General features: G+C 42.2%; 4 protein-coding genes and 1 long non-coding RNA gene across 20 annotated transcripts; 2 read left to right on the top strand and 3 right to left on the bottom strand.

The window, feature by feature from the left end:
• The first annotated feature begins 1,145 nt into the window (after window positions 1-1,145).
• On the top strand, window positions 1,146-5,275 carry LOC121816914 (uncharacterized). Its single transcript, XR_006056627.1, has 2 exons — window positions 1,146-1,257; window positions 4,525-5,275. It is a non-coding gene; the product is annotated as an uncharacterized LOC121816914 (long non-coding RNA).
• A 10,709-nt stretch (window positions 5,276-15,984) lies between these two features.
• POU4F2 (POU class 4 homeobox 2) lies at window positions 15,985-17,860 on the bottom strand. The gene is made up of 2 exons (XM_060401372.1): window positions 17,497-17,860; window positions 15,985-17,128 (listed from the first exon to the last, which is right to left on the bottom strand). Exons 1-2 carry the CDS (start codon window positions 17,760-17,762, stop codon window positions 16,090-16,092), a joined length of 1,305 nt encoding a protein of 434 aa, XP_060257355.1. The 5' UTR covers window positions 17,763-17,860; the 3' UTR covers window positions 15,985-16,089.
• A 94,186-nt stretch (window positions 17,861-112,046) lies between these two features.
• SLC10A7 (solute carrier family 10 member 7) lies at window positions 112,047-419,392 on the top strand. Of its 16 annotated transcripts, none has more exons than XM_042234294.2 (12): window positions 112,047-112,341; window positions 119,826-119,908; window positions 127,391-127,527; window positions 137,976-138,051; window positions 209,831-209,869; window positions 336,036-336,071; window positions 359,736-359,819; window positions 368,885-369,086; window positions 370,055-370,106; window positions 381,010-381,083; window positions 413,059-413,204; window positions 416,846-419,392. In XM_042234294.2, the coding sequence occupies exons 1-12, from the start codon at window positions 112,242-112,244 to the stop codon at window positions 416,873-416,875; spliced, it is 1,059 nt and encodes a 352-aa protein (XP_042090228.1). In that variant the 5' UTR covers window positions 112,047-112,241; the 3' UTR covers window positions 416,876-419,392. The 16 variants fall into 16 exon arrangements, 14 of the variants coding, with proteins under 14 accessions (XP_042090228.1, XP_027812048.1, XP_027812050.2 ...); XM_027956247.3 differs by having other exon boundaries at window positions 368,885-369,050; XM_027956249.3 differs by lacking the exon at window positions 416,846-419,392 and adding an exon at window positions 416,435-416,839 and having other exon boundaries at window positions 368,885-369,050.
• A 19,152-nt stretch (window positions 419,393-438,544) lies between these two features.
• REELD1 (reeler domain containing 1) lies at window positions 438,545-464,706 on the bottom strand. Its single transcript, XM_012097407.5, has 7 exons — window positions 459,448-464,706; window positions 456,966-457,184; window positions 454,122-454,344; window positions 450,851-451,014; window positions 446,921-447,254; window positions 444,249-444,312; window positions 438,545-443,432 (listed from the first exon to the last, which is right to left on the bottom strand). The coding sequence occupies exons 1-7, from the start codon at window positions 459,527-459,529 to the stop codon at window positions 442,827-442,829; spliced, it is 1,692 nt and encodes a 563-aa protein (XP_011952797.2). The 5' UTR covers window positions 459,530-464,706; the 3' UTR covers window positions 438,545-442,826.
• A 21,759-nt stretch (window positions 464,707-486,465) lies between these two features.
• On the bottom strand, window positions 486,466-501,045 carry LSM6 (LSM6 homolog, U6 small nuclear RNA and mRNA degradation associated). Its single transcript, XM_004017216.5, has 4 exons — window positions 500,966-501,045; window positions 493,246-493,361; window positions 489,821-489,934; window positions 486,466-486,870 (listed from the first exon to the last, which is right to left on the bottom strand). The coding sequence occupies exons 2-4, from the start codon at window positions 493,337-493,339 to the stop codon at window positions 486,836-486,838; spliced, it is 243 nt and encodes an 80-aa protein (XP_004017265.1). The 5' UTR covers window positions 493,340-493,361; window positions 500,966-501,045; the 3' UTR covers window positions 486,466-486,835.
• Window positions 501,046-576,716: the final 75,671 nt, after the last annotated feature.

The following is a 576,716-nucleotide window of genomic DNA, read 5'->3' on the forward strand; positions in this document are numbered from 1 at the left end:
AGACATGACTTAGTGACTAAAGAGCAACAATTAAAAGTTAAAACAAAATTAGTGAAAACGAATTTCTCTAGAGACACACATGTAGAAAAACCAAGGGGCGGAAGGCGGGGAGGTAGATGAATTGGGAGATTAGGATTGACATATACAGTATTAACACTATACATAAAATAGATAACTAATGAGAACTTCCTGTATAGCTCAGGGAACTCTGCTCAGTGCTCTGTGGTGGCCTAAATGGGAAGAAATCCAAAAAAAACACAGGATATGTGTATACACATAGATGATTCACTTTACTGTACAGCAGAAACTAACAGCATTGTAAAGCAACTATACCCCAATAAAAATTAATTTTAAACACATGTACATATATATTTCTCACTCTTCCCTACTATTTACAAGCTGCCCTTAAAAATATGGAAGACTGGTCATCTCGGTCTGCTCATAGGCATAGCTAATGCTAGCACTCTGGCAAGTAACAGGGGAACTCCTCAGCTGACATACGTGTCACTGTGTGTCATACACACCCGATAACTCACCAGGGTCCCAACATTACCAGGGGAGATTGGAGCTGCCTCTTGGCCTAGTTTGGCTCACTCAGGGGGGTTTTGTTTGTTTAATGTGTGCATGTAATCTGAAGAGTACTGATGCTAAAAAGAAGGCATTTGATGCTCTAAAGTTAAACCATGAAAAAGAGAAGGCATGCTCATTTCTGGCTACTCCTAATGATGTCAGTCCAGAGGGCACCCTTAGGATTATCATTCTCCTTAAAATGAGTCTTCAGACCCACGTAGGCCCCAATTTCGGGACTAAGGTTCTTCAAAGCATGAAAATAGAAGGTCTGTCTGGCAACCAGATCAGGAAGGTTATCTATGGGGTTGGAGAAGGAAATGGTAACTCACTCCAGTATTCCTGCCTGGAAAATCCCATGGATGGAGGAGCCTGGTAGGCTACAGTCCATGGGGTCGCAAAGAGTCAGACACGACTGAGCGACTTCACTTTCTTAATGACTAAACGACCTGTTAATGAGATCTGAATCAGATCTGACCATTCTTCCTTCTCTAACGCCAAAGATAGTGCTTACTTAGTATTTACATTTTTAAGCTTCCGTTTAACAAACTTGAGACAAGACTGCTGTCCCTGTAAATTATGCATTCACTGACTCATTACCGTATTTGCTCTCCTACGCACCGCGCTGTTGATAGGTCAGGCCTGGGAAAGGCAAGTTGTTGCTGTTACATCTTTCAATCAAAAGGCAAGGTAGGTTGTTTTTCTCGGGTTCTTTGTGGGATAACTTGCACATTTACATCAGGAAGGGCTGGCTTCCGCCAGGTGTGGCCTCAGAAGGGAGTCCCCCAAAAAAACGTATAATGCACTTCCAGGGCCAGAGTCTCCGGAGGAAAAGGCCTTGGAGACCCGGGCGTAGCTGGGCCGCTCCCCGGGTATGGGGCCTCAGCCGTGTGGCCACCTAGGCGCCAGGGCGGGCCTGGGATTCCTCTACCAAAGTACGCAGTGAAGGCACCTCTGCGGCCTCTTCGCTCTGGTTTGGGGAAAAAAAGGCGACAGAGGCCCCGAAGGCAGCCATGGGAGGACCGAGCGGCTGCAGCGTGCAACCACAGCGCCGGAGGTACCCGGCGGGGCGCAGGCGAGGGTGCTGCGGGCAGGCGCGGGCTGCGGGACCCGTGGCTGCAGCGACCCGGTAGACCCTCCCCGCGGCCTGGGGGAGATCCCGGGAAGGCCCTGGCGCCCAAGTGGCGCCCACCTCGCGGCCGATCGGTGGATGAGCCTGTGGCTCCCGAGGCTCGAGGCTCGAGACGCCCCCCGCGCGGCTTCCCAAGCCCGCAGCCGCGCTCCGCCTCCCGAATGCAATTTGACCGGAGTGTCCCCGGCCGGCCGCCTAAGGCCACGGCGGCGAGGACCGAGAGGCCGAAAGAGAAAAGGGGAATGGAGTGGGGGAGGGGACCGGGAGCGAGGAAGCGGTGTCATTTCCACCAACTGGGCTCTTTCCTGACCCAGCCGCTCATCTGTCACCGCTGTCTCATTCCTGTTATTTACATCTGTCTTTAGCATTCTAATTACTCGCTTTATTACTTTAGCCTGAAGGAATCCTGTAAAAAACAACGGAGATGAGGATCCTACCGCACAATAAAACTGCCCAAAATCCCCACTGCACATTATACAGAGCACTTGAGAATATTTGTGCTGTTATATGACCTCAATATGTCCTTAGATTGATCTTATTATATCTTTCTCCCTTCTCTTTCTCCCAGTGTGTATGTGATGACTCTTTTAGGGTGTGGAGCACAAGAATAAACTGTTTAACAAATGATGAAAACAAGATTATTCTTGAAGCAGGAGATAAAGGGGGAGATGGGGTTTCTCTAAAAAGACTTTTCCAACCAACCCCATCTAGGTCCAGTTCCAGTTCCTAAACTCTTGGTTTTATTTTTCCCTTCAATCTAATAAAGTAGAGATATCTTCGCACACAGGCTTCTAAGGCTGAAAGAATCTTGGCAATTTAGAGGAGAGAATAAAATGCCTAATGTCTTTCATTATCTGGCATTAATCTCTGAGCTCCCAGAAGATCTCAGTAGGGGAAGAGAATTTAGAGATCAGAAGTGGGGTTCAAAAATCATGGTGGTTTGAATGCTTTTTTTAATGTGAGACTTAGAAGAGGGTGCAATATCTTGCTAAACCCCTGATAGCAAGATTCATGGATACACTCAATACTGGAATCCAAAGGAGGCTGATCAAACCTATCAGAAAATCCAGGACAAAATGCAGCTTTTTAACTGCTATTTATTCCTGCTAGTGGAATTATCCTTGCACTCAGTTGCAATTTTCTGCCTGTGCTAATGGTTTTCTTTATTGTGTTACACTAACACAATCTCCTCCAGAAAGAACATGACAAAATATATGGATTTTCAGATAAATAACTGAGGTAATTTATTGGCCTTTATGCTCTTCTGATGGCGTGGTTGATAGATAATGTAATAATATGTACATAATTAAGCAGGTTTACTGTACCTCAGTCAAAATAGGTCCAAGGGCAGTATCTCTGTCTTTAGGCCTATGGTTTTTCTCAAGATATTTACTTCCTCCACCTTGTGGAATAAAGGGCAGAACCTCAGGAGATAAACAGCTAGGCAATAAGTGAGGACTCAAGGTGCGAAGAAATAAGAAAGGAAAACTGGCAAATTTTCTCATAAAGGATCTTAGATTGGAGCCCATTCTTTCACACCACCCAAACCTCATAAGATTCAGTGAACTGATAAGAAATAAAATGAATCGTTGAAGACAAACATACGCCTTCCCAGAGAAACTTACACCCAGTTAGGGAGTGAGGCTTCAAAACCACCTTTGCAGGACCCAGAGACCTTCTGTCAAGAAAGCACAAAGGCTTCTGGGAAATTATTAATAGTGAACTTGGTCACCACATGCCCCTCTGCCCTGGCTTCTGGAGGTTGCCCATTCAAGGCATGGTGTACTTGCTCTTCCAAACTCATCTAAATTACATCAATAACAGAGCGCACTCTTTAATGAGCTCTCAACTTTAAAGACTTGAAGGATATTAACAAGCCGCTTGACAAATGGTGCTTAGAAGCACATTAAAGACGCTGCTAATGGAGCGCATAATGACGGCTAATTTTCGATCAGATATAAATTAGAGCCCCAACAGTTATTTGCCTTAAGGACTTTATGTAAATGATTCTGTTCTGTATAAACTGAAAAGCGAAGAGAGCCCTGCCATTTTGGCAATCCTCATGGATATGATTAATAGATCTGCAACAGAACTGGGCAGAGACAACTGATGGCATTTCCATCTAAAAGGCAGTGTGTTTAGGCAGTAAATATGATAGCTTCTAGACTTCATGTGCGCTTCTTCTTCAACCAAAAGAGTAAAAACGTCCTTGGCATCTCCTCCACATGGTTAAAGAGATTCACAAAAGAAGAGCATCGAGACTCACCTCCCTTAGACCTGTACCTCACACCCACCAAGATGCCCAGGACATATGCCCAGTCATAACTTTGTCCTACACTGGGACCCAATTCTCCATTTTATATGCTCCCTAAACACATATCCTGCATCATCATCAGAGACACAGTTCACTCTACTGAGATCTAAGCTCTAGTGATCACTGTTTTTAATCCTCTCACTGTGAAATTGCTAAAGTACTCATTCCCAGCTTTGCATGCAACTCAAGTCCTCCAAGAGCATGCTGGGAACAGGAAGGGATCGGGAGAAGGAAAGTGAAGGGGAGGAGTAGGGGGTGAGGGGGGGAATGATGAAGAGGTTCGAAGAAGGGGAGTGGAAAAGAATGTGAGAGCAGAAGGGGCTCAGGCAGGAAAGATGAGAGGAACTGTAATATCTAAGCAATTTAAAGTGGAGGAAATATTTTGGGGCTTTGCTTTTTCTTTGCTCGTTTGTTTCTCTTCTGAGCCTCCACATTTTAAGTGTTAAGTCTCAAGCCATCAGAATGAATAAAATGGTTTGGGGACTGATTCTACAAATTGATTTCCTTCCAGCCTATTCCTGCTCTGGTGGTTCCTATAAAGCCTGGAAGAAGAGTTACCCCAAGATGGTGTCATCTGTGTCCAGTTTCTTCTTCAGCACATCTGCTTGGTGTCAGCTGGGGTGGATGTCATGTTTAAGGCTGGGATTGCTTACAGTTACAACTGGCAGCAGTTTCATGAATAACATCCCTTCCTGGACAAGAGGAGAAAAAGTTTGTGTAAGAGGAAGATTGCAAAACCTGACAAACCAGAGAACTCTAGCTTGTCAATGATTTATTCCTACAAGTAAAAAAAAAAAAAAATACCAAAAAAGCAAAACTTCAGTCTTTCTGCTGCAGGGAAGTCAAGTATTACTGCATCTCAGGGCAGTTTTCTCTGTCTTACACACACCAGATAAATGTGGACTTGGGGGAGGGGTCATTTTTTATAAGCAACTCTTAGGCAGTGTTCAAGTTAAAACAGAAATCCTGCCTCAACAAGGGAACTATTTCTACCAGTGACACCAGCTTCTAAGATTTCCTCATCCAAGCCATTTGAGAGATGAGAGCAATGACAAGCGGGCAAGGGAGGGGAAAATGGAAGGGTGATGGGTTGCTCGTTAAAAGAGATTCCTCCTAGACTGATTAAATCATTTTATCTTGCAGTAACTGATACCTATTAGCCAGGAGTAAATGGTGGAGAGTAAGGATGCTTCTTACCCTCATTACTGAGTTATGAAGTAGTTTTAAATGGGGGCACAATAAATAAGATTCTTCTCATCTTCCATTAAGTCTGTCTACTCTTCCCTCTGACCCTCCTCTCCAGTCACACGCACCTCAGGAGCTAAAGGCACATGCAGGAAACCTCTGGACATTTCTTCTCCCCACCGGTATAGGATTCTGTAGCAATGGGAGCAAAGCAGAAAGAGCAACCTCAGCTCTCATTTTGTCTGCCAGCAACATCCGGCTCCCCTCTGTTTTCCACTGGCTATCAGATGCTCTGTGTGATGGCAGAATTGGGTGGTAAAAACTAACACTGAAAAATAAAACTTGGAGTTATGGGACCACCAAAATGAATCACAAAACTGCAGAATTCTTATCTCACTGGATTGTGAGAGGGAAAATTGCTGGGTTTTTCAGGATGGCAAGTGATGTTTGGCGTATTTCAGCTCGGAGAAACGCTTCTTCTTCCACTTTGTTCTCCTGCTCAGAGTGGATAATTCATGTCACCTTTAGGGGATTTTGTGATTTTTATTTACAATGAATGAGCTCATATTATCAAGACTAATTCCCAGCTACACGTAGTACTTCCACTTCTCCTGGAGACACATGGAGGATACCTGACTCAATGGAGCCGATATGGTTCCCTGTGATGTGCCTTTTCTGTGTTATGATAGCTCCCTTTTCTTCGGGGGCATTGACACTGTCTAACTTAGGGAGAAGGCAGACCAGATGTGGTCACTCTGCATGTCTGCCTCTCCCCAGGGAGAGGAAGGTATCATTTCCTATTAACCACCCATCTCCCTGAAATTCCCTTTTTCCCTGTTCACCTCCCAAACTCTGAGTGAATTCCCGAGAGGGGAAGTGGGGGCTGGAGGGTGTGTGGGGGGCGGGGGAGGGAGCTAAATCTTACTGAAAAAGAAAGCAGCATGAGGGGAGGGGAAATCAATGAAATTATTTAGGAATTGGAAGGATGGGCCCCTCTGACAGTACTAATTAAAAGCTCTCAGGGCTGCAAAGTGAAAAGTTGAGGAAAGAGCAACTTGCCAAGTGATTCTTCACTAACCCATTTAGGGCCATTTCTGGAAAGCCAGAGACTTAATTTAGGGACGTGAATCCCACATCCTCAAAAATGACTTTCCTCTCAGAAGGTGTCAGAAGTCCTAGTTGGGCAGCGAGGGCCTGAGTTCTCTTCTCCACTCACCCCCATCTCCACCCCAAAGACCAACAGTTCTGGAGGAAGTGGAGAAAGTGGTTGCCTTCATTCTGGTTCCCGGTAAAGATTGTTAGTTACCACCTCAAAGTTGGTGTCGAAATGACACAACCAGTGAGCCAGGCCACCCTCTTTGAAAGCCATGCCTGAAGCACTGAACTCTGATTTCTCAGGGCCCCCTGATCTAATCCCGGCTCCCCCATCCCGGCTGAGCGCAGCACCCGCCGGCCTGGTCCTCGCGATCTTCCCGGGCGACACAGACGGTTTCCGCCCCATCTCACCCGCGGAGCCGGAAACGCTGCCCCCGAGACACCATATTTTAGCTCCCCGCCAAGGCAGGATAGGCCGCGAGGACACACACCTGCGGCAAACAGAAGGTCAGAACCTGTCGGCACTCTAAAAGAGGCCCGCAGGGAGCCTGGAGCATCTTCCTAGGGGAACCGCGTGGCTTGGATAGACTAAGGAGAGATTTGGGGTGAGTTTGAAGTTTCACCCAGGCAGGCGCGCCCCAGGGAACGGTCTGAGTGTAGCTCTGTGTTGGTCTGTGAATGTCCAGCTACGCGTGTGTTGCTGGATGACCACAAGCCAGGGAAAGAGGATCTCTCCTTCTCTTCCGGTCTGTGGCTTCAGGCCAAGCCCGCGGAGGCTCGGGGTACTGCGGCCGGAAGTGTGGCTCCCCACGCTGCAAAGTAATTTGGTTCATCTAGGACTAGAGCAGAAAAGGTGATGACGATTCTGGGCGAGGGTCAGATTCTGGCCTTCCTGCGAAGTCTACCCTTACGTCCTTACAACATGTCTGGATATTTGTCCTGCTGTTGAACTTGGAGCATAAGGTGACTCCCTCCACCACCACCACGCCCAAAGGGATTACTGTCTTCCCTCACCTCCACTACCAACACTTTACACCACTATGCCAATAATTCCCCAAACCAAGGACCCACTCTAGAAATCAGGGAGCTTCCACCCCGTTTAACCAAAATGCACAGAGATGCAGACTGCCATTTAGCAAAGCCCCAGAGGCCCACTGAGAAAGTGGGACTTTCTTTCCCACTGTGTATTAACCCTCCATCTCCCAATGAGTCCACCAACCTCCCAGTCACACAGGCTTTCGGAAAATTTACTGCCCCAGCCACTCATGCAGAAGATGTGACCTTATGCCTGTCAAGCGCTTACAAACGCGTCAATTACTTGTTTGTTTTATTCTTTTTAACCAAAGCTCATTGATTAACAGGACTACTCTGGCATCTTACAAGTATTCCAAAAGCCAGTTGGCTTCTTTCAAAAATGTTGGACACAGACTTCTGATTTTCTGGTGGCCTTCCATTACTCAGGGAAACCTGGAAACTACAAGAGAACCCGCTGGCCAGAAACAAGAAACGAAACTCACCAGTAGACACAGATGAGACTCTGAATATGCTCCCAGGGCCTAGATAACGGGAGGGTTTGGGGGAAAGGTTTATGAAAAATTATGCCTAAATTTTAAAGATCCACTACTCAGACCCTGGTGTGGGGGAGGGTGTGGGGGGGGACGGTGTTGGGGGGTGGGGAACGGTGTGGGGGGGGCGGTGGGGGGGCGGTGTGGGAGGGGGGCCGGTGTGTATGAGGGGGCAGGTTTCTGATGGCTACGGCGGGGTCTGGGGACGGGGGAGGGCTCTCGCTTTCCGCCGAGTGACAGCTGGAGTAATGGCTGCAGGGCCAGAGCGGAGGTTGGGGGGCGGGTGAGGCTGGGTGGGGGCAGTAATTACTAGCCCGGCTTACCCGCCTCGCTACTTTAGAGCGAACACGTTCTTTTTGAGCGTCCCCTGCGCGCTCGGCCCTAGCGCGGCCTCGGGGCATCCTGGAGCCTGAATTGGGGGCTGGAGAGCGAGGGGGAAGTGCTAGAGGACTTTAAATCGTGGCTCCTAAAAGGCTTCTCAACTAGAAGGTCCCCAAGGCCTCACCCTTGCAGGCCTGTGGAGTAAAAGAAGACCGAGCAGAGACTGCTCCGTGCCCAGCAGCCCTCAACGACCGGGCCCGCATTAGTGCCCCGGCAGAAAGTGAGGGGTGGGGGTAGACGCTGAAGCGGGTAGCCGCCTGGAAAACGGTGATCCATTTGATCGGGTTGCACAGGACCGAAACCTTTCCACGCGGGTGGAACGAAAGGCGAGGCCAGGTCTCAGCCTACACCCCCCACCTCCCCTCCCGGCCCACTGAGCGCAAACCCTCAGAGGGCGCGCCCGCTCCCTTGGGCCCCAGAACCCTGAAGTTAAGCGTCCGCCGAGGGATCCGCGCTGGGGAGGGCGGAGAGGAGGGGTGAGGAGTCGGGGCTAGGTTCTCCACCTCCTCCCGCCGCCTCCCTCCCGCAGGCTGGAAGCCTCACGTAGTCTGGGATTTTTTCAGAATAATTGATGGGTCCAGTTCTCCAGAGCTTTCCCGGTGAGAGCGCGGCAGACCGCGCTAGAATTTAAATAGACGTGATTAGTAAAATGCAAGGGGGCGAGGAGCCTGGGCAGCTTTTTCTCGCAGGTTCCTGGCTGCGCGCCTGGTAAGGCGGCTGTTACCCGCCCCCCGCCGCCCCCAGGCTCTAGGGGCCACGCGGGGCCAGGGCAAGCGCGTCCAGCTGGGAGGGCGGCTCTGCTCCCCACTCCCTAACACTGTGGCTCTAACACTCGGCCCCTCCCAGCCAGTTTCTCAGCAGCTTGCACCCCGAACTGGAGGAGAGGGGAGTTAGGGCTGGCAGGGAACCCGAGACCGGCGGGTACAAAGTGGTGGGAAGCCAGCGGGTGGGTGCGAAGATCTCGGTTCCTCCGCACCGCCGGAGCGGGCCAGGCGAGCACGAAGCCCTAGCCTTGAGCAGAGGCAGGCCTCTCAGTGATCACGGTTCCCGCGTCCTGCTTCTCAGTCTCACTCCTCCCCACCCCTACCTCCGCCCTCACTGGTAGCCCTTGCTCCTGGCTGCTGAGACCGCAAACCCCGGTCTCAGAACTCAAGGCGCCCCTTCACTTACCCAAAGCTCTAAGAAGGTCCCCTCCACAAAGAAGTGACCTAGGCTGGGGAAAGCCTTCGCCTTCGCTCCCTCTCACATCCCTATCTCATCGATTTGTTCCTGAAAAGGGGGCTGTGCATTCTTATAACATCTACAGCCAATTAATATTGCATTAACTCTATTTAAAAAAAAAAAAAAACACAAAAGCACCAGAATACTGCACCCTATCAAAGCCATCTATTATTCACGGAAATGTAATTGGAGACCTAAGATATGTGTTATGGGCCAGTGGAGGAAAACAGAGTCGTGACAATATTTCAGAAAGGAAGGGAATCCGAGGGTATCTAATATTTAATTTCAAGTCTGTGGTTTTCTAATTCGAGATTAAAAGCAGTCACGTCTTTGAAGCCAGACAGTTGGTATAAATGTACAGTTAAAATATTCTATTCCTTGGTCCCTAGACAGAGCTCTCTGCTCGTCCCAGGCTTCATTAAATTTTTATTATCATCCCAGACTAGAGCAGGGAATGAGCGGAAAGACTGTCCATCTAATTGCAATTGATAAAAAAAAAAAAAGCTCTTAGATTTTCCCCCTCATTTTAATATATTAACAGCAGTTTTCTTCGTATGTCCAGTCTTTCTTAGCCCTGTGATGTACACACTTTGTCACATGGATACATTTCCCACTTTCCAACAGGCATGGAGCTTGGCTGTCTTCTCTGCCCTTTGAGAAAGCCTGGGGGTGGGGGTGGGGGGTTGTTGATGGGAGTGGAGGGAGAAAGGGTAGTGGAAACTGGCTTCAGAAAGTGATACTATATGCTGAGGGTTGTGGGGGGGGGAGGTGACATCAGTTCTTGAAGCATCTGGTGAAAGATCAACGTGAGACAACATTTGCACAAAGCTGGTTCTTCCAGTGGCACGATGAAAGCATATTGTTACCCAAACAAAACAAACAGATTATTAGACCAGGCTGCACTTTTTGACAGCCTTTCCACTGTGTGGGATGAAAGCAAGGCGTAATATTTTCATTTTATTTCTTTCTCACTGCTGCCCCCAAACACACACACACCCCCACCCCTCAAACCGTTTGTTCTTGAGCCTTCTTCCTGTGCTACTTATCTGTCACACCAGAGGACTAGGATGTGTGTGTGTGTGTGTGTGTGTGTGTGTGTGTGTGTGTTCAAGAAGCCTGTCTCAACAAGGGTACTTCAAAAAAAAATTGAAACTGGTATAAATAAAGCTTTTCATCTCCAGGCAGAATAAAACCCACAGTTTGCTTTCTGAGCAGCTTCCTATTATCACATCGCCACTTAATTTTATTTCTATTCTCTCCAAGTTAAATAGAAAGACTGGCTCACAAGGGAGCTGCCATGTGCCTACAGACTGGGGATGTCAAGCAGAGAGACTCACTGTGCAAAGTTAATTTCAATTCCCGAGGAGGATTTCACATTCCGGCTGGCTGTGACCCACAGTAATTAGCTGAGATAACTAATGATTACTTACTTATTCCTTGTAATTATCTGGATTTAATAATTCGCTGTGTAATTTATTAATTCGCTCATAATAGCCTTTCAGGACTGGGAATGGCTCCTTTAAAGGAGCAAAGCAGGGGGAAATTTAGTGATTTTTTTCTCATTGTCATAAATCTGTCTCCTGACAAATGTAGACTTCAGAAACATTTCTATCATCATAACTATCCAGGAACCTTTGTCTTCCTTTTTGTCCTACCAGGATACCAATCCAACTTCTTCTTCTTTTTTTTTTTTTTTTTCCTTCTGTTGCAGGCCCTCTCCTTAAGATCAAATGAAAAGTAAAGTGTAGTTTTAAGTTCTAATGTAGACCATTTACCTAGCAATATAAATTGTTGTTGCCAAACAATTGAAAGGATGAATTTCTAAACTTACTGTCATAGCTTGCTTAGAAAAATTTGAGATTCATTCTCTGAATAATATGTCTTTTAAGATCAAGCAAATTTTTTAATGCCTTTTCCACCAACTCTTAAAGAGCTGCCCCAACAGATGAAATTATGAATTGATTCATTTAAAGTTTAAAATAAAGTATTTTTACCCCCTCCCCGAAATTCCAGTTCTCTTGGCAAAAATAAAGATCTAGAATCTCTCCTTGATAATAAAAGACTTATATATTGTTTTTTATTTTTAAAATACATTTTCTAGAAGTTAGGATAGGGTTCCTTTGAACATAAAGCCCAATTACTTCATTTGCTTTTCATAGTTCCATTATATTTCCCCAAGCTGTATGTCAATGAAACTCAATCTATAAAGGATTGACCAACTTATTTAATGTCAAATATCAAAAGAAAGTTGCATTCTTTCTGGATAATAGTATTATCCAGTTGGTATAGATTGTACTTAACTATCAACCAGGCCTTAACGATCTTTGCTATTCTCCTTTCCACTTTAAGGAGTCACTTACTCCTTTCCATTTTAGACTTAAATGATTACACCAAAAAAATGCAATCATTTGCCATTAAAGAAGTTAAAAGAAAATAAACTACATAGTTCTGAAACATCAGATTGAGGAAGGCTAGGTGTGTGGCTAAGTCAATTCATAAAATATCTTTTTCCAATAAAATAGTCATTGTGTACCTTAGGAGAAAAAATTAGGAAATGAGTCATGAATACCAATAGATTTGATTAATATGACAAGGATCGTCAGGCACAATCTGCTATTTATCCATCTGACTATTTTGAAAGCCAATATCAAATGGATATTTCTCAACAATTTGTACACAGTTCCTTCTTGCCTTACCTTTAATTTTGTCTTTAAGACCAAGCCTCTTCTTTTCAAATCCCTTTGTTTCGGTATTTCTCTGTAACTATCACTAATACAAAACTTTCAGAATACATTTCTTGTAAAATTTCCACTTTTTAATAAAATAAGCATGTTTAAGCAGGCTTAAATAATAGATAAAATTTCCATTTTGTAGGCAAGAAAGGTTTTTTTACTCTTATAATAACATAAAGAAGATGAACTTAAAATGTGATAGTTGTAAAAGTCCAGGAACACAGGAGACAAAGAACACTTAATGAATGAAGTATATCTAGGCCTTCACTCAACTGTTGGAGTAAATGGATAGTTGCTTTTTCACTTCACTTACAAAACCTTAGGACAAGCATGCAACATGGAAGCTATCATATATTTCAAAATGCACTAAAAAGAACACCTCTGCTATTTCTATCCATTATATTTCTCAGTTTCTACTATTTTACCAGATTTTTCTCTTCATTTAAACATGTTATATTTGTTGAGAGAAAATACAAGCACACCTATCTGTCTTTCGCCTAACTGACTCCCCTTTCTCCTAACACACACTAGATAACAGCTACACGTAGGAGGAAGGAGGTGTTATTTATTGAAGATAATTTTTATCCTTGATCAGAAGTCTGGTTTGCTATATATTCAAACCACTTAATTCATTTTCTCCACTCAAGAAAAAGTAAGCAAGCAGAAAGCTCTCCTACTGGCTAGAACTGTACAGTCAAACGTTGGAGCAAGAATGAGTCATGTGGTTACTATCCGTGGTGCTGAAATCAGTATCCGTTACAGTGAGATTGAAGGTAGGCTGAAAGACTTTCAGGAAAACTGAATCTAATAACAGGCGGTAAAGTGGAGGAATGGGGCAATCAGCCTTCAAAACACAGAAATAAAATCAAACCATCAATATCACTATATGTGGGATTACAATTTTTTCTTTTAAATCCCACAACTTTCTATATTTCCTTAGATATCTTTGCAGTGTATCTGGTTATTTCTAAATGGACATATGAATTTTGTTCTTTGGGTTATCTTTTTTATTTCAGCAATAGAGAAAGAAGTCTTTTCACCCATTATCCTTCCAACTTTCATAACTCTTTTTGTTACTTCTGAAAGTCATAATCAATTTTCCAACCATACTTAGTTCCAACTTGAGCCACTATAACAGTTTTCATTGGCACATGGGATATTTTGTAACCTCATCCTCAAAATAAGAAATGTTCCAAGACAGTTCCATATTCGAGGGATAACATCTCAGGTTAGCAGAATTACCCATGGAGGATGGCCTGTTTTCTCCCTCTTGTTGGACCTATAACTCACATGATATTTTAATAATAGAAATAATATAAATATCTAAACCAGAACTTTCCTGGGAAAAAAGACTTTAAAAACTTAATATGTTGCCCAACTGTTGTAAGAAGTCTGAAAATTATTAAAATTGGTGAGGAGGTTTCTTGAAACTAGGATCAGAAAAAGAAAAGTTGATGTATCAAATGGGCAGAATTTCTTTGTGCCAGACCTCTAGTAGACAGCTTTCACCAACTTTGATGTCTGGATGAGTCATAGAAAGGGGGCAAAGTTTTGCTTCCCTAACCACCTAAGATTTCTTCCTCAGCCCCACTCTGCCTCTTGCAGAATGTGACTTTCCTTAAAGGCCATGGAAAAAGAGAGAGAGAGAGAGACGCTTTACTTCATAACCCAGTAACCTAGGTGCTTCCTGCTCTGACTGTGGAGCACTGCTCTTTAGGAGTGGTGACTGGACTGAGAAGTATAGTGGGTTATCCCCTAGGCCTCAGCCAGGGTGTCCCACTCCCCCAAACAGGCCTTAACATTCGCCACACCCAGCCTCCCAGTGCTGCTAAAAGCTGAACTGAGCTCCCTTCTACCTTTTACCTATGCAATATCTCTGCTCATGAAGATTCTCTTCGCAGAATTTTGCCCATCTGGAAAAAGAACTCCAAGTGAAGTATTTGGAGCCAAATGTTATGACCTTATCTGCCCAGAAAAGCAAAGCACCCTGTGAGATGAGCTTGGCTATCATAAACCCTGGTGTTTTCTACTTTCCTAGAGAAACTCCCTCCACTAAATCCAAGTCAAACTTGGCAACAATCAATGCATAATAAACCATCAAAATGTGTTTCTGCTTTAAAAAAAAATCCCTCATCAAAATAGTTCCCATGTAAATGATTTAAAACAACATCACATTTTAAAAGCCATTTAATTTTAATAGCATATTTTAATGAAAAAAGCAGCATACTTTGCCAATAAAACATTAAAGTCATCTCTTCAATGAAAGACAATCAAACAACACCAAAAATAACTTAGTACATTACCATAGTAAATAAACCATCTATTAACAAAAACAGGAAACCAGGTCATATACAGAATTCAAGACTTCAGAGAGCCTTAAATGGAACAGCAATACAGCAAAATTTGTAAGAATATATCTATATGTGCATCATTTTGAATGAAATATTTACAATAGATAAGGTACCAGTCATCATGTACCTATTTTTTTGTTGTTGTTGTTCCAAAAGAATTCTACCAAACAATGTGAATTTACAAGCAGTGCACTGTCTTTCTTATAGTTCAAATTAGTTTTTCTACAAACAAACCTCCAAAAGGAAAAACAGAAGGAGGAAGGATTCTTGTAAATGTTAAAATGTAGTCCACAAAGCAACTGAAAACTAGAAGACTGAAACACCTTGGTGAAATCTTAAAATCTGGAAGGGCAAACACCAAGTGCCAAATGCAGCTAAAGCTAGAAAATGATGCATCACACTCATGCTTCCAACTGCTTGACTTCTCTCCCATTAGAGGGGTGTGTGTGTGTGTGTGTGTGTGAGTGAGTGAGAGAGTGCGTGTGTAGCAGGGACAGTGTGGGAATCCCCATTAAATATGTAACAAAGTAAACAATACTTTGGACCGTGAATCAGGTCTATACGGTTAAGACATCCATTACTGAGTATTGACTCACAAATCAGAACACTACCAGTGAAAACAAAGAAAAAAACAATCTTCATTCAAAGTGAGAATATACAAATAGGCCAAAAGGAACACAGTATAAGAGGAAAACTGTATAAATTCAGTAAACTCATTAAACATAAAAAAATTTTAACGTCACTAGCTATACATCCCCCCGTTTGTTAAGACTAAAGTTTAATTAATTAGAATGTGCACAAATTAAGTTGCTAGAGAGATAAATTAATAATTTACAGAGGGTTGTTCAGCAATAATCTAATAATAGCTTTCAAGATCAGTGAACACAGAAGGCGCAACTCCTTTCTTAGGCATTAACACTTCAGAGAAGGAAGAAGGGGGTAAGAACCACAATAAAAATATATATATAATATACAGTGTAAATGCAGAAAATCTGCCATCTTTTTTTTTTAATTCAAAATACTTTAGAGATGTCTCTATCACATTAAGCATCAACTCTAGTTTAAAGTTTCAGTCCTGAATCAATTTCTACTTCTGAAAAATAGCTGCAAAGTGTACTTTTAAACTTGAACAAGGGTGACGTCTTTAGGAATAAAAACAAATCTTACTTGATCATTCTGGGGGCCTTTTAAAAGGCTCTCTCGTCTGCTTTCCTGCAAACAGCCAGCTCCAGACTTCCAGACTTCCTCTGAAGAGGCCGAGGTGCCTTTTCCGAGTGGGTGGGGTCGAAAGGGACAACTTTGCTACAACTTGACAAATCCCTTCTTTTGTTTTTCTTTCCTTTGAGAAATCGTTTCACATTCTCACCGGGCTTGGGCTCAGTAGCTCACGCGTTCGCTCGTGCTCCAATCCTCGCTTTCTCTGGATTCACATTTACTGGAATTGTTTTCTGGTTGCGAAAAATGGAAAGAAAAGAGGCAAGAGGGGTGGGGGTGGGGGGAGAGATGAGGAGGGGGCCTGTCCCTGGAGAGGCCTAAAGTGGGTCTCCTAAATGCCCGCGGAATATTTCATTCTTTTCTGTTTCTGCCTCTGGTTGCAGAACCAGACGCGCACCACGTTTTTCTTAAGGTCCAGCTTCTCGGCGATCGCGGCGATCTTTTCGGAGGAGGGCCGCGGCTGGATGGCGAAGTAGGCTTCCAGCGAACGCTTCTCTGGCGCCGCGATGGACGTGCGCTTGCGCTTCTTCTCCGCGCCGTTGAAGAGCTCCGGCTTGGTGAGCTTCTCCCGGTGAGACTTCTCCGCCTCCTCTAGCCACGCTTGCAGGATGGGCTTGAGCGCGATCATGTTGTTGTGCGAGAGCGTGAGAGACTCGAACCTGCAGATGGTGCTCTGGCTGAGCGAGCCCACGCCGGGGATCTTGAGGTTGGCCAGCGCGGAGCCCACATCGGCCTGGGTCACCCCCAGCTTGATGCGTCGCTGCTTGAAGCGCTCGGCGAATGCCTCCAGGTCCCGGGGGTCGGCGTCCACGTCGCTCATGCAGCCCATGTGTGAGGGCAGCCCGTGCGCGTGGGCCATGCTGAGAGCAGCTTGGTGCATGGGGTTCATGGTAGCCATGTGCGGCGCGTGAGCTGGAGTGGACACCACGGCGCCGTCGGGGCCCGCCATGGCACCCAGCGCCAGGCCGGGACTCAGGTGCTCCAGCAGCTCGCCCTCCAGCGCCTGGTGCGGCTGATGGTGGTGATGGTGGTGATGATGGTGGTGGTGGTGCGTGCCCGCCAACGCGGACGGGTGCGAGATGGGCACCGACGAAGAGGAGGCAGCCGACGTGCACGGGATGGTATTCATGGTGTGGTAGGTGGCGTCCGGCTTGAAGGGGCTGTGGTGGGGCGGATGATGGTGGTGGCTCTTGCTCTGGGAGACGATGTCCACCGCCGCCAGAGCCTCGGCGCGGGCCAGCAGACTCTCATCCAGCCCGCCGAATATATTGCTCTGCAATTGCAAGTAAAAGGCACACATTACTCTCAGCAGGGAATTGTGCGCACTCTCTCCGGAAGCTCCGGCCCAGCGCTCCGCACCGCCGCCGCGCCTACAACATTCCCAGAACGTTAAAATAATAATAGTAATAATGATAATAATAATCCTGAAACTAGCGGGTGAGGAGGAGAAGAGGGCAGCCACGGAGAGAAACCAAGAATGCACGAGGAGGAGGAAAGTGAGCCTGCAAACACAACACAACAACACGCGCACAGGCAACATTCCAGGTCATAAAAATTAATATGAAAGGAAAGACCCGCTGAATACATAAGCGAGAGAGAGGGGGGAAAATTGGTTGGAGGTGTGGGGTGATTTGCTGTGCAGACATGAAAAAAACATCAAGCAGATAAAGGGGGCTGTCAAAATGTGCCTTTAAGCGGTGATTATGCAGAAATACGCACCGGTGGGGTTGGAAGACACGCTCTCCGCATCGCCTCGGAGCCCCCGCCGCTGCCGCCGCTGCTGCCGCTGCTGCTGGAGCTGCTGCTCCGGCCTCCACCGCCCCCGCCACTCCCGCCGCCGCCGCCAGCATTGCTCGAGCTGCTCGGAGAGCTGGCGGAGGGCGCCGCGGGTGCAGAGGACCCGGGCGAGGCGCTGTGCAAGGCCGAGTACTTGGGCTCCACGTGCAGGCTGCCGCCGTGCGGCATGCTGAACGCCTGCTTGCTGTTCAAGGACATCATCATCATCTTCCCCGCCCGCTCGGGCGCCGGTCCGAGGCGCACGCACTGGCTCCGGCTGCTGGGACCCTCCCGAGAAGTGCTGGGCGAGAGCCGAAGCGGGGAAGGGCGATGCAAAGTTGTGCTCACTCGCCACCGCCCCGAGCTCTGCGCGCCTGGGCCCGGCTACGCGCTCCACCGCTGGCTACTGAGGTCAGTCTGAGCGGATGCTGGGCTCGGCTTGGCGCTGGCTGCAGAACCTGGGCGCCCGAAACTGCCCCCGCTCTTCGCGGCCGCAGAGTTATACTCCCCTCTCCCCGCGCCTGCCCCCGCACACTCCGCCCTCCCTCCCTCCCGCGCGCCTCCGCCCTCCCCTGCCTGGAAGCGCCGGTTTCTCCTGCTCGGATTCTAGCGTCGCCCCTGCTCCCTCTTGGCTTCTTCCAGGCTTTGGTCCTTTCTGCTCTCCTGACACCCCCCCTCCCCTTACCCCCGCCGCTCCCCTCCCCGCGCCCTCCGCCTCCCCTTCCTGCCCCCGCCCGCGCGCTGACGCCGCCGTCCCTTCCCCGCGCCCCACAGCACTCACTCACAGCAGTCCCCTGCTCAACTCTACCGGGCTGGCCAGGTCTGCGCTCCAGTCGCTGGGCGGTTCCTACCTAAGAGCCGACCTCCAGCCCCTCCGGCTTCCTGAGCCCAGTATGCGCCTCGCCGGGAAAAGAAACTGCTAACTAAAGTTGCGGGTCGACGCGGCCTCGGCTGAGTTTTCCCCTAGACTGTAACGAAAGCCTCTTACCTGACTGCCTTCCCGCCTCCTGCTTACTGCTAAGTTGCAGGCCTCCGCCCCCAGCTCGGTCCTACCCTCCCTGCCGCTCGGGTGACCCCGATCCTTGCTTCGCGACCACAGTGTCGAGAACGCGGACCCTGCCGCGGACCTGGATGCTCCGCGCTGCTCTGCGCTTCCGGCTGGTACGCGCAGTGGTTGGCGCTTGGCTCTGCGCCCCCTCGGCCCGGCGGGTGCCTGGTGCCAAAGAGACCTGGGGTCGACAGGGCTGCAGGGCTTTCTCTGACACTCGGTTTTTCACTGCTCTCAGCGGATTGGACGGCGGAGGAGCCGGCTCCCGTCGCCTATGCGCATGCGACGCCCCCCCACCCGGTGCCCACCAGGCCCCCGGGTACTCCCCCCAATACTACCACCGATAGTCACTCCTCTCCACCCTCTTTTCTCTTCCTCCGGATCTTCCTTCTCCTCCCCCCTGTCTCCAGTTCAGTGTGAGTTAGGTCTTGGGCGGATCCACTGGCAAACCCCGCTACTGGATTTATTATTCTTCATTAGCCACAATCAAAGAAGGAAGGGGCAACTGACGACAGGCAGGGCCAGAGATCGCAGAGCGCATGTGCTGCAAAAAGTCCTCCCCACCCGAATACACACACACACACACACACACACACACACACACGCACGCACGCACGCCCTCAGGGGCTGGCACGAGCCCCACTTATCTTCATTTCCACAGCCGCTCGGTGCAGAGAGAGCCTATTTTTAGCCAACACTTTGCTCGCACTTTTGTCCCAGAGCGGACCACTTTTATTAGAAGTGGACACACACTCTTAGTTCCAGTTGTAAAAGAAGCAGGCACTCTCCTACAACAAGACACGCGCGCACCCACACCCCTCCTTCCTTCCACTTCTCTCGGTGTTGGGGAGTGCTGTCACACAACCCCCCACCAGAGTGCGGAGGGAGCGGGGGACCGGCGAGGGTGAGAAGACCCTGAGACCCACACGCTAGAGCCCGCGGGTGGCCCGAACCGGACGGGGGTGGCTGGGAGCAGGTGCAGGCACGCGGTGCCTGGGGAAGGCGAGCAGGTGCGAGAGCAGGCGGTAGGCCTGAGAGGCTCTGGCGCGCGCTGGGACAAAACAGAGTGGCAAGGAGCGTGGCGAAGGGGGGCCCTCGAGTGGTTGGCGCCTGGAAGCCCTGTGGCAGTGGCACGTAGGGGGTCTCTCGTTCACCCATGACTTCTGCGGGGCAATACCAGGTTCAAGTCGGGAGCTCAGTCCTCGGGAGTCGCCAAAACTAGGAAAGCTGAAGCAAACGGCGCGCGGCGGGCTCTGTCCATGGTGCTTAACCCCTTTGCAACTCCGAGGCTTGCCTTCCTCCTCCGTTACATGGAGGAAAAGAATAAATAGTAGCCGAAGGGAATTCCTACTAGCAGTGTTCCCGAGAAGCAGCCCAGGGAAGGCTGGACACGGGACTGCAGAGAGGTGTTGACATGAATGAATGTGGCTTGCGCCGGTCGGTTCAAGTAAATGCTTAGGTGTTTAATTTCTACCTCAACAACAACCAGGGCAATTTCAAGGAAATTAAAAAAAAAAAAAAGTGACATTGTACAGCTCTCACTGTCTCAAGCTTCGAGAAATGAAATAAATCAAAGTTAAAGGCTTGAGTATCATTTAATTATAGTGCGAATAGTGCTTTGAAAGAAGTAGAACAACATCTCTAAACAAATTATGACTGGGCCAGGAAGGAATTATTAGATTGAAATTTCATTTAGGCTCGGGAGACACTGCGCTTCACTGTGTAATCTGCTATGCCTCATCTGATTTGTATGCTTAATTCAGCTTGACGAATTTATTAGTTTTCATAATAGTGAAAAAATTGAGCAGTACTATGGACTAATGCATTGTGTATACTATAAATTGTATGTCATCTTGGAAAGACTGAAGTCTATAGAAATCTTTTATTAATGTCGGTATAGGAGGGAGGATTTTTGTGCAAACATTGGAGAGGTTCAAGCCAAACTCCAGTGTTACTGGGTCTCACTGGTCTATTAACATATCATCATATTAATTAGACTACTTCATCAATGATATAATTTCAAACTTCAAATTATGTTCTAATTAACAAGGGTTGTCCAATTTGCTTAATCTTCAAAAGGCTTTGGATGATCTAATTAGTATAAACTGTTGAGCAACTCTAAAACCTAAAAGAAATCCATTAAAATATTTTTGGTGTATACTCTAGCAGTACTGTTTAAGAACCAAAGGACTAAAAGTAAGAGTGGAGGAGGAGAATAACTGGAAGGCAAAGGCATGCAGGTACCTAGTTCTTCCGGATTATAATACTAAGGGAATCACAGGAGAAACTTTTGGGTATTGCACCTCATAAACAATGTGTTTATGTATTTAAATAAAGGCATAAGAATATCAAGGAGAAAAAAAACCACAAGGGGAAAAATTCTTCTCTTTCATTAGGTGCCTAATTAGATGTAAAGTGAAAAGCAACCCCGAGGAGTTTCCCAAGCATTATTGTGGCATCAGTCAGCTGAACTTGGATTGCAAAATCAAATATTTGGGGGTGTTTTGAACCTCTCCCTGTCCCCTCCCCCTTCATTGAGCTTAATTACTTGCCATAGTTGTTTTAATGTATGTTGTCACCTGGGAGTATTGAGAAATGCATATCGTTAATATGAATTAATCTTGATTTTAATAGCAACTGACAACTGATCTCCAAAATGCTAAACACTTGTCACCATTTCATATGGTAAATAAGATAGTACAATAAATTCATGAAATAAAGAGGGCACTGTTGAAATGACTGGACAAACTTTGTTTGATATGAAGTTTAGTGATTAAAACTATCTTAAGCAGGACAACTCCCAAGAGAGTATTTTCCTCATGTCTAAAATCTATATATCACTGAATTAATTTAATACAGCTTTTAAAAATCTTTCTGATATCTCTCAATAGCATCTTTAATTCCAGATCAAAAAAGGGGGGAGCCCTTTATTTTAATTATCAAAGTGAAACAAATTACTATGTAGTTGTAAAGCAATTCAAGAGTTTATTTACCTGCATTCACAGCCTCTTAGAAAACACACTTTTTTTCCCCCCAAAACCAGGTGAGAGATTTCTCCTTTTCTCACTCAATAAGAAAATGAACAGCAGTGATCATGTTGTATTAGAGGGAAAATGCAATTCTTCCTTCGTCACCACGACTTGCAGTCTTGAAATCTCTCCTACCAGAAGTGTCCAGAGTACCAAGCTCTTTGCGGTGTTATCAATAAAACCCATTTGGTTTTGCCCACAGGCAGTGTTGCAAAGTGCACCGGCAAGTGTGGAGGTTGCTTTCCGAGGAAGTGAGACTCCAGTCCCCCAAGTAGCGGAAACCATCTAAACAGCAGGAAAGTCGAGAATAAACCCAAGGGACGGCAGCAAATGGCCCAACCTTGGGAATCTGCTTCATATGACCTCCACATCCACTTCTATGTCCAAGCATTTAGCTGCCCTGGTGCCTATGCACACCTTCAGACCTACCTAATAAACTGAAAGCAGAGAAGGGATTTTCTTTCTTTCTTTCTTTCTTTCTTTTTTTTGAAAGTGAAATAGAAAATGAATCAACTACATGTGTGCCACATGTGTGTGCCTACCAGAGGGGCGCCTTTCTTTTCGCCTCTTTGTTTGACAATAGCTTCTGTCCCATCGCTGCCAGATGCGATAGACGTGACCAACTTCGCTCCCGCGGGCAAAGAATCGCTTGAGGTTCCACTCAAGCTCCCTGGCAGCGGGGTCCCTGCGGTAGGCACCCCCTCCCACCCCGAAATCAGCCCGCAGCCATCCCGAGAGGAGAAATCACTGTCTCCTCTCCTGTATCTGGGACCTAATTTACTATTAAAATTTTAAGCAATGCATTCATATTTTACTGGACCTAATGTGTTTTATTAAATTTTAATCCATTAAGGGCAGTGTGATTTCTCTGTATTTCAAACAGAATTGAGTTGGATTACAAGGGAGATTTTTTTTTTTTTAAGAGAGATCTGACTCCTTTCATGCTCCATCCCGACCTCGGGTTGTTAGGGATTCAGGGAGGGAAGGGAGAGAGGATGGATTCTTCCGCGTCCCATCTTCTCAAGGTCAATCTGCTCTGGATCTGAGTAGACTCCGACCCCCTGAGCTCTCTCTGCACTCTGTAGCTTAGGGCACAAACTCCTCCATGGCTTCCGCTGTTCCGAGGAAGAAAAGAGGAGGAAATTAGCCCTGAAATTGAGCCCTCTGGGAGAGCCCAGAGAGCCCAGCTACAGCGCGGAAGGGGTGGGGAGGAGGGCTCGCCTGGAATTCTTACGCCCTGGGGCTATTTCGAGGAGTAGGGATGTGTTTTGCTCAAACACCTTTCCTCTTCCCAATAAGGCCACCAATAAACACTGTTCTTGTGTTTGTCTCTAACTTTCTCTCTCCGCTGGCTCCCCTCTGAGTCCCAAGCCCCCTTCGCTTAGAGGTCGCAAGGAGTACTTCTTTCCCCTAAAGCTCCCAGGCAGGGCCCGTGCGCGAGGGCGCACTCTGGCCTCGGTGTCTTCCTGGCTAACTCTCACTCTCCACGCCTCCGGCTGCAAACACTCAGCAAGTGTCTCCGGAAACCTCTACATCCGGCAGTTCCCAGGCTCTCCAGGATCGAAATTCGGGCTCGCCAACTCCTGCTTTTCCAACAACGCCTGGCAGGGCGAATGGAGGGGGGGCATTGGCGCTCGGTAGCGCGTACTTTGCGGGTAGGGAGAGACTGGCTCCAGGGCCAGGGCCCTGTAGTGGCCGGACAACCCAAGTGGGACTCTAGATAATTCTGGACTGAGGACAGCGGCCGAGCAGGGGACCAGAGGATGAGAAAAGGCAAGGTAGAAAAGGAAGGCAAACGCTTCCCCTTTCCCCGGTGGAGGGAAAGGCGCGGAGCTGCATTTCAAATAAAGCAGGCTAACTGAGAAGAGGGAACGCGGGACTCGCCAGCCCCAGGCCCGCTGGATGCTAGCAAAGCTCCTAGACGCCTTCACGATTCCGGCGGGCAGGTTGACTGAGGTCGAAGTGGGGTGAGCACTGGCGTCGACCAAGCTTCGGAGCAAACACAACAGGCGCCAAGAAATTAACAGCCTCCGAGGGAAAGAGTGAGTCCTCCGTTTCCAACTCCTTACTCCCCAGAGCTCCAGGGAGCGAATCACACTCAGGCACGGACACACACACAGACACTCTTACACCCACGCATGCAAACACACAAGTGCTGACACTCACGCACACTCACTCAGATCCACACCTGTTTCTCCCCTCCCCACTCTCTGTGCAGAGGAGAGGCGGGCAGATCTCCGCGTTCTGTGCCCAAGCAAGCGCCCTTATGTTTACTTTCCCCAATGAAACTGTTATTTTTCGTCGTAGTGAATTTCCCTGGTCGGTGTGTTTACCTCTTCCCAAAGTTAAGTCCAGTCACGAAATCAAACTTAAGGCATTGGAACAATCAATGAAGACTTTTTGCAGTCCATGGCGCCTTGCGCTTCCTGGAACTAAAATAAATGCAAGAAATCGAAACTTAATTACTTGAAAGAAATCCAGAAATCCCTCTGCATAATTTATCCAGTCATTTTTCGTAGCGTTCGTGTTCGGTGCAGTGTGTGTTAACTTTATACTTCTGGCTAAGATCAGGTTTCCTTCGCCGATTCCTTGGGGGTGACTCCACCCGACCTCAGCCAGGAATTTTGCCTTGCGCTAGATCCCCTTCTTCTTTATCCCCAGAGCTGATCTAGTAACTTTTTTTTTTTTAATTCCGAGGTCATCAACTGTCATGGTACAAGAATCCCTGGGGCTGAGTGTTCTGTGTAGTTAAAAGATTGGAAAAAAAAAAAAATCTCACCCATTTTCTCTTCTTTTTGCTCACTGGAGCTATAGTCTAATTTGTGTGAGTTGCCTAACACTAGATCTGAAATCAGGACCCTTAGTAAATACAAGGCAGGAACATTTCTCTGAAGGAACAGTGCCCCATCAGAAAGTGCCAATCTGCTGGTGATGGAAAAATTGATTAAAAGGTAGACTTTTTTTCCATCTCTCCAGGGAAATTCCCCCTCTTCCTCCCTCCCTCTCTCTCTCTGTCTCTCATTATCTTCCTAAGGCACACTACTTGAATATTTGTTCCTACCACACTACTCTTCAAGGTATATAGCTAGACCACAAACCCAGTACATTAGTTTCTGCCTCTGATATCTGTTCCTTTCAGACTCACCCATTTTCTCCTTTGGTTTCTAGTTAATTGAGAATCTTCGTAGTCATAAAGTGCCAAAAGATCTTCATGGGAGGGGGTTATGAATGGAGTTGATGTTCCTGTGTTCAGTTTAAAGATGCTAGCTAATATCAAGTGAATTTTGTACATATTGTGATTCTGATGTTGAGTCCTATTGGGAATTTAGAAATTTCATGATTGCTAAAGCTATGGCTAGTGGATTTGCAGAACACAGCAGTCCCTGAATCTATTAGCATGAGGAGGGTGTTTCCAGAAAGACAAGCTTTCTCACAGACATCTTATAGAAATCTGAAGTAGTGTTATGAAAGAATGAAAAATACATTGGGGAACAGCTTGGAAACTGAAGTACATTTTGATTTAACTTACATTAACAGAAATGTAATGTAAAAGTGAAAGGATCTAACAAAACCATTAATAATTAAAAAATAATTACAGATAGTCTATCCTTACTATTCATAACCACTCAACACTTTAGACAAAGAAAACGGAATACTCTTAATGGGAATGAGATGTGAGCAGACTGCTAATGAGAAGTTAACCAAGGACTGTGAATTTGTCAAAGGAGACGAGTTTCCTTGTTCCCCTCACACACACACACACACACACACACACACACACACACACACACACACACACTTTAATGCTCTCAGAGTTGGCTTGGACCTTCCTTTTCCATCAGCATATACACTGAGTGTCGGTTTATGCAGCAGAAATCTCTTGAGCAATAACAATAGAGACCTTATCGAATTGTGAAGATCAGGGGCACCAGATGGTTTGTCTATTAACCATCCTCACTGACAAATATTTATAGGTGCCTAAGAGATCCATGCTTCTGTAATAGATTTTGGTTGGACAATTCCATCCCACAAGGATTTCACAAACCAATGACCCTCTACAGACAGCATTTGTTTCTGTTCCTTGCTTGTGACCACTTTTTTCAAAAGATGTCATTCTTTAAGGATTCATTGTCATCCTTTTTCTTTGTACCTTATACATTCATTGTACTCCTCACCAGAGGAGTTGCGTTCCAGTATTTTTTTAAATGTGTGTATTAATTTTTCTGTTACCTAAATTATATTTATTTTCTTTCCAGTATGAATTTTCCAATGTTCCAAGGCTTTAGAGCAGTTTTCCACGTATAATCAAGCAGTACACTTTTAATCATGCGATAGACCTCTAAAAAGATGTTGGGAGGGAAGATACAGTGACTCCGTTCTGATTTACACTGCATATTCTTCTTTATTTTGTTTGAGAGTCACATGGGACTGCCCTAGAGTGCTTCGTTGATGTTTGGAGACACTGGGAGGAAATCAAAGGAGCCTTGCAGAAAGCAAACTTCACTGCCTCTTTGCAGAGATAAAGGAAATTCATACAAAAGGAGAGATTTGCAGACATACAACTGGAATTCAGTGAAGTCATGGCTGAGGCATCTGCTGAGAAGCTCCCAGGAAGTGGAGACCTACAGCCCATGTCAAATCTTTCCAATCTAAAGAATTTGAAGCTTCCTTCCTTCCCCATCCCCAGAAGAATTAGAAACAAAACAGCATGCCTTTTGTAGGAAACCAAAAAAACTTAAGGAGAGATGCTAATGGACTGCCCGAAAAGATTATAAATACTTCTTAGCTGTATAAATATGACCTGAGTGCATAAAACATGATAGAGTCCGTGTAGGCGTTCACTCTCAGTTTCTGTTTAATGCAGTTGAAGGACATTGTAACAGTAATGATAGCAAACACATTTAAACCCTTTTTCCTTTCTTGAAATTTTACATATTGTCCATGACTTGCCTGTAAATCCTGTATATATAGAAATGAGTGAATCGATCTGAGAATTTTAATATTTGTACCTAAATATGTGTCATTGTCTCCGTCTACCGTTCTCTCCTTTAGTATCTTCCCTGGTGGCTCAGAGGTTAAAGCGTCTGCCTCCAATGCAGGAGACCCGGGTTCGATCTCTGGGTCGGGAAGATCCCCTGGAGAAGGAAATGGCACCCCACTCCAGTGTTCTTGCCTGGAGAATCCCATGGATGGAGAAGCCTGGTGGGCTGCAGTCCATGGGGTCCCAAAGAGTTGGACACAACTGAGCGACTTCACTTACTTACTTACCGTTCTCTCCTTTAGATCCCTGTGTAGATCATCCAGATCAGAGTTCAGCTAACATGTGCTCTGGAAGATGTTATAATTTGGCGCTTTGACTAGGTTTTCCTGATATGCACTTAAGACATGAAATTGCTCTATTATTGTGATAGTCAAGCTTTATTTGAAAGCCTTAAGATCGCTCCTCTTCAAAATACAAACTATGTGCTCTGTTGTTCAGTCGCTAAGTCGTGCGACCCCATGGACTGGAGCCCTCTAGGCTTCCCTGTCCTTCACTATCTCTTGGAGTTGGCTCAGATTTATGTCCATTAAGTCAGTGATGCTGTCTAACCATCTCATCCTCTGCCTCCGCCTTCTCCTTTTGCATTCAATCTTTCCCAGCCTCAGGCTCTCTTCCAATGAGTTAGCTCTTTGCACCAGGTAGCCAAATTATTATGATACTTCGTGATGCCGTGTTCTTATTGCACCCCTTTGCTTGTAAGGCCACAGAAGGTGTTGTCAGTATTGTGCTTATCTGACATATTCCTATATTCATAGACCATTGGTTTCTCCTGGACTGCACTGCCTAGTCTGGACCACATGATCAGTCATTTCTATAGTAACCATGCTAGCCACGGTGATCTCTTTACTCCCTTGCCTTCCTTTGTCAAATTTAACCTGTCCTGTTTTCTCCCCTTTTGCCAGTAGGCTGCTGATTGGACTGGCAATAAGAGAAGAGGCTACTGTCTCTTTAAATTGTAATTTAGGGACTTGCCAGGTGGCTCTCAGCTGTGTCTGACTCTTCACGACCCCATGGAGGTCGTGGAGTGGGGTGCGTGTATGTGTGAGGAGCACTGGAGTGGGGTGCCATTGCCTTCACTTTTCACTTTCATGCATTGGAGAAGGAAATGGCAACCCACTCCAGTGTTCTTGCCTGGAGAATCCCAGGGACGGGGGAGCCTGGTGGGCTGCCATCCATGGGGTCGCACAGAGTCGGACACGACTGATGTGACTTAGCAGCAGCAGGTGGCTCTAGTGGTAACGAATTTGCCTGCCAATGTAGGAGAGGAAGGAGATCTTCCATCCCAGGGTTGGGAAGATCCCCTGGTGAAGGGCACAGCAGCCCTCTCCAGTATTCTTGCCTGGAGAATCCCATGGACAGAGGAAACTGGCAAAGTACAGTCTGTGTCATCACAAAGAGTCAGATATGATTATAATTTATTGTATACATTATATATCAACTATATATAGATATGTATATCTGCAATATCTTGAAACTTAATTTCCTTCTGATGCTCCTTCCTCTGCTACACAACCTGCGATGCTGAAAACTACATTTCTCATGTTCTCCTACAGTTCAGGTACTGGCTGTGAGGCGGAGGTGTGGCTCAGTTATTGTCTATTGGTGTGAACCCAAGAGGAGTGGAACTTCCTTACAGCCAACAGGTGTTGCTAAGAACGGTATATTCCTGAAGTCTGCAGTTTCACCAGTGTCTTTCTTATTCTGCTAGAGCTCATGACTTTTCTGGCAAAGTAGTTCTGCACTAATTCTGGGAGTTGTTCCCAGAAGTTCAGTGTAGAATCTAATGCTTCATTATTTAAAAGCTGTGTAAGCACATGCCTGTCTGAAATCTGTGTTTGTTTAAAACAGATAAAGTAGTTTCTGTGAATTGCAGCTAGACTCCCTGATCTCAGGGCTTCCCAGGTGGTACTAGTGGTAAAGAACCCGCCTGCCAATGCAGGGGATGTAAGAGACGTGGATTTGATCAGGAAGATCCCCTGCAGGAGGGCCTGGCAGCCCACTCCAGTATTCTTGCCTGGAGAATCCCATGGACAGAGGAGCCTGGCAGGCTACAGTCCATAGGGTGGCAAAGAGTCGGCCGCGAGTGCAGTGAGTGAGCACTGCTCTGTCCACTCCATCCTTAACCTTGTCTTCTCTCCTGCTCAGTACCTTTTTTACTCACCTTTAACTGACTCCCCATCTCACTCCCTAGAGAATCTGCTGCAAACATTTTCCACTTCTGCCATCATGACTTGGAGCGTGTAACCTCACCTCACAGTTTGCTAAGAAAATAGTCCACCACCGCATAGTCCCTTAAGCTTTCTACTGCCGCTGAGGTATGTTTCCTGTGTTTTTACCCAGCTTCTCCTTGGATTCTCTCATAAGTTCACCTCCTCCCTCAAGCTGACCCTTTACTTAACTCACGATTTCCCATCCTCTCACTGCCTCCGAAACCTTGGTCTGTCAATGTATTCCTTTTCCTGCATCTTTAATTTTTCGTCTCCCATCTCTCTCTCCTTACCCTACTAATATAAGCAAGGTGCTTTGGCCGTAACACTTATTTTATTAGTTGGGGCATCTGGTATTTAGCTCCCTGACCAAGGATCAAACCCAGGCCCCCTGCATCGGGAGCTTGGAATCTCAGCCACTGGGCCACCAGGGAAACCCCTGGCCATATAATTTAAATAAAACAAAAACTCTTTACATTTCTTTCCTCACATATCGCTCTTCTTTTCACCATCAAATTTTGCAAACGTTAGTTCCCCTTACTGCTTTCATCTCCTCACTATCCAGTCACTTCTCGACTTGCTACTGATGATGCTGCCACATAGAACACCAATGACCTCTAAGTTTGCACACTTGGGTATTTTTCCCAAAAGCACAGGTTTCAGTGAGGAATTTTGTACTGGTTCTACCAGTTATTAATTCCAATTCCCATTTTACCCCTCTGAAAATTGTGGATAATAATAGCATGTTCTTCCCCCAGAGTACTTAGCGGATGGCATGTAAAGGGCTTAGCATATTTCCTTGCATGGGATAAGTACTTGATAAATACTAGCTAATGATACAATACCGATAACAGTCCTTGTGGAATGTGAGTGTTGGCAGTTCTCTCTTTCCCAGATAGATTGGCTTGGATCTCATCATATGATCCATAAAGGCAGGATTAGCAGCCTCAGCAGACTCAAACTTTAAACCAGATTTTGGCTTTTCTTGGTATTCTTTTCCACCGTCATCTGTCCATCAAACAAGGCCAGACCCCAGGGACCCATCTCCCCAAGGCTGTTATATCAAAAATGTGGGCTTGTGTATCATTTATTTGTTAACTCAAAGGCACATTCAGAGAAACCAGTGGTTAATTATTATTGGTTAAATGCTTAGAAAGACCCAAAATTTTGTCAATCCTACCATTTTACCATAATTTCTAACTTATTTCCTCAAAAAGTAAAGTTTTGAAAGAATACCCAGTATCTACAGCTGAGCATATGGGTCTTTTCCTCAAGTCAAAAGTATTCTGCACATATACCTTCTGAAACATGTTTCCTTTCTTCTTTAGGCTGTTCTCCTATTTGCTGAAAGATCTTGATTACCTAAGGATCTATCAACTCTATTTCTGCCTCTCTCTTGCTAATTCCATCATTTTCATAGTCCCTGGGTGTGTGCATGCTAAGTCGCTTCAGTCATGCCCTACTCTTCGCCATCCTGTGGATCGCCAGGCTCCTCTGTCCCTGGGATTCTCCAGGCAAGAATACTGAAGAGGGTTGCTGTGCTCTCCTCCAGGAGATCTTTCCAACCCAGGGATCGAACCCACATCTCTTGTGTCTCCTCCGTTGGCAGGCGGGTTCTTTACCACTAGCGCCACCTGAGAAGCCCTTCATAGTTCCTGCTGCTGCTGCTGCTAAGTTGCTTCAGTCGTGTCCGACTCTGTGCAACCCCATAGACAGTGGCCCACCAGGCTCCGCCGTCCCTGGGATTCTCCAGGCAAGAACACTGGAGTGGGTTGCCATTTCCTTCTCTAATGCATGACAGTGAAAAGTGAAAGTGAGGTAGCTCAGTCGTGTCCGACTCTTCGCGACCCCATGGACTGCTCCAGGACCAGGCTCCTCCGTGCGACCCCATGGACTGCTCCAGGACCAGGCTCCTCCGTCCATGGGACTTTCCAGGCAAGAGTACCTACTCTCACCCAAATGCCTCCACACACTTCATTACCCTGATCTCTTCTGAAAGGCAGTTTCACATTTCAACAGTTTACTCAATTTCTTTGCCTGGATATCTGCTTTACTTTCAAACCCAATCCCTACAGACCCATACCACTTCATTGATATTTCACTAATGAAATTTACTACTTTCTGTTTGTATAATCTTTTATTCTTGTTATATCTCCCAGATGAGACTGTGAGATCCCTGAAGTCAGAGTCTATATTCAGTTCCTCCTATGCCCTTAACAAGCTTATCGTCACTTCCTGTATAGAGTAATGCCGGGAGCCACCACGGGAGATCCGACCCATGACAAAGGTCATGCGGAGAACATCTGACGGGCAAAGGCGGATCAGAATTTGAGGGACCCCCCTGGACCCGCCCAAGCATCTACCCCAAAACCAGAATCTGTCTGTCTTACTATTTTATGTCTTTAACCAACTCTTCTGACAATAACGGGGGGCTATCCCCGACCATCTTTTTCTGGAAAAAAATCACCTTAGGGCTCTAGCTAATAAGTCTCATGGACATGAAAGGAATATTCCAAATCAAACCCCTCTGATGGCTTTCTAGCTTGCTTGACAGGTTTATCCAGACTCTTGCAGCTACACATAGGATTGTTCACAGCCTCCCAACTGTGAGAGGCACAGGAAGCCTAAAACACAGAGCCTTTCAAAGAGTTAAAAGTTATTAGAATAGTGCTGGTGTAGGATTTCATTGTTGAGCCAATGCTTGCTGCTAAGTTCCCGTATCTCTTATCCACTGTGCACCTGGGAGTGCATTAGTTAACATAGTTGGAATGTAAGAAAAATAAGTGTAGCCTTGAAATTAACCACATCAGACCTTTGAGCTAATTGGTTCTTTCTTGTAACTCACTGCACCATTGCTCCGTGAGAAATGTAACTCTGTTTGAAACTGTCTGAAGATGACATAGATTAGAAATATAAAGAAAATACACTTCAAGGGAAAATAAGTTTTCTGGTTGAGCAGCCTTTATCAAAAGAGGGCCATAAAATGTTCACAGGTCTCCAAGGCCAGAAGATAATGTACACAACACTGTTTATGAAAAAAGTATGCAGAAAAAATCCTGGTTTCGATAAGGGCAAAACTGCTGGAGTGTTTGGGCTGATTCTGCATGACCTTGTATCTTTCATTTCCCTCTATGTACAAGTCAAGGTATAAAAGTTCCTTTTGAAAATAAAGTTACGGGCCTTGCTCACTGAAGAAGCTTGGTCTCCGCGTGTTTTACTTTCTTTTCTTTCTTTCTTTCTCTCCTCTGTTTTCTTATCTGCAACATTCTTTCTTTATCTCTCTCTCTAAATCATTCTCTTCACCAGCGCCATTTCTCCTGAGGGTTCCCTTGGATCCTGAGGGGGCTGGACCCCGGCAGAGTAAGTGCTTGATATCTATTCAATGATGGGCTGAATAACTGATAGTTATGATAGCAAATGATGTGAATGTTGTACATAAAAATCTCACTAATACTTGTTCTTTTCTGAATCTTTTTAGAACTTGACCCCAAATTAACAGGTAAATGAGGGACTGAAAAAAAAGATTTTTTCATTGACTAAAAAAGGCAAAGAAACACTAGATTACACAAGGTACCCTTGCAGACTACCATGAAAAGAAATATATCAAAAATATAGAAACATGCCAAATAAGCCATTTATAGACTGGCAAAGCTAAATGTTAACTAAGATTTGAGAAATGCCAAATCTACTTAAGTAACCACACAAATATTAATTAAAACAGGGAGGTACCAATTTATAGGTATCATCATCATAAAATTGAAAAGTTGGATAATGTCTAAAGTCATTAACAGTGTGGGTTAGAAACCATAACACAATACTGATAGAAGTATAATCATTGGCCATTGTGGAATGCAAACATAATTTCTAGTAAACATGATTATGCAAATACATTCTGACCTACCAATCCCATTGCTCGGTTTTAATCCAAAGAAATTTTTCTACAGATCCAAAAGGTGATATTTGAAGATGTTCCTCTCAGTGTTGTTTATGATATCAGAGGAGTAGAGGCGGCAGTAAAAGTAATGACTCTATGGCAGTCTAGAAAAGCCTTAAAAAGTCGAGTGAAAATTGAACAATGTATGTAACATAATGCTATTTTTATACTTGAACACAAAAAATCTGTGTATTTTTCAAACAAATATATATATATATATATATACAAAGATATAGTCAGCTCATTAGCATAAGTGCCATTGGCTAGCAGGAATGTAACTGGGAAAAAAATTCATGAAGACACATCAAAAGCCTTAAAGGATCATTTTCACCTATGAATCCTACTCCTAGGAATTTCTCCTTAAAAAAAAAAAAAAAGGAAAATAACATTATGCCCATGAAGATGAAAAGCAGTTTTTCTTTAAGGCAAAAATTGGAGTGTCCAGTAACAGAAAAATAGTTTTAAAACTGTAGTGCAGCCATATTGTTAAATACATACTACAATCATGTTTTCAGAGACTACTTAATGACTTGGGAAAATATATTCCTTAAAAAAAAGCAAGCATGATATAAAACAGAGATCCTTCCTGTTTAAAAGAAGTATATAGATGCACAGAAAATAGGGAAAAAATGTTTCATTTAAAAGGTTACATTGTGAGAGATTTTAATTTCCCAAATTGTTTGTGATGAATTGTGTTTTTCTTCTTACCAGAATTACATGTGTATACAGATTTAGATCATGGCATCTGGTCCCATCACTTCATGGCAAATAGATGGGGAAACAATGGAAATACTGACTGACTTTATTTTGGGGGGCTCCAAAATCACTGCAGATGGTGACTGCAGCCATGAAATTAAAAGATGCTTGCTCCTTGGAAGAAAAGTTATGACCAACCTAGACAGCATATTAAAAAGCAGAGACATTACTTTGCCAACAAAAGTCCATCTAGTCAAAGCTTTGGTTTTTCCTATCGTCATGTATGGATGTGAGAGTTGGACTATAAAGAAAGCTGAGCACCAAAGAATTGATGCTTTTGAACTGTGGTGTTGGAGAAGACTCTTGAGAGTCCCTTGGACAGCGAGGAGATCCAACCAGTCTATCCCAAAGGAAATCAGTCCTGAATATTCTTTGGGAGGACTGATGCTTAAGCTGAAGCTCCAATACTTTGGCCAGATGCTTTGAAAAGACCCAGATGCTGGGAAAGATTGAGGGCAGGAGGAGAAGGGGACGACAGAGGATGAGATGGTTGGATGGCATCACTGACTCAATGGACATGAGTTTGAGGAAACTCCGGGAGTTAGTGATGGACAGGGAAGCCTGGCGTTCTGCAGTCCATGGGGTCTCAAAGAGTCAGACAGGACTGAACTGAACTGAACAGACTTAGATATGGTTATAGATATAGCTTTCGCAGGTTGACTACTTTTTCATGTAAGATTCACTGTACCTCTTATTTAAAGTGCTATAACTAAGCAATCTATCAGCTGAACCATCAGCTGAAGTCATTCAGCTAGTATTAGCTCTACTGAATATTTATAGATTGGAAAATGGTATTTAATTTACTTGAAAGGGATGTATTTTTTGCTATCTTAAGTTTTACCTTTTCCACATCTCTGAATGTGGAAAAAATCACAGGGTTACACACAGAAGCCAGTCTTGACTATCACATGCTCAGCTGGGGACTCCACAAAATAACCCTCTAAATAAGGCCTATATTATTTCGACTGCAACCAGCTCAGCTCTCTTTGCTTAAAGTGGGACCAAGATGCTCCCTAGGTATCTAAAAGACAGGAACCATTGTGGTTTTGATTTGCATTTCTCTAATAATGAGTGATGTTGAGCATCTTTTCATGTGTTTGTTAGCCATCCGTATGTCTTCTTTGGAGAAATGTCTATTTAGTTCTTTGGCCCATTTTTGATTGGGTCGTTTATTTTTCTGGAGTTGAGCTGCAGAAGTTGCTTGTATATTTTTGAGATTAGTTGTTTGTCAGTTGCTTCATTTGCTATTATTTTCTCCCATTCAGAAGGCTGTCTTTTCACCTTGCTTATATTTTCCTTTGTTGTACAGAAGCTTTTAATTTTAATTAGATCCCATTTGTTTATTTTTGCTTTTATTTCCAGCATTCTGGGAGGTGGATCATAGAGGATCCTGCTGTGATTTATGTCTGAGAGTGTTTTGCCTATGTTCTCCTCTAGGAGTTTTATAGTTTCTGATCTTACATTTAGATCTTTAATCCAGAAAGTGATCTAGTTTCATTCTTTTACAAGTGGTTGACCAGTTTTCCAGCACCACTTGTTAAAGAGATTGTCTTTACTCCATTGTATATTCTTGCCTCCTTTGTCAAAGATAAGGTGTCCATATGTGTGGATTTATCTCTGGGCTTTCTATTTTGTTCCATTGATCTATATGTCTGTCTTTGTGCCAGTACCATACTGTCTTGATGACTGTGGCTTTGTAGTAGAGCCTGAAGTCAGGCAAGTTGATTCCTCCAGTTCCATTCTTCTTTCTCAAGATTGCTTTGGCTATTCGAGGTTTTTGTATTTCCATACAAATCTTGAAATTATTTGTTCTAGTTCTGTGAAAATGTGGCTGGTAGCTTGATAGGGATTGCATTGAATTTGTAAATTGCTTTGGGTAGTATACTCATTTTCACTATATTGATTCTTCCGATCCATGAACATGGTATATTTCTCCATCTATTAGTGTCCTCTTCACTCATTATTAGAGAAATGCAAATCAAAACCACAATGAGGTACCACTTCACACCAGTCAGAATGGCTGCGATCCAAAAATCTGCAAGCAATAAATGCTGGAGAGGGTGTGGAGAAAAGGGAACCCTCCTACACTGTTGGTGGGAATGCAAACTAGTACAGCCACTATGGAGAACAGTGTGAGACACATGTACCCCAATGTTCATCGCAGCACTGTTTATAATAGCCAGGACATGGAAACAACCTAGATGTCCATCAGCAGATGAATGGATAAGAAAGCTGTGGTACATATACACAATGGAGTATTACTCAGCCGTTAAAAGAATTCATTTGAATCAGTTCTGATGAGATGGATGAAACTGGAGCCGATTATACAGAGTGAAGTAATACAGTATACTAACACATATATATGGAATTTAGGAAGATGGCAATGACGACCCTGTATGCAAGACAGGGAAAGAGACACAGATGTGTATAACGGACTTTTGGACTCAGAGGGAGAGGGAGAGGGTGGGATGATTTGGGAGAATGACATTCTATCATGTATACTATCATGTGAATTGAATCGCCAGTCTATGTCTGACGCAGGATGCAGCATGCTTGGGGCTGGTGCATGGGGATGACCCAGAAAGATGTTATGGGGAGGGAGGTGGGAGGGGGTTCATGTTTGGGAATGCATGTAAGAATTAAAGATTTTAAAATTTAAAAAAAAAAAAAAGATGAATGGATAAAAAAAAATAAATAAATAAATAAAAATAAAATAAAAGACAGGAACCAGAAGGAGTACATTATCGGATTCCTTATTTTCATCCTTTCCAGTATTTTATCAGGGGAAAAAATGCATACTTGGTTAGTTTCAGGGAAAAAAAAGAAACTTTACTAAGAAAGAGTTAAAATAGCATCTCAGTTCTCAGAGTCAGGGTCCATTATATTCCCTCCTTGGTTCCCTAGTTGATGTACACTTAGAGAGCTTTTGTAAACTAGTTGCTATTGTGTTTAATTGAAAAACTAACACTCGATGATTGAACTCATGCTCAAGATGGTGCAGTAACTCCAGCCTTTGACTACCCCTTTAGTTGCAAACCCATGGCAATGGTAGATAAGAAAAGAAAACCTCTTAGGGCTTTGTCTACATAAATAATTTGGTTAAGGATATATTGATATTCATAAGGCCACATAAGATAGAGGGAATTATTGATAGAGCTTTAGAGTGATGGATAGAGAAGAGGTACTTACGTACATGTTTATTGCCAAGCAGTAAATGTGAATACTCTTTATTTACTCTATGCAGGCACCATCCCTTCCTGTACGTGACCAGAAACCACTCCTTCACGTTCTTTATCCTTAAATATGCTCTTTCTGGCTGATTTCATATCTCCCATGATAGGAAAATCACAGCTTTTTGGAATCTGTTTATTTTCATGAAGCAATAGATTTTCTTGCTCTACAGTGTCCTAATGTGTGTGCATGTCAGTCACTCAGTCATGTCTCACTCTTTGTGTCCCCATGGACTGCAGCACGCCAGGCCTCCCTGTCCATCACCAACTCCTGGAGTTTACTCAAACTCATGTCCATTGAGTCAGTGATGCCATCCAGCCATCTCATTCTCTGTCGTCCCCTTCTCCTCTCACCTTTGATCTTTCCCAGCATCAGGGTCTTTTCAAATGAGTCAGTTCTTCACAGCAGGTGGCCAAAATATTGGAGTTTCAGCTTCAGCATCAGTCCTCCCAAAGAATATTCAGGACTGGTTTCCTTTAGGATGGACTGGGTGGATCTCCTCACTGTCCAAGGGACTCTCAAGAGTCTTCTCCAACGCCACAGTTCAAAAGCATCAATTCTTCGGCACTCAGCTTTCTTTATAGTCCAACTCTTACATCCATACATGACTATAGGAAAAACCAAAGCTTTGGTTAGATGGACCTTTGTTGGCAAAGTAATTTCTCTACTTTTTAATATGCTGTCTAGGTTGGTCATAACTTTTCTTCCAAGGAGCAAGTATCTTTTAATTTCATGGCTGCAGTCACCATCTGCATTTATTTTGGAGCCCAAAACTATAAAGTCTGTCACTGTTTCCACTCTCTCCCCATCTATTTCCCATGAAGTGATAGGACCAGATACCATGATCTCAGTTTTCTGAATGTTGAGTTTTGAGCCAACTTTTTCACTCTCCTCTTTTACTTTCATCAAGAGGCTTTTTGGTTCCTCCTCACTTCCTGCCATACGGGTGGTGTCGTCTGCATATCTGAGGTTATCGATATTTCTCCCGGCAATCTTGATTTCAGCTTGTGCTTTATCCAGTCCAGCACTTCTCATGATGTACTCTGCATATAAGTTAAATAAGCAGGCTGACAATATACAGCCTTGACGTACTCCTTTCCCTATTTGGAACCAGTCTGTTGTTCCATGTCTGGTTCTAACTGTTGTTTCTTGACCTGCACACAGATTTCTCAAGAGGCAGGTCAGGTGGTCTGGTATTCCCATCTCTTTCAGAATTTTCCGCAGTTTGTTGTGATCCACACAGTCAAAGGCTTGGGCATAGTCAATAAGGCAGAAGTAGATGCTTTTCTGGAACTCTCTTGCTTTCTTGATGATCCAAAGGATGTTGGCCATTTGATCTCTATTTCCTCTGCCTTTTCTAAAACCAGCTTGAACATCGGGAAGTTCACAGTGCACATACTGTTGATGCCCAGCTTGGAGAATTTTGAGCATTACTTTGCTAGCATGCGAGATGAATACAACTGCGTGGTAGTTTCAGCATTCTTTGGCATTGCCTTTTTTTGGGATTGGAATGAAAAGTGACCTTTTCCAGTCCTGTGGCCACTGCTGAGTTTTCCGAATTTGCTGGCATATTGAGTGCAGTACTTTCACAGCATCATCTTCCAGGATTTGAAATAGCTCAACTGGAATTCTATCACCTCCACTAGCTTTGTTTGTAGTGATGCTTCCTAAGGCCCATTGACTTTACACTCTAGGATGTCTAGCTCTAGGTGAGTGATCATGCCATTATGGTTATCTGGGTCATGAAGATCTTTTTTGTATAGTTCTTCTGTGTACTCTTGCCACCTTTTCTTAATATCTTCTGCTTCCAGTAGGTCCATACCATTTCTGTCCTTTACTGTGCCCATCTTTGCATGAAATCTTCCTTGGTATCTCTAATTGTATTGAAGCAATCTCTAGTCTTTCCCATTCTATTGTTTTCCTCTATTTCTTTGCATTGATCACTGTGGAAGGCTTTCTTATCTCTTCTTGCTATTCTTTGGAACTCTGCGTTCACATGGGTATATCTTTCCTTTTGTCTTTTACCTTTTGTATCTCTTCCTTTCTCAGTTATTTGTAAGGCCTCCTCAGACAACCATTTTGAATTTCTTTTTCTTGGGGGTGGTCTTGATCACTGCCTCCTGTACAATGTCACAAACCTCCGTCCATAGTTCTTCAGGCACTCTGTCTATCAGATCTAATCCCTTGAATCTATTTGTCACTTCCACTGTATAATCGTAAGGGATTTGATTTAGGTCATACCTGGTCTAGTGGTTTCCCTACTTTCTGCAGTTTAAGTCTGAATTTGGCAATAGGAGTTCATGATCTGAGCCACAGTCAGCTCCCTGTCTTGTTTTTGCTGACTGTATAGAGCTTCTCCATGATTGGCTGCAAAGAATATAATCAATCTGATTTTGGTATTGACCATCTGGTGATGTCCATCTGTAGAGTCTTCTCTTGTGTTGTTGGAAGAGGGTGATCAGTGTGTTCTCTTGGCAAAAGTCTATTAGCCTTTGCCCTGCTTTGTTTGTACTCCAAGGCCAAATTTGCCTGTTACTCCAGGTATCTCTTGACTTCCTACTTTTTCATTTCAGTCCCCTATAATGAAAAGGACATCTTTTTTGGGTGTTAGTTCTAGAATGTCTTGTAGGTCTTCATGGAACCATTCAGCTTCAGCTTCTTCAGCTTTACTGGTCGGGCCATAGACTTGGATTACTGTGATATTGAATGGTTTGCCTTGGAAATGAACTAACCTTCTTATCAAGTTGATTAGTGGCTAATACATGGTTCACAGGAAAACAGTAGCATAGGATTAGAAGAATCTTGTATCCTAAGGTTAGAGAATAGGAATTGCTGGGAACTTGAAATATTCTAAACAAACTCCAGACCAGCAAGAATCATCAGTTCTTGCAGTAATCAAGGCTGCTGATTTATGCTACTTCTATGCTACTTCTTATAGTAGCTCAGAATCTATTTTCCTTTGTCAAATTTAAATTTTTTCAGTCTTCATAAAAGGACATTTCTATGATATCTGTTGTCCCAATATGATGCTGATTTGTGTTGGATTTTAAGACACTCTAGTCAACTGCCCATTTCATTTCTCCAGTCTTACAGATAGGCATGGATCAATGGTACTAAGTGAGCCTATAAATTTCTTGTAGCTGTTGGTCTAGGTTAACCTGAAAATGGCTTGGAAGCTTGTGAAGTTTTAGTCTGTGCTTTAACTAACAACATTTTCTCTGTGTTGTTTTTAAAAAATAACAACTATAAAATTAAGTTGTTTCTTGCTGAAGTTACAGGTTAATATCTTTATTAGTGTGTGATGTTTAAATGTTTATCCAAGATCGATATGCAAATAACCATTTTCAAAATCTTTTAATTTTCTTTTTATTTCTCAAAAATCTTTTTGAAGAAAAGTGGATCCATACACACACACACATTACTCAGCCTGCACACCTCTTGAAAAGAATTGCCTGGATCCTCTATCTATTCTCTTTCTTTATCCAATTGCTTCATTCTCTTTGTCTTTTGGAGGGTCCTTTGCTCCCACCATTCTCAAAAAGGCTCAGAAAAGGCTCTGACACATTTGTTCACATTAACGTGTAACTGACTTATTGCTCTGTTGTGCAAGTATCATGAATCACTTTTTTGTAGTGGTTTAGTCACTATGTCGTGTCTGACTCTTTGCGACCCCATGGATTGTAGCCACCAGGCTCCTCTGTCCATGGGTTTCTCCAAACAAGAATATTGGAGTGGGTTGCCATTGTTTCCTCCGTGATATCTTCCCAGCCCAGGGATCGAACCTGAGTCTCCCGTATTGCAGGCAAATTCTTTACCAAAGTAACCCTGACATCGTGATATGCAAATTACTGTTTAGTCTACCTACTTGTCAGAATGGACATGACAAAAAGAGGCTAGACTACTTGAAATCTCTTTTTAAAATGAGCAGAAAGTTGATCTATTGGAACTTAAACCTGTGAATAGGCAGCATGTGTTAATAAAACTGGAGACAATATTGAGATGTTATCTTCAGTAATTCAACATGCATATTAAGTATCCACATGCATATAAGAGTGATGAGAGATACACTTATCAAAGTAAATATACATTTAAATGTTACCCTGTTGGCCTTATTACTTTATTCAATTACTCTGCCATTTTTACAGATTGAACAACAGAGCTGAAAGAAAACATAACCTTAAGATGGTAAAGGGAATTCCCTGGTGATCCAGTGGTTAGGACTCTGCAGTTTCACTGTCCCATGCGGAACAGCCAAAAAATAAAATGAAATAACTAAGATGGTGAAAAAAATATCAGAGGTATAGCTGGAACTCCTTCTTAAGGAAAGCGATTTTGTGACTTGCGCAATTTGAAATGGCAGCAATTAGTTTCTCAGTGGGACTAACCACTTGCACATAGAGAAAACATATCATTTTAGATACAGAATCAGCTTTTGATTTGATCAGCAAATTCCTAATTTGAAAAAAGAAAAATAGCTTCAGAGCTTGGGTGGGCCAGAGTAGTGAACCATGAATGTAAAATGCTGAGCCTTTGATTGAGAATACAAATAATTATTAACTTAGACCACATAGTGTTTCCCCTTTGTTTCTCTCTCTTGCTCTGTGTCTGCAGGGTATTTTATGCACTTTAACTGTGGGGTGGCGGACGAGCAAGGGTGGGGCCCCGATCCTTGATTATCTCTGTTAACAGGGAATTCTGAAAACCTTATTAAATGCAGATTCCTCTTGTTAGAGGGGTAAGAAAACCATAGATGTCAGCTGTGGACAGAATATAGTAACATTTGGGAGATTCTAAGACACCTTGTTTCTTTTTTTTTTTTTTTTTTGCTTTATTGTCCACTTTTACTAATTGTTTTATTAAGCAAATTATATATATATTTATTTTTTGAAAAGGTACATTATGTGGATTATTTTTTTAAATCAAACATAATCCTGTTACACTGAGATACTGATTGTTTGTTGAAGATGTAATGTCTAATCTTCACAGTGTGTTAAAGCTTTTCTTTAGGAAATCAAGTCTCTGTTCTTTCAGTTCAGTTCAGTTCAGTCGCTCAGTCATATCCGACTCTTTGCGACCCCATGAATCGCAGCACGCCAGGCCTCCCTGTCCATCACCATCTCCCAGAGTTCACTCAGACTCATGTCCATCGAGTCCGTGATGCCATCCAGCCATCTCATCCTCAGTCGTCCCTTTCTCCTCCTGCCCCCAATCCCTCCCAGCATCAGAGTCTTTTCCAATGAGTCAACTCTTCGCATGAGGTGGCCAAAGTACTGGAGTTTCAGCTTCAGCATCATTCCCTCCAAAGAAATCCCAGGGTTGATCTCCTTTAGAATGGACTGGTTGGATCTCCTTGCAGTCCAAGGGACTCTCAAGAGTCTTCTCCAACACCACAGTTCAAAAGCATCAATTCTTCGGTGCTCAGCCTTCTTCACAGTCCAACTCTCACATCCATACATGACCACAGGAAAAACCATAGCCTTGACTAGATGGACCTTAGTCGGCAAAGTAATGTCTCTGCTTTTGAATATGCTATCTAGGTTGGTCATAACTTTTCTTCCAAGGAGTAAGCGTCTTTTAATTTCATGGCTGCAGTCACCATCTGCGGTGATTTTGGAGCCCCCAAAAATAAAGTCTGACACTGTTTCCACTGTTTCCCCATCTATTTCCCATGAAGTGATGGGACCAGATGCCATGATCTTCGTTTTCTGAATGTTGAGCTTTAAGCCAACTTTTTTGCTCTCCTCTTTCACTTTCATCAAGAGGCTTTTAGCTCCTCTTCACTTTCTGCCATAAGGGTGGTGTCATCTGCGTATCTGAGGTGATTGATATTTCTCCTGGTAATCTTGATTCCAGCTTGTGTTTCTTCCAGCCCAGTGTTTCTCATGATGTACTCTGCATGTAAGTTAAATAAGCAGGGTGACAATATACAGCCTTGTAGCTTGCTTATAATAGGAAAAAATAAAAAGAAATACCCTTAATGTCCAGCTATAAGGAATCCAGTAATGAGAAATGTTGTTATGTGTAAGTACCTATGTGTTTATATGCCCGAGGCTTATTTAAATGGTATCAGGCTATACGTATTGTAAGATCTCTTGTTTTTGATTCCTTTTTTTCTAAAATGACAAGTGCCTGTATGTTCAAAAACTAAACATGGACATATTCAGTTTTAGGTAATAGCGTTTTCATGCCAAAATTACCATTGACATTATGCAGTCTTTTTTTTATCAGACTTTTTATTATGGAATCAATTTTATTTAAGTAATTCTATTCCTTTCCAGTGATATAAAGCACTGTTATCTCAGTTTCGTTTACATATTCATTTATTTTTGGCTGTGCTGGGTCTTCATTGCTGCACGCGGGCTTTCTCTGGTTTCAGAGAGCAAGGGGCTGCTCTGTAGTTGCAGTGCCTGGGCTTCCCTTGCTGTGGAGCCTGAGCTCTGGGGCGTATGAACTTCAGTAGGTGCATCTTGTGGGCCCTGGAGCATGGACTCAGTAGTTGTGGCACACGAGCTCAGTTGCTCCCTGGCATGTGGAATCTTCCTAGACCAGGGATGGAACCCATGTCCCCTGCAATGGTAGGAGGATTCTTAATCACTGGACCTCCAGGGAAGTCCTCAGTTGCTTAGTAAAAGAGAAAGGTATATTTGGCTAAGCATTTTTTCTGAGAGTCAAAACACTGAAATTTGATGGAGTGACCTTTTGGACTTTAGAAAAATGTATTCCTTTTAAACTTGAAGAAACTCTGCCTGAATATACAGATATACAGACTAATATGGACCTTGAGAGCTTGTTTGGAGGTTCTAGCAGGGGAGGGCAGCTACTTGTGTACCCTAGACCGAAGACGGGTCTTCCTCTATTGGGGATGATCCTCTTCTTCGGCCAAGTGCGCGGCTTCGGGAGGGATGCACATGGAGCAGTGAGGGAGGAAGGGGACACCCGCCTAGCCAGCCAGATCAGCCGAATCAACCCTGGCGATCAGTGGGGTGACAATTCTTCAGAAAAAAAAATCAATATATACTCTCAGCCTATTTCCTTTCATGGAAAAATTAGTCTAAATACTAGTTAGTCCACAATATATTGTGTGTGCCAATTGGAGGGATAAACTTCCTAACAGAAATGAGGGTTAAGGAGCCATAATGCGCTTAATGTTTCTGCATCTGGGGACGCAATTGTCAGAACAAATCTCCCAGCTCAGGTCCTTAACATCTAGAGGAATTGTGTTTGCTGAGTACTTCACTGAGACAACAAATGGGTAAATTAACTGCAACCCTGTTATGAGCAGTTTGTTTTCAGGTAATCTAAACAAGGGACCAGCAATGATGCCCAGTGTTGATCTGTGGTTCACCTCCAAGCCCCCATCTTGAGGGTGCGGTTATTTATGAATTAGTGCCCAGAGGGATTTTCATGGGCCATTGTCTTAGCTATATGCATCTGACCCAACCTTCATTCCTCATTTTACTTTGACCTGCATTTATCTGGCCATTTTCAAATAGTAACACTTATTTAGTAATTGTAGAGAACCAGAGTTGGACTGTGAAGAAGGCTGAGCACCGAAGAATTGATGCTTTTGAACTGTGGTGTTGGCAAAGACTCTTGAGAGTCCCTTGGACTGCAAGGAGATCCAACCAGTCCATTCTGAAGGAGATCAACCCTGGGATTTCTTTGGAGGGAATGATGCTGAAGCTGAAGCTCCAGTACTTTGGCCACCTCATGCGAAGAGTTGACTCATTAGAAAAGACTTTGATGCTGGGAGGGATTGAAGGCAGGAGAAGAAGGGGATGACAGAGGATGAGATGGCTGGATGGCATCACGGACTCGATGGACGTGAGTCTGAGTGAACTCCGGGAGTTGGTGATGGACAGGGAGGCCTGGCATGCTGCGATTTATGGGGTTGTGGAGAGTTGGACATGACTGAGCGACTGAACTGAACTGAACTGAACTGAACTTAACTGAGTTACTTTGTGGATAACTATTTTATGTTCTTTCTTTAGATAATGGGTTTTCTGTTTCCTGGCAGAGTTCTTTTTTTTTTTTTTTTTTTTTGCCTTCTCTGTTTAAATCTTGTCCCTGATTTACGTTATTCAAAAGTGTATAACTCAAGACATGTAGGAAGACTCCTGGATTATGCTCCATCTCTATGATTTTCCCCTCTTCTTGTCTGTTTCCTAAAATTTGGAAAGGGACTTTACAATCTACCATGGATATAGGTAAAGAGAGAAAGAAATCTTTAAACCCAGAGCTGTGTGGAAATCTTTTCAAATTTTTCATTTATTCTCATTCACGTTAAAGGTCCCTGCTGCCAAGAAAGTGTTTTCTATGGTGGAGAGAATTTCATGAGTATGTGTACAGGTATGATCATTAATAACGTGATCCATGATCCATGTCTCTTACCGAAAGAATAATTTTGTCTGGAATCTTTTATATCAGAAATAGAACACATCATCAGAAAGGTCAACTTTAGATGTATGATACAGAGGTTTTGAGGTGTGGGTATATTTTAAAATACAAAGAACAGATTTTAAAAGTTTTTATTTATTTATTTTTGACCACAGTGGGTCTTTGCTGCTTTGCACTGGCTCTCTCTAGTTGTGGGGCGTGGGGTTTTCACTGCAGTGGGTTCTCTTTTTGTGGAGCACAGGAGAGTGTGGAGCACAGGTGTGCAAGTTTTAGTAGTTGTGGGTCCGATAGACCCAGCTGTCCCATGCCATGTGGGATCTTCCCAGACCAGGGATCGAACCCATGACTCCTGCATTGGCAGGTAGACTCTCAACCACTGGACCACCAGGGAAGACCTAAAGAAAGGATTTATGTTTTAAAAATTCTCATCTTGACCTGGATTGTAGGGAAAATGAAAATGGAGACTTAAAGTGTTATGTATTCTTCATACCAGTTATTCAGCCATACATGCTTTGTAAGATTTAAAAAAAGCAACAACTTTCATTCACTTGAAAAAATTTTATCAAATGCACACTATATCATTTTAGATGTGATGGAATCAGCAAAGAAGATAAGCTCCAGAGCTTACTTTCTGGGAAATGGCCAGATAGTTAACAAATAGCTTAACAACAACAACAACAAAAAAAAAAACAAACAGATACTTAAACACAAGAAAGAAAAATAAAAGACAGTAAGGAGAGAGAGAAGACCAGGGTGTGCTAGATAAAGTGGGTTTGGGAAGGCCTACCTATGGAAGGAGAGCATCCAGGAAGATGGAAGAGATGCATGAAGGCTGGAGGCAGGAAACGGCATGATTCTTGAAGGACAGCAATGAATATTTAGGACTGAATTCCTTTAGGATTCACTGGCTTGATCTCCTTGCTGTCCAAAGGACTCTCAACAGTCTTCTACAATACCACAGTTCAAAAGCATCAGTTCTCTGGTGCTCAGCCTCCTTTATGGTCCAACTCTCACATCCAGACATGACTACTAGAAAAACCATAGCTTTGACTACACGGACATCTGTTGGCAAAGTGATATCTCTCCTTTTAATATGATGTGTAGGTTCGTCATAGCTTTTCTTCCGTGGAGCAAGCATCTTTTAATTTCATGGCTGCAGTCACTGTCCGTAGTGATTTTGGAGCCCAAGAAAATAAAGCCTGTCAGTGTTTCCATTGTTTCCCCATCTATCTTCCATGAAGTGGTGGGACCAGATGCCTTGATCTCAGTTTTTTGAATTTTGAGTTTTAAGCCAGCTTTTTCACTCTCTTCTTTCACCTTCATCAACAGGCTCTTTAGTTCCTCTTCACTTTCTGCCATAAGCGTGGTGTTATCTGTGTATCTGAGGCTATTGATATTTCTCCCAGCAATCTTGATTCCAGCTTGAGTTTTATCCAGCTCAGCATTTTGCATGATGTACTCTGCATAGAAGTTAAATAAGCAAGGTAACAATATACAGCCTTGCTGTTCTTCTTTCCCAATTTAGAACCAGTCCCATGTCCGATTGTAACTGTTGTTTTCTTGACATGTATACAGGTTTCTCAGGAGGCAGGTCAGGTGCTCTGGTATTCCCATCCTTTGAAGAATTTTCCACAGATTGTTGTGATACACACAGTCAAATGCTTTACATAGTCAATAAAGCAGAAGTAGATGTTTTTCTGGAATTCCCTTGCTTTTTTCTATGATCCAATGGATGTAGTCTTCTTTCAGATTTCCAGTTTGATTTTTGGTTCCTCTGCCTTTTCTAAATCCAGCTTCAACATCTGAAAGTTCTCCGTTTGCATACTGTTGAAGCCTAGCGTGAAGGATTTTGAGCTATTACCTTGCTAGCATGTGAAATGAGATCAATTTTCATCATTCTTGGCAAAACTCTGTTAGCCTTTGCCCTGCTTCATTTTGTACTCTAAGGCCAAATTTGCCTGTTACTCCAGGTATCTCTTGACTTCCTACTTTTTTCCTACTTTTCCTCTATGATGAAAAGGATATCTTTTTGGGTGTTAGTTCTTCATGACCCATATAACCAGTTCTTCAAAAAGATCTTCATGACCCAGATGACCACGATGGTGTGATCACTGGACTAGAGCCAGACATCCTGGAATGTGAAATCAAGTGGGCCTTAGGAAGCATCACTATGGACAAAGCTAGTGGAGGTGATAGAATTCCAGTTGAGCTATTTCATATCCTAAAAGATGATACTGTGAAAGTCCTGCACTCAATATGCCAGCAAATTTGGAAAACTCAGCAGTGGCCACAGGACTGGAAAAGGTCACTTTTCATTCCAATCCCAAAAAAAGGCAATGCCAAAGAATGCTGAAACTGCCACACAATTGTACTCATCTCACTTGCTAGCAAAGTAATGCTCAAAATTCTCCAAGCCAGGCATCAACAGTATATGCACTGTGAACTTCCAGATGTTCAAGCTGGTTTTAGAAAAGGCAGAGGAACCAGAGATCAAATTGCCAACATCCGCTGGATCATTGAAAAAGCAAAAGAGTTTCAGAAAAACATCTACTTCTGCTTTATTGACTATGCCAAAGCCTTTGACTGTGTGGATCACAACAAACTGTGGAAAATTCTGAAAGAGATGGGAATACCAGACCACTTTACCTGCCTCCTGAGAAATCTGTATGCATATCAAGAAGCAACAGTTAGGACTGGACATGGAACAACAGACTTGTTCCAAATCAGGAAAGGAGTATGTCAAGGCTGTATATTGTCAGCCTGTTTATTTAACTTCTATGCAGAGTACATCATGAGAAATGCTGGGCTGGATAAAGCACAAGCTTGAATCAAGATTGCCAGGAAAAATATCAATAACCTCAAATATGCAAATGACATCACCCTTACGGCAGAAAGCAAAGAAGAACTAAAGAGCCTGTTGTTGAACGTGAAAGAAGAGAGTGAAAAAGCTGGCTTAAAACTCAACATTCAGAAAACTAAGATCATGGCATCTGGTCCCATCACCTCATGGCAAATAGATGGGGAAACAATTGAAATAGTGACTGACTTTATTTTGGGGGAATCCAAAATCACTGCAGATAGTGACTGTAGCCATGCAATTAAAAGATACTTGCTCCTTGGAAGAAAAATTATGACTAACCTAGACAGCATATTAAAAAGCAGAGACATTACTTTGCCAACAAAGATCTGTCTAGTCAAAGCCATGGTTTTTTCAGAAGTCGTGTATGGATGTGAGAGTTGGACTATAAACAAAGCTGAGTGCCAAAGAACTGATGCTTTTGAACTGTGGTGTTGGAGAAGACTCTTTTTAAGAGTCCCTTGAACAGCAAGGAGATCAAAACAGTCAATCCTAAAGGAAATCAGTCCTGAATATTCATTGGAAGGACTGATGCTGAAGTTGAAACTCCAATACTTTGGCCACCTGATGTGAAGAACTGACTCATTGGAAAAGACCCTGTTGCTGGGCAAGATTGGAGGCAGAAGGAGAAGGGGACAACAGAGGATGAGGTGGTTGGATGACATCATCGATTTGATAGACATGAGTTTGAGCAGGCTTCTGAAGTTGGTGATGGACAGGGAAGCCTGGTGTGCTGCGGTCCATGGGGTTGGCAAGAGTCGGACGTGAATGAGCAACTGAACTTAACTGAACTGAACCTGAACATTCTTTGGCATGGCCCTTCTTTGAGACTGGAATGAAAACTGACCTTTTTCAGTCCTGTGGCCACTGCTGAGTTTTCCAAATTTGCTGGCATATTGAGTGCAGCACTTAAACAGATTTTGTAGAGCCCTGTAAACCAAAGTAAAAGCAGGTTCATTCCCAGTGTAAGAAAAAATCACAGGAGGGCTGAAGTCAGAGAAGGGAATGTGATTCAGACTAAGTTTTGGCTTTAAAAGATCATTCTAGTTGCTGTGTTAAGATGAGCCTATAGAAAATCAAGCTGGGAGCAGGGAATCGAATTGAAAGCCTATATCTGTATCTAGATGAGAGATGAGTGCAGCTCGGATTAGGATATTAGCAATGAAGTGGTGAGAAATGGTCAGTTTCCGTTTCATGATACTAGTATTTGAAAGTGGTCAGACAAAAGCAGGTCAAAATAAAATGAGGAATAAATGGTGGGTCAGAAACACACATCTAAGACAATGACCCATGAAGATTGTGTCAGATACTGATTCACAAATTACCACACCCTCAAGACGGGGGCTTGGAGATTAACTACGAATCAACACTGGGCATATATTTACAAAGTAGAAAACATAGAATTGGCTAATACACTAAATATGAGACAGAGAGAAAAAGAGATTCAAGAATGACTTCTAGTATTTGGCCTGAACATTGGGATGTATGGACATCCCATTTACTGAAAGGGAGAACTTTGAGAGAGGAAGAAGTTTAAAGAGTGAAATCAATTAGAAAAAAAAAAAATCAGAAGCTGAGCTCCATATGTTGCGGTGTATCTCATATTTTTTAAAGACTTATTTTACCATGAAATAAAATCTTCACCCAGAAAAGAACATAAAACACAGATGTACAGTTTAACAAATAGTAATAAAACAAACACCTGTACACACACTACCTGGGTCCCCAATTTTTTAAAATCTTCCCTGATGGCTTAATACATAGCCAGAGTTGAAAATGACTACTTGGTGATGGTTGCAAATTTAATAAGCAATTACAGTTTCTGAGATAACTTTGGAACAATTTTTCTTTAGACCAGAGGTTAGGATTAGATGAATTTGGACAATTCTTTTGCGTCTGTGATGAGGTGAAGCAAACTTAGAATATTAGATTAGATTAATTAGCAAATTTAAATTAATTAGAATGTTCAGTTGTGAGATGTGGTAGTTAATTGGTGTTTCTGGTCAAAACTTGTTCTGATACTTACAGTTAAGGATGCTTTGAGAAAGAATACAGTGTTTCTGATTTTAGTAACACAGGCAGAATAATCCTTTGTGCCCCTTTACCACTGTTGAAAATTATATCTATATGATACGATAATATTATTTTCAGTACTATGGTTGTGCTGCTTGTGGGTAGGGCTAAAAATGTTTGAATCTCTTCTGGGCTAGATATACAACAATACCTCTCTGAACCAATAAAATTAGAACCATTAACTAGATCATACAACCCCCTTCTTAATCTTTATTTCTACAATTGATACAATAGTCTGAGTGGTGGCCATACCTTCAGAATTTTAAAGAAGAACCATTAATATCTATTACTTTTGTTAGAATTTGTCTTGGTCAACTAATAATACCATAAAGAGTATTCCAAAAAAGTAATTAGGACTTACAATTGGCTGTGTCTTAAATAAGAGACATTTGCTTCCAAATCCAACAAACGCTTCACTCATTATAGTTGGCTATCTCTTCTCTCCTCCTGCTCTGTTCTCCTTCCTTTTTCAATGCCTCATATTTCATAATGGGTCTTTATAGTATGGATATATAGTTCACATGTATGAAGTAAAAAGTCCAGAATACCTAATACCTAACACCATACGAACATGTATTTCTTCCATATAAATGGCTCTGGCAAATGGGAACAGGGTGGGGTTGCTGCTGCTGCTAAGTTGCTTCAGTCGTGCCCGACTCTGTGCAACCCCACAGACGGCAGCCCACCAGGCTCCCCCGTCCCTGGGGTTCTCCAGGCAAGAACACTGGAGTGGGTTGCCATTTCCTTCTCCAATGCGGGAAAGTGAAAAGTGAAAGTGAAGTCACTCAGTCGTGTCTGACTCTTAGCAACTCTATGGACTGAAGCCCACCAGGCTCCGCCTTCCATGGGATTTTCCAGGCAAGAGTACTGGAGTGGGGTGCCATCGCCTTCTCCAAGGGTGGGGTTAGGAGACAATATATTCTTACAAATGTAGTTAAAATCTAAGATTATTATATTTTGTTCCAAAAGGGAAACTAGTCAACTTTTCAAAATAATTGCATGCTTTCTTTAAAATTACAAAACCCATGTATTTAGTATTTCACACAATAGAATTATTAATAACTTAAAATATGTCTTTTCACCAAAAGTCTCATGACACACGTTAGTAGTGCAGTAAAAAGTGTTGACTATACAAAAGTCGTTTTTAAGGCTATCCATCACCATTTCTGGCAATGCCTAGGAAAAAGAGAAAGCCTATCAATTGAAAGGCACTGCATCACACACAGTGTCAGCAGCACCTTCAGAAAGCGTTGGAAGAGCCCATAAATCATCTAAGAGAATTCTCAGAGGATCAGGGAGGAAAGGTCTCCTGGTGTATCTAGTCCATCTGGGAGCACGGACTGCAGACCTGGAGCCCCGCTCAGTCTCTGGGGTTTACCTGCTCTGCACCCATCTGACGTTGGCCTGGCAGCTGTCTTCTTCGGTCATTTTTAACTTTGGGAGCAGCCAATGATGCATTAGGTCTTGCATGACAGAAGCTTAGGCTGATGTGGGGGTCCAGACTTCTGTGTGTGTTTATGAAATAAATCTTGTTAATTGACGTCTTCAAATCTTGTTTGTTTACTAATTCTTTATTGTTTTATCTATCAACCAATCTTTAGGAAAGTGCATTTATTAGTTTCTCCTCCAGTTTTACACATTTTTCTTTATGCATTTTGAAGTCAATTTATTATCAGAGACATTTTACTTAAGAATTGTTATATCTTTTGTTATCAAGAAATGAATGTTTTATCATTAAATAATGACATATCTTATCCTTAAAATTAATTTTAAGGTAAAGTCTATTTGGTATGATATTATATAGAAACTCCAGCTATCTTTTGTTATACTCCTGACTTTTTAAATTTGTCCCTCTTTCTTTGTTTTCTCATTTTATTATTTACTGTTTATTTTTTTAGTAATCTTTGAAATTGTAATCTTTTAGTAATCTTTGAAATTTTACCTTGGTTACTTAACTTGAGAAAGCTCCAAGCTAACCAATATATTAACTCCTCTTCTCCCAAAATAAAAGTACCTAAGACAATTTTATTTCAGTTGTCCTCTCCCCAGATTGTATTGATTTGTTTTTAACAGGATAACTTTGGCTTCTGTGTGGAGAATGGAGGCAGGAAGAGCAAATGTGAATATGATGAAACCAGTCAGGAGGCATTGGCACTAGTCCAGGCAGATGATGATGGCAGCTTAGATTGATGGATTGGGTGCAGTAAGACAATTAGCTGCGATTGCTTCCCAGCATAAGATAGAACCAGAGTACTGCTTCATGCTATGTAGCTGACTTCAGTGTGACCATAAATAATAGCTATTAATATTATTAATTGAAGGTCTCTATGGGTCATGGAATAGGACTTAAAATGCATTTCTCCTTTAATTCTCACAAGAATCCTGTAAGATAGATTTTTTTTTGTTTTACACAGAGACCCAAGATTGCAGACTAAGTGCTTGGCCACATTAGATAGGCAAGAAGTCAGACCACGGTGTGGACAGCTGAGCCAAGGGTCTATGATTCATAACAGGAATAAAATCTTCTCCTTGAGAACCAGAGATCTAATATCACCTTCCTGTTGTTTGTTTGTTTGTTTATGTTTCGGTAGTGGGTTGTTGTTGTTATTTGGTTTTGGTTTTTTTAGCTGCGCCAGGATCTTAGTTCTCTGACCAAGGATTGACCCCTGGACCTCAGCAGTGAGAGCATGGAGACCTAACCACTGGACCACCAGGCAAGTCCCTGCTTGTTTGTGTTATATTTCAAAGTAAGGTTAAATATCCTTGTCTTTCCATTCTTGAAACTACAAAGCATGGTATGGAATTGGAATGATGGTAAAAATAGAGATTTTTCTTTGGGGGCCATGTTAGGGTAGAAAGACAAGTATTTTATTTTTCTGTGAATATACTGCATTATTTTATAAACATATGCAGTATCTATTTTGCATTTCATGATTACAACTCTAAGTTAATAGCTATTGAAGACTCTCCTTTGTATTAAAAGGGTGGAAGATTCGAAAGGATGTCCCACATTAAACAGTTTTTTTTTTTTGTCAGTAAATATTAAGAATGATGAAAAATGTTACTGATGTATTGATTATGCTGCTGCTGCTGCTGCTAAGTCACTTTAGTCATGTCCGACTCTGTGCGACCCCATAGACGGCAGCCCACCAGGCTCCCCCGTCCCTGGATTCTCCAGGCAAGAACACTGGAGTGGGCTGCCATTTCCTTCTCCAATGCAGGAAAGTGAAAAGGGAAAGTGAATTCGTTCAGTCGTGTCCGACTTCGCAACCCCATAGACTGCAGCCCACTAGGCTCCTCCTTCCATGGGATTTTCCAGGCAAGAGTAGTGGAGTGGGGTGCCATTGCCTTCTCCAGTATTGATTATAGATAGTCCCAATTTATAAATAGCCAGTGGTCCCAAAATTGGTTTGAAATTTCATTTGCATATCCATGTAAAACAATAATTATAGTCAGCATATATAAAGTGTCTGCTATGTATTGGGCGGTTTACTAGAAAATATGATTTTCTAGTCTCCCAGAAAATATTATAAAGTATGTTAATTACTCCCATTTTACAGATAAGGAAACTGAAACTGAAAGAGGTCAAATAACTTGCTGATGGTCATGCAGCTTACAAACAGCAGAGTTGGGATTTTAATCCAGGTCAACTCCAAGTCTTGCCCTCTTCACATCAAAAAGCTCAAAAAGGCTATTGAAGTCATAAATGCAGCCAGGCTTAATGTATGAGATTTGTCTATATATTTGCCTTTCGTACTCTCTCCAAAGATACCCTATTGGGAATTAAATGTATTTCAGAAAAGAGGAAGGTAAATGAATTTTGGCAAAATAACTCAGAACTAGATCTCCCCATCCTGTGTGACCATAGGATTATTTCTATACAGCTCAGTTCAGTTCAGTCGCTCGGTCGTGTCCAACTCTTTGCAACCCTATGAACCACAGAATGCTAGGCCTCCCTGTCCATCACCAACTCCCAGAGTCCACCCAAACCCATGTACCTCGAGTCGATGATGCCATCCAACCATCTCATCCTCTGTCATCCCTTTCTCCTCTTGCCCTCAATCTTTCCCAGCATCAGGGTCTTTTCAAATGAGTCGGCTCTTCGCATCAGGTGGCCAAAGTATTGGAGTTTCAACTTCAGCACCAGTCCTTCCAATGAAAACCCAGGACTAATCTCCTTTGGGATGGACTGGTTGGATCTCCTTGCAGTCCAAGGGACTCTCAAGAGTCTTCTCCAACACCACAGTTCAAAAGCATCAAGTCTTTGGCGCTCAGCTTTCTTTATAGTCCAACTCTCACATCCATACATGACCACTGGAAAAACCATAGCCTTGACTAGACAGACCTTTGTTGGCAAAGTAATGTCTCTGCTTTTTAATATGCTATCCAGGTTGGTCATAACTTTCCTTCCAAGGATAAGCATCTTTTCATTTCATTGCTGCAATCACCATCTGCAGTGATTTTGGAGCACAGAAAAATAGTCAGCCACTGTTTCCCGTTTCCCCATCTATCTGCCATGAAGTGATGGGACCAGACGCCATGATCTTACTTTTCTGAATGTTGAGCTTTAAGCCAACTTTTTCACTCTCCTCTTTCACTTTCATCAAGAGACTTGTTAGTTCCTCTTCACTTTCTGCCACAAGGGTGGTGTCATCTGTATATCTGAGGTTATTGATATTTCTCCTGGCAATCTTGATTCCAGCTTGTGCTTCTTCCAGCCCAGCATTTCTCATGATGTACTCTGCATAGAAGTTAAATAAGCAGGGTGACAATATACAGCCTTAACATACTCCTTTCCTTATTTTGAACCAGTCTGTTGTTCCATGTCCAGTTCTAACTGTTGCTTCCTGACCTGCATACAGGTTTCTCAAGAGGCAGGTTAGGTGGTCTGGTATTCCCATCTCTTTCAGAATTTTCCACAGTTTATTGTGATCCACACAGTCAAAGGTTTTGGCATAGAAGACCAGGTCTGATTTATTTTTATGCTTTCTATACTGACTTAGACATAATCGGGGTTCAATAAACATATAATGAAGGGAACTGAAATCCTGATGACTAACATGATGAGATCAGAAATACATTTTCCTAATAAACTGCACTGAAAATGTTTGAGGAAGACAGGATTACAAAGGTAGACAGCATTGCCATACATTTGCAAGGCTGAATCTGCCAGTTTTACACTAAGTAGAATATTTCCAGCTACTTCTTAAAATTACCAACAATCTTATATCTTTCTGCTGAAATATAGGATGCCATTGCCTAAAGTCCAGGGAATTCCCCTGGCTGTCCAGTGGTTAGGACTACACACTCTCACTACTAAGGGCCCAGGTTCAATCCCTGGTCACAGAACGAGGGTCCCACAAGCTGAGTGATGTGGCCAAAAATAAGTAAATAAATAAAGTCCAAACTGTTAATCATACCTTACTTGGCTCGCCAAGGTTCTGGGTAGAAGGAAGAGCGTGTCTGAAGACTCCCAAGGTGAGAAGGATCTGTTCTGTGAACAGAGGAGGTCAGTGTGGCCTCTCAACATTACTAATACTCAAAGAAAAGTAAGTCAAAATTTTTGAAAAGATTGATGAACCATTTTGGATGAAATGTTTGGAAAGTGGGGAAACATACAATGTTGGCAGGGGTATAATAATTTTTCTGAAGGCAGGTTGGCAACATGTTTCAGTTTTTGAAAGGTGTGTAGTTTTGACTATGAAATGCCCTGGTTCAGATTTTAACCAAAGACAAGAACCACTCAAACACACAAAGACCCAAGTACTCAAAGCCACTCACTATAATGTCATTTTTATTAGCAAATATTTGGAAAACTATTTAAACATTCATCAGTAGGGAATCAGTGGATTAAATTACAAAACTAAATGGGCTTTAGAAATGAATCTATAGAACTATATTTATCATTGAACAAAAAGAAAACATTTTAACATCACATTTTTAAAAACTCTTATTTTGGAATATAGCTGATTAGGGATTCCCTGGTGGCTCAGATGGTACAAAATCTGCCTGCAACGCAGGAGACCTGGGTTCGATCCCCGGGTCAGGAAGATCCCCTAGAGAAGGGCATGGCGACCCACTCCAGTATTGTTGTCCGGGGAATTCCATAGACAGGGAATGGCAGGCTACAGTCCATTGGGTTGCAAAGGGTTGGACACAACTGAGCAACTCACACCTTCACCTTCCCCATAGCTGATTAACAATGCTGGGATAGTTTCAGGTCCACAGCCTAGCGACTCAGCCATACACCTACACGTATCCATTCTCCCCCGTGCTCCCCTCCCATCCAGGGGCCACATGACATTGAGCAGAGTACCCTGCACTGTACAGTAGGTCCTTGTTGGTTACTCATCTTGTATATAACAGTCAACGCTACATTTATAGGTAATCCCATGTTGTAAAGAATGTGGTGTGTTTTTCCAGTCAAGAGAACACTGAAGCTTCAGATGATCTGAAACAAGGAAGAAAGTGTTAATTCAGGGAGGAGGAAATTGGATCCAGAGGAATACAGAGGGAACATATAAATTGAAAATTTTAATGATAAATTTGTATTTGTAAGTTAAAATGAAATTCCAAACAGCAGTACCAGGAAAGATGAGAGAAGGGTTTTCAGTGTGTGGTTAGAGCTGGCCAAGGTCTTTATCCTGAGGCGTACGGAGGCAGCGGGAAGCATGAGACGACTGGAGAAGCTTACTACTGTTTTTAAAAATTTTTAGATGAAATAATGGTATTAAGTTTTAATTAGATACAACAAAGCCCGGTATGTACTGAAAAACTCGATCAGTTGCACAGTACGACACTTTGTATTATTGTTGTTTAGCTGCCAAGTCGCGCCCAGCTCTTTTGTGATCCCATGTACTGTAGCCCACCAGGGCTCCCGGTCCATGGGATTTCCCAAGCAAGAACACTGGGGAGGGTGGCCGTTTCCTTCTTCAGAAACTTATTGTTGAGTAAGCATATTAAAACTTTAAATGTAAGTACCACCATATATAGCTTCTTATAAGTCTAAGAAACATAATTTTAAGTGGACAAAGGACAGAATAATATAGAGAAAATAATACCATTCATTTAAAGTTTTAAAATTTGTAAGACCATACCCTATTCCTTAGAAGTTCAAAATTTTCTAGTAAAACTATGAAAACATGATAAAAAATAATGCATACTAGCCTCAGATAATGTAACTTCTGAAAATAAAAGGAAGAGAAAGGAGCCTGGGATCATGGAAGCATACAAAGTTCTCTATAGCACATTTTATTTCCTACAGTAAAAATATGTATGTAAAGCAAATACAGTAACATGCTAACATTGATTAAATCTGAGGTGGGTATGTGAATTTTGCCCTTGTGATTTGTGGTCTCCACACATTTGAGCAATGGGGTGGCCCTGAGTTGAATGAATGTCATCACAGCCATGGATACCTTCAAACTTCTGGGTATGTAGTGAAATGAGACAGAAATGTGATTGAGGGCCCCGCCAGGTGCTTGTCTTGCTGGGGCTAGTGTACTTCAAGTCCTAATCTTGACTCTGTACATCAAGAAACGTGATTTTCCTCAGTTTACCCTGAGATCGGAGCTCCCCAAGTGGTGCTAGTGGTAAAGAAACCTCCTGCCAATGCAGGGGATGCTAGAGACCCGGGTTCAATCCCTGGGTCAGAAAGATCCCCTGGAGGAGGGCACGGTAACCCACTCCAGTATTCTTGCCTGGAGAATTCCGTGGACAGAGTAGCCTGGTGGGCTATGCAGTCCATGGGGCCGCAGAGAGTCCAACACAACTGAAGCGACTTAGGACGCACGCACCCTAAGGTGAGGATCAGACTTAAGCTCCCGAGTCACACCAACCCAGCAGAGTAAAGGAATGCATTCACTGGAGAAACATACCACCTTTTCACTCAGCCAGCCAACTCTGCTTTCATAGATTACACCCCTGGGAAACCAGATTATAATCAAAGGCTTATTTAGTGACTGTGAAATTGTTCTTTGGCCAGGCAGCAGGACCTGTAGGGTTTCAGTTCCGTCGACCAGCAATGGAAGCCAGGGCCCTCTGAAGTAGAAGCAGAGTTCTAACCACTGGACCACCAGGGAATTCTTGAGCCAGGGATATTCTTAATAGTGTTATTGCATTGTGTTAGGTTAATTTATCCATTTCAATAGAATTAATTAAATTCTGTGATTGTCTACTGAGAACCCTCCAAAATCCTGTGAGACAGACCCAGCGATCGTGACGGGCTGTTTGTGCAGCCTCTTCCTTGACAGCCCTGGAGATTTGATGACAGATACTTCATCTCTGCCTCTCCACTCTCCGACCTTCCTGGTGCCACACCGCTGGTGGTCCTTTCCTTGGACTAGCCAGAGTGCAGGGTGTTAGTTCAAAACTTTCTTGATGCTATTGCTTTCCATGTAACATGTGTTCACATCACCCAAACAGAACCTGTGTCCCCAGTTCTTTTTTGCCACCCTTCACAGTCACTTAGATTACTAGCACAGTGGTAATTTTATTCATTCGTTGATGCTTAGTAGATGTATTCCTTTAAAATAAAGCAATTATTCTTTTTAAAAGTTGACTTTTTAATATACATAATACAGGCACATCATATGAAATGCAGCGAAAGGATGCACAGTGAAACCTCCACTTCCTTTCTTCCTTTGTCGCCTGTTTATTAATTTATTTTTCATCTTCTTCCAGTTGTCTTCCTGCTGCCAAAAGCTGAGGAATTGCTTAGAAAACACATTCCAAGTTAGGTTCTTTCTCATACATGTTTTCCCAGCAATTCATTCTTGCTCACTTGTTTGTCTCTGTTTATAGATTATCAGCTTCTTAATGGATGGAATATTCTTTACCTTGTTTTATTCCCAGCACCTAGCACAATAAATATACCTTGGTACATGGTACAATAAATATTTGTTGAATGAGTATATATTACCAGTAATCGGCATTTGCTAAGTGGGTAGGATAAATTGGAATAAGATATTGTACTAAGATCATTATTTATGGCAGAAGACAGATACACCTCACCCATATTCCCCCTGCCTTTGCTATTTGGGTATATACAGGGCCAACTTTCAAATATGTATTTTTGCCTGAGCGCTTTCTCTGGTTATTCAAGCCCAAGATGTAAGGGATTAATGATCCCTCCCACCACCACCAGTGCATGGGTGCTAAGTTGCTTTAGTCATCTCCAACCCTTTGTGACCCTATGGACGGTAGCCCAGAAGGCTCCTCTGTCTATGGGATTCTCCAGGCAGGAATACTGGAGAGGGTTGCCTTTCCTTCTCCAGGGGATCTTCCTGACCCAGGGGCTGTACCCTGTCTCTTTACGTCTCCTGCATTGGCAGGCAGGTTCTTACCACTAGCACCACCTGAGAACCCCTATTGCCCCCAGTGGCTCTCAACGAATGACTGACGGGAGGTGGGGAAAAAATCCCCAATTCCTTTGCCTTTGGGTGGGATAACTCTGAGATGTGTGTCCTACATTTACTTCCAGGATTTCAAAGCAAGATTAAACACCAGTGACCTATAATGATAACCTGTATGAAAATGTACCAGCTGATACCAGTGATGCTGAAATTACACTGTTGTCTCTAATTGGTCTAACTTGTATCATGTGATGTTTCTAAACTAATCACCACCCCTGGTCTGGTTGATCAAACTTGGGTCACATGTCCACCCTTGAAATAAATTTCACCAGAATCACAAAAGATTGAGGATGAGAAAGAGAAAGAAATCAGAAGCCATTTCCAGAAAGTATTGTGATTAGATGTGGAATGGTCAAAGCAACTATGTTCCATTACAGACAGAGGACTGAGATTCGCTGAAGAAGAAAAAAGATTTTTTTTCATTAAGATTTATAGCTAGTCTGAATTATTTATCAGGCCTTCTAAGGAAAATAATATTTCTCTATTTTAAACTTTCCCATAGAGCATAAAATGAAAGATTTCTTTTTAAAATAAGATAGATACTTTTCTTTGGTGGAAGCATGATAATATTCACCCTCAGTGAGGCCATAGGCCAAGCAGTTGGCTTTTACAAACATATTGAAGTATTATTCACCTCTGCAAATATACCTGAGTGGACAGAATTTTTCGAGACAATATTTAAAGGAGCTTTCATAAAGAGAGAAATATTTTGAGCATCTGAATGCAGAAAGTTTGAGGTGTCAGCAATCCAACGTACTTGAAGTTTCTCACATTAGAAGGCCTTAAACTGAGATTTCCTTCCTAAAGTGTCTTGTTTTTGCCATTAGTAAAGTCTTCAAATCTAAAGGATTAAGTTTCTCACTGAACATTCCGATTCTTTTATTCTTCTACCTCCCACTGTCCTAGAAATACTAAATTTCTCATGAATTCAGTAGGTTCAAGTACAGGAATAATTATGCTACCCATCTTCAGTGTACAACCTAATTAGTCAAGGAATCGCTGGCCCTGTGGAATGGATGTGGAACCCTATCTCATCTGGAGGTTGTGCATGCTCAGTCATGTCTGACTCTTTGAGACCCCATGGACTGTAGCCTGCCAGGCTCCTCTGTCCATGGAGTTCTCCAGGCAAGAATACTGGAGTGGGTAGCCATTCCCTTCTCCAGGCGATCTTCCCAACCCAGGGATTGAAGCTGTGTCTCCTGAATTGCAAGCAGATTCTTTACCACTGAGCCACTGGAGAATTCCCTAATAATAGCTCACAATAGAATATGAAATGTTGGTGATGAAATTAAAGAATTAGTTGGGGGCACTTTTCCCCTGTCTTTGGAGAGCAGCTGGTTTTTTAAAAATTTTTTTGGAGTATAGTTGATTTACAATGTTGTATTAGTTTCAGTTGTACCACAAAGTGATTCAGTTATACATATACAGATATTCATTCTTTTTCATATTCTTTTTCCACTTAGATTATTACAAAATATTGAGTCGAGTTCCCTGTGCTGTATAGTAGGTCCTCCTTGGTTATCTATCTTATATATAGTAGTGTGTGTTGACTGTATCTTAAAGACTAAGTCTCTTTTCTGGGTCTATAGGGATCAAGAGAATGATTAGAAAGAGATGGCCAGAAAAACAGATCAAAGATCAAACCATTCCTCCTAACTTGATATGACATAAGAAATAAAACTGCAAAAAATTTAAAAGTCAAGGAGAATGAGTCCTTTAATGAGGTACTTTAGAGCAAAGAGGAAAGAGAAAATTTCCGCAAAAGTCAATACAAGCGTGCGTGTATGTGTGCGGTCAGTCGCTCAGTCGTGTCCGACTCTTTGTGACTCCTGTGGGCTGTAGCCCACCCAGCTCCTCTGTCCATGGGATTCTCCAGGCAAGAATACTGGCGTGGGTTGCCATTTCCTACTCCAGGGGATCTTCCTGTCCCAGGGATCGAACCTGACTCTGCGTCTCCTGCGTCTCCTGCGTCTCCTGCGTCTCCTGCGTCTCCTGCGTCTCCTGCGTCTCCTGCGTCTCCTGCGTCTCCTGCGTCTCCTGCGTCTCCTGCGTCTCCTGCGTCTCCTGCACTGGCAGGCAGATTCTTTACCTCTAGCGCCACCTGGGAAACAGTTAGTTCAGTCACTCAGTCGTGTCCGACTCTTTGAGACCCCATGAACCGCAGCACGCTAGGCCTCCTTGCCCATCACCAACTCCCAGAGTGCACCCAAACCCGTGTCCATTGTGTCGGTGATGCCATCCAACCATCTCATCCTCTGTCGTCCCCTTTTCCTGCCTTCAATCTTTCTCAACATCAGGGTCTTTTCAAATGAGTCAGCTCTTCACATCAAGTGGCCAAAGTATTGGAGTTTCAGCTTCAACATCAGTCTTTCCAATGAACACCCAGGACTGATTTCTTTTAGGATGGACTGGTTGGCTCTCCTTGCAGTCCAAGTCTCAAGAGTCTTCTCCAACACCACAGTTTAAAAGCATCAATTCTTCTGCACTCAGCTTTCTTTATAGTCCAACTCTCATGTATACAATTTTACATTTCCCATGTACAGAAATCCTCCCCTTTCTTTCTCTCCAGTGCTGGCTTGGATATGGGTGGCCCCAGGGTGACTGCAGAACAATTCAGGCCTGCTTGACTTACAGTTATATCAATGTAAAGGAAAGTTTCTTTTCAATAGAAAGAAAAGACTTTGTGGGGATAGTAATTGCTGGAATGAATTCTCAGCTTGACATCTGTTCCAGACTCACCTGCAGCTGTTGCTTACCTACTTAGAGGCAGCTGGTGACGGGACAAAGCACAAGATGTGTGAGAGAAGGAGCGGAAAACTAACCCTTTCTATGTCACCACCCCCTGAGCCCCAGGCTGAGTTACACGGGGATCACACAATCATTCTTTCTACAGAGTGTCCTCAATTTTGGCTACACATTAGAATCACCTGGAAGCTTTAAAAATTCTGATGTCCCATCTACACCCTAGACCTCTAAGAATCTCTAAGAGTACGATCCAAGCATTAATAGTTTGTAAAGCTCCCAGGGTGGTTACGATGTATGGTTAAGTGCTAAGACCCATTGCCTAGAGCCCTAGGATTGTTGCTCCATTCCCGGCGGAAGTTAAAAAGAATGGAGAATGAAGGTAAAAAGAACAGAGGGGTCTGGGAAAGACAAGGGGCCAGGGGGTAAAGAAAGGCTGCGTTTGTAAAGCTCGGAACTTCTCTGGTGGTTCAGTGGCTAAGACTCCACGCTCCCAGTGCAGGCAGTCCTGGGTTTGATCCCTGGATGGAGAACTAGATCTCACATGTTGCAACTGAAAATCCCACATGCCGCAACTAAGAGCTGGTGCAACCAGGTAAATAAATGAATTTTAATAAATACTTTTTAAAAAGACTTGATTGTCATGGGGAAGATACGTACTTTTGGAAAAACATTGGAGTTAAGATTTGGGAAAAATAGAGGGAAAAAGTCTCACATTTAGAAAAAACCAAGATATGTTTCAAGCTTGGAAAGAAGCAGCCCATGAGAAGCATGAATCCAGCCTCTATTCTCATACTGACAGTGAGGGCTACTCAGTCAGCATCTTCCTTTGGAAAGGTCTTTATATTACCAACTCAGCATCTACCTTCTTTCTAAATTATATTCATGCTTCCATTTCTGCTCTTTAAATGATTTAGAATAAATCCAATTCTCTTCTATCCAGCAGCTCTTTGTACAGAAGGTAACTTTCTCCTATCCCTACACACATACCCCCTGCATTCTAATTAGTGCTAATATTAAAACATCAATTCAGATGTTTAAAAAGCCCTTCATATCCATTGTTATTTGGTCCTCACCATGCCCTACAAAGTAAGCATTACTTTATTTTTCCAGTTTACACATCATAAATGCAAAGTTCAGAGAACATAATGCTTGGCCAAAATCACATAAACAAATGCCAGAGTTAAGACTTGAACCCAGACTTTCTGTGTGTCTTTTTCCATCATATTTGTTATAGACTCTAGTCTTTGGTTAAGGCATCTAGGATGCCATCAGGGGTTCTTTTTTTCCCTCTGTTTTTTTTAATAGAAGTTTTATTGAGATATAATTTGTATACCATGAACCTCACCTTTTTAAAATATACAGTTCCGTGATTTTAGTATATTCACAGAGTTGTGCAACTATAGCAAAAATCTAATTTTAGAACATTTTCATCACTCCCCCAAAGAAACTTCATGTCCCTTAAAAGTTACTCTCCATTACCTCTTCCCTCCAGCTCCTAGAAAGAATGTGGTTTATCCATACAATGGAAGATTATTCAGCTATAAAAATGGATGAAGTATTGGCACATACTATAACATGAATGAACTTTGAAACATCATAGGGGGTAAAAGAAGCCAGATACAAAAGATCACACACTGTATGATCCCATTGATATGGAATGCCCAGAATAGGCAAATCCATAGAACCATTAGCATGTTTTTAATTGTGATAAAATACACGTAACATAAATTTTACCATTAAAACTCATTTTAAGTGTATAGTTCAGTGTTATTAATTTCATTCACATTACTGTTCAATCATCACCATTATCCATCTCCAGAAGTTTTTCATCATCCCCAAATAAAACACTTTACTCCTTAAACCATAACTTCCCAGTCTCCTCTCCCCCAGTCCCTGGCAACCACCCTTCTGCTTTGAGTCTATGAATTTAGCTCCTCTAAGCCTCTCATGCGGAGAAGGTGATAGCACCCCACTCCAGTACTCTTGTCTGGAAAATCCCATGGATGTCCATGGGATTGCTAAGAGTCGGACACGACTGAGCGACTTCACTTTCACTTTTCACTTACGTGCATTGGAGAAGGAAATGGCAACCCACTCCAGTGTTTTTGCCTGGAGAATCCCAGGGACAGGGGAGCCTGGTGGGCTGCCGTCTATGGGGTCACACAGAGTCGGACATGACTGAAGCGACTTAGCAGCAGCAGCAGCAGCAGCAGCAGCAAGCCTCTCATGTAAGTGGAGTCGCACAGTGTTTGTTCTTAGGTGCCTGGCTTACTTCGTTTGGCATAACATAAGATACAGCCATGTTGTAGCATGTGTCAGAATTTCCTTCCTTTTTAAAAGCTATGTAATATTCCATTGTACGTATATACCACACTTCACTCACCCATTAATCTATCAATGGACATTTGCATTGCTTTCACCTTAGGCTATGGTGAATAATGCTGCCGTGAACTTGAGTATGCTTTTGCTGCTGCTGCTAAGTCGCTTCAGTCATATCTGACTCTTCGCGACCCCATGGACTGCAGCCTACCAGGCTCCTCCATCCATGGGATTTTCCAGCAAGAGTACTGGAGTAGGGTGCTATTGCCTTCTCCAGAACTTGAGTATACAGAGAGTAAAACTCTCTCTGAGATCCTGCTTTCAGTTCTTTCGGGTGTATATCCAGAAAGGAATTCCTGGCACATATGGTAATCTGTGATTACCTGAGGATGCAATCATTGCAGATGGTGATTGCAGCCATGAAATTAAAAGACGCTTGCTCCTTGGAAGGAAAGTTATGACCAACCTAGATAACATATTAAAAAGCAGAGACATTACTTTGCCAACAAAGGTCTGTCTAGTCAAGGCTATGGTTCTTCCAGTAGTCATGTACGGATGTGAGAGTTGGACTGTGAAGAAAGCTGAGGGCCGAAGAATTGATGCTTTTGAACTGTGGTGTTGGAGAAGACTCTTGAGAGTCCCTTGGACTGCAAGAAGATCCAACCAGTCCATTCTAAATGAGATCAGTCCTGGGTGTTCAATGGAGGGACTGATGTTGAAGCTCAGACTCCAATACCTTGGCCACTTCATGTGAAGAGTTGACTCACTGGAAAAGACCCTGATGCTGGGAAAGATTGAGGGCCAGAGGAGGAGGCGACAACAGAGGATGAGGCAGTTGGATGGCATCACCGACACAATGGGCATGGGTTTGGGTGGACTCCGGGAGTTGGTGATGGACAGGGAGGCCTGGCGTGCTGGGGTTCATAGGGTCGCAAAGAGTCAGACACAACTGAGCTACTGAACTGAACTGATGGTAATCTGTTTTCAGTTTTTTCAAGGAACAGCAGCACTATTCCCATTAGTATTTGTAAGAAGTCACAGGAGCTTACAGTAAATGAATGCTTCCATTCTATCTGTCATTTGTGTGGAGGCAGGACAAACCTGCCTGACCACAGTGTAATTCCATGTCCCCAAACAATGAGTAAGAAGCAATTAATCTGTTCCTTATCACTTGCAGTGTTTTTCACAAACTATCAAGTTAATCAGATGTCTCATTTTTCAAACTTCAGTGAATAAAGTTGATATCATCCTCAATGTATTATCAGCTAACTTAAGGGAAAAATTAAAGTATTTCTTCGTTTTTAATAATCCAGAGAGTCAAAGTTTTCTCCTTGCTTGAGCAGAGCCTGCCTGTGAATGTTCAGAGGAAAAGCCTGTTTGCAGGTGGGTGGTGTCTACATGTGGCCCAAAGAGCATGTTATAAGCTGGATTTTAGTCAGAGAGGATTCAATTTGCATCCCCTAATGGTTTAGTTACCCTCATGCCTCAAGGCATAGGAATAGACTGGATTTTGTATCACTTTATTTTTCTGACTCATGAGAGAAAAGGCAGATTGAAGCTGCTTCTCATTTGGAAAGAAGGAAAGGACAGACGTCCTACCCATTTTCCCTCACCTGTTAGTGTTGTCTTTTTTTTTCCCCCCATCCCAAATGTCTTTCTCCCCAAAAAAGAAAATATTCAGTCTTAAATTCCTCAATTTATTACTAACATTTTCTTTGCAGAAGTAATGGAAAGAAAACCACCAGGTGATCCGACTAGTATCAGTGCCTATGGGGAGGACATTCAGCAACACAAATAATCTTCCTGTGTTGGGAAACCCTTCTGGCCCCCCTAAAATGGGCTCCAATTTAATAAGCTGGTACACGTCTTCCATGAAAAAGGCATCTCCTACTCAATGACACTTATATTAAGCCATCTCAGAATTATTCATCTCTCAAATTCTTTGCCAACAAAAGCAAGAATCTTAAGTGGGATTTTTTGGTTTTGTTTGTTTTGAGCCACACAGTGTGGCGGGGGATCTTAGTTCCCCAATCAGGGACGGAAGCCGTGCCCAGTGCAGTGGAAGCTCAGAGTCTTAAATCGCTGGACCACAAGGGAAGTCCCCAGTAACTTTTGAAATTAACTAGTTTGCCTTGATTATGTGGTTTGTGCAACGCTCATCTTCTTATTGAAGAGAAATCCATCGAGCCCGCCCTCTGGGCTGTGTAGAGTGACAGGTGTGCTCCCAGGAGTGAACTCCAGGGGAAACACAGGTTACATTTGTTAATCTTTGAGATGGAGAAAACAATTTTGCCCATGCTGATAGAAGGCCATCAAGAACTTCCCTCCATCTGCTACGAAGGTCCCACTGCATCAACTGACTGTGCCAAAGTCCCCAGGATCCCTGGTGCCACTACATTTGCGTCAGCCTCAAAGTCACCATCAGAATGACTGAACTCTGAGCTCTACCTGCTGCGGGCAGGAGCTCTGACTTCACTTTCAATGAACTCTCAGCCTCTGCACATTTATCTGCCCCGAAATCTCCTAGGAAAAATCTCATATTCTCCATCCCTATTCACTTCAGCAACCTTGAGAAAGCCAAGACTCCCAGATCGCAACTTTACTCTAACACTTGACTTCCTCTGTGAAGCCCATAATAACCTGACCCAATCTTTCTTTCCTCTGCAATCATGGCATCTTTTGCTGTAACCTCCAAGCCGGCTCAGTGGTAAAGAATCTGCCTGCCAATGCAGGAGACGCAAGAGATGCAGGTTCAGTCCCTGAGTTGGGAAGATCCCATAGAGTAGGAAATGGCACCCCACCCCAGAACTCTTGCCTGGATAATTCCATGGGCAGAGGAGCCTGGCAGGCGACAGTTCATGGATTGCAAAGAGCGGCTGAGCACACCAGAATTCAAATCTGTATCCACAGCGTCTCCTAGAGATGCCCCTTGCAGTCCAGTGGTTATGACTCTCTGCTCTCACTGCCAAGGGTCCAGTTCAACCCCTGGAGGACTGTAGCCATCCAGGCGCCTCTGTCCATGGGATTCTCCAAGCAAGAATACTGGAGTGGGTTGCCATGTCCTCCTCCGGGGGATCTTCCCCACCCAGGGATCAAACCCACATCTCCCACGGCTCCTGCACTGCAGGCGGATTCTTTACCACTGAGTCACGGGGGAAGGTCTGGAAACTCATACTTTTGCCCCTTCCTCCACAATGCCTCCATGTTGTCATCACCCACAGCTCTCCAGGTCACTCCCCATCAGTTCTTAAAGATTTTAGCTCTTGCCTCACTGCCACCTCTTCAGTCATCTCATTATCACTGAGATGACCCTTCCATTATCGTGAGTTTTGGGTCCTTGACTGCCTCCCTCCAAGGATCTTGTCCCTCACACTGTTCAGCCACCTACCTCCAAAGTTATCTACACTTCATCACTGCCTTTTCCATTTTTGACTCATTTTCAAGCACTTTTCACTCCAACTCCACTTCATTTTCTCTAATATCCAGATACAGGTGGTTTTTCATCCCCTCCAGAACCTCCGCATCCATTGTTTCAGCCAGCTTTTCACTCAGCCTCACTCTCCTCATACCTTCTTCTTTTTTTGGCCACACCAAATGGCTCGTGGGATATTAGTTCTTTGACCTAGGATTGAACACGAGCCCTCAGCAGTGAAAGCATGGAGGTAGTACCCAGGTAGACCACCAGGGTACTTCCCTTCTGATGTAGTTTTGACTCAGTTATTCATTAAAATTATTCCTTAGGCATATGTTCAAATCTCTTGCTTTTCTTTCTTCAAGCAGTGATTATGTGGGAAAGTGCCCGCTTGGCTAACTCCAGCCCCTCCCTCCCTTGCTGGTCTCACTGCCAGCTCATCCCAGCCCTCTCAATGTCCAGCTGGTACTGCTCCTGCCTCACCTCCCAGTCCAGTCACCCTAAGTGCCTCCAGATTGTCGCTTCTCCCTCAGTTCTCTTCCCTTCTCCTGCTCTTTCTCAGCTTGCAACTGCTGACCTTGATTCTTATCTCATTGAGGAAACGGAAACTATCAGAAAATACCTATTATTGGCTCCTGCAACCAAATCTACAAAACCTGCTGTATTGGTTCCCACCTCTTTTGTTGGGCAATCCCCAGTTCCTTCTTACATCCAAGGATCTCACTCGTCTAGAGGTCTCTTCTCCTGCACCATTGACTTTCTCCTTACTGCACTCTTCCCATTGGCCTGTAAACAAGCAATAATATTGCCCAACTTAACTTTAGGAAAGAAATCTCTTGATCCCACATCTCCATTCAGCTATAGATTCCTTCTTTTCTCCTTTCTGCAGCAAACTTCTAGGGCTAATTAGTCTTATTCTCACAGCTCCATTTCCTCCAAGAATGGGTTCTTTTTCTGAGCCCGCTTTTATCAGACTGGAGGCCATTCTCAGCACAGAGTTAGCTTGAAACTCAGGCCAGAGCTAGATTGAAAATGCTGAAGGTGAGTGATGCTGTTTATCTGCTCCAAACTTTCCCATTACTTAAAGTCAAAGACAGCTTGCTCACTGTTACCCGCAAGGTGGCCCCTTTCCCTCTTCATCACCTACCCTCTCCCTTGCCCTCTCCGCAGCAGCTACATGGGCCTCCTTGTGGGTCCTAGAAGGTGCCATTTATGCTCTCCAGTCTTTTTTCACATGCTGTATCACTTTGCTAGCTCTCTCACATCTTTCAAAAAATGAACTTCTCTTTAAGGCATTCCCCGGTCACCCTATTTAAACTTTCAGTTTCCTCAATCCTTGATATTTTGTACCTCTTTTCCTTCATTTAATTTATTTTTTCTTTTTTCACACTGAAAGTTAACATGTATGCCAAATATTTCACTTATTTGTCATGTTTATTCAGTACCTTCTTCATGAGGGTATTTTTTCAGTTGTGTTTACTATTATCCTTAGCACCTAGTACAATGTCTGGCACATAGTAGGTATTTGCTGAATTTTGACTGAATAATGCTTTGAGATGTTGATATTGATCATTCCTGCCATAGAATATCAAATGATGATAATAAAAGTGATTGCTAAGTCACTTCAGTTGTGTCCGACTCTGTGTGACCCTATAGACGGTAGCCCACCAGGCTCCCCCATCCCTGGGATTCTCCAGGCAAGAACGCTGGAGTGGGTTGACATTTCCTTCTCCAATGCATGACAGTGAAAAGTGAAAGTGAAGTCGCTCAGTTGTGTCTGACTCCTAGCGACCCCATGGACTGCAGCCCACCAGGCTCCTGCATCCATGGGATTTTCCAAGCAAGAGTACTGGAGTGGGGTGCCATTGCCTTCTCCGAAAAGTGATTGAGAATATGATATAAAGTGATGGTGAGAGAAAGACTGCTTTTATGGAATTCAATGTTAGGATGAATTCTAACCTTTGTTTTTGTGGGAGGAGATGGTAATAAATAAACAAATAAATAAAGGAGAGTGCATAGTGCATCAAATGATAGATGCTGTGAAAAAGAAAATGGTAGATGGAATTCTCTGGCATTCCAGTGGTTTAGGACTCTGTACTGTCAGTGCTGAGGGCCCAAGTTTGATCCCTGGTCAAGGAACTAAGATCCCACAAGCTGGGTAACTTGGCCAAAAACAAAAAAAAAAAAGAAAAGAAAAAAAGAAAATGGTAGATAAAGGGAAAGAGAGTATGGTGTGGGTGTATTTTATTTATTTATTATTTTATTGAGGTATAATCGCCATGGAACATCCTGTTACTTTCAGGTGTACAACACAATGATTCGCTGTTTGTATACATGGCAAAGTGATCTACACAGTAAGTCTAGTTACCGTCAGTCACCATACAAAGCTAACCACTGGTTTTTCCTGGTGCTGAGATCCTCTAAGGTTTACTCTCTTGGCAGCTCTAGTCACCATGCCGGACACTATGGATGTGTTATTTTAGAATGGGGACCATGGAAATCCTCTTAGAGGAGGTGATGTTTGAACAGAGACCTAAAGGAAGTGGGGAAGGAAGCCAAGAGGATGTTTCAGTGAACATTCCACACAGAAGAGATCACAAGTACAAACACCCTGAAGCAAATGTACACCCAGCGGGGAGGGCTGCGGTGACCACAGTGAGTCTAAGGAGCATGGGGCAGAGTGGGCCTGATATAGAGAGAGGGGTCTTGATGGAAAAGCGAGGGACACTCTGGGCCCAGCTCATTTGAGTTCTTATAGGCTGGGGTATTAAAAAGCAAAGACATCACTTTGCCAACAAAGGTCTGTATAGTCAAAGCTATGGTTTATCCAGTAGTCATGTACGGATGTGAGAGTTGGACTATAAAGAAGGCTAAGTACCACAGAACTGATGCTTTGGAGTTGTGGTACTGGAGAAGACTATTGGACAGCAAGGAGATCAAACCAGTCAATCCTAAAGGAAATCAGTCCTGAATATTCATTGGAAGGACTAATGCTAAAGCTAAAGCTGCAATACTTTGGCTACCTGATGCAAAGAGCCACCTCATTGGAAAAGACCCTGATGCTGGGAAAGATTGAGGGGAAGAGGGAAAGAGGGCAACAAAGGACGAGATGGCCGGATGGCATCACCAACTCAATGGACACGAATTGGAGCCAAGCTCTGGGAGGTGGTGAAGGACAGGGAGGCCCGGCGTGCTGCGGTCCAGGGGTCATGACGTAGTGACTGAACAGCAACAGCAAAGGCTGGGGAAAAGCGTTTGGACTATTACTTGGAGTGAGCTGGGAAGTCATTGGAGAGTTTTGAGTAGAAGAGAGTCATGATCCGACTTGCATGTTATAGAAGACTCACCCAGGCTGCTGGGTGGAGACTTAAGGGCAACAATAAGGAAGCCAATGGCCATCACCAAGCAGGAGTTGATGGTTTTAATAGAAATACTAAAGAGTGGCAAAGTTTGGGAATGAATTGAATGTAGAGACAACAGCATTTGAGATGAGACACGATGATAGAAAAGATTTAAAACAACTTCAATATTTCAGGAGACTGGAGTTGCCACATCATAAGAAGGGGCAGATTTTGAGGGGTGGGGTGATAGCTTAAATCAAAAATTTTTTTCCATGCTAAGTTTGAGATTCTCAAGCCAAGAGTTTCAGTGTGTAGTTGGTTATATAGATTTGAAGTCCAGGGAATAGATAGAGGCTGAAGACACAAATTTGAGAAGCCTCAATAGATAGTATTTAAAGTCCTGGGGTTGGATGGCTTTACATTCCAGACAGTGAGTATAATAGAGGATCTGAAGAGATCTCAAAGATGGGAAGGAATCAGCCAAAGAGCCTGGAAATTAGAAAGAGAATCTGGAAAGGATGGAGACCTTAGGCTAAGTACAGAAAGTGTTTCAAGAAGGAATGAGCAATTATCTCTGTGTGACAGGTAAGAGGGCTGAGACACATGAAGACCTTTAGTGACCTTGACAAGAGCAGCTTCACAAAATGGGAAGTCCATTGCAAAATTTTGAACAGATAAATGGCATCATTGCCTTCAGGTTTTCAAGCTAACTCTAACCACTGTGCTGAGAATAGCCTGCAGAGGTTAAGAGAAGAGAGAATAAGGATTTTCGTAATCCAGATGAGAGATGAGCAGTTTGGGCCAGAGAGATGGTAAAGCAGGTACTGAAAAGTGGTCTTATGCTAGATGTACTTTAAAGGTAGAGCTGTCAGTTTTTGCAGATGGACTGGAGTGGATTGTTAGGAAAATGAAGGAGTCAAGGATGACACCCAAGCAATTGGCTTGAGCAACTGTGGAACAGAATTGCCATAAACTGAGATGATGAAGGAGGCAAGAGGTGACAGGAACTCAGTTTTCAATGTATTTACCCTGAAATGCCTATCAAGCATGTACCAATTAAAATGTCAAGTTTGTTGTCCAGTTGCTCAGTCATGTCTAGCTCTTTGCAATCCCATGGACTGTAGCATGGCAGGCTTCCCTGTCCATCACCAACTCCTGGAGCTTGCTCAAACTTACGTCCATTGAGTCAGTGATGCCATCCAACCATGTGGTCCTCTGTCATCCCCTTCTCCTGCCTTCAATCTTGCCCAGCATCTGGGTCTTTTCCAGTGAGTTGCCTCTTCCCATCAGGTGGCCAAAGTATTGGAGCTTCAGCTTCAGCATCAGTCTTTCCAATGAATATTCAGAATTGATTTCCTTTAGGATTGACTTGCAGTCCAAGGCACTCTCAAGAGTCTTCTCCAACACCACAGTTCAAAAGCATCAATTCTTCGGCACTCAGCCTTCCTTATGGACCAACTCTCACATCCATACACGACTACTGGGAAAACCATAACTTTGACTAGATGGACTTTGGTTGGCAAAGTAATGTCTCTGCTTTTTAACATACTGTCTAAGTTTGTCAAAGCTTTTCTTCCAAGGAGTGAGTGTCTTTTAATTTCATGGCTGCAGTCACTGTCCACAGTGATTTTGGAGCCCAAGAAAATAAAATCTCTCATTGTTTCCATTGTTTCACCATCTATTTTCTATGAATTTATGGGACTGGATGAATAAGCAGGGTGAAAATATGCAGCCTTGACATACTCCTTTCCCAATCTGGAACCAGTCTGTTGTTCCATGTCTGGTACTAACTGTTGCTTCTTGACCTGCATACAGGTTTCTCAGGAAGCAGGTAAGGTGGTCTGGTATTCCCATCTCTCTAAGAATTTTCTACAGTTCTTTGTGATGTGATTCTTGATAAGAGAGTTTTGAATATTAAGTCTAGATCAGTCGGTTTTTTTAAATGATTGTAAGTGAAAGGAGAATGTTGGAAGTAGCCTGTATTAGTCTGCATTAGTCTTGATAATCTAGGGATTTTGAGCAAGATTGAATTATTCCAGAGAGTTAGAAGCTTATATCATTATTGAAAGCAAGAAGAGTGAAGATCTACTGATGATCAGCTCTAGTTTAGTGATGAAGTAGGACATGTATGGATGTGAGAGTTGGACTGTGAAGAAGGCTGAGCACCGAAGAATTGATGCGTTTGAACTGTGGTGTTGGAGAAGACTCTTGAGAGTCCCTTGGACTGCAAGCAGATCCAACCAGTCCATTCTGAAGGAGATCAGCCCTGGGATGTCTTTGGAAGGAATGATGCTAAAGCTGAAGCTCCAGTCCTTTGGCCACCTCATGTGAAGAGTTGACTCATTGGAAAAGACCCTGATGCTGGGAGAGATTGAGGGCAGGAGGAGAAGGGGACGACCGAGGATGAGATGGCTGGATGGCATCACTGACTTGATGGACGTGAGTCTGAGTGAACTCCGGGAGATGGTGATGGACAGGGAGGCCTGGCGTGCTGCGATTCATGGGGTCGCAAAGAGTCGGATATGACTGAGTGACTGAACTGAACTGAGGACACAAGATACAGGGTTTTGAGCAGTTAGTAAAAGTTGAACAAGGTAGCAAAAAGATTTCCCCAAGCCAGCTCATGATATGTCAAATGAAGAGTTAAATTTGAGACATAATGAAATTTTATGCTGTTTGTTTTCTCTTCAGGCATTTAAAGTAGGTCTATGTAAGGAATTCCTCAGTGGTCCAGGGGTTAAGAATCTGGCCTGCAGTGCAGGGGATGCGAGTTCGATCCTTGGTTGGAGAACTAAGATCCCACATGCTGGAGAGCAGCTAAGCCCAAGCTTCACAATTAAGACCCCACACAGCCAAATAAAAAAAAAAAATTTTTAATAGCACTTCTATTTAAAAGCTCTTTCAGGAGTAGAGGTGCACACTAGTTGTCAGTAGGAAATATAAGCAAAGATTCAACTCTGATTTTGTAAAAATGCAGATTTTTAAGCCCACTCCAGTGATCCTGACCCATTCTGTGGTAAGGTTCAGGAATTTTTAACAAAAACCAGGAATAATTTGGAACACTGTGATAAACATGCTCTGCGTTGCTTGCAGACTGGAATTGTCAATAGAAACAGCTGCTGATGGTGTGAGGTGCCCTTGATGGGTGCTAGAAGCCAGTGCTACCTAGAAGCCAGTAGAAGGTTCAAAGAGAAAGGGTATTCTTATGACACAGGCTGAAGGTCTCCATTATTCTAGAATGTCCTCCATTATTCTAGAATGAATCACACTTAAGAAAGAATAGGTCAGGCCCCACTGTCTACCTAACTGTTGGGGAAAAGTGGGGATTCTGGCCTTCTGTTCTAATTTTTAATAAAGAGAAAAAATAGCAATTCTCTCCAAATTTCTTGGAGTTTAGCTCACAAATGCTAGACGTTGAATCTTTTACAAATTTTAAAATAATATTAATAACTTGGCTGTCAAATGCTTACCCAGGATGATGTATCCAAGAGAAATGAGAAAATAGTTATTTTTCCCAGGGTTAGTGTTAACTTTTGACTGTATTTGGCCAAGTAGGAGGTATGGGCAGAGGTAATCGTATACTTTTAATGTGCAGATAAATCCCAAGCAAAGCAGATTATTTTTCTTAGTAAGGCTGATTTCATTATGAAGGAGTTTGTTGGCTTTTTCTTTTTTGCCTTAGAAAGTTGTTTAATCAAGGTGTAAGTGTATTAATTCAAAGAAGAGTTTCAACCATTTAAATAAAACCAGCATGTCAGTATGTACCTGAAATATTTTCCTAAAATTTTCTCCTTATTACTAGCAACCACTTAACACCCTTTAACTACTCAGCTCAATCAATTAAATTAGTCCCATGAAATAAAATGTGCAATAGAGATGTTATCTGAAATCATTTTTATTCATGGTTAGAGACTATGAAGAGGATTTTGACAAGCCCTTAAAAATCTTTTGGGTGATGTTGAAAACTTCAACGTACAAGCGATGATTCAGTTTGAGGGGTGAGAACCTCCTGGTGTGATAAGAGGCAATTCTACATAAAGAACACGGGAATGGCAAACCCCTAAGCTATACAAAGATGGCTAGACTATCCACACACTCGTTACTGGAGTTTTCTGCTGCTGAGAAACTGAGAAATATGAATATGCAAAGCTCGTAGACTCTGATCAGCATATGCCTCTTTCAGCTGGTCCTCTTTCTGAAAAGGAAGTCGTTGTGCCCCCTGGCTTTCTAAGTGCTGTGTTCTGAATCTCCAAAGCAAGCAGAAGAGAGAAGAAAAGGGAGGGGGGGTGTGTTTACTTGTTTTTATACAAAAATTGAATTTGCCTTTTACAGAGCATGTGTTTTCAGACAAATAACGGGATTTAGCCAGTGATTTCTCATAGAGCTGTCTACCAGGATTCATTGTTCCTGGTTGTCCAGAGGTGAAGTAAGAAAAATCCCAATGCCTTCACACCCTGAATTGCCCTCAGTGATCCACAAACTCTATAACTCCACCTCTTTCTGTTTTTTTTTTAATCCAAAAGATCAAAAGCAAATGCACCATCATGTTCATTTCATGTATTTCCATAATTGTCTTTGTACTCAAGATTTTTTTTAAAGTCCCAGTCCTTTGTGAGAATTAGTGCTTGTTTGTCTATCATAAAAATATTAATTTTATGTAAGAATGGTTAATCCAGAAAAGCAGAGCTCTTAAGTCTACCAGCATCCTCTCATTTTACCTTGTGGCAAATATATTGCCTTCTTCCCATCACACCCAGTCTCTGACCTCCTTTCCCTCCCTTGGCTATCAGTTCAGTTCAGTCACTCAGTCATGTCTGACTCTTTATGACCGCATGGACTACAGCACACAAGGCCTCCCTGTCCATCACCATCTCCTGGAGCTTGCTCAAGCTCATGTCTATCGAGTTGGTGATGCCATCCAACCATCTCATCCTCTGTCACCCCCTTCTCCTCCTGCCCTCAATCTTTCCCAGCATCTGGGTCTTTTCCAATGAGTCAGTTCTTCGCATCAGGTGGCCAAACTATTGGAGTTTCAGCTTCAGCATCAGTCCTTCCAATGAATATTCAGGACTGATTTCCTTTAGGATCGACTGGTTGGATCTCCTTGCAGGCCAAGGGACTCTCAAGAGTCTTCTCCAACACCGCAGTTCAAAAACATCAATTCTTTGGCACTCAGCTTTCTTTATAGTCCAACTCTCACATTCATACATTACTTCTGAAAAAAACCATAGCTTTGACTAGGCGGACCTTTGTTGACAAAATAATGTCTCTGCTTTTTAATATGCTGTCTAGGCTGATCATAGCTTTTCTTCCAAGGAGCAAGCATCTTTTAATTTCATGGCTGCAGTCACCATCTGCAGTGATTTTGGAGCCCCTCAAAATAGTCTCTCAGTTTCCATTGTTTCCCACCTATTTGCCATGAAGGGATGGGACTGGATGCCATGAATTTAGTTTCTTGAATGTTGAGTTTTAAGTCGACTTTTTCAGTTTCATCAAGAGGCTCTTTAGTTCCTCTTGGCTTTCTGCCATAAGAGTGGTGCCATCTGTGTATTTGAGGTTATTGATATTTCTCCCAGCTATCCGGAACAGCAACCAAGCTATCTCGGGCCAACAGCACCACCTATTGGTGATGACAGTAAATTGTTTAAAGAAATGACTGACAGGACTTCCCTAGTAGTCAAGTCGGTAAGATTCCACATTCAGAATGCAGGGGACCTGGGTTAGATCCCTGGTCAGGGAACTAGATCCCACACGCTGCAACTAAGAGCTCACACGCCATGGTGAAGCCCGAGGATCCCTCATGCCACAACTATAGGTGCTGCCAGCTGCAACTAAGGCCCGGCACAGCACCTCCCCAAATAAACCCTGAAAAAACAAACCAAAAACCCCAATGTACATACCTTAATTGTTTTTAAAAAAAAGAAAAGAAATGGCTTTAGCATGTGCACAAGCCATATTCTCCCATGTTCTCTACATTCGAAACTGAGTAAATCATCCTGGGAATTTTTCTTAATTGCACATCACATGCACACACACTATCTCCGCCGTCAGGAAAAGCTCCAACAATACTTGTCATTTTAAATCACATCCCCACACAGCTCTGACCCTCCCTTTATATGACCCAACCTCATATTCTACCCAAGGACACAGACTGTTCACTATGCCCTCTGGAACTCACTGTCTGTCATCAAAAACATTTTCTATATCCTCACGGTCTTCTCCATATTCTCCACCTCTTCCGCCTCTTTATTCTAAATGAAACCTACCACTGCAAGTGTGTGGGTGACTAGTCGCTTCAGTCGTGTTCAACTCTTTGCAACCGCATGGACTGTAGCCCTCCAGGGGCCTCTGTCCATGGGATTCTCCAGGCAAGAACACTGGAGTGGGTTGCCATGCCCTCCTCTAGAGGATCTTCCTGACCCGAGGGTTGAACCTGCGTCTCTTGCATCCCGTGCATTGGCAACCAGGTTCTTTACCACTAGGACCACCTGGGAAGGCCCACAGTTGGAAGTACTCACTGCCAGTTCTAGAGGATTCGCCTTTTCTTCTCCCCAAACATTCTTGCTTCCTTTGAAGCTCAGCCATTGCTCATCCACTTCTCCACGTGTCAACCATCTACAGACTTGAGGGTCATTTCTCATTCCTTGAATAGTCTCATGCATGACCCACTGTCATTCTCTGCAACAGCACTCTTCTCATAATTCTTGGTGATTTCAAAATCGGGCTTTTGATGTCCTCTTCTCTCCTGGTCTTATTCTCCACATCATCCTAGCCCCCTGCTCCACAGTCATGCCCTAGACAATATCATCTCTCCGACCGCACAGTGTTAATTTCACACACCATGCACTCCCACTCTGATCATTTTTTTTAGCCCAGGAGAAAAACTTATATTGACCTTAGCTTTTGTCCCTCACCTCACCTGGGTGACTGAGCAGGCAGCCGTGCAAGCCTCGACCTGAAGTTACGTGCTTGCCATCCTTGCCCTGGTAGTGCTAGACAACTCTTGTATTAAGGACAGTTTCATAACTTCTGAAATTAAATTTGGAAAAATATAAAAGTACATCACAGTCACTTTGAGAATTTCCTCATATTTGTCCCCAACATTTCACCCACATTAAATTAAACTTACTTTTCCTCAAGTTCTAGCATGTGAGGTGTCTAAGTTTTCATTACTTTCCGTGGATTTTGACTCTATTATAAAAGTATTTTCCTACTATTTTCCATCTGAATGTTAGTATTTGGTACAGAGCATTTTCTAGACCGTTTATAAGGCCTCAGACCCCTCTACCATAACCCTATGGTGACTCTTTTTAGGGGAAGCAAGTGGGATAAATGAACTGTGATTACTGTAAGCAAGACAGATCAAAATCTGTGTGCTTCTTTCCAGAAGATAGATCACAAGGAAATAAAACGTGCTATGTCTGAAAAGTCTCTGCTTAAAACTCCTGTTTTTAAAACTTTGCTCATTTTTTTCTGTGTTTCTGTGAGAGGAATAGGGAGCCATTCCCAAGCAGTGTCCCCAGACAGGGTAAGAGGGTTGTGTTGGAAGTTCACACTCAAACCATGAGTTACGACTAAGATGAGTCAGGACTCAACCCCTGATCCTACCTTTTTACCTCCTCCCTCCATATCATCACCCAGTTATGCAAACCAGTCATGAGTCACCCTCTGTTCTGTGAAAGACTATAGTCCTCATCAGGCCAAGATGGGCTCAGAGCTACGTACTCATCCCTCAGCATGTGAAAGGAAATAAAGGTCAGGGCTTTCGTCCAGTATTTTCTGTTTCACTGAAATCTTTAAAAATCACATACACTCCATCCTGTCTGCTTCACTCTTGTGTGATCCCAGAAGCCTGTGTTTGCATTTCGGCCTCTGGTTTTTTAACATTGTTGTCATTGGATGATGCATTCCAAGCAGCTAACTAACAAGTGAGTCTTTGACATAAATTGAAAATGTTGCTTCTTCTTGTATAGGACAAAATTCAACAAAACAATTGGCTCGGAGTGGCTACAAATGAAGGCAAGGGGAGCTGAGCACTTTGGATGTTAGCACTGTAGACAGCATCTGTCTCCCATTCCCCAGTAACCAAGACTTCTGAAACGCAAGGGTTCTTTCCTTCAAATTCATGGCTCATTCTGGAGACAAAGACATTTTGCAGAACTAACCAGATAATACTCGAAAGTGGATTATCAGGAGAACTATACAAACATGTCACTCCAAAACAGACCCTAAAAAGAATAGGATACATACTGCAGGTTCTTTTCTGCTTTTTGGCCATGCTGCAAAGCATGCAGGATGTCCACACATAGCTTTTGGGATCTTAGTTCCCCGACCAAGTATTGAACTTCAGTTCAGTTCAGTCGCTCAGTCGTGTCTGACTCTTTGCGACCCCATGAATCGCTTACGCCCCCCTAAAGTGGAAGCACAGTCTTAACCTCTGGACCACTAGGAAAATCAGCAAAATAGGATTCAGTTGCTGGGCCACAAGTAAGGAAACTGGCTGAGTTGTGAAATATGTTGACAACAAAACTTCAGTTGATACTGGCGCTGACTCCAGAGCTCAGCTGTAGGGATTTCTACTTCTGAGCAGAGTTCTAATACGCAAACAGAAAAGTCAAACCATAAAGCTAACAGGAAATTGTATCTTCTCAGAGGTCAAATTTGCTGAAACTTTTGAATAAGGTACAAAAGGGCAAGAGGACCAAAGACCCTGGTGAAATCAGGACCCTGTCCCCTGAAGCCAGTGACTGAATGGGAAAATAATTTCATATCCTCATGCCTGGATTTTAAGTGCAGAAAGCAATATAGCCTGGCAAAAATAGGGGACATAAATTTAATAAAATGAGGTTTATGAGATGGGGCACAGCACAGCTTCCCTAATTAAACTTTATCCTCACGTTAGAGCAATTTTCTTCTTTTTGAGACCAGCCTATCCTTTATTTCTTAACTTCCTGTCATCCTTTTTATTGGCAAAGCAATTATTTTTACTAAAACCTGTGGACAGAGCTCATAAAGTGACCCTGTTTTGCCCATAGTCCACATTGTTGAGAGATATAAAGAATAAGTATACATTTTTGGAGGGGAAATAGATCACCAAGTAAGGATTACTCAACATAGTAGATTGTGCCCATATTGTAATTTTTTAATTTATTTTATTGAAATATAGCTGATTTACAATGTTGTGTTAGTTTCTGGTGTGCAGGAAAGTGACTCAGTTATACACACACACATATATATATATATGTATTTATATAGATATATATTATAGTTGGTATTTGCTAATCCCAAATTCTTAATCTATCCCTCCTCCCATACCCCCCCATGACTGTAATTTTCAACTAGATTTTCCGAATAAAGATTATAAAAGTATCCTTTTTAATGTAAGAAAACAATGTTTGCTTTCGGAGACATTGTACAAAACAGATTTTAGATTAAAATTCTAATTCATAGCCACCTAAAGAAGATGTCTAGAGATCCTTAAATATATTCTCATTGATCAGAAAACTGAACATAAAGCAGTCAGTACTGCTAAAGCTGTTTCATGCCAGTTACTCAAAGTGATTTGGTACAGTTGCCTAGCTAAAATAACTGCCTGTAAGAATGCTATGCCGTGCTGAGTCGCTCAGTTGTGTCTGACTTTTTGCGATCCTAAGGACTGTAAGCCCGCCAGGCTGCTCTGTCAATGGGATTCTCCAGGCAAGAATGCTGTACTGGGTTGCTATGCCCTCCTCTAGGGCATCTTCCCAACCCAGGGTTTGAACCCAGGTTCCTGCACTGCAGGCAATTCTTTACCATCTGAGCCACCAGGGAAGCCCAAGAATACTGGAGTGGGTAGCCTATCCCTTCTCCAGGGGATCTTTGTGACCCAGGAATTGAACTGGGGTCTCCTGCATATCAGACAGATTCTTTACCAGCTGAACTACCAGGGAAGCCTGCGTGTAACTATATCTGCAGGCAAAACAAACTTCTGACACAAGTCACTATCAGCTTCTATTTTTTAAAAAATGTAGGGACCTCCATGGTAGTCTAATGGTCAGGACTTCACCTTCCAATGCAGAGGATGTGGGTTTGATCCCCGGTCAGGGAACTGGGATCCCACATGCCTCATGGCCAGGGAACCAGAACATGAAACAGAAGCAGTGTTGTAACAAATTCAATAAGGACTTTAAAAATGGTCCACATCCAAAAAAAAAAAAAAAATCTTAAAAAAATAAAAAATGAATAATTTCTTTAAAATATACATCAAGTTTCATCATTAAATATCCTTTTGGTTATTGAAAAGTCAACCAGGTATATACTGAGCACTATTCATTGGCAAAGTTCCAGTAGTAATAGAATTTCATCATGTAAGGGAAAATCTCCATGAAAAGATCACTTGCTTTATTGTATTGGGTTAACTTTTAGACAGACAGACGGATAGATAGATAGGCAGATATTTAGATTTTAGGAGCTTTAGCTCCTTCGAAAAGAGTTGTATTGTCATTTTTAGAAGATCACACCATTAGGTACATTTTTGATGTTTCTTTCAGTTAAAAGACCCTAAGCTATGAGTATAGTGGTGTAATATATCCACACAAAAAAATTATAACCACATTCTTTGAAGTCAATATTCTCCAGATATCAGTGTATTCTACCTGCTGGGAGTCTACAAAGAAATGCCCAATGATGTTGGTGATAGCCTCAGACTATTTTCCTTTGAAAAACTAAAAATAATTCTGATCTGTGAACCACCAGATGCCAAGTAGATACAACTGTTATAAGGAGAGCACAAGAACTTCAAAGCTGCTGACCCAAGACGAATTCATGAGGTAGTCTCTGTAAGATTAATTTGCTTTCATTATTTGTTTTTCAAAAAAAAAAAAAAAGCTTTCAGGGCATTTGCCATTTAGAAGACGGTGGAGACCCCTGCAAGGAGAGAGTGGAGGTAAGGCTAAGGGGTAGACTGAAGAAGCAAACCCGAAGAAAGGGACTCCATTCTTTCCCATTACAGTTTTTCTCCCAGAAATTAAAAAAAAATTAATATAAATTTAGGTAGATTATTTGCTTTGGGCTATGTTAAATAGAGCCTAAATAAAAAGAATAAAAAGATGCCAAGTGTGGATTTAATCAATGTCTTTCAGCATCACAATATAGGCTTTCTTAATTTTCAAAAGCAGAATAGGAAAATTTAAAAAGCAATCCAGTGTTCAGGGATATTTTACTTACTATTTTAATAAACCTTTGTTTATGCCTAGAGGTGCCATTAAATTACCAGCCAGACATTAATACACAGCTCACAGGGGACTGGCGTATACGCCGTGATTATTGCTGGGCGTTTGCTCTGCTGTTTATAAACAGCTACTGGACAGAAGTGGTTTTTTTGTTTTGTTTTTTTTTTTAAGTCTGAGCTTCATTTATATCCCAAGATTGTTTTTCTATCTACTTGGAGATGAATAGCTATTTATGATGTGGATCAAATAATCACAATAGCAGACTTTAAAAAATAAGGCATTTTTTTTTAACCAATAAGGACCTACTATATAGCACAGGGAACTCTACCCAATATTCTGTGATAACCTATATGAGAAAAGAATCTTAACAAGAATGATTATGCATATGTGTACCTGAATCATTTGGCTGTACATGTGAAATTTACACAACATTGTAAATCGACTATACTGCAATAAAATTAAAATATTTTTTAAAATAAGGTGACTTTAAACAGTTTTTCTGTGGTTACAGTAGAAGATAACAATTTTTTCTTACTTAAAGATGTGATGGAAAATAGAGCAATTGATGCTATATAGTCTTATGCTCTTTCCAGTTTACAGTGCAGAGCTTAGCTTAGGTCAGGCTAAGAGACTATTATATCTGGGAGGACCATCAAGGCGACACTGGTTTTCACCTGTGTAAATACATGCCAATGACTGTGTATTTCAGAAAATCAATCAGAACATTTTGGTGAAACCCGAGCCTGAATGTGCTTGGTACATTAACTCTAATTATAATAATGAGACTATAAATAATTCATCTTGTATCAGTACAATGAGTTAAATGGCATCATATTTCTTTGATGAGTAATCTTGATTTTTCTCCTTGCACTTAAGGAATACAAATGCTACCAAGATGCTGTGATTTCATAGCTGTAAATTGTCTTTGTTTTTTAAGTTTATAACGCAAATCAGAGCATAGAAAATCTGATAAATGATTTCAAACAATTTTGATACTGCTTTCAGGAGGCTGGAAGCAAATAGCACAGCAGTAGAATGAAAATCTGGAGAAGGCAATGGCACCCCACTCCAGTACTCTTGCCTGGAAAATCCCATGGATGGAGGAGCCTGGTAGGCTGCAGTCCATGGGGTCACTGAGCGTCAGATATGACTGAAGCGACTTAGCAGTAGCAGAATGAAAATCAGAAGGCAGTGCTGGCAAAATGAAGCTGTTTTCCTCCGTTAAATAGCATTCTGAATTTCCATAACTGGTGGAATGAGTGTATATCTTCCCACTGTGTCTCTCAGAACTGTTGACTGGAGCTCTATTTGGTTACCTGGCAGAGCTTGGGAAACATGGTTATTGAAGGCCTCTTTCGCTTTCTTTTTTTTTTGACTGGGTGGCATGCAGAATCCTAGTTCCCCAACCAGGGATTGAACCAGTGACCCCTGCAGTGGAAGTGAGGAGTCTTAACCTCTGGATCACCAGGGAAATCCCTCACTTTTAAAATACAAGTGATAAGATTGATGAGCCAGGTAAGACTTGAATTTTTCCAGCATCATTAAAGAAGTAATAAGTCTATAGTAGTTACTCCCAATTATGTGTGCACTTATGCATATAAATAATAAATATAAACATTAGATAAAATACAAAGGAAAATGTAAACTCTTAATATCTTTTGAGAATGCAATTCTGGATATCTCTATTAAGATTACACATACACACACACTCCCTGTCCCAGCAATACCATCAAAACTAATCTACCAGCCCATAAGGATGCATAGGAAAGGATGCTCAGAGGAGTGAAAAAATAGAACTACAAAGGGAGTGCTCATCACCAGGGAAAGAGGTAAGCAAACTGGAGTTCATTCGTACCATGAAATATTATGCATTCACAAAAGAAAACGTGTTAGGCAATATTTTTAATCAAATATACTCTAATAAAATATAGAAAAAAATTTTAAATTTAGAAAAAAGTTTTTCAAAAAGTGTTAGGTATGTATTAGTTGGGGCTTCCCTGCTAGCTAAGCTGGTAAAGAAACCGCCTGCATTGCAGGAGACCCTGGTTCGATTCCTGGGTCTCAAAGATCCCCTGGAAAAGGGATAGGCTACCCACTCCAGTATTCTTGGGCTTCCCTGGTGGTTCAGATGGTAAAGAATCTGCCTACAATACTGGAGATCTGGGTTGGATCCCTGGATTGGGAAGATCTCTTGGAGGAGGGCATGGCAACCCACTCCAGTATTCTTGCCTGAAGATTCTCCACGGACAGAGGAGCCTGGCGGGCTACAGTCCTCCACGGGGTCTCAAAGAGTTGGGCATGACTGAATGACTAAGCACAGCGTACGTATTAGTTGATTTGGAGGGACTTTTACACTGTGCGTTCAGGTGAGAAAAATAGTTTTCTAACATTTTTTTACAGTAGTGATGAGGAGAGATGGATAAGAGAGGAAGAGGAGAGATGGATAAGAGAGGAAGAGGAAAGATATACAGAATTTAACAAAATGCTTTTAAAGAGCATCCTGAAATACATATAGAATATGATACTATTTATTCAAAATTTTATATATGTGTGCATATATTAGCCTGAAGAGATATAGGAAAGGATGTTACTGAAGTTTTAATAGTGATTATCTTAGAGATTTTCTTTCTTCCTTAGATTTGTTTTTATTCTGGTTGAGTACACTATAGCTTATTTTAATGGTATAATGAGTTTTTTAAAAAAGGTTATCAGAAAGGTTATAAGAACAACTTTTTCAATCTGTAGGATAAAGACTATATAACTAGGCTTTTGAAAAGCCAAAATGTAATATTTTGTTCTCCTATATAAGGTTTAATATAAGCTCCAGATAACCAGTAAAAAAATTATTTGATTTGGCAGGTTTTAAAAAATTGCATCAGGGCTTTATATGAGGCTGATATGTTATGGTTCAAGTATAAGAAACAATGTTTTATTGTAAAGAATGGTAGCAACATGATGTCTTTCACTTGGGTGATGGGCATGAGGACATTCATTGTATTTTTATTTTTCGTCTGTGTTTGAATTCCATAATAAAAAGTTATATATATATATATATAAAACCTCTAGGATATCTGTCAAAATGGGATCTGCAGGCTTTGAGGTGCTGGGTTTTGATACAAAAATTCAGAATATATAGCAGAAGCTAATCCTCCTAGGTAGGAGGAATTAAGTCCTTGTTCCTTCCAAGGACTTGGAACACACAAGCCCAAGGTTTGCAGAAACCCCCAAAAGCCATCTAGGGATATGTATACATCATGTCACTGTGGACTTGTCCAAGTTTTTAATATTGTGAAATGAACATCTTGGTTGCCACCTATAGAGCTAGCATAATATCTACTGTAGGAGAATAAAAATGTCTTTTTTCTTTATCTGCTATAACAGAGGGAAAATGTTCTTGACTGGGGTCCCTGTCATAAAAGATTAAAAAGAAAAAAGCAAACAAATTTATTTAATGTAAGTTTTGCTGAAAACCTGGAGACTTCATACGGAAATAAGACGTGGCGAAGTAGCTAAACCTGAGTGTTTTTATGCCAGGTTTAATGAAGAGAGGACAGTGGTGGGCAAATGTGATAAGACAAAAAAGCGGTTGTGGTCGCATCTCTTGGTGTCTCTCTGTCTTTGGAAATTAAGAAGTCCCTTTCTAAGGGAGGCAGTGGTCATATGAGGGTTTTGTGAGCTACCTCAGGTGACGGTCAGAAACTCCTTCCTGCACCCATTTCTCAGATTCCTTCAGCTTGGAGTATGTAATAAGTGAAGGCACCACACTTTAGGGTACTCATCACTACCACCGGCTGATGACAGATAAATGCTTTCTATGCGTCATCTAATTTACTGCTGTAACAACAGCTGGGTCACGCTATCTTTGCATGGCTTATCTCTTATCTCATTCAGATCTCAAAGGGCAGGTCCTGAGATGCCTTCCCTGGTTACCCAGGCTAAATTAGAGTACCTCTGATACCCAGCAGCACCCTGTGGGGCTCCTGGGCACAAGAGCCTTTCTGTGTCCCCCATTTCTTGATTATAGGAAATAAGGTTCATTCAGCCTCCATGACCTTCTCCAAGTTCCAAGGGCAGGTTCAGAGTTGCTAATCAGTGAAAGGAGGAGATGCCCAAAGGGGAAGCAGCCTCAAGGGATATACATAACACTGTCTGTGAGCTGTTTTGTAGATACTGAAACTCCCACCAGGTGGTAGAAGTTAGCAGTATGCTGCCCACCAGCAAGTAGACCCCAGACAGGTTGGAACCTGAAGGCTGAAGATGCTGACTCCTATTTACCTCACCGCCAACCAATCAGAAGGATGTCCACGAGCTGATCATGCCCTCCTGGAACCATTACAATAAAACTCTTCACCACCCCTTCCAGGTCAGGACACACATAGTCTTGAGAGCAGTACCCCGCTGTGGCCATTCTTTCCTTTTTCACCTTTTTCACTCTGTCTTCCAGAGTCAATTTTGTGTTGGGGTACAGAGGCTGGATTCAGCTTCACTTCCCCCTGCGCAGCAGGAGGGGCATGGTAGTTCTAGTCCAGAGCCTCTGAACCTGTCTAGAATGTCTTAGGCATTCAATCAATATTTGATGAATAAATGAATTCATTTCTCCAGTAACATAAGGGAGTGAGCCTCAACTTTGTCTGTTTCCTTTGTTGGCTCATTTATTGACTTAACAAATATTTGTTAACATTTAACTATATTCCAGGCCAATTTAAAGCCTTTGGAATGTGCCAATGAACAAAGATTCCCTGGTGACTCAGACAGTAAAGAATCCACCAGCAATGCGGGAGACCTGGGTTCAATCCCTGGGTTGAGAAGAGCCCTTGGAGGAGGGCAACCCACTCCAGTATTCTTGCCTGGAGAATCCCCAAGGATTCTGGGGATTCTCAGGGGAGCCTGGCAGGCTGCAGTCCATGGGGTCGCAAAGAGTTGGACACAACTGAGCAACTGTGACAGAAGGAACAAAGAGGCAAAGTTCCTGCTTCCGTGGAGCTTACTTTTCAGTCACTAAAATCTTAGGTTCTTTTTTTCCCACCAGTTTCACTGATTGCCCTAAAAATAATAATAAATGTGGACACTGTCTTAATTTCCTTCTGTGGTACTTAAAAATGTAGATATGTTCCTTTTATAGAAATCAGACAAAACCCATACGTTTCTTTTCTTGTAAATATTTAATTCCATACTTGTCTTAGTTGGCTGAAGAGATAAAATTAACTTCTTATAAGCTAATGATAGAAATGTCTAGTTAATAAACCATTGTGCATACTTGTGTAACTGATTCTTTGTGACTCTATGGACTGTAGCCAGCCAGGCTCCTCTGTCCATAGGATTTTTCAGGCAAGGATACTGGAGTGGGTTACCATTTCCTCCTTCAGGGGATTTTCCCTACCCAGGGATCAAACCTGTGTCTCCTGCATTTCCTGCCTTAGCAGGCAGATTCTTACCACTTAGCCACCAGGGAAGCCCTAAACTTTGTACTTCTACATATAAAATAGATTACTAATAAGGACCTACCGTATAGCATAGGGAACTCCACTCAATACTCTGTAATGACCTATATAGGAAAAAATTCTTAAAAAGAATGTATATGTATAACTGATTTACTTTGCTGTACATCTGAAAGTAACACAGCATTATAAATCAACTATAGTCCAATAAAAATTAAAAAATAAAACTACTGTCTTTGTATATAAAGTCATGAAAAGAAGTTAAGGAAGACATCTTTTTCAGCCCATATTTTCTATTCCTTGTTAGTATCGATAGATTTAACACTTTAAAAAATGGTTTTATCAAGTGTAAAATGCTATATTCTAAACAGTCCCTTCTTAGAAAAAAGGAATGCTTGCAACTGCCTATGAAACAGGCTTAATCAGATAGTCTGTTTTTGAACCAATGCTCACCCTGGGCAGAGTCCTCAAACTATCCTGAGTTTCCTTAGCAGCAAAACAGGGATAAGGACTACCCTGGTGGTCCTGTGGCTAGGACCCTGTACTCTCAATGCAGGGGGTCCGCTTTTGATCTTAAAAGTTGAAGACCTTGTGTGCCACGACTAACTCATCACCACCAAATAAATAATTTTCTTTTCTAAAGTGGGGATAATAACGCCTGCTCTATGCCATTATGAGGAGCAAATGAATTTGTGTGGTTTCCATAACTGTAGAGTACTACTTACAATTATATCTAAAACATAATTTTTACTTGGTACAATTTTAAGAATATAAAAATAGACCCTCTTAACAACACCTATATGTATGTAAATAATTTTAGAATGAGAAAAATTAAGTTGAGCGCCTTCATGAAATAAATTCCAGAGACTTAAGAATAACCAATTTCAAGTCTACATTGGTCTTAGAGACAGTGTAAGAGCAAGAAAAACTCAAGAATTCACTTTGCTGCCAATTTGAATTTATAGTTCTTGTAGAAGGTCAAAAGGCAAGGTCAAGTTGCTGAGAAATCATAAATCTTTTGGTATTTCCCCTTGATAATTTAGCTGGGCAAATTAATATGAATACAAAAGAATAAGGTGATATTCAAGGTCAAAAAAGAAGATTTTGATGAAAAGCACAAGAATAGGACTTCCCTGGGGGTCCAGTGGCTTAGACTCCACACTCCCAATGCAGGGGGCACTGGTTCGACCCCCGGTTTGTGAACTAGATCCCACATGCTGCAACTAAGACCCAGTGCAGCCAAATAAATAAATAAGAAAGAAGTTGCCATCCTCCACCTGAGTGGGGGGCCTTAGTTTCTGCAGAAGAACTCAGAGATACAGATCAGATTGTTCTGTATATTCACTGAGGAGGAACCAGGGCCCTGCCCCATCACTGCACTGTTATTTCTTGACTGCCTTTCCTTTGTTTTTGCATCCCTTCTCTCCTCTAATTAGTAACTGGTAACGCTGCCCTCTGGGACTCACAGAAAGTCTAGGAGACTGAAAGCCTTTTTCCTACCAACAAGAAACGAGGGACATGGAGAGTCTTCTGTACCCAAAAGGACCCCACCGGGTCTGCTCAGTTTCAATGTTTCCAAAGCATTCTTGTTAATCTTCATAGAAACACAAACCTCTTTCTTTTGTATTCATATTTTATTAGTCCAGGTGATATTAAATTAAATAAAATAATTCAAAAAACAAGTACAAAAGACAAACTGGTGTCAACTAAAATCATGCACAAGGTCAGAGTTGCAGGTTAGGCTTTACTGGGGGCAAAATGAGGACTGCAGCCTGGGAGACAGCACCTTAGACAGCTGTGAGAGACTACTCCAAAGAGGCAATGAGGGAAAGTCACTCAGTCGTGTCTGATTCTTTGTCACCCCATGGATTGTAGCCTGCAAGCCTCCTCTGTCTATGCAATTCTCCAGGCCAGAATACTGGAGTGGACAGCCATTCCCTTCTCCAGGGGATCTTCCCAACCCAGGGATTGAACCCAGATTTCCCTCATTGCAGGTGGATTCTTTGCCATCTGAGCTACCAGGGAAGCCCAAGAACATGGGGGAAGGTCAATATATAGGATTTTGGTGAAGGGGGAGTCCAATGCAATCAAGCGATTATTTTACAAAAGGCTTTCTGCTAGGCGCTGATGTCAACATGAAGGGATTTGGGCATTTTTCTAGATACGAGGAGATGCAAGGATCAGGATCATGAAATCAATTTCTGAAACTATCTCACTGTCTAAAGACCTGTTCCTTTGGTTTCCCTAGAGCACAGAGTGCCTCACTCTTCATTCTGAATTCCCCTCTGGGGGTTAAAGGTCAGCAGCTGCAGCAGCACAGACAGATAGCAAATGCCCTTATTGTTGTTGTTGTTAAGTTGCTGGCAAATGCTTTTGGCAAGTGCCAATTTGTAGTTGACACTGCTTTGGGAACACATACGATTGATTCTTGGTAAGAGGATTTCTGCTATATTCTTGAGTAACTTCACATTAGCATGTAGGACAGTCCCCAAGCAGCTCTGAACTAGAGGTTAAGAATTAGAAAGGCCTGGGTTGAATCCAGACTCTGCAGTTTACTTTCACTAGCTGTGTGATCTTGAGTAGGTGATCTGTTTTTTCTGAACCATGGTTTCTTGGCAGGTAGCATGGTAATCATAACTCTGAAAAGTCAGTGCAGAGTTGAGCTCATCTAAAATTGCTCCTGGTACAATGTAGATACTCAATAAACACTCCTTTCCTTACTTCTTTATAAAAGAAAGGATAAATATCTATTACGATCACCTCTACCAGCTTTTTTGGTCAATACTTTGTATAGTTAGCAAGAGTTTTACTAAATAAACAAGTCAAATCAAACTGATTTAATCATTGGAAATAAAAGGTTCCTGAAAGTGAAAGTTGTTCAGTCGAGTCCAGCTCTTTGCCACCCCATGGACTATGCAGTCCTTGAAATTCTCCAGGCCCAGAATACTGGATTGGGTAGCCTTTCCCTCTTCAGGGGATCTTCCCAACCCAGGGATCAAACCCAGGTTTCCCGCACTGCAGGTGGATCCTTTACCAGTTGAGCCTCAAGGGAAGCCCTAAAAGAGTCTTCAGTTCAGTTCAGTCGCTCAGTTGCAGTTGCAGTCCAAGGGATTCTCAAGAGTCCTCTCCAACACCACAGTTGAAAATCATCAATTCTTCGGCACTCAGCTTTCTTCACAGTCCAACTTTCACATCCATACATGACCACAGGAAAAACCATAGCCTTGACTAGACGGACCTTTATTGCCAAGTAACGTCTCTGCTTTTCAATATGCTATCTAGGTTGGTCATAACTTTCCTTCCAAGGAGGAGTTCAGTTTCAGTTTAGTCGCTCAATCATGTCCGACTCTTTGTGACCCCATGAATCACAGCACACCAGGCCTCCCTGTTCATCACTATCTCCAGGAGTTCACTCAGACTCATGTCCATCGAGTCTGTGATGCCATCCAGCCATCTCATCCTCGGTCGTCCCCTTCTCCTCCTGCCCCCAATCCCTACCAGCATCAGAGACTTCTCCAATGAGTCAGCTCTTCGCATGAGGTGGCCAAAGTACTGGAGCTTCAGCTTTAGCATCATTCCTTCCAAAAGAAATCCCAGGGTTGATTTCCTTTAGAATGGACTGGTTGGATCTCCTTGCAGTCCAAGGGACTCTCAAGAGTCTTCTCCAACACCACAGTTCAAAAGCATCAGTTCTTCGGCACTCAGCCTTCTTCACAGTCCAACTCTCACATCCATACATGACCACAGGAAAAACCATAGCCTTGACTAGACGGACCTTAGTCGGCAAAGTAATGTCTCTGCTTTTGAATATGCTATCTAGGTTGGTCATAACTTTTCTTCCAAGGAGTAAGCGTCTTTTAATTTCATGGCTGCAATCACCATCTACAGTGATTTTGGAGCCCCCCAAAATAAAGTCTGACACTGTTTCCACTGTTTCCCCATCTATTTCCCATGAAGTGATGGGACCGGATGCCATGATCTCAGTTTTCTGAATGTTGAGCTTTAAGCCAACTTTTTCACTTTCCTCTTTCACTTTCATCAAGAGGCTTTTTAGCTCCTCTTCACTTTCTGCCATAAGGGTGGTGTCATCTGCATATCTGAGGTGATTGATATTTCTCCCGGCAATCTTGATTCCAGCTTGTGTTTCTTCCAGTCCAGCGTTTCTCATGATGTACTCTGCATGTAAGTTAAATAAGCAGGGTGACAATATACAGCCTTGACGTACTCCTTTTCCTATTTGAAACCAGTCTGTTGTTCCATGTCCAGTTCTGACTGTTGCTTCCTGACCTGCATATAGTTTCTCAAGAGGCAGGTCAGGTGGTCTGTATTCCCATCTCTTTCAGAATTTTCCACAGTTTATTGTGATCCACACAGTCGAAGGCTTTGGCATAGTCAATAAAGCAGAAATAGATGTTTTTCTGGAACTCTCTTGCTTTTTCCATGATCCAGTGGATGTTGGCAATTTGATCTCTGGTTCCTCTGCCTTTTCAAAAACCAGCTTGAACATCTGGAAGTTCACGGTTCACGTATTGCTGAAGCCTGGCTTGGAGAATTTTGAGCATTACTTTACTAGCGTGTGAGATGAGTGCAATTGTGTGGTAGTCTGAGCACTCTTTGGCATTGCCTTTCTTTGAGATTGGAATAAAAACTGACCTTTTCCAGTCCTGTGGCCACTGCTGAGTTTTCCAAATTTGCTGGCATATTGAGTGCAGCACTTTCACAGCATCATCTTCCAGGATTTGAACAGTCTTAGGATATGCTTAATGGACTATCCTAATCACTTGTAAGTGCCATAGAATAAAAATGTTAGTCTATGATCTAGAGATACATGAGTATTTCAAATAACAAGACCGGAAGGCAGGGCAGGGCACAATCTTCAAAAGAAGGACACAGCTTTGAGGACACAACATAAAGTGGTTAGAACCCACTAAGTCTAAGATGCTGGATGAGTCAGACTCCACTAGACTGCAAGCCTCAGTACACTCTTATTGTATCACATCCGCTCGTGCTAATGACACACCCACAGGCTCTATGACAGTTCCAAGGCTGACCATCAAAGGTCAAAAAGTGGGTGTTGGCCCAATTCCTGGAAGTCCCTGCCCTTTCCCCCCAATTTTTGGAATAATCCTCCCACTCAATAGCCTATGAAACTATCCTCCCGTATAAAAACTGACAAACCCATTCAGAGGGGCCTCTTGCCTGCTGAGATGGCCCACACTCTGCCTACGAAGTGTGTAGCTCCCCGAACACACATTTTCCCATTTTACTATGGCTTACTCTTGAATTCTTTTCCTGCTTTTGTGAAGCCACTAACCCACACTCTGCAGCCATCCCAGGGACTTGCCTGAGACCTGAAATGTGACCATCCTCTCTCACTCCACTCTCTTTCCTGCAACAATTTCACAGACTCATGGTCCAATTGGCTGCATGCCTCCCCACAACTCTTTTTTTCTTTTTTGTTCTTTCTTTTTTTCTATAGTGATGATAATAGCTGGTAACTGGAGAACCAGAGAAAGAAGAAATTTAAAAAGGAAGGGTCTTCAATACAATGGGAGCATTTTGTAGTCTTCTATTTCCATATTCCTTTCGTCTTCTCTTAAGAAAGTGTTATTTTCCTGGATTGATAGAATTATGCCCCCAACCCTTTGCCAGAGCCTAAATATTCATATACAATCCTAACAGGCTGCTCTTGGGTCCAGCGTGAGTTTTACTGTCCTCTCTAGAAAGCCTTTGTATGCTTTCACTTGAACACTGAATCTGGTGATAATGGGGAGGACGATATGGGTTATTTTCCTTCACAGAGGTGTCATAAGGATAAATGAAATGATATTCACACAGCACTTTAGGATGGTCTTACAAACTGCACCTTTGTAAACGTGACATATTCTAAAAGACCAGCGACTGCAATTTCTGTTTTAAATAGAAATTGCTGACAACAATTTCAACCCTGAAAAGTAAACACATCGGCTTGAAACTGAAGTGCACATTGCCAAGTAGCAGCAAGCTGATCACCTATCTGGGTCCTTACTGCAAATAAAGTTATATGTTCACATAGATCATTGTGTACAATTCATCCTGCTATGCTATTTGGAAGTATCAGAAGCTAGTGGCCTGGTCCTGCATTCTCTGTGATCCAGTAACATCTGGAGGTGCGTCTTGGTCTTAGAACCTCCAAGGGCATTGCTGTCTATCTCAAGAAAACTATGATTAGAGACATTTTGAGAATACTGAACTGTAGCAGTGTCTAAGCTATGGCGGCACATTAAGAGCAAACCAGTCAATCTTAAAGGAAACCAACCCTGAATATTCATTAGAAGGACTCATGCTGAAGCTGAAGCTCCAATATTTTGGTCACCTGATGTGAAGAGCTGATTCAATGGGAAACACACTGATGCTGGGAAAGATTGAAGGCAAAGGAGAAGGGGGCAACAGAGGATGAGATGGTTCGATAGCATCACTAACTCAATGGATATGAATTTGAGCCAGCTCTGGGAGATAGGGAAGGACTGAGAAGCCTGGCATGCTGCAGTTCATAGGGTTGCAAAGAGTTGGACACGACCAAGCAACTGAACAAAAACAACAAAACCATCCTACTGAGGTTACTCTGAACCCAGATAAAACTCTGGAAAATATTCAATCTGGAGACAGGAGCAAAACTCCCATCTTTCAGGTGGCCCTGGTCTGAGAATGAGGCCATGTCCTGGAACACGTTTGGAGATCTTTGTATGCAAACACTAAATGTCACCCAGGTAGAGTGTACTAGAGGATGCTCTAGCCCTGTCCCAAGGCACTGATGTGTTTTATCCTCTATCAAGCCAAGGGTGGCCGAGGACTACCAGAGATCCGTCAGTAAGTTAGCATCCCAGGTGCAGAGGGCAGTAACCCGGCAGCAGTGAAGCGCGCATGAGTTCACGTGAAGCTTCGCTGACACGTCAGAGGGCCAAGCTAGCAAGTGCAACAGGAAGAACTGGGAAGAGAGTCAGTCTTGAAGATCACATACCTGGGAGAGACCTCAGGCCACTGTGCAAGTGAGACCTGGCTCTCAAGTAACATAGAGTAAGTTTCACGGACTCAGCAATGGAAACACAGGAATTTAAGTAAGAGAAAGAGGAAGTGAAAATCAAAGTGTCAGTCGCTCAGTCTTTGCCCGACTCTTCTCGACCCCATGGACTGTAGCCCACCAGGCTCCTCTGTCTGTGGAATTTTCCAGGCAAGAATACTAGAGTGGGTTGCCTTGCCCTTCTCCAGGGGATCTTCCTGACCCAGGGACGGAACCCAGGCCTCCTGCACAGCAGGTGGACTCCTTAACATCTGAGCCACCAATTGCTTCTTCACAACATGTGCACTTGCTTGCTTATAGATGCATTCTCTGCCCTCCATTGTGGATGCCTTCAGGCCCCTGATCTAAGCCTGTAATGAGATATCTATTTAGAAATGCACGGAAAAGAGAATTCGTGGTGGCCCAGTGGTTGGGACTTGGTGACCTCACTGCCAGAGCCTGCATTTCACCCCTGTTGGGGGAACTAGGATCCCACAGGCTGCTGCTGCTGCTGCTAAGTTGCTTCAGTCGTGTCCGACTGTGTGCGACCCCAGAGATGGCAGCCCACCAGGCTCCCCCGTTCCCAGGATTCTCCAGGCAAGACCACTGGAGTGGGTTGCCATTTCCTTCTCCAGTGCACGAAAGTGAAAAGTCAAAGTGAAGTCGCTCAGTCAAGTCTGACTCTTAGCGACCCCATGGACTGCAGCCTATCAGGCTCCTCCATCCATGGGATTTTCCAGGCAAGAGTACTGGAGTGGGGGTGCCATTGCCTTCTCCGCCACAGGCTGCATGGCAGGGCAAAAAACAAAAATGCACAGAAGAAAAATACAATCTAAAAATAATTGGTGATTTCACTACTGCTTGCTGACACACATATTAATACACCAAGTAATGCCTCAAAAATAAATGGTTTGTTTTTAGAATTTTGAGCTTCAAATTCGGAGATTTTGACTTTTTTTTTTATCTGATCTTAAGTAACTTCAGAGACAGTGTTAACATTTTGATGCTTCTATGTCTATGTTTGCAGAATGAGGGAAACTGTGTGATATTTTCCCTGTGCAAAAGGCAGCAGAAAGGCATTGTCTGTTTTGCCTCATTTCATGTTTATCATTAAAAAGTCTGAGACTTTCCTCTTATTTGGTTTGCAAATCCATTCCACAAATATTCATGTTTAGAATCACTGCAGACTTTTCTCCTTTTTAAGAACAGGAATACAGACAAAACATGAGGGGAAAAGAATGAACATTTATTGACCATTAACTCTCCTGCTACATGCTTTATCTATATTTGACTGTCATGACAACTTTGTGAAGTATTATTAACCATAACATGTTTCACTAGGGAGTAAAAAGGTCAGTTGCTTCTCAATTGAGATAGCATGAGATTTTTATACAATTCTTAAAAATCACAACAAAATCATACCTTCCCTATGATTTTTGAGAACTCACATATGCCAGACAGTAGCCTGGCTCCTTGACTACTGTGTTCTGTCAGTGAAGAAACAGACCTATAACTGTGGTTAGGTAATTTACTCAAATGGTGGATGTGGAGTTTGAAGGCTCCAGGTTTTCACTCTCTTGCATTCTTGTGTTTTAAAGTAAGGCATTTCAAATGGGTGATTCATCTGTAATCACCACTTAGCCTTCAAAATAAATCTTCAGGTAGACGACTAAAATGATCATGAGAAAGTCATAAAGCGTGAAAATGGAATCATTTAGAGCTTGTTTACTCTTTTCTTCGTTATTGTTTTTGGAGTGTTTGGTTTTAGGACATTCAACAAGTGGGAGTAACACCACGTCAGGTGAATAGACTCCAGCTGTTTGCAACACGGTACCAAGAGAGAAGGCATATGATTTCAAGAAGAATGGGGTGAGGGGAAAATAGACTGTTTACAAAGTTCTTTTTTCGTAGCTTTCCTCCTGTTCTTCTAGAAAGCAATGCAAAAACAGATTTATAATATGTCGTTTGTGGTTCATGCAAATCTGACTCTTTGTGACCCCTTGGACTGTAGCCTGACAGGTTCCTCTGTCCATGGGATTTTCCAAACAAGAATATTGGAATGGGTTGCCATTTCCTTCTCCATTTGTGGTTCATTATTTTTTTAAAGCACCAAGGTTTATACTTTGCTTTCTTGGGCTAGACAGTCAGTGGGTTTTGGCAAGCTTCCTATAGCATATATCTCAAGTATAGGGACCCAAGCTGGGAAGAGATCAAAGTATTTGTCAGATATTCCTAGCTCTTTTAAAACATTTTTAAAAATTTATTTTTCAAAAACAAGAGCAACGAGAAACCTCATTGGTAAAAAATATTAACCATCATCTGAACTTCAGTGAGTTGTAATTTTTTTTTGCTGGTGGAGGGTATGCCTTGATGTTGATGGTGGCTGACTGCTCAGATGGTGGTTACTATAGGTTGAGGTGACTGACAATTTCTTAAAACCCAGACAATAATGAAGCTTGCTGCATCAATTGACTTTCTTTCATGAACAATTTCTCTGTAGTATGCAATGCTGTTTGATAAAATTTTATCCACAGTGGAACTTCTTTTAAAATTGGAGTCAATCCTCTCTAACCTTGATGCTATTTTATCAATAAAATTTATGCAATATTCTAAGATATTTCCAGCTTTTCATGAAGCTAACCCAGTAAAGACATGACACATAACCAGGGGAAATGAAGATTTTCTCTTTGAGAAAACCCAGTCTTCTTACAAGTCCATCAAAGCAGAGAACCAGGAAGAGCTTTTTAAAAAGATACTTCAGTTTAAAATGCAGCAGATGACAAATTTAGTCCTAGAGCCCTCTGGGGATTTGGCTGCCAAACACTGATATATTGCAGAAACATTTATTTTGTAAGTGATGTTAATGATATTCTCAGAGCTCTGTGTTTGTTGTTTAACACTGCTATCATTTATTGATGACTAATGGCCAATAACAGAGCCCATTGCCTTACTTTGGGTCCCAGTGAGTATTTATGGATTAGGTCCATTAGTCTCCTTTCAAAGGCCACTGAGACAATGCAGCTGGCACCCAGCTGAAGAAGAGACGCAAAAAATATCTGCCACTCAAGGAAAGACAAAGAAGAGAACTTGTAAGGAAGACGAGCTATTGCCGCCACAAAGAAACACTTAAATTAAGTATTATTATGACCTAATTAACATTCCTAAATTTCTAGTAGCTTGGCTTACCGTTTTATTCTCGTTTCTGTCTCTAAAAGACTCCATATTCTCCATCATAGTTCCATAAAGGACTGTGGGAATACAGTGATTGAGATCACTTTAAGGAAAATAAAAGCTCAGGCACTGAAGAATGTTGAAATGAAAGAATGATAAGAAAATTTAATTATTGGAAGCACATGATAAAAGAAGATGGCACACGTGTGCTGTGCTTAGTCGCTCAGTCGTGTCCGACTCTTTGTCACCCCATGGGCTGTAGCCTGCCAGGCTCCTCTGTCCATGGGGATTCTCTAGCCAAGAATACTGGAGTGGGTTGGCATGCCCTCCTCCAGAGGAGTCTTCCCAGCCAGGGGTCGAACCCAGGTCTCCCACATTGCAGGTGAATCCTTTACCTTCTGAGCTACCAGGGAAGCCCAAGATGGCATGTAGCTCAGCGAAAAATACATCAAAAAGTTACAGTAATTAAAACACTTAGAATCATTTTATTAGTTTGCTTACAACATCAGGAAAGAGGAAAAATGTTAGTGGAGTTTTCCCCTTCTCTAGTCCTAATCTGAAGATATATTTGGGTTATCAAAGTACTGTTACATTACATTCTTTGTGTAGCCAGCACAGGTACACTTGAGAATTGACTTTTATCTTTTAAAGGAACTCCTGAAGACTTATCTTCCAATTGTTTAGGCAACTCTAAATCTCTGAAGGCTTTATACTTTCTTTCCCCAAAGTGAATTCTGTGTCATAAAAATCTTCACCTTTGGGTTTCCCTGGTGGCTCACTGGTAAAGAATTCTCTTGTCAATGCAAGAAAGGCAGATTCAATCCTGGGTCGGAAGATCCCCTGGAGAAGGAAACGGCAACCCTCTCCACTATTCTTGCCTAGGAAACCCCATGGACAGAAGAGGCTGGCAGGCTACAGTCCACGGGATCCCAAAGAATTTCACACAACTTAGCAAGTAAACAACAAACATCTTCACCATTAAAACAGCTTTCTGGGATTGTATGTCCTAGCACAGTGTACCTGAGAGAAAGTACAGCTTGATTAAGAGCTGCAACTGTTTGTCCCAGCTCTGTCTCCATGCTGTGAATTTCAAGAGGAGTACAATTGGTTCTTGTTGGTATAATTAGAATATTATACTAGAATGATTTTTAGTTTTAAAATTTCATTCTGGTTTTGAAGATAAATCTGGCCTCTGTACCCCAACACCAAATTAAACCTTGGAGACAGAGTTTTGGGATCAAATAGAAAAAAACAGCCTTATTGATTTGCCAGACAAAGGGGGCCACAGCAAGTTAATGCCCTCAAAACTGTGTGTCCCCATCTGGAAGGGATTCAGTTCAGTTCAGTTCAGTCGCTCAGTTGTGTCCGACTCTTTGCGACCCCATGAATCTCACCACGCGAGGCCTCCCTGTCCATCACCATCTCCCGGAGTTCACACAGACTCACATCCATTGAGTCCGTGATGCCATCCAGCCATCTCATCCTCTGTCGTCCCCTTCTCCTCCTGCCCCCAATCCCTACAGCCTTAGAGTCTTTTCCAATGAGTCAACTCTTCTCATGAGGTGGCCAAAATACTGGAGTTTCAGCTTTAGCATCATTCCTTCCAAAGAAATCCCAGGGCTGATCTCCTTCAGAAAGGACTGGTTGGATCTCCTTGCAGTCCAAGGGACTCTCAAGAGTCTTCTCCAACACCACAGTTCAAAAGCATCAATTCTTTGGCACTCAGCCTTCTTCACAGTCCAACTCTCACATCCATACATGACCACAGGAAAAACCATAGCCTTGACTAGACGGACCTTAGTTGGCATAGTAATGGTTCAAAGAGGGCATCATTAGCTCCTGGACATTCTTCTTCTTTTTTTGATGAAGTTATGGCAGAAAGTGAAGAGGAACTAAAAAGCCTCTTGATGAAAGTGAAAGAGGAAAGTGAAAAAGTTGGCTTAAAGCTCAACATTCAGAAAACTGAGATCATGGCATCTGGTCCCATCACTTCATGGGAAATAGATGGGGAAACAGTGGAAACACTGTCAGACTTTATTTTTGGGGGGCTCCAAAATCACTGCACATGGTGATTGCAGCCATGAAATTAAAAGACACTTACTCCTTGGAAGGAAAGTTATGACCAGCCTAGATAGCATATTGAAAAGCAGAGACATTACTTTGCCAACAAAGGTCCGTCTAGTCAAGGCTATGGTTTTTCCAGTGGTCATGTATGGATGTGAGAGTTGAACTGTGAAGAAGGCTGAGTGCCGAAGAATTGATGTTTTGAACTGTGGTGTTGGAGAAGACTCTTGAGAGTCCCTTGGACTGCAAGGAGATCCAACCAGTCTGTTCTGAAGGAGATCAACCCTGGGATTTCTTTGGAAGGAATGATGCTAAAGCTGAAACTCCAGTACTTTGGCCACCTCATGCGAAGAGTTGACTCACTGGAAAAGACTGTGATGTTGGGAGGGATTGGGGGCAGGAGGAGAAGGGGACGACAGAGGATGAGATGGCTGGATGGCATCACTGACTCGATGGACGTGAGTTTGAGTGAACTCCGGGAGGTGGTGATGGACAGGGAGACCTGGCGTGCTGTGATTCATGGGGTCACAAAGAGTCGGACACGACTGAGCGACTGAACTGAACTGAAAGCATTTAGTCTTATTTTTCCACTATAATTGGGCTTCCCTGGTGGCTCAGCTGGTAAAGAATCTGCCTGCAGTGTGGGAGACCTGGGTTCAATCTCTGGGTTGGGAAGATCCCCTGGAGATGGGAATGGCTACCCACTCCAGTATTCTGGCCTAGAGAATTCCGTGGACTGAGTCTCTGAGGTCACAAAGAGTTGGACATGACTTTCACTTTCTACTATAATTAATTTAATTACCTATACATTATCAGTATGTATATTTACTGCTTTTCTTTTTTTAAAAAAATTAGTGGAGTATAGTTGATTTCCAAAAGTGTTAGTTTCAGGTGTACAGCAGAGTGAATCAGTTGTACATGTACGTATGTGTACTCAGCCCTCTCCCACTCTTTGTGACCCCATGGACTGTAGCTCACCAGGCTCCTTGGTCTATGGGATTCTTCAGGCAAGAATAGTGGAGTGCATTACCATTTCCTCCCTCCAAGGGATCTTCCCAACCTAGGGATCAAACCGGCACCTGCTGCATGGCAGGTGGATTCTTTACCACTGAGCCATCGAGGAAGCCATGTACATCTATCTATTCTTTTTTTAAGATTCTTCTCCCACATAGGCCATTACAGAGTACTGAGTAGAGTTCCCTGTGCCATACGGACTTCCCAGGTGCCACTAGTGGTAAAGAACCCACCTGCCAATCCAGGAGGTGTAAAAGATGCTGGTTCAGCCCCTGGCTTGGGAAGATCCCCTGGAGGAGGGCCTGGCCATTCACTGCAGTATTCTTGCCTGGAGAATCCCACGCACAGAGGAGCCTGGCTATACTTGTAAGCCTTCTTCTGATTGGTTTGTGATGAGGTAAGAGGGAGTCCACATCATCACCTTTCTGGTTTCAACTGGTCTGGGGTCTGGATGCTTATAGAAAGCACACAATTCACTTGTCCCACCTGGTGAGGGGTTTAATATCCATTGAACAGCTCAAAGGTATTGTTATGTGTATCTTTTGAGGGAGAACAAGGACCTTGCCCCAGTGCAGCACTACTGTTTCTTTCTTTCTTTTTTTTAAAATTAATTTTTATGAAGGATAATTGCTTTATAATATTGGGTTGGTTTCTGCCATATATCAACACAGATCAGTCATAGGTACACACACGTGCCTACCCTCTTAAACCTCCCTCCCAATTTGTTCCTCACTTGTCTCCTCCTTTCCCTCATTAGCAACTGTTTGAACCTACCCTGGGAACTCAGGGAAGTGGAGGTTGAATGAAGCCGATCTCCTGTAATCAATAAATGGGGGACAGGGCTTCCGTGGTGCCCCAGTGGTTGGGAATCCGCCTGCCAATGCAGGCAACACGGTTCAATCCCAGGACTGGGAAGATCCCACGTGCTGTGAGGCAGCTAAGCCTGTGTGCCACAGCTAGTGAAGCCCGAACAACGAGAGCCCATGCTCTGCAGCAAAAGAAGCCGTGGCAGTGAGAAGCCCATGCATCACAACAAGAGAGTGGCCTCCACTGGTTGCAACCAAAAAAAAAGGAAAAGCAATGGGGTAAACAGAGAGGCTTATGTGCTCGGGAGCCCTGTAGGGTACTGCTCAGTGTCAGTTTCACCTTCAGTTTTAAATATCTGATATCGCTGGAAGATGGTGACACACCCAAATAGGGTCAGTGTCAAACAAACTTTTTTAGGTAAGCACTTATGGAAGAAACATGTGAATTTTTCCAACCAGAAAAGAATGGTTGGACCAGGCAAGTCTAACTATTCACCTTATTGGAGTATGTCTGCCTACCTCAATATACCTCCTCACACTGGTTTTCCTCTATGCTATTTTAAGTTGTCTACTTCTACTTCTTTCCCTCAGCCATTGAGTGTCTGCTGAATCCTTTTTCTTTTGTTTCGTTGATGTCTTGTTAATTTCCTTTCCTTTGTATTTTTTCCACATTCCAGAAAGGAACAAAAGTTATGTCATAATTTCTTCTGACTACCCAAGGACATAAGATTCTAGATGCCAGTACTAGGTTGAATTGATACCATCTTTGGCTTCTGGTCTTTATATTGTCAGAAAAGTGTTGCAGGCAAATTTGCCAGTAAGCCCTGATAATAATTTTCCACTCATGCCCTAGCAAAAAAATCTACCTGCAGTTTGGGAGACCTGGGTTTTGTCCCTGAGTTAGGAAGACCCCCTGATGGGAATGGCAACTAAGTCCAGCCAGTATCCTTGCCTGGAGAATCCCATGGACAGAGGAGCCTGGCGGGCTACAGTTCATGGGGTCACAAAGAATCAAACACAACTGAGCGACTAACATGCCCTAGTAAAGCTGGTATGCCGTATCCAAAAGTAGACCTGGAGAGTTATCTTAGGGTGTCTGCACGTACACTTAGTTGCTAAGTCATGTCCCACTCTTTGCCACCTGATGGAGTATAGCCCTCCAGGCTCCTCTGTCCATAGAATTTTCCAGGCAAGAATGTTGGAGTGGGTGGCCATTTCCTACTCCAGGGGATCTTCCTGACCCAGGGATTGAATGCATGTTTCTTGCATCTCCTGCATAGGCAGGAAGATTCCTTACCACTGAGCCACCTGGGAAGCCCTATCTTAGGATAGGAGGGACTTAAAAGTCAAACAGGAAGATTAAAAACTTTAACTTTTTCTTATCTAAGGTTATACAGTATGAAGAGGGAGAGGGAAGCAAGTTTTTTCTTTTACAGGGACAAACCTCTGGAATAGGCCAGATAATATTTTTGGCTTTGCTGGGTAAGATCATACTACTGAACTTTGTAGTAAAAACAGCCAGGTAATACCAACAAACAGGCAGAGCTGTGGCTAAATTTCAATAGGTTTTATTTATAAGCCCAGTATTTATTTACCAAAAAAAAAAAAAAAAGGGGGGGGGTGCTTTGGGTTTCCCACTCCTGGTATAAGAGAAATACTAGGTTAGTAATTTGGAGATGTGAATTCAAGAGCTCTGCTTTGATAAACTGAACAGATTAGGAAATGTTATCAGACTTCCCTGGTGGCTCTGATGGTAAAGAATTTTCCTGCCATGCAGGAGGCCTGGGTTCGATCCCTGAATCAGAAAGATCCCCTGGAGATGGGAATGGCAACTCACTCCAGTATTCTTGCCTGGAGAATTCCAGGGACAGAGGATCCTGGCTGGCTATAGTCTGTGGTCTTGTAAAGAGTCAGATATATTTGACTGTGTAACACTTTCCCTTGGTCTATTCAATCCTTTGTTTCTAGAAAGCACAATCGCCGCAGCCCTCCCCGTAGAAGAATAAAGCGACACTTTCCTCGGAGAACGGTAGTGGCACCTGTTTTCTTCCTCAGTGTTTGAGTTTCCATATCAGTACCTAGGGTCACCTAAGAGTTCATGAGTCAGCCTCAGGAATACTACTAGGAGATGAGGTGTATTCAAAAATAATATTTATAGATGTTTGACCTGTGTGGCTTTAAGGTTTTTAGATACAGCTTCTTGCCACCAAGGTCACCCTTTTTCTTCCTCCAAATCCAACACATTGGATTTACCAAGACAGGTAGGCCAATCACAGCAGCAAACTCCAGTCTTAGTTTCCTACTTGATAATATATTGCTTTTCTGCAAATCTGCTGAGGAAGAAAGATTATATGAGGCACTGTCAGCCACGTTGGCCAGGTAGCAAGAGAGACTTCAAGGTACAACAAAGCACATGGGTTCTGAAGATACATGAAGGTCACTGGGATAAATGTTTTCCAAGGACTTGGTGTAGAGAACAGCTGTGAAAAAACCACCAGGACCACAGGTGCATTTAAGGAGCATACAGGTAGTTGCAGATGAATATTCAGAAATCCTTCATTATCTCAAATGTGGCATACAATGTTTCAGAAGGACTGAGGAACTAGATCAGAACAGATGAACAGAAGCAAGTGATGAAAAGCAGTATTTTATTTGGCACTGATAACCTCGCAAAAATCATGTAGAAAAATAAAACCAAAACAAGAAAATCTGTCACCAGTGATTCAGTTTCTACCAGATATAAGCTCAAGAAAGACTGTATGAATGGAAAACAATCAGTTAAGCAATAGCATTTTTTTTCTCTTTTGGCTGTGCCGGCTGTGGGACTTTAGTTTCCCCACCAGGGATTGAACTGGTGCCCTCCGCAGTGAGAGCATGGGGTCCTAACCACTGGACTGCCATGGAATTCCCAGGAATTCATTTTTTGATCACTCAGATCAAGAGATGACGGCTTTCTTTTCAAGTTTTCAAAACCGCATGGCATATTAATTAAGATTAAGCTTGCTTATGTCGAGCGAGAAAATACACACAACCTAAAAGCTGAAAGCTACGCTTTATCCCGGAGAAGGCAACGGCACCCTACTCCAGTACTCTTGCCCTAACCCTAACCCATGGGCAGAGGAGCCTGGTAGGCTGCAGTCCATGGGGTCGCTAAGAGTTGGACGCGACTGAGGGACTTCACTTTCACTTTCATGCACTGGAGAAGGAAATGGCAACCCACTCCAGTGTTCTTGCCTGGAGAATCCCAGGGCTGGGGGAGCCTGGTGGGCTGCCGTCTCTGGGGTCGCACAGAGTCGGACACGACTGAAGTGACGCAGCAGCAGCAGCAGCAGCAGCAGCAGCAGCAGCAGCAGCAGCAGCAGCAGCAGCAGCAGCAGCAGCAGCAACGCTTTATCCGGCAGAAATTTTGGGGACTTAAGCTCAGGAGGCAGCATCTAAAGAAACCCTGAGAGCAGGAGGAGCAGTGCTCGAGGAGGTGGGTTGCGGGGAGAAGCCAGGTTATAAATAAGTTTTGCAAAAAAGGGCAGGTGGTCTGAACCTCAAAAGTATTTTTTTGTGAGTTAAAGAAAACCAGATATCCCAAGTTAAAGAATTTAGCGCTTTTCTGTGTAGGGAAGTTGCAAAAGTCCAGACGCAGTGAAATCATTCGTTTGATATACATCTCAGCTATCTGGGGCCAGTATCCTGTTCTCCCTTTCTGAGTTCCTCAGGGCTTATCAGAGGTAGTGGCTCCAGGCTGATGGCTGCTAGATAGCAAGTATACTCCTTGTCCCTGAGTTCCCTCAGGGCTCACTGGCTCCCACTGGAGGGCTGCAATTGCTGATGACTGTGATATCTTTGTTTCCTAGTATGGCAGAAAATATTCCATTTCTCAGTTGTAAGCAATAGAAAGCTCACTATAACAGTAATGACCAAGATAGAAGTCTGTTTTTCCAGTACAGACATACGGTCTGGAAGTAGGCGGTCTAAAAAAGCTGTGGCAGCTGCAGGAAGCCCCAGTCTTGCTGCTCAGCCAGCCTTTAAGCCTTTCCATCTGCACTGCCACCATCAAGAAGAGTACAAAGAAGTGACTGTTCTCTTCCTAGAAGAATCATCCTAGAAATCAGGTGCTTCCAACTGCCTTCTATTCCTGGAACTTAGTCACATACCTATATACTAGCTGCAAAGGAGGCTGTAATCTTTTATTTGGTGGTCCTGTGCCTACGAGAATCGGGAGTTTTGCCACAAAGAATGGGTCCAACCACCCATTCCATAATAATTCCACAGATTTTATATTAAGCAATGAAGTCTATGAAAACTGCAGCGTTGGAGAGCTCCATGAACCCAGTGAAGAGCACACAGGTCTCCACGTCACAGAGCCTTAGATCTCGGAATTTCTTTTGCTTAGTATTTATGCATTTTTGGCTGGGCTGGGCCTTTGTTGCTGCACACGGGCTTTCTCTCTGTGGTGAGTGGGGGCTTCTCATTACACTGGCTTCTCTTGTTCTGGAGCACGGGCTCCAGGGCACAAGGGCTTGGTAGCTGTCGCACCTGGGCTTAGTTGCCCTGAGGCATGTGGGATCTTCTTGGACCTGGTATCAAACCCTTATTCTCTGCACTGGCAGGCAGGCTCAACCACTGCACCACCAGAGAAGTCCTTGAATTTCTTTTAGATCTTTACTCTTTTTTAATTGGACTTATAATTCCAGTTGATGTCCCATCTTAGAAGAGGTTCAGAGATAAAGCTATGTGTAATTTTCTAGGAGGAGAAAAAACTGCCCTCTGGAGAATTTTAATATGTTTGGCATTTCCCTCAGGAATATGAAGTGGACAACCACTCTATAAATGATCTATTCACCTGCCCTCCAGGAATGCAGGCAGCTATCTTTCCCCTGGAAACCAATATTTTTAAAAAGTTACATGGTAATTATATATTTTTTTCTGATAATATGGTAAAGTTATATATTTATTTTAAGCAACAAAATCCATACTATTATTCATATTACATTCCACACACACATGCTTCTGAATTTTCCCTTTTTATCTCAGTTCTTCTTTGGTAAAGGTGCCAAGTTTTGTCTTTGTTTTCAGCATAGCTAGTTTTTCCAAGTGCTTCTATGATATTGCCATTCAGAGTGTTGAGTTTCTTTCTTTTACTCTATCTATCCTTTATCATTTATTAATGACACAGATTGTGTGATGAACAGTTGTCAACATGAGCATTTTTCCATATTTACAGGTATAAGAACTGCATTGATGTGGATTTATCATCTAACAGCATGAAATGATCCCCCTCTTTCGGCTGCATTTCCTTCCATTATTTACTGTTCCTCCCAACTGCGTATCATCCACTGCTGTTGACTCTCCTCTCTGTCCTTAATTTCCTGAGATGGATTTCCACTTAAGAGACTGAGAAACTATTAGGTGGAGAGTTTCCACAAACCACCAGAGCAGAAGGTCTTCTGCAAAGAGACACATCTGCCCACTATGGATTCAAGAAAGACAGAGGCATTTTGTCCTCACCTGAGGAACCCAGCACCTATCAATATGAAGAGGGCAGAAATGCATTTGAATTGAGGGAATCTACAAGTACAATCTCATTAACACAAAGACAATAAGAGCTAAGAGCCTAAATTCCCGTGCCTTGAAAATGGAAGTGGTTATACTTCTGGTCTGACGTAAAACATGACCTCCCATATTTGAGTTGCAATTTTCATAACTGTTTTAATCTGTGAGTTGTTCTAAGGAAAGCCAAAAGCAAAGAAGAAAATAATGCTCTTATCTCCATAAAGCATTTTAGCAATGGTCAGAGAAGTGGACTACCAGATATTTATTTGGAAATTAGCTAGTTAGTTATGATGTATTTTCAAATTATGCATGTATTGGTAGTTTTCTGCTGTAATTGGCAAGGCCACTATATATCTTTATCTTTGCTATATTTAGAATACTGTACAGGAGACTAAGGCAGCATTTCCATTCATGGGAACATTTTGGAGCTAAACAATATTCACTAGCGTAAAAGTATTTTCTGATCAAACCAATTGCTCTCATATATACGTTTGTTGGAAGATTACATGATATGTTGAAGATTATGTTATTATGGATTTGTTTTCATTCAATTTGTAATTACTTCCAATGTTTAAAAGAATACAAATGACTTAACTTCTCAAAAGAAAAATATAAAATAATATTACCACACTCTATATACTTTTCACCAATTATTCATCAGTGGTAAATTACATGGATTGATTACTGAACTAAGCACTATCAACTAAATTGTTACTGTGCATTGCCAGGTACCCTTTTATTAAATTTTTATTGCATAGGATACATAAAGCCAGAGTTGAGTGGGGCCATATTTCTGGAGAGGGTGAGATTTCTGGATGGTAGCTTAAATGCTAAAGAATCTGCCTGCAATGCTGGAGACCCAGGTTCAATCCCTGGGTCAGGAAGATCCCCTGGAAAGGGGCATGGCAACCCACTCCAGTATTCTTGCCTGGAGAATCCCATGGACAGAGGAGCCTGGCGGGCTACGTCCATGGGGTCACAAAGAGTTGGACATGACTGGGCGACAAACAAACACACACTTGCCTCACAGTCCCTTATTTAAAGGCTTTTTTTCTGTTCACGCTGTCTCTCTGGGAAATCTTATCCAATCGTATGGCTTTCCAAGACTCCTATGGCTCCTACATTTTTGTCTCTCTCTAGCCTTGATTGCCTGTGAACTGCTTAGTCACCTGCCTGATCTCCACCTAAATTTCTTTCCTGTTTCTTATTTTTTGGGGTGTGCTGTACAGCTTGTGATATTTTAGTTCCCCTACCAGGGATTCAATCCCAGGCCCTGGCAGAGAAAGTGCCAAGTCCTAACCACTAGACTGCCAGGAGAGTCCTTCCACTTGAATCTCTAACAAGCCCTCTTCAAGCTATCTCAAAATAAATTTTGATTTTCTTCACTAAATCTGCTCTTCCCTATCTTTTTCATCTTCGTAAACTGATACCAACATTCACCCAAATAGTGTGTGTGTGTATTAGTCGCATGAGATGCAAGAAATGTGGGCTTGATCTCTGGGTGGGGAAGATCCCCTGGAGGAAGGCATGGCAACCCACTCCAGTATTCTTGCCTGGAGAATCCCTTGGACAGGAGCCTGGCGGGCTACTGGGCTACTCTGGTGTTGCAAAGAGTCAGACACGACTTAGGGACTTAACAACAAAAACAAAACATTTCCTATAGCTTCCCTCCACACTTAAATAAAATCTAAACTTTATTACCTGGTCTACAAATACCTCCATGATCTGGATGCTGGGGCCCCTGCCTCCTCTGGCTTCCCAGCAGAGTGAATTACAGTCCTTTGGCCTTCCTTCCTTTAACATGCTGTAGTAGGCAGAATAATGGCCCCTGAAGATGACAACATTCTAATCCCCAGAACCTGTGAACTATGTTACTGTGATTAAGTTAAGAATTAAATCAAGATAGGAACATTACCCCGGATTAGCTGGGTGTGCCCATTGGAATCAGAAGGGTCTCTGTAAGTAAAAGGAGGAGGCAGTGCCAGAATGATTGATCATGAGCAAGTCTGGGTGGACCACTGTGGACTCTGAAGATGAAAGGAACCTAAAGCCAAGGAATGCAGGCAACCCTTAGAAACAGGAAGAGGAAATACATTCTCTAGAAACCCAGAAAGGAATGCAGACCTGTGGACATATTGATTTTAGCCTGGTGAGAACCATTTTGGACTTCTGAACCCCTAAACTATGAGGTGCTAAATTTATGTTGTTTTAAGCCACTGAGTTAATTCGTCACAGCAGCAACAGGAGACTAATACACATGTCGAGATCCTTCCCACCTTAGGCCCTTTACAAAGGTTGTTCACCAGTTGCTCCTTCTGCCTGAAGTGCTCATCTCCCAAATATAGGCATTCTGAACATCCCCCTATCATTTGGGTCTGTTTAAACTGCACCCTTTCATAAAGGCCTCCCCCAAACACTCAAAGTAGCTTCCTTGTTACTCTCTCTCACTGGTTGGACCTGTTATGTTATCATCATGGCACTTCTGTTACTTTTCTATGTCATTGGAACACACAAGGAAAGCTGAAACCTTGTCTCTCACTTTTCCTTGTAACAACCCGTATCTAGAATAATGCCTAGCACAAAGTAGAAGCCCCCAAAACATTTTTTTGGAAGAAATGAATGAGTATTTTTTTCCATGCAAAGCAATGGACATACACTATACCACTGAATCTTTTTAACAGCCTGATGGGATAGGTTCCTATTACCATTTTATTAGACATAAAGTCCATGAGAACAATGTAAGGTGGACTCCTATTGGGATGTTAGTTGCTCAGTGGTGTCCAACTCTTTGCAACCCCATAGACTGTAGCCTGCCAGGCTCTTCTGTCCGTCCATGGAATTCTCTGCAAGAATACTTGAGTGGGTTGCCTTTTCCTTCTCCAGGGGATGACAAATGTCTTTACAGGAGCCATCCAGAAGAGCAGCCAGCAATGTGAAAATAGATGCAGACACTGGAGTGCTGTGGCCGTAAGCCAAGGAAGCCAAGTAATGCCAACAACCAATCGTGGCTGTAAGAGACACGGAGGGATTTTCTCCTCACAAGCTCCAAAGGAAGTGCACCTTGGCAACACCCTGATTTTGGACTTCTGGCTTCCATTCTGAGGTGTATGTTACAGTATCCATAGGCACCTGATGCAGAATTCAGTGCTTTGTGTTCTTCCCCTTTAAGTAACCACTACAACTAAAAATCATTTCCAGTTGAGTTTGATTCTGCCGTAAACAAATCAGAGAGTTCCTAGTAAATGAGAACACAGCATTTTCCTGATTTATTTATTGGGGTGCATAAGAGAAGGAGCGGATGTTCCTGCAGGGTCTATGGGTAGGAAGTCCATTCATGAAACTATCAATGTCACTGTTTATCAGAAAACACTTAAAGGGAGAAATGGGGACGGAGAGAATCTAGCACGTGGGGCAATGGAAGGCAGGGGACGGGGACCCTTCCGCCCCCCCAACTCGGTCGCTCACCACTTTTTCCTTGGCGAAGGTGACCCTCTTCCCACAGTTGCCCTGATGATGGTTGGGCAAGGTCTGGGGTCAAGCAAAAGCGTGCACTCTTCAGACAAGCCAGCTCAGACCCCCACTCTGACCCTCGTCAGCTTGGTTGAGAGGTAGGGAGAGAGCTCGAGATCGGGTCTCCGGCAGCGGGGCTGAACCTCCGAAGTCCCCACTCCCGGGCTGGTGGTGGCGAAGGGGGTTGGGGCTGAGTGCCCTTCCGGGGGCGACCGACCTGGGGATCTGGCAAGCCCTCCCGGGACGCGTCGGCCCTCTGTCTGGGGGCATCTGCTCGGTGCCCAATCCTCAACCCATTTCTCGAGGTTAAAGCTTCCCCGCTGCGGGGGCGCAGCTCTCCCGAGGCGGCTGACGAGCTCGGCTAACTCCAGGGGCGCCGAGAGCTCGGAGACAGAGCTCTCCCTTCCCCCCGCGTACACGTCAACGCCGGCGTCTAGGAAGCGTCGTAATGTCTCGAAGAGACTCGCCACCCACAACCCTGCAGCCCGCCCCTCCAGCTGCCGACGGAGAAATCCCTGACCCAAGAGCACCCTGACCCTTCCCGTAGGCTCAAGGCGAATCAAAAGAGAATCTTTCCGCAGAAGTACTCCGAGAGGGCGGGTTGCTGTGCCTACAGGGAGGGTTTGTTGGAGCCCTTAATAGAAAACAAGTTGGCTGTGGCGCCTCACGTCTCTCCCCGTCCCTGTCATTTTTAAGGTTCCTCAGGTCTCGATTGCGGCGAGTTTGTCAGCCCTACCCGACAGCCAGCTTTCCTGCCCTAATAGCCAGCGCCGGCCGGTTTCGCCCAAACGTTCGCTTTTGAGCGTTTGCGCTTGGGAGGCGCGGCTAGAGCCGTGGTTTCGTGTGTGCTTCTATTAGGGGTCATCCGGTAGTGATGGCGGCGCTCAGTGAGACTTTCCTGTCACTGGATACTACTACTCCCAGCCCTCCTCAAAGCCGCCGGAGCAACCCCCTGGTCTTTAATTTACAAGTAGCAATTTGACTTGCTCTGCTGCATGTCAGGTGGGAGCTTGGAAAGTGTGGAGAAGCCCCGGGGATTAAGCGATCGCAGCTTAAAAAGAAAAAAAGCCAAGCAAATAAACAAAACCCACCCACCCTAACAAACATGAGGCTGCTGGAGAGAATGAGGAAAGAATGGTTCATGATTGGAATAGTACTGGCGATCGCGGGAGCAAAGCTGGAGCCGTCCATAGGGGTGAATGGGGGTAAGTGCTCCACCTCTGCGTGCTCTGCCGCGGTTCCCACTTCAGAACTAATTTTCGAGTCTTGGGCAGGAGGGGGAGACAGGAATTGGGGAGTGTCTGCCTCTCTTAGGGACACTGACCAGCCCATGGTGTCTTTTGGCCTTTTAGCTGATTTTTCAATTTGCCAGCCCCAGAGAGGATTTATAATTAGGAAGGAGGCAAGGGAATTTGAACGCAGGTTGCCTTTGCCGCGGACAATCAATGAGAATCCTTAGTGTCAAGCAGTGAGGTTACCGAGAATGAAACTTATCCCTCCTGCCTTCAAAGTAGCATCACATCCCAAGGGACGCTAGGTTGCCAGGAGTTCCTTATCTGTCTCGGAGTGAACACCATTACCTTGTCCGTTTCCGACACTCCCCTCCCCCACGTTAAAAAAAGGAAAGGCGGGCCGGCGGCGGGGGGAGAAAAAGGGACCCTTTTTTCTCTTTCCTCTTCCAACTCCGATTTGGTGGCCCACATGTTGGAGGGTGGTGTTTTTCTGCAGTTGCTGCCGCTCCACAAACTCCCAAGCCGACTGACACGTTGCACTCGCTGCTTCCGTGTACGGCCGGCGCAGTTGCTACACTTAGCAGTTTCACAGATACGGGCTGTGTTAGATCCTATGTGCTGTGTATTTTGGCAAGGAAATGTAGGCGGGCTTAAAAATCACACCCAGATCTCTGAATAGTGGAATCCTTGTCCTGTGTGGATGGGCTTTGGTGGAAATGACTGGAAATAGCATTAGCCTTTCCTGTCCCACCACCCCTCCTCCCACCCTTAGACAAGCATGTCCCACTTTTCATAAATGTTAATTGAATTTCTTTAGTTCATTGTCTGCTTGACCTTGTTTGGCAGTTTTCATGCTTATTGACAGGTTTTACACACCAGCCATACAGGGACAGATAAGGACGAAGTGAGCACACAATCTTCATGCCAGTGCGAACACTCAGGAGGCTATTTGAAGTTATTTGTACCTTTTTGTTCAAACATGATGAAAGTGAATGGAATGATCTCTCAGGAGAACAGCGGTTCCTTCTACCCTCTGCCCTCAATACCTCCATTTAGAGGTAGCTTCAGAAAACATTTAAAAGAACAAAGACAGTGGAGATGAAAACTTTTTCTTTTATGTTCTTTCCTTCTCTGTTCAACTTAGTCCACAATGTGGAGGGTGTATAGCTGTGAGAGTAAAGCTGTTGGGCTGGTTATCCGGCTGAAGATACCAGTTTCTACTTTGACATAGTTTCTCTGTGAGCTTTAGGGAAATTTGTGAAGGCTAGTATTCAGGTTCTGTCCAATCAGTTCCCTTGTCCCTGCAGCTTGCTGGATTTGAAGAATGTTAGAGAGTATCTTTGTGGTGCTCTCGGATGTACATTTCACTAGCTTCACTTGCAGACTTTGTAGCTTACAGTGTTAGGTCTCTGATTTGCTGAGTGTTAAGGTGAAGTTACAGGTAATGTGTGATCCTCTACGTTGAGATATGCAGAGACTAGGTTTGGTCAGATTCCTTTTTCTCTTACATTCCTGGGCTGCTCAGTGGGAAGGAGGGTTGTGGACTGCTGAATCACTTCCCCAGGGCTCCCCCCACAGCCCCCCCCCCCACCAGTGACAGGTGTGAGATGCATTCTTGCTTGTTCTCTCACATTCTACTTAGTGAAGTTTTGGGGGTTATTGTATGTTAGAAATATTATTTCCCATTTTCACTAGTCCCTATGCCATTAATCTAGAGTTTGTTTAATTATAAAAGAGGAGACTATTAAGAGCTGAGAGGGAACTTTAAATCCTTTTAAGCCAACATGTTTCTTTTACAGCTGAAGGTATTGAGACCTGAGGTCAGGTGACTCACCCTAGGTCAAGTTAGCTAGCTCAGGGAAGAGGAAGGACTGGGAACCGGGACTTCCGTTATATCCTACCAGTTGCAACATCCATACATTCTTGGCAATAAATCCATTCTTGGCAATAAATCATTAAAAATGAATAACCATTATAAAGAAAGGCTCTCTGTAATAAAGATGTTTTCTATACCCTGATTTTTTTATAGCCCAAAAGAAGCTGAGCAGATTCAGCTAATATTAGACAACTGTGTACTCGTGTGATTTTTTTTTTTGAGAGAGATATCCAAGTGTAAAAGTTACTGTTTCTAAAAAAAAAAAAAAAATGTTAAATGTTTGGGATTTGTTATATAGGCCCTCAGGATAAGTTCTTGATAGTTCAATTGACCTTCCAACCTGTAAAACTTCTTCAATAAAAACAAACTTCCAAATAACACTTTGACTCCATTAGTTAAAACAACAAAAATCTAGGACCCGGGAGAGGAATGGTGGCTGAAAGTGTTCTGGCCTCTTGTGCTCTACAGAATGATCTAAAGCACCTCTTTTTGCTGGTCACTTGTAGTCAGAAGTTTCATTTTGGGGTCTGTACACTGGAATTCATATACATTTTTAATGCATTCGCATTGACTGAGAAATTTTCAGTTGAACAGTTTTCTGTTCTCTTCAGCAGAAAGTTTTGATTGTTTTCAACTTGTTAAGAGGTTCTCCTCATCTTTACCTGGATCAGTACCTTAATGACCTCACTCTGTTTTGAAGTGTAAGACTTCTACGCTTAAAGTATCACATCTTTGCTGTGACCTCCCTTTAAAAGCAATGTATATAACCAACGGGCGAGTTATGTATGGCTGGAAATTTACAGAGGTGGGAACACTAAAGTGAGAGAAGCTGAATGACTTTCCATGTTGGAAAAAGTGGGACAGATACTAGCATAGATCATTTAATTCTTACTTTTCTGTTCTTTTTACTCAGTTACATTTCATGCTTAAATATATTAAAAAGTTGAAAGTGAAGAGCCAGGAGAGATGTGAATGTGCAGATTTTCAGGTGTAGATATTCTGCTGCATTTCAGCCCAGGGGCACCCTGAGCTCTACCCATCTTGGAGTTTACCAGAGTTCAACACTGTGCTATTCATTCCAGGAAAGAAACGCTTACTTCTTTGGAAGTATAGAGTAAGCTTCTTATTTCTACTTGCATCTATAACTGGAATTATTGCTATTAATAAGACATACCTTCTATAAAAGAAATTGCTTCATTTTTCCTTTAAGAAAACATAACCAGAAACATGCTCCTGCATAAACTTAAGAACATTAGCATGAACACCTTAGATGAAGTTTAGGAATGAAATTTACTTGATGATAGTAGGTTTTATGAAATAATGGTTTGTTGCATTCTTAGGCATTCCAAATAAAAATATGAGTTTGAAGTCCCAAAGTTGCTCTGTTTTTTATGGTCAGTTTTTCTTTTGATGTTGCCACCCCATCCCATTTTCACTGCTAAACCTCTTTTTTTTTTTTTTTGCTTTCATTTAAGGAAAAGTTCGAATTTACATTTCTCCTTTGCTCTTTATAGCCATCTCAAGATCTGAACCTGGTTATATTCATGACTTGGAAGATATAATCATGGCCTTGGAGAGAGGCCAAATATCATTCCACAGCATAGTTTCAACTCTCACCACTGTGCAAATATTTACCAGCTTTTAATTTCAGCCTTGCCAGCTTCTAGTTCCTCATTCACACAGTGGACGATCCATTAGCAGCTGTCTCAAAGGGGCTTTAGGTTTCTCCAAATTAGAATTGATTCCCCCTTCCCCTTCAAATGGTACATTGTCAGTGGACCTGGAATAGCCTCACCGGGTTCTTTCATGGATTAGAGTTATTTAGATCTGCATCTAATAAAAAAAAAAAAAAGTACACATTGTTTTTAGGATTTAAAACATTCAAAGTGAAGGCTCATTCCACTGAATTGTGCCCATTAGTTAATAGTTATGATGTTTATCTATATATGTGTGTGTGTGTCTGGAGTGTGGGAAGAGTTAGCTTCTTAAAAGATTCAATTGTTGGCTAACTAAAGTAAGCTTTAGCTGCCCAAAAGAAACGTGCAGTCCAAGTCATTTCATGTGCTTGCTGTGGAGATGCATCTTTGGACGCATCGCCTAGCTATCGCTTGCAAACATACTGCTAACTCTGTGTGTGTATGTGTTAGTTACTCAGTCGTGTGACTCTCTGCGATTCTATGGACTGTAGCCCACCAGGCTCCTCTGTCTATGGAATTCTCCCGGCAAGAATGCTGGAGTGGCTTGCCATTCCCTTCTCCAGGGATCTTCCTGACCCAGGGATCAAACCTGGATCTCCCACATTGCAGGCAGATTCTTTACCGTCTGAGCCACCAGGGAAGCCCATACTGCTAACTCTAACCCATCATATACAGAACATCAGGGTCACCACTGTGGACAGAAGCGCAGCTGAGAAGAACAGATCTCAAAAAATACTTGGGACTGGAGGAAAAGAAAAATGAGTGTTTTAAAAAAGCAAACAAACAGGATATTAAAAATTCCTGGAAGGCATTTACTTCCAAAATGAACCCGATTCCTTGACTTTCAAATCTGCTCCTGAATCACCTTTCCTCAGCTTTGATGAAATATTATTCCAAAGTGTGAGTGGCTGAGACCGATTCACTCACAAGTAGGGTAGAAAAAAAAAATGTACTTTTTTGAACCGCTTTCACTGCACTGAAGTGTAATACCTCTTTACCTGCCTTCTCCCTTTGCTCCTTTTTTCTCAGATCACAGCAGAATGATTTGTGTGAATGCCGGGTGTCTAAAATAATATATCACAGTGCTGAAGGAGATCTTTGTTTCTTTTTTTCACTGATGCACTGCTGCTGCTGCTAAGTCACTTCAGTCGTGTCCGACTCTGTGCGACCCCATAGATGGCAGCCCACCAGGCTCCCCCGTCCCTGGGATTCTCCAGGCAAGAACACTGGAGTGGGTTACCATTTCCTTCTCCAATGCATGAAAGTGAAAAGCGAAAGTGAAGTCGCTCAGTTGTGTCCGACTCTTAGCGACCCCATGGAGTGCAGCCTACCAGGCTCCTCCGTCCATGGGATTTTCCAGGCAAGAGTACTGGAGTGGGATGCCATTGCCTTCTCCGAAAATGTAGCACCGTAGCAGCTCAAAAAAGGTTTGTGGACTGAACTTCCTTGGTGGTCCAGTGGCTAAGACTCCGAGCTCCCAGTGCAGGGAGCCTGGATTCCGTTTCTGATCAGGGAACTAAGATCCACGTGCTGCTACTAAGACCTGGGGCGGCCAAACAAACAAATAAATATTTCTGTAAAATGTTGTTGGCTGACTGAGTGGTGATTTTTCCTGAGTTTGGTCTTTTTCATTGAGCAGTGCCTATAGGAATGGCGGAGGGTGGCAGGCAGCGGAGCAACCACGATTTTGGTCCTGTTTTCGGTTCTGCAGGAGTGTATTCATTCCCCAGCGCTGCCACGACCAATTTCCTCAGACTGGGTGGCTTAAAACAAGAGAAATTTTTGTTTTGTTTTGTTTTCGTTTTTTTTTTCAGAATTCAGACATCAAAATGTGATCATGGCTGTCCTCCCGCCGAATGCTCTAGGGAGGAGCTCTTCCTTGCTTCTCCTGGCTTGTGGTGGTTACCAGATGTCCTTGTTACCTTGCCTCAGTCTTCACAAGGCCATCATCCCTCTGATTGTGACCATACCAGAGTTGCCTCCACTTACCAGAATACCAGTCACTGGATTACAGCTCACCCCAATCCAATTAGACCACTTATTAATAACCTGATTACATCTGTGAAGACCCGATTTCCAAATTAGCTTCATAGGTTCTAGTAGACATGAATTTTGGAGGGACACTGTTCAACCTACTGCAAGAGGGCTGTATAAAATGTCAAATATGAGGTGATCTCAGATTTTAAAATGTTGGTCTGTGCTAGGGTTTCCCAACCCTGGCACTACTGATGTTTTAAAAAAAATTTGCTAATACTTATTTGGATTTATTTCATTAGTTTTCCATATAAGAAATAATGAAGTACAGATACATTTGAACTCCCCTCTCTTTTTTTATTGGAGTATACTTGTTTTACAATGCTGTGTTAGTTTCTCCTGTTATTGACATTTTTGGATACGATAATTCTGATACGTTTGATTTTGGATATGATAATTCATATCATTGGATATGATAATTCTGAAAAACATTCTCCAGGATGTTTAGGAGAATTCCTGGTCTCTATGAGATGTCAGTAATGCACCCTACCCCCTGAGTTATAACAACCCTCAAAGATGTTTCAGAACATTGCCAAACGTCCGTGGGTGACAAAATTCCCGCAGCTGGAGAGCCACTGTTATGCGGTATGAAATGGCTCTTTCTCAGAGTTGCAGTTGTTGTCCTTTGGTTAGTGCATTAGGTCTTCAAGTCAGTTGTGTGTGTTGTTGTTGTGTAGTTGCTATGTCATGTCCAACTCTTCTGCAACCCCATGGACTGTAGCCTGCCAGTTTCCACTGTCCATGGGATTTCCAGGCAGGAACACTGGAGAGGGTTGCCATTTCCTTCTCCAGGGGATCTTCTTGACCTAAGGATCGAACTTGTGTCTCCTGCTTTGGCAGCTGGATTTTTTACCTCTGAGCCACCAGGGAAGCCCCCAATTGTGTATAAGCTACATAAATAAATAAATAAATATTAGGGTCGTCCCTGTTATACCCATAGTATTAACACCTCTAGGGTGGTGCCAGCTTGTCTCTAGAGAAGATTTTCCAGAGGTGAAAGATCAGTCCTGTCTGGTTCACCACAGGATTCCTAGGGCCTGGCAAAATTTAATCTTAGCAATCTTAATAATATATTGTTAAGTACTATGCTACTCGGGCTTCCCAGGTGGCTCAGACGGTAAAGAACTCGCCTGCAATGCAGGAGACCTGGGTTCGATCCCTGGGTTGGGAAGATCCCCTGGAGGAGGGCATGGCAACTCACTCCAGTATTCTTGCCTGGAGAATCCCATGGAAAGAGGAGCCTGGCAGGGCTAGAGTCCATGGGGTCGCAAAGAGTCAGACACGACTGAGCGACTAAGCACACACACTCTGCTTCTCTATATGCATTGTCTCATTCATATAGTAAGTGCTCAATAAATACTTGTGCTCTGAGAGCACTCAGGCAGAACTGAACATGCGTGAATATAAGCTTTGATCTCTGATATCCTAGGAGAAATAAGATAATATTTGCTAAAAAGAAGGGGACTTCTTCCACTGATTTTCTTTTTTTGGTGGTGCTGGTGGGGGAGAATTTTGATTGTTATATAAGCGCAGATACTGTGGCAGATAAAATCAGAATTATGTAGAAGGATGCTGTCTCTCTGCTGTGCTGTGTGAGAGTATGTTTATTTTCTTCTGGTCTGAGGATTCTGTGCTGAACTGGACAGCTGTGGTCCTTGCCCTCTGGAAAATCCTATCCAGAGTTAGGCTGCCTCACAGTGAACACTCACCTCTGTCAGCTCATTAGTGCAGTAGGGGCCACACCAAGATTTAAAGTCCCGTTTGTTCTCCTCCAATGGATTCTTCTTTTGTGTCAAGTAAATGCCTGTCAGAAATGCTTATCTAACGGTGACTTATTTCTCTCTCTTTAGGACCACTGAAACCAGAAATAACTGTCTCCTACATTGCTGTCGCAACAATATTCTTTAACAGCGGACTATCATTAAAAACAGAGGTACTGTTACCTATGGGGGCACATGAAAAGCAGGGAGAAAAATTTAATTTGCGCTTACCGCTTTGAAATTTCAGATTCCTTTTGGAAAGCCATGTGTAGTTACAGTCTGAAGGCTTCACTATCACAGAAAGTGACTTGGACCTCTGCAAAGGGCTTGCGTTTTGTACCTAGTAACTGTGAATCGTAGACACTATACTATAGTTGGGCAGTGGCGGAGACTAAAGAAAGGTGTGGTTAGAGTGGTTATGTCTTTAATACGGTGACCTGAATCATCTACTTCCGGTCTTTCTCAGCTTGTGGGGCTGGGGCACTCTGGAGTCAGTGATGTTCAGTTAAGTTTCCATAACTTGTGGATCTTCGTTAACTTCTAGGACTTGTGCTGCTCAAGTGTTGCTTCTTATAGTTTTTAACTAATTTGTGTGTTTTTTTTTAAAAGTATATTCTTTGCTGGGTTATCTATTACCTGTTAATATGGCGTGTCTATTACATAATAATATATAGACATACTGAAATGCAGGAATCTTTCACATTAAACCACCATCTATCATGAGCACACACAGGTAATTTTATTTACTGATCTAGCTATTCCTGAATATGAGATTCTTTTAGAATTAAACAAATCCAGATACTTTAACATCCAAGAGAGGAATGAGTAGAATTTATCATTCTCCTTTGAATTGAAATAAAAGAAGAAAATACCCATTTACCTTTGAAGAAATTATTGAGCTTGTAAAGTTGTCATTCTAAGATGTGCTTATTCATATGTAGATCGGGACTCTTACTACAGGATTTGGGGCATTTTTGGAAATGGGTTTAAAATTCTGTTTCCACATTTGGTCTTGCTTGTATTTATTTTAATTTTCTTTTAAGTGTGCTTTGAATAAAAACCGTATTTAGTTACCTTCATTTTTTGACCATCCTAGTATCAACTTGGAAAAAGCATGGTCTGACTAAATTTATGTATTCTGTAGTTGTCAAGTTGGTATAAATCTTATCAATGGGCATTTATGATATAGAAGGGATCCCTGTGTAGTGTCTGAGAAATTTTGTCTCAAGAATTTGAAATATTGTCACTAATTACTTGCTTTTTTGAAACTGACTTAGAATGAGATTTCCTAAATAGGTTAAATTCTAGTTTTTGTAAATTATTTTGACGTGAGAGGACTGTGGTTGGTGCTTCGGGGTGGGGAGTGGCTCAGGCTTTCTCTGTCAACACTTGAGTTCTACGCTTGGTTCTCAAACGTGGGATCCAGTGATACAGAAAGATACTTGCCGCTCCTGTGGTACTGGATGGATCTTCCCTTGAGGTCTTCCTGCTGGCCTTGGCTGATTCTCTTTGTGGAACAGGTGCCTCACCCAAGCCCTGTGCTTGAGACATTGCTCTAACTACATCCCCTGCTGGCTGCTTAATGTCTGCAGCTGTTCTCTGTTGTGAAGTTGCCAAGTCGATTCCAACTCTTTGTAACCCCGTGGACTGCGTCCCTCCAGGCTCCTCTGTCTATGGCATTTCCCAGGCAACAATACTGGAGTGGGTTGCCATTTCCTTCTCCAACAGTTTTTCTTTATGCCTTGGGAAATCTGGCAAGATTTGATTCTCTCACTCCTTTAGTTTCTTGTTTAATGCTATCCTGTCAAGCAGCCAATTCTGTGGGATGCAGGAGTTGAAGAAGGAAGAATGTCATACTTACCAGCATTTTCTAAGGACCAAATGCTTCTGTAACCACCTAGGAAACCTTCATCTAGCCAATTTGGCTCTGCTGATGAAATGCCTGGATCCTGTGTTTTATCTTGGTATCTAAGCAGCCATCAAACCACTTCTTCCATTAAGGGCCCTTTTCAAACTAATACAATATTAAGTCATTTTCAAGATCCATTTAACTTAAGATGCCCTAGATTGCATCATTATGTAGTGTAGAACCATCTCTAGGCCTTGCTAATTTCCCAGGCAAGTGAACAGTTGTAAGTTAGGAAGTAGCAATCTGATCTTCATGTTACTTGTTTTTAAGTTAATAATGAAATTAATATCAGCTGGGACTACTATTTTTTTTATCCTACTAGGTCCTGGAATCAGAGAAGGCAATGGCACCCCACTCCAGTACTCTTGCCTGGAAAATCCCATGGACGTAGGAGCCTGGTAGGCTGCAGTCCATGGGGTCGCTAAGAGTCAGACACGACTGAGTGACTTCACTTTGACTTTTCACTTTCATGCATTGGAGAAGGAAATGGCAACCCACTCCAGTGTTCTTGCCTGGAGAATCCCAGGGACGGGGGAGCCTGGTGGGCTGCCATCTATGGGGTCGCACAGAGTTGGACACGACTGAAGCGACTTAGCAGCAGCAGCAGGTCCTGGAATAGTGCATTTTTGCACATAGGAGACAGCAAGTTATTCTTGAGTCTATTTGCAAGCATTTACATTGGTCCCACTCAAGTTTGATTTATCTTGAACATTTCATGTAGCATTACTTATACATTGAGGTAATGATGTGTATTCTAAAAGTTGTTTTGTTCATTTATTAAAATTATAAAGGACTGTGTATTAGTACTCCATGCTAGAAAGATTTAATGCTAAATCTTGTTTTATGACTCTTGGTTTCTAGTTTTGAAATCCCTGTTGAAATGGTTTCTGAACTTTTATTGTAGTATTATGAAATAAGGTCACATTTGAAATATATTTTACATTTAGTTAGCTTCAGACCCGCAGTTTCAGAGGATTAGTCACTGAAGAGATTGTGATGGGACCAATCTCACTTAAACAGGTACCTAAGACGTGCTTATGACCACAGGTCCTGCAGCCCTGTAAACTTGTTCTTGGCCTGGGACAGGAGCAAAGATGAACAGGAAGCTCAGAGCCTGAGAAGGGTCTCCAGTAGGGCTAAAATATTTAGTTTTCCTTATTTTCCTAAACAGATCATTTTTTAAAAATCCTACTAGCTTAGAAGTAACTATATCAAATTCTAAACTTGAGGCTACTGCTGCTTATATCCAGCCCAGAGCTATAAGGCTGCTTCTCAAAGCAAATCCAGTAAAGGTCAAATAAGGGTTAGCAGGGAAATTGGTATGTAATGAAAATATTTCTAAATCCCAGTCTGAGCCTCTAATTTTAAGCAATTCTTGATGCTGTCAGTGAGGTCCTGGTATGTGGAGTATCTCCTTAAGTTTATTTTAATGGAATTCGACCTGTATTACATGTGAGTAAACGAAATGTCATGTGAAATCAACTTTTCAATTATTCATGATAGTGTTTATTTAAGTATGTGGCCCTAAATTCTACATGGATATGTTTGGAGTAATACTCTTTTGAATTTTATAGTGTTTACTTGCTTTTTCTTTTCCACTGCTACGTTATTTTATCTTTAAGATTGTATGAAAAAGATATAAAAAATATAGAACATTGGGTTTTTGTGACCGTCTTGGAATCTTTCTTGGAAACAATTCATGTCTGTTAACTTCATGTTGTTAAGAAGCCCTTGATGACCCAACATAGTAGCCCCTTGTGATTCATTTTTCTGGTCTTTACTGTTCCATTAGTCTGACACAATGTCAGTTGTTTCTAATTGTCATTTATCAGGTCAGCTTGTATTTTTTTAACTACATTTTTTATAACTTTTTTCATGATTCCAAAAATAGTATTTCCCCATGTAGAAACATTAGAAAGAATAAAAATAACTGCTCTTAACATTGTGTGAATTTTTGTCCTTTTCTCGTAGACATATTTTTTATATCAGTTCAGTTCAACTGCTCAGTCATGTCTGACTCTTTGCAACCCCATGGACTGCAGCACGCCAGGCTTCCCTGTCCATCACCAACTCCTGGAGTTTGCTCAAACCCATGTCCATTGAGTGGATGATGCCATCCAACTATCTCATCCTCTGTCGTCCCCTTCTCTTCCCGCCTTCAATCTTTCCCAGCATCAGGGTCTTCTGAGATGAGTCAGTTCTTCACATCAGGTGGCCAAAGTATTGGAGCTTCAGCTTAAGCATCAGTCCTTCCAATGAATATTCAAGACTGATTTCCTTTAGGATGGACTGGTTGGATCTCCTTGCAGTCCAAGGGACTCTGAAGAGTCTTCTCCAACACCACAGTTCAAAAGCATCAATTCTTTGGTGCTCAGCTTTCTTTATAGTCCAACTCTCACATCCATACATGACTACTGGAAAAACCAAAGCTTTGACTAGATGGACCTTTGTTGGCAAAGTAACGTCTCTGCTTCTTAATATGCTCTCTAGCTTTTCTTCCAAGGAGCAAGCATCTTTTAATTTAAAGGCTGCAGTCACCATCTGCAGTGATTTTGGAGCCCCAAAAATAAAGTCTGTCACTGGTTCCATTGGTTCCCCATCTATTTGCCATGAAGTGATGGGACCAGATGCCATGATCTTACTTTTCTGAATGTTGAGCTTTAAGCCAACTTTCTCACTCTCCTCTTTCACTTTCATCAAGAGGCTTTCTAGTTCCTCTTCCCTTTCTGCCATAAGGATGGTGTCATCTGCATATCTGAGGTGATTGATATTTCTCCCAGCAATCTTGATTCCAGCTTGTGCTTCTTCCAGCCTAGCATTTCTCATGATGTGCTCTACATATCAGTTAAATAAGCAGGGTGACAATATACAGCCTTGATGTACTCCTTTTCCTATTTGGAACCAGTCTGTTGTTCCATGTCCAGTTCTAACTGTTGCTTCCTGACCTTCATATAGGTTTCTCAAGAGGCAGGTCAGGTGGTCTGGTATTCCCATCTCTTTCAGAATTTTCCACAGTTTATTGTGATCCACACAGTCAAAGGCTTTGGCGTAGTCAGTAAAGCAGCAATAGCTGTTTTTCTGGAACTCTCTTGCTTTTTTGATGGTCCAGCAGATGTTGGCAATTTGATCTTTGGTTCCTCTGCCTTTTCTAAAACCAGCTTGAACATCTGGAAGTTCATGGTTCCATATATATGCATTAATATACTGTATTGGTGTTTTCCTTGCTGGCTGACTTCACTCGGTATAATAGGCTCCAGTTTCATCCAGCTCATTAGAACCGATTTGAATGCCTTCTTTTTAATGGCTGAGTAATACTCCATGTACACAGCTTTCTTATCCATTTGTCTGCTGATGGACATCTAGGTTGCTTCCATGTCCTGGCTATTGTAAACAGTGTTGCACTGGGGTGGTCAACACAAATGAATATTGGGGTGGTCTACACAGTTTTAGCATATTTTCTAATAGCTCTTAACACTCTGTTGCTACCTTAAATTATTAGTTATTCTCCCCCTTTTGGACATATACATTGATTCCCGATTTTACTGTAATAGATAATGCTGTAACTATCAGTTCTTTCTATAAATAAATGCTTGTAACCACTTTTTATATCCTTAGGTGAAATGCCTCGCCAAAACATTTTGAAATGCAGGAATATGAGTCATATTATAGTCCTTGAGATACTCTCCCAAATTACTTTTCAGAAAAGTTAAAGCATTTTATATTCCTGTGAGAAGTGTATACCAGCACCTTTGTTTACTGCATTCTGGCTAATCATTTTAATTTTTTTAAAATAACCCACTGATAGTTATTTGCTGTTTGTAGAATCCCTCTGAGTGTGTTTGAGTGAGACTTGGTTTCAAGACTACTGAGAATTTTTCCAGCTGCTGGTGCTCAAATTTTTTCTGGGGTGAAACTTCTGGTTCAGTGTAAGATGGCTCCTTTTACGTGAGCTCTGATCTGCGCACCCAATGTGGCTTCAGGTTGGCCCAGTGTTATTCTCCATTAGATCCAGGTTGCCAGAAGTTCCATAGATGCCTGTGCCTTTAGAGATGTATTGAGATTGAATCTACATATCTCCCAGTGTGTCTTCACATAGAGAGATGAAGGGTGGGAGCTGCTGAGACAGGTGGCAGGAAGTGGTGATCAGTGAATGAGTCTGCATTAACCTACTATTTATTACTCTGTAAACTGTCCCATGGGCAGAGGAGCCTGGTAGGCTGCAGTCCATGGGGTTGCTACTAGTCAGACATGACTGAGCGACTTCACTTTCACTTTTCACTTTCATGCATTGGAGAAGGACATGGCAACCCACTCCAGTGTTGTTGCCTGGAGAATCCCAGGGACGGGGGAGCCTGGTGGGCTGCCTTCTATGGGGTCGCACAGAGTCGGACATGACTGAAGTGATTTAGCAGCAAACTGTGACTAATGTCTCTGAGGCCACTTCATGACTTAACTTGAACTAGGGAAGGTGGGGGACATTGTAGTGCTAAGTTTATAACCGGTGACTCTGTGGAGTCTTGGAATGTGTTTTAATGACTGCATGTTTCATATGTTTTCTGTTACTTTCTGAATTTGTTTCATTTCCTCTGAATAATCGCATAACCCAAAGAAATTCAAATGTAAATGCTTGTTAGTTCGGACATATTGAAATCCCAGAGTTTAATGTTACATCCTTTTCCAGCTGTGAGACTCATGTGTTCCTGGTATGTCATGTCTCCATGCAAACCTTCTCCCTCTCGGGGCAATGGTGTGACTTGGTGGTAGAAACAGGCGTGCATGGGTTTGATAGTTTGCCAGAAATGGGTTTGATTCTGATTCACTCTCAACCTCAATGTTCTCATCAGATCATATCTTCCTAATAGAGTTGTTGTCAGGATTAAATGAGGTAACATACATAAAAATGGCAAGCCCAGAGCATGGCACAGAGCCCTGCTATTCAGTAAGTTTAACAGAGAAATCTAGTGAGTAAAGAAATACTGGTTTATAGTTTTTTTATTTTGTATTACATGTATTTACATGATAAAAAGGTAATATTAGACCCATTTAAAAAAATCTAGTGAGTAGATTTTGGGGAAAGAGCCATTTGGAATTATAGAATATTAATGGGAAAAACATTTTTAAAAATTATGATTTGTGTGTAGATTTAGTAACATCCTGCCAAGTTGAGGCCTTGCCAGGTCTGGTGTAATGAATAAAGGGTATCAAATTTAATTAAAATGCTAGGTCCTGCCAAAATTTTTAAACAAGATTTTATTCTTTTGAGTTAGCCAAAAAGTTTGTGTGGGTTTTTCTGTAGCATCCCATGTGTTTATAGTGTCAGCAATTCTGAAATCTATGCTAGTGTTAAGGTAGTTAGCTTAGTTGTATTCCAGAATTTTATGAATCTAAATTGTTATGGTGTATTATATTTGATAGAAATGAGAATGTTTCATAAGTTTTATATAAAAACATGATTATGACGAAGAGTTTTTTTTTTCTTAAAGTCCATCTCTTATGCGTATGCTTATAGGTAAAAACTTTAGCTGTGAAATTACTCCAAATTGGTAGATATTAACTAGACTTACTGTGGTGATCATTTTGCACTATACGCAATGAATCATCATGTGGTATGCCTAAAACTAGTACAACATTGTATGTTCACTGTATCTCAGTTAAAAACCTAATTCATGTGATGTTGTTTTGGCAGCAGTCTCTCTTCAGAAATAGTTTTCTTACCTGTGTTATTTTGTGTCCTTCATTTTCACAGGAGCTGACAAGTGCTTTGGTGCATATAAAACTGCATCTTTTTATTCAGATCTTTACACTTGCATTCTTCCCAGCAGCAGTATGGCTTTTTCTTCAGCTTTTATCAATCACACCCATCAATGAATGGCTTTTAAAAGGGTATGTTTAAATATTTTGAAGGGTCCACTTTTCATGGGGCATCTTTATGACGTTATCATTTCTGTGGCAACTGTATATGAAAGGGCTTATGTGTGATATAAGCAAATAAAAACAGTTTTAACATTATTATTATTCCTAAAAGTGATAGTGTTTCATCAAGGAAGTTCATTAGAGAATTTTATGACAGAATCTTAAAAGATAATGCTCTTACTTAATCTTATGGTTCCAGGAGAGACAGTTTTCTGTTGGGAGAAAAATGGAAGGCGCTAGAGGATGTAAGATCTATGTTTGTGTGTGTAATGTAGGCTCTAAGTTGGGTGCTTTAACTTTTGCACACTATATCTTACTAAATACTACATGTTTTTAAAAATATATAGGAAATAAAAAATATAGAGAGGGGACAAACATTTACTTTTTCACTTGCTCTGTTTTATGTTTGATAGGATAATTGAATTACCAATACATTTTTGTTAAAATCTTTTTTTCCCATTAAAAATGTTGCCATGTTTGTTAAAAGCATTAAATGACTTAAAAGTTATTTGGAGTGGTTTAAAGCTAGCCACATTTTAGCATCATGGTATAACAGCTTAAACACTGAACTCCAGGCCTAAAGGTTGCATTTTAATCTAGTCGGAAACGTAGACTAGGTTTAAGCTAGTCTGAAACCTCAACTTCCCTGTTTTGTAATTATGGTGGTGGTTTAGTCTCTAAGTCATGTCCAACTCTTGCGATCCCATGGACTGTAGCCCACCAATCTCCTCTGTCCATTGGATTTTCCAGGCAAGAGTATTAGAGTGGTTTGCCACTTCCTTCTCCAGGGAAAGAATTGAACCCAGGGATTTCAACCCAGGGATTGAATCCAGGTCTCCTGCACTGCAGGGAAATTCTTTACCAACTGAGCTACCAGGGAAGATGTTTTCTAATTATAAAATGAAGACAATCATATTTTTATTGCCTGCTTATTAATGATTTGGGGGACATCAATTGAGATCACTTATTCATTCATTCATTTGCTATTTATTTAGCTCCTATTACATGCTAGGAACTATAGATACTGGACAAACAACAGTGAACAAAATTGGCAAGTGCCAGTTAGCTTTGCGTGTCAAGGACATTCTTGGTGTGATTGTCAGTAAACAAGTAAATCCGTGATCAAGATAGAGACAAATGATGTGAAGTAAAACTGTGTGATATGGTTGAAAATGGTTGAGAGGATAGACTGGTGATTAATTTACACTGCAGAGTTCTAGGGGTAGAAGATTCTAGAAAAAGAAATTAGAATGTGTAAGGGCTAGAACAAGCCTGGAATGTTCTAGAGTCAGGAAAGTGACAGTGATGATCAAAGCCTAATGATGTAGAGGATGAGTAATATGACTTAGGGTTGGAAAGGTGGACAGGACCCTTCCCATAGAGTTTTGCAGGCCATGGAAAAACATTCAGTTTTCATTTTGTGAAGCTACTGGAGGGATTTAAATAAGAGTGTGAGGTGATTCGGATTTGTATTGCAAATGATTCTTCTAGTTCTGGTATGGAGAACAGATAGTAGAAGGGCCTGAGAGAAAGCTTGGGGACCAGCTCGGAGGTTAGTGTGGTGAGGTGGCAGTGCAGTAGAAATAAATGGATGTATGGAGATTATGTTTAAAAATTAGAGCTCTCAGAACCCATGGGTGGATAGGGTGTAGAGACAGAAGGAAAGGGAGGAGCCAAAGATGACATCTAGATTTGGGGTATGAGCTACTGGTTGATAGGTGGCATCATTTACTTAGCTGGGGGAGAAAGTTTAGGACAAGAGGGGGAATCAAGGGTGCTGTTTTAATTGAGTTTGAGAGAATGATGTAAAATTTCACCAGAAATTATAAAATGCTACATAAATATGATGACATCATTTTAGAGCAACAATGTATGATGTGTATTAAGAACCAGTATTTGGGACTTCGGTGGTGGTCCATTGGTTAAGACTCTGCACTTTCAGTGCAGGGGACATGACTTTGATCCCCAGATGGGAACTAAGATATCCCATGTGCTGCAGAGTATGACCAAAAAAAACCCCAAACAAGCCCAGTATTTACTGAGTATCTGCCCTTCATAGAACACTCAAGAAGTTGGAAAAGACTAACATTTTCCTTGTATTCAGGGAACGTTGTTTAGTTGGATATGTAGAACATATGCAGCAGCAGTAGGGCATGGGGCTTCCCAGGTGATGCTGGTGATAAAGAGCCGACCTGCCAATGCAGGGGACTTAAAAAATGTGGGTTCAGTCCCTGGGTGGGGAAGATCCCATAGAGCAGGGCATGGCAGCCCATTCCAGTATTCTTGCCCGGAGAATCCCATGGACAGAGGAGCCTGGTGGGCTTACTGTCGATGGAGTCACAAAGATTTGGATACAACGGAAGAAGCACAAGCTGGAATCAAGATAGCCGGGAGAAATATCAATAACCTCAGATATGCAGATGACACCACCCTTATGGCAGAAAGGGAAGAGGAGCTAAAAAGCCTCTTGATGACAGTGAAAGTGGAGAGTGAGAAAGTTGGCTTAAAGCAATACGTGAACCGTGAACTTCTTGATGTTCAAGCTGATTTTAGAAAAGGTAGAGGAACCAGAGATCAAATTGCCAACATCCACTGGATCATGGAAAAAGCAAGAGAGTTCCAGAAAAACATCTATTTCTGCTTTATTGACTATGCCAAAGCCTTTGACTGTGTGGATCACAATAAACTGTGGAAAATTCTGAAAGTGATGGGAATACCAGACCACCTGACCTGCCTCTTGAGAAACCTGTATGCAGGTCAGGAAGCAACAGTTAGAACTGGACATGGAACAACAGACTGGTTCCAAATAGGGAAAGGAGTATGTCAAGGCTGTGTATTGTCACCCTGCTTATTTACCTTCTATGCAGAACATCATGAGAAATGCTGGGCTGGATGAAGCACAAGCTGGAATCAAGATTGCTGGGAGAAATATCAATCACCTCAGATATGCAGATGACACTACCCTAATGGCAGAAAGTGAAGAGGAACTAAAAAGCTTCTTGAGGAGAGTAAAAGAGGAGAGTGAAAAAGTTGGCTTAAAGCTCAACATTCAGAAAATGAAGATCATGGCATCCGGTCCCATCACTCCATGGAAAATAGATGGAGAAACAGTGGAAAGAGTGTCAGACCTTATTTTTTTGGGCTCCAGAATCACTGCAGATGGTGATTGTAGCCATGAAATTAAAAGATGCTTACTCCTTGGAAGAAAAGTTATGACCAACCTAGATAGCATATTCAAAAGCAGAGGCATTACTTTGCCGACTAAGGTCCGTCTAGTCAAGGCTATGGTTTTTCCAGTAATCATGTATGGATGTGAGAGTTGGACTGTGAAGAAGGCTGGGCGCTGAAGAATTGATGCTTTTGAACTGTGGGGTTGGAGAAGACTCTTGAGAGTCCCTTGGACTGCAAGGAGATCCAACCAGTCCATTCTGAAGGAGATCAACCCTGGGATTTCTTTGGAAGGAATGATGCTAAAGCTGAAACTCCAGTACTTTGGCCACTTCATGCGAAGAGTTGACTCACTGGAAAGACTTTGATGCTGGTAGGGATTGGGGGCAGGAGGAGAAGGGGACAACCGAGGATGAGATGGCTAGATGGCATCACTGACTCGATGGATGCGAGTCTGAGTGAAATCTGGGAGTTGGTTTTGGACAGGGAGGCCTGGCGTGCTGCGATTCATGGGGTCACAAAGAGTCGGACATGACTGAGTGACTGAACTGAGCTGAACTGAAAAGCTCAACATTCAGAAAACAAAGATCATGGCATCTGGTCCCATCACTTCATGGGAAATACATGGGAAACAGTGGAAACAGTGTCAGACTTTATTTTTGGGGGCTCCAAAACCACTGCAGATGGTGATTGCAGCCATGAAATTAAAAGACGCTTACTCCTTGGAAGAAAAGTTATGACCAACCTAGAGAGCATATTAAAAAGCAGAGACATTACTTTGCCAACAAAAGTCTGTCTAGTCAAGGCTATGGTTTTTCCAGTGGTCATATATGGATGTGAGAGTTGGACTGTGAAGAAGGCTGAGCGCCGAAGAATTGATACTTTTGAACTGTGGTGTTGGAGAAGACTCTTGAGAGTCCCTTAGGTTGCAAGGAGATCCAACCTGTCCATTCTGAAGGAGATCAGCCCTGGGGTTTCTTTGGAGGGAATGATGCTGAAGCTGAAACTCCAATACTTTGGCCACCTCATGCGAAGAGTTGACTCATTGGAAAAGACTCTGATGCTGGGAGGGATTGGGGGCAGGAGGAGAAGGGGACGACAGAGGATGAGATGGCTGGATGGCATCACGGACTCAATGGACGTGAGTCTGAGTGAACTCCGGGAGTTGCTGATGGACAGGGAGGCCTGGCGTGCTGCAATTAATGGGGTTGTAAAAAGTTGGACACGACTGAGTGACTGAACTGAACTGAAGAGACTTAACATGCATGCACATAGGATATATATATATATATATATATATATATATATATATACACACATACATATATATATATACAGAGTAGTAGCCAATCAAAATGGTCTAGCTTGTGATCTGTTAGATAAGTATAACCAGTTGTAGAGGAAGAAGGCCAGACATCCTGTAATACTAAGTCAAGTGGGCCTTAGGAAGCATCACTATGAACAAAGCTAGTGGAGGTGTTGGGATTGCAGCTGACTTATTTCAAATCCTAAAAGATGATGCTGTGAAAGTGCTGCACTCAATACGCCAGCAAATTTGGAAAACTCAGCAGTGTCCACAGGACTGGAAAAGTCAGTTTTCATTCCAATCCTAAAGAAAGGCAATGCCAAAGAATGCTCAACCTACTGCACAATTGCACTCATCTCAGTTCAGTTCAGTCACTCAGTTGTGTCTGGCTTTTGGCGACCCGATGGACTGCAGCAAACCAGGCCTTCCTGTCCATTACCAACTCCTAGAGTTTACTCAAACTCATGTCCACTGAGTTGGTCATGCCATCCAACCATTTCATCCACCATTGTTGCCTTCTCCTCCTGCGTTCAGTCTTTCCCAGCATCAGGGCCTTTTCCGTTGAGTCAGTTTGTCGCATCAGGTGGCCAAAGTATTGGAGTTGCAGCTTCAACATCAGTCCTTGCAATGAATATTCAGGACTGATCTCCTTTAGAATGGACTGGTTGGATCTCCTTGCAGTCCAAGGGACTCTCAATCGTCTTCTCCAACACCACAGTTCAAAAGCATCAATTCTCCGGTGCTCAGCTTTCTTTTTAGTCCAACTCTTATATCCATACTCATCTCACATGCTAGCAAAGTAATGCTCAAAATTCTCTAAGTTAGGCTTCAACAGTATGTGAACTGGGAGCTTCCAGATGTTTAAGCTCGATTTATAAAAGGCAGAGGAACCAGAGATCAAATTGCCAACATTGTTGGATCATAGAAAAAGCAAGAAAATTCCAGAAAAACATCTATTTCTGCTTTATTGGCTACACCAAAGCCTTTGACTGTGTGGATCACAACAAACTGTGGGAAATTCTTAAAAAGGTGGGAATACCAACGCACCTTGCCTACCTCCTCAGAAATCTATATGCGGGTCAAGAAGCAACAGTTAGAACCAGGCATGGAACAACGGACTGGTTCCAAACTGGGAAAGAAGTAAATCAAGGTTGTATATTGTCACCCTGCTTATTTAACTTATTTGCAGAGTACATCATGAGAAATGCTGGGTAGGATGAAGCACACGCTGGAATCAAGATTGCTGGGAGAAGTATCAATAGCCTCAGATATGCAGATGGCACCACCCTTACGGCAGAAAGCAAAAAGGAACTAAAGAGCCTCTTGATGAAAGTGAAAGAGGAGAGTGAAAAAGCTGGCTTAAAACTCAATGTTCAGAAAACTAAGATCATGGCATGTGGTCCCATCACTTCATGGCAAATAGATGGGGGAACAATGGAATCACTGACAGACTTTATTTTTTGGGGCTCCAAAAATCACTGCAGATGGTGACTGCAGCCATGAAATTAAAAGATGCTTGCTCCTTGGAAGAAAAGCTATGACTAACCTAGACAGCATATTAAAAAGCAGAGACATTACTTTGCCAACAATGGTCTATCTAGTCAAAGCTATGGTTTTTCTAGTAATCATATATGGATGTGAGAGTTGAACTGTAAAAAAAACTGAGCACTGAAGAATTGATGCTTTTAAACTGCGGTGTTGGAGAAGACTCTTGAGAATCCCTTCGACTGCAAGGAGATCCAACCAGTCCATCCTAAAGAAGATTAGTCCTGGGTTTTCATTGGAAGGACTGATGCTAACGCTGAAAGTCCAAATCTTTGGCCACCTGTTGTGAAGAACTGACTCATCTGAAAAGACCCTGATGCTGGCAAAGACTGAAGGCAGGAGGAAAAGGGCATGACAGAGGATAAGGTAGTTGGATGGTATCACCGACTTGATGGATGTGAGCCTGAGCAAGCTCTGCGAGCTGGTGAAGGACAGGGAAGCCTGACGTGCTGCAGTCCATGGGGTTGCAGAGTTGGACATGACCGAGTGACTGAACTGAACTGACGGGAAGAAGTTCAGCCTGGATTGTGTACCTCTAAAGTACAGAATTCAAACATGAAGCATTAGTGGGTGAGAAAGATAAAAAGTTTCCTTTAGGCCAAGCTGCAAAAGGTGGGACCTACTGGTCTGAAGAGTTTGGGTTTAAATCTGTGGATGATGGAGAATTCTTAAATGTGCTAAACACGAGAACACTGCTCAAGAATGGTCATTAAGGAAGATTATCTGATAGTATTGTTCTGGGTATGTCGTAGCGCTTGTAATCTCCATATGCTAAATATAAAAAAGTATACAATTCTGCAGCTCAGGATATTGAACTGAAAGGAGCATAGACTAAGTCTGCCTCACTTAGAGAAAGCTTTTCCTCACTCATTTTTCTCTCCCGTCCCCTCCCAATTTGAGAGTACACACTTAGTATGTTAACTAGAGGGAGTTGCTGACTTCTGTATCAGGATCCTGTTTAAATCACTGAAATAAATGTATTCTGAGTACATACTCCCTTACCTTTTTGTGTTAAAAGGAAAGAGTGGAGGTAGAGAGAACACTGAGTAGGCATTTAGATATGTCTAGACTTGGGCAAAAAAGCGTCTGAAGGGGGATGATGACAACGGTCATGGAAAACAGTGGAAAATTGGTTGTGGTGACTGATTGGTTTATTAAGACTGAGTGGAGCTCCGCTTAACTCGAAAGTTTCAAGCTAGTTCATTAGGAGTAAAGTGATCCATTGACAGAGATAAGCCAATTGAGACGCAAAGTTGATTTCTTTGAAAATACATAAATTCTGTATTAGACGTGTTTAGTTTAAGGTGGTAGTCTTAGGCAGCAATCGAGGGAATGGAGGCTGGGTTTAGCAATAGAAATTTTTAAGTATTCTTACCCATTCAGGTTTGAAAATAAGATTGAGAAGAAGACGGGAGTAGCCAGCAAAAACTTGAACGGGTTTGTTTGAAACACAAGGTAAATTAGAATGATGCTGTCCTATGACAACCAGGAGAATAGAGTGCTTTGAGAAGCAAGGGGGTGAGAAGAATGGATGTAGGGAAAAGGATGTTGAATCTGGTGACTGGGAGATTTCTGGGGATTTATTAGGTTACTGCTTTTACTAGAGGGGCTTCCCAGGTGCCTCAAGTGGTAAAGAATCTGCCCACCAATTCAGGATCCATGGGAGGCCTGGGTGTGATTGCTGGGATGGGAAGATCCCCTGGAGGAGGAAATGGCAACCTACTCCAGTGCTCTTGCCTGGAGAATCCCATGAACTGAGGAGCCTGGCGGGCTGCAGTCCATGGGGTTGCAAAGAGTCGGACAAGACTGAGCATGCGCAGGCACATACACTTTTACTAGAAGGGTCAAAAGTCCGATTCCAGGGGAGTCGAGAGAGAATGAGCTTTGGGGCCAAGAAAGTGGAGCACAGCAGTGAGCCGCAGTGATAACGGTAGGACTGTATCTTGAGGAAACAGTGCTAATTTCGAGGTTAGTTATCTACATTTGTGTGTTGAATGTTTTGCCTTCTTGAAGGCAGAAATGATGCCTTCTACTTTTTCTTTAATACCCTTGTGTAGTATCCTACCTATAGAAAGCGTATATATTAAATGTATAGATTAGTATTTTTTTTTTTAAGATGTTGAGAACTCTCCTCCTTTGTACATAGAAGAGAAGGGGCCAGATGAGAGGGAAAGATTGGAAAAGCTAGAAAGATTGAAAATACCTGAGAGGGCTTATCACTAGTCTTGGTGGCAAGGAATATAGAAGGCAGAGGCTGGAGAAATAGGCTCTGCGAAAGTTGTTGTCCCTGGATTCAGGAGTAACTTAATCCTAGATAAGCGGTTTTGTGAGTTTGGTTGTATCACTTAACTCCTTTCTTAACTTCAGTTTTCAGAAAGAGAATAGTAGTATTTATCTTAAATACTCATGAGGGATAAATGAGTAAAGTGTCTATTGTCCAGAATAGTATCTATTACAAATGGTAAAAGTCTAGCAAGTGTTAGTGATATTCACGGTGCTGATCACAAGAAAGGGTGAGAGATTGGAAATTCATAATCAGACACTACTTGAACATCATTTGGGAAAATAGATCTTAAAAGAAGACCATATTTGGGGATTCCCTGGTGGTCTAGTGGATAGGATTCTATGCTTTTGCTGCTAAGGGCCCAGGTTCAATCCCTGGTATGGAAATGATCCCATAAGCCACGAGGCATGGCCAAAAAAAAAAAAAAAAAATTGCTATATTCATGTGAATTCAACTGAAATTCCATATAAGGATTTTTCTTAAGTCTTCAGTCAAAATTAATGAAAACTTTTATGTTTTCTTATTTCAGAGCTAATATAAATTCATTTGTAAATGTTAGATAATCCATTATTACAAAAGAGAATAAAAAATCACCTGTGATCCTACTTTCAAATATTAGTCAGGTACTCTGTGTCCTTGATTCCTTGTATAAACTTTCCACTTTCCACTTTAGTTGGGCCTTTTTCTCCTTGTCCCCAGAATGTATATTCTGTATGAATGCTGAATAATGTCTTTTTATCTTTAATACTTGGATTCACTACTCATAATTTCATTTTCTTGTGCTGCAATATATTTTTCTATTCTAAACTAAGAGAATAGACTTCTAATTATGATCTAAAGAGTATGTACATAATTAATAAGAACCAAATTTAGAATAGACACTAGAATTTACTACAGAGTCTGCATCTAAGAAGTATATGATTCAGTTCAGTTCAGTCACTCAGTCATGTCCGACTCTTTGTGACCCTGTGGACTGCAGCATACCAGGCTTCCCTGTCCATCACCAACTCCTGGAGCTTACTCAACTCATGTCCATTCAACGATCTCATCCTCTGTCATCCCCTTCTCCTCCTGCCTTCAATCTTTCCCAGCATCAGGGTCTCTTCCAATGAGTCAGTTCTTTGCATCAGGTGGCCACAGTATTGGCGTTTCAGCTTCAACATCAGTCCTTCCAATGAACATTCAGGACTGATTGCCTTTAGGATGGACTGGTTGGATCTCCTTGCAGTATATGATTGTGTCATGCCTATTTTTACAATGATATAGCAACATGAAAATATCTTTTATGAGATGAAAGTTTCAGAATTGATGTTTTGTGGAAAAGAATTAGCAAATGTAAGCTTGTGTTTTTGTTAAATACATTTGAACTTTGCAAGAGGTTTTTTAAAATATATATGTAACTTTATTTATTTATTTTTGGTTAAACTGGGCCTTTGTTGCTGCTGAGGTTTTTCTCTAGTTTTGGTGATGGACGCTACTGACTAGTTGAGGTACATGGATGTCTCATTGCAGTACTGGCTCTTGTTTCAAGCTCTAGGGTGTTCAGGGTTCAGTAACTGCAGCATGTGGGCTCAGTAGTTTTGGCTCCCAGGCAAGAGCTCAATAGCTGTGGCACACGAGCTCAGTTGCTCCACGGCGTGTGGGATCTCCCCAGATCAGGGATTGAACCTATGTCTCTTCCGTTGGCTTTCGGATTCTTTACCACTGAGGCACCATGGAAGCCCTGAAAGAGGTTTTAAAGTTTTACTTTTGCCAAAAGCCTTCCTATAAAACATATAAGGAAAAGATACCTGAACATAACTAAGCTTATATACGCTTACCAAATGATAAACTGTTTGGATTATTTTTGATCACCACACTCACCATAATATGACTGTTTTTTGAATTGTATAAGAGCTTAAATAATTTTTAAAATGAGATCACTCAAATCTGTGGCATGGAGTGAGAGTTTCTACTAAGCCGCGTTGGCTCATACAGAATTGTCTGAACTCGACAGGACGTGTGCCCCAATAAATGTTCTCCTAGCTCTGCTGTTTTAGAATGAATGTAGTGAAAATTTTATAATTGGAAAAAAAAAGAAACCTGCTTATAATTGCTTTTTGTTTTCTACTTCAGGTTGCAGACAGTAGGTTGCATGCCTCCGCCTGTGTCTTCTGCGGTGATATTAACCAAGGCAGTTGGTGGAAACGAGGTGAGTCATGGGGCTAGCTTTTTCAAACATACGTGGGTGCTATCCTTTTATTTTATATTTTATTTTATGACAAAGGACTCATCACAGAAAATGCATAACTATAGCAGCTTATGAAAGAAGTGGGTAGATTCATGTGTTAGAAAGAGGCTAAAATTGACAATAATGAGTGGAATTCAGGATTTCAAGGAGAAGAGCAAGGGAGGTGAATGAGACAGATAGGTCGTGATTTTTCTATTTCAGTGAGCAATGAGGAGACAGAGGACAAAGAATCCAAGCCAAGGGGCTTTTACATCCAAGACTCGTGAACTGAGGACACGCGCTATGGCCATTCCTCAGCTCTTAAAAATATTTAGGGCAAACTACGGTCATGGAAAAAGGGTCAGTAAAAGTTTAATGGCAGGTGAAGATGGTATTAAACAAGGAGAAATGACGCCAGGTGTTTAAGATGAGTTCAGAGAAATTATCCTGGGGAACCGTAGCCAAAGAGGAGTGCTTATGTATCGGGATGGCAGTAGTCCCGTGTGGGAGCTGCTTATAGGTAGTTCTTCTTGGCTGAGAGGCCCTGCGACTTTGTACCAAGGGACTCTGCTTTGTAGTCGCTTATTTCTCCTGATATCTTATCATTCAGAAAAGAATACAAATTTAAACATTTTTTAATTAATTCATGTATTTTTGGCTGTGCTGGGTCTCTGGTGCTGCGTGGACTTGCTCTAGTTGCAGCGAGCCGGGGCAGTTCTCTGGTTGTGGTGCTGGGACTTCTGGTTGCCGTGGCTTCTTTTATTGCAGAGCACGGGCTCTGAGCACCTGGGCTTCAGTAGTTGCAGCGCAGGGCTCAGTAGTTACGGCTTTCGGGCCCTACAGCTTGCGGTCAGGAGTCGTGGCACACAGACTTAGTTGCCCTGCAGCACGCGGGATCCTCCCAGCCCAGGGATTGAACCTGTGTCCCGTGCGTTGGCAGGTGGATTCTTAACCACTCGACCGTCAGGGTAGTCCAAGAAAAGAATACTTTTGAATGAGGCAGGATAAATGTAATTTTAATTGGGGGATAATTGCTTTGCAATATTGTGTTGTTTTCTGTCATATATAGGCATGAGTCAGCCATAGGTATACATATATCCCCTCCCTCTTGAATCTCTCTTACCTCCCACGCTCATTGTGATTTTTATTTAATTTGTGTTACCCAGTGACTAATAATGGTGAGCATTTTTATCTTTCCATGTGCTTATTTGTTATCTGTGTCTTCTTTTGGGAGATTCTACTAAAATTTTGCTTTTTACAAAATTGAGTGTTTTGCTTTCTTATTGATGAGCTTTGAGAATTCTATATTCTGGATACAAGACCTTCATTATATATATATATATATATATATATATGCTTTGTAAATGTTTTTTTCCCAGTCTGGTTTGTCTTTCATTTATTGAGTTGACCAAAAAGTTCATTTGGGTTTTTCCGTAATGTATTTTGAAGGCACAGGATATGCTGATGGATTTGGATGTCGGGTGTGAGAGAAAGGGTCGAGAGTGACTTCAAGGTTTTGACTGAGCAGCTGGAAGGATGGAGTTTGCTGACGTGGAGAAGAGTGCTGTGTGGCAGCAGAAATGTGGGGTTGTTTAGTCTGGGTAGCCACAGTATACTGTGATAACTAAGAACTGCAAAATCTCAGTTAAGCATAAAGGGTTATTTCATGCTAATGGTACCTGTCCCATGTGGGTCAGTGGGAAGATCTTTGCCATTACTAAGGAAACCTGGTTAGTGGAGGCTTATGTTTTGAAGGTACATCATCTGGATGGAGCACAAAGCATTTTAGGTGTGCCATAACAGAGATAGAGAGATTCAGTTCAGTTCAGTTCAGTCACTCAGTCTTGTCCGACTCTTTGTGACCCCATGAATCGCAGCACACCAGGCCTCCCTGTCCATCACCAACTCCCAGAGTTCACCCAAACTCATGTGCATCAAGTCAGTGATGCCATCCAGCCATCTCATCCTCTGTTGTCCCCTTCTCCTCCTGCCCGTAATCCCTCCCAGCTTCAGGGTCTTCTCCAATGAGCTTAGAGAATCACAAATAGACTTTGTATTTTTCAGTTGGAAGTGATATGTGGTGCTTCTGCTCACATTACATTGGCCAGAACAAGTCGTGTGGCCTTACCATATTCCTGTGCCCTCAAGGAGAGGACAACTGGATTGATGAACACTTGTAATGTCAGCCATATGGTAAACATGGAGAACTGGTTGTTGTTGTTGTTGTTGTTGTTGTTGTTTTGGTATGTTGAGATGCCTATTACATATCCAGCTGAAGATGTCAGTGAGCAATTATAGACACAAGGGTTGACAGTTGAGAGACTGGCCTAAACCTGGAGATGTAAATTAGGGCATCATCAATGAATAAATGATATTTAAAGCCAAGATTGTGTATGAGATTCTGTAGACAGGAAAGAGCAAAGGTTCAAGGATGGAGCCTGGGGACCCTCCAACATTAAGAGGTTAAGGCAATGAGGAATAACCAGCAAAGGCAACAGTGAGAGTATAATTAATGAGACTGAAGGAAAAACAAGAGAGCATGGTGTCCAGGAAGCCAGGTGAAGAAGGGGTTTGAAGGAGGAGGATGTGAAGAGTGGTGTCAGCTTCTGACACCAGTGCTTCCCAGATGGTGCTTGTGGTAAAAAACCTGTCTGCCAGTGCAGGAGACTTAAGGGACTTGGGTTCGATCCCTGGGTAGGGAAGATCCCCTGGAGGAGGGCATGGCAATCCACTGTAGTATGCTTGCCTGGAGAACCCATAGGCAGAGAAACCTGGTGTGGTACAGTCTATAGGGTCCCAAAGAACTGGACATGACTGAAGCGGCTTAACATGTATGCATGTCAGATTCCGCTGATGGGAGTTGTGTAAGTGAATTCTGAGAATTTACCGTGAAATTAAGCTATGCAGAAGTTACTGTTAATCTTTAACAGGCTGGTTTTGGTAGAAGGCAGGGGCAAAAGCTTGTTTGGAGTAGGCTTAAGGAAAACAGGAAGAGAAGAATTAGAGACAAGAAGTATAGACTGTGGTTATGATGTACTTTGTGATAAAAAGGAATAGAGAAATGGGGCTATTTTTAGAGAGAGGTGTGTGGTCAAGATTTACTCTTTCAGAAAGGACAGCATTTTCTATCATGATGGGAGCTGTACAGTGGAGAGAGAGCTGTGGGTTTAAGAGAGAGTGCTGGAGCAGTTTATTTGATCAAGTGAGAGAGAGTGATGTTGGGTTATATGAGCTTCAGTTAGGAACTTAGACCATTTATTCGTAATAACAGGAGGGAAGACAGAGTGCGTGGCTATAGACCTGTGTAAGTGAGTTGAGGGGGACACTTGGAAGTTTTATTCTGATGCCTTTTATTTTTTTGTTGCACGTGAGAATGAGGGTGGGGTAAATGCTACTCATGTTTCAGATGAGAGGAGAAAAGGTGGACTTGCCATGCAGATGAGAGTGAGTTACCTGGAGAGGATGCCAGTGTTGCCAGGTAGCACCAAGGACCGGCTGAGATCAAGCCCTGCCTTTAAAGTGAAGCCAGGCATCGTGGATGTGTGTTTTCTCTCAGTGTAGGAATGAAATTGGCAGATAACTAGATTTAACCAACATCTCATTATGCCAAGAGATTCTTTCAGTTGCCACATAATTAGTGAGGTAGGGAAGTTACGAAAGTCTTGGATTAGCGCCTGCTATGATTATCTATCTACTGCCTTGAAAGAATTTGAGGAAAGGGTTAATTTGTTTAACAGTGTCATTTATCTCTTTCTAATGTGATTCCCTTAAAAACCTTTTCTTTCTCAAATGACTTTTGGCAGAAGTTCAAAGATCACTCATTTTCTTGACATCAACATATGGCATTTGAACGTGTATCTACATGTTCATTCCCCAGTAGATAATTAAATTATTTACATTAATGTTGCATTTTAGTAATACTGAATTTATGTACATCTTCTTTGTCTTCTAACATTATTGGTCTAGTTCTTTAATGTTTATTATGCAGTTTCATGATTATCAGGAATTTTTGAAGTCCTGGAGAGTGAGACATAATTGTTCACAAATATTGAACACTGAGCTTCGGAAAAGAAGCTTGCAAAGTCCAGTTTGGTCATATCTTCTGATATGAAGTGAATAGACTCTTTTATTTTTATATGAAATTATGGGAGAAAATGATCTGCAAAAAGATATTAGATAATTTTAAGTTTTAAGCCGTTCTAAAATTAATTGAAGAAAGTAAGGAAATCCACTAGACTATTCAGGTATGATCTAAATCACATCCCTTACGATTATACAATGGAAGTGACAAACAGATTCAAGGCATTAGGTCTGATAGACAGAGTGCCTGAAGAACTATGGACAGAGGTTCGTGACATTGTACAGGAGACTATGCTCAAGAACATCCCCAAGAAAAAGAAAGGCAAAAAGGCAAAATGGTTGTCTGGCGAGGCCTTACAAATACCTGTGAAAACAAGAAAAGTGAAAGGCAAAGGAGAGAAGGAAAGATATACTCTTTGAATGCAGAGTTCCAAAGACTAGCAAGGAGAGCGAAGAAAGCCTTCCTCGGTGATCAATGCAAAGAAATAGAGGAAAACAATAGAATGGGAAAGACTAGAGATCTCTTCAAGAAAACTAGAGATACCAAGAGAACATTTCATGCAAAGATGGGCACAATAAAGGACAGAAATGGTATGGACCTAACAGAAGCAGAAGATATTAAGAAGAGGTGGCAAGAATACACAGAAGCATTATACAAAAAAGATCTTCATGACCCAGATAACCATGATGGTGTGATCACTCGCCTAGAGCCAGACATCCTTGAATGTGAAGTCAAGCGCACCTTAGGAAGCATCACTACGTACAAAGCTAATGGGGGTGATGGAATTCCAGTTGAGCTATTTCAAATCCTAAAAGATGATGCTGTGAAAGTGCTGCACTCAATATGCCAGCAAATTTGGAAAAGTCAGTTTTCATTTCAGTCCCAAAAAAAGCCAATGCCAAAGAATGCTCAAACTACCGCATAATCACACTCATCTCACACGCTAGTAAAGTAATGCTCAAAATTCTCCAAGCCAGGCTTCAACAGTACATGAACTGTGAACTTCCAGGTGTTCAAGCTGGATCTAGAAAAGGCAGAGGAACCAGAGATCAACTTGCCAACATCTGTTGGATCATAGAAAAAGCAAGAGAGTTTCAGAAAAACATCTGTTTCTGCTTTATTGCCTACGCCAAAGCCTTTGACTATGTGGATCACAACAAACTGTGGACAATTCTTCAAGAGATCGGGATAGCAGACTACCTGATCTGTCTCCTGAGAAATCTGTATGCAGGTCAAGAAACAACAGTTAGAACCGGACGTGGAACAACAGACTGGTTCCAAATTGGGAAAGGAGTACATCACAGCTTAATATTGTCACCTTGCTTATTTAACTTATATGCAGAGTACATCATGAGAAATGCTGGGCTGGATAAAGCACAAGCTGGAATCAAGATTGCTGGGAGAAATATCAATAACTTCAGATATGCAGATGACACCACCCTCATGGCAGAAAGCAAAGAGGAACTAAAGAACCTCTTCGTGAAAGTGAAAGAGGAGAGTGAAAAAGTTGGCTTAAAGCTCAACATTCAGAAAACTAAGGTCATGGCACCTGGTCCCATCACTTCATGGCAAATAGATGGGGAAACAATGGCAACAGTGACAGACTTTATTTTTCTAGGCTCCAAAATCACTGCAGATGGTAACTGCAGCCATGAAATTAAAAGACGCTTACTCCTTGGAAGAAAAGCTATGACCAACCTAGACAGCATATTAAAAAGCAGAGACATTACTTTGCCAACAAAGGTGCATCTAGTCAAAGCTCTGGTTTTTCTAGTAGTCATGTATGGATGTGAGAATTGGACTGTGAAGAAAGCTGAGCACCGAAGAATTGATGCTTTTGAACTGTGGTGTTGGAGAAGACTCTTGAGAGTTCCTTGGACTGCAAGGAGATCCAACCAGTCCATCCTAAAGGAAATCAGTCCTGAATGTTCATTGGAAAGACTGATATTGAAGCTGAAGCTCCAATACTGTGGCCACCTGATGAGACGAACTGACTCAATGGAAAAGACCCTGATGCTGGAAAAGATTGAAGGCAGGAGGAGAAGGGGACGACAGAGGATGAGATGGTTGGATGACATCACTGATTTGATGGACATGAGTTTGAGTGAGCTCCGGGAGTTGGTGATGGACAGGGAGGCCTGGTGTGCTGCATTCCTGGTATCACAAAGAGTTGGACACGACTGAGTGACTGAAGTGAACTGAACTGAACTGAAAATACTGTTATAAGGTAACTGAGGGTAGGCTATTGTTGAAATAGATGTAAGGGAGGCTTACTCTTTTGTACTGTATATTAGTAAAATCTTACCTAAGAATAGAAGGAGAAATTTTTGGTGCCTGTACATGAAAAGAGTAAAAAGTTGAGTCCAGTGTCGTGTGCCACTAGGTGAAGATTTCGATTCTATTCTCTGTGATTGTCTGCTCTGCCTTGTACACAGCAGCTCTGTATCCACACCAGTACATGTCCTGGGTACATTTCCATGTTGCCGTGTTCTTTTCAACTGACCATCCTTTGCCGTGTTTGTACATGGAAGAAAACATTTTTCCTTCTAGATCCTGTTATTTCTTGACATTGACTTTATGATCTCACATACTTATATATACATCTTTAATACTTATATTTAGCATATGCTCTCGTGGGTTAAAACGTGTCACTGTGTGGCCTATTTCTATTTAATGCTTTGGGGGATGTATGCAGATACAGTAGTGTCATTTGAAATGATTCTGTTCATTTATTTTGTAAAGTTGTTATATAATTTAGGAGGAATTTTTTTCTGTTACTTATATACCTCTCATTGTAAATGCCTTTTCCATAAGATTGGTGGTTATAGAAAAGGTTTTGTCATGAGTTGAAAGTTATTGCATCCCTTAAACTCACCTCTTGTCCTTTGGTGAGAATAGCCTTATTACTTTTTGGTAAAATTAAAGAACAATTTCTGTTTTGATAACTTACATTGTTGTTGTTTCAGCGAGCCAACTATAATCATTCCAGTGGCCGTGGGCACTCGGCGTGTGTGCAGAGCAGTGCGTGCAGGCTAGAACGCCAGCATGCCCTTGAAGTGTTAGAGGGAGACTGTTTAAGGGTGTAGCTGACTGAGAGTCTCATTTTGTGGCTTTTAAATTTTAAATTACTTTCATTTAAATATTAGAAACTTGGTTAGCTTCTTTTTTGTGATTGTAATTTATTCATTCCGGTGTTTGAAATGTGATTTTTCAAACTCCAGAGTAGTAGGGTATGCGGTTCACATGGTCTGATTGGTGGTGATGGTGATTATGTGTGTGTATGTATGTGTGTGCATGAAGTTTTAGTTCCTTTTTTGAATAATAGAGAAAGTGATGACTTGGTGAACCCTATTTTCATTGTCAGGTATAAAAAAGAAGATAGATCAAAATGTTCTCTCTTCTATTCTAACTTGTGAGACATAGGATAAACACATTTTCTTTACATGGTTTTTTTCGCTCCAAAAGCCTTACATAGGTTTTAAGCCTTATAAGATTTGCTAAGAGAATCATTGCACTCAAATTCGAGTAACTTCTACCTTTTAGTAACTACCACAGGGATTTCTTAAAGTTTCTTTAAAAAAAACAAAACTGGAAAATAATTTCCTGAGTTTGGAAAGTATTATGTGGTTTTCATATTGTTGTTACAGAAGTATTTTTATTTCATTTGACACTTATACTGTTGTTTAATGAAAAAGCAAGAGGGGTAAGTGTTTGGGAAAAGATACACTGTTTTTTTACCTTGATATTCATGTTTTTGCAAGCTGAAGAAGGGAAGGATTCAGCTAAAAGCCATTCCTCAAAATATGAAATAAATATGAGGTCTTAATTCCAGAGTAAATTTCCAAAGCTGCATAACTTTGTAAAATTGTGTGAGTTTGGGTGATGAACCAAGTAGGAGAGAAATATAATCAGGGATTTCTTCCCTCAAATATTTGAAGGAAAAAGGAAATGAAAAGCATTATAAATTGTAGACAAATCAGAGCAAGTTAGGAAGAAATTTCTAGGCATATCTGAGAGTAATATTTTATGTTAAATACTTTGTTGTCTGTGTTAAGGCTAAACCTGATCATTTGAACCATGAAAATAAGACACCATCACCACTAAAGCAGTATATTAATTATAGGCATGTTATTTATGTTGGTTTATTTTTTTGTTTGTCTTTCAAAGTGAATTCTGTAGATCACCCACATCTGCATTACCTGGGGTGATTAGGAAAAAAAAAATCCCTTATCTCCACTTTAGACCTGTTGAATTAAAATGTGTAGTCGATAGGCCTCAGGATTTTCATCCTTCTTCTTTCTTTCCTTTATTAAAATTATGAAATAGCATACCTACAGAAGGTACATAAAACATAAATACAGTCTAAGGCATAATAATAAACACCTCTGTGCCCACCATTCAGCTTTAGAAATAGGATATGATAGTCAGCAGTAGTTCAGCACCCTCTTCATCTAGGCAGTGCCTTCTACCATAGGGAGTCAAAAAGGGGACTAAGATTTGGGGCCTGCCTTCCAGAAAGCTTTCATGGAGTGTGATGTTACACTATTCAAAACCTCTATTTCATGGTATAAACCTCAAAAAAAATAGGCAAAACAGACTAGAATGGCTTTACATTGTCCCATATCATTAAAATCATTGTTTTTCTTCTTTAGTTTAAAAAAGTTCCAAGAGGTACCCCAAATGAGTTCAGCCTCCTTCAGCTGTGTGGGGCAGCCTGCAGTTCCATTTGGGATCTGGACTGTGTTTGTTCCTGTAGGCATTTAGGGTATCTGCTTGTTTAGTTAAGAGGGTGTGCTTCTTTTACTATAAATAGATTTAGCTGACATTTTTGTTGTATTTTAGTTAGCAGGCTGAAGGATTTTAGAACCCTTTGATAGTCATACAGAATTCTAAGTACATTTTAAAGAAAAGTTTTGATTTCAGGTATGGTACAAAGGTGACAAGTTGAAAGTGTGTGTGTGTGTGCGTGTGCGTGTGTGTGCGTGTGCGTGTGTGTGCGTGTGCGTGTGTATGTGTATGCACGCACGCACGTGTGCTTAATTTCAGCAATAGGGTTATTGCCCAAATCTCTTCAAAGAAAACTGAAGAGTGTCTCCTGAGCAAAGAAAATTATTGCATGTGGTGAACTCTTTAAGTCATTGACGAAGGTCATGGTAGTCTGAGTGTATTTAAAAAAGGTTTTCTATCTGCTTGGAAAGCAAATGAAGCACTCATTATGAACTTAAAAATTATAGCTCTGAGAAGATTTTTGCTAGAGGTGAAAGATCAAGATCATCACAGCCCAAACGGAGCCGGAAAGTTCAATTTCTGGCTGATCAGCAAGGCATGAAACATTTCAGGGTTATTTTGCATTATCAGTGGGGAGTTGATCTTGCTAATCCAATGCATGAAGATAAGATTCACTGAAACATTTATAAAGGCATTTAGAGTAGATCTGATCAGCAGAGAGAAGACTTGAAGTGAGAAGGAAATCTGATCTGCCAGTCACTGTCTTAGCTTCAGCTGCCACTGGGCTTTGGTGTGCCTTGCCTTTCTCTTCTGTGAAATGGACTTGATCACTGCCTTTGCTGGGCTTCCCACATAGCACTAGTGGTAAAGAACTTGCCTGCTACTGCAGGAGGCAGAGGAGACGCAGGTTCAATCCCTGGGTCGAGAAAATCCCCTGGAGGAGGACATGGCAACCCACTCCGGTATTCTTGCCTAGAGAATCCCATGAACAGAGGAGCCTGGAAGATGAGAGATTGCAGAGTGGGACACAACTGAAGCGGCTTAGTACACACACACTGCCTTTGCTTGGAGTGAGAGTTTAATGGTTTTCTGGAGCAATCTTGTACAGCCTGAAAATGGCTGTCAATGTTGAGCACTCTAGCAAGCTGGCCTGTTTGTACTTTCTATGCTCCAGCCATTTTTGAGGGCTCCAGAATCACTGCAGATGGTGACTGCAGCCACGAAACTAAAAGACCCTTACTCATTGCAAGAAAAGTTATGACCAACCTAGACAGCATATTAAAAAGCAGAGACGTTACTTTGCCAGTAAAGGTCCATCTAGTTAAGGCTATGTTTTTTCCAATAGTCAAGTATGGATATGAGATTGGAACTATAAAAAAGCTGAGTGCTGAAGAAGTGATGCTTTTGAACTGTGGTGTTGGAGAAGACTCTTGAGAGTCCCTTGGACTGCAAGGAGATCCAACCAGTCCATCCTAAAGGAAATCAGTCCTGAGTATTCATTAGAAGGACTGATGTTGAAGCTGCAACTCCAATACTTTGGCCACCTGATGCGACAAACTGACTCAATGGAAAAGGCCCTGATGCTGGGAAAGATTGAAGGTGGGAGGAGAAGGGGACGACAGAGGATGAGATGGTTGGATCGCATTACTGACTCAATGGACATGAGTTTGAGTAAGCTCCGGGAGTTGGTGATGGACAGAGAAGCCTGGCGTGCTGCAGTCCATGGCGTCACAAAGAGTCAGAAAAGACTGAGAAACTGAACTGAACTAAGCTAAACACTCCAGCCTCCTAGGCTCTCTCGGAAGTGGTAACAGTGTTCCCTCTTTGACAGATGAAAGAACAGAAGTCATAGCAGCAAGGAATTCCATGTCCATGTGCATCTTCAATTTCTACCTTTTATCTTTAGTCTCATTTTCTGGATTGGGTTAGCATTCTTACGAGCCCTTGAATGAGTTAACTGTGTTTGTTTGAAGCTGCTATACAACTGGCTTGAAACATATCCAGATTTCCCAAGATTCTTTGTGTAACTTAGAATTCCTTCATTTCTTTATGCCTCAAATTAGAATTCCTCATACCTTAATGCCTCTCGAATTGTCTTCCTTTTGTACCACTCTAACCAAATGAGTCCTCTTAATGGTTGGCTGTGGAATCTGTTCACCAAATGCAGGGGCCAGTTCTCGGTTCTCACCCTCCGTGACCTGACGGCAGCCTGTGACCCCGTGGCTACTTGCCTCCAACTTCCTTTTCCTTCCCTGACCCTCTTCTCTCCTCATTCTGCTCCTACATCTCTCATCTCTCCTTTTCCTATCTAGCTCCTCTCCCATATGAATGGGAGACTCTACCAGGGACTTGATCTTGAAACTCCCTGTTCCACATCGCTAGAGTCCTGTTTCTGACTCTTTCTATAGATGAAGTCATTTGACCTCCAGCTTTGGGTCCTGCTCTGCCTCGGATCCAAGGACCAGTCCTGATCTTGGGTAAGAAGTATTTTAAACAACACCAGCTGGACGTGCTGAGGCTCAGCATCACCACCTGTGTGGACCTTTTAGCCAAGGATACACTTGCCAGGCAATCAGAGCAGGTGTTTGATTCCCCTTTTTGCTGCTGCTCACCTAGTGGTGCTCACCAGGTAAGCCCTGGACCTCTCTGAGCCTTGGTTTTCTCATTTGAGGAGCAATAGTATTTGCATCCTTATTTCATACGTTTCCTTACAAGGATCTCATGAAATCATATGCAGAAGTACTTACAAGTTGTAAGGGAATGTATCAAGCAGGCATCAGCATTATCCTCATTGTAGAGTTTTGTCACTGATGAAATCACCTAGTTTAGAGAGTCATTATCATTGCTTCTTCAAAGTTTGCTCCAAGTTCATTCATTTACTCTATTCTTTTTTCTTCTGAACTTTTTATGTTTTATTGGGGTATAGCCACTTAACAGTGTTGTGATAGTTTCAGCTGAACAGTGAAGGGACTCAGCCATACATATACTTGTATCCATTCTGTCCCAAACCCACCTCCCATCCAGGCTGCCACATAACATTGAGCGGAGTTCCATGTGCTACACAATAGGTCTTTCTATCCACTTCAAATATAGCTGTGTGTATATGACCATCGCAAACTCCCTAACTGTTCCTTCCCTCCTGGCAGCCTTCAGTTTGTTTTCTAAGTCTGTGCGTGTTTTTTTGTTTTGTAAATAAGTTCATTGTGTCGTTTCTTTTCAGATTCCACATATAAGGGGTGTCATGTGATATTTCTCCTCTGTCTGATTTTTCACTCACTATGACACTCTCTAGGCCCACCATGTTGCTGCCAGCGGCATTCTTCCTTTCTTTTTAATGGCTGACTAATATTCTCTTGTATATTTTTACCACATCTTCTTCATCCATTCTTCTATCAGTGGACGTTTAGGTTGCTTCCGTGTCTTGGCTGTTGTAAACAGTGCTGCAATGAACATCAGGGTGAATGTATCCTTTCAGATCATGTCCTTTTTTTTTTTTTTTTCCTGGATACATGCCCACGAGTAGGATTGCAGGGTCATCTGGTAGCTCTAGTTTTCTTTTCTTAAGGAACCTCCATACTGTTCTCCATCGTGGCTGTAACAGCTTGCATTCCTGCCAACAGTGTAGGAGGGTTCCCTTCTCTGTACATCCTTTCCAGCATTTATTGTTTGTAGATCTTTTGATGATATCTATTCTGGCCGGTGTAAGGTGATACCTTATTGTAGTTTTGATTTACATTTTTCTAATCATTAGTGGCGCTGGAAATCTTTTCCTGTGTCTGTTGGCCATCTGTATGCATTCATTTACTCTATTCATTAATCACTCAAAATATATGTTGAATGCTTGTTATAGCTTCCTACATTATGGTACCTTCATATAATTTTCAGTTGAGTAAGTAATATAAAACATAAACCATAAAGTACAACATGAAGATGGGATTTAAATAAATTTACAAGATGGTGGATTTTTAAATAAATGTAACAAACTGGGTAATTCCAGTTTGTTAGTTTGTGTCTTAGGTTCTTAACACTTTTGTATAAATATTTCGTACTATAATATGGAATATTCATTTTAGATATCCAAGATTACTCCCTCTGGGAATTAAAGGGCACAGGAAGTCAAATTAGTTATGGAAAGATTGCTTTGGGAATTTAGAACCAGATAAAGGGGATTGAACAGGCTTGTTGTAGGATGTTTCCTCTAAAGTGTAAAGCCTGGAAAACCATCCCAGTTGCATTCCAGCTGACAAACAGACCACAGAAACAATCAGCTACCATGTGTCCTTGAACAGTTCTTCATAAACATTGGACATTTGTTATCTAGTTATTGTTCAATATCAGATTGTTTGCATATGTTATGAATAACAAAATGTTTTAATAATTCGATTTATTTCTATTGCTGCTGCTGCTGCTGCTAAGTCGCTTCAGTCATGTCCAACTCTGTGCAACCCCATAGACGGCAGCCCACCAGGCTCCCCCGTCCCTGGGATTCTCCAGGCAAGAACACCAGAGTGGGTTGCCATTTCCTTCTCCAATGTAATCAAACTTTCTTTTTTAGGGAGGTACCCTGGGTCCATTAATGATTTTGAGGAAACAGTAGTCTGAACAACTACACATTCATAGCTTTTTTTCTTAGTTATTCTTATTTGATTAATGTTCCTATTTGTTATATCATAGTGCAGAAAATTTGATTATTTATACCTTCATTTCCAAATTGTGGGCAGGTACCGTCTTTAGGTTCTTTGGCTTATATGTGCATTGACTATCTTCCAGTTACATATATATTTGTATATATTTATAAAGTTGTTACTATTGAAAACAGATTTAGTCTCAGTAATTTTTTCAACCATGGAGTTATGGGAATATTCATAAATTATATCTGAGAAGACTTTGTCTCTTCTCTCAGCCTCACTGCTCATTAGCTCTTTGATTTGGGGTGTTCTTTTTCAGCTTTTTCATCAGTTGTATGTAGGCAAGTTTGTTTTACATGTACATACTTTGGGAAAACATATTTATGAGGCCCTATATAAGTAAGAGGAAGTAATCTGTCATTTTAAGCTGTTTCTTCTTATTGAAATATGATCTACTTTATTGCATCAATTGTGGATCTTTATTCTTTCTCAGTTTACTCCCCCATGAGATTATCCACCTAATAACAGAATTACATTACCCATTTATCTTTCACGTGAAAGTGTTTAGCATCTATCTGTCTATGAGTCAAGTATAATCTCTATTGCAATGCTACAAACTCTGGAAATGACTCTTTTAAACTTTACTTTCCTTATGAAGATATCAAACTGTGTCTTCTAAGCATCTAATGAGAACATCTTGCTTAGTGCAGTTAAGATTTTTCAAGCAATTATTCATGACCAAGAACACTTGGACCCAAACTAATGGTCTGAATATATTGAGTGAACTGAGTTGCATTCTAATCAAGTGCCAAGGTATTAGACCTGCAGGGCCCTTTAAATAAGTGATTTTCATTAAAGTGCACACACACACAATCCACAGCTAGAAATGGAAAAGTTTCTTGTGTAATGCACTTTCTCTGCTCCCTCTCATGCCTTCTCCCCTTTACCTTCCTCTCTTCCTCCGCCTCCAGCTCTCTTTCCCTTCCTTTTCCTTTGCTTTCTTTAATTTTGGAAAAGAAATGCCATTTCACTAAATTGATCTTGTGAACTACAGTTTGAAAAACACTACCCTAAGCTGTAGTGGAAATGCGCCATCCCCATTTCCTCCTGAGCGACTTTGATCCTCTGGACAGACTTTCCAGCCTTTGGTGTGTTCTCCAGGAGATTCCTGGCTTCCTGTTACTTGCAGACAGTTCCTTTGGTGTTGGCCCTCAGACCCGTTTGAGAACTTTGTGTTCCTGAGAAAATCTCCTGCTGCTCGTGGTCAGCTCACTTGACCAGTCTGTTTCCTTAATAGGGACCTCCTCCTCATCTTCCAATATCTGCCAGAGCAAGTCCTGCCCATCAGTCAAGGCCCAGCTCAAATTACCATTTCCCTGTCAAGAAGGAGGGCTTCCCAGGTGGCTCAGTGGTTAAAAAAAAAAAAAAAAAATCCACCTGCCAATGCAGGAGACGTAGAGATGCAGGTTCAATCCCTGGGTCGGGAAGATCCCTGGAGAAGGAAATGGCAACCCACTCCAGTATTCTTATCTGGGAAATTCCATGGACAGAGGGAGACTGGCGGGCTACAGCCCACCGGGTTGTAAAGAATCGGGTACAACTTAGCGACCAAACAACTAAAACAAACAGCTCTCAAGAAGGCTGGCAGATGTCCAGGCAGAATTATTCATCTTTTCTTCTTTCCACAGTAGAGACTGTTTTTGTACCCTTAATCAGATACTTTTCAGTGTATTTGACTCTGTAATCAATTTTTTAGTTTTCTCGGCAAGAACTGCTTTTTATTGTATCCTTTTAATGCAGTAGAAGAGTATCGATAATAAAAATGGCAAAGAATGGGGGAAGCTAGAGAAGGATTCCGAATTCCCCTTAGTCACACAATGGTCCCAGCAGAGTTGTTCGGAACAGTGATGAGGTCACTTACATTGCAGTCATTTCCACAAGTATATGTTCTGTATCTCTCCTTCAAGGATCTTTTCGTATATTTACTGTGCCAGAATAAAGTGGGCTAGCGCGGAACAATGTTCCATCTACATTAGACACATGTTCTCGTGAATGCAAGCACATTTTAGATCCCACTCAGAGTGCTTATTGTGGGAAGTCTTTGAAGTTTATGTGCCGTAGTGTTTCTTATTAAATGGTCCTTTAGATCTGGACTCTGAGATGGTATTATTTCTAAGTTCCTGTCCAATTATGATTACATTAAGTTCGTATTGTTTGAGAATGATATACTTTCTCAAATAGACAAATCATGATAGTTTAATAGTCTGAGAAACTAGCTGTATAAGGCAAAGTATATTTATATATGCTAATCTTTTTTCTCCTGGCAATCTTGATTCCAGCTTGCGCTTCATCCAGCCCAGCATTTCTCATGATGTACTCTGCATATAAGTTAAATAAGCAAGGTGACAATATATAGCTTTGACATACTCCTTTTCCTATTTGGAACTAGTCTGTTGTTCCATGTCCAGTTATAACTGTTGCTTCCTGACCTGCATATAGGTTTCTCAAGAGGCAGGTCAGGTGGTCTGTATTCCCATCTCTTTCAGAATTTTCCACAGTTTATTATGATCCACACAAAGGCTTTGGCATAGTCAATAAAGCAGAAATGGACGTTTTTCTGGAACTCTCTTGCTTTTTCAATGATCCAGCGGATGTTGGCAATTTGATCTCTAGTTCCTCTGCCTTTTCAAAAACCAGCTTGAACATCTGGAAATTCACGGTTCACGTATTGCTGAAGCCTGGCTTGGAGAATTTTGAGCATTACTTTACTAGCGTGTGAGATGAGTGCAATTGTGCAGTAGTTTGAGCATTCTTTGGCATTGCCTTAAATATCAATAACCTCAGATATGCAGATGACACCACCCTTATGGCAGAAAGTGAAGAGGAACTAAAAAGCCTCTTGATGAAAGTGAAAGAGGAGAGTGAAAAAGTTGGCTTAAAGCTTAACATTCAGAAAACGAAGATCATGCCATCCTGTCCCATCACTTCATGGGAAATAGGTGGGAAACAGTAGAAACAGTGTCAGACTTTATTTTTGGGGGCTCCAAAATCACTGCAGATGGTGACTGCAGCCATGAAATTAAAAGACGCTTACTCCTTGGAAGGGAAGTTATGACCAACCTAGACAGCATATTGAAAAGCAGAGATATTACTTTGCCAACAAAGGTCCGTCTAGTCAAGGCTATGGTTTTTCCTGTGGTCATGTATGGGTGTGAGAGTTGGACTGTGAAGAAAGCTGAGCGCCAAAGAATTGATGCTTTTGAACTGTGGTGTTGGAGAAGACTCTTGAGAGTCCCTTGGACTGCAAGGAGATCCAACCAGTCCATCCTAAAAGAGATCAGCCCCAGGTGTTCTTTGGAAGGAATGATGCTAAAGCTGAAACTCCAGTACTTTGGCCACCTCATGCAAAGAGTTGACTTATTGGAAAAGACTCTGATGCTGTGAGGGACTGGGGGCAGGAGGAAAAGGGGATGACAGAGGATGAGATGGCTGGATGGCATCACGGACTCGATGGACGTGAGTTTGAATGAACTCTGGGAGTTGGTGATGGACAGGGAGGCCTGGTGTGCTGCGATTCACGGGGTCGCAGATTCAGACATGACTGAGCGACTGAACTGACTGACTGAACTGACCGACTGAATCTTTTTCAAGTGCATGATGAGTTAGCTATGAAAAATGCTTTTCAACTTTTGTGGCCCTCCTTATCAAGGACATGAATTTGAGGAAACTCTGGGAGATAGTGAAGGACAGGGGATCCTGATGTGCTGCAGTCCATGGGGTTGCAAAGAGTCAGATACAACTTAGCAACTGATAACATTATCAAGAACAGCTGGGACCAACGTGCCTTAAATCTTGTTTGAGTTCACACTAAGTCCTTGTCAAAATAAGCCGTTGTAAACACTCGTTCATTACATTTGTGCAGTGGAGTTGCTGGCATGCATTTATTTTTTTTGTTCCTCCAGCATTTGATGTTTCTGTTTCCCCAATAATATTAATTACCAACTGCTCTCCTGTGTGTTTGCATACTTGCTCTTAAAGGTGGGATGCATAGTCACATTTTCAGATGAAAAATGAGAGCTGGCATTAACATTAAAACAGTTCTACCATGCTCGAGTAGTTTTTAAAGAGCGAGACATAAGTTCTGTTGGTTTTATATCATCTTTTTGTAAATAACCCAAAATGGAATTTTGTTTGTTTTTTACATTTTTTGCTTTTGGCTGCACTGGGTCTTCATTAATGCTCTTTCTAGTTGTAGCATGGAGAAGGCAATGGCATCCCACTCAGGTACTGTTGCCTGGAAAATCCCATGGACAGAGGAGCCTGGTGGGCTGCAGTCCACGGGGTTGCTAAGAATTGGACACGACTGAGGCGACTTAGCAGCAGCAGCAGCTGGTTGTGGCATGAGGGGGCTTCTCTTGTTGCAGAGCATGGACTCTAGAGTGTAGAGGGGGCTTCTGTAGTTGCAGCACATGAGCTTTGGTGCCTCACGGCATGTGGGATCTTAGTTCCCCAACCAGGGATTGAACGCGCATGCAGTGGATTAGAAGATGGATTCTTAACCACTGGACCACCAGGAAAGTCCCCTCAAGTGGAATTTTCACTGGAGGAATTATATAGTTCTCTTTGAAATTTTTTTTATTTTCAAGTTGTGTTTGAAATACTTCCGAGGGTAATAAAATAGCCTGCTTCAGGAAACAGTTTGCCTGTGGTTGATGGAGTTTCACAACTTTAGGCCCAATTCATTATAAATTGATTGTCAATAGAGAAAGAGGAAAGGAGTTAATTGAGTTAGAAGATTGTTTGCTTAATTAAAGGAGGCTTTTACTGGTTGGAAGAAGCCTGACCTCAGGTTTTACAAAGCCTCTTAGGGATGTGAAGCACTGCTAGGATTTTCCCCATACTTTCCCAATTTCTGACCTGGAAGAGGAAAAAAGGGCACCACAGGACGACGGAATGATGCAGGACCTCAGCAAAGCACAATTCCAGGAAACACTCTTAACTTTTGTGGACAATTCCTCTGCCCTGAGTGCATTTATTTAGCTGCTGATCCACACAGCAGGAGATGACTGCAATCACAGTAAGGTCTTGCCATCCAAATAATAACATCCCAGTGTGTTTATAGGTCATGATATGTGACAATCCTTGTTTTCAGTGCTTTATATATTTACTTACTCCTTTAAGCCTTTTAACAACACTTGAGCTAGGTACTATTATTATCTCCATTTTATACATGGACTTCCCTGGTGGCTCAGACGGTAAAGCGTCTGCCTGCAATGCGGGATACTTGGGTTCGATCCCTGAGTCGGGAAGATCCCCTGGAGAGGGAAATGGCAACCCATTCCAGTACTCTTGCCTGGAAAATTCCATGGACGGAGGAGCCTTGTAGGCTACAGTCCATGGGGTCGCAAAGAGTCGGACACGACTGAGCAACTTCACTCACTCACTCAAGCTGATTCAAAAAGAGATTCAGAAACTGGCCCAGGATTATGTAGCGCAAAAGAGGAAGAGCAAGGATGTAAACCCAGGCACCCAGCTTTCAGCGCATGTGCTCCTAATACTAAATTCTCAGTTAACACTAGAGGTCGGATGCGTGGCACCCAAAGCTCTCCGTCTACACATGGCTTAGTGCCCAAACTACTCAGGTAAGAAAATTAAGGGTTGATTTAGGAGTAGACCAAGTAGAGGGTAGCTAAAAATAATTGAGTCACGTAAAACACTAAGAAGTTGTGTAGATAGTGGTGTTCCTACTTGACTGTGAGTCTCCCTTCAGGAAGCGTTCCTATCTCTCTGCCAGGTTCTGCGGTTCTTACCCCATCAGGGCACATGTAGCACAGTGTATTGTAAATGCTTGTGTTTCTCACAGCCATCATTAGATGACAGGAAATGTGTATTTCTTATTCACAGTTGTATCCTGTGTCTGGCGCACCATTTGGCATGTATTGGGGTCACAGTAAATATATTTGCATAGATTAATACTTTGAAGGATTTTGTTTAAATATAGCCCTATGCGTGTCTTGATTTAAATGCCTATTAAAGCAATAATTCATATCTAGTTTTACTTTGTCCAGTGTTAAGCAAACTTTTATAGAAGAATCATAAATTTTTGTAGAAAAACCAAGATACTTAATTGGCTGTCTCTTGTAATATTTTGACTTTTCTCAATTATTCACACCTGTTCTGCTTTGTTTAAGCATCAGCAGCCACAACCACTTCCATGGTGGCAGCCTCCAAGATGTCTGGCATAATGCCTAGAAGGAAATAAAAGATTTCTAGTGCTTGGAAGGGAATAAAAGGCTTTCGTATGGTTGATTTGGCCTGGAAGGGGAATAAAAGACTTCTATGGGGTTGATCTTGCATTTTCAAACCTGTTAGGTGATGAAAAACATACACAAACATTTTAGTAGCTGAATGGGACCTTTTAGTCTATTTTCTTCCCTTTTGAATTTTGGATGCTGTTTAGTAAATATCTCATGTGGGAAAATGATTTTGACATTAGAGACATGGGTAGATACTTAAAATATATTTATTTGCAAGACTGATGAGGTAAATTTTTTTTCCCCTTTTTTTACAGTGATTTCTGTATAGAAGTTTCAGTATACAGTTCACCATTAACAGCATAGGAGTTAGGGGTGCCAACCCTCCTTGAAGTTGAGATCCATGTATAATTTGTAGTCAGACCTGTATCCTTGGTTCCTCTGTATCCATGGACCCGACTCTGTCCACACATCCATGAGTCCAACCAATCACTGATCATTAGTACGGTAGTGGTGGCTGCTAAGTTGTGTCTGACTCTTTGCGACCCCATGGACTGTAGCCCACCAGGCTCCTCTGTCCATTGGGTTTTCTAGGCAAGAATACTGGAGTGAGTTGCCATTTCCTTCTCCAGGGGATCTTCCTGACCCAGGGATCAAACCTGCATCTCCGGCATTGTAAGTGGATTCTTTACCATTGAGCCACCAGGGAAGCCCAATCATCTGGTATGGTAGCACAATAAATACTGTAGTATTTACTATTGGGAAAAGCCTGCATATAAGTGGACACGGGGAGTTCAAATCATGGTTCAAGGGTCAACTGTATATAGAATTAAAGTATATGAGACTACTTCTTTAAATCATCTCCTATTGTGATAAATACATTTATTTTGCATATCTTATGAAATACTTTTACCTGTATTTTCTTTTTTAACCTCCCAACAATTATATGAAGTAGGTAGGACGGGTATTATGTTATCTTGATTTTTGTAGTTGGTCAAATTAGGATTTGGAGGTGAGTTGACTTGTCAGACAGCTGGGAAGCACAGACTCCTTTCCCAGGACACTTTCATCCTTTTATACAATATCTTAAGCAAAGCCAATAAAACTCCAGAAGTCAGTCACATAAGAAGGTACTCTTGAATCTTGTGTTGGCTCCTCATTAAAGGTGGATGGCTTGAAATATTTCTGAGAGATGAATGTCAGTGTACCATTGAATTAAAATAAATTATTGAGCACTTGTAATTTGTAGAACACTGAGCTAGTATTTTGTGGAATGGGGAGGCAGAATACAAAGAGGATGCAATGTTGTCTGCTTTCAGAGAGGTTGGTAATGAAATGGACAAAACTGGGTGTATGAAATCATAAGTGTGGCAAGTGAGCAAGTGGGGTAAGTCAAGAGGGAGCAGAGGAGGGCCCTAGGGCTTGAGCCGGTCCCGTGGGTCCTGGTTGGTAATTTGGTTCTTGGAAGTGATAGACTCTCAGATTCTCTCCTAGGAGTTAGGGCATCTTTTCAAAGGCCTCCCTTCTTAGTGGGGTTAAGGTAACACACGGGTTGGAGACTCCGAGAATGGACGGGCCTGATGGAAGCGCTTAGTGCATGTGTGTGTGTGCTTAGTCACTCAGTCGTGCCTGACTCTTTGCCACCCTCTGGACTGTAGCTCACCAGGCTTCTCTGTCAATGGGATTTTTCAGGCAAGGATACTGGAGTGGGTTTCCATTTTCCTCCTCCAGGGGATCTGCCCGACCCAGGGATCGAACCGGCGTCTCCTGTCTCTTGCATTGCAGGCTGGTTCTTTATCTGCTGAGCATGGCCTGATCCATGCAACATACTTGCCTGCACGTTGGAGCCAGAGTGTAGACCGACCAAGGAAGCAGCTGCATTGCAGCCGACAGTTTGACTGCAAACATGGCTTCCCTTGTATGTAGTGAGTTGGTGGCAGGATTACTGCTTTGCTGTGCCACATAGATACCAAACCTGAGTGGAATAACCAAATGCTTGGGTGGTGTGGGCGGGTCAGTGGCACCAGGAGGCCAAGCCCATGTGCTGCCCTGCTTCATGGCAGCTGTGGAGTTACAAGAAAAGCCCACCGCTGCCCTAGTCCTGGTGCTCCTTCACGTCCATCTCAGTGGCTTCCATTCCCTGCTGGATGAAAATGTGAAAAGCAAAGCTGGACTTTCCCTCTACAGCTCAAACACAAGAGACCTTTTGTCTTGAAGTTGTTTTGGTATCGCAGACCCAAACTGTACCACCAGGAAGCCAGTCCCACCTGGAAACACAGCAGCAAATCCATCCCTTTCTAGCAAATATTATTCCAGTATCTGAAACTGTAACAGACCACGTATATGCTTTTTCCTTAAATGCTGTTTATTTAAATAGAAAAAATGAATTTCGGTGCTACAAATCCTGTAAGTACATATCCACTTTTCCCCCTTAAGTCCATACCATAGATTAAGTTACATAAAATACCTCCTGGCAATAGATACATGTTATTTAGTGTTAGCTAGATAAGTGATTAAATTAATGTGCACATGCTTTGCAGGTTACATTATATAATTATGTTACTGCTATGGATGACTGGCTTTTAAAAATGTTGTTGATTGGAAAGTCTATTGGATATAGTTAATTGTTGATAAATTAATCATTGCTCTCTCGACAGTTTATTTTAAAGGCCCATAGTTCCTAGTTGAGTATTGAATTGTCTTATTGAATGCTGTGTTATTACTTTAGGGGTTAGAAGTTAAATGTGTTATTTTTCTACCTTGGCTAAGAAAACTAGTTTTATCATGATACCTGAAGAAACATTTAGTATTTGTTTATTATCTCTCTGATTGCCTCAATTGCTTTTTTTTTTTTTGCCTCACGTGGACTATGAAAAGGGAATTCCCTGGTGATCCAGTGGTTAAGAATCTGCCTTCCAGCCCAGGTGACCTGGGTTCGATCCTTGGTCAGAGAACTAAGGTCACATATGCTACCGGGCAGCTAAGCCACAGCTGCTGAGCCTGGGCTCTGCAGTAATAGAAAGCAACCCAGCACAACCAAAGTAAAAATAATAATAAAAAGCTGGCAAGGGAGGATATTTTGATGGTCTATTGATTTTTAACAGCTTATTCATGTTTCTGTATTTATATTTTTAAAATCTATGCATTATCATCTGAGCTTCTCTCCTTCTCTTTCCTGTCCTTTTCCTCTTTTCCTTTTATCACCATTTCTCCTTCTCTTTGCTGGTGGATTTTCGTTCTTCCACTACCCAGGTCCCCACCAAGCCTGGTCCTTCAGTAGGTCCCTGCCTGGTCCCCTGGTGCCCTTGTTGTTGTCACAGCCCTCATGGTCATCTTGCCATGTGTGGACTCCTGGAGGCTCCGGGCATGACTGTTTTTCAGCCCCGAGTGGGACATCCACTCAGGTTTCCAAATCCTGAACCGGGCCTTATAATGAGGAAAGTATTTACTTTCTTGGCATGCTTCCCTGGTGGCCCAGTGGGAAAGAATCCGCCTGCCAATGCAGGAGACGCAGGCTTCATCCCTGGGTTGGGAAGATCCCCTTGAGGAGGAAATGGCAACCCACTCCAGGATTCTTGCCTGGGAAATCCCATGGACAGAGGAGCCTGGGGGGCTATAGTCCATGGGGTCACATAGAGTCGGACATGACTTAGGGACCAAACCACAAACAATAGCATCGTGTATTTTCCTGGCACTACATATTCTTCCAAGGTTGTTAGGGTCAGTTAGTCTGCTCCAACAGTGCTGACCTCTGACGATCTCCTAGGGTGGGATTGCTACATGGGTAGCAGGTGTTTGCAGGGTCCATGGTGCTCTGTGAATCATTCTGTCCTCCAATCCGGTCCAGTCGAGCTTTCTACTGTGCTCAGTCGCCCAGTCATATCTGACTCTTTGTGACCCCCAGGCCGGAGCCCGCCAGGCTCCTCTGTCCATGAGATTGTCCAGGCAAGAATACTGGAGTGGGTTGCCATTTCTTCCTCCAGGGGATCTTCCCGACCCAAGGATTGAAACTGCCTCTCTTGTGTCTCCTGCATTGGCAGGCAGATTCTTTACCACTAGGAGCACCTGGGAAGCCCATTCTGCCCTCAGCACCCAGATATTAGGAAGCTGCCTTTAGAATGTGTGATCCTGTTGTGCTTGCTGCTCCAGTCATGTACCTTTGGGCCTTTTTTTTGGCAGCCACTTACTCTTTTTATTTTTGGAGGCTAATTACTGTACAGTATTGTATTGGTTTTTCCATACATTGACATGAATCCGCCACGGGTGTACATGTGTTCCCCATCCTGAACCCCCTTCCCTCCTCCCTCCCTGTACCATCCCTCTGGGTCATCCCAGTGCACCAGCCCCGAGCACCCTGTCTCATGCATCAAACCTGGACTGGCGATTCGTTTCACATTGAATAATATACATCTTTCAATGCCATTCTCCCAAACCATCCCACCTTGCCCTCTCCGACAGAGTCCAAAAGACTGTTCTATACATCTGTGTCTCTTTTGCTGTCTCGCATACATCTTTCTAAAGATGTTACCATCTTTCTAAATTCCATATATATGCGTTAGTATACTGTATTGGTGTTTTTCTTTCTGGCTTACTTCACTCTGTATAATAGGCTCCAGTTTCATCCACCTCATTAGAACTGATTCAAATGTATTCCTTTTAATGGCTGAGTAATATTCCATTGTGTATATGTACCACAGCTTTCTTATCCATTCGTCTGCTGATGGACATCTAGGTTGCTTCCATGTCCTGGCTATTATAAACAGTGCTGCGATGAATATTGGGGTACACGTGTCTCTTTCAATTCTGGTTTCTTTGGTGTGTATGCCCAGCAGTGGGATTGCTGGGTCATAAGGCAGTTCTATTTCCAGTTTTTTAAGGAATCTCCACACTGTTACTTTTTAAAGTATGTGCTGCTTCCTGAGTTTTCTCACAGTGATTCACTGCAGCTTTATATGGATGTTTCAGAAGTCGTGGAGATCAATGGCCACATGAGAGGTCTTTGGGGTTTAACTGGAACTCTCAGAGATCTCCAGTCAGAGTCAAATCATATAATCTTCTTAAACTCCCTCCTTCATGATTCTGTACAAGTAATTCTCCATTTTATCTGGGAGATAGGTCTGAAAGGGAAGTGGTTTGATTATTGTGATTTTCTCACTTTTGCTCCTTTTCTGACATTTTTTCCTCTCAATGCTGGTAAGGGATGCAGGTGGGATGATGGAAAATCACTGTCTTTCAGTTCAGTTCAGTTGCTCAGTTGTGTCCGACTCTTTGCGACCCCATGAATCACAGCACACCAGGCCTCCCTGTCCATCACCAACTCCCAGAGTCCACCCAAACCCATGCCCATTGAGTCGGTGATGCCATCCAACCATCTCGTCCTCTGTCAGCCCCTTCTCCTCCTGCCCTCAATCTTTCCCAGCATCAGGGTCTTTTCAAATGAGTCAGCTCTCTGCATCAAGTGGCCAAAGTGTTGGAGTTGCAGCTTCAGCATCAGTCCTTCCAATGAATATTCAGGACTGATTTCCTTTAGGATGGACTGGTTGGATCTCCTTGCAGTCCGAGGGTCTCTCAAGAGTCTTCTCCAACACTACAGTTCAAAAGCATCTGTTCCTCAGCGCTCAGCTTCCTTTATAGTCCGGCTCTCACATCCATACTTGACTACTAGAAAAACCATAGCTTTGACTAGACAGATCTTTGTTGGCAAAGTAATGTCTCTGTTGTCAAAGTAATGTCTCTGCTTTTTAATATGCTGTCTAGGTTGGTCATAACTTTCCTTCCAAGAAGCAACCGTCTTTAAATTTCGTGGCTGCAGTCACCATCTGCAGTGATTTTGATGCCCCCCCAAAATAAAGTCTTTATTTGCCATGAAGTGATGGGACCAGATGCCATGATCTTAGTTTTCTGAATGTTGAGTTTAAAGCCAACTTTTTCGCTCTCCTCTTTCACTTTCATCAAGAGGCTCTTTAGTTCTTCCTTGATTTCTGCCATAAGTGTGATGTCATCTGCATATCTGAGGTTATTGATATTTTCCCCAGCTATCTTGATTTCAGCTTGTGCTTCATCCAGCCCAGTGTTTCTCATGATGTACACTCCATGTAAGTTAAATAAGCAGGGTGACAATATATAGCCTTGACATACTCCTTTTCAGACCTAAAATTACCCAAGATTGGTATTTTAGCCAATCTGGTGAGTTTTTTGTGACTCTATATGTGTGTGCTTAGTTGCTCAGTTTTGTCCAATTCTTTGAGACCTCATGTTGCCTGCCAGGCTCCTCTGTCCATGATGATTCTCCAGGCAAGAATATTAGAGTGGGTTGCCATGCCCTCCTCCAGGGGATCTTCCCAACCCAGGGATTGAACCCGTGTCTTTCACATAGCAGGCGGATTCTTTACTGTCTGAGCCACCAGGGAACCCCATGTCTCTATATAAGAACATAAAAACATAAATTTCATGTTACAGTGTAATACTTGATTTCATAGAGTATTTGGATGTATGACAAATAAATAAAATGTGATTTTAGGATAAAATTTTCAAGTTCACAGATTAGGCAGTTATCCCAATTGGCTTATATTCTGTTTGTGTAACGAATGGCAAATTATTGCTTCTTTCTCAGAATGTATAGATTCAGGGGATTGAACAATAATCTGTAAAAGGAATTAAGAAGTTAAAGATGATTTGTTGCCTTGGGGGGAAAATATTGATAATATTTATTATTTCAAAAATAACATTTTGTCCTTGTCTGAATTGTTTGGCTTATATATATATATATATATATATATATATATATATATATATTTTAAAGCTGTATCACTTCTTGTGCCCTCTTGTTTTCTTCCAGAGGCACATTACAGAAGTGTACTTTAATCAAATCTTTCTAGTAGACTGGTATTATAGCTAAGAATCTTAAAAAAAAAAAAATCCCAGTTGAAAGAAGAAACACGATAGGGAGTTGGCGTAATGGGAGGCATGCAACTGTATTTGCAAATCTTAGACATTACCCCACAGTTTTGGTGTAACCTTTCAGCTAACAATTAAAACCTTTGTTTTATCAGTCACCACCCAACCCTAACAGATGGGTGAAGAACTAATCTGATTTGTATTTTTGCTCACAACTTTCTCCTGCACATTGTAATATTCCGTGATTAACATTCAGTGGGTTCTTAAAGATGATTGATGGGCCTTAAAGATAGAATGTGTACATCCAATTTAAATGATGCTGGAGGAAAACCACCGAACAGAAGTGCTCCCAAGACCCCTGTAGAAATCTGAAGACGATTTTGATACTCTCGTCCACTCGAAAAGAAATCCGCTGTAAATAGTGTAATGTTTTTTCCCTTGCCAGGACCCTCCTTGCCTGGTGTCATTTCTTGAGCTCTCCTGGGAGGAGATTAGTCTAAAACAACAAAGTAGCCAGATGTCTGGTTCTGAGAGAGTCCCAGAGGCCAGGCTACGGTAGGCACCAGAAGCCGCATGGGGCTGAAGATCAAAGATACCTGAGAATTACTTATGGGCACATAGTATGTGTCATTCCCATTATCAACAGTCTGAGAAAATTTGTTTCTCTAATTAACCCTTTTGTTGGAGCAACCTTAAATTTTAGTGAGTATATTTCTTTTTTGATACGTTTTCTTTTGTGGATTTTTTGAAAAGTGCGTGTATCAAAAAAGAGAAGTGAAAAGGAAGTCACATGCCTGATTGCAATCTCCAAAATAGATAACGCTATCCAGTGTGTAATCATTTATCATGAGATAAGTGGACATTATGGTTCTAAGTTAAAATTACAAATTAAGAGTCTGGAACTGCATGATATCTTCTGTACAAACAGTTGTTCCTCACTTTTAAAGTACTGTTATTTCAACTTTTTAAATTTTCAACTTTTTAAATTTTTAGATCATAGCTTCCTGGTCTTAAAATGAATTCAGAGTAAATCCCAGTGGTGGGAAACCTGTCCCTTATTAATAGTTGACCTCTTTCTTTTCACACTGGTATTATAATGAAATGTTAATTAAAAATGCTTGCCATCCTTTACCTGTTTGCTTTATAGGCACAATTTTGTATTGTTTGGACACACACAGATTTGGGCAATATGAGTACATTTGCTCTTTTGAGTTACTCCCCATGCCTCTCAAAGCGTATAGCTAAATTTATTCTAAGGCATGAGGAAAAACCTAATGATAACTTCTGATGTCTTTAACCCCAAGATGAGAGTATCCAAAGAGAGAACAAAAGATTTAGGTTGGCCCCGCATCCTGTGTTTTTATTTCTGTTCAATATCATTGTGTAACGACAAAATCATGTAAATGCCTAATTCCTGCTTTCCTTGAGAGATCATCATAAACCATTGCTATTTAGAGCATGATTAGCCCAGCTTCAAGTGCTACCACACATCCTTAACATCTGGTAATATAAACTTGGCATAAAAGCTATAAAAATGTCCTGAAACCTAATTGGAAATATGTGTTTGCAACATAGTGCAGAGATTTCATCTCCTGGGTGCTGTGGTCAAGCCTTCTTGCAACTCCTTGAGGAAAAGGAAGCCCCGAGGAGCAGTTTATAAGGATTAATTGATTGACCTCTTTGTTTCTAGATTTAAGTATGGAAGCAAGAATAAAATTGGCTTCTTGCACAAAGAACTAGAGAGGCAACTGTAATTCACCCCCCACCCCCGGCCCCCAGAGGAGAATTTGTTGTTTCTTCTGTGACAAAGGGCCACCTGCATTTTCTCTCCTTCCACCTGGGTTTTCCTTACGAGCTACCACTGTGAGCACCATTTCTATCACCAGAGTCTTCTTGGGCTTCCCTTGTGGCTCAGAGGGTAAATAATCCGCCTGCAATGCAGGAGACCTGGGTTCAATCCCTGGATTGGGAAGATCCCCTGGAGGAGGGCATGGCAACCCCCTCCAGTATTCTTGCCTGCAGAATCCCCATGGACAGAGGAGCCTGGCAGGCAACTGGGTCGCAGACACAACTGAGCAGTTAAGCACAGAACAGGGTCTGGTTATCTGTATTTCTTTTTTTCCCTTTTATTTATCTGCATTTATGTCATGCTGAATTTATTCCCAGCCCATAAGTTGTTTCTTCTGGGATATCGTTCTCCTCCTCTGCAACCTCCTCTTCTGGTTTAGCAGCAGTCTGCTGCGTTTGAGTGAGGGACCGGCTCAGTGTGGCAGACAGCACTCGTGCACGGGCTGTCTGTTAAGTCCTGCAATGCGTCCTGGGGGCTGCGTTCACCTGGTGTGCTCAGGGATCAGAGAATGTACTTCTAGTCCCTTCAGTTCAGCATCACTCTCTGCTTTTTGAAGCAGGAGCAGAAAAAAATTCAGCACTCTTTTGTGGGCCATCAACCCTGCATCTAGCCCCACTGTTTGGCCAGGCACACCTCCCAGCTCCACCATTGTAACCACAGCGTGGTTTACACTGCTTCTGTAAAGTAACATCCTTCCCATACTTGGTGGCTTTTTGGATATGCCAGAAGAGGCAGGAGACACTCACTGGGTTCCATCCCTGGGTTGGGAAGATCCTCTGCAGAAGGAAATGGCAACCTACTCCAGTATTCTTGCCTGGAAACTTCCATGAACAGTGGAGCCTGGTGGGCTACAGTCCATGAGGTCTCAGAGTCGGACACCACTGAGCACACATATAATCAGCAGTCTGTCAGTTACAAGCACTGTTTCATAAATATTTTTCAGCCCCGGTTAATGGCTAATGTTAAGCAAGCAGTATTCGGAGTAACGAGGCACCTCTTAGTACCACAATAGTAGTCAGTTTGAAAGATTTGATCTGAAAGGCATATTCCCAGGACTGAAGTCCAGTGGTAGAAGTAGCCATTCTACCCTTTGTAGTTCAGGGAGCTGTTCTTGTTTCCTGTTTTCCCCTCACTCCCAGGACACACATACTCATGTACACACACACACACAGAGGTAAAATAGGGATTTGCTAAGAAGACTAAAAAGTAATGCCTCTTTTTAGCTTTCAGAAGTTACCAATGCTGCTGGCTATGAACCTGTGAATGTCTTCACCTTGGGTTACTCCATTGACCACTGGGGCTCATCTCTGCCCCTGCCCAGCCCTGTTCCTTCCCCCCACATCACCCATACCTTATGAATCGTTACTATGTATGTCAGCTCTTTATGAGGTATTTCTCCCACAATACTGTATACAGAGATGTATTTAATTATGTTTTTTAAAAGTTAGATATTCTCAAATTTAAGGAGGTGAAGAGTGTGGGCTTTCTAGTTCCTGCATCGATCTCTTCACTCTATCTTCCTTATTCATAAATTTCTTTTTATATTACCTTCTCCTCTACCCTCCTCTAGCTTTATTTCCTTGGGCTCCAAAATCACTGCAGATGGTGATTGCAGCCATGAAATTAAAAGATGCTTGCTCCTTGAAAGAAAAGCTATGACAAACCTAGACAGCATATTCAAAAGCAGAGACATTACTTTGCCAACAAAGATCCATCTCGTCAAAGCTTTGGTTTTTCTAGTAGTCTTGTATGGATGTGAGTGTTGGACTATAAAGAAAGCTGAGTGCTGAAGAATTGATGCTTTTGAACTGTGGTGTGGGAGAAGACTCTTGAGAGTCCCTTGGACTGCAAGGAGATCCAACCAGTCCATCCTAAAGGAAATCAGTCCAGAATATTCATTGGAAGGAATGATGCTGAAGCTGAAACTCCAATACTTTGGCCACCTGATGCGAAGAGCTGACTCATTAGAAAAGACCCTGATGCTGGACAAAATTGAAGGCAGGAGGAGAAGAGGACAACAGAGGATGAGGTGGTTGGATGGCATCACCAGCTCAATTTGAACAAGCTCTGGGAGATGGTGAAGGACAGGGAAGCCTGGCGTGCTGCAGTCCATGGGGTCGCAAAGAGTCGAACTGAGCAACTGAACAACAACCTCTGTCATATTTTATTTCTCTTTTTCTTCATCTTTGAGTTCTTAACTCTGTTTCAACATTCTGGCTGTAGCTTTCTAGGCCAGGTTCTGATCTGAAACAAGAACTAAGTTATAAGAGCAGGTAATAAAGACCTCTTTTAAAAATTCTTTTAATAACAATGCATAATGATTTAGTACTTGAGCAGCCATGGAGGGAGTAATCCATAAACTTTTTATGATGGGCTAATGTGCGAAATAAAATTGCTTGTGGTATAATCAAGTTGCCTTTGTTAGAATGTGATGACCCAATTGCATTTTAATTTCTCTTAATTTTAAAAGTTTTGAGGTTAAGGGTAGAACCTTAAGCTTTTCTTTTTAATCTAGGATGTCTGAAAGGTCTGCTGCTTACTTACTTATCTTTTACTTGCTTGCTAAATTTCTTTAGTTTTAAAGTTATGTTTATCCTCACATGAGGTTTGGAGTAATAGCCTTAGAACATCTGCTTACTGTTCATTTTTTACTTATTCATTTTACAGTTTCTGCTGTAGACCAAAGTGAGGCAGCTCTACCTGTACATGTATCCCCTCTTTTTCGGATTTCTTTGCCATTCAGGTCACCGCAGAGCCCTGAGTATAGAGTTCCCTGTGCTATACAGTACTTGTGTGTGTGTTCAAAGAGTTGTGTCTGACTCGTTGCCACTGCATGGACTGTAGCCCACCAGGCTCCTCTGTCGTTGGAAATTTCCAGGGAAGAACACAGAAGTGGGTTGCCATTTCCTACTCCAGGGGATCTTCCCAACCCAGGGATTGAACCCAGTTCTCTTGCATCTCCTGCGTTGGCAGGTAGACTCTTTACCACCGTGCCTCTTAGGAAGTAGGTTCTATTTACTGTTTAAAATGGTGTTCTCTGACTTTAAATTGCCTGCAGCTCAGAGGTTGCAAAGTGATAGGATTAGACCTCAGCAAATGACAAGGTCCTTTCCCCAGGGGCAAGTGTAGGGTAGCACGCTGCTGGAGAAGGCAATCTTGGAAGAAAAGTTACGTTTTGAGTACAAAATGATCAGTTCTTGGATCCTTGTAATGCCTAACCCTATTACTAAAATGAAAAACATTTTTTTAGAAATTGTAGAAAATTAAGTATTGTCATTGATTGTAACTATTATGAGCAGTTGACTGAAAAGGAATGTTTCATGTGGAGTATTTTCCCTCTTTCAAGTAACATTTACATGATTCACTACGAAATGAAGCTACAGCCCATGGATAATCAGATACCTCAGAATAATGTTTGGGAAGCTGGGTTTCCTGAAGATATGAGGCTTAGTTATTTTAGCCTGGGGATTTTGCCTGGGGAAAAATGTATGTGCCTCAACAGCTGAAGGGCTATTCAGGAAGAAACAAAGTAAAATGGCATCTATTTTAACGTGTAATTTCGATATTTCATACTTAATCTTATCCTTGGCAGAAATGTCAGAATATACTGGCTACAAACCATCTCTGAAGCCACATCTACACTACCAAATTGAACTGGGTAAAGTCCTTAAAATCAAGTTGTTTTACATGGGGAGAAGAGGGTCCTTTCTCCATAATTCCCTAGTGGGAAGGGACTACTCTAGTAGAATAAAAATGAAGATGTGGTGTATTTCAAATAGAGGAATACACGGTCTAAAGGAAATGGCTGCAGGGAGCGGAGGGAGCAGATTTTAAGCTTTGGTGTATCATACTTCAAAATAAATATGGTTTCTTTTGCATTGTTTTCTATTTCTATTTGCTCTACTTAATAATTTGAAATAGCACTTTTCTTTGTTTACGTTTAGATTTTTTTTCATTTCTTAACCTCATCCAAAATTGAATTCCTGATGTTAGAAATGATACCACAATTCTGTTCTTTCTCTACCGTTCTTTAGAGGCTGAATTATTCTAGCTGTGTAATATGCTGTTTAAGTTAAAATCAAGTTCTTACTGATGGACTAGCTAAATTGCTATTTTCTATCAGTGTTTTTCTTTTGTTTATGCTGAAACAGAAACATACCCCTTGAAGGAATTAAAATGGTAAAGTCTAGGCTGCCATTTATTCTGTCACCACGTGGCTGTTGTTTATTGTTTTGTAATCAAATATCAAGTTTCTGTACTTAATGACTTGGAAGATACATTACATTTTGTCAAAATATGAGAATTTATGAAGAATAAAGAGCCTCTGGAATCCCCACAAGATCAAGGAAGGGATGTGTATAATTTTGCTGTTTAACACATGTATAAGCATTAATATTTATTATTGAGTTTAGTATTTTGTATTTACACTCCTGTCAACATATAATATATCAGAGTATATTGTTTAGAGACCATTAAACAGCTCACGATTTATTCACAGAAGAAGGAAAAAAAGTTAGGTGTTTTTTTTTTTTCCCTCTTTTATTTGAATTTTCCCTTGGTTGCTTGGTGAAGAACAAACAGATTTGTTTCTGATGAGGGAATTTACATTATATAAAATCCTGCCTGGTATGTGTGGAGGTAATCAAAGAACTGACAGGTCGCTGCATGGGCACCATAATCTGTTAACATAATGTCCAGATTTTTAATACCAAGGTAACAGAGGTAACCTTGACAATGAAAATCCATGGTATATGCAGATATGGCCCTTAATACTTAACTCTTACCTAATTATTAGAATGTGATATAAAGCACGCCAGGTTGGTTGACTTAAACAATACTATTAGTTCCCTATCATTTAAAATTCATAGAAATGTTAGATGAATGCACTTTTGTTTGACTGGAGGATTCATTTTTTATTAAAATAGCCATTAAAAAACCCCCAAATATAATATTTCTAGAAACTCATTCTTTTTTAAAAGAAATACTTGAGTGGTAGAAAATGTTTCTCTAGCCAAATTGGTAGCCTTGTGCTCTTTTAAATAGCATTACTTGAAATGTTTCTAAAAGTACTTTTTCCCATATTAAATTAAATGTCAAATTATACACCTTCCTTGCAACTTTTTTTAACGGAGAAATTTCATCAAAGAACGAGACTGTGTTTCATTCACTGAAGTGAATTATAATTTCAAGCATATGTTTATAACATTTTGAAGGTGATCTTGAGTAACATATAAATAATATCTTTTTAGTAGAATATACCCCTTGGATTGTCCTTATTTGACTGATTTTGTGGCATGTAAGGCTTCCCTGGTGGCTCAGGGGGTAAAGAGTCTGCCTGCAATGTGGGAGACCTGGGTTCAATCCCTGAGTCAGAAAGATCCCCTGGAGAAGGAAATGGCAACCCACTCCAGTTTTCTTGCGTGGAGAATCCGTGGACAGAGGAGCCTGGCAGGCTACAGAAGAGTGGGACGCGTCTGACCACCTAAGCACAAGCACACAGGTGGCTTGGAGAGAAAACCACGTACAGAGCAAGTCAACGACTCCAGGGGCCAAACAGCGTTAAAACAACATGTGGATTTCACACACATAAAAGTAAAAAGCATACAGATGGGCTGGCTTTTTTGTTTGTTTGTTTTAAAGAGTCTTTAGAAATAATTTGAGATTAAAATTTTTTTTCATCATATCTTTTGTGATTCTCTCCTTCAGCCAGTTGTAGTGATCCACACTCTTCCCACATGAGGGGCTCGGCATGCACACAGGCTTACACTTCGTGGGAACCTTATAATTGACTTGGGTTAGAATTAAGAAGAACTGCATTTCGAGAAGACAGGGAGGTAGGATTTCCCTCCCACCGCTGTCCCCTTGAGGAAATAGCGATGGCAGCCTTTCAGGTCTTCCCCACACCTCGGGTCCTCTCCATCAGTGAATGATGAAACAATCTTTAGACAGCTGGTGACCAAGCAGTTGGTCACCAAGCTTTACCAACTGGGCTCTCGTATTTGAAACTTTGGTTTTCAGTCCCATTCCTGCCAACTGCAGTGATACGGCCTTTGGACAAGCAGACTTTCAAAAGTTAAAAGGCAGTAAGTCAGTTCTCTGGAAATGTTGCAGACGCACAGATTGAAAATCATAAATAAGGAAATGCATTGAGTACATTAAATAGACATAGAAAAATGGATTTCTGTCTTTTGTAGTAAGGTAATTGGGCACCACTGCTTGGCAGGAGCTGGTGCTATTGAGCCCGCCGTAGCTGCCACAGGTTGATAGGCAGGTGATCAGGCAGCTTCCACCGGGGTCTGCACAGGAGGCCTACCTAATATGCTGTCTGCCCTAAGGGCCTATGGGAACACAGTTGGATTATTATGTTAATGCATGAGCCTGCTGCCCTCTTCCTATCCCAGCTGGGTTCCCTGTTGTTAGGAACTGCTTTGCACTGACAGTGGAGTAATATGCTTCATGATTGAAAGGGCAAAGGGGCTTGGAAGGGGAAAAAAATAAGAATAGGGCTGCACAGATATGTAAATGAGGGAAGGAAATCTGTAGGAAGACTTCACTCTTAAGTCGAGAGAGAAAGTTTATTACTTTTCTCATAACACAATGAGTGGTTTTGCTCATTTCTTAATTAATTTCTGGGCTTGCTTTCCATCCTAACGCTGGTATATATAGCACAGGGCAGTGTTTTCCAAAACAGGCACTTACGTTGATTTGTTTTCAACTAAGATGCTCTTACATGTTGGTGCCCAGGTAGAGCGCTGGCGATAGTGCATTTTCCCCACACCTTCATTATTCTTTAATTCTTGTCCCATAGTTATTCCACTATATTCTTTAGAAAAAAAATTTTCTTAGGTTGCTGAAGAATTTATCGTTGTATTAACACCACTTTTATTTCTCTTTATTTTTGATGTGGCTTTAGAAAACTGCCTGAACCTATCTTTTGGGTGTAGGTAGGAGTGGGTGTGAGGAAATGGTTGAGTGAGGTGGAAGGATATTTGAGAGGGTTATAAGTTTGATATTAGTAAGGGTTCAAATTGTAGTAGCATTTTATTTTCAGTTGAGGTTTTTAATGTTGACATTGTAATACAGTTGAAAAGAGTATGAGTTTTGGTGTCTACAGGCCTGTACAAATCCTGGCTTTATGAATGACTAGCTCTCTAGTTTTAGATAAATTACTTTACCTCTTATCTAGTTTACCTGTAAAATGGGCATAATATGAATTTAAATGAAAGGATAATGAATGTAAATCATTTAGTCTGCCCTAGAGTGAGTACTCATAAATGCACGACATAATAATACTTAATTGCCATTATAGCAGTATTAATTTTCAGTTATTAGATGATTATTTTAATATGTGTGGCTCTATTCATTGAATAGATTTCAATTACCTTTCAATTTCAATTTTTTCTTTTTCCTAGATGATCTACCTTTTTATCATCAAGCCTCACTAAGTGGAAGTAACTGTAGGTTAAACAAAAATTCAAGACAGAAAAGACAGAAAATTGTTCAAATAGACATTATTTAACTGAAAGGGTTAATCTGAATATATATGTGTATGCTGTATGCTTAGTCCCTCAGTCATGTCCGACTCTTTGTGACCCCATGAACTGCAGCCCTCCATGCTAGAATCCTAGAATATATTCTTAAATTATTAAATTTAAATTCGTTAATTAGCTTAAATTAGTTTTATAGTATGACATCCTTCAAATGCTAAAAGAATATTGAATGGAAAAGGAAATCTAGTTGGGCCAGCGTTCTAGACAGTTCTGGAGGTACTTTTAGCGTTTGCCTAAATGTAGTGCGTGTATGCTAAGTCTCTTCAGTTGTGTCCGACTCTTTGCAACCGTATGGACTGTAGCTTGCCTGGCTCCTCTGTCCATGGATTCTCCAGGCAAGAATACTGGAGTGGGTGGCCATTTCCTTCTCCAGTGCATGAAAGTGAGAAGTGAAAGTGAAGTCGCTCAGTCGTGTCCGACTCCTAGCGACCCCATGGACTGCAGCCCACCAGGCTCCTCCATCCATGGGATTTTCCAGGCAAGAGTACTGGAGTGGGGTGCCATTGCCTTCTCCAACTTTAAATGGCAGTATATTTCAAGTGTATCTCTTGTGTTTATTACTTAGCACCGTACCTGATGCATGAGATGATTGTGTAGAGATGACGTGTACACAGTGCCTGACACACAAGGAAGCATCGGGAGGTGATGGTCACGGATATTACTGCCATCTCATCCCAGCAGACCAGCCTGTGTTGGTAACTTTGCAGATTAAAAAGCAGGAACTTCAGGGAGATTCTCAAGCTCAGCAAATGCAGAAAGTCTGGGTCTAGTATAGGCTCCCTAAGGCTAGTAGGATGGTTACCATATATCTGGCAAGAAAGGGTCTACATGATTCTCTATAATTCTTTCAAATCATTTTACTATCCCATTGAAAGCTTTGTTAAAGTTTAAGATAGGTACCTTGTGTTATATTAGCAAAAAGACTATGTTCTAAAAAGGTAATTGTGTATTTACATATACAGAATAAAAAGGGGAAGGACCAGTTTTAAGCAATCCTTCTTTGTGATTATAGCAAGATTTTGTACATGTCTCCACATTCCTCAGTTATATGTTTGGGGTGTGTGTGGAAACAGTAAGACCATGAAATAAGAAAGTGAAAGAAAGTGAAAGTGAAGTTGCTCAGCCGTGTCCGACTCTTTGCGACCCCATGGACTGTAGCCCACCAGGCTCCTCTGTCCATAGGATTCTCCAGGCAAGAATACTGGAGTGGGGTGCCATTTCCTTCTCCAGGGGATCTTCCTGACCCAGGGATCGAACCCGGTCTCTGCATTGCAGGCAGACGCTTTAACCTCTGAGCCACCAGGGGAGCCCTAGAAATAAGTAGAGAAATAGTAGAAGAATTTTGCCTTTCTTTACATCCTTGTTTTCCACCAGCCCACAGTGCATGCTGTGTGCTCTATCTCTTGTCAGAACACAGTTATATATCTGCCCCACACAGAGCTATTATGCACAGAAAGAAGCCCATCCCAGGGTAAATAATAAACTGTTTTAAAGGAAGTCTACTTTGAAGAAAATCTAAGCAGCCTATTTGATTTAAACGAACATTTGTCCAATGTCTAGTTTTCTTTTAAGTAGCTTTGGATTTGATATATCCTAGGTGGCGCTAGTGGTAAAGAACCTGCCAGTGCAGGAGGCATAAGAGATGCAGATTCAGTCCCTGGGTTGGGAAGATCCCCTGGACGAGGGCATGGCAACCCACTCCAGTATTCTTGCCTGGAGAATCCCGTGGACGGAGGAGTGTGGCAGACTACAGTCCATAGGATCTCAAGGAGTCGGTCGCGACTTAGCACACACACTGTAGATTGAATACTCCATTGTAGATTGAAATATTCTTGAGGACAAGGGTCCCATCTTATAGTAAACAAAACAAAACAGAAGCCCAGTTCCTTATACACAGAAGGAATGCATCAAATGCTTATTGACTGGATAACTGGGTTGGTTTCAACGATGATACTCAGATTTTAGGTTCATGGATCCTAGAGTTCCTTCTGTTCTCTTTCCTTTCCTCAGTACTGCTCTCGAGAAAGCTTTGTCCACATACCCTTTGGGAATTTTTTGAAGCTGCCGACGGGGTTCCATTTTCAACCTCTCTGACGCCAATGGTAACTTCTAAGGACCATCTTCCTCCCGCTACCCACCATTTGAACCTTGTTACACCTTCCCCACATTGTTATTTTATCAGGGGTGTGAGAAAAGCCAGAGTTGGAGAAATGATGACTGGATTGGGATGTACTTCACAGAAGGATGCAAAGATTTTGCCAGAGGGATCGGTTTCTGTCCTCCTGGGAGCCATTAGCTTCTCTAATGACCCTGCTGTCCCTCTGGTTGTGTTCTGCATTCAGCCTTTGCCTTTCAGAAGACTCTGTGAGCACCCTAAATGGTTGTTTTATTCCCAACCCCAATCCTAGTTAGAACTGTAAGGGACCCACTCTGCTATAGAGGTTCACTTCTACCTTTTCTCCCAACCCCGTTCTGGGACTTGTTTCAGGTTTTAACCCAGAAAATGGTTTTAAAAAAAAATTGTTGAATATTTTCTGAGGTCTGACAAATCTCTAAATACTAACAAAGAATTCTATGTAATAAGTTATGGATTCAAAACACAGTGAATTATGTTGTAAAAAACAACACTGTATTTTTTAAAAGACTTGCTTGCTTCACACCAAAATATACCTCCCTCCTTTTTTTTCCCCCACCTTAAGATGTTTGTCTCTTACTTTTTCAAATTTACCAGAAATTTTGCCTCTATTTCTGGATTTCTAACTTGGCAAGTCATAGGTTAGTAGTTCTTACCAGTTAATAATATAATATTGATGGTATAGTTAATACTGATATTTATTGAGCAACCCACTCCAGTACTCTTGTCTGGAACATCCCATGGACAGAGGAGCCTGGTAGGCTGCAGTCCATGGGGTCGCAAGGAGTCGGACACGACTGAGCAACTTCCCTTTCACTTTTCACTTTCATGCATTGGAGAAGGAAATGGCCACCCACTCCAGGGTTCTTGCCTGGAGAATCCCAGGGTCGGGGGAGCCTGGTGGGCTGCCGTCTATGGGGTTGCACAGAGTCGGATACGACTGAAGTGACTTAGCAGCATTGAGCATTTATTGTGCTAATACTTTATATGAATTGTCTCATTTAATTCTCACTTACTATTTACAAATAGATATTAATATTACACCTACTTTTGAGTTGAGGAAGCAGGCTCCATGGTTATGTTGATCTTGGAGGTCCGTTTCATGCTGGTGCTGGATTCAGACCTAGTTCAGCTAAGTCTAGCGCCCTCTAGTGTGTGCCTGTATGTCATGGCTGTTTTTGTACTGAAGACATAGCCCTCTTTTCCTACCTGTCTCTCTCCAGTCTTTGGGTTCAGTTCAGTTCAGTTCAGTCGCTCAGTCGTGTCCGACTCTTTGCGACCTCAGGAATCGCAGCACGCCAGGCCTCCCTGTCCATCAGTCGGTATCTACTTTTGCGCAGGAGGTTGTGTCCCATCACACATAGTCATATCACTTAGGTCTAGGAGGATGGATCATGGATAAATAAAAGGAAAACCATGCTAGTAAGTTGTTGTTGTTGTTTTTAACCCTACTTTTCAGGGTTGACTATGTAGGCAACTTAGTAATGTGGTGTGTGTTCCTGCTAAGTCACTCAGTCGTGTCTGACTCTTTGTGACCCAATGGACCATAGACTGCCAGGCTTCTCTGTCCATTGGGTTCTCCAGACAGAATACTAGAGTGGGTTGCCATGCTCTCCTCCAGGGGATCTCCCTGACCCAGGGATCAAACCCACGTTTCTTATGTCTCCTAAATTGGCAGGTAGTTGTTGTTGTTTTTTTTTTTACCACTACTACCACTTGGGAAGCCCTTAGGTAACTTGGTATTATCTCATAATAATGACCTCAAAGGAAAAAATAAGAGCTAGCCTAACTAGTCCCTCTTTTGCTAGTAAAGCTTGGCAGCAAAGGTTGTATGGGTAGTGAATAGTTAACAGGAAGCTGCTGCTGAAGGGAGTGGAATCTGTATTGCTTTTCTTAAAGATGAACCTCACCTTGGAGGTAACAGTCTCCTAGGTGCACTGACAGACCTTGAAGAGAAAAGTTACTAAGAAGAAACTGGGCGTAAGTGAGTAAGTCAGATTTTGTCTTCATGGTAAAGCCTGTCCTGACTGCTGGAAAGTGATTGAGAAGGCAGTGAAGTAAGCTTGGCTTTCAGCAGGATTTGGGGATTTGTAGGAAGACTCCTGAGAGTCCTAAGAATGAAACTTCTGAAATCATTTATTCAGGCTCTCGGCCAGATAGGAAGTTGTCTGTTGAAATTCCAGTGGTCTGAGAGAATTCTAGTGAAAGTGGACAATTGAAAATAGGTGCTGTGTCCTAAGGCTTTCTTTGAGCCTAAGACTGCATGTCACATTGATACAGTGGGTTTAGGAGTTCCAGTGCACATGTTTCCCTCAATCACTTCACTTCTCTGAGCCTTATTTTTCACAAGCTGTAAAATGGAATAATACCTCATAGGGTTATTTGGGGAATTATGAGAAATATCACTTGTTTGGCATATAGAAGATGCCAAAAAAATGTCAGTCTCCCCCGCACCCTGCCAACTTATGAAATGCTGTTTTGGAGGAAAAGTAAAGTAATAGAAGTTGTCGTTTCATTATAAATTGCTGGGTCAGGAAACAGGTTTTATCTCCTGATCTTGTAGAATATTATGTATCAACTCTCCTTTAAGCCCCTGTGAGCTTCCAATATAGGGGAAAAAATAAAGTTTGGTTAAAAACTCTTCGAAGGTAGTTTTTAAACTGTGATGAAGCTCGGTTGAAGGTAGCCAAGTGGGGCCATTTCCAGGGGTCTTGGAGGTGAGGCAATTTGTTTTTGTACTTGTATCAGTGCCTTTACTCTTTCCAGTCTCATTTCTAGTCCCTTAGGATCCATAATAAAGTCTTCAGTACTATACATTTTTATTAAACATCTTTTTTGGACTCAAATTTGCATTTCAGATAATATAACAAAATGTATGTGTTTCAAGTATTCACTGCATAATTGTGATTAGAACATGTAATCCCTCAAAAGATGTTAATTGCAATTTAAATTCACACTGAATTTAATTAAGTGAGTTGGGGATTAGAAAGTAGATGTAAGGAGTAGTTAAGGGAATACATTTTGAAAAAGCATCCATATTTTTTTCTGAAAAATATAAACCTCTTTCAAGCTGAAGATTAGAAAGCTGAAGGAAATATGGAAGAGAGGGGAGGAAGCAGGTTAAGGAACATGCTAGAAAAAGCTTAAAACTGTGTTCACAATTTAGATCTTGTATTTAAACTAATTGTGGTTAAAGAAGGAGAGCTGGTTTGAGTAATCTTCTCATTTATATTCCTAAAGAGTCTTTCAGTGCTTGTTAACTCACTTGGTGTCTGATAAAGACTTCAGTTAAACTGAGATCTTTAAGAACTCCAGAGAAAGGGAAGGAAGTATTGAATAGATAGAGGCCTTTCAATCTAATCATTAATTGATGCTTCAATGTTCCTTACAGTATTCTGGTCAACGGGGTGTTTTATGAGTAATTAGGTGTGATAGACACTTTGTGCACAGACAGTTCATATTTAAACAGTGCTTTTCTACAATAACTTCATTGTATTAATAGATATAACAAGTAGCACTGAAAGAAAAACAAATGCATTATTTTTCCCCCTAATTTCTGTAGGATATTAAAATTTGAGATTTAAGGTCTTAAAAATAAGTGTTGAGCAGTCATCTATCTAAGTGATTGGGAGAATGAAGTATTGAAATTGTTTGATATTGAATCTAAAAAGCAGTTTTCAAAAGAAATAACATTGTGGCTCATTTTGTTTTAAGTTAATTTATTTATTTCAGGAGGAGGCTAATTACTTTACACTCTGGTGGTGGTTTCTGCCATACATCAATGTGAATCAGCCACGTGTTCACATGTGTTCCCCAGTCCTGAAACCCCCGCTCCCACCCCATCCCTCTGGGTTATCCCGGAGCACCGGCTTTGAGTGCCCTGCTTCATGAATTGAACTTGCACTGGTCATCTATTTCACATATGGTAATATACATGTTTCAATGCCGTTCTCTCACACCATCCCACCCTTGCCGTCTCCCACAGAGTCCAAAAGTCTGTTCTTTATATCTGTGTCTCTTTTGCTGCCCTGCATATAGGGTTGTCATCACTGTCTTTCTAAGATTTAAATATATGCATTAATAAACTGTATTGGTGTTTTTCTTTCTGACTGACTTCACTGTGTATGGTTTCATCCACCTCATTAGAACTGACTCAAATGTGTTCTTTTTTATAGCCGAGTAATATTCCATTGTGTATATGTACAATAACTTACTTATCCATTCGTCTGCTGATGGACATCTGGGTTGCTTCCATGTCCTAGCTATTATAAACAGTGCTGCAGTGAACATTGGGGTACACGCGTCTCTTTCATTTTTGGTTTCCTCAGTGTGTATGCCCAGCAGTGGGATTGCTGGGTCATATGGCAGTTCTATTTCCAGTGTTTTAAGGAATCTCCATACTGTTCTTGTAGTGGCTGTACCAGTTTGCATTCTCATCAACAGTGTAAGAGGGTTCCCTTTTCTCCATACCCTCTCCAGGGTTTATTGTTTGTGGACTCTTTGATGGCAGCCATTCTGACCTGTGTGAGATGGTACCTCATTGTGGTTTTGATTTGCATTTCTCTGATAATGAGTGATGCTGAGCATCTTTTCATGTGTTTGTTAGTCATCTGTATGTCTTTTTTGGAGAAATGTCTGTTTAGTTCTTTGGCCCACTTTTTTATTAGGTCGTTTATTTTTCTGGTATTGAGCTACCTGAGCTGCTTGTATATTTTTGAGATTAATTCTTTGTCAGTTGCTTCATTTGCTATTATTTTCTTCCATTCTGAAGGTTACCTTTTCATCTTGCTCATAGTTTCCCTCATTATGCAAAAGCTTTTAAGTTTAATTAGGTCCCATCTGTTTATTTTTGTTTTTACTTCCATTACTCTGTGAGATGGGTCATAGAGGATCTTGCTGTGATTTATGTCAGAGAGTGTTTTTCTTTTTCTTCTCTGATTGCTGTGGCTAGGACTTCCAAAACTATGTTGAATAGTAGTGGTGAGAGTGGGCACCCTTGTCTTGTTCCTGACTTTAGAGGAAATGCTTTCAATTTTTTGCCATTGAGGATAATGTTTGCTATGGGTTTGTCATATATGGCTTTATTATGTTGAGGTAGTTCCTTTTATGCCTGCTTTCTGGAGAGTTTTTATCATAAATGGATGTTGAATTTTGTCAAAGGCTTTCTCTGCATCTATTGAGATAATCATATGGTTTTTATCTTTCAATTTGTTAATATGGTAAATCACATTGATTGATTTGCAAATATTGAAGAATCTTTTCATCCCTAGGATAAAGCCCACTTGGTCATGATGTATGACCTTTTCAATATGTTGTTGGATTCTGTTTGCTGGAATATTGTTGAGGATTTTTACATCTATTTTCATCAGTGATATTGGCCAGTAGTTTTTGTGTGTGTGTGTGATATCTTTTTCTGGTTTTGGTATTCAGATGATGGTGGCCTCATGGAATAAGTTTGGGAGTTTACCTTCCTCTGTAATTTTCTGGAAGAGTTTGAGTAGGATAGGTGTTAGCTTTTCTTTAAATGTTTGGTAGAGTTCACCTGTGAAGCCTTCTGGTTCTGGGCTTTTGTTTGTTGAAAGATTTTTTATTACAGTTTCAATTTCCACACTTGTGATGGGTCTGTTAACATTTTCTATTTCTTCCTGGTTCCATTTTGTAAGGTTATATTTTTCTAAGAATTTGTCCATTTCTCCCAAGTTGTCCATTTTATTGGCATATAATTGCTCGTAGTAGTCTCTTATGATCCTTTGTATTTCTGTGTTGTTTGTTGTGATTTCTCCATTTTCATTTCTAATTTTATTGATTTGATTCTTCTCCCTTTTTTGTCTTGAGGAGTCTGGCTAACGGTTTGTCTATTTTATTTATCTTCTCAAAGAACCAGCTTTTAGTTTTGTTGATTTTTTGCTATAGTCGCCTTTGTTTCTTTTTCATTTATTTCTACTCTGATTTTTACGATTCTTTTTTTTCTTCTACTAATTTTGGGATTCTTCTTTTCTTCTTTTTCTCATTGCTTTAGATGTAAAGTTAGGTTGTTTATTTGATGTTTCTCTTGTTTCTTGAGGTAGGCTTTTATTGCTATGAACCTTCCTCTTAGCACTGCTTTTACTGAATCCCATAGGTTTGGGGTTGTTGTGTTTTCATTTTCATTTGTTTCTATGAATGTTTTGATTTCCTTTTTGATTTCTCCCATGATCTGTTGGTTATTCAGAAGCATGCTTTTAGCCTCCATATGTTTGTATTTTTAATAGTTTTTTTCCTGTAGTTGACATATAATCTTACTGCATTGTGATCAGAAAAGATGCTTTAAATGATTTCAGTTTTTAAAAATTTACCAAGGCTAGATTTATGGCCCAGGATGTGATCTATACTGGAGAATGTTCCGTGTGCACTTGAGAAAGAGGTGAAATCCATTGTTTTGGGGTGAAATGCCCTATAGATATCAGTTAGGTCTAACTGGTCTATTGTATCTTTTAAAGTTTCTGTTCCTTTGCTAATTTTGTTTGGTTGATCGATCTGTAGGTGTGGGTGGGGTATTAAAGTCCCCTACTCTTATTGTATTACTGGTAATTTCCCCTTTCATGCTTGTTAGCATTTGCCTTACATATCGAGGTGCTCCTATGTTGTGTGCATGTATATTTATAATTGTTACAGCTTCTTCTTGGATTGATCCTTTGATCATTATGTTGTGCCCTTCTTTGTGTCTTTTCAGAGTCTTTGTTTCAAAGTCTGTTTTATCTGAGTATTGCTACTCCCTCCTGCTTCTTTTGGTCTCCATCTGCATGAAATACCTTTTTGCAGCCCTTCACTTTCAGTCTGTGTCCCTAGGTTTGAGGAGGGTCTCTTGTAGACAGTATGTATAGGGGTCTTGTTTTTGTATCCGTTTGGCCAGTCTTGTCTTTTGGTTGGAGCATTTAACCCATTTACATTTAAGGTAATTATTGATAAGTATGATCCCATTATCATTTACTTTGTTGTTTTGGGTTCATTTTTATAAACCTTTTCTATGTTTCCTGTCTAGAGAAGATCCTTCAGCATTTGTTGAAGAGCTGGTTTGGTGGTGTGGAATTCTCTCAGCTTTTGCTTATGTGTAAAGCTTTTGATTTCTCTTTCATATCTGAATGAGAGCCTTACTGGGTAGAGTAATCTTGGTTGTAGGTTATTTTCTTTCATCACTTTTAGTATGTTGTGCCATTCCCTTCTGGCCTGAAGAGTTTCTTTTGAAAGATCAGCTGTTATCCTTATGGAGATCCCCTTGTGTGTTATTTTTTGCTTTTCCCTTGCTGCTTTTAATATTTGCTCTTTGTGTTTGATCTTTGCTAGTTTGATTAATATGTGTCTTGGGGTGTTTCACCCTGGGTTTACCCTCTCTGGGACTCTTGGTTTTTTGGAACTCTTGGCTATTTACTTCCCCATTTTAGGGAAGTTTTTGACTATTATCTCGTCAAGTATTTTCTCATGCCCTTTCTTTGCATCTTCTTCTTCTGGGACACCTATGATTTGAATGTTGGGGCATTTAACATTGTCCCAGAGGTCTCTGAGGTTGTCTTCATTTCTTTTAATTATTATTTCTTTTTTTCCTCTCTGCTTCATTTATTTCGACTATTGTATCTTCCATCTCACTTGTCCTCTTTTATACCTCAGTTAGTCTACTGATGATTCCCTCCAGAATGCTTTTAACCTCAGTTATTGCATTGTTCATTATTGATTGACTCTATTTCTTCTAGGTCCTTGTTGAACATTTCTTGCATCTTCTCAATCCTTGTCTCTAGTCTATTTATCTGTAACTCTGTTTTGTTTTTAAGATTTTTGACCGTCTTTAGTATCATTATTCTGAATTCTTTTCCAGGTAGACTCCCTATCCCCCCCTCTTTTGTTTGGTTTGGTGGGTTTTTGTCATGTTCTTTCACCTGCTGAATATTTCTCTGCCTTTCCATTTTGTTTAGATTGCTGTGTTTGGAGTGCCCTTTCTACAGGCTGGATGTTTGTGGTTCCTCTTAATTGTGGAGTCTGCTCCCTAGGGGTGAGATTAGACTAGTGTCTTGTCGAGGTTTCCTAGTTGGAGGAACTTGTGTCTGTGTTCTGATGGGTGGAGCTGGATCTCTTCTCTCTAGAGTGCAATGAAGTGTCCAGGAGTAAGTTTTGGGATAGCTATGGGTTTGGCATGGCTTTGGGCAGCCCGTCTTTTAATGTTCAGGGTTGTGTTCCTGTTTTGCTGGAGAATTAGGATGGTGTGTCTTGCATTGGAACTTGTTGACTCCTGGGTGGAGCTTGGTTTCAGTGTAGGTATGGAGATTTATGGGTGAGCTCTTTTCTGTTAATGTTCCCTGGAGTCAGCAGTTCTCTGATGTTCTCAAGTTTTGGAGTTAAGCCTCCTGTCTCTGGCTTTCAGTCTTACTCTTACAGTAGCCTTAAGACTTCTCCATCTATACAGCACAGAAGATAAAACCCCTGGGTTAATGGTGAAACAATTCTCCACAGCCTGGAACACCCAGTGAGATTCACAGAGTTATATAGGGAAGAGAAGAGGGAGGAGGGAGATAGAGGTGACCAGGAGGAGAAAAGGGGGAGTCAAAAGGAGAGAGCAGTCTAGCTGGCAGTCAGATCCCTAAGTGCTCTCCACAGCCTGGAACACCCAGAGAGAGTCACAGAGTTATGTAGAGAAGAGAAAAGGGAGGAAGGAGATAGAGATGACCTGGAGGAAAAAAGAGAAAGTCAGGAGGGGAGAGAGCAATCAAGCCAATAATCAAATCCCTAAGTGAAAAAGGATACTGAAGATTAGATTCTTAAAGGTGCAAAATTGATAACAAATATCAAAGAGCAAATTTTTAAAACCTAGAATAGAGGTTAGACTCTGAAAAATACAATATAAAAAATACAAAACAAAATCAGTCACAAAATTAAAATATATATATATATATATATATATATAGAATTTGGTTTTAAAAGAAATAGGGTTTGTTTTTAGAAAGGTAATAGTAGGCTGTAAAAATGAAAGTTAAAGGAATAATAAAGAACTAATTTAAAAAAATTAAAAAGTGGTAATAGTTAAAATATATCTAGGAATTTCTCTGGAGCTATTGTGGGCAGTGTGGCGTCAGTTCGGTGTCAGATAGTCCCTTGTTTGGCTTGTACAAGGTTTATAGGTGCCCTTCAAATGCATAGTCTCAGTGTTATTTCCACCCTGGAACAAGGTGGTGAAGGTGGCCACTTGTTTAGGCTCATTGTTCAGTCGTGTTGTGGGGAGGGAGGCCCACTGCAAACAAATACTGCTGGCGTGTGTAGGGGGTGCTCGCCGTGGATGGCCCACACTGCGTTTGCCGCAAGTCACGGCAGCATGTACTTCCCGGGCCCACACTGCTCAGGCTCCAGGGTGCTCTGCAAGGGCACTGTCCCACGTGGGCCCTGCATTTTGTGCACCTCCCAGGTCTAAACTGCTCAGGTTCTTGGGTGCTCCACAGGGTCACAGACCTAGATTGGCTGTGCATTTTGTGCCCGTCTCAGGTCCAAGCAGCTCAGGTGACCGAGTGCTTGGTGAGTGCACTGTCCCAGGTGGGCTGTGCATCTTATTCACCTACCTGGTCCCAGCCACTCGGCTTCCCAGGCGCACCCTGAGAGCACAGTCCCAGGTGTACTGTGGCCCTCCTGCCAGATGTCAGCCATCCAGGATCCCAGGAGGATGTGGTTAGCAACCGGTTGCCTGCTCGCAGTTTGGTGGAAGACGTGGTCTCTGGGGCTGAGATTGCAGCAGCCCCTTGCCTTCCGGCTTTGGCTGTCGCTTGCCTGCCTCTCTGCCTCTAGGGAGGGAGGCCCCTATAGGGCAGCCAGCTTGCTCTCCTTTGGTGTTCTCTCGATCATTTGAGAACACCAGGGGTCACTGTGCGGTGTTATAGCCTTTACCGGCAAGGTCTTTTTTTCTCTTTGGCGATCCCATGGTTTGGGTTGCTGTCTCACATAAGCTCCCTCAGATTATCCTCAGGGCACTCAGGCCCGGTGCCTACCCTCAGGACCGGTGTGCAGCCCAGGCCTCCCTGCCCAGCCCGCACTCGCTGGCGGCAGACACAAGCGTCTATGCCATTTCTCTGGCTCTGCTTGCACTTGTGGTTAGGTGCATTTTCTGTGGGGCTTTTTTTTCTTCTCCCAGTTATGTTGCCCTCTAAGATTCCAAAACTCCCCACAGACATGCCTGTGGGAGGGTTTCCTACTGGGTGGAAGCTTCTCCTTCATGCCTCCCCCACAGGATGGGTCTCCATGCCTAAACCTTTCGTCTCTGTTGCTGTCTTTTATATTTTGTCTTACCTCCTTTGGAAGAGACTGGGCTGCCTTTCTGAGTGCCTGTTGTCCTCTCCCAGCATTCAGAAGTTGTTTTGTGGGAGTCGCTCAACATTCAGATGATCTGTTGATGAATTTGTGGGGGAGAAAGCGGTCTCCCTGTCCTATTCCTGTGCCGTCTTGAGACCACCCCCTCATTTTGTTCTTAAATTTTCCCAGGGAAATGTTTTAAATCAAGAATTCAGTGTAAGATGATCTAAACACAGGTTGGGCTTCCCAGGTGGTGCTGGTGGTAAAGAATGCAGGAGACCTAAGAAACCGCAGGTTCGATCCCTGGTCAGGAAGAGCCCCTGGAGGAGGGCATGGCAGCCCACTCCAGTGTTCTTGCCTGGAGGATCCCATGGACAGAGGAGCCTGGAGGGCTACAGTCCATAGGGTCTCAAAGAGTCGGATACAACTGAAGCGATTTAGAATTCTTGCAAACAGAGCTTTAAATGTAAAGGTAAGTAAGTAAGCAAGTAAAGTCACTCCGTCGTGTCCGACTCTTTGTGGCCGCATGGACTGCAGCCCACCAGGCTCCCCAGTCCATGGGATTCTCCAGGCAAGAATACTGGAGTGGGTTGCCATTTCCTTCTCCATAAATTATTATTCCTATATTTAAGACATTTTACTATTTTCACATGTGTTTAGAAGAGGAAACGTCTCAAAGATGTTTAAATTGTCTCTTAGTAGAAATATTTCATGTGAAAATTCAAGTGGGAAGCTCTGTCTCTGTTTTGTTAGAAGTTTATTTGTGTGTGTGTGTGTGTGTGTGTGTGTGATCAGTCGCTTTGCTGTGTCTGACTCTTTGCAACCCCACGGACTGCAGCCTGCCAAACGGTTCCTCTGTCCATGGAATTTTCCAGGCAAGAATATTGGAGCAGGTTGCCATTTCCTACTCCAGGGAGTCTTCCCCACCCAGGATCAAACCCACCTCTCTGGCATCTGCTGCATTGTCAGATGGACTCTATCACTGAAAAAGAACTGTGAATCTGACTTTATATCTTTGACTTTAAACAGAATTCTTTGACTTTATCTGTGCTAATGCAAAGGCATATTTAAGAGAATAAACTTTTCAAAATGAGTAAATAATACACCCTCTCTTAAAGTAAATAAAAACTCTGTTTTACCTGTTTTGTGACTTGAAGTATTTAGACTCTTACCCATTTTGCTTGCAACCTAAAATTATTCCAGATAAATGTCTTTGTTTATTTGCAATTTAATTTCTCAGAATGGCCACTTTGATAATGACTGTCATGAGTTCTTTTTCTAATAACATGAAATACTGTTATTCTCAATGAAATGACTTTTGTCTTTTGGGTTAGATTCTCATTATTGGGGCTTCCCTGGTGGCTCAGATGGTAAAGAGTCTGCCAGCGATACAGGCGACCCGGGTTTATCCCTAGGTCGGGAAGATCACCTGGAGAAAGGAATGGCTACCGCTCCAACGTGCTTGCTTGGAGAATTCCATCGACAGAGGTCTCATTATCACATAAACATAATTTTTGACCAATGACATTTCAAAGGAAAGTCTTATACCATTCATTCACTGTTTTGTTGAACATTGTATTGTGTCATCTTGAAGTCACATACAATATTCCAAAATGGCTGAATGTATAAAATTTTATATTCTTATTCTGTTTTAAAATTTTTTTAGTAACTTCCTTTTTTCTGATCACAAAAGCAACCTGTATTCCTAGTGGATAATCTAGAAAATATAGGTAAACAAAACAAGGAAATATCATAATCCCACTGGTTTGATAATCATAGGGAAATTTTATGTATATCTTCAGGCCTTTTTATCTGTATATATGTTTAATAAGAACTTCCCCTGTGGATCAATGGTAAAGAATCTGCCTGCAATCGGAGATGCAGGTTCAACCTCCGGGCCAGGAAGATCCCTTGGAGAAGAAAATGGCACCCACCCCAGTATTTTTGCCTGGGAAATCCCATGGACAGAGGAGCCTGGCAGGCTACAGTCCATGGGACTGCAGAAGAGTTGGACATGAATTCACGACTGAAAACAACAAGGTTTAATACAATAAGATCATATAATATACACTGTTTTGTAATCCTAATTGGTCCACTTAACAATACATTGTGAATGTGTCTCCATAGGGTTCTACCACAGTCTTTGTAAAGACAGCTGACCACTATAATGTATGGATGTTGAGTGATTTGTTTCAGCCCTAGGTAACTTTTGCTATTAAAAGACAGGTTAAAATGAAGATCCTTTTAGTAACTTTTTTCTTGGATCTGTAGTATTTTCTTAGATCCATCTTTAAAAGTGGAATCCTCTGATTAAGGGGTATGTATGGATGTTTTTTAAAATTTTGCTACTTATTGCAACATTTCCAGCAAGGTTATACAGGATGCAAAGGCATCTTTTCCCTGACCTGTGATCAGTCTTCAGCGTTATTAGTTTTTTTGATTCATGGCTCACTTGATATTTTCTCCCCACCCAACTTTTGTTTACTCTTCTCAGTGCAAGTTGGTCCATGTTGTAAAGATGAGGAGTCCACGTAACATTTTATAGAACTGTGTATTTAATATTTTTATTTCATCCTCCCTAGACCCCCTCCTAATTTCTACTGCTCATATTTTAGAGTAAAATCTCGAGGGCAACATTTGAAAAGTTGCCCTGTTTCTTTTATTTCAACCAAAAGAAAGACACAGTGTAGTTGTGGAATGTGTTGCTTAACTAGGTCTCTAAACGTATTATGAACGGTGTCTGTAGAAGGATCCGGGGACAAGACCTTTAAGGTTTTTTTTTTTTAATCACATCTTTAGATCTTGGAAAATCTGAACTTATATAAGAATGTCTGGGCTGCTGTTATTGCAGGGAATCCTTCTGAGAGTATCTTCTCAGGTAATTTTTTTAGAGACAGTCACTTACAGATATAAAACGTTTGACCAGAAGAAAGCCTCAGGTTGTCAGAGTTACTTACACACCATTGTTCAGCTGGGCGTCTTTGTTCAATCATCTCTTGGCAGTCCATTAGTTGTGGTGTTACAGCTGTTGCATGGCCCACTAAGCTAATATCCCTTCAATCACTACCAGAAGGATAACCTTAATAAAAATGTGAAGTCGCTTAATGCTTCACTGCTTGCTGACTAGTGTTTTATGTTTTAGTGTGTCTACTTAATTTCCATTCTGTGTACTTTTGATATTCACATATATCTTATCTACATAATATATTACAGTCTAATAAAGATTAATGGCCTAAATAAGGAAGAGCATTCGACAGCTCTTTTAATCCTGACTCGGCCACTGCCAGAAACTGCGTGATCTTGAACAAGTCACTTCCCACATTGTGCTTTTGTCCAAACATTATATGTAAAATTTAGGGAAACTGGGAAGATATCGGCTGATATTTCTTCCTGTAGTATTTTATTATTTGTAGAAAATTACATTCTGCTGAATGTAGCACATGGAAACCTTTTTCAACTTAGTAATACTTTTATAGGAAATAAAAAGAAATTGGTCTATTCAACCCCCCATAAAATTTGAATAATTAAAATTAAAAAAAGATCCACATTATTCAATGGTAAATGATACAGAAGAAAGCTCACTTAAAGTCAACCAACTTTAAAAAGAAATTAGCATTTAGTAATAATTACTGAAAAATATATTTAGTTTTTATTTTGAAAAAATGAAGCAGTAATGGAAATAAGCTTATGTTTTAAAATTTATTGAACAGAGTTCAGGTTATAACCGCCTGCTAATTCTTAAGAGTCAAGGATTGTTTTGGAGGCCAGGGACCTATGTCATTTTCCCAGGGAAATTGTATGATGACATGATGTCACATCTTTTCCTCCTGTTTATTTTTCAACACAATCATAAAGATACAAATTTGCAAAGAGAAATTGAAGCCTCATTAACTTTCACAGTTGATCTCACTAAAAAATTTTTGATTACTCTCTTTTTCAATACCTATTTTGTCATTTACTTTTGTCTTACTTGTCACTGACTTTCTTTTGACTATACTGACTAGTGAAATCTTGCATCTTCTATAAAAATTGCAGTTATATTTGACAACCTATTTGTTTTATTTATGTTATATTGTCAGGTGTTTAAAGTACTGCACAATTGATGAGAATAAATGAATCAAATTGGAGTACATAGATGGATATTACTGTGAAGTAGTTGAGTGTTAGTGTGGGAGAGGGAGATATTTTCTTGAGAATCATTTTAGAAATGGTCGTTTCATTGGTGAACCTTCCCTTGCTATGATGTCTTTCCGTGTACAGACATAAACCTTAATTCTTCGGGAACCTGGAGAATGAACACTTGTATGATGAAGGCTTCCTGGGTCTTACTATATATGAGACTTGATAAGGGAGTTTATATTTTTCATCTCATTTAATCCTCACAAAAATTTTATGAATTATTTCCACTCAATAAAGTGAAGAAACTGAGTTAGTTTTCATAGTCAAGTGCTCTGAACATTTAAGTACAAGTTTTTATACTTAATATATTAATATCTGTCTCTTTGATAAATAAATACCCAGTGGTAGGGTGGCTGGGCCATGTAGTTAGTATATGTGTAACTTTAAAAGAAACTGCTAAACTTATCTATATTAGCTCTATCATTTTGGAGTCCAGTGATATATAAGAGTTCTACTTGGTCCACATCGTGACCAGCCTTGAGCTATCAGTTTTTAAGTTCTAGCCTTTTTGGTAGGTGTGTAGTGATATCTCATGATTTTACTTTACATACCTCCAGTGACTAATGATGTTGAGCATCTTTTCACGTGCTCATTTGTCATCCATATCTCTTCTTTAGTGAAGTTTCTGTTCAAATCATTAGCTTACTTTTGTTGGATTGTCATCTTATTATTTGTAAGAATTTTAAAAATATATTCTCCCTACAAGTCCATTATCAGATATGTGTTTTGTAAATACATTCTTCAATATGTAGCTTACTTTTGCATTTTTATTAATAGTGTCTTTGAAGGAAATAGTATTTTAACTGTGATGAAGTCTAATTTATCATTTTTTAATTTTAAAGTTGAGTCTTGTTTCATATCTGAGAAGTGTTGTCCTCCCCCAAAGTCACAGAGATTTTTTTCTGTTACCTTCTAGAAGTTTTTTTGCATAGAGATGTCAGTTACCAGTTACTAAAAATTCTTTCCCCACTGAATTACTGTAGCACCTTTGTCAAAAAATAATTTACCATATCAATATCGATCTATTTCTGGAATTTCTATTTCGTTCCATTGATCTACATCCTTGTCGTTAAGCCAGTACCACACTATCTTAATTACTACCACTTTATATTGTGTCGAAACCAACTAGTGTGAGCTTTTCAACTTTTTTTTTTTTTTTCAAGAAGATTTCCGAATAAATCTTAATCATCTTGTCATTTTCTTCTAAAAATCCTGCAAGGGTTTTGCTTGGAATTACATTAAATTTATAGATCAATCTGAGGAAAATTGACATCTTAATAACTGAGGGTTTAACACATACCTCTCTATTTAGGATTTTAAATATTTCTCAGATATTTCATGTTTTTGATGTGCTGTTAACAGTAAATGGTACTTTTTATGAATTTCATTTTTAAGTTAGTCCTTGCCGGTATATAGAAATTCATTGATTTTTATACCTTGTGTTCTTCAACATTGCTAAATTCACTTATTATTTCTTAGAGTTTTGGTGGATTTTTGATTGAGATTTTCTAGGATCATATAATCTGTGAATAAATGGGTTTATTTCTTCCTTTCCAACCTCTTCAGTTTTTATATCTTTTTCTGGCATTATTGCATGGTGAGGATTTTTTGGACCTGTGTTGGATAGAGGTGGTGGTAAAGAGCAGACATCCTTGCTGCGTTCCTGATTTTATGGGGAAAGCTTTCAGTCTTCTCTCATAAGTATGATGTTGTCTGTTTGGTTTTTCATAAAGATGCCCTTTATCAGTTGGAGGAAATGCTTATCAATTCTAATTTTCTCAGTTTTTATCATGAATGTATATGGACTTTCGTTAAGTACTTTTCCCCATCTGTTGATTTGATAATTTTTTTAAAAATTTGGTGATGAAGCGAATTGCCATGACTGATTTCAGATCTTAAGCTGACTTTGCATTCTTGGAATATTTCCACTTGCTGTGATGTATTGTCCTTTTTGTATATTATTGGATCAGTTAGCTAAAATTTTGTAAGTTTTGTGTCTGTGTGCATGAAAATATTGTTCTGCAGTTCTTTTATGATTTTTTAAAAGTAAATTTATTTATTTTTAATTGAAGGATAATCAGCCTGATGGGCTATATAGTCTATGGGGTCACAAAGTCTAAGCAACTAACACTTTTACTTTTATGATGTTTTGATTTGGTTTCATTATCAGGCTAATGTTCATTTTGTAAAATCATTTTCCCTCCTCTTGTATCTTCCGAGTGAGTTTTTACAGAATTAATATTATTTCTTCTTTAAGTATTTGGTATAATTCACCTGTGAAGCCAGTTGGTCTTGGAGATTTCTTTGTAGGAAAATTTTAAACCATAGATTCAATGTTTTTAATATATGATGGGTTATTTAGGTTATGTATTTCTTCTTTAGAGAGCTTTGGTAATTTGTGTCTTTTAAGGAACGTATCCATTTCATCTAGTTTTCAAATTTGGGGGCATAATGTTGTTCACAGTATTCTTATTCTTTAAATATCTGAAGGATTTCAAGATGTCACTTCTTTCATCCCTGTTATTGATCATTTCTATCTTCTCTTTTTCTCCTGGAGCAAAAATGGGCAATTATGACTTGCAGGCTAAATCAGGCTTGCAGCATGTTTTGTATAGTAAATGAGTTAATAATGGTTTGTACATTTTTCAATGGTTAGAAAAAAAAAGAAAATAAAATTTCATGACACATGAAATTAAATGAGCGTCAGTTTTACTATGCATAGATGAAGTTTTATTTGAACGCAGCCACACTCATTATCCTCTACACTCTCTATAGCTGCTTTTGTGCTGTAATAACAGGGTTAAGAATTTGTGACCATTTCGAATGGATGGCCATTAGGGACCTACTGTATAGCACGTGGAACTCTGCTCAGTGTTATGTGGCAGGCTGGATGGGAGGGAAGTATGGGGAAGGATGTGCTTGTGTGCTAAGTTGCTTCAGTCATGTCCTATTCTGTATGACCCTATGGACTATAGTCAGCCAGGCTCCTCTGTCCATGGGATTCTCCAGGAAAGAATACTGGAGTGGGTTACCATGCCCTTCTCCAGGAGATCTTCCTGATCCAGGGATTGAACCCACATCTCTCATGTCTCCTGCATTGGCAGGCAGGTTCTTTACCAGTAGCACCACCTGGGAAGAATGGATACATACGTACATGGATGAGTCCCTTTGCTGTTCAACTGAAACTATCAGGACATTGTTTGTTAATTGACTATTGTTTAGTCATTAAGTCTTGTCAAACTGCAACCCCATGGACTGCAACATGTCAGGCTTCCAAAATAAAAAGTTAAAAGAAAAAAGAAAATTTGTGACCATATCAGCTACAAAGCCTAAAATACTTATTGTGTTGCTGTGGTATAATAAAAAATATGTCTAATCTCTGTCCCAGGTAATCAGTGCGCATGTGTGCTAAGTTGATTCAGTTGTGTCTGACTCTTCAGGCACATATACCAATTACCTGGGACAGAGATTGGATATATTTTTTATTATACCACAGCAACACAATAAATATCTTAGCTAATTTCTGTCCCAGGTAATTGGTACAGAGCTTCAAAAACACTTGGAATTTATTGAGTGATTAGAGTGTCTTTGTTATGCTAGTTAGGTCATTCTGATGGGCCTCTAGATAAATTCAGGATGGAGGCTGGTGAGGAGAAAGATCAAATACATGATTAGAGTGTTGAACTTTTAGCCACTTGACTTTCTAGAAAGGAGGAGAGGGGGCTGGAGATTGAGTTCAATCGTATGATCTGTGATTTAATCATTTATGCCTACATAAGTGAAGTTCACTCAATCGTGCCTAACTCTTTGCAACCATATGGACTGCAGCTCACCAGGCTCCTCTGTCCATGGGATTTTCCAGGCAAGAATACTGGAGTGGGTTGCCATTTCCTTCTCCAGAGGATCTTCCCAACCCAGGGATCTAACCCAGGTCTCCCACATTGTAGGCAGACGCTTTAGCATCTGAGCCACCAGGGAAGTCTACATAATGCCTGCACAATGAAACCCAAATTAAAAACTCTGGACACTGAAGCTTAGTGATGCTTCCTGGTTAGTGAAACATTGATGTATTGAGAGAGTGATGTGCTCTGACTCCATGGGGGCCCAGACTGGAAGCTCCCAGACCTCATTCCATATGTATCCTTAATATAAAACTATATTCATAAATATAGCACCTTTGTTGAGATCCATGAGTTATTCTGTTGAATTATTGAACCAGAGAGGGCCAGGGGAACCCCTGGCTTGGGGACTATGAAAGTTCAGCTGCCACCTTAAGTGAGGGCAGTCTTGTGGAAGACTGAGCCTTAAGCTTGTGGGGTCTGCAGCAACTTCACATGGTTATGTCAGAACTGTCTTGCTGTATATTCAGCTGTGTTAGACCAGTTGGGACGAAACAGAAGAGTGACTCTTTACAGAAAAAGTATGGCAATCTTTCCATGTTCTAAAGTTTTTCTTGATTCCCCGCCTCCACCCCCTCCAGAAAACCAGCTTTTGATTTCATTGATTTCTGTAGTCTTTAGGGTTTTGATTTCATTTGTTTCTATTCACATCTCTATATCATTTTCTTCCTATGCTGATTTTGTGCAGCCAGGATTCAGCCATATATATATATGAACTTATTTTTATATATATATATGAACTTATTATATATATATGATTATTTTCCATTATAGGTTAGTACAAGATATTGAATTTAGTCGTCCTTGTTTTTCTATTTTGTATATAGTAATGTGTATCTGTTAATTTCAAACTTCCAGTTTATCCCTTTCTCCCTTTCATCTTTGGTAACCAGAAATTTATTTTCTGTCTGTGAGTCTATTTCTGTTTTGTAAATAAGTTCATTTGTATCATTTTCTTAGATTCCACATATAAGTAATGTCTTGTTATGTTTGTCTTTCTCTGACTTACTTCACTTAGTATGATAATCTCTAGGTCTATCCATGTTGCTCCAAATGGCATTATTTCATTCTTTTCTATGGCTGAGTAAATAATATACTCCATTGTGTGTGTATGTATGTGTGTGTGTGTGTGTGTGTGTGTGTATATATATATATATATATATATATATATATATATATATATATATATATATCAGCTCAGTCGGTAAAGAATCTGCCTGCAGTGCAGGAGACCCAGGTTCAATCCTTGGGTCAGGAAGATCCCCTGGAGAAGGGCATGGCAACCCACTCCAGTATTCTTGCCTTGAGAATCCCATGGACAGAGGAACCTTGCAGGCTACAGTCCATAGGGATTACAAAGAGTCGGGCACAACTGAACAACTAACACTAATACATCTTCTTTATCTATTGATTTTGTGTGTGTGTGTGTGTGTGTGTGTGTGTATCACATCTTCATTGGAAGGAGTGATGCTGAAGTTAAAACTCCAATATGTTGGCCTGATGCGAAGAGCTGACTCATTTGGAAAGAACCTGATGCTGGGAAAGATTGAAGGTGGGAGGAGAAGGGGATGACAGAGAATAAGAAGGTTGGATGGCACCACTGACTCAATGGACATGAGTTTGAGTAAACTCTGGGCATTGGTGGACAGGAAGGGCTGGCCTGCTGCAGTCCATGGGGTCGCAAAGAGTCGGACACGACTGAGCAACTGAACTGAATTGGACTGATCACATCTTCTTTATCTGCTCATTTGAGGATGGACACTTAGGTTGCTTCAGGTCTTGGCTGTCGTCAGCAGTGCTGCAGTGAACATAAGTGTGCATGCATCTTTTTGAATTATGGTTTACTCTGTATATATGCCCAGGAGTGGGATTACAGGATCATAGGGCAGATCTATTTTCAGTTTTTTAAGAAACCTCCATACTCTTTTTCATAGTGGCTGCACCAATTTACATTCCCACCAACAGTGTAGGGGCGTTGCTCTTTTTCCCCTCCATCGCCAGCATTTCTTATTTGTAGACTTTTTGATGATGTCCATTCTGACTGGTGTGAGGTGACATCTCATTGTAGCTGTGATTTGCATTTCTCCAAGTAAAAATGAAAGTGTTAGTCATTCAGTTGTGTCTGACTCTTTGAGACACCCTGAGCTGTAGTCCACCAGGCTCCTCAGTTCATGAAATTCTCCAGGCAAGAATACTGGAGTGGGTTGCCATTCCCTTCTCCAGGGGATCTTCCCAACCCAGGGATTGAACCTGGGTCTCCTTCATTGCAGGTGGATTCTTGACTGTCTGGGCCACCAGCAAAGCCACACTTCTCTAATAATTAGTGATGCTGAGCATCATTTCATGTGTCTGTTTACTATCAACACAGCAGTTTTTCAGTCCTCTCAGGGGACCTAACATAGAAAGATAATCTCAGAAGTTAATTCAGAAGAGGAAAAAACTTGTTAGTGAAAAAAATGTGGTTTAAAATACAGATTTTAAAGCTAAAATTCTAAGCGAGGTTATGAAGTCTGATCCTGAAATCATGAAGAATAGGATAGTAGGTTCTATCTGTTAGTGATGCCAGTGTAGCCCTTTTTGAGAAAAAGTGCTGTGATTAGATGATCTGAAGAAGTCCATTGCAGTTCTGTAAAATCTAAGGTAAGTTATTTCCCTGAAGGTGATAGGAAAGCTATTTTATTGCTAATGAAAAGCTGATGAGAGAGTTATTACTGCAGGATTGATCCATTGCCCTTTTCAGAAGCTCTGAGATTCTCAGACCTAATGGATGGAAAAGAGCAGAAATAACAGTTAGGTAGCTAGAGTTTAAAATTTGAAAGGAACATTCGATGGCTTGACATAGGTTGTCACTTATGTTTTGTGGATGCCCTTCTAAGCAAAGCGTTAGGGGAATTCTTGGCCAATTTCTCTGTTGGTGTGCTGAGAGCTTAGTTCATGTGTTTGGCATTAAATAGAACTTCCATTAATTGATCAGAAAAGTGCTTGTATATCACTAGGAAGTATTGAAAAAGCCCACTTTAAAGGAAATTTTAGTAGTTAATTTCTCTGCTGCCATAACTTTGATCCCATTGATCTTCTCATAGCCTGTCTGTCTTCTAGCCTGAAACTCTGAGCAGATACTCTGTGGTATTTATTTTCGTATTCTCAGGGCTTAGCATGATACACTGCTTAATAAATTTGTGTTGAATGAATGAATAATTAAAGGAACCTTTATTCCTTTTTGGCAGGACATAGGGAACCCAAAAGATTAAGCTCAATTAAACTTCAGGAATACTGAGAAAATTCACATTTAAAAAAGATGTAATGTCAAATTGTGTGTTACATTTCAAGTATTTTTTTTCAGCTTCACCTTAGATATTTACAAGTGTTTAATAAGCTATGAATAAATAAGTAATGCATATTTTCAATTTAATAGTTGATATTCTGAATTACAATTGTTCCTCTGTGTATTCAGCATTAATATAACAAGTAAGACGATGTAGGTAGTTTCTTCTCAACATTATCCTCAATTTCATTCAATTTTTGGTCAGACATTCAATTTTTAGTCCCCAGCACAGCACTTTTCATGGTTTGCCTCAAGATTAAAGGAGAACCTCTAAAATGTTATGTACCCAACATTTAACTTTTATTGTGTGCTTTTCTTCTAATAAATACATAATCAGGACAAAAACCTTGAAAATCTGGGAAAAGCGCAAATGAAAAAATATCCATAATCCTATTACCCCAGCATGACCACTATGAGTATTTTGGTGTGTGCCCTTTTTATACTATAAAGCTACAAATAGCTGTTTAAAATAATAGGTAAGAGGGGCAGTGTGGGTGCTGTAGAAGGGGTACAGTGAACAGCTGGCGATGAGTTCTCTTCTGGCTTTGCCATTAGCCAGTACGACCTTGGGAAAGATCTTTTATCTCTCTGGAGTTCTGTTCCTTCATTTATAAAGGGATTGTCATAGTATCTAAGGGCCTTTTCTCACTTAAAAATTCTGATTTCATTGAAATTGAACACCTTTGAAGACTGAGATTTCAGAAGAATGAAACTGAAAATGTGTAAGTCTGTTCATCTTAATTATATGGCAGATTTAAAAATCTTGAACTGGTATAAATATTTTTTGCTAATGCCATTAGGTTCTATTATTATGAAGCAGTTATACTTAAAGTAGCAAATTTCTCTTGAAGCAGGAACCACAGTCTGGATTCCAGATGAAGGCATTTGAGCTGATAGATATGTTTTTAGGAAAATGTTATATAACAATTCCCATAAGCTTTTGTTGTTTTTGTTCAGTCTGTAAGGCATGTCCAACTCTTTGTGACCCCATGGACTGTAGCACACCAGGCTCCTCTGTCCTGCACCATCTCCTGGAGTTTGCTCAAATTCACATGCATAAGCCTTTAGGTGATCAGAAATAAACACGGTACTGCCACTATTTTAGGTACATGGTATTTTATCAAAACAGCCTACCAAGGCAAAATATCAAAGCAGCTATTTTACTTGATTCTTTTTGCACCTCCAGAAAACTGGTTTTGTCTTCTCTCCCTCTCTTCCATGCATACTGTTTGTGCAAGAACTATTTTGTATGATGCACCAAAGCTCTAAAAGTGTTCAGAGGTGTGTCTGGTTTATCTTAGAAGGATGCGGGTTCACATTGAACAATTTCTGTGGAACAGTTAAGATGTCCTTACTTTTACCATTCCTTAGTTTGGTATGCATTTTAACAGTTATTTAAGAGTCCCCATATGCTTAGCAAGGAATCTGAATATATGTGCCTTTTTCTCTCTTTAAAGCCTTGGCACAATGCTGGTTATTCTATCAATACCATCAAATGACTGGGAGCTGGAGTTGGAACAATATGTAAAAATACAGCTCATGAAAGATTTCCTTTATTAACTGTCATCATCCGCAGAATATATGTTCAAATAAACGTTGTGTAATAACTAAATTTGAGATTAATAGGCCCCTTAAGAAACAGTGAAGTCATTCAGAATAGTCAGTGAAAAATAGGCTGTAAGACTGTAACGTGCTCATATTGTCCTGCTTACACGCTCTCTCTGGTGTCATTGCCATCTATCACTGTCGGCGGGCTCGGTTCTCATTAAAACACTCTTGCACAAAAGCAACTTAATTTTCTTAAGAGGAGAGGACACCTGATTCAATTTAGCACCCAGAAACAGTAACTTGAATATATTTTTTCCTTGCTTGAATTGAGATGAATAGTTACAAATAAGAATAGCAACTCCCCCCATTCACCTCAAGATTAAGGATGCTAAATAATTTGTTTCCAGATACCAAGAAATTGACCCGTAGAAATAGGCAAGAAATGTTGTTTCGTCTCAGAATAGCAGTTAGATGGCATTTTTTCGAAACTTGCATATAGATGGACTTCTCTTCACTCCTGTAATGTTTTTAAAACATAGAATGAAAGTGGTCCTTAAGCTAGTGAATTTTAATGGTATATTAAATAATCTTTTGTTTAATTGGCAAATGCCTTGTAGCAATTCTTTAGTCTTTATTTAGATGTATTTGTTGGGAAGAAATATTCAGCAATGATTTTAAAGCAATATTCTACTTTTTAGTCATTGCTGTTTAAAAAATCCAATGTAAATAGTGGAATCAAATGAAGAATGCCTCTTTCATGTTGAACATGGTATATCAACTTGCATTTTAATTGCTGTGCTGTATATTTACGTTTGTGTGGTATGGTTCAATAATACTTAACTGTAAAGGTGGAAATGTATAACTCAAATTTTGCTTGTTACAAAATTTATACAGGGAAAACAGTGGTAACAAAGTAGTCAGTACTAAAATGTTCAATTAACATGCTTATTAGCCAATTATAAATTTTAAAACAGACACTAGAAGCTTATTTTTTTTGGCCTTTCTATAGCATTTTGCAAAATACCTTTCAAATAAAAAGAAAATATTTTGTATTTCCTTGTTTAATTGGAGAGCAAGGAGAAGGAATTCAATCTTTCATGTCTTTGTACTTTTTCCAACTGAACCTATGCTTAGAAAGGAAAGAAATCCTAAGGCTGGTTCTCTTTCTAGTGAGTCAGAGGCAGGAGTGATACAAATTCACATAGTTAAGAAACTTTTCCAGTGTAGGATAATGCAATTTTGATCTCCAACAACTGTCACCAGTATTCATTTTTTTTTTCCTCTTGGCTTTTCATGATGTGGTATGACATACGCAATAGTAACAAGAAATTATGCTAAATAAAACTTAATAGTCTCCTCAAGTTTATGTCTTGATTTATCTAATCTGCCTGATTAGTCTTTTATTAGTTACTCCTTTGTTTATGAACGTGGTTGCTATCACTGAGGCTTCAAGTAATGGAAAATCTGGCTCAAAGTAGCTTGAACAAGCAGGGACTTATTTTTCTCATATCCCAAGATGCCTTGCAGTGGGAGTGGCTGGCATTGTTCTGTGGCTCAGTGACATTAGAGTGGTTATCTCTGCATTGCTCTTCCCTTTCTCTTCTGGATGCGAGGCAGCTTTCACCGCTCTAGGCAGGAAGAACAGAAGAAGGGCAGTGCCAGAAACTGTCCTCCCTAACCCCTCACCATCAAGCGGAAACCAGTTTTTATCTCATTGGCCAGAACTTTGTTGCATGGCAACCCTTAGCTTTTCCTTTTTCATGTGTACTTTTTGTGTCTTATTTTTAAAAATTGCTTCCTGTTCTGAAGATGTAGAGTTAGTCTCATATTCTCTTCTGTTTTGTTGTGCCTTCCAATTCCAGGTCTCTAATTTATGTAATATTTTCTTTCTTTCGCATATCGTGAAAAACTCAATTCCCCTCCTTTTCCTAAGTGTGTTAGGATGGAGCTGCTGTCACGCGTGGTTTTCTCACATTGTCTGTATTTTTTTCCTGTAAACTCCTGTTCTGTGGGGGCTGTTTAATTGGAATCTATTTTGTTCTGGATTGTGGAAGTAACTCCAGAGAAAAGTTTTGCATCTGCTTACTTCTGGGCCTCAAGAGTTCCACTGGTCTTTGGTCCGCCTTTTCTTTGAATGAAGATGCTTCATTTCTTTGTGATGCTTGAATCAATGGTAAATCAAGTAAATTTCACCCTGTGCCGCGCCCTCCCCGCCCCCCTGCCCCCCCCATGCAGGCTCTATGTTACCTTCTTGACTGTTGGAGAAGAGCTTTGTACTTGCTCCAGCCCGGTAGCAGCCCCTCCAGCCTCCTGTTCTGCTGGCCACAGGTGCCTCAGCTTTCTGCTCCTCACCGTTTGCAACCAAAGCCAGCGCATCCCAGTGCTTCATGCGTGTACATCAGTATCACCCGGGTGAGCTCAGCCTCAAAGCCTGTGCTTGACCCCTCTGGTCTTGACTATCTTCTTGTTTTGTTTTGGCGCAACTGCACATTTAAAATGTGGTGTTGTTGTTATCATCTAGTGAGTGGTGTGAGTCCGAAGATTACATACATGAAGCGCTTTCTCACATACACCTTTCCCCCACCCCTACTCTCTCCCTTGACAGCATCTCTGGCAGATCTCAAGGTTTCTTCGATCACTTTTTGTTACAAAAGCAAACATGTATTTAGTAGTTAAGTTCAACTTTCTAGTATTAAATGATTCAAGGCAGTCTAGCTTAACCAAGTTCCCTTCTTTGCCACCCTAGGCCTAATCTTTGGTTATGTCTGTTTGTTTTTCTGGGGGTGTTGGGGAGAAAGAAGGATTTATTACTTGCAGCAAGTAAGGAGAACATCAGAGACCTTTTCCCAAAGCAGTGTCTCCCCGAATTGCAAAATTGGGAAATTTTACGCTAGGGGTACATGCATGCTCATGAAAAGGCTTGAGCAGAGGAGAATTCAGCAGAAAACCGGGGTTGACAGAAGTCGAGCTTTTCTTGATTGAAGTCAGAAGGATTAACATCATCATTCCATCTTCCACCTGGGGTGTGTGTGTGTGTGTATGTGTGTCTCTCAGTTGTGTCTGACTCTGACCAAATGGAATGTAGCCCACCAGGCTCTTCTGTCCATGGGATTTTCCAGGCAAGAATACTGAAAGTGGGTTGCTATTTCCTTCTTCAGGGGATCTCCCTGATCCAGGGATCAAATCAGGTCTCCAGCATTGCAGGCAGATTCTTTACCATTTGAGCCACCTGGGAAGCCTCCACCTTCCACCTGGATGGGGGTCTTTGTTCCTAGTGATAGGGCTTTACTCAAGCTTAGGTTCTTAATGTCTCACTGCAGAAGGAATTCAGGAAGAGACAAAGTGATAGGAAAGAAGTGGATTTATGTAGAGAGAGATACATACATCGTGAGCTTCCCTGGTGGCTCAGTGGTAGAGTTTGCCAGCCAGTGCAGGAGATGCAGGAGACGCGGGTTTGATATCTGGGTCGGGAAGATCCCTTGGATCTTCCAACCCACTCCAGTATCCTTGCCTGGAAAATCCCATGGACAGTGGAGCCTGGTGGGCTACAGTCCCTGGGGTCTCAGAGTCGGACATGCCTTAGATACTAAGCAACAGCACCGCCAATAGATACCACACACAGAATGCAGTCCATGTCAGAAGGCAAGAGTAGCGCTGGGACAAACAAAGTCTGCAGGCTGTGGGCCATCTCAGAAGGCGAGAGGCCCTAATCTGTGTTTTCAAAGTACAGAAAATTGTACTTGTTTCTATAAACTTTTTTTGCTAATAAACAGATAGGGAGGAGGGTGTGGTCTGTTTCACTCTTTTTTTTTCTTTCTCACCCTCCTTACTCTTCAGAGTCCAGGGTAAAAGTAGGACTTTTTCATGAAAGGGAGATCAGAGTCTGATGGTATTGGCGCTGTTCTAATCTGGCCCTCAGGGCCTGTGTCTTAGAGGCATCCACCTTCTATTTCTTTTTCCAGGACAGGTTAGGGGAAGGAGTTCTTCAGAGCATACCCTCAGCCCTCACCCCTCCACACAGCCCTTCATCTCTCATTGCTGGAGTCTCTTTGGCTTGGAAGACGGTTCTTTAGGGTCTCTCACAATGAATCGAGTTTGATGGCAGTCCTCTGAGGCACCTGTTTGGCCCTTGCAGTTGAATCTTGCCACATCGCTGAGTTGAAGTATGCTCTGCCCAGTTGCCTACTTTCGTCCTTGCCCTCCCCTTGTGCTCTGTCCCTGGCAGCCTCCCCACCTTTGCTGTTTCTGGTTGGGAAACAAGCACCTGTCTCTGGTTTGTTATACATCTTCCCTGTGGCCCCACTGCAGTTCTAGGGAATAGACCGAGATGACTCTGCAAGCTTGCAAAGTGCACTCTGCTCATATGGCATCCTAGCAAGTGCTTTGTCCCTCAGTAAATATCCATCTCCAGCCTGGGCGGTATGATGGGTGTGTCAGCTTTCTACCCTAGAGAAAGAGGAAAAAGTTATAAGACCCACTACTTCTAGAAATTTCTTTTTTATCTTCTCCAGAACTTCTAGCCTTTTCTTATATAGCCTGCCTATGAAATGGTCCTTAACCCCAACTTAGTTTTCATGTCTTTCTATAAGCTCTGCATGTGTGTGTCTGGAATATTACTTTGTACTAGTGGGTACTTACCACAGCATGCTCTTTAACTTAGAATATTATTAGAAATTCAGAGACAATCATAAATGTCCCATTTTAGCATTTCGATAAGCATTGCTGTGTATGTTGAATGAGGAGGCAGGTTATGCAACAGCAAACACCAGAAGTTTCATAAATTAATTTGCAACAGATCATTCATACTCACTGTAAATGCTGGATCTTGTTTTTTTCTAATTTAGTAGACTGATGAGGGAAAGAAAAAGAGAGATATTGTTCCAGAATTATGAAAATTGTAGATACAGTTTTATGAGGAGAACAGTTGAGTAGGACTCAACAGTGTCATGCATTTGGAATGCAGTCATTTTATAAAGGGACCGCATGCTTATGTAACTCCAGAGCATGGAACACGGTCAGTGCACAGCAGTTTCAGAAGGTGAAGTTTTGGGCTTACTGTCAGGTAGGACTTCATAATATTTAAAGGCATTCAGCAATGGAAGTGCTTGTTTTCCTGAATTAGAAAACTCTCTGTTCCCATGCTGTTCATTTTCTTTTTCCTGTTGTTATTTTTTTTTAAAGCTACTATTTTCTTTCCTTTTGTATTTTTGGCCATGCCGTGTGACATGCATTATCTTAGCGCCCTGACTAGGGATTGAACCCACACCCCCAGCATTGGAAGCACAGAGTCTTAACCACTGGGCCACTAGGAAAGTCCTTGTTTCCTTCTCTTCTAAGGAATTTCTACTTACTTTTGCTTACACTGGGTCTTAGTTTCGGCACCCAGGCTTTCCCAGCTGCAGCGAGCGGAGGCTGCTCTTCATTGCAGTGTGACCTTCTCATTGCTTTGGCTTTTCTTGTTGTAAAGCACAGGCTCTGGATGCATGGGCTTCAGTAGCTGCCGCACTCAGATGTAGCATTTTCCGTGTGTGGCTCTGGGGTGTGTGGGCTTTGATAGTTGCAGCTTCTGGGCCCTAGAGCCCTTGGGCTTCAGTAATTGTGGAACATGGGCTTAGTTGCGCTAAAGCATGTGGAATCTTCCTGGGCCAGGAATCAAACCCATGTCCCCTGCACTGGCAGGCACAATCCTATCCACTGAGCCACCAGAGAAGTTCCTGCCCTTTTTAAATTTACCTTTTTATTTTAAATAATTCCAAGTCCATTATGAAGAAATTAATTTATTGAACTTGCTCAATTTTCCAAAATAATTTAATAAAGACATGTAGTAATATATATTAAACATTAGTAAAATACCATATAGCAAGTAAATATGATACTAAAAGCAATATATTATCTAAAAATGTGTAATATAAAGGAAGTCAATCTACTCAGTATTAAAGGAAAACACCTAAAAAAACCCCACCTCAATTCAAGCTTTTTTATTTAGCATTGGTCAAATTATCCATCAAACATGATTACATTAAGGTATATACTTGGCACATGGGGTTGCTGAGTTAATATTGAAAATCTTACTGTTCAGGGCATTTAGTTGACATAAAAATTATTCATTCATTCTTTGATTCAGTAATATTTATTGGATTTACTACAAGTCAGATGCTGTTCTAGGCAGTGATGAGACAAGCTTGTACACATTAGGCAAGCTTGTACATATTGTGATTAAACATTCTTGAGGGGGAATGAGTAATTAAGTTGATTCTAGCAAATGAGATAATAAATGAAATCCTCTGTTTAAAAATAAGTGGACCCTCTCCAGTATGGCTTCCAGAAAACTCATATCCTAAGAGAGTCTGGTCATATATCCTGAAGGGTCCTCCTTTCAGAACAAATTGTCATTGGTGGTTCATGTTTGATCTTAGGACATGAAATTTATATGTAGCCATGTTTGTTTTAATCAAAAAGTAAAAGCGCATTTTTGGTTTATTTTCAAAACCAAGTATTTACATGCTGCAGATACCCATGGAAGATGCCCTCTGTTCATCCTGTGGCTTCTCATACACCCAGCACAGACGTGCCTTCTAGAGAGTTCTCAGCCTCCAGCTTGTCAGGCAGCAGAGTTATCACTACTGTGCAAACTAGAGATCAAAATCTTATTTAAAAATAAAACATGTATCACATTTTTTTAACACAAAGAGATTTAAAATGCAAGCAATAAATGGCTCAGCATCTTCTTGCTCAGAAATAGAAATTTTAATATTAAAAAGAAGAAAAAGGGGAGGGAGACAGAACAAAATGAAAGAAATGACCCCCACCCAATTCCCCTCCAATTTAACCATAGTTAAGAAGGGGGTTTTTTGTGATCCCTTTAGAAAAAAGTGTTTTTCATTCTTATCTGTGTATGTGTGTGTGTGTGTGTGTGTGTGTACCTATACATTTACACAGTAGGAATGTGGTATGATTACAATCAGGGATTCCCTCGTGGCTCAGATGGTAAAGAGTCTGCCTGCAATGGGGGAGACCAGAATTCGATCCCTGGGTTGGGAAGATTCCTTGGAGAAGGAAATGGCAATCCACTCCAGTGTTCTTGCCTAGAAAATTCCATGGACGGAGGAGCCTGGTGGGTCGCAAAGAGCCTGGACACGACTGAGCGACTTTACCTCATGATTACAATAAGAAATACGTAATACATATTCCTGGCACAGAGCTCCTAAAATGCTTGGATTTCTGAAGTGAAGAGAGTTGGAAAGGTGTCTTTTGTTATGCTAATCAGGAGACTTCTGGAAAGGCCCTAGCTAACCTCAGACTGGGGCTCCTTGCCAGAGGATCAGAGATTAGATGGTTGGATCTCTTGGGGTGGGGAGTGGGGCTGGAGTTGAGTCATTAAACTCGCCAGTCGATTCAGCCACCAATGAATTGGTTCATTGAACTACTTGGTTCAGTCACCAAGGCCAGTGTTTAAATCAATCATGCTTTGTAATGGAGCCGCCATAGAAAACTAAAGGAGGGGTTCTGAGAGCTCCTGAGTTGGTGAGCACTGGACGCGATGAGAGAGGAGTGTGGTTTACGGCCATACCACCCTGAACACGCCCGATCTCGTCTGATCTCGGAAGCTAAGCAGGGTCGGGCCTGGTTAGTACTTGGATGGGAGAGAGGAGTGTGGTCAGAAGGCATGGCAGCTCCACTCCCCTTCCCCACACCTTGCCCTCTGGCGGTTCCTGAGTCATGGGCTTCCATAACATAAAATAATTATATAATATAATATAATATAAAGCAATACTGTAGTGAGTAGGTTGGTTTCCTGAGTTCTGTGAGCGGTTCTAGCAAATTAATTAAGCTAGATTGGACTGGTCATGGGAAGCTCTGATTTAAAACCAGTTGGTCAGAAGCACAGGCGACAACCTTGACTTTGGATTAACATCGGAAATGGGGACCGTCTTATGGTCCTGAATCCTTAACCTGGGGAATCTGATGCTATTTCCGGGTAGATTGTGTCAGAACTGAGTTGAATTGTAGGATGCTGTGGCAGCAAGCATGGGGACACTCAGGCCACCTAGAAGTGTGGATGTATGTGTGTTGGAGGAGGTGACTGGAAGCTTCTTGGAATGACACTGCCTAAGCTGAGTCGCTAAAATAAATGGGAGTTCCTGGGTCGAGGAAGGCAGAAAGGCATTCCAGGCCAAAGAGCAAAGAGGTCAGAAAGAGCATGAGTGCAGGGATTCACAAGTGATTTGCTGCTGTCAGAGGATCAATTCTGAAGCATAAATGAGATGGACGGAGACATGTTCATGGAGGGCTTTGCACTTCATGCTGAGGAACTGGAAATTCCCCTTTAAGTCAAGGGATAGGCATGTCTTTATATATCAATTAAAAACTCTCCATTTGCCTGGAACCGTAGTCAGCTGTATCACCAATGGTTATCGGAGCCCACTGCATGGTGAATGATTTCAAATCCATCATCACTGTCAGAAAAACAGCTAAGAAGATGGCCTGCAGCATCTTTGGATACCCAAGATATCTCATCACTGTCATCACCATCATTTTATAAAATGTGGGAGTATAGTCAATCCACAGAAAATATATTGCTTGGGTTTGGGTTAAAAGAACAGGATGGAGTGGTAGTATGGCAGTTTGATCTGATGAGTCATAGTTGATACTTATTTTACTTTGACTTCCGAGTCTTCTTCCTTCTGATGTTCCACGTGTTTTTTGTAATGCTGGAGAAAAACCATTAGTGATCCTAGTGTAAGATTGGCAAAAGGCCCTGAAAAGAAAAAAAAGAAGAGGAATCCAAATGGGAATACCTCATTCATTTACTAAAAATAGAAACTGGTTCTAAGCATAAGATAGAGTCCAGAAATAAACATTGTGGGAAAGGTGCATTTTTATAGAAAGGAAGGCAGAGTTCCCTATTGATCTCCCCACAACTCATTTGTTTATTCACTTTTACTTATTTTTCTCCACACATAAAACTTTTCCTGAATCATCCATAGTGGGATTCCAGGACGCTGCGTTAAATATGTTACTATAGTTTCCCTTTGTCGTCTGTGATGTTTTATTTAGCAGAATCTTTACTTTTTTTCCTCTGCTCCCTGTACAACACAGAAGACCATATGCCATTGTCCCTGCCAGGGAGCAGAGGTTCCCCTGGTCTGTAGCTGTGTCTGTGTTGATGCCACAGAGGAGCAGTGGTCCAGTGCCATCTTTTATTGATAAGGCCAGCAAAGGAGAAATCTAATGAAATTATCAAAGCTTTGAATTAATTATGAACTTGAATAGGAGAGCTAAGCTCTCTGGAGCCAAGGATCTCATTACCCATGCACTCTCATTGCATTCTCTTCTGGAGCAGAAGGCATTTTCAGCTACATCTCTTAGCTTGGCTTTGGACCTTATTCAAACTTGGCTAAACTGACATCCTCTTTTTACTACAATGTGGCTGCTGATGTCCATGATGATTAATTTAATTTAATTCTGCTCTGGATATATAGGAAATGTCAATGGGTTTTCTCTACCCCTCCTTCTGCCTTTTATTATTTTTTCTTTCTCTCCTTTTCTCCCCCATCATATTGGATATCATACGAGTTTTTATCTTTTTGGAGTCACATGAGAAGCTCTCAGAAATTCAGGTATAGCTTCATGGAATATAGTGATTGATTTAAAGCTAAGAACTTTAGTGTATCTGCTATGTATTCCCGGGATATTTAGGTAAGCACAAAGTCAAATATTTCTTCTTCAAATTTTGAACACCAAATAGAAGTTTTTCTTGCCTGTTTCTACTTTAGAATTAATGGTGTAGCAGTAACTTCCATGAGCTTAACAACTGTTCACATTTCTGATGTGTGTTGTATGGGAACTACAGATCTCACTTTATGAGTGTGGCTCATAGGACTTTCGCTTTCTGATGAAGAGTAGTTCATGTCTGTTTGCTGTACAATTCTGGTATTCCTTTTCTAATAATTTGAATTTTCTTTCTTTCTTTTCTTTCTTCCTTCCTTTCTTTCCTTTTGCTTTTTTTTTTCTTTCTTTTTTTTTGGGTGAATAAATCAACCCATGATTGTTTTAAGTCTCAAGTAGCAAAAATCAATAACAACAAGGCTTTGATTTGCTATTGGTGATGATTCTTTAGTACTGTCATATAGGTTCAAAGCATCTCATGGCAAGCCTTTTTTGCTTGCTTTTGAGACCCATTATTTATGAATTCCTAAGCTGAAGTTCATCTATCTTAGTAAACGACAGGCCATTGGCAATTATTGTAAACAGTGACTAACTTTGCTTTACAGAGTCGGTGTTTTAAGGTTTTGAATATTGAGGGGATGGGAGAATGATAGTTTTTGCTTTTCCTTTTCCTATTTACTTTCAGTGAGTTTTTTCCCCCCATTTATTTTCTCTATAGGCAGCTGCAATATTTAACTCAGCCTTTGGAAGTTTTTTGGTAAGTAAACATGATTTAATTTGTCTTTTATAACTTTTGTTGTGATGTTTATATGAAAGATTTAGTGAAAATCAGACATTATTTTTTTTAAATTTGGTTAAATATAAAATATTGAATCCTGTCATGTGTTATTCTCCACACTGTAAAAAAAATTAGTTAATAAATAAAAGAAATGTTCTCTGACAATATAATTTGGAGGCTTGGGTTTAATATTCTATTCAATGGATTCAAGGAATCAATTAAAATACTATGTGTCTCCTTATAGAGGTTATGTCAATATATTGATCATTTAATGAGGTCTTTTAGATTATTATTATTTTGTATCAGTGGGACTGAGGATTTTGAAAAGGAAACATGACCCAGCTGGTCAGAAAGGGAATGCTACTTTACTTGTGGCCATGTCATTTATTTTGTACATTTCACTGTCAAAGAAGCTACTGTCTTAGATATTTCTGAGAAATCTATGTGAAAATTTGAAATGAGGAAATAACTAATGAGTAATTTGCAAGAAAATACAGTATTTTTGACATGTGAACTATAAATTGTATATAAAAAGATTAAAATAGTTCATTTTTCATAAGCAGAACTATTGTAACTATAAGGACAGTCCTATTTTAGCATTTTTAAATCATTATCTCTGAAACAGATGATATAACAAAGACTTGGTTTGTGTTATGGAAGACTGAGAAAGAAGCTGAGTTTTCTGTCAGTTGAGGGTTTTATTTATACCCTCCCTAAAACTTTGCTCAAAATTCATGAAAAAAAATTAGAATGTTGTATTTTTAGATATATAGCTCACTAGTAGGTATGTGGTGCAGTGATTTACAAAAAATTGAGAATGGAATCAGTGAGGTAGATAAACTGGCTCATGAGTCTCGGCAAAATATCAATTACCTCTGTTTAAAATGTTCTTTATGTCACTTGTTATTTTATGTTTTTGAATGTAGTTGAAGCTTTAAAACTTGTTGTTCCATGGTGTTAATTCTGCATGGTGCTGTATAACTTGTAATGTCCCAGTGTTACAGAGTTTCTAGTGATGGACCTTCTGGGAAATACATGCTTAGATTCTACCTTATTTTTAAAGAAGTGGTAATGTTATTCTCCATGGTGTATTCTTATTATTGGGTTTTAGAAGAGAGATAATAGAGTCTGCTTAATGAAAATGATCTCTGGAGCCACTTATTTTAGACTCAGTAATGTTTTGTGGTCATTATTTCACATATCCAAGTATTATTTTCTGAATGTTGTCACAATTGATAACATACTGTCTGTAAGGTATGTCCTTGTTGGAAGCCAGTTTTTTTTAATATGGTTGGGTTCATGTATATCCACTATTAAAACATGGTTTCTTAAGCTGGATCCCTTACTCTTTAAAATGCCTAGTATAAGTGAGAAAATAACTTTGAGGCAATTGTCTGAGTAACTAAAGCAAAATACAGTCCCTCAGTTGGAGGACAAGCTCACTGAGTACAGTTTGAGCTGTGCATTGACTGGATGAACAATAAATATATCATGATATTTGTTCTACCAGGCCGAATTCTTTCATAAAATCCACTGAAGTCAAACTTGTTCTAGGGATTCTTTTGGATTTCTGTTATGCTCTTTCATTTTTAAAAAGTCATGCATTCTCACTCCTTAGTCTTTTTGCTCTTTTTCATCTCTTCACCTTTTTACTGATGAGTCAATCAGAAGTATTTATTGATCTCTTACACACAGAGGTAGCTTTCTGAAGCTGTAGAGTTGCAAAAACATATGACATCATCCCACTCTTCTATGAAGGTAACACAGAAAAAGAAATATAAAAAGCTAAGAAATCAAACAAAAGATATTACTAGATGATATATGATTGCCAGATATGAACTCTGGGTTGAAAGGTTGGACAGAAACAATTTTGCTGTTGGACCTTGAAATGTGATAAGACTTAGCTAGTAAAGAAGAAAGGAGACGAAAAGGTGTGAGCAGTGGCAGAGAGGCAGAATTGATTCCATTTTTTTCCTTTCCTTCCTTTTTCTTTCCCAAAGCTGAAAATTACCGGAAGGGTTGAGAATAAAAGTTAGGATTGTTTGAGATGTTTTGTTCCACTGTTATAAGAGAAATAATTCTATTTTCACTTTTTTGTTCTCCTCTAAAGCTATGAACAAACCTTATGAACTGTATGCAAGTCTGAACTAATCAGTTAGAACTTAAATCAGGTAGTTAGATTCAGCTTATTTACCTGAAAAACAGATAATAATGACTTGGACAAGATAAAAGTTTGTTTCTCTATTATGTAAAATTTGGAAGGAGGCTGGCCAGGTGTGGTGTGGGAGCTTCATGGTCAGAAAGAGCTTTCTCCTCCAGGACCCATAGCCTCATGGTCCAAGATAGCTGCTGGAGCTCCAGCCTGAATAGCAAGGGCTTTACCTTGGGAAAGCGCGAAAGAGCTCTCCTGAAACCTAAGTCTGCTTTCTTTAAACAGCATTCCCAGAATTCCAACACCATACTTGTAGTAATATCTTATTGTAGAACTTAGCCTTATGGTCCTACCTAGCCAGTGGAGAGGCTGGGACATTGTGGCAATTTGCTAAGGGCTATAAATTGGATTTCTTTAACTAAGAAAAAAGAATGTACAAGAGACAGCTTGTCCTTTCTGCAAAAGAGCAGTGTACACAATTGTCAAGTGTTTCAATTAAGAGATTAAGCTCCGTTGAATAATATGAGATGGCTTCAGGGAGAAGTTTGTGCTTGAGTTGGGCTTGGGAAAAGGACTTATTTCAGAGGCAGAAAATTTCCGACTATAACCTTCATGTTTTATTTTGTTACTCCTAAAGGGTGGTATTTGTTAGAGTGGTTTTTAGAATATTTTCTTACATATGAAAACCATCCATCTATCCTTAAAATTCAAGATTATGGATAGTAGCATGGATTCTTGAGTTAGACGGTCTGGATTTTCAATCCTTGCTTGACTGAATGCTATTCTAACCACAGAACCTTCTCTATGTATAAAATGAGGTAATGATAAACTGTACAGTTGAGGTAAGGATTAAATGGGATAATCTATATAGAATGCTTGAATGATGTAGTAGAAATAACTGGTCTAGGTTTTGTCCAAGTTCTACCGTGGATTGTTGGTGCACGACCATGGACATTCATAAAGTGAAGAAACAGGTTATCTGTGACCAAGTCCTATAATTCTGAGATACTGATTCAGTGACTGTTCTCTGGTTTTAAGTGACTATTTCTTTTGTATTTGCAACATAGAGTCTGAGAAGGCTGTTTCCTTCAGATTACATTAAAACTTTGAATGAAAGGCTTTTATGAGATGAATTATTGAAGAGAGAGCTCTTTGGGCATCCTTGTTGATGATCACATATATTGTGTATACATGCTTAGAGGCTCGTCACGTCTGACCCTATAGACTGTAGCCCACGAGGCTTCCCTATCCATGGGATTTTCCAGGCAAGAATACTGGAGAGGGCAGCCATTCCCTTCTCTAGGGGATTTTCCTGACCCAGGGATTCAACTGGCATCTCCTGTGTCTCCTGCATTGCAGGCAGATTCTTTATCTACTGAGCCATCAGGGAAGCCCTTCAGACATCTAGACACACCAAATAAACTACTATACGTGTTATTATAGCTAGTCTAATAATGTCCCAGGTCTAATTAAAACACTGTTTTTAAAGAACTAATTGTTACAGAAAACTTTGTTTTTAAAATGTAGCTAGGCTGGTAATAACTAATGATAGATGAATTCAATTTACATAAATTTCAGACCAAGAGAATATTTTAAAATTGTGCCACAGAGGATTGCTTTAAGTTGAGAAATTAATGTTATTATCTACTCCCCTCATTAAAATTGTTTGGTTTACAATAATTGTGGAGCATAATAAGTGTACTGAGATTTCCCTCTTGATAAGACTTTAATAAAATTTGATAGTTAACCACCCTGAATAATGAAAATGTTATGAAATTTTATATGTATATATGTAAATATATTTCTTTGTCAAGCCATGTATTTCAGGTCCAACCATTTCATATATTACTTCCTCTTCAAAAGAAGGATTAAAAAAAGTGGATTTAGATATTGGCAAGTTTTTGAAAAATTCCAGTTAAAGAATCATTTCTTTAAAAGAGTCGGCTGTATTGAAAAAAAAGATCACATGATTTGTTAAACCCTTAGCATTTTTGGTTTGGAGGCTACTTTCAGTGTTTCCATGTCTTTAAGAATTAAAAGTTAAAGTTTAAAATGAAAAAGTAGAAGTCTTTCTTTTTAGATCCCTCAGTCTATTTTATTATTTTTGGTAGCTCCTAATCTTAAAGGGAAATCCTGCTGTTGCTGCTGCTGCTGCTGCTAAGCCACTTCAGTCGTGTCCGACTCTGTGTGACCCCATTAAAGGCAGCCCACCAGGCTCTTCCATCCCTGGGATTCTCCAGGCAAGAACATTGGAGTGGGTTGCCATTTCCTTCTCCAGTGCATGCATGCTTGCTAAGTAGCTTCAGTCGTGTCCGACTCTGTGCGACACCATGGGCAGCAGCCCACCAGGCTCCTCCGTCCGCGGGATTCTCTAGGCAGGAATACTGGAGTGGGTTGCCATTTCCTTCTCCAAAGGGAAGCCCTAGTGAGTAACAAAGTCAATATGCCAAACTGAGTTTCTAACAAGTATGTTATACAACATTATAGCAATTCATGGCAACATGAATGTAAGGAGTTCTGAAATAGCAGCAAAGAGTCCAAAGCAAAATTGTCACTTTTGTAAATTGATAACACCTAGTCTAATAAAGATCTTTAAGAATCACTATGTAATTTCTAAATCTCATTTAAAACATCAGGAAATAGGTTTCTTTTACATAATTCTCCTTTGAAATAGCCGTTGCTGTAACCAGCAGAAGCTATTCTAAGACGAATAATTGTATTTCTTTTTATGGCTAGACCACGGGTTAAAAGAAACTGCTTACCTTGAGCTAAAGAACTAACCAGCACATATTCTTCTTCCCTTACCCAACTGTTCTGTCTTCCCTCTTTGCTTTGGTTCATTGGCTATGATTGCCCATCCTTGTAGGAAAATTTAAGAATTAACTGATACTGTCATTATAGTTGCCTAAAGTCTCTTGAGAAATCTATATGCAGGTCAGGAAGCAACAGTTAGAACTGGACATGGAACAACAGTCTGGTTTCAAATAGGAAAAGGAGTACGTCAAGGCTGTATACTGTCACCCTGCTTATTTAACTTCTATGCAGAGTACATCATCAGAAATGCTGGGCTGGAAGAAGCACAAGCTGGAATCAAGATTGCCAGGAGAAATATCAATAACCTCAGATATGCAGATGACACCACACTTATGGCAGACAGTGAAGAGGAACTAAAAAGCCTCTTGATGAAAGTGAAAGAGGAGAGTGAAAAAGTTGGCTTAAAGTTCAACATTCAGAAAACGAAGATCATGGCATCTGGTCCCATCACTTCATGGGAAATAGATGGGGAAACAGTGGAAACAGCATCAGACTTTATGTTTGGGGGCTCCAAAATCACTGCAGATGGTGATTGCAACCATGAAATTAAAAGATGCTTACTCTTTGGAAGAAAAGTTATGACCAACCTAGACAGTGTATTCAAAAGCAGAGACCTTACTTTGCCGACTAAGGTCCGTCTAGTCAAGGCTATGGTTTTTCCAGTGGTCATGTATGGATGTGAGAGTTGGACTGTGAAGAAGGCTGAGCGCCGAAGAATTGATACTTTTGAACTGTGGTGTTGGAGAAGACTCTTGAAGGTCCCTTGGATTGCAAGGAGATCCAACCAGTCCATTCTGAAGATCAGCCCTGGGATTTCTTTGGAAGGAATGATGCTAAAGCTGGAACTCCAGTACTTTGGCCACCTCATGCGAAGAGCTGACTCATTGGAAAAGACTCTGATGCTGGGAGGGATTGGGGGCAGGAGGAGAAGGGGACGACAGAAGATGAGATGGCTGAATGGCATCACTGACTTGATGGACATGAGTCTGAGTGAACTCTGGGAGTTGGTGATGGACAGGGAGGCCTGGCGTGCTGCGATTCATGGGGCTGCAGAGAGTCGGACACGACTGAGCGACTGAACTGAACTGAACTGAAAGAAGAAAAGTCTCAAACATAAACGCTGTGTTTTAATAACATGGAATACATGTTTATCACCTTTATTTTTCCTTTCTTGTACAAAAATGTGCTCAGCCACACACCAAATGATTAGAGAGGAAGCACATTAACTTTGTTACTCATTGAGTGTTGTGTAACACTGCTTTTTAAAAATCAGATCAAGATCCTCAAATATTAATGGAGAAGGTTAAGAATGGTACCATACAAGACTTAATTGTTAACTTGGTTTTCCTTTCACCTAAATCTAGGATGTCGATTTTTAACTTAGTTTATGTTTATGGAATACTCATTTTGTGCAATACTGAAAACTGTGGCTTATTTTTTTCCTTAATTTTTTAAATAAAATCTTTAGCAACCCAAGTTATTCAGTTGAGATCTTAGTTTCTCTGCAAAAATTCATGACTTGTTTATAATGCATGATACTGAATAATGCAAGCAACTGAATTTTTGAGCAATATTCAGTACTACCTTCAGTTCAGTTCAGTCACTCAGTCCTGTCCAACCCTTTGCAGCTCCATGGACTGCAGCGCGCCCGGCTTCCCTGTCCATCACCAACTCCCAGAGCTTGCCCAAACTCATGTCCATTGACATGATGATGCCATCCAACCATCTCATCCTCTGTCGTCCCCTTCTCCTCCTGCTTTCAATCTTTCCCAGCATCAGGGTGTTTTCCAATGAATCAGTTCTTCTCATCAGGTGGCCAAACTATTAGAGTTTCAGCCTCAGCATCAGACCTTCCCATGTGTGTTCAGGACTGATCTCCTTTAGGACGGACTGGTTTGGTCTCCTTGCAGTCCAGGGGACTCTTGAGAGTCTTCTCCAATGCCACAGTTCAAAAGCATCAATACTTCAGTGCTCAGCTTTCTTTATGGTCCAACTCTCACATCCATACATGACTACTGGATGTAAGTACTACCTTACAGGATGCTATTTCAAGTTTATCATTTTATTCCTAAGGACTTGATAAGACCCATCCTGGGCTTTAAAATAGCTTATGAACGGTATTTAGACAATAGGAAGCTGGTTTCTACCTTTATAAAACAGAATCCATTATGATGCTATATGTTTCATTTTTTGCCTCCTTGAGTAAATGGACACAATGAAGCTGGATTGCTGAGGCTAGACTGCTTTCTCTTTAAAAAGTACCATTGGTTCAATTAGCAGTAATGCACAAAATGGGGAAAATAACATATAAAATTAACCCATATGTACTCAGAGTCAATTAGACTCAAGGAACTTTTCTAGATACTGAAGCAAATAAATAAAACATAAATATGTGAAAAATAAGTAATGATAAATTAAGGCAAGAAGGAAGACACGAATTGCTTTCAAGACAATGTTTTCCAAGTTTCAGGTACCTTTATGACTTCACATGTCAGCATATTATTTGTATTATCCATTAAATAAAACTGACTTTTAAAATTTAAATGTATTTTAAAGCAAAAATCTACATCAGCTCGGCAAATAGAAACTAATCTTGATGTGAACAGAGAACAGCTGTTAGGAATTTGTACTCCACCGCCTACAGAAGACTATGAGTCCAATGGCCTGTTCTGCTTTTGATAAGAAGTAAAGTTAGCATCAGTACCAAACCAAGAACTGTCTCTTCCTGCAATCGGAATGACTGAAAAAGATCTTTTATAAAGAAAGCTTTATCACTAATTCTCTGTGCGTTAAGTCATCTCGCTCTGACTTCCACTTTGAGCAACACCTTTCTAAGACCGTGGAAGCACGGCTCTCCAGGGTCATTTCTCAATCATCTCAGCAAAGAGGTGACTTAAAACCATCTGGGGAGGTCAGATGAGGAAATGAGCAGAATCAGGGGCTCTGGCAACATGACCATGTTCGTGTTTCTCTCATTATAGTATTTTCTACCTGACACTTGTCTAGAAAAGCAGTATGCCTGTGTGCCAAGCATGTCTGTCTATAGAGGTAAACGTACGCTATATTGCTTGAGTGAGGAAAACCCCGTGAGAGGTGTGTTTGCATTCGTTTCTCAAACAAACTTTTATCTGAAGTACAGTCATTGTAAGTAAAAAATGGTCTTTGTTACTTCATAAAAATGTATAGAATCCTTACCTACTCCATTATGGCAGTATAATGCTCTACGCCGTCTGACAGGACTTGTGTAGCAAGTAAATGCATTAGTCACAGTGACCATTTTTCTTGCAAATTTGTGACATAGATTTAATTATAGGAATGACCAGCAACTTACAAATCTAATTTTGGTGGAGGCTGAGGCAACTTTTTTTTTTTTTTCTTAATAATGATGGATTTTTTTTAAAGCAATGATTTCATTACTATTTAAAGAAATCTACTGGTGTAGAACTAGCCAATTTACTGAAGTTATTTTATTACCCTTTAACAAAAGCCATGTACTTTCATTTTTATTTTTATTAATTATTAAAATGTCACCATTTCCAAACTGAAAAAGTATTTGCTGCTATATAGATTTAGGTAAATGTAAATAAATATAAATTGGGTGGGAGATGGACAGGATATTAGTAAAAGGCCCTTGAGAAACAGGATCTTAGTAATTGGTTAAAAGCAGGACTATCTCCTTGGTTTGAATTCAGCCTAACTACAGAACTGTTTAGTCCATAGCCATTAGTAAGAGATACCCACTAGCTATTAATACTAAATGATGCTAATCTGGTAGATGGTTCTCATTCCTTTGCTTTTGTTTCTCTGAGCTAAAAATTTACCATGATTAACTTGGTTATTAGTTATTAACCTAATATTGGGGGATCTGTGGATGATAGCACAGTGAGTCAAACAGTTAAGTTTCCTGTCTTCATCAGCATTACAGATTCTTTTTTTTTTTTTTAGTTTTTTATTTTTTAAATTTTAATATCTTTAATTCTTACATGCGTTCCCAAACATGAACCCCCTCCCACCTCCCCTCCCCATAACATCTCTCTGGGTCATCCCCATGCACCAGCCCCAAGCATGCTGCATCCTGCGTCAGACATAGACTGGCGATTCAATTCTTACATGATAGTATACATGTTAGAATGTCATTCTCCCAAATCATCCCACCCTCTCCCTCTCCCTCTCCCTCTGAGTCCAAAGGTCTGTTATACACATCTGTGTCTCTTTCCCTGTCTTGCATACAGGGTCGTCATTGCCATCTTCCTAAATTCCATATATATGTGTTAGTATACTGTATTGGTGTTTTTCTTTCTGGCTTACTTCACTCTCATCAGCATTACAGATTCTTAAGGTGAGAATATCAAGTCCCAAAACAGGGCAAGGGGATGAGGTAGTACTTTTCCACTCCTCATATACCTCTTTCACTCATATCTCACTGCCTTGCCACAACAAATCTGCATGGGCAAAGAAGCAGAGGACATCTGAGGATGCATAAACTGTTTAAACTTGTGGATTCTACCAACCAAAAAGAACCTTCTCTTTAACAACTGGTCTTTAGGATGACAGCAAAGTTACATATCTAAGCTCCATTGTGGACTCAGGTTTCCAAGTAAGCATTTAGCACTTTTAGAAATCAGTGTGTTGTTAGAAATGGTAGAATGTCATTTTTTTTTTTAGTTTTTTATTTTTTAAATTTTAATATCTTTAATTCTTACATGCGTTCCCAAACATGAACCCCCCTCCCACCTCCCTCCCCATAACATCTCTCTGGGTCATCCCCATGCACCAGCCCCAAGCATGCTGCATCCTGCGTCAGACATAGACTGGCGATTCAATTCTTACGTGATAGTATACATGTTAGAATGCCATTCTCCCAAATCATCCCACCCTCTCCCTCTCCCTCTGAGTCCAAAGGTCCATTATACACATCTGTGTCTTTTTTCCTGTCTTGCATACAGGGTCGTCATTTGGAATTAAGAAATTAAACTTTTTTTAAAGCTCAATTCACTGCATGTCATTGTGTGACCTTATATCAGTTTTATTAATGCAAATTAATAAGTAGGGGACTTCCTACTGTGTGCTAGGCTCTGGACTCGGTTTTAGAACTAACTAAATTGATCTAACTAAATGCACTGTCTTGGCATCAAGAAGTGTAAAATTCTTGGATTTAAATGGCATTGTAGTGTGTTTCTCAAGGCAACCTGATTTTTAATCACCCCTAAATGATAATTTTGCCCCATGGAGTTTAAAGACCGCTTATTTTAACTATAAAACTTCAAATAGAAGATTAACACTTCCAAATACTAAAAAAAAAGCTTTTTTGTTGTTGTTGTTTTTTAATTGCAGCCCCAAAGAACACTGAATCTTGTTTGGTTATCTGCCAATGTAGGTGTTTAAAAAAAATAGCATATCAGATTCTAGATTCAGTTTGTAAGTGTATCAGAAGCTGACTTAGAAAAGTACCTTATAATATATGACTTATTATGTGGGAACATTGTGTTAAAAACTAACTTCTTAAAAACTATTATAATTGTAGTATAGTTAGCCCTCAGTATCCTCACCTTCCACATCCAAAAATTCAACCAAATGAGATTAAAAAAAATATTCAGGGAAAAAAATAATGATTCCAGGAAGTTCCAAAAACGAAAACAAATTTGCTGTATTAGCAACTATTTACATAACATTTACATTGTAACCAGGATTTTATGTAATCTCTTAGATATGCATTGGGTTTCCCTCATAGCTCAGTTGGTAAATAATCTGCCTGCAGTGCAGGAGACCCGGGTTGGATTCTTGGGTCTGGAAAATCCCCTGGAGAAGGAAATGGCAACCCACTCTAGTATTCTTGCCTGGAGAATTCCACGGATAGAGGAGCCTGGCAGGCTACAGTCCATGGGGTCACAAGAGTCAGATACGCCTTAGCAACTAGAGAGAGAGAGAGGATATACATAGGGTACATGCAAATTCTACATCATTTTATAGAAGGGACTCGAGTGTCTGTGGATTTTAGTATCCATGGGGTGTCTGGAACCAACTCCCTGCGGATACTGAGGGATGACTGCATATGTTTAATATATGAACTCACCAAATCATTTTCCAAGTGATTATACCATTTTACATTTCTACTAGGAATGCTTGAGGGATCTAGTTGCTTTATTTGCTGGCCAGATCCCCCAGAGAAGGGAATGGCTACCCTCTCCAGTATTCTTGCCCAGAAAATTCCATGGACAGAGCCTCCTGGGCAACAGTCCATGCCGTCACAAAGAACTGGACATGACTGAGTGACTAACACTTTAACTTTTTACAGGTGTTTAGTGGTCTATCATTTTAGGTTTAATTTGTATTTCCCTAGTGGCAAATGATGTTGGATAATTTTTTCTGTGCTTGTTTGCTACCGGTGGGGCTTCCCAGGTGGCGCTAGTGATGAAGAACCCGTGTGCCAGTGCAGGAGACATGAGAGAGACCAGTTCGATCCCTGGGTCGGGAAGGTCCCCTGGAGGAGGGCATGGCAACCCACTCCAGTATTCTTGCCTGGAGAATCCCATGGACAGAGAAGCCTGTTGGGCTACAGTCCATAGGGTCGAACAGAGTTGGACACGACTGAAGTGACTTAGCCTGCACACATTACCAGATACGTCTGGTATCTGTGAAGATATATCACAGATATATCTGTGGTATACATCTGCGAAGATACATCTGTGTATCTTCTTGAGCATGTCTGTTCAAATCTCTTGTCCTTTTTTTTTATGGGGTTGTTTTCTTCTAATTGGATTGTGAATTTTTAAATATGTTTTTAACATTAGTCATTTATCAGATATATATTTTGCAAGTGTTTCCAGTCTATGGCTTGTCGTTTCATTTTCTTAACAGTGTCTTTCAAAGAGCAGAAGTTTTAAATTTTAATTAAATCCATTTATTTTTCTTTTATGCCTCATGGTTTTTGTGTTCTCTAAGAAATTCTTGTTTAGCTCAAAATCAAAAAATTCTTTGTCTATGTTTTCTTCTAGATGATTTATAACTTTTGCTTTTTACATTTGAGGTCTATGATTCATTTTGAGTTAATGTTCATATATGATGCTGTATGTGATTTGGGATTCATCATTTTGTATATGATTGTAGAAGTTTAAAGTTCTGTCTAAGTTTATATCTGTCAGATGTGTCCGCCTTTCTCTTTATGGATTTTTCCATAGTCTTTATACTGAAAAAGCCCTTTCCTAGTCACAGTGTCAGATAAAATTTCACATTTTTCTTATTTGTTTTTGGCTTTATAGTCAAAATGCGTATATATGTTTAAAAGTAAAGCTTGTTGTTTCACGGTTCAATAAATACAAATAACAGTTTGAAAGTGTTTTACCTGATTAAGACACCATTGGTTAAAGGGGTCAGTTTCTGATGTTACTGTCCCTACCGTTGTTTTTTCCCCATGTAGGTCCATCTTTGTACGGATACTCTCATATCTACATAGTGACATATATGCTTGTCCCTGAAAATAATTAAATCAGTATTCATGACTGTTAAAAATTATTTCTCTGTTTTAGGATATTACCCATGACATTAATATAATTACCTAAGATAAAATTATTTTTTTGAAGTATAAATTGGAGATGTACATAGCAGAGTGATTGAAAATTATAGAAACCTCCTTTTGATCTCTATCAATTTAATTTGCAAATATTCAGACCCATTAACAGCAAAATGTTTCTACTTGGAGGATTGTTGAATAAGGTGAATAGCTCTTTTAGAGTTTTAAATAATAGAAGACTTTAAAGAAATAAATATGATTTTTAAAAAACCTTGATCAATTTGATTTAACTTTTCAATTGAACAGGCTGTAGTCATCAGGGAAAAAGAATCTCTTCATGATAAGAACATGACTCCTGGAAATTAAAGGCAAAATGTCACAGATCTCCAGACTCATGAGATGAATATTGATTCACATTTTACATGTCCACTGATGGTCATACTCTGAGTTTACAGTTTATACATCTTCATTTTCAAGAATCACATACTTGTTTACTTTTCCTGGGTAGTTTTTTCTGTGATGTTTCTAGTAAGTAGGGTACTTAAATTAAAGACGCCTACTGTGTTTATAGTTTTACTCTAACAAGGCTTGGTCTAGTGGTCAGTATTTGTGGTTTAGTGCTTTTTACTACTCAGGCAATAATCTTACAAGTAATTATTTTCTAAAGTGTTTCTAGGTTTTCACTTGAAAGCTTGTGTTCTTTTTATCCGTTCACTTAGGAGGGATAATGTTTAACATTACTGTGCTTCTGGTTATTCTCAGGAGCCAAGGCGATGCAGCTTATCCTCTTTCTCGCCATCCTCTGTCACCGTAAGATGAGCTGTCTTTGCGTACTGCTTTCATATGCCATCCCCACGCCTCAGTGCCTTCAGTGGCTCTTAACTGCCCCCCACCCAGCTGGCCGTTCTGGAGTTCGCTCAGTGCAACCCCACGCTCTCTCTCTGGCATCCTCTTTCATTCCCATATTAACTGTTGATTCACTCTTCTCCTCCCTCTCCTCTAAGCATCTGGGGCTCCCACCTTTGCTTACGCTATTCTCATCCTTTCTGTATCTTATCCATCTCTCAAAAGCTACCTGACCCTTCCAGCAAGTTCTCTAACTTTTCTTTTATGGTTATTTAGCTCTTGGGATTTAGCTTTTATGGAATTTAGCTCTTGGGACTTTCCATCTATGTTGTAACTGGTTGATATAGTTACAGTTAAAATTCTGACCTTTTCCCCACCTTTGACTTTTCCTGTGGTCCTGTTCTTACTATTTTTTCTAAAATACTTCTCTTCTAATGGATACATTTGTTTATTATTTTTATTGTCTGTCTCCACTTATTGAAATAAAAGCTCCATGAAGGCAGGTATTTTTGGGGGGTGCTTTGGTTCACTTCTCTGCCCATAGCACTTGTACCTGGAACTTGGTAAACACTTAAAAAATATTTGTCAAATGAATAAATAGAAATCATTCAATGAATGTTATTTTAACCTCTCTTCTTCATGTATCTAAAATTTTAAAATATATATATTATACACTTAAATGCATGCTCATTATTACAATTACATGTTAAGTTAGTTTGACAAAAATTCCAATATCACTTTAATCGCTTATCCACCAAATTGTTCTTACTTATATTAACATGGTTTTAAATTGTTAGCTTTTAGTCTCAATAAACCATATGCTATAGCCATAGAAATCTGTGTTGTTTTACATTCACAGTATTGGTTCAGAATGCAGAAGCAAACTCATTCCCACATCTAAATTTGATATTGGATAATTTGTAAGATTTTCTATAATAACTCCCTGTGAGTAGATTAGGGGAGATTGTCTCTATTTAATAGATTACCAACCCATATGCTATTATCATTCAAATAATTTATTTTAAATATCAGAAACTCTTCCATGAAAAATTGCTGTTTGATTACTATATATATAAGAGCTGGAGATTTGTATATAAGAGAATATAATAAGTGATTGCCATCACATAGGTTTTAAAAGAATTGTACTGTTGGCATTAAGGAAAATGATTTTATCATTAAAGTTTATCCTTTAAGAACTTGTAAAATATATAATTAAATTGACAAGTGAGAATTAAATTTCTAGACAATGCTGAAAAAAATTGTGTAATATCCCAGAGAAGAAGTAAAAATACAAGGAAGCATGAAAAGTGGAGGAACCAGTTCAATGGTATATAAAAATGAGATCAAGTCTGTATCTGAGAGGCAATAGGAGTACTTAGGAAATAGAAATAGCCAAAAAAGGAAAAAGAAGGAAAGCAAGCCAAGGCGATGATGAGGAAGCTGATAGCTTGAACTTGGAATATGATATGACAGCAAGTGCAAGCTGGTGCAGGTCCTTCTTCAGAAGCATCGTGTTACAGCCATCTGCACTTGATCTTGGCAGGTTCGTGATTCGGAGTATTGCTTTGACGTTGGTTTTTTAACTTGCTATTGAGATATAGAAAACCATGAAGGTGTGCCTGGCTAGAGGAGCTTTAGAGAGTGAGTTATAGCTCTATATAATGGAGAAAAGGAGAGAATTTTAGGATACTAAAGGAAGAGATATATAGTTAATCAGACATGATTGTTTCATGAGAGAGCTGATTCCATTTTCTTATGATAATCTAAAAAATACATTTGTGCCATTTCTGTTTGTTATAGTATCCTAATAAGCCATTTAGAATACCTAATCTGCTGAGGTATGCAAATTTGGAGCAGGACAGAGATTTTCAGTGTTTTTCAATAAATAAAATCAGCAATAGGGAAGATTATTTCTTCTTTACTGTCGCCCACCCCCACCCCCCACCAACATGTAGACTTATATGTTACTTTTTCTGCTCTTCATTAACGTCTAAATACTTCTTTAAAGAGGAAAAAATGAGTAGAAATAATGAAAAGCATTAGAGATATGTATGTAAAGGCTTCCTGCTTTTTTTCCTTTAATTCATAGGTGTTTTCCTTCAAAGATGGTTGAATCCTGATTCTGTATCATTATATATCTCTATAGAATTTTGGACCCATAGTTCACGTAGTTTCAAGTCAAACAATTTTGTTGAAGTCAAAAGGTTAAATTTCCAACTCTTAAAAAAAATGGAATAGAAACTCCCACCAGTGCAGACAAGTGGTTTTAAGAAAAGACTTAAGTGTGTAACAGAAAGTATTTATATTGGGAGAATACTTCCGTCTTGTAACAGAATGCTGGATTTTGTGTGTGTATGAAGTTTCAAGGTATTTTTGAAAAGTAGCATCAAGATCTCTCTAAGGAGCAATGTCAACAATCATCAGTCTTCAAATGAATCTTCCATCATGTTTGTCTTTTCCCCCCAAGTTCTATCAACAAGATGCCACAATCGCTAAGCGTTTATTACTAACAAAAATTTTATAAACTAATGAAAATCTCAAGTAGCATTGTGCACATCTGAGTTAGTTTTCCCAGATATTGTTAATTTTTCATTTCTACATGGAAACTGTATCTAGTAAGTCACCTAACACATACTTTGATTGTGTTATAAAAATACGAACAAGCTATGAATAGAAGGAGAAGTTTCTCTCCTTAAAGAAGTTGGGTGCCATATAGTTTTTTTTGTGTGTGTGTGGTTTTATTTTTTTGTCATATAGTTTTAAAAGAAGTTTTTCTGTCTCTGCTGTAAATCACACCTGATGCTTCAACGATCTGAGATCTCTTTTCTTGGGTTAAGCTTTTTCTTGGCATAATGTCACCCCTAAGCAGAGTCATACCCAGTAGTATTGCTATTTTTTTTTCACTGTCTATTTGAATTATCCATTTTTAAGATACTGAGTTCTTCATTGCCAGAGATCTAGGTAACATATACTTTGTAAAATTAGTATGGTCCTTTTTCAGAAACTGATTCTGTGGCTCCAGCTTGCAGGAATGAACTCACATTAATCACACTCAGATATCAAGCAAATTGCCAATTTATTAATTGAGAGTGAGAAAAATAATTATGAGAAGCACTTAGACACTTGGGTTGATGCCTTCTTGCCTCATGGTTAAATTCACACAAGACGATGTTTTAATAAGTTTACTTTGTGGGAATGGAATTAGAGGAAGGAGATGTAGGTAGAGAACTCCCAGTTTGATTCTATCAGGCTTTTTTAAGTGAACGTGTCTAGCTCCACAACCAGGATTATGTTGCTCTTGGAAACAGACAGGTCCATCATTTGGATCAAGGAATCTTCTTTCCTAGATGGTTCTTAGGTAGGTATTGTTTAAGGTACTTTCTCACTGCTTCCGTTGCCGCCTGGTTTTCCCTTTTATAGATTTACCATACCTTAAAGTGAAATCTTGCGGATGTTGAAACCAGCCTAATATTTTAAAGTGATTTTGCCTGTCTATTGTATAAAGGCATTTCCTTTATTTCCAAGTTCAGAGAGGGAAGAAATACAAATATAAAATCCCATTTTGTATCATCTATATAGTTAAACTGACTGAGACGGTAGTCATAAGCTACATGCAGCTGTTTAAAATTTAATTAGTTAAAATTTAAAAAGCATTCAGTTCCTCAGTCATACATTTCAGAGATTCGTTAACCACATGTGACTGCTAGTTGGAGTTATGAACAGTGCAGGCAGGATGTTGAACATTTTTATCATTGCAGAAACTTCTACCGGACAATACTAAAGAGACGTTTCATTGACAAAATAGTTTGCAATTATCTATTTTAATATAATTTGCGGTCTGATATCTTTATGCATCTTCATTTTTATTTATTTCAGTATAGCCAAACTTACTATTCCAATCCTCTCTAGTGAATTTGAATTCGATCATATACACATGTTCAGCTGGACAGGGATTTTGTTGTTGTTAATAGTTGGTTAAGTATCCAGCACTTAAGTACTCTGTTTATTAAACAGTGCTTATGAATTTCATTGGCTATTAATGAGAGGACTATTTACTTTGAAATCTTAAAAAAAAACAAACCTCATGTAGAGCCAAAACATTTTTAAATGTTGTATTATAATTTTGACTGTTTGAAATGGTAGATTTCCTTTTTCAACAGTGTGCTATTTTGATAAATTAAGAAAGCTCATTCACAAATGCTGACAATGCCAGGAAAATAAAGAGCTGTCCTTTGGAAAATAGCATAACGCTGTAGCTAGGTGCCTGAAAGTCAGTGCATTTTCAAGGCCTGGATATGATTTGATTTTTAACTTGTGTGCCTTCCTGTGCATTTAACAGTGCCTGTTCTCATGCAAATCGTAGAATTTTTAAAAATCTGCTTTCACCCCCTGCGCACTTGAAAGAGTATGTTCAATAAGACTGTTCTTTTGTACATGGTAGTTTAACGTGGTCAGTGATTTCAAATTTTGGATTTCTCAATCAGTACTGTATATATATATATATATATATATGTTGCTGTTCAGTTGCTAAGTTGTGTCCGACTCTTTGCGACCCCATATATAGTTTCTACCTGTGGAATTTTTATGTGCTTGGTAGACTTGTGAAATAAGTTCTTGGAGAGTATGTATCTACACTCAAATAAATATTTACTCATTCATATTCTTACACACTGGAGAAGGCAATGGCACCCCACTCCAGTACTGTTGCCTGGAAAATCCCATGGATGGAGGAGCCTAGTGGGCTGCAGTCCATGGGGTCGCGACTAAGCGACCTCACTTTCACTTTTCACTTTCATGCATTGGAGAAGGAAATGGCAACCCACTCCAGTATTCCTGCCTGGAAAATCCCAGGGACGACGGAGCCTGGTGGGCTGCCATCCATGGGGTCGCACAGAGTCAACTGAAGCAACTTAGCAGCAGCAGCAGCATTCTTATATACAATTGTTCTTATCTTTAGGAAAGGTCATTTTTTATTGAGTACTTTCAAGGTAGTGGTTTCAGTGTACCTGCTGGGAGAAGTACCAAGAGGTCTCCAGGCGCAGACCCTGCTCTCAGAGGGCTTATGCTGTAGTAATCAAATATATACAAAAGTCCATGTAAAAGAATAGCTTGGACAATTGGGACTATTTCCCAGAAGGGATGGAATGAGAGGAAGTCTTTCAGAATAAACAGAATTTGAGAATATAGTGATGTTCATTCCAGACTAAGGCTAAGGAGATCTTACTATTACTAATTCTGTATGCAAAAGTCTTTCTAGTAGGCTTAGTTAACGACGAGTTACGATGTTAGCATCTTGTAGACGAAACCTGGTATAAGGCCTGGTCTAATATTTGTCATAGTTGAAGATGAATTTCTGAAAGAAAGGTGTGTTTGATGTGAGAAATCTACAAATTCATTTGTTAGATTTTTTTAGTTACACTTTTACACATGATTAGCTATAGTAATATTTTTTAAAGTAAATTTTATATACACACAATAGTCTCTATATATAAAAAATGAAAATGGTCTCTACATATAGAATATTAATCTTTGCTTCCATTGAAAATAGTTCTTTTAAAAAAGTTAAATAAGTAAAGACCTCATTTACTTTTATCAATATTATTGACGTCTTACCAGAGCCCTATTAAATTTGCCCTATGGTATGGTCTCCAAATTATGTTCTACAAAACACATGAATTAAACAAAACAAAAAAAAAACCTGACGTTTCATAGAACTTATAAAGTATCACACATGATTGGGAAACAGTTATGCCATATAGGAGAAATTTTTTGTTCCTCTTTTTTCATTTACAGAACTATACTTTATATACCTGTTCCTTCCCTAGAGATTTTCTTATATCTCTATTTGCAAGGATAAATTAGATCTTGGTCTATGGTTAGCTTGACTTAGTATTCTAAGCTCTTTCCAAAAGCCATTTAAGGACATATCCATATCCATGAATTCAGCTGAATTACATTCAGTCGGGTGATGAAGAAAAGTATAAGACACAGTTTCTTTAATTTAAGAGACTTAGTGTAATGGAGGAAATGAGACAAGCAGAAGTAAAATACTGGGAGAAAAACAAGAAAAAATCTGGTCAGGTGCTTAAATGTGTGGTACCATTAGTTCAGGAAGGGAGAGCAAGACAAGAGGGAAGCGATCAGGAAAGGGTTCCTGGAGGATGTTCAATGTAAGATCTTGAAAACTGAGAACAGCCAAAACAGAGAAGGTCAGCCTGAGAGTGGCTGTGGCCTGCAAGGGCAGGGGCCGGGCCTGGTATGCTTGCTGTTCTCTTTCTTTATGTAGATGTAATGGTAAATTCGGGCTTCTCTGGTAGCTCCACTGGTAAAGAATCTGCCTGCAATGCAGGAAATCCCAGTTCCATTCCTGAGCCAGGAAGATCCCCTGGAGAAGGGATAGGCTACCGACTCTAGTATTCTTGGGCTTCCCTGTTGGCTCAGATGGTAAAGAATTCACCTGCAATGTGGGAGACCTGAGTTCATTCTCTGGGTTGGGAAGATCCCCTGGAGAAGGGCATGGCAACCCACCCCAGTATTCTTGCCTGGAGAATCCCCAGAGCCTGTGTAGTCCATGGGGCTGCCAAGAGTCAGACATGACTGAGCAACTAAGCACTGTATTTGCCATTTCCCTGGTGGTCCAGTGGTTAAGACTTCTTGCAGTGCAGGGGGTGGGAGTTCAATCCCTGGGCGGGAAGCTAAGATTCCACATGCTGCAATATCAAAAAATCAAAACATAAAAACAGACGAAATACTGTAACAAATTCAATAAAGACTTTAAAAATGGTCCACATCAAAAAAAATCTTAAAAAATGTATAATGAGTAAATACATGAATGGGCAGTCGTAAGCAAGATAAAGTAAAAAGAGATGTTTACTGGACTAAGCCAGTTCTTGTTGGTGACTGGCGGAAATTACGTGAGACAGGTTCATGAAGAGCCTTGAATGGGAAGCAAAACTTGAACTTGATACCCGGTGAGACATGACTGAGGCATCTTCTAGGAGTGTAGCCCGCTGGAAATGGTGTCTTATGAGCAGAGGCCTGGCAGCAGTGTGCTTGTTGGTGAGCTGGTATATGAAAGACTGATATATACCAGTCTCAGTATAAACCAAGAGTGATGAATGTCCTAGCTAGAGCCTTTGAATTTTCTGACAGAGAAAGAGCCACAAACACAAAAGAAAAAGGAAAAATTTTCTTAGCCATTTATTAAATTACTCAGACAACTAATATTAATGGAGTGCCCACCAAACAAAGGCCCTGACATAGGAGCCTCATCACCAAGCTTTGAACCCAGGATTCCTACTCCCAAGCACCGTTAAGGGGATTCAGTGAGATCAAGTCTCTGAGACGCTTAGCAGGGTGTCTGGCACATTAGCAAGAATTATAAGTGGTAGCTGCTATGGTTATTGTATTATCTAGCTAATTTTAGACACCCTGACCCTCCTTGTCCCTATGGCCAAAACCCTCTACTATAATCCTTGTATTGAGACTTTTTATCTAGTCTCTAATGTTTGCCTGAACCTATGGTCCTTTAAAAACATTAACAACATTTTAAAATTAGAGACTCTGAAACTTGTGCAAGGCAGATCAGATAATATTAATGAATGGTGAGGCCCCATCTCTCCGCTTCAGCGGTTGTTAACTCACTGTTTTCCTGGTCCAGATTTGCATGAAAGAGTTTGGGATATCTTTATGGCAGAAAGACCAGGAAGCGCAAGGGACATACGCAGGGGACGCAAAGATTTTAGGATTAAAGCTGTGGTGTTGTGAAGAAAAACAGGGAATTTAAGCAAGGGAATAATTTTGAGTGAGATGATTAAGTTTGGATTGGTACCTGTTAGTTACATGGCAGTACTGGGACATCCGAGGCCAGTGTCCGGGGATAGATATGGGTGGAATCTCCTTTCCCTTTGCAAATGCACAATACATGGATCTTAAACTCATAAAGATTCTTTGGGGTTGGCCGTTCATTCCCTTCCCTCTTTTTTTTTTTTTAAGACTTCTGAGCTCATCCTTTCTGTATTCCAGTCTCCAACTCTCTTCTGCCACTCCCATATGTTTTTGGTATATTTTAAAAATCTTACTTTTCTATTAATTGTGTTTGTTGGAGTTCATTGGGTTATAGTTTGTTTTTTTCTTAAAAATGATTTGGCCCATCTGACAGTACTTTGAGTCAGTGATGATTAGGTAATGAATAAATATTCAAATGGGATGGATAATAGCTTCAATTTTGATTTTATAGTGATTTCAGTTCACTTCTTTCAAAGTGTAAAGCAGTATCATAGCCAAAGTTCCATTCATCAAAGGGAGACATAAAGAGATGCCACTGATTCCTGAAATTAAATAATATAAAATTAATAAATTTAATATATAAATTAGTGTCTTTAATTCTTTTTTTAAGAAGTACTCAGCTTTCAAAATATCTGTTCCTATTTCACTTTGAAAATAGTGTAAACAATTTAGCTCATAGACCAAAACAGAGATCCTATTATTCTTTTTGATGCATAGATGTTAAGACATTAATGCTAATTTGGGTTATGTGTATTCATCGAGAGTAAAAATCAGGCTCATTTTTGCACCTGATTTAAGCCTGCAGCAGACTTTCATATTCAAATTAGGAATTGAGAGATGCATATAGAAAGTGGAGATATATATGTCTAGGACCTACTTCAGCTTTATAACAGGCTCATAATTATTAGCAATGGGATCCAGGCTGTTAACACTGGACACTGTTAGAATGTTCTGTGATAATTTATAGGGTTGATTACTGTAGCGTCAAGTGGAACCTTAGGAAGAAGAGCAGCAAATGGTAAATCTTTGCGGTGGTCCCTGGAGTAGCATTTCAGTTTGAGACTCTGAGTTATGTGGGTCTCAACCTCTTTTCCTCCACTGGCCTTTCCTGTGGCTTGTCGGGAGCACTGTCATCTGTTCAGATCATGCCTGGTCGGAAATCACTGGTCCCCGGGGAGGAGAGAATGGGGTGAGCCCTGTTATAAGCACACTCGCTGCAGACCTTTCCCCTTGCTGTCAAGGTGACAAATGTTTGTCCTTAAGGGAACACTGGAGGTTAAATCACCAGTGTTTCTCTCACTTATCTTCTTTCCTGTACTACCCAAGCTCTTAGCCAAATTTATAGCTGAAAGAATCTCAGAAAATTAGGCTTCTTATAACCTTTATGCACCTTGTTCAGAGATATGTTTTGTGCAGGCTCAATGCACTGGGGGCTTATAATTAGTTTCTTAAAAGTTGTTATATAAGTACATTTTCATTTCAGAGCTTATTCAGAAGGAAATAGAGACACAGACATAGAGAACAAACGTATGGACACCAAGGAGGGAAAGGGGAGATAGACTGAATTGGGAGATGGGATTGATATATGTACCCTATTGACACCATGTATAAAACAGATAACTAATGAGAGCCTACTGTCTAGCACAGGAAACTCTGCTTAATGTTCTGTGGTGACCTAATTGGGAAGGTAATCCAACAAGGAGGGAATATGTGTATACATATAGCTGATGCAAACCAGTCAATCCTAAAGGAAATCAGTCCTGAATATTCACTGGAAGGACTGATGCTGAAGCTGAAACCCCAATACTGTGGCCACCTGATGCAAAGAACTGACTCATTGGAAAAGACCCTGATGCTGGGAAAGATTGAACGCAGAAGGAAAAGGGGACAACAGAGGATGAGACGGTTGAATGGCATCACTGACTCCATAGGCATGAGTTTGAGCAAGCTCTGGGAGTTGGTGATGGACAGGGAAGCCTGGCATGGTGCAGTCCATGGGGTCACAAAGAGTTGGACACCACTGAGGAACTGAACTGATAACTTTCACTTTGCTGTACGGTAGAAACTAGCACAACATTGAAAAGCAACTATGCTCCAATAAAAATCTTTAAGAAACATGAAAATTTTGAGAGATAGTGTCGGGAGCTTTGCAAATATAATTGTGATAAGGCGAGCAATGCATTCTTTTCACAATCAGCATACGTTAAAGGTGTATACATCCTTGCACAAAGAAACATGAAGCCATGCATTAACCCTGGAAATGGAAGTTTCTTTGGATTTTTCCGATTCTTTTTTGGCCCATTCCATTCCACTCTCTCTCAGTCGTGTCTGACTCTTTGCAACCCCATGGACTGTAGCCTACCAGGCTTCTCTGTCCATGGAATTCTCCAGGCAAGAATACTGGAGTGGATAGCCCATCCCTTCTCCAGGGTATCTTCAGAACCCCAGGAATTGAATCTGCAGTCTCTTGCGTTGCAGGTGAATTATTTTACTGTTTGAGCCGCTAGGGAAGAGACCCTGATGCTGGGAAAGATTGAGGGCAGGAGGAGAAGAGGGCAACAGAGAATGAAGTGGTTGGATGTTATCACCGAATCCATGAACATGAGTTTGAGTCAACTCGGGGAAGGATAGGGAATCCTGGCGTGCTACAGTCCTTGGGGTTGCAAAGAGTCAGACATGACTTAGCAACTGAATAACACAAATTCCATTCTCTGATGGCAACCCACTCCAGTATTCTTAACTGGAGAATCCCCATAGACAGAGGAACCTGGTGGGCTACAGTCCTTGGGATTGCAAAGAGTCTCAGGCAACTGAGGCAACTTAGCACAGCACATATAACAGTGAGAATAACCTTGAACAATCTAAATTGGGATGTCATTTTCCTACTTAAAATCCTTCAATATCTCTTGGGATAAATACCAAAATTCCTTATATGACTTACAAGGCTCTGTATGACCTGTACCTTGCCTCCTGCTTCATCCCATGCCACCTTCTTCACGCTCAAGGCAGCTTCCATATAAACATACTTGAGTGTCTCTAGTTCATTCGTTCAGCAAATACTTTATTGAGCACATGCTCTATACTGAGGCTACGCAAATGTATAAAACAGACAAACACTCATGGAGCTTACCTTTCTAGTGAGGGCGTATGACAACTAAAATGTATAGATTTGTGACTAAACATATATATTTCACATAATTATTATATATTAGTTTGTATTGTATATTTTAGTTATAAATCTATGTATTTTACTTAGATGTCATGTGGAGGAAATGGAGAAAAGTAAAGCAGGAAGGGAGAAAGACAAGAAACTAGAGAGATTGCAGTTTTTTAAAAGGTGATAAGTGACAGTCTCATTTAGAATGTTTAGACAGAAACCTGAAGCAGGTGAGGGAGGAAGCTATGAGAATATTTTGGGAAATAGTGTCTATATAAAGAGAATGTCCCCTGGCAACCCACTCCAGTATTCTTGCCTAGAGAATCCCATGGACAGAGGAACCTGGTGGGCTATAGTCCATAAGGTTGCAAAGTGTCAGACGTGACTGAAGTGATTTAGCGTGCACTCATGCACAAAGAGAATGCACGCAAAGGGCAAAGGGCCAGACAGGAAAAGAGCCAGAAAAGGGAGGGCAATAGAGATAAGTTCAGGTATGTAAAAGGGGCCAGATTATATGGTTAGGGCCTTTGTGGGCCATTGAAAGGTTTTTGAGTTTAAATCTAAATGAGATGGTGTGTTAGTCAATTTGAGCTGCCGTAACAAAATGCCATGGATACAAGTGTATCTACCTTGGGTAGTATTGTGCAGGTTACATGAACTATTCTTTGTAAAAGATTTAATAGAGTGTCAGACACATTGATAAGTGACAAAAACTAGCTGTTATTACTTTCATCAGAAAAGTCCATTGGTTTGTCCAAACTTACCTAGCTAGCAATGAGAAGAAACTCAGCTAGAACCTGTCCCTATTATTTCGCATGCAGTCTACTTTCCATTATATCATGAAGCTGAAGGAGTTTTCATTTTTACATGCATTCCCAAACATGAACCTCCCTCCCACCTCCCTCCCACCTCCCTCCCCATAACATCTTTCTGGGTCATCCCCATGCACCAGACTTTTCAATTTTGATAGTATACATGTTAGGAGTTTCATTTTAAACCAGAGGATAGTTCAAGTTATAGAAGGCAGTAAAAGTTTCTTTTAAAATACTCTATAATGTGAACTTTGTAATATTGCATCCTGACTCACATTCCTTCCTTTTAATGGGATTTCCCCATGTATCTGTTTTTTCATAAAGTTTAGCTTTGTTTCCTTGAAGTAGTCCTAAAGTTTGAATATCCTTTGAATTGTTAAAGGATTCTTTCTCTGGAAGTTGCTTAATTTCTTTCTATTGTTTTCTCAACTATTCACTATTTACTGGGAATGAAAATACTGATTCTAGAACTATTAAATGAAGACTTTAAGGAGATACCTTCTGCCCCTGGAGAGAAGTTCAAATGGTCCTTCAGGATCCCTTTCCATTCAGTCTGGTAGAAAATTTTTAAATTCATTTCTTTAAAAAAATTTTACATGGTATTAACTGTATGCCTAGGACTAAGACAGATATTAGGAATATAGTGGTAAATTAGTCAGGCATAGTCCTTGTAGATGAAGTGTACATTCAAGTCAGGAAAAGAACAATAGATGAAATAGTCACATTCTAATGTTAGTTATGAAGGAAAATAGCAGAATGAGGATAAAGCAGAAAATGTTCCCTTTTTGTCCAGTTCTTTCCTCAACTACTCCCCGTTTTTCCTCGTCTCCTAAGATAATTTCTTTATGAGAGAACCTCGTTCTTTAAAGTTTTTTACTTAAACCATCCAGATGAAGTTGTTTAATACAGGACAAATAATGTGGATAGCTGACAAAAGATAGTCAATTTTGACTGATGTTGATATATACAAAACTAACCTAGGTCACCTTATGCATGCTAAACTAAAGAGGATCATTTTCTGAGCGGAAATTGAAGCATAATTGCTTTGCAATATTGTGTTAGTTTCAGCTGTACAACAAAGTGAATCTGCTATTATATAGCAGATTCCCACTTGCCCATCCCACCCTGCTAGGTCATCACAGAGCACCTAGCTGTGCTAGAGAGCAGCTTCCCACTATCTAGCTATTTTACACAAGAGTAGCATTTTAATAACAGCACAATAATAAGTTTAGAAGAAATATGTTACAAATGACTTTATCAGTCATCGCATTTAATTTTTTTTTTTTTACTTTCCTTTGCTCCTAAAACAGATACTCATTGCAGAGAAATAGCGATGCTATTATTTTTGCTGTATAAAATTAATGTTTAAAGATGTGTACAATAAGGAATGATGATGAGTAACTTGTTTTAAAATTATTTTTGGAAAAGATAAAGGAAAATGCCTTTCAGAAGATCATGTGAGTTCCTCCCATCTCTTTTAGGCCAAGTAATTATATTCTATCATGCTCTTTTTTTTTTTTTGGTAGAGGGACAGAGTGAAGATAAAAGACAGCCATAGAGATAACAGCCTACTTCACAGCTGACTGAAGCAGGTGTTAGAAATGCAGATGAAGCGTGTTGACTAAAGACTATACAAATTTGAAGTGAAAATGCCGCTGGTCTGCATGCGGCGTTCTGCACATATGAAGTTTCAGGCGGTTCAATTATTCATTGTATTGTGTGAACTAGTTCAGGAGTTAAGGAAAAGGTGCCTTTTACGTTTAAACTGTTTCTTCCCCTTCTTCCTTTTATCTGCACTTGACAAGCAAAATGAACTTCATTTTGTAAGTTTTATTCCTGCAAGTGAATGACTTGCATTTCTGTATGGGGAAAAAAAAAAATCTTAGAACAGATAACTCACAGGTTTAAGGGACACTATGAAACAACAGAAACTGGCAATTGGTTTTCTTTTTCGTGTTTGTTATAATCAAAGCCACTAAAGACAAATAAATGTGAAAGTGGCTTTCGAATTGTCATTACCGTCAACCTCACCATGAAATATTTCTTAAATGCCTGCATGTGTGTCCCTTACTCCTTATTGGATAAGAAGGTTTCAGAAAAATAAAGCATTTATTCTCTAATCTTATAATGAAGGGCCTTGATTTTTCAAAGGTAGAGCTGAGATATTTTTAAGCATTTACTACGTAATTTTAAGCAGACTTACATTTTAGGGGAAATTCCACAATTCATGGAGTTATTTCTACCCTCATTTTGGTTCATTTTGGTTTTTGGTCTCAGGGGTTGGTTGACCTTGCTACACTGGTACTAGACCGACACTGGTGTCAAAACACCCGCTTTTTGTGAACTCAGAGCACTTCAGGCCACCCAAAGAGGTTTGATTATGTTTGTGTTACTGTGTTTGTGTTTTCCTCCGAGACATAAGCAGGAAAACATAAACGCCTCATTTTAAAGGTGAAGAAGCTAGGAACAAGAGATGTCCTTCTCTTTCTTCTTTCCTTCTTCCCTTCCTTCCTTCCTCTGTTGAGACTCAACATTTCAGAACTGCTGAAATTTTGACTCTGTCTGTACAAATGTATAGGTTTAAGATATCAGTTTTTTGGCTCCAAACACAAAAGGCTTCAGCATTACATGCTTTGTGACCCCTTGGTAGCAAGCTGGCTGCTGCAGCTTCAGGCACCATGCCTTTGTTCAAGGCGGGATAGAAGGGGAAAGACACTGCTGGGAAGCATTCTTCTCATTTCTGCCCTTCGTAAGAACAAACATTCCCAAGAGGTACTCAGCAGACTTGCTCTAACATTTCATTGGCCTGATCTCAATCACAGGGTTACTGCTCGCTGTAAGGGAAGGAGACAAGTAGGGTATCAAAGGGAACAGAGTTTGGCTTAGACCTATCCTTCTTGACCCCTTCCCTTCATGACACACATAAGAAATGTAACATCCTAGGGGCAAAAAGAGTGTTCCTGCTGCTCTAGGTCCTGCCCTTCTGCCCTGAGAGTTGAGTCGGAGGATGAATATCTTCTCTATCTATGGGACATTTAAGACTCATATTGGTGGGACTTCCCTGGTAGTCCAGTGGCTAAGATTCCGTGCTATCAGCGCAGGGAGTCTGGGTTCAATCCCTGGCCAGGGAACTGGATCTGACATGCTACAACTGAGAGTTCTCATGCTACAACTGAAGATCCTGCATGCTGCAATCAAGACCCAAGATCCCACATGCCGCAGAGCATTTCTTTGATCTTGGAATATGTTGTGTTTGGATTTGAATAAATGTGTATCTGTTACTCTTGGAAGTTACCACCACCACCCCGCCCCCGCCGCCTCCCATCCCTTTAATAGTGAAACTTGTATATGCTGTGAAAGAAACTTGGAGCTAGAAAGTTGACTTATTTTTTTCAGGCATACTTTCAGCCTCACTTGTGATAATATGACTTCTGCATACATTGAGTTATCCTGGCAGTTTGTAAAGAATCACCAAAGTGAACCACATTTATACATGAGAGACCAGAGCTGCATTTTAGGAAGGACCCTAGGAACCAGGCACTAAGCAGATCAGCGGCCATTGGCTGCTTATGTGTCAAGCTGCAAAGGCTGCTCTGTCAAATTATTAGGTCTCCAGTGTAGTCACTCGGGATCTCCTTGGAAGTTATCTGTAGCTGAGAGTGGAGATCAGGTAGAAGCTGCATCAGTAGTGAGTTATAGAGGCTGACAAGGCTTTATTCTGCAAAGCACTAATGAAGAGTTTATGGATAAGGTGAAACATACAGTGAAGCCCTAATGCTTCTACGCTGCAAAGGAAATAGATGGAGTGCCTAAGGTAGAAACTGATTGGTTTGTATATTAGGTATTTAGTGATAGTCCTAAAAACCAAATTTCCTCTAGAGAAAGAATTTTTTAGCCTGGAGACTTGGAGTCCTAGTATGTTCTGAAAATTTATACTCAAAATGTATTCTGTAATTGTATATGGGTTTTTCTAGAGAGAAAGGTCATAGCTTTCATCTAATTTTCAAAGATTAAAAACAGAGAATCTGTTGAATGCTTAAACAGCCCAGACTTGAAGCAGTTTTCCAGGTCTCACTAGAGTTATTTTAAGAGAACTGCAACTTCTAATTGTTCTACGACCTGATAATCTGTTTAAGCAGTAATTTCTCTTTGATGTATATGGTGCTTTACCATGCACCATGCAGTAGATGGCATAAATGGTTTTATGGTAAAGATATGTTTTTCTGTAAAATATCCATCAGTTCAGAGTTCGCAAAATTCAGTTTTTTCTGTTGAGGAAAATAAAATGTGTTGTATGAAAGGACCAAAATTAGGCAATGTTTTTGTATGCGATGTTGTAAAGAAGCCATAAAACTCTTTTACCTTCAACATTATGTAGTGTTAAGAGTAAACTAGTTATAATAGTCAAATGCTTAATTATTTATTAGTCCTTCCAGAATTTGAATACCCAAGGTATTTTGATATTTACCTACTTAGACTTTTGCGGTGAGGTGGAAGTGCTCAGTCATGTCTGACTCTCTGCGACCCCAGGCCAGAATACTGGAGTGGGTAGCCTTTCCCTTCTCCAGGGGATCTTCCCAACCCAGGGATTGAACCCAGGTCTCCCACATTGCAGGTGGATTCTTTACCAGCTGAGCCGTAAGGGAAGCCTACCTTTAATCATGGCAAAATAGCAATAGATGATAAATAGAAAAAAACCTCTCTTTTTCTCTATTATAAAATAATTCTCAGTTCTTCATTGCCTTCAAAGTTACTCCTACCCTTTTAGATGTGTGTGTTTAAGTAATTTCCCCACTGTGGATGAAGCTGACAGCATTTTCCAAATTGATTTTCAATCTGTAATATTCCAACCATACCTCAAACCTCATTAAAGCTCTTTTCATCATTTCTCTGTCTCCATTAGTTATGGCAGCATCTCAAAATTTAGTTTTCTCTGTAAATTTCATTATTGTGGTTACCAATTCATTATAAAATGATCAGAGGAGTAGGAGGAAGGGAAGAGGAATTGACATATGAGGACAAAGTGAAAGATTAGGACTCATTGGCCTGCAAAGTAGAAATCTATCAAATCCTGAATGGCACGGGTAAGGAGAAATTGGACCAAGATGCTAGATCTGGAAATGGGAAGATGGAAGGAAATTCTTGAAACTCTCTTGAAATATAAGAAGTGGAGCTACCTAACAGGGACAGGAAAGTAATTTTTAAAAGCTTGGGGTGAATTTATTTTCAAGCAAAAGAAAAGATGTAGCAGATCTTCCTGTATACTCTGAACGTATCCTAAGTAATTGTAAATGTTAGTGTGCTAAACAGGCCTCCTTTTTTTATTATTATGATGTTCTCTGGGACATCCTATAGAAACAGAATTTTGTGCTGATTAGGCAAGATGAAGTCAAGTCTGGCTTGGAAAGAAAGATGAGGTCATATGCTATCTTCGTATGAGTCTGGCAAGCAAGATTGGTAATAACCAATACCACTGCAAGTACGTCACTGAAGACGACTTCTTCGGTTAATTCTCACAGTGATATGTCAGTGGATTCATCCTCTGTAAAAAAAAAAAAAAAAAAAGTGCTTTCAGTATCAGTTTGTTCATTGTAACTACCAGGCAAAATATACTCAAGGATGTTTTTATTTTATGTATAAAGAATTCTTGCAAATAAAGAAGAAACAAATACATATACCAGGAGGAAAATGAGTAAAGATCTTTAATGGTCACTCACAGGAACCACCATGGATGAGCAATAAACCTAGGAGATGTAAAACCACACTGCCAATCAGTGAAAATGAAAATGTTTCCATCTATAAAATTAGGAAAGTTGAACAAGATCGACAAGACCTGTTATTGGTTAGATTGGAAAGACTTAGCAATACACACTCTTGGTAGGTGTGTATGTAGATACAATCTTTTTAGATGGTAATTTTACAGTGTGAAGCAAAATTGAAAACACTTAAAAATAATAACAGGAACACTTAAAAATAATAATAGCAGGGCCTTCCCTGGTGGTCCAGTGGAAGGAATCCACCTTGCAATGCGAGCGATCCAGGTTCAATATCTATTCAGGGAACTAAGATCCCACATACTGCAGAGCAATTAAGCTCATGTGTCTCAACTACTGAGCTCACACCGCAACTGGAGAGTCCATGCACAGCCACAGAGATCCCACATGATGCAATAAAGATTCCATGAGCCGCGATGAAGACCTGATGCAGCCAAGTAAATAAATCAACCTTTACGTATTTATTATTGTTGCATACAGTAGTACCAGCTATCAGAGCTGCACTGGACTTGGAGCGATTGCTAAACATTTAGTAGGTATTATGTTTGTATTATATTTGTCCTAACAGTAGCTGTTATTATCCTATATTATAAATGAGGAAGTGAAGTCGCTCGGTCGTGTCCGACTCTTTGCGACCCCATGGATTGTAGCCCACCAAGCTCCTCGGTCCGTGGGATTTTCCAGGCATGAATACTGGAGTGGGTTGCCATTTCCTTCTCCAGGGGATCTTCCTGACCCAGGGATCGAACCCAGGTCTCCCGCATTGTAGGCAGACGCTTTACCGTCTGAGCTACCAGGGGGTTAGTGTTCTTCTCTCCCCAACACTGATACAGTTATTAAGTGATTAAGTCAAGATTTGAACTTACATCTTTCTAACTTCAGATTCCACAATGACAAACCATTTTGTTGTTCAGCCTACTCTCGGTAGAATTGGTCAGTTCCAATTCTCAGAATTTCTGTCAAAAGGACAATCATCAGTGCCAAAGTTGTACATGTAAGAATGTCACAGACCTTCATATTTAGGCACTATTTCCTGGTGGCTCAGTGGTAAAGAATCCCCCTGCCAATGCAGGAGATGTGGGTTCAGTCCTTGACCCAGGAAGATCCCCTGGAAAAGGAGCTAGCAACCCACTCCAGTATTCTTGCCTGGGAAATCCCCTGGACAGAAGAGCTTGGCAGGCTACAGTCCACGGAGTGGCAAAAGAGTCAGATACAACTTAGCGACCAAACAACAACGAATCCATGCAGCTACATGAAATGTAGTTTGGGCATATTCAAGGCAGTTAGCTAGAACTGAGACCATTATATAAATTTGGGAACCTAAGAAGTGTCCCCTCAGTGAAAGAAGTACTAGAAAAAAACCCTACTTATTGGCCAAGATAAGTGATAGTGTTGTCCTAGGCTGGGAGTTTGAATGGAAGAAAAAGAATGTCTTGTGAACAACAGAAATTCCAAGCCTGTTCTATAGATGGTTTTGAGATAATGAATTTATACTATCTTTATGGGCCCAGAAATTAATGTAAATGCTTGTTTCAGATTGGAGCTCTGGAAAGAGATAATTCTTTTGAATTAGTGAGATATAATCTTTAGATAGAAGTTCACCGAGTCCCAAGTAGAATAAATATAAATAAATCAAAATTAAACTTCAGTACAATACAGACCACTGCAATTGCAACCATTACTAGTAATACTAGCAAACACTTATACAGTGTCATTTTGTGCCAGATTATCGCCTAAGAACTTTGCATACATATTAACTCACTTGTTTATGGATAGTAACTCACAATTATTTTATTGAAGAGGAAAACAAGGTACAAAGAAGTTACTAAATTTTCTTAAGGTCACTCAGCTACTCTGTGGCCAGACCGAGATCTGAACCCAGATAATCTAGCTCCCAAGTCTGTGCTCTTAACCTCTGCACATGGTGCTCAAGGAGAAAATCTTCAAAACAATCAGAGAGAAAAGACAGCTTTCTGAAGCAACAACCACAGCTAGTCTCGCAGCAGACTTCTCTAAAGCAGTGAGAGAAGACGAAATATAATGGAGTATCTTCAAGTGCTGTGGGAAAGTGATGTGCCCTGTGCCCCCCTGCCCCTGCCCGAGAATATTCACAAATAATCATTCAAGAGCGAGGCTGGGTTCTTCTTCCTGTCCTCCTATTCCTCTTCCTTTCCTTGTCTTTTTCTTTCTTCCTCATGTTTTTCTTTAAAAAATAAATTGGGTTCCCTTCCCTCCCGTTGAGGCAGCCAGGGTTGGGGTAACCTGTGGATCCAGGACTAAGGAGGTGGTCAGAACCAAGAGGGGCAGTCAGTGGTCGAGCTGAGATTTTGGGTGGGAGGTAAGACTGAGGAGGCCATCAAGGCTGGCAGGGCCAGGATATTGACTGCATGCGGCGGGTATGAGGACATGAATAAACTGAGGATAACTAGTGCTCAGAAATGTATGATATCACTTATATGTGCAATTGGGGGGAAAAAAAAAACTAATGAATATAACAACAACAAAAAATAGACTCAGGTATAGAGAACCAACTAGTGGTGACCAGTGGGGAAAGAGGAGGAGGAAGGGACAAGGTAGGGGTAAGTAGTTAGGAGATATAAGCTGTTATGTATAAAATAAGCTACAAAGATATATTGTATACCACATGGAATAGAGCCAGTATTTTGCATTAATGGAATATTTAACCTTAAAAAATTGTGAATCACTATTCTGTACACCTATAACATGTAAACTATACATCAACTATACTTCAATTTAAACAAGTGAAAAAAAAGTCATGAGACCATGTCAGAAGTTACACAGGAGCCGACCTGAAAGGACATAATTCTAGATTAATTCTAACAAATCTATAATTATTTGAGCATCAAAATAAATGATAGTAAAAGAGTATACCACCGTGAATAAAGTAGGAACCCAAGGGTCCATACTGATATAAGTAAGTGAATAAGCTAATCAATGAGAAGAATCCCAGGCTATGAACTTCTATAAATTAAAAAAATGATGGCATTAGAAAAGTGCCACTTGGCAACTATTGTAGAAGTAATACTAATAATTGATTTAGGTATGAGTCATCCATGGAGGTTAAAAGCAGCTCATGAAAGTTAATAAAGAAAGAGCATGGCAGTACCCTCAAAGTATTTTAATTAACAAGGGAATAGTAACTTCACTGATGAGAAACCTAGAAGACACCACCTTTAAACCCAGTGAGCAAAGTGAACATCCCCAATAATGGGGCAAATAGACATCATTGCTGCTGGGTGTGGTATACTGAGCAGCGTGTAGACACTGAGACAGTCCTGTGAAAATGCCTCACCTGCGTTTAATCACGAGAATGACACAGACAAACCCAAACAGAGGCAAACTGAAATAACTGGGCTGTACGCTTCAAAAAATACGAGGTTATGAAACAGCATGGGAAGATTAAGGAGTAGTTCCAGATAAGCAGACATGACAACCAAGGACAAGATATATAATTCTAGACTGGGATAGTTGGTGAGACTCGATGGGACTAGACTCGATGGTAGGTGGTAGTATTACTATCAAGGTGATTTCCCGATTTAGCATGTTTTACCGTAGTTATGTCCCTGGAGAAGGAAATGGCAGCCCACTCCAGTATTCTCGCCTGGAGAATCCCACGGACAGAGGAGCCTGGCAGGCCGTGGTCCCTAGGGTCACAGAGAGTCGGACGCGAATGCAGCGACTAACGCACACACACACACTGCAGTTACACAGGGGAGAGTCCTTGATTTTTAGGACGTACACGCTGAAGTGGGCTTCCCTTGTGGCTCAGCTGGTAAAGAGTCTGCCTGCAATGCGGGAGACCTGGATTCCATCCCTGGGTTGGGAAGATCACTCCAGTATTCTGGCCTAGAGAATTCCATGGACTGTATAGTCCATGGGGTCACAGAGAGTCGGACAGGACTGAGCCACTTTCACTCAACTCACACGCTGAAGTATCAATGGTGTATCACACCTTCAGCTTACTCTCAGTAGAATAATTGTGGGTTGTGCTTGCACACCCGTGTGTGTGTGTGTCCATTCTTCTTTTGTGTAGTTTTGTAGATGTAAGTTTTTATTTCATTCTAAACAGGCCTACAGGCTTCCTTGCTAGCTCAGCTGGTAAAGCAACTGTGTGTAATGCAGGAAATCCAGGTTTGATCCCAGGGTCAGGAAGATAGATCTCCTGGACAAGGAAATGGCAACCCACCCCAGTATTCTTGCATCAGAAATCCCCTGTACAGAGGAGCCTGGCAGTCTACAGTCCATGGGGGGTCACAAAAGAGTAGGGCTTGACTGAGTGACTAACACACATACACAAACAGGCCCACACGCTATGTAATTATTGCCCTTTAACCCGGTTTCTAAAAATGGTTCACAAAACTTCTCTTGACCTAGTTTTTTGTTCGTGGTTGTTGCAGTTTTTGGACTGCATTGGGTCTTTGTCACGGTGCAAGCTTCTCTAGTTGTGGAGCGTGAGCTCCAGAGCACACGGGCTCTGCAGTTGTGGCAGGAAGACTTCTCAAGGTGCAGTGTGCCCGCCCTCTAGTTGTGGCTTGCAGGCTTAGTTGCCCCAAAGCTTGTGAGATCTTAGCTCCCTGACCAGGGATTGAACTTGTGTCCCTTGCACTGGAAGGCAGATTTTTAACCACTGGACCACCAGAAAAGTCCATTGATCTAGTTTTAGCTACTTGACTTTTGCAATCTCAACAAAAAATGGTGATTCACAGCACCCCAAATCACAAATTCATTATACATTTTTAATTGATTATTTTCATGTAATTTCTTTTGATTTATTCACTTTGTAATTTTATTAGTTTCTAACTTTTAATTGAAATATAGTTGATGTATAAGTCCCTAGTTTCTAATTAATTTATTTTAAGCATATGTAATCCACTCCATGGTGTTTTATAATGAGAAAATAATGATATTTAGAGTCAAAAATTTGGCTTCACGTAGCAATTCTGCTTCTATCTAGCTTCTTGAATGTGGGCAAAATTCTCATCTTTTGGAGGGGTCACAGTTTCCTCATCAGTAGGCAAGTCAGGATTGTTGTCAGGAACAAATATGGAAACACGAAAAGTCTGAGCAGAGCTGCTGGCTTGTAAGAGGAGTGCAAACTAAGTATTGTCTTCCCTCATTCATTCTTTTCTCTCTCACCAAAAGCATCCACACAAGCCTCTCGGGCATAGGGAAATACAAAGCTTATTAAGAGACTATAGGAAAGGGCTTCATCCTTGCCCTTTTGTTCATATTTGGCTTCTTTCCTTGTAGCTGATTCTTGCCTTTATTTCCGTAATTAAGTCATCCATCATCATCCAGAAGGTGAATCAAGCCAGACGGTGACCACGGGTTGGGGGGAGGATGGGAACAGCACAGAGAGGGTGAGGGGATTGCCCGAGCACCTCGGGTTACTGGGGGCCAGCAGCCAGCGTACGTGAGGGCTCTCAGACGGAGTGCAGGCTTTTCCAGCACGGAGACTGTTAGCTCTGCTGTTACAGCAGCTTGCAGTCCCTAAGAAAAATACTGATTGGTCGTGACCGAATGACTGATTCTCCTCTCTGGCTCCTTACTCAGCAAGCCAATTTTAGCTGTTTCTAGTCTTGGGGACCTTCAGTGTTTACAATTTCTTTCCTTTCAGTGGGACTTTCGTTTTTGCTTTGTTTTCCTTGGGGTGTTTTTCTTATTTCTCACCCTCTTTACATGCCTATATGTAAATATATATTCCCTAAATGTCAACATACATTTTACACAATCTTTATTACATGTTAGTTCATTTCTGTTTCCTTGGTATTCTTTTACTTCTGTTTTTAATATTTGGAGAAGGAAATGGCAACCCACTCCAGTATTCTTGCCTGGAGAATCCCATGGACAGTGGGCTACAGTCCACGGGTTGCAAAGAGTCGGACACGACGGAGCAACTTCACTTCACTTCACTTTTAATATTTGTGGGGGTGGGAAATGAACTGGGTAAAGATGGTCAAACAGTACAAACATCCACTTGAAAAATCTTAAGAAAAAAAAATCTATATATCTGCAAGGTCAGACTGATAACTGTTGTAATGTGCGTGGAGAATAGCAACTCTTGATAGCCTGTCTGTTCATCTGTCTGTCATCAGACAGTAAGTCTAGAGGGACCCTAAGCTTAGCCTGTTTTTTTTTTTTTTGAACCAGTTTCCCCAAGTCAAGGGTTAGGGTTCTGCTCCTTATCAAAGAGCTCAAGTGCTGAAATTCCCAGCCCATATCTTTAAAAAAAAATTTTTATTGAGGTATAGTTTCTTTATAATATTGTATTAGTTTCAGTTATAAGCAAAGTGATTCAGATATGTGTGTGTGTGTATATATATATATATATATATATAATTTTTTAAGATTTTCTATTATATTAAAAATATTGAATATAGTTCCCTGTGCTATACAGTAAATCCTTGTTGTTGATCTATTTTATTTTATAGTAGATTGTATCTGCTAATCCCAAACTCCTAATGTATCTTTCCTACTTACCTTTCCCCTTTGTTTGTTTGAAAGCAAACCATAAGTTTATTTTCTGTGTCTGTGAGTGTTTCTGTTTTGTAAATAAGTTCATTTGTATCGTTTTGTTAGATTCCACACATAAGTGATTTCATATGGCATTTGTCTTTGATATGCTTCATTTAGTATGATGATCTCTAGGTCCATCCATGTTTCTGCAAATGACCTTATTTCATTCTTTCTTTAAACGGCTAATATCCATTATATATATGGGCCACATCTTTATCCACTCATCTGTTGGATATTTAGTTTGCTTCCATGTCTTGGTTATTGTAAATAGTGCTGCTATGAACACAGGGGTGCATGTATCTTTTTAAATTAGAATTTTCTATGGATAGATGCCTAGGAGTGGGAGTATTGGATCATGTGGTAGCTCTATTTTTAGTTTCTTAAGGAATCCCCATGCTGTTCTCCATAGCGGCAGTACCAATTTATATTCCCACCAACGGTGGAGGAAGGTTCCCTTTTCCCCACACCCTTTCCAGCATTTATCGTTTGTAGACTTTTTGTTGATGGGCATCCTGACAGTTGTGAGATGTTACCTCATTGCATTAATAGTTTTGATTTCAAGTCCATGTCCTTAGTTCTCTTCTGATTCCTGCCACAGTAGGCATCCTCATCTAGTAGATGTTTAATAAACGTTTCAAGTATTTTTTGTATCAGTCACTCAAAAAATGACTCAAGATCCTGCTTCCCATCCCAGATATTTTGTGCTCCTTTTATGTGGGTTCTCTGCTCTGCTTAACTTCTGAATGTTAGAGTGTCTCAGGGCTTCGTGGCAGGTTCTGCTCTTTGCTTTGTCTCCCTTGGAAAGTTATCCAATCCCATGGTTTTATGGAACATCAAAATGCATCTGCTTCCAAACTGATATCTTCAGCACCAACTTCTTCCTCAAATGCCAGACTCATACATCAAATTGTCTATTTGGTGTCATATCTTGGATGTCTAATAAGCATCTCAGGTTGACCATATGCAAAATTAAATTCTTGACCTCCCCCCATCCTTAAAATGCTTCTCCCCTAATCTTTCTCATTTCAGTAAATGGCTCTAACCAGTATATGTTGCTTACCTGGTGGCTCAGATGGTATATAATCTGCCTGCAGTGTGGGAGACGTGGGTTCAGTCCCTAGATTGGGAAGATGCCCTGGAGGAGGGCTTGGCAACCCACTCCAGTACTCTTGCCTAGAGAACCCCATGGCGAGAGGAGCCTGGCAGGCTGCTGCCCTTGGGGTCACACAGAGTTGGACATGACTGAAGCAACTCAGCAGCACTGCATTGCATGTTGAGTTGCTCAGTCATGTCCGACTACAATCCCGTGGGCTGTAGGGAACCCGCGTCTCCTGCATTGGCAGGTGGGTTCTTTACCACTGAGCCACCTGTGGAGCTGCTCTAACCGTTATTTGAATTTAAAAGTTTTTCTAGACTTCTCTCTTTTCACCACTTCCTTCTCTCTATATCTAAGTCATCAGCATGTCCTATTGGATCTACCTTCTAAATATATCTTGAATTCATTATCTTCTCTTTGTCTTTACTGTGAAGTGAAGTCGCTCAGTCATGTCCGACTCTTTGCGACCCCATGGACTGTAGCCTACCAGGCTCCTCTGTCCATGGGATTTTCCAGGCAATAGTACTGGAGTGGATTGCCATTTCACTACCCAAATGCAAGATGCCATCAACTCTTGCTTGTTAGGGCTGCTGCTGCTGCTAAGTCACTTCAGTCGTGTCCGACTCTGTGCAACCCCATAGACGGCAGCCCACCAGGCTCCCCTGTCCCTGGGATTCTCCAGGCAAGAACACTGGAGTGGGTTGCCATTTCCTTCTCCAGTGCATCAAAGTGAAAAGTAAAAGTGAACAGTTATGCCCTAATTGATCCCCCTGTTTCTACTCTAATCTCTTAAAGTTTTTATTTCACATATCAGCTAAAGTAATCCTTTCAGAATATAAAACTTACATTGTGTCACCATGCTCTTTCCTAGCTCTTCCCTGTTTTTAAGACGTCTCTGGTGTCTTCTGTTGCCCTTAGGATAAAAGCTAGACACCTTACTCCAACCATAAGGTCCTAATACCTAGCCCTGCTTTCTTCCTCAGCCCCATCTTATACTATACCCCATGCTCACCACACTTCAGCAACACAGCAAACCTGTTTTTCCTTAGGACTTTTGTATTATTAATATTAGTAATACTTAGTATTATTAATGTTAGCCATGCCCTCTCTCTGGAACATCCTTTCCTCCAGTCTTCACTGGATCGTATCCTTCTTGTCACTCGGATGTCACTTCACACGGCACCTCCTCCATGACCTCCCCTGAGCGCCTCCCCAGTACTTTCTATCACACCAGCCTGTGTTGTTTTCTTCAAGGCTGTTATCGTTATCAAAGTTATTTTGTTAATGTATCTGTTGTGTGACAATCCCCATTAAAGTATAAGCTCTGAGAGAGGAGAGTCCTTGCCTGCCTTTTTCATTCTAATATTGCTACTGTCTGTATAGTACCTGGCACCTAGACTGGGTCAAATAGCTGTAGAATAAATGAACCATTTTCCTGGACTCAGGGTAGAACAAAAAGTCTGGGGATTTGCAAGTTTTCCTAGTTAGTAATCTGTCTGTGATACATATTCACAGGCAAGTTTTCCCTTTTCCCACCTTGCCTATTTTTTCTCTCCCTTCTTTTCTCCTTCAGGATAGACTTGCCCTTGTTTCTGTCCACAAAAACCCTTTCTAAGGCCACAATTCATCCTTCTTGTCTTTAGCCATCACCCAGAGATTTGTTTCTGAAGGAGAGTAAGTCCAGCATGCAGTGGTCCATAAAGCTGATTCTTATTACATCAAATTAAAGGGCTTCCTGATCTCTGGTCCAAGACTTGTCTACTTTTCTTAAAAGGATGGTTCCACTGTTGTTACAATGTCATCTCATGTAGATTCTCCTTCGGAGTTTCTGATTTTCTTGATCTTCATTTGTCTTCTTTGACTTCTTTTGTGATGAAGAACCTTTTTGATACTCCTTCTCTTACTGTGCTTGAACTAGAAAGACAACCAAATAGGTAAGCTGTAGTAGATATCACACATTCATTCTATGTGCTCATTGTGTGTGCGTATAAGTGTCATTAAACTATGACCAGTGTTCATGTGGCTCGTTCTTGTATCTTGATATTTCATCACTGGAATAAACATGGAATTGTAAGGACACTGACTTACGTTAAAGAGATTTAACTCTTCTTTTTTCAGTACGGAATCTTTTTCTCTTTTTGGTTGAAGGGGTCTAGCAGAAGACTCCACGAGAGTTGCTCGCAGGTGTTTGCTTATGCCCACACATTTCCACATATCTTCAGAAATCTCAGAGTGCTCTGATTACATGCTATTGAAGAAAATGCCAACGTTCTGTCAGTAACGCTTTGAACACCTGTGCCATTACACACATGTGGACTGCCTGAAGAGCTCACTGTGCTTCACAACTCCGCCTCTTAAACTCTGGTCCCCAGAGCCTCCACCCCAAGTGAACAACTTCTTTTGTTATTGCTTTGTGCAGTTTTTTCTTTTAGTTTCCACTCTGGTTTGTATCCTTAAATCATACTCCAGAGAATCTGTAAAGGTGTTTCTCCACTCTTCTGTTTACCCCAGATTATTCAACTGTACAGGGATAACATCCTTGAGTATCCTGCTGCAATCTTTTATTCACCCGTTTTTAAAAAAGAAATTATTTATCTCTTCAGCTGTAATGGCTCTGAGTTGCCGCAGATGGGATCTTTGTTGCAGCATGCAGGTTCTTTAGTTGTGGCATGTGGGATATAGTTCCCAGGCCAGGAATCGAACCTGAGATCCCTAATTTGGGAGCCCAGAGTCTTAGCCACTGGACCACCAGGGAAGTCCTCATTTGCTCTTGAACAACCCACAGATTTACATCTTAATACCACGTCAGCATGAGAGGCCAGGACAAACTGAAGGACTTCTCTTGGGCAATCTCACTTTGAGACTTGGCTGTTGAGGAGTGATATTGGTGAAAAACCCTGCTAAGCAGCCTGTGAAGGAAAGCTCAAGCTGCCCAGTTGCTAAAAATCTCAGACTGCTGTGCAAATTCTTCCTGGTGCAGACTAGAACATAGTCATGGATTTTTCAAGCTAAAGGTTATAGTCCCACAGCAAAAGCAGAAAAGTTACCTGTGGTCGATTTGTATATATTTGGGGAATTGTGTTCTGAAAGCAGCTCTATCTTATCCTGAAATGCTTGGATTTCTTTGTTGTTGCTGGAATTGTTAAGTTGGAAGAAACTCCCAGATGTCTGAAAACTTTTGTGACATTATTTCAGTTGACAAATAGTGTACAGGTCGCCTGGTTTTTAAATGAATGTTGTTATTTGATCCACATTAAGCCATCTTTTAGTTCTTACATCTGTCTTAACTTTATTAAAGTCAAAAATAATGTTTAGAGAAGGTAAAATCATAAATATGATTCATAAATACTTAAAAAATCAACAGTAGAGCTCCTAGTTGAATAGAAATCTCAGAATTGCAGTTTATCTTTGAAAGAAAAACTTCTGGGATTGAGGGTAAACCAGTTTTAGAAAAGAAATCAAATATTATGGAATTTGAAAATCTAATTTGGCATATATTAGATTAATGCCCTGTAAAACCCTAAAGTCTGAATTCATTTTACAGAATGTTTGACTTAATTCTCTTATTTTTCTCACTTTTCCCATTGTTCTTTATGTGTAAATCTCAGGGACTTTTCCTTTTATGGGTTTAAACATTTAGTACTGAATTCTAAAGGAGTAGATCCCTTCCTGCTTTTTTACTCTTGGTGAACTTTTGAGAAGGTGGTGGACTGAAATGTGTGTGTGTGTGTTTGTGTGAAAGTACTTTTTCTATGAATATATGCATAATCCCATAATTTCACCAATGTACATATTTTTTGCTTGCAAATAAGGGATTTAAAAATTCGATACATAGAAAGCAAAGTTGATAAAGACCTTTTCATATATTTCTCTCCTAATATGTTTTTATTTTTAAAAAATATGCTGCAGCTGATTGAACATAATTTGATTTTGACTTGTGCCACACAACTATAATTCCTTCAAAAGCATGTCAATATGCAGTATATTTAAGGTGGTGTCAGCACCAATTCCTTCTTTATTTAGAGTAATGTAATCTAAAAGTATCAACCTTTTCTACTTTCATGAGCTTTTGACTTTCATACCATAATGCATGAAATATTGCATTTTCTTTAAAGCTTTGGGTAGAATATCCATCACTGGAGAGAAATTATATATTTCATTCACCCCCTCCATTGAAACAGGCTTTTCTACCACTGTCTGTGTGTCTTTCAAGATTCTCAGCCCTTTGAATTACTTTGGATTCATTAGTTATCTCTTTATTTAAAACAATATAATGGTCCCCCTTTTGCCTCCAAAGAACTGGATTAAACAGGGTGAATAAACTGGGGTATAAAATATCCAACGATACCAGAGTCTACTTACCTTATCAGTTCTCTTCAGATAGACATGATTAACCTGTTGGCTAGTAGATCTGGACTAGAGAGAAAAAAGAATAATTAATATTGAAAGGATGTAGAGAGGGAGGAAAAAGCCTGTAAATTGACCTATGATAAGAAGAATCCATGATGTGAGGCAAAGAGTATGATCTGTGTCTGGAATTCAGGGCCAACTTGGCTTACTTTTATGAGGATCTCTTATATATTTTTGTGAATATTAAGTTCTATAAAGTCCAAATTGAGCAAAGAAAAACAAATGGCATATATGGTTATCTACACGTACAGTGTGGGGGCAACCTTTGGGGACAGAACATACGTTGAAATATTGACTAACCAAAGGAGAAATGCTCCTTTAGCAGGGTAGTCCTCTAACTAGCTCCCTAGCTATCCATATACACATTGTTTTGATTTTCCACTGTTAGTCACAACATTTTAGTAGGTTGTTACCTCATATCTGATGCTAGTATATGTTGGAGCAAATACACACTAGCACCTGAATCCACTGCACACACAGCAGCCACGTTCAGTCACTTGTGAAGTGAATTGTCCTATCGTTTTTGTGCATTCATTATGACTAGTGCTTGGGGAAAGCCGGGCCGATTTTAATCATGTAAAAAACCTACCCCAAATGAGCTGCTGCTGTAAAGGAGGATACATGTACACATGAATTTATGAAGATCGAGAGAGTAGAAACTGTACAGCTTAACAAGGAAGCATGTAACTGAGGGGCATGTGACATGGTAACAAGGAGTGAGAGCTCAGAGATTTTGTGGGTGGGATAGAAATAGTCAGGGAAGTCTTCCTGAGAGAAGGCTATTTGCCTTAGACAATTCTGATAGCTGAACAAAGTTCTTGGATGTCTAAAAAAGACGTGTTTTTTAAAAAATATAGATTGTTCACTTTACACTCATAGGAATGAGAATATGAAGGAATGTGATCCCACGGAAACACGGATGCAAAAAAGGATGTAGAAGGGACATGTCTTTGCATCTTTCCCAGGTCCTCCATATTTTTAGTTGCTCATGTGGTTTATATTTATTTACTCTGTGAGCCAATGCAGGCTCTCTAAGTAGGCGTATTGTTAAAGGCATAGTGACAGTTTTTTGTCTTGGTGTCCTCATATAAATGCTGGCCTAGTATAGTTAGCCTTTATAATGTGTGATTAAAGGTATGGTGTTTGTACTCCTTGAATTTTTTATTATAGCAAACTGTCTCACGGCTTTGGCCATGTCGATAATCATTAACACTTTGTTACAGAAAGATAGAAAGGAAGACTATGGAAGAAGACCTATTTATTTTGCTTTTCAGCTGCAGTGCTGGGAGATGAAAGACTTAATGAGGAAAAATATTGAAACTAATATTTAAGTCAGGTTTTTGTTCATGTCATAACCATGGATTATGAGAATTTGGAATCTGCGACTGACCTTGACACAGACCCATAGTCATTGATTCTGGCCTTTCATATTAAGTTCAAGAAAATTTGCAGTTATTCTGAATAGATTTTCAGGCATAGCATGAGTAATACTGACTGTTTAGTCTCCTGCGTTGGCAGGCAGATTCTTTACCACTGAGCCACCTGGGAAGAGCATGTTTAGATGCTAGGATTAGTTATGTTCATTGAGGTAGATCTTCTGTAGGTCTTTGAGACAATTTTACTGTAATCATAACACAATTTTTTAATGTGATTTATTTATTTACCTGTTTTTATTGACATGTAGTTGCTGTACAATATTATGTAAGTTATAGGTATACAATATAGTGATTTACAATCTGTAAAGGTTATACTCCATTTATAGTTATTGTAAAATGTCAGCTGTATTTCCCCCAGGTTGTGCAGTAGTTCCAAAGAGCCAAAAGAAAGTCATTGTGCCGGAACTCAGAAAGTGAAGTGAAGAATGGCTTGTGATGAGGCTGAGGCAGGCTGGGGTGGCTGGATCACACAGGGTCTCATGGGCCTTGTTAAAGAGGATTTAGGGCTTTATTCTAAGGGCAATAGGAAGAATTTCCACAGGGGAATGACATAATTAGATTTGAGTTTTAGAAAGATTGCTCTGGCTCAAGTATTGAGAATGCTTTGAAATCTTTCATCAAGGATTGAGAGTTTGGCTCATCTCTAAAGAGACCTTTTGGGGGAATACTGAATATTTACGCTAGTATTCCTTTCTTGGGTATTGATCCCTGGGATAAAAGTCAGTGATGGCATTGTCAATTTCCAGGTTTTCAGTAAATCTGAGGTTCATGGTTATATGACTGTGTACATGTATGACTATATACATATGAGCATGTTATGTGTGTGTATATGTATCTTGTTCAGTCACTAAGTTGCGTCCAACTCTTTGCAACCCATGGACTGTAGCACATTAGAGTCGTCTGTCCTCCTGGAGCTTTCTAAAATTCATGTCCATTGCGTTGATGATGCTGTCTAACCATCTCAATTCTCTGCCACCCCCTTCTCCTTTTGCCTCAATCTTTCCCAGCTTCCGGGTCTTTTGCAGTGAGTCAGCTCTCTGCATCAGGTAGCCAAAGTATTGGAGCTTCAGTTTCAGCATCAGTCCTGCCAGTGAATATTCAAGGTTGATTTCCTTTAGGATGGACTGGTTGGCTCTCCTTGCAGTCCAAGGGACTCTCAGGAATCTTCTTCGGTGCGACTATGTGTGTGTGTGTGTGTGTGTGTGTGTGTGTGTGTGTGTGTGTGTACATACATACATGTATGTAGACACACACATCTGTGTATGCACACATCCATTCTGTCTCCCAAAATAAAGAGATCCCAGTGTATTTTTTCTCCATCTTTTGCCTCTAACCATTCAATTTTAATCTTTTTTCAGTTGTGACATACATGTGTAAGGGATGAGGAAGAGAAAATATAATTACCAATCCCTTTAATCTATAACATATGATGACGTGTTATGAGGATTCTCCATAAGAGACTGTGAATGTGTTATGTTGTGCATAACAATTTTATAATGTAGATGCCAAGTTTTCAGAAATTGTAGACATACAGAAGAATGCTGTGTCTTCCTCATCATGATGAGCACTGCAGTTGCGGACACATATAGGACTCGATCATTCTGAGCATTCCCTGAGCTCCATTTGCAGAGAAGTCGTTTCTCCACCATGACAAAATTCCCACAAGATTTTGAATAATTAATTTCCTGGAATGTGCAGGATTCAGCAGTTATGTTCAGCATTATTGATGGCAGCCAACTTTATCTCTTTTATTTCTGAGACACATAATGAAATAGGGAGTCCCTCAAAAAACCACTGTGGTTAGTCGAGACTAATTTTGTAAGGGGCCAGTGGGCTTTTGCCTTAATGTGTGTAAGTACGATTTTTTTCTCTCTCTCTCTCACAGCAGAATGCACAGTAGACACAGGCAGAGTGAATTGGCACTAATTTATGAACCTTTCCAACCTTCTCTGTGCAGTACACCCTGTGAGGGCAAGATGCTCTAATTACACTCACGTCGCATAATGAGAGCTTTTAATGACAGTTACTGATTAGAGTTAGGGATGTTTGGGGACCTTAAGAGAAGGTGTATTGACTTTCAGAAGGAAAGGCTTCATCTGCCTTTTGTGTAGCTCAGCCCCAACCACTGACCAGTTACTCAATGAAATTCAACTCCATGACCCCAAAGATATAAGTGGGCTCTAAACCAAGGGACACTTTTCTTTCTTAACTGAAATTAGGTCAAAGAGTTCAAGATTCTGTTTGCTTTTAGCAGTGTTTTTGTACTTTGCGCTTTTTTTTCCTTGGTGATGGTCACACTGGCTGTTTCCTTTTTAGTAACAAGAATAACCCATAGTCCAGACTGCTCTTTTTAGAGACATTGATTTGCACAGTCACAAATGGATACCTGACATTGTTTTCCTCTTTACACATTTGCAGTGTTCAAATTGGAGGGACTAGTATTTAAAAGTTCCGGTATCCTTTATATTAATATGGATATGAGAATTACAATAAAGACAAAAATCGAGATAATTACTGATTGTACTAAGGACATGAGTTTCTACGGTCTACTTGCCCTTTTTTGAGCAAGGCAGAAATTTTCTTTACAAGGCAGGATGACGTATTTTGTATATGTCATCTTTCGCAAACAATTAGAAATTTTAATTACATAACACATCAACATTTAGCTAGTAGTATGATACTGCCTTTCTAGCTTCAGTGTCTGTCTCTCTCCTTAATGAAGATACATCAGGCTTTGTCTGTTTCTTTTCTTGTTTCAAGTTGTTCTGGGCATTAGTTTCTCCCACAACCCTTCTTGCTTTTATGTTCTATATTGTATACCATTTCCATTGTTTCAAGCTGTTTGCATTTTGAATTTTCTATCTTTATGTCTGCTAAATCTGAAGCTAGAATTAAAAGCAAAACATATTTGCAATGCACACAAGTTTAAACCCAGTAAATTTAAATAACTTGCAAGTAATATAACTGATAAAGTTGAAAGGGAAAATGGCTCATGTTTTCTTGGCGCTTTCTACTCAGCACATTCCCAGCTCTAGGATTCTGATTTAAATGACTATCTTTTACATATACTAAATCCTTACCCTACAACTCCCCAAAGCTAACGTGCTTTAAGCCCTTAAAAAGTGCTGCTGCTGCTGCTGCTGCTGCTGCTGCTGCTGCTGCTGCTGCTGCTGCTGCTGCTGCTAAATCACTTCAATTGTGTCTGACTCTGTGCAACCCCATAGACGGCAGCCCACCAGGCTCCCCCATCCCTGGGATTCTCCAGGCAAGAACACTGGAGTGGATTGCCATTTCCTTCTCTAATGCATGAAAGTGAAAAGTGAAAGGGAAGTCGCTCAGTCGTGTCCGACTCTTAGTGATCCCATGGACTGCAGCCTACCAGGCTCCTCTGTCCATGGGACTCTCCAGGCAAGAGTACTGGAGTGGGGTGCCATCGCCTTCTCTGTAATAAGTGCTAGCTTTAGCAATACTGTCAGTTTTTGAAACCATGAAACATTACAATTGCCTTTCATCAGTTTTAATACAGTTTCTTGTGAATGAGTATGTTTATAACCAAAGATCGTATTTTTCAGTCATGAATTCATTTATTCCGGCTTTCCAGGTGGTGCTACTGGTAAAGAACCCTCATATTAATACAGGAAACGTAAGAGATGTGGGTTCAATCCCTGGGTCAGGAAGATCCTCTGGAGGAGGGCATGGCAACCCACTCCATTATTCTTGTCTGGAGAATCCCGTGCACAGAGGAGCATTCTATGGTCCATAGAATCGCAAAGAGTCAGATGCAGCTGAAGGTGTTTAGCACACACATGCATCCATTTATTCATTCACTGGACACACACTTTCATTGGTTGGTTGCTCTGGACAAGGTACAAAGTACAAGTCATCCTTCAAACAGAGAATCTAAGATATCTATAACAAACTGTATAAAAGGTTAAAACTAACATTTATCAAGCGTTTGTTAAGCTAAGCAACAGTGCTACGTGCTTCTACACCCGCAGTCAGAAATGCTATCAGTTGCCCCAGGAAGGAATTTTTTGCTGAGGACCCCAAGTGTTAGAGACCAAGCAAGTGACGTGCCCAGGCTCTCAGAGCCAGGAGGCCATCACAGCAGGCTTCCTAATTCCAAATCTGGAGTTGGTATCTATACATCAGCCATTGGCTTCCCCCTCTCCTGCCCCCCACTTTGTTAGAAGCTGATCCTCTGACCTTGGCCATAAAGACTGTGAGGCAGGAAAAGGACACTGACGTTCTCGCTGAAGGTGTTGGTCTGCTATTTGTCTTGGCTACTTACTGCTCTTAAAAGAGTTAATAGAGCTTATTAAGCCTATAAATATATTCAAAGCTAAAACATAGCCATAGTTTCAAAGACGTTAATTCAGGGAAATAAAATTTGACACAGATTGTTCTATGCACTAACTTTTCTTTATTCATTTGAAGAGCAAAGCCTATCAGTTTTTGGCATCCGAATTTAAGAGAACTGTAGCCCAGTTATTTGAGGTTCCACATCCCTAATCAACCAGAAAGATTGTACCTGGCCACTGACTCTCAGTCCTGTGAAAAATAGCACCATATCCTCTGTTTGGTGACAGAGGGGCCTGACACTGGACTCTTGGCCTGAGCATTGTCCAAGGTCAGGAGATCAGCTTCTAGGAGAGTTTAATAGAGAAATCACTGATGCCCAGGTGAGGCATTTTGGTGGAACTGCCAAGTATAAAAGCAGAGCTAAAATTGCCTAGCTCATCACCAGACCCCAAAGAAAAAGCCCCTTAATGTGGCATGTTTCAAGCATGCACCTCTTTATGCGTTGCTGCTGTTCATGATAAATCAGGAAGTTAAAGCCAAACCAATTATAGAGTCCCAAAGATTAATGTGTCACTTCCTGTGTATAACAGAAAGTTTCAGCTTTTCTTTAATTATCTGTATGGGTTTGTTTTTTTTTTTTTTTCCTTTTCTGTGGCTAAATAGCATTAATCATTGAATTTCTAAAATTCCAAGCAGGCACAAAGAAACACCTAATTTATTTAGTTTTGTTTTTTTCCCCTAGTTTTATTTAAAAATAATTGACAGATATCACTGTATACATTTAAGGCATGCAGGTTGATGGTCTGATTTGCCTAAGTTATGAGATGACGTAGATCCAGCTAATATCCATCCTCTCGTATAGATGCAATAAAGAGAAAAGAAAGAAAACAGTTTTCTCCTTGAAGAAATACCCCAGTTTTAAGCAAGTTATTTTGCAAACATTTTTTGAACATATATAATAGGTAAGATGACAGGGTCGTACAAAGGTCAATAAGACAAAAAAATCATTGAGCCCACGTGTCATCTATGATTGGACATATTACTCTATACACTTCTCTTTCCACTTGTAATATGGTAATAATGTCTACTTCACAAAGCTGTTGTAAGTACTAAATGATATAGTGTATGTAAAGTGCCTCCTCTTGAAAAAGAAAGTTATTATTTTATCATCAGTATTCTCCCCACTAAAGTTAAGTGACTTGTAGAAAATCAGCATGAGTTGCTGACAGGATCAGGATCCCCCTCTGATTCTCTCATACACAAACATCTGTCCAGTGGCTTTGCTGGTTGATTTTGCAGGTATTTGTTGAGTGCCTCCTATCAGCAAGGAGCTGTGCTAAGCTCTGTGAAAACACCAGTTGGCTCTTGGACACACTTTTTGGCCTCAAGTGCTCCTGAGCTATTCAAGGATGCGAGGCATATACAACGCATACATAAACAGCTGTGGTGCCAAGAAGAAAGCAGAAAGTGATACGAAAGAGACACAGGCCAGGAAATTTGGGAAGCGAAAGCTGCATGGACTCAGGACATTTGGGCTGGGCCTTCAAGGAGCGATAGATTTGGACATTCCAAGGAAAGAAAACAGGAAATGCATGGCGTGATACAGGAAGTGGTGAAAGTTCACTGTGCTTGAGTGAAGTTCTTTGAGGGAGCAGGATAGTGGACGGTATTAACAGGCACAGACTAGATGCTATAGTGTTTATGAGAAGTGTCACGGTGTCTCAGAGTCCCCAAGTAACCGAGAAGGAACTTAGGGGACGGAGGTTTGAGAGAGAGAGCTGACAAAGTGTTAATAATCGGTCATTGGTGAATAGAAGTGAAGGGTGTATGGGTGTTCATTATACTATTCTCGGGAACCGTTCTGGAGATTTGAATTTTTTTAAAAGTTGAGGGGGAAAAAGAATACATAGGAAACTCCTATAATCAGTAAACAAAGAACAAACTACCTGGTTAAACAAATGGGGACAGCATGACAGGAAATGCCACAGGAGATTATAGAAATGGCCAATAAATATGTAAAAATATGCTCAATCTCTCAGAAGAGAAATTTAATTCAAAGTAAAAGGAGGCTACTCTTCACCCACCTGCTCACCCCATTTTTAGAGTGTAGTCACATTGTATGAATCTGAAAAAAAAGAGATGTGAATACCGACCTTCTGTGATCACCTTAGGAGTCTAAGAGAAGAGTATATTAGGTATCCGGCACTAAAAGAACTCAGGAAAACATCTCTCTCTCTCTCTTTTTTTGGGGGGGGATGTTTTGTCTTCTTTATCTGCCTTGTTCATACAATACATATAATACACTTAAGTCAATTGAGTGGTCAAACAAATGTATTTCATGTACACGAGAGAATTTATTAAATGCTTTATACATTGTAACATTTAAAAGTTCAGCAAAACTCTAAACATTTATAGTTTTTAAGACTTATAATCTTTTCGTTTTGAAACTATAAAAAAAATCGTTTGAAGAATCAGTAAGTAAACACTCTGAAAAAGGAAGAAAACAGTAGCAAGATTCAATTACAGATATTCACAGATTTTGTTCTTTTGCCTTCAAGAGCCAGCAGATAATAATTTCTCATAAATAAGATTATGCCTTCAAATGTCTTTGGTCCTATTCATTTCTTCACACCATCCATGTATACATACGCACACATATCACTTAAACCTTCTTCTAATCTGTTTTAACTAGAAGATAACCGAATGAACAGACTGCTTGAAATAAAGACACATGAGAAGTACCACAACTAAGTTAACACAATAAGAAGAAATCCAGGAAACTGAACGAACAGCATCTCCTCCTGCCGCTACCATTATCCAGAGAAAGATCATGAACGCTTGAACCAGAGGATCAGCAGGAGTGTGGGAGAGAATCCACAGGCCATGCAACTGATTGCATTTGAGGGAACAAGGAGAAGGACAGAGTGCAAGAAAAGATCCAGGTGTTGTTTTTTTGTAGAAGAAAAACTGCTTCGGAAAGGAGAAAATGCTGGCTTAATTGACTTGTTTGCCACACAGATTGTTAAATACCGTCAAGGGAGTCTTTTCAGGAAGGGTGGTTGATCCCTCGAAATTATTAAAGATACACCCATAGTTTAAAGACTCCTTAAATAAATGCTCTGTTTGTAAGAATTATACTCTTAAATATATATTACTGGCACACACAAAATAAAACCATTATTGAAAGTATCCTTCCCTGGCCTCTTCTTATGGAAAGAGATTGATTTTTTTTTTTTTTTGAAGCCAAGAAGAAAATATTTGTTTCATCCCACAATTATTTCCCATTGTAGAATTAAATGGAATTAAAAGTAATGGAAGAAATCACAAATAATGATTGAAACATTAAACAAGACATAGGTAGTATACTTTCAGTTGAAATTGACAGCATATACAATTACTTACTTGACTGAGACAGAAAGAAGTTGTATTGTTTCATGAAACTGGAGTCTGGAATTGCCAAGCATTGACATGATCCAGTGAGCCCAGCTCCTTTTCTTTGTGATTAGTATATCCTCATCCACCTATGTTGGCTTCATCCTTCAATGAATTCCTCTGGTGTTGGGAAGATGAATATAGTAGGTCAAGGTTTCATATCTGCAAACCCTCTTATCTTTAACCCCCAGAAAGCAAAGGCTATGTGCTACCATTATATCAGAAAACATAACCGAGGAGAAGCAGGAGCGAGGGAAAATGAGAGTGAAGCAGCAACGGAAGAAGCATCAATTATCAAGCTGACTTTTGCTTGGTATCAAGCATCACTGATTGCTTGACTTTTTCATACCCTTGACCCACCAAGAGGTTACAGACACATTTATATCTCAGGATTGGCCTTCCAGACAGAAGGAAAGAGCATTTATCTGCCGCTTCTCTCAAGGGTCAAAGGATTACCCAACATAGGGGAAATTCCCCTAAACTTCCAGGCTGTGCACATGTGTTACTGAGCAAGTCCCACGCCATCTCACGCTTCCACATCCACAGGAAGACCGAGTTCTGTGTGGATCTGTGTATTCCTTTTGGATGGACAGGAACTCCTGCCCACTCTCAGCAGGTGCTCTGTGAGGTCCTCTGCATCTGAAGAGGTGTTCCTGACGCATCCCTGGAGAGAGGAGTGCTCCCCCTCCACCTGCTCCCCGACCATATTATCTTCCTCCAGGATAGCCATTGTTAAGTTTCTCATGTTGTCTACCAGAAAAATATTTGTGACAATACCAGAATAATATCTGTGTGTACACACATGTGCGTACATGTGGACTTTCAAAAATTCACACAAATGGTAATATATAAAAATAGGAGCCTTGCTTTTTTTCCCCTTAACTTAATCCGATCTTCCTATGTTCTGTTAAACATCTGCCTAAGAATCCATTGACCAGGTATATCATAATGGCTTTAAGTAATTCTCCCTGAATGAATATGTAAAGTTGTTTTTAGTTATTTACTGTTATGATAACTGATCATGAATTAGTATGCATTTATCTTGGTTGGTTAGTTTGTGGGTTTTGGAGCATATTATTATCAACAATTCCTAGAAGTAGAATTGCTAGGCCAAAAAGTGTTTATATATATATATATTTTCTCTTTATTATTATTTTTTTTACTTTACAATACTGTATTGGTTTTGCCATACATTGGCATGAATCCACCACACGTGTACATGAGTTCCCAACCCTGAACCCCCCTCCCACTACCCTCCCCATATCATCTCTCTAGGTCATCCCAGTGCACCAGCCCCAAGCATCCTGTATCCTGTATCGAACCTAGACTGGCAATTCGTTTTTTACATGATAGTATACATGTTTCACATGTAGGTGGCAATCCGTTTCTTACGTGATAGTATACATGTTTCACTTAAAAGGTTCTATCATTTACCTTCCTTTCAACAGTGTGAGGGAGTTCACCACATGCTCACCAATAGTGGATGTTACCAACTTGTAAGTTTGTTAAGAGAAAGTATCTTGTTTAGATGTGTATTTATCCATTCCTGTGGTCATGTATGGATGTGAGAGTTGGACTGTGAAGAAGGCTGAGCACCGAAGAATTGATGCTTTTGAACTGTGGTGTTGGAGAAGACTCTTGAGAGTCCCTTGGACTGCAAGGAGATCCAACCAGTCCATTCCGAAGGAGATCAGTCCTGGGATTTCTTTGGGAGGAATGATGCTAAAGCTGAAGCTCCAGTACTTTGGCCACCTCATGCGAAGAGTTGACTCATTGGAAAAGACTCTGATGCTGGGAGGGATTGGAGGCAGGAGGAGAACGGGGCGACAGAGGATGAGATGGCTGGATGGCATCACAGACTCGATGGACGTGAGTCTGAGTGACCTCCGGGAGTTGGTGATGGACAGGAAGGCCTGGCGTGCTGTGATTCATGGGGTCGCCAAGAGTCGGAGAACAACTGAGCAACTGAACTGAACTGACTATCCGTTCTTTATTATGGCATTGCTTATTTGTTGTTAATTATAAGTGATGTTGAGCCATTTTTAAAGTGTTCATTAACTTTTGCCTAACCTTTTCCTTTTTAACCCAATATTCTGATTTTATATTCCTATAAAATTCTATATGTAAAATTAACCTTAAATCACTATATACATCCATATATGCATATCTATCTGTATTTTATGTGCTTTAAAAAACCTGAGAGTTTATTATTAGTTTATTATTTATTTCAATCATTAGCTTTTTTACCATGAGTTTCTCTCAAGGAATCATGCTAGGCATCAAAAGATACAAAAATGTTCATATCTTTTTTTTTTTTTTTTACCAATTTAGCCATTAATCATTTGTGTTGATTTGTAAGCTATTTATATAATAATAATGTGTGGTAAACCCTTTTGTTCATTTATCTTTTAACTGTATTTTTTCATACAAATTTGTTGTGTAGTATGCAATTAGATTTCACAGTCTCTTCCTTTATAGCTTCTGGGAATTTTATTTTATTACTCAGTGTGCTTAGGCTGCTTTTAACAAAATGCTGAAGACTGGGTGGCTTAAACAACAGAAATGTGTTCTCACAATGGATAGGAAGTTAAAAATCAGGGTGTTGACTGATTCACTTCCTCGAGAAGAATCTGCTTCCTGCCTGTGTATGGCCTCCTCCTCACGGTGCCCACACAAGGTGGAGAGAGACGTATAGCAATCTCTGCTGTCTCTGCCTTTGTGGCAAGGCACCAGCACTATTAAGACCATATATGAGCTCATTTAACCTTAATTACATCCTAAAGTCCCTATCACCAAATGCTGTGCCAGTGGGAATTAGGGACGCAACGTATCACCTTGGGGTGGGGGAGAGCACAGTTCAGTCATAGCAACTGCCAAATGGAGTACTGCATTCTGTGTTCATCCACCAAGTGGCAGTTTTGAAACATGTGAGATCTTTGGGGTCTTAAGTCACTGATATTGTTTGACTTAGTATACAACTTTTTTGAGAGCAAGAATATAATTTCATTCTAGTACCCCCAACACTCATCTCAAAGGCCTCTTCTGTCCTATTCTGAGTGGGCCAACTATAAATTTGATGTTCGTCCTCAGAGATCACCTGTACAGTAGCTTCAATGTGTATCTGTGGAAAATGAGACCCAGACAGACTGAGGTGACTTCCCCCAAGTTTCAGAGTTAATCAGCACCAGAACTTAGACTGGGATTCTGATCTCTCTGACTTTCAGTCTAATGTTGACTCTTCAATAGTGAATAAATACATATGAGTACTTAGAGCATGCCTGGCACCTAATAAGTACTGCCTAAGTCCAATGGCACCCCACTCCAGCACTCTTGCCTGGGAAATCCCGTGGACGGAGGAGCCTGGTAGGCTGCACTCCATGGGGTCGCTGAGGGTCAGACACGACTGAGCAACTTCACTTTCACTTTTCACTTTCATGCATTGGAGAAGGAAATGGCAACCCACTCCAGTGTTCTTGCCTGGAGAATCCCAGGGACGGGGGAGCCTGGTGGGCTGCCGTCTTGGGGTCGCTCAGAGTCGGGCATGACTGACGCGACTTAGCGGCAGCAGCACTAAGTATTCACTATTATTGTTATTCTGCTGTTGTCTTCAGTATGATCATCATTATTCACAGAGAGCAGATGCTGAAAGCAGACTGAGACTGAATCTTAGTGAAATTAGCTGTCAGTTAGTCCTGAGCCTCATGTGTTTCAGCTTTAATAGAGAACAACAGTAGAAGCTATCTTATGGGGAGTTGAAAGAAAGTTTTGTTTTTTAATATGCAGAGCACTTGAAGCAGTACCTGGATCAAAATGATAAGTATGTATTATATAAAATAGTATTATTATAGAATCAAATAGTCTCCTAGAATCAGCTTGAACCAACTTGCCAATCTTGTCTAAATTGCTTCCCTCTACCTTCTAAAGTCCTGATGGTAAGCATATGCTACAATGGTCACTAATACAGTACAAATACTTAACTTGTGTAACGAGAGAGTGGAGCACAAACTAGATAAGGAGACAAACTGCACATTGAATTGTTTTCGAGGCCTGTTTGCAAAAAGAAATTAGAGCCATGCAAAGAGGAGGTGATACCAAGAAGAACTGAGAAGATATCAAGGAAAGTCTCGTTGATATTGATTAGATTTAATCCTCCTCTTTCCCTCCTCTCCATATTGATATAATTCTGTCCTGAGGTATCTTGGCTTATAATAGGGAAGAGTTTCACAAGCCCTAGCTTTCTATTTTTCTCATGTGTGAAAAGGCAAATGTTATGAAAAGGAAGGTCAGGACTTAAAGTATCATTCTTATAAGAAATTTGAAATAAATGATATAATTTTTTTAAAACATCTGGAATGTGTTTACTCTCTAGGTTTTGAAAAGTTTTTCTGAAAGAAAATTTACTGTGTATTAAAAAAGAATCATTCCATACTTAGCATTGCTGAGTTCTGTAGAGCACATCTTTTGTGGTTGCTTTTTATATAGTAGCCTCATTATTTGATTTTCAAAATGCCACATTGATTCCTAAAATATTGGGCTCCCTGCCATTCATGTTTAATTGAAGAGCAAAATTCCAATTCCAATTTTAAAATATTGAAATCTCCCCATCTACTGTGATCCATTCCATGATTTCAGTAAATCTGCTTACTATGTGTCAGCACTCTACTCATCACCAAGGAGACAAAAATGAAGAGTCCCAGTGCTCCCCCTGCACCCCAGCTTTGGGAGTTTATAGCCTGTGGGTGTAACAGTCATGAGAAAAAGTACTGGATTGGTTGAAAACTTCTTTTGAGTTTTTCATAGGATCTTATAGTGAAAAAGTTGGCTTAAAGCTCAACATTCAGAAAACGAAGATCATGGCATCTGGTCCCATCACTTCATGGGAAATAGATGGGAAACAGTAGAAACAGTGTCAGACTTTTTTGGGGGGCTCCAAAATCACTGCAGATGGTGACTGCAGCCATGAAATTAAAAGACGCTTACTCCTTGGAAGAAAAATTATGACCAACCTAGATAGCATATTCAAAAGCAGAGACATTACTTTACCGACTAAGGTCCGTCTAGTCAAGGCTATGGTCTTTCCTGTGGTCACGTATGGATGTGAGAGTTGGACTGTGAAGAAGGCTGAGCGCTGAAGAATTGATGTTTTTGAACTGTGGTGTTGGAGAAGACTCCTGAGAGTCCCTTGGACTGCAAGGAGATCCAACCAGTCCATTCTGAAGGAGATCAACCCTGGGATTTCTTTGGAAGGAATGATGCTAAAGCTGAAGCTCCAGTACTTTGGCCACCTCATGCAAAGAATTGACTCATTGGAAAAGACTCTGATGCTGGGAGAGATTGGGGGCAGGAGGAGAAGCGGACGACCAAGGATGAGATGGCTGGATGGCATCACGGACTCGATGGATGTGAGTCTGAGTGAACTCCGGGAGTTGGTGATGGACAGGGAGGCCTGGCATGCTGCTATTCATGGGGTCGCGGAGAGTCGGACACGACTGAGCGACTGAACTGAACTGAACTGAACTGAACTTATAGGAAAACCCAAGCAAACTTTTTGACATCCCAATAATTACAGCATGACATGAGTACTGTAATAGTGTAAATCTTTAGTGATAGCACAGAAGAAGAAATGATTGATCAGAAATAGACCATTTCACACACAGTTCTTGAGCTCATTTAGTCCTTCTCCAGAAAATAAATGATTACCAAAATGTCTGCATAACCAAAACTTTTATCCATTCATAAATGTCATTTTATCTGATTGCTGTAGTTATACAGTGTTTGTAATCCCCATATCATAACCATAGAACCCAAACAACTTAGTTGTGTGTTTTTGTTTTTGTTTACAAAAGGTTGATTTTTTTTCTTTTTTCTTGTGATTATGATTATGATATGGAGATTCCAAACATTGTATAACTCCAGCAATCAGATACAGCAATCAGATGCTTCACCTTCAGCATCAGTCCTTGCAATGAATATGCAGGACTGATTTCCTTAACGATTTCCTGGTTTGATCTCCTTGCAGTCCAAGGGAGTCTCCAGAGTCTTCTCCAACACCATAGTTCAAAAGCATCAATTCTTCAGTGCTCAGCTTTCTATGATCCAACTCTCACATCTACACATGACTACAGGAAAAACCATCGCTTTGACTAAACAGACCTTAGTTGGCAAAGTTGTTTCTCTGCTTTTTAATATGCTGTCTAGGTTGGTCATAGCTTTTCTTTCAAAAAGCAAACATCTTTTAATTTCATGGCTGCAGTCACCATCTAGAGTGATTTGGGAGCCCCAAAGAATAAAGTCTGTCACTGTTTCCATTGTTTCCCCATGTATTTGCCAAGAAGTGATGGGACCAAATGCCATGATCTTAGTTTTTTGAATGTTTAATTTTAAACCAATTTCTTCACTCTCTTCTTTAACTTTCATCAGTAGGCTTTTTAGTTCCTCTTTGCTTTCTGCCATAGGGTTGGTGTCATCTGTATATCCGGAGAAGGCAATGGCAACCCACTCTAGTACTCTTGCCTGGAAAATCCCATGGATGGAGGAGCCTGGTAGGCTGCAGTCCATGGGGTCTCGAAGAGTCAGACACGGCTGAGCGACTTCATTTTCACTTTTCACTTTCATGCATTGGAGAAAGAAATAGCAACCCACTCCAGTGTTTTTGCCTGGAGAATCCCAGGGACGGGGGAGCCTGGTGGGCTGCCATCTATGGGGTCGCACAGAGTTGGACACGACTGAAGCCACTTAGCAGCAGCAGCAGCAGCAGCAGCAGTATCTGTATATCTGAGGTTATTGATGTTTCTCCTGGCAATCTTGATTCCAACATGTGCTTCATCCAGCCCAGCATTTTGCATGATGTACTCTTCATATAAGTTAAATAAGGGTGACACTATACAGCCTTGACGTACTCCTTTTCCAACTTGTAAACAGTCCATTGTTCCATGTCCGGTTCTAACTGTTGCTTCTTGACCTGTATACAGACTTCTCATGAGGCAGGTAAGGTGATGTGGTATTCCCATCTCTTTTAGAATTTTCCAGTTTATGGAGATATACACTGTCAAAGGCTTTGGCGTAGTTGATAAAGTAGAAATAAATGTTTCTCTAGAACTCCCTTGCTTTTTCTATGATCCAACTGATGTTGGTCATTTTATCTCTGGTTCCTCTGCCTTTTCTAAATCCAGCGTGAACACCTGGAATTTCTCGGTTCACAAACTGCTGAAGCCTGGCTTGCAGAATTTTGAGCCTTACTTTGCTAGCATGTGAGATAAGTGCAATTGTGCAATAGTTTGAACATTCTTTGGCATTGCCTTTCTTAGAGATTGGAATGAAAACTGACCTTTTCCAGTCCTGTAGCCACTGCTGAGTTTTCCAAATTTGCTGGCATATTGAGTGCAGCACTTTCACAGCATCATCTTTTAGAATTTGAAATAGCTCAGCTGGAATTCCATTACCTGCACTAGCTTTGTTCATAGTGACGCTTCCTAAGGCTTACTTGTTTTTGGACTCCAGGATGTCTGGATCTAGGTGAGTGATCACACCTTCATGGTTATCTGGGTCCTTACAATTTTTTTTTAAATAGTTCTTCTGTGTGTTCTTGCCACCTCTTCTTAATAACTTCTGCTTCTGTTAGGTCCATACTCTTTCTGTCCTTTATTGTGCTCATGTTTGCATGAAATGTTCCCTTGGCATCTCTAATTTTCTTGAAGGGATCTCTAGTCTTTCCCATTCTATTGTTTTCCTCTATTTCTTTGCATTGATCACTGCAGAAGGCTTTCTTCTCTCTCCTTGCTGTTCTTTGGAGCTCTGCATTCAATGCATGTATCCTTCCTTTTCTCCTTTGCCTTTTGTGTCTCTTCTTTTCTCAGCTATTTGTAAGCGCTCCTCAGACAACCATTTTGCTTTTTTGCATTTCTTTTCCTTGGGGGTGATGTTGATCACTGCCTCCTATAGAATGTCCGGAACCTCCATCCATAGTTGTTCAGGTACTCTGTTTATCAGATCTATCCCTTGAATCTGTTTGTCACTTCCACTGTATAATCGTAAGAGATTTAAGTCATACCCTAATGGTCTAGTGGTTTCCCTATTTTCTTCATAAGTCTGAATTTTGCAATAAGGAGCTCATGACCTGAGCCACAGTCAGCTCCTGGTCTTGTTTTTGCTGACTGTATAGAGCTTTTCCATCTTTGGCTGCAAAGAATGTAATCAGTCTGATTTTGGTGTTGACATATTGTGATGTCCATGTATAGAGTCATCTCTTGTGGTGTTGGAAGAGGGTGTTTTGTATGACCAGTGCATTCTCTTGGCAAAACTCTGTTAGCATTTTCCCTACTTCGTTTTGTACACCAAGGCCAAACTTGCCTGTTACTTCAGGTATCTTTTGAGTTCCTACTTTTGCATTCCAGTTCCCTATGATGAAAAGGACATCTTTTTTTTTGGTGTTAGTTCTAGAAGGTCTTGTAGTTCCTCACCGAACCATTCAACTTCAGCTTCTTCAGCATTAGTGGTTGGCGCATAGACTTGGATAACTATCATATGAATGGTTTGCCTTGGAAATGAACAGAGATCATTCTGATACCATACATACTTCTTAAAGAGATATTGAATACCTTGTTTCACAGATTTTAGACTCTAGGGCTAAATAGTCTTCTTATAACAGGTGGAGAACAGGCATAAAAAAGGGATAAATGCTGTCTAGATGACTGATAATATGGTTGTCTGTCTCAGGGGCTACCTTCTGAAAAGGGCCATCCAAGGGCAGTTTTAAAAACAATTGCCTATGGCTGTCTTGGGCTGAATGTGTGAGAGAAACAGCACTCACTCCTCTGGGGGAAGGGAAAAGAAGGTTCACCATCCCAGAAGACTTACGGCTTCTCTTTGTCTGATGAAACAGTGGCATTGACAGAGTACAGAGTGGATGATAGCAAATCTCGCTTGTCTCCAGTGAAGATTTTTCTTTAGCAGAGTGGAGGGATTCAAATTGTGAAGTCTATTTGGGATGAGTTATCTGTGATCTCTCCCTGTCCCTGGAGAGAAGGAGAATGACTAATTGAAGCATCCCGTAACAGTAATTGAGACAGATTGAAAGGGGAAATGAGTGATTAACATTGAGCCTTCTCTTGATGCTGTGCATGGTAACGTTAGAGGTTTCTGGGAGAGGCAAGTATCTCAGGAGCTCATTTTCACAAAAGTCCACATAGCTCCTATAATTCAATTTCAGAGAAATATGTTTCCGCCCCAACTTAAGTTTCAGATACTTGTTGCTCTGTTTTACATCATGTCATTAGCAAAAGCCCATTACTGATGGCTGAAAACCAGAGACAGATTTGCTCAGAAGCTAATGAAGCTTAAACTTTTTAGCCCCTCTCCCTGGAAATAATTTTGCATTCCTTTCTTAAAGAAGAGCCCCCAGATTGTATCAGCTTTGGATCCCACAAAAACTGTATCTGTTCTTGCTGGTAAAATTCCAGTTGAATGAGTGATCTGGCATGAATTGAAAAGTTTGCCAAAATGAAGGTCAGCATTTCTTCACTCCTTAGGGATTCTGGAGGTGTTCACATTTCATAAAAAGACCTAAATATATTTACTCTAAATTATCGAGTTTTTGAAGTTATGGGAATGTCCATGAATGACATCCTAACTAATTAGATGTTTCTGTGAGTATACTGATTACTTTATTCCCTAAAAACAGTGTTAGTAATATTAAAAAAGGAAAAGTAGGGAAAAAAAATCCTATGATGTGTTTATATAGAGATACCATTTTTAATATATTTCTGTGCACTGATACAGTAATTCTAAATACAGATCAAATGGGTTAATTTTTAAAAGAGTCTCAGATTTTCCTGTATTCTGAATTGTGAGGCAGTTTATCCCTCTACTTTTAGCAGTATCTAATCTAGTGCCTTGTATACAGTAGGTGGTCAAAGAGCACTTGTTGAATTGAAACTAGGTATACATTGTGAAAAAGAAGTGTTGGCAGAATCTGGCTGATTTCAAAACATAAAACACTTAACCTAAGTGTAGTGGTATGCCCATTGAGGGCAAGTAACTTTTATAGAGCAAAACTCTGCTTCTCAGAGCACTGGCTTTGGGTTCCCTGCATCATACATCAAGCTTTGACTGGCTATCTGTTTTACATATGGTAACATATATGTTTCAATGCTATTCTCTCAAATACCTGGAAAGGTGAGGTGAGGAGGGAGGTGGGAGGGGGATTCAGGAGGGAAGGGACACATGTATGCCTATGGCCAATTCATGTTGATATATGTCAAAACCCATCATCATTATTACAGTCCAGTGCTGTAAAGTAATTATCTTCCAATTAAAATAAAGAAATTAGGGGGAAAAAAAAAAACCACCTCTCTACTTACCAAAAACTACATAATCATCCTTTGGCAAGTATAATTCACATGATATCACAGACTTGCTACTGCATTTTTATTTGATAAGTAAGTCCATGCCCATCCTAAAGGAGACCAGTCCTAGGTGTTCACTGGAAGGACTGATGCTAAAGCTGAAACTCCAGTACTTTGGCCACCTCATGCGAAGAGTTGACTCATTGGAAAAGACTCTGATGCTGGGAGGGATTGGGGGCAGGAGGAGAACGGGACGACAGAGGATGAGATAGCTGGATGGCATCATGGACTCAATGGACGTGAGTCTGAGTGAACTCCTGGAGTTGGTGATGGACAGGGAGGCCTGGCGTGCTGCGATTCATGGGGTCTCAAAGAGTCGGACACGACTGAGCGACTGAACTGAACTGAACTGAAGTCCATGGTTAACACTCAGACGTCCTATGTGACTCCTCTGAAAATTCACATATGCCCCAAGATAGGTGATCTGGGGATCTTTTTTTTTTTTCTTATTTTTTGTTATTGCTGTTGATTTTTTCTTGCTTTTGATAGGGATGTAAATTGACCTGGAGAAATTATCACTAATGGAGTACATTTAGGTTTAGACAGAGTTTTATTTGGCTTGTTATATATTTTTATTGCTGTTATTTAGTCACTAAGTTGTGTCCAACTTTTTGCTACCCCATGGACTGTAGCCTGCTGGGCTCCTCTGTCCATGGGATTTCCCAGGCAAGAATCCTGAAATGAGTTGCCATTTCCTTCCCTAGGGGGTCTTCCTGACCCTAGGATCAATCTTTCATCTCCTGGCTTGGCAGGCAGATTCTTTACTCCTGAGCCACCAGATATCTGAAACATATACTTTGGATAGTTTTCTTCTGTGGATATCAAATTTTGCTCCAACCCCTTTCTAAAACAGAGGAGCTTTGGTCTCTTTTGATTACTCATTCATATGCTTGTGTACATGCACATGGATAATTTTTTGACAAGCTGATATTTGTGTAGTTTGAATCACTGAATGATCTCTGAACTATGTAATTTGACAAGATCTGGGGCCATCCTTCAGTTTATCAGGGATTTTCTGTCTTTCCGCTTGGACTGGTATGAAGTGAAGGGATGACAGTCACTCAGTCATGTCCAGTTCTACGACTCCATCGACTGTAGCCCACCAAACTCCTGTGTCCATAGACTTCTCCAGGCGAGAATACTGGAATGGGTTGCCATTGCCTTCTCCAGGAGATCTTCCTGACCCAGGGATTGAACCTAGTTCTCCTGAATTGCAGGCAGATTCTTTACCATCTGAGCCACCAGAGATGCCTGGAGTGATATATCTGGTTCAATATTCAAACAGTGGGATGGTCTAGAAATACACAGTGAAAGATTATAGTCTCTGATGTCCATGTTCTTTGAAGAGAATTAACAATATAGAGAGAGTATAATGATTTAGAACAAAATATTTGCTAGTGTCAACATAGTCCGTTTAAAATTTTTCTTCTGCCTGAGAGGTTGTCAGCATTGGGGTTTCATCTCTGAAGATGCTTATTTCTCAATTTCTGATCCTCTTAGTTATCAGGCAATTTCAGGAAATTAAATGAGATTAAATATTTGTTTCATTTTAGACCAGCTGTCCTAGGTTTGAACATACGTGGTGTTGTGTTTTTTTTTCCTACCAGCAACACCAATTACAATAGTAAGATAACGAGTAACTGTTTTTGAAGGTCTTGTTCTTCCAAGACCTGTTTATACTGATGATCTTGCTGAGGTTTCTGATAAATCTGCATCAATAAATGATGTCATATTCATCGATCAAGTGTTCAAGCATAGAGCTGAAGCTGCAAACAACATATTACACGTGTTAAAGCAAAGATTGTCACTTTTGATAGGAATAAGGGTAAGTAATGTTGAGAACACTACAGCCCTTTATAACAAAGACTAATATGAACTGTTTTGAGCTGGTGGGCCAGCATATATCTGAACAAATATGTTCCTAATGGTTCTGTGAACTGGAAGACAGAATGAAAGTAATTTCGGTAGCATTCCTAAGTCTGCAATTCTGTTAGGCCAGTTCAGACTCTCTCCACAGGAAGCAGACATTGAGGTCAGAAGTTGGGTCAAAGCCTTTTAATTGTGAACCTCCACGATGCCTCTGGGCTCAGGTCAATAACCTGAGAGGCTCTGTTTGTGGGACTGGAAAGGGTATATTGTAGGGGCTCAGGTGGCCCACGAGGCTGTTCTAATACTCAATTGCGAGAAACAGATTATCTGCTTTGCAGATTATCTCATCTTCTATCATCAGGCTCCCCATTGGGCTTTCAGTTACCAAGGATGGGGCTCAAATGTGAAGTACAGGAAGTTGGGCAGAGTGGAGTCTGTGTGCAATCCCATTACAAAGCCAAATATAAATCAATCAACAGGCACTGCTTTGTTAAATGACTTCAGGCTTATTTGGTTTGGCCTTTTCTGTGTCTTAATCTATATTCTCTAGAGTTACCTAAGCCCCATTTATTTCATGCTTACCTCCTAGAAATCTTTAGAAAACAGACGTATCATGAAATCCATGCCAAATGGAATGACTCCAACCCCTTTCCTTTTTTCATGTTCTCTATAATGTAGGCAGAGCATTACAAAGTAATTTAATTTCTTCTGTGGAAATTCAGAAAGCCGTTCCCACCTAGGCAGTCCTTGGTGCCCTGGTAATCTTGCTTGATTGTGCCCTTCAAGGCAACTATGGTTCGCTTAAAAGAAAGAGTGGTCATTTCTGTGAGTCACAGTTTTCTGTGGATTAGGAAATCAGGGCTGGATTGTGAATTATGTTTGTATCAAAGACCAGAATATTATCATCATTCTCTCCTGTTTTTAGAAACAAAGAGAGAAAAAGACAGAGGGAGGGAGAGAGTCTGATATAAGTTATAATATTTTTTATGGCTATGGCACTAATGGTAGAGAATCTGCTTGCTAATGCAGATGTAAGAGACGCAGGTTTGACCCCTGGGTCTGCAAGAGGAAATGGCAACCCACTCTAGTAGTCTTGCTTGGAAAATCCCATGGACAAAGAAGCCTGGTGGAATATGGTCTGTGGGGTCACAAAGAGTCAGGCATGACTGCGTCTGAGCACAGTCTGAGCACAGCATGGCTAGACAGGTAGTATTCTTGATAAGTTTTTGTTAAGAAAGTATATTTTATGCCCTCCTTTGCCACAAGAAAGCATCCCCACATACTTACAAGCAAAATGGCAAACTCTTGGGACTTCCCTAGTAGTATACTGGTTAATACTTCATACTTCCACTGCAGAGGGCATGGGGCTTGATCCCTGGTCTGGAAACTAAGATCCTGCATGCTGTGGTGCAGCCAGAAAGAAAAAACTCTTCAGTCCTAATCTCTGTTTTCACCCCTTGATCATGCATCACTCCCAAAGCAGTGCTTCCAAAAGTAGTTTTCCCCCTAAAATGCATAGTCTTTCCTGTTTTCTACTAGTCCTGGTACAAATACTCGAAGAACAGAGCGCTGATTGGTACTAGTTAATAAAAACTTCTAGTTTCAGCAAAGCTTTCACATATCCTTTTCTTTTTATAACCAGTTTTGATGACTTGGCATGCTCACTTATGATACTGGCGTGTACATCAATGACTTGTGAATTTTGTGGGCAATTTATAACTCTTATTAGTCAACAGAGGTTCATTCTATACCTACTTTTTGCCAGGCACTATTCTAGGTCTTTGGTATAATAATAATAATAATTTAACAAAACAAGTTATTTCTGCCCTCGTAGAGTTTACAGCCTATAAAGAATAGACCGACAATAAAAAATAAATCAGTAAATTATGCAGTTGGTTAAAAGGAAGAGTTTAATAGGTTAAAGAAGTGAGAAATGTTGAGGCAGAGACGGGGAGGTTGTGATTGAAGTGGGGTGATCAAGTTGACCTCATTTAGGAACAGCAAAAATTGAGGGCTATCATGGGAGTTAGTTATGAACATTTGTAGTCAAGAAAATTCCAGGCAAAGGGAACAGCCAGTGTAAAGGCCAGGAGGTGAGAGCGTTCTTCCAGGTGTTCAGACACCCTGTTTTTATAAACTGAAACTAGAATGCTTTTCCTAAAATCAGCCTTTCGTTGTCAAGTACTTTTGTCTATCCTTTTGTTGTTGTTGAGTTGCTCAGTCGTGTCCGACTCATGGCAACCCAATGGACTGCAGCACACCAGGCTTCCCTGTCCTTCACTATCTCCTGGAGTTTGCTCAAACTCATGTCCGTTCATTTGGTGATGCCATCCAACTATCTCATCCTCTGTTGCCCCCTTCTCCTCCTACCTTCAACCTTTCCCAGCATCAGGGTCTTTTCCAATGAGTCAATTCTTTGCATCAGGTGGCCAAAGTATCAGAGGTTCAGCTTTAGCATCAGTTCTTCCAATGAATCTTCAAGATTAATTTCCTTTAGGATTGACTAGTTTGCTCTCCTTGCTGTCCAAGGGACTCTCAAGAGGCCTCTCCAAAAGTTTGAAAACATCAGTTCTTTGGTGCTCAGCCTTCTTTATGGTCCAACTCTCACATCCATACATGACTACTGGAAAAACCAGAGCTTTGACTATACAGAGTTTTGTTGACAAAGTGATGTTTTTGCTTTTTAATAGACTGTTTAGGTTCCCCATAGCTTTTCTTCCAAGGAGCAAGCATCTTTTAATTTCATGGCAGTCACCACCTGCATTGATCTTGGAGCCCAAGAAAATGAAGTCAGCCACCATTTCCATTGTTTCCCTGTCTATTTGCCATGAAGTGATGGGACTGGATGCCATGATCTTCGCTTTTTGAATGTTGAGTTTTAAGCCAGCTTTCTCATTCTCCTCTTTCACCTTCATCAAGAGGCTCTTTAGTTCATCTTTGATTTCTGCCATAAGGGTGGTGTCATCTGCATATCTGAGATTATTGATATTCCTCCCAAGGAATTGATTCCAGCTTGTGCTTCATCCAGCCTGGCATTTCACATGATGTACTCTGCATGTAAGTTAAATAAGCAGGGTGACAATATACAGACTTGATGTACTCCTTTCCCAATTTGGATCCAGTCCATTGTTCCATGTCTATCCTTATTGTTTGTTTTGAAATAATTTAACAAAATTAGAAGCAGGTGGTTTCCCTCAATGTATCTTTGTTTCTCAAAATGATAGTAAATTCTCTCCCAACATCCTTTTTAAGTGTCTTGCATCTTCTGAGAAGGAGAAGTCACGTGTGTGCGTGTATGCTCAGTTCCTTCAGTCATGTCCAACTCTTTGCGACCATAGCCTGCCAGGCTCCTCTGCCCATGGGATTCTCCAGGCATGAATACTGGAATGGGTAGCCATTTCCTTCTCCAGGGAATCTTCCTGACCAGGGGATCGAACCTGCATCTCCTGCATTGACAGGCAGGTTCTTTACCCCCTGTACCACCTGGGAAGCCCAAAATAATTTCACATGTTGAAAGAAATTTAGTTCCTTTAGGAATTTAAATGAGTATACTTGGAGTAGCTGTGTTATAATATGGAAGAGAAAACCATTTATTAAGCACCTCTTATGTGATAGACACTGTCCTAGGTCCTAAAAGGACCTGCATTATCTTGCATAATCTTTACTATGGTGAAGTAAGTGCTATTGATTCCATTTTGTATAGAATTAAAAGAGCTTTTAAATAATTCGGCCAAAGGCTCAAAATAGAAACTAGACAATCCAGATCTAAACCCGGGTCCAGTAGAATTTAAGGCCAATGAATAGTACCACTGTTGGCCCATTTTCCCAGGGAAATGTTAGCCATTCAGTCGTGTTGACTCTTTGGGACCCTAAGGTCCATAGCCCGCCAGGCTTCTCTGTCCATGGGATTCTCCAGACAAGACTACTGGAGTGGGAAGCCATTCCCTTCTCCAGGGGATCTTCTGGTGGGTTGAAGACCCAGGGATTGAACCCAGGTCTCCTGCATTGCAGGCGGATTCTTTGCCATCTGAACCTCCAGGGAAGCCCTTTCCTGGGGGAACCTCAAGGTAATTTTTGATTCACGTTTTTCCCTCACTTTTCACAGATATCCTGTTCATTCTAGCACCTGAGTTATCTGTCAAGTTTATTCACGTTTCTCCATCTCCATCACCAAGGCCCTTTTTCAGACATGTTCTCTCCAAGGCCCTGCTGGTCTCCAGGCTTCCAGTCTGAGCAGTAGTTCTCAACCCTGGCCATACAGTAAAGTAACTTGGGTGTTGTTGTTGTTGTTGTTGTTTTAATTGCTGCTGTGTGGCCCCCACTCCAGACCAATTAAATTAGAAATGTAGGGAGTTTAGACACTGATATGTTTTAAAAGCTCCTGGGTGATTCTAATATGTTTTCATGTTGATAACTACTATATTAGACTCTTTTACAATGTATATTTTACCACTAAAATCCCTGAGTAGCTCCTCCTTCCTTGCAGGATGAAATCTGAGCTTAATATGGCCATTCTTGACCCAGTCCCTGGGCTTACCCTGCCAGCCTTTGTATCTTGCCTTGCCCTTGAGGTTTATTTGTAAATTACATAAAATTACATTAAAATTATAATACCAGGAATGTGTTTTTGTATTTTGAATCAACATTTTGTTTAAAATGTTCTTCTTCTCGGACTTCCTGTCCAGTGACAATCAGCAAACCCTTACAGGGCACTAAGAAGCTATAAGTGACCTTAATAAAATAAATAATTATTTTGTGAAGCTAATAGGCCTCTCTGATATAGCTGATTGATATTCTTTCAGACAAATCCACTGAAAGAACACACAGACTCTGGCCAATCAGAATTTGAGTCTTCCTTGTAGTAGTGTTGAAACCAACATGAATTCCTTCGACTTCTCATTTCGTAATTTATACTCTTAAATGTATCTGAGAATAGAATAAATATCGGTGAAACAACTTAATTTGGCAGCATTGTGATATTTAATCTGAGGAAAGTTTATTTTCTTTTTTAATGATTGATGAAAAGTTAACTTGCCTGTCATTTCAAGCTCTTTTATGCCATCATCCTTGCAGAGTGCTTCAGTAACTAATTAACAAAGAAGTTATACTCTTATTAATGCCTTTTTTCAATTAATGAGAGTGTTTTCTGTAAGATTAAATTGGAGGCCAGCACTTTTATGAATCTCTTATTGTTAGATAAGCTAAATGTTATTTTATTCAACGGGCAATAGGAGTAAAACATATTGACCTGGCTTATGAGTACACTGCAATGAAGGTCTCCACATTTAGCTATTTATCAGAATCACCGGGGAAACTTTTTTAAAAAAGTACAGTTTCCTCAGTTCCACCTTAAATTTATTCAATAAGAATCTCTATGTTTAGACCTAAGAGTGTTTTTGTTTGTTCATTTTGCTTTTTGTTTTCTTAAAAATCAGATTCCCAAGAGACTCTGATGCACAGCCAGGTTTACAAACCACTGGACCAAAACATATTTAGGTAATGGGAGGAGACATAGAGTCACCTGATAAAAGTAACCTGTTCACGGATTTGTGATAAAATATCGCTTTTAGGGACACATACAGACTGAAAGTGAAGGGCTGGAAAAAGATATACCATGCAAACAGAGACCAAAAGAAAGCAGGAGTGGCAATACTCGTATCCAATAAAATAGACTTTAAAACAAAGGCTGTGAAAAGAGACAAAGAAGACCACTACATAATGATCAAAGGATCAATCTAAGAAGAAGATATAACAGTTATAAATATATATGCACCCAATATAGGAGCACCGCAATATGTAAGACAAATGCTAACAAGTATGAAAGGGGAAATCAACAATAACACAATAATAGTGGGATACTTTAATACCCCGCTCACACCTATGGACAGATCAACTAAACAGAAAATCAACAAAGAAACGCAAACTTTAAATGATACATTACACCAGTTAGACCTAATTGATATCTATAGGACATTTCACCCTAAAACAATGAATTTCACCTTTTTCTCAAGTGCTCATGGAACATTCTCCAGGATAGATCACATCCTGGGCCATAAATCTAAACTTGATAAATTCAAAAAAATCAAAATCATTCCAAGCATCTTTTCTGACCATAATGCATTAAGATTAGATCTCAATTACAGGAGAAAAACTATTAAAAATTCCAACATATGGAGGTTGAACAACACACTTCTGAATAACCAACAAATCACAGAAGAAATCAAAAAAGAAATCAAAATATGCATAGAAACTAATGAAAATGAAAACACAACAATAACCCAAAACCTGTGGGACACCATAAAAGCAGTGCTAAGAGGAAAGTTCATAGCAATACAGGCATACCTCAAGAAACAAGAAAAAAGTCAAATAAATAACCTAACTCTACACCTAAAGCAACTAGAAAAGGAAGAATTGGAGAACCCCAGAGTTAGTAGAAGGAAAGAAATCTTAAAAATTAGGGCAGAAATAAATGCAAAAGAAACAAAAGAGACCATAGCAAAAATCAACAAAGCCAAAAGCTGGTTCTTTGAAAGGATAAATAAAATTGACAAACCATTAGCCAGACTCATCAAGAAGCAAAGAGAGAAAAATCAAATCAACAAAATTAAAAATGAAAATGGAGAGATCACAACAGACAACACAGAAATACAAAGGATCATAAGAGACTACTATCAGCAGTTGTATGCCAATAAAATGGACAACGTGGAAGAAATGGACAAATTCTTAGAAAAGTACAATTTTCCAAAACTGAACCAGGAAGAAATAGAAAATCTTAACAGACCCATCACAAGCACGGAAATTGAAACTGTAATCAGAAATCTTCCAGCAAACAAAAGCCCAGGTCCAGACGGCTTCACAGCTGAATTCTACCAAAAATTTCGAGAAGAGCTAACACCTATCCTCCTCAAACTCTTCCAGAAATTGCAGAGGAAGGTAAACTTCCAAACTCATTCTATGAGGCCACCATCACCCTAATACCAAAACCTGACAAAGATACTACAAAAAAAGAAAACTACAGGCCAATATCACTGATGAACATAGATGCAAAAATCCTCAACAAAATTCTAGCAATCAGAATCCAACAACACATTAAAAAGATCATACACCATGACCAAGTGGGCTTTATCCCAGGGATGCAAGGATTCTTCGATATCTGCAAATCAATCAATGTAATTCACCACATTAACAAATTGAAAAATAAAAACCATATGATTATCTCAATAGATGCAGAGAAGGCCTTTGACAAAATCCAACATCCATTTATGATAAAAACTCTCCAGAAAGCAGGAATAGAAGGAACATACCTTAACATAATAAAAGCTATATATGACAAACCCACAGCAAACATTATCCTCAATGGTGAAAAATTGAAAGCATTTCCCCTAAAGTCAGGAACAAGACAAGGGTGCCCACTTTCACCGCTACTATTCAACATAGTTCTGGAAGTTTTGGCCACAGCAATCAGAGCAGAAAAAGAAATAAAAGGAATCCAAATTGGAAAAGAAGAAGTAAAACTTTCACTGTTTGCAGATGACATTATCCTCTACATAGAAAACCCTAAAGACTCCACTAGAAAATTACTAGAGCTAATCAATGAATATAGTAAAGTTGCAGGATATAAAATCAACACACAGAAATCCCTTGCATTCTTATACACTAATAATGAGAAAGTAGAAAAAGAAATTAAGGAAACAATTCCATTCACCATTGCAATGAAAAGAATAAAATACTTAGGAATATATCTACCTAAAGAAGCTAAAGACCTATATATAGAAAACTATAAAACACTGATGAAAGAAATCAAAGAGGACACTAATAGATGGAGAAATATACCATGTTCATGGATCAGAAGAATCAATATAGTGAAAGTGAGTATACTACCCAAAGCAATTTACAAATTCAGTGCAATCCCTATCAAGCTACCAGCCATATTTTTCACAGAACTAAAACAAATAATTTCAAGATTTGTATGGAAATACAAAAAACCTCGAATAGCCAAAGCAATCTTGAGAAAGAAGAATGGAACTGGAGGAATCAACTTGCCTGACTTCAGGCTCTACTACAAAGCCACAGTCATCAAGACAGTATGGTACTGGCACAAAGACAGACATATAGATCAATGGAACAAAATAGAAAGCCCAGAGATAAATCCACACACATATGGACACCTTATCTTTGACAAAGGAGGCAAGAATATACAATGGAGTAAAGACAATCTCTTTAACAAGTGGTGCTGGGAAAACTGGTCAACCACTTGTAAAAGAATGAAACTAGATCACTTTCTAACACCGCACACAAAAATAAACACAAAATGGATTAAAGATCTAAATGTAAGACCAGAAACTATAAAACTCCTAGAGGAGAATATAGGCAAAACACTCTCCGACATAAATCACAGCAGGATCCTCTATGATCCACCTCCCAGAATACTGGAAATAAAAGCAAAAATAAACAAATGGGATCTAATTAAAATTAAAAGCTTCTGCACAACAAAGGAAAATATAAGCAAGGTGAAAAGACAGCCTTCTGAATGGGAGAAAATAATAGCAAATGAAGTAACTGACAAACAACTAATCTCAAAAATATATAAGCAACTCCTGCAGCTCAATTCCAGAAAAATAAATGACCCAATCAAAAAATGGGCCAAAGAACTAAATAGACATTTCTCCAAAGAAGACATCCGGATGGCTAACAAACACATGAAAAGATGCTCAACATCACTCATTATTAGAGAAATGCAAATCAAAACCACAATGAGATACCACTTCACACCAGTCAGAATGTCTGCGATCCAAAAATCTGCAAGCAATAAATGCTGGAGAGGGTGTGGAGAAAAGGGAACCCTCCTACACTGTTGGTGGGAATGCAAACTAGTACAGCCACTTTGGAGAACAGTATGGAGATTCCTTAAAAAATTGCAAATAGAACTACCTTATGACCCAGCAATCCCACTGCTGGGCATACACACTGAGGAAACCAGAATTGAAAGAGACACATGTACCCCAATGTTCATCGCAGCACTGTTTATAATAGCCAGGACATGGAAACAACCTAGATGTCCATCAGCAGATGAATGGATAAGAAAGCTGAGGTACATATACACAATGGAGTATTACTCAGCCATTAAAAAGAATACATTTGAATCAGTTCTGATGAGATGGATGAAACTGGAGCCGATGATACAGAGTGAAGTAAGCCAGAAAGAAAAACACCAATACAGTATACTAACACGTATATATGGAATTTAGAAAGATGGCAATGACGACCCTGTATTCAAGACAGCAAAAAAGACACAGATGTGTATAACGGACTTTTGAACTCAGAGGGAGAGGGAGAGGGTGGGATGATTTGGAAGAATGTCATTGTAACATGTATACTATCATGTAAGAATCGAATCACCAGTCTATGTCCGACGCAGGATACAACATGCTTGGGGCTGGTGCACGGTGATGACCCTGAGAGATGTTATGGGGAGGGAGGTGGGAGGGGGGTTCATGTTTGGGAATGCATGTACACCCATGGTGGATTCATGTCAATGTATGGCAAAACCAATACAGTATTGTAAAGTAAAATAAAATAAAATAAAATAAGTTAAAAAAATATATATCGCTTTTAGAATACTGAGTAATTAGATGCCTGGGAGTCAAAAAGCAGAGTGAAAAATAGCACTCTGGTCACCCATACTTTTGTTTCCCTTACACTTGAGTCATCCCCAACCTATTGAGACTTTTCTCATAATGATGGGCTTCCCTGGTGGCTCAGCTGGTAAAGAACCCACTTGCAATGCGGGAGACCTGGCTTTGATCCCTGGGTTGGGAAGATCCCCTGGAGAAGGGAAAGGCTCCCCACTCCAGTATTCTGGCCTGGAGAATTCCACGGACTGTATAGTCCATGGGGTCGCAATGAGTCAGACACAACTGATCAGCTTTTACTGTCACTTTTCACTTTCTGATAATAATAGGTCTCTTAGTATATATATGCTGCTGCTGCTGCTACTAAGTCGCCTCAGTCATGTCCAACTCTGTGCAACCCCACAGACGGCAGCCCACCAGGCTCCCCTGTCCCTGGGATTCTCCAGGCAAGAACACTGGAGTGGGGGGCCATTTCCTTCTCCAGTGCCTGAAAGGAAAAGTGAAAGTGAAGTCGCTCAGTCATGTCCGACTCTTCGTGACCCCATGGACTGCAGCCCACCAGGCTCCCCCATCCATGGGATTTTCCAGGCAAGAGTACTGGAGTGGGGTGCCATTGCGTTCTCCAAGTGTATACATATGTGTATATATATATGTGTATATATATATATATATATATATATGCTTTTGAACTGTGGTGTTGGAGAAGACTCTTGACAGTCCCTTGGACTGCAAGGAGATCCAACCAGTCCTTCCTAAAGGAAATCAGTCCTGAATATTCATCAGAAAGACATGCTGAAGCTAAAACTCCAATACTTCGGCCACCTAGCGAAGAACTGACTCATTTGAAAAGACCCTGATGCTGGGAAAGATTGAAGGTGAGAGGAGAAGGGGACGACAGAGGATGAGCTGGTTGGAAAGCATCATGGACTCATTGGATGTGGGTTTGAGTAAACTCCGGGAGTTGGTGATGAACAGGGAGGCCTGGCGTGCTGCAGTCCATGGGGTCACAAAGAGTCAGACATGACTGTGTGACTATACTGAACTGATTTATATATATAAGCTTCTCTGGTGGTGCTAGTGGCAAAGAACCTGCCTGCCAATGCAGGAGACCTAAGAGATGCTGGTTCGATTCCTAGGTTTGGATGATCCCCTAGAGGAGGGCATGGGAACCCACTCCAGTATTCTAGCCTGGATAATCCCATAGACAGAGGAGCCTGGCGAGCTACAGTCCTTGGGACTGCAAAGAGTTGGACGTGACCAAGTGACTGAATGACACCAGTCCACATGTATATGGAAGGTATATACATATATTCTCCACTTAATCTTCAGTATACCCTATGACACAGATATTGTTATATGTGGTAATAAATGAGGAAAATGGATAAGCAGGTTACCCCAGGGGATCCCAAGGAGGCAACATCATCCCAGCTCAGGCAGATTAATCCCTACACCCCCATTTGTAACCACTCTCCTCTGCTCCCCCTAAACACACCATGTGCTTTTTTTTTTAATGTTCTTTTTATGGTTCCACTTTTCTCCCTCATGATATTTTCTTTGCCAAAAATCCCTTACTTCTCATTCTTCTCTATTGAAATCCTGCTTTTTCTATAAAGCCAACCTTAACTCTGCTCTTTCTTTGACCCCTTGTCCAATTATCTTCTCTGCCCTAGAGCAAATCAATAGTCCTTGACTTTGTATCCAAGGAGGAAAGCGAACTAATGTTTATTAACCATCTACCAAGAGTACTAATAATACTACATCTGTGTTACATTGGGCAATGTAATGAAGTTCAAGAAGGTAGATGCGTTTTCCAGGAGCCCCCTCTCTGTGTGTGGAGAAAGACAGATTTGAACCCCTGTCTGTCTCACTCTAGCTCTTTATGCCATGATATGTGTGTGGTTCTGTCCTTTGATATTTTGTTCATGTCCTATCACAGCACATTTCATGCTGTAAAATAATGAATTGTGAATTCCCTGAGGGCAAGCACATTATATCCACCTTTGAAACCCGCATTCCAGAAAAAGTGCTGTACATATAATATGTGCTCTGGACAGTATGTGATGAATGAATTTCTAGGTTCTTCCAATAATTGAGATCTTGGAAATGTTTATGATGGTAAGCATACAGTTGGCAAATGTGGTTAACTTTACTTTCTCTTCATTCGAAGTGTACAGATTATCTCACAAATCATCAGGAAAATGCCAGATTAATCTGTTAGGAGGGTTACTAGATTCTTTCTCTCCGGGCATGGTGTGATTTAGTGACTTTTATTTGCCTTCTGATTTCTGTCCGTAAGGAATACCATTTGGAGAGATAAACAAAAAAGATAAAGAAGAAAACCTGGAAAGTAGAAAGAAGGGCTTGAAGTAATTTTTGTTTTTACAAAGCCAAACTTCCTTCCATGAAAAGTACCTCTGAGCTCCATGGGGGGAAGATAAAACCATGAAGGTTGAATCTTGGTATTTACTTGGCATGCTTGAGAAGTCGACATCCTTCTTGTCACTGTGCCCTGCAGTTTTAATGCAGAAAGAGGCAATTCTGACTTGACCTTAAGTGCCTCACCAATCTACTCAGGGGACTCCCTTTAGGAATATGAGCTGACACCACCTTGCCTGAGCTTCTTTCAATCAATAACATGGCAGAGTACATGATACGAATAGGCAGACCGATAAGAAATAAAAGCATATCTGTTGGTACAAACGGAGCGATAAATGGACTAGTTTTTGTCCAAGGACTTTGAAGGGGAAAGCACGGAGGGATGAGATGACGGCCAGATGGGAATGTGTAGCAAATTCATTGTTTTCTGAAGGGTGACTTTACTTTCATTCCTTACATTCAGGAGAAAATGGTCAAGTTGTTCTATGCCTGAAAGGAACTTGTTTCTCTGATTCTTGGAATAAAATAAGCCTCCTGGGTATGTGCATTTTGTGACTGTAAATCTACAGTGACAAAATTGCGTTAATTTGACTGACTAGAAATATTAACCACATTATATCAAATAACTGCCAGAAATAATTCTCTACCATGCCCTGTGACTTTATTTTAATTGATTTTTTTTTTTTTTTACTTTTGGCTTCTGTGATTTTTGTTTCTTCTGACACATGTTTATTAAATGCAGGAAGAAAATTGTTTTGCAAATTATTTTTAGTGTGTTTACCTTGTTTAACTCGGTGGGTTAACTCTCTTTCTTCAGAATTCCAACCTCTTTCATTTTCAGGCTCAATATCGCTGATTTCGCTTTTTGGGCTCACTAATGGCATTACCGTCCACATCAGCAGTCTCCACAATTAAGCTGTATGCTTAGCAGTATCATTTGATGTTTTGCAAAGATTTGAAAGTCAAAATTGAATATGATTGATTGCTGCAAGATATGTTAATATTAGGATTCCTGAGCTCTGGTGTAGAATAAATCATTCCCTGTAATAACAAAGATAATGCCTCTAACATTACTCATTTTATGTTCTAGCAGTAATCAGGCCTTAGGAATAAGCCTCATTTGTCTGCTGTAGAGCCCTTATACAAATCATAAGGTGACTGTTCATAGAAACATCATTGAGGATGGTAGAATTTACCTGTCAATATTACTGGCAAAGATGTATTCCAAAGGATAACTTCATTTCCTTTATCAGCCTTTCTTTCTATTTACCCAATATTGGATGTTTAAAAATGAAGCTGTCTTATGCTTCACATCAGGGTTTCCATAATACATCCCCCAATCCAGCAAAAAGAAAACCTGTTTTGTTATTTTTTAATGATGCTTGTCTAAAAAAACCCTACTCATAGCAGTATAAACCAACATCTTTTGAATATGTACCAAGTGCTAAGAATGGTACAATGCATTTAGCATGGATAAATTTATTTAATCTTTACGATAACACAAACAGGCCTTATAATTACATAATAAAAAATCCTTACAATGACACAAAGACGTGTAGACCCTGTATTTATTCCCAGTTAACTAAAGAAACCTAGGTTCAGAGAGGTTAGATAACTTGCCTAGGGTCACACAGATAGTCAGTGGCAGAGTTGGATTTGAAGCTAGGATGCCTGGCCCCAGGGTGCATGCTCCTAACCAACAGAGTAGACCTGCGGGAGGCATGTGTGAGAGATATAGCCCATCCTCAGTGGCTTTCTTTCTCATTTTGGTGATGATAATCATGATAGTATAGCATAATAAAAGATCAACTACTCCTTTAGTGCTCTTTATAGGTGCTGCAAGAATTAAAGCAGAGAGAAGGACTGGCATAGGCTGGGTGGCATTCAAAACAGTTCGTCATTACTTAAAACCGAAATGGCCAGTAAAACTTCAGAATTTTCAACCACTGAGTGTTGATGCTGGAAGTGATTGCTAGACTGCAGTATCTTTATTTTCTACTTGTGATTCTAGATACTGGTCGGAGCATCTCTTTGTGATTTTAATTTACTCCCAGATTATTTTGAATATTCTTCCTTTGGGGGGAGCTTTGCACTTGCAAATCTCTTACCTGTGAAATAAATTGAATCTACACTTGATAAATATGTTACACAACGCCAGCTTGTTATCTAGCAGGTTTGTTCAAGAAAGAAACAAGTGATTCTAGTTGTGTTCTTTCGTGGTTTCTGGTCTTACTCCTTTAAAGTTTCTGGCCTGACAAAAGGATCCTTCGTTTTCTTCAGTTAATCAAGTCAGTGCAGGGTGACTACTTAGGTAAAAATAACTCGCTAATTTAATGTCAAAGTCTAGAGTGAATTAGTTTCCCTTCCTTGGTTGTCAACAAGTTTGGAGTTTTGGCCAGTTCTGGTGAAGCAAAGCCCAGTGACAGAACATTTGTACCACTAAGCCTTCAAACTCTTACTCAGCTGTCAACACATGGGCACTTTCTGGAACCAGATTCTCTCATGCTGTGCACTGCCTGCAGCTCGCCCGAAGCTGTACTTTGACTAAAAGGGCTGATTTCTCTTCTCTAACCCTTGTTCTCATTTAGTGTTAAAACCCACTTAAAGTCTGCCCTTCGTTCTGAAAAGTACACAGGCACGTGTCATCTCCTTAACCATGGTGATGTGGAAGGAAGGGGCTCCAAAGAAACGCTGGACATCTGAGTGAATAATTGATTAGCGAGTAGACTGGCGGTGTTAATTGTGAGCTGTGGTATAATGACTGCTGAAACCAAAGCTTTCTGGAGGTTTTCAAAACTTGGGGAAAGTTTTAAATACTGAGCAGTGGAGTCAATGCACTGAGGTGGAATTTAAAGTCTTTTTCTACTTTTTGACAGTAATGGGCTTTTTTTCTTTTTAAGAGTATGGTTTACTTACAATATTGTCCTAGTTTCAAGTGTAGAGCAAAGTGATTCAGTTATCCTTACATACACACACACACACACCCACACACACACCCACACACCTACACACACCCACACACACATTCTTTTTTAGATTCTTTTCCCATATGGGTTATTACAGAGTATTGAGTAGAGACTTGGCTTTTGCCATTTGCCACTTTTGTTCCCTGACTGCAGGCTCATTTGTTATTAACTATGTGTGGTGTTGTTTTGTTTTTAATGTTTGTCTGCCTGGAGCCACTTTGGGGGTATTTATTTATTAGAAGTACTTGGGAGTGCAGGATGGATAGAACAGCCTCTAGAACCAGAGAATAATAGATAGAGACAAACAAATGTTGGATAAAGCAATGAATTCTTTAGCCATCTCCCACCAGTATAGCACAATGAAACAGAAACTTTATTCATGTAGGTCCTGACAATTTGATCTTCAGTGATTCTTTTCAAGTGAAATTGTAGAAAAGAGCTCCTAAGTTTCATCCCGTGGAAAACATTACAAATCCTTTAAAAATAGAAGTGGCATTCAGTGTCTCCATTGAAAAAGAATTCGTAAACAATTGGCGTTTTGTTGACCTGCACTGCCTAATACACGAGTAACTAAACGCATGTGGCTAATTAAATTTAAATTTAAATTAATTAGAAAATTAAATGAAATTTAAGTCAGGCCCCTGGTTGCAAAAGCCACATTTCAAGTGTTTAAATAACTACATGCGGCTACTGGCTATTGTGTTGAATAGAGCAGACTGGAAGTTTTCCATCGTTGTAGAAAGTTCTAGTGGACAGCAGTGCACTGGACAATGCTAGGGAAAGCCAAATGAGTTTTTGCTCATTTCTTTTGTCTTGTATTGTTTTTAGTTTTGGTTTTTAGTTACAGTTTTTAAATACTTTTTTATGGAGGCAAAGACTGTAACTCTTTAGTGTGAGAATGTTGGTGTTCATCTTGGTATCTCACTGTTTTGGTATTAAACAGCTCACAGATCTATAAATACATTCCAGTAACTCAGAAACTAAAGAAATACCTTGTAGATTGGCCAACCCATGTTTTTTTAGTATTCATAGCAAAAGAAAAAAAAGAAAAAGAAAAAAGCTTTGCTTATAGGTTGCTCAGAAGAGGAAAAAAACCCATCTGATTACAGAGCCAAAGAATAAAGTTTCTTTGCCTCTAATGAATTTATAACCCAAGAACATTTCAACACAGGGAACTCAGAAGAATTTTTGTCTATGTGATAAAAGGCAAGATTAAGAAAATCTAGAATGAAATACTTAAGAAAGTAAATCCTTTTAAATGAAGGGAAAAAAGTATTTTCTTAAGCTGTATAAAACTATTTCACAATAGTAAAGGTCCGTTATAAAGAATTTATACAGTAGAGAAAAGGATACCTAACAAGGTAAAATTCATTTGGAATTCTATCAAACAGCAATCAACTCTTGTAACGATTTAATATATTTTCTGGTCTGGCAAAATTATAATAATATTGATGACAGAGGGGTCATTGACAACTGAGTATGGGTAAGAGTGGGTTGTGCTTTCCGTGTGTTATGATTTAATACTCACTGCAGCCCCACAAAGGGAGAATCACAGGTCTTTCACTCCTTGACCACATCCAGTAACAGAAAAGCTCTGAAAACCAAGAGCAAAACAGAAAGAGTCTGGGTCAGGGCAGTCTGACCTGAAAGGATATGAGGTTGTTTTTCCACTTTATTTATCTCATTAAATATGAATACTAATATATTTTTCTGGAGAAATAGATAGTGTACTTAATTATAGAATTCTTCCCTAGAGCTTACTGGAATGTTTACTTAAAATATATATACACTATATGCGTGCTGAATTGCAACCCTATGGACTATAACCGGCCAGGCTCCTCTGTCCATGGGATTCTCCAGGCAAGAATACTGGAGTTGTTACAGGAAGGGGGACCCCTTCCAGGGCCCAAAACTGGGCTCTTGTCTAACACTCAGAAATGAATTGTCCAAGGAGACACACGTGCTGACAAAGCAAGAGATTTTATTGTGAAAGGGCACCCAGGTGGAGAGCAGTAGGGCAAGGGAAACCAGAACCGCTCTGCCACGTGGCTCACACTCTTGGGTGTTATGGCAATGGGATTAGTTCCTGGGTTGTCTTTAGCCAATCATTCTGGCTCAGAGTCCTTCCTGGTGGTGCACGCCCTGTTCAGCCAAGATGGATGCCAGTGAGAAGGATTCTGGGAGGTGGTTGGACAGGTGATGTCTCCTTTGGACCTTTCCCAAACTCTTCCGGTTGGTGGTGGCTTATCAGTTCTGTGTTCCTTAAAGGATCTCCTGTCCTTAAACAACTCATGCAAATGGTTACTATGGTGCCTGGGCAGGGTGGGCGGTTTCAGTCAGTGTGCTTCCCCTAACAGAGTGAGTGGCCATGCCCTCCTCTAGTGGGTCTTCTTGACTCAGGGATCGAACCCACATCTCTTATGTTTCCTGCATTGGCAGGCAGGTACTCCAATTAAAAAAAGAAAAACTCCTGCAGTCCTCCTGGTTAGTGGGAAACAGAGCTCTGACTCGCTGACTCCAGAATTTGAGTACCTAAAGCGTTGTTTCATTTGAGCAAAATTACTGTGTATTGAGAAACAGTAAATAAACACCTACCCACCTTTTGGAGACCCAGCAGAACTTTCAGATACTGATAACTTGGTAACCATCCCTATAATTTTGAAGCATTATTCGTCAACAAGAAGAAAAATTTGGGTTTATTAAACTTCTGAGGTTGAATTTAATGTTTCAATTTAATGATTTAATTTAAAATATCTGTTAAAATACATATGGAAATATTTGAGAAAAGGAAGCAAATTTCTGACTGATAATTAAATTCAGTGTTTATCTAAATATAGTATTTTTCTTGTGATTTCTAGGAGTACAAAAGATATTATTAATGAACCATGATTTGCAGGCAAAAATTTTTTATTTTCTATATTTACTGGATTTTAAAAATAATTTTATTTATTTCTTTTTTTGGCTGCGCTGGGTCTTTGCTGCGGCATGTGCTTTTCTCTAGCTGCTGTGCACAGACTTCTCACTGCAGTGGTTTCTCTTGCTGTGGAGCATGGGCTGTGGGTCATGGGCTTCAGTAGTTGCGGTTCCCAGGCTCTAGAGCACAGGCTCAACAAGGGCTGAGTTGCTTCTCGGCATGTGGGAACTTTCTGGATCAGGGATCGAACCCATGTCTCCTGCATTGGTAGGTACCGTGGAGCCACAAGGAAAGCCCTATTTGCTGATCTTAAGCTATAATCATGTGATCTTAATATAATAAGCAAAGTTAGAATTACAGAGTACCCTGATATTTTGCTCAATCTGTGGGTCTCACGACATCAGCTTTGGCCAAGGATTGGCAGTCTGCCTTTTGGATGACAAGCGATTTACCTTGTTGAACACTCCAATGAAAGCAGTATTAAAAGGAAATGGAAGAGGCTTCCACTGTGTGCATTGGTTTATTTATTTTTTCTTAAACCATGTATTTGTTAGAATCTTGGACAAGCAAGAATCAGTGACCTAAATCTTCTTTGTGATTTTGCTGTGGCAGTCTCATATTAATTGGCTCCATCAAAATAACTCTTCTAAATCTTTCCAAGTCCATTCTTCCCATTCACCTACAAAGCACAGTTTTAACTTGGCTTCAGATAAACAGTGAACACTTGATCCACCTTAAAAAAACCCTTGATCTGACTGTGGCATTGGCTCTTTTTAGAAATGCAATAATCTCTCAATCCACCCAACTAGCACTTATTATTGACCAACAATGTGTAAGGCTTTATACCTGGTATTATTTGTTGTTGTTTAGCCGCTAAGTCATGTCCAACTCTTGGGACACCGTGGACTGTAGGCCACCAGGCTCCTCTGTCCTTGGGATTCCCAGGCAAGAATACTGGAGTGGGTAGACATTTCTTTCTCCAGTAATCAAATCCTTATCTTTTATATTTCCTGCATTGGCAGGTGGATTCTTTACTGCTACCACCACCTGGGAAGTCTACTACTGCCACTGCCCCTAAAACACATTCGTCTCTTCTGTGAACTTCTTGAAAGCAAATGTGTTAGATACCATTTTACCTCCATCCATAATGCCAGGAAGGCTTCCCTGGTGGCTCAGTGGTAAAGAATCTGCCTGTCAATGCTGGAGAGAGATGTGGGTTCAATCCCCACATTAGGAAGATCCCTTGGAGAAGGAAATGGCAACCCACGCCAGTATTCTTGTCGGAAGAATCCCATGGACAGAGGAGCCTGGTGGTCGCAAAGAGTCAGACACGGCTGAAGCAGCTTAGCAGATAGATAGCAGTAGTAATCATAGAAATAGTAGCAGCAGTATCATGGCATTTTTTCTGTGTTTGGCACCATTCTAATATTTTATACTAACTCATATAATCCTTGTATCAACCCTAGGAAGTAGATATTTTGGAGAGTGGAGGGAACAAAAAGTGCCCACTGAACTGAGAAGGCATCTTTAGACCAAAAAATGAGACAGGCAACTCCATGTGATCAGTTGTTCGGTTTATTATAAAGTAACTTACAGGCTGGGATCTGGTGGACAGTGATCCAGAAGCATTCACAGCTGTACTCCACACTGCCAAAGGGCCGTGGAGACAATCATATTAATAGTTAACCTAGGGTGTGGAGTAGGTGTCGGGAAATAGGATGTGCATTCCTAAGTGAAGACTCACGAATGGGCAACTAATCTTGTGGGCGCTGGGCATCTGTCAGAGTTTAGTCATTGCTTTAATCATTGTTTGAGACCTATCAAAGCACAGAACCCACCGGATCCTGATGATTAGTAAACAATATACTACAAAGGGCTTCCCTGGTGGCTCAGCATAAAGAATCTGCCTGCAGTTCAGGAGACTCAGGTCCAATCCCTGGATCAGGAAGGTCCCCTGGAGAAGAAATGACTACCCACTCTAGTACTGTTGCTTGGGAGATCCCATGGACAGAGGAGCCTGGCGGGCTACAGTCCATGGGGTCGCAAGAGTCAGACACGAGTCAGCAACTAAACCACCACCACTACTGGTTTGGCTCCGGAATTCACATTAGGCTGTATTTTCAAATGAGGGGATTCTTGAGTGTGTCTCCAGTCATAGGTAGGGAGGATCATTCAAAGAGAGGACTGCAAGAAATTCTGCTCAGTAGACACTTGATAAATGTCCAATGTGTGGAAAGCACTCTAGATGTGAATAAGATACAGACCCTGCACTCCAGGGATTTATAGCAAGTTTACCTCCTTGCTAATGATCTATTTGGGGGCTGTTCGAGAAAAGAGTATGATTTCTATCTGATGGTTTATTTTGCCTTTTTGTGATCCATTGTATTTCTTACTGAATAATCCACCAATCACAAAATATTTTGCTGACACTTTTTTTTTCTTTCAACTTTTATCAAGTGCCAAGTAAAACTTTGGCAGTGTATGGGGGCCTCAGAAACAGTAATAAGTGAGATAAATCATCCCTTCCCTCACAGAATATGCAGTTAGTGACGATGATTAAACAAGTATCAAAATAAAGTGTGAAAAATGCTCTGAGAGGTGAAGATATGAGAGGGTTAAATAGAGACCTTAACTCTCAAGGACCTCAGGAGTGCTGATGCCTGAAAGATGAGATGTCATCTCATCTGAGGAAAAAGGGGTTTCAGGAGTAAACAGGAGAAAACACATATTCCAGGCACAGGGAACAGCATGCTCAGGGGCCCAGCACAGAGGAAGAACCTGGTTCATCTGATGAACTTGAGGGCAAGTAGGTGGAGCAACCTGATCTTGCAGATGCCTTCCTTCTCTGAATCATCTTGGGGAAGTTGCTTTTACTCTTAAGCTTCAATGACTCCATTTAAAGAATGATAAATACAGTACCTCCCTCTTTGGGTTGTTAGAAACATTGAATGAGATCGTGCTTACAAAGGACCAAGCCCAGAGTAGGTGCGATAGGAGACTTCATCATTATTAACTTAGAGGGGCCACCTTGACTGCTTGTGGAAATTGGGTTAGAGCAGGGCTAGACTAGAGGTGTGGAGACCAATTAGGAGGCTGGTACAGTAATTTAGGAGTAAAAGAACCTTGGCATAGAGGAGAGCACCACGGGGAATGACGAAAGGCAATGTGATTTTAGAGGCAGAACAGAGCCCTTAGTGGGTGCAGACATAGCAGGTGACAGGGAAAGGATTTAAGGTTGACTCCTAGATTTCTAGTTTTGGGTTACCAGCTAGGGACAGACAGACAGGTTAGAAACCCAAATCCAACCTTGTAATGTACAGTTTTGGAAAATTAACTCTATGGCTGTGGATGAGCTATTCTTACGTAGTCAGTGACAGAATAGATGGGAAACACTTCTAAATTCCTTCCCAGCATCTTTTCAGCATGACACACAGTAACTCGGTTAGCAAATACCATTTCTGTGAAAACCAAATTATAAGAGAAGAAGCATATCTTTGCATGGAGTGCCCTAGGGCAGTTGATATATATTCAACAATGAAAAGTCTTGATTCTGTTTAGTTAGGTCACATGTATAATATACTTAACTAAAAAATGAGTGTCTCTTATGCTCACTAGGAGGGTGTTCATTTGCCAAAAAGAGATGCTATGCTTCCTTCTCAAATGAATCTTCATAATCAAGTCAGGTATAACTGACTTATTGATGATCTAGACTTGACTGGGTAAAAGCACAGAGCAAAATTACTGTCACTCAGTAATTTTAAACATTATTTTTCCCCCCTTTTGGTTAAAATTTCAGAATAAACCCCATAGTTTCTCCAGTCATTTTCAGGTATTAAACGCCCTGTCTTCTAGGAGAAAACATATGAGAATATCTTAAGTCACAAAATCATAACTATATATCAAAAGATTGATCAAATAGACTTTATTAAAATTAACATTTGTTCAACAAAAGCCACCATTTAGAGAATAAAAGGCAAGCCACAAGTCAGAGAAGATATTTAGAATACACACATCATTTGTCAGGTATCCAGCAAGAGAATTATATCTAGACTATGTAAATAGCTCATCAGTTCAGTTCAGTCACTCAGTCGTGTCCAACTCTTTGTGACTCCATGAATCACAGCACACCAGGCCTCCCTGTCCATCACCAACTCCCGGAGTTCACTCAGATTTGCGTCCATCAAGTCAGTGATGCCATCCATCCATTTCATCCTCTGTTGTCCCCTTCTCCTCCTGCCTCCAATCCCTCCCAGCATCAGAGTCTTTTCCAATGAATCAACTCTTTGCATGAGGTGGCCAAGGTACTGGAGTTTCAGCTTTAGCATCAGTCCTTCCAATGAACACCCAGGACTGATCTCCTTCAGAATGGACTAGTTGGATCTCCTTGCAGTCCAAGGGACACTCAAGAGTCTTCTCCAACCCCACAGTTCAAAAGCATCAATTCTTCGGCGCTCAGCTTTCTTCACAGTCCAATTCTCACATACATACATGACCACTAGAAAAACCATAGCCTTGACTAGACAGACCTTAGTCGGTAAAGTAATGTCTCTGCTTTTGAATATGCTATCTAGGTTGGTCATAACTTTTCTTCCAAGGAGTAAGTGTCTTTTAATTTCATGGCTGCAGTCACCATCTGCAGTGATTTTGGAGCCCCCAAAAATAAAGTCTGTCACTGTTTCCACTGTTTCCCCATCTATTTCCCATGAAGTGATGGGACCGGATGCCATGATCTTCGTTTTCTGAATGTTGAGCTTTAAGCCAACTTTTTCACTTTCCTCTTTCACTTTCATCAAGAGGCTTTTTAGTTCCTCTTCACTTTCTGCCATAAGGGTGGTGTCATCTGCCTATCTGAGGTTCTTGATATTTCTTCCAGCAATCTTGATTCCAGCTTGTGCTTCCTCCAGCCCAGAGTTTCTCATGATGTACTCTGCATAGAAGTTAAATAAGCAATATACAGCCTTGACGTACTCCTTTTCTTATTTGGAACCAGTCTGCTGTTCCATGTCCAGTTCTAACTGTTGCTTCCTGACCTGCATATAGGTTTCTCAAGAGGCAGGTCAGGTGGTCTGGTATTCCCATCTCCTTCAGAATTTTCCACAGTTTCTTGTGATCCACACAGTCAAAGGCTTTGGCATAGTCAATAAAGCAGAAATAGATGTTTTTCTGGAACTCTTTTGCTTTTTTGATGATCCAGCGGATGTTGGCAATTTGATATCTGGTTCCTCTGCCTTTTCTAAAACCAGCTTGAACTTCTGGATACAAATCAGTAAAAACTATAGGTGACATAGTAAGAAGTGGACGAATATTTGAATAGACATTTTGTTAAAGATGATATCCAAATCTTCAAGAAGCATATAAAAAAGCATTCAACATTGTCATCAGGAAAACGCAGAATGACTAAAATTTAAAAAGATGGTCAATAACAGATATTCATGCAGATGCCTAGGGACTGAAATTCTCATCTAATACTGATGGGACTGGAAAATGGTTCAAATATTAATACTTGGCGAAATTGTTTGGCAATACCTATGACTACCTATGGTATATGCATGCTGCCCTCTGACTTAGCAATTCTGGTGTCACACACACACCCAGCAGATGAGTGCACATGTCCACTGGAAGATGTGTTCTGTAGCAACATTGTTTTTTTAATAAACAAAAATGGAAAAACCTCAAATGTTGATCATCAGGGAATAGAAAATAAGTTGTGATGTATTTGTACAATAACACACAAAATACGGATGGAAAAGATGAGCTGCTCCTCCTCCCAAATACATAGTTAACTCTTACAGACATAAGACTGAGCTGATCAATGCAGACACAAGAGAGTTAATATGTATGATTTCACGCATATGAAGTTTAAGGTGAGAAAAATTAACCTGTGGTGGTAAAAGTGGGGATAGTGGTAACATTAGCTGGGTGGGTCTTGACCAGGAGGAAGCAGGAGGAATCTTTCTCGATTACTAGAAACGTTTCACGTTTGGGTCTATGTGGTGATTACCCAGGTATGTATATATGTGTATGAGAGATATATAGAAAAACCTGGACCATCTTTGCTCTACTTCAATAAATAGAGAAAAAAACCTAGTCCAGTGTCCTGTCAAAACTTCAATCTCCTATCCAGTTGGAAGCTTTTCCCCTTTCTTCCCCTCCCTATCAACTCATGGTCAATAATCTGTAGTGAGAAGGGAGAGTTCTAATAGGTTTCTTCTCTCATCCTTGGTCCACCTCCTTTCCCATTCCTGAGCCATTGTTTTTATCCCCTCTAGGATCAGGAGAATGGAGGAAGGAGGGGTCAGAGATGAATGGATACAGTGACATGTCTTGGCTTGTAATCACGTTCAGATGCTGAGTGTGGCGCATCTTCAAAGGCCAACTCTTTCTCTTGTCAAGATGCTTCTGTGGGTTTTTCAGTGATCCTGCTTATTCTCTAGGAACCTCCCAATACAGCATTAACTGACACGAGCAATGATCGTTTTCCTACTCCAGCTGCAGCCCTTGGCCTTTATGGATCTACTCCTCTCAGTGGGGTCCTAGTCACAAGGACTCAAGTTCCATCTCTTCCTTAGATCACTTGACCCAGAGGAAAACCAACGTGTCTTTGCCTGGCCAGTGGAGAACTTGCATTCACTCCCACTGTAGCCTCTCTTCCCCCCAGCCTCTCAGCTTTAAGCTTCCCAAGGAGCGAACCAGGGCCCACTCTCTTGCTGTATATTTTTGCCATGAGGATAAAATGGAAATAATTATACAGAAATAGATGCATATAAAGCTACACATGCACGTATACACGTGTTATACACGTATATTCAGTACAAAAGTAAGTGTGCCAAGTGTTAGCTTCTTTCTTCCTGGACTAAGTGACCTTTCACTGCCTTTCTTTCAGTAAAGCATCTTTCTGTAGTTACAGGCTTTGGGGAGAGCAGAGAGGACAGGGGTTAGGATCCATTATTGAGATGTATTGTGTCCTTGGAGTTTACTCTTCAGCAACTTTTAATACAGGTGTGCTATATTTGAAATTAAACCAGATGTGGTAAAATACTCATAGCCCTAGAGTTTAGAAAGGCCTGGATTTGCATCCCAGCTTCACAGTTCTAGGCATGCATTCAGTCAGCATGTGTATTGAGGGCTTCCTTTGTGCCAGGGACCTTTGTAGGCACTGCAAATATAGGCAGAATAGGCAAGGTCCCTACCTTGAGGACCTTCACCAGGGGGTGAGTGAATAGTAGGAGGAACAAATAATAGGCAAATAACTAAATATAAATCGAGTGGTGTTAACGCAGTGTATTTAGTGGGTGGTCAGGGAACATCTTCTAAGAGACATGAATTAAGGAGGAGGAAGAAGAAGGTAGAAGAGGAGCAATATTCCACAAACCAAAGCATTTCAAGAAGGAGGAAGTTTAAAAAAAAAGGAGGAGGAAGTCAGATGCTGTTGAGTGATGTATAACAGGAGGGGCTGTCAGTAGCCATGTGAGCCCTAGACAAGTTACGTTCCTTACTGAAGCAATAATAGTCTGTAATACCTTTCTGAGGATTGAGATAATTATGTAAATCACCTGTCACATAATAGACCAGAAACTGAAGACTTTTTTCACATTTCATGTGTGTAATAAAACATGAACTTAAAAATTCACCGTGAAAGATATTTTTTTAATGGTCTTCATCCATTTCTCACTGAATTTGCAGTATCTTCAATTAATTGCACATAAGCCAAAATATGGAAGTCAATAAGGTAAAGCATAATCGTAGTGGAACTGTAGCTTTGTCTTTTTTAACAGACTGTATTAGTAACAAGCAGTTAACTTGATGTGCCAAGTCATGTGTTTCGTATCACATGTTGTGTGAATTGTCATGTGTTTAAATATGTCAGAATTTTTCACTTCCACACTGGCAGAGATCACTTGTTAAGAGAATAAGAGCTAAGAAAATCAGATATTTCAGCATTTATAGGAATCTGTCTTGCTAAATTACAGCTTCTATGAATGATCAGCAAATTATTTCCATTTTAAATCTAAGAAATAAGGAAATTGATTTGGTTCTTCTCTGTTTCGGGTATTCCCTAATGACTTAGCATTGATTTTTAAACATGCTTTCAATTTTATAGAATGGCTGAATAATATGACATTTGATCTAACCTCTGCAGGAATGACAACATGAGACTGTTACAGACTCTTTAAAGTAATATAAAAAATTACGGTATCTTTGTCTGGCTACTTCACAATATTGTCACCTAATTTATTTTATAAAATCAGGCATTAAAACTTCTACCAAAAAGTGCTGAAGAACAAAGATACATTCAAGTGGGTGCTTTTAAATCTACTTAAATGTAAATGATATGTTTCTATGCACTAGAGTTTCCTGCAGAAGAAATCCGTATGCTTTTTGAAAGCACAACTCACTCTTAGATGTTTAAAAGCTTGTCAGATACCTTACAGGGAAGGAATAAAGTCATTTTACTCCAAGTAAATAATTTCTCCAAATTTTCTTGAGCATATTTATGTAGGTACTCAGAGAGATCAAGAGAATTCTTTTTCACGTTTTAAATTCAAAACATACCAGCTGCTACCTCAGCTATCCACTAGAGAAAGGGAGAGTAACTGAAATTCTGCAGCCATGTGTAGAACTACATTTATTGAAATCCCAGGGAAAGCTTTTGTGTTTTGGATAATAGGGAAAATTCCACACGATATCTTGGATTGCATTTTCAATCATAGTCCTGGTATTCTCCGGTCAGTGTCTAAAAATGCTTCATTCATTTAGAATGAAAACTCACACCTCAGAAGTCAGCCAGGTTTGAGGATTACAAGACATTTTATTTCAAATAACGTGACTACTCCTTGCTGGAAACATTGAATTCTTTGAAGTTGGTTCAGAAAGGCCAGAGCTGGGTGACCGCCATTTAGTTATTTTTCCTCAAATTAATGAAGAATGAACGCTGTGTATTCTAAAGTACGTGGCTTTGATGAACTAATCTCACCCTATCATAGATCTATTTTTGAGGGCTTTTTGCCCCCTAGTCATATTTCTGGTATCAAGTGCTTTTAAAAATTTCATTTTCCTGTTATTACAAGAAGTCAATTTATATTTTGAGGATTACTCCTATTTGCTCTCAAAGATCTTCCTCTTTTCACCTAAAAGAAGACACAGTCAGATGGTTTTGTTCCTCTTAAGAAAACCCTGGCAGGCCCATGACACTGGCTACTGCTGTAGCTGTACATTTCTCTACATAATTGATGATGTGGGGCCCGCAGACAGCACCAGTACACAAGCCATATAGATTACCATACTGCGAGGGGTCTCAGGTCTTTGAATTTTCCATTTTTGAATAGAAATAACTCCTTGCCAAGTAACAAAAATTCCAGAAGGAGTAAGTTTACCATAATAATAAATATTCTTCAGAGAACAAAGCCTTTGCCAGCAACAGAAGATTCTGACAGTCTTAATATCCCAACTTTATTACCCTCCTCTCCACTCCAACCCTCTCTCCACCTAGCAGCTCTGGAAGTGTTTGGTTTGGCTGCCATTTCGGTAATGTATATAGATTCTTAAGTTTAGTGCTGCTGCTGCTGCTAAGTCGCTTCAGTCGTGTCTGACTCTGTGCCACCCCGTAGACGGCAGCCCACTAGGCTCCCCCGTCCCTGGGATTCTCCAGGCAAGAATACTGGAGTGGGTTGCCATTTCCTTCTCCAATGCATGAAAGTGAAAAGTGAAAGTGAAGTCGCTCAGTCGTGTCCGACTCTTCGCGACCCCATGGACTGCAGTGGAAAGTTAAAATTCCAGGTGGCACTTTTTGAGGTCGTCCCTTAATCTGGTTGCCCATTCTGGTTCTTTACTAGAAGGTGAGAAGGCTAGTAGATACCGGTCGCCTTTTTGGAAAAATCATTTCTTTTTGGTTGCATCGGGTCTCAGTTGCGGCATGCAGGATCTGTGCAGGATCTGTGTCGCAGCGTTGGGGCTTCTCTAGTTGTGGCTTGTGGGATCTCAGTTCCCTGACCAGAGACTGAATCTGCATTCCCTGCACTGGAAGGCGGATTCTTAACCACTGGACCACCAGGAAAGTCCCCGCTGCTGGTCATCTTTTCATGAGCAACCTGGGAGGTTCTTGCCTCCAGAGAGGTATTGGTTACATCCTGTTCATCCTGTCTGTCCTCTGTTCCCTCTAAACACCATGAGCGCACTTCCTTGTGTTTAGTCCTGTGTGCATATGCTGTCCCCCCACCGCCCAGACCATTTCCAGAACCTTCCACGTCCACCCTTCTCTTGACTCTTCCCACTCATCATTCTGGCCTCAGTTTAGATGTCACCTCTTCCAGAACTCCACATTCAGTGAGCAGTCCTTTCTCTCACACTACTTGGCCTCTACCTTTTTACTTTGCCACAACTGGACATCATATCTTATTTGGTAGAGACCAGGCTGCCTCTAACATTGTTTCCCCAGCTTCTAGGATATGCCTGCCATAGAACTGTGTCTGATAGTTAAATTTGTTGAACAGAACTACAGAGATACTGACAATATAAAATTGAACTTAAACATAAAAGTGATGATACAGAGTATTAGGTTTTAGATGATAAACTGTCTGAATCTGTAGTATTCCTAGATTTACACTTAGTTTTGCTTATGTAATATTTATTCTTAAGAATGCTGTGATAACCAAAAAAAAAAAAAAAATAGAGTCAAACTACAACCATGTTTTGTCTTTAAAGACTCATAAGACCATAGCTTGTAATTTCAAATGGCCAGGTTAATATAAATAAAACCTGTGTTTGTTATGAAATAAACACACTGAAATTTTTGTATAAAACCAAATTGGGGAGGAGGCCATGTATCTATTTAATTTGGAGAGTTTAGGCTTATTGCTTTATCTGGGTTCATTTCCTTTTTAAAAAATAAAATCTCTTAAAGAGCAAAGTTTTTTTTATTTTTTTCTAATTCTTAACTTGTATACTATCTAGTTCTAGATGTCTAAAACAGAATATCATTTTTGTCATCATATCTTGGACTACTCTTTTGCTTTTGGAACACAGAATGTACAGATGTCCATTTCTCTTTTAATCAGTGAAAAATAGACAGCTACTAAAGCTGCAATACAAAAATAACTTTCTGTTGTTTTTTTAAACACCTTTTATTCCAGAACATATTCCACAGTTCTCCATCAGGGTCACTCTTCAATTGCTAGCTAGCTTCCTAAACTTTGTAAATCTTTTGTTGATTCTCTGAGAAATAGTTTTGAGTTCCAAGCTTATAAGTGAAGATTAAGCTCACAAATTATTGTTTTTGTGTTATAGGCTCTAGAATTAAGCTGTTTGAGTTCATATCTTGACCTCATTACTGTTTCACCTTCTGTGTCCCTTGATTTCTTCTTCAATAAGTGGGGATAATCATTTGGTTTGTTTTCAGAATATATGACACTGGCAAAGTACATAGAACGGTGTCTGTGCTCAAAAAATACTATTATTGTTACTATAATTCATCAGTCCTAGAAGCAAGAAATTATTTATTCCTCCATTCAAAAATATTAATTGCACTCCTACTATGTCATGACAAAACATGGTCCACTGGAGAAGGGAATGGCAAACCAATTTAGTATTCTTCCCTTAAGAACCCCATGAACAGTATGAAAAGGCAAAAGATAGGACACTGAGAGATGAACTCCCCAGGTCGGTAGGTGCCCAATATGCTACTGGAGATCAGTGGAGAAATAACTCCAGAAAGAATGAAGAGACAGAACCAAAGCAAAAACAACGCCCACTTGTGGATGTGACTGGTGATAGCAGTGAAGTCTGATGCTGTAAAGAGCAATATTGCATAGGCAGCTGGAATGTTAGGTCCATGAATCAAGGTAAACTGGAAGTGGTCGCACAGGAGATGGCAAGAGTGAACATAGACATTTTAGGAATCAGTGAACTAAAATGGACTGAAATGCGTGAATTTATGACCATTATGTCTACTACTGTGGGCAAGAATCCCTTAGAAGAAATGAAGTAGCCCTCATAGTAAACAAAAGAGTCTGAAATGCAGTACTTGGATGCAGTCTCAAAAATGACAGAATGATCTGTTTCCAAGGCAAACCATTCAATATCACAGTAATCCAAGTTTATGCCCTGACCAGTAAGGCTGAAGAAGGTGAAGTTGAATGGTTCTGTGATGACCTACAAGACCTTCTAAAACTAACATCCAAAAAAGATGTCCTTTTCATTATAGGGGACCAGAATGCAAAAGTAGGAACTCAAGAGATACCTGAAGTAACAGGCAAGTTTGGCCTTGGAGTACAAAATGAAGAGGGCAAAGGCTAACAAAGTTTTGCCAAGAGAACACACTGGTCATAGCAAACCCCCTCTTCCAACACCGCAAGAAAAGACTCTACACTTGGACATCACCAGATGGCCAACACCAAAATCAGATTGATTATATTCTTTGCAGCCAAAGATGGAGAAGTTCTATACAGTCAGCACAAACAAGCCTGGGAGCTGACTGTGGCTCAGATCATGAACTCCTTATTGCAAAATTCAGACTTAAGTTGAAGAAAGTAGGGAAAACCACTAAACCAATCAGGTGTGATCTAAATCAAATGCCTTATGATTATACAGTGGAAGCAACAAACAGATTCAAGGGATTAGATCTGATAGACAGAGTACCTGAAGAACTATGGACAGAGGTTTATGACATTGTACAGGAGGCAGGGATCAAGATCATCCCCAAGAAAAAGAAATGCAAAAAGGCAAAATGGTTGTCTGAGGAGGCCTTACAAATAGCTGAGAAAAGAAGAGAAGCGAAAGGCAAAGGAGAAAAGAAAAATTATACCCATTTGAATGCAGAGTTCCAAAGAATACCAAGAAAACCTTCCTCACTGATCGATAAGAAATAAGAGAAAACAATAGAATGGGAAAGACTAGGGATCTCCTCAAGAAAATTAGAGATACCAAGGGAACATTTTATCCAAAGATGGACACAATAAAGGACAGAAATGGTATGGACCTAACAGAAGCAGAAGATATTAAGAAGTGGCAAGGATATACAGAACTATACAAAGATCTTCATGACCCAGATAATCACCATGGTGCTATCACTCATCTGGAGCCACACATCCTGGAGTGCAAAGTCATGTGGGCCTTAGGAAGCATCACTACAAACAAAGCTAGTGGAGGTGATGGAATTCAAGTGGAGCTATTTCAAATCCTAAAAGATGATGCTGTGAAAGTGCTGTACTCAATATGCCAGCAAATTTGGAAAACTCAGCAGTGGCCACAGGACTGGAAAAGATCAGTTTTCATTCCAATCCCAAAGAAAGGCAATGCCAAAGAATGCTCAAACTACTGCACAATTGCTCTCATCTCACATGCTAGCAAAGTAATTCTCGTAATTCTCCAAGTGAGGCTTCAATAATACGTGAACTGTGAACTTCCAGGTGTTCAAGCTGGATTTAGAAAAGGCAGAGGAACCAGAGATCAAATTGCCAACATTTTTGGAACATAAAAGCAAGAGACTTCCAGAAAAACATCTACGTTTGCTTCATTGGCTATGCTAAAGGCTTTGACTGTGTGGATCACGACAAACTGGAAAATTCTCAAGAGATGGGAATATCAGACCACCTGACCTGCCTTCTGAAAAATCTGTATGCAGGTCAAGAAGCAACAGTTAGAACTGGACATAGAACAACAGACTTGTTCCAAATCAGGAGAGTATGTCAGGGCTGTATATTGTCATCCTGTTTCTTTAACTTATATGCGGAGTACATCATGTGAAATGCCAGGCTGAAGGAAGCACAAGCTGGAATCAAGATTGCTGGGAGAAATACCAATAACCTCAGATATGCATATGATACCACCCTTATGTTAGAAAGTGAAGAAGAACTAAGGAACCTCTTCATGAAAGTGAAAGAGGACAGTGAAAAAGTTGGCTTAAAACTCAACATTCAGAAAACTAAGATTATGGCATCTGGTCCCATCACTTCATGGCAAATAGATTGGGAAACAATGGAAACAGTGACAGATTTTCTTTTCTTGGACTCCAAAATCACTGCAGATGGTGGCTGCAGCCATGAAATTAAAAGACACTTGCTCCCTGAAAGAAAAGCTATGACCAACCTAGACAGCATATTAAAAAGCAGAGACATTACTTTGCCATCAAAGGTCCATCTAGTCAAGGCTATGGTTTTTCCAGTAGTCATGTATAGATGTGAGAGTTGGACTATAAAGAAAGCTGAGTGCCCAAGAATTGACACTTTTGAACTGTGGTGTTGGAGAAGACTCTTGAGAGTCCCTTGGACTGCAAGGAGATCCAACCAGTTCATCTAAAAGGAAGTTAGTACTGAATTTTCTTCAGAAGCACTGATGCTGAAGCTGAAGCTCCAATACTTTGGCCACCTGATATGAAGAACTGACTTATTGGGAAATACCCTGATGCTGGGAGGGATTGAGGGCAGGAGGAGAAGGGGATGACAGAGGATGAGATGGTTGGATGGCATCACCAACTCAATGGACATGAGTTTGAGCAAGCTCCAGGAGTTGGTGATGGACGGGGAGGCCTGGCACGCTGAAGTCCATGGGGTCACAGAGTTCAACCTGACTGAGTGACTGAACTGAACTATGCCCTAGGCATTTTACAAGGGACAGGAAATACAAGATGTAGTAAAAATAAGACCAATCCTGTTCCTCACAAAGCTTATAGCCTAGAGGAAGGCACAGAAAATAATTTAAAAATCATACAAATAACAGTAAATTTTTTACTGTGCCAAGTTCTGCAAAGGAGATCCATGATACCATGAGAGTACATATTCAGGGGAAATTGATGTTGGCAGGAAGATGTCCTTGATGACTCAAGGAATTCAAACTCTGCAGGTGGAAGGGAACAAAGCTCAGTCAAGGAAATGACCTGACCAAGGACTGGACCCAGGACTGGAGCTCATGGAAAACGAAGAGAGATGGAGATGGAGATGTAGGCTGAAATAGATCATACGGGATGTTGTAGGCCAGTACTGGTCTTTAAAGACAAGCTGGAAACCCATGAAGGGTGGCATTTCATTGTGGAGGCTGGATTGGAATCTCCCAAAGTCTAAGAGTTAAGCAAAGGTCGAGAACAACGACCACTCTCTAGAAGTAGCATTGGTCACAGGCCACATTTTGAAATCCAAATATTTGCCATTGTACCCTCCTGACTCCCTCTCTGCCCCCTCTCCTGAGTCATTTCACCTGGCCCTCTAGCTCTCCTACCACTATTGACCCCCTGTATCAAGTTTGACAGATCTACCTTGCCCAGGTGAGAGATACCTGCCCCCAAATGCTCTACCCTCCCTGATTTACAGCAGTTTATTCTGGTAGATGTTTCATATTCACAGTAGTATGCATAGGAAAGCCCCCAGATAGAACTGATTTAGACTAAGCTGTGAGTAGGGGCTGCCCTGGTGGCTTAGATGGTAAAGAATCTGCATGCAGCGCAGGGGACGTGGGTTCGATCCCTGGGTGGGGAATATCCCCTGGAGAGGGAAATGGCTACCTACTCTGGGTGTTCTTGCCTGGAGAATTCCATGGATAGAGGAGCCTGGCGGGCTATAGTCCATGGGGCCGCAGAGAGTCAGATGCTGACTGAGTGACTAACACTTTCAAGATGGGAATAGCTTACCTCAGTTATATCATTCTCAAACTTTTAGAACCCTTTACATTCTTAGAATTTGCTGAAAACCATGAGGCGCTTTCATTTGGTTCCATCTGTATTTATCATGTTTGAAATTAAAGCTGGGAAATTAATTGGTTTAAAAATAACAATAGATGCCTGTGGTATGTAAACATACATATTTTTATGAAAGGTGACTTTATTTTCCAAAACAAGAAGAAAAGTTAATGAGAAGAATACCATTGTTTAACATTTTGCAGATCTCTTTAATGTCTGGCTTAGCACAAGACAGCCATAGTCTCATATCTGTTTCTGTATAAAATCTTCCAATCTCACATGTTCGGTAACTTCTGGAAAACTTCACTGTGCAACTGTGAAAGAAGGAAGGTGAAAAAGGCAAATAGTGTCTTGCTTAGTAGAAAGTAGTTTTTTGTCTCACTGTCCCCCCAAAATGGTCTTAGGGACCGCTGGGTCCCTAGACCACACTGTAGGTACTGCTGCTCTAGAAGAAGACATGCAATTAAAAAAACCAAAGATGCTTATTAAATGAAAGGATGCTCAAAAAAAAAAAAAAACAAAAAAAAAACAAAGATGCTCATCTGAGATGGCATTTCAGGCAATCTAAAAAGTGAATTAAAAGAATTCAGCAGTGTGGCTCTAATCTGCTCTGCCCTTCATCACCTCTTCCATAGATCTGTGTTTGACTGTATTAAATTCTCTAAAAATTCCAACTGATTTTTAGTGTTATTAGAGACTCTTGTGGATGTTTAGACAGTAACTGAAACATGCTGATTTTGCCTTGGTTTCGGGTGTAAGGCTTATTCCCCATACAGAGCAAATTGTGATTCCCTCTCGACTTCCCCTGAGCTTCAGGTCACTTAGCTTTCTACAGCACAGCCTCACCTGGAGACCACAGCTTCACCAGTTTTATCTTTCAGGAAGAACTGATTTGTGATGGGTAGCTGAAGTAACAAGAGAATTTTTCATGTCTGTGGTCTCTTCTAGTTCAGAAATGATGTGATTGTATATTATTTTCTTTGGTGGCACATACTTTCTGAAGACAGCTAAAAGTATTTGGAATGACATATCATTTCAAATGAGTTTGGCTTCTGTCCATGACAAACTCAAAGGACTGCATTCCTTTAGATGAATTTTGTTGGCGTTTGTCAAAAATTTACTCTCATTTCCTTTCGTCACACCTTGCACCATAAGTTCCACCATTACCAAATGCCCTTACAAAATGTAGGTTTGTCATATATTTCTACCCATTCAATATTAAATGTTTCATACCACCCCACTGCCCAGCCCCCAGGCATTCAAGTGGCTGCAGGGAGAGAAGACCCTGCCAATGGAGGAAGACCGCTAAGTCTTACGTTTTTCTTGAACCAGTACCCCATTATGGAGAATTTAAGTCTCTTGACTGCTAGAGTTTATCTGCTGAATCATTAGTGACTTCTGTTCTTTAACAAGGGACATAACATAAATGATGTAACAGTCTAGGAGGACAGCGCACACCCCATTTGCACACCTTCATTTGAACTGAAGTTCCTGGCTTCTCTTGTAAATTGTGTTGTTCATAGATTGATGGTTAGGGATGTATTGGGCTTGGCTGGAAATCATGAATAAGGGGCCCACAGGCTTCACACAGACCCCAGATGCGCTTTCTTTGGCCTGCATAGCAGGATGTCTAGCTGTGTCTATGTGTTGCTTTTGTTTTTCATCTGGATTTGAATGCATATACTCTGTTTTTCCCTAGGTTGCTCTCACTCGTTATTATCTTAAAAGTGGCCTGATTCAGACATTTACCTTGTCAGTCCATGCCACTGTCAGTATTTGAATTAACAACTCTACAAACAGTCACATCTAGGGGGATAGGAAAATACTGTAGAACCCAAGAAGACAATATGTACTGTGAAATAAGAAATCGCCTAATAGAAAATGATTTAAAAATATGTAATTGCTGACTTTTAAATTCTTGGATTCATATGAAAACATAACATTAGAGATAAGTGAAAAATAATAACTGATTGAGAAGCATGCCTCAAAATGACATTTATAATACAGAGATATTTTAAACAGCTTAACATAGAAGTTAAAGAGTATGTTACTATGAAAATATGTTCTGTGACAGGGAGTCATGTCTTTCTGAAGGAGGTCATCTATCAAACCTTTACTTTTATGTTATTTTTATTATTTGTATGCCACTAATTTATCAAGAAAAATATGTAATGTACATTTAAATATGTAGGATCAGCCACACAACTAACTTATGAAAAGTGCAGAGCTTTGCGGTGTTGGTTTATCTGGAAGGTCCGACAGCACCACCTAGCGCCCTGTATTTTATTTTGCATAATATTTTTATAAAGTAAAAAATTCTTATGACCACATATGAATATCAAATCTGACACTAAAATAAATACATGGTTTAAAGCAGTATTATAAATAAGATGAGATAAAGTAATTCTTGCATGTTTACTTGAAGACTTTTAAGTGGAACACGAAAAATGATTGTATAACACAAAACCATTATAAAAATTGACTAGAAAAAAAAAATTTCTAATTCACAACCAAAGACACGCTTACATTGTATGTGATCTAATGAGGTTGTTTATAAGTTTTTATCCAAAGCAGATGGTGATTCCTCTTTTAAAATGTACTGCTCTATAGCAAAGGTAATTTTTCCAGGTTTCTTTTTGAAATCTGTAAATTCCTGGTCTTCCTAAATTAAAACACACCAATTAATGACATATTCCACAGCTCTTATCAATTCCAGGCAAAATTATGTAACCACTTTTAAAACTAGAATTTTGAGGATTTTAGAGATAGAATGTTATAAACTACTTCTATATTAAAAAATAAAATGAGTCAAATAAAAGGAGATACACATATATATTACTTTATGAAATGCACCTCAAGAAACATAGTAAAACAGGAAAAACTAAAGTTATGTGCAGAATACTGTGTGAAGTATGAATGTCTCAAAAGTGTAAGTTTGAATAATTTAACAAGACTGGATGAGTGGGAAGAAGGATGGATAAATACTGGCATATTCTTTTCTGGAAAGAGTCACAAGAAACTGCTAACATCTCTGGGAAGAGGAGAGTGCTAGAAAATTTCACTTTTCCATATAATTAATATTTTTCTAATCAAACTTATATATTACTTTATTTTAAGGTCAACAGGGGTTCTTTGAATATGAAGATCATGAAGCATTCAATTTTTCCTTGTAATATTTTTCTAAATTAAAAGCAAAGTATAATTTTTTAATTAGAAAAAGAAACTAGTGTTATGAGACATTGTAAGTATCTATCTTATAAGCTTATCTTTTCAGAAGGCTTCATGATATAATTTTTTATTAGCAGGGATATAAGCTCCAAGAAGGCAAGAAATTCTGTCAGATTAACCACACTGTATCTTTGACTTCTAGAATGGTCTATGGGACATAGTAAATGCTCAGTAAATAAATACCGAATGAGTGAATGAATGAGAACATAACACGTTATGTCCAAATGTCTAATCGTAATGAGCTGTTATAGTAGAATCTTACTCTGTTTGCAGATACATACATATACATGGTTAGTTGCATAGTTATATCTGACACCATTTAAAACATGGACATTGATAATTATTGCTTCAAAGTTTATAATAACAAAGGTAGTTAATTATATTTTGAGATGCTTATGGCTTTTTTTGCTAGTCTTAATTAGAGTTTATGCATTCATGTTAGCTATATTTGGAACTCAGTCATAACGAAATTCAATCAAAATGTTTACGGAAGAACAGAACTCTCATCACTTACAGTTTATATTTCATACTATCTATCATAGTGACCTAAATGGTTGCTACTTTAAAGTTACTCAAATGGTTACTACTTCCTGCAATAGCACTTATATTAATCATAAAATGCTAATTACTCATTATTAAGCATATTCAATTTCTAATTACATACTTAAAATTTCATGACATTTTGTTGCTACCTGTTAGTGAAAATCCGTTCGTAGACATAAATCGTATTATTTAAATGTACAGTGGTTCTTACTGATGCGGTGTGCATAGATTTTTTTTTTTTTTTTGGACCATTAAAATGTGTAAAAGTTGCCCTCTACTGGGGAACTAGAAAAGTTATATTGACATAGATTTCCAGTTTTCTTAAAGACTCTTGGTTAAATTTATTGGCGTGATTTACTTAATGATCACTTCTTGCTCTCTGGCACTTTTAAGTTTCAAAGATACTGAAATGATTATCAGAGTACATATCAAAATAAATATCTGATGTGGTAAATAATCCACCTGCCAATGCAGGAGACATAGGTTCGATCCCTGGGACAGGAAGATCCCCTGGAGAAGGAAATGGCAACCCACTCCAGTATTTTTACCTGGAGAATTCCATGGACAGAGGAACCTGGTGGGCTATACAGTCCTTGGGGTCACAAAGAGTTAGACATGACTCAGTGACTAAACAACAACAAAAAGGATCCCTACTGACATCTTTTAATGAAAACATTGGCTATTCCTTCTTAGTGACAGCACCCAATAGCATAGCTCCAGAAATCACTGTTTAGGAATGAGTCTTTTCTGAAACATTAAGGGGAATTAGCTGTAGTTAGTTACATAATCAAAACTGAGTTAGGACTGTTTTAGCAACTCACCATAGGAATTTTGAAGATAAAAGTCTAAGCACTCTAAAAAAATGTAGCTAGCTCATTTGTATTTTCCTAGGTCATAAAGTGAAATTTAATTATGCAGTAGTGATTAACTTGTTGTATTATCTACCTTTTTATACCAAAAAGTAAAATCACATGACCGTAATATAGCATAGTCTGTTTCAGTTTAGTTCAGTTCAGCTGCTCAGTCGTGTCCAGCTCTTTGCAACCCCATGGACTGCAGCACACCAGGCTTTCCTGTCCATCACCAGAGTTTCCCGTCCATAAACTACTGGAGTTTACTCAAACCCAAGTCCATTGAGTCAGTGATGCGATCCAACCATCCCATCCTCTGTCGTCCCCTTCTCCTCCTGCCTTCAATCGTTCCCAGCATCAGGGTCTTTTCCAGTGAGTCAGTTCTTCACATCAGGTGGCCAGAGTATTGGAATTTTAGCTTCAGCATCAGTCCTTCCAATGAAAATTCAGGACTGATTTCCTTTTGGATGGACTCGTTGGATCTCCTTGCAGTCCAAGGGACTCTCAAGAGTCTTCTCCAACACCACAATTTGAAAGCATCAATTCTTTGGCGCTCAGTTTTTCTGATAGTCCAACTCTCACATCCATACATGACCACAGGAAAAACCATAGCTTTGACTAGATGGACCTTTGATGGCAAAGTAATGTCTCTGCTTTTTAATATGCTATCTAGGTTGGTCATAACTTTTCTTCCAACAAGCAAGCGTCTTTTAATTTCATGGTGGCAGTCACCATCTGCAGTGATTTTGGAGCCCAAAAAGTTAAGGTCTGTCACTGTTTCCACTGTTTCCCCATCTATTTGCCATGAAGTAATGGGACCAGATGCCATGATCTTAGTTTTCTGAATGTTGAGCTTTAAGCCAACTTTTTCACTCTCCTCTTTTACTCTCATCAAGAGGCTGTTTAGTTCTTCTTCACTTTCTGCCATAACGATGGTGTCATCTGCATATCTGAGGTTATTGATATTTCTCCTGGCAATCTTGATTCCAGCTTCTGCTTCATTCAGTCCAGCGTTTCTCATGATGTACTCTGCATATAAGTCAAATGAGCAGGATGACAATATACAGCCTTGATGTACTCCTTTTCCTATTTGGAACCAGTCTGTTGTTCCATGCCCAGTTCTAACTGTTGCTTCTTGACCTGCATACTGCTGCTGCTGCTGCTGCTAAGTCGCTTCAGTCGTGTCCGACTCTGTGCAACCCCATAGACGGCAGCCCACTAGGTTCCTCTGTCCCTGGGATTCTCCAGGCAGAAACACTGGAGTGGGTTGCCATTTCCTTCTCCTGCATACGGATTTCTCAAAAGGCAAGTCAGGTGGTCTGGTATTTCTAGCTCTTTATAGAACAGTCTTTTGGACTCTGTGGGAGAGGGAGAGGGTGGGATGATTTGGGGGAATGTCATGGAAACATGTATAATATCATATAAGAAATGAATTGCCAGTCCAGGTTCGATACAGGATCCTTGGGGCTGGTGCACTGGGATGACCCAGAGGGATGGTACGGGGAGGGAGGTGGGAGGGGGGTTCAGGATGGGGAACACGTGTACGGCCGTGGCAGATTCATGCTGATGTGTGGCAGAACTGATACAATATTTTAAAGTAATTAGCCTCCAATTAAAATAAATAAGTTTAAATTTAAAAAAAAGAATTTTCCACAGTTTGTTGTGATCCACACAGTCAAAGGCTTTGGCATAGTCTGTTTACCAGTTCTTAAAAGCTGGTAAAGATAGTGTTCCTCCTCACCTCATCTGTACTTTTCCCTCTGCTTCTAGGAATCCTGTCAGACTTTGGATAGCACTGCCCTAGAGAGGTTCAATAGCTAGATTCCATCTTCCTCAGACCTCAGAATCACATTCTGTGTTTTTCTTCTCCCACCTGCTTGTACTTAATAAATCCAAACGTGTTGTTGAGGAGAAGCTTGTTTAAAATAAACATCAACGGTGGGGCTTGGATTAGGAAAGAAAAGACTGCCCAGATTCACCCTGACTATAGGATCCTACCGCCTCTGCTCTGGTGTGGCAGGAGGGTTTGTGGACTTACGCGCACATGAGGAATAGCCTTTATTAGGGGTCACTGGTTCATCTGCCTCCTTCCCCTGGCTGAAGCCTCTCTGAGTCATAAAGTTCTGGACCACTTGGCTCTGGCTTAGGGGTATTATAAAAACTAGAGTAAATCAGACCATTGATATATGAGACAAGGCAAGTGGAGTGCAGCTGTCTCCATTCATTTTGTCCATCTTCACACTTGGTATTGATCGTCACAGCTAAATCTAGTGGCAGCGTGTGCTATCATTTAGACACATCCAAAAGAAATGGATGAGCTGTGCCAAACCCGTTCATTTCACATGTGTACACGTGGTCTGGGTTTTTGTTTGTTTGCTTGCTTTTATTGGACTATAATTGACTTACAATGTTGTGTTAGTTTCTGCTATACAACGAGTGAATCAGCTATACATATATCCGCTTCTTTTATAGATTCTTTTCCCGTATAGTTCATTACAGAATATTGAATAAAGTTCTCTGTGCTATACAGTAGGTCCTTATTAGTTATCTCTTTTATATATATTGTTGTTGTTTAGTTGCTAAGTCATATCCAGCTCTGCGACCCCATGGATAATAGCCTACTATGACAACCCACTCCAGTACACTTGCCTGGAGAATCCCAGGGATGGCGGAGCCTGGTGGGCTGCCATCTATGGGGTCGCACAGAGTCAGACGCGACTGAAGTGACTTAGCAGCAGCATGGCATCCCACTCCAGTACCCTTGCCTGGAAAATCCCATGGATGGAGGAGCCTAAGAGTCGGACATGACTGAGCAACTTCACTTTCACTTTTCACTTTTTCATGCATTGGAGAAGGAAATGGCAACCCACTCCAGTGTTCCTGCCTGGAGAATCCCAGGGACCAGGGAGCCTGGTGGGCTGCCATCTATGGGGTCGCACAGAGTCGGACACGACTGAAGTGACTTAGCAGCAGCAATAGCAGGCTCCTCTGTCCATAGGATTTCCCAGCCAAAATACTCAAGTGGGTTGCCATTTCCTTCTCGAGGAGTTCCTCCCCACCCAGGGGTTAAACCCAGGTCTCCCTGCATTGGCAGGTGGGTTCTTTACCACTAGCCAAGGGGAAGCTAATTCATTCACTCTGGGATGTGGATATTGATCCACAGGGCTTACTGACTGCTACCTCACTCCAGGATCAGAGCTAAGATGCTCCCATTATGTCCACTACGGATTAGTGCTCATTTGATGAGAAGTTTGAGAATGCAAAACATGGAAACTCCACAGCTGAGCAGTGGCACAAAGCCACGTTCACCACGACAGTTCAATGCAAGCCTACTTCATTTAAACCTAATATGCCATGGGAAGAAAAAAATGCAGATTTCCATCATTTAAAATATAATAAAAGCACTAAATTCCTACTATATTGAAGGCAAAAATAAGGCCCTGACTCCTGAACCCTGGTCTTCACTCACAAATCATTGGCACTTAATTCAAGATGAAAGTCTACAATGGCAAGAGCTGCTGGCCTAATTCTAATGTTTGACCATATACGTCAACGAACATATATACCTCTACAATCTCCCTTTTTATCTTTGTGCAAAGTAGTTGAATCAAAATATTTTAATCAACAGTCTGTATATAATATATATGTTTTTTTTTTTCTTTCTAGACACTTGTAGAATCTTTCTGACTTCAGTGTTCTAAAACTGTATGAGGCTGGGACTTCCTGGCGGTCCAATGGTTACAACTTCTCCTTCCAATGCAAAGGACGCAGGTTCAGTCCCTGGTCAGGGAGCTAAGATCCTACACGCCTCATAGCCCAAAAACCAAAACATAAAACAGAAGCAATATTATAAGAAATTCAATAAAGACTAAAAATGGTTCACGTTAAAAAAAAATCTTTAAAAAACACCAATACAGTATACTAACACATATATATGGAATTTAGGAAGATGGCAATGACGACCCTGTATGCAAGACAGCAAAAAAGACACAGATGTGTATAACGGACTTTTGGACTCAGAGGGAGAGGGAGAGGGTGGGATGATTTGGGAGAATGGCATTCTAACATGTATACTATCACGTAAGAATCGAATCGCCAGTCTACGTCTGACGCAGGATACAGCTTGCTTGGGGCTGGTGCATGGGGATGACCCAGAGAGATGTTATGCGGAGGGAAGTGGGAGGGGGGTTCATGTTTGGGATCGCATGTAAGAATTAAGGATTTTAAAATTAAAAAAATAAAAATAAATAAATAAATAAATAAAAATAAACTTATAGATGCGTTAGCAGGAAAAAAAAATACACTGTTGTTTTGTCACTAAGTCGTGTCCAACTCTTTGCTAACCCAGGGACTGCAGCACACCAAGCTTCCTTGTCCTTCACTATCTCCTGAAGTGAAGTGAAGTGAAAGTTTCTCAGTCGTGTTGGACTCTTTGCCACCCTGTGGACTATACAGTCTATGAAATTCTCTAGGCCAGAATACTGGAATGGGTAGCCTTTCCCTTCTCCAGGGGTTTTCCCAGCCCAGGGATCAAACCCAGGTCTCCTGCATTGCAGGGGGATTCTCTACCAGCTGAGCCCCAAGGGAAACCCAAGAGTACTGGAATGGGTAGCTTATCCCTTCTGCAGTGGATCTTCCCAACCCAGGAATTGAACCAGAGTCTCCTGCATTGCAAGCAGATTCTTTACCAACTGAGCTATGAGGGAAGCCCTCACTATCTCCCGAAGTTTGCTCAAATTCATGTCCATTGAGTTGATTATGCCATCCAACCATCTCATCCTTTGCTTCCCCCTTCTCCTTTTGCCTTCAGTTTTTCCCAGCATCACGGTCTTTTCCAATGAGTTGGCTCTTCCCATCAGGTGGCCAATGTATTGGAGCTTAACTTCATCAATCCTTCCAATGAATATTCAGGGTTGATATCCTTTAGGATTGACTGGTTTGACCTCCTTGCTGTCCAAGAGACTCTCAAGAGTCTTCTCCAGCACCACAGTTCAGAAGCATCAGTTCTTCAGCACTTAATCAAAATATTTTAATGAACAGTCTGTATATAATACGTTCTTTTTTTCTTTCTAGACACTTGTAGACTCTTTCTAACTTCAGTCTTCTTTATGGTCCAACTCTCACATTGGTACATGACTCCTGGAAAAACCATAAATTTGGCTTTATAGATCTTTGCCTGCAAAGTGATGTCTCTGCTTTTTAATACACTGTCTAGGCTCATCATAGCTTTGCTTCTAAGGAACAAGTGTCTTTTAATTTCGTGGCTGCAGTCACCATCTGCAGTGATTTTGGAGACCAAGAGAATAAAATCTGTCATTGTTTCTTCTTTTTCCCTTTCTGTTTGCCATGAAGTGATAGGACAATATGCCATGATTTTAGGGGTTTTTTTGTGTCAATATTGAGTTTTAAATAAAATTGTATAATGCTATATCATGGTAGGGGGTGTTTATTTATACCAAGTACTCATCTTAAACAGTTGAAAACATTTACCTTGAGAAAGAGAGCATTTGGTAGGATGTAAGAAACTTCAAATTTTTATTTTCAGCATTTTAGAACCATTTGTCTCTAAAATATTTTGCATGTATTAACTGATAAATTCCAGCTTAAAAAATAGAATACAAAAATGAAAAAAATTAACCTAGGCCAAAAATGTTATGCTTTAGTACCTAAGCAGGAACCCAGATGGACTGGAATCCAAAACACAGTGAAAAGTGTGGTTCATACATATAGTAGTGGGTATGTGTCTATTCCAATCTCCCAATTTATCCCCGCACCTTTTTCCCCCCTGGTAACTACAGGTTTGTTTTCTATATCTGTGACTCTATTTCTGTTTTGTGAATAAGTTCTTTGTATCATTTTTTTGATCCCACATATAAGCAACAGCATATATTTGTTTTTCTGTCTGACTTCATCCCAGTTCAATTCACTTGCTCAGTCGTGTCCAACTCTTTGCGACCCCATGAATTGCAGCACACCAGGCCTCCCTGTCCATCACCAACTCCTAGAGTTTACCCAAACTCATATGCATCGAGTCAGTGATGCCATCCAGCCATCTCATCCTCTGTCGTCCCCTTCTCCTCCTGCCTCCAATCCCTCCCAGCATCAGAGTCTTTTCCAATGAGTCAGTTCTTCGCATCAGGTGGCCAAAATATTGGAGTTTCAGCCTCAGCATCCGTCCTTCCAATGAATACCCAGAACTGATCTCCTTTAGGATGGACTGGTTGGATCTCCTTGCAGTCCAAGAGACTCTCAAGAGTCTTCTCCAACACCACAGTTCAAAAGCTTCAATTCTTCGGCGCTCAGCCTTCTTCACAGTCCAACTCTCACATACATACATGACCACTGGAAAAACCATATCCTTGATTAGACGGAGCTTTGTTGGCAAAGTAATGTCTCTGCTTTTCAATATGCTATCTAGGTTGGTCATAATTTTTCTTCCAAGGAGTAAGCATCTTTTAATTTCATGGCTGCAGTCACCATCTGCAGTGATTTTGGAGCCCAAAAACATAAAGTCTGACACTGTTTCCACTGTTTCCCCATCTATTTCCCATGAAGTGATGGGACCAAATGCCATGATCTTCGTTTTCTGAATGTTGAGCTTCAAGCCAACTCTTTCACTCTCCCCTTTCACTTTCTTTTTTTTTTTTCCTTTCACTTTCATCAAGAGGCTTTTTAGCTCCTCTTCACTTTCTGCCATAAGGGTGGTGTCATCTGCATATCTGAGGTTATTGATATTTTTCCTGGCAATCTTGATTCCAGCTTGTGCTTCTTCCAGCCCAGCGTTTCTCATGATGTACTCTGCCTATAAGTTAAGTAAGCAGGGTGACAGTATACAGCCTTGAGGTACTCCTTTTCCTATTTGGAACCAGTCTGTTGTTCCATGTCCAGTTCTTACTGTTGCTTCCTGACCTGCATATAGGTTTCTCAAGAGGCAGGTCAGGTGGTCTGTATTCCCATCTCTTTCAGAATTTTCCACAGTTTATTGTGATCCACACAAAGGCTTTGGCATAGTCAAGAAAGCAGAAATAGATGTTTTTCTGGAACTCTCCTGGTTTTCCGATGATCCAGCGGATGTTGGCAATTTGATCTCAGGTTCCTCTGCCTTTTCTAAAACCAGCTTGAACATCTGGAAGTTCACGGTTCCTGTACTGCTGAAGCCTGGCTTACTTAGTATGATAATCTCTAGGCTCATCCCTGGTGCTGCAAATGGCATTACTTCATTCTTTTTTATGACTGAGTAGCACTCTGCTGTAATGTGTACCGCATCTTCTTTATCTGTTCATGTGCTGATGGACATTAAGTTGCTTCCACGTCCTGGCTATTGTAAATAGTACTGCTATGCACAGTAAGGCCCATGGATTCTTTTTGAATTAAGAGTTTTTTTTTCTGGAGCGGGATTGCTGGGCCATAGGGTAGTTCTATTCACTTTTATAAGGAACCTGTGTACTGTTTTCCTTTAGTGGCTGCACCAATTTGCATTCCTTCTAACAGGGTAGCAGGATTCCATTTTCTCTACACCCTCTCCAGTGTTTATTGTTTGTAGACTTGTTTGTTATGAAGGTCTGTTATAAGTGTGAACACTGATTTTGACTACATAGTTATTTTGAATATTTTATCTAAAAGAAAGTCAATTTACCATTCATCTGAAAGTTTATTTTAACATCCAGAGGCCTGCATTAAAAACCCTTCTCCCAAATCTCCTATAAATCCTCTTTCATTGCCTTCCTTCTCCATCCTCATACTCTCCCTCCCATCCATCTTCCATGATGCTACCTTGCTTTTGCAACATTTTGCAAAAATGTTCTCTCATAGCCTTGCTGACAAAGGAGGAGCTCTCCTTTTGGGAAGGCGGGGAGAGCATCTTTTTCAAGGTTTAATTTCCTTCAAAAAACCCCTCGATAGTCAGTTCTCATTTTATTGTCTGTGTCTTTTTTGCTAATGCATATGATAAATAAAATCATAAATAATTAGTCATATTTCATAAGATAGGTAATAGCTTCCTTAGGGCTTCCTAAGTGGCACTAGTAGTAAAGAAACCACTTGCCAGTGCAGGAGACACATATACGCAAGTTTGATCCATGGTTCCCCTGGAGGAGGAAACGGCAACCCACACCAGTGTTCTTCCCTGGAGTTTTCCATGGACAGGAGCCTGGCAGGCGACAGGCCACAGGGCTGCAATGAGTCAGACATGACGGAAGCAACTGAGCATGCATGCAATAGCCTTCAAGTCTTCCATTTTTGAGTTTTCCTCTATTCAGCTAGTTTGTAGGAGACAGTCTGATGTCAGAAATAAAGAACTGGACACGGAATTTGAAACACTTCCTGTTCCAGTCCTAGTGTCTCCACTAACCCTGAAGCTTTGGGTAAGAGACCCTGACTCCCTGGGCCTCGAATTTGCACTTTGTTAAGTGAGATAGCAAATTACCTCTACTATTCCTTTCAGCTAAAATTCTCTGCTCTCTAAGTTTTCAGTGAACTCTTAACCGCTGTGCAAGCATGCAATAGTCGAGACTGGTTTCTGAGGCCAGATGGATGGCTTACTTCCTCATTCTTCCACTTATTGTTTGGGAATTTCATATTCTTCTGCCTGTACACTTCAACTTTCTGCTCTGTAATATGGGAATCATTGATTTGCTGAGGCCTGAATGAGTTAGTATACCCGATGAGCCATAGAACAGTTCCTGACACATACAAAGTAGGCATTCAATAAGTCAGCTAATCTCATTATTTACAAACATGATATTAAAGCATTTCATAAAATCTTTCTCATCAAATGTTTAGTTTTGAATAAGTATCTTATTGATGTATTCATTTATTTTGGACTGCACTGGTTTTTGTTGCTGCGGGCAGGCTTTCTCCGGTTTTGGGGAGCAGGGGCGACTCTCTAGCTGTGGCACATGGGCTTCTCATTGTGGTGGCTTCTCTTTTGCAGAGCACAAGCTCTAGAGTTTGTGGGCGCAGCTGCACATTGGCTCAGTTATTCATCAGCAGCTGAAATCTTCCTGGAACAGGGCTTGAACCCTCGTCCCCTGAATTAGCAGGCAGATTCCCGGCCTCTGAACCACCAGGGAAGTCCTCCTCAAACTTTATGCTGCTGCCTGCAAGAAGCACTTGTGGACATGCATGCATGCATTCATTCGTTCAGCAAAAAATAGTGTATTGAGCACCTAGTGTATGTCAAGTGCTATTCTCTTATAGACATCAATGAACGCAATGGTAGACATACATTAAACCTTTTAAGCCAATGAGTAGTAAGTATTCAGTGTCTCCCTAGTGACCTGAGAGAGTTACTTGGTGCTTTCTTTTCATATATTCGTATGCCACTGGTAGAACACATGTGTGATCATCAATCCTATTTTAAATCTATATTACGTATTTTGTGTTGGTTTCTGCCCATCCATTTCCTATATATGTTTTTAAGTTTCCTCCTTCCTCCTTTCCTCTTTCATTTTTCTTTTTTAACAACTGTTCTTCCACTTGGCCAGTCTCCTGACTCTCAACTTTTGTTTTTATTCCTCTGGGTAGGGCTGTGCCTCTTGGTATTCCCTAGTCTCTATACACCTCTGGTTTTTTTGTTTGTTTGTTTTTTTACCTATTAAACCAGGATAATCAATTTACTTACTAGATAATGCTTGTAAAGCTCTTAGCACAGTTTCCATTGGCCCTTGTTAAGATGGTGGTATTTGATGTCATTAAATCAGTGATTCCAAAGTAAGAGATATTACAAGCTCCTGTGTATAAGATTCAGACCATGGGAGCTCTCGTGGACATTAGGAAAATGGGACCATCCTTCTAGCATTTTGTGAGAGTTGTACTTGTTGCATAAAATGTTTGTTTTGCTACTAATGATCCTTAATAGGCTGCCATGTACGTTCCCAGAGGAAATAAAACTGCAGCCATGTTGGCTTACAGCCATGTGCCCGCAAGTGGAGGCCTGCACGCCAAAGTGAACCCAGGCAAGTCCTTTTTTAGCTACAAAAGCTGGTGACATCAGAACAGAAAACTTGATTTACTTTTGTCTCGCTGCATTTTTGGTCTAATAGGTACTCTTCAGATGTGCATTTTTAAGAAACTCTTAGAAAATTACTTATTGCATGTTAAGTCTCTACACTTAGAAGTCATTCATATGAACATTCTTGGAGAGTACAGAAAGTTCCCACATCCATCTTGCTGTGAGGTTTAGCAGAATTTCAGATTGTTCCTATCACTCTTAATCTGGATAGAAAAATCCAGCTTAATATTTAACAGTTCTAATACAGGTCCATGAGTTTGCATAGTCTGAGAAGAAGACTAGCTTTTTCAGTTAAACAGTAAGAGGAAAAATCATGAATTTGAACACTGCTTTTCAGCTGTAATGCATATCACTATACAGTTCCAATGGGCAATGCACATGTTACTCCTCTTTTGTGTTCTTGTGTGTATTGTTTGCTCTTCTACAGCTCTGAATCTTAGACCCTAAATGCCACACATTTTGCCTGCCATTCAGCATCCTTAATTCCTCCCTCCCTGCTGGCTTTTCCCTATGCTTCCATCATCTCTGGCAAAGAACCATCTCCAGAGTGGAAATGGTAAAGTGAATACCGGTAAAAGGAAAGTGGCTCAAGATAAGCAGACTCCATCTGCCTGCTCAGACAAATTACTTTGTAAGGTTCTGAGAAAACTAACATTTGAGACCATTGAATCTGTATTTTTGACAGATCTAAAAGAAAAGGAGTAGAAGCATCAACTGGGCATGAGCAAATGTCACTGCAAATACCAAAAAGAGGGAAAAAGTAGATTTTACACACTATTAACTGATAATTTTGCTTTCAGTCTGAAGAAAAGTTGGAAGACTAGATAATTAAATAGCATGTCATAAGCTGTTACAAAAGAACTGCTATGATGTTTAGAAGCCAGCTTGGGTTCACCAAAAACAAAGTCATTAAAAATAAAAGTTTGTTACACTAATTTATTTCTTTTTAAAATGTGATTGCCAATCAAAAACAATACTTACAGCATTGGTCCAAGTTACAGCCCTTGCGCCAAATTTGACCATGCCCATTTGTTTCCTCATCCTTTGCACTGCTTCCCAGCTATGATTGTGGAGTTGAGTAATTTTTTTAAACTGTATTTATTTGGCTGTACCAGGTATTAGTTGCAACATGTGGAATCTTTAGTTGCAACATATGAGATCTAGTTCCCCAACTAGTGATCGAACCCAGGTCCCCTGCATTGGGAGCTTGAAGTCTTATCCACTGGACTACTAGAGAAGCTCCAGAGTTGAGTAATTTTTAAGAGAGTCTGTATGGACAGCAGTGCTTGAAACAATTATTATCTGACCTTATACAGAAAAGGTCTATCTGCCTCTGCTCTGGAACCTAAATCGGTTCTTTTTGAATTTTATGTGTCTACAGATTACCTGCAAATCTTCTTTAAAATGCAGAAAATGAAACAGTAGATCAGTGGGATCTGCGTTTCAGCAATTCCTGGCAAGCTTCCTGGTGAGGCTAGTGCTGCGGCTCTATAGATCACAGTACAGTCTAGCTGGGATCTAGATTTCAAAAAGATTTAAAATTCCTCCATTTAGAAAAATCAAGAGAATGAATCGTGAGTTGGAAGTCAATTCAGTTGGTTCAACTCTTACTTATTTGAATGATAGTGCCCAAGAAGTGTTAAAGGATCAGTGTTTATCTTGGAGAGAAGTTTTTCTGGTCACTTAAAATTATATTTTAATGACGATTTCCCTGTATAAGGACATTGGCTCAGTGATGACATTTGAAGGGAGCAATAATGAGCTTGATAGCTCAAATGTTTAGGTGACCAGTATCAACTGGATTGGTCTGCTGGACGTTTCCTCTGCTGGAAGACAGCTGTCCATGTTTTGCCTATGAACATATTCTGACCATCTTGTGCCCTTGACTGCTCTTTGTTACGCACTCTCCTTCCAAGGATGTTTGTATAGTGAACTACCTTGAAAGACACAAATAGTATCTCCCTTTGGAGCAAATAGCAAGTTTGCTAACTGCCAATTAAAAAAGATTTGGGTTCCCTAAACTCAGTATTTGAAAAGACCCTGATGCTGGGAAAGATTGAGGGCAGGAGGAAAAGGGGGCGACAGAGGATGAGATAGTCGGATGGCATCACTGACTCAATGGACATGAGTTTGGTGGACTCCGGGAGTTGGTGATGGACAGGGAGACCTGGCGTGCTGCGGTTCATGGGGTCGCAAAGAGTCGGACATGACTGAGCGACTGAACTGAACTGAAACTCAGTATTCATTTCTTGTAATGTAACCCACCATGCATACAGACATCCACCCGAGCCCATCTGCACTTGCCCGTTGACTGAGGGCCAGGGGAACTGATGCTAACATCCTGCTAGGTTACTTGCTGTGCTTTGTGTAAGTGACTCAGGCTTTGGCTCTGACTCAGCAGTCTTGTGTCTGCTTCCAGCATCCATGAAGCTATGGCAGGATAACTTGTTATCTTCAAATATGGTAAAAATCTCAGCCCCATCAGTTTTAGGCACCCTCTCCCATGAGTTAACAGCCCAGGTTTTCAATCAGTAACTTACCTGTGTTCACCTCATTTTAGTAAAACTTTTCACCTTCTACTTAATATATGAAATATGCTGTGCTCAGTGGCTCAGCCATGTCCAACTCTTTGCAACCCCGGGGACTGTAGCTCACCAGGGTCCTCTGTCCATGGGATTTTTCAGGCAAGAATACTGGTCAGTCAGTCAGTCAGTTCAGTTGCCCAGTCATATCCAACTCTTTGCTACCCCATGGACTGCAGCACGCCAGGCTGCCCTGTCCAGCAACAACTCCCGGAGTTTACTCAAACTCATGTCCATTGAGTCAGTGATGCCATCCAACCATCTCATCCTCTGTCATCCTCTTCTCCTCCTGCCCTCAATCTTTCCCAGTATCAGAATCTTTTCCAAGGAGCCAGTTCTTCGCATCAGGTGGCCAAAGTATTGGAGCTTCAGCAACAGTCCTTCCAATGAATATTCAGGATTGATTTCCTTTAGGATGGACTCGTTGGATCTCCTTGCAGTCCAAGGGACTCTCAAGAGTCTTCTCCAACATAACAGTTCAAAAACATCAATTCTTTGGTGCTCAGACTTCTTTATGGTCCAACTCTCACATCCATACATGACTACTGGAAAAAACATAGCTTTGACTAGATGGACATTTTTCAGCAAAGTAATGTCTCTGCTCTGTAATACACTGTCTAGGTTTAATCATAGCTTTTCTTCCAAGGAGCAAGCATCTTTTAATTTCATGAAGCAGTTGCTGTCCTCAGTGAATTTAGAGCCCATGAAAGAAAGTCTGTCACTGTTTCCGTTGTTTCCCCATCTATTTGCCGTGAAGTGATGGGACAGGATGCCATGATCTTAGTTTTCTGAATGTTGAGTTTTAAGCCAGCTTTTTCACTCTCCTCTTTCAGCCTTATCAAGAGGTTCTTTAGTTCTTATTCGCTTTCTGCCATAAGAGTGGTGTCATCTGCATATCTGAGATTATTGATGTTTCTCCTGGCAGTCTTGATTCCAGCTTGAGCTTCATCCAGCCCGGCATTTTGCATGATGTACTCTGCATGGAAGTCAAATAAGCAGGGTGACAATATACAGCCCTGACGTACTCCTTTCCCAATTTGGAGCCAGTTTTCCCTCCATACAGGTTTCTCAGGAGGCGGGTAAGGTGGTCTGGTATTCCCATCTCTTTAAGAATTTTTCACAGTTTGTTGTGAGTCACACAGTCTAATGCTTTAGCATAGTCAATGAAGCAGAAGTAGATGTTTTTCTGGAAATCTCTTGGTTTTTCTATGATCCAGCAGATTTTGGCAATTTGATCTCTGGCTCCTCTGCCTTTTCTAAATCCATCTTGTACATCTGGAAGTTCTTCGTTCACATACTGCTGAAGCTTAACTTGAAGGATTTTTAGCATTGCCTTGCTAGCATGTGAAATGAGTGCAATTGTTCAGTAATTTGAACATTCTTTGGCATTGTGCTTCTTTGGGATAGGAATGAAAACTGACCTTTTCCATATAGTTATAGTATATATATCCCTATATACTATATTCCTTAACTGTCTATCTTCTCTGTAAGAGTAAACCACCAACCAGATGCTGAGGACTCACTTACCTGTAGCCACTGTCCACACTACCCGGAGCCTGAGTCCCATGTATCCAACTATATCCAAAATCTCTAATAGTAGAGGCCTTCTTGTAAACACCTCAAACTCACCTTCCCTAAGAAAAAGTTAATCTATACATCCCAATTTTTTCCTAGCCCTTTGATTGGATCTGCAGTCTACCTATAGGTCAAAAGTCCCTTGATTCAGGAGACTAAAAAACTATCTTTCCTTTCTTTTTGTCACCATTCGTCTAATATTTAATCTACCAGTCTGCATTTCAAATGCATCTTGAGTGTGTTGAATCTCTTCATTTTGATCACTCTCCTTAGCAGAGTTCTCCAAGGTTCTCTCTCAGCACAAATCAACTCCTGCCTGGATTACTGAACAATCTCCTAGTTAGCCTCCCTCCCTTTAACTTTTCATCACTTTAATCTATTCTCTAAACTATACTCAGAGTGAGATGTAGATAGATAGATAGATGTAGATATATTTGTTGAGAATAAGATAATAGAGGCATTTCTTTTTTTTTCCCTTTTTTAAAATTAGAGGATAACTGCATTATAATACGTGTTGGCCTCTGCCACACGTCAGCATAGATCAGCCACAGGTATATATATGTCCCCTCTCTCCTGAACCACCTCCCATCTCCCAGCCCATCCTACCCCTCCAGGTTGTCACAGAGCACTGTGCCGAGCTCCCCATGTCACCCAGCAAATTCCCACTTGCCATTTGTCCTTCACATGGTAATGTATATGTTCCCATGCCATTCTCTCAATCATCCCACCCTCCCCTTCCCCACTGTGTCCGCAAGTCTGTTCTCCACGTCCGCATTTTCACTGCTTTGCTGCAAATAGGTTCATCAGTACTATCTGTCTAAGTTACATATGCATGTGCATGTACCAGAGAAGGAGATGGCAACCCACTCCAGTATTCTTGCCGGGAGAATCCCACGGACAGAGGAGCCTGTTGAGCTACAGTCCATGGCGTCACAAAGACTCATACACAACTGAAGTGATTTAGCACGTGTATGTACAATATAAATATACAATATTTGTCTTTCTCTTTCTGACTTCATCTGTATAGTAGCCCTAGGTTCATCCACTTCATTAGGACTGACTCAAATGTGTTCTTTTTTATGGCTGAGTAATATTCCATTGTATATTCGCACCACAATTTCTGTATCCATTCTCCGGTCGATGGACATCTAGGTTGTTTCCATGTCCTAGCTATTGTAAAGGAGAAGGCCATGGCACCCCACTCCAGTACTCTTGCCTAGAGAATCCCATGGATGGATGAGCCTGGTAGGGTGCAGTCCATGGGGTCTCGAAGAGTCAGACATGACTGAGCGACTTCACTTTCCCTTTTCACTTTCATGCATTGGAGAAGGAAATGGCAACCCACTCCAATGTTCTTACCTGGAGAATCCCAGGGACGGAGGAGCCTGGTGGGCTGCCGTCTATGGGGTCATACAGAGTCGGACACAACTGAAGGGACTTAGCAGCAGCAGCAGCAGCTATTGTAAAAAGTGCTGCCATGAACATTAGGGTACATGTGTCTCTTTCAATTATGGTTTCTCAGGGTATGTGCCCAGTAGTGGGATTATTGGGTCATATGGTAGTTCTACTTCTAGTTTTTTAAGGAGTCTCCCCCTTGGACTGCAAGGAGATCCAACCAGTCCATTCTGAAGGAGATCAGCCCTGGGATTTCTTTGGAAGGAATGATGCTAAAGCTGAAACTCCAGTACTTTGGCCACCTCATGCGAAGAGTTGGAAAAGACTCTGATGCTGGGAGGGATTGGGGGCAGGAGGAGAAGGGGACGACAGAGGATGAGATGGCTGGATGGCATCACGGACTTGATGGACGTGAATCTGAGTGAACTCCGGGAGTTGGTGATGGACAGGGAGGCCTGGTGTGCTGCGATTCATGGGGTCGCAAAGAGTCGGACACGACTGAGCGACTGAACTGAACTGAACTGAACTGATACTGTCTTCCATAGTGGCTATATCAATTTACATTCCCACCAACAGTACAAGAGTGTTCCCTTTTCTCCACATCCTCTCCAGCATTTATAAATATTTCAGTTTGTAGATATTTTGATGATGGCCATTCTGACCGGTATAAGGTGGCACCTCACTATAATTTAGATTTGCATTTCTCTAATAATGAGCAATGTTAAGAATCTTTTCATGTTTGTTGGCCATACAAACAGCTCGTGTAGCTCAATACCAGAAAGGCAAACAACCCAATCAAAAAATGGGTGGAAGACCTGAACAGACATTTCTCCAAAGAAGATGGAGGCATTTCTCAACAGAAGCATTGCAGTTACGGAAACACAAGGTAGAAGTGCTTTCTATGATGAAAACTCTTTATGGGCAGGGAGCATAACAGAAATGAAAAATCACATAAATACATATCCTATCAGAGACTTGGCTTGAAAAGCTAAAAATCACTCTAAGTGCATTAGTGAGAATCATCAGTGGTTGTAGGACAAGAAAAACAGGAAAGAAAGAACAAAGATCTGTCAAGACAGTCCTTAGAGATTACTCCAGGGACTTGAAAGAAACCACTTTTTAGAGTTTTATGTAAAAGTTCACTTCAAAATGGCTAAAGTTCTATGTACTTAGGACACTTGGAATCTTTTCCCCCTGTAGGCAGTTGGCACTCAATAAATGTCTGTTTAATTAAAAGAGTGTCATTGAGACAAGCCTTCTCAATGGTGTCCTCTCTGGTGGCTCAGCAGTAAAGAATCTGCCCGTAATGCAGGAGAGGCAGGTTCACCTCCTGGGTCTGGAAGATCCCCTGGAGGAGGAAATGGCAACCCACTCCAGTATTCTTGCCTGGAGACTCCCAGGACAGAGCAACCTGATGGGCTACAGCTCTAGGGTTCTAAGAGTCAGACATGACTGAAGCAACTGGGCACGGAGCACACAGAGCACACGGAGTCAGCAGCTACAATTCCTCTAGGGTGGGCTCCACTGCAGTAGAGGACGGTGTTATCCAGCTCAGATAGTCTGATGCAGCTGCCTTTGCTGTAGTTCACTGTACCTAGCAAACACAGCAGAAGGCTCATATCAGCTCCTGAGGCACCCCTGTCCCCAGACAGAGCTGTGAACAAACTCAGAGATGCCTAGTTGGGCATTTTAAGGCACTGACCCTGTGAAGGCCCAGTTTTAACGAAAGGTGTACAGAGACCATACCCAGACCATGGTCATTGGATTTTGATTTTTAAGCTGTCACTACATACTGCCCACAGAACAAGTTTTAGTTGGCAGTGCAGGTTCAGAGTATTCCTTGAGGAGCCAGCAGGCTGGTAAATTTGGCTTTGAGGAAGTGATAGAAATAGGGGCTATGTAGTCCATGAGAAAAGCAGACTGAAATAAGTTTGCTGAGTTACAGACAAAACCAGCTAAGTCCTATGCTATGTGCTGTGCTCTGCTAAGTCACCTCAGTCATGTCCAGCTCTTTGCGACCCTGTGGACTGTAGCCCACCAGGCTCCTCTGTCAATGGGGTTCTCCAGGCATGAACACTGGAGTGGGTTGCCATGACCTCCTCCAGGGAATCTTCCTGACCCAGGGATCGAACCCGAGTCTCTTACGTTTCCTGCATTGGCAGGAAGATTCTTTACCACTACTGCCACCCAGAAGCCCAGCTAATTCCTATTACAGAGTAAAAGTAATTACCCGTTGTAGTTGATTTTCTACAAGATAGAAATTATTTCGATCTCTAGTAGACAAACCTTTGTAAGTTAATGTGTGATCTTACAGTCTGGGCCCTAATCAGTAGTAAGTAGAAATAAATCAAAAGTGGCTTCCCTGGTGGTTCAGACAGTAAAGAATCCACTTGCAATATGGGAGACCTGGGTTCGATCCTTGGGTTGAGAAGATCCCTTGGAAAAGATAAAGGCAACCCACTCCAGTATTCTGGCCTAGAGAATTCCATGGACCGAGGAGCCTGGCAGGCTACAGCCCATTGGGTTGCAAAGAGTCACACATGACTGAGCGACTTTCACTTATTTAACTTATTACAAAAGTCAGTCAAAGGTATATCCCTCTAGGTAATTAAGTAATCCTTGGATTGATCTATTAGACAGTGCTCCAGGGTAACAGTGAAAGGACACCCAGTCCTCTTTTAACTTTGTTTCCAAGTTTTGGTCAATTTTTAGGAAGTGAGAGCTATGGATGATCTTAAGTTCATCTGGATGAGATGATGTCTAAAAGAAGACTTTCCCCACCCCTCCCCACCAGGAGGAATGGCTAGGAGGACCTGGGGACTTTTAGTCTGGACAAGATCTAGTGTGAAGACCCAAATGCTCACTGCAGCATTCTTAACAATCAGCCCCGAGGAAATAGTTTAAGAGTGCAGAGATTTTATGTACAGCATTCAAAAGCAGCAGCTAAAAGGCCATCGCAAGAAAGAAGGGGGTCGACGTGCCCTAAGTTCCTCCAAGGGGACGACAGGGCAGCAGTGGAGGTGGTTTGGGCTCAGACTAAGAAAGACTTCCTCATCGTGAAAGTGTCAACTGGGGCCCGTGTGCCTTGAGAGCAGGAACAGCTGTCTGTCTGCACACTCTCGGGCAAGAGCTTGGCTGTCACAGCGTTCTATCAGGAGCAAGTAAGGGGCAGGAGGAGATCACATTTCAGGTGAGGACTGGACCAGTCTCATCTAAGATCCCTTACAAAACCTTGAGTCTGTGTTTTTGTGAAAATTGAGTTATTGCCCTTTTATTAAAAAATAAAAAGCACCTCTTCCAAGGCTTAACATTTCATATCCTGGAGACAGAAGCCTTATTAGTTTTAGTAGCTATGTGATCACGATAGTTGTTGCAATGAAGCCTTTTGATATTTTTTCCTATTTTTAAAAAATGATAATTTACTTCAGTTTTGCCTTTTGTGCAAGTCCTGCTCCTGAGAGAAATGCAGACACAGTTCTGTTGTTTTTGTTGTTATTTGCAGAGGTAGGGGGGTTGGCTTGTATTTTAATGTGGCTCAATCTCAATGTCTCAGGTTTGACAGTTTTTTTGTGTTTTTTTTTTTTTCTCCTTTCCACTGAAGTCATTGAAATATATTCACCCAGTCATTCACATCAGAGGTGTAAATGGATTTTCTAAAGGTTTTTCAGAGACAAAGTCAGTCGCTTTGTGACTTGACTTCTTCAGGTGTTGCAAAAAGAAAGCTTAGCATGCCACTAAGCACACCATCTCAATTGCAAGGATGCTAAAACTGTTTGACCCTGAATCTGCAAAGAGATGGGCAACATCTTTTGCTAGAAGTGGCCCATTCGCCACTTCCTTGCTTTATCCATCTGTATAGGATTTACTTGGGAAAGAGAAAAGAGAAGGAATCAGATATATTCGAGAGAAAATAGCATGTTTATTTGATTTTCCAGCTTCTAATGACAGCTGCATTCACAGTTTAAACTTTTTAGTTTACCCTTTTCACCACTGATATTTGCAAAATCCAAACTTAAAAAAACATATATATCAGCCATGTCATACAAAGGTTTATATCTCAATTTGTTTCATGTCATTAAAAAGACATACTGAGTTTGAAGCTCCTTTTAAATTTATTCTTAAAATATAAACCCAGGGAAATACTGTAAGACTGCAAAGGTTTTATTTATACCATTCAGGATCACAGGCTTTGGAGTCAGGCCAATTTGGAGTCAGAGATTCAGTGCCTGACGTCACCTTTTCCTATTTCACTCCGCGTCTCTGAGGCTCAGTTTCCTTCCCTAATTGTTGTTCAGTCACTAAATCATGTCTAACTCTTTGCGACCTCATGGGCTGTAGCCTCCAAGGCTCCTCTGTCCATGGGATTTCCCAGGCAAGAATACTGGAGTGGGTTGCCATTTCCTTCTCCAGGAGATCTTCCGGACCCAGAGATCAAACCTGTGTCTTCTGCGTTAGCAAGCGGATTCTTTACCACTGAACCACCAGAGAAGCTTAGTACCTGCTTCATAGGGTTGCTGTGAGGGTTCCGTAAGGTAACATACATAAACTGCTTAGTGCTTCATCTGGTACAACTATTCCATGACTATCAGCGATTTTACTTTATAGTGATTGGAACAGTGGGGCTTCCCTGGTGGTCCAGTGGTTAAAGTATCTGCGCTTCCACTTCGGAGGGTGCGGCTTTGATCTCTGGTTGGGGAGTGTAAGATCCCGCATGCCAGCACAACGTGGCTAGAGAAAAAAAAGACAAGAATTAGAACAACTTCACCAAACTGTAATTACAGTCTCTTGCCAGAATTAATGGCACCGTGGCTGACTCATTGCCTCATACAACTGAAAAACAAATTTCAGCATTGTGTAACAGCTAATGAACATGAACAGCCATTCTTGAGAAAATAATGAGGAATTCTGAATGCAGAATTATAAGATTCATCCTATTTGCTAGAAAATATCTTAGGAACATATATCTGAAGTCCTGTAAGAGTTGTTGTGTATTAGTGACCATATACTTGAAATAGTCAAGCAGGAAAACCTGCAGATAATACTGCTCTGCCTTCTAGAATGAGGCCATTTCTAAGAATTGGTAATCAATGGAGGCCAAGATCATACCTCAACTAATTACTACATATATGTCACAAGCAGAACCCTGTAGGAAACAGTATTGTTTGTTAATCTGCTACTCAGAGAACAGTGCTATAGTAGAGTCAGTTCAGGGTTTGGAGCTGGACAATGGGCGCTAGTCCAGTCTTTGCCATTTAATTTGCTGTGTGGCTTGGGGCCAGTTGCTTGGCTATTCTGAACCTCAGTTTCTTCATCCATTGTCATTGTTGTTGTTGTTCAGTTGCTAAATCATGTCTGACTCTTTGCGACCCCATGGACCATAGCACACCAGGCTTCCCTATCCATCACCAACTCCCAGAGCTTCCTCGAACTCATGTCCATCGGTTTGGTGATGCCATCCAACCGTCTCATCCTCTGTCATCCCCTTCTCCTCCTTCCCTCAATCTTTCCCAGGATCAGGGTCTTTTCCAAGACTGAATTCTTCCCATCGGGTGGCCAAAGTATTGGAGCTTCAGCTTCAGCATCAGTCCTTCCAATGAATATTCAGAGTTGATTTCCTGTAGGATTGACTGGTTTGATCTCCTTGCAGTCCAAGAGACACTCAAGGGTCTTCTCCTCATCCATAAAGTGGGGCTATTATGATCCCAACCCCGTCAATAGAGGAAGGTCAAATTTTAAAATATGCATAGAAGTACTGGAGCCAAATACCATTAATAGTACTGATATTATTACAAATACTATTACTAGTCCATTATTGCAAAGAAAATGAAAGGGCACCAGGAAGAACCTCAGTCCCCCCGTGTCATATGACACCAGTGTAACTTCTACTCCTCTAAAACAAGACAGATGTCTCCAGGGTGGTGACAATGCTCAGCCTTCTTGGGTCGGGAGTTGGGGGAGTTCTTATCCTATTATAGATATCATGCTGTTTCTCAAAAACATCATCAGTGCTATTGAAATTCCATAATAAACATTAACATAAGTTTCCATTTTCTTTTACCTAAATTTAGGTGAACTGATCGATAACAAGGGTAAAACTGGCTCAGTTAATAAGTAAAGTCAAATCCATTCTCCATACACGAAATTATGTACTAACTCATTACACCACCTCCCTCCCTTAAGTTCTTTAATAGTTTGCCAGTGTTAAAAGGATCAACTTGAAGCTCCCTCTCCTGGCCCCCAAGACCTTCGATGGTCTCTGAGTTCCTCCACTTGATACTTTTCTTCCCTCCCTGCTCAATTTTTTAGAGTTTTGCAGAGGTCCTTCACTCTTCCTGGAATACCCTAACCCCCTTTCTGCCGAATCAGTTTTCATTAATTCTTCTAATTAATTGGAACCATGCCTGGCATGTATAAGTGGACGTTCAATAAACATTTAAACAAATTGACTTGAAATCAGATGGCTCCCACATAGACTAAAATAACCAGATATTTCCGTTTCCGCGTGGCCTTGCAAAGTTCAGAATTATTCCTAGAGCCTGAATAGATTCCATGTCATTGAAGGACAGTAGCTCTTAAAAATTGTTTTGGCATTTTGTGCATACTGCTGCTGCTGCTGCTGCTAAGTTGCTTCAGTCGTGTCCGACTCTGTGTGACCCCATAGACGGCAGCCCACCAGGCTCCCCTATGCCTGGGATTCTCCAGGCAAGAACACTGGAGTGGGTTGCCATTTCCTTCTCCAATATTTTGTACATGCCACTCTTCTAAATGGTGCTGATGAGAAATTGCTTCCTAGACACCGATGGAGCTGAGAAGTCACAATCCATGTTTTAATAAATAGATTTTAAAATATAACACTTAAAATGCAGTATTCCCTATCACCAATCACAAAAGTCTGCACAATAAAGAAGCATTTATTCTATTATTTAACGATAAAGCAAGTCGGCGTGTGGATATTCACATGTGTATATGCCTAAGAAAGTTATGATAGCAATGTTCATATAAGGTAAGCCATTCCTTTGGGCCACAGTCAAAAGAATTTAGTTACTGTAATGACAAAAGGGCTTCCATATAGTAATACCAAAAGGCCTTTTCCCCAAAAGTAATGAAGAGGTCCCAAAACTGGATCCTGGTCACAGTATTGTCTCTGTCTGTCTCTGTCTCTCTCTCACACTCACACGCGCAGACTCACAGAATCTTTGGGATTTTAAAGGTCCAAGTAGAATTCATTAATAGAAGGATGAAATGCTCTTTCTTCTATAAATCATAATAAAGTGTTGAGAGATAAAGGAACTAAGTTTGCAAATCATCAGCTGCTGCTCTAAAACTGAGACGTGTCATGTTAACTCCCAACTCAAGCACCTAGTTTTAAAGATTTACCTTTAAGAAACCTAAAAGCTTGTATCCTGCCTCATCAACAACAGCCTCAAACTGTTCCCTGTCATCGAAGAAAACAAATCTTTAGCTCCTTCCTGCCTCGGGGAGACAGAGGGACCGAGGTGGTCCTCGGTGGCTGAATTAGATGAAAGACTTGCCTTCCACCATGGAGACATGGAGTCTAATCAAGTGAAATGAGTTTTGAGATCTCAGCTCATTTCCTCGGGGAGATCAGTTCACATTACAAAATCACGACATCTCATTCATCACAGCTGACGTGGTCTTTGCTCAGGAGAGGACCCCGACTGGGACTAAACCACCTGTCTCCTCTTGAAAGGGGGCACTTTATCCAAGTTAGAGTTGAAAGCCTTGGAGTGAGAAAGCTTGCCAGCTTTCACCCAAGTGATGCATATGCAACATGGAAGGGAACTTAGGCTTGAAAAAGGGAAGACCAGTTGAAGGAAGATTGGTAGTTGTACTTTAAATGATACAAGATATGAATAACTACACTGGAGACGCTAAGGCCTTGTGGTCAGGAGAGCCAAGAGTGGGGCTCCCTCTTCTTTATCTCCTAGATTTTATTAAACAGAAATGAGAAGGATAAACATTTCTGTGCATCAGGGTTTAAAACGGCAAAGAAAATCTCCTGCGGTCCAGGCTGATAGATGATCATCATTCTCTTTTATTTCTTTCAGGGCATCGTTGTCACACCCCTGCTACTGCTGCTTTTTGTGAGTATTTTGATACTGTTTTTAATGTCTTTCATTAAAAGCCATCTACAACCCTTTAAGAAAGATAGTTAGGAAAAAAACTGAAATTGAAACCTTTTACACCACTTGGCATCGTATTTTGAACTGTTCTTCCGGATGAGCTGTACAAAGTCAGAATCTCTGTAGTCTCGTGACCACGGACAGCAGCAGGGCCCATTTGTCAGGCCTCTGACTCCTGGCTAAATCATTAATTATTAGAAATTAGCACCCTGTGACATGGGTCAAAAACGTGCTGCACTTTATTTTCCCATTAGTAAGACTAAAGTGATTACTAATGGTCTAGGCTGATAGAAAGAGCCTTGGTCCAGGGGACCGGACAAAGCTTAGTTCCCAGTGCTGGTACGGATAGGAAATGGCTTTCTCACTCTGGGGAACATTGCCTCAATTTTTTCATCTGTAGAATGGGAAACAGTAACACCTATCCCAGTCTGTTCCCAGGGATGTGCTTTAGGAAAAGAAAAACTAATATAAGCTACTGGTACACCAGTAGCAAAACTTGTTCTGAAAATAAGAAATGCTAATTACCTACCTTATTTCTTTTTTTGGCACTAAGCATATGAGAAATTAGATGAGAGATTATAATGAAATTAATGTTATCTCATGCTGAGAAAAGCATATGTAATCATGAATGATACCTAAAATATTTTATGAACTGTGCATTTTTCATACACAACATCTCCCAAATATAAATCACTCTACTCATCACTGAAATAGAGTGGGGATGCGTTTCTAGAAGTGAAATGTAGCTGTTTGACTAGCACTATTTGTCAGTGAATTAAAACTGTGGGGGAAATTTATTTAATTATAGTGTAATTACCCAAGTTGGAATTCAATTAAAGTAATAGAGTGAGGGACTTCATTTCTTACAAGCTGTGTGGGAAGTGGAGAGGAAAAGATGCCTTACTGAACAGTTGGATTTTGCATCTTTCATGAAAGACATTACCTGCCAGTAATAATCCTCAGCTTTACCATGCCGTTTGAAATGCCACCTCTATCCTTAGAAGGTAAGGAGTGTCAATAATCAGATCACTTCCCACAGCATAACAGACCTCATTTATTTAGAATCACCAGTTCAGAATTTGCCGTGAGTTACGCTGAAACTGAAGTGAGTGTTATTTGCATTCATTGGGAAGAAAAGACTTGGTATGTATCTACCTGCTCACTAAATGTGAGAGCTAGGATCATCCCTCAGTGTTATTTCCAGGACCTGGGACAATAATTTCCCAGGAACAGCCCTCAGTGGCCACAGGATGCAGGCCAGCCTGGGGTCCCCAATGGCAGTGAGCCAGAGAAGTAGTGTAGAGCTGGGCGTATACAGAATGTCCAATGGTACGTAGCCTAGGTTTTCTCCATTGCAGAAGAGTAGCATCTCTTACTCCACAGCCCTTTGAAAAAGATCACAGCCACAGCTAGGGGGCTGAGACCTAGGTAGCACTTTTGAGTATCTCAGAGTCTGGAGTCTTTTGAGACACTGTTTCAACTTGTGATCAAAGAACCAAGTGAGTACCTTTCTCCCTTTCCTACCTATTACTGTGTTATAGCAAGACATGCCCAGCTGGTTAATATTAATGGTGTCACGCTATTGCAAGTTTGCCCCACTCTTAGCCCCATAGACTTGTGAGCTTTAGTTGGTTCAACATTTTTAAATCATCGAGCTACAAGAATAGTGAAAGAGACCCCAAGACCCTCAACTCAAAAGTCTAATGCCTCCCTTTTGAGCTAACTGGGCTCTTCCACTAGGTTCAATGGCACCATCATACGACCTCAATGACTACTTCTATATTACATGACTTAAAATCACATACACAGTATATAACACTTTTTATCTGTTTAGGTTGGTGTGCATTTTTACAAACAATGGGAATTGCTTGGACACTTGGGTGACCAGGCTTCACTTTACTGCATACGGCAAAAATCTGAGTGACTTACGTTTCATTAAAAACATAGTGTTTTTCATCAATAGTTCTACTGCGGTTAACCAATGCGATGTTGTGTTTCCCTGAAAGAAAGATAGGTGTGTGTGTGTGTGTGTGTGTGTGTGTGTGTGTGTGTGTGTGTGTGTGCTAAGTTGTGTCTGACTGTTTGGGTCCCTATGGACTGTAGCTCACCAGGCTCCTCTGTCCATGGGATTTCCCAGGCAAGAGTACTGGAGCGAGCGGCCATGCCTTCCCCCAGGGGATCTTCCTGATCCAGGGATCGAACCCGCATCCTTATGTCTCTTGCATTGGCAGGTGGCTTTTTTACCACTAGCACCACCTGGGAAACCCCTCTAATCTCTAGCGCATCAGAATGTGACCTTATTTGAACTAGGGGTGTTGCAGTTGTAATTAGTTAAGATGATGTCAAACTGGTATAGGGCGGGTCCTTAATCCATCATGACCAGTGAACCAGTGAAGTTGCTCAGTCGTGTCTGACTCTTTGTGATCTCAGTCTCCTCCATCTCTGGAATTTTCCAGGCAAGAGTACTGGAGTGGGTTGCCATCTCCCTTTCCAGGGGATCTTCCTGACGCAGGCATTGAACCCAGGTCTGCCACGTTGCAGGCAGACGCTTTCCTGCCTGCAGCCACCAGGGAATCTAACATGACTGGTGTCCTTAAAGAAGACGAGTCAGAGACCCACAGGGGGAGTGCCGTGTCCTGATGGAGGCAGAGATTAGAGTGATGCACCCGCAGGCCAAGGAGCAGGGGTTGCCAGCCAACGTCAGAAGCTGGAAGAGACAAGGAAGAACTCTCTAGGGATTTAAGAGGGCTCACAGTCTTGCTTGATTTCAGACCTACAGTTTCCACAGCTGTGAAGCAATACAGTTCTGCTTTTTTAAGCCGCCCAGTTTGTGGTATTTTGTTAACGAAAGTCAAAGAAACTAATACAGCCCATGAAAATGGAATTGTCTTTTTGTTATATAATATCTTAAAAATGGGAATTTCTAGACAGTCAGGCACAGTAGCTAGTAAAAGCCATTTTTGCTGATGGAATCTCAGATGTCTGTATTCTCAACATCTTCTCAAAATGTTCCTGTTACTACCTTGCTCCAATTGAATGCTGTCTTCTGATTCATGTTTGTGCTGCTGGCACCTTTCATATTACTGAGCCTTAAAGGGGGATAAGGTGTCTTTCTTGCACCTCATTACCAATTCCAGATCACTTCTCATGCCTTCTCCGTAAAATCCCCTATTACCTTTAAAGGTAATGCCATACACCTATATTACCTGCTGCTGCTTATTGTAATTGTCAGTGAAATGCTAGGTCATGCTCTAAGTGTCCAGAGAAATGTTTGCACCTTTCCATTGTCCCTTTTTTAACAATACACTTGGATTGACTTTTGGTGTTTTCAATATTCACATGGTTGACCTTTCCAATACCTTGACCTCAAAATTCTTGACCCCTTCTCCAATTAGATTGCCTTCCATTTAATCTCAGCCAGTCATCTCTGCAGTCAGACCCTTGGCTTAGTACTGCCAATAACAAATCCTTCCATAATCCTATTTTCAAACATCTCCTCCCACTGACATCTCCTATCTTTGTAACTTATTCCACAAGTTGCGAATTCTTCAAACTTGCCAGAAGGGCCAGTTTATTTACCTTATCACCTTCACAATACTTCTAGCAAATCCACCCTACCTCACCCTCTTATCCTCACGTTCCATCTGACCAAGCTTGGATCTCATGTTTCATCACTGTAATTACTTTGTTACATCCACCATCAACAACCTTGCTCATCTCTTATTGCTTCCTGTTTGCCTGGCCAGTGCCAAGTCTGCTTAAATCCAACTCTACACCTTTTTTTGTATTTATACCTGAACACACTGGAGCACCCACTCTCATGCTGACTGGTCTCACTGGAAATTCATGACAACTGATTGTAAACGAGCCTGGCAGTCCTACTGCCTTCCCCTAATCAACAGATATGCCCACTCTCTAGAGAATCATTTCACCCTTTCTCAAATCTCCATTGCCTCTTTTTTCTTTTTTCATCTCAACTGATGCAAAAAGGGAATGAACTGATGCAGAAGTCAAAAGCAATCAGATAAGTTCATAAGATCCCATCTATTTGCGCCTGTATTCTTCACCTTCTCTCCTCTTTCTGTGAATACATGATCTTGGCTCCCATCTAAGGCTAGTCCCTCCAGTTGTGCCATCCCTCTTCCTACCTGACAACAGGAGCTGCCCAGATGTCCCTCCTTCTCCGGTGTCATTAAGGTTTCTATCTCCACTGGATCATTTCTATGCGCATGCAAGCATTCTGTAAGACTGCACATCTCAAAAAGTAAATTTCACCCTCTCCTATGTGCACTCCACTTCTATGCCCTCTTTTATAACCCAGTTCCTCCAAAAAGCTACTTAAGCTTATTCATCACTCATTCAGTAGTATGTATTCAGTTCTTCCAATATACCAGACACTTTCCTGGGTGCCAAGGATATAGCAATGAGCAAAACAGATATATCTTTGCTCTAATAGAGGATACATACTGGTTTCCCAGGTGGTGCTAGTGGTAAAGAAACCTCCTCCCAATACTGGAAACCTAAGAGACACAGGGATGATCCTTGAGTCATCCAGATTCCCTGGAGCAGGAAATAGCAACCCACTCCAGTATTCTTGCCTGGAGAATCCCACGGACAGAGAAGCCTGGGGGGGCTACAGTCCTTGGGGTCGCACAGAGTCAGACAAGACCGAGCCGTACTACTACTTCTTAATACTAGGGTATATACTAGTGGAAAGAAAGAACCAACAAATAAGTAAAAATAGATTGTATAAGGTGGGTGCTAAAGAAAAAATAAAGTAAGGAAGGGAAGTGGGTTGGTGTTTGCTATTTTAAACCAGCTGGTCATGGTTAGACCCACTGAGCAAAGACCTACAGGAGATAACAGAGTGAGTTTTCTGGTGGTAGAATGTTCCAGGTGGAAGGAACAGCAAGTGCAGAGGTCCTGAGAGTATGCCTGGTGTCTGGGGAACAGTAGGGAGGCCATTGTGCCTGGAATGGAGTGAGCAAGGGGCTGAGTACATGGAGATGAGGTCAGAGTTGTAGTAGAGGCCAAATGAGAGAGGACCTTAAAATCCCTCATAAGGCCTTTGAATTGTTGTTCAAGAGAGGCCGGAGACCATGGAAAGAGTTTTGATCAAGGGAATGGCATGTTTTGGCATTCTCTGTAAAATGGTGATTCTGGATGCTGGGTTGAGTAGATCGTTAAGGGGATCATGGTGGAGACAGGAGGACCAGCTAGAAAGATAGTACAAGAGAGGCTGTTAACCTGGGCCAGCGCAGCTGAATAAATCTGGTAGGAAGTAGTTTTTTATTTTCTGGAAAGAACTGAGAGGTTGAATAAAAATCATAAGGGAAAGATATGAATCAAGGGTAATTACACCCCTGTGCAACTGGAACTATGGAATTGCCATGGATTAAGATGGGGAAGACTATAGGGTTGAACAAATTCAGCCTTGGACATGTCTGGGTTGAGCTGCCTTTCAGACATCTAAGGAGGGAAGTCAAGTAAGCAGTTGACTATATATCTGGAATTCAGGAGGAAGGTCTAGACAAGAGATACACATGTGGGAAAGGTCAGCATAGAAATGGATTTTGAGTTGGATTGGATGAGATCACTAAAAAAAGACTAGGGAAAGAGAAAGTATCAGCAGACTGCATTTGGGGCATTCTAATGTTAGGAGGTCTGCAGAGAAGACCAAGGATATCCAGTTTGCTTAGGAAGAACACCGAAAGATGCCAGGGTCCTAAGTCTAGCGGTGAATGTGCTTCAGAAGGGAGAAAGGGCCAACTACTTCAAATGCTAGTAATACTTCAGATAAAATAAAGTACAACTGGCGATTGATTTTTAATAAGATGGAGGCCAGTGGCAACCTTAATAAGACCTATTTCAGCAGAGTTGTAGAGGTGAAAGCCTGACTGACATAGGTTCAAGAATGGATGAAGAAAAAAGAGTTACAGACAGAATTCATTTTGCTCTAAAGTGTGCAGAAAATAGGACAGCAACAAAGTTAGTGAAAGATCCAGAGAGGATTCTTTTTTAAGTTGGGAAAATTATTAGCATATGTGTGTTGAGAGGTTCATTTGTACTGATAGATTAATCCAGTTAAAGAAGGAAAAATTGATACAGAAAAAAAGAGGGGATAATTTATGGATCTCTGTCCACGAGTAGAAGGGGAATGAGTTCAAGTGTGTAGAGGGTGTATGGCCTCCTAAGCACAGGTAGTTCATCGGAGTAATGAGAGGGAAACCAGGAGATGTGAGCAGAGAGGTAGGTAAATTGGTGGATGCAAGTGGAAGAGCTTGTTAAGTTCTCCTCTGGCTCTATTTTCTCAGTGGAGTGGCAAATAAGGTTAGGGGTAGGAGGCAAGAAAAGGCAAGGAGGGGGTGGAGATTTGATGACAAAGGAGAGGACATGAAATAGTCATGTGGGAGAGTGAATGGGATGCACAGATGCAATGGGATGGTCCAGCAGCCCCAGGGACCATCCTCAAGATCTCTACACATGGCATTGGCTCAGCGTAAATCTCCCCACTTCCCCACTCCCAGATATCCACCCCCAAGGCTCCCTCCCTCACTTTCATCTGGTCAAATGTCATTTTAGAAGAGAGGTCTTTCCTCACTACTTCATGTGAAAGAATATATCATATTATTACATCCCTCACTCCCTCCCCGCCTACCATGCTTCATTGTTGCTCTTAGCACTTACTATCCTGTAACATCTTAATCACCAGTTAATGTGTTTATTATCTCTCTTCTCTAAGGAGAGCAAAGCATCACAAGATAGTAGAGGCTTGATGTTTTGGTCACTGCTGTGACCCAGTGTTCAAAATCATGCCTGTCTGTAGAAGTCACTCACAAGCTTTTTTTTTTTTTTAATGTGTTTTTTTGGCCAAGATGTGCAGCATGTGGATTCTTAGCACCTTGAGCAAGGATCTAAACCTCACCCCTTGCATTAGAAGTGCAGTCTTATCCACTGGACCACCGGGGAAGTCCTCACAAGCATTTTCGAATGGATGCTTGGTAAAGGACAATTGAGTACTCTGTGCTCAGAGTACTTCTGATGCCAAAGGTATAGGTTTTCCACAACAACCAATCTTCCAGTTCTCTTAGAACACCAACTGGGTATTCTACAGTGTAATTCATTTTGACACTGACTACACAGATTTAATACATATCCCTCACAAGTGAAGGGTCCAAGTCCCACAAGACTGCCTCTCACTTCAGGTGCCAATCTGAAGTAGTGGTTCCCAGGTTATCCACACTTTGGTCCAACTTAGCTACAAGTCACAGAGAAGGCAATGGCACCCCACTCCAGTACTCTTGCCTGGAAAATCCCATGGACAGAGGAGCCTGGTAGGCTGCAGTCCATGGGGTCGCTAAGAGTCAGACACGACTGAGCGACTTCACTTTCACTTTTCACTTTCCTGCATTAGAGAAGGAAATGGCAACGCACTCCAGTGTTCTTGCCTGGAGAATCCCAGGGACGGGGGAGCCTGGTGGGCTGCTGTCTATGGGGTCGCACAGAGTCAGACAGGACTGAAGTGACTCAGCACCAGCTACAAGTCAGGGTGTCCCACAACCCCATCCTCGGGTTCAGTAATTTGCTCCCACTGTTCACAGAACCCAGAGAAACACTGTATTTACTATCACAGGTTATTTGTAAAGGAAACAAATTAATAGCCTGATGAACAGGTACATAGAGCAGGGTCCAGAAGGGTCCCAAGTGCAGAATCTTTTGTGCCATGGAGTTTGGGCTGAGTCATCTACTCCCTGCATATGGATGCATTCCCCAACCTGGGAGTTCTCTGAACCCTTCTGTGCCAGGTGCTGAGAACAAAATCCGAATAATGTAACAAAACTTGCTCTTATCACCCCATCACTCAGGAAATTATGAGGGTTTCAGAACTTCTGTACTCGGGGACAAAAAGCGAATATATTTTTCTTACCATATCACTACATCACAGTTGTGCAGGTTGATGGGTGCCTCTACTCAAAGAATCAGGGAGGGTGACTTTTAAGGTGACTATTTCCTGGTTACATGCCCTACCTTCAGGGCCATGTTTCGTACTGTAAAGCCATTTTTAAGGGACTAATTTCACTTCCCTCGCTGTCTGTTGTGGGGAGGCAGCGTAGTATGGGGAGAAGGCATCTTATTTTGGTTCAATTCACAGTCAGCATCTGTTGTGAACAGTGAATTTTCCATAACTCTTGTCAGCCTCAGTTTTCACCTCTGTAAAGTAAGAATTTTAATAAGATGAAATGAGTCTGTTTATGGGAAAGCATGTTGTAAACTGTAAAGAATCATCAGATGCTAGTTATTTTACTATTGTTATTATTTTGGCTGTGCTGGGTCTCTTGCTGCTCATGCGGGCTTTCTCTGGTTGCAGCCAGTGGGTGCTACTCTCTGGCTGTGGTGCTCAGGATTCTCACACTGCAGCAGCTTCTCTTGTTGCTGGGCACAGGCAGGAGGGTGCTCAGGCTTCAGGAGCTATGGCACATGGGCTTAGCTGCTCCTCAGCATGTGGGATCTTCCCAGACCAGGGATCAAACCCGTGTTCCCTGCATCGGCAGGCAGATTCTTAACCACGGAACCACCAGGAAAGTCCAATGCTAGTTATTTAAATTTGACACTTTATAAAAGAAAATAGAAAATAATGCCAAGAAGGATGTTCAGTTCAGTTCAGTCGCTCAGTCGTGTCCGACTCTTTGCGACCCCATGAACTGCAGCACACCATGCCTCCCTGTCCATCACCAACTCTCGGAGTTCACTCAAACTCATGTCCATCGAGTCGGTGATGCAACCCAGCCATCTAATCCTCTGTCGTCCCCTTCTCCTCCTGCCCCCAATCCCTCCCAGCATCAGAGTCTTTTCCAGTGAGTCAACTCTTTGCATGAGGTGGCCAAAGTACTGGAGTTTCAGCTTTAGCATCATTCCTTCCAAAGAAATCCCAGGGCTGATCTCCTTCAGAATGGATCTCCTTGCAGTCCAAGGGACTCTCAAGAGTCTTCTCCAACACCACAGTTCAAAAGCATCAATTCTTCGGCACTCAGCTTTCTTCACAGTCTAACTCTCACATCCATACATGACCACTGGAAAACCATAGCCTTGACTAGACGGACCTTTGTTGGCAAAGTAATGTCTCTGCTTTTCAATATGCTATCTAGGCTGGTCATAACTTTCCTTCCAAGGAGTTAGCGTCTTTTAATTGGTTTCTGCAAAAGCATGTATCTGATGAAATGCCCCAGTGGTCCACTTAGTCCAGACCTTAGTGATGGGCTGTGTCTTAAAACTTTAAATTTTAAGATTCTTTAACTATCTGTAGCCTATAATCTTATAAACTTGTGTGTAAATGAATCCAGTATTTACCATGGCTGGCAGTTAGCACAGTGAAACTTCCCGAAATAGCACTGTTCACTCCTAAGATGCAAAGTTTTTTTTTTTCCATATATCACCTCAGTTTTCTTGATGACACACCTCTGATGTTGGCAGAGGCAGAAATTGTTGTCTTTATTTTGTCAGTGGATGTGTATCAAACCATGGATTTCAAATCTGTAAGGATAAATAAAAGCTTTGTCGGTTTCCCAGGTGGCTCAGTGATGAAGAATCCACCTGCCGATGCAGGAGACACAGGGTCAACCCCTGGGTGGGGAAGATGCCCTAGAGAAGGAAACTTCAGTACTCTTGCTTCAGTACTCTTGCCTGGAAAGTTCCGCGGACAGAGGAGCCAGGTGGGCTACAGTCCATGGGGTCACGAAGAGTCAGACACCTGAGAAACCCAGCACACAAACTAGCTTAAAACTACACTTCCCGAAGTTCATTGCTTGCAGTTCTGTGTGAATGGTCCTTGTGAAACAGTATTTCACGTGGTCGGCAGCCGCTAGATTTTGTTCTCCTGAGCCAGCAGCCATGACTATTTTATTCATTAACTTATCTCTGATGCCGAATATTCAATATTGGTTGAAAGGAGGGAAATAGAAAGATAGATGAGTAGTGATTCAGTTCAGTTCAATTCAGTTCAGTTGCTCAGTTGTGTCGAACTCTTTGCAACCCCATGGACTGCAGCACACCAGGGAGGAGTGATTGGTGTGATTCAGATGATAAACAAGTGGTTCAAAGGTTAGGATCTCAGCCTGCTTCATGAAACTTTACTTTGTATTTGCTGTGAAAAATAATGTACAATTTTTTAAATAATGTTCAACAAAACATCCACTCTCTTATTCAGTGTTTGAATGCCTACTGTGCATGGTGAATATTGCACACACCAGCCTGACATTGATCCTTCCCTCCAAGAATTCATGATTTAATAAAGAAAATAGAATGGCTTCACAGATAATTAAAATCCAAAGTAAAAATTATATCGCAAGTATAATATTTCAAGGGAGATTACTAAGAAAGAAAACGTGTTATTCAATAGAAGTGTTCTTTTTACAATGAATTTGTTACTGAGCAACAGGTTTAATTTTTTAAGTTTGTTTTATTAAAGTATAGTTGATTTACAATGTTGTGTTAATATCTACTGTGCAGCCAAGTGATTCAGTTATATATACATTAGTTTTCATTTTTTCCATGATGATTTCTCACAGGACAGTGAATGTAGCTCCCTGCGCTATACAGTAGGACCTTGTTGTTTATCCATCCTGTATATAGTAGCTTCCATCTGCTAATCCCAAACTCCCAGTCCATCTCTCCCCCACCTCTCCACCTCCTTGGCAACCACACGTTTGTTCTCTGTGTCTGTGAATCTGTTTCTGTTTTGTAGGTAAGCTCATTTGTGCCATATTTAGAAATGATATCAGATGGCACTTGCATTTCTCTTTTTGACTTACTTCACTTATGATAATCTGTAGTTCTATCCATTTTGTTGCAGATGGCATTATTTCATTCTTTTTATGGCTGAGTAATATTCCATTGTGTGTGTATATATATATATATATATATATACACACACACACACACACACCACATCTTTATCCATTCATTTGTCAGTGAACATATAGATTGTTTCTGTGTGATGACTATTGTAAATAGTGCTGCTATGAACATATGGGTGCTTGTATCTTTTTGAATTAATATTTTGTCTGGCTATATACCCAGGCCATATGGTAGCTCTATTTTTAGTTTTTTGAGGAAACTCCATCATATTGTTCTCCATAGTGGCTGCATCAATTGACATTCCTACCAACAGTGTAGGAGGGTTCCCTTTTTAAAAGAAAACTTCTGATTGGAGGAGAGAGAGAGGTAGATGGAAACTTCTACTATTTCTCAAGGGATGTCCTACTTCAGGGTCTTTTCATGTGCATGGTTCTGATTCTCAAGTATGCCTAACATCACTTGAAACTTGCAAAGTCTTCCTTCCTTTTGATGTGGTTTTTCACTAACACTGTGTTTACCAGCCATGATTACAGTTCTCTTCAACAGCAAATAACAGAGAAGAACAGAGAAGAGAGATTTGAATGCTTGAAACACAGTGTTGTGGGTGATGAAGATGACGAGGCCCTGGTGCTGAGTCAGAGGCTTAGGCTGTGGGGTCAGGACCAGCCAGCAGGCAGCATGAAGCTCCTCCCTCTGTGGACTCCTGTTCCCCTGAGTCTCCTTAGCAGCTCCCTCACACCTTCTTCCCAGCCTCATCTCGGTGACTGAGGAATGAAAGGAAGCAGTGTCCAAACTTCTGTCTTCCTGCCTGTAAAGTTAAAACATAGAAGGTCAGAAATAACTGTGTTCATACTATAGAAGAGATCAGTCTAATTTGACGCAATTGCGATATAAGGAGACCAGATATGGGATGGTGTTGCCATATCTCAAGCCCCATGATTTTGTAGACCACCAGTTTATTTAAATAAGTTCGTGCTTGCCAGGGAAAGGTCAGTAGCACTCTGAATTTGTGCCATTAGAATTGCAGGTCAAGACCTCGTTCCCACCCTAGCTGCAAGGGTGATCTGACCATCAAGAGCTCTAGAAACGTGTGAAGTGGAAACTCTGCTGAAAGGCACATCCTCAGAGTTAGAGACCAGACTGTATTCCCGTGTGGGGGTGGTCACATCAATACCTTGTGTGTATGTGTGTGTGTGTGTGTTAGTTGCTCAGCTGTGTCTGACACGTTGTGACCCTATGGACTGTAGCCCTCTAGGCGCCTCTGTCTGTGGAATTCTCCAAGGCAACAGTACTGGGTTGGGTTGCCATTCCCTCCTCCAGAGGATTTTCCTGATCCAGGGGTTGAACCTGGGTCTCCTGCTTTGCAGGCATATTCTTTACCATCTGAGCCACCAGGTCAATACCTGAGGATATTTAATAAACATTTACCCACATATTTATCCATTCATTAGCATGTAAGCTCCCCTTGAGTAAGTGGGAGCGCCACCAGCTCTGTTATTGTATCAGTTGATTTTCTATGACTTGACTTATGACTTGATTCTTAGAAATCTGGCCCCTCATCAAGCGGATATTTCAATGCCCTTGTGATAACTGGACACATATACACACATGTGCACACATACCAACATATGTGCGTGACCCCACGGGGCACACCACGCCCTGTTTCTAGGCTGACTGTGTGTCCCATTAGTCTGACTGTCTCTTCCGTCCCTTTCTGTCCCAGCAGTTTTTAAACCCAATAGGCCTAAATTCTCACAACACTGTATAGGAAACCTTATTTTTCCAAAGATGAGGGGGAGGTGGTGGAGAGAGAGGTAGAAAAATCTTTATTGAGTAGTTGTTGTGTTGTGTGTGAGTTGCTACATGGTACTTTGTGGGGCTCCCTGGATAGCTCAGCTGGTGAAGAATCCACGTGCAATGCAGGAGACCCCGGTTCGATTCCTAGGTCGGGAAGATCCCCTGGAGGAGAGCATGGCAACCGACTCCAGTATTCTTGCCTGGAGAATCCCCTTGGACAAAGGAGCCTGGCTAGCTACAGTCCATGGAGTCACAAAGAGTCAGACTGAGCAACTAAGCACAGAACAGCACATAGTATTTCTACATAATTACATATGAGTAGCATGAGTACCTTTAGAAGCAGGTGTTATCCTCACTCAGAAGAGGTTTTGTGCTTCTTGAGATCGCACGACTGGTTAAGAACACAAGGTGCTTTCAGACAGCATTCCTTCCAGGTTGCGCTTACAAAACATGCCTCCTCGGAGACGGGTGGTTTTACTTATTTAATTTTTTTAAAGATTTTTTTGATGTGGGCCATTTTTAAAGTCTTTATTGAATTTGTTATACTGTTCCTTCTGTTTTATGTCTTGATTTTTTGGCCTCAAGTCACGTGGGATCTTATCTCCATGAAGAGGGATTAAACCCACAGCCCCTGCATTGGAAGGCAAAATCTAAACCACTGGACCACCAAGAAAGTCTCAGACAGGTGGTTTTAAGACATATTATCAGCACTCAGTTACTACTTCCTGGACATGTATATTCTAAGTAACATAGGAAGGATAAACAGAGTAAGGTATAATTATTGTCTCGAAAAAAGCTTAAACCTTATGTGAGTAAATAAGAATAAAGATTATGGAGAAATTGACAGGAAAAATAAACTAGCGTTCTGTGATTCAGACTGCATTTCATAGGAGTTCACAGAGGAGCACCGTTAGCGTGGGCAAGAGACATCAGTGGCAGCTTTTGAGCCCATGGTCATCATTAGTTTCTCTAGTAATTGGCACCTGTGATAGAAAATCCCCCAACTTTTGATGCCATCAGTGTAAACAAAAACAACAAATCCAGTCATTAGTGTCATGTACAGTACTGTTATTTTTTGTGGTATATGCCCAACGATGGGGGCAAGTCCGAGGGGTCACTTATGTGTGATGTAGAAAATACGTGTGTGTGTTTGGGTGTTAGCCGCTCAGTTGTGTCCGACCTTGCAACACTATGGACTATAGCCTGCCAGGCTCCGCTGTCCATGGAATTCTCCAGGCCAGAGTACTGGAGGATCCCCTTCTCCAGAGGATCTTCGTGACACAGGAATCAAACCTGGGTTTCCTGCCTTGCAGGCAGATTCTTTACCACCAGTCTGAACCACCAGGGAAGCCTGGAGAAAATGATAAAAAAAAAAAAAAAAAGCATAAAGCACTTGAAGAAAAATTACCCTCTGATAAACCCAGTAGCTCCATACTTATCCTAATTTGTTCTTAAAGCAAGTAAGATGGATCCCCTCCCACTGAGCTTGAGAGCCCCTTACCTTCTGACTGTGGGCGTAAACCACAAAGAGATGTTTTCACACAGGGAGAATCTTATGAAGCAAAAGATGCTCACCCCAGGGCTCCCCCAGACCTCGTTGAGATAACGGGGAAGGGAGAGCACCTCAGAAGTCATTTTCCAATGCTCTTGAATGGCGGCCCCCAACCTTTTTGGCACTAGGGACAAGTTTCGTGGAAGACAATTTTTCCATGGACCAGGGACAAGGGGGATGGTTTGGGGATTATTCAAGCACATTATGGTTACTGTGCATTTTATTTCTATTATTATTATATCAGCTTCACCTCAGATTATCAGACATTATATCCTGGAGTTTGTGGACCCTTGCTCAAGAAGCAACTTGGGCTCAAGAAGCCCACTGTGTCCTGGAAGCGCATCTCCCCACAGCTTTCCTCTATAAGCAATGGAAAGTCGATTCACAGTCCACTGGGGGGCCCATTTCACTACAGTTTCTGTGTGGTTTGAACAACCAGTTCAGTTCATTCGCTCAGTTGTGTCCAACTCTTTTTGACCCCCATGGACTGCACCACGCCAGGCTTCCCTGTCCATCACCAACTCTTGGATCTTGCTCAAATGCACATCCATTGAGTCAGTGATGCCATGCAACCATCTCATCCTCTGTCATCCCCTTCTCCTCCTGCCCTCAATCTTTCCCAGCATCAGGGTCTTTTCCAATGAGTCAGCTCTTCGCATCAGGTGGCCAAAGTAATGGAGTTTCAGCTACAACATCAGTCCTTCCAGTGAACACCCAGGACTGATTTCCTTTAGGATGGACTGGTTGGATTTCCTTGCTGTCCAAGGGACTCTCAAGAGTCTTCTCCAACACCACAGTTCAAAAGCATCAATTCTTCAGTGGTCAGCTTTCTTTATAGTCCAACTTTCACATCTATACATGACCACTGGAAAAACCATAGCTTTGATTAGACAGACCTTTGTCAGCAAAGTAATGTCTCTGCTTTTTAATATGCTGTCTATGTTGGTCATAGTTTTTCTTCCAAGGAGCAAGCGTCTTTTAATTTCATGGCTGGCTGTCACCATCTGCAGTGATTCTGGAATCCAAGGAAAGAAAGTCTGTCACTGTTTCCATTGTTTCCCCATCTATTTGCCATGAAGTGATGGGACTGGATGCCATGATATTAGTTTTTTGAATGTTGAGTGTTAAGCCAGGTTTTTCACTCTCCTCTTGCACTTTCATCAAGAGGTTTTCCAGTTCCTCTTCACTTTCTACCATAAGGGTGGTATCATCTATGTATCTGAGGTTATTGATATTTCTCCTGGAAATCTTGATTCCAGCTTGTGCTTCATCCAGCCTGGCATTTTACATGATGTACTCTGCATATAAGTTAAATAAGCAGAGTGACAATATACAGACTTGACATACTCCTTTCCTGATTTGGAACCAGTCTGTTGTTCCATGTCCAGTTCTAACTGTTGCTTCTTGACCTGCATGCAGATTTCTCAGGAGGCAAGTCAGGTGGTCTGGTATTCCCAACTCTTGCAGAATTTTCCACAGCTTGTTGTAATCTACACAGTCCTGGAAGCCCATCTCCCCACAGCGTTCCTCTGTGGACAATGGAAAGCTGATTTACAGTTTACTGGGGGGGCACAATTTCTGTGTGGTTTCAATAACCAGAACCTACAGTTGTATGTAGTTGCTATCAATTGTTGGAAGATAATCTTTTGATCTTATGTTTTAAATTAGCATATAACCCAAATAAATATTCCCTATTTTTTAATCTTTTAAAAAAAATCATTTAAAGCCTATTTTTTTTCTTTGTTGCTCAGGAAAGGAAAAAGATCGTGCATCTAGATATAAGAAGGATCATTTCCTCCACAAACTATATGCCTTCCATGCCCATAACCCGTCTTCACTTTGATAAATGCAGCTGAATCAGTACAGCTTTTTAATAACCATATTCTTAACTTTGATAAAAATGATAGTCTTTTCCATTGAGCCTGTCAGCTGTTATACATTTCAGTCATTGATTTTGAGTAAGTTATCAGTGCAGTTTGCATGTATCCCTGTGTTAGTGGCAGCAGGAATGAAAGACGGCTGGACTGTAGTTTTAGGGAAAGACGGGAATCCAGAAAGCTCAGGGGTTGGAAGCCAGGGACCCTCTCTCGTCTCCTGTGTGCATGCCTTGTCTTTGTGACGGGAAGGGGACAGTGTTTATGAGCGTGTCTGTGTGTGGGTACAAGAGAGTTAGATCTGGGGACTTCCCTGCTGGTCCAGTGGTTAAGAATCAGTGCTTCCAATGAAGTGGGTGTGGGTTCTATCCTTGGTCGGGGAGCTGAGCAAAAAACCAAAACATAGATCAGAAGCAGTATTGTAAAAAATTCAATGAAAACTTTAAAAATGGTCCATATCCAAAAAAAGTAACAAAAGATGGGGACCCACTGGTAAGCAGGCCTCCTCCTCTTTCCATCCCTTGGGGCTGGGCTTGGGTGGCGGGGGGCCGGGGAGGGACCAGAACTGGGCAGGAAGGGAATCCTTCTTCCTGATTTCCTCACGGAAGAGATTGAGCATTCCTTCCCCTACAGTCTGAACTGTAAATATCTATTCTTCTTTTTCTCTGAATGTGGCACTTGTGAGAGCAAAGACCAGTCATCAGGGGTGAATTATTTAATACAATAATGTTTTAATAGCTGAGAGGAGACACAAATAGTCGCGGTGCCTGTGGCTAATGGATTTCTCTGGTAGGAGATAAAAGGCTGATTACACAGCAGAGCAAGTGAGGGCCTGGTGCGTTAATGACAATTTACAGGTCAGCTCACTTACAGGAGTGATTTAAACGCACCATCTGTTTTCTAACTGTAGGTTGATAACTATGATTTTGCAGACAGCCGGCGTCTCTTCATCAAGAACTTATTTGTCTTTTGGAGTCTGGTTAGTCGGGCCCCATAAAATTTCACTGACTGGTCCATCCAGATTCCTTGCAAATGAAACAGTTTCTAAGTTGAATGGATTGACAGCAGCCAATCTTGCTTCATTCGACTCAGCCTTCCTCTGCCAGGATGGAAAATTAAATGCTAATGCCCTAAAGCAGCCCTTGTATGTACCGGATTAGCTTCTTCCTTCTCTTTAAAAAAAAAAAAAAATTATTTATTTGGCCGCACTGGGTCTTCGGTGCAGCACACGGGATATTTGATCTTCATTGTGGCACATGGGCTGCTAGCTGTGGCGTGTGGGATCTAGTTCCCTGAGCAGGGATTGAACCTGGGCCCCCTGCACTGGGAGCTGAGTCTTAGCCGCTAGACTACCAGGGAAGTCCCTGGATTAACTTCTTTCTGATACATATACCTCAGTACTAATCATGTACCATCCTTGAGAGACTTAATAAAAAGTCCCTCAAATAATTTTCTGAGTCCTCTGGTTCAAATCCAGAAACCCAGTTGAGAAAGGCTGTGCCGGCATCCACTGCTTATCAAGTTTCCTGCCATCCCCCCTTTTTATCTTTTTTCCCTCCCTCTTGCTTCTGCCTATATCCCTCTCCATGCAGGCCCCCAACACACACTCACACTCACACTCTTCTTTCTCTCACATGGACAAGCAGAGCCCAACTTTGGCCTCCATTCTTGTCCCCTCCCACCTCAATGCTCTGTTCTTCGGTCATTCAGTTCAGTTCAGTCGCTCAGTCAAGTCCGACTCTTTGCAACCCCATGGACTGCAGCACGCCAGGCCTCCCTGTCCATCACCAATTCCCGGAGCTTGCTCAAACTCATGTCCATTGAGTCGGTGAAGCCATCCAACCATCTCATCCTCTGTCGTCCCCTTCTCCTCCTGCCCTCAGTCTTTCCCAACATCAGGGTCTTTTCAAATGAGACAGTTCTTTGCATGAGGTGGCCAAAGTATTGTGCTGTAGAACCTAAGGATTAAGTGTGACGCTGTGGAGCCAGCCTTCTCGGTTGAGATCATTGCTCTGCCACTTTGGAGATACAGTAACCGAGCTGTTGGACTGTCCTGCCCCACTGTTTCCTCTTGTGAAAATGGGGTACTAATGAGACCCACCTCAAGGGGTCACTGTATTAAGTCATCCAACACTTTAAGCTTCAGAGCCATGTACAGACAATGTGGCTTCCCAGGTGGCTCAGTGGTTAAAAAAAAAAAAAAAAAAATCTGCCTGCCAATGCAGGAGATGCAAGTTCCATCCCTGGGTCAGGATATCCCATGGAGGAGGGCATGGCAACCCACTCCAGTGATCTTGATGGGAGAATGCCACAGACAGAGGAGCTCTGGCAGGCTATGGTCTATAGCGTCGCAAAGAGACACAACTGAAGCAGCTTATCACACATGCACCCACTATGTGCAGTACCCACTCCAGTATTCTTGCCTGGAGAATCCACGGACAGAAGAGGCTGGCGAGCTACAACCATGGGGTCTCTCAGAGTCTGACATGACTGAGCGCATAGCACGCACCACGTGCTGTAGTAACTTGTCGTGGTTCTCACATGCGAACCCCAGCTCCGCAGCAGCTCTGGAGGGGCTGGTTAGAAACATTCTCACCATCCTCCTTTCATCCTTCCCCCGGGTCTTCTGAATTGGAAACTCTGAACTGGTAGGTGAGACTAAGGAATCAGTATTTTCACAGGCCCTCCAGATGTTTCTGGTGTGTTTACATTTGAAAACCACCACCCTCGATGTAAGAAGTAGTCACACTGCTGGGCACCTAGATATAGACATGAAAAAAGACCACGTCTCTGACCTTCAGGAGCGCATGGTCTACTGGGAGAGGCAGATGTGTAAACAAGACCAGCCAAGGATTCTGAGCAATACATTGGCAACACAGAGCAGCCCCCAAAGAATGAGGAGCCACATCTGCATTTGGGGAGGAGGGTTTGCAAATAATTTCCAAAGAAGTGATGCTTGAAATAATTTTTAGAAAAAAGACTAGAACTTTTCCAGTTGTAAGTGAGGGGAAGACATCCTATAGAAAGGAGTGTGCATGGATCCACATACAGACCTCAGCTTTGAGAAAGCAGCTCCTGGGGAGAGGACGGGTTTGGTCTTTGGTTTACTGTTGGAGCCCCTGGACCTAGAACATGCCTCTGGTTCATAGGAGGCACCAGTGACTATGTGAAGGATTGAACAGGAAGGTCTTAAATTCCCACGTATTTCATTTTCACGGAAACATTTCTTTGCAACATGATGTTAAAACAAATAAACCTAATTGTGAGTTCCCTGTTTTAAAAAACTATAGTCCTGAAGCAAATTAGCCAATGCCTGGGTTGTTTATTTCACACGCGGTATCTTAAAGCACAAGTTGGCAATGTGAGACGTGGGAACTTTAAGCCTGCAAGGTGGCTCAGCAAAGCCCAGAACAGTTGCTTGACACAAGCTTATCTCGAGCCCTTATCCAAACATGCAAATTATTGATGCTTCTTATAAACACATTGGTCTCTGAAATAGAAACCACATGAGGTTTCCTCATTAAAATGTGAAGAACCAGCTAGCCCAGGCAACGTATTTCCTTCTGCTTCAGTTAAAATCGACTCTGCATGTAAAATGACTGGGTCTTGTAGTTTCCTGGTCTTGCTCTCAAATGCAGGTGCCCACTCTTTCTTCCGGCTGCCAGGGCGTACTACGTGGCCCCAGAGCTTCCCCAAGGGGACCGCTGCACCTTCACACTGACCGCAGCGACAGGTCTGGAGGCTGATTCAAAAGAAAGGACTTATGCCAAGGTAGACCCCAGGACTGAGGTTTCCTTCCTTTCAGAGCCACTTCTAAAGGGAGCTACCCTGCAGGATTTCCTCCCTAGCATCCCCACCGTACTTCGTCTGGTTTCATATACCCAGTTAATTACATCCCTGGCTAGCTTGCTCTAGCCTCTGATCTGACAAGGCCCCAGAGGAGGGCTGCTCTAACCTATGTTCCTAACCAAGTGGATCAGAGATCAAGGGTGTTTTTGAGGACAAAGGGACCTTGGGGATCGTGGACAACCTCCCACCCTCCCCCTCACCCCAAAGCCTTTCCCACTGTCTTCCGGAAACAAGAGGCTTCCAAACACTGAACGTGCAGGTGGTCTATCATGTGATGGATCTAGAGAATAACACACACAATATTCTTCAACACCAAAGGTGAAAAGGGTTTTCCTCTACTTCCCTTTTAGATTGAATTGGGATTAAAAAGAACCGCCCCCCAAATGGACTCAGTGCATGAAATCAGCTTTTAACTTTTCTCTTCATTTGCTCTTTTGCTGCTCTGCAGTAATGCTTTCCGGTTAAACTAACAAGCCCTCCCAGTGTGGGTCTGGCGGCTGTCACAGAGCAGATCTGGCTGGAGTCGCTTGCATGTGTTTGAGAAGCACTGCCAATTTCACATCGTAATGCAGGGATTAGAAGTGTTCACTGCAAGTGATTTCTCTCTGGACCTCAGTTTTTCAGTCTTTCAAAAGAGTGACCGGGACCACAAGTCGCTTGCAGGGATCCTATCAATTTTAGGTCTTCTCTCCACAGCAGCATTGAGGAGCTGAGGACAGGGTGGAGGAGAATCAAGGAACACAGACCGCCATGATCATTGCTGTTTATGCGCGCGCCTGCGTGAGCTGATCCTCTCGCCCTTGGTTCTTGTCATGAATAGATGCCCTTAGTTACTAGATGCACATTAGGATTCGTTGTATGACTAATGATAAGAAGTGAAAAAAAAAATACCAACTGATTCTGTAATGCTGCAGGATAATGACTTTTTAGATGTACTTTAGTTTTATGTGTGTGGGGGATGTGATTTTGAATAAGGTTTTGTCCCTTTTTAGTACCCCATGTTTACAGACTACTTCATCTGTTCATTCTGCATGGGTTTTTGCTTCTGCAAACATATTCACTGTGCCAGTTCCTGGGATAAGCACTGGGCTGACAGAGGGGATATAATTTCATATGATTATTCATGAAAACATTTTAAAAATACATTACATAACTTAATAAAGTTGAGCTAGAAAGAGGAACAGAGAGATCACCCATGAGATTCCAGGCAAGAATGGAGACTTTTTACCTGCAGGTTATCACGCTCTACCCCACTGCCTATCTTCAAAGATTGTGAACCCTCTGGATAAAGCATTGATTGAGCTGAATGTCTTTGAACTTGAAAACTTTGTTCTTTAAAATTTATTTTTCTATTTATCCAGTGCCTCAATTTCTTTGTAAAATATATTTTTCCGTATTTTAATCCTTGCCCTTGGAGCATCTTTAGGGTTAATATTTGTGGAGAGAATATATATTTGTTACATACCTTGGACTTCAAGGACATAGTTGCTTTAAAATAGGGCGGAGTCATTAGCTTTTAATACTTTAGCTTTGCCTAAAAAGAAACATCTAACAGCTGTGTAACATTTGGGGCTTCGAAGTGGCCCTAGTAGTGGTAAGGAATGCACCTGCAAGGCAGGAGCTGCAGGAGGCGTGAGTTCAATAACATTTCACACACCACACATCCTATGTGATCTTCGCCAGTTTCACTTTCTCTGGTTGCTTTTTTTTTCAGTTTATATTGGTCCTGGAGGAAAAGGCTGGAGGCTACACTTTTTGTAAGTTAAGCTGACAGCCAGTGATGAGTGTTGGAGGCAGTCTTAAGTGAATGCAGGCCACCAGGGGACAAGACACATATTCTTGGTCTCTAGAGTGCATATCAGAGAAGGCAATGGCGCCCCACTCCAGTACTCTTGCCTGGCAAATCCCATGGAAGGAGCAGCCTGGTAGGCTGCAGTCCATGGGGTCACTAAGAGTCTGAAACGACTGAGTGACTTCACTTTCACTTTTCACTTTCATGCATTGGAGAAGGAAATGGTAACCCACCCCAGTGTTCTTGCCTGGAGAATCTCAGGGATGGGGGAACCTGGTGGGCTGCCGTCTATGGGGTCACACAGAGTTGGACACGACTGAAGCGACTGAGCAGTAGCAGAGTGCATATAGATTGGGGCCAAGGATAGGGGGGCAGAGTCATAAAATGCACCACCTAGGGTTTAGAAAAGATCTTGGTGGGCTGGTGCATGCAGAAATCAGTGAAAACACTGGTCCCAGGGAACTTCGTTCTGAGCTATTGACTTCACTTAGCTAAATATTTGTTATTTAACATTCTCTTTCCTCTGTCATCACTGCCTCCACATCTTTCACAAAAATTGTTTTCCAAAAGATATTTCCAAGTTTAACTAAACTTAGGTAAAGACAGAAATTGAGGTTTGGTCTGCAGAGGAAGGTGAATGAAAGTTCCAAGGCCCGGGGAGATGTTGCAGAAGGGACTCATGAAAGAGATGAACGTCTATGAAACAGCTACTCTTTGTCCAGAAAGGAGGTTTTGAAAAAATATGAGAAAGTTAGCAGGTGGATTTCCCTGTCAGTCCAGTGGTTAAGACTCTGCACTTCTAATGCAGGGTGTGGGTTCAATCCCTGATCGGGGAGCTAAGCTCCCACGTGCCTTGTTGCCATAAAACCAAGACGTAAAGCAGAAGCAGTATTGGAACAGGTTCAATAAAGACTTTTTTTAAAAAAAGAAAGTTAATAGGAAGGCAGCAATTCTTGGCAGTAGAGGTTAATGCGAGTGTGTGACTGTGTTCACAGAGAAACGCTGCCTTATGGTCCGGCAGTAACATGTTTATGAAGCTGAGACTGCAATCATTAGCAAAGCAAGAACCAGAAAATGAGGCTGGAGTCAAAACAAGAATTATGATCAATGTTCAGGCATACCAATTTGGAGCGGTACATTGAAATTTTAAGTTGAAAAATAAGTTGTTTCAGGATTTCCCATTTCCAAGGTTTTGTGTAAGAATAAATTTTTAAGGGTATGAGGTTCATTGCCTTTGTTTTGGAGGATTGGGGGAATTATAAACTATTTCATTTACATAAGTAAAAATATTATCTTGATAATAAAATAATGAGACATACTTATTTGGCTTAGGTATCTGCAGATGGGTAAAATAGAAATCACATAAACTTTGATTACAGATGAAATATCATGCCATGTGACTATAGACAGTGTAGGCACAGAATGACTTAACAGGCAGTAACGTATTTAATAACAGGGCTTCCCAGGTGGCGCTGGTGGTAAAAAAAAAAAAACCCACCTGCCAAAGCAGGAGACATAGAGTTCGATCCTTGGGTGGGAAAGATGCCCCGGAGGAGGGCATGGCAACCCACTCCGGTATTCTTGCCTGGGGAATCCCATGAAAAAGGAGACTGGCAGGTTCCAGTCCATGGGGTCGCAAAGAGTCAGACATGTAATAAACCATTAAAGTTAATTGTGAAACAGTAGTTATTTTTCTTCAATCTTAGTCTCACAATACAAAATTATATATTAAGCTACTCAGTTTATCTTGTGCTAAATTTCGAAAATAAAAGTAACTTCACTTGCTTTTTGTCTATAGCTACCAAGTTTTGGGTGCATGTAGATAATTCATTTATTACACTAATGAACAGCATTCTTGATAACTAACTGAAAGTAATTCTAGCTCCTCTTATATTCTTGTTTTGCAGCTTGGCTCATCCTCTTCTGTGCCTTTTACATCTATTTTTTCTCAGCTTTTTATGACTGTTGTGGTTCCCCTCATTATTGGACAGGTAAGGTCTCCAGTTCTCTCGGCTCTTTTTCTTTTTAGATCAAATTGTGAACTCTTATGTAGTGTCAGAACAGTTGAGAGAAAAGCTAGTCAGGGGAAGAGATGGTTAAATAAAAATCTAAGACTGTGAAACACAAGTTTCCTCAATCATGATAGTCCTATCTTTTGATTTTTTTAATGAACATCAGTCTGCTTTGCAGATAGCTATATATAGGGACACCTGCATACAGTCTTGATTTTTTAATTTATCATTCCTTATTGTAGTTATGTTGCTAGCTTGAAAACATCTAGCAAATTATTACCTTGATTTCCAAAGCATTTAGGACCATTTGAGGAACAGGCACCTGCATTTGACCACCGTCTTAGCCTTCTCTGATAGCAGTGATCATGCTTGTGATGCTGTAATTGATAAAACAAACATTTAATTCTATTAGCTCTTTAAATTCGATCTTAGAAAATTTAGTTTCCTTTATTATTCTTACTGAATTAGACTCATAGAAGAAATTCCTAACTTCTTATAACAGGTTGATAATAAGTATATAATTCAATTATGAGCATACAAATTTAAAAACAAGGTTGTTGTTTTAATCCTAGGTAGCCACAGTAACAGCATACAGAATTTAATGCACTGCTAATGCTAGTGAGTCTTAGCAAAATAGTACGTTAGGATGGTGAAGAGCCCAGACCTTGGATTAAGAGCAACTAGACTCTGGTTCTTAGTCCTGCCTTCTATTTGCTGTGTGACCTTGGGCAAGTCATTTAATCTCCTTAGCTTCAGTTTCATAATTTATCAAATTGTAGAAAGGGTTATTGTGAAGGTCACATGAAATATGATGCATCTAAAGTTTTTTTCCCTCATACAGCCTGATACAGGTAAGTGTTCTACAGTGTCATCATCATTTTCAAATTCCCTGTAGATACGAAACAGGAAGTAATTCTTTGAGGCATTGGCTATTTAAAAACGGTGTGTGTATAGACATGTAGTCTTGACCTGCTGTCTTAGGATCTCCAGGAAATCAAATCTGAGACCGAGGTTTCTGTGCAGCAAGTTGAATTGGGGGGACCCTTGGGATCAACAGCAGGGAGCCTGAGACAAGTGGGATGAGGGAGGGGTTGTCTGTGGTGCTGTCCCAGTGGGATCTCAGGCCAGACCCACCCCTCAGAGTTGTCCTCCCTGAGACATGCTGCTGCTGCTAAGTTGCTTCAGTCGTGTCCGACTCTGTGCGACCCCATAGACGGCAGCCCAGCAGGCTCCCCCATCCCTGGGATTCTCCAGGCAAGAACACTGGAGTGGGTTGCCATTTCCTTCTCCAATGCAGGAAAGTGAAAAGTGAAAGTGAAGTCGCTCAGTCGTGTCCGACTCCTAGCAACCCCATGGACTGCAGCCCACCAGGCTCCTCCATCCATGGGATTTTCCAGGCAAGAGTACTGGAGTGGGGTGCCATTGCCTTCTCCCCCTGAGACCTGAGTGCTCGGTTTTTCTCCTCTTGCAAAGAGCAGTCATCACATGCTGCCTCCCACTCCCACCCACCCTCTCGCCCGGGAGAGGTCTACCCTTGCCTGAGTCTGCTGTCTTAGCAGCAGTTCCCAAAGAGGACCTCAGCTGAGCTGGTTCCATCAGTCAGATTGCTCTCTGTGCTGGAAATCCCTTCCAATCTCCAGCCAGTATCTTCACTGTCTCCAGGGTAGTCCTAAAAACAAAACAAGCCAGGTTCTGTTATTCCTCTCCGCAGAAACCTCGCCTGTGGCTCCCTGCCACCTGCTCGTCCTGTGGCCCATGAAGCCCTCCCAGTCTGACCCCAGCCCGCTTGTCAGTGTCCTTCACATCCGCCTTCACCATCTGCTTCGCAGCCTTCCCTTCTGCCCTGCGGTGTGCCCCTTCTCTGCTCCATGCCTTTACCTTCCTGTTTCCTTCCTTTCTGGCAGAAAACTCCTGCTCACCCCTAAGACTCAGGACCGAGGTGCCCTCTGGAGCGCTCTGACACCCCAGCCCTAGATTAAATTCCAGTTCTCCCATCATACTTGACTCATCATATGGATTAGGAGCAACAATAAGGTAGCCCCGTGAGCTTCCCAGAAGCAGAGGCTCTAGCATAAGTGTATTTAGTAGCATACTCAGCTGGTGAAGAATCCACCTGCAATGCGGGAGAGCTGGGTTCGATCCCTGGGTTGGGAAGATCCCCTGGAGAAGGGAAAGGCTACCCACTCCAGTATTCTGGCCTGGAGAATTCCATGGACTGTATAGTCCGTGGGCTTGCAAAGAGTTGGACACAACTGAGCGACTTTCACTTTCACTTCCTTCCAGGAGTCGGATGTACACTGTATGAAAATCTTGGCTGAAGGAAACTTTGAATTTATCCTCTCTGTAGCCCTGCCAGCCATTTTCCCAAGATCTCCGGCTTCACTCAGTCCTGTCCAACTCTCAGGACTCTTCTGTCCATGGGGTTTCCCAGGCATCACCGACTCAATGGACATGAGTTTGAGCCAGCTCCAGGAGATAGTGAAGGACAGGGAAGCCTGGCGTGCTGCCGTCCGTGGGGTCACAGAGTCGGACATGACTGAGCGACTGAACAACAACAACCAGCTTCGCTAGAGAGGAATATATCATTAGTGCCCATCTTGTTTTAAATTCATGACCCCACATTTAAAATGTCATTCAGCGCTTCCCAGACATCCGGCTCTGCTTCCTTATGAGATCCTTTTACCCTGTCCTCTGCTTTCAAATCCCTTTTACCTCCCCTGACACTCTCCCCCTTGCCATTACCCTTGGGTCTCACTGACTTTGCTTCCATTTCTGAAACCTGTCAGCCTCTGTCCTGCCTGTCCCCTCTGTTTGGGACACCTTCCTACCTGTCACCTCCTAAGAAAGGCCCTTCCTCCGCAGGCTGACCCATTCAGTCCCTAGTGTCTTATGCAGTTTGAACCTCTGTTTGGTATGGAGCATTATCTACTTCTTGTTTACTTGTCGCTTTTGCTTTTTATTTATTTCCTCAAACGTGAGCTCCATGAGACCAGGGACCTTGTCTGCTTTTTAGTCTCTCTGTTCATTTGCTCACTGACCAACCTAACCTTTGAGATATGGTCTTTGAGGGCCTCATCAGAAGTGCTCAGTGTCCTACTTCAGAGGAACTAGGTTCCTGGCAACGCAGCCTCATTTCTCAATTATAATCAGAGTTGCCATATATTAAAGTAAACATTTCTGTAGATTTTTATATGCATTTTAAATGAGATTTTATTATTACCTGTTAAATAAATGTTGGGAACTAGAGAGAGAAGAAAAAGACCAGGAAGGGTGAGTTGAAAATATTTTCCTTAATCTTTTAATGATGATAAAACTTTTATCATTCCATTTCTTATTTACGTTTCTTAGAGTGGACTTTGCTTTTTGAGTGTACGTGTTTGCTCCAGACAATGCTTCTTTTGGACTGAAATCATTACTGAATGACGGGCACATCAGTCACAGGCGGTCTGACATGTGACACACTGAGGCACAGTCTGACACGCTGACGCCTGTGGTCTAGTTTGGTCCTTGCCACTGCCTGACTATACACACGATTTCTAGGACTCACTTACCTCGTTTGTAGAGCTTAGAGTTTAATATCTTCCAGCTCGGAGATGCCGTGAGTGTATGAGATAAGATTAGTCTTTCCATAGATGGTTGGGAGATTGCTTGCTTCCATCAATTCTAGAATGAAATTAAGTGTGTGTTATTGTAATGTTTCTTCTTTTCTGATAAAGCCTTCAATATATCTAAGTGCCTGTGACAAATGCTTATTTTATGCATTAGATTTGAGAGATTTGTGAATCAATGTTAATGAAATAGAATTTCCACTACCTTTGAAAAATATTTTTTTAAACAGCACACTAAACCCCACTTCAATAAGTTAATAGTAAAAAAGCATATTATTGGTCGTTTATGCATTTTCTAGCCCCTTGTTCATGCTTTGTTTCTCAGTTTGAGATTGACTTTTCATATTAAATAATCTCCAGCTGAAGCTGCAGTTAATGTTATTAATGCTAGTAAAATTTTGCACTTATAAAATGATATTAGGTTTTCATCGCTTCACTTGAATCACTCTGGGAGAGGAATGGCTTCTATTAATGTATCATACAATGGGATATATAGGTGAAGAGTGCTGTGATAGAAACATCAGCAGACTGGGACTTGGGAATAAGAATAGTTCTTATTTACCATGTACAGTCCCTGGTTCTAAAGCATTTTATATTTATTTAATCACTTAGTCCTCGCTACAATTACTAGCCTATTCATTTTAGAGGTACGGCCCAGGGAAGTTAAGGAGTTTGCCCAAGAGCACAAGGTAAGACGCTCCAAAGTCTATACCTTGAACCCCTGTGCTATTGTTCACTCAGGAGATAGAGGTGAGAGTCCTAATAATCCATGTGACTACTTTTTAGCATTCGATGCAAGCTGTTTGGGCTCTCAGGTGCCTTTGTTTTCAGCTGTAACCCAAGCAGGATAGAATCTGCTTAACCTTGTTCCCGAGAATGGAAGTAAATGTTAGTAGAGGGAAAGAATTTCAGAGAGTGAAGTCGATGATGGGTGCTTCTTTTAAATAGATGGGTGCTTCTATTTAAAATAAATAATCCATTTATTATTATTGTTCCCACTTTTATTTAAAGAAAGTGAAATATTAGTTTGAATCTACTCAGTGGTTAATAAATGTTACACAATTGGATTTGATGTCACATCCCTAACTGTACATTTCAAAAGAACATTAATGAAGAAACAAATCACTTTCTGAAAAAATATATATTCAGTGGAATAGAGGATTAAAAAAAAAGGCAGACTCACGATATAGAGAACAAGTCAGTGGTGACAGTGGGGAAGGGGCGGAGCAGTACAGAGACTGAGGAGCGGGAGGCACAAACTATCGGGTGTAAGACAAGCTCAAGGATGTACTGTACAACACGGGAAATATAGCCAATATTTTGTAGTAACTGTAAATGGAAAGCAACCTAAACCACTACAGTACTGTAAAGTAATTAGCTTCCAATTAAAATAAATTAATTTTTTAAATTGTATGAACTCTTAAAAAAATTTTTAATAAAAGACACAAAAAATCTTCTAAAATATTGAAGAAACAATCTAAAACTACCTGAAAAAAAATGAGCTTTAAAATCAAACTTAACCTGAAAAATCAACTATCATCCATCCCCACTCAAAAATCAATTTGTAAATGTAAAGACAGAATAGAAAGAAAAACACAAGAAAATGGCCTGGAAAAAAAATGAAGAAAACAAAATGATGGCTATTATACTTCTCACTTACCTCTGCATATCAACCTTCTTCACCCAAGACTGTTATTTTTCCAGGGTCTCACCTTGGAGATCATGCAGTAATTGGCATGCAGTTCAGCTTATTAGAAACACAAGGATTCAAAAGTTTAAGTTTCGTTTTAACCTTTCCTGGTGCTTAATTTAAAGTAAAGAAAATCAAAATGCAGAAGGCGAAACAATAAAAGCAAAAGGCTTCTGATGGAAGTTTTTTTTTTTCCCCTTCTATCTCCATAGTGAAAAGCAAGCAAGTAGTGAGGGTTTGTCATTTAATTTTGAGAGAATGCATCTCTGTGAGCTATGAGGGAAAATGAATTAGTATAGATTCCGAAGAAAGTTACAACAAGCCGCCTCACCAGAATGCATTTTTCCACTTCATTTTGACTTTTTTTCCCCCCAAAAAAGAGAATTCTGAGTGGTTTATATGAGGTCGCATTCATCTATCTCTGAGCAAGTCTTGTTTCCTATGAGGTTATTAAACACTGGGGTAAGGCAGAGAGGTTTGGAGAATTTTTAAATGACATGAATTCTTGACGAGTGGAGAATGTTTGTGTCAAAAGTGTAAGAGAAGTTGGGTTTCCTGGAGTTTATATCCTAAGCCCATATTTGAGGCATATCCACACGACTTCACCCAGTAGTTTGTGAAACATTTTAACATTTTTCTAGCTACACAGTGCAAAAGAAGGTGTTTTGTGATTTTAATTTTAGAAGGAGATGAAAACGCCCTGTGGAGGCTGGCAAGGTATAGAAACACAGACAAATATCACTATAAGACTAAAAACAGTAAAGAACAATCTATTTTCCACTAGGGTTATCGTTCCACTTATAAGTCTGTAAAGTTTCCAACCTTCTAGTTGTTTTCTATTTTGAGATTCAGTATCCAACATGAAGAGTTGAGGCGAAAGGCATGTTAGCTAGGAGGATGCAGAATTTGGCATCCCTGTTTCTTGCCATATTAGAAGAATCCTAATATACTATGAGACTCTGAGTACTTTGTAATGAAGAAAGAGGTACTAATTAGGTTGACTAAGTCAGATTAAAACTTATAAAGTTGATTGACGATTACAGGTTTGTCTTGGTTTTTAAACTGGTGAGTTACACCTCGTTCACATTTATTTGTTTATTTTGTCAGAGGTGGTGGGGCTTTTACTTTTGGAATTGGGATCCCGCATTCTATAATCTATTGCAGAGAAAGGACTTCTGTGTTTTTAACCATTATATATTAAAACAAAATTGGAGACTATCAATTTCAATAACCCCATGTCATTTCCATGTTTTATTTCCTAAAGATGTTGAGTTGCATTGATTAGAGCAATTATCAGCATTATTGCTACTAGGAACAGTAAGTTATAGAATGACCTTTTAAGTGAAACATCTGTGACCTTCTATTAAGCAGCTACCCCCATGGCGCCTGGAGAAGGAAATGGCAATCCACTCCAGTATTCTTGCCCGGGAAACCCCATGGACAGGGGAGGCTGATGGATGATAGTCCATGGGGTCTCGAAGAGCCAGACACAACTGAGCACACGTGCCCCATGGTGATATATCTGAACATGGGGCCGTCTGAGTCCCTCAGTTCAGGTCAGTTCAGTCGTTCAGTCGTGTCTGACTCTTTGCGACCCTGTGGACTGCAGCACGCCAGGCTTCCCTGTCCATCACTAACTACCAGAGCTTGCTCAAACTCATGTCCATTGAGTCGGTGATGCCATCCAACCATCTCATCCTCTGTTGTCCCCTTCTCCTGCTGCTCTCAATCTTTCCCAGCATCAGGGTCTTTTCCAATGAGTCAGTTCTTTGCATCAGGTGACCACAGTATTGGAATTTCAGCTTCAGCATCAATCCTTCAAGTGAATATTCAGGACTGATTTCCTTTAGGATGGACTGGTTTGATCTCCTTGCAGTCCAAGGGACTCTCAAGAGTCTTCTCCAACACCACAGTTCAAAAGCATCACTTCTTCGGTGCTCAGCTTTATAGTCCAACTCTCACATGCATACATAACTACTGGAAAAACCATAGCTTTGACTAGATGGACCTTTGTTGGCAAAGTAATGTCTCTGCTTTTTAATGTGCTGTTGAAATTGGTCATAGCTTTTCTGAGTCCCTCTGGTACCAAAATGTGTGTTCTGATACATCAGTCTGTAATGCTGTGTAATAGAACTAACTATTTCTTTATACCTCACTACATTTTCATTGTAAAGAAAGAAATGATCACTAGATAAGTTACTATGGTTTGCAATTGCTTTTACAGAAACAAAACACAATTTTTAAATAAATACAGCTATAACTTTAATTCCAAGTTGTACTTTTTAAAAACATTTAACACTATTGTGGCTCAGATGGTAAAGAATCCACCTGCAATGCGGGAGAGCTGAGTTCGATCCCTGGGTTGGGAAGATCCCCTGGAGAAGGGAAAGGCTACCCACTGCAGTATTCTGGCCTGGAGAATTCCATGGACTATATAGTCCACGGGGTCACAGAGAGTTGGACACAACTGAGCGACTTTCCCAAACACAGACATTTCGATATAAAGCCCTCTTTCTCCTCCCGCCCCACCCAGCCTTCAAGGTGCTGACCCTGCTTCTCTTACCAACCGGTCAGCTTTCTGCCAGAACACCTTTTTCAACACTTCTTTCACCTACTGAGTCCTTGAGGTGGGAGGAAACTGATCCAGTAGCCGGCCATCCGCAGGTTCTCTGGAGAGTCGTTTATTTGTTCTTGAGGATCTGTGAAGGCATGCCTCGTTGCGAATTAAGCCTTTTTAGAGCCGGAGTAGAAGCTGACAGAACCCCATCAGCCTTGTCAGGAGAAGTTCCCTGACCTCATTATTGCTAATGGATCGTGGTAATTCAGCCTGTTGTGAAATCCCATGTTCAATTATGCAGGATAATGAGTGACTCAGAACTTAATGTGTCTCAACTCTTGTCCTCATTATCGGGTTTGTTCAGCTTCCTTCAGAAGCCAAAGGTTTTAAATAGAGTGGTTCACTTTTCTATCCAAACTTAAAGTTATCACCAGTGTTCAGGCTGTCCTGAGTTGAAATATCTGATTTGATTTTAAAATATGAGGGGATTTGCCATATAACTTCATGTTTCACTCACCTTTTTGTAGGAAAGTTAGGACAGGTTTATTCATTTTTAAGTGTTAATTCTAGAATTCTGAAAGCATGCAAATGGCATTTGTCTTTGGATTCACAAAAACTCTAGATATTCAGCATCTGAATTATTTAAACTCCCACAACACATGCACTTTTGCTTTTCAAGCATGAGTTATAATTTAATTAAAAACTTCTGGTGCATTGCTAGCATTTTAAATATTAATATGTTCCATGGATCACTTTCGATTATCTACCGTCTTGAAATTCTTGAAGATGTCAGATTTTTAAGATTCCCAAAGTTGCACTTGGAGTTGTCTGTTGAGGCAAAGGGGACTGTGATAATTACACACATCCATTAGGATCAGCAGAGGAGATAAACTTTGGGGAGGCTTAATGGGCATGTCTCCCTGACAGCCAGCAGAGAGCATTTGGCATGATTTAGGATGGATTTGAATGCAGTTGAAAATACACTCTCATTATGGACGCTAGTGGAAGCTGCAGTACAAATGTTAAATTCCCCAGGAGAAGAATGGGGTGGCGGGGAAGCTCTGAAATCCACCGTGGCCCTCATCCAAGTTATTCTCTTTCCGTTCTGTCTTTCGCTGTCAGAATCACTTTGCGATGCCCAGCCCGACTCCCCCTGAAAAGAGGCAACCTGTTGGTCTGTGTGTTTCAGATTGTCCGAAGATACATCAAGGACTGGCTCGAAAGAAAGCAGCCTCCTTTTGGTGCCGTCAGCAGCAGCGTGCTCCTCATGATCATCTACACAACCTTCTGTGACACATTCTCGAACCCAAGTATCGACCTGGATAAATTCAGTCTCCTTCTGGTACTGTTCATAAGTAAGTCGGACGGTGGCCTTCTCGTACTGTTCATAAGTAAGTCGGAGGGCGGGCTGTCCTGGCTCCCTCCTCAGCCTCCCCACTAGCAAAGCATAACTATTTGTGATCCCTAAATTCATTGCCAAGGTTCATTTGATTAGAAAAGAATATTTCGTTTCATATTATATGTAGTGACTGTGGCTATCTGTTCTTTAAAAAGACATCAGCATCCACGTATGACTTAATCTCCTTTGTTTATTTTTGTCTGATTTATAACAGTTGATGAAAGAAGCTGTAACAGCTATCAAATTCAAATGTTAAAGTGACCCCTTTCTTGCCTATTTTAAAAATTTTAACTTGAAGTTTATTTTACCCTTTATTGTGAGTTAAAAGTGGGATGTATAATATATGGTACTGTTGTTTTCTGAGTATAGTAATTGGCTGCACTGGTTAAAATGTGACTATTTAAGTCATTTTTTTCAATTATTAATAAAATAAACCCAAAGTAATATCATTTCATATTTAGAATCAGCAGACTATACCATGCAAAAAACTGCTAGGCTCAAAAACTAAGCTTTTGCTCCATACCCTGTAATACCAAAGACAACTTTTGGTAATTGTAATATCAAAGAGTCTTTTGTTACTAAAATCAACATGAGTTATTCTAAAATATATGTTACATGCTACCACATTTGTGATTTGCTATTTGCTAATTTTCATCAGATAAACCAGCTTTTGCTAAACTGAACAAATTAAATAACCAAATTTTAAATCAAAGAAGGTCTTAGACCTACCCTGAGTAGCACATATCATAGCTTATCTCTGGGAGTATCTTTCATAAGAACAGATCAAGTCCTGCTAGTGTAAATGATTCTGCCAGTTTAGCAATGTGTGTGTGTTTGGCTTATTCATTTGTTTTCGTACTTGAGTTCCCATAACTTTCAGATAAAACTAAGCATACCAATAAGTAGGCTGCAGATATTGTTTTTACAGTGCTAATTTAGATTTAATCTTTTTTTTTTCAGTATGTTCTATTCAACTGAGTTTTATGCTTTTAACCTTCATCTTTTCCACAAGGTAAGTGATTAGATGTGTGTGTGTGTGTGTGTGTGTGTGCGCGCGCACGCGCGCATGCACTCAGTCATGTATGACTCTTTGCGACCCTATGCACTATAGCCTGCCAGAGTCCTCTGTTCATGGAATTTCCCAGGCAACAATCCTAGAGTGGGTTGCCATTTCCTCCTCCAGTCAATCTTCCCCACCCAGGGATCAAACCCGATTCTCTTGCGTCTCTTGCGTCTCCTGCACTGGCAGGTGGATTCTTTACCACGAGCGCCACTTCCTGAGAATCATGCTCTGTACTTGACTTCTAGGCCCCTACACCCTTCCCTAGTCTTCTGTCTCCTGGCTGTTCCATCTTGCTCTCGCCGCCATCACGTTGTCGGCGTTACCAAGCGACCTGGGCTGGGCCCTCGTCTCTTCACTCCCACTGTGTGCTTAGGCAGCCTTCTCTGTCTCACTGGCTGCAGCTCTCAGCTTCCTGCTGATGGACGCTGGACCTTCCACTGCAGTGTTTTCCCGGAGCTCCTGCTCTGCTTCCCACTTCGCTTCTGGATATCTTCACCTGACTGTCTTAACAAGACCTCAGACTCAACACCTTCAAAATGGAATTAGTCTTTTGCCCTAATACTTTGTCTCTCTCTCTCTTTTTTTAATGAGAATGGCACTAGTATATATTGAGTTCTTTATATGTACCAGTTTTTCCAAGCTCTTTGAATGTATTAACATATTTCAGTCTGACAACAACCATATAACTAAGTGAAATCATTCTTTCCGCTTTGCAGATGAGGGTAAACCTGCTTATCTAAAAATCACACAACTCTTACATGGTAAAGCTGGGATTTGAACCCAGGGAGTTGATTTACTGGAGCATGTATTCCTTTCTCTTTTTTGGAGTATAACTGCTTTACAATACAACTAAGTGAATCAACTCTAAGTGTATATATATACATATATACATATATATATATATATATATATATATATATATATATATATCCCCTGCCTGTTGGACTGTCCCCTCACCCCATCCCACCCTGCTAGGTCATCACAGAGCGCGGGGCTGAGTGCCCTGTGCTATATAGCAGCTTCCCAGTAGCTAGCTATTTTACGTGTGAAAGTGAAACTGAAAGTCGTGTCCAACTCTGCGACCCCATGGACTATAGCCTGCCAGACTCCTCTGTCTGTGGAATTTTCCAGGCAAGAATAACTGGAGTGGGTAGCCATTCCCTTCTCCAGGGGATCTTCCCAACCCAGGAATCGAACCCAGGTCTCCCGCGTTGCAGGCGGATTCTTTACCAGCTGAGCCACCAGGGTAAATTTTACATATGGTGGCGTATATATGCCAGTGCTAAACTCTGCCAGTTCGTCCTAACTTCCCCCTCCCACCCTGTGCCCACGTGTCCATTCTCTGTCTGCATCTCTATTCCCAAAACTAGGCTCTTCTCTACCATTTTTCTAGACTCCACATATATGTATTGATATATGATATGTGTTTTTCTCTTCCTGACTTGCTTCACTCAGTATGCATGAAGCTGTCATCCACAGAGTTGCTCAGACTGGACTCCTTCACATAACTCTTTTTTTAATGTCTTGATCCTGCCTTGGTCATATTTCTTGTGCTTCCAAAGCTGCTTCCCTAATTCAGGCTCTCATTGCCTTTCTCCCTAGACTATTGCCATGGATGACTTTCTGATATCCTTCCTTTGCAGACTGGATATTTCTTGTGCTTTTCATTTTGTTTCCAGTGGCTTGGAGTTCTGATAATAGCTGTCTTGTTCAGAGATCTTCAATGGTTACCCAGTGCCTGCAGAATGAGGTTCGTTTGAGGGGCTGAGTGAACCGCTACTAGAGTTCACACTGTCTAAGCTGTAGGTCGAGGTAAAATCTTTGCTGTTCCCTAGAAGGCAATGGCACCCCACTCCAGTACTCTTGCCTGGAAAATCCCATGGATGGAGGAGCCTGGTGGGCTGCAGTCCATGGGGTCACTAGGAGTCGGGCACGACTGAGTGACTTCACTTTCACTTTTCACTTTCATGCATTGGAGAAGGAAATGGCAACCCACTCCAATGTTCTTGCCTGGAGACTGCCAGGGACGGGGGAGCCTGGTGGGCTGCCGTCTATGGGGTCGCACAAAGTCGGACACGACTGAAGCGACTTAGCAGCAGCAGAGGCAGCAGAGGAATCTCAAACATTCTCATTTCTGTCCCTTGCTTAGGCTGGCCCCATGTCACAATTGGTCTCTGTGTCCTATTTCATCTTTCTTATTCGTAAAGGCTCACCTCTAATGAAACGTCTTCCACCAGTATTATACGTTCAACAGATATGAGAAAGTTACCATAGTGAATACTACACGTGATGATTTTGATCCTGTAGGACTTTATAGACTAGGTATATAGGTACTGATAGCTGAGTGTTCTGTTAGTGCTGCCATAACACAACCCATAGACAATTCAAAGAAGAAGGCACTTTCAAAGAGAGTGGGAAAGCAAGACTCCATGGAAGCGATGGGATTTGACATGAGTCACAGAGAATAGCTAACTGTTTAGCAAATGCAGGCGCAATGGGGAATTTTGGGGAGAAGAAATAGTGATGCACATGAAGACACACACACGACCTGGCTGAACAATAGGAGTCAAAGAAAACGGAAAATAATGCTAGTAACTGGGAAGGAAAGCTTGGGCCAGATTGCCAGGCCCTGGAATGCCAGTTTCTGGCAGTGAGTTGCCGCAAGGGGAGGAGCCTGGCTTGTTTAGGAAGCCTGGAGTGGTGTCCGGGCGTGGATGGTTCAGGCTTCGCATTAGGCGCTTGGCTCTTAGAGTACTTGGTGCGGCTCAAGGCCAGTTGTAAACAGTCAATAAAAATGTATTGATTGGTGTAATTGGAAACATTTTTCCAAGCCTGTGCTTGTGATTTATGAAGTAAGAATAAAGCCCAGAGCCATTAAGTTACAGAGAAAATGTGACTTAATTGGGTAAGTCTGGGAGTAGAAGCTATTTTAAAGTTCCTTTTGTCAATGGCTCGTTATGTCATCTTCAAAAAGATGTTTGCCTTTTGCTGGTCGTTTGCTTGCTGGTCCTTGTGGCAAAAGTAATCATCAGACTCACTCATCCATCCCGTGAGGATAAGTGGAATACAGATACCCCGTCAGTGACTGAAAAACACCTTGAAGGACCTCAGAACAGCCACTATTGGGATTATTGCTGGGGGTGAGAGGGCATATCCCAACCAGTCAAATTAGAAGCGAAGATATTCCTCATGAAAGAGGCCGGACTTTGTAAAAGCCTTGTGGTTTTGAGGCCCTTCTGTTCTGCCTTCACTGAGGTTCTGTTGTGTTTTGAACTTGCTTGACCCCCTGCCAGAAGTGTATGCTCTTTGGTGGACAGCAGAATGTGGAGCAGCTATAACTCTGCTCCCCGGTACTGGCTGTAGAGCCCCGAAACGCACCATTAAAATCTGGGCATGTTTCAATTAGACAAAATTTATGATCTTCACGTTCTGTTTTCACTTTGGAAGACCCCCATAGCACCTGAGGATTTTACCGGAAAAATACCAACATTTATTGAACCCTGCTCTGTGTCCAGTACCATGCTACAGTTTCTGCATATGTTATTTTGTGTAAGCCTGACAGCAGAAGACCAGGACACTGTGCGTGTGGGTGCTATTCTGCAGATGATGACCCACGCTTAGAGTAGTTTAGGAACTTGCCTGAAATCAGATTCTGGTAGTTTACTGACTTACCCCAAATCAGATGGCAGGTGCTGCACTTAGAATTGCGTGTCATCTCCATTTGACATTTCCAAAAGCATTTGCCCTTGCCGTTTCCACCACACTAAGCTACTTCAGTTACTTTTAAAATTCCCAATATTTGTTTTGATTGGGGAATTTGTAGTGAGTATGTGACTGGATTCTTCAAGTTCACACACACACACAAATTAGTCAACAACACCCAGAGTTAGAACAAGAACCCATTGGTTTATACGGCATTGAGTTCTTTTCTTTTCCTACGTTTTGTTCCTTCCTTCTTAAAATTAATAAAATTGGCCTGTAGCAGGTTTTTTCTTTTCTTTAACTTACCAGTCCAATAAAACTAAATCAGAGACAGAAATCTCAGCAGAGAAATCAGTCTGTCTTTTTTTGTACAGCATGCCACTGACCTCTGATGGTGGAAGTTTAGCATAAACCAGGAGAGACCCAGCCAAGAAAATTCAACTTCCCTTCAACACTCTGCTTACCTGGTTAATATTTCTTAGGTTTACAAACCTGAACTGTTACCTCTATAGTGTGCGGCATGGGAACCTCTTCTATTAATACTCTGAGTATTTAAAGTACATTTGAGAGTACATTCTGTATCCTGAATTATCAGTTCACAGAATAGCATCAGGGTTAAAAATTCCAACTCTGGAGTCAGATGGATTTGAGTTTTCATTGTTTAATAACTTTTGTCAGTGTCCTCATTTATAAAGTGAAGACAGTACTAATACCTATCTCATCGGGTCATTTGGAAAATTAAATAATATGTACATAAAGCCCTCAGCATAATACCTAGTATACAGCAAGTGCTCTGGAAATGTTAACTACTGTAAAATATTTGTTATATCACAGTAGTTTATATTATTTCAAAAACTAATTATGGAAGAGAGAGAATCAGCATTTCTAGTTTTGTAATACATTCTTTTTGACACTTCTCTGTCGCGGTTGCTAGGAATGGGGAGTTCATTCATCAAACCAAGAGTCCTTTGTCTACAGTGACCTAAGCTTTCTGTGACTTTTGGAAGCTTCAAAGTTAGAAGAAAAATGCTAAAAAGCTTAGGAAAAAAAGCAGTAATGGGGAACCTTTTCAAAATAAGACAGTTTGGTAGGTTGACAACTGGAGTAATAGAAACAGAGAATGTCTCTGTTTCTTCTCTGTGACAGAAGAAACCATAAAGAAAGAAAAGGGAACAAATATTTAAATATTTGTAGGACACGACTGAGCAACTGAACTGAACTGAACTGAACTGGGTGGTTGGTCCTTATCAGTACATTTGCTATGAGATGTCTCATTCAGCCTCTGACCATAGCCCAGGGAGGGAAGGGGGGCTGGCCTGAAGAGTAGGAGAAGGGGAGAGGCAGGCAGGGAGGAAGGGAAGACGAGCCTTTTTTTTTTTTTCAGTTTTTGTGGGTTTTTTTTTTAATTTATATATTTTAATTGGAGGCTAATTACTTTGCAGTACTGTAGTGGGTTTTGCCATACATTGACATGAATCAGCCATGGGTGTACATGTGTCCCGCATCCTGAACCCCCCTCCCACCTCCCTCCCCATCCCATCTCTCTGGGTCGTCCAGTGCACCGGCCCTGAGCGCCCTGCCTCATGCATCGAACCTGGACTGGCGATCCATTTCACATTAATGGGAAGTCTCCTTACTATTCAGAGATGGGGCAACTAAGCCAGAGTTCTGCTTAACTTGTTTAGTGCCACAGAGCTGGGAACAGACGAGGTCTCCTAAAACCAGTGAAGACAAAACACTGGTACCGAGGTTAACAAAGGAAAGTTTTCGCACGGAACTTTCCCCCTGTAAAAACAGTGGGCTTAGACGGGACTATCTCAGAGGACCTTCTCTGCTCCACATTCTGTAATTCTGCTAGTAAAACCTTCTGACATGTTTTCCTTTGTGGGTACTGCAAAGGCAGGCAAAATAAATATTATGTGGAAAACACTGATTGAAAGCTTTGTGAGAGAATAAAAAGACCAGTTGGGAGGCAAAGGAAATAAACATCTCGAGGGAAGCCAAAGTAATCAAAAGAATTGTAAGAATGAGATAAAAAGAAAATCAATATTAAAAAGAGATAAGGTAGAATTGAAAATAAATAGTAATGCAGTTCCTTTCAAGAATGTGAGCAGGCACAATAGAGATGATACTCACTGAAAATAATTACAGTCGTCACTACTTAGTATAATGTACAGGACACCGTTTTTTTGTGTTATCTTGACTTTCTGCCATTTAACCCCAGAGTGTAGGTGAAGGAGGCTTACTTAACTGCTGTCATCCACTAAATGGTGTGGTGGTTTTGGTTTTTTATAATATTCTTCTCAGAAAGCAAACTTGTCTTCACAGTTTGGGACAGCCTCCTTATCTATGTGACTTGCTGCAACTAACTCTGCTTTAAGATCCCTTTTTGGAAAAAGCAAAGACAAAAATACTGTTACTGTATAAGGCTGTTCTGTGAAGAAAGAAATACTGGATGCAAAATGCTTAAAGTGCTCAATAAATACTGCAAATCGACTGTTGTTCAAGTAAATATGTATATGTATGATAGAATTTTTTGGTAAGTTTGCTGCTGTGGTTACTCACCATCCTCCCCCTCCCCACCCCCCATCTCGGATAGACCATTAAGTGAGTTCCTGCTCTACTGGCTTCCCAAGATCCGTGATATAGAACAATCTGTTACTGTAGAGAAAGGGTATGTTGTTGTTGTTCTAAGTCACTAAGTCATGTCCAACTCTGCAACCCCACAGACTGCAGCACACCAGGCCTCCCCGTCCTCCACTATCTCCTGGAGTTTGCTCAAGTTCATGTCCATTGAGTCGGTGATGCTATCTAACCATCTCATCCTCTGCCTCCCTCTTCTCTTTGCCTTCCGTCTTTCCCAGCATCGGGGTCTTTTCACATCAGGGGGCTAAAGTCTGGCAGCTTCAACTTTAGCATCCCAGTCCTTCCAATGAATATTCAGGGTTGATTATAATCAGCGATAGAGTATGTCAGCCCTGTTTAGGTGGAATATTGTTTTAACCTCAAACATTCCATTTTTATATCCTGACTCTCCCTCCCCACTGAAGGGCTTTATGTCAGTAGAAACCTAGGGCAGTGTTCAACCCACAGCAGGGCCAGACACCACCTCGCGTGGGCTTACCTTGGGTCTCCCTACCTAAATGCAGAGGACAAGTAAGCATATCTTAGAGACATGCTCCTTGGCCACATTGGCAACTCTGCTCCAGCATGGCAGACAGCAGAGCCAACACCAGATTAAGTCAGAGCTTTCTTGGCCAGAGAGATTTAGACACATCAGAAATATACTATAATCTGGAAAAGAACAAATATCAAGCAGAATAGCATTCACCAAAGAACTGTATTGCCTGACTCTCTTGGAAGAAAACCAAATCACGTAAATCCAGAAACAGTGAGGATGGGTAACAAACAAGGTCAGCCAAACGCCTCGAAGGTCTTCATAGTGTTACTATCACCGGAGCGTGGCTGGGGGACAGCCCCAGGCCAGGCCAGCTGGGCACGTCCTGCCCACGTGTTCCACCATCGCAGCTGAGCATTCATCCCTGGAGACATTTCTCGTTCATTGGGAATTGACCAGGTCATGTTCCTCAATCTGCTTATCTCAAGCTTTTCTTATTTCTCAGGTCAGGTCATAGGGTCACCTCTCTGAGGACGAATGAAGCGCCTTACACTTTACAAAGAGAGGAAAATCCCTGACACGAATTACCTCCACTTTCTTGTTCTTTACCGGAAAAATTTCTTGTGTTTTTCACTCACCTTGCCTCGTTCTTCCAGCTCACAGACTCTCAGACCAGAGGACATTTTCAGGCTAATCTCAGTCTCCTCCTCTCGGGCTCCTTTGAGGACGTGGTTTCATCCATTATTTCTGTATAATCACGCTCATCTCCTTGGACCTTTTCTTCTCTTCATCAGATTTCTTGAAAGCACACCACCTCTCACTACTATGAATTCAGTAAACTTAAACCCTAACCCTCTGCCTCTCACTCTCTCTCTCTCTTTCTCTTTCTCCTTCCCGCCTTTTCTCTCACCTGAGAGACACCAAAAATTCAGTTTGGAAAGATGTTATTAAAAAAACAAAAAGTTGCAAGTAAGACTGGTTAGGAAGCATGAACTTACATTCCTTTTCAAAGGAGAGGAGACTAAAAGGCAATTTAAATATTCTTTTTTTTTCATTGGCATATACTTGCTTTAGGATGTTGTGTTAGTTTTTGCTCTTCTTCAACGTGAATCAGGAGAAGGCAATGGCATCCCACTCCAGTACTCTTGCCTGGAAAATCCTATGGACAGAGGAGCCTGGTAGTCTGCAGTCCATGGGGTCGCGAAGAGTCAGACATGACTGAGCAACTTCACTTTCACTTTTCACTTTCATGCATTGGAGAAGGAAATGGCAACCCACTCCAGTGTTCTTACCTAGAGAATCCCAGGGGCGGGGGAGCCTGGTGGGCTGCCGTCTCTGGGGTCGCACAGAGTCAGACACGACTGAAACGACTTAGCAGCAGCAGCAGCAACATGAACCAGCCAGAAGTACACATGTATCCCCTCTGTCTTGAGCCTCTCTCCATGCCCTCCCATCCAAGCCCTCTAGGTTGTCCCAGAGCACCGAACTGAGCCCCTTGTGCCACATAGCAGCTTCCCACTAGCTATCTGCTTTATGCGTGGTAGTGTGCATATGTGAATCCTGTTCCCCCCGTTCGTCCCACCCTCCCCAGCCCTGTGTCCACACATCCGTGCTCTGTGTCTGCGTCTGTATTCCTGCCCTGGAAATAGGTTCACCTGTACTGGTTTTCTAGATTCCACACATATGCATTCATGTACGATGTTTGTTTTTCTGACTGACTTCACTCTGTATGACTATCTCTAGGTCCATCCACATCTCTACAAATGACCCAGTTTCATTCCTTTTTATGACTGAGTAATATTCCACTGTATATAGGAACCATTATGCAGAGAGGTGGAGGTGGTAGAAGAGAGGGTCCTTTTCCCTCCAGTGAGAATGTAACGAAGAAATGGGATGAGAGATCTATCGAGGGAAGTTTTTTCTCCCAGTGAAAATTATATATAAGGTTCATTTTGGGGCTTCCCTAGGGTCTCAGTGGTAAAGAATCTGCCTGACAATGCAGGAGACAGGCAGGAAGATCCCACATACCTCATGTGGGAAGATTGCCACGTACCTCGGAGCAATTAAGCTCTTGCGCCACAACTGTTGAGCCTATGCGCTAGAGCCAGAGGGCCACAACTACTGAACTCACGGGCTGCAGCCACTGAAGCCCAAACTCCTAGAACCCATGCTCCACAACAAGGGAAGCCACCACAATGAGAAGTCTATGCACCTCAACCAGAGGGCAGCCCCAGCTTGCCATAACTAGAGAAAGCCTTCACAGCAACAAAGACCCAGCCAAAAACAAATAAATAAAAATTTTAAAAAAGGATAAGGTTACTACGGGAAATGGTGGAGTCACTTTCTTTTGAGATCATTGACAATTGGGTAGATTGTTGTATTTGCAACTGTACAAAGTCAGCCTTTAAAACATTGTTCCCTTTGGTCACTCTCTTGTCTGAGTTCAGGGCGGAGAATGAATACACTCACATAGACTATGTCTTCAAACACTGATTCTGAAGGAAGGAGTAGTTTCTAACATATCAAAGATGCAATAATAATAATTGCATTTCTAACTTTTTTGGTCCTTGGTTCTCTAAATCTTTGTGATCTAAAATAGGAAATTTCGATATGATATTCACTAGTACTGATCCCCATAACATTTAATGGATTTTCTAAGTTCAATATTATTTCTTTATTGAATTCTAGTGTTTGAATATCCCACTCCCAACACAGGCACAAATGATTGTGAAGTTTTGATGATCTGTTAGAGGAAGAATGGATACATGTATATGTATGGCTGAGTCCCTTCACTGTTTAACTGAAACTATCACAACATTGTTAATTGGCTATACTCCAATACAAAATAAAAAGTTCAAAAGAAAAAAAAAGATTACATGACAAAAATTTTAGCTCTAACATTTAATGGGAGTTTGACTAAGCAAGATTTTTTTATCTTTAGCATAGTGAAGTGAAGCGAAAAGTCAGGGGCTTCCCAGGTGGCTCAGTGGTAAAGAATCCACCTGCCAATGGAGGAGATGCAGGTTCAATCCCTGGGTCGGGAAGATGCCCTGGAGAAGGAAATGGCAACCCACTCCAGTATTCTTGCCTGAAAGTCAGTCGGTCACGTCCGACTCTTTGTGACCCCATGGGCTGTAGCTCGCCAGGCTCCTCTGTGTGGAATTCTTCAGGCAAGAACACTGGAGCAGGTTCCATTCCCTTCTCCAGGGGATCGTCCCAACCCAGGGATCAAGCCCAGGTCTCCTGTATTGCAGGCAGATTCTTGCAGGCAGAGCCACCAGGGAAGCCTTTTAACATATTATTTAGCAGTTAAGCATAGACACAGGAGCTGGACTTGGTTTAAACCCTGACTCTGTCACTCACTCCCTAGCTCTGAGGTCCTGAGTAGGTTACATAATTTCTGTGTGCCTTGGTTTTCTCATCTGTCAATAGGGATATCATACTGGCTACCTGATAGGTCTTTTGTCTTTACATGCAAAGGCCTTAAAGGAATACTTGGCACATGGTAATTGCTAACAATTGGTAATTTGTTATTTTTACTGAAACATATGATGTTAAATCCTTGTTCACACCATGTAGTTCTCAAAGGTGTGCTGCCTAAAGGATGTGTTGCTCCTTGAGGGAAGCCTTTTTGGAGACACATTAACTCTTTCAAGCCACTGCATTAAAATCAAGCGACAGCCTAGTGAGGGCACTAATGGAGTTTCTTGCTGCAGGATTTTTATAAAGTCCTATGCCACAGATTGATGACGCATATGCTCTTAGAGACCTCCCCCCCCCCCCCCCCCCCCCGCCACCACATTTTTAAGACTGTCTCTTCTTCATGCTTAAACTAGAAATTACTCTCTAAAAAGAAATTTGGACATTTCTGTGCATTTGGGTATAGAATTACTGCTGTCTCCAGGATTGATCAAAAGGATGTTTGCATGAAGATAGGTACTACATTTGATTGAGGATGTGTTAAATAGGCTTTTTTATAACAATATTTATAAAGCATTGTTTTGGTTGTTGTTTTTTTTTTTTTGCCCTCAGGAATAATTCGGGTTTCACACCAGCAGACACTGTAGCTGTCATGTTCTGTTCTACACACAAATCCCTCACGTTGGGTAAGTAATCCACAGACTGAAACACCAGCTTAATATTACCTTCAGATAATTGCCTCTTATGATTTTGAAATTCAAACAACTTTTCAAATTAAATGGAATGCGGGTATTGTCTACTTTGTCACCTAAAGAACGATAGCAAAGTGGGGATCAGTCATGACTCTGAAATACCATCATGAATTAAACTCACTTTTGTGAGCCTAAATGTAATAGTGTAGGGTTTAGCTTTACTTGTAATCATGTTTTCCATTCTCATAGAAGGTTTTCAGGGTTGAATGTTCATGTTAAAAGTTGGGGAGTGGGGTAGTTGTGGGGGTTCAGTGAGCACAAACTTGGCTTTGGAAGGCCCTAGAGTGACCCCTGGAAGATGTTAACATATTTTCTGGAAGCTTGGAGCAGGGTGAAAATAATTGACATTAGTCTGAAGTTTGTTTCAGAGTGTTATTTCTGTAAAGAAACAACAATATATTTAGTTATCGTGAACTCAGTCTCATTGGTACCTAAAGTGAAATAAGTACGTATTTAATGGACAAAAATAGATCAAGAAAAGTGCTATTCTTTCCTTACCTTTACCCAGTTTAAAGGCATTATCCCAATAACCTATCCAGTTATCTAGAATCCATGCTTTCAGTCATTAGAGATCATTAAGTCATGAGAAACTTTATGGAAACATCATTCACAAACTCCTTGGGGTAGTAGGCACATTGTGGTTAAACTCATATTAAAAATTCCTTTACATTTTGGCGTATAACTGACTTAACATTTCTCTAAGTCTGTTTATGTTTAAGTTCAGTCTGTAAACTAGAAAACAAAGATATTTCATAGTGGTTTTACTAGACCCAGACATTTCTGTCTGGTAGAATTATTTTCAGTCTTGCAAAGTTGGGGAAATGATTTAGAAATTGGACATACTCTTAAGCAATTGCTATCTAGGACTTCAGCTTATTTGAATAAATCATATGTGTCCTGTCCCTTCACTGCAATATGTCTATTAGGTTTTCCTTAGAATCATCGCCAAAAGGAAGCTGAGGGAGCTTTGAAAGCTACTTTCTGGTTCCAGATTTTGTAAACCTGGACAAATCACTTAAGCTCCTGAACCTTAGCTTTCTCACTTTGTAAGGCTTTTTCTTACATTGTAAGGGTGTTGCAAAGACTGAAGATAAAACCTGTTAGTTATCCATCACAGGACTTGTCCCTAATACGAGTCAGTCCGTGAGAAAATGTGCTCCGTGATGGTGCTGTGTGTAGGTTGCTGCGGATGGAGCCGGAGTGCCCACCGAGAGAGCTTGGTGTGCTGCCTGGCACGTGACACGCACCCTGAGAGCAGCTGCTATGATTAGTTGTTGTTAACGGTGTTGGTCATGAATGTGTTACTGTTTCCAGGGTTTCAGTCCCCTGCCCTGGGTCTTGTTGATGCTCGTATAACAGATACGGTTTAACTGTTGCCCTCAGAATCAACCTGCACTTTTCCCCCCATGTCGCTGTCATAATGTGACGCCAGTGCTCCAGGTCTCCTGAAAAGAAAGGGGCTTCTATAAAGGTAGGGAGGCCAGAGACTGGGTGCCTCCAGACCCCTCAGCAGTCGCGAGTCAGGGACCAAAGGCGCCTGTGTCGTCAGAGCAGGTGCTGAAGCCTGATTGCGTCCAGTATGCTTCCGCATCTCTGCCCTGGCTTCTGAAACCCGCCCCGCCCTTAGGATTTGCTTTTGTCAGGAAAACCCAAATGGATTGTGGGTTTTTACATTTTATTTTTATTTTTTGGCTGTGCTGGGTCTTAGTTGCTGCGCGTGGGTTTTCTCTAGTCACAGCTAGTGGGGGCTCCTCTAGTTGCTGTGTGTGGGTTTCTCGCTGAGGTGGCTTCTCTTGCTGTGGAGCATGGGTCCTAGGGCCTGTGGGCTTCAGCAGTTGTAGCTCACAGGCTCTAGAACATTTGCTCAACAGGCTTAGTTGCCCCACAGCATGTGGGATCTTAGTTCCCAGACCGTGGATCGAACCCATGTCCCCTACATTGGCAGGCAGATTCTTAACCACTGGACCACCAGGAAAGTCCATGTTTATTTTTCTCTCCATTATTTTCTTCTGTGCTGGAGCTGGCCATGATGAGCAAAGCTCTACCCGAGAAGCATACTGCAACCTGATCAGTATTCTTCTCTGTAAGCAAAATATTCATGCTTTTTTTTTTTTCATTTTTTTAACCTCAAAGCCATATCATTCTGTTCTTGAGGCTTCCTGATTTTCAGTCATCTGCAAAATAAAACGAACACCAATCAAAAGTAGCTATTTTACTGAAAACATTGGGGTTAACTTGGACTTTGGCTTTTGCACTTTGCTTTTGCAGTATTCTCCCATGAAATAGATACTTGGATCCTGCAATAATATTCTAGTATGATAACTAAGTAACCACAGTGGTGTAAATCCTTAGTTATTTCCATAAGATGGTAGGATGGTAGACTTGGAATTGCAAGTCCTAAAGACTCATCCTGACTCTTCCATTAAAACATCCCCAGGCCTTAGTTTCCATAGCTCCTGAATTAGGGAATTTTACTTGCAGCTAGGATATTCTATTACACCTTGATCACACCTGGCTCTCTGCCTGCAGTTTCCTAGGTGGCATTTATAAAAATGGCCTCTTTGCTGCTTTTTTATCTCAGTGAGAAGCCACAGAGCACTCTTATTTCTACACACAGCAAGGGATGTTTGGGTCCTATTGCTTGAATGGCCTTGTTGAGCCCTATAAATTCAGTGTATCAGTTTCACAAGACCCAAAGCATGTTTCCCTCTGCTGGTGACCTGACATCTCTGGTACAGAGGAGATGCGCAGCAGTCACCCAAGCTACAGCCGATAATGATCCTAATGGGACTTCTCATCTGCATGGCAATGATAGAGCATCACAATAAGTGTGAAGAATTCATGTTTCAGAAAGCAGGGGGCAAATTTCAGGTAGGATCTATCACTCAGAGTGATACTTTCTCTTATTTCTCACCAAGATGAAAGACACCAGATTTAAATATATCTATTTGGCGTGTAGGACATATATTTGTCCCTTTTGTGATCACTGTCAAAAGATTTCTTCTAGCGATTTTACACACACACACACGTGCAAACGCACATACACCTAAGGTCTCAAATAGAATACATTAAGAAAGCTCTATGAAATAACATTGTTTAGTATTATAGCCAGTATTTGTATTTAAGAGTAAATTATTGCTGGCCAAGTGGTACCCAGGTAACTAATGAACCAAAGATGAAAACTCTGGTTTTGAGCAGCCTTCTGAGTATTCTCCTGTACATATGCCTGCAGTTTATTTTACTGTTCCTGCTTTTGCCCTGTCTCCATCTCTTCGATGCACTTACATCTACACACATGCTGAATTTGATTCATTGCTTTTATTAGTGCATTTGCCATTGATTGATTAGTTCTTCGTATTAGTACTTTTTCTATTGATTGATTGCAGATGAAGTGACTATTTGACCTTTAATTATGAGGCTTCCTATTGAAAATGACATTGAGCTATGGCTCCACATAATCCATCTGGAAAGCCTGACATGATGCCATTCCCTGGAGTTCGTTCAGGAAGAAAGAGGAGGCCTGGAGGAAGTGCAGAGCTTTCAATGTGCTTCATCTAAAACAATACTACAGGGCTTGTTTACTGCCCTCCTGTAGTTGCAACTCAGGGTTGGAGGTAATTATATTTTGTCAAGAGAGCGTCACTTGCTGTGGGTTGCTCCAAAAGCCGTGAACTCTCCCAAATTATTTTCTAGTCTGATGGTGATATTTGTATAATAATGAGAAGGTGTTTTACATGGCAGAGTTGGGGGAACAGCTCGCACCCTAGTTACCAATGGTTCAGTGCCCAGTCAGTCAATAGAGCTCATCAGTAGAGAAATTCAATCTGAGGGTCCTGTGGAATTAGTATTTAACTTTTACTTTATTGATCTTGTTCTCTTGAGTGTTCAAATCACTTTGCTTATCTAGAGTTCTAATGCATGTAGAAAGTTCTCACTGTTCCTAGAAAGAGGATGTTTAAAGATGTTTGAGATCCTTAAGTGTATGTTTATGTTAGGTTTTCATGTTTTCAAATAGCAAAATGAAAGCATAAACTCCTAGAGTGTTTCAGCTGACAAATGGCAGTCAATTGTGAGACTCCAAGTCGTCTGCTATTTCCAACAGTTTTTCTGAATTGAAGGAATGCTGTTTAAAATTTAAATAGAGTGTCGTGATCAATGTGTATTAAAAGTCCACTGTGGGTCTTACCATTTCTAGACATTTGTGAACAAAGATCAAGGCAGCTGTTCCTCATATTGAACTGCATTATGAGTCACAGTCACACAGCTGGGCTGTGAGAAGAAACTATGCATTAAAGCAGAAAGAATACAGCTTTTTGGGAGACATGGGATTCTGGAGAGGGTGGAAGGAATACAAACCTGATTCTCATCTGGATTCCAGTTCTCTCATCAAGTGTGAGTGAGTAAGTGAAAGTCACTCAGTCGTGTCTGACTCTTTGTGACCCCATGGACTACACTGTCCTTGGAATTCTCCAGGCCAGAATGCTGGAGTCGGCAGTCTTTCCCTTCTCCAGGGGATCTTCCCAACCCAGGGATCAAACCCAGGTCTCCTGCATTGCAGGCGGATTCTTTACCAGCTGAGCCACCAGGCTGGAACAAATCATTCAACTGCTGTCAGCCTCAGTTTCAAAATCTGTAAAATGAGAAGATGGGTAAGATGATCCTTGAGATTCCCCCTAGTTTTACGTTCCTATAAGTCAGGCGCTCAGTGACTACTTAACAGATAATACCACCATTCTGTAACAGTTTCCCTGCTATATGTAAAAAGGAAGAGTTTTTTAAAGGAACGTCTGTGTAGATAATGTTGTAATATTACAAGAAAGGAAACATGGCTATTACATCTTCCTAAAGAGGCTAAAAATGTCTTTATACTCTGCAAAGAGCTTCACAGTGCTGGTGGCGGTGCTCAGTCATTTCCAACTCTGCGCACCAGAGCCCTCTGCGGTCCTCTCTCCATGGGATCCTACAGGCAAGAATTCCACAGTGGATAGCCATTCCCTTTTCCAGTGGATCTCCCCGACCCAGGAATCGAATCTGTATTTCTTGCATCTCCTGCATTGGCAGTCGGATTCTTGACCACTGAGCCACTTCAGGGTTTCATGGGAGAAACAAAATCTGAGCAGGGTCTTGCTTTCAATTTTCTTTGAAAGCTTTTCAAGAGTGCTAAAGGATTACCCCACCAACTTGGGCTGAAAAGATCATTTAATAACATCTGGGTTGTTTTCTCCAGGGGAAATGGAACTGAAATCCGAAAGTTTGCATTTGTTTTCCTTATCCCATAAAGCTTCTCTGTGATTCTATTTGGCGCATAAAGACTATTATCTTGATGAAGCTACCCTACAGTTGGGAAGCACTTTTTTAAAGCCTTTAACCATTAAGTCATGTTACCTAAACAACCTTAGAAAGTGAAAGTGAATTGAAGTCGCTCAGTCGTGTCCGACTCTTTGCGACCCGTGGACTGTAGCCTACCAAGCTCCTCCGTCCATGGGATTCTCCAGGCGAGAATACTGGCGTGGGTTGCCATTTCAGCAAATCAATAATTATTATTTTTCATAAGAAGTGAAAGCATAGGAAAAAATCTAAAAATGTATCGCAGGTCATATAATTAACAGAGACTAGATTCCAGGTCTCCTAACTTCCAGAACTGCCTTGGACAATAGCATATAAAAGTTTTTCAAAGACCCAAAAGTGCCAAACTGGTTCTGAGTATTGTAAGTATACACTGGCAGTGTGAGTTTGAATCATTTAAAACCAATACAATATTGTAATTAACCTCCAATTAAAATAAATAAATTTATAAATTAAAAATTACTTCTGATTACATTGCTAGTTAAAGACAGTTTTAAAATATTCAGTATATATAATTGCAGCCATATGCATATATTCCTTGTGGCCCCATCACAAACTGGCACGCAATCCTTATATTTTCTTTATTAACAAAAAGCTATATTCTATGTCAAGTGTTTCTTGATGAGTCACCCCTTACCTTTCATGGGGTATCCCTGCCCTCTGTTCTTGCAGACTAAGAGCTATAGTGCTGTTTCACAATAAACTATTATAACAGAAATCAAAGTCCAGGGTAAAGACAGAAAATAGAAGCTTGTCTTTGAGGCATAACCGTAAATATATCTTTTGTCCTGTGATTTGCTCTTAAAGCTGAAGTTCTGTAAGGAAAGGCAGTCTGGAGACCCCTACCATCTGACAGATTATTATTTTTTTTATGAAGTATAGTTGATTTACAATGTTGTGTTAGTTTCCCATGTACAACAAAGTAATTCAGTTATAAATATATATATGTGTGTGTATATATCTGTATATTCTTTTTCAGACTCTTTTCCATTATACGTTACTACAAGATGTTAAATATAATCCCCTGTGCTATATAGTAGGTCCTTGTCATTTATCTGTTTTAGGTATGTATGAATGTGCTAAGTTGCTACCCTCTCTCTTTAGTTGCCAAGTCATGTCCGACTCTTGTGACCCCATGGACTGGAGCCTGCCAGTCTCCTCTGTCCATGGATTCTCCAGGCAATAACACTGGAATGGGTTGCCATTTCCTTCTCCAGGGGATCTTCCAGACCCAGGAATCAAACCCAGGTCTCCTGCATGCAGGCAGATTCTTTACTGACTGAGCTATGAAGGAAGCCCCACAGTCATGTCCAATTCTTTGTGAGCCTAGGGGCTGTAGCCCACCAGGCTCCTCTGTCCATGGGATTTCCCCAGCAAGAATACTGGAGTGGGTTGCCATGCCCATCTCCAGGGGATCTTCCTGACCCAGGGATCGAACCCAGGTCTCTTGTGTCTCCTGCATTGGCAGGCAGGTTCTTTACCACTAGCGCCACCTGGGAAGCCTATATAGTAGTGTTTATCTGTTCATCCCATTATTGTTGTGTTAATCACTCAGTCCTGTCAGACTCTTTGTGACCCCATGCACTGTAGCCCACCAGACTCCTCTATCCATGGAATTCATACTTCTAATTTATCCCTCCTCCTACTTCTCCTTTGGTAACCGTGAGATTGCTTTCTGTCTGTAAGTCTATTTCTGTTCTGTAAATAAGTTGATTTGTATCATATTTTAGATTTCACGTATGGTGATATCATATAGTATTTGTCTTTATCTGACTTCTCTTAGTATGGTAATCTGCAGTTCTATCCATGTTGCTGCAAATGGCATTTTTTCATTCTTTTTTATGGCTGAGTAATATTCTGTTGTGCATGTGTGTGTGTGTGTGTGTGTGTGTGTGTGTGTGTGTGTGTGTATAGATATATATATCACATCTTCTTTATACATTCTTCTAGCATCTGCCAGATTCTTAAAGATGCCACTGAAATTAAGGGCCCAGTAGGTTCCACCACCATGCTGAAGACAATTTAGGGGGAGTATCTGTCCTTCTGTACTGTTTTCTGATCCATAAAAACAAAGAGAAAAATGCAGATTCTCGAACAAAGTGATACACTTATGTTCAGAGGTTTGAAGATTACTTTACTTCAAATTTTTGATTCTGAATTTGGTGTCTGAACTTAATCACTGGTGTATCCAGACTGTAATAAAAATTTAGAAAGTCCCCAGGTTCTGCATAAATATCCAACTAAAGACATTTAAACCTCTCTGAGCTTCCCTAGCCTGATGCTCAAGTACCACCCTTCTTAATGATACAGCAGATGTTCGTCATGTTCAGTGTTCACCAGGACCAAAGCCCTGATGCCCCCACATTACTGCTCCTTGTCCATGTTTCCTGTGCCAGGGACTGCCAGACATTTTAAACCACAACCTGCAGTTAGAAATACATTTTACAGTGTGATCCAGAAAACATTTGCATGTATGTAAAAAGTTTTACCAAACAACATTCACTCTCACTTTCTGTGATATATTCCATATTCTAGCCAAGTGCTAGGTTAAAACCCATTGCACTGATTCTGTAACTCATTAACGGATCATAATGCAAGGTCTGAAAACTACCACTTTACATCTTGCTTGGTGAAACTTTATTCCTTTTCTCAAATACTTACCATGTCAGTTTTGGCGATTGCTATGCCTTTTTCACTGAACCTTAACCCAAATTTCTGATACCACATGGGAACCAGAGCTGAATTAAGACTTGGAATGTTTCTTGATTTGCAGTAAGATCACTTCCATTTAGGTTTTGTTAACCCAGTTTACATAACAGAGTTTCTATGCCTTTTGTTGTGTTTTTTAAATCATTTCTCTATTCAACATGTTTTTGATTAATAATAATTATAACAAAGATTAATTGGGTACTTAATAGGCTAAATGCTTGTTACAAGAAGTAATTTACTTGAAAATATTTTATGTCAATGGTTCCTGTAGACTTCAGTGCCCAGGAGAGCCCACCGTTCTCATGGAAAATTCTCACTGGAATATTCAGCTACTATTTTATCAGGAAGAAAGTAGCCAGGGACTTCCCTGGTGGCTCAGTGATTAAGAAGCTGACTTCCAGTGCAGGGGACAGGGTTTCAGTCCCTGATTAGGGAACTAAGATCCCACACGCTGCAGGGTAACTTAAGCCTGTGAGCTGCAACGAACAGCCAGTGCAGCCAAAATTTAAAAAGAAAAGAAAAGAAAAATGTACTCCAGAGGAAGCTACAGCAAATGCTTTTATTATCCTGTATTTATCAGAGACTTTACTAATTAGCATAATGAATTCAGAAATAGGTTTCTATTGAGGAAATTCCACCTCTTTGCTTTGTACGGTAAGTGTAATAAACGGACCTTCTCTCATATGTAGACCGTCTTAAAACTTCAGAGTTGCACATTCCCCACTTGCTCGAAGAATCTAGGAAATCCTGTGTCCTGAATGTGAAATCCGCAGGGCTGCTCTGGGGGCTGATCCCTAAGGGGTTTTGTGTTCAGCCTCTGTCTGGAGGCCCTGAGGGCTTCCCAGGGGGCTCAGTGGAAAAGAATCTGCCGTCCAGTGCAGGAGCCACAGTCGATGCAGGTTTGATCCCTAGGTCGAGGAGATCCCCTGGAATAGGAAATGGCAACCCACTCCAATATTCTTGCCTGGGAGATCCCAAGGACAGGGCAGTCTGGTGGGGCAGAGTCCATGGGGTCACAAGAGTCAGACACGACTGAGCAACTGAGCACACAGCGGCCGTGTAGTCCCCTGAGGCTGGCCATTAGAGTTACTGAACCCTGCGTTGAGAGCCCTCTTATGCCACGTGTTGGTGAGAACCCTGGAGAGGTCAGAGCTGGGACTTCACGGGACACGTTTACTGCTATGTGCTAAGTTAAAAATATCTGTATCTGTGGAGCTTACTTTCATTCAGAACTGCTGGCAAAACTTTGGGGGTGGAGAAAATTTTCACCTACCTTCCAAATTTCTGTAGCTACTGTCTACTACCTGCCACAAGAATCTGAAACTTACACCTGACCAGCCTGGTGCAGGATGTCCCAAAATCCCGTTCCACACCCCAGCTCACATCACTCCCACAGTCACCACCACAAGGGACCTGAGCTCGCAGGGGCACAAAAAGCTTGCACAGGTCATGTGACCCCAGGTGGCAGAGCCAGATGTCAAGCCAGGTCGGACTCAGCCCCTGTGCCAAGCTGCAGTGAGAGCTCCAGGAAGGTCCTGTGCTGTGAAGCTCAGCTCGAGGCTTATCCCTTAAGTCTAGGCTGGATGATCTCTGGGACGCTTCTGGTTCTAAGAGTCAGTGATTCGCTCTGATTTTGAAAGACTTAAGTGTAGCTTTAGAATCTTGAGTTATTCGGAGAAACACCGTAAGATCAGCATTTCTTGAAAGGCGGCCCTTAAAAATATAGCAAATTGCTCCCTTAAGAAAAAAATGTAGATTACTGGGCCTTATTTGAGGGATTCGGAATTTTTAAGAATAAGACCTCAGAGCCTGCTTTTTCAAACATATTCTAAAAAGTAGAGTGTTTACACAAAAGTGTGAGAGCCACCATATCATGTCCATCCATAATCACGTCCCCGCTTCTAGAGAAGCTAACTCACCCTCTCAGGTCCCCAGGTCTCAGGGATGGAGCAGCAACAAGAGAGGTCGGCGCGTACTTGCAGCAGCTTCACCGCAGCCAAGCCCGACTCACAGTTGCTGCTACAGCTCAACGGCAAGGAGACAGAAAACCCCACATATTGCACAGCGGCACCTCCCCCTGGGTCCCGGATCTCTATCCCTCTGGGCCTCTTCATGTCCGTTGTTCCTGGTAGAAACTTTTCATTCCACAGCTTCACATTTCTTTCAAAAGAAAAACCACCGAGTCATAGTTAGAAGGAGCTCTAAAGAGTTTCGTTTTACACATTAATAATCAGCTCCCATGCCTGAAGCCAAGTGCACCCTGTGCTTCTGAGAGGGAAACCTCCACGGGAATTCAGGGGCCCGTCCCTTCTGAGGGGGCCTCTGCCGCATCCAGGAGGACCAACCACGGCCCGCCTTCCAGGGCTCCCCGTCATCTCTGCACCCGCCGCCAGTTGCAGAGGGGATTGTCTGTTATTATTATTAATACTTAGAAAGGTTGCCTCTAGCGGAACTAAAATGTGCATCACAGAACAACAGTTGTTTGCTGCGTTTGAAGTGGAGCCTCACACCCAGGAGAGCGCCTTCACTTGAAGTTTCTCTCTCCCCATCTCCACTTGCAAACAGAGATTGATGAATAACAATGATTGTTTCAGAATTGCCTCTCTCCCATTATTTATTTGGTTGTGTCTCTTCCCAGAAACCCCCTTAATTGAACCAGACACTATAAACCAGTTTGCGTGGATTTGATGACAGCCGGCTCCTTGCTTCTTTACAGGAAATAATAAAGGACTCCAAGGCTACAGAATGAGGTGACACCCACCACCTCCTTGTCCCCACCTGCAGCCCATGCAAAAAACGCCAGCCAGATAGTAGAGTCCGCTGCCCATTTGTTAAAGCCGTGGGGAATGCTGCAGGTTCTTGACAGATGACCCTGGAGGCAGAAAGATATGTAAAATTGTACATAAAAGGTTCCTGGGCCCCAGGAAGCCAGTTCATTTGGAAAGTCACCTGTCCTGAAGCTGAGCACGTTCATGGTTTTGCAGCAGTGACGTCTCCCAGGTTTGATCTCCGTACTAGTACCCTGCTCTTCATGCCAGCATTACTGTACTCTAGTACTGCTAGATCAAGCTTTTTCAATAATAATAAAAACCAGCTCCTCTGCAACTGACAGCAAGTGCAGGGATGTGCAGGAATAAATAATGCCAATGAAAAGAAGCTTTTAACATATCATTTGCTCAACACATGCATTCATTCAAGTGTTTGTTCATGCCGAGTTTGCGCCAGGCACCATTGTGGGCCCTATTCTGTCCACAGCAGTGGACAAAATACGAAAACATATTCCCCCTTATCCATCTTCCTTTCTAGGGGAGCGGAGCAAGCAAACACTCAGACATATGGCGCATCACATGATGGGAAGTGGGTGGAGAAATAAAACCAGAAAGGAGAATAAGAGCGCGAGATGGAGGCGGGGACATGTTAGGCTTAAAGGGGGCTTTGGGTCAAAGACCTGTAGGAGAAGGGGAGTAAGCCACACGAGGTATAGAGGGAGGAGGCTCCAACCAGAGGGAACGATGAGGGTAAGGAGCTGAAGCCACAAGGGGCTCAGCAAGTGGGAGGCAGAGGACGATGAGGCTGGAGTTCGAGGAGTGGAAAGTGTGAGAAGGAAGGAGAGGATGCCGAAAGGGAGGATGGGTGATATGTGTGAGACCTCATCGACCTGTCGTGAAAACTGCCTTCTATACAGAAGGCAAAGGCAAAGATCCTTGAGAGGTTTGAGTGACACGATGCAGCTCCCACTTTGGCTGCTGTGTTAAATAAGGACTGGGCTTGGCCGGGGGACGGGGTGCACCAGCGAGAAACAGGAAAGCCAGTTAAGAGCCTTTCATCCAGATGAAGGCTCAGGGTGGAGTGATTAAAGGTAGTAGTGGAGGAGTGGTGAGAAGCTCTGGTGGTATTTTGAATCCCACACCACTGGGATCTGCTATCGAATTGGATGTGTATGTAAGAGAAGGGAATTAAAGATGATTCTGAGGGATTTGGCCTCGAGGGGACTAGAAGGGTGGAATTGCCATTTACTAGACTGGATGAACTTCCAGATATTCCAAGCTAGTTTTCGAAAAGGCAGAGGAACTGGAGATCAAATTGCCAACATCTGCTGGATCATGGAAAAAGCAAGAGAGTTCCAGAAAAACATCTATTTCTGCTATATTGACTATGCCAAAGCTTTTGACTGTGCGGATCACAATAAACTGTGGAAAATTCTTCAAGAGATGGGAATACCAGACCACCTGACCTGCCTCTTGAGAAACCTGTATGCAGGTCAGGAAGCAACAGTTAGAACTGGACATGGAACAACAGACCGGTTCCAGATAGGAAAAGGAGTACGTCAAGGCTGTATATTGTTACCCTGCTTATTTAACTTATATGCAGAGTACATCATGAGAAACACTGGCCTGGAAGAAACACAAGCTGGAATCAAGATTGCCGGGAGAAATATAGATAGGCAGATGACACCACCCTTATGGTAGAAAGTGAAGAGGAACTAAAAAGCCTCTTGATAAAAGTGAAAGAGGAGAGTGAAAAAGTTGGCTTAAAGCTCAACATTCAGAAAACGAAGATCATGGCATCTGGTACCATCACTTCATGGGAAATAGCTGGGGAAACAGTGGAAACAGTGTCAGACTTTATTTTTGGGGGGCTCCAAAATCACTGCAGATGGTGACCGCAGCCATGAAATTAAAAGACACTTACTCTTTGGAAGGAAAGTTATGACCAACCTAGATACTTAGGTCCATCTAGTCAAGGCTATGGTTTTTCCTGTGGTCATGTATGGATGTGAGAGTTGGACTGTGAAGAAAGCTGAGCGCCAAAAAATTGATGCTTTTAAACTGTGGTGTTGGAGAAGACTCTTGAGAGTCCCTTGGACTGCAAGGAGATCCAACCAGTCCATTCTGAGGGAGATCAGCCCTGGGGGCTCTTTGGAAGGAAGGATGCTAAAGCTGAAACTTCATGCGAAGAGTTGACTCATTGGAAAAGACTCTGATGCTGGGAGGGATTGGAGGCAGGAGGAGAAGGGGACGACAGAGGATGAGATGGCTGGATGGCATCACAGACTCCATGGATGTGAGTTTGAGTGAACTCCAGGAGTTGGTGATGGACAGGGAGGCCTGGCGCGCTGCGATTCATGGGGTCGCAAAGAGTCGGACATGACTGAGCAACTGAACTGAACTGAGGATGGCTGAGATACAGATTTTACCCATTGAAGAGGGATGTGGGGGCAGATCAAGAGTTCCATCTTGAATGTGCTAAGTTTGAGATGTCTTTTCAACATCCAGAGGAGAGCCGGCTTTGTGAGCCTAGAATTCTGGTCCAGGCTGGAGTGTTCAGCTTACACTAAGCCATCAGGCTGAATGAGATCAGTACAGAAAGGGTAGACAGCACAGAAAAGGGCTCTGAGCACTGGCCTCTGAGGCACTCCAGAGGTTAGGGAGGCTATGAAATTACTTGGAGAGTAAAATGATATGTAATTCAAAATCAGCCAGACATATAGACATCCAAACCAGCTAGCCTCTATCTTCCTCGCATTTCGTAAGGTTGAGGTGACCATTAAATCAGAAAGTAGACATGAAGTCACATGACACCCCCTGCAAACCGGGCACTGTATCAGGCACATGAATGGCCTTATATCTCACTGGATCTTCACAAAAGCCCTGCACAGTAGTTATTATTGATCCCACTGCCCACGGTAGAAAACCAAGCCTCAGAGAGGTCAAGCAACTCACTTCAGTTTATACAGTGAAGAAAATCGCAAAGCCCGCACAGTCTGTCTCCAGAAACCCCTAGAATCCTCTTGCTCTCCCTTATTACCAGACCCGGCTTCTCAGCCTGACTCACATCAGAATCACCTGTTGGTTGCTCAGTCGTGTCCAACTCTTTGCAACTCCATGGACTGTAGCCCGCTAGGCTCCTCTGTCTGTGGGATTCTCCAGGCGAGAACACTGGAGTGGGTTACCATTCCCTCCTCCATGAGACCTTCCTGACCCAGGGATCAAACCTGGGTCTCCTACTTTGTAGGCAGATTTTGAACCATCTGAGCCACCAGGGAATCACCTGGGATCATTGCAAAACTGCCTGGACAATCTCCTGACCTATTTCCTCTGAATCTCTCAGGATAGACCGAGGTATCCCAGGTTTTACAGCTACCCGGGTGATTCTAATGAGCAGCTGGCACTGAAAACCACTGCCTTTGACCACTTCCCCTATTTGTGCACAGGTATGATCCACTGGGTTCCAGAAAGGATTACACATGTTCATTTCCTAATAAAACTGACCGTTTGTTTATGCTGATCTGTGAAAACCACAATTCTTTGTGCTTTGATTAGATATCTAAGTTAAGCATTCAGTTTAAAGAAAACTGAGGGCATTAAAAAAACATTATTTCCAGAAATGGTTTCCAGGGTATTCTTCCTCAGCCTAAAAGTCTTGTGAATGAGGTCTTGGCTCCCCAATTATTGAAACAAATAAAGGGGAGAAGTAGGTTTAGGTTAGCAAAAAATTTTCTAGCCAAGTTTAACTACAGAAATGTGAGTCAGCCGGTAAATAACTCTGATTTCTCATCCCCAATCAGAACTGCCTTGTTCTTTTGTGTCAGAAGACATTTCTTCTGAGGCTTATGTTTATCATAAACATGGTACCATCAAAAAGGAAATTACCACCAGCGGGTGATTAATAGCCATGTTAACAAAACAAAAAGTGTGGGTGCATTTGGGTCACTGTTTTCTCACCTTTACCACTTAACTATGATTTGGACGCCTTCTGGAAGTTCCTCTGTCCATTAAGAAGATGATCAGTGTGAGATCTTCAGTTCAGTTCAGTTCAGTCGCTCAGTCGTGTCCGACTCCTTGCGACCCCATGAATCGCAGCACATCAGGCCTTCCTGTCCATCACCAACTCCCAGAGTTCATTCAGACTCAAGTCCATTGAGTCAATGATGCCATCCAGCCATCTCATCCTCTGTCGTCCCCTTCTCCTCCTGCCTTCAATCCCTCCCCAGCATCAGAGTCTTTTCCAATGAGTCAACTCTTCACATGAGGTGGCCAAAGTACTAGAGTTTCAGCTTTAGCATCATTCTTTCCAAAGAACACCCAGGGCTGATCTCCTTCAGAATGGACTGGTTGGATCTCCTTGCAGTCCAAGGGACTCTCAGGAGTCTTCTCCAACACCACAGTTCAAAAGCATCAATTCTTCGGTGCTCAGCCTTCTTCACAGTCCAACTCTCACATCCATACATGACCACAAGAAAAACCATAGCCTTGGCTAGATGGACCTTAGTTGGCAAAGTAATGTCTCTGCTTTTCAATATGCTATCTAGGTTGGTCATAACTTTTCTTCCAAGGAGTAAGTGTCTTGTAATTTCATGGCTGCAATCACCATCTGCAGTGATTTTGGAGCCCAAAAAAATAAAGTCTGGCACTGTTTCCACTGTTTCCCCATCTATTTCCCATGAAGCGATGGGACCGGATGCCATGATCTTAGTTTTCTGAATGTTGAGCTTTAAGCCAACTTTTTCACTTTCCTCTTTCACTCTCATCAAGAGGCTTTTTAGTTCCTCTTCACTTTCTGCCATAAGGGTGGTGTCATCTGCCTATCTGAGGTTATTGATATTTCTCCCGGCAATCTTGATTCCAGCTTGTGTTTCTTCCAGCCCAGCGTTTCTCATGATGTACTCTGCATAGAAGTTAAATAAGCAGGGTAACAATATACAGCCTTGACATACTCCTTTTCCTATTTGGAACCAGTCTGTTGTTCCATGTCCAGTTCTAACTGTTGCTTCCTGACCTGCATATAGATTTCTCAAGAAGCAGGTCAGGTGGTCTGTATTCCCATCTCTTTCAGAATTTTCCACAGTTTGTTGTGATCCACACAGTCAAAGGCTTTGGCATAGTCAATAAAGCAGAAATAGATGTTTTTCTGGAACTCTCTTGCTTTTTCCATGATCTAGCAGATGTTGGCAATTTGATCTCTGGTTCCTCTGCCTTTTCTAAAACCAGCCTGAACATCAGGAAGTTCACGGTTCACGTATTGCTGAAGCCTGGCTTGGAGAATTTTGAGCATTACTTTACTAGCATGTGAGATGCGTGTAATTGTGCAGTAGTTTGAGCATTCTTTGGCATTGCCTTTCTTTGGGATTGGAATGAAAACTGACCTTTTCCAGTCCTGTGGCCACTGCTGAGTTTTCCAAATTTGCTGGCATATTGAGTGCAGCACTTTCACAGCATCATCTTTCAGGATTGGAAACAGCTCAACTGGAATTCCATCACCTCCACTAGCTTTGTTCGTAGTGATGCTTTCTAAGGCCCACTTGACTTCACATTCCAGGATGTCTGGCTCTAGAAGAGTGATCACACCATCGTGATTATCCAGGTCGTGAAGATCTTTTTTGTAGAGTTCTTCTGTGTATTCTTGCCACCTCTTCTTAATATCTTCTGCTTCTGTTAGGTCCATACCATTTCTGTCCTTTATCGAGCCCATCTTTGCATGAAATGTTCCCTTGGTATCTCTAATTTTCTTGAAGAGATCTCTAGTCTTTCCCATTCTGTTCTTTTCCTCTATTTCTTTGCACTGATCACTGAAGCAGGCTTTCTTATCTCTTGCTATTCTTTGGAACTCTGCATTCAGATGCTTATATCTTTCCTTTTCTCCTTTGCTTTTAGCCTCTCTTCTTTTCACAGCTACTTGTAAGGCCTCCCCAGACAGCCATTTTTCTTTTTTTGCATTTCTTTTCCATGGGGATGGTCTTGATCCCTGTTTCCTGTACAATGTCACGAACCTCTGTCCATAGTTCATCAGGCACTCTATCTATCAGATCTAGGCCCTTAAATCTATTTCTCACTTCCACTATATAATCATAAGGGATTTGATTTAGGTCATACCTGAATGGTCTAGCGGTTTTCCCTACTTTCTTCAATTTACGTCTGAATTTGGTAATAAGGAGTTCATGATCTGAGCCACAGTCAGCTCCTGGTCTTGTTTTTGTTGACTGTATAGAGCTTCTCCATCTTTGGCTGCAAAGAATAGAATCAATCTGATTTTGGTGTTGACCATCTGGTGATGTCCATGTGTAGAGTCTTCTCTTGTGTTGTTGGAAGAGGGTGTTTGCTATGACCAGTGCATTTTCTTGGCAAAGCTCTATCAGTCTTTGCCCTGTTTCATTCTGCATTCCAAGGCCAAATTTGCCTGTTACTCCAGGTGTTTCTTGACTTCATACTTTTGCATTCCAGTCCCCTAGAATGAAAAGGACATCTTTTTTGGGTGTTAGTTCTAAAAGGTCTTGTAGGTCTTCATAGAACCATTCAATTTCAGCTTCTTCAGCGTTACTGGTTGGGGCATAGACTTGGATTACAGTGATATTGAATGGTTTGCCTTGGAAAGGAACAGAGATCATTCTGTCGTTTTTGAGATTGCATCCAAGTACTGCATTTCGGATTCTTTTGTTGACTATGATGGCTACTCCATTTCTTCTGAGGGATTCCTGCCTACAGTGGTACATATAATGGTCATCTGAGTTAAATTCACCCATTCCAGTCCATTTTAGTTCGCTGATTCCTAGAATGTCAATGTTTACTCTTGCCATCTCTTCTTTGACCACTTCCAATTTGCCTTGATTCATGGACCTGACATTCCAGGTTCCTATGTAATATTGCTCTTTACAGCATCGGACCTTGCTTCTATCACCAGTCACATCCACAGCTGGGTATTGTTTTTGCTTTGGCTCCATCCCTTCATTCTTTCTGGAGTTATTTCTCCACTGATCTCCAGTAGCATATTGGGGACCTACTGACCTGGGGAGTTCCTCTTTCAGTATCCTATCATTTTGCCTTTTCATACTGTTCATGGGGTTCTCAAGGCAAGAATACTGAAGTGGTTTGCCATTCCCTTCTCCAGTGGACCACATTCTGTCAGACCTCTCCACCATGACCCGCCTGTCTTGGGTTGCCCCACGGGCATGGCTTAGTTTCCTTGAGTTGGACAAGGCTGTGGTCCTAGTGTGATTAGATTGACTAGTTTTCTGTGAGTATGGTTTCAGTGTGTCTGCCCTCTGATGCCCTCTTGCAACACCTACCATCTTACTTGGGTTTCTCTTACCTTGGGCGTGGGGTATCTCTTCACGGCTGCTGCAGCAAAGCGGAGCCACTGCTCCTTACCTTGGACGAGGGGTATCTCCTCACCACCGCCCTTCCTGACCTTCAACATGGGATGGCTCCTCTAGGCCCTCCTGCGCCCGCACAGCCACCTCTCCTTAGGGAAAACTAAATTTAGGGTGTTGGAAGCTGTGGCAGAATGTGAAAGTTCCTGTCACATACATCAACCTCTCACTGCTGCTGCTGCTAAGTCACTCCAGTCGTGTCCGACTCTGTGGGACCCCATAGACGGCAGCCCACCAGGCTCCCCCATCCCTGGGATTCTCCAGGCAAGAACACTGGAGTGGGTTGCCATTTCCTTCTCCAATGCAGGAAAGTGAAAAGTGAAAGTGAAGTCGCTCAGTCGTGTCCGACTCTTCACAACCCCATGGACTGCAGCCCACCAGGCTCCTCCGTCCATGGGATTTTCCAGGCAAGAGTACTGGAGTGAGTTGCCATTGCCTTCTGCCAACCTCTCATTGGCTCACACTTAAAACGTTCCAAGTGTTTTTCTTCATTATATAAAAACATGTCTTTTAAAAAAATCTGTGAAACTAGGCAAAGCTTCCCAGACCCAATCAGATGGGGCCAGTTCTATGTTGGTGACCATGTTACATCTCTTCTGATGACCTTATGTTATTTTTGTCATGTGAAATTCTTGTTGTATTTTTGAGGTTTCACATCCTGTGATTGTGAACATTAGGCACATTTTTCTCTTTAGAAGACAAATGACTCTTCCTTCACAGCCCAGAAAGCTCCCACTACTTCCTTCCCACCTGTCTCCATGAATATGGTGACCCCTCCCAGAAGCCATCGCCGGCATCTGAATGAAGCCTCCGAGGTTTCAGCTCTTTAATACACTCTTGAATTCCTGTCTGCTAATTGCTCCTACAATGCTGTCAGACAGGTGAGGGTGTGCCTCATCTCCCGAGGCTGAAACCTTCTATTGGTAGAGTTAAATGTTTCATTGTCAGCATCTGGTGAGCCAGCTCAGGCCATTCATTAAACATCTTTTCCAATCAGAACATACCTGTTTCAAAACAGAAATAACACCAGCTGCTCATTTGGGTCTTTTCTTGCATCTTTATTTACGTAAAACTTTCAGCCCAGGATTACAGGTAGGATTACAGCCCAGGTGATTGAAGGCTAAAATACAGTCTTTCATTTTCCGATTGGGCTGGAAAATGATCAGAAAATGGTCATCGACCAACTTTTATTCAAAGTGACTAAAGGCTGGTTCTCTAAGCTCCTCAGTCAAAGGGAATCTCTCTCTTCTTTGCAGACCTTTCTTGTGTAAATACTCTTTTCCTTGGGTTTTTCCCCCTCCATTATTCTGTAATAATAGCATCAAACATCTCTTTCTCTCCGGTTCCTGGGTGTTCTTCCAGATCACCATTTTAGGCATGTAGGGTGGTGGAGGACACAGAACTGGGGACCCGTCCGCCTGTGTTCACATCCCAGCTATACCCTGTCACTCGCTGTGCATAGCCTTGGGAAGATTTTTACTCACCTGCGGCCTCTGTTTTCTCATCTGAAAAGTGGAGATAATAACAGTAGCCTCACTCACATTATAGATATGAGGAGTGAATGAGCTGATGTTGGCACATGCAGAATATCGTCTGCCTGACCCAGAGTAAGCCCTGTGTATTGGGTTGGCCAAAATAGTCATTTGGGGTTTTCCATACAGTGTAACGGAAAAATCTGAACCAACTTTCTTGGCCAACCCAATAATGATTTTTCTGCAGTCTGTATTCCACCTGCCAACATACAAATAAAGGCCAAAAAGTCCGTGAACTCCAGGTACAGCTTCTGAAGTCCTCCCAGAGACGGGATGACTAAAATTACTGGAGAGATTGTTCTTCTCTCTTAGTAATGGCCTCAAGACTTTCCATTTGTAGCCTTGTATTTGGTCATTTTCCTGCTCTTCTAGGCCTAACTCTCCCTTTTGGATAAAGGGAGGTATATTTTTATATATTATTATAGAATATATTTTATAGGGCTTCCCTGGTGGCTCAGACAGTAAAGAATCCACCTTCAATGCAGGAGATCGGGTTCCATCCCTGGGTCAGGAAGATCCCCTGGGGAGGGGAATGGCAACCCACACAGTATTCTTCTTGCCTGGAGAATTCCATGGACAGAGGAGCCTGGTGGGCTACAGTCTGTTGGGTCACAAAGAGTCAGACACGACTGAGCAACTAACACTTAGATAGTATATGTTTTATAATATATAAAATGTTATTTGTTTGAATTCTGGTTTTGAAATGTGAAGGATAGATCTCTTGTACGCCATCTACAGGGAAGTAGGAAAATAAGTGAAACAAGTTCAAAAGACACAAAGGACGTGTTTCAATGTATTTCCTCTCCTACTCCACAACTCAATACTCATTTCAAAGTTTGGGTTCCATGGTTAGTCCAGTTTCTCTCTTTATACCATATCAAATATATATTTCTCCTATGAAATATAACCTTCACCTGGAGGAATGTGTAAATGATTCTCTTTATAGTTCAGTAAAGCAACTAGGAAAGTTTAACAAAAACATCGACTTGAACTTCAGTTCACTTTAGTCGCTCAGTCGTGTCTTTTGCAGATCCAAGGACTGCAGCATGCCAGGCCTCCCTGTCCATCACCAACTCCCGGAGTTTAGTCAAACTCATGTCCATTGAGTCGGTGATGCCATCTGACCTCATCCATCTCATCCATCTCATCCTCTGTCGTCCATCCCCTTCTCCTCCTGCCTTCACTCTTTCCCAGCATCAGGGTCTTTTCAAATGAGTCAGTTCTTCACATCAGATGGCCAAAGTATTGGAGTTTCAGCTTCAACATCAGTCGTTCCAATGAACATATCAAATATATATTTCTCCTATGAAATACAACCTTCTCCTGGAGGAATGTGTAAATGATTCTCTTTATAGTTCAGTAAGGGAACTAGGAAAGTTTAACAAAAACATCAACTTACACTTAGCATAGCTAAATAACAGCTGACTTACATGAAAAGAAGTGGAACTCTGAGTCTTCCTAAGTGTCAAGGGGAGGGTAGTAGGAGAGCCCTGTAAAGACTGCAGACGGGATGTAAGGGTCTAGTTGGTTGAAGCACGTGGCCAAAACCCCCCATGTAGATTTCCACACGTCCCTTTCCATCTTGTATGCCATCTACAGAGATAACCATAGGAGGCTTCTCAGGCCTCAGAGGTCGGAAATTAAAATTCCACTTGTACTTACCTGTGAAACTGGTATAAGATTGTCCTGTTTTTCTGTCAAAGGTCTAGCCAAGGGGGTTGTTAGCCATCCTCTAGCTGCTGCTGATGTCGCATTTGTGTTCAGTGATTTGGAAATGCCCTCATCTATGTGGATTCCCTGAACCCATCTCTGGGACGCTGAGAAAACTAGAGAGCTCTTATTTGCATATATTATTTAGTTGTATGTCGTTTTAGATGTCGCCTTCTACATGAAGGACAAAAATCTTTTCTTCTATGGTTCAGAAAGCAACAACAGAAGTTCTGATGGTGATGGGACTTCCCTGGTTGATCCAGTGATTAAGACTGCACCTTCCAATGCAGGGGACGTGGGTTCCATCTCTGACCAGGGAGTTAAGATCCCACATGCCTCAGAGTCAAAGCACCGTGACATAAACAATATAAGCCACCTTGTAACAAATTCAATAAAGACTTTAGCTATGGTCCACATTAAAAATATATATATCTTAAGGAAGTCCTGATGGTGAAATCACACCAAAGTTAAATGGCAGTTTTCAGTTACAGATAGAATGATAGGAAAAGAACAGGGAAGCACATAAAATGTAAATCATCAGACTTGCCTGGTGGTCCAGTGGCTAAGATTCCATGCTCCTAATGCAGGGAGCCCGAGTTTGATCCCCCGTCAGGAACTAGATCCCACATGCCACAGCTAAAGATCCTGCATGCTTCAACAAAGATTGAAGATCCCAAGCGCCACAACTAAAACCCAGTGTAGCCAAATAAATAAAAATGAGTAAATACTAAAATAAAATACTTTGGAGAACTTGAGCGAAAGACCAGTCATTTAGATGGGCGTGAATGAGAGCAAGTCACATAATTCCATGACATCCTGTCTGCCTTCCTAAGGGAATCTGTAGGAGGTGGACTTGCTAGCCTTTAGAATGTTCCGAATGGGTTTCAGGGAACATCCTAGGCAAGCCAGAAGTAGGAACATAATGTAATGCTGAGGGCTGTGCAGACTAAACCCCACCTGCTCCCACAGGCCACACCTGAGGATGACTCTTGACTAATCTGGTGAGCCTCTCTCTGATGGACGGCAGGCCAGGCCATACCCACCAACCTGGAAGTGGGTTGCCGTTCTTTCTACTCACTCTAAAAGAGAGACAAAAATTATAATAACCCAGATGCTCACTGCATCCGTTTTGCCCATCAGCTTTTTTCCCAGATGGCAGTGCTGCGCTTCCTCACTGCCCTGTGCCATGACTCTGTGGTTGGGTGGTGTTTGCTCTGGTCCAGCGCTCTCTGTCATCTGTCCTGGGTCAGTGAGCAAGAACATGAGCTCCTTGAAGGCAGGGGCTGCATGTGGGGCTGGTTCAAGGCTTCTCTGTCCGTGAGATTTTCTAGGCAAGAATTATTTACTGCACCTGGAATAGTGTCTGAAGACTTACTACTTACCAGACATGGTGTACTGTTTCATTTCTGTCTATTAAGGGGAAAAAACCTACAAAGTAGGTACATTTTACAGACCTGAAAACTGAGGTTCAGTCACTTGCCCGATGAGAGTAACAAGGTGATAAGTGGTAGGCGTGGGATTCCACTCAGGGCCCTCTTGTGTCTTGTATCAGCCTTCCTAACAGCTACACTGTACCGCCTCCTGAAGGCTACTGGACATAATCAATTATAAACCTCTGTATAAAGCAACAGCTACATTAACTGAAAATTAGCTTGCTCTAGGATAATCCTGAAAGTCTTTTCTAATCAAATTCTTTTGGAATCATCATTTAATGTTCTGTAAATGGCACGTGATTGCCCCTTTGTTGGCTGCTCAGATGATAAAGCGTCTGCCTGCAATGCGGGAAACCCGGGTTCGATCCCTGGGTTGGGAAGATCCCCTGGAGAAAGAAATGGCAACCCACTCCAGTACTCTTGCCTGGAAAATCCCATGGACGGAGGAGTCTGGTAGGCTACAGTCCATGGGGTTGCAAAGAGTCAGACAAGACTGAGCAACTTCACTTTCACTTTCACTTTAGTGGTTGGAATAAATCAGCATCAACGAGTTTGACTTTCTGTGAGCGTTTGTCTCTGAAGAGAAAAATGTGTGTGTGTGTGTGTGTGTGTGTGTGTGTGTGTGTGTGTGTGTGTGTTGGAGAGGGGGACCCAGACTGGCATTTAGTGATGCTGGAAAAAGAATGGCCTTCTTGGATTACATTATGATGGGGAGACCATGTATCCCAGTGACTCTTAAAGGCAAACATGGGCTTTTAAGCTGAGAGATTCACAAAGGAGGAAGAGATAGAATTCAAATAACAATGTGTAGGACATTTGAAGAGTAAAATTATGGATGTTTCTAACTAAGAACAAAGTGAACAAAAGTGGGAAATCTCCATGACAACTAGAGAGCGAAGCAACTGGATTCCAGATTCGCCTGCAGCTCTCTTCAAAACTCCCTGGAAAGTCTGAGAAAGCATTTAAATGGAAAACAAGTCAAGTGAATTCAGGCGAATGAATCTCTGAAAGACAGGAAATGATCCAGGTGATTGGAGTATACTCTCTCTTAGGGAAGTGGGAAAGTAAGTGAAATAAGTTCAAAAGACACAAAGGACATTTTTCAATATATTTCCTCTCCTACTCCATAACTCAATGCTCATTTCAAAGTTTGGGTTCTGTGGTTAGTTCAGTTTCTCTCCTTCCTACCATATCGAATATATATTTCTCCTGTGAAATACAACCTCCTCCTGGAGGAATGTGTAAATGATTCTCTTTATAGTTCAGTAAAGCAACTAGTATTTGTTCTTGTGCAGGCCTTTTCAATGGGAAACATTGCTTCATCCTGTTCTTAAATGATCAATCATTCACATATTGAGTGGGGGCTCAGCAGTAGAGAATCTGCCTGCAGTACAGGAGAGGCAGGAGATGCTGGTTCAATCCCTGGGTCGGGAACATCCCCTGGAGAAGGAAATGGCACCACAATCCAGTGTTCTCGCCTAGAAAATCCCATGGACAGAGGAGCCTCGCAGTATACTGTCCATAGGGTTGCAAAGAGCGGGACACGACTGAGCACACCCGCTTGCACCTGTGCTTAAACACTGCAGGAGATTCAAGGACTTTGCCGATGTCCAGAGGGAAACAAAACTTGTGCAAAAGAAGATCATGGCATCATAAGCAAATGCTAAAGTTATGGGATGCAGTTGTTGCAAGAAAAGGGACCCCTTCCAGGGCCCAAGAGTGGGCTCTTGTCTAACACTCAGAAATGAGTTGTCCAGTGAGACACGCGTGCTGACAAAACCAAGACTTTATTGGGTAGGGGCGCCCAGGCAGAGAGCAGGAGGGCAAGGGAACCCAGGGCGACCGCTCTGCCACATGGCTCAGAGTCTCGGGTTTTATGGTGATGCGGTTAGTTTCTAGGTTGTCTGTAGCCAATCATTCTGACTCGGGGTCCTTTCTGGTGGTGCACGTATCGCTTAGCCAAGATGGATTGCAGTGAGGAGGATTCTGGGAGATTGTTAGAACATATGGACTGGAGTCTCTTCTCTCCTTTTGACCTTTCCTGAATTCTTCTGGTAGGTGGTAGCTTGTTAGTTCCAAGTTCCTTACCAGGAACTCCTGTTGTAAAATAACTCATGTAAGTGGTTACTGTCTTGCCTGGCCAGGATGGGCGGTGTCAGTCAGTGGGTCCCCTAACACAATTAGGAAGAGAGGCTTCATTCTTCAAAAGAAGAAGAAATCAGTAGGAAGCCCACCTTCATGGGGAACCCATAGAATTTAGTCACCCAGAAAGAAAGGACAAGATCTAGGCAGGGGCTCAGCATTCACAAAGACACGTGCTAGGCCTGAGCCAGTGACAGCAATTGGCAACTGGGAGTTAATGTAGAGAACATACATGCGGAGAAGGAGGGTGGGGCAAAATAGAGAGGAGCCTTGACATATGCGCGCTACTGTGTGTAAAATAGCTGGCTAGTGGGAAGCTGCTGTGCAACACAAGGAGCTCAGCTCAGTGCCCAGTGATGACCCAGAGGGCTGGGATGAGGGGGTAGGAGAGAGATCTAAGAGGGAGGGGATCTGTGTACACACAGAGCTGATTCACTTTGTTGTACAGCAGAAACCAACACGATATTGGAAAGCAATTATACTCCAATTAAAAAAAAAATAAGGTTAAAAATAAAAAGTAAACCATTGTCTAATTCTGCCTCTACCACCTAACCAATGTATGATGTTAGGCAGGTCATTCTAACTCTCAGTTGCCTTGTGTTTCATCAGGGAAATGGCCACTTGCTTCTTAGGGCTGTTGTAAGGATTAAATGAGATAATGCAAACAAAGCCCTTACAAAATGGCAGTGTCATAATCCTTCTCCATTGATGTTGAAAGGATAGAGGATTTGATGAATGGGCACTGGAAAGGCATTGTCATTCTTGAGCAGGGTCTTGGCTTTAATTAATGTGGGTCTTAGGAAGATTAATCTGGCTGTGGTTTGTAGGATTGATGAAGGGAAGAGTCTGAAGACAGGGGGTTCTGTCAGGAAGCCGAGAGTCATTTGGCTTGATTTTATGAGGAACTGAATTAGGAAGGTGGCCGTGAAGACTGAGGGAGGACAGCACTAGATGGAGAAAAGACTGTCCAGAACTCGGTGACTTCATCTACAAGTCAAAAGACAGCTGGAGTTAGTCAAAGATGAGCCCCAAACTCTGAGCTGTAGAAACCAGGTAAGCGTGTGCCAGCCCTGCACTCAGAAGGGAAGCCAAGGTCATCGGGGCAAAAGCTACAGAAAGCAGGTCCCAAGAAGGCAGGCCTCTGGTCTGTATTATTTCTCTTTAGGTCCTCAGCACTAGAAATAGTAACTCACATATAGCAGAAGCCCAGAAGTATTTTTTGAATGAATGATGGAGGGATGGAATGAAAGAATGAGTAGATGGTGAGAGCGCATGCATCTACAAGTAGACTCTGAACAATTACATAAAGTAGATGGTTTTTGTTTTTTATTTATTTGGCCATGCCAGTTTTCAGTTGCATGCGAACTGTCAGTTACAACATACGGAATCTAGCTCCCCCACCAGGGATAGAACCCAGGCCCCCTGCAGTGGAGCGAGGGGTATTAGCCACTGGGCCACCAGGGAAGTCCCAGTAAATGGTTTTTATATTTTGAGTCATAGAGCAGCCTTCTAAATAAAGGTCCATATTTAATCTAGGGGGGGAAAAAAAGTATTTCTCAGGAAAAATTTAAAAACCATCCATCCAATAGAAAGAGGTAACTGTTAAAACTTAGAACCCTGATACAAAGGGAATGTTCTAATTCAGAGAACATAAAATAAACATGTTCCAAATAGGGGAAAGAAAACCCCACTTGTTCTGGTATGTATTGTTTTATCCTTCCCATCCTGGGTATAGGATAAAAGAAACCCCTTACTTGTTTGTTAGAAGAAGAAAGCTCGCACTTGAAGTTCTTACTTGGCAGATGTCAGTTGAAAGCTCTGCTTATGGAATATGCCGCAGTGTCAAAGTCTGTTGGATAATTTCAGACGAATGTGTCATGTGTGACATGGAAATATGGCACGCTGTACATTAGTGATTTCCCAAGTGTTTGGAGCAGGTAGTAATGTGCGGAGAAAGTGCTCTTTATCTCTCCACACAGTGTAGTTGTAGAGCAGTGGGGAAATGCTTTTGGTGGAAATTACTTTAGTCAGAAAAAGAATCCATTTACAATATGCGCCTTCTAACATCTTTCAGACAATGCATTGTATTAAAGAGGCATTTTTTGATTAATGTTTTATAAACATTTTTCAGCATGACAGCTTAAAGTCCCTGTAAAATTGTAAATGCGCGCATGGTGTTCACTTCCATAAAGTCAAACGCCATCTCATATAGTCTAGTTGGATCCTGTCAGCCACAGTGACACAGAATCAGTACCTGGGAGCATTAAAATTAATTTGCTTCATTTATATTACTGCACTGATCGCAAGATGAAAAGAGTCCTATATTTAAATTTTACTTGAAAAAGAAAACTCTTTCGAGCAAGTTTGTTTGGTTTTTTTTTAATTATTGCCCCTTTTTTTCTCCCTAGTTAATGAATGGAGTGAAAATGGAGTGATAAGTCTACACAGTAACTTTATGATGGGGTCTGGATTAGCACAATTCCAATCCTTCAGCACTCTCCTTCTGAGCACTAAGGTGCTCAGAGACGAAGGCGAAACAGTTGCTGACCCTAAAAAGCCCACAGCTTAGTAAGGGTCACATACACACACACACAAACATACACACACACACACACACACGAAGCAAGCAGTAATAATAAATCAGCAAATGCTAGGCTGGAATGCACCTCAACTGGGTAAGCCTAGAGCAGAAAGGAGGCTTGAGGCAATAAGGATGACTTCCCTGAGGAGGCAAGTTTGGGAACTGAGGGCTTAAAGTTTGGGCAGGTCAAGAAGTGGGTGACAAGAATTCTGGGCAAAAAAAGAGCTCATTGGCAAAGATCAAGAGGCGAGACCTCTCGAGCCTGCGGGGGGGGGGGGGGGGGGGGGGGGGGGGGGGGGCGGGCAGAGGTAGGAGGAGAGGGTACTGTGCTCCCAGTGGCTGGAGCACAGGGGGAGTCGAGGGGCGGGTGGTGAGCCACAGAGGGGTTTGCACTCAGTCTGGCTCCTGACGAGAAAATACCCTGCACAAGACAAGCCTGAAGGCAGAGAGCCCGGTTTGGGGAGTGTGTGGGGGGCACAGGTGAGGCCCACCATGCCCTGAAGGAAGGTTAGGGGGAGGAGGTATGCGTGGTCACCCAGGGGCTGCTGAGCCTCCTTAGTGAATGAATGAGCGATGGGGTATACTAGTGAAAGGGTGGGTGAAGAGGATGAAAGGGCGGTGCGTTACATGGGCTTCTGGGAAATGAGATCTAGCCCATGTTCTCTGGTTTGACTTGAAGATCAAGTTTTGCCGAATTCATGGCCAGGTGACAGAAATCGCAGGGTGGGAAGTGCAGTGGCCGGTGCTGGGAAGCTCTCTGTTGCATTTCCAGTGTTCATCCTGACAGTGCTGGAACCCAGCCAGGAGGCCTGAGAACAGAGGTCAGAAGCTCATTGCTTCCAAGTGATTGTGGCCACTGCCTGGACCACTCGGGCGTGGAGAAGCTAATTCTCCTCCCCTCACTCACTCCTCCCAGCTTCTCTTTCTACTCTGACTCTTGAGAAAATGAAAAGGCACTGAGCAGAAGCTACTGACTTGGGGCCAGAAGGGCAGACAGGGAGAAACTGAAGGAAGCATGGGAAAGACACACAGACACAGAGGAGACGGCAAAGACACTAATGATTGAAAAGGAAAGTGACTCCGGATGATTGAGAAGTGAGGGAACATTCCAGACCCAGGGGACAGAAAGGTTCCAAAACAAAGAGCTTGACTCTGGAGCCTCGGTCCTTTCATGCAGGGACTAGCCTGTCGGGAATCCACCGTGAGAGGGTGACAAGACACAGCAGAGGCACCTGACCCTCATCTTCGGAAGCCAGGTTTTCCTCTCTGATTTTATTTTCAATCATATTTTTAACAGTCACCAGGAAGAGTGGCGATAGGAAATCTGATTAACAATGAACAAGAATGAGAGGCTTCACTGGTGGCCCAGTGGCTGAGACTCCACGCTTCCAATGCAGGGGGGCTAAGTTTGATCCCTGGTTAGGGAACTAGATCTCACATGCCTCATCTAAAGAGCCTGCAAGCTGCAATGACGATTGTAGATCCCATGTGTCACAAGTGAGACCTGGCACACCCAAACAAACAGTTAACCAGAAGGAATTGCAGGCTCACAGAGTGGTGAAGGGAATTCCCTGCTTTGTTTGACAAACGGCTATAGCAGCTGCCAGTCATGGTAGAACCCTCTCTGGAGGTAGATGGCTGGGGTGCCAGGCTGAGTGAGAGCGTGTCTGTGTCTCCAGGGTGAGTCAGGCAAATGCACCAGCCCATCAACCCAGGGACAATTAAACAGCTGGAAAACTGGAAAGTGGAGAGGGGACAATGAATAGCCGGAGCTGGGGGAATAAAGGAAGAAGCTGGAGATCTCAGAACCTATCAGTAGAAGTCTGGAGAGGAAATGAAGGTCAGCCTTCCTAGGATGGGGCATAAGGGGCTATCCACTGGGGCTAACCCCCAGGCACCTGCCCCTTCTCCAGACTTCCTGTGGTGCCCTCTCTGGGCAGAACAAAGAAGGGAGCCATGACGTGATGAGGAGGAGTGATGTTTGCAGAATCCCAACCCCGTCAGCAAATATGTACGGAGGAGTCTGTTGGAAGATGAAATAAAAGAGCTGAAGAACCAGCCCGGGCCAGAAGAGAACTTCACATGCATCGGTACTAGGGACTACAGGAGGTAGAAGGTCAGGTGTACTCTGGAAGCTTCTGGAAGTCAACTTCCATCTGGAGTTCCCTTGCAGCTATGAGAATAGGCCTCACAGTTACTGAGCTCCTGGCTGATGTGAAATCACACGGAGCACTCCTGGGAGGAACCCGAGGGGAGAGTGTCCCAAAAAGACTCTGGATTGGAGAGCTCTTTGCAGCCCAGGTCCTGTTCTGCTTCATGGAGCCACCATCCCCAGGACGTCTTGAAGACCTCAGAGGCCTTGACCCCAGCCTGACACAGAGAACTGGAAACCCAGGGGACCTGGATTGCAGTAAAGACCCCACCTCTTGGGAAAGTTATCCAGCCTCTCGGCATTTCATTCATATGGGAGAGCCCTTGACATCTAGTAGAGCACCTGGCATCTAGTTAAGCGCCCACCGCACACAGAAACATTGTTGTCATCATTACTGTTATCTTTTCATCGCACTCCAGTGAGCTGCTGAGGTCCTTTCCATGATGATACCTTGTGTATCTTGCTTACTGGAGAGGTAGCTCTGCGACTGTAGCTGTGAACCTGCTTTGGCTTACTGAAGAACGTCACAGAGCCTGCCTGAGCGTAGCCAAGAAAGTGGAACTCAGGTGATTTAGCCCAGCAGCCCTGGGCCTTGAATTTTGAGTAAGAAATCCCTGCTCTGATCTCTTTTAGAAACAAATACTTCCATATTTATATCATTTGCTCCCTTTATGCCCCGCTGTTACTCCACCCTACCCTCCAACTCGTTCACATCATCCTTTTGGGCCAGATAACCTCTCCTGAGAATTTCCCTGGTGGTTCAGTGGTTAAGAATCCACCTTCTAATGCCAGGGACGCAAGTTCGATCCCTGGCCAGGGAACTAAGATCCTACATGCCTCAGCACCACAACGAAGATCCAGAGCAGCCAAAAAAAAAAAAAAAAAGTAATAGCCTTTTCCAAAAATAGGAAGAATATATGTTTAGATCTTCTTCGTTTCTCATTGTGGAACTTTTTTGAATGTTGCAAATTCAAATCCAATAAATGGATTAAGCATATTACATTCAAAAACAAAGCTCCTTTGTTCTTTATATTAGCGAGAAGACAGAAACTGTGCAAGATTAAACATTTGGAGCTTCGAGAGAGACATTGTTTGGGAAGAGTTAAGTGTTTGCAGTTGATGGCAATGATATGTGAGGCTATGAAAAAGAAAGCAGCCATGAAATACATTTTTGCATAAAGGTTTGAAATTTATTAGAAGGTAAAAATAATTGAAAAAGCAGAGCTCTCCTCACTGGGTTATAATAAAATGTTATTTATGGGCCATCACTGCATGTGTTTAGGAGCTTGGTTCCTTTTCAGTGGCTGTTCTCAAAGAAACGAAAAGAAAGCTAAGCTCTTAAAGCTGTTCAGATGACAAAACTGATGTGTATACACAATCTTCTGATGACTGGGTCACATTAAAGCAAGTGGTGGTAACAGTCAAATCACCGGAGTCTGAATTCTGTTATAGAAGCTTAATAGGTACACATGCCAGGTGGGTACTTACAAACTCTGCATGCTTTGCCATGGGTACAGTAGAGCCGCAGACTCATTTAGTAGTACTATCCATTTACCTAAGTACCAGTAAGACCTTCACTGTGGGGTTTAATCACTCAGCACAGATTTTAGAATTTTCATCTGCCATACATAATACTGCTTAAAGCGCTTTGAGCTTCTTGGCCCAAAGAGTGGGCAAAGCCTTTATAACTGTCTCTTTGGCTAAAGTACCCTCCTCTTTATCTTATCAAATCCTTTCAGCCCCTAAGTGAACTTAGGTGCTTTGAAATGGTGTCTAGCAGGCCTCCATAAAGACCAGTGGAGTGTTTTACTGCTAAGCAAATGACCCATTTTTAACCTCTACCAGTATGCCTCAGTCTTCTAAAGCAACTCTCTTCCACACTGTCTTCTCTCCTCTCGTTAGACAGGCAGTGAGAATTACCGGTGCCCTCGAACTGACCCCCTTTTCAGTTTTAATCTCTTCTAGAGCTTCGAGCTTTACATAGTAAAAGGAAGATGGAAAGGTTTGGTGATTCATTCGAGACGTTCCCTGTTTGGTTCTGTGAATATCCACAGGGGGAGGATGGTGCGTGCCCACGTCCAGCTTTAACAGCCTGTGTCTTTAGTTTGATGACAGACTGAATTTGCCTCTGGGTTTTCCGTCCTCTTTGTTCATCAGGAATCCCAATGCTGAAGATCGTGTTCGCAGGCCACGAGTACCTCTCTTTAATATCCGTCCCCTTGCTCATCTACCACCCGGTGCAGATCCTCCTGGGAAGCGTGCTCGTGCCAACAATAAAGTCCTGGATGGTGTCAAGGCAGAAGGTGAGACTCTAGAAGGATCTTCTTTGGATCCAAGTCACACTGAAATGCTATTTCTGAATCTTAGCCATCATATATGTTAGCATTTGCACATATAACCTTGTTCTCAAGTACACATTTTAACTAAATTCAATAATAATGATGCATTAATCCATTTCAATTTGAACAAGCGAGCTGAGGACCAATTGTTCTACATTGTTATAAAAGCACGATGATACTTAAAATGCAGTTTTTAAAAGCCGTTTTTAATTTGCTCATGTTGAAGGGCATATTACAGTGAAGTAAAGGTTCAGTAAACATACTCAAAATATACGTGCCCCACCGCTCGGATGCCCACCATCTTTGCCTCTTCATCCCGCCTCTTCATTCGCATGTGTCCTGATTTCACATTTTTCTAAACATAATAGCACTTGGATTTATCTAGAATGTCTCTTTCTCTTTAATTTTCCAGACACTTCACAACTTCTTTATATTGCCAAACTATGTGTTTGGGAATTAAATAAGAGTTCAGTAGCAAACGAGGCCACACAGTGATGTCAATTTCACCACACTCGGCTCAGAAGCCTTCTTATTTGATATTTGTGGATTTATAAAATTATGTGTGCTAAGTCACTTCACTCATGCCCAATTCTTTATGACCCTGTGGACTGTAGCCCTCCAGGCTCCTCTGTCCATGGGATTCTCCAGGCAATAATACAGGAGTGGGTTGTCATGTTCTCCAAGGGATCTTCCCAACCCAGGGACTGAACCCACATCTCTTATATCTCCTGTGTTGGGAAGCAAGGGTTCTTTACCTCTAGCACCACCCACGAAGCCCAAAATTATATATCAAATTAAAAACCAAAATAAAACAAAGTGAATGACTCATACGAAATGTAGACGCAGTACCTACTGCAGAAGCACCCATTGAGCTGACTCCTTCCCAGCGGCTCAGACTTTGCAAGACTACTTTCAGCCCACTTACAAGGTGGCAGCTGTCACAGGAGATGAGGAGGAGGAGGAGACAGCCAGTGACACAGCCTGTGTCATGTCCTTCAGTTCAGTTCACTCACTCAGCCATGCCCAACTCTTTGCGACCTCATGAACTGCAACACGCCAGACTTCCCTGTCCATCACCAACTCCCAGAGCTTGCTCACACTCATGTCCTTCAAGTCAGTGATGCCATCCAACCATCTTATCCTCTGTCACCCCCTTCTCCTCCTACCTTCAATCTTTCCCAGCATCAGAGTCTTTTCCAGTGAGTCAGTTCTTCTCATCAGGTGGCCAAAGTATTGGAGTTTCAGCATCAGTCCTTCCAGTGAATATTCAGGACTGATTTCCTTTAGGATTGATTGGTTGGCTCTCCTTGCAGTCCAAGGGACTCTCAAGAGTCTTCTCCAACACCACAGTTCAAAAGCATCAGTTCTTCGGCACTCAGCTTTCTTTATAGTCCAACTCTCACATCCATACATGACTACTGGAAAAACCATAGCTTTGATTAGATAGACCTTTGTCAGCAAAGTAATGTGTTTGCTTTTTAATATACTGTCTAGTTTGGTCATAGCTTTTCTTCTTCAAGGAGCAAGCGTCCTTTAATTTCATGGCTACAGTCACCATCTGCAGTGATTTTGAAGCCCAAGAAAATAAAGTCTCTCAGTTTCATGTCCTAAGTGTCCTGAAAACAGAATAGCCCCACCACCACCTGTTAAGCTCCATGTGTGCTCAGCACGTCCAGCCTTCACCAGATTCAGAGTGTGGACCCTCGAGCCCGGCTGCCAGTTCTGCCACCTTGCCCACATGACCCTGCCTGTGTTCCTTCACTTCTCTGAACCTGTCTCTGCCACTCTGAGACTCATGATAACATCTGCTCTTTGCCGTTACGGAGGATTACATGGCAGGTGTTTGACAAAAGCCAGCTGATACAATCACTGTCATCATCACTGAAGTCTGGGCTTCTCTACAACTGTTTGTAGCAATCTCTGCTGTCCCCACGGAACACATGGGAACTAGGCCCAGAGAGCTGAGCAACTTGCCCAGAGTCATATGGGTAGTATAGTCAGTGCGAGAGTTAGGACTTGAACCTTGGTCTATTTGTCCACCCTGATCTTTCCCCCACACCACGATGATGCTCCGAACAGAAACACAAGATTGTTTTATTTAATTTATTGCAGTTCATTTACAGTGCTGTATTAGTTTCACGTGTACAGCAACACAATTCGATTACATATAAGAATAAGAATATGTAGTCTTTTTCAGATTCTTTCCCATTATAGGTTCAGTTCAGTTCAGTTCAGTCGCTCAGTCATGTCCGACTCTTTGCGACCCCATGAACTGCAGCATGCCAGGCCTCCCTGTGGTTATTACAAGATACTGACTATAGTTTCCTGTGCTATACAGTAGGTTCTTGTTGTTTATCCATTTTATATCTAGCAGCGTGTATGTATAAATCCCAAGCTGTCATAACTGCTCTCCCCTACTACAAGACTGCTTTTAGAAGGTGAGCCCTAGGTCCCCAGAATTATGAGAGAGTAGCGCTCCAGCACCTTCACTCGCCTTGTTACTGAACAAAACATGAGCAAACAGCGTTCTATGCTGGGGCCCATGCCAGGCTGGTTGCTTCCCACTCAGAGTTGCTGCTGCTACTGCTGCTGCTGCTAAGTCGCTTCAGTCGTGTCCAACTCTGTGCGACCCCATAGACGGCAGCCCACCAGGCTCCCCCGTCCCTGGGATTCTCCAGGCAAGAACACTGGAGTGGGTTGCCATTTCCTTCTCCAATGCATGGAAGTAAAAAGTGAAAGTGAAGTTGCTCAGTCGTGCCCAACTCTTAGCGACCCCATGGACTGCAGCCCACCAAGCTCCTCCGTCCACGGGATTCTCTAGGCAAGAGTACTGGAGTGGGGTGCCACTGCCTTCTCCACAGAGTTGCTAGAGGAGTGGTTTAGTAACAATTGTTTCTTTTACTCTTTTTCCCCTTTGAAAACTTCCACTTGTATTCATGCTCATGGCTAACAATGTGTATGTACACAATAGACTAGAATTTATAGATATCAATTTTGACAAAGAGTGAAGAAAATTATTTGAAATTCCCAATATTCCATCAATAATATGCAATCCTAGTAAACTGGAAATTAATCAGAATGAAGTTTTTCTTCTAAATGTTTAAAAGCTCTGGGATTTATCCTACAGAGTAACAGAAGCATGTCCAAAAGGGAAACTAACCTGGACAACACCACTCATTTTTCCATTTGTACAGAAATTACTCCAAACCAGGGGGCCACTGGCTAATGTGGAATCAGCCAGAAGGCTCGAAAATTATTTAGCCGTCCCATCCGGCCACAAAATAAATAGAAAGTGTCCATCGTAAGGGTATCCATGAGTGTCTCCTCCACTTTGCTGATAATACTAAGACCCACGGGGACCTTCTAGCACACAGCAGATGAGATGAGTAGCCACGCCAGGCAAGGGGACATGCCAGAGTCTGTGGCCAGTGAGGTGGGCAGGTGAACTTGTTTGGATCCAGGAGTTTGGATCATGGGTTGTATAATGCTGTCTAGGCAGGCCTCTTCTTCTTCCTTGTAGCATAAATTATCTGGTGTTAATTGATGATCTCACATTGTTCATGGATACAGTCCAACTCTAAACGTCATGTTTTCCTTTCTTGCAGGGAGTGAAATTGATGAGGCCAACCGTATAACAAAGGAGGCGGTCGTTCCGCAGCCATGTATATATGTACAGGATTGTACTTACAGTTCTGAAGACTTGTATTTGTGAACGTTGCTTCGATGCATATTTTATTTTTTTACACACAAAAAAATATGATATAACTGTTTAAAGTGCCTTAAAATGTATTTGACGAGAGCATTATTTCCAAAACCTCCTTTGTTGGTTACTGCCAGGGGCGGTACAGTATTTTGGAGTTGTTTAATTTTCTTTTTTCCTAACGCAGAAAACGGCCATTGAAGGTGACAAAAAAACAAGCACGTTTTCCTCGTACCATCTTTCCTGCACTTCAGCTCTCTCCTGGTTACGATACTGTTTGAAATGAGGTCACATCATCAGGAAAATGCCCTTCCCATGACAGTGAATATTTCCAAAATCTTATTTGATTTACCACATGATTCTTTCTTTTTCTGCAACTGTGACATGCCTCTTCCTTATCAACTCAGCAGGGGTCACAGATTGAATAGCTGCTGAAAAGCATATAAGTCATCTGCATTTCTTGATATCATTTTTTAAGACATTCCTTCAAATAGTTTCCACGCAGAAATTCCTCAGTTCCATTATAAGAGACTGTGGTGTTCTGTGTCTTAAATTTATTATAAGCTGCTTCAAAGAAAGGGCCTGATGTTTGAGTTATGAGTCAAAGTACATGAGGTTTTGAGATTAAACTACAGGATTTGGGTTTCAGGATTTTTTTCAAATTCTATTTCAAATGTTTTCCCTTTTTCTTCCGTCATTTCTTTCTTACCTGTTTTCCAGCACACTTGGAAACTCCCAACAGCCAAATGTGAGACACCGAAATGTTACAGTTAGTTTGAGTGGCAACAATTAATGATGGATTATTCCACATTCCACAACTGAGACCAAAATTGTCTTCCTGTTACACTGATGTGCTGAGCACAAATTTCCCCTTTTAGCCAGAAGCAGCCTGTTACATCTTGGAATCAAGTACACTTAAGGCATTTGAAACGTTATTAATGAGAATTTTCCTTGGCAGATTTGACAAACGTTTGCAACATTTTTTAAAAAAAATTAAATCACATTGCTGTTATGAATAAATGAAAATATCAAGGTCGCAGAGGCAAACAAATGTTACATATACACATTCTGTCTAGCTATGTGGAAAGGAAAACAGACACAGAAAATGCAAAACCATTCATTAACCAAAACAGCAAGTACAGTTAGTTCCCAGACTGGCATCAGCTTGCCATGGAGTACCCAACATTTGCTTCTGCTGAGGCTGGAAGAGCTTTCACAACCCAGTTAGAGAATAAAGTCATTGCTTGATAGAAACGAGGGAACACTTTTTCTCTGCTTCCTGCACACCATCCCGTCACACCTCTCTACTGTTCATGATTTAACAGATGACACTGGCATCCTGAGTTGCACTGAGGCCACATCATGTCTTTAGCAGCTGTTTTGTTGTTATTTTATCAATAACAAAGAGTCATTCCTTAGAAGCTCACCGTGTTTACCAATATCATACATTTACATTACTGTTACTGCCAGCTCTTATCTTGTGTTACTTCTGAGTCATTTCAATGTCACTGAAACTCATACATTTCACAAGAGTTAGCCTCAGTGTAAGTTTTAAGGCTAGTGCCAGACCCTGCAAAAATCTATGCTAAACAGGCTATTTGTCAAGAATTCCTATTGTCAAGAATTTCACTTGTGTCTAAAACTGTAGCAATTTTGCTTGGTCTTTTGGATGCTTACATATGGAGCACAGAAAGGTTTTTATGTTTTTTTCCTACAAACTTCTTTGAATTTCAGAGTAAATGGAATTGTCTGTCTGAGCTATCATAAAAATCTTCAGCCTAGTATTAGAATACTGATTTTTTCCCCCTCAACTTATCTACCTCTATAGTCTTTCACCTATAGTAGGTGTGACTATGGGATAAAGTTCAACTAGAAATGCTATAACATTTTATCTTTTGCTTTAAAAAAGTGTCTTCTGTTTTCAAATAATCTTTACATAAGTGAATTTTGGTGGCTTTATTGATATGTTTATGCCTATTTCTTTTTTTACACAAAGGCTGTGCATATTTTTCCATAAAGGACAAAAAAATAAAATCAAATTTTATTTTTAATTCATGCTTACTGGGATTTAATTATTCATATCTTGAAATATGTCCAGGTACTGCTTTATACATTTGTTTTGTCTAAATGTATTTATGAAAGAACTACATTATATTTATGTTTGCTCACTTTTCCACCTGGATTTTTTCAATGGCTGTTATGAAATTTTATTTTTTAAATGGGTGAGAATATTCATCTTTTCATGTGCTCTTTTCTAAGTTTTCAATTTTTGTGGGTTCTTTTTATTCTTCCCTCTTCTGGTTAAAACTAACACACCTCTGGCTAAATGTTCAGTGTTTATGCTAAATACCAAATTTTTTTAAAAGGATTGGTGAAGTAACGGAGTGGATTATTTATGATGAATGGAAGATGAAGATAATTCTATGATTAAACAAAGGTGTTTCAGAAATCACAAGAGAGCCTGTGGCTTATTTTTGACCTGGTTTCAAATGTACTCATAATCCCTTTCAAGTATCTGTAGATTTCTTTTTTTTTTTTTAATTCATTCCAATCCTCTTATATTATCTGTAGTAAAATGGATATAAGTTCCATAGTCTTCCCATGTTTCCATCTTGTAACCCCCCACCATGCCATACTGTTAAAATCCAGAAGTTAGCCCTTGCTGGTTAGAGATTTTTCTCAGCATCGGGGTTGAGAACCAAGAGAAACATACTCAACAGAAGGGACAGAATATAGGTGATCTGAGTTTTTTCCACCCTTGTCAATTGTTTCAAGGGTAAGAAAGGTGGACCCCTAGAATGCAGAATGCCCTTTCCAAGCCTGGAGCATCTTTACGGGTGAGTACCTTGTGCAGAGGGCTTCCCAGGTGCCACTAGTGGTCAAGAACCCGCCTGCCAGTGCAGGAGACAGAGGAGACCCAGGTTTGACCCCTGGAGGTGGGCATGGCAACCCACTCCAGTATTCCTGCCTTGGGAATCCCATGGACAGAAGAGCAAAGGGGGGCTATAGTCCACAGGGTCGCACAGAGCCCGACGCGACTGAAGCGGCTTAGCATGCGCGCACCTTGTGTAGAATTCCATACCTTTGTGTCTTGTTCTGCTGTCTTGGCTTCCCTGTAAGGCTGACGGAAATGTCACCTCCTCCAGGAAGCTTTCCTGCTTGCCCATCTAGTGCTAGCCTTACTCCCTGTTGACAAGTCCTTAGAAGGAGTCCCTCAAGTCTTCTAAAACCTTTGCTTGTCTAATCATCACTTTACGTTTCTGTCCCCTCCAATGCAGGCCTTGTTTGTTTTTCTCCTGTGCCTAACACAGTGCCTGACTCAGATCTATAACCCACAAAAATATCATTTTCCAAACTGTGACCTTACGAGGTAGGACAAGAACCTTCATAATGATGAGAGCTCTTACCTATACATAGATCATTACTAAGTTACATGGAAAACTGTCCTTTTTTTGCTACTGTTCCTATTCTGTACTCAGTTGCTCAGTCGTGTCCGACTCTGCGACACCATGGACTATATAGTCCACCAGGCTCCTCTGTCCATGGAATTTTTCATGCAATACTGCAGTGGGTTGCCATTTCCTACTCCAGGGGATCTTCCTGACCCAGAGATCAAATCTGTGTCTCTTGCGTCTCCTGCATTGGCAGGTGGATTCTTTACCACTGCGCCACCTGGGAAGCCCCCATATTACACTTGATCTTCGCCAAGAGGCCAAGAAGCACTGCCGATCCTGAGTGCTGCTAAGAGAAAGGCATGGCTTCAGAGCTGTGTAAATACCAGCTCTCCAAGTTGAGACTGCAGTGTGATACACAAACAGCTTTCATCTTTTATATTTTGACAGAACAATAAACCCTCAACAATTCAGGCTAAATCAGCTCAGGTTGATCTGAATTAGTGAATACTTAATATGCATAAAAATAAAGGGTTTTCCTTATCGGAATTCTGACATACTTACTGTAAAGGCTAGATACAAATTATAACTGTCATAGTATTGGTTTATGTAGATATATACAAAAGGTCTTATAAGTTTATTCTCTTCAGCAAAGCAACTAATCTTATTTATACTAAAGAACAGTCTCTCAAATGTGAGTAAAATATTAACATCACTTAAAGGGAAAACAGTTTCTCACAGACCCTGCAGAACTTATCTGTAGAGCCAACGATGAGAAACTGTATTAAACATTAAACATCACTCTAACCACGGGTCAGTGCCAATGTGCCTATAAACACAGATGCAGGCAAGAACCCTGAAGTCATAGGACTGAACCGAGTCACAGGGTAACGGGGTCACCCAGAATATCCCAGACCCCCCCCACCCCACTGAGGCCTCCGGCATCTCAGACTCCTCAGCCACACATGGAATTGTTACAGTTCCTCGATTCCTACCGAACCTTGGACACACTGAGTTTGCGGGGCGGGGTATGGGGGGTGGCGGTACATAAACTTAAAATGAAATGTTAGGGGAAAAAAAGATTAGACATCCTGTTCCCACCCATCTCCCAGTCACCCTCCCACCTGGAATTTCTCACTCACCTCTCTCCCTTCCTGGTAACCCCACCCACCTGCCCTGTTACCATCTCTCCCTCTCTCCCCCCACTTTCTTCTCCTCCCTTCTCCCCTCTACCCCCAAGTTCACAGATCTTCAGATGTTTGTTCATTCTCTGACTTCCTGAACTTGCCTTGGGGCCGCCGGCTGTGTAACTTTCCTCTTGTTGAGCTAGCTCGCATTCCTACACGGGACATTGGAACCAGGCAATCTGAGGATTCAGGTGTGTCCTGAACGAGCTGTAGCTGAAACACTGGGGAGCTGGGACTCTTCTTTCTATGCTAACAAAACAGGCAACCTTTGTGAGTGAGCAATTTGTACAAGTTGCATAACAGACATTTTTAAATATTCAGTCTTACTAGAGACTAGAAGTATTCATTTAAATGAGGTACTAGTTTTCACCTATGACATTGACAAAAAGTTTAAATCTTGATAATATTCAAATATTGAGAAGGGTTTGGGGAGAGGGATCTCATGCCCTCCTAGCAGGAGCATAAGTGGGGATGGAATTTTCTGGAGGGCTATTCAGTCATACCATCAGAAGTTTAAATATACATGTTCTTCAGTTCAGTTCTTTCCCTTCTGTGAATCCAGAAACAGGTAATAGGCTAGGGATCTGTTGACAAAGATGTTTTCAGAGCATTGATAATACTAATAGGTCACCCCTTAAACTCAAGGAGATGTTTAAATACTCAATGGTATGTTCTTACTGTAGAACATGATTAAGGCATTCAAAGAAACAAGGGTAGATTACTGTGTAATGACTATATATTGTTGAGTAGGAGGAATAATAAATTTCAGGAAAAATAGTTTTGTCATCCTGGTTTTATAGGTTCTATTTTTTTTCATTAGTTAAAATATATATTACAGATGTGTAGGGACACTACACAAAGTGTTTAGAAGGGTAATTATAAGTAACATTGTTGAGCTTTTCTTTAGGCCGGGCACTATTCCAGGTAGTGTTAGGTAGATAGCATTATCCCCATTGTATGGATGAGAAACAGTTCCTGACTAAGTGGCTTGGTAAGGCAACAAAATTAAGTGGGCACATTTTAACCACTTGTAGTCTACTTAACAGTGGTTGAGTCCTGGGACCAGGAATGCAGCCCTGTACATTTTTTTTTTTTTTTTTTTTTTTGGTTGTGGTGGCTCTTTGCCACTGCGCTGGGGCTTTCTCTAGCTGCAGCGAGTGTGGGCTCCTCCTCGTTTCCGAGCACCGGCTTCTGGTTTGCCTTGCTGCAGAGCACTGGCTGCAGGGACACAGGTCAGTACTTGCGGCCCCCGGGCACTAAGGTAGTTCAGTAGCTGCGGCACCCAGGCTTAGCTGCTCCCGGAAATCTGGGATCCTCCCGGACTAGGAATCAAACTGCTGTCCCTTGCATTGCAAGGTGGATTCTTAACCACTGAACCACCAGGGAAGCCCTGTCCATTTGATTTTAATCATGCTTTGAAGTTCTAACATGCATGAGGCACAAACCGCAGCTACCTCTTCCACATCTTGAGCAGACAGCATAATTCATTTCTGAACCTTGGTGCACTTGTCAAGCAAAACAGCTTCTGGCTGAGAAGCATCTCTAAACACATCCTAGTGGGGAAATCAGGGAATCTGACTGCCCCCTCATTGACACGAGAGGAATTTTGAGCCATAGTTGACAGTATGAGGAACGGGACTGAAAGGTCCAAGAATTGGGAGAAGAGGAACAAATGAGAGGAAGAGGGCCCAGCACCTGGCTACAGGCCAGAGAGAAAAAGCCCAGTGGGATGTCTGAAGTCCTAAGTGATAGTGATGTGCTGTGCTGTGCTTAGTCATTCAGTCGTGTCTGACTCTTTGCAACCCCGTGGACTGCAGCCCACCAGGCTCCTCTTTCCTTGGGGATTCTCCAGGCAAGAATACTACAGTGGGATGCTCTCCTCCACGGGATCTTCCCAACCCAGGGATCAAACCCAGGTCTCACTGCAGATTCTTTACTGTCTGAGCCACCAGGGATAGTGATAGTGGTTGTTATTATTCTTATTATCATCATTGTCACCCTTTGTAAGTTTTTTCCAGCTTTATTGAGGTATAGTTGACAAAACTGTCAGCAATCTGAAGCGTTTGTGAAAGAATTCCCACAATTAAGTTCATTAACATATCCTTCACTTCACATAGTTACTTTTGTGCGTGAGGATGCTTAATATCTAGTCTCTTAGCAAATTTCAGTTATACAACACAGTATTATCAACTACAGCAAGCTGTCTGTTGGATCCTCAGACCTTGTTCAACCTATACTAGAAAGTCTGTACCCTTTTACTTAAGTACTGGAGCTTCAGCTTCAGCATCAGTCCTTTCAATGAGTATTCAGGGTTGATTTCCTTCAGGATGGACTGGTTGGATCTCTTTGCAGACCTCCTTGCCATACTTTGACCACCTGATGTGAAAAGATCATTGGAAAAGACCCTGATGCGGGGAAAGATTGAAGGCAAAAGGAGAACGGGGTATCAGAATGGTTAAATAGCACCACTAACCACTGGTGCAAGCCATTGTCCATGATTCAGTGGGCATGAATTTGAGCAAACTCTGGGAGACAGGGAGAAGGAGATGGCACCCCACTCCAGTACTCTTGCCTGGAAAATCCCATGGATGGAGGAGCCTGGTAGGCTGCAGTCCACGGGGTTGCTAAGAGTCGGACACGGCTGAGCGACTTCACTTTCACTTTCCACTTTCCAGCATTGGAGAAGGAAATGGTGACCCACTCCAGTGTTCTTGCCTGGAGAATCCCAGGGACGGGGGAGCCTGGTGGGCTGCCGTCTATGGGGTTGCACAGAGTCGGACATGACTGAAGCGACTTAGCAGCAGCAGCAGCAGCAGCAGCTGGGAGATAAAGACAGGGGAGCCTGGTGTGCTGCAGTCTATGGGGTCAAAAAGAGTCAAATACAACTTAGCGACTGAACAACAGCAACTGTTCTACCAACCTCCTCTTATCCCTGCTCCCTCAGCCCCTAACAAGCACTTTTCTACTGTCTGCTTCTATGAGTTCTACTTTTTTTTTAATTTTTTTTTTCTTTTGAGTTCACCCATGGACAGAGGAACCTGGAGGGCTGCAGTTCACTGGGTCACACAGTCAGACACAACTGAAGCAGCTTAGCATAACTGATACTATGCAATGTTTGTCTCTCTCTCTCATTTATTTCACTTAGCCAAATACCACGTGTATCACTTCTCTGCTCATGAAGCCAAAGTGAGAACTGCGTAAGGTCATAGGTGTGTTACTAGGACTGCGTGGCAGACACACAGGGCTTGTCACGGTGCCTGGCACTTGCTAAGAACCGATCAGTGACAAGCCAGTATTATGGTTCCACACGGATGGGACCTGGGTAAACTATATCGAACGTGTGGGGTCAGGTGTCAGGGTCTATTCCACGTGACTTCTAATCTATGCAAATGATCTATTAGGCAGTCCATCAGGAGTCCCCAGTCCAGTCAGGACGTGACCTAGACACGAATCCCTCGGTCAGTTAATGAAGACACCTGATTCTCAACTGTAAGTTGGCTACAGCCATCCCTGGCCTCCAGCAGGAACCAAAAGGCCTTTCCAGCCCACTATTGCTGCCTAGATCTTGCCTTTTTCTACTTACTCCAAAAAACTCCACACAGAAATTCTGGCCAACTCCTGCAGCAGTGCTGGGTCTGGCTGACAAGCACCTGGAAACGCAGCTCACAGAGCTGCCCATATGGATTCTAGTTTGCTAACGCCCGCCCGACCCGAGCTGACTGCATGGCTGCTCTAGGCCTGTCCTGTGGCCTCTCAGGGGGCTGCTCAGCTTCACTTCACTGGATGCGCCTGGAGCGTCTGGCTATCCCATTCACAGGCCCCCTTCCCTCTCACGCCTTTCACGTGGGCCCTTCCAGGCACCCCGGTCTCTGATCTTTCTTCCCACCCCCATGCACTCCCACTGGGAGCCAATCCTGCAGCACCGGCCACAACTCTGAGTCAGCCAGTGCTCCCAGCCCGGCAGCCCTGAGCTCATCTTTGGACATCCCCTACCCATGGGTATCCTCAAGGCACTCTGACCCACACACCCTGAAGGAAGTCAGGAACCTCCTTCCCCTACACACCATCCTCCCCAACCAGCTTCCTGAGTTGTCATAGCAACCAGGTCCAGGGGTCCTCCCCTCAGCCTTCCCATTTCCCTTATTCAGCTGATCATCAAATTCCTTTGCTTCTATCTAAAAACCTCTCCTTAATCTCGACCTTCTTCATCCCACAGCTGCAGCCATCCACTGTGCTTTTTTCCTCCCATAACCCCTTCTCCCTTTCAGGAGCCCCTTGCAGACATTTATCAATCATCTACCACATGCTGGGTTCTCTGCTCAGCGCTTTACACGAAAGGTCCCATGCAATCCTATGAAGATTTTTTTATACTGGTATAATTATTCTCAGCCTCCCCAAGTGGCACAGTGGTAAAGAATTCACCTGCCAATACAGGAGATTCAGGAGACACGGGTTGGATCCCTGAGTCAGGAAGATCCTCTGGAGAAGGGAATGGCTATCCACTCCAGTATTCTTGCCTGGAGTTCTATGGACAGAGGAACCTGGCAGGCTACAGTTCATGCAGCTACAAAAGAGTCAGACAAGATTGAGTGCACACACATACACACACACAATTACTCCCATTGCATAGATAGGAAAGTGGAGGCTCCCATATCATACCTTGTAAGTGGCAAAGCCTGCATCTCCACCTGGAGCACTGACCTGGCCAGCGCCTGTGCTTCTCTCCCCCTCTACACTGCTGACTCCTGATCCGAAGGCTCCCACCATCACCCCACCCCTCTCCCTTCACCGTGAGACACAGCCCTTAGTTTTCATTTGTCTACTGAATTTCTTGCATTGTTTATTTATCTATTGTGTGTGCTATGCTACGTTGCTTCATTCATGTCTGACCCTTTGCGACTCTATGAACTATAGCCCATCAGGCTCCTCTGTTCATGGGATTCTCCAGGCAAGAATACTGGAGTGGGTTGCCATTTCCTCCTCCAGGGGATCTTCCTGACCCAGGGATCAAACCTGGGTCTCCTGCATTGCAAGCAGATTCTGTATCAACTAAGCCACCAGGGAAGGCCCAGTGCTAAGCTAGGGTCCAACCAAAACTCAGTTGGATGAGGAGAACTCGGGGGAAGAGGAACCAGAGCACAGGGGCCGGGCAAAAGGAGGCCGAGGCAGGCCAGTCATTGTAAAGGGAGCCCTGCGCATCAGGGCCTTTTACCTCTGGGTCACTGGTTCAAGTCCAGCCAGGCTTCGGCTGACAGAAAATCATTAGCAGCTCCGTGTCAGGCTGCCTGACAGACGGCAAGCGAGTCTCTGTCTCCATGCAGCAGAAGTGTCCACCTCACACTTGGCGCTCACCAGCCCGGGACTCCGTGGAGACGGAGTAGAAGACACGCGATGGCCGCTGGGGTCTCTGAGGCCAGGCCCGCCTGCATCTCAGCGTTCTCCGCTTGGGAGGCCTGACCCCTCCCTCATCGCTGCCCTTTCATGAGCACTTTATTAATCGAGGTTTGTTTTTCCCTCTGAGGACATTGTTTAGCAAGTAGTCTGAAGTCATGGAACAACTGAGAAAATCTGAGTCTGCAGCCTCAAAAGAAGAGCAGCCAAAAATCACAACAGAAAAATAGCTATTAGACCATTTTATCCTCCGCGGCAGCGCAGGACGAGGCTGGGGGAGGAGGGGGCGGTGGGGGGCTGGGGGGGCCGGTGAAGGGCTTGGCGTGGGGGCCGAACGCGTCCCGGGAAGGTGTAGGCAGTGGCTCCACCACTAGCTCTCCGGCTAAGGGGCACAGGGGACAATGCCCTGTAAGGGAATTTTCATTTCGCCTCCCTTCTTCCCTTTTAGAACCATCTAAGGCATCAGCCGACGGAGAAGGCAATGGCACTCCACTCCAGTACTCTTGCCTGGAAAATCCCACGGGCGGAGGAGCCTGGAAGGCTGCAGTCCATGGGGTCGCTGAGGGTCGGACACGACTGAGCGACTTCACTTTCACTTGCATGCATTGGAGAAGGAAATGGCAATCCACTCCAGTGTTCTTGCCTGGAGAATCCCAGGGACAGGGGAGCCTGGTGGGCTGCCTGCCGTCTATGGGGTCACATAGAGTCGGACACGACTGAAGTGACTTAGCAGCAGCAGCAGCAAGGCATCAGCCGAAAGGCATCTGAAGCTAAGAAAGACCCTTCCTCTTTCTGAGCACAGACCCTCCTTAGAGTGTTTATTGAACACTTCCCCCCCACGCCCCGCCCCAGACTGGGCTCTGGAGAAGGAAATGGCAACCCACTCTAGTACTCTTGCCTGGAGAATCCCGTGGACAGGGGAACCCGGTAGGCTGCCGTCTATGGGGTCGCACAGAGTCGGACACGACTGACGCGACTTACCAGCAGCAGCAGCAGAGTGGGCTCTCCTCACCACCCCAAGGCGGAGGAAGTCCCACCCACCCTGGCTTGTTCTGGCAAACGCACAGGGTGGTCGGCCTCGGCTGCGAACTTCAAAACCCCTCCCCTTGCCGGGTGGTGAAAGCTACAGCGCCGTGTTCCGAGGCTGGGCCGCGGAGAGTGCCCTCGTCGGGGCTGTCCATCCTCCAATGCCTCCTGGGTCATCCCTCCCGAGGCTCGGCGACTCAACAGAAGGCGCCCCCGGGGCTGTGCGAGAGCATCCTCGCCGGTCCGCGGCCGCATCCCCTCGGCCAGCAGGGGGCGGGCCGCACCCACCGCCCCTTCTGGGCACCCGCGTCGGCGGCAGCGCCGGAGATGCGGCTTGCGAGCGTGACTCACGGGTCCCGCGCCTCCCGGGCTCAGCTGGCTTTGGGGGGAAGCCGGCCAAGATGCGTGGAGGGCCCTTCTGAGCCACCGGTCAGAGCCCTGAACCAAGAAATCTACTGCTGCACTTCTGTGTCCGGGGAAAGCCCTTTCTTCCTCCTCTCTGGGTCCATCCCCCAGCCCTGCCTGTTAGGACAGGGGCCTGTGGTTTCCAGACCTGAGCTTGACCCCACCCCCTGTTGGGATGAACCCGGGAGAAGAGACCGAAGCTGCGGACCACTGGGAGCAGGCCTGAGCCACTGCTCCTGCCTCTCTCACTCCGCCGCCCCCCCCCCCCCCCCCCCCCCCCCCGTTTTACTGTTCTAGGGACCTCCTAGGCCTTTCCCAGTGGGTCAGCGGTAAAGAATCTGCCTGTAATGCAGGAGCCACGGGTTGGATCCTTGGGTCAGGAAGATCCCCTGGAGGAGGGCATGGCAACCCATTCCAGTATTCTTGCCAGGAAAATCCCCATGGACAGAGGAGCCTGGTGGCCTACAGCCCATAGGGTCGCAAAGAGCCATACACGACTGAAGCGACTAGGCACACACAGACACAGGTACCTCGTGTGTGTGGAGTCAAACAACATTTGTCTGTACTGTATACACTGCGTGTGTGTTCAGTTGCTTCAGACTCTTTGAGACCCCATGGACTGTAGCCCATCAGGCTCCTCTGTCCATGGGGATTCTCGGCAAGAATACTGGAGTGGGTTGCCATGCCCTCCTCCAGGAGATCTTCCTGACCCTGGGATAGAACCGGTGTCTCCTGCATTACAGGCTGATTATTTATCACTGAGCCACCCAGGAAGCCCCACACCATGGACTTCCCTGGTAGTACAGTGGTAAAGAATCTGTCTGCCAATGCAAGAGACACAGGTTCGCTCCCTGGGTTGAGAAGATCCCCTGGAGAAGGAAATGGTTAGCCAGTCCAGTGTTCTTGCCCGGAAGATCCCTTGGACAGAGGGGCCTGGCAGGCTACAGCCAGTGAGGTTGCAAGAGTCAGGCATGATTTAGCAGAGTTGAGCATGACTTAGCAAACAATAACAACAAATGAGAACCTAAGGAGCTGGGTTTTAAAGATGTATTCATGTATGTGTGTGTGTGTTCACACATGTGCACCTGTGTGTTTAGTTATAAACTCATACGTGCTCCCGGAAAGAAGTTCAGAAAGGGCTCAAGGAAAAGCTGATCTGCCGAGCACCTCTTTGGGAACCACCCCCCAGAGCCCTCCTTGGCTCTTTGCTCTCCCATTTTCTCCACATCCCTAGGCCGTAGGCCACAGGGGCACTCTTCGGGAGTCACCGTGGTCACCTTGCTTCTTGAGAGCCTCAGGGCTACTTTCAAATTTAGCCAGGAATTAGTGAACAAGAAGGCTGCACGGCAAAACCCTGGACAGAGGCTTCTACGGATTGCCTTGTCGTTTGTACCTTTGGGTGTGCAGAGAGGAGGCCAAGGTCAGCAGGGGGGATGGGCCCCAGGAGGAATGGACAGATGTCTGCCTGCCTGGAGCAGCCTGGAGCAAGCTGTGGTCTCGGGCACCTGGTTTACCCAGATTGACCTGGCATACCCTGAAGGAAGGGCGCCCCCTTCTGGCTCCGCCCAGAACCACAGGAGCTCCGACAACCAAGAAGATGCCCACGTGGACAAAGGAAGCAGCGGCCTTTGTACTGCCCCCTTCCTTCTCTAGCTGTGCTTCTGGAAGAATGAAGACCGGTTCCAAGTGAAGTCAAGGTTTGCCTTGACATTTGGAGAACCTGTTTCGGAGGAAGAGCAGGAAGCAGCATCCAGGTCACGCCTAGCGCTGAGCCTGGCACACGGCGCATGCTCAGAAAAACGTTCCTGCCGAAACTGACCTGATACTGCACCGCCTCAACCCCGGGCTGTGGACCGCTTCTGTGTGTCCCTGCTCCTCCCTGAGTTTAGCTTCCTTCTGTAAAATGGGATGTTGATGGTAATACCCACCTCACAGAGCTGATCCCAGAATGAAATGAGGTCACTACAGGAATAAGGTCAACCCTAAAAGGTGGCACAAATCTCGAATGGCAAGGTTGAGTACTGTATATCGAACATGCTCCAGAATTAAGGTTATAGTGGCTAAAAATCAGCTCTAATTTATTCACTGACACTCATATTCATCGAGTAAGAAATCTGTGTTGTAAGAATCTCCTGCCTCCCAACCTCCCACCCCACCAATGGAACTCAATGGAACTATTTTCTTTTGGGGTGGAAAAACACTTTTTAAAATAAATTGGGCTGTGTGCTGAATAAAGACAGCCTATCACCACCCCAGACAGCCCTAGCTATACAAAATGTGCACCGCGTCCTCCCAGCACCGAGGCTTGCTCTTATTTACACTTATTTACATATCGAGCCAGATCTCCATGGCTGCCTGCCTGGAAGCCCTATTTTTAATTGTTTGACGCCCCAGCCACCCCTCTGACCCTTCCTGGCACTTTTCTGAGGATTTCCGGCCACTGCTGGCTTGTGAGAGAAGGCACCCAACCAAACCAGAGGCCCCCAGATTGAGCATCTCTAAGCCTCTTTCCAAGGGGATTCTCTAGGGCTGGCCCCCTATGGCGTGGAGGGGGTTTGGAGTGAGGGGAGAGGGCAGCTACAACCCCTGTGGACAAAACGACAGAGGAGGGAAGCAGCTGCCTGTGGGTTCTCCAGCTTTCTTCTCTAGCTGTGCTTCTGGAAGAATCAGGAATAGGTCCAGGTGAAGAAGGCAAAGGGCTTGCTCTGAAATTAAGACTGGGCTGCAGGTGTCCCCCGCCCCCTTCTTTTTTAAAAACAGCACTTCCTAGACAGAGCAATAAAATATATAATTATAAATATTTTCCAAGAGTGCCCTCTAGTGGAAATCTGCAGGCACCGGCAAGTTTGACAAATGGAAGTGACTTGGCTACCAAACTTCGGAATAAAAATAAAGCACCTTTCCCCCAGACCTTCTTCACACGTGACTTTAAAACGGACCCAGTTTCTTCCACGAGGCCATAAAAATGTCACATGGCCCTGACTGGAAATGAGGGCTGCCTTAAGTCTTTAAAAGGAAATAGTGCTGGAAATCACACAGGTTGTTTTAAGAACTTTCGGGGCAGGGGGAAGTGTGTGGAAGGGGACAAGGGGAGCGAGCCATGGATTGTATTCCTAGGCTGCGCCTGGGTTGCTGGCCGACGGCTTTTATTTTGGCTGCGAAGTGAGCCAAGGCTGCAATAACGTTCAGCCCCAAAGGCCACACACACTGCTGGGCTTTTACCTTGGAGGATGTGGGACAATGAGTCATCTGTGCCTCTTCCTGGTTCTTCCTGGCCAAGGTCAGCTTTCCCACTGGAACCGAGCAGCCTGGCGCAAAGCCCGAGCCGTCTGGAGCCTTCCCCTGGTGCCGAGCCCAGGAGAGGGTGTGGCCCCCGCCGGCTCCCCCAGAGGCCCCAGTTCAGGCTCCGAGGCAGCCTTTTGTCCACGTCAGAAAGCCACTCACGCTGCTCAGTTTAGCAGGAACGGCCCCCTGGCGGAGGCCCTAGGAATCGCCGGCCCTAAAGAAAGGTTCTCACGCACAATTCTGTGAGGCGGAAACTCAACCTGCTTCTGACCTTTCACCCTTTCTGGTCAGAGCCAAATAACTTTTCTCAGTTTGGATGGATTCCAATTCATCTTGCAACCACTCCTATCACGAATAGTAATAAAATAGCTGCCTCTCCTTCCTTTCTCCAGTGTGTGTGTGTGTGTGTGTGTGTGTGTGTGTGTGTGTGGCTCTGTGTTTGTCGCTCAGTTGTGTCTGACTCTTGGACCCCATGGACTGTATCCCACCAGGCTCCTCTGTCCATGCAATTATCCAGGCAAGACTAACTGGAATGGGTTACCATTCCCTTCGCCAGAGGATCTTCCCAACCCAAGGATCAAACCCAGGTCTCCTTCATTTCAGGTAGATTCTTTACCATCTAAGCCACAAGGAAAGCCCCCTTTCCCCACTAGACAAATGTATTTGAGCACCCACTTTGCACAGGCACTGTTCTAGATTCTGACCATCCAGACAGACCAGGTCCACTTCTCATGGAAACTGCAATCTAATTCCGAGATAAATGGTACACAAGCAGATATATCATTTTGAGGCTCTGAAGGAAACCAAGAGAGTGTAATGAATAACTTGGGGAGTCCTGAGAGGAGGCGTTTGGGCAGAATGATCTGAGAAGGTTACGTTTAAACATCTATTATGTGCCAGTTGTTTACTGTGTTAGAGGTTAATGATACAAAGATAAAAAGACAATGCTTAGAATAGGAAATGGCAACCCATTCCAGTATTCTTGCCTGGGAAAGCCCTTGAACAGAGGAGCCTGGAGGCGACAGTCCATGGGGTCATGAAGAGTTGGACACGACTGAGTGAGCACAAACAAACAAGCCAGGGCCCACCTTAAATCCAGGATGATCTCATCTCAAAATCCACAATTACATGTGCAAAGATCATTTTTCCACATAGTCACCTTTGCAGGTTCTGGAGGTTACAACCTGGACATATCTTTGGGGTCCACCATTAAACCTACTCAGTCTGGTAAAGAAAAAAAATAATGCTGTCTAAACCTTCAAAGACCTCAGAGCCCAATGTTGGAATAATAACTGCATAGGATTCAAAAACTAGAGGATTTCTTAATAGCCCTAAGATCTATCGCTCACGATAAATCGGTCCAGTAAATTCCATCATCCTCACTTTTTAAACATGACGACTGAGTCAAAAGACTTGCCAGAAGTTTTAGGGTTCATCAGTAGTGACGTCAAGTTTGAAATGCAGGCCCATCTTGCTCCCCAACATTGTCTTTTCCTCTGCCTTGTTGCTTGGTGGAAACGGGGAGATAAACAATGCATCCCAGCCCACACGTTTCACAGGGGCATCATGCACGGTCTGAAGTGGGCTCACAGTAACGCCACTCTCTCGCAGCATCTGCTGAGGGACTCTCAGGAATTAGCGGAAGGACCACACACTGCTCCAGGGTGTCGCTTCTGCAGCTCTTGTCAGTGGTACGCAAGTCTGGCAGCTGATGTCAGAGTCCCTTGGCTTCCATCCCGCAGACATGCTGCTGAGACGCTCCTCCACCAAACTAACTCAGATCCAAGTCCACACACGGCTCCTCCTTCGCTTCCCTTCGCGAGGATCCTCTCAACCAGCAGCCAAAGGGACAGGTCTCCTGACTCCAGGGAAAGGTCACCCAACACTTCTGTCAAACTCTTTAGGACCAGACCCTGAGGAGGAACAGTAAGGAAGAAAAGGCCACCGGAAGCGATCCTTGACTCTTCCTCAGTTGCTGGTGGAGAAAGATGATGGCCCATTGTGGGCTGCAAGCCAGTGGTGGGGTGGCAGCTTGAGCCCCTTCTCTGAAAGCTGTGTGGTCACACCAGCGCTCCCAGGAGAACAGAGGAAGACAACTGGACCAACTCCTTGGGTGGTAGGGTTGTTGATCTCATGTCAACTAAAGAACCCACATATAGGGTGCAACATCTGTGTGTCTGCTCGTGCCGGGACAAGAGACAAACATACCCCTGACAGCAGGGCTCTTGGAGGGCTGGGAGGTACCACCTCTGCACAGGTGCCTGAATGACCTACTTACAGCTGTAGTTATTGTTGTTTAATTGCTCAGTCGTGTCTGACTCTTTTGTGACTCTGTGGACTGTAGCCCGCCAGACTCCTCCATCCATGGAATTTCTCAGGCAAGAATACTGGAGCGGGTCCTTCTCCAGGGGATCTTGCCAACCCAGGGATCGAACCCACGCCTCCCTCATTGCAGGTGGATTATTTATACTATGGAGCTACCAGCAAAACCCATACTTGTTTCTAGTACAGAAATGCCTCCTTTCACCCACTAGCCTTTTCTGCAGTAAATCTATATGCAACTTCTACTCTCTGTCAAGCACTGTGCTGGATACCAGAGGATATGGCAGAAGATAAACACGCAAGAGTTTGTGGAGTTTCTGTCCATCAGAATCTAAGGCAGCAGTTCTCAGCCCTGGCGGCCCAATGGAGTCACCCAGAGTGCTTTAAACAATATGGGTGTGGACCCCACTCCTAAGAAGTCTGATTTAATTGGACTGAGACCGTGATGTCAGCGTTCACGCCTGAAGGACTCGGGGCTAGGTGGGAGAGTCTCAGAGAAGCATCTAGTGCCTCCATTTGTGCAGTGAACCAGCCTCCCTCCTGGGTTCCTTGTTAAAGCTGAACCTTTTCCCTAGCGCCAGGCTGGGAACACACTCGGGCTGGATTTTCTGCTCCAGAATTTCACTACAGCTGTGTGTTGTACTTCTCTTTCCTCGTTTCCCGCATCAAGAGTCTTTTCTTCTGAAAGTAGGACCTTGCTGGTTCAGGTCCCGAAATCTGGATTCAGAGAGGCATAGCCTTCGCCTTCTGTCACCCTGGGCAGCAAATCAACTGCCTCTGACTTTTCCCCTTCTCGCTGACTTCCTTTTCTTTGTTGCTTGATTCCAAGCTCTTTTTGTCTCCACCTCTTAGATCCGGGAGCCTTCTCGGTTTGCTTTATGCCTCAGTTAGATAGCAGGGACTCATGCCCGGGACTGAAGGATCTTTTCCCTTCCTTAGGCCCTTTCTTCTCTAATCCCATGCAGTAAGGATCTGTCTCTTTTCCATCCTCCTCACCATTTTCCACCCTTACATCTGCCCATGTCTCCTGCCCCAGCTTCTCTAAACATTTCTGTCCCCGAGGCAGAAGTCCTGGAGGAGACAGAAGAGGTGGCAGCTGGGGGTGGAAATCAGACACTGCGAAACTCTCACCATCTTCCCCATGCCTGGAGGACACCAGCCCTGGGAAGCACCCCCTCCGCTAGCATTAAAGAGAGAGAACGAAATATATTTGTTTATTTGTTTAATATCAAGAAGTCTTTGGTTTTCGACCCCAGAGGGCCTGAGTAAGTAGAAACTCAGCTTAATCAGAGGGCTCAGGCTTACATCATGCCCTACAAATAATAATAATCATAACATAATAGTACTAATGCTTGTGCTACATTTGGAACCCGAAATGATCAGTGACATTTCCCCTGATGAGGTTAAACAGCCTGGCTCTCGGGGCTGCACATTTGCATAATAAAGATCAGAAGTCAGCCGCCATCTACAGCTCTGTCGGCTCGAGCCTGGCGTCCTTGATTCAGGGACAGCACAGCCCCATCTTAATGTACTCTCACAAGCAGTCCTGTGCCTTGATGCTAATCTTTGGCTTGCAAGTGAAATGTCAGCTTTTTTTTTTTAATCTGCGATAACAACAAATTATGTTTCTAAATGAGAAGATGCCATCTGTAATGGATAAGACAATCTGAAAATGCAGAGGCAACATCTGTGACCCGTGATGCCAACCTGGCAAGCTGTAGTCTCGTTTTCTAGCCTGTCGGTTGATAGGAAAACATCACTTTATATATAATAATTAATCATTAGTCCAAGTGGATATCCCCATTGGTTCCTTGCCTCTCAGACAACCCTGCCTAGCCTGACTATAAATCAGGAAAATACATTCTTTAATATCTAGTGGAATGCATTTCCAGGCAGCTTCTTTCCTCCACGAAGTAACTAACAGAACACTTGGCAGAAACCGTCTCTCTCTGGCTGATGGGCGAAGATTGTCCCCAGGTGCTATTTGAAGGGCGGAAAATGCAGAACCCAGAGGAGGGGAGGGAGTGAGTTCAAGATGGTGGTTGTAAATTAAAGCTACGTCTTACACTGGTGGCTCCTAGATGGGTAGTGGGCCAGGACAGCCAGCACACCCCCATCCAGGTCTACTGGTCCTTTCTCCTCCAGCACGTCTCGCCCCTCGGCCCACTGCCGGGCCCTGTCACAGGTCATGCCTTGGCCTGGCCCATCACAGTGGCCAGTCTCCAAAGTCCCGTCATCCTACTGGTTCTAACGGCAACTGTAGATTAATCTTTCTAGGCCATTTTTCTGTTTGATTCCAGGCTCTCTCTGGATCTATTGAAATATTTACAGCACCCAACATACTCCAAGAAGATAAATGATCTGCCAAGTGCGGTGCAAAGAGAAGTATGTTGGAAATTGGGATAGAAGGCAGGAGTCCAAGGACCACCTAGACCCTCCCTTATTTGTCTCTGATGGCTCGGAGGCCTGGCTGTCCTCATCTGCATGGAGGGCGTGTTGTTAATACTTTCCGTCCCTGCTTCTTGGAGCCCTGAGTTTCTGAGGCAGTGCCCCAGGGTGAGGGAGGAGGAGCGGGATGGGAGGAAAGGGAAACATACACAGACTTCAGCTACAGCGTTCAGCTTTTATTGCTGTCCCTAATAAAGTGAAAAATCTAAACCCCGAGAGTCAGATGATCTTTAAAGCCATTCCCGATTTTTGCATCCTGTGGTTCTCTGTCCCAGTGCTGTCCCTGCCATCGCTGAATGTGGGAATGGTTTAGGAGCGGCTGCTTCATCTTAGGGCCTGTCCTTGTACCTCTTAGCTGCCAGGCCAGCGGTTCTCAGTTGGGGATGACTCTACCCGCCCACCCCGACTCCACCCTGCACAGGGGACATCGGGCAATGTCTGGGAATGGTTTTGGTTGTCACACTAGGGGTGCCAGTGTCCTCTAGAGGGTACGAGGCCAAAAAGTGGAAGTGAAATTCGCTCAGTCATGGCCAACTCCTTGCCACCCCACGGAATGTACAGTCCATGGAATTCTCCAGGCCAGAATACTGGAGTGGGTAGCCTTTCCCTTCTCCAGGGGGTCTTCCCAACCCAGGAGCTGAACTGGAGTCTCCTGCATTGCAAGCAGATTCTTTACCAGCTGAGATACCAGGGAAGCCCTATAAGAGACCAGGGATGCTGCCCAATACCCTACAATGCATGGGACAGTCTCCCACAGCAAAGAATGATCCGACCCCCAGTGTTGAGGACATGGAGGATGAGAAACCCTGGGCCAGACCACAGAGACTAAGTAAGTATGCTCAGAGGTGAATCTGGAAAGCTGTTCCGCTTTCCTTCTGTTCAGCCCAGACGGAGAAGTCAAGTCCATTCTCAACTCCTCCCTACCAAGAACTGCACGCGCTGTGGATCTGAGACACAGAAGGTCCTCAGCTGGGGACAGTGGCACCAGCTCTTAGTTCACCTTTGGAGAGAATTCATGTCGCCCGACACTCAGGCAGCTGCAGTGGCCCACAGTGCAGCACATTCAAGCTCAGGCCAGGCAGTGGTGGCGGTGATACAGACCTTGAGCTTTTCACTCCCTCCTTATTTATTGATGACTTATGACAGACTGTGGACAGTTCTAGGTGCTGGGGAAATAACAAGGAACAGAGCAGTTTTCGCTGCCTTTATAAAGCATCCCAGTTGAGGAGAGTCAGAAAACACACAAATGAGTGAAGGCATAGACTTGGGAGGTAAGAAGTGATGTCAATATTAGGAAGCAGGGAGGGGCGCAGAGAGTGGGGAGGGGGACAGTGGTCATGAGACGCCGTGGGAGCACGATTCTGAAGGCTGTGGATACCTGTAGGGGATGGGGCTCCAGACAACAAGAGACGCCAGGCTGAGGGAGGTGGATGGGGCTGTGTTGCATCCCTGGACCACTCTTGAAAACTCTAGGAATGTGCAAGAAGGTGGTCCAGGGACCAGGTCTCATAATACCTGGCCAACCCAGTTCGGCTGTAGAGGTTTTATTCTGAGTAAGATGGAGAGCCGTTAGGGAATGCAGAGAGAGTGCAGCAAAAAAGGATTTATGTTTTAAAAGCGAAATGCAGAAACTAAAAAGCATTTCCCAGATTCCAGTTGTTCTGGCCACTCTACCCATCTGCTCGAAGGAGCAGAGTCTCAAAATGTTCATGTTTCCTTTTCGCATTTAAAGAACGGAACAAAGGGATTTCCCTGGCGGTCCACGAGCTAAGACTCCGCACTTTCAATGCAGGGAGTGCAGGTTCCATCCCTGGTGGGGGGACTAATATCCCGCATGCCACATGGTGTGGCCCCCAAAACAGAACAGAACAAACTCAAAAAACATCAGCCTACTTTTTTCATCATCAAGGCCTTCCTGACATTCTAAGTCAGAGATGATTATGGCTGGTTTTGCAAACCCCTAAAGGCCAGATGCAGCTGAGTTCTGAATAGCTCCCTGAAAGCAGGGAGAAATTCTCAAGCTTAATAAAGCAAATGGATGCAAGTACATTTCACTTGAATAGGAGAAATTCCTTGCCACACACCATTTTTAGAAGGGGATAGTTTGGAGTGGTATGAAGTCCAATCACAGAGCCTGCATTCCAGAAAGACTGGGATCTCTTTTTAATACTGGAAGTCCAAGACTGGGAGAGGGTATGCTATCTATAATTTATTCATAATTTGCCAGCTCTTTTCAGACAACTTTTCAAATAAAACGTGACACTTGTTTAAATATTTACTGGCTTGTTGACCCATTTTTTTTGTTGTTGTTAATTAGAATTTTTCTAAAAAAGAAAACAAACATTGTAACAGCAAATTAATCCAGACAGCCTTGACAGCGAGCAAGCTCAGCCAGGCTACGGTTAAGCGTCAAGTTGTGATTTTCCAAAATCATTGTATCCAAGGGGAGAAATTAATCAGAGATATCAGCAATAGTCTGTGGATGTAAAAAGGTTAAGATCCACCCCTCCTCCTGATCTGTGATTATGGAATTAGCACAATAGATGTAAAACCATTTGTTAAAATAGAGTTTTCAGCAATGGCTTTTCTGTTATTCTCCCTGAAATGTGTGTTTAGCTCCAAACCTCCTTCTCCTCCAAGAAGTGGTTGGCTGAACAATTCTGTAGCTGTTCCCACAAAACAAAAAAGGCTATTTTTAAAGATGCTGCATTGGAGTCCTCGCCTAACTTTTCGGGGCTTGCTTTGAGCTCTAGTTAGTGGCTTCAGGTTAAGTCAACACTTCCTACTCTCTCCTCTCCTCTGGAGTCAGGCTTAGAGGACCTTCAAGATCACTGCGACACAGGGGTTTTATGTGTCCTGACTTCAGGCCTGGAGACTCCAGCCACCTTTGCCAAGAAGAGAGTTTACTCAGAATGCCTCAGAAATAATGTCTGCCCGCCGCCCGCCCCCCCCCCCCCACAGGAACTGTGGCCAGTGGCTGCTGTGACAGCCTAGGCAGGGATCCCACCATCGGCTGGGCCGGGGCAGCGGGGCCGCGGGGGGAGGAGTTGTCCTGGATCGGAATCACGGTTTGGGTGGCCACAGGATTCCTTTAAATGGACTAGGTTTAAAGATAGTGCTGCAGCCGCAGAACGACCTTAATAACAATAGCAAGTTGATTAGTTAGAGACGGCTCAGTGCTTAACAGGCGTTTAGTCTTCACAGCAGCCAGAAGAGGTAAATCGTTCTGTGATCCATTGATCCCCGATGAGGAAGCAGAGGCTCAGAGGTCTGGCCGACTCTTGGGCACATTCACTCGTGTGCCTGACGTGGGGTTCCCAGCCAGGGAAGAAGAGGTTCCTAAACCCTAGAGCCTGGGGAATTCCTGGCAATCCAGTGGTTAGGATTCTGCACTTTCACTGCAGTGGGCCTGGGTTCAATCCCCGCTTGGGAAACTAAGATCCTGCAAACCTCAAGGCACAGCCAAAAAACAAACCCTAAAACCTGGAGACTTCCCTTAGCCCCTTTGAGGCTTTGAAGGGAGGGTGACCCACGGCATCTCCTGGAGATGAGCAGACTGTCCTCCTATGCCAGCCCTGTGGCAGGTCAGCAGTCTAACCGGCGATGCAGTGAGTTAAACACATCTTCAACTCCTCTTTTCACTTCTCCCTTTGAAAAGTGGAAATCTGTTGCCCTTCCCTTGGAAGAATGAGGGCTGTGGATCGCTGTGACCTGCTGTGGCCACCAGAACACGACAGGAGTGCAATCATGTAACTTCCCAGGCCAGGCCTTCCAAGAGTCCAGCTTCTGATTTTGTCAGCCTGGGACATGCCCTCTGGGAACCCAGCCATCAGGCAGTAGGAAGCCACAAAACAGAGAAGCAAACTGTTTCCCACACTTATCAATGGACCCAGCACGAAGTGCCAGCCCCCGCGTGAGTCACCTGGGATATTCCAGCCCATTGGACCGCACTCCGAGCAGAACTGCCCAGCTGAGCCCAGGCAACCCCAGCACCATGTGAGACCATCAGCGGTAGGCACTGTTTCAAAGCACTGAGTTAAAGGGTAGTTCATTTCATAGTAAGGAGAAGCAAAACAGCCTATTTCCACAGGATGATATCCTCTCAGACAGGAAAGATCTGGAAGGCAGTGTATATGTGACGCACCTGGCTCTGATGTGACGTGGCCAGATGGGAGCTCCCCACTAGTGAGATGGGAGCTCCCCGCTAGCGAGATGGGAGCTCTCCGCTAGTGAGATGGGAGCTCTCCACTAGTGAGATGGGAGCTCTCCACTAGTGAGATGGGAGCTTTCCACTAGTGAGATGGGAGCTCCCCGCTAGTGAGATGGCTAGTGAGATGGGAGCTCCCCGCTGGCGAGATGGGAGCTTTCCACTAGCGAGATGGGAGCTCTCCACTAGTGAGATGGGAGCTTTCCGCTAGCGAGATGGGAGCTTTCCACTAGCGAGATGGGAGCTCCCCACCAGTGAGATGGGAGCTCCTCACCAGTGAGATGGGAGCTCCCCACTAGCGAGATGGGAGCTTTCCACTAGTGAGATGGGAGCTCCCCGCTAGCGAGATGGGAGCTTTCCACTAGTGAGATGGGAGCTCCCTGCTAGTGAGATGGCTAGTGAGATGGGAGCTCCCCCCTAGTCAGATGGGAGCGCTCCGTGAGATGGGAGCTTTCCGCTAGCAAGATGGGAGCTCTCTGCTAGTGAGATGTCTCATCTGAATCTTGGGGACAGGGCATCTCTGGGGAGGGTGGGGGTATGTGGGATGGATTTCTGTGGTCCCCATGGGTGTCTCTCTCCACAGCATTTCTAGAACATCTCCATTTATGGACACAACCATCTAGGCCTCTTCCCTGCTGGCTCCGACAGTAAACAATCTGCCTGCAATGCAGGAGACAAGGGTTCAGCTTCTGGGTCGGGAAGATCTTCTGGAGAAGGGAATGGCTACCCACCCTACTGTTCTGGCCTGGAGAATCCCATGCACAGAGGAGCCTGGCCAACTACAGTCCATGGAGTCGCAAAGAGTCAGACAGGACTCAGCGACTAAGCACACTTACGTGCCCCTAGGTCTCCGTGTGCCCGTTAAGGTACTTGCCTGAAGCCAAGGGACAGATGTGCCTGCGCTAGAATCTGGGAGGATAGACTCGGAGCTGATGCCCAGTGAGCTAACAGGCTGGAAACACAGAAGTAGCCCTTTCCTACACACCTGATTTTTATTTTTTTAATGTTTTTGTTATTGAGTTGCAGTGTCACGAATGTCTCTTTCTCTTCAGCAAATTACTGAACTTCTTCCTCATGAAGTTATTGTAGGAGCTCAATGTGAAAATATATGTACAGTTCTTGGCACAACCTACACAACTTAGCTACTCAATCAGGAAATATCATTTCCAAATTTATAGTGCTTTGGTTTCCACATTAAAATGGACCTTGACGCTGTAGTAGGTTTACCTCTGAAAAGGCAGCTAATTCTCATGTGTTATATTAGGTGACCATATTCAAGAGTTATATTCGAACCCATCTGGTATCTATGGAACTCTTGCTACATCAGAGTGATCTTCATAAAGTCACAATGGTCTCCGTCCATCATGCTTTCTTAGACAGATAAAGGCTCTTAAAACTGCACTGGTATTATCATTTGTTTTTCAGCCTGACCTTTGGCAAAGGCAAGAAGTCTGCTAGTTGGTGGGATACTTAGTCTCTCATCAAGTGTAAATGGATGGGAGATCTCAGATCCATTTACACCTGAAGAGGCGGTTTGCTTACCCCTCTCTCGGGTTTAAGGCTTCGTATTGCATGTATATTTCCCCACCGATGTGGCAATCAAACTCTCTAAAATCTTCCTTGCCTTTGACCAGTTTCCACGGCAGATTTGCCACATGTCTGAGTTTCCTGGAAGGCAAAATACCTTTGCACTCACCCAGTCGACGACATCAGAGCCAACTTTGAACTCTAGTTTGGAAAAACAAGACTTCTCTGGGGGGTGGCTTGGCGAGGCAAAGGGAGGGCTGAAAGAGACACGACTCCACCCTTACTACTTTTTTCAAAGAGTTAGAGGTGATGAGGCTGACAATGCTGAGGAGGGACAGAAGTTCTATTTCTGCGGGTTCCTTAAGGCAATGGAGGAAGCGCGGCGGCCACGGGAGTCTAGTTAATGAGCAGGTTATACAATATTCATTGTGTTGGGTTTAAGTCTTCAAACAGAACGTCTAATTGCGAGAACTAAAAAAAAGGCAGCCAAATTACAGATGTTAAGACAACAAAGCTGGGGAAGAATTCCCTCTGTTGAAAACTGTCCTTGTGCTCTACTAACTGCTCCCTGACAGGGGTGGGAGGTGGGCGCACAGTGGATCGCTGTCCTCATCGACTATGCTCAGTAGGTCTGTTCTGGCTGAGACTCTCTACAGGGTCAAGGGGAACCCAGAGAGGCCTGGGACCACGACTTTCTCAGAGGACTGTTTTCTTGCTGCTCACAGAGGGAGCAATCCAGTTGCATTCCCCTTCGACGAAAACAAAACTGTTGTCTCCAATTCTCTGGACGTACACGATCTCACCATCGTCACCTGTGGCAACCGCATCCCTGGCAGGCTCACAAAGGGACACTTCCATCTGCCTGCGGCAATACTGGGTGTGCAGGTGACGAAGGCCGACAACCACGGCCACGCCCAGCACGGCCAAGAGGCAGAGCAGGAGGCCCAGCTGCGGAGTCCCGAGCTGGATCCCCCACGGGGCCCTGGCTCCATCCTGCCCGAGCTCAGGTCTTGGGTTGGTCTTCCTGGGGTCTCCCACCCCAGCCACTCCACTGCCCTCCTCCACTGCGCGCTCCTTGTGCTTTGACCGAGGCAGGAAGCTGGCAGAGGGTCTGGATGCCTCTAACTGGCCATCAGCGGTGGTGGGCCTGAAGGTGGCAGAGGTGTGGAGGGCAGGAGTTGGGTGGGCTGCCCCGGCCCCATGTCCAGTGAGTGCCCCGGAGGACCAGAGGTGAGGGTGGGGGAGATGGACAGTGTACAAAGGAGGCCTCATCACTGTCCTATTAGAGGCCTCCGTCTTGTCCTAGAAAAGCAAAAGGAAAAAGAAAAATCAGAAGAGCTAGTCTTCCCCCCAAGCAGTGATTGAGCTTTGCAACTACCCCAAGTTCCTTAAAGAACCCCAGGCAGCAGCTAAAAACCCAGCCTCACGCCTGCTCTTTAAAGAGCTCAGAAGAAAACACCCAAGCAGATAAATATGCACTTGTTATTGATGGGCACAAGGAGACTAGTGGAAACCCCCCCAAGACAGCATGGAGGCCAGTTACAGGAATAACACAGGGTCCTATTAGAGGGTCCAGGACAATATGGGTGACCATCATCTCCAACGGCTGAAAGCTCTGAGTGTGTCTTTTCATGCGAAGACCCCTGCAAAAGGGACCACTGAAGCTTGCTGTAGGTTCCTATAAATTTGAGTAAGGATATTATACCATGTTTTATTTTGTGTTCCTTTTAAGACTTCAAAGGAATAGTAAATCACTGAGCATGTATATTTTATACTGCCCATTGATCTAACCTCTGGGACCATACATGGTATTTTGAGGCCAATGTTATAAAGGAGACGGTGGGGGAAGAGGAGAGAGGAATTATTAACCAAAGCTAAGTGGGAAAACATATCATGAAAACCACCAGTTTCTGTAATTGCCAATAACTTCAGAGACACTGTGGATAATGGAAAGGCTGGTATTGATTGAGGAAAAAAATGCTGTGTATATATCACACCCTGGCCTCCTTCTCACCGATCTTGGTTACTAGTCTAATAGCTACGATCACCCAGTGTAGAACTTCCCACTCTGGGATCAAAAATATCATACTCACTGCCTGTGTAAAACGTGGCTGTTACCTGTTCATCCCTATCTGAGGGCAGACAAGTTTCTAGTGAATCAAAGCTTGGATCATTCTGAGTCCTAAAAGGAAGAGAAAAAGAGCCGAGAAGGAGTCACTAAGTATTTGGGTTTTTTCCTTACCTTTTATCATAAAAATCTTCAGAACAAAAATGTAGAATAATACAATGAACGCCCAGATATGTACCACCCATGTTCAAAAATTATCGCTTCATGACTAATCTTATTTTATCTCTCTTCCTGCCTACCTACTTTGCCTCCATGTTTTATTGTTTTTTCCTTTAGAAATTTACTTAATTGTTTATCTTAATTTTTATTTTGTATTGGAGTAGAGTCCATTATTGAACTGTGATGTTGGAGAAGACTCTTGAGAGTCCCTTGGACTGCAAGGAGATCCAACCAGTCCATTCTGAAGATCAGCCCTGGGATTTCTTTGGAAGGAATGATGCTAAAGCTGAAACTCCAGTACTTTGGCCACCTCATGCGAAGAGTTGACTCATTGGAAAAGACTCTGATGCTGGGAGGGATTGGGGGTAGGAGAAGGGGATGACAGAGGATGAGATGGCTGGATGGCATCACTGACTCGATGGACGTGAGTCTGAGTGAACTCCGGGAGTTGGTGATGGACAGGGAGGCCTGGCATGCTGCGATTCATGGGGTCGCAAAGAGTTGGACACGACTGAGCGACTGACCTGAACTGAGAGGCCATTAATTCAGTTCTGATGAGATGGATGAAACTGGAGCCAATTATACAGAGTGAAGTAAGCCAGAAAGAAAAACACCAATACAGTATACTAACACATATATATGGAATTTAGGAAGATGGCAATGACGACCCTGTATGCAAGACAGGAAAAAAGACACAGATGTGTATAATGGACTTTTGGACTCAGAGGGAGAGGGAGAGGGTGGGATGATTTGGGAGAATGGGAATTCTAACATGTATACTATCATGTAAGAATTGAATCGCCAGTCCATGTCTGACGTAGGGTGCAGCATGCTTGGGGCTGGTGCATGGGGATGACCCAGAGAGATGTTGTGGGGAGGGAGGTGGGAGGGGGGGTCATGTTTGGGAACGCATGTAAGAATTAAAGATTTTAAAATTAAAAAAATAAAAAAAAAAAATAGGCTTCCCTGGTAGCTCAGCTGGTAAAGGATCTGCCTGCAATGCAGGAGACCCCAGTTCGATTCCTGGGTTGGGAAGATCCGGTGGAGAAGGGATAGGCTACCCACTCCAGTATTCTTGGGCTTCCCTTGTGGCTCAGCTGGTAAAGAATCTGCCTGCAATGCAGGAGACTCTGGTTCAGTTCCTGGGTTGGGAAGATCCTCTGGAGAAGGGATAGGCTACCCACTCCAGTAGTCCTGGTGGCTCAGACGGTAAAGAATCCACCTGCAATGTGGGACACCTGGGTTCTATCTCTGGGTTGGGAAGATCCCCCAGAAGAGGGCATGACAACCCACTCCACTGTTCTTGCCTGGAGAATCCCCAGGAGCCTGGCAGGCTACAGTCCCTGGGGTCCAAGAGAGTTAGACACGACTGAGCAACTAAGCACAGCACAGAACAGAGTCTGTCATCAACAGCGTTGTGTTAGTTTCAGATGCGCAGCAGAGTGATTCAGCTATACATCTATCTAGTCCTTTTCAAAGTCTTTTCCCATTTAGTTTATTACAAAATATTGAGTAGAGTCCCCTGTGCAATATAATAGGTCCTTGTGGGTTATCTGTTTTAAATACAGCAGTGTGTACATGTCAATCCCAAAATCCCAATCTGTCCCTCTCCTCATCCCTCACCCCTGGTAACCATAAATTCATTTTCTAAGTCTGTGAATTTGTTTCTGTCTTGTAAATAAGTTTGTTTATATTACTTTTTTCAGATTCCACGTATAAGCAATATCATATGATATTTGTCTTCCTCTGTCTGACTTAATTCACTTAGTATGATAATCAAAAAGCTATGCTTCCTATCACAGTCATGTATACGGATAACATTATATTTCTTGGAAACACTGGAGTTTGCAGTTGGGGGGCTGGAGAGGGAATGGAGAGGGAGGTGAGTGAGGATGGCAGCGAAGACCCACTGAATCCTTTTATTGGTTTATATACTTCATATTTATATATTGCTGCTGCTAAGTCGCCTCAGTCGTGTCTGACTCTGTGCGACCCCATAGATGGCAGCCTACCAGGCTCCTCTGTCCCTGGGATTCTCCAGGCAAGAGTACTGGAGTGGGTTGCCATTTCCTTCTCCAATGAATGAAAGTGAAAAGGGAAAGTGAAGTCGCTCAGTCGTGCCAGACTCTCAGCGACCCCATGGACTGCAGCCTGCCAGGCTCCTCCGTCCATGGGATTTTCCAGGCAAGAGTACTGGAGTGGGGTGCCATTGCCTTCTCCGATATTTATATATTATATACTTATAATTTTACGTATCTAAATAAGTAACCTACATTTATATTTTATTTATAGCAGCATCTCAGAGACGTCAGCCAAAACAGCACAGTGTCCCAAGATAATCTACCTACCCAGCCCTTCCACAACGAGCACTTCTCATGCACTTAAGGGTAAATACGGTTGAGATCTTCTCCTGTCTGAGCAGGAAGGCTGCGTTTCCTTGGCACCCTCGTGTTTGGCTTCACCCCACCACCTGTCCCGAATGGCCTACCCCCTGATCAGTCACCTGTGGCAGGTGCTGAAGCCGGAAGCGAAGCTCTCTGTGGAGAAGTCCCTGAGGGCTACAAGCCTCTCCAGACCCCGGACATCCAGGGATGGTTCCAGGGCGGGGCTGCTGTCCCTGCTGGGGTGACGGCCATCACTGACTGCAGCAGCTGTGTGTGAAGACGCTTGGAATGGAGTCTCTGCAGCCCCGAGCAACTCTGCCACCCAAACACTGGTAGGAGCAGGACCTGAGCTGTCCTCTTCTCCAGCTCCAGTTACAGCCGCAGCAGAGACATCTGTGCGCCGCTGAAGAAGAGTGATGGGGAGACTGGGGGCCAAGTGGAGGCCCAGAGACACTGTGAAGAAAGAGGGAGAAATCATCCTTGTGTCGATTAGCACACAGCTAGGACCATGGCCTGAATGCCCGAGTCCTTGAAGTGCCTGAGGACAGACTGTCAAGTGTGAGCCACTCAAAAGCATCAACTAAAGATCGTCTGGAGCATCCCAGGTGGCCTTAGTGGTAAAGAACCCGCCTGCCGATGCAGGAGACGTAAGAGATGGGGGTTCGATCCCTGGGTCAAGAAGGTCTCCTGGAGCAAGACATGGCGATCAGCTCCAGTGTTCTTGCCTGGAGAATCCCATGGACAGAGGAGCCTGGCGGGCTACAGTCCAGGGTAACATAGAGTTGGACACGGCGGAAGCGAATTAGCACTCACAAAATGATCATGATGCTCAGTGATAGAAACCCCTGACTAAGCAGCAATAGAAACCCCTGACTAAGCACACAGCTTTTCTTGTTTGTTTGTTTGTTTTTAAGAGTAAGCTCCTAGCCCTTCTGGGCTTGTGCATCTTCAAAAAAAAAAAAAAATGCACACAAAACATTTATTTATTTGACTGCTTCGGGCCTTAGTTGCAGCATTCAAACACTTAGTTGTGGCATGTGGGATCTAGTTCCCTGACCAGGGATCAAACCCAGACCCCCAAAATTGGGAGCCTGGAGTCTTAGCCCCTAGACTACGGGGAAGCCCCTGGGCTTGTGCGTTCTTAACAGTCACCAATCAGAGAAAATAGAAACCACGGTGATCACTCTGTTTTCTTACTTCTGCCCCAAACTGCTCCTTGCTAAGAAAAAAGGTGGGATTCTACAAAAACCAGATTTCCTTTTGAAGCTCTAGGTCTTTCTTGCCGTGGGATTAATGCTAAAAGATTCCCCCATGATGACAGGGACTCCAGCCCCTGCTACTGACAGAGGCGGGATCACTGCCCTCCCCTGTCTCCTCTCCCATCTGTGATGAGTGGACATAACAGCCCAGAGCATCGGAAACAGGGCAGCAAACAGCCAGGCACAGGTTTTGGAGTCATTGTCTGGGTTCAGCTCTTTACTCTGCCAATTCCTGAATACCCTGAACAGGCTAAGGCCTCTGGAGTGTCAGTTTCTTCTTTTGTAAAATGAGACCAATAATAGTATATGGGGCGTAGAACTGCTGACGGGGGAAAGTGCAATCACTGATGTAGAGGCGTGGAGCACAGGGCCTGGTTCAAATGCAAAGTGGACTACGCGTTCACCACGTGGTCAGCAGGGCGACCACGAAGCTGTTGACAAAGTGAGTGCTGGCAGAAGTTTCCCTGGCCAGGGCTCTAACTGGGTTGGATCGAACAACAATCACAAAAAAACTGTGACACTTTGTTCTTATGCCTTTATTACTCAAAAATAGGGAGACTGAAGTGAAAAATAAAGCGTACCCAGACGCACAGAAGTTAGCAAAAATCACGACACTTTCAGCTTCTGCCTGAACTCTGAATGCACTCAGATGCTTCCTGCAGACCCACTGCATGCTGGGCCTTGTTCCGGGAGCTGGGGATGCAGAAATGATGGTGCAGGTTGCTAACTGTTGCTTCTGAACTCAAAACCTACGAGGACAGACTCCTGCCCACCCAACCTTATAAATCACAGTGTGGTCAGAGCTTTAATACCAGAGCTAAAGAAAGCAATTACATTTGCCTACCAAGAAGCAAGCTGGAAAGGTTCACAAAGGATCAAAGGAGACATCGGAACTGCCGCTTGGAAGGTAAACAGTTCATCATGAGGAGCAGTTCCGTTTAAGGAAATGTCAGGAGGCAAACATGGAGACATAAAAGTAGGTCATGCCCAGTGGGGTCAGATATAGGACCCTAAAGAGTCCCCAGGCCCTGCTGGAAAATAAGTTTGAGAAACACAATATGCTATCTTCCCATGGGAAAACTCATCATTCCCATTTACCTTCTGAAGTCCTCTTACAGTTAAAGCAGTTTAGTCCACTTTGTTAGATGACACCTCTCCCAATGCATGTGCGTGTACACACACACACACACACACACACACACACACACACACACACACACACACGTTTTTGCTTTGGGAAGCACTGAGGTTTGTGTAGAGGAATGGGTTGGATAACAGGCAGGAGCAGAGGGAAGGAGTTTGAGCAACTTGAAGTGTTGACCCCGCAGCTGCTCAGACTGGAGTCTGCCAGCCCCTGGGGAAAAGGTGCCCAGCAGGGTCACCCATCAGAAAGACTTTGCAGAATCAACAGGACCCGTCTTCCTGAAGCCTCACTTTCACTCCTATTCATCTTCAAACAAACATGTTAGTCACTCAGTCATGTCTGACTCTCTGCAACCCCAAGGACTGTAACCCGTCAAGCTCCTCTGTCCATGGAATTCTCCAGGTACGAATACTGGAATGGGTAGTCATTCCCTTCTCCAAGGGATCTTCCTGACCCAGGGATTGAACCCAGGTCTCCTGCATTGCAGGCAGATTCTTGACCATCTGAGCCACCAGGGATCCCCACCCATGCTTGGGATCCAAATGCAACATTTGTGTGATTGATAACGTGATACAGGAGACTTCAAACCCATGTTGGGTTTGCAGGGTCTTCTTAAAGCCACCCTCTCAGACCCTGAGAGCTTCTCTCTGCTTTTAGGAGCATCTAGGTGGAGAGGTTGGAGGAGCTGTGCAGGGCAGTGGGGGGAAGACAAAGGTTTTGGTCATAGGCAGAGGGTGGCCCTGGGTTGCCTCTCATCCTGGATCTGCTGGACTAGCAAAGTCAAGGATTCAAATCATGTGCTGGCCTTATCATGTTAGCCCAGAATAAAAGAAAGAATATAGAAAGATGGGATCAAATGGTTTAAAGGTTGGATCTTCTGTACAAGCCATTGGATGCCTTTATGAAAGCACCTGTTCAGAGCACTTAACTAGAAATAAATAATGAAAATAAATTCCATTTCACCAGGAATCTTCAGGTAGGTCAGACATTCTCTAGCTGCTTAGGTGTTGTGGGTTTTTTTTTTTTTTTTTGTCTATTTTTATTTGTTGTTGGTTGTTGTTTTTTTTTTTTTCTGAAGTTCATGGGCCAGTCGAATCTGAAGTCACGTGGTAAGCCTGGAAAAAAATCCATTGCCATTACAACAGCCTGATTCTGTTCTCCAACACAAGCTGCAAAGAGCCATCTACCTACCTCAGAAAGTAACGATCAAAATTGGATGAGGTTTTATTTAAAAAAGAAAAAGAAAGGATTATTTCTGGTGCTCCCCATTTAGTCTCAGGGGTCCAGGGAAAATGGGTAAAATACTGTGGAAATTGATTAGGTCGGGTGAGGGGTGTGGGAGGAGGTGTGTGGCTATTTTTTGATTTTGCAGCTCAAGTGCAGCGCTCCGGGGCCCAGCTTCATCTGTGAGGTTGAGTGGGACAAACTGTGTTCATTGCAGTGAACCCTGAACTTGCAAGCAATCCCCCCAACCCCAACCCACAGCTGTGTGATCATGTCCCAGGAACTGCTGACACTCCCAAGACAGCTCTCTATAACTTATGCCCCCGGAACTGGAAACTGGCAGGAGCCACTTTTAAGTGAAAGTAAGGCACAGTGAAAATAACGCTGCCAACCAGGCTGATGAGTGCAGCAGGAAGCAGTACCTGGGATGGTTCCTTCCATGTCCTCCAGCCTCTGCCCAGAGGCTGGCATCGGTGAGCCAGGCTCCACGTGGCTGTCCGAATGGGCTCTACTGTGTGTCTGTTGAGACACGACAGATGATTCAATCTTCACCCAGTAAACGAAATATGACTGGACTACAGACAAACTGTAGAAAAAGAAAGCAGAGTGATTAGAGGATTTGGTCTTCCCTAAGTCATACCTCGGGCCATCCTAAATAGAAAGGAGAGAACAAACAAAAAGGTAAAGAATTACATGACCGTGTTACTCCCTTGGGCGACTTCATTCTTTTTAGAAACAAAAGCTCAACAGCAGTACATAATTAAAATAGGAGACAACAGGTACAAATCATTTACTCTCCTGAATAAATATAATCATTAAGAATCATTTTGACTAAAAAGTACCTTCTAGAACTGCCCTTCCAGAACTTCTAGAATTTCGGTCTAGAACTGAAATTAAAAGATGCTTGCTCCTTGGAAGAAAAGCTATGACAAACCTAGACAGCATATTAACAAGCAGAGACATTATTTTGCCAACAAAGGTCCATCTAGTCAAAGCTATGGTTTTTCCAGTAGTCATGTATGGATGTGAGAGTTGCTCTATAAAGGAAGCTGAGCGCTGAAGAATTGATGCTTCTGAACTGTGGTGTTGGAGAAGACTCTTGAGAGTCCCTTGGACTGCAAGGAGATCCAACCAGTCCATCCTAAAGGAAATCAGTCCTGAATATACACTGGAAGGACTGATGTTGAAGCTGAAACTCCAATACTGTGGCCACCTGATACAAAGAACTGACTCACCGGAAAAGACCCTGATGCTGGGAAAGATTGAAGGCAGGAGGAGAAGGGGATGACAGAGGATGATGAGATGGTTGGATGGCATCACTGGCTCGATGGCCATGAGTTTGAGCAAGCTGTGGGAGCTGGTGATGGACAGGGAAGCCTGGCATGGTGCAGTCCATGGGATCGCAAAGAGTTGGGACATGACTGAGCGACTGAACTGAACTGAACTGACTGAACTGAACTCCAAAGGCTTCATCTTCAACTGTGCTCATTCACCATGACTGTGTGTTGTGAATTGAATTACACTGCTCACTGAAAATTTTATAATTCTGTTATACAATGGTACAATCCTATCGGAGTTGTAATTGAAAATGAGAGATAAATCATTCATAGTCTAAACAATACTTTGAATACATAATGCCTCTCTTCAGTAAAAACCATCTGTACGGACTTGACCTTATTCATCCTTCCCCAAATTTCACCAAAGCAGGGATTATGGGCAAGTACCATTTTTCTCACTGTAAGTATTCAGAAGACAATCATAAAAATGTGATGAATTTGGCTGAAGTCACCCAGAGAGTGGGCAGGTGGAAGGGTCAACGCGTCGATGTTATGGTGGGGAAGGACCCTGGGGTGACGGCATGTGGGGACCCAGAGACGCATCTGATAAGTGGTGCAGCGCCTTTCCCTGTCCGTGGAGATCGTGGCTTCTGATCTACTCCCACTCCTGCACAGAGAAGCTACTATGGCAAGACTAAAAGTAGAGGAAGATTGGGGTTGACATGTATACACTATTGGTACTGTGTATAAAACAGATAACTAATGAGAGCCTACTGCATAGCACAGGGAACATGCTCTGCGGTCACCTAAATGGGTAGAAAATCTGAAAAAGAGCTGGGAATCCAACATATACATATGTATATATGTATACATATAGCTGATTCGGTTTCCTATACAGCAGGAAATAACAACATTGTAAAGCAACTATACTCCAAAAAAAATTAATTTAAAAAATAAAGTAATACATGAAAAGCAAAAAAAAAAAAATTAAAAACTAGAAATGGAAGGGCTTTGAGAAATAAAAGTAATTGTACAGACCATTGGTGGCTCAGAGTTTAAAGCGTCTGCCTGCAATGCGGGAGACCTGGGTCTGATCCCTGGGTCGGGAAGATCCCCTGGGGAAGGATATGGCAGCCCACTCCAGTATTCTTGCCTGGAGAATCCCATGAACGGAGGAGCCTGGAGGGCTACAGTCCACGGGATCGCAAAGCGTCGGACACGACTGAGCGACTTCACTTTCACTTTCACTTTCAAGGGTTTCATACACAACCTTGAACTGGAACCAAAGTCCTGGCAGGGGCCAGTTACTCCAACAGTCAGGTGGGTTCTGGCCTTTCCTGGTGATCAGAGTCATCAGGGCACGGGTGTTTTCCTCCTTGTTTGTCCTGCTCTCTGTGTTAGGGCACCAGGCAGGGATGGAAAAGGGGCCCTGATGGGTGGGGGCCACACACCTCATCGCTCACATTCCCTAGTGCCGAGGGGACAGCCTTCAGGGGAAGCCTGGGGTCTGGATGCCCCCACCCTCCGGCACGTCCTCCTCTTCTGCACATAAGGGTGTGGGGGAAAGAACCCAAGGAGGACGAGGACCAGCACCACCGAGTGAGCTCTGTCGTGTCCGACCATGGACTGCGGCCCCATGGACTGCAGCCCGTCAGGCTCCTCTGTCCGTGGGACTTTCTTGGCAAGAATACTGGAGTGGGTTGCTGTTTCCTCCTCCAAGGAATCTACCCAACCCAAGGATCGAACCTGTGTCTCCTGGATTGGCAGCGATTCTTTCCCATGGAGCCACAAACCCTCCTCTAAAAACCAAACCCAATCAAACAAATTCACTTTCTTGGGACCTGTGAATGTTTGAAAAGAAGGACAACGCCAGTATCTCGCTTTGAGGAGTGATGCTGTTTGTATAAAGCTGATGGTTGCCAAGAACTGGTTCACGCACTTGGCACACGTTGGCTCTTCGACCTTACACAACCCCACAAGGCGGGAGTTGTCAAGATCACACCCACGTGGTGGACAAGAAGCTGAGGCACAGAGCTGTCAGCAGTTCTCCCGGGCCCGGCAGGCGTCCACTGTCTGCCTGCCTGTCTCTGGACTCTCTCTGTACTTGGCCACCTGCAGCTCTTTTGCCTCCTAGTGAGAATTTTCTGGAGAGATTGGCCAAGGTACATCTGTGCCCAGGAACAAGGGACAGCACACACTCCTAGACCACGGATAATCACACAGAATGGAGTTGCGGGCAATTTTTTTAAAAACTCATCACCTATATAGACTCTACTAAGGGCAGTCCCAGTGACCCTGTCCTTATTATAAGGTGCGGGGAAGGGGAGTGGGGAGGCAGGAACCAAGGAAGTGTGTGAAGTCCCCTCCCTTCATAGTGGAAGTTCAGTTACCGAGACCCAGCACTTAACTCTCTTACAAGAACCTGATGTTCCCCACGGGCTGGGCAGGGGCCTGCCACTTGAATGACAGGTTTCTCTTCCGGGACTTGTCCGCGTGGGTGACTGTGTCAGCCTCTTCCAAGCAAGTTATCAGTTTGGCATGAGGAGGAATGAAGACAAAAGAGCCAGCTATCTGATGATCAGACACTCTTCGGGCCTGGAGTAGGAAGCCCATGAAATCACGGCTGCTCCTCACGGCCACTGCAACAGAAAACGTCTGTCAAGGTCAACATCCTGGAAGGAGCAGCAGTAGGTGACTTTATAGGAGTATTTTTCAAAACAAAAAGCTTAGGACCAGTCCAGTCCCCAGAAAGTAAACAATTCATTAGGGGGGAGAAAAAAGGTTGACGTGCTATTTCACACCCCAAATAAATTCTGTTTGGAACAAAGACATGTAAAAATGAAACACAAAAGAACTAGAAACAATGGTTTGGCTTTTTACTGTTTTTTTGGTTTTTGCTTTTACTATTGGAATTAGGAGTGTCTCTGAGCAACCTCAGTAGCCATAATGGAAAAAAAACTGATTTTTAAAAATTCTCAACATAGAAGAAATCAGAACACAAGGGATAAACTGAGAAAGATATCTGCAAGATAAAACAGGCAAATATACAAAGAGTTATAGTGAATTAACAAAAAAGATGACCAAACTGAAAATTACCAACAGAGACAGAAAATAAGACAGGCTCAATCACAATGGTTAAAACAATTATAAATGAGACACTACTTTATACCTATCTTATTAACAAGTTTCAAAATGTGTAAGTATAACCAGTATTGATAGCACAACAGAAAAACCAGGACACTCATTCAGAAGTGCCAGGACTGTAAACCATGCAACTCTTTGAGGGAGTACCTTGATAATATTTTATGTGCTTTTTTAAATTCCCACACTAACCAATAGAACAACATGATTGGATAAAACCATAGAAGGAGAATCAATTTTATTTCCATTTATCACCTCTAATTCCCATCTAAAGAGAGCAAAGCCAACAGCACTGATGTGCTTGAGTTCCCTGTGGCTAAACAGTGTCCTGTCTACACTGAGCTACCATCTTCAACATCAGTGACTTTCTTTGCTGCTTTCTTCCAGCTAGCACCAAGGAGCTTGGCCCAAGGTAGGCAGGAGTGATTCCGAAGTGTGTGTCTGTGTGTCGGGAGGGGATGGGGTGGGTGGTGGAAAGCGTACCCCTGGGAGACGATCCTCAATCACTGACTCCCCTTCCTCCATCCTCCTGAGGGACGATTCAGAACTGTGTATCACGTGGTTTCTCAAAGGGCCGTCACTGGATTTGGATCCCAGTGTGTTTCCCACAGCAGCAACCCACTCTATTTCACGCCCCATATTAGTGTTTCTTTCTTCCCTATCACCCCATTCTCTCTTTTTCATCAATGCTTCTTGGGTCATATCCCAAATAAACCACCTGTACGCAAGTTCTCACTCTGCTTTTCTAGGCATCTGAACTAAAATAGCAGGAAATGCTCTTTTCACCCCTCAAATAACTTTAGTTTTAAATAAGGAGGAAAAAAGTCTGTTTCTCATACATATTTGATATGAGGCATTTGTTCAGGGTAACTATATTTATATCTTACAATAAACACAAAAAAATTTTATAAGGCCATTTGTACCCTCTTGTACTCTAAAGATTAATATCAGTATGAGATTAGTTATGTGATTTTACTGATGCAAGTATATCATGATTTATGGCTGCAACTAGAGATCAACCCTGGGTGTTCTTTGGAAGGAATGATACTAAAGCTGAAACTCCAGTACTTTGGCCACCTCATGCGAAGAGTTGACACATTGGAAAAGACTTTAATGCTGGGAGGGATTGGGGGCAGGAGGAGAAGGGGACGACCGAGGATGAGATGGCTGGATGGCATCACTGACTCGATGGACGTGAGTTTGAGTGAACTCCAGGAGTTGGTGATGGACAGGGAGGCCTGGCGTGCTGCAATTCATGGGGTCGCAAAGAGTCGGACACGACTGAGCGACTGAACTGACTGAACTGAGAGACCATCATACTGAATAAGTGAAAGTGAAAGTTGCTTAGTCATGTCAGACTCTGGGAGACCCCATGATTTATACAGTCCATGGAATTCTCCAGGCCAGAATACTGGAGTGGGGAGCCTTTCCCTTCTCCAGGGGATCTTCCCAACCCAGGGATCGAACCCAGGTCTCCCACATTACAGGCGGATTCTTTACCAGCTGAGCCACCAGGGAAGCCCCAAAATACCAGAGTGGGTAGCCTGTCCCTTCTCCAGCAGTAAGTCAGAAAGAGAAAGACAAATACCTCATGACATCGCTTCCATGCAGAATCTAACAGAGCACAAATGGAACTGTCAAACAGACTCACAGACGTAGAGATCAGACTTGCGGTTGCCAGGGGCAGGCGGGCAGGGGAGGGGTGGGCTGGGAGTTGGGGGTTAGCAGATGCAAGCTAGTACATACAGGATGGATAAACAACCAGGTCCTGCCAGATAGCACAGGAACTGTATTCAGTAGCCTGAGATAAACCATAATGGAAAAGAATATTAAAAAGAATGTGTATACACATAGACCTGAGTCACTTTACTGTACAGCATAAATTAATATCACATTGTAAATCAACCATACTTCAGTAAAAAAAATAAACTAAAAAAAAAAAAAAGACCATAAATGTTTCATGCTTTCTTGGGTACATAATTTCTTCTTAGGATTAAACCAAAGTATATAGCCCAGGAAACTCCTGCCTTGGACAAACACAACTTGGAATTTGTCACTAGGACCTTGGGGCTCCTGGTGGGAGTCGGGGGGGGTCTCTCAAAGCCTCTCCCACACCTACCTGAAACCGTGGCACCCGGTGAGTAGGAAGAGCTGCCGGTGAGGACGGTGATGTGGTGGGTCCCGGGGCTCTGAGTCCGGGCTGGAATGTGCTTGGGTCGCATGTCCGCACAGGCCGCCGCGCCAGCCCCGTGGGAAAAGGCGGAGGAGCCGGGCACCAGGCAGAGGGCGGCACAGGCCCAGCCTGTGAGGGCGGCAGGCACCCCCATCCTGCCCTCTCCTGCGTCACAAGGAACAGCAGCTTCAATCCAGATGCTCTTTAGGAAAGGGAGGTGATGTCTTTCTGACTGTGCCTGACCTGACTGAATCCCACACTGCCTTTATCCCTGAGATACCTTTGGTGCCCCCTTCCCAGATTGCAAGTGCTCAAGATCAAAACAAGACGTGCCACATTACTACACAGAAAATAGACGCCCAACAAGGGCCTACTACAATAGCACCGGGAAGTGTACTCAACTTTTTGGAATAACCTACAAGGGAAAATAATCTGAATAAGAATACATAGATACATCTGAATCACTCTGCTGTGTACCCGAAACTAACACAACCCTGTACATCAATTATACTTCATTTTTTTAAAAAAAGAATATCTCTTTAAAATAGCATATAAAAAAATCAATGTGGGAATGACCAGTAAATACAGTTAGAGCAACTTGTTAACTAAAAAAAAAAAAAAAAAAATCAACTAAATTAAAGTTTAAATGTGAAAAAAGGAAACTGCAAGAAAAAATAAAAAAAAGATGTGCCAGACTATAGGAAGTGCTTCATTTCTAAACCCTTTTTTTTTAAACTCTCTTCTTGTAATTTTTTTTGTAAGAATGCCTCTTTTTAAAGAGAGGCTATGCTAATTACATCAAAGAAATAAGACTAGAAAATGTTTGAATCCTAAAGTGAACTTCTTACAAACTGCCTGATAGCCAAGGACAATGTGAGCTGTAATATATTATAGCTGAAGTGAGACTCCCGATGTTCCAATATGGGCAGGCAGCCTGGCATATGGTGGCTTGGTTTAGCATCTTATCTCTCTAATTGCAAATTACAGAGTTAAATGCTCCAAATCTTCTGCCAACTATCAATTATTTAGGGAGACTGTTAAATTTGCAATGCTTTGATAGCTCCTGTCTTTTCTCCTATTGACAAGTTTTAGATAGTTCACTCCTTTTTTACAGAGAAGATGAGCAAAAAAAGTTATACCCAAGCCCATCCATTTTATGCCTTGCTAATGGCAACCTACTCCAGTACTCTTGCCTGGAAAATCCCATGGACGAAGGAGCCTGGTAGGCTGCAGTCCATAAGGTCACTAAGTGTCAGGCACGACTGAGCAACTTCACTTTCACTTTTCACTTTCATGCATTGGAGAAGAAAATGGCAACCTACTCCAGTGTTCTTGCCTGGAGAATCCCAGGGACAGAGGAGCCTGGTGGGCTGCCGTCTATGGGGTCGCACAGAGTCGGACACGACTGAATCGACTTAGCAGCAGCAGCAAGTATAGTGAGGAAACACACACACACACACATACACACACAAAACTGGCTCAGGAGTAGAATGAAATATTTGGGCAAAAATAACATTTATAGAGTAAATATTTTTGTTTATACCATGAATGCCCATCAACAGAAAGAATTAAAAGTTGACTGTCAAAGAAGTTCACAGGTGAAAATAAAGTGAGGAATAGCAAGTAAGACAGATGAAAAGTTCTCTGAATAAAGATTCAGGGCTAGCAGGCATTTTTTATAATATAGCTGCTTGTTTTTATAGTTCTGTGCACATAAAAGTTCTTTTAATACTGTGATCTAAAGAGCAATGCAAAGCAACAACAGTTCTTCATTTGAATAGGCTGGCTTTAAAAGGTAAAAATAAAATGTAAACATTTAGTGGAATTAGCTATGAAATCAGGAGACTAAGGAGGTAATCCAAACAACCAAATCATCAAGTGTCATCTACTACCATCCTTTCTTTAAACCATCAGTTTCACCATCCCTTACACTGACCAGACACAGGGGGTGCAGAGTATGGTCTATATAGAATTGTGGTCTTTCTATAGAAAAGAGTATGGTCTTTCTTAGAATTGTCCTAAGAGTCCATAAGACAATGCCTTTCTCTGCTAGGTTTGTTCTCCATAAGAAAGTAAAAGTCAAAATCCCTGCACCACCAAGGGCCATTCCTACAGATTTCCAGACACATTAGAAGATGATGAACAAGGAGCTGTAAAAGTATCTTCTCAGCTGAGGGGACTCAGGGCCCTTCTGAAAGACAGCAAGCCTTTACATAGACAACACCCTAGGAGACTCTGTTGTTGGCAGAAGGTGGTCTTGTTCCCACAGAGGCAGACCAAAAACAAATGTCTATGGTGGAGGCAGGGTGAGTACCAGGTTCCGCAGATCAGGGCCAAAACCATACACTTCATCCTTCTCCTCTTTTGATCTTAAAATGTCTTGCCCATCAGCACCTTGTCTATCTGAACCAGAAAAGCATCCACTTACCTAGGAACACATTTTCCTTGAGGCTTGATGGAACAGTTTCCCCTCCCAGAGCTGCACAGACACATCCTTTAAACAAGTTCATTCTTCTCCCTTCAGTTTCTCCTCGAATGGGCAGGACAACAGCTGTTACTGCTAATCCTCAGCGTCCCCAGGAACTGTCCCTTGGAGTCCAAATCCAGCCTTACTTAATCGCATTGGTTTTCCCCTAAGGTCACATACACATCCTCAGGTACAGTTTCCACGTCAACATTGCTCAAGCCTGTGTGAAGATCTGGAAAGAGCTGGGACTGGTTTTGCACACAACTTCCTTTGGAATCTTCAGCAGGAGCCCCTTGCCTAGGGGAGAATGATCCAATCAAACAAACCCAGAGATCTCTGCTTCTGAGTTAACATAGGCTGAAGAAGGTGTACCGGGTGAAATGGGATTGAGGGCGTGGCCAGAGTGCAATGTTTGGGACCAAGAAGTCCCACATAGCATACTCCTTTCCCATCAATTGTACTGAAGCTGGGATTCACCCAGGCACATGCAAACAAGAATCACCCAAGACCCTTGATAATAGTGCAGAGCCATGGATCAGTCGGAGAAGGCAGTGGCACCCACTCCAGTGCTCCTGCCTGGAAAATCCCATGGACAGAGGAGCCTGGTGGGCTGCGGTCCACGGGGTAGCAAAGAGTCGGACACGACTCAGCGACTTCACTTTCCCTTTTTACTTTCATGCTTTGGAGAAGGAAATGGCAACCCACTCCAGTGTTCTTGCCTGGAGAATCCCAGGGATGGGGGAGCCTGGTGGGCTGCCGTCTATGGGGTTGCACAGAGTCGGACACGACTGACGCGACTTGGTAGTAGTATGGATCAGTGGTTCTCAATGTGGGATTCCCAGAGCACCACCTGGGAGCCTGCTGGAAGTGTAGGTTCCTGGACCCCACTCCAGACCCACTGAAAAAGCAGCTCTGGGGTGGAACTGAGTGGTCTATGGCTGAGGTGGTTCTGACATGAGCGTAGTTGGAGAAGCACTGTTACAGATCCCCCAGGTTTCTTTCCAGACCCGTGAAGTCGGACTGTACAGGATGGAGTTCTGGAAACCTGTATTTTTATTACACACCAGGAGGCAGGAGATTCTTGTGACCAGGCAAGTCAGGGAAACACTGAGTTGAAAAATCACCACCAAGCCTCTTAGAGGACCCAACCCACCTGGAAGTTTGTTAAGAGTCAGGCTTCTGCAAGGACTTTGGACTCACTCCGAGCGTCATGAACATGGGTATGTGAACGCTTCCTTTGTGTTAGGCACTTTGTGCTTGTGTGTGTGCTCACACACTCAGTTGTGTCCAACTCTTTGTGACCCCATGGACTGCACCCCGCCAGGCTCCTCTGTCCATGGGATTCTCCAGGCAAGGACACTGGAGTGGGTTGCCATGCCCTCCTCCAGGGGACCTGTCCAACACAGGGATCAAACTCACATCTCCACACATTTATAGGCAAAAACAAAGATGGCTCAAACACAAATCCAGAGCAATAGATACAGCCAAATGGAGGAGACTCACAAGGCTGCAGAGTGTATGAATCTGTTTATATAATATCCTGAAAAAGGCAAAATTATAGAAGAGGAATAGGTCAGTTGGTGCCAGAGGCTGGGGCTGTGGGGAGAAGTGACGCCAAAGGGCCGCACCAGAGAACCTCTTGGGGGATGGAAATATGTGAACCTGAGAGGATCATGGTCATAGTTACACAACCATAATTTAAACCCACAGACTGTGCACCAAAAAGTGCATTTTACTGTATGTACATTAAAAAAAGAGAATAAGGAAAAAATGACATGACTAACATACACAAGAAGTGAAGTGTTAGTCACTTAATCATGTCCGACTCTAGCCTGCCAGGCTCCTCTGTCCATGGAATTCTCCAGACAACAATACTGGAGTGGGTAGCCATTCCCTTCTCCAGGGTATCTTCACGACCCAGAGATCAAACCTGGGTCTCCTGCAGTGCAGGCAGATCCTTTACATTGGAACCACCAAGGAAGCCCAATATACGTAAGTTAACTACTAGGCAAACGACAAGTGGGATACCATAAAGGAATCATGAGCTTCATTCTGTGGGAACTCAGTATCTTTCTAGAGCTTATGCGTCTCCTGCATTGGCAGGCAGGTTCTTTATCACTAGCACCACCTGGGAAGCCCTCAATATCCTATAATAAACCATAATAGAAGAGAATATGAAAAGAACATATATACACACACACCCATACATGTATATGCGTGCCTGTGTCCTCAGTCGTATCCAACTCCTTGCGACCCTATGGACTATATGGACCCAATGGAGCCTGCCAGGCTCCTCCGTCCACGGGATTTTTCCAGCCAAGAGTCTGGAGTGGGTTGCCATTTCCTTCTCCAGGGGATCTTCCCCACCCAGGGATTAAACCCTAGTCTCTGCTTTGGCAGGCAGATTCTTTACCACTGAGCTATCTGGGAATCCCATCTATGAGTATATACATATAGGAAGCCACTGCAGTGTATCCTTGCCTGGAGAACATACAACTGAATCACTTTGTTGTACAGCAGAAAATCAACTATATGCAATATATAAATTATCCTTCAATAAAAATTTTAATTAAAAAAATAAATGCAGGATGTCCTAGAGAGACTCCGAGCATGGACAGTGCAGGGCAACATGGGGCGAGGGTTCCAGAGAGAGTAGCAGGTGGACCATTAGAGGCCTCATCTCCACTCCAGCCAGTCCGAATGAAATGAATGACTCCGCGGTCAAAGCATCAGTTCAGAGACTGCAGGTCCAGCCCCATCATGTCGGTTTGGGGTCCAAGTTGCTCAAGTGGTCTCAGCAAGTCTAAGTGAGACCCTCTGCTCTGCGGACAGCAGGGGAGGCTGGCTTCCTCGGCCAGGACTCCAGTGTTCCCTGTGCTGGGGAAGCCACACTCGTAGAATCTGGCTCCTCCCAGCCTCCGTCCCACCAGGAGGGAGGAAGTCTCAATCTTCTGTTAAGTCAGAAAAGAGTCTGAGGGGCCCAGAAAACTAGGGTGAGGGCCTCCCATCACCTTCATTATCCTGGTTTTCCGAGCTTACAAGGTCACCTGAGAGCTGGCCTGGACCTCCCCCGACACATTGCATAGCTTTTGCCCTTTGAAATTCTCCTGGCTTCACCAGGTCCCACATGAGTGGGGCACAGATGTCTGATGCTGGGAAAGAGAGGGAGTGGCCACTTTCTTCCCCAGCCCTCTCTGCTCCCTTCCTAGTTTGGGGACAACCGGCTCTCCCCTCTCCCCACCACAGCCTCCCGCCCCTGCACCCGCTCGGGTCGCCTGGCATAATCTACCCACCACAGAGAGAGGGGTCATGTGCCAACACTTCTGCTTTGGCCCCATAATGAAAACGCCCCTGATGTATGATTGTCAAGAGACCATTCCCCCGGTTAGAGCTGCTGCTGCTGCTAAGTCACTTCAGTCGTGTCCGACTCTGTGAGACCCCATAGACGGCAGCCCACCAGGCTCCCCCATCCCTGGGATTCTCCAGGCAGGAACACTGGAGTGGGTTGCCATTTCCTTCTCCACCCCAGTTAGAGAAGGGGAGGGAAACAGCTGAAGAGCACACAGGTGGCTCCACAAATAATCCTGCTCTTCACCCAGGCTGATCGTTTTGTTGGAAACCAGGAGGCATGATCTTCCTTGCCTGCCACACCCACAGCCTCTACTGAGCTGACGGCGTCCCCTGTGCCACTCCAGACAGTAGGCAAATCAGTACTGAAGCCACCAGGAGCACCTTCTGTTTTCACATTTTATCTTGGGAAACAGCTCGTGTGTCTAACTTGCTAAAGGTCCCAGAGCTTCCCAGCAGTGATAGAAGTGGTTTTTCCCCACAGCTCTGCACCGACTGCCTGTGTAGCCTCATTTAAACATGAGGACAGCTGTCATTTTTGTGACACCAGGGTGGCCCAGTGGTAAAGAATCCGCCTGCAGTGCAGGAGCTGCAGGAGACACAGGTTCAATCCCTGGGTTGGGAAGATTCCCTGGAGAAGGCAATGGCAACCCACTCCAGTATTCTTGCCTGGAGAGAGGAGCCTGGTGGGCTACAGTCCATAGGGTCACAAAGAGTCAGACTCGACGGAAGCAACTTAGCACGCACATCATTCTTGCACGCATATCGCCATGTTCTTGTGAGGTTTCTTTTGTGGGGATTGCACCAAGTCTTCCTGGCGGCACGGAGGCTCTTCATTGCAGGCTTCTTTAGTTGTGGCCTCCGGGCTCACTAGCTGTGTCATGGGGACTTAGTTGCAATGTGAAGGATCTTAGTTCCCTGATTAGGGATCGAACTGCATTGGGAGCTCAGAGTCTTATCCACTAAAGTCTCAGGCAAGTTCTCTTGCGAGGTTTCAACGAGGTGATAGACAGTAACCGGTAGAACCCAAAGGAAGGGCTCAAAGGCCTGTTTGGGAAAGGAGAAATAGTGGGCTGAGCTACAGAGAGGATGGAGCTGGTTCACAGAGAGGGGAGATTTCGTGACATGTGGCCCTGGGGCGGCGGAGGCTTGAGAGGGTGTGATTGCCAGGAAATAAGAACCGAAGTGGAGGTGAGAAAGAGGGCATCTATCAGTCCAGGCTCCGTGGGCATTCTAATCCCCATTTTGATCTGGGTGCTCAAGGAAACCGAGAAAACATTGCTTTTTGCTTAAATCTACTAGAGTCATTTCACACTAGCAATTTGGCTGGACTTGATACATTGTGACTAAATAGTTACGTTGACATCCCCTGACTCTCCAACTGGAACAGTTACATTCATGTCACACACAGGAAAAGTCTCTTTCCTGTGGGTTTTATGGTTTTAAATCAACAGCTCTGTGTCCTTTGGTAATTCACTTCGCTTCTCTGGGTTGCCGCTGGTATAAAATAAAAGCCTTGAATTAAATGGTCCCTCAGATTTCTTCCAACTAGAAAATTATACATACATTTAGTTTTATTTTAGCCATGAAGGCACAGAATGGGCTAGTTAGGACGACAAACGTCTTAGGACGACGTGGACCAAGTCCGCCACGAGATGGTGACCGCAGCCACACCACCTCATCCCTCCAGGTTCTACAGCAGCCTTGGAAGAGTGTTTCTCAACCTCCACGGAACCCTCAGAGAGGAAGGACCGGCCGAGTTCACCAGCCCAGTCCGTCCCGGGACATTTTCTTCATTTTTAGAGGTCTCTGAAAGGGAGATATGGAGAATGTGCCTTTGGTAACTTATTAATAACTTTTGTCCCTTTTTTATGCCCTGGTCACAAATTTCAGTTGACATTGACTGGTGTTTGTAGGTAGGCATTGGCTATACTAAAATGGTTATTATAGTGACATTGTAATACCGCAGAGACAAAAAATTTATTTAAAAATCTACAGAGTTCTGGGACAATCAGTATAAGAAAAGAGAACATTTTCACAATTTTCTTTGAATTCAACTTTAAAATTTAATTTTGAGTTAATTAAAAATTTTAATTTTTTATTTAAATTAATTAAATATTTTATTATTAATTTTATTAAATTAAGTTTGAATTCAGCTTTAAAAATGGGACATTGATAGACATTCATGTACACACAGCAGGCTTGCTGACTTGCTTCCTTCTCTCTGCTGCCGTGTACTTTCTTCCATTAGAAACACAGAATGCTTTGGTGCTTTTTTTCCTAAGCAATTATACTTCCCTGTATTCTCCCATTAAAGAACAATACAGAAAAACAGGACTGTAAAACAAATAGTTGAATGCTTACTAACAGCAAAAAAAAAAGTGCTTATAGAGAGTTGGCTGATGCAAGAAAATATCAGCAGGATCTCTCTTCTCTAGGAATTAACATTTTATTTAATACTTGGGGTGAGGTGGCAGGAGGTAGAAGAAAGAAGTCAGACAGCAAATAAGTTGTACAGCCTTGGCAAGTTAATTAAATATTGATGAGCCTCAGTTTTCCCATCTATGAAATGGGGAGATGATTGGATTTCTCACAAGGATATTGTAAGGACTGGTGTCTTTGTATAATCATGTATGTATATGTTACTCACTCAGTCATGTCCGACTCTCTGCGATCCCATGGACTATAGCCCGCCAGGCCCCTCTGTCCGTGGAATTCTCCAGGCAACAATACCAGAGTGGATAACCATTTCCTTCTTCAAGGAATCTTCCCAACCCAAGGATCAAACCTGGCTCTCTTACGTTGCAGGCAGATTCTTTACCGTCTGAGCCACCAGGGAAGCCCATGTATAATGTATAATGTAGGTATGTATAATGATGCGTAGCAATAAGTCACAGCTATTTTCAGAAGGGAGATTGAAGCCAGGCTACAGGAATTTAGGGCTGAGAGAGGTATTTCAACTAGAAGAAAGAACAGCTGGTCGATTTTGGAGGTTATGTGTACTTTGGGCAGATAGAGAGGGACAGCAGAACATCCAAAACTAGAGAGACAGATTGGACAACGGTGTGAAAGCAGGAAGAACTATGTTATAATAATCCAGAAATAAAATGAGGCATCCCTGAAGGAGGGTGATGGAGCCAGTGATGCTGATGGGAGGAAACAGAAGTAAAAGGAAGAGTCAGTAACATTTGGAAGCTGTTTGTATGGAGGGAAAAGAGCAGTTTTCAAAGACTTTCTAAAGGTATTAGAAAGACTTAATGAAGAATATAACCTGTATCTAAAACAGGGAAGCTAGCGATCAGTCCTAGACATGTTGGAAATGCCCTCTTAGCATCATCCACTCCTTAGCCAATCTTTTATATATGCCAAGTGCAACCATGCACAGGGCTGGGCTATCAAGATGAATAACACATAGCGTCTGCCTTCGTAAAGCTGGAAATGGAAACTAATTACAAAACTATGAGAAAAGTGATTAGCAGAGACAGAATCACTTATGACTACAGAAGTACAGAGAAGGAGTATCTGGGGGTTGGTTAAAAATTTCCTTTTTCCTTTTCAAAAAACACAAACATTCCTATCTTGTGACTGGAAGCCAAGAATTAGTCTCAAAGATCAGTCTTCAGATAATTCATTTAGGACTGTTTTGTAGCCTTTGCTTAGGACTCTACACCATGTATACTCTTTATCTTTATGTGGCCACTTGGTCCCCCCACTGTCCAGCGTTGCAACTGATCAACTTTGCGCATCCTGTCTTCTCTACCAACCTAGCTCTAAACCCCTGGAGGGTAGGATCCATCTTATATTTGCTAAGCTCTGATGCATAGCATAGCATAGCATACTATGCATAGCACAGTACCATTCTTTCTGTTAGGCTATCTGTTAAATAATTTAGCAGACAGACGCTAAGGAAGATCAAGAAAGGGTGCCTCACTACTGCACCCTGTCAAACGTTTCCCTTCCATCCATGGGAGAATATTTTCCAAATTAAAGAACATTTTAAAATTCTAAGCTTGTATTTTCTTCTTCCCTTTTCTCTCTCCCTTTTGAAAATGAAGAAAGTGGGACTTCCTGGTGGTCCAGTGGCTAAGACACCACGCTTCCACTGCAGGGGGCCTACGTTTGATCCCTGGTCGGGGAACTGAGATCCCACATGACCCTCTGCACGGCCAAAAGATTTTAAAATGAAGAATATGTTTATTCGCGTACCTAAACATCATCCTTCACTTTTTTACCCTTCACACTGCCTTTTTCTGTCCCATCACGGAGGCAGTCACAACTAGTAGGGTTCTGTACTTTTTCCCCTACAGAACCGATCCAAACCTCTTATCCTATCTGCACCAAAAACAAGCAGATTGTTTTCTTAGCACCCCCAGCCCCACCCTCCCTTGATGATGGAGAATACCAGAATCCTTGTACGTGAAGCCCCTTCCTCAAGATTTAGACTTTTTTTCATACCGATGAACCTATTTGCAGGGAAGAAACAGAGACGGAGATGGAGAGAACGAACCTGTGGACACAGAGGGGAGAGGAGAGGGCGGGATAGACTGAGGATAGCACTGGCACAAATACACCGCCATGTGTAACACAGACAGCTAGTGGGCAGGTACTGTGCAGCGCAGGGAGCTCAGCCGTGACGGCCTAAAGGGATGGGATGCAGGCGGAGAAAAGCCCAAGAGGAAGGGAATATATGTATACATACAGCTGATCCATTTTGCTGTACAGCGGAAACTAATACAACATTGTAAAGCAATTATCCTCAAATTAAAAAAAATAATGTCATTATGGCAATAAATGTTTCTAATAAACTTAAAACAAATTAGAGTTTTTTTAAAAAAATATGTTTCCTGGCACCTACAAAGACCAAAGTCCAAAGATGATTCTCTGGCTCACTTTTTATAGACCATTTTTTTAGAAAAAATTCCTTCTTTTGCTTTATTTATGACCCTCAACTCCAGAGCTGGGCCCACATTCCTCCCAGATCCACAGAGTTCTGTCACAATCTGTTAAAGCAGCTCTTTCTCCTAATAAACGGGCCCCTGAAACTGACAGGCCTTGTCCACTGGCTTCTGGTTACATCACAGGAGAAGTCAGCCTCTTGGGCAGTGCCCCTCACCCTGGAGTCTGGCCCAGCGTTCCTACGAAAGTATTAAAGCCCTCGGCACACACCTGTAGCATGTGAGGGGGCCCAGGTCTGTGTGAGTCTGAGGCATCTCAGAGAAATATATTCAGCTGCTTCTGACCAGGAAGCTAGAAAGTGAACCCTCAAGGCCAGTGCTTAATTCTCTCTTCACATAAAAACATCACAGCAAACGGGGCAGGATCCATGTGGCGACAGCACCTGTAAACGTCTAATAAAAGGTCTACCAAGGTGGGACCTCCCTGGTGGTTCGCTGGTTAAGGATCACCTTGCAATGAATGCAGGGTATGTGGTTTCAATGCCTGGTCGGGGAACGAATATCCCACACACCACCGAACAATGAAGGCCAGGCACCGAAACTAGAATGCCCACAGGCCTCAAGAAAGATCCCCCGTGAGGTCTTCCACATGTGAGATCCCCCACAAAGATCCCGTGCACTGCAACTAAGACCCCAAGCAGCCAAATAAACAAATAAATACTTTTGTAAAAGTCTACCATGGGCTGAACCAAAATACCACTTTAACTCCATCATTTCACGAAAACTTCTGTTGGCGTCTGTGTTTATCTTCCATGGTACGATGGCCCAGCAGTACCAAGTTCTCCACCAAAGCACCTCTGTCTTCCTCCCAAAGCCAAATGTATTGAAGGATCTACAGTTAAGCAGAATATAGTAATGATTTGAACATAGTTTTAGTTGAAACGAAATTCAAATATGGCAGCTGCCTCGTGTTTTGCTTTTCTGGGGCCATGTGGATAGCAATAACCCAATGTGAAATATGCAAGATACAGAACAGTCCCAGGTAAAATTTACACAGCCAAAATTTCAAATTACATATATTATAGAAATATATAATTCTTAAAGTCTTTTATGGGCTTCCCTGGTGGCCCAGTGGTTAAGAGTCCACCTGCCAATGCAGGGGACACGGGTTCGCTCCCTGTTCTGGGAAGACTCCACATGTCACGGGGCAGCTGAGCCCACGCACCACGACTACAGAAGCCTGAGTTCTACAGCCTGGGGGCTGCAACTACTGAAGCCTACAGGCCCTACAGTCCATGTCCCACAGTGAGAGAAACCACCTTGCTGAGAAGCCTGTGCACAGCAGCAAAGATTCAGCTCAGCCAAAAATAAATAAATAAAATTTTTTTAAGTTTTTTTTTTTTTTTTAAACCAGAACTTGCTTCCCAGTGCAGGAGATTTAAGAGAAAGATGCTGGTTCAATCCCTGGGTTGGGAAGATTTCCTGGAGTAGGAAATGGCAACCCACTCCAGGATTCTTGCCTGGAGAATCCTATGGACAGAGGAGACTGGTGGGTTACAGTCCATAGAGTCGCAAATAGTCAGACACAACTGAAGTGACCTACACAAACCCATTAAAAAGGGATGATCGGCCCAGGCCCCGAGCTTCCTGGCAGCTAAGTAAGAAAGGTAAATACTGGTTTGGCCAAAAAGTTCGTTTGGGTTTTTCCATAAGATCTTACTTCTCATTATCTTTATGAAACATAGGGAGGAAAATGGGCTAAAATAACACAAGTATAACTAGAAGGATGATAAACTGGTTGAAGGATCCGCCCCCACCCCCCCCACAAAATGATGCTGATCAGTAGCTCCTTTGTGTTGCCTGGCCAGGGGTTGCCTTCCCTCCGGGGCTACGGGAGGAAGGTGTGGAGGGTACGTGACTCTGGCCTGTGGGCGACCAGCGCTGGGAGGAGCAGGCAGATGACTGTATGGCAGAATAATGATGAAAAACAACCTTGACAGGCCGGAGCAATGAGCTGAATCTAACAAGATGAAATTAAACAAGGACAAATGTTAAGTGCTAACATTTTTTTTTCTGAGGTCAGAAAAAACTAATGGCAAAGACCCAGGATGGCAGAGATATGGCTCACCAGCTGGCACAAAAACACGAAACAGACAACTGTGGGAGCTTTCAACTACAAGCACATCACTAAAAACAAAACTTTTTAGTGCCATTTTATCTTTTGAACAAGGGATACAATTGTTCTATCACATTCTGAGATTACTAGTTTAAATTCAGGATTGGATTCTGGGCAGTCTGCTTTGGAAGATGGGTCTACACTAACATTAAAAGCAACTTTGAAACAGAAATTAATTGCCAATAAGCTCCTTCACCCGACACAGCTGTTTATATTGCTTGCATGTCATTTTTCATGTTGCATACTCACTTTAAAATGAGAATCCAGGAGAGTAAAATGAGAGTATCCAGGAGAAAATAAATAAAGCAGAATAATGAAAAAATCAAAGTATTAGTCACTCAGTCATGTCCGACCCTGCAACCCCGTGGAATGAAGCCTGCCAGGCTCCTCTGTCTGTGGGATTTCCCAAGCACGAATACTCAAGTGGGTAGCCATTCCCTTCTCCACGGGATCTTCCCGACCCATGCTTGCATTAGAGGCAGATTCTTTACCATCAGAGGCACAGGGAAGCAGAACAAGCATGTAACGACTGGAGGGCATTTAGAAGAGAGTGGCTGGAGAGGCTTGTGGACTCTGAACCACGAGTTTCTGGAGAGCAGCTGGACAGCCTGGGGAGAGGGTTCATGAGAGCTGTCTCGGAATAGCTGAGGTGTTGACAAGAAAAGATTAAGTTTGTCCAAAGTGAATTTAAGAATTATGAAGAAGAATAACATTTGTAAAATCTTGAGGTTTTAAAAGTGCCTTCTCTAGAATTAAAAAAAAAATTGACTGTCACATTACATCTGGAAAGCATTATTGCTTTATTAGTAGTGTTATTTGTGTTTTTGCAGATTAGGATATCTTGGATTAAAGACATAAAATGGTTTGAGTGAGATCATCTAGCCAGTATGTGGTAGCACTCAGAGACAACTGATGTGCTCAAGTTTGAGACAAACTTAAATTCAGTATTAACAGAAAAAAATCCTCATATGAGTCAGATCAGTACAAAGACAAAGTAGAAGTCTGCAGATTTTCATGCAGACAGTGTCTTATCAATGAAGCAATGAAAGAAAGTTAAGAATGGGCCATAGTAGTGGCTTTCAAATTTTTCAACCACAATCTATAGAAAATTATACATATATATATATATAGATAGATATAGATATATAACCTGGAGAAGGCAATGGCACCCCACTCCAGTACTCTTGCCTGGAAAATCCCATGGACGGAGGAGCCTGGTAGGCTGCAGTCCATGGGGTCGCTAAGAGTCGGACATGACTGAGAGACTTCACTTTCACTTTTCACTTTCATGCACTGGAGAAGGAAATGGCAACCCACCCCAGTGTTCTTGACTGGAGAATCCCAGGGACGGAGGAGCCTGGTAGGCTGCCGTCTCTGGGGTCGCACAGAGTCAGACACGACTGAAGCGACTTAGCAGCAGCATATATATAACCATCCCCAAGAATAAGAAATGCAAAAAGGCAAAATGGTTGTCTGAGGAGGCCTTACAAATAGCTAAAAAAAGAAGAGAAGCAAAAAGCAAAGGAGAAAAGGAAAGATACACCCATCTGAACGCAGAGTTGCAAAGAATAACAAGGAGAGACAAGAAAGCCTTCCTCAGCGATCAATGCAAAAAAACACACACACACACACACAAAAAAAAAAACAGAAGAAAACAATAGAATGTGAAAGACTAAAGATCTCTTCAAGACAATTAGAGACACCAAGGGAAATTTTCATAAAAGATGGGCACAATAAAGGACAGAAATGGTATGGACTTAACAGAAGCAGAAGATGTTAAGAAGAGGGGGCAAGAATACACTGAAGAACTATACAAAGAAGATCTTAATGACCCAGATAACCAAAATGGTGTGATCACCCACCTGGAGCCAGACATCTTGGAGTGTGAAGTCGAGTGGGCCTGAGGAAGCATCACTACAAACAAAGATAGTGGAGATGATGGAATTCTAGTTGAGCTATTTCAAATCCTAAAAGATGATACTGTGAAAGTGCTGCACTCATTATGCCAGTAAATTTGGAAATCTCAGCAGTGGCCACAGAATTGGAAAAGGTCAGTTTTCATTTCAATTCCAAAGAAGGGCAATGGCAAAGAAGGTTCAAACTATTACACAATTGCACACATTTCACATGCTAGCAAAGTAATGCTCAAAATTCTCTAAGCCAAGCTTCAATAGTACGTGAACCAAGAACTTCCAGATGTTCGAGCTGGATATAGAAAAAGCAGAGGAACCAGAGATCAAATTGTCAGTATCTGTTGGATCATAGAAAAAGCAAGAGAATTTCAGAAAAACATCTACTGCTTCACTGACTATACTAAAGCCTTGGAATGTGTCACAACCAACTGGAAAATTCTTCAAGTAATGGGAATACCAGACCACCTTACCTGTCTCCTGTATGCAGGTCAACAAACAGCAGTTAGAACCAGACATGGAACAACAGACTGGTTCAAAATTGGGAAAGGAGTACAGTAAGGCTGTATATTGTCAACATGCTTATTTAACTTATATGCAGTGTACATCATGCTTACTCGCAGGCTGGACGAAGCACAAGCTGGAATCAAGATTGCCAGCAGAAATATCAATAATCTCAGCTATGCAGATGACACCACCCTAATGGCAGAAAGTGAAGAGGAACTAAAGAGCCTCTTGATGAAAGTGAAAGAGAGTGAAAAGTTGGCTTAAAGCTCAACAGTCAGGAAACTAAGATCATGGCGTTTGGTCCCATCACTTCATGGCAAATAGATGGGGAAACAATGGAAACAGTAACAGACTTTATTTTCTTGGGCTCCAAAATCACTGCAGATGGTGGCCACAGCCATGAAATTAAAAGATGCTTGCTCCTTGAAAGGAAAGCTATGACCAACCTAGACAGCTTATTAAAAAGCAGAGACTACTTTGCCGACAAAGGTCCATGTAGTCAAAGCTATGGTTTTCCCAGTAGTTATGTACAGGTGTGAGACTTGGACCATAAAGAAGGCCAAAAGCTTTAATGGTTTCTAGTTGTGGTGCTGGAGAAGACTCTTGACAGTCCCTTGGACAGCAAGGAGATTAAACCAGTCAATCCTAAAGGAAATCAACCCTGAATATTCATTGGAAGGACTGATGCTGCAGCTCCAATACTTTGGCCACCTGATGTGAAGAGCCAACTCATTGGAAAAGACCTTGATGATGGGAAAGATTGAGGCCGTGAGGAGAAGGAGGTGACAGAGGATGAGATGGTTGGATGGCACCACCGACTCAACAGACATGAATTTGAACAAACTCCGGGAGATACTGAAGGACAGGGAAGCCTGGTGTGCTGCAGTCCATGGGGTTGCAAAGAGTCAGATAACTACTTAGCAACTAAACAACAACATATTATACTATTAATATATACATATACTATATAAATATATACTTATAAATAATTCTATGAATATAAATGATTATATTAAATACAGGTATAAATATACTATATAAATATATATAGTGCTGCTGCTGCTAAGTCGCTTCAGTTGCGTCCGACTCTGTGTGACCCCATAGACGGCAGCCCACCAGGCTCCCCCATCCCTGGGATTTTCCAGGCAAGAACACTGGAGTGGGTTACCATTTCCTTCTCCAATACATGAAAGTGAAAAGTGAAAGTGAAGTCGCTCAGTGGTGTCTGACTCCTAGGGACCCAATGGACTGCATGCAGCCTTCCAGGCTCCTCCGCCCATGGGATTTGCCAGGCAAGAGCACTGGAGTGGGGTGCCATTGCTACATTATACTAAATAATTATATAGTAGCATGTATGTGTATGTCTCAGTCGTATCTGATTCTTTGTGATCCTATGGACTGAGCCCTGCCAGGTTCCTCTGTCCATGGGATTTTTCAGGCAAGAATACTGGAGAAGGTAGCCATTTCCTCCTCTAGGCGATCTTCCTGAGCCAGGAATTGAACCCACGTCTCCTGCCTCTCCTGCATTGCAGGTGGATTCTTTACCGCTGAGCCACTGGAAAAGCCAATAGTATCGTATATAGTATGTATATTACACTGTATAATCATATAATATATACTACATATAGTGCATATAGCCGATAGAAAATATATTTTATATTACCACCATACAGATGTAAACTTGATTGAGAATAAAGCGGAAACAAAAGTCTAACTACTACTGTTAATAATTGCTATAAATGGTGCACTTGGGGTTTTTTTTTAAATTTTACTTTTTTAAAATGATGAACTTTATCCACTAAATTGATTTCATCTCCAGTGCCATATCGAGAGGATGGAAAAACATTGGCCTAGAGAACTACTGAGTGGGACTGCTTGGATGAGCTACAGAGCCAGAAAGTCCTTCTCACAGTGAGATTCAGTAATTCGATAAGGCAAACTGTGTTATGTAGCTTTAAAAAACCACCCAGTCCTTAATTGAAGTGCTTTTTGTTTCTAGTTCATTGCTTTCCTTCTCTCGCTCTAGATTATTGAGCTTTTTCACTCGATTCTAATATTATCTGTCCCTGCTATTATACGACATCTGAAAAATCTTTGATTCCTTTGAGTAATTGATGAAAATATGAAACTGTATATAGTAACAAGAACAGAAGGTTGCAACTCTTTTTAAGTGTAGTTGCTCACCCAGCTGTGTTTATTTAGGTACAGTCTCTTTTCCAAGAATCAGCTACACATCCTCCAATCATACCAACAACTTCTCTGTTTTATTTTTGTCCACAAAGTTGAGAAGTTTTGATCAGTGTGTTAAGATTGAGAGACCATGGAAAGACAAATACCATACGCTATCACTTACGTGAGGACTCTAAAATAGGGCACAAGTAAACCTATCTAGGAAACAGAAACAGAATCACAGGCACAGAGAGCAGACTTGTGGTTGCCAAGGGGGAGGGTGGGTTGGGAAGGGAAGGATTGGGAGTTTGGGTTTAGCAGATGCAAGTGTTATATATAGAATGCATAAGCAACAGGGTCCTACTATACAGCATACGGAACTATATTCAATACCCTATCAGTTCAGTTCAGTCGCTCAGTTGTGTCCAACTCTTTGCGAGCCCATGAATTGCAGCACGCCAGGCCTCCCTGTCCATCACCAACTCCCGGAGTTCACTCAAACTCATGTCCATCGAGTCAGTGATGCCATCCAGCCATCTCATCCTCTGTCGTCCCCTTCTCCTCCTGCCTCCAATCCCTCCCAGCATCAGGGTCTTTCCCAATGAGTCAACTCTTCACATGAGGTGGCCAAAGTATCGGAGTTTCAGCTTTAGCATCAGTCCTTCCAATGAATACCCAGGACTGGTCTCCTTTGGGATGGACTGGTTGGATCTCCTTGCAGTCCAAGGGACTCTCAAGAGTCTTCTCCAACACCACAGTTCAAAAGCATCAATTTTTCGGCACTCAGCTTTCTTCACATTCATCCAACACTCACATCTATACATGACCACTGGAAAAACCATAGCCTTGACTAGATGGACCTTTGTTGGCAAAGTAATGTCTCTGCTTTTCAATATGCTATCTAGGTTGGTCATAACTTTCCTTCCAAGGAGGAAGTGTCTTTTAATTTCATGGCTGCAATCACCATCTGCAGTGATTTTGGAGCCCCAAAAAATAAAGTCTGACACTGTTTCCACTGTTTCTCCAACTATTTCCCATGAAGTGATGGGACCAGATGCCATGATCTTCGTTTCCTGAATGTTGAGCTTTAAGCCAACTTTTTCACTCTCCTCTTTCACTTTCATCAAGAGGCTTTTAGTTCCTCTTCACTTTCTGCCATAAGCGTGGTGTCATCTGCCTATCTGAGGTTATTGATATTTCTCCTGGCAATCTTGATTCCAGCTTGTGTTTCTTCCAGCCCAGCGTTTCTCATGATGTACTCTGCATAGAAGTTAAATAAGCAGGGTGACAATATACAGCCTTGACGTACTCCTTTTCCTATTTGGAACCAGTTTGTTGTTTCATGTCTAGTTCTGATGTTGCTTCTTGACCTGCATACAGGTTTCTCAAGAGGCAGGTCAGGTGGTCTGGTATTCCCATCTCTTTCAGAATTTTCCAGTTTGTTGTGATCCACACAGTCAAAGGCTTTGGCATAGTCAATAAAGCAGAAATAGATGTTTTTCTGGAACTCTCTTGCTTTTTTGATGATCCAGCAGATGTTGGCAATTTGATCTCTGGTTCCTCTGCCTTTTCTAAAACCAGCTAGAACATCAGGAAGTTCACGGTTGATGTATTGCTAAAGCCTGGCTTGGAGAATTTTGAGCATTACTTTACTAGTGTGTGAGATGAGTGCAATTGTGCAGTAGTTTGAGCATTCTTTGGCATTGCCTTTCTTTGGGATTGGAATGAAAAGTGACCGCTTCCAGTCCTGTGGCCACTGCTGAGTTTTCCAAATTTGCTGGCATATTGAGTGCAGCACTTTCACAGCATCATCTTTCAGGATTTGAAATAGCTCAACTGGAATTCCATCACCTCCACTAGGTTTGTTTGTAGTGATGCTTTCTAAGGCCCACTTGACCTCACATTCCAGGATGTCTGGCTCTAGGTGAGTGATCACACCATCGTGATTATCTGGGTCGTGAATATCTTTTTTGTACAGTTCTTCTGTGTATTCTTGCCACCTCTTCTTAATATCTCTGCTTCTGTTAGGTCCATAGCATTTCTGTCCTTTATCAAGCCCATCTTTGCATGAAATGTTCCCTTGGTATCTCTCATTTTCTTGAAGAGATCTCTAGTCTTTCCCATTCTGTTCTTTTCCTCTATTTCTTTGCATTGATCGCTGAGGAAGGCTTTCTCATCTCTCCTTGCTATTCTTTGGAACTCTGCATTCAGATGCTTATATCTTTCCTTTTCTCCTTTGCTTTTTGCTTCTCTTTTCAGTTATTTGTAAGGCCTCCCCAGACAGCCATTTTGCTTTTTTGCATTTCTTTTCCATGGGGATGGTCCTGATCCCTGTCTCTTGTACAATGTCACAAACTTCCGTCCATAGTTCATCAGGCACTCTGTCTATCAGATCTAGTTCCTTAAATCTATTTCTCACTTCCACTGTATAATCATAAAGCATTTGATCTAGGTTATACCTGAATAATAACCTATAATAGAAAAGAATAGGAAAAAATGTGAATAAGTGTATATACGTGTGTGTGTATATATATACATACATATAACTGAGTAGATTTGTGTGTAGTAGACATTATCACACTATGAAGCCTGGAATGCTGCAGTCCATGGGGTTGCAGAGTCAGATATAACTGAGTGGCTGAACTACAACAAAACAACTACATGTCAGTAAAATATATACTAAGGAAAGAGAGAGAGACAACGGTTATGCCATGGACGGCTGGTTCTGAGGATGACACGCAGCGCTGTAAGCTGAGTGCTCGAGCCAGCACCTGGCTGGATGACTTTGGTGACAAGGGCGGTGGTGAGACAATGACCTTCCCCTAGAGCACCGTCTCAAAACCACACCCACTGAAACAGGACATGATCTTGACACGTCTTCAAGGGAACCAAACCTGCTTTCTAGAAACCACCCCGTTTTTTCCCAACTCTTTTTAAAGTTCTTTTGAGTATTTCAAGGTTCTGACCTCAAGTCATGGGTCTGTTGTTTTCCTAACTTTTTCTTCCTTTTTTCCGCCTCTCATTTTCCTGGATCTCAAGGGCTCTTAACGACATTTCCTCAAGGGCTCAGCGAGTTGCGCAGGGGATGTAATTCAGTGAGTTACGTTGGACAAGCTATAGAATTTTGGAGGATTCTGTTTCTCTCCTGGGAATGTTTTCAGCTTGGAGACTGTTTTTTTCTTAAAGAATGAAGAAAATTGAATGAGACCTAAGCAACCTGATCTTCTCGCCCCCTTGGTAGCAACCCATTAACAAGTGGCCCATTCCTGGGTTGTTTATATTCAGAAAAGCCTCCATTTATGTGGGGTTTGGCCTTCTTGACATATTCACAGGGTGGTTTAGGGTCTTTGAAAATGAACTCCTGGGTGGAAATCCAACCCCTGCCACTTACTAGCTGGGTAATGCCAAGTGAGTCCCTCTTTGTGATGCAACTTCCTTGTTTGCAAAAGGAAGAATAACTCCTATCTCTTGGGATTGTCCTGAGGAGCTTAGACCAGTGATCAACGTGACGTCAGCTGCTATTGGCATCCTTACCACGCGGAGGTCTGAAGGCCAACTCTTCACCTCCTCTTCAGAGTTTCTGCACAGGAAGGAATTTTACATGTGTTTCTAATCTTCTGAAGTCTCTTCCCACAAGATGATGCTTTCTCTGAACTTCTGGGTATCTGCCTTCCTAAAGGCTGGGACGCGTGTCTGACCGTATTCCTGTTTATTTTAGCCAGTGGCACACGTGCCAGGGAGACAAAGTCACTTTCCTCAATTCCCATCCCTTCTCTGTAGGTGAGTATTTCCTCCTCTGAGACCAGTATCAACCCTCCTTGGCTTGTCTGCTATTTCTAAGCTTCGAAACTGTCAGCCGGGCAAGCCAAAAATGTGTCAGGTGGCCTCCTTGTAGTGAGATAAACTGTCAGCAGATGTTAGAAAGTCAGGGTCCCACGGCACTGTAACCTTCCTCCTTGCCATGTTTTCAAACTTTCTAGTAATAATAATGTGTCTGATGCTGAGAATAAGAGCAGGTCTATCTGGAAGCAAAAATGCTTGCCAATGACCCAGGTGAATTATTTAAGAGCATCAGGACAGTGTTTCTGTGTGGTTACTCATCATCAGGGAGACAGCAAATGAACATTGAAGAGCCAGACGCCTTTCAGGCACTGGAAAGGAAAAGAAGTGTCAGTCGCTCAGTCATATCCAGCTCTTTGCAACTTCATGGACTGTAGCCCACAAGGCTCCTCTGTCCCTGGAATTCTCCAGGCAAGTTTACTGGAGTGAGTTGGCATTCCCTTCTCCAGGGGAGCTCCCCGACCCAGGGGTCAAACTCAGGTCTCCTGCATTGCAGGCAGATTCTTTACTGTCTGAGCCACCAGGAAAGCCCAAATGCCAGGCACTGGAAATACAAAGCCAAACACAACCCTACCTGTCAGGAGCCTCCAGTCAACAATGGCTCTAAAATCCATCTAGTCTCCTCATGTTTTCCTTCTAAACTGGAGTGACATGTCTCTCATGCATGCAGACACTCCAGAGAGGAACTTCTTTCTCCATGTTTTGTTAAATTCCTTTAGGACCCATGTGACTTTGGCACATCTCCTCCACCCCCACACACAAAACTCAAGGAAGGGTTAGCTTGTTCCAATCATCAGAAATTGACATGACATTCAAAAGAAGGGCAACTTAAAAAAAAAAAAAATTGCTTTTAACTTTTTATTTTGTGTTGGGGTATAGCTGATTAACAGTGTTGTGATAGTTTCAGGCGAACAGCAAAGAGACTCAGCCAAACATATACATGTATCCATTCTCCCCCAAACTCCCCTCCCAATCCAGGCTGCCACATAACACGGAGCAGAGCTCCATGTCCTGCACAGTAGGTCCCTATTGGCTATCCATTGTAAACACGCGTATGCACCGTGGAGGTGTGTACTTGTCCATCCCAAACTCCCTAACTATCTCCTCCCCCCAGAGAGGAAGGGCAACTTCGAGAGAAATGAAGTCTGCATAAGTTGGGAGGGGTGGTGTTGGGGACAGGAATTGTAGTGTCTAAAGGCTGGTCTCTCCCACAACACACAAGAGAAGAGATGGTGCAAGGAGAGAAGGCCTTAGTTTGGGGAAGGTTTTAGTCCGTTAAGGGCTTCTGTGGCAGCTCAGGCGGTAAACAATTTGCCTGCAATGCAGGAGACCTGGGTTCGATCCCTGGGTCAGGAAGATTCCCCTGGAGAAGGGAATGGTTACCCACTCGTCTTCTTGCCTGAACTCGTCTTCCTCTTCCATGGACAGAGGAAGCTGGCGGGCTAAAGGCAAATGAATGACAATAACGAGAATATTAAGAGTTGGATAATATTAAGATATATTAAGATATTAATATCTTGACACTCTGTATTTTTTTCTCACAGTTCTCACAATGATCAGTTTTGATGAAAAGGTTTAAAAAATTTTTTTGATGTTATATAATGAAAGGAGATGGTTAAGGAGAAGAGCCAGAGTCCTCATAAGTAAAACTTTTCTAATACAATGTATCTAACAGGAAACACAACCTGACCTGGTTGGATTTTGAGCCCCATGTGTGCTTAGGGTTGGGTGTAGCGGTTTCAGGGGGGTGGCCCTGCTTCAAGGAGTGGGGGTAGGGGAACCCCGAGCACACGCTGTGGGGGTGGGGGGATGCAGAGGCGGGCGGGCGAGTGGCATGGTAAGTCTTCCTCTAGGAGGGGCACGGCACCAGACACGTCAGTCTTTATTAGACATCTGAGCACCCGGGCCTGTGACCAAGGACAATGGGTGCAGCCAGAGTTGGGCCAGGAAAGCGCTGCAGAGCCTGACTCACACACAGCCCGTCTCCACCTCTCTCCTGCACTCACTGGGTTTGAAGCTGCTGCTTCTAACATGAAGAAGCAGTGAAGGTCTGCTGGGAAAACAGCCTGTCATGTAGTAATTAGGATTCGGGAGACTTGGGTGGGGAAAACAAATTCTAAGAGACAGTCATCTCAAAAAACTCAAGATGCAGCGGCTGCAGACACAGCCAAAGGGCAGCTTGTACCTCAGCTGGGGTGTAAAGGGCTGCCGGCCGCCTATTGATCTCTCCTGTCACACTCAAGCACAGCGCCAACAAATCACTGTCAGCAGCAGCATCTTTGAACGCAGAGGACAGCAGTCTGTGTGCACACCTTGGGACCTTCTTCCTGCAGCTACTGGGAGGATGAGTGGAGGAGAACATTGATTTATTGATTAAAGGCATAATCAACGGAGGAGTCAATGGAGCTCAGCAGTTAAGAGCCTGATCAAATAGCAGTGGGAACGGTTATTCTGGTTGCAGCCACGCCCCGAGTCACCCGGGCAAGTCACAGAACTTCTTTGCTTCAGGCTTCGGCATCTGGGAAAGGGCACTGCCTTGTTCAGTGACCACAAAGGGAAATCAAGGCAGAAGTGTAATCCTACAGGAGAGGAAATGATCCCAGAAATCTTTGCATCTGTGCTTATGCCAGAGGGACTCAGGAGAGGATGTGAGGCAGACTTGGCCCAATTCAAAGATTAGGTCCTCCTAACGGGACGTCTTTAACAAGTAGGCAGCACGTTCCCTTTCTCAGAATACGGATACCTCAGAGGGTCTCAAGTATACTGAAAGTGTGTGTGTGCTCAGTTGCTTCAGGCGTGTCTGACTCTTTACAGCCCTATGGACTGTAGCCTGCCAGGCTCCTCTGCCCATGGGATTCTCCAGGCAAGAATACTGGAGTGGGTTGCCACGCCCCTCTCCAGGGGATCTTCCTGACCAGGGATCAAACTGGCGTGTCTTAGGTCTCCTAAATTGGCAGGCACGTGAGCGCCACCAGGGAAGCCCCACTGAAAGTGAGAGCCATACAAACCTGATGTCTGAAAAGTGATGAGGCTAGCTTTAGATGAAATACACCCTGTGCCTCTGAGACATAGCTGACACAGAGCATGGCTGCGATGTATATACTAAAAGATCCACGCCGCTCCACAATATATGGACAGAATACCTATTTGTCTGGCTTGGAATCATGCAGATCTGCTCTATGGAAAAGATTTTATTTTCTGCTTTTTCTCTTAAATCTAGAAATATAATAATTGGGAATTTGTAAGGAATCCTGCAAAGCAATCTATCCAGCCCCAGCTTGGGAAACTACAGAGCAATCACCATTTTCCTTTGGAGTCTCATGAAGAAGTGGTGGAGGCATCAGGAACACAGGTCACTCAATGTATCTTAAAGAAGAAGTGCTTTTTGTCAATGCAATAAAAATCGGAAACTTTGCAGTTTTGAATTTGATCTACTTCCTTTCTGTAAGAAAAATTCATAATGCAAAAAAATACAGTTTAACATACTGTGAAGGCTAATTCTATGAGACAACTTGGCTATGCCACAGTACTGAGGTTTTTGGTCAAACATTCTAGATGCTTCTGCAAGGGTATTTGAAAGATGAGATTAACATTTAAATCAGCAGATTTCGAGTAAGGCAAAATTACTCTCCAATAATGTGGCTGGATTTCATGCCATCAGTTGAAAACTTCATTAGGAAAAAACTGACCTACCCAGGAGGAAAAATTCCACTGGAGACTGCCTTTGGATTCAAATTACAATTCTTCCCCCAGGTCTTCATCAGCCAACCCTGTACATTTTGGGCTTGCCAGCCTCCACAATTCTGTGAGCCAGTTCTTTAAAATAAAAGCCCCCCACTCTCCCATAGATGGACAGACCGGCATGCGCACACACACATACCCTACTGGCTGTTTCTCTGGAGAACCCTAATACCCATACTGTGGTAATATTAACACTGTTCACCAGTATTTCTGATAGCTTCCTCTTCAAGGTCCATGATTACACTTTCCTGAAAAAGTAAGGCAAACCGTGGTCACATAACTTGCTTTGACTAATGAGATAGGAGTGGGAGTGACGTGTGACTCCCAAGCAGAAGCATTTAAGAGCCAGGCATGATGCTATCCACTCTTCCCCCAGGGCACCAAGCCTTGAGTCATGTTGAGGTGGCAGAAACATAAAGTGTGCATCCTATGCCTGGGCCCCCAGGTGACCTCACGAGCGGAGTCTCACCTGCGAGCCCCTGTGGCTGCACAGCATGAGTGGAAATCATTTGTTTCAAACCACTGGAATTTGAGGGTTTATGATTGACACACTGCCTGGAAAAAAAAAAAAAATGTTGTCCAGTATCCTAGCACTATCCACTCAGCCAGCTGATTACAATTTTTTATTTTTTTCATTATTACAAGTTCAGCAGGACTTCAGTAAACACTGAATAGTGATTTGGAATGTTGGATGCACATAATGGTAGTAAAGCCGTCTCTCTAAAATTATTTCATGTAAACTTTTCACCAACTGGCCTCTTCTTTAATCCAAATTATTGGCAGAATATTTTGCCAAACCCACGGGCATCCACTCCATTATAAAACTTGGAATAAATGGAGTCCATATGGATTTGACAATTTTGTAAACAAGACCTTGAAAACTAGTCTATTCCAAACGCACCAATGTTTTATGATTTTATGAAGATCCTAGAATATGTCCACCTTCTATCTGCTATAACTCCCAAATTACTACTAAGAAGAGACAATCTTTCAGTGAGACAGATGACTCAAAACTGAAAATCTGGCTTTCGCTAGATGAAAAAAAAAAAAAAAGAGAGAGTATGAAGATGGGAATTTGAACCATATGGGCCTGTGAGGAAACAGGATGAACAGATGGAGATAATCAGATTTCAAAATTATCTAGTCCTGAGGTTATCTGGAATTCAAGATATGAACATATAGTTGAGATGATCAAATCCATCTTAAGTGCTCAGATTTTAAAAGAATTCTCAAACACCTGGTTCAATTAAAAGAAAGGAGAGTGCCATTTTTCTCCCATAAACATAACCTACAAACTTAGTATGGAGAGCATGAACAAGGTCACATTTATTGATACTTCACTATGCCCACAGGGCCTAGCACAGTGCCAGCTCACACTTACCATTCAATACACGTGACTTCTACCACCTCCTCCTAACCCACTGCCTGGCTCCTTCTCCCATCTCCTAAACGAGGGAATCAGGCTGAGAGAGGGGGTCACAGCCAGCATCCCAACCCTTGGCCTGTGCCCTGCTTGCCCACCCACTTCTGCAGTCTCACCCCCACTGCGGCTAACTGGCCTCCAATGGGGGAGTTGAAGCTGCTCAGTTTAGAGACACGCCTGGGTGCACTGCCGTGACCTTGCACAAACTGGAATAAAACTAGCTGCCGGATATTCAGACCCTGGAGGTTAAGCCTAACTCCAACTTTTAAAAAATATTTACTTATTTATCTATAGCTGTGTCAGGACTTAGTTTCAGCACACAGGATCTTTCATTGCAGCTTGCAGGCTTTGTTGCCCTGTGGCGTGTGAGATCCTAGTTCTGTGCCCAGGGATTGAACCCACGTGCCCAGGGATTGAACCCACGTCCCCTGCACTGGAGGGTGAATTCTTCACCACTGGACCACCAGGGAAGTCCCTCAAGGCTATTAGCTCTCAGAGAGTCCGGCTCAGCGATGACTGGGGCTGTCTTAGTAAAGGCAGTCAGAGACAGGCTGTGGAGTGCAGGGGCTCCAGAAACAAGGCCACGGGAGGCAAAGCCTGTAGTTTGTCTTCCTTTTCCCAACAATTTATTTTAGTGGAGAGATGGGTTAATGCAGTGGAGAACGGTCCTGGCCACAGAATGAGCTGGGGTTTGCCTCTGAATAGGAGAGCTGGCCCATACTTTGAGGATCATTTCCTGAGGACAAAGGTCAGCGGCCGCCCACAGTAACAGGACAGACTGGCCCTGTGGCCTGGAATGCTGCACTGAGGTCACTCGTGAGTCAGTGTGATTATCAAGGACGGTGTTTCCCCTCAGAGGCCGCTTCTATTCTTACAGACTGTTACGGCCCTCACGGTGACAAACCACACACAGCAAGTCATCACTGCCGCATTCTCAGACCTCACACAAGTCCCTCAACGTCGACTATTTGTCACATAATGAAGCTCTCCCAGCAAGCACTCCACATCGCCCTGCATAAAAAGGCTGAAGATGCAAAGCATCTCAATAAGCATTCCCTTCCTGAATGCTGAGACGTGAACGTGGAGATCGCAGCACATGCCTGCCATCTGTATTTGTACTTGTCAACAGCTCTGTTTGGGGATAAACAGTTTTGAAGTAAGAATCAATTCAACTTGTTGGAAGATTAGCCGAAGAACAGCTCACAAGACCAAAACAGAACATGAAGTCAGAAAGTCTTAAAAAAAAAAAAAAAAAAAGTCAAGCACAATTTTCTGTTCCTCACTAAACACTAGTGTCACAACCCAAGATAAAGAGCTGGTTGCTGGAGAGACAGGGAAAAATGTATTTGCTCAAGTGAAAAATTCTTCAACCCAGAACAAATGTCTTTGCCACAATGTAACTGGAAATCATTCACTGACCTCTAGGAGACCACAGTCAAGAAAAAAGTAATTTTAGCATTTACACTTTGTTTCACAGTTCTACGATATGAAGGTATACACAGGGGACAACTTGCATTGGTACAAGTGAATAATACAGTCCTTTATTACCATAAAAACGGCAGCATTTCCCAAAGTTGATCTTGATTAAAAGTAGTTCCATGGTTGAAAACAGTACTCCACCATAGAGCTATTAGAACAGAGAGAGATGGCAAGGGGGAAATAAAGACATAATACCAAAAGGGAGGTCAGGTAAGAAGCTAGTAAAAACAGGATGCTACAGACTGGCAGGCAATAACAACAAAATTGCTTTTAGAAGCAGCTGATGTGAGCGCATGAAGGGGTGAGGGAACCTGGCAGCCCCATCTTCTACAAAACAAATGAGAACACATGTGCTCCACTTGGAGGGACATTCATTTTCCCCTTAGACGACGTCATTTATAAAGGAGCAAATTGGTGATTTGTACTTAGAGACCGAACCCTTTTCAAGCCCCTGTCAGGGAGTGATAAATTATTGAAGCATGGTTTTATTTTTGGTGTGCACACAGTAAGACCTTGTGATACGTTGCTGTTCGCTTTCCCGGGGTTATTAATTAAAAAATAATTGTTTCCAATTACTCTGTGATCTTGAAGCTAAAACCAGACAAAACATCACACATGCCTCTCCAGACTCTTCTCTCCTCTCCTTCCTCATCCTGCCACCGCATCCTTCAGCCAAGAAACAGGTGCAACTTCCCAGGGGGCTCCTGGCACAGGCCTGCAGCTCAGAAGGCAGACGGCTGCAGGAGGAAGACCAACATGACAGCCACACCATTGTCTCGGGTCCCTTCAGCCGCAGGGCCCAGATATATTTGTTGTTCTGAGAGCCAGCCTAAACGGTTCAGGGAATACAGCAGGGTTGAGGGAACCACATGAATAGAGTGGGAAACCCTCTCCGCGGGAGCCACATGAAGAGGAGCGGCCCTGTGCCAAGTGACATGGTTGCTTGAGCGAGCTCTGCTCCCGGACGAGGTACTTGGCTGGAGCTGGAGAGAAAGGCTTCCCAGGAGCCCCTCCCTAAGCAAGGGCTCCGAGAAATTCTGCCCCTCACAGTGGAGCAACTGGAACCTGAAATGAGTTTAAACTCCAGGCCTCCCTTTCATGCAAATGACAGGTCAGATTGCACAGGACTGGCTCCTCCCCGCCACGTTCCCCAAATGAGAGGACGGTGTGGATGTCCAGCTTCCGAAAAGGGAGCAAGAAAACCCACCCGGTGAACCGCATCCAAAAGATGCAAAATGACTGTGCACAGGCTTGGCGTCAAAGGAGTGCTTCCACCTACCTGGTAGGCTGCAACCCTCAGAACCGCCCCACTCCTTTCGTGGAAGGGCCACTATGAGACCCCCCATTCTATCTCCTAATCAAGGTGGTGGAGCCAGAGGCTGAGCATCTGGTCTTGGGGAAACTATGCAGCCTCAGACCTGAAACCGGACGCCTGGTGGCACACCTTCCCTCGAGCCCCCTGCACGGAAAACATGAGAGGACACGAGAAGGTCATCTCTACAGTGTTTTAATTAGCCTCATGTCCATCATTTCGGTCAGTCCCACAAGCAAAGCAGTCAGATCAAATGGCATTGCTTGAAAACCTCCAAGTAGGGAGAAAAAATTTTCTTTCCACTTAAAAAAAAAAAAAATCTTTTTGCTTTCTGCACACTGACATAGAGGTAAAAGGGAAAAAAATGACTGCAACTTAAATATGAAAGAACTCTTTACAATTAAATCCACAATTTTACACGTTTATCTCAATTATGTGTCAGTGGAAAATCACCAACTATTACAAAATAGGAAAAATTATATGACACAAGAAACAAAAAACTTGATAAAAAATATATCTCGGTATGAAAAGTACTGTGTCTTGGTGTCTTCACATCCTCCTCTTCTGTGTACTTATATACAACACTGAAAAGAAAAAAATGAACAAACTGAAAAAAACTGCTCTTAAGTCTCATAACAGCCAGTTTTAACGGCGCACAGACTTCAGCCTGATACCTTTGCAAATTTCAAAGTAATCTTCAAACCACACAATAAGTTCTAGAACTACTGTAAGGCTAATTTTATGATTTGAGACCTGGGTTTGATGTCTCAGAGGACTGTGTTCTGGTCTTAGCCATACGTCTGGCTAGACTTGCAAATCATGAACAAGGGGATAAAATAAAATGTATGTGCAAGTTTCTGGAATCTTAGAACGGTTTATAAATTGCAGGTATAATAATTATGCTTATAGTCAAAGCATATTAGTAAATCTACCAGGCCAGACTTCAGACTAAAAACAGTTAGTTTCATCCATCTCTTCAATATAATCACCAAACTTCCTGTTTACTTTTTAAAAATTACATCAGGGTAAACAACAGCTGAGGAGTTTTAAGTTTTTGTTAAAGACACCAAAGTCCTTCTTCTGAGTTCCCTGTAAAGGGTCAACCTTTGGTGTTATCCAAAGTCTTACTCAGCTAGTCTTCTCATGACCACCCACACAAACTCTTCAGGGTATGTGTGGCACTCCAGAACCAGACCGCACTGGACGACTGGCTCTCGGGAGGCAAGTTTCCACCAGGGGTTACCACCTCTTCCACCCCCATGCCTACCCCGATTCTGACAGCTTTGTACAAAGTGAATGTTAACAGATATCTTGATCAAAGGATATGGTACAGGTTAATCAAGTAGGCCAGGATCCTCTTTAAGAGCCTACGATGTGAATTATGGAGTCTACCCCATGGAAAAGGTTATATAAAGGAAAGCGTCAGAAGGACAGTGGAAACACCCCAAGGAAACTGGCCAAGTTTGAGATGCAGAGTGTTATGTGACAGGATCCACCTTATCACCTCTCACAGAACCCACAGCTGACTGCTGTTATCAGCTGTCTTGAGATGAGGAAAGATCATTAACATTTCTCCGTGAGTGAAATGAGTCAAACAAAAACAATATTAAAGATAGGAGGCCTATTCTTCTTCACACTGGAAGAACTAAAAAGGGATATAAAGATACTATGTGACCCAAATGTTCATAGCAAAACTATTTACAAGAGTCAAGACATAAAAGCAACGTTAAGTGCCCACTGATAGATGACAGACAGATGGATAAAGAAGAGTGCATGGAATATTATACAATGGAATATTACTCAGCCATAAAAAAGAACAAAAGAATGCCACTTGCAGCAACATGCATGGACCCAGAAATTATCACACTAAGCGAAGTAAGTCAGACAGAGAAAAAGAAATATCATGTGGTATCGCTTGCATGTGGAATCTTAAAAAATGATACAAATGAACTTACTTACAGACAGAAGCAGACTCACAGATGCCGAAAACAAGCTCATGATTACCACAGAGGAAGTGGGAACAGATAAATTAGGGGTTTAGGAATAGCAGATATAAACTACTATACACAGATAAAAACTATATAGAGATACATAGTTTTATCCTTATGTAGGTATCTCTACATATAGTTTTTATTTGTATAAAGGTCTGTATAGTCAAAGCGATGGTTTTCCAGTAGTCATGAATGGTTGGACCATAAAGAAGGCTGAGCACCATGATGCTTTTGAACTGTGGTGTTGGAGGAGACTCTTGAGAGTCCCTTGGACTGCAAGGAGATCAAACCAATCAATTCTAAAGGAAATCAACCCTGAATATTCACTGGAAGGACTGATACTGAAGCTGAAGCTCCAAAACTCTGGCCACCTGATGTGAAGAGCTGAGTCATTGGAAAAGATCCTGATGCTGGGAAAGATTGAAGGCAAAAGGAGAAGGGGGAAGCAGAGGACGAGATGACTAGACAGCATCACCAACTCAATGGACATGAGTTTAAGCAAACTCCAGGAGATGGTGAAGGACAGGGAAGCCTGGTGTGCCGCAGTCCATGAAGTCGCAAAAAAGACAACTGAGCCACTGATCAACAACAAATGCAGATAAACCACAAGGTTCTACTGCAGAGGACAGGGAATTCTATTCAATTTTATAAACTATAATGGAAAAACATCTGAAAATAATATATACACATTCAGTTATATATATATGTGTGTGTGTGTATGTGTGTGTGTGTGTGTATATAACTGAATCACTTTGTAGTACACCAGAAACACAATACTGTAAGTCAACCACTTTAACAACAAATTTTTAAATAAAATGAAGACATAATGTGAAGCTATATGGTACTGTATAGACAGGAGATAGAATATCTACCATAAAAGTCAGGATGTTTAGTTCACAGCAAAGAGAACCAATTGTAAGGAGGTGGAAGAACTTATCCAGAACTGGAGGATGCACAATAATAAAAAAACAGAAATCAAGAGTCGCAGAACTCCATTTGGGAGATGAGACCAAAAAGCAGGGATGGGTCAGAGGATAAATCCCCACAGTTTTGATGCCTTCCCTTGAGTACCTTCAGAGCCATATTTCCTCTTCTGTCATCTTTGCCAAACTAAGGGATACAAATCTCCCACAAGAAAAGCATTTCCAAGCTTAACAGAGAAACAGGACAAGTTAACTGTCAAATGATGCAAACCAAAGGGAGCAGGGAAATAGCAGCTATTCTCAGAGCCAGAGTTCCAACTGCCAGGTGAGAGACGTCGTGGGGGGAATATAACACATTGTATCCGAGAACAGAGCTGAGCACCAGTGAACCAAGGCCCTCGGCAAGCAAAGCGAGGGAAGAAGAGAACTTCTAGTTCCAAAATGCCATGAAGCATCTAAAAGAAAAAAAGGCCACAGCGAAGACTTGAGAGGAAATTAGAATTTAAAAACCAACAAAGCAAAACTAAAACCGAATTATCCAGAAAACCTGCTGGTGATCTGATTATAAACAAAGAGGCCTATTGTGGATGCTATATAACTGCAGAGTGAAGGGCTGTTACCATTGTTTCCTCGGATAAATGCATCCCCGTACTTATTCTTCAGCTGTCCATTTACATACTCCTCTGTCTGCTCCAAGGCTATATTCATGTAGCCATCCAGGCACGCCAGGACCCCTGCAGACGGATTCAAAGAGAAGACACACAAAGCAAAAGAGTTGAAAATTACAGGGTATACCTGAGAGCTGACAATCTCTTCATTCATTAGTTCTTACATGCTTAATATAAAAGTTCACACTGTAAATGCAACTCAGTAGAGGGAGGCACAAAAAGTCTTTGCTCCCTGTCGGTCTGAATGGATGCTAAGGCCCGTACAGCAAGAAGGCCGTCGCATACCCACAACGGCTGGCAGGAAAAACAAGGAGCTGGTGCCTTCCTCGATGGATGCGGGGCAACAATGGCAAACTTTCAAAACCTTCACAAAAGCAACATAGAAAGAATATTCCAAGTAAGATCCCATTCTTTGACAGGCAGTTAGGCACGAACACCTGAGCGCAAGCCACGCCTCCTTGCGTCCCCTGGCATGTCATTTCTGACTTCAGCCACTAAGGGAAACACGGGTTGGGCCGGTTTATCTCGTCTGTCACAACATCTCGTGCAGGGTTAAAAGAAGTCTCCACAACGTGTTAAAATAATGGAGAAGAGGAGACAACAGGTGTCCTGAGAGAACATCTTCAAGCTGGGACTCCCAGTGCAGCGCGACGTGAGCACACAGGCACCACGCCGCTTCACAGCACATTCCTCTCCGTGTCGCTCCACGCAGAATCTTTCTCAATCCAGACAAATACAGAAAAACTGCCAAAAACATCCCAGCTTTTTAGGAAATTGTTCAAAGGAATCTTTTCAATTATGTTAACATGGCATCAATTTTGCAAGATTTGATCTGATGATCCTTCATTTAAATGGCAACTCACTCCAGTACTGTTGCCTAGAAAAATCCCATGGACGGAGGAGCCTGGTAGGCTGCAGTCCATGGGGTCGCAAAGAGTGGGACACGACCGAGTGACTTCACTTTCACTTTTATGCATTGGAGAAGGAAATGGCAACCCACTCCAGGGTTCTTGCCTGAAGAATCCCAGGGACGGGGGAGCCTGGTGGGCTAGTGGGCTGCCGTCTATGGGGTCGCACAGTCGGACACGACTGACGCGACTTAGCAGTAGCAGCAGCAAGATATGTAAACCACTGACTCTGAGTTTCTAATTTCAAGTAGCATTTTCCAGAAAGACAATTTAAGTAGAAACAAATACTACAAATTTGATTCGATTAACCAAGTCGACAGCTCCATTTAGTCTCAACTTCATTAATATGCTCCTCACTCTCTGCCTTTGCCCCCATTATCCTCTCAACAAAAAGTTTCTTTTCAAAACTGTGTGTCTGTGATAAGAGCCCAAGACAGTAAGCTAAGAAACCCTCCTACAGGCTGCAAACTTGCAAAGCATCAGCATGGACTGTGAATAGTTAATAATTACTTCCTATCAGAAGAAAGCCGAAGCTACAACTTTATGGTTTCTTTCCTGCTGTATATCTAAACCACAGTCATAAGTGAGCAAGAAACTTCTGAGACAAGCTACGTAAATGTTTGAAAATTAATCAAAAGCATTTAAAATAAAATCTTCCCTTCTCATAAAAATATTCTCAAGGCAAAGGGTTATTTTTTCTTTTTAAGAAAAAGGTTCCTAGAGGTTGGAAACATGATTCTCTCCTGTATTTTAAATACAAGATTGAAGGGAAACTGATACAGAGAGCTGGCTTTTTCCCCCCAGTATTTTTATTTAACCACATTCTTTACAGGATGCCCTCAAGAGTATACATTTTCTTTTAATATATAGAAGCCATGGCCAGACATTCATAAAAGGAGAAAAATTACAGTTACTACCCACATGAAAGGTTGCTGTAACTTACTAATCAAAGAAATATATATGAAATGAGTTGTTACTTGTGGCCAGCTAGAATGGAAAAGTCGAAAGCAAGGCTAACCCAAGAATTGAGGAGAACATAGACAAGAATAAACCATCTGCCCTGATAGGGGCCAGTTGGTGCCCTCTCTGACTCTGAGACCCTAGCCCTAGCCCACAAAAATAAAACCGTGGTCCAAACACTCATGGCACTCCTCTGCAGCCATTCAACAGTCTATATCATGAGAGAACTGAAGGCATTTTTCTAATGTTAAAAAAAAAAAAAAACCACACAGAATGCACATACAACTGATCCCACTTACGTAAAATTGTGCTTATATGGAGACAAGATCCAAGTGGGTAAGGCTGATTATCTCTGGATGGCAGAATTTGGGGAGATTTAGCCTTCTTCTATGTACAGGCTTCCCTGGTGGATCAGGGTAAAGAACCTGCCTACCAATGCAGGGGACACAGGTTTGCTCCCTGGGTCAGGAAGATCTCCTGAAGAAGGAAATGGCAACTCACTCCAGTATTCTTGCCTGGAGAGTCCCACGGACAGAGCCTGGAGGGCTACAGTCCATAGGGTCCCAAGAGTCAGATACAACTTAGTGACTAAACCACCACCATTCAGTACAAAGCCTCTAATGCCACTACAAAAATCAAATTACACTGGAGGTATGTTATTAATGTCCAGACACTAATACACAGACAGCAGAGTACTTCTTAACAAGGCTTTTGAGTCGAACTTGAGTCTGAGCCCTGGCTCCTCCCTTACTAGGCAGGGATAATCAAGAGATCTCAAAAGGATTTACGTGATGACAAGATAAAAATCAAAGTGATTCATGCACACTGGACCCATAGTAATCTCTCAATAAAATTAAGTTTGCATGTGTGAAAAGTAGAAAAATCTCAAGAGACTAGGATCATTATTCAGAAGAGTGATCAAGAAAAGGCTTTAAAACTCTGCTAATGAATTAGCTATCTACAATTGTGAAATATTCCCAGTAATTTAACATATCTGAATTTTGGAAGATTAGGCATTTAGTTACTTCAGAAAGTAAAACTGGATACCTTTCTTCCACAAAGTTAGTTTCAGTAGTGTCACAGCCTCTTAAAAAGGGCACTTCATTCTCTACAAGAACAAAAAGATGGGTTTGGACACCTCACACATTATGTGAGTGGGAAGTTCACGCTTTAAAACGATACTGCCTAAATAGCTGCTTGCCACTCTTGGCTACTTCCACACAAACAAATGTGACTGGGCCAAGGAGTTCTTCAGAATCCAGTCACTCAAGCCTGGCCATCACCAGGGAGGCAGGCACACCAATCCCAAAGCGGAGACCGGAGCCCCAGATCGGGCCAGAAATCACAGACACGGGCTCTGTGGTCAGTTCTCTCTCTAAAATGAACTGTCTTGGGGGTAGGAAAAGAAGTGGGCGTAAAATCTGTTGACAACCAAGGCTTTTTTGGTCTACTGGGTACTTTGTTACTTCTTTAGCAAACACCAGTAAGGATGAAGCATGGATATCTTACCTCGATAATCCACTCCCGAATTTAATTTCACCACAACTGGTCGCCCGATGATTTGCTTCAGGAAGTCGCTGGGTGTTTGCTTCCGCAGACTCATTTTAACAATCGTGATCAGAAATCTAATAAGGAGCAATGAAGGTAATGCCAGAAGTTAGTCAGCAAAAAGACCCAGGAAGCCCTTAGGGTATTTACAGGGAATCAAGTGTCGACAGACCACAAGTGCAGAATCAACTTTACTCTGCCACCATGCCCGTAACAAGACAGCTAACCAGGTTCCAGTACCTCCCAGAAGCCAGATCCTCAGCGAAGCCTCATCCACAGCCTCATCACAGAAGAGCCCCGGGTTTCCAGAGTCCCTGTTCCTAATCACTTGTCACCACCGTTCCCTGCACAGTCAATGTACCCATTCCCAACACGACCACCACTCACCCAACGCTTGTTTTTTGCTGGGTGCTCTGCTAAGATCCTTTGGAACCTATCAAATCTCATCTTCACAAGAACCCTGGGAAGGTTTTAAAATCCCCATTTTGCTGATGAAAATAAAGGCCTAGCAAGATGAAACAAAGTGCCCCAAATGTGGCAAAATCAACGTCCAAGTTTGAATCAGTCATGTTTTAAAGCCACTGTTTATACAGTATTTACAGCAACTGATGTCAAAACAGTATCTCTAGAGAGAATTATAATCATAATTGAAAGCTAATATTTGAATGTACTACAGGTCGGCACTTATGTAAGCACTTCCCATGTATTAATCCACTTAGCGCTCAGAGGTAGGTGTTGTTTTAACCTCATTTTACAGATGACTAGAGACAGAAAGGGCCAAACAGCCTGTCCAAGGTCACATAGCCAGTAAGTAGACGGCCAGCCCATGTCTTAACCACATCTTTATGTTGCCTCCTGAAACCTGCTAATGTAGCCAAAGATTTTTATTTATTCTATTATAGCAAATAAACTCGCTATGACAGAAAAAAATCTTACAAATCAAGTATAACAGGGGTCTGAAGTAGGGAAACAGCATTATACACCCAAATCAATCACAGACATACACAGCTACCCATCGCGCCTTTCAGAATTCATCCTGTTTTACAAGTTCTTGCTTTCAAAATACTTCGGTAAACAAATATAACAAAGCTGCAGTGACTTAAGCAAAACTCGGGAAATTGATTTTTCTGTTTCAGTCATATTCAATATCACTTGTATTCAGTAGCCATATAGCATCACACTGAAAAAAGCGTGGGTACAATACGTGAAGGGCTTGCCTCAAGAACTTCCGTTGGGTTTGGTGTTTTCAATCAAAACTTTTCATTAACCATTCTTCCATTAATAGCACTACTTATTTCACTCCAAGTCTCTCCACTCAAATGATCTGAATTCAGGCTGAAGATCACTGAGGTTTTCTCAGCATGAATCTATATAGACTCAGCAGCAGTCTGGACAAGCTAGAATGCTAGATTTTATTGACTCTTCCTTGTTTAGCAATTATGTGCATGGACACACTCTGCAAGAGAATTCAAAAAATGTACACACAGGCTCTCACCTTACAGATTTTAGAATCTAGAAGAACTTAAACTCTTGTTTAAGAGCATAAGCACAAAGTGATTTTGCTTAGTTCTCAGTCGTGTCTGACTCTTTGCAACCTCATGGATGGTAGCCCGCCAGGCTCCTCTGTCTCTGGGGGTTCTCCAGGCAAGAATACTGGAGTGGGTTGCCATGTCCTCCTCCAGGGGAATCTTCCCAACCCAGGATTGAACCCAGTCTCCCACATTGCAGGCAGATTCTTTACCATCTGAGCCACCAGGAAAGTCCAAGAATACTGGAGTGGGTAGCCTATTCCTTCTCCAGGGGATCTTCCTGACCCTGGAATCAACATCTCCTGCACTGCAAGCAGATTCCTTACCAGCTGAGCTACCAGGGAAACCCTCTTGTTTAAGAGCGTGAGCAAAAAGTTATTGTAACCGAAGTAAAATAATTTTCTTTAACCAAGGAAAAAAAATATCAAATTAAGTAAAATACAAATTTCAAAAACTATTCTTGAATTTGGGGCTGGTACTTGGTCCATCCATCATCCATTCCACCCCATGAAGGGTGAAGGATTTTTTAAATGTGATCAACTAATTATTTTGCTCAGTAAATCTTACCTTTTCCATTGAATTGCCAGTTTATTTTTTTAGCTACACAGGCTCAACAGATAACTGACATTTCAATCACTATTCAGGACAATCACTATTCATTCATGACTCAGGCCACATAACAAAGTTATTTATGCTGTTTTGAGCCCAAGAAAAAAAATTACAAATAAATACTGTAGCAGATTCAGTACCTTTAGTGAGTTTAGTAAAAAGAAATAAATCTTTCCATTTATCTATAAAGTGCCTTATTTCTCTATGGAACATGCATTGTTCTGTGGCTGAGAGGCTGAAGGCCCCAGAGAGACTCACTCATTGAGTCTTAAGCTCATTTCCTGTCAGATACTAAGTCCCATTATGCCAGCTTCTTCATCTACAATATTGAGAGAAAACTAGCTGTTCACTTTCTATTAAAAACCTCACTAAGATGCAGTCTGACGTGAGAATCGGCTATTAACTACCTTGTCTGAAGTTGAAAGTCAATAGAGAAAGTTCTCATTGCTTTCTGAGATGATCCTCAAATTTGACTCAAATAAAATTTTTCACTTCTTTAAAAAAAAAAAGTTAAAGATAAATTTTAACCTAGACTGATAGTTTGCCCAACTGATATTAGTTATTTTTAAAGTGTTACTGTCTTTCCTTGCCTTTTAAAAAAGCACAGATACATTCTTCTTCTAAGTTCACCAAAGATCACACCTCTGTCATTAAGCCTCATCTTTACCCCAATTAACACTGATCACTGATCTGAAGGCATTCAACACTTCAGATCTTCATGCAGCACCAACTGGGGACATGACACCAGTAAGAGTTGACACTCCAAAGGGGGCAGAAGCATGCAAAAGGAGGGTTTCTGGTTTTTTTTAATATTTCTTTTTATTTATGTATTTATTTGGTTACTCTGGGTCTTAGCTGTGGCATGTGGGATCTTTAGTTGCAGTATATGGAATTTAGTTCCCTGACCTGGGATCGAATCCCAGCCCCCTGCATAGGGAGCCCAGAGTCTTAACTGCTGGACCACCTGGGAAGTACTGGAGAAGCTTTTCAAAGTCGTATTTGGATAAAATTATGCAGGGAACGGCACATAGAGAAGACTCATTTAGCCCAGGCCTGGCAGATCAAAGATTCCTAGGGGTGAACCTGAGCTGAGTATGGAGTAAAAGGAGTTCACCAGCCTAAAAGGAGAGAAATCTGAGCAAAGGCATTGGACAGTGTCTGAGTTTGAAGGGAAAATGCTCCCCTACGCCTGGAGGACAAGAAGCAGCTGCAGACGGGAGCAGGGCCACCAAGGCAGGAGCAGGGCAAGTCAGGCTGTCACCCTGAGCCTGCAGGTCAGGGCCACACGTGGACCACCCACATCGTGTGGATATCCTGACTCAGTAGTGCTGGGGCGCGACCCAGGAATCTTTGCCAAAACCTAGGGGACTCTTCTAAACTGGGCAGCATGGGAAATACTTGTGTCAGCAATGGGGACCCTGGGAAGCGTTGAAGCAGAGATCTGATCGACTACAGATTGCAGACAGGCCCTCTCACTGAGTCCTGGCATCACAGTTTACCATCTGGTGGCTGTTGTCTACTCGCTAAGTCGTGTCCAACTCTTTTGTGACCCGGTGGACTGTAGCCCACCAGGCTCCTCTGCCCATGGGATTTCCCAGGCAAGAATACTGGAGTGGGTTGCCATTTCCTCTCCCCATTTGGTTACCTGTCATTATTTATTCTCTTTCATATACTTTTTTTTTTTTAATGAGTCTTTTCTCCCTCAAAAGACGGGCAGTCATATGAAAGAAGAGACTAGTACTCATTTACTCCCCAGAACATCAATTTTGTGCTAAATCTCTTAAAAAAAATTTTTTTTTAAAGTTCTTTGTAAAGAGGATGGTTGCTTCAAATACATTTTATCCATCACTTTAGGAAAGTGTATCTTTTACATTCATCTTCATTAGGCTTCCGTGGTACTCTTGGTTACTTAACGACTCGCCCATAAATCCATTTTGTGTGAGTAAATTGGTCTCGACACCACAATTTTTCCCATGACTTGGCTCACGTAATTTTAAGTTTTCATCTTTTAAATTGGATAAGGCAGAAGGAACAGTTCTGTTTCTGAAGGAAGAAAAAAGCCTCTTGAACCATAAACACGTAAGAGGAAAAAGGCTTCCTTGCTTCAGGGTCACCTTGATAAAATTTCTGTTCAAAATTAAAGCTGTAATCACCCTCTAGGCCTCCTCTCCCTCCCGACTCCTACTCAGGCTTGTTTTAAACGACCTACTCTCATAAATGGCTATTAAATCAAAAGCAGTATATTTCCCAGCAGAAGCTCCTGAGAGGTCTGGTATGAGAACATCTGCTGACTGCCCTGGCAGAGGATTTTTCAGGTAGAAGAATGGGAAGCAGGATGAAGAACCAAACTATATTCATCCCACTAGGGGCCAGGCCACGTGAGATTCCTGAGCAGTTCACAGAGTAACCCTGGGAGGTGGTGGGCAGAGCTAAGGCTTGATCCTAAGGCCGGGACACTTTCAGAGGTACAGCTGCCCTTCTGAATAAGTCAAGATTCTCTTGTTAAACCTGGGGAATGGCCGGAGACAGTGCGAGGTCTGTTTGGAGAGTAGCAACACAGGGGAGGGGCGGGGCCTTCCATGGTGGCTCAGAAGACAAAGAATCTGGGTTTGATCCCTGGGTTGGGATGATCCCCTGGAGAAGGGAATGGCAACCTACTCCAGTATTCTTGCCTGGAGAATTTCATGGACGGAGGAACCTAGCAGGTTACAGTCCATGGGGTCACAAAGAGCTGGACACGACTGAGCAACTAACACACACAGCACTGGGTTGGGGGTAGGATGGATACCTAAAGTGACAAAGGATTATAACTTAGCCTGTGGAGATATAGAAAAATGGTCAGATGGAAAAATATATATATATTTAATATGACTGAGTTATGCCATTGAGCAAAGACATCCAACTCCTTGTTTCGTGGCAATGTTCACTGTAAACTTTCACCCATTTACAGTTTAGGGTGGAAAAAAGATTGAAAAGGAAAAACTGCAATGAAACCTAGTACTACAACCCAAGGAAACACAGCTGTAGACTAATACGTGAGTGTCGGGGGGGCATGAGACACGGTGAAAAACAGCTCCATGGATTTCCCTTTCGAGACAGGGGATACATGACCCTCTCTGAAGGCTTCAAACCAACCCCTCCTTCCCACCCACAAGGGGCTACCTTCCTCCCTGCTCTCCTAGGGGCCAAGCTGACTTGGCCCTCTGCACACCCGGAGCGCCTCTCGCCAGAAAAAAAGAAAAAAAAGGGGTGTATTTGCAACATACTGATTGGCTTTGTGAATACCTGGAATTTTATTGGCTAGGGAAAGGGCCCAACTTTCAGGCTCCATCCTGGGGTGTCTAGCACAGCCAGCCCCTGCCTCTGTGTGGAGAGTTGTCCTTGTTGCCCTAGTCGCTAAGTCGTGTCCAGCTCTTTGGCAACCCCACGGATTGCAGTCCCTCAGGCTTCCCTGCGCATGGGATTTCCCGGGCAGGAATACGGGAATGGACTGCCATTCCCACAAGTCTCAGAACATCTTCAAGGGCTAACAGATGAAAACCAACAGCGAGGTATTAACCATGTGTCAGAGCATAAATCGTAACTTATTAGATATTTTATTCCAACATATAAAGAATCTGAAAACGACCGTCAAAAAAACCTTGACGGGACAGCGACTCTAAATAATGAATTTCTAGTCCTGGCCACGAAAACAGTCACTTTTCCCATTTTTCAGTGCTACAGATCATTCAGGATTACAATCTCTGTTATGTGGCACAATTCTAAAACAGTAGAACATGGAAATATATACATACATGTAAAATGTGACACTTATATGATAGATATACACCTATTACATACATACATGTATATAGCCGAATTACTTTGCTGTACAACTGAAACTAACACAATACTGTAAATCAACTACAATAAAAAGAAGTAAATAAAACAACCAAGTAATCCAAGGGGCATAAGTATCTTTAAATTCTAATCCTGAGTATGTCATTGCGCAGTGAGAGACCGCATGTGTAAAGACTACACACTTGGGATGTGGGAAACCTGAGTTCTAATCCCAGCTCTGCTACTTAATTAGCAGTGTGCTTGGATTATTCACCTTTCCACCTCTCCAGGCCCGGGGGGTTCCTCATTTACAAAATAAGGGAGTTATGCCAGAAGATCACTTAAGACAGACTATCATTTAAGGCATCATCCAGGTCAAGGCCGATGCAGTAACTCCAACAATACACATAGACACATACTAACATCCTCTGACGTGCACAAAATCAAGCAAGGGGAATCGTCACATATCACTATCACACACACACAAATCCAAAGAGGCTCAACCTTGCTGGTTGATATCCTAAAAAAGAATTACTTTTGGCGAAAAAGGCACAGTCAAAATGATGGAAACCACTAAAACTTTTTTGGCAAACAATTTGGCCATGTGTATGAAGGATCACAGTATCTATTTTAATAACTTCACGTCTCAGAATTAGTCCAAGAGAAGAAAATGGCAACCCACTCCAGTATTCTTGCCTGGAAAACCCCAAGGAACGAGGGGCAGGGGTTCGCAAAGGGTCTGACTCGACCTAGCGACTAAGCACGCATGCAATCAACTTAAATATTTTTTTAAAGAAAGGTTTATCAAAGTATTGTTTGGAACATTAAAATGAAGCAAAAATCCACTACAGGACCTACAAAACGATGGTTTAGGCAGCCAATAAAAAGAAGAAACAAAATTAGAAATGATAATTAGGAATGATTTCTAAGTGAAAATGAAAAACTAAATATACGGTTAAGTGATACAATGGGTACAGCCTTAGCTCAAGTACAAACCAGCCCACACAAGCATAAAATTCTGAGACTGTAGTGTCGTGAACATTATTTTCCTCAGTAAACTCTTCTGTATTTACATTTTTTTCTCTAATAATGGGTGGGGAAAGAACAGAACAAATCGCTCTCAATATTATCTGCATCATCCCACTTCCAGACACGGTAATACACGCTGACCACGCGCGCACATCCCTGCAACACGAATGCCGCCGCGATAAGACTTAACACCATGCAGCCGTGGGCATCCCCAATCTGACAACTCCGGAAGGTAGGCTAGCGCAGCCTTTAATTCCCGGGGGTCAGGCGCAGCTACGCCGACGCAGCGGAGGCCAGGCAATTCCGGGAGAAGCCTGGCCCCGCGTACCACCTTCCCGCCGAATCCCCAGGCGCAGGTCGGGACTGCCTGCGGAATCTCAGTCACCAGGAGCGGTCTCGGGAGCCGGCTTGGTGAAGCCCGGCCAGTGCCGTTCCTCCCTGCGCGATCGAGGCGGTCCTCGGGGAGGGCTTCTCGGGGTCGGGATCGGGAATCCCGGCGCCACCGATCCCCGATCTCCCGGCAACGGCAGGCGCCGAGGACCGAGCCTGAGCGCCGCACCTCGCGCGGACCCGCCACCCGCTGGCCCCGGAGTGCGCGCTCGCTCCCGGCCCGGCCCGGGGCTGCCGCTCCCGAACTCTACCCGGGGCGAGGGAACACTGAGGCCTCGGATGGCCCGCGCGGCCGTGCAGCTCACCTCGCGGCCGGGATCCGAACCCCTACTCCGGGGACCCCACAAGCCCGGCCTCCGCCGACCCACCGGGCGAAACCGAAACTGAAATCGCCGAGGCGGCGGCGCTTTTCGGACTCAGCCAATCATTGCTTTCCGTGACTACGGCAGCCCGCGAGGACCGAAAAACCTCACCACGCCGGAGTGCGCAAATCCCAGAATCCTGATTTGCCCGAAGATGAAGTTGATGCTTGGAGTCAAAGCGGAAAGCACTGTTTCTCTCTTCTAACAGAAAGCAAACACCACTACCCCTCCCTCCCCGACTCCCTCGAAGAAAAAAAAGCAACACTGGAAGTGATCTTTTAATCAGGATTTCTTTTAGGCAGAAATGTTAAAAAAAAAAACAAAACTTGAAGTTATAGGAAACTGGAATTCACTGCTAAAGTAATGACTATGCATACTTAGAGATGTCCTGAAATTGGATAAGTAAGTGCAAATAAATAAATAAAGCAAGCAACCTCGAATCTTTAAATCCACTTTTGGATTTTGCTTAAATGTGTGAAGACAGAAGTCGTTATAAGCAAGAGACTGTCTCCATAGCGACGTTAATTGACACAAAAAATTAAAATCACGAAAGTAACTCGTATTTTATAATATAAAGTGCGTTGTGTTACAGACTGGTTCTAACTGGAAATGGTGTACAGACATTATTTAAGTGCTGCTATGGGATATCGGTTTGGAACTTCAGATGAATTCTCAATAGTCTTGCTATTTGAGGGAAAGGAAAAAGAAGAAAACTGTTATGCCAAGACTTGATTCCTTTTTTTGCTACACACATACCCTCATCAAATTAAAACTTATACTTGAATTCTATTCCAAATTTGTGATGCTACAAATAAAGTGATGATAGGTTTAAATAGATCTTTAAACCTGTTTCAGTGTTACAGGATCTAAGACACAGACACCTCTTCTAAGACAAAAATTTCACTCTCCTGTAAGCTTCTGTTAGCTAAAGGCAGAATAAATGAACCTTTGATTGACATAGGGGACAGAGAATGACAAAGTGTGATTTGGTAGAATAGAGGGACTTTATTATGTGCTTTTATAAGTGCTCACTTTGGGTAAAGACCAAGTAATTGCAGATTTGTTGAAAAGAACTGTATTTGCAATATAAAATATAATTTAAAAATTTAAGTAAAATATCATTTAAACAAGTAGATTAGCTGCCGAAAATATCCACAACATAGTAGGATACAAAACCAGTCCTGTCCCCAAAAACCTTCACAAAAGGCATCAAATTGTACTATATTTTCCACTGATCATTTCAATTATTCAAAAAAGAATTTTTATTCATATCCTGTTTCCCTTTACCAAAGAGCCTTCATGGAGTCATCTTGACTGGTGATGGGCAGGGGATAAGGAAGAATTTTAAAGACAATTTCATCTGCAGAGAGACTGTAACCTTCTCCAAAGGGCATAGATCCATGGGCTCCATGAGACAAACAGACTGGACACCATGAATTAGTTCACAAGCCCAAAAGGGTTACCAAAATGTGGCTGTGCCCAGAACTCCTTCAGCAGCTTAGAACAGGCTTCCCTAACCTACAGAGTAAATTTCCATATTTTACAAGTCCTCCCCCACAACCCAGCTAGTATCTTTTATTAAACAAACAAACAAAAAAACATGTGTAAGACTTTTTCAGAATACTAATCCAGTAAGATTAGGGAGAGGAATATGTCAAGGCTGTTTATTGTCACCCTGCTTATTTAACTTATATGCAGAGAACATCATGAGAAACGCTGGACTGGATGAAGCACAAGCTGGAATCAAGATTGCCAGGAGAAATATCAATAAACTCAGATAGGCAGATGACATCACCCTCATGGCAGAAAGTGAAGAGGAAGTAAAAAGCCTCTTGGTGAAAGTGAAAGAGGAGAGTGAAAAAGTTGGCTTAAAACTCAATATTCAGAAAACTAAGATCATGGCATCTAGTCCCATCACTTCATGGCAAATAGATGGGGAAACAGTAGGAACAGTACCTGACTTTATTTTGTTGGGCTCCAAAATCACTGCAGATGGTGACTGCAGCTATGAAATTAAAAGACACTTGCTCCTTGGAAGAAAAGCTATGACCAACTTAAACAGCTTATTAAAAAGCAGAGACATTACTTTGCTAACAAAGGTCTGTCTAATCAAAGCTATGGTTTTTCCAGTAGTCATGTATGGATATGAAAGTTGGACTATAAAGAAAGCTGAGCACCAAAGAATTGATGCTTTTGAACTGTGGTGTTGGAGAAGACTCTTGAGAGTCCCTTGGACTGCAAGGAGATCCAACCAGTCCATCCCAAAGGAGATCAGCCCTGAATATTCATTGGAAGGACTGATGCTAAAGCTGAAACTCCAATACTTTGGCTACCTGATGCGAAAAACTGACTCACTGGAAAAGACCCCAATGCAGGGAAAGATTGAAGGCAGGAGGAGAAGGGGATGACAGAGGATGAGATGGTTAGATGGCATTACCAACTCAAGGAACATGAGTTTGGGTGAACTCCGGGAGTTGGTGATGGACAGGGAGGCCTGGTGTGCTACAGTCCATGGGATCGCAAAGAGTTGGACATGACTGAGCAACTGAACTGACTGAATCCAGTAAGAGCAAGTCTTCAAAACCCTGAACACAAACATTAATTTGTTCAGTTCAGCTCAGTCCGGTCGCTCAGTCCTGTCCGACTCTGCGACCCCATGAATCGACCTCCTGCCCCCAACCCCTCCCAGCATCAGAGTCTTTTCCAATGAGTCAACTCTTCGCATGAGGTGGCCAAAGTACTGGAGTTTCAGCTTTAGCATCATTCCTTCCAAAGAAATCCCAGGGCTGATCTCCTTCAGAGTGGACTGGTTATTAAGGAGCTTTAAAGTCATAAACTTAATATGACATGATTTATTTTAGCTCACAGAGTTTAGTTGCGAGAATTGATGAACCTACATTGACACATCGTATTCACCCCAAGTTTATATTAGGGTTCACTTTGGTGGTGTACACTCTGTGGGCTTTTTTTTGGATGTGGACCATTTTTAAAGTTCATCTTTATTGAATTTGTCACAGTGTTGCTGGTGGTTTTTTGGCCATGAGGCATATGAGACCTTACCTCCTCCATCAGGGAAGTCCCTATTTTGTGGGTTTTGAGAAACACATAATAACCGGCATCCACCATTATGGTATCATACAGAGCAGTTTCACATCGCTAATCATCCATGCCTTGTCTATGTATTCACCCCTCCCTCCTTACTGACACCCGGCAACCACGGATTTTTTTTACTGTCTTCATGGTTTTGTCTTTTCCAAAGTATCATAAAGTTGGAATCAAATAGTATGTAGCCTTTTCAGATCGGCTTCTTTCACTTAGTAGTATATATTAGGATTCCTCCATGTCTTTTCATGGCTTGATGACTCATTTCTTTTTAGCTCTGGACCACATTCCATTGTCTAGATATATCACAGTTTATTTATTTGTTCACTTACTGAAGGACATCTTGGTTGCTTCCAAGTTTTGGCTGTTATGAAAAAAGTTATTATTAAACGTCTGTGTGCAGGTTTTTGTATAGACTTAAATTTTCAGTTCACTTGAGTAAACACAAAGGGGTGCAATTGCTGAACTGTACGATAAGAGTCTGTTTACTTCTGTCAGAAACAGCCAAACTGTCTTCCAAAGTGCCTGTACCATTTTGCATTCCGACCAGGGATGACTCAGAGTTCCTGTTGCTCCACATCTTTGTCAGTATTTGGTGTATCCAGTATTTTGGATTTGGACCATTCTAATAGGTATATAGTAGGAGAAGGCAATGGCAACCCACTCCACTACTCTTGCCTGGAAAATCCCGTAGATGGAGGAGCCTGGTGGGCTGCAGTCCATGGGATCGCTAAGAGTCGGACACGACTGAGCGACTTCACTCTCACTTTTCACTTTCCTGCATTAGAAAAGGAAATGGCAACCCACGCCAGTGTTCTTGCCTGGAGAATCCCAGGGATGGGGGAACCTGGTGGGCTGCTGTCTATGGGGTTGCACAGAGTCGGACACGACTGAAGTGACTTAGCAGCAGCAGCAGTATCTCTTTGCAGATTTTCAGTTCAGTTCAGTTCAGTCACTCAGTCGTGTCCAACTCTTTGTGACCCCATGAATCGTGGCACGCCAGGCCTCCCTGTCCATCACCAACTCCCGGAGTTTACTCAAACTCACGTCCATTGAGTTGGTGATGCCATCCAACCATCTCATCCTCTGTCATCCCCTTCTCCTCCTGCCTTCGATCTTTCCCAGCATCGGGGTCTTTTCCAGTGAGTCAGTTCTTCGCATTAGGTGGCCAAAGTATTGGAGTTTCAGCTTTAGCATCAGTCCTTCCAATGAATATTCAGGGCTGATCTCCTTTGGGATGGACTGGTTGGATCTCCTTGCAGTCCAAGGGACTCTCAAGAGTCTTCTCCAACACCACAGTTCAAAAGCATCAGTTCTTCAGCATTCAGCCTTCTTTAGTGCTCAGCTTTCTTTGTAGTCCAACTCTCACATCCATACATGACTACTGGAAAACCCATAGCCTTGACTAGATGGACCTTTAATTTGCTTCTAATGACATATCACCACATGCTTATTTGTCATTTGTACAATTTCTTTGGGGAGATGTGTTTTCAGATCTTTTGCCAATTTTCATTCAGATTGTTCATTTTTAAAGATTGTTTTAAGAGTTCTTTGTGTATTTTAGATAACAGTCCTTTATCAGATGCATTTTTGCAAGAATTTTCTTCCAAACTATAGCTTGTCTTCTCATTCTCTTGATGTTATTATTCTTTTTTTTTTTTTTTTTTTTTTGCCATACTGCATGATGTGTGGGATCTTAGTTCCCCAACCAGGGAGCAAACCTTCAGCCCTTTGGAAAGTAAAGTCTTAATCACTGGACTTCAGGGAAGTCTCAAAGTTATTAGTCTTAAAATAGGCAAATGCTGGGATAAAAATACTGAGATGAACTTTTGCCACATTTTTTGTTCCAGACTTCTATAGTTCTTTGTACCTATGCCTTTGAAAGATTATGTTCTTCAGTGTTCCATGTGCATAAAAGAAGGTATGGAAATCAAAGTCAGTCACCAGTTAGCCATTAATAAATGATAAAATGTAACCTGCCTTCATCGATCAAGCTTGTTTTGTTTTTAAAACTTCCATGTCCTCCAGATGTCAGGTAGCCTAAACAATAAGATGTTTAGCCCAGTTGTTTTTTTTTTTTTTTTTTTTTTTTTCAGAAACTCAGAGTCAGCTGTGTTCAGTTCAAGTAAATTAAGACTGTTAGGACCACTGGCCTTCCCACTGCTGCTAAGTGCTTCAGTCGTGTCCGACTCTGTGCAACCCCATAGATGGCAGCCCACCAGGCTCCCCCATCCCTAGGATTCTTCAGGCAAGAACACTGGAGTGGGTTGCCATTTCCTTCTCCAATGCATGACAGTGAAAAGTGAAAGTGAAGTCGCTCAGTCGTGTCCAACTCTTCACGATCCCATGGACTGCAGCCCACCAGGCCCCTCCATCCATGGGATTTTCCAGGCAAGAGCACTGGAGTGGGGTGCCATTGCCTTATCCGATTAGGCATGCGCAAGTTTCCAACTGGAGAAGGAAATGGCAACTCACTGCAGTGTTCTCGCCTGGAAAATCACATGGATGGAGGAGCCTGGTGGGCTACATTCCATGGGGTCGGAGAGAGTGGAACACAACTTGGCAACCGAACAACAACAACAACAGTTTCTGATAGGTGCTCTTTCGACATCAGAGGACCCTAAACTCCACCTTCCAAGCATGCGGCTGCCATTCTCTGAACAAGTGTTTCATGAAGACGTCTGTAGCTTAGCTGCACCTGTGGAGAATAACGGTTATCTCCCCTTGTTCTGATCTCTGATCACCTCTCCCCAGGGTCCCCATGCCTCCACTTTATCCCATAAATACCCTGAGTTCCTCACCTTTGAAGAAGGCAATTTCAACATTTGTTCTCCCTTCTTGGCTGCCTTGTGAATAACACCTTTTCTCTGCTGGAAACCTCAGTATCTCAGCATTTGGCTTGCTGTGCCTTGGGCAAACCAACCTGGTCGAGTAACAATATCATATCTAGCTTATTTTATGAAACACCCAACAGCCCTGTGGACGTGTGGGTAATTGTATATTATGTTGATGAGAGGGATGACAAGAGATGCAAACATGAAACTGGGGTGGTCGACAGTCTCCAGAGCAGATTTTAATATCCACGTTGGCATTCTGCTCCTAGTAACGTTGACCATCTTTGTTCCAGAGATACATTAACTTCAGCAGGTGCTGGCTTCCACCCGCAGCTTCAGGGTGGACAATAAAAACACCTGTCACATCCTTGTGTGCAGTATTTGGACCACTGTTATCTACCTTTTGTCATGGGACATGAAAATTGTTAAAGCAACGAGAAGAAAAATATGCTGGTTGTTGAGTATCTTCTGAGAAGTAATAGAAGCGTATTGACTGATGGGCAAATTTCTCAGGAAAGGCAGTGTGCCTTTTATTTTTACCCAAAGATGGGAAGTATGCTACATCATGGGAGCTTGGTTTCAGATATAACATTTGAGATGTTTAAATAAATGCTCCTGCGTCATCAGCCATCACTTCGATATAACTTGAATTCCAGAGGAGATGGGCTCAGGAGCTGAACTCCTATGAGGAAAGTCTTCCAAATGCTATTATGCTTTATGCTTCAGTGTGAACTCTAGAAAACCTCTCTCAGCTGTAAAATTCAGTGAAATCGGTGTGATGCTGCCCTTGTATTTTAATCAAGATGAACTTGAAAGGTGAACCGTATAAGTGGGAGAAATTATTTATAATTTGGTAATAAAAGTTTATGTCTAACACTCCAAATTTCATACATCTGCTGTGTGCTGGCCCTGAGATATAAAACAATTGAAGTTGCCTTTACATTTGGCCTTATATGAAAGGTCATAAATTAGAATGATAGTGTTCGTCCTCTTTCCTCGCTCACAAAATTTCCATATTAACATCTTCACCTCAAACATAAATGGTTACCCAGCTACAAAGAAAAGAGTTGTATTGGCCTTTGATGAATTACAGTTTATGTTGGAAATCTGTGGTCCATAAGGCTGCTGTTCATCTTGCAGTGGAGTGAATCTACTTCAATGAAGCTAATTCTACCAGAGTGAAACTAATTAAAACTGTACAGTCACTTCTAATAAATAAAGTACAGTCTATAAAAATCTAGGAATAGTTTAAATATCAGCAAATGATCTCCAACGTACGTGGTTCTTTTCATTCTTAAAAATGCACATCTCCATCTTTGAGGAATTTTCTCTGCTTGAATTCCTGCCACCATATGTATTTCAAATAAATTCAATTTTCAAAATGTTTCTTACTAATGTGGTTTTAACTGATAATGTGAAAATTTTTATCTTTTCAACTACAAAAAAAAAAACCCACCCACAACCCATGTCTATTGTGACATAACTAAATTCATTCCAAAATATTAATGAATTGGGCCAGTGCTTTATATTTAGACTTTCAGGAAAATGTTTACAGCAAAAACAAACAAACAAACAAACAAAAAACAGATGTCCTTGATTTTCCAGGGTGGATTATCAAATCCATATGCTTTTTTGATGCAACAGTTTCTTTCACCAGCCCTGTGGTGTAGTTAAATTAGAGCATTTTATAAATTAGCAGGGTAAAGTTCAAGAACAACTTCAGAATCTCCAGCATTCAATCCAGGGAGAAAGGGAAAGATTAAGACCAATGCTACTTCTCAGTAATTTTTAGTTTTTAGAAGCTAGTTTTCCCAATTCTGGATTTGTGAACATAATATAGCTGGAAATTGCCGATAGGGTAGCACAAACTCTTTCTTTTCAATTTGGTTTTCTTAAGCAGTTGCCTTTCCTTTCACTAAAGTCATTACAATAAGAAACACGTCTGGGACTTCCCTAGGGGCTCAGTGGTAAAGAATCCGCCTGCCAATGCAGGAGACGTGGGTTTGATCCCCAATTCAGGAAGATCGCATGCCACAGAGCAAGCCCATGCACCACAACTATGGAGCCTGTGCTCTGGAGCCTGGGAGCAGCAACTACGGAGCTCACGGGCTGCAGCTACTGAAGTCCAGGGGCCCTCGAGCCCAAGCTCTGCAACAAGAGAAGCCACTGTGGTGAGAAGGCCACACGCCACAGCTGGAGAGTAGCCCCGGCCCTGGAAAGGCCTCACAGCAATGAAGACCCAGCACAGCCAAAAATAAGTGAATTAATTTAAAAAACGCACATCAGCTGTTACCTAAAACTCTCAGTAGCAGAGACTATCCAGTTCTTTCTCTTGTGACAAAACCAGCACCAATGTCTGGACGCATTTCTAAATGGTCACCCACACGTAGAGGGTGATAAGATGCTCAAAAACACAACATTGTCTTCTCTTTTTTAAAAAAAATATTTATTTATTTGGTCTTGTTGCATCTCAGTTGCCGCACATGGGATCTTGACTTCGTCGTACGGGATCTTTCGTTGCGGTGCATAGATGCTCCAGGTGTGGCTTGAGGGCTTACATACTCCACACCATGTGGGATCTTAGTTCCCCGACAAGGTATCGAACCCATGTCCCCTGCACTCTTAACCACTGGACCACTAGGGAAGTCCCTTTCCTCTTTTTATAGCTGTCCCCCCCAAAAAAATTTGGGGAACTTGCAGCCATCTTCATAAACTGTAACTAGAGCAAAGAATAATACCCTCTTTCCTTGTTGCTGTTGTTTAATCACTAAGTCGTGTCCGACTACTTGGGAACCCATGGACTGCAGCATGCCAGGCTTAAGGGTATTCTATTATACAAACTCAATTGAGACAAATCCTTTATGCTTGTTAGAAGGAGAAGCAAGGCCTTCTGATTTATGCTGAAGAATTGAAACAAATATGTTGCAGAGGGTACGAAGCATGGTGAGGACAATCACAGCTTCCAATTTAGTCAAAAGCCAGGATAGATGCTACGATTGCCGTGTTTACTGTACTCACACTGGGTCGGGGAGGGACGGAAAAACATAGTCATTTGCTGGATTAGGATCCATCTAACATTATATCCAAATGACAGCTTGCTCCCTAAGTTTTATGTATTTGTTCAGTGCCAGGCAAGGAAAGGTACTCTTAAATAGACATGGATGAATAAATGAATATACGGACGCATCCAAAGTTGGCCCCAGAATAAGAACCTCCAGAGGGGCTTCCCTGGTGGTTCAGAGGTTAAAGTGTCTGCCTACAATGCAGGAGACCTGGGTTCAATCCCTGGGTCGGGAAGATCCTCTGGAGAAGGAAACGGCAACCCACTCCAGTATTCTTGCCTGGAGAATCCCGTGGATGGAGGAGCCGGGTAGGCTACAGTCCACGGGGTCGCAAAGAGTCAGACATGACTGAGCGACTTTACTTTCACTTTCTTTCTTTCTTTGAGAACCACAGCTCAAACAAGTCCTAAATAAAATATAAAAGGGGCTTTACAGTGGTGCTAGTGTTACAGAACCCGCCTGCCAATACAGGAGATGTAAAAGATGCGAGTTTGATACCTGGGTCAGAGTCCCTGCAAGAGGCCATGGCAACCCACTCCAGGACTGTTGCCTGGAGAATCCCATGGACAGAGGAGCCTGGCAGGCTACAGTCCACAGCATCACAAAGAGTTGGACAGGACTGAAGCAACTTAGCATGCATGCGAAATATAAAAGACAACAAAGTTCTTTGATGTGAACTCTATAGGAGTTAGAATTTCTACACTTTGTGAGCCTTATTCTCCATCCCCAATCATGCAATTAATTAATAAACATTTCTTCATCCATTACTAAGTGCCTGAAATGGGTTGTTGTTGTTCAATCACTCAGTCATGTCTGACTCTTTGCAACCCCATGGACTGCAGCACGCCAGGCCTCCCTGTCCATCACCATCTCCCAGAGCTTGCTCAAACTCATGTCCATTGAGTCGGTGATGCCATCCAACCATCTTGTCCTCTGTCGTCCGCTTCTCCTCCTGCCTGCAATCTTTCCCAGCATCAGGGTCTTTTCCAAAGTCAGCTCTTCGCATCAGGTAGCCAAAGTACTGAAAAGGGTAATTGCTTTCAAATCTGACTTTTTGCATCCATGCCTCTTCAGGGGCAACAAAGCTCTCAGAACCTTCAGTGAAGCTTACTTTTCACTTTTCTACCTGCTCAAAGGCCTCCTTCAGCACATAAATTACTCCCTAATCACATGTGAAGGAAAACTAGAGTCTTATGGATGCCAACTCACCCACCCCCAAATAATTTAAAAATGATTTTCTAGAATAACTCAGTGTGAGCAAAATTCAACAGAACACTCATAAAAATTCAGAAGTCAAGACAGAAAGAGATTCTGGAGGAAATCTATTATAGAGAAAATTGATTGCTCTTTCAGAATAGAAAGGCAGATGACTTTTGTATTCTTAGGGTGTATGTGCATGTGCTTTTAAAAATAATATTTTCTTAGTCTCTACTAGCTGGAGCAAAGGAAGGCTTGGCAAAGCTCTGTGCGTGGCCTTTTTCCATCTTTGAAGTTCTTCTTTCCTAAACCTCTGGCAACTTGCCATTGGCCCAAGAGCTCTAGCCTAACTTCAGGGTATGATTGACAAAATACCAGATCATGAATTTCATACAAACTTGCACCATGTGCCATATTAGAAAGAGTGAAACCTTTTGCCTGGAAGCAGCTGCTGGACAAAACTCGAGCAGAGATTATTTTCCTTCTTTGACCATTTGCAAGACTTATCCTAGAACTAAAGCTGAATATTTACATCTGATACTGATTTGCAAGGATCGCTGAAATGGTGGCAATGGTTAAGTAGGGTGCCATAGCTCACCACCCCTCAATGTGAGAGGGACACAGCCAGTCAGATACTGCTCCACAGAACAAGAATGTCCACTGAAGGACACACTAGAAGCAAGGTTTCTATAGAGAAGGGCATGAGGAAGGGGCGAGCCTTGCCTCTCAGCTCTGGAAATAAGCCTCTAAAACAGCACCCTTGGGAATTTGCCTTCCAACGTAGGGCTGAGTGTTCAATCCCTGGGTGGGAAGCTAAGATCCCACGTGTCTTGCAGTCAAGAAACCAAAACATAAAACAGAAACAATATTGTAACAAATCCAATAAAAACTTTAAAAACGGTCCGCATGGAAAAAATCTTTAAAATGGCACCCTCAGCCTCCAATGTGGAGAGTGAGCACCGAGGGAAGGGCAGTCTGAAGAACATAGTTGTCTTTGACATCTTTCCAAAGTTTCCTTGCCAAGATGCTCCTCATTCTGCTCTTCGAGGTCATCCCTTGATAACACTGGAATTCTCCCTGAGACAGACTGGTTTCTCTCAGATGTCCCCAGGAACTGACCTTGGCTCTGAATTTGCACTTCTACCTGCTAAAGTTTCCCCACAGTAAATCTGATACTTTGGGTCTCTTGTCCAGTTTTTCAGCTAAAGGTCATCATGGCAAAGACCTTATAAACTCATTTCTGATAAAGTGATCAAAGCAGATCCAATGTGTGATTTTGCTCATGTGCATTTTTAATAAGGTGGAGTTCTTTAATAGCTTAAAGTCATAAATCTCTTATGAAATGCTGGCGTCAGTGCCAGGTATGGGGAGAGAGTGCAGGTATTTACAGGTGCAAATGGCCTTTCCAGATAAGCCAGAGATGCGCCCACTTGCCCAGAGGTGCAAAGCAGCCTGACCGCCTAACCTTCCTGTTGGAGAGGGCTAAGAGTAGACTGCACTGGATTCTGTCCATTTCATTCAAGCCAAGGAATAAAGCCAAGTCAAGAAAACAGCACCTGTTTGAAACGAGAGAGAGGTAGAGGAAGAAAAGAGGAAGGACATGAAGGTGGCATGGGATATAATCTGCTTAACGTGAATGCTTTCAATATGTATAAGCCCCAAAAGTCAAGCCTCTTATTCCATCCCTGAAGAATGAAAGGCTTCTACCCTGCCCTGCCATCCCATCAATTATAATAGTGGCGTGTGTCAAGGGGTGAGAGCTGCAAAGACGATTGGGGTGAACACTATGACTTCCAAGGAAATCGAGCCCCCAAAACCACAGAGCTGATGTGTTACTCTCTACCGATACTACTGGCATTTTACGCCACTTCAGTGGTGGTTATGCTCCACCCGTGGATCTGGTTGTGGAAGGGCAGGGGTCTTCCAGGAAGAGCATGCGTCACCCTAGTTCACGTCCCGTCCTGGCTGACAAACTTGCACTCCACCTACTCTTCCAGCGCAACTCCATCCAAACAGAAGGCGATTCCAAGTAGGCAAAAACGGGTACTTTATCAAATATGTGTTTTTATTGAAGGGGCACCAAAAAGTGAGGGCAAATAGAAACATCTAATGAGACGGGCTTATTACTCTTCAAGAAAATGGCAAGTCCTGAGTGAAATGAAGTTGTTCTTTTTAAAAAGCACAAATGTGACATTTTCTGTAGATAATTTCAGATGACAAGGGAAGAAAAACTCCTCAAAATTTGACTGTTATTTCACCACTCTGAGCAAACAACGTGCCAGGATGTGGTGCACGCTCTCTCTCACTCAGGTTGTTACCCGTTCTTTTTTGGGGGGAGCTTTTTCCAGTTACAGCAAGCGGGGGCTACTCTCTAGTTGCCTCGAGTGTGGGCTTCCCTTTGGGGTGGCTTCTCTCATTGCGGAGCGTGAGCTCTGGGGCGCATGGACTTTAGTATTGTGATGCCCCGGCTTAGCTGCTCTGCCCCAAGTGGGATCTTCCCAGACCAAGGATAGAACCCGTGTCTCCGGATGCAAGCAGATTCTTATCCACTGTACCACCAGGGAAGTTCGATACTCTTGTATGATCTCTTTTTCTCATTTAACTAGACTTGGAGAAGACGTTTACATGGTAGTGAATATGAGATCATTTTAATAACAGCATAATACTTAGCCGCAATTTAGCTAATCCTCTCATTATTAAACAACTTTGTATTTTAAATTACTTGCTACAATGATAACATATATCTGAATGTGTGTGTTTTCTGAATGCTTATCTGTTTCGTTAGATAAATTGCCCAAGGTAGAATCACTATTTCCAACAATTTGCAAATTTAAGGCTATTTTGCTATAGCTGTTGCCAGATGTCTCTCCAGGAATACCAGTTTATACACCTTACTCAATAAATGAGAGTATCCTAAAGACTGGTGTTTCTGAAAATAATCTGACACATTTGTAAATTTTTGTTTATTTCCCTCCCTTCCTTTGTGGTGGACAAGCTCCTGGAAGACAGGGAGAATGCCTGGTTACTATTATGTCCCTGGTATTTTTTGCCACTGAGTCACCAGGGAAGCCCATATTGGGGTTTAAGAGAAACTAAATTGTATATGCCTCAGGCCCCTATTTCACCGGGAATCCTCCTACTAAGACTTACTCTCTGCCAGGTACTCTTCTATACATTTTATGAATATGAATTAATTTAATCCTTACACAGACCTTGTGTGAAGTTACTACAGTTGTCATCACCAATCTGTAAATGAGTTGACTGAGGCTCAGGAAAATAATTTGCTCAAGATCATATGGTTGCGGGTCTGGGATTTGAGCCTAGAGTTCAAGGTCTTTTAACCACCCTGATTTATTTATTGCACAGATACCCAGTCTGTGCACCACAGTAATCATGAGACAAATTGCTAACTTCTTTTCATTATCTATTGATTCCTAACGAATCACCCCAAAACCTGACTGTTATTTAAATAACAATCATTTTCTCTTCTGCAGTATAGGTAGGTGAGAATTTGGCATGGAGCTGGTTGTTTCTCATTCAGGGTCTCCCTCAAGTTTGGAGTCTGATCGTGACTAGGGCTAGAACAAACCACAGTGGGCCTATGCAGCTGGCAATCAGCTAGGCATCTCTCCTCTGTCTCTCTCTCTCTCTGGATAGTCACAGGACCACTCTCTAATGGTCTCTCTACTCTACATGGGTGAGCTGTGCTTCCTCACAGCATGGCAGACACCTTATAGGGTGGTTAAAGACTTTTTGAGTGAGTATCTCAGCAAGCAAGGCTGAAGACTTTTATGAACCAGCCTTAGAACTCAGGCCACTTCTACTATAGTCTATTGGTCAAAACAGTCACAAAGTGGGGAATTCCCTGGTGATCTAGTGGTTAAGACTCTGCACTTTCAATGCAGGAGACTCAGGTTAGATCCCTGGTCAGGGAACTAAGATCCCAGACTCCTTCCCTCAGTGGGACGTGTGTCAAAGTTACACTGCAAGAACACATGGGATGGGAAATCTCGTTGCTGTCCTCTTTCAAATATACAATCTGTCACATCCCAAACATTTCTTTACCCGTAAAAGGTGCTTTAAAACTCATACTTCATATGGAGCTGATAATGTGTGTGCCAACGCTTTCTTATTTGTCAGCAACCCACTTTTCCTTTATTTATGTATTTATTACCTGACTATTTGAGAAATGGAGTATTCCTGCCATATCGATAAACAAGGATATCGCAGCCATCAGCGATTCCGGCCCAAAGGAGAACAATACCTGCTATCTGGCGGCCATTAGGCTGCAGCTGCTCCCTACAGCAATCACCGAGGATCTGGGGGAAGGGGATGTGAAAAACGCAGGGTACTGGCCCCAGATAGCCGAGATGAATATGCAAGGAATGATTTCAGGGAGCCCAGACCATTGCATCTTCCCATTCATAGAAGAGCGCTAAATTCCTTAACATGAGATATCTGGATTTCCTTGCTGTGGTCCAGTTGCTAAGTTGTGTCCGACTCTCTGTGACCTCATGGACTGCAGCACACCAGGCTTCCCTGTCCTTCAGTATCTCCTGGAGTTTGCTCAAACTCATGTCCATGATGTCAGTGATGCCATCCAGTCATCTCATCCTCTGTCATCCCCTTCACCTCCTGCCTTCAATCTTTTCCAGCATCAGGGTCTTTTCCAATGAGTTGGGTCTTCAATCCCATGGACAGGTGGCTAAAGTATTGGAGCTTCAGCTTCAGCATCAGTCCTTGCAATGAATATTCAGGGTTGACTTCCTTTAGGATTGACTGGTTTGATCTTGCTGTCCAAGGGACTCTCAAGAGTCTTCTCCAGCACCACAATTAGAAAGCATCAGTTCTTTATGGTCCAGCTCTCACATCGGTATACGACTACTAGAAAAACCATGGCTTCAACTATATGGACCTTTGTCAGCAAAATGATATCTCTGCTTTTTAAAACACTGTCTAGGACTGTCATATCTTTCCTTCCAAGAAGCTAGCATCTTTTAATTTCATGGATGCAGTCACCGTCCACAGTGATTTGGGAGCCCGAGAAAAGAAAATCTGTCACCATTTTCACTTTTTCTCCTTCTATTTGCCATGAAGTGTTGGGACTGGATGCCATGATTTTAGTTTTGTGAATGAGTTTCAAGCCAGCTTTTTCACTCTCCTCTCTCAAACTCATCAAGAGGCTCTTTAGTTCCTCTTTGCTTTCTGCCATAACGGTTGTATCATCTGCGTGTCTCAGCTTGTTGGTTTCCCTTAATTAACAATAGTCTTTTGATGTTTAGCCTACCTGCCCCTTGTTGCAAACTTCTCTGTAACCTGAATCCCTCCCTCCTCAAGCCCACCCCACCGCCCGCATCCTCAGAGCAATTCTCAGGGTTACTTGATATTGCTGTCTTTGGGGCTTGAAGTCCTAAAAATTCCCACCAAATAAAACATAACTCTCAATTTTTAGACTGTGACTATTTTTTAAGCTGACATATTTATTTTTGGATGCACGGGATCTTCGTTGTTGCATTCAAGCTTTCTTAGATGCAGTAAGCAGAAGCTACTCTCTAGCTGCAATGCATCAGCTTCTCACTGAGGTGGCTTTTCTTGTTGCAGAGCATGGGCTGCAGGTGCACAGGCTTCAGTGATTGCATCTCGCAGACTCTAAAGCAGGGCTCCGTAATTGGGGTGTCCTGGCTTAGTTGCTCCTTGGCATGTGGAATCTTCCCGCACCAGAGATCGAACACGTGTCTCCTGCATTAGCAGGCAAATTCTTACCACTGTGCCACCAGGGAAGGCCAACTCACTCTTCTGATTGATGCGTGAGGGCATGCATGCTCAGTAACTGCAGTCGTGTCTGACTCTTTGCAACCCTGTGGACTGTAGCCCTCCAGGCTCCTCTGTCCACCGGATTCTCCAGGCAAGAATACTGGAAGTGGGTTGCCATGCCCTTCCTTCTCCAGGGCATCTTCCCAACCCAGGGATCAAACCCATGTCTCCTGCATTGCAGGTGGATTCTGAGCCACCTGGGAAGCCCCTTCTGATTTGTAAAATGTGCTTATAAAATGGCACATGGACAGAGTATATTTACAGAATGGAGGTACAGTTTATGGCTCTGGACCAAAGTAAACTGACCAGCCTTTATATATAAATTGAGCCTGGGACCTTGGCCTCCATGCTTAGGATTTTAAAGCAGTCCGCAAGAAATGCAACTAAATGAGACACAGTTTTTCTGCTTCTAAGAAAATTATCCTTATTGCAAAACTGCTTTTTATTACATACCCAAATTAGATTCACTGTAGGTGAATTTACTGTGCCGGGCTTTCTATATAGAGTCACTGGTATTCAGGCAAGGGCTGGACTCTGGCAGCAGGCCAGCAGTAAAGGGCTGGGAGCAGAAGGGCAAAAGTAATTTGACCTCCTCCCCGTGCTGTGATGCCCACTGCATTGGCTTGACCCCTTTCAGCTGTGATTTCACTTACCAAACAAGGCCGATTTAGGAAGACGTTTGGAGGGCCAAGCAATGACTGCTAGAGGTGTCAGCCCTTTTTACTTTTTGGCTGTAGGTAAAGAAGATAAAGGTCTCCAACAGGGATAGCAACTCAGAGTGATTAGATCAGTTCTTCATGGCTTTGAGGACGTTGGATTCTTACTGTTTGTTTTATAAAGCTTGTCATTAACTTCAAACTCATGGAGTCCAAGGACACTGCATTTCTGGGTGGGTTAGTGTCTCTGGCTGATAAGTCATGACTGGCTGTCTGGGCTAAATGGTCCCCCGTGTCTTGGACATGTCTGAAACCACTCTGGTGCCTGACTATGTTAGGGGGCACAAAGTGGCTTAGGCACTGGCCCATCCTGTGTGGGTGTGTGACTGTGACTTCAGAAGGAACCAGCAACCAATGTCTGTGAGTGCAGAGTACCTGTAGCACAACCAGGAAGAAAAGCATGCCAGAAATCCCCAAGAGACCAAAATCTTTCCTGTCCTCCTTCAACAGAAGGATCATAAAGTCAGAGATTCCCTTAAAACCTCATTGGGTCTGATGATGAGTGAAGACTGGGTTTCATTTTTAATTGTAACCACCCCTTACCCTGGCCCAAGGCCCCCATTAGGTAATTTACCAGGCAGTGGAGTCTGAACTGACCCTTTGAACCTGAAGGCACCTGCTATCAGCTTCCTCCCACTACTAGCTATTAGTTGTCATTGTTAACTTTTGAAACAAGGTTTAAATTTTCTAAGAGTGGGAGCTGGGGGGTAGAGAAAGGACAGGGCTGCCCTTGAGAATTTTGTTGATAAGTTAAAATTGGACAGTTGAGTACCCCAAATTCCTTAGCTTATAACATTGCCAAAGCCAATTCTTTGACGCTAGGAAGTCCAGGGCCTTCCCTGGTGGCTCAGTGATAAAGAATCTGCCTGCTAATGCAGGAGACACAGATTCGATCCCTGGGTCGGGAAGATCCCCTGGAGGAGGAAATGGCAACCCGCTCCAGAATTCTTGCCTGGGAAATCCCAGGGACAAAGGAGCCTGGTTGGCTACAGTTCATGGAGTTGCAAAAATTTTTACACAACTCAGTGACTAAACAACAACAAGGAACTCCTGAACCTGGCTTAGCTTATTTCTAGGTATTTGCGATCATTGATTCATCTCACCCAGATTTCCTTCTCTGCTGAGAAAGCCACAGAGCAGGCCCCAGCGAGCAAGGCTGGAGTTGAGCCACACTACACGGAGCACAGCAAACAGGAGTGCAGCAGGATGTCTAGGCTTCAGCCACTTCCCTGGAGGTTTTCTTTTTTGCTCATGGTAATTGGATAGTTGGTCTCATATCCAGGCTTTTCCTGGGATTGTTGAGTATGATTATTTTCATTCGAATGAGTCTATAGAAAGTCACCAGTCTTGGGCCTACACTTACTGAATTACAGATAAATTACATCCATAAAAATCATTTCACAGCTTACCTTGGAAAGTGATAATGTACAGTTCACCGCAATGTGTCAAAACCAGAGAGAGGAAGCATTGTGGTATTTCTGTTCATTTGTCAGTGGGATGAATATAGAGATATTGATATTTTAGCCTCTTATGAATGAAAGAGGAGTTGATTCCATCCTATGAAAAGTTCTTGTTTTGTCAGCTCTGTAAGCTCTTATCTGAGTCTTCACGAATCCATAGAGTAAGCTGACTACCAAAGACAGCTGAGCCACTTTTATTTTCTTTCACTTAATGGGATGCCCTGAATAACCCACATTGATCTTCATGATCATTTCTTCAGAAAGAAATAATGGTACCTGAAATCTTAGTTCCTCTTCACAACTACCAAGTAAGAATAAACTTGAGATGAATGTAAAAATTCGGGGCTTCCCTGGTAGCTCAATGGTGAGGAACATGCTTGCCAGTGCAGAAGGTTCAGGTTTGATCCCTGGATGGGGAAGATCCCCTGGAGAAAGAAATGGCAACCAACTCTAGTACTCCTGCCTGAAGAATCCCATGGACAGAGGAGCCAGGCAGTCTACAGTCCAGGGGATCTCAAAAGAGCTGGACATGACTTAGCGCCTTAAAAACTATGATGACAACAAGTTTGCTTCACAAGCCCTACTCCTTGAATGCAGCAGTGTCTGAGAGTTTCATTTATGTTTTTGATTGTAAGACTTTTTAGAAAAGCCCAGTGTCTCTGTCTGGAAAGCGTTCATTCAAAACCTGATGTCTCACAGAGGCAATGAGCTATGTTGTGGTTTCTTCAATCATTTTTCTCTATTTTTATGTGGTTAGGTAGAAAGGAAATCCCATCTTCCGTGAATAAGACTCCTTAGACTAACCTTTGTCAGTTGAAAAAAAAAAAAAAGCACAATGTGAGAGTAATGAGCTAAGTTTTATTTGGGACAAAATGAGGACTATAGCCTGGAGACAGCTCTGAGAAATTGCTCCAAAGAGGGGGATGGTGGGGGTGGGGGGGGGGGGGGGGCATGCAGTTCAGTATATATGTGATTCTGGTGAAGGGGGAATCAAATATGCAATCAAACACATATTTTTGCAGAAGGTTGCTGCTTGTCATAAAAAACAGACTTCACCATGAAGGATTTAAGTGCTTTTCTAGATACAGAGAGATGCAGGAACTAGGCTCATAAGATCTTCTCCTGAAAATGTCTAACTACATAAAGAACTGTTCTGCCAGTTCTTCCCAGAGCACAGAGTGCCTTGTTCCTGATCTCTGCCCTGAACTCCTTTCAGGGAGTGTTGAAGGTCAGCAGCTGCACTGCCTCATGATTTAATCCTTGTAGAGGCAGATGGCAAGTGCCGTCTTGAAGTTGGCACCTGCTTTATCCCAGTGTTGGCGAGAGGTTGTCATCAAACAAGTTCTGTTAGCAAGAGATGATGTGGTGAGTCTTTAAAAACGTTAAGAAAAAACTTAAATCCAACACAACTAGTTTATTTGTGAATTACAAGTGAATGGCGGGTTAAGTATTTTTTTGGTCATTTTCTAGACTGGACAACAACAAAAAAAGAAGGGCTAAAATCATTGAAAACGTCTAATGATTTACTCTAGGAGCAGTTATGAAAAGCATGCATTAATAAATCTTACTCCAGCTGTATTTCCTATCTGAGTTATGCCAGTCTGCTTTTTAAGTCTGAATTTTTAAAACTTAAAAAAATGGGGGGAGCTATCTTGTCCAAATGTGCTCCTATAACACTCAGCTAGGAAAATATATATTTATTTTTTTTAAGTAATGTCATTACCAGAAGACTTATGTCTTTCCCTTTGACAGGGAAACAGAGTGCTTATCTTCATATTTTCATAATGAAAACTCCCCAAGCTCAGGCCACTCTGGCAGATTTACAACCTTTGAGCAGGAGAGCTGACAGGCATTTTAATATGAAAGGAGATATGATGTCTTTAATGTACAGTGATGTCACTTCTAACGAGGGAGAAGCTGCTTTCTGCAGCACCATCACCATAACAAGGCCGACCCGGCAGCCTCGAAGGGGACCTTCTCACCTAGAGAAAGGTCACAAACAAGACAGAAGGAGGGACTCTCCCGATTTAGGTGGAAGGGCACCCTGAGAGGTCCTGGGCACGAGCCTATTGTGAGTGTGCCTTCGCTGCGGGAAGTTGAACTGTCTAGACAGAGCTGACCTTGAGAAGGGAAAAGGTAAGGCCTGATGCTGAAAGGGTAATGAAAATCCTCCGGGGAGTGTTAGCGTGAAAGCTGGATTGCCTGTTGACCGTCTTCTCCCCCCTCTCTCCTACCCGGCAGAGGTCTCATTGCTTGGAAGTGATATTGACAGCCCCTCTGTCCTTAGGAGGCTGCCTAGTTATCGTGCCTGGAAGAATGATAGTAAGCAAATGCCAGAAACTTTCAATCTTTTATTTGCAAATGAGACTTTAAAGGTGTAGCATTTGGTGTAGAAAAGACTGGCTATGGTTTTGCAAAGAGCTTTGTGCTCTCAGAGGCTGATATTCAGATGTCCTTATGTCCTCTAAGGCAGGGGTCTCCAACCTCCAGGATCTAATGCCTGATGATCTGAGGTGGAGCTGATGTAATAGAATAAAATGCACAATAAATGTAATGTGCCTGAATCATCCCCAAACCTCCTCCCAACCCTCCACCCCCACCATCCGTGGAAAAATTGCCTTCCGTGAAATTGGTCCCTGGTACCAAAAAGGTTGGGGACCACTGCTCTAATGAACACTGCTCCCCTTCCTGACTGAAGGATTTTTATTAAATCATCTGAGAACTGCTACATTGCTACATCCAACATACCTGGAAAAGAGGGGAAGAGCCCTCCTGCAAGCAGCTTCCTGTGTAATTCCAAAAGCACCCTCCACCTCATCAGAGAAAAAGCTGCTGTGTGGTTATCTGGGAAAATCCTAATAATCCCCAAATGGGGAGGCTCTCACTATTCAAATAAGCTTTCATTCATCAAGCAAAATTTCTGAAAGTCCGAGGGTTAACTTAAGAACTTAGAAGGTTTTGCCAGCTCAGAGAGTAGCTGAGCATTCAAAATTTGCCAGTGCAATTAAACGTACTTCTTTTTAATTAAACATAGGCACCTTCAGCCATCTACACTCTCAATATTAAGTACCAAAGATTTATCATGTAAAAGAGCCAAATAGTAAAGGCAAGGGTTAGAATTGACCAATATCACAAAGGACTATAATTTTTTAAAATATGTTATTATCTAATTAATTTTACTGCAGTGAAGCAGTGGTTATGAGCCTGGGCAGGCAGTCCTGGGCTGGGTTCTGTCTCTGCCACTCGCAAGTTATATAATTTGGAAAATGTACTGAATTTCCTTTGCCTCAGTTTCATTATATGTGAAATGGGAATAAATGTTTTACCTACCTCACAGTTTCTATAAGAATTAATTGAGATAGTCAATGAAAACCACTTGCCACTATTTAAAGCATGGTTAAACACTCAATAAATGCTAACCTCTATCACTACTACTATATTATTAAATAATTAAATTAAATATTAGTTCTAATCAATTTTATTTGATTGTTAGATAATGAAATAAATTGTTTAAATATTTATCACAACTAAAATAAGATAAATATAATATTTATCTTAATTAAAATAAGATTAATATCCACATTAGTCACATGTCTTGAACTAAAATCTGATTTGTAATACTTCAGAATATATAAAATTAACTTATATGTATAGTTTGTAATGGAAATTTTCTTCTTCACATCTTTTTCTTTGAGCTCCAAATTACTGCACCTGACTGTAGGTCCGTGGACTACTGATCCTTGAATGACAAATTTGACATAAAAATGTGCACTCGTTCAAATATTAATTGTGGCCACTACAGCATATACCTGACCTCCCACCCATATGGTCCTCTAACCCAGTGGCTCTCAAACTCTGACATGGACAAGAGTCAGAGGAGTCTCTTGAGAGGATGGACTTTTGGAAGGATGTGTAGTTTGCTCACTCTTTCTTGGTAAGACTTATATTGTCTTCTGCTTAGGAGGTAACTTCAACTCTAGCCAGGTGAAGGCCAAGAGACAAGGCAGATGATTTCTCAGACCACCTCTCTCCTGTGATCTAAGGGAAAGAGATGAATGAGTTCTTGATCTTTCACTGAAGCAGGAGAAGAAGTGAGGACGTGGCTGGAGCCTTGGCACAATATTCGTGGCTGTGCATATGGTTGGAGCATCTTTTGTTGCTGTCTCTTAGCTTTTAAGTAGGATGGGAGATAGTGGGTAAGATTTCAGATTTGGTCAAGGCATGAGAAGCAAACAGTATCTTTGGGGCAGCAAGGTCATACTGTACTACAGGAGCTCTTAAATTTGGACCCTGGTTCACCCTGGCAGAACGCAACAGCTCCTGGCACACATACCATACCAGTTCTTAATTTTCATGTGTATTAGTTCCATTTTCTCTTTTTTTAATCAGCTGAGTATGTGTATATACACACCAGAAGTATTTTGCAATATTGCCAGGCATGGTTGGCAGCCTTTATTAGTAAAATATCGAGTCAAAACTTTCATTAAACTTTATTAACATAAATAAAGCAGATGTCATCATACCTATCCACAAAACAAGAAAAAGGCTGACCAAACAGAAAATCAACAACTGTTCTTAGATCCATCAGAGAATTGAGGTCACAAGGTATACCTCTGCCCCTAAAGTTGGAAAAGACAGACAAATAGATACAGAGAATCACAGCTTACTGGAGCAGAAGGCTTTGCGGAACCAGTGCCAGAGTCAGAGAACCTAAACTGTAATTAAATAATTGCTGGAGTCTCAGTGTGAGCAAGTTTGAGAGTTTAAAAATGCCAGGGTTGCCCCTTCTTAGGTGGTCTCTATATATGCTTTGGTGAGTTTCACCTGTGGGAGACCTGCCAGTTCTCACACTGAAGAGCTGAGAAAAATCCCTTTGTGCTTCCGCCAGGGGAAGGGCAATGTAGCCATTTTGAAACTGTCCAGAACTCCTTGTTCTTAATAAGACCTGCCCTCAGGGAAACTATTCTACAAAAGTCTAAACAACATGGGTTTTACCAGAGCCTAATGACCTTGGGGTTCTCAAGGCAAGAATACTGAAGTGGTTTGCCATTCCCTTCTCCAGAGGACCACATTCTGTCAAATCTCTCCACCATGACCCGCCCGTCTTGGGTGGCCCCACAGGGCATGGCTTAGTTTCACTGAGTTAGACAGCGCTGTGGTCCTAGTGTGATTAGATTGACTAGTTTTCTGAGTATGGTTTCAGTGTGTCTGCCCTCTGATGTCCTCTTGCAACACCTACCGTCTGACTTGGGTTTATCTCACCTTGGATCACAATAAACTGTGGAAAATTCTGAAAGAGATGGGAATACAGACCACCTGACCTGCCTCTTGAGAAACCTATATGCAGGTCAGGAAGCAACAGTTAGAACTGAACATGGAACAACAGACTGGTTCCAAATAGGAAAAGGAGTACGTCAAGGCTGTATATTGTCACCCTGCTTATTTAACTTCTATACAGAGTACATCATGAGAAACACTGGACTGGAAGAAACACAAGCTGGAATCAAGATTGCTGGGAGAAATATCAAGAACCTCAGACATGCAGATGACACCACCCTCATGGCAGAAAGTGAAGAGGAACTAAAAAGCCTCTTGATGAAAGTGAAAGAGGAGAGTAAAAACGTTGGCTTAAAGCTCAACATTCAGAAAACGAAGATCATGGCATCTAGTCCCATCACTTCATGGCAAATAGATGGGGAAACAGTGGAAACAGTGTCAGACTTTATTTTGGGGGGCTCCAAAATCGCTGCAGATGGTGATTGCAGCCATGAAATTAAAAGACGCTTACTCCTTGGAAGAAAAGTTATGACCAACCTAGATAGCATATTGAAAAGCAGAGACATTACTTGGCCAACAAAGGTCCATCTAGTCAAGGCTATGGTTTTCCAGTGGTCATGTATGGATGTGAGAGCTGGACTGTGAAGAAAGCTGAGCGCCAAAGAATTGATGCTTTTGAAGTGTGGTGTTGGAGAAGACTCTTGAGAGTCCCTTGGACTGCAAGGAGATCCAACCAGTCCATTCTGAAGGAGATCAGTCCTGGGATTTCTTTGGAAGGAATGATGCTAAAGCTGAAAACTCCAGTACTTTGGCCACCTCATGCGAAGAGCTGACTCATTGGAAAAGACTTTGATGCTGGGAGGGATTGGGGGCAGGAGGAGAAGGGGACGACAGAGGATGAGATGGCTGGATGGCATCCCTGACATGATGGACATGGGTTTAGGTGAACTCCGGGAGTTGGTGATGGACAGGGAGGCCTGGCGTGCTGCGATACACGGGGTTGCAAGGAGTTGGACACGACTGAGCAACTGAACTGAACTGAACTGAAGGAAAGAATCAGTGAGCTTGAAGACATGTCAGTAGAAACTTCTAAAACTGAAATACAAGAAGGGAAAATAGTGGGAAAGAACAGAATATCTAAAAACTGTGGGATGATTACAAAAGGTGTGAATGTCAAGCATTAGTCACCGTGGTGAAAGGAGAATAAACTCCCCTGACCTCACGTGTCCTTAAGGTAACATCCCTCCTGTGCTGTTATTGCCCGTCGTGTCCGACTCTGTGCGACCCCATAGACAGCAGCCCACCAGGCTCCCCCGTCCCTGGGATTCTCCAGGCAAGAACACTGGAGTGGGCTGCCATTTCCTTCCCCAATGCATGAAAGTGAAAAGTGAAAGTGAAGTTGCTCAGTTGTGTCTGACTCTTCACAACCCCATGGACTGCAGCCCACCAGGCTCCTCCGCCCATGGGATTTTCCAGGCAAGAGTACTGGAGTGGGGTGCCATTGCCTTCTCCGTCTCAAAAGAATAGAAGTAATTAATTACATAGTGAGTGTGGGAGAAGGAATTAAGTACACCAGTTATTTACATATTCTACACTTTTCTACTGCGCAAAAAGATGGCCTGTCTCAATTGGCAATACTGTATTTTCCCACTTTTGCTAGGTGGGTAAATTATATTCTGATAGAATTATCCAGAAACTTATTTTTGTTGCACTTTGTTTTAGCATAAGTTTCCTAGCAAACAGAACCTGAGATGAAACCTACATGCTAACTTCTACTGGGAAGGGATAAAATCCCAGAGCAAATGGAATGAGGGAAAGCATGTAAGGAAGGGAAGAATGGAGAACAACCATAGAGTGGTAGGTGTATTACCAAGCTGGCCACGGCTTTACCAAAAAATTAAAGCATAATTAGTTACCTTGCCACTTGTCACAAGCTGTATGGACCCATTGTCTCAGAAAAGCTCTTTGGTGGGGGAAGGGATAAAAATCATTTGCCAGTTAACCCCTTCCCACTCTGTAGACTATTTCCTATTGGTCACAGTTTGCTCCAGATGGCGTGTGCTCCCTTACGCTTCTGGGTTGTATCACTCAAATTTCCAGGCAGCTGATGGGGAAGTCAGATCCCACATCCACTGGGTGAGAGAAGTCAGCTCATCACTGAGTCCTGTCCCTTAGTCCTAGGGACCAGAGCTGCTACGGCTTTCACTGTGATTTCTTGGAGGAGTAGTGTCAGAGCCTTAGAGGCATGCAGCTGTGGAAGACACCACATCTGGCACAGTAGCTGGGTTCTATAATGTGCAGTGGTTCACTACCATGCCCTGTGATCTCTCTGATTTTCACAGAAGCCAGAGAATTCACTCAAAAGAGAATATTATGGGAACCTCTTCAACTTTAACAATGGTGTTAATCTCGGCCAGTCTTCAAGGAGGGTGGTATTACTCCTGCAAATGGCAAGAGGTCAGGGAGTTTCAGGAGCTAACACACAGCCAGTGGTTGTTAATCAGGGGCGATTTTGCCCTCCTGGCAAATAAGGAAGATCCCTTGGAGAAGAAAATGGCAACCTGCACCAGTATTCTTGCCCAGGAAATCCCAAGGACAGAGGGGCCTGGCAGGCTACAGTCTATGGGGATCCCAAAGAGTCAGACACAACTTTGCAGCTAAACAACAACAGCAACAAGGGGATATTTGGCAATGTCTGGAAATGGTTTAGGTTGTCACAACTAGAAGGTGTTACTGGCATCTAGTGGGGGGGAGGAAAGAGATGCTGTTGAGCTTCCTAAAGGCCCAGGAAATGCCCCACAACAGAGAACTGTCTGGTTCCAAAAGGCAATAGGGCTGAGTTTAGACCTTCCTACCACAGTGATTTGGGAATCCGCAGGACGGGTAATGGATCTGAGGATACTGCCAGAAGCTAAGTATCTCTGTCTTGATTATACATTCAAGAACCAAGGAGATAATCACAAGCAAGTATCCAAAACCACTGACCCACAATTGGATGGACTTGGTCTCTGTAAGCCTCTGTTTTAACCAGAAGACTGTATTGGTGATTCAGACCAACTGCTATCAGTAACATCTCATACACTGTAACTAACAGCCCTTAAAAGCCTAGGTTTGACTCTTACCCTGGCATACAGTTAGTTACCCAGTCAAATTGCCTCAGTTATCTTCCAGAGAAGTTCAGAGGAAAAATTATTGTCTGTATTTTCAGTGGCATTAGAGGGTCCTTCCTCAAGGGGATCCATCCATCAATCCTTCGGTCAATGGGCTCTGGGTTTGTTACCTGACTTAGATCTAGAAACTCAGTGATAGAGTACAGTTTTTCATCATGGGAGGCACTGATGGCATTTTCCTCAACAATTCTTGATTTTTAAAAATTATTTAAATCAAAAAAAAAATTATTTAAATCAAATATCACCCTAGTCAACTTCCCTAGGCGGTATATCCCTGAAAGCAGGCACCCTCACTTGTACGAAGGCCTTTCTGCTTTTAACGTTACTTGGGGATCACTTACCTTTGATGGTAAAGCACTACCACTTGGGTTTTGAAAGTCCAGATACCTTTTACCACCGTGGATTAGAGGGAGTCCAATTCTATAGTAGCATCTTCCACTGTGATCCCTGGCCTACAGAAGGCAGCCACCACTGAGCTTCTCAAAGATGCTGGTACCGCTCCCTCCGGTTCCCCATCATTCCTACCATCTCCCTTCAGGCCTGGGAAACATAGTCAGGGGGCAATTCTTAGAAAGTGAATCCACTGTTGCATGCCCACCTTCCTGAGGTTTCTGACTCCTTTATCTAAACTATGTCAAGGAAGTTCCAGCATCACCCCATCCCCTCCTCTGGCCATTGCAGTGACCAGGCGGAAAGGAGCTGTTGCAGCAGCGAACAAGAACCAGCTCCAGGGGTCCTCACCAGAGCCCTGAATCCTGAGTCACAGGTGAGTGCCTGCGGCAGTCCATGCTCACCCATCCAGCCTCCGTCTGCCTCCTCTGGGCAAAGCATCTCAAGACCCACACTCATGGTATTCCCACCGTTCCTGCCAGGTCACATTGTCAGGCTTGACCTTTCCTTGGGCAAACAGGCTATTTCTTCCCCAGCAGGGTTCGTACTTCCTCTTGTATCACTATTTGCGTGGGGGCAGGGAAGGGGGTCAGAGTGGGTCTTGGGGAAAACTTGAGAATGAGCATCATTTGGGGAGGCACCTGCTTCTGGTGACGTCATTGCATGCCCTCCAGGCGAGGGGGATTCTTCGCCTCTGACTGGGAGAAACAGGCTGTTTCTGCCAGCCAGGGAGAGTCAGGTTTGTCTGCATCAGTGTCTCCGTGCTAGGGTTCAGTTTACCACTCTTTCCTTATCAAAGTCCTGACCTTGACCTAGAGGCATGTTGAGGCTATACTCTTAGTTTTCTTTACAGCTCTGCCACGCAGAACTCATTTTCAGTACAGATGCCTTTCAATGGCAGGACATGCCAGTCTCATTTAAAGCAACTCTCAAGGTCCTTTGACTTTCAGAGCATGACTTAAGTTGGTAACAGGTGCCCCGAGACTATCATTTTATCAAAACCTCAGATTCCTTGAAATCAGCTACCCCTACACCACAATCGTTGCCCCTTCCTTAGCAAACATGGTAGCGCCATGATATTCCCAAGTTTAGCCATTCACTTGTACTTCATCCCAATTAACCGTGGGTGAATGAGTTGGTTACTGTAATGCCACTTCAAAGGGCTCTTACCATTTCACTTACCTGATTGATTTCAGACAATCAAACACAGAATCAATTCCAAAATCTCACTCTGAGGGTCTTTCAAGGACACTTCTGCTAACTTTCTCTGTAAACAAAGCCTGAGGCAATAAATAAATGCTTTATTTATTGGTACTGTAATCCCAAGACAGTGAGAGTCAAAAAAGGCGAAGTGAAGCAGAGGAGGAAGAGCAGCAAATACATGGAAGGTGGTCCGTAAGTGAACTGGCCACAGGGTTGCAGGAAAACACAGCCAATTATTTGACCTTATGAGAAGTAGCCACGTTAGGAAACACCTCTAAGAACAGTCCATTGAGGGCAATGTTCCAATTTTCTATTGCTGCGTAACAGGTTAGTGAGAGAACCTAGTGACTTAAATTAATCGTTATGTTTTTCCCCACTTTTATGAGGAATCTGGGAAGAATGGGACAGAGTGGTTCATCTCCAGTCCATGTGATATCAGCTCTGGTGGTTGGGATAGACAATCCATTGTCAAGACGGCGTCTCCACTCATGGCTGAGATAGCCGGTGGTTGATGTGAGCTCTTGGCTGAGAGCTCAGTTGGGGCTACTGGCACATGGATTCTCCATGTGGTTTGAGCTCCTCTCAGCGTTGTGGTATTCAGAGTGACCATCTCAAGAAAAGGCACTCCAGGGGAAAGAGGCAGAAGTTGTAAGACTTCTTACGAAGTCCAAGAATGCTGCTTCTACTACATTCCATTAATTAAGCAAGTCCCCAAGGCCAGTGTCAATTCAAGGGGAAGGGAAATTAAACTCTACCTCTCAATGGAAAGAGTAATCAGAATATGCCACCATCTTTAGTTTACCACAGTCCGCAGGCCAGGAAAGAGGTCCGCCAGCAAATATAAGATATTACGTGCCTGAGCGGGCCAGCATTATACGAGAAAACACAGCCAGCTATTTGAACATTTCAGTCCCAAATAGGATGTTAGGGAAAAACAGCCTCAGAATGGTCTACTGAGAAGAAAGAAGACTTATCTGCTAGCTCCTCACCCCTATGCTGTGTGCTGCCTGCCACTGTCAAAGTCTGCCATATAAGTCGGCAACTCCTACATTCCTGAGTGGTGTTACTTGCCCTTCTTCCTCCCAGGTGGCTGCTGGGGAAGCCATATTCCATAATCCACTATGTGGCCCTTCATCTGAGTCTGGAAGTAAGTGGGATGATCGACTCAGCACCTACAATCCTTGATGGGAAAGCTGCTGTAGCTCTTGACAATGGTAGGTAGGCTGGGTCACTCTATAGCCAGACCTTAACCTGTGTGTGTGGAGAAGGCAATGGCACCCCACTCCAGTACTCTTGCCTGGAAAATCCCATGGACAGAGGAGCCTGGTAGGCTGCAGTCCATGGGGTCGCTAAGAGTTGGACACGACTGAAGCGACTTAGCAGCAGCAGCAGCAGCAGCAGCAGCAGCAGCCTGTGTGTGTGTGCAGGGTTGGGGGGTGGGGAGCGGGGAAGTGGAAAGATAACTAGTAGTGTTTAGAAATTGGTGCTGGTTAACTTAGGTGACAGTGATGGTGAGTAAGACTCTCCAAAGAGAGCAAATGAGGCTGAGTGAGACTGGGGAAATCTATAAATTTGGTCCAGTGCACACATTTAAACATTACCATTCAGTGCAACTTTCACAAGTAATCAAGTAATAAAAGAGATGCTTTTCTATCCATCTAAGGTCTCTCGTGGTTGATTTACCATCTGTGCCTCTCTCAACTGGTTCCAAACTTGGGAGGGGTAGCTGGATATTTTCTGTTGCCTCTCCAGACCTCCTACCCACATTCATCCACCTGTCTGAGCTCTGGGAGGCTGCCTTTATAGACTCTCTATAGAAGTTTCTGGCTTTCAGTTGGTTTAGCCAATAGGACGCACCAAAGGTCAGGTCAGAGGATAAGACTGGAGTAAGGCTGCACTGCTGGCTGTGTCCCTTTAACCAAGAGCGCAGCTCACACCAAACAATCTTCTACAACAACTCTCATATGACTCCAAAGCCACCTCCTCCCTTGTCCTGTCTGGTCCAGGAGCTCACCTCTGCTGCTGATCCTGGGATACCCACCACTCTTTGTAGGTTTCCTTTAACACAGCCCACATATTTGGAGACCTGGTTTTGATCCTTGTGTCCAGACGATCCCCTGGAGAAGGGAATGGCAAGCCACTCTAGTACTCTTGCCTGGAGAATTCCATGGACCGGGGAGCCTAGCAGGCTACAGTCTATCGGGGTGGCAAAGAGTCAGACACAACTGAGCAACTTTCACTTCACGGCTTCACACATTTGTAAAATGTCTGTTTTAATTTGTTTTATTTTTGGTTGCACTGGGTACTCGTTGCTGCGGGCTTTCTCTAGGTGTAGCAAGCGGGAGCTACTCTCTGGCAGTGCTGCCTGGCTTTCCATTGCAGCGGCTTCTCTTACGGCAGAGCGTGAGTTCTAGAGCATGGGCTCAGGAGCTGTGCATGGGCTTAGTCGCTCTACAGCACGTGGGATCCTCTGGGACCAGGGATCCAACCCATGTCCCCTGCATTGGCATGCCCTCCCAACCACTGGACCACCAGGGAAGCCCAAAGTGTCCTTTTTAAACCTCTCTTTAATTAAAGCCTTGAGTGTGTCTTCTGTTTCCTGTGGGTATCCTAACTAATACAGGTGGGGACAGGAGTGTAGTTAATTATCACGCCTAGATCCACAAAGTAAGCCCTACTAATGGTTAGTAGATCGCTAGCAAATACTCTTTAGTTATATATTAAAATAAAAGTTTTATTATTGGTTCATTGTGCTCCTATAAGTAGCAAATAAAGGACTTCAGTTTTTAATCAGTCTGAGGCTTATCAGGAGAGCCCCTAGGGCTCAACCAGACTATTACTGGGATGGAGTAAATGCCAGCCCATTCTCAGGGGAAATAGATGAAGCTCTCATTTCCTACTATCTGCGAGATAAGAATTGGAAGTAGAGAGCTAATGAAAACAGCTAATTTACTCTTTTTGGGAAATTAGGCAAGGCCCAACATTGATTTTATTTAGGCAAAAGGAATGTTACTAAGTGGCAAATATCCATGAATACTTTTGTCTGAATATGATTCATCCAGTTATAACTTTAGAGATGTGAGTTCAATCAGTGGCTACTTGCCATGTGTGGCCATTTAAATGTGAATTCACTAAGGTTAAATAAAATTTAAAATCAGCTTCTCAGTTACCCTAGCCATACTGAAAGTGCTCAGGAGTCCTGGATGACCAGGGTTACAGTATTGACAGCACAGATACAGAACTTTTCCATCATCGCAGAACACTGTAAGGGTAGCATGCTCTTAAGAGCTAAGTTAGAACTGGACATGGAACAACAGACTGGTTCCAAATAGGAAAAGGAGTACGTTGAGGCTGTATATTGTCACCCTGCTTATTTAACTTATATGCAGAGTACATCATGAGAAACGCTGGGCTGGAAGAAGCACAAGCTGGAATCAAGATTGCCGGGAGAAATATCAAGAACCTCAAATATGCAGATGACACCACCCTTATGGCAGAAAGTGAAGAGGAACAAAAGAGCCTCTTGATGAAAGTGCAAGAGGAGAGTGAAAGAGTTGGCTTAAAGCTCAACATTCAGAAAACGAAGATCATGGTATCCGGTCCCATCACTCCATGGGAAATAGATGGAGAAACAGTGGAAACAGTGTCAGACTTTATTTTTCTGGGCTCCAAAATCACTGCAGATGGTGACTGCAGCCATGAAATTAAAAGATGCTTACTCCTTGGAAGAAAAGTTATGACCAACCTAGATAGCATATTCAAAAGCAGAGACATTACTTTACCGACTAAGGTCCGTCTAGTCAAGGCTATGGTTTTTCCAGTAGTCATGTATGGATGTGAGATTTGGACTATAAATAAAGCTGAGCGCTGAAGAATTGATGCTTTTGAACTGTGGTGTTGGAGAAGACTCTTGAGAGTCCCTTGGACTGCAAGGAGATCCAACCAATCCATTCTGAAGGAGATCAGTCCTGGGATTTCTTTGGAAGGAATGATGCTAAAGCTGAAACTCCAGTACTTTGGCCACCTCATGCAAAGAGTTGACTCATTGAAAAAGACTTTGATGCTGGGAGGGATTGGGGGCAGGAGGAGAAGGGGACGACCAAGGATGAGATGGCTAGATAGCATCACTGACTCAGTGGACGTGAGTCTGAGTGAACTCCGGGAGATGGTGATGGACAGGGAGGCCTGGCGTGCTGCGATTCATGGGGTCGCAAAGAGTCGGACGCGACTGAGCAACTGAACTGAACTGAACTGAAGAACTAAGCCTACCTTTCTCTGTTGCATTTTTTTTTTAACTACCATATTTATTGAACTTTGGGGGCACTCAGTCATCAGATGCCTGAGAACCTGAGCACTTTATTAAGTGTGTATTATATTACTTGGAGAAGTAAAAAGAGTTGTGAACCTTTGGAGGAGAAAAGACTTTGAGTTACTTCAGAAATTTTTAAAGGATGCATTTTAATTCTGTTAAATTTATTAAACAAAATAGTGAAATAGTATATTCACCCTAACTGAATAAAATATGTGTGCTTTCTTTTCCTCAGATACTGGGAACAGCATTATAGCAACTTAATTGATTTTAAAATAAAAAATCTTATAAGCCTTGTATAAAAGATTCTGAATTATTTTTGGTTTTAACATACTGAAAAGGAAAGTACTTATTAAATAAAAATGTGAAAAGAAATTAAAAGGACATACACCCACTTCCTCCAAGTAAGGTAAAGAAAAATTAACATTTTGGGTGCTCATACTTGAAATCTATTTGAAAAAAAAAGAGACAAAATTAATCATGAAGCATTCCAGCCATAATAAGATCTACAATAGCTAGGATATTAGAATGGGTTGGGTAGACAAATAAATCCAAATAAATAGTAAGCAGAGCTTAGATAAGAGGTCTTTATTTTTTTTTGCATGTCAGTGTTCATCCTTTATATATTTTGAGATAAAGCCAGCTTGCAATTTTTGCTTTGAAATTCTCAGAGTAGCCAAGGTTTTCTTAGAAGGGTTGTCATCATGGTTGGTTGTACTGCCTTCTCCTGGAAAATATGTTAAATGCCAGACCACATAGATGAGCACTGAAAGTAAGCTATTGACTATTTTAAATTGGCATGCTGTTCTGCTGGAAGAAAAACAAAACTGAGGGACATGGAAATAAGGTAAATTTAGGTCATCTTGGCCGTAAGTAGACTAAGATCAGTCAGTCTAGTAAGTTGCCAAGATTTGCAAATAATTTTTTTAAGCCACACTTTTTTTTTCTTATTACCAAAATAATTCATATTCATTGTAGACATGTTAGAAAACACAAGCAGATAGAAGAATATGACAATGACCCATTTATTCTCCCTAGAGATAAACTCTATTAATAGTTTGGGATGCATCCTTCCAGAATTCGTGTTTCCTTGTATGGGAAAATATACTAGTTTCACCACTTGAGGGTGTCAAGGTGAAACTTTTAATTTGCAATCTGCCTTTTTCATATTACAACATCTTGTATCATTGGAAATTTTTAAAACACCTTTTTTTTTTTTTTTTTTTTAAAGAGCGGCGGGAACTCTTCTGATCTGTGAAATCCACTTTAGTAGTATTAAGTATCCCAATGCCCCAGGTCAGTCAACTGTCTGATTCAGACTATTTGATTTAGTGATTCCCTAAACAGTCAGCTCTCAATTTTCCATGATCAGAAACAAATGACCAAAAAAGAATTTTTTTTTTTTTTACATCAATAATACTGCCTACTTTTCTGCTTCCCAAACCTCTTTTGAAGACTGTCAATGCCTTTGCAAATCCAACAGGGACACATCCACATATCCAAGAAAGGCAGAGGAGTTTTCTTTAAGTTACTCCGGAGCAACTAAGAAAGCTTTAGCGCTTCATCTTAAACGTGTAACATTGTCCGAGATGAGAGTTGTGACATTACCAGGAGTCAGCAAGGAGCCACTTGTTGGTGTGGACCGCAAGAGTCACGTCATCACTTTGTGTTTCAAGACCAATTTTCCGGAGGCCGTGGAAGCAGTGAGGAGGCTATCGTTACAGACAGAGGGAACGTGGAGGGCAGAGGGGAGGCAGAAGCCACTCGGGTGAAGATGAGGGTGCGGTTCGGCCCGCAGGGCCTTCTGAGAAAGCAGAAGTAAGTAAACTAGTAAATCGAGAGCCACGAGGGGAGAGAGAGTCCACGTGGTCCTGTAGGTTTTTCTTCTTTTTTTTTGGACAACTCAGGTACCAGCTATGAAAGAAGATGAGAAAAATAACATAAGAGGAAACACTTTGGATCAAGCAAAATAATGTCAGTTTTGATCATGTTACCTTTGAATTGCGTGGGACATATCTCACTGTAAGACACAGTTGGAAACACCATTCTGAAACTTGGGCTCTGGGCTCAGAACGCAGACTTAGGGCTGTGTTTTCCCTGTTTCTGCAGGACTTCACAGAGTCTTTAGTTTGACAACATAGCTTGCAAATTTCCAAGAACATGAGATCTGTAGCTGGCATTTCTCTACCTCATTTGTACATGGAATCTAGTGTTCCTTGAAACATTATTTTGGAGGCATCGGTGTGCTGGTGTCACTGAAGGCTGGGCATCAATCAGATCGCCAAAGAGACAGTGTCGCACAGGAAGAAAAGAGGGCTGAGGATGAGACTTGGGAGCCTCTAAGACATGCCACATCCAAAGAGTGCAAGGAGGACACGCAGTGCCTCATTTTGATTCCTTATTTTAGTTTTCTATTCCCATGAAAGCTACGCTGCTTCAGAACAAAATATCATGTCTAAAGTTTCACCATTTCATAGGTATATTATGTGCTTTTCACAGCTCTGTGTCCATTCATATATTTATAAAATTTCTTTCAACTCTTAAAAACTATACCCCAAATTCAGATGGATACTGGAGAACATCAACATTTAAAAGGGACCCAGCAGAAGGAGAGACTGGCAGGAGGCTTGTGGGGAAGAACCCCAGCGGTCAGGAGGGAGGTCTTGCTTGGAAGCTGTGATGGTTGATTTTGAGTCAACTTGGCAAGTCTGTGACGCTGTTATTTGGTCAAAGACTAGTCTAAATGTTGCCCAAAAGGCATTCTGTAGATGTGACTTATCTTTACAATCCTTAAGCAAAGGCGATCACCCTGGATAACATAAATAGATCTCAATCAGTTTTTTTAAGGCCTTCCTTAAAAGCAAAGACTAACGTTTCCTAAACAAGAAGACTAATGCAGAAGTCTTGCCTGAGTTTCCAGTTTGCCTGTGCTACAAATTTCAGGCTTGCCAGCCCCACAGTCTTGTGAGCCGACTCCTTAAAATAAATTTTTCCCTTCTTCCCTCCCTGACTGATACAGAAGCTGAGTGAGGAGAATATTTCAAAGAGGTTATGACCAGGACTATCCAACTGTCTGATGCCCTGAGAAGTCAAGATAAGGAGCAAAAGAAATGTCATCCAACTGAACGGACATTTACATTTTTCCTGTGTCTTTTTTTGGAGGTGGGATACCGCCTGCCAGTGCAGGAGGCATAAGAGACGAGGGTTCAATTCCTGGATTTGGGATGATTTCCCCTGGAGTAGGAAATTTCACCCCACCCCAATATTCTTATTTGGAGAATTTCATGGACAGAGGAGCATGGCAAGCTACAGTTCATAGGAGTCGCAGACTCAGACACAACTGAAGTAATTTAGCACACATGCAGCATGGATACAGTATTATAAAGTAAAATTAAGTAAAAATTAAAAGTTAAAACAAAAACAAAAAAAAACAACAAACGAAAAAAAGTAATGAATAAAAAAAAATTAAAACCTAAAAAAAAAAAGAAAATCAGTTTATTTCTCTTTAAAAAAGTTTTCATTAGGGTATAGTATAGTTGCTTTATAATATTGTGTTAGTTTCTAGTGTACAGCAAAGTGAACAGCTTAGACGTATTCATATTCCCGATAGTATTAATAGAGGTTTTTTTTGAGAAGTATTTCAAGCCAATATTAACACCTTTACACTTTGATCATTGTCACGTCTTGTTCTTAGGATGGCAAATGGAAACGCTGTACTCCCGGGAATGTGTTCCTGACAGGAGTTATTCTTCTCTGTAATCCTGATAGTTCTTAGTAAGGTCAAAGATTGTGAAACAGAGTTATCTTGGACCCAATCTTCTCTTTCATCCCCTGTAGCTAGAGAGATAGAGTCACCATTTCCTCCTTCTTGCTAAGATCTGTCTTGCTTTGTTTTTTTCTCTTTTGCTCCCATTGGCATCACTAGTGCGACCTTACCTTCACCCCTCGCCTCTGAAGCTTTGAGGCTAAGCAGAACTTGAGGGCTGGGGGACAGCGTGGGTCCCCAAGGGGACCTGAAGAACCTCCTGGGGAAAATGGCTCTAAGGGAGGAGACAGCAGTGCAGAGTGGCTCATGGTCAGCCCCTTGGGTTCAGACGGAGGGAGCCCCGTAGACATTCTGATGTCATTTCCCCTGCGTCGTCACACTGGTGCCCACGTCTTCGGGAGAGAAAAGACTGCAAAGTTCTTTTCCACCACCCTTTTGAGGCTCTGTAAATCCAAAGCAAACCTCAGCTTTGGGAAAATGCAGTCAAAGAATGTAGAAAGTGGTATGAATCAAGGCTGGCCACTTGATTATAGCACACAGAAGTTCAGCTTGTGTGGACTTCAAGCAATGGTGTGCTAATAAATATATTTGAGCAACCGGCTCGCTGGAAAATAAAAAAATAAAAGCCACAATGTGCAGAACTTGCTAATTTTCAGGGTGTAAACGTTCCCATCGTGGCCAGTTTCAAGCTGCAAATGTGATGTCGTTAACCACGGAGCTGGGAGAAGATGCAGAAACACCCCCTCCCCACCCCCTACACATAATAATTTCAGTCACTGACATCATGCTCAGTTGTGTCCAACTCTTTGCAACCCTATGGACTGTAACCCATCAGGTTCCTTGTCCATGGGATTTTCCAGGCAAGAATACTGGAGTGGGTTGTCATTTACAGATTCAATAGAGGCAGGTAAATGTTACACTCATAGTAAAATAATGAGGAACTGATGACTTTTGAGAATGAATTGCTTTTGTTTTTAATATTTTTTATTTAATTGTAGTTTATGTAACTTAGATTTTGGTAATGTCTGTGTTTGATGACCAAAGGCCAAATTCCTGAATATGTCACCACCAGCTATTGTCAGTCTACCTTGCTCTAGCACACCACTGACTCAGGGCCCCAGGGCACAGTCCACTTGGGGCATCAGGGTGCCACAGCATCAGGAGCACCCAGAATTGGGGTGCAGGGAGCTCCCGATGCTCAAGGTTTGCATTGTCAAATATTTCCTAAGGATAGCCAGAAACTCTCCTGAGCTGGGTCAGTGGCCATAAGACCCCGATTCTCATTCACCTCTGTGAACAAGAGCTCCGTTATCTCTACTCTTTGACAGACAGCAAGCAGCAAGCTCTAGAAAAGTCTCATTGGTGATCTCTCCTCTTGGCCAATCTTCCTTTTATCTGAATGCCTTGTCTTGCCAAAAATGCCTTGTGACCTTTGCTCCTACCTTCCAAATTCCTTTGACTCTAGTTTGTCTCACTTTTATATCTTGCAGTCTTTATTTTCCTAAGTGATTTTTTTGGGTACTTTTTTCCTTGTTAAAAAAAGTCATGCATTTATTTCAGGGAAAAACAGGACTATTGACTTAAATGAAAAATTTATAAAGCAAACCTCTTCACTAAAACTGAAAGTGCTAGTAATATTATTACCCTTGTTTTCCTGCATCCAGATGTCTCAGGTCACTTATCTGAACTAGTCTCACTACTAAAAACAAAGTTCATGCCATCTTGAGGACAGTTCTCCTGTGGGTGGGCCCTTTGTGTCTTTTGGGGAGAAGTGGGAGGGGGGGCAGTCGGAGCAAATTTTTTTTCACAGGTTCTTTTTCTTTAAACATTACTTAAACTAATGAGAGTTTACCTTGCTCAGTCTACTGCTAGATTCTACCTGTGTTTCCCACTCTTTCAGCGTCCTAATTCATTCGAGGCTTTTCTCCATGAGCCAGAGGGAACTTCTTGGGAAAGGACAATTCTACAGTGTTTTTACAATAGTGTTTCTCTGTTCTCTAACACCACCAGAGTCGCCTTTCCTAGGTAACAACACCAGCTCATAGAGGGTTTTGCTGTCTGTGATCATGTCTTTTTGTCAGGGCAGTTCTCAGATTTGGGGAGGAAAGACGGCTCCAAACTCCTTACTGCACCCTTCCATGCTTGATAACACTTACCTGTCTATCTTCTGCTTGTAAAGTGAAAGTGTTAGCCACTCAGTCGTGTCCGACTCTTTGCTACCCCATGCACTGCTCTGTCCATGGAATTCTGGTAAGAATTCTGGAGCGGGTAGCCATTCCCTTCTCCAGGAGGTCTTCCTGACCTAGGGATCAAACCCGGGTCTCCTGAATGGCAGGCAGATTCTTTACCATCTGAGCCACCAGGGAAGCTGACATCTTCTGCTTGAACAAGAGAAATTTTCACTTTGAAAGAAGAATCCTGGATCCACAGTATCCAAGAATGCAGATTTCCTCTCTAACAAGACAGAAAATAATCTGAGAATGATGTACAGTGATTAAAGATTTCCACGGTGACGGTTCCCTGGAGAGAAGCACGAGGTCCCATTTTGGCAGCTCTGTCCAGCAGGAAGGATCTCCATGGACATGCTGCATCATCTGCCTCAGTCCCTGTCTGAGCCAGGATGGGATTGGCACATCGCCTTGTTGAAATTGGCTCCCCACCTTGTTGAAGTGGGCATCCCGCCATACTAATTGATGGGTATGAGTGCAGACATGTCAGAGAACCAGAATGAACATCAGATTGGGGTAGGAGAAGGATTTCAGGCCAGTAACATCAAAACAGTCAGTTGTGTTGAGTTCCTGTGCCGGAGAAAGGGAGAAGACGGTATCAATGTGATGGCAGCAGTCCAGAGTTAGATTTATTTTTAAATGCCCCCAAATAGCTGACAAAACAAGGAAAGTGTGGGCCTGAGAGGCAGCAGGAAGGAGCAAGGTTATTGACTTTCAAAAGATATAGCTATTATCTGCCAGCTGGGATGCAAAAAGGGTTTTTTTAAAGGCAAGCAGGAGTTCTCGATTAGAGTAACTTTCTAGCTGAGTACTTTGGTCAGCTTTAAGGAATCAGAGCCACTGTATGGAGGGTTTCTGGGTTGATTGCAGTGAGAACCACTGAGGATGGATGCAGATAACCACTCCCTATCTAGGGAGTGACTCTTCCTGCTTATCTGTCCTGTGGGATCCACCGTTTCCCCAGCAAGTAGGTCCAGCAAGCGGACCAGCCCTCAAAGCATACCCATCAATCCTGTCTTCTGGTTAATTGCATGTTTGATACAGAAGGGTCCCTCCAATGGAAAGGCAGCTCAGTAACAACCCAATTTTAGTATATAAAAGAAACTTTCCAAGACTTTGGGAAAGGTTCTAAAGGTTACCTGTTTCTCTCTACAGCTGTCAGGGACCTTCTTCAAATTACTTGGTGACAAACAGCCTAGGGGCTTCCCAGGTAGCACTAATGATAAAGAACCTGCCTGCCAATGCAGAAGACTTACGAGACAAAGTTTCAGTCCCTGGCTTGAGAAGATCTCCTGGAGGAGGCAACCCACTCCGGTATTCTTGCCTGGAGAATCCCAGTGGACAGAGGAGCCTGGCGGGGTAGCAGTCCATGGGGTCACAAAGAGTCGGCCACAGCTGAAGAGACTTTGCACACAGCACACAAACAGCCCAGGAGAAACTTAAGGTGAAGGGCTGCAACGCTTAATAACAGAGTTGGTGGGCCATCAGATGCGGGACCTAGGTGACAGCTGCACAGCAAACTGGTGAAGATAACATTTGTGCCTTAGCACAGCTATATGTCCCAGGATGACAAGCAAAGTCAAACACAGAGCTCTGATTCAACGGCAAGAAAGCGCCTGTCTAAAGACTTTGAAAATGCGCACTTCGAACTGGCGCATCGTTATTTGAATTCATTGACAACAAAACCAGAATATGGACCCATCAGTTGAGCCTTCCTCAGTTTTTGAACTGACCCCACTTTATTAACAACTGAATTTTCTGCACAGAGCAAGAGAAGATGAAGCCATCACTCTGAGCCCGATTTTATATCATCTCTCTCTTCCCGACTATAAAAATGCTCCATGCTTTTTAAATATTTAAGTCATGAAGTTAAGATGAAAAATTTCATCGTGGTCCAAAAAAAAGTGATCATGTTTAACTCACATTTTTTCTTATGAGTGTGTGCTTTCTCCATGCTAAGTGAGTAGCAAGAGTTTTTTTTAACTTGCTTTTTTATTGAAGTATAGTTTTTGATTTATAATGTCCTGTTGCTTTCATGTATACAGCAAAGTGATTCAGTTATATGTATATATATTATTTTTCAGATTCTGTCCCATTATAGGTTATTTTGAAATATTGAGTCTGATTCCCTGTACTATACAGTAAATCCTTGTTGTTTATTTTATATATGGTACTGATTCTTTACCATCTGAGCCACTAGGGAAACCCCTAAATATACAGTAGTGTGTGTATTTGCTAGTCCCAAATTTCTAATTTATTTCTATTAACTCACTTTTAGCTTCCCTTACTATTTTTTGTATAATATTTTTTAAATGTCAACCTACAAAGAACAAAATCAGGATAGGGTAATGGGAATGAAACCAAAAGCTTCATAACCTCAGCTAAATTAAAATTATTGAAACCAAGTTTACTTTTTCTCCACAACTATTCGTTTGTAAGCAATGGAAAGGATTGAATTTGGAAACAAAAACCAAAAGAAAACTCTTTGGATTATACCTGGAGATTATATTTGGAGATGGTACTGAAGAACAGGCTTCGACTGCATTTATTAAAAGGTAAACAAAACCATTTGAATTGAATGATTCTACTTCAAATGTCTTCTAATGGTGGATGTATTCTAAGCTTCTTCCATAAAACTGTGCGTCCATAATTCCCAGTGGTGCTCATTAGAATGACTTATGTATGTGGCTATTTCCTTATCTGGGATTTCAAATCACATAAATTTTGATCAGTCCAATCAACTTTCTAAACTGACTGTCAGGGAATTCCTTGGTGATCCAGTGGTTAGGATTCCACTGCAGAGGGTGTGGGTTCAATCCCTAGTTGCGGAACTAAGATCCCACATAGATCTTAGTGGGATCCAGGCACGGCCAAAATAATAATAATAATAAATAAATAAAAATAAACTGCCCAATACCAAGAATCTTTCCACACAAACAACACCATTCATGGGGTGCTTTGAAAAGTCCCAGTTTGGTGGGAAAAAGATGGGATTTTTTTCAAGCATCTATTCATGGCTAATTAAGATCAGAGGTAGGGGAAACAGGTCATTTTCCTCAAATAATCTATTTCATTTATTCTGCCTAAATAACCTTGAAAATCCTAATTCCACAATCATCTCTGACATGGCAGATGCTGTTCAGAAGAAAGCACTGGGTGCCTTTTTCTTTGATCATTTCTACTTCTGAAACGGGGGCAGTGTGTGGTTGATTACACATTCAGATCTGGGTGTTTTCCTTCACAATCCTGACTTCTCAGACACTCGGCAGCCGATTCTGTGCAGAGTAAACAACTCTTTTTTTCCCTTGAAGGCGCCATCCTCTGTGGTGCTGAACTCAGTGGCTAGTGGTCAGGCAGGGTGATTTTCAGGCAGGGCACCTTGGGTTCCCCTGTGTCTCTTACCCGCCGTTTTATGCTTGCAGTTCCTGAGTCTGTCTTGACTCAGGAGCCTCCGAGGCCACCAGCTGTGGGGCCTGTGATTACCTTGTAGACATGCACCATCTGGGATACTGTTGTTGTTTAAGTCGTGTTCACCTCTTTTGCAGCCCCATGGACTGTAGCCTGCCAGGATCCTCTGTCGTTGGGATTTCCCAGGCAAGGATACTGGAGTGGGTTGCCATTTCCTTCTCCAGAGGATCTTCCTGACCCAGGGATCGAACCTGTGTCTTCTGCACTGGCATGAGGATTCTTTACCACGATACTCGGGGTGAACTCTGGATCTCTGGTACCTGAGATCCACTGAGTGGGTGGCCCCCTCCTTGTGTTAGTTCTTAGGGCTGCCGTAACAAAGTGCCACAAACTAGGTACCTTAGAACAACGTAAATTTACTGTCTCATAGTTCTGTAGGCTAAAACCCCCAAATCAAGGGCACGCCTTCTCTGAAACACACAGGGAAAGGGAGTTTCCTTGCCTCTTCCAGCTCTGGGAAGCCCTGGCGTTCCTTGGCTCATGGCAGCATAATTTTCACCTGGAGTTCTTGCATGTCATCACATAGTCCTCTGTGCATGGTTCTGCTTGTGTCCAGTTTTGCCCATTTTAGAAGGACACCAGTCGTATTGGATTAGGACTCACCTCCTCCCAACTTGGGCTTCCCAGGTGGCGTTAGTGGTAAAGAATCAGTAGCAATGTAGGAAACATAAAGAGAAGAGGGTTTGATCCCTGGATCAGGAAGATCCCCTGCAGGAGGCCATGGCAACCCACTCCACTACGCTTGGCCGGAGGATCCCATGGACGGAGGAGCTTGGTGGGCTACACAGTCCATAGGGTCGCAAAGAGTCAATCATGACTGAAGTGATTTAGTGCACACGCATCTTAACTTACTCTATCTGCAAAGATCCTGTCACAACATAAGATCACATTCTGAGGTATTGGGCATTAATACTTGGACACATCTTTTTGTGGGAACGCAACTCAACCTATAAGTCTCCCCCTTGACCCTCCACCATGCTGGTCCAGTTCGTCTGTTTTTGTTCTACAAATATGCTTAATTGCATACCTACTATGTGCCACACGGTGGTAAGGCAGTGTGTGCCACACAGTAATGCAGTGAAGAACGGTGGGTCCATTGCTCTCATAAGATTTACATTGTAAGGCCAAGGCAGACATAAACAAACTGCCATGCGAGGGAAAGTCTATGAATAAACAGGGGTTTCTGATAGGAAATAACAAAGGCATGAGGGAGAGGCTGCTTTAGAGAAGGAGTGAATGAAGGGCAAGGGTAGATCAGTCTTTCCTCATGGTCTGGTATTTATTGCTTCTTATGAGAAACCACATAAATTTTCCTTTGCATATAATCTCATTTGAGCTTCCTTTTTATTATAATCCAAAATTCGAACTACTATGAGTGTGTTGTCCCATTTTACTGATGAGGAAGCTCAGTCTCGGAGGAGTTAAATAATTCGCATGAGGTCACATGGCCAGTAAATGGTGGAGCCAAGGTTTAGATCTGGGAGATGCCAAAAAATTGCATTACATGCTCTGTAGTCTTGTTATAGCTGTTAGACTCAGCTATGTGCTATTTCTATGAAACACACTCAAAGCAGACTGTCACTGCTTGGACATAAAAAGCAGGCAATGTCAGCCAAATGTAAACTAAATGGCATGTAAAAGCATATCTGTCCCAAATATGGATTTTAATGAAGAAATCATTAATGCAATGGGAGATATTTTATATTAATTTTAAAATACAATATACAAAGAAGATAAAAGAGCCAAGAACTATTTTATTCTAAGCAATGGTAATCAAAATATATGTAAAAATAAAAAAGTTAGAAATACAAGAATTGTCAAAACCACAATCTTAATGAGAGAATCAGACCTCCAAAATTTGGCAGATTGAGTAATCAAAATCTAAAACATTATGGAGAATTTGAATCACAAACCATTAATAAGCCAGGCAAGATACAAAAACTACACATTCTTTCCAAATCCTCATGGGATATTTACAAATTTTATTATGTATCAGGTTATATATTCTCAATAAACCCCAAATATTATATACAGCTACATTCTCTGATCTTTATGCAAGAAAACTAGACGTTAGGGAAAAAACGCATTTAAAATAAATCAAAATACATGGGAGGGAAAGACTGTTTTAGTTATTCTTTAAAAGAAAATAGAAAGAACTATTGACAGTGAGGTACATCTTCTTGTGTGGCTATAAATACGGATCCAAGTTAAGTGAAATTAAAATAATGTAGGTCATAAAACATTATATAAAGCAATTTAATTTTTATATTTAAAAGATATTCACATATGTGATATTAAATACATAAATATTTTTCTGAAATTATGCACTAGAAACTGTTGACATTGGCTATCTTAAGAGAAAGGGGATATAGGTCAGAGGCAGGCAGGGGAACATTTTAGAGAATTTAAACCACACACAATTAACAAGCTACCCAATATACAAAATTATACAATCTTTCCAAATCCCTGGCGAATATTTTTTAAACTTTATTGCATAGCAGGCCATGAAGAAAAACTTAATAAATTCCAAATACTATATACAGACCACATTTTTAAAATGAAGTTAGTATAACATAGAGAGTCTAACAAAGATTGGACATAAACCAATACAGTATTGTAAAAGTAAAATAAAGTAAAATTAAAAATAGAAACAGAGAGAAAAAAACTAAAAAAAACTACAGACCAAATAGACTTATCAATATCAATTAAATTATCCTAAATAAAATATTAACACACAAAATACAACATCATACTGAAATTAAGATGCACGAGTAAGTAAGGTTTGTTTCAAGAACATAAGAATACTCCAATATTTAGAAACTTTTTATGTACTTTCTCATACTATTACATATAAGGAGAAAAACCATATGGTTATCTCTACAGTTACTCAAAACATTTGGTCAAGTTCAAATACATTCTGGGCAAAACAAGATTCTTAACAAAGCATAGACGGATAACTCTTAAACATCATCACTTATCTGTTTATCTGTAGAATAGATAATAGATACATATTTCTTTCCTCCAAAAACAAGGACTACATTCAGCTATTTGAACTGACGTGGGGCCTCTAAGGTTTACCATTTGGCTAGCAGGCCACATTAGAAGCATTATCAACTTGTGCCCCCAAATGATGTAGGTCTCCATGGGGGTCCCCAACAATTGTAAACAAAATTGTTTTTTCCAGCACACCACGTACCCCCTCAGGATTGTATTTTTTATCTGGGAGTCAAGCATTAATTTGTCTCCCTTTTCAAAATATGACAACTTGCACTTTGGGGGCAGAAGCATATCACAGAGATCTTCAAGTGTTTAAGAAAACACCATGAGTACATCATACCACCCTCAGATGGCTGCAGAGATCCTTGGTTACTTGGTGTTGCTTCTAAGGTAGATAGATGTCTTCACATCTGTGCACACTTTGCAGGCAATATATCTAGGATAGGAGATAAGAGTGGTACAATTAGAAAAGGTAGTATAAAATTTGCCCTTTACTTTAGCTGAAATCTTCAATGACACCACCTGGGGTCTGGAAGACATGTAGGTCAGACCTGTTATGGATGATAGAATTGCTGTAAACTTCCTCCTCATGGGTCAAGGAGAAACTTGTGCAATCGCTAATATGGTCTTCTGTACTTGGAATAATGCCAGGGCCAGGTAGAAAGGTCAATGCTGAAACTTAAGGAGAGAGACACCCAGATTTCTAAGGCAGAATCTGATGGCTTATAACATTCGTTAAGCTGGTTGGCCCAGAACTCTGGGCAGCGTGGCTGAAGTCAGCACTGCAGGTTGCCCTCATCCTGCCGCTTGAAATCCTGTTAATAGTAACCTTAATTGTGACAGCTTCATAGTAGCCTTGTAAGTGCTATAGGAGACAGATTCAATGGATCTGGTTCCAGCCTTCAGCAGTCAGGTAACAGAGTACCCAACAGAGTGGCATGCTGAAGGGAAAACCCTCCAGAAAACAAGACAGTATTATATAAAATAAGGGGTAGGTGTGTTTTTAACTGTGCAAAGCACATTTTTTTTTCTTGCACTATTAGTTTCAGGTGTACAGCATAGTGATTCAATTTTGCTATACATTACAAAATGATCAATGCAATAAGTTACCATCTGTCACCAGTCAAAGTTATTACCATATCATTGACTCTAGCTATATATTGCATCCCTGTGACATTTATTTTATAATGGGAAGTTGTCCCTCTTAATCTCCCTAACCTATTTCACTTATCCCCCCAACCAGCAGACCTATGTGCTTCTCTGACAATCACCAGCTTGTTCTCTGTATCATGAGTCAGTTTCAGTTTTATTATTTGTCCTTTTGTTTTTTATTTTCCACATATAAGAGAAATCATGCAATACCTTTCTCTTTGTGACGTATTGCACTTAGCATAATACCCTCTAGGTCCATCTATGTTCTTGCAAATGTGAAGATTTCATTCTTTTTCATGGCTGAGTATTGTTCCGTTGTATAAAAATATATAAATATATATTTCATACGTATATATATATGTCACATCTTTATCCGTTCATCTATCAATGGATACTTAGATTGCTTCCATATCTTGGCTATTGTAAATAATGCCTTAATGAATATAGAGATACATATATCTTTTCAATTTTTGTGTTTTTGTTTTCTGTGGAAACATATGCAGGAGTAGAATTTCTGGATCATATAGCAGTTTTTCTTTTAATTCTTCTGAGGAAAACCCATACAGTGGCTCTACCAATTTGAATTCCCATCAACAATGCATGAGGGATTCCTTTTCTCCAACACTTGTTATTTGTTGTCTTTTTTATAATAGCCACTCTGATAAGTGTGAGATAATATCTTACTGGTTTTGATTTGCATTTCCTTGATGACTAGAGACATTGAATATTTTTTCATGTCTATTGGTCATCTCTATGTCTTCTTTGGAAAAAAGTCTGTTTAGATTCTTTGCTCACTTATAAATTGGGTTGTTTGTTTCTGAATGTTGAGTTGTATGAGCTCTTTGTGTATTTTGTATATTGATAAATAATATGTATTGGTATTGCATATTCTCAAGTGGCGCTAGTGGTAAAGAATCTGCCTGTCAATGCAAGGAAACATAAGAGATGTGGGTTTGATCCCTGGAAGATCTCCTGGAGGAGGAAATGGCACCTCACTCCGGTATTCCTCCTGGAAGAATACCATGCACAGAGGAGCCTGGTGGGCTACAGTTGATAGGGTCGCAAATAGTCAGACACAAGTGACTGTCTGAGCAATACCAATATACATACCATACAGTAGGCAACCTCTTTGGTTCTTTTTTTAATTTCCTTTGCCATGCAAAAGCTTTTTTAGCTTCCTTTGTTTATTTTTGCATTTGTTTCCCTTGCTTGAGGAGACATATACAAAAAATATTGCTAAGACTGATGTCAAAGAGCATGTCTTTGTTTTCTAAAAACTGCTTATGTTTTCTTCTAGAAGTCTTATGTTTTCAAGCGTTACATTTAAGTCATTAATCCATTTTGAGTCTGCTTTTGTATATGGCCTGAGAAGGTAGTTCAGTTTTATTCTTTTGCATACAACTTTTCAGTTTTCACAGCACCATTATTGAGGAAGCTATCTTTTCCCCATTGCATATCCTTTTTTCCCCCCATTGCATATTCTTACTTCCTTTGTCATAGATTAATTGCCCCTATAAATTTTCATTCATTTCTGGGCTCTATTTTGTTCCACTGATCCATGTTCAATGTTCCATTGATCTATTTTTAAGCCGGTACTATACTATTGCGATTCCTATAGCTTCGTCATATAGTTTGAAATTAGGGAGCATGATACCTCCAGCTTTGTTCTTTGTTCTCAAGATTAGTTTGGCTACTCAGGGCCTTCTGTATTTCCATAAAAGTTTTAGAATTATTTGTTCCAGTTCTGTGAAAAATACTGGTGGTATTTTTTTAGGGATTACATTGAGTCTGTAGCTTGCCTTGAAGAGCATCATCATTTTAACAATATTAATTCTTTCAACCCATGAGTGTGATGTACATTTCCATTTGTTTGTGTCGTCTTGAATTTCATCCTATGAGAGCTTTCCTAGTACCTCCCTGGTTAGATTTATTTCTAGGTATTTTATTCTTTTTGATGCAGTCGTAAATGGAATGATTTTTAAAATTTCTCTGATAGTTTGTTGTCAGTGTATAGAAATGCAAGGTATTTCTCTATATTAATTTTGTATCTTGCAATTTTACTAAACTCACTTATTAGTTCCCATAGTTTTTTGGTGGCACGTTTAAGATTTTCTGTACATAGTATAATGTCATCTGCAACTGCGACAGATTTGCCTTTTCCTTTCGATTTGGATTCCTTTTATTTCTTTTTTTTGTCTGATTGCTGTGACTAGCTAGGACTTCAAATATTACGTTGGATAAAATTAGCAAGAGTGATTATCCTTGGGCTGTTCCTAATCTTAGAGGCAATGTTTTCCACTTTTTACCTTTGTCTATGATGTTAGCTATAGGTCTGCCATATATCAACTTTATTATGTTGAGGTGTTCGCTCTACACTCCCTCTCTTGAAAGTATTTATCATACATGAATGTTGAATTTTGTCAAAAACTTTTTCTACACCTATTGAAATGGTCATATGATTTTCATTCTTCAGTTTGCTACTGTGCTAGATCACATGGATTGATTTATGGACATTAAACCATCCTTGAATCCCTAGAATTAATCCCATTTAGCATGATGTATGATCCTTGAAATACATTGATAATGTCTGTTAGCTAATATTTTGTTGATGATTTTTGTATCTATGTTTATCAATGATATTAGCCTGTAATTTTCTTTTTTTATATATATCTTTGTTTGATTTTGGTAGCATGTATTGGGCTTCCCTGATAGCTCAGTTGATAAAGAATCCGCCTACAATGCAGGAGACGCCAGTTCATTTCCTGGATTGGGAAGATCTGCTGGAGAAGGGATAGGCCGCCCACTCCAGTATTCTTGGCTTCCCTGTGGCTCAGTTGGTAAGAATCTGCCTACAATGCGGGAGACCTGGGTTTGACCCCTGGGTTGGGAAGATCCCCTGGAGAAGGAAAAGGCTACCCACTCCAGTATTCTGGCCTAGAGAATACAGTCCATGGGGTCACAAAGAATCAGACATGACTGAGTGACTTTCACTTTCACTTTTCATGATTATTTTAAGTTGATGATCTCTTAAGTTCAAACACATTCTAACAATCCAGTGTTTTTACTCTCATGCTCACAATATTTAATGTTTTTGACATTATATTTTACATCTTTTTGTTTTGTGTATCTCTTAACTACTTATTGTGGATATGAATGATTTCATTACTTCTGTCTTTTAACCCTCCTACTAGCTCTGTAAAGGGGAAATGGATATTGTTGAGAGGCAGGTATCATTTTTCCTGGGGCCATCTCTGCTTTATCAGTCCCTCCATTGACCCCAAGAAGGTTTCCCATCTCAGCAGCTTTCACCAAGACACTTGCTCACTGAGAGGCACATCCCTCTCCCTACTAATTTGCATACCCTGAGCCCAGTTACTTAAGTAAGCTTTATTGGTTACTGCCTCTGTATACCTCCCCAGGTTCTCATTGCTATCTCATCCCTCAAGTGACTTTGAAGAAATGAGAGTCATGTTAAGCTTTACCACACAGCATATCTTAAGCAGATAACAGAAATAATAGAGCTAGAAAAATAGAATGCCAGCTCCTTACAGGGTTATTTGTCAGCCCAGCAAATTCTTGTACTAACTGACCTGGCATTTTCCTGAACAAAGTAAATAGAGAGTTAGCCAGCTACAAAGAAACGTATGGTGGCCAATGAGAGGTCTCATTTGTTGTAGTGAATTTGCTACCTTTAATCATATTAAAGTAGTTGCTGTCTTCTCTTAAAAGTGTTGGCATTGCAAAATAGTGCTTACCGACCACTCTATAACAAAGCATAGCAATGTCAGTTCCTAAACATCCTCCTTAATCATTTAGATCAGAAGGGGGATGGGACTTTGAGTGGAGGAAATACGTGACCAACATTGAACATGGTTTACGCTTATCCCATATTCAAACTCTGGTATGGGACTGGTGAAAGTACCATTTCTGGTCAGTGCCAGCCAAACTTGCTGTCACCAGTAAGATAAATTCATGACAGTGTAAAAATTGTTGTCTACTACAGAAAACCACTTCTTGTTAGTGATATTACTTTGCTGTTCTATGACCTGCTTCTAGGGGTGATGAATAATATGACAGGCTTTTTGTGTGCTTCTCCAGTAAAATTTATAGTTTCTTGCTTCCCAGGTGGCACAGTGGTAAAGAATCCACCTGCCAGTGCTGGAGATGCTGGAGATGTGGGTCCAATCCCTGGATTTGGGAAGACTTCTCCTGGAGTAGGAAATGGAAACCCACTCCAGTGTTCTTGCCTGGAATATTCCATGGACAGAGGAGAGTGGCGGGCTACAGTCCATGCGATCGCGAAGACTCAGACTCCTCTAAGCGACTATGCAAATATGCATACAGCAACATAAAACTGAGTTGAAGCTATGTACCACGCGTAGGTTAATGTCTTCTTAGATAATAACTTGAATTTATACTGTGATGATGCTACTTTGATTTGAAACAAATCAAAGATGATTGCTTTTCCAAGATATGATTTCTGAGTCTCTGAGGTATACTTCACACAGGCTTTCTCTCTCTCAAGTATAAGCTCAACACTAAATTCAGTCACTCATGAGTGTTTGAGAACCTCGTGTCTAGGGAATTGATATCTAAAATTTTATAGATCTTTAATTTCAAAGTTGCAAACAAAGTAAGTGCTAATGTGAGTGGCGGTTGAAAGATGATTCCATTCAATGTTCTCTTAACTTTTATATGAAAAATGATAGGAATAGGGGCATGACAGGTAATGAGTGGTTCCAGGTATAATGAAAAATATTGGTGAAATTCATTTGTTGTTTAAAAGATAATCAATAAACCTTTCCCCTCTAAGGGAAAAAAAAAAACTAGATGAGGAAAAAGAATTTTTCTTCTTTTCACGCTGACTGACTAAGGAGAGAGTTTCAGAGGATTAAAGAGAGAAGAATCCAGGGGTGGCTGGCAGTGGCTGTGACAGGCAGCCAGAGGCAGAATCTCAGTGACCAGCTGTCATCCCCCACAGCTTGCAGAGCCCTGGAGGCTGTGCCAGAGACGGTCTGAGGAGTGAGGGAGGCTGAGTGCCACGAGTCAAATACCAAACCAACTGTGCCGAGGGTTTTGATGAGCAGGTTTCCATGAGCAAAAACACAGTCACCAAGTTCAGGTTAATTTTTAAGGAAAAATAAAGACAAGTGAGTAAGCTGATCATTGTACCCAGGACCCAACCCAGGCAGGGACTAACAAAGGACCCGCCAAGATCTAACTGTATAGCTTTCTGTAACAGTATGGTGACCACCAGACTTCTGGGTGGAGTTTGGATCCACTGTGCTCCTTTCTTCCATAGCCCTACTCATATTCCCACTATAAACCAAGAGCACCCACTGGGAGGAAACCCTTCCATAAGGAAACAGAGAGTGTGCCGGTGATGGGCCACCTCCCAGGGCACCTTCCTCTCAATCAAAACTTTCTAACTCACCTGCCAATTTGAAATAAGAGTTTTAATTTTTTTCCTTAATCCTTTTCTAAAAATATTTTATTTATTTGGCTGCACTTAGTTGAGACATGCAGGCCCTTTAGGTGTGGCATGCAAACTCTTAGTTGGGAACTAGTTCCCTGATCAGGGATCCAATCTGGGCCCCCTGCACTTGGGGGCGCAGAGTCTTAGCTTCAGGACCATCAAGGAAATCCCTTTCTAATTCTTTAAGGTGTTAAAATTTGGGATCAAAATGGCAACGTAAATTGTCTGGCCAGGCCAGGGAAAGTGCCTGCTGGATATAATGTTCTCATTTTGAGAAGCTTTAGTGTGCCCATCACAGTGAGCCTCTTTTGCACAGGTCAGTGGGTTCCTGACCTATCGGGTGACATCACAGCCACGGCCAAAGCCGATTGGACCAGGGGTTGGTATTGGTAAGCCATCTATAACTTAGCTAGGGGCCTATGAAAGAATCTGGCACAAGAGCTCTGCCATAAAAGGGCATTGGATGGGAGTTAAGGGTCCAACCAGAAAACTTTCTGAGGGATTGAGTGCAAAGCACTCAGAGAGAGTCAGCAGTCAGGAGAGGCCAAGAGACACAGGCACAAAAAGAAGGCAGTAAGCAAAAGATGGGTGGCAGCAAAAGCTCTGAGTAAACAGAAATCTTGAGATAAAAAGAAGAGATTAAACATTGCTATTTAACTACAGTAGTTACAGGAGCAGAAACAGAAGCCAAGAGAGAGTAGAGAATTAATTCTAGGAAAAGCAATAACTGAAGTCAGTTCAGTCGCTCAGTCGTGTTCAACTCTTTGCAACCCCATAGACTGCAGCAAGCCAGGCTTCCCTGTCCATCACCAACTTCCAGAGATTGCTCAAACTCATGTCTATCGAGTCAGTGATGCCATCCAACCATCTCATCCTCTGTCGTCCCCTTCTCCTCCCGCCTTCAACCTTTCCCAGCATCAGGGTCTTTTCCAATGAGTCAGTTCTTCTCATCAGGTGACCAAAATATTGGAGTTGCACCTTCAACATCAGTCCTTCCAATGAATATTCAGGACTGATCTCCTTTGGGATGGACTGGTTGGATCTCCTTGCAGTCCAAGGGACTCTCAAGAATCTTTTCCAACACCACTGTTCAAAAGCATCAATTCTTTGGCACTCAACTTTCTTTATAGCCCAGCTCTCACATCCATACATGACTACTGGAAAAACCATGGCTTTGACTAGACAGACCCTTGTCAGCAAAGTAATGTCTCTGCTTTTTAATATGCTGTCTAGCCTGGTCATAGCTTTTCTTCCAAGTGAAGTAGAAGATTTGAGTCAGGAGCATGTCTGATGGCTAGGGATAACTGTTAAGTCAGTAGACATAGGATGGGAGCTTTCAGTACATCTTAAATAGCAATAATGTTTTAATTCTCTAGGGGCTTAGCCTGGGTTATTGTGACTTTTTCTGGTCTTTCTTACTTTCCTTGTAACCTAACAAAAAACCCTGTTAACTGAGATAGAAGACCATTGTGTATTCCTTGCATCCTATAGTGAAGTCACTCAGTCGTGTCCAACTCTTTGCGACACCATGGACTGTAGCCCACCAGGCTCCTCCATCCATAGAATTTTCCAGGCAAGAGTACTGGAGTGGGTTGCCATTTCCTTCTCCAAGATCCTCGAAGTTCTTCAGGTTTTCTTTAAATGGCTCAGGGCAACCCAATCAAATGCAATAAAATTCAAGGAGCCCCAGATTGTACCTGTTGTGATAAGCAGGTGCTACAATATGTTTCAACCTATCATTCCCTTTAAAGAAGATATTCCACTATGCCCTGGGCTTGAAAAGTGTTGGAAACTTCATTGAAATGGTAGGTCTCTTCTGTTTTTGTGGGGTATATATTTCCTTCCCATCTGCGGACATGTATCTTATTAAGGTATCCAGATTACCTCTCAATTTCTGCTCTTCAGCGCTTGACAGCAGGATGTCACCCATCTACTGGACCACGATGCTGTCCTATGGAGTAATGGGACAGCCGAGGTACTGCTGTACCGTATTGTTGTGTAGACCCCAAAACTGGCATAACCCCGAGGCAAAATAGTAAAGGTGTTCCCCTATTCCTGCCCGGTGAATGCAAAGTTGACTGTTTTCTCCACTTCATGGCACAGAGCAGGAGTCAGCAAAGTAGAGTCTGAAGGTAAAATCCAGCTTGTCACTTTTTTTAAAGTTTATTAACAGACTTAATTTTTAAATTATTTTTTTATTGAAGTACAGTTGATTTACAGTGTTATGTTAATTTCTGATGTGCAGCAAAGTGATGTAGATAGAGGTCTTTTTTTTTTTTTTTTCCGATTCTTTTGACTATAGTTCCCTGGGCTACAGAGTAAGTCCTTGCTGTTTATCTATTTTATATATAGTAGTTTGTGTCTGCTAATCCTATACTCCTAATTTATCTCTCCTCCTCCTTTCCCTTTTGGTAATCATGAGTTTGTTTTCTATGAAATAGACTTAATTTTTAAAAAGAGTTTTAGATGTAGAGAGAAATTGAGCGGATAGAACAGAGAGCTCCATTATAAATCCTTCATCTCCACGGTTTCTCCTGTTAATAACATCTTAGGTTTCATTCGTCCCATTTAATGAAGCAACATCGATACTGTTACTAAAGTTCCTAGTTTTTTCAGACTTCCCTCATTTTTTACCTACTGTTTTTCTTTCTCTGTGCCAGGGTCTTATCCAGGATACAGCATTCCATATCGTTGTCATGCCTCCTTAGGCTGTTTATAGTGGTGACAGTTTCTTAAACTTTCCCCAGTTTTGATGGCCTTGGCAGTTTTAAGAAGCTGTGGTCAGGAATACTGTAGAACATCCTTCTATTGGAATCTGATGATTTTCTCAGAGACTGGGGTTATGGATTTGGAGAAGAGCACTACAGATGTAAAGTGCTCTTTTTATCACATCACATCAAGGGTATGTATGATCCCCCTGATTTATAACTGTTGATGTTGGCCTCAGGCACCTGATGAAGCCATGTTCGTCAGGTTTCTCTACTGTGAAGTCGCTTTCCCACCCTCCATAGTACTCTTCGGAAAGACGTCACTGCACAGCCCACACTTGAAGAATGGGCACTTATGCGCCTCTTTCCTTAGGATGGAGTGTCTACATAATTTATCTAGAATTCTCCCGCATGAGGAATTTGTCTCTTCTCTCCATTTACTAATTTATTCAATCATTTATTTTAATTGGTATCAGTTCATGGATATTTACTGTATCTTTTGGGCTATAATTCAGTACTATTTTAACTTTTTGCTATCTTTGTTCCAGCTTTGGCCATTGGAAGCTCTTTTTGTTGGCTCTTTGACATATCTCCGAAGCACAAGCTGGAATCAAGACTGCCGGGAGAAATATCAATAGCCTCAGATATGCAGATGACACCACCCTTGTGGCAGAAAGTGAAGAGGAACTAAAAAGCCTCTTGATGAAAATGAAAGAGGAGAGTGAAAAGTTGGCTTAAAACTCAACATTCAGAAAACGAAGATCATGGCATCTGGTCCCATCACTTCATGGGAAATAGATGGGGAAACAGTAGAAACAGTGTCAGACTTTATTTTTTGGGGCTCCAAAATCACTGCAAATGGTGACTGCAGCCATGAAATTAAAAGACTCTTACTCCTTGGAAGAAAAGTTATGACCAACCTAGATAGCATATTCAAAAGCAGAGATGTTACTTTGCCGACTAAGGTCCATCTAGTCAAGGCTCTGGTTTTTCCTGTGGTCATGTATGGATGTGACAGTTGGACTGTGAAGAAAGCTGAGTGCTGAAGAATTGATGCTTTTGAACTGTGGTGTTGGAGAAGACTCTTGAGAGTCCCTTGGACTGCAAAGAGATCCAACCAGTCCATTCTGAAGGAGATCGACCCTGGGATTTCTTTGGAAGGAATGATGCTGAAGCTGAAACTCCAGAACTTTGGCCACCTCATGCGAAGAGTTGACTCATTGGAAAAGACTGATGCTGTGAGGGATTGAGGGCAGGAGGAGAAGGGTACGACAGAGGATGAGATGGCTGGATGACATCACCGACTCGATGGATGTAGGTTTGAGTGAACTCCAGGAGTTGGTGATGGACAGGGAGGCCTGGCGCGCTGCGATTCATGGGGTCGCAAAGAGTCGGACACGACTGAGCGACTGAACTGAACTGACGTATCTCCATTAATGAGACTTATTTTTTTTAATGCTTTCCTACTCTTTGGTTCGTCTTATATATTTCTTATCCCAGTCCTAGAATCAGACATTTCCCCGAGGAGCCCTAGTTCCTTTTATTAGAGAGGGACCTGGGACTTCCCTGGTGGTCCAGTAGTTAGAAATCCACCTGCCAACACAGGGGACATGGTTTTAGTCCTGGTTGGGGAAGATTTTACAACTAACTGGAGAAAACCCAGGTGCAGCAATGAAGACCCAGCCCAGCCAAAAATAAACTAGTTAATTAATTAATTAAAACAAATTTTTTAAAGAGAAATCAAGATCTGGGCATAGCTTGTTGCTATGGGCACTTACAGCTGGCTTATTTTGGTAAATAAAACTTTGTTGGAACCCAGCCACGCCCAGTGGTTTATGCATGCTTTATGGCTGTTTTCTTGCTGCCCTGGTGGAGTTGAATATTTGCAACAGAGAGCATGTGATCTGCAAAGCCTGTAATATATACTGTCTGGAAAAAGTCTTCCAAACCCTGGGACAGAGGAAAAAGAATAAGTAGTACCTGCCCATGTGGGCTCTAACAACTGCCTCCATTAAAAAGATGACATCTGGGGTAGAAGCTGCAATTAGAGTCATCGCCTAATTGAGCTTACAATAATCCACTGTACTGTCTAAGATCCATCCATGTTCCACTCCAGTCAAACCAGAAAGTTAAATGGATAACTAAAACAGTTTATGCTTTTAATACCTAATTTCATCATTAATCAGCAATTCCCTCATGAATGTTAGGTTGATTTGATGAACTCTTTTTAGATTGAACCTAGAGGAAGCCCTGAAAAACCAACCCCTACCAAGATAAAGACTAAAATCTTTAATTTAAATGTATGTTTCCCCCTCCTTGACCTAGCACCCCAGAATCCATTTCCCAATCTTATTCCAAAAATATTTCTGATATTACAAAATTGGAAAAAAATACTCTTTTGTTCTAGAAAGCCTTTTCCCTTGCTACTTGACTTTGTAATTGCTTTCCTCTCCCTCCACAAGGCATGCTGGCATTTTAATTATAGGTGTGTAGACAATGAAGGATGTTGAGAGTGTGGAAATAAACAATTGACATTTCCTTGTAGAGTAAATCCTCATAAAGGTTATTACAGGGTTTTCAAATAAGCAAGAACAACCTCTTCAGAGGGTTGACGCTCATCAGGATGTAGACTGAGATCTTCCCCCCCTTTATCTGGTAAAATTCAGTAGAACTTCCAACAGCTGATTTCTGCAGTGAATCATGTCTGTTACCTATGGGCATGTGTGTTCCTTGGTGACCTGCAGGGGCCCAGTGGCCACTGGGGGATCTGAGGCCTCTCCATCGTCCTATCCATCCCCCCGTTTCAGTTCTCAAGATCCTACACATTGCTGTGCAGTGTTCTACTCGTAAGGCCAAGGATTCAACAGATCAAAGCAAACTTCAGAATTAGCCATTGCCTTTGGCCCGCAGTCAAGTTGGCTCCATTGTAGGAGATTATATTAGCATAGTTATACATGATCCTGCTTTGTGTGTGTGTGTGTTATTTGAGTTTAGAATTTGGTGATTCAATTTTGTTACCTTATTTTTTTAAGCTACTTTTTATTGTCAGTAGCAATCACCCCACCCTTGGACAGCAAGGAGATCAAACCAGTCAATGCTAAAAGAAATCAATCCTGAGTACTCATTGGAAGGACTGATGCTGAAGCTGAAGTTCCAAAACTTTGGCCACCTCATGAGAAGAGCCAGCTCATTGGAAAAGATCCTGATGCTGGGAAAGATTAAAGGCAAAAGGAGAAGGGGGTGATGGAGGATGAGACGGTTAGATGGCATCATCCACCCAGGAGATGGTGAAGGACAGGAGAGCCTGGCATGCTGCAGTCCACAGGGTCTCAAAGAGTTGGACACAACTGAGTGATTGAACAACAACACCCTGCCCCACAGTCCTGTGTGCCTGTTCCCATCTGTCCTATCTGACGGCAGTGGCTGTGTGGACCCCCAACACCAGGTTGTTTCACCACTGTGTGCTATAGCCTAACAAATTCCCATTCTTACATACTGTGACTGGAATTTTAATGCCCTTAGTCCCAACTTTCCAGATAATTCATGCCAGAATTCTTTCCTCTCCCCTTCCCTGAGGTACTGGGACTACTCTGGCTTTCTGTTTCTGCACTAGCCAGGGTGATGAGACAGGAATTGCCTGTTTTCATTAAGTACATTACTCTCACCATTTCCACTCAACCTGTAATAGACGTGGTGGCTTTCAGAAGAGAACTTGAAACCTAGTGGCTCAGTCAATACAAGGCTTATTTCTTTGTCCCTAGCAGTTCAGAAGAAGACAGGCACTCTGAGGTGGGCAGGTCGCTGAACTCTGAAGTCACCCAGGGATCCTGGTTCCTTCTCTCTACCTGCCCAATCATCTCCCCAGTGTTGCTCTTATTCACTGAATCAAAGCCAGCTCACCAGTATCACACACGCGTCTAGCCCACAAAAGAGAGGGAAAACGAGGAAGGGGAGTCAAACAAGTCCCTTTGGAGGAAGTCATTTGGGAGTTATACGCAGGCCTTCTGTTTACATTCCCTTGAAGACAATTTAGCCACTTGGTCATGCCTGGCCACAAGGAGAACTGGAAAATTTAGGTGCTAGCCCTGTGGCTAGTCGCCCAGGTGAGCTTTGCGGAAGAGGTTCTAATTATTAAAAGAAAAAGGGGAAAATAAATTTTGGGAAACAACCGCTAAAAAAAAAAGCCTGCACAATATCAAAAATCCAGCGCAGTCAAAAGGGAAATAAATAAATAAATTTTTTTTAAAGGTGAACCGAAATAGAAATCAGAAACAAAGTTTAGGATTACCAAAGGGAAAAGGTAGATGGGAAGGGATAAATCAGGGGCTTGAGATGACCACACACACTACTATATATAAGACAGACAACCAACAAGGACCTATTTGTATAGTACAGGGAACTATACTCAATACTCTGTAATGACCTGGATGGGAAAAGAATTTGAAAGCAAATAGATACATGTGTACTTATAACTGAATCACTTTTCTGTATACCTGAAACTAACACAACTTTGTAAATCAACTATATTCCAACACTAAATTTTTAAATAAAATATTTATTTTTGGAAAGGTGATAAAGAAGCCCACAGAAACACAAGGAAGCGTTGAGAAGGAAGCTCAGAAAACAAGCAGACGAGAGCTGAGGTATTTAGAACCAGAGGGAAAATCACACCACAGGATTATAAGCAGAGGGCTCTGCTTCTAGTGCCACTGAACACGGGACACCAGAGTTTGCACTGTTGCCACAACACAGGAAATCAGATCGACTGTGTGGCATCCATAGAGTGATGCTGCTCAGATTCCCTTTCAATAGAACCTGCACAAGGGATGGGAGCTGACTTCGAGCATCCAGCTGCTTACCTGTCATCACCGAGACCATACTTCCCCCCGAGCCACTCCCAGCCAGTGGCTGAGCCTCTCAGGGATACCAGTGCTGGCCCATTCCTGCCCAATGCAGGGCTCCTCTACAGGGCAATTGTGGTCAGCTGAAAAATGGTCTCCTCCCAAATGTCTGCATCTTAATTTGCAGAATCTGTGACTGTTGCTTTATATGGCAAAAGACATGTGATCTTGAGAAATGAGATTATCATGGGTTATCTGGATGGACCTGATGTAATCATGAGGGTCCTTATAAGAGAGAAGATGAGATCATAGCAAGGAGGAGAGGTGATGAGGTTGGAATGATGCAGCCGCGAGCCAAGGAATGTTGGCAGTCTCTTGAAAGAGACAGGGAGCATCTTCTCTCCTAGAGTGCTCAGAAGACCTCGCACTATCAACACCTTGAGTTTAGCCCTATAAGATGCATTCTAGACTTGACCTCCAGAACTATTAGGTAATGAATTTGTGTCATTTTAAATAGCAATAGGAAACTCATACAGAGCTTTTCCTTGGGACTCTACACTGGCCAAGCTAAGATTTTTGCAGAATTGTGCTGCTGTCTGAGACTCTTCCCACAAATCTGTTCTTCCCTTTCTCCTTTTGCAATGGTCATACCTGCGTCTCAGCCCAAGGCTCTCTCCACCACCTTCCACTCACTCCTTTATCTTACAGAGCTGCTTTCTCTAATAAATCCCTTGCATCTCTAATCTCATCTTAACATCTGCTTATTGGAGAACCCGAACTGATAAATGGTACCAGCCCCTTCTCTCTCCTGCCCCAGGAAACTGGAGGTTTTAGCTGCCCCCATCCCCCACCCCACTTCCGAGAACAGACTTTTCACTGCCCCTCTTCTTTGGCCCACACGTGTTTGCTCAGCCATGTCTGATTCATTATGACCGCAAGGACTGCAGCCTGCCAGGCTCCTCTGCCCATGAGATTATCCCAGCAGGAATACTGGAGAGGGTTGCCATTTCCTCCTCCAGGGGATCTTCCCAACCCAGGGATCGAACCTGTGTCTCCTGAATTGGCAGGTGGATTCTTTACCACTGATTCACCTAGGAAGTCCTTCTTTGGCTCACAAGCCCCTAACTCAGGGCCCTGAGTGGGTGCCTGATTGGCCAAGCCTAGGTCACATTTGTCCATCTGGGCTTAGGGGGCTGAGTATGCAGTATCTGAGCTGCTTGAGGGCCATGGGGGAGCTGGGCTCTAAGTCTCATCAAGGCTCACTGGGGGTGTGGCTGGGGGCTTCTGTAAACATTAAAAGTGTGTTCATGAATCACACAGTAAATATCCATGACAATATCCTCCTTCAAATAATCTGAACCCATTTTCTGTGACCAAGAAATGTCCAGTCTTCTTTCCCAAGAATTTCTTTTGCTTAGTTATCTCTAACGATCAACTCTTGTCATCTGACTGCAGTTCCCTGTGACTTGTCTGTCCTGTGTGGACAGCAGCTCCTCCTTTTCTTCCAACTCAACTGACACCAGCCATCTTGTTGTTCAGTCACCCAGCTGTGTCCGACTCTTTGCAACCCATAGGCTGCAGCACGCCAGGCCTCTTGGTCCTTCACCATCTCCCCAAATTTGCCCAAGTTCATGTCCATTGCATCAGTAATGCCATCCAGCCATCTCATCCTCTGATGCCCTCTTCTCTTTCTGCTCTCAATCTTCCCCAGCATCAGGGACTTTTCCAATGAGTCAGCTGTTTGCATCACATGGACAAAATATTGGAGTTTCAGCTTCAGCATCAGTCTTTCCAATGAATATTCAGGACTGCTTTCCTTTGGGATGGACTGGTTGGATCTCCTTGCAGTCCAAGGGACTCTCAGGAGTCTCCTCCAGCACCACAGTTCGAAGGCATCAATTCTTTGACATTCTGCCTTCTTTACAGTCCAGCTCTTACAGCCACATGTGACCACTAGGAAGACCACAGCCTTGACTATATGGACGTTTGTCGGCAGAGTAACGTCTCTGCTTTTCAACACACTGCCTAGGTTTGTCATAGCTTTCCTGCCAAGAAGCAAACATCTTCTGATTTCATGGCTGCAGTCACCATTTGCAGCGATTTTAGAGCCAAAAAGAGGAAATCCGTCACTACTTCTACCTTTTTCCCTTCTACTTGCCATGGAGTAATGGGACCAGATGCCATGATCTTAAATTTTTTAACATTTAGTTTTAAGCTGGCTCTGTCATTCTCCTCTTTCACCCTCATCAAGAGGCTCTTTAGTTCCTCTTCTTTTCTGCCATTAGAGTGATATCATCTACATGTTTGAGGTTGTTGATGTTTCTCCCATCTATCTTGATTCCAGCTTGTAACTCATCCAGCCCAACATTTCTCCTGATGTGCTCAGGTTATAGGTTAAACAAACAGGGTGACAGCAGACAGCCTGTGGTACTCCTTTCTGAATCTTGAACCAATCAGTTGTTCCATCAGAGTTTTGACTGTTGCTCCCTGACCCACATACTGGTTTCTCAGGAGACAGGTAAGATGGTCTAGTATTCCTGTCTCTTTAAGAGCTTTCCACTGCAGAAGGCAATGGCACCCCACTCCAGTACTCTTGCCTGGAAAATCCCATGGATGCAGGAGCCTGGTAGGCTGCAGTCCATGGGGTCAGAAGAGTCAAACATGACTGAGCTACTTCATTTTCACTTTTCACTGTCATGCATTGGAGAAGGAAATGGCAACCCACTCCAGTGTTCTTGCCTGGAGAATCCCAGGGACGGGGGAGCCTGGTGGGCTGCTGTCTCTGGGGTCGCACAGAGTCAGACACGACTGAAGTGACTTAGCAGCAGCAGCAGCAGCAGCAGCAGCAGCAGCAGCAGCAGCAGCAGCAGCAGCAGCAGCAGCAGCAAGAGCTTTCCACAGTTTATTATGATCCCCATAGTTAAAGGCTTTGGTGTAGCTGATGAAACAGAAGTAGATGCTTATCTGGAATTCCCTAGCTTTCTCTATGATCTGGCGAATGTTGGCAATTTGATCTCTGGTTCCTTGTACTTTTCTAAACCCAGCTTGGACATCTGGGAATTCTTGGTTCACATAATGCTGAAGTCTAGCATACAAGATTTTAAGCATGACTTTACTAGCATGGGAGATGAGTGCAATTGTCCAGTGGTTAGCACATTCTTTAGTACCACGCTTCTTGGAAATTAGGATGAGGATTGACCTTTTCCAGTCCTGTGGCCACTGCTGGGTCTTCTAGATTTGCTGACATATTCAGTGAAACACCTTGATGGCATCGTCCTTAAGGGATCTGGATAGTTCTACATCAGTTCCATCACATCTACTAGGTGTATTAGCAGCAGTGCTTCCTAAGGCCCACTTGACTTTGCTCTCCAGAGTGTCTGGCTCTGGGTGGCTGACCATACTATCGTAGTCATCCGGTTCATCTGGATCTTTTCTGTACGGTTCTTTTGCATATTCTTGCCATCTCTTCTTGATCTCTTCAAAGTCTACGAGGTCTCTACCATGTATATCCTTTATTGTGCTCATCTTTGGGCAAAATGTTCCCTTGATTTTCCAATTTCCCTGAAGAGATCTCTAGTCTTTCCCCTTCTGCTGTTTTCTTCTAGTTTTATGCACTGTTCATTGAAAAAGGCCTTCTTGCCTCTCCAGGCTCTTCTTTGGAAATCTGCATTTAGATGACATGCCTTTCCCACTCTCCCTTGCCGTTTGCTTTCCTTCTTTCTGTAGCTGTTTGTAAGTCCTCCTCAGGTAAACAGCTTGCCATCTTGCTTTTCTTTTCTTTGGGATGGTTTTGTTCGCTGCCTCCTGTTCAATATTAGGGACCTCCGTCCACAGTTCTTCAGGCACACTGTTTATAAGTTCCAGTGCCTTGAATCTATTCTTTACCTCCATTGCATATTCATAGGGGATTTGATTTAAGTCATACCTGGCTGGCCTAGTGGTTTTCCGTAATTTCATTAGTTTAAGCCTGAATTTTGCTGAGCTGTTGATGATCTGAGCCACAGTCAGCTCCAGGTCTGATTTTTGCTGACTGTATACAGCCTCCCCATCTTTGGCTACAAAGAATATAATCAATTTGATTTCAGTATTGACCATTTGCTGATGTCCAAGTGTAAAGTTAGCTCTTGTGTCATTGAAAAGGGGTATTTGCTATGACCAATGCATTCTCTTGGCAGAATTCAAGCCTTTGCCCTGCTTCATTTTGTTCTCCAAGGCCAAGCTTGCCTGTTACTCCAGGTATCTCTTGACTTCCTACTTTTCCTACTTCCTCCAATTTTGAATAGAGCATCGTTTTTTTTTGTTTGTTTGTTTGTTTGTTTGTTTTGGTGTTAGTTCTAGGAGGTCTTCTAGTTCTTCAAAGAACTGATCAACTTCAGCTTCTTTGGCATCAGTGGTAGGGGCATAGACTTGGATTACCATGATATTGAATGACTTGCCTTGGAAACGAACCAAGATCAATTTGTCATTTTTGAGGTTGCAACCCAGGTAATGCATTTTGGATTCTTTTGTTGTTTATGAGGGTTACTCCATTTCTTCTCTGGGATTCTTGCCCACAGTAGTGGATATAATGGTCATCTGAATGAAATTCACCCTTCCCATCCATTTTAGTTCACTGATTCCTAGGATGTTGATGTTTATCCTTACCACCTCCTGTTTGACCATATCCAATTTACCCTGATTCATGGACCTATAACATTCGTTTCCTATGCAATACTGTTCTTTGCAGCATCAGATTTTACTTTCATCACCAGACACGTTCACAACTGAGTGACATTTCTGCTTTGGCCCCGCTGCTTCATTCTTTCTGGGACTATAATTAGTGGTTCTCCTCTGCTCTTCCCCGGCAGCATACTAGACACCTTCCAGCCTGGGGGGACTCATCTTTTGATGCCATATCTTTTCGTCATTTTGTGCAGTTCATGAGGTCCTCGCAGCAAGTGTACTGGGGTGTTTGCCATCCCCTCCTCCAGTGGACCATGTTTTGCCGGAACTCTCTTCTGTGACCCACCTGTCTTGGGTGGCGCCACATGGCATGGCTCATAGCTTCATCGAGTTATGCAAGCCTCTTTGCCATGACAAGTGATCTGGGAAGGGGGACACCAGCTGTAGAGGGTGACGAACTTTGCCAAAATTCCAGGACAGCCTGAAGAGTCACACCACAGACAAAGTAGATAGAAAACTTGATACCATCACTTATTAAGCCCATTGGTCATAGTCCTCTCAAAGGAATCCCTTACAATTAAACTCCATTCTGAACCCCTGCAGGCCACTATGGCATTAGTCCCTACTGTCTGGGAGCTCCCTTCCTTCTCTCTGCTTTGACCTACCTCTCTCTCTTCTGAAGAGGTCATCAGATCTATTAGAGAAAAAAAAAAAAAAAAAAACAAAACAAAAAACCCTCTGGAGAGCTGTTTAACTTTTCCCTGTTTTAATCTGTCTCTTCCAGAATAGAAGCATGCTCCTGTCTTTGTTTTACCAAAAAGCCTATTACAGTGTTTTCCCAATCATAAGAATGATTTCCCTGAAGATGAAGTCTGTCTCCACCTCTAGACTAATGGGTGGAAATTATAGGTAGATTTTAAAATAGCAGTCTCTAGAAAATAAACTTAAAGCTACCACAGGGGAAAGGTGGGGGGGAGGGAGGTTGTGAATTAGGAGTTTGGGATTAGCAGATACACATTCAGTTCTGTTCAGTTCAGTTCAGTCACACAGTCGTGTCTGACTCTGCGACCCCATGAACTGCAGCACGCCAGGCCTCCCTGTCCATCACCAACTCCCGGAGTTCACTCAAACTCATGTCCATCGAGTTAGTGATGCCATCCAGCCATCTTATCCTCTGTCATCCTCTTCTCCTCCTGCCCCCAATCCCTCCCAGCTTCAGAGTCTTTTCCAATGAGTCACCTTTTCACATGGGGTGGCCAAAGTTCTGGAGTTTCAGCTTTAGCATCATTCCTTCCAAAGAAATCCCAGGGTTGATCTCCTTCAGAATGGACTGGTTGGATCTCCTTGCAGTCCAAGGGACTCTTAAGAGTCTTCTCCAACACCACACTTCAAAAGCATCAATTCTTCGGCACTCAGCCTTTTTCAGAGTCCAACTCTCACATCCATACATGACCACTGGAAAAACCATAGCCTTGACTAGACGGACCTTTTTTGGCAAAGTAACGTCTCTGCTTTTGAATATGCTATCTAGGTTGGTCATAACTTTTCTTCCAAGGAGTAAGCGTCTTTTAATTTCATGGCTGCAGTCACCATCTGCAGTGATTTTGGAGCCCCCCAAAATAAAGTCTGACACTGTTTCCACTGTTTCCTCATCTATTTCCCATGAAGCGATGGGACCGGATGCCATGATCTTCGTTTTCTGAATGTTGAGCATTAAGCTAACTTTTTCACTTTCCTCTTTCACTTTCATCAAGAGGCTTTTGAGTTCCTCTTCACTTTCCGCCATAAGGGTGGTGTCATCTGCATATATGAGGTTCTTGATATTTCTCCTGGCAATCTTGATTCCAGCATGTGCTTCTTCCAGCCCAGCATTTCTCATGATGTACTCTGTATATAAGTTAAATAAGCATGGTGAAAGTATACAGCCTTGACGTACTCCTTTTCCTATTTGGAACTAGTCTGTTGTTTCATGTCCAGTTCTAACTGTTGCTTCCTGACCTGCATATAGTTTTCTTAAGAGGCAGGTTAGGTAGTCTGGTATGCCCATCTCTTTCAGAATTTTCCACAGTTTATTGTGATCCACACAATCAAAGGCTTTGGCATAGTCAATAAAGCAGAAATAGATGTTTTTCTGGAACTCTCTTGCTTTCTCCATGATCCAGCGGATGTTGGCAATTTGATCTCTGGTTCCCCTGCCTTTTCTAAAACCAGCTTGAACATCAGGAAGTTCACGGTTCACATATTGCTGAAGCCTGACTTGGAGAATTTTACTAGCATGTGAGATGAGTGCAACTGTGTGGTAGTTTGAGCAATCTTTGGCATTGCCTTTCTTTGGGATTGGAATGAAACCTGACCTTTTCCAGTCCGGTGGCCACTGCTGAGTTTTCCAAATTTGCTGGCATATTGAGTGCAGCACTTTCAAACATCATCTTTCAGAATTTGAAATAGCTCAACTGGAATTCCATCACCTCCACTACCCTTGTTCGTAGTGATGCTTTCTAAGGCCCACTTGACTTCACATTCCAGGATGTCTGGCTCTAGATGAGTGATCACACCATCATGATTATCCAGTTTGTGAAGATCTTTTTTGTACAGTTCTGCGCATTCTTGCCACCTCTTCTTAATATCTTCTGCTTCTGTTAGGTCCATACCATTTCTGTCCTTTATCGAGCCCATCTTTGCATGAAATATTCCCTTGGTATCTCTAATTTTCTTGAAGAGATCTCTAGTCTTTCCCATTCTGTTGTTTTCCTCTATTTCTTTGCATTGATCGCTGAAGAAGGCTTTCTTATCTCTTCTTGCTATTCTTTGGAACTCTGCATTCAGATACTTATATCTTTCCTTTTCTCCTTTGCTTTTCACTTCTCTTCTTTTCACAGCTATTTGTAAGGCCTCCTCAGACAGCCATTTTGCTTTTTTGCATTTCTTTTCCATGGGGATGGTCTTGATTCCCGTCTCCTGTACAGTGTCACAAACCTCATTCCATAGTTCATCAGGCACTCTATCTATCAGATCTAGTTCCTTAAATCTATTTCTCACTTCCACTGTATAATCATAAGGGATTTGATTTAGGTCATACCTGAATGGTCTAGCGGTTTTCCCTACTTTCTTCAATTTACGTCTGAATTTGGTAATAAGGAGTCCATGATTTGAGCCACAGTCAGCTCCTGGTCTTGTTTCTGTTGACTATATAAGATCTTCTCCATCTTTTGCTGCAAAGAATATAATCAATCTGATTTCGGTGTTGACCATCTGGTGATGTCCATGTGTAGAGTCTTCTCTTGTGTTGTTGGAAGAGGGTGTTTGCTATGACCAGTGCATTTTCTTGGCAAAACTCTACCAGTCTTTGCCCTGCTTCATTCCACATTCCAAGGCCAAATTTGCCTCTTACTCCAGGTGTTTCTTGAATTCCTACTTTTGCATTCCAGTCCCCTAGAATGAAAAGGACATCTCTTTTGGGTGTTAGTTCTAAAAGGTCTTGTAGGTCTTCAGAGATCTGTTCAACTTCAGCTTCTTCAGTGTTACTGGTTGGGGCATAGACTTGGATTACCATGATATTGAATGGTTTGCCTTGAAAAGGAACAGAGATCATTCTGTCATTTTTGAGACCACATCCAAGTACTGCATTTCGGACTCTTTTGTTGACCATGATGACTACTCCATTTCTTCTGAGGGATTCCTGCCCGCAGTAGTAGATATAATGGTCATCTGAGTTAAACTCATCCATTCCAGTCCATTTTAGTTTGTTGATTCCTAGAATGTTGACATTCACCCTTGCCATCTCTTGTTTGACCACTTCCAATTTGCCTTGATTCATGGACCTGACATTCCAGGTTCCTATGCAATATTGCTCTTTACAGCATTGGACCTTGCTTCTATCACCAGTCACATCCACACCTGGGTATTGTTTTTGCTTTGGCTCCATCCCTTCATTCTTTCTGGAGTTATTTCTCCACTGATCTCCAGTAGCATATTGGGCACCTACTGAACTGAGGAGTTCCTCTTTCAGTATCCTATCATTTTGCCTTTTCATTCTGTTCACGGCGTTCTCAGGGCAAGAATACTGAAGTGGTTTGCTATTTCCTTCTTCAGTGGACCACATTCTGTCAGGCCTCTCCACCATGACCCGCCCGTCTTAGGTTGCCCCATGGGCATGGCTTGGTTTCATTGAGTTAGACAAGGCTGTGGTCCTAGTGTGATTAGATTGACTAATTTTCTGTGAGTATGGTTTCAATGTGTCTGCCCTCTGATGCCCTCTTGCAACGCCTACCATCTTACTTGGCTTTCTCTTACTTTGGATGTGGGTTGTCTCTTCACGGCTGCTCCAGCAAAGTGCAGCCGCTGCTCCTTACCTTGGATGAGGGGTATCTCCTCACCACCGCTCTTCCTGACTTTCAGTGTGGGATAGCTCCTCTAGGCTTTCCTGTGCCCATGCAGCCACCGCTCCTTGGACATGGGGTTGCTCCTCCCAGCCTCTGCCCCTGGCCTTGGGCGTGGGCCCCCATTTCCCCTACCATAGATGTAGACAAAGCATCTCCCAAGCAGGCAGAGGAAAGACTAAGAATTCTTCAGAGGTGAGTGGAGTTAAGAACCTGACCCCAGATACACATTACTATATATAAAATAGATAAACATCTAGGTCCTACTGTATAGCATAGGGAACTCTATTCAACATCTTATAATAGACTATAATTTATAGTATCAGTTCAGTTCAGTCACTCAGTCGTGTCCGACTCTTTGTGACCCCATGATTCACAGCACGCCAGGCCTCCCTGTCCATCACCATATCCCGGAGTTCACTCAGACTCACGTCCATCGAATCCGTGATGCCATCCAGCCATCTCAACCTGGGTCGTCCCCTTCTCTTCCTGCCCCCAATCCCTCCCAGCATCAGAGTCTCTTCCAGTGAGTCAAGACTTTGCATGAGGTGGCCAAAGTACTGGAGCTTCAGCTTTAGCATCATTCCTTCCAAAGAAATCCCAGGGTCGATCTCCTTCAGGATGGACTGGTTGGATCTCCTTGCAGTCCAAGGGACTCTTAAGAGTCTTCTCCAACACCATAGTTCAAAACCATCAATTCTTCGGCACTCAGCCTTTTTCACAGTCCAACTCTCACATCCATACATGACCACAGGAAAACCATAGCCTTGACTAGACGGACCTTAGTCAGCAAAGTAATGTCTCTGCTTTTGAACATACTATCTAGGTTGGTATAATTTATTATAAAGTATCTGAAAAAGAATATATATAAATTATACATGTGTATATATTATATATACGAAGTGGAATCACTTAGCTGTACACCAAATACTAACACAATATTGTTAAGCCAACTATACTTCAATTTAAAAAATAGTAGTGTCTCCAAACTTAACCTTACACCATCCCACCTCCAAACATACACACATATATAGATATGTAGGTACCTAGATGATTGATAGATAGTAAATAGATCATAGGTAGATAGATAGATGAGTGGCCCTAGATTAGGGTCCACCAGTGGCACAGTGGTAAATAATCTGCCTGCCAATGAAGATCGCAAGAGATGTGATCCCTGGGTCGGGAAGATCCCCTGGAGAAGGGCATGGCAATCCACTTCAGTGTTCTTGCCTGGAGAATCCCCATGGACAGAGGAGCCTGCTGGGCTACAGTCCATGGGGTTGGAAACAATCAGACATGACTGACCATGCTCACAGCAGCAGCAGATAGATATATGATGGAAAGAAAGATGATAGATATAGATAAATTGTGACCATCGTTTCTGAAGGATAACTGCCTATTTCCATATTGGCTTGCCACAGCGGCCAGCATCCTCTCCCTACCCTCAAGCCCTCTGGTCTCTGCTCTAGGTCAAGTGGCTCGCTATGTGGCAGCCCTCCTTGGGGACGATTACTCTTCAAGGCTGCAGTGCTCACCTGCTTCCTGGGCTGGTCTGCATCGGTTATCGGGACATGGTGGGTCAGGAGCTCACACTGTTCTCAGTTGACCTTCCCCAGACCAGATCATCCATCAGACAGCAGCAGTTGTGTGTTTAGCCGTAGAGCAGATCGAGCTCCACTGAGGGCCATGACGGCAAAAAAAATCATCAAGGGAACAAGCAGGTAACCTTTAGGGACAAGCCACTCCAAGGGGACTTGGCGGGGATAAAGTGCACAAGGAGCCTCTGACTCTCTGTCTCCTGACTCTCCCCCTTTCTTTAGAGTCCTTACATTCTGTCTCATCACCCCTGGGGCTTGTGGCCCCCATTTCCCCTACCGTAGACATAGACAAAGCACCTCCCAAGCAGGCAGAGGAAAAACTAAGAAGAATTCTTCAGAGGTGAGTGGAGCTAAGAACCTGACCCCAGACACGGCTGTTCTTTTCTTTCACAAAGCAAAGCAGGCTCAATGAGTAGCAGTTCAAGTCCCTTTCCCTTTCTTCCTTGGCCCAGTGAAGACTGGAATCTTCAGATGGACTTTAGCAGGGCTTCCCTGATGGCTCAGGGGAGAGGAGTCTGCCTGCCACGGAAACCGGATTCGATCACGCATCCAGGAAGACCCGGCATGCCGCGGGGTAGCTCAGCCTGTGAGCCACAGCTATTGAGCTTGTGCTCCGGAGCCCGAGCTCTGCAGCAAGAGAAGTCACCGCAGGAAGAAGCCCACGCACTGCCACTAGAGCGTAGCCCCCACTGGCCACAGCTAGAGAAAAGCTGGAGCGGCAACGAACACCCAGCACAGCCACAAATAAATACAATGATTTTAAGAAACAATAGACTTTGGTGAAAACAGAACAGAATAGTCAAAAGTGCAGTTTTATATATCTCTAAAGGCCAAATTTCCTTAGAAAGCATCACTACGAACAAAGCTAGTGGAGGTGATGGAATTCCAGTGGAGCTATTTCAAATCCTGAAAGATGATGCTGTGAAAGTGCTGCACTCAATATGGGCAGCAAGTTTGGAAAACTCAGCAGTGGCCACAGAACTGGAAGAGCTCAGTTTTCATTCCAATTCCAAAGAAAGGCAATGCCAAAGAATGCTCAAACTACCGCACAATTGCACTCATCTCACATGCTAGTAAGTAATGCTCAAAATTCTCCAAGCCAGGCTTCAACAATATGTGAACTGTGAACTTCCAGATGTTCAAGCTGGTTTTAGAAAAGGCAGAGGAACCAGAGATCAAATTGCCAACATCCGTTGGATCATGGAAAAAGCAAGAGAGTTCCAGAAAAACATCTGTTTCTGCTTTATTGACTATGCCAAAGCCTTTGACTGTGTGGATCACAAGAAACTGTGGAAAATTCTGAGAGAGATGGGAATACAGACCACCTGACCTGCCTCTTGAGAATCTGTATGCAGGTCAGGAAGCAACAATTAGAACTGGGCATGGAACAACAGACTAGTTCCAAATAAGAAAAGGAGTGCATCAAGGCTGTATATTGAAACCCTGCTTATTTAACTTCTATGCAGAGTACATCATGAGAAACGCTGGACTAGAAGAAGCACAAGCTGGAATCAAGATTCCCAGGAGAAACATCAATAACCTCAGATATGCAGATGACACCACCCTTATGGCGGAAAGTGAAGAGGAACTAAAAAGCCTCTTGATGAAAGTGAAAGAGGAAAGCGAAAAAGTTAGCTTAAACCTCAACATTCAGAAAACGAAGATCATGGCATCTGGTCCCATCACTTCATGGGAAATAGATAGGGAAACAGTGGAAACAATGTCAGACTTTATTTTGGGCGGCTCCAAAATCACAGCAGATGGTGACTGCAGCCATGAAATTAAAAGACGCTTACTCCTTGGAAGAAAAGTTTATGACCAACCTAGATAGCATATTGAAAAGCAGAGACATTATTTGCCGACTAAGGTCCATCTAGTCAAGGCTATGGTTTTTCCTGTGGTCATGTATGGATGTGAGAGTTGGACTGTGAAGAAGGCTGAGCGCCAAAGAATTGATGTTTTTGAACTGTGGTGTTGGAGAAGACTCTTGAGAGTCCCTTGGACTTCAAGGAGATCCAACCAGTCCATTCTGAAGGAGATCAGCCCTGGGATTTCTTTGGAAGGAATGATGCTAAAGCTGAAGCTCCAGTACTTTGGCCACCTCATGCAAAGAGTTGACTCACTGGAAAAGACTCTGATGCTGGGAGGGATAGAGGGCAGGAGGAGAAGGGGATGACCCAGGATGAGATGGCTGGATGGCATCACTGACTCAATGGACGTGAGTCTGAGTGATCTCCCAGGAGTTGGTGATGGACAGGGAGGCCTGGCGTGCTGCGATTTATGGGGTCGCAAAGAGTCGGACATGACTGAGCGACTGAACTGAACTGAACTGAAAGGCCAGATTTATAATGTAGAGATTTTTGATAATTAAATTCTGGCAACAAGTTGTCTAGGGCCAGAATTGACATGTGGGCCTTAATACTGAGTTTTGTATGGTACTTTTGGCTTTCCTTAACATTATTTCCTACTCTAAATTCAACAAATAATCATCTACTCTTTTATCCTATTTTAGTATGAGTGATTTAATGCCACTGGTACTCAAAATAAGCCTGCTGCTGCTGCTGCTAAGACGCTTCAGTCGTGTCCAACTCTGTGCGACCCCATAGACGGCAGCCCACCAGGCTCCGCTGTCCCTGGGATTCTCCAGGCAAGAACACTGGAGTGGGTTGCCGTTTCCTTCTCACACCCCTTATGTCAGAGCTTCCCTGGTGGCTCAGGTGGTAAAGAATCCACCTTCCAGTGCAGGAGACACAGGTTCAATCCCTGAGTTGGGAAGATCTCTTGGAGAAGGAAATGGCTACCCATTCCAGTATTCTTGCCTGGGAAACCCATGGATAGAGGAGCCTGGCAGGCTATATAGCCCATGGGGTCACATAAGAGTCAGACATGACTTAGCCACTGAACAACAACAAAAACCCCTTGTGTCAAGCACATGGATTTTGAGGGTTTTATGCATTGTCTCCCTAATTCCTGGAACAACCCACTGAGCTAGATGAGCCTCAGAGATGGCAAAACGGAAGTTAAGAGAGAATCAAGTGGCTTACCCCAAATCACATAACCAATAAGTATCAGAACCAGTTCTGTTAGATTTCAAAGTTGATGGAGAAGCTTACCAACTTATCAGAAGTCTACTTTCCTTGGGGTTTTGTTTTGCTTTGTTTTGTCTGTGTGGCTCCTTTCTTCATCAGCCTGAGAGCTGGCTCGAGTCTAGGCCTTCCCCTCCTCCTGGGCATCTGTCCTGTTCCTCTAAGCTGGGTCGGAAGCCTCCTCCGTGATCCACAGTGTACCACACAGCTACGTCACGGCACTTGGCACCCCGAATGAAATTTACAGGATTTGCCGTCTCGGGTCCCCTTCCAGACTAAGCACCACAGGGCCGCATCCTCTTTCCTCCGCAGTACCTCACACGGTGCCGAGTACTATAGCCGATCCTCGGGGAAGATCTCTGGACTTGAACTACCAACTGAAGCCATTGGTTAGTATAAGGAATAAATATTAATACTTCTGCTAATGTAGAAACCTTGAGATACAAACAGACCACTTATTCCCAAATCTGTTTGCTATGGAGCATATGTGTAAGCTTGTGTGCAAAATTGGGAGTATGTACCATGAGCTTTCTCTCTCCTCCTATCAGACTGTCATGCCCAGCGTCACCTAAAATCATCATTCCTACGGAATTTCCATTTCTCTCCCTGAACATCAGACACTTCTGTCTCCTTTAAATATAATCCCTCGTTTCACCACTCCCCTCTCCTCCTTATCTCGCTTCCTTCAGACAAGCTATGAGCTCTAACCTCCCCTTCATTAAACTCAGAATGGACCGCCATTTGTTTCATGTCAGAGGCAACGAGAAGGTGCTGATAAGACCTTATTTCTGAAACGAACAATCTAACCCCATTGTTCTTGGAAAATAATGGCATAACTAAGATTACAGAACATTTCCCATGTGCCAGGGGCCCTGTGAAGGACTCTGCTTACATTCACTCATTTACTCCTCACAGCATCTCTATGAGGTCAGTGCTATTAATATTATTATTATCCCCAATTTACATATGGGGAAACTGAGGTAGAGACAGGGTCACACAGATAGTAAGTGGTGGAATCAACTGATAAAGCCAAGCAGACTGGCTCAGGTTCCAGGACAGTCTATGAATGCTTCCCATCACCAGGTCCTTCTATTTCTCTATGACATGAAGTCTATGAGACACTGACCTCATGTCAGTTGTCCAAGCTGGAAATTATAGAATCTTCAGATTAGAAAAGACCTTGTAGTCCAAGCTAACTCAATTTCCTACCCACTGCAAACTCCCTTCTGAAACTTTCCAGACTGATGAGCATACACACATTCAATTCTGCTTGAGTACTCCCAGTGACAGGGGAGAAATGCTGTAATACGGAGATGAAATATAAACTGTTCATGGATAAATTATTGCATAATAAAAACATGCCTAATGGCCACGCTTCCCTAATACATTCATTTGCTAGTTATGTTTTTATATGCAAACTCATCTTGATAAAATTGTTTCTTAAAAACAACTTGGAGTGTAATTTGTCTTGAGATGTCTGCATTTTCCTTTCATACCTCCTTATTAATGGGCTATTTTTTGAGAGGAAAGTGTAACAAAGATAACAGAGCAAAAACAGTCATATTTTTTCCTATTGTTGTTTGGGGGTTAAAAATGAATGCTAACAGTGCATGAGTGATCTTTTTAATATTTGCAGTTAATTTCCCACATAGACTTTCAAAAGCTACCGTGATACTGTTTCCTCCCACTATTTAAAAAATCTGTTTGAAACGAACTACCAGAAAAGTTAGGACAGAATAAATCCTTCTAAATAGAACAATTTATTTGATATTGAACCCCCAATTATAATGGAAATATCAGTGGCAGCTGTTCATTAGGTATGTTTGTAGTCTGTGTTTATGCCCCAGCAGAGGAAGAAAAACTCAGGATTCCTTACTTTTTAAAAAGAATATATCTTCATTATTATTTATTTTTTCTTCTATTTTCTTGGCTGCACTGCATAGCATGTGGGATCTTAGTGCCCCGAACAGGGATCAAACCCACACCCCCTTCATTGGAAGCACAGAGTCTTAACCACTGGACCCCCAGGGAAGTCCTAGGATCCCATACTTTTCAAGGGAAGTCCCAGGAACCCATGCTTTTGAAGAGCTATCTAAATGCTATAGTTACACAAAACTTACAAATATGGTCTTCATGGAAGACAATGGTACCGTTGCATCTAAGACTGTGGGTTCTGAACTGGATGGTCTAAGTTTAAATCCTTGCAATTTCATACCTGATTAGGATATTAAGAACATTCAAAGTTTTCACCATCATACATAACATTTTAAGTGCTCAATAAATGCTAATGATATTGTTTTCCTATTACAATGAAATGTTTTTCAGATTTGACAGAGGGTTGGGACTGAGAATCAGGGGACAGACTCAAAAACTTGCAGTCCAAAGTTTTCTGTTTCCTCCAATTTATCCAAAAATTAAAACTGGGGCAGTAAGGTAGCCTATGATTGACATACCAAAGCACCAAAAAGACAGACTCGTGCACAGGGGTGGAAGTGCATGAACGTTGTAGGGTAAGATGTGGGCATGACCCATGTCAGGTAAGATGAGAGTAGTCAGGGAGACCCAGAAGGCAGAGACCCGCTTCTGGGGTCATCAGGGAAACAGCCATAGAAATATCTCCCATCCCTAAGGTGACTTAAGACTGAACAGTCTCTACATGTCCTTCCTTGCCATGGAGGAATAGCCCCAGACTGAGCTTCTGATAACCTGGATTTTAGTCCTGGGTCTGCCCTCTGTCAAATTTCAGGTCACTTACATTTTCTGAACCTCAATTTTGTCATAATAATATTGTTTTCTGCC

This window comes from Ovis aries, chromosome 17 (assembly GCF_016772045.2).
Source record: "Ovis aries strain OAR_USU_Benz2616 breed Rambouillet chromosome 17, ARS-UI_Ramb_v3.0, whole genome shotgun sequence".
Classification (NCBI taxonomy): Eukaryota; Metazoa; Chordata; class Mammalia; order Artiodactyla; family Bovidae; genus Ovis; species Ovis aries.

Coding starts and splice junctions, on each gene's coding strand:
- POU4F2 (XM_060401372.1), bottom strand. CDS start 17,762: ATGATGATGATGTCCTTGAACAGCAAGCAGGCGTTCAGCATGCCGCAC. Junction 17,129..17,496: donor TCCGAGGCGATGCGGAGAGC/GTGTCTTCCAAC, acceptor GGAATGTTGTAG/GCGCGGCGGCGGTGCGGAGC.
- REELD1 (XM_012097407.5), bottom strand. CDS start 459,529: ATGAACTTGTTTAAAGGATGTGTCTGTGCAGCTCTGGGAGGGGAAACT. Junction 454,345..456,965: donor ACCGGGTGCCACGGTTTCAG/GTAGGTGTGGGA, acceptor TTTCTGTTGCAG/TGGCCGTGAGGAGCAGCCGT. Junction 447,255..450,850: donor CATGGAAGGAACCATCCCAG/GTACTGCTTCCT, acceptor CTTTCTTCACAG/TGTCTCTGGGCCTCCACTTG.
- SLC10A7 (XM_027956249.3), top strand. CDS start 112,242: ATGAGGCTGCTGGAGAGAATGAGGAAAGAATGGTTCATGATTGGAATA. Junction 369,051..370,054: donor CCTTCTGGTACTGTTCATAA/GTAAGTCGGACG, acceptor TTTTTTTTTCAG/TATGTTCTATTCAACTGAGT. Junction 370,107..381,009: donor ACCTTCATCTTTTCCACAAG/GTAAGTGATTAG, acceptor TTTTGCCCTCAG/GAATAATTCGGGTTTCACAC.
- LSM6 (XM_004017216.5), bottom strand. CDS start 493,339: ATGAGTCTGCGGAAGCAAACACCCAGCGACTTCCTGAAGCAAATCATC. Junction 489,935..493,245: donor TTCGGGAGTGGATTATCGAG/GTAAGATATCCA, acceptor ATCCGTCTGCAG/GGGTCCTGGCGTGCCTGGAT. Junction 486,871..489,820: donor ATTTATCCGAGGAAACAATG/GTAACAGCCCTT, acceptor TTTTCTTTTCAG/TGTTGTATATAAGTACACAG.